This window comes from Notamacropus eugenii, chromosome 4 (genome assembly GCF_028372415.1).
Source record: "Notamacropus eugenii isolate mMacEug1 chromosome 4, mMacEug1.pri_v2, whole genome shotgun sequence".
Classification (NCBI taxonomy): Eukaryota; Metazoa; Chordata; class Mammalia; order Diprotodontia; family Macropodidae; genus Notamacropus; species Notamacropus eugenii.
In genome coordinates, this window is record NC_092875.1 from 287,454,764 (window position 1) to 288,031,479 (window position 576,716).

Consider the following 576,716-nt stretch of genomic DNA (forward strand, 5'->3'; position numbering starts at 1 on the left):
AGCATAAGCCAAGCAGTTTCTTTTTTCTCCCCAGTTTTTCAACACTTTTAAAGTTTTGAGTTCCAAACCCTATTCCTCACCCCCACCTCCCCTCTGCCACTCTGAGATGGCAAACAATCAGATATAAGTTATACATATTCAATTATATAAATTTGGTACAAGAAGACCCAAATGAAAGAAAAAAGAAAGAAAGAAACAAAGTAAAAAATAGCACGTTTCAGTCTGTATTCAAACAATATCAGTTCTTTCTCTGGAGGTGCATAGTATGCTTCATCATTAGTCCTTTGGGATTGTGTTGGATCACTGTATTGCTGAGAATAGCTAAGTCATTCACAGTTCTTCAGCAAATAATATTGCTATTACTGTGTACAACATTCTCCTGGTTCTGTTCACGTCACTATGCATCAGTTCATGTAAGTCTTGCCAGGTTTTTCTGAAATCATCCTGCCTTGCCATTTCTTATATAGCACAATAATATTCCATTACAATAATATACCACAGACTGTTTAGTCATTCCCCAATTGATGGGCATCCCTTTAATGTCCGGTTCTTAGCCACCAGAGAAAGAGCTACTATAAATATTTTTTGTATAAATAGATCCTTTCCCCTTTTTTTGGATATTTTTGGAATATAGACTGAGCAGTAGTATTGCACAGTTTTACAGCTCTTTGGGTAAATTTCTAAGTTGCTCTCCAGAATGGATGAATCAGCTCACAACTCCACCAACCTGTATCCCAGTTTCCCCATATCCTCTCCAACATCAACATTTTCCTTTTTTTTTTTTTTTGGTCATATTAGCCACTCTGATAGGTTTTAGGTGGTACTACAGAGTTGTTTTAGTTGTTTCTATTTTGAGGGATGGGGCTGAGAGTTTTTTTCTTTTTAACTAACATATACTGAATGTTTACTATACTTGAGCTATTTACTGTGGATGCTACCAAGAAGAAAAAGAGATTTTTAACACTGAGATATTTACAATGTGGGAGGCAGTGTAAGAAAAAACCATTTCTTATTAATTGAGTTGGTGATTCCCTATTGATTCTATTGGGTCTAATAGTGCAATTTCTATGACTCATCATTCTCTGTTATCTTAAATGCACTTATTTACTTGTTTACAAATGCTACAAATATGCTAATTTAATTAATTGATTGAATTTTTATTTATATTCAATGTTTATAAAAATAACAAATAATAAAAGATTTATATATCACTACTGTGCCTGGCTTTACAATTATCATATAATTTAATCCTTACAAGAAACTTTGGAGATAGGTGCTATTATTATACTTATTTTACAGATAAGAAAACAGAGGTTAACAATGTTTAAGTGACTTGCCAAGTCGTTGCATAGCTAGTAAGTGTCTAAAGCTAGATTTGAATTCAGGACTTCCTAACTCCAGGTCTGGCACTCTATCCACTGTACCACTTAACTTTCGATGTTTACACAGTTGTATACATGTCCCCTTCTTTTATCATCACCATCATTATTATAATATTATCTTCTCTAATTTAATTGATTAGTTTTTTTCTCAAGTGTAACCAGATGAACTTATTCTTCTACCAAAGCATATAATGAACACCACAAGATAGATTCAGAGGAGGGAGAGATCACTTCTATTCAAGGAAGCTTGTTAAGGACAGGATCTGTTTTATTTTAGTATTTGTATCCCAAGCATCCAGATCTGGTCCTTACATAGCAGGATGGGTATGAGGCTCACATTCACATAATCATACAAGATTTTTCTGGACTTAGAGTTGCCTTGATACTTGAGAGGGTCTGTTTCAGTCCATATCATGCCACACAAAAGCAAAAACATAAATCTAACAGTCTAGAAATAAGCATCTATTAAGCACCTACTTAGGTGCTTAGTCAGGCATTATGCTAAACAATTCAAAGAAAGCAAAAGAAAACAAGAAAAGGAACTCCCCAAATGGTGGTGGATAGGAGTGTGAGGAGAGTATTGACAAGGCATTAATCAATCACCTTCTTATTGACTTATAGTCCATAAGGATCTGAGATAAACTCCCAAGATGAACTCCTGTGATGTAATTTTTAGGGCTCTCTCTTGACTCATGCCTTATTAGAGCAAATACATTAGTTCCAAAGCTGTATGAGCATCCAAGATATAATCCATGGTCTGGAACCTTAGTTCTTGGGATCACTTCAGGTGATGATCACATCTGGTCCAGATGGCGAGATGGAGGAAGTAGACCCAAATAATTTTTTCTTTGGCTCATTTTGCTCCCTCTTGGACTTGGTTCTTATAAAACTGAGCATACAGCTCAAATGTTTCTCATATCTAGATCTCCACAGATGTGGGTATCAGTTCTCAGCTTCTGAAGAGGCATTCAAGGTAACAACGTATATTGAATATAGGAAAACTTACAAGGGAAATCAAAGGGCAGGGCAAGCATTTATTAAGGACCTCCTACTATGTGCCAGACACTGTGCCAAGTACTTTACAAATATTATTCCATTTTATCCTCACAACAACCCTTAGAAGGAGGTACTATTATCATTTCTATTTTGCAGATGAGGATACTGTGATCAATACCGGTTCAACTTGCCCAGGGTCACATAGTAAGATTCTGAGACCAGATTTGAATTAAGATTTTTCTGATTGTAAGTCCAGTGCTCTATCCACTGTGCCACCTAGCTACCTCATATCCCTTAGATTAGTGATCAAACTCAAATAGAAACAGAGGCCAGGAAGTCATACATGAGTATCCCTGCTAACCAAATATTGGCACAGAAAACCACATATTAACATTATCTGTGCACTATTGTGTTTTTATTTATTTTGTTAAATATTTCCCAATTACATTTTAGTCTGTTTCGGGCCCATTCTGGACAGGCTATGTATTTGACATCTTTGCCACAGACAATTCAGAGAACAAAGTTCTTCAAGGTGATCAGGGAACTTTTCCCAGTCAAATATCTATGAACTGATGCAGCATCCCTTTGTGATACTCTCATTGGGAGTACTCTCAAGTTGGGTCCTCAGAGGATCGCAGCTACCTCAGGTTCCAGGGATAATCCTATTGCTTTCACTTCTAACTCTAGGAGGTACATGAGCGTCCAGCAGTGTACTTTCCATTAACAATCACACGATGGTTACAACTAGCTCCTAGCAAAGGCATTCATTAAGATGGCATAATAAAAAGAGTAGCTTCAAAATTTCTGCCTCCCCACCCTAACTTAGCTTAATGTGACCTTTGGGTCACATAGTGTTAAGGGAATAATAGTAGGCATAGAGTTCAGTGGGAATGAGGCACATGTGTGCTCCAACTCAGGAACTATAGGGCCTGGAAGTCCTTTCTTTTCTCATTCAACTTTCTCTATAGCCAAACTCTTGATTGCCAAATCTAGTTTTCTTTTGAATATGTAATTGACTCTTTTATTGACTCTCCTAGTGGTTGAGTAGCTTCATTTAAAAGTGACCTGATTTGGACAGTTGAGGTTAGCAGAAAAGCTTCTTTCTTTCGTGCCAAAAGAGAATCCATCTAAAAGGAGTTCTACTTCTGTATCTCAGCTTGGATGTACTCAAGCAACCAAATTTGCCCAGGACTTAGTTATTTAAAGATATGCAAAGGCAGGTCTGATTTTTGCTCATCTAACCAGGTTGCTCCCTTAATTCCCTTAATTTAAGGCAAGGTGAATACTCTTGTGAAGGGATTACCAGGTGTGGCTACATTTTTCAGTTAATTTAACACCATGTTAACACCTTATTATTGCATAATGAGCTTTCTGAGCTAGAGTCCTCATCAAAGACCAACTTCTCTACCTAAAAATATGATATCTAAAGTTGGGGAAGCAATAATTCTATTGTATCCCACCCTGGTCAAAATACATTTGGAGTATTATTTTCATTTTTGGGTGTCACATTTAAGAAGGGACATTAACCAGTTAGGTTTTGACCAGAAGAGAGAGTCGTTAGGTCTCTGCTCCCAGTCAGAGTAGTGTTTGACTTGTGTCAGTGACTAAGGACAATTAATATGCCCTAAGGAAGCAAACAAACCTGGTTAGGGAATAAGGGAAGGAGACTGGCAAGGGGATGGTGCAAACCAAAATCCAAAAGAATAATCAGAATGTCTTTTAGGATCAAATAAAAACTTCACCAACATAAACAAATCCAAAGGTCTAGGCAGATGTAATGCAATGAAGGTCAGAGAAGTATTTCAAATTTGGGAGGAATTTTAGCACCAGATAAGTAAGCTAATACTTTGGAGGGAGCAGTGGAGGGAGGTGTCAATCAATGATTGTTTTGACCCAAGTCTGAAGCCATAGAATCATTATGTTTTATTAATTGAGGTCCTTTCTCATTCATCTGCACCTTTGCTGCTAGAACTAAAGAGGGTAATGGGTAGGGGAAGGGTTTGAAAACTCAAAATCAAACTTAATAAACATTTAGTAAATACTTACTAAGTATAAGGTGGTTTACTTGGTACCGGGAAGCAAAAATTTAAAAATGACACAATTTCTCACTTTAAACAATTTATATTCCCCCACGGGAGGAAGAAGAACTGGGAAATGGGTGGAATACAATGTGGATGTAAATAAGTTAGATGAGAATTGGTTGAAAGAAATGAATATGTCAAGCCTGAAAAAGATAACATTTAGAAGCAATATTACAATTCTCTTCAAATATCTGAAGACTTGTCATGTGGAAATGGGATTTTTATTTTGTATTTCCTCCCTAAGGAGAGAGTGATGGATGGAAGCTATAGAGAAATAAACCAGAGGTGTCAAACTCAAATAGAAATGGAGGCCCCTAAACCTTGCCAGTGGTATACCAACTTAGAAAACTACAAATTAACATTATCTGTGTTTTACTATATATTTACTTATTTTATTGAACATTTACTAATTACATTTTAATCTGATTCCTGCTGCACTGGGGAGTTTTGTGGTTACACTGCCCATGATGGTGAGTGTGATATCTCTGATCATAGACCACTGCTCAATGTAAGGAAGAATTTTCTCAATAACCAGAGTCATTTAACAATGGATTGTGATGCTGTGGAGGATGCCCACACTGGAGACCTTCTAGCTGAGCACAAACACAGCGTGGTACCATGGAAAAAGTGCTGAGTCTGGTGTCAATGGACCTGTTCAAATTCCAGCTTACTAGCCATATGACTTTGGACAAGTCATTTAGCCTCAATGGGCCTGAGTTTCCTCATGTGTACAGGAAGAAGACCTGGCACATAGCAAACACTAACACTAACCAAGCATTATAGCTTGTCGACTTGAGTTTATTAGATGGATTCTGAAGTCCCTTCCATCTCTACACCTATGATTCTAGTTGTGAGATCTCGGGCATTTATAGACCTGTGGTCTTAGCTGTGATGTCTTCTCCAAACTCATTTTTTTTAATCTGTAAAATCAAGAAGTTGGATTAGATAACCTTTAAATTCTCTTCCAACTCTAACCCTACTATCCTATGATTTTTGGAGTAGAAGATTGGATTAGATCCAAGATATTTATGTAGGCTCATGGACCAGGGCCATGGATAGAATTTTTTTGGAGGAGTCTTTGCGGGGGGTGGGGGTAGGTATGAATTTGAAAGGGAAAATTACATTTTTACATCCACTAAGTTTAGCATTCTCTTCAAATATGGAATATTTGACTTTACCAGATTGTCAGAGTGGTCCATGACATTCAAAAAAGATTAAGACTTTTTAGACTAAATCGTAGCCAAAATGAATTTTTTTCAGGAACAAATCATGTGGTTATTTTAGGTCAACAATTACTTGTTGTTCCCCCCCCACAACAGTATTTTGTTTTTCCCCAATTACATGTAAAGATAATTTTCAACATTCATTTTTATAAGATTTTGAGTTCCAAATTTTTTTCTCCTTCCCGTTTCCCAAGATGGCATGAAATCTGATATAGGCTATATATGTACAATCATATTAAATATATTTCCATATTATATTTCACAATACCATGTTGGGAAAGAAGAATCATAACAAAAGGGAAAAACCATGAGAAAGAAAAAAACAACAAAAAAAGAGAAAATAGTATACTTTGATCTGTGTTCAGATCCATAGTTCTTTCTCTTGATGTGGTTAGCATTTTCCATCATGAGTCTTGCCAAAATGAATTTTAAGATTCCATGATAGCAGAATGCAAGGGCTTTTACTGGGCTAGAAACTTTTTGTTTTGTTAACCTAAAAGCACTATGTAGATCTGAACTGTTATTAATGTGGAATGTCTGTTCTTCTTTGACTTTTTACCTTTAGTTTTTCCCATATGTCTAAGACAGATTGATTTTTCTATTTTTTTTTCCTGAATCAAACTCCTTCAGTCTCTAAGGAGCCTTTCACAATGTGCTTTGTGTTCTCCTCTTTTTGCTCATCTAGTCTTTTCTATTCTATCATTCAAACCTTGGGATTCAGTTCATGAAATATATTCCAAATAATTAATTCTATTTGCCTATCGGCTGATTTACCTGTTGATTCTGTTTGATCTCATCATGCAACTTCAGTGACTTCATTCTTGTCTCCTTAGATGCACTTCTTTACTTACTTGCACGTGTCTATTTAAATAAGGTATTAAATTTCTATTGCTACTCAATGTTTGCACAGCTGTGTGTATTTCCCCTTCTTCTAGGCATCCATTTATGCTACTGTTAACCTCTTTTAGAATGTAAGGTATTTGAGGGCAAGAGCTTCACAGTTTTTTCCTTCTTCATGTGAAACCCCTTCTTCCTTTAATTTAATTGATTGGCTTTTTCTTGAGTGCAATTGGGGTGGGTGGAGGAGGGCTTGCTGTTCTCAAAAATACCTCAACCCAATTGGATCAGATCTAATGCAGTGGAAAAAGTCAGGCCCTGGTTCCTAGCTTGAAGCAGAATGGGAAATTTCTTGTGGCCTGCAGTGAGGCATGATGTTATAGTGTAAAGAATGCTGGATTTGAAGTAAGAGGACTTGGGTAAGTCAGTTAATTTCTCTGAGCCTCAGATTCCTCATCTATAAATTGAGGTGTTGGAAATAGATAATCTCTACATTCCTTTCCTGCTCTAAATCTATGAAGTATCAAAGTAAAAAAATGACTTTTAAATCAATACTCATCATTCTCAGACATCATGGAAACTCGTAGTTAGAAAAGACTGTGAAGGTCCCAGGCTCAAACCAGGAGCTTGACCTAAGTCTAGTTCATAACATCATAGATTTAGGACTGCAAGTACCTAACAGATCATGTAATACAATCCCTTCATTTTACAGATGAGAAAACTGATTACCTGAGTGCGTGACTTAACATAGTCTTATAAGTGACCTCTATAACAAAAATGTGATTTGAGTCTAGGTCATTTGAGTCCAAATCCACTGCTCTTTCTTAAATATGATGCAGCTATCAACATGAGGGTCACAGCTGGCTCCAACTTACCTTTCCACGCTTCTTCTTCTATGTGATTTCCCTTCCTGAGCACCACAATCCAGTCAAATTGGTCTCTTTTTCCTGTTCTTCATACATGGCATTCCATCTCCTGTCTCCATGGCTTTGCTGGCCTCCATACTTGGAGTACAGCTCCTCCTCACCTCTCTGCCTCCTAGAATCCAGAGATTTTTTCAAATTTCAGCTTAAATATGACCTCCTTTCCTGATTCCCCTAAGTGTTCGTGTCTCCCCCACCAAATTACCATCTATTTATTTTTCATATGTTTACATTTATACAGGTCTCACTCAATAGAATGTAAACTCCTTGAAGACAAGAGCTATTTTGTTTTTGTCTTTATATCCCTAACATCACACCTACTGTGTATCTCATAGATGGTAATTAACGAATACTTGGTAGTTGACTAAGTGATCTTACAAAGATGAGAAAATAGGCATATGAGTCAGTAGTTTTAAATATTCTTCCTGCATTTATTTTTTCTTGGGGGGGGGTCAGTGAGGATAATAATATCATCCATGATTTTCTCTCTGTCATTCACATGTTTTTCAACATCCTTTTATATGTTGTTTTTCCCCATTAGAATGTAACCTTCTTGAGGCCAGGGACTATCTGACTTTTTGCTTCTATTTGTACCTTCCTCCCTTAACACGGTGCCTAAGCACAGTAAATGCTTAACAACGCTTGTTGGTTTGACTTTCAGTACCTTTCAAGTATCCTGAAAATTGGTGCTTCAATGCTTTCAAAAATTTGCTGCCAGCAGCATGAAATTTTGTGTCCAGATACTCTTTCGGTCTTCCTGTTATCTGGAGCCATTTTTACTTCCTAATATTAATGTAGTGCTGTGTGCAAGTGCTAGACTTGGAATCAGAAGACTTAGATTTGTATTTTACCTCAGGTATTTATAAGCTGTATTACTATTGATAAGTCACAATCTATCAGGGTTTCATTTCACTATCAGTAAAAGGGGTTAATGTTATCTACTTTGTAGGGTTGCTATGAGAAACCACTTTGTAAACCTTAGATTGATATAAATATGAGTTATTATTTCGTCAAGGACTGAAGTGTTCATCTAAAACAACTTCTTAAACTGTGGGTTGTGACCCCATATGAGGTCGCAACAGTAAAAGGTTTCTGAACACAGGACCAAAAATTAATTAAAATCAAATGTGTCATGAATCCAAGGTGTTTCTGGCTGAACGTGCTAGTGTTGGGTGTTTCATGGAGTAACTTCACTGCAGCCTTGGTTCTGAAAACAAAGCATGGGCACTTGGCACTGCACATGCCCTCTGGCCACACAACACCAACGTTGTCAAAACAGCAAAAGGGGTACAGGGAGGAAAAAGTTGAAGAAGCCCTGATCTAAACATGTGGTTTTATCCTTAATAATAAAAAATTTGTTTCATTTTTTCACCTATTTGCCTCTAGGCTGCAGATACTGTTAAGGGATGCTCAGCTATCCTGGCAGTTGGACTTGGAATGGTTTGGTCCCAGCCTCATACTCTTAGGGGCCCAAAGAAGCTAGGCTGATGCCATTTTGGAAACCTATGTTAGGACTGGAAGCCCATGAAACACATGATAGAGAAGGAGACTGATATTCCTGGTGGGCAAAATGTGAGTTTTATTCTTTCCATTTGACCTAATGGGTCTAAATCTTTTTGGATGCTTGTGCTTTGCTGTCTGTACTGCTGATGAGCCCTCAGGACTCTTACACCCTGCCATTCCCCTACTCTTGAATCCTCCTCTGTGTGTAGGATATGAGCTCTTTGAGAGGAGGGCCTATCTAGCATTTCCATTTGTATTCTTACTATTCAACTCAATGCTTGGCATAGAAAACACTTCGCATATGCTGTCTTTAGTGATTATTTTATTCACTCATCATAGATTGGCTCAATTTTCACGGTAAAGTAGTAGATGATGTCATTTGATAAGAAAGAGGGCATGGTAATGGTACATAGAGGAACTGAAGATCAGATGGTTTTGATCAGTCAATGAGCGGAGCATGATAGAAAGTCAATTAGGGAAGAATGAAAGAATTGCTATGCTGCAATCAAGGCCTGCCTGAGTTGAGATGATGTGAATTTGTGGTCCATCATGGTTGCTTGACTTTCTACCTAGCATGTAGTATGGATGGAGAAGGCAGGTGGAGAGAGTCATCAAAGGTTGAGGATTGTGAGGGTATGAAAGGCTGTAGGATAAGAGCTTGGGAAATTCAAGGGTAGAGAAAACGTATAAAGGACTCAACTATAAAGTTCTGATTCTGAAGGGAGCAAAGTGAGGCCAAATGGACTGGGAAACAGGGAAGACTAGAGAGAAACTTGGAGAAAGAGATTTTATTTCAACTCAATAAACATTTATTGAGCTTTTTACTTATTACAATAACTACTTATTGAGTGCTATATATATATACAAAAAAGTTGAATTTTGGACATGTTGACTTTGATATACCCATAGGACATCCAGGTATATATGTTCAGTAGGCCTGTTGGAACATGGGACTGGAGCTTAGGAGACAAAGTCTGGATACATAATTTTGGGCATCATTAGGAAAGTAATAGTACACGGAAAATGATGAGATTGCTGGGAGAGAAAGTATAGAGAAAGAAGAAAAGGGATCTAGGACAGAACCCTGGAGTATACTTCCACACAGAAGGCAGAACATATGTGAAGACCCAGCAATGATTAGCTGTCAGACAGGTAGGAAGGGAGCCAGGAAAGAGTAGTGTCATAGAAATCAAGGGAAATTTAGGGATGAATCAAAGTTTGGATGGAAGGAGAGGGGATTAGGAGTAGAGAAGAGAAGTTCAGAGTTCATGAAAGGGGAATGATTATGGATGATGATGAGATATAACATTTCTCCATCTTTCTTTCTTGAATTCCTGAAGTAGAGTGATATTTCAACTCACGTAAGATGATAGGACCATAGATTTAGAGTTGAAAGGAATCTTGGAGGTCACCTACTCCAACTCTTTTATTTTTCATTTAAAGAAACTGGGATTCAGAGAGAAAATGACTTGTCCAAGGCCACCAGTCTATAATTCCTGAGAGTTGATGAAATGAAAGCCCAGAATATTCAAGGGAGGGAAAATAAATATTTTTATTATATCCTTCAGTATAAAAACTGGGGTTAAGATGGAGATGAAGGCTGTGAAGCAAGTACTGGATTAGAATTCTGAATTCTCTGAGACCTCAAATCCTTCTCACCCTGGAAAATTCCCTCCACTTTGATCCCTTTCTCTCACTGACGAGTTCCTTCCTGGGTCTACATTTTGGGGAGAGGTCCAGTCCAGTCATTCTTCATTCCCCTTCCACTGTGCTTTTGATTCTCTAGACTTCATCTGCCTTGCTCCTCTCTTCGCTCTTAGGTCATTTTTATGTGTTGTCTTTCCCCATTAGAATACAAGGTTATTGAGGGCACAGGCTGGCTTTTTTTTTTTTGTATTTGTTTCTCCAAAAATTAGCACACTGCCTGGCATATATTAAGTGCTTAAGAAATGCTTGTCACCTACCCACATGATGTCTAGGGAAAGTTTTATATTCTGAGGATTTAAAGAAATTTGGACAAATAGTGAATGAATCTCATATCACCCTTATTCACAGAAAGGCTCTGACTAATGGTTAAACATTTTCACCATCTATATTTTAAGTGTCTTTAATCACTTGAGATGAGAGAAATACATGGAAATTTGTAAGATCAATGTCTGGAAAATGTTGATTATGATTCAATGTGTCTTCTATATGAAGACATCGTAGTAAAGGTAATAAATAAAAAAAAAGGAAAAGCTCCAAGTAATTGCTAAGGTAAGATAAATGTTTAGAAAGTTTGTATTTGTAAGTATAAAAAGAACATTAATCTGATTTCACCTCCTTAGCAGAGAATTAATTTTTTAACATAAGTTTTCTTATATTCTACTCAAAGCTTCAATGATTATCAAAGATAATTAGGAAACTTTTTAAAACATCTAAGATCAATGCTACTTTAGTTTGCCATTTTCTCTTCAACATGTTTCTCTCTGTCTCTCTTTCTCCTTTCTCTCTCTCTGAATATGAATGTGTGTGCTTGTGAGACAAGTATAGCAATGTTTGCTCCAAATATCCACTCTTTTATGAGATTCTTCTTGACCCTGATAAAGCCCATTAAACTGCCCTTTTATGCTTGATGCTCTATCAAATGAAGACACTATGCAAGATTTCAGAGAACTATCGCTTGATCCATACATCAGAAACTGCCTGAATCATAATTTCCGTAGTTCTCAACTTTGAGCCTACCATAAATATCAGATATTTCTTTTAGAAAATCTTGAGCACATCTTCAGACCTATGAATAAAAATCTTTCTAGGTTAGAGGAGTCCAACATTTTTGTGTCAAAATATCAGCCTAAGTTGAAATTTAGTGGGTTCTTCAAAACATACATGTCTATCATTTAGGGTAAATGGATAAATGGGGATAGGAAACTCATCCAGCTTTAGAGTGGTTTAGTATCCCTTTTGATTTCTAGTTCTTCCTCACAGAGGGAGAGTTTACATAAATTGTTGAGGAATAGAAAGGCTCTTTTACTAGAGAGACTGTTCTAGTTTCATGGTAGGCAGCAAGGATTTCTAAGCTGGCCCACAAAAGCCCAGAAAGTATCAAGACTGAGAGGTGAAGCTATGACTTAGGCAGGGGAGAGATGACCATGTGGCAAAGGAGACTGGGAAATAAGCATCATCCACTCTTGGGTGGAGAACTGAGAGGGAGTTATATCATAAAAACCAAGTGAGGAGAGAGTATTTGGAGAGGTGACCAAGAACATGGCTTTCATAGGTGTTCCTGTGATGGGGGAAGGGCAGGTGCTAGTAGAAACAGGAAGGGAAACTACAGTCACCATTGAAGCAAGCCTTGATTACAATGTTGGAGGCACAGACAGCTGGAGAAATGGTGGGGGTCTACATGAATTGAGACTCTGGCATTGAGGTTCAGCTACTCCTGTAGCTGAAGCAGGTGTTTCAACAGTGGTGGATGGCAGCAGGTGGTTTAGGTAGGTGCCTGTAAGTATGGAGCCACAGACAGAAAATCTAGGAGACAGTATGATTTTATTCTTTCCTTTTAGTCTTACACAGCTGTATCCATGGCTCTTACTGTAATGGGTTTTGTGCAGTGCATCTGGTAAGGTTTCTGATATAGGGTTCTGATTGTCTTTATAAAAATATTCTGTCAGATGCAATTGCTAGTGTAATTATTGGGCCTAATCTATGGCATGCTCTAATTATCATAATGCAGAATCCTAATTTAATCAATTAGGCTTGATTTATTATAGTTCAACCACAAATCCCAAGATGTAACATACAAAAATAAAATACGCCCAAGACAAATGTAGCTGTAGCAAAAATGCATACCTTTTTAGTATGATTTGAATTATAATGTTTTATTTTAGAAGATAAACTATGAAGACAAGAATAGACAATTCTATTTCCTACCAAAAAATTACTCATATACACTAGAGACTGTTAATTCTCATAAAAGGATATTAGCACATCAAAATAATGTTGAAAAAAATTAACACTCCAATAGTGATTCTCCCTAACATCAACACAGGAGTAACTCATCACTTTTTGCATGTGCTAGCTCATTTCAGAGAAGCTGACCTTGATATGTATTTGTTCAATAAAGCATTAGGCGGGGAACAGAAAATCCATGCAGCCAGAATCTACTAATATGCTGTCTGTTGTCAGACAAAAATTACTTCACTAGAGTGTATGTAGTGTATAGAGGCCAATTTATGAGTTTGTTTTAATGGAAATTTCCTTCCATGACTAACTTAGATCACAATTTTTGACTTAGAGATTTTCCTCAGGCTCAAAGAAGTTGACTTGCCCGTGTTCACATAGCCAATGTTAGAGATGGTGTATAAACTCAAGCCTTTCTTCAATTCAGCTCTTCACTGGACCATATTGGCTCTTTTATTGTACACATGATACATAAAAGTGAGGCCAACATTAGTCAGAATCAGAATTCTCAACAATGCATTATGCATAGTATGTAACAAACATTTTTCCACTATAAGAAATGGAAAACTTTTCTTTATTTTTTACAGTGACCAGGGAAAGTTTTTGATAGTGTAGCACAAGTTCTGACAGGTTCTATCACCCTGAAAAGGTGAATGAAGTATATTTCTCCACGTACTTTACAAGATGCTAGGCACCTGGTGATGAATTTTTTTGACTCTGGCAATATATTAAAAAAAAGAAAAATAAAAACCAACCTGAGGTCTGGGTACTCCTTTTTTCCTGAGGGGATAGTGGTACAGTAGTAGGAAAGGGGACAGAGGGTGCTATAAATTCCATGTTTTTAGATGATTAATAAAGTTTAATTTGATTATTAGTAATCTATATGTGAGATCATTGACCAATGAACAGCAAAAGGTCATATTGCTAAGGGAGCTAAATAATTTTAATCTTGACTCTTCTGCTATAAAGGAAATCAGAAAAAAGAGGCCAGTCCCAGTAGTTATAAGGAAGGAGGGCTCATGGTTACTTTTTGAAGAGGCAAAGAAAGGAGTTGGTGGAGTTTTATCATACATCTAAAAATAATTGGAAACACTATTTCAAAGGATATTTGGTTGCCATTTATTGCCAAACTAATGATAAATAATTACAAAATGACAACCATGAAAATAATTGTAATCTGTGCACCAGTATCACTTAAAAAGCACAAAATGTCATAGAAGGCATTTTAGAGATATTCTAAATCAGCATATACTTTGATACTTAGTGACTTTAATGTAAAGATGGGAAAAAGTTAGAGTAAGGAGAAAGAGATGTGAAAGCATGGTTCAGATAGAAGGAATGAGAGATTACAGATGACACAGAAGTCTCATGCACCTATATGATGAACACTTTAATTTAGAAAAGAACTGGCAGGCATTGGGTGTGGTGAACACTAAATAACACCATCAATAATGAGATTGTATTTTAACGGACAGAAAAAGACTTGTTATTGATGTGGGAGTCATCTCTGAACCAACTGCCTGTTTCTTTTCTGGCTCTGCATCTCATGTCCTGGACTTTGCAAACATTCTTAAATCTGCCATCTCACTATGGATGTTGAGCCTTCCTCAACACCTGAGGCTTCCTTATCCTGGAACATCTATTAGTCTGTGCAACCTTCTCCCAAGGAACACCTACTTATCGGTTAGTTCCTAAGTAGTGCCTCATTTTCTAGAGAAGCCCAGGCCAGCCAACCTTTATTCCTCTCCTGGCTCTGTTGGCACCATGACCCCTTGCGGATATTCCCTTCCTCTTTTTCCCCTTTTGTTTTCTCTCATTTGAGTGTAAACTTTTTTTTGGATAGTGTCCTTACTACTGTTGTTGTTTTCTATGATAGATTACAGAGACAACTGGGGCAGCTAGGTGGTGCAGTGGATAGAGCACCAGTACAGAAGTCAGGAGGACCTGAGTTCAAATATCACCTCAGATACTTGACACTCACTAGCTGTGTGACCTTGGGCAAGTCACTTAACCCCAATTGTCTCATGCTGGGTCGTCTCTGGTCATCCTGATGAATATCTGGTCACTGAATTCAGATGGCTCTGGAGGAGAAGTGAGACTGGTGACCTGCACAGCCCTTTCTCACTCAAAAAAAAAAAAAAGTGAAGTGCAAGTCATGTCATCATTTTTCCGATGGCATGGTCTTCTTTGGCAATGAAGGACGAACACACATGCACACACAGAGACAATATAGTTCACATGAGTTATTTTTTAGCTCTGAAGGAGTCAAGAACATTTTTTAAAGCAAGATCTATAAAATATCCAATCTCTTTGCTTGGGGCTCTTCAGCCTCACAGTTTTTCATTTCTCTGAAGCCTTGAGTTCATGTGATCCATATGGTAAAGTTCATGGGGAATAATAATAATGACTTACCTTTCCAGCGTATGTTAATAATAACAATAACAACATAAATTTCCATGGCATGTTAGGGTTTCAAAGTGCTTTACCTATGTTATCTCATTCAATACACAATGTATATGTATATGTGTATGTAAGTGGAAATAAGAGTAGTAGCAAAATTTTGAAAAGACCAGGGTAAGTCAGTTCATTTCTCTGGGAGTTGCCTTCCTTATATGCAAAATAAAGGTAATAGACAAGATGATTACTAAGGTCTTCTAGATATTTAATGTTTTAGAATTCTTAGTACCTTAACAGAATAGGGAAAGATACATTATTTCCAGTTTGGAAGTTCTTTCTCTTCCTTTCTTCCCATCAGAAATCTGGCAAGCTTTGGAAAAGGGCATAGCCATCCTTCCAGTCATTCAATTTTGTGATCTTGGAATCAGCCTTAGCTTCTCTGAGTGTAAACTTCTTGAGGACAAGAACTTTCTTTATTTGTATTTATATCTCTAGCACCTGGCATTAGCAAGTACTTAAGTGTTTATTTTCTGCTGGCCTGTGTATAGTCAGACTGTCAGAACTAGGATCATAAAAAAAAATGAAGAAAAAGAAGAAATAGTTATGATAAAAAAATATGGCATACAATTGAAACAACTTCATCTTGAACTATTTAAGCAAGTAATTAATAATTAAAAGTAAGAAATGGACAACAGAAACCACATTGACACTGTGACAAATATTTTCATCCAGAAGATTAACCAATGCCACTAATTGCCACAAGAAGAACAAAAAATAACCCCATAAGATGCTTTAATCAGGAAACATCTGTCTTAGTTGCCAAATGCAGAGTGATAGTTGCCAAACTTGCTTGTATGATTTCTTGAAGAATGATGGACGATTGTGAGAAGTGCTTTCTCATAAGCATAGAGGAGCTTAGGGTAAGGCAAAAACAATTTTTAACAAATATTGGCAAAATATCTAACTAAGCAAAGTCATCTCAAGGGCATTTAAGGATGAAAATGGAATAATGATCATAAACAGAATAAAAATGGAAAATATTGTAAGAAATCATTATAACAGACTGTTTTCTCCATTAAAAACAGTGGAACCATCACATTTCTAGCCTAACATCATAGCCTTGGATGTGGTTATAGAGAGGAGGGAGAAATCATATTAGTGAGAACAAAGATAGGAAAAGACTGTCTATGGGAGTACATATGTATATTGTATAGATGGATATGTAATGAGTCAAGCCAAGTGCGGTTTCTGATGGAAATTGTGGGAAGTAGAATTGCCTGGAAGGCTGTGAATGCTTTATAAAGGAAAGCTTTACAAATGAAGGAGTTTAATGCTTTGCCCTCCAGACCTCCATTCAGAGGGGGGAGGTAGGCAACTAAAGGTGAGTTGAGAAGGTGCTGAGTATCAAAACCTGAGTCAACTAGCATGGTGATAAGATTTCAGAAGATCAGCTTATCCTGGGGTGGGGCATGGTGTTTCTCCGGGTGAAGCCAAGCACATCTGCTGACGGGAAATGAAGTAGTGGGTAGAGTGCTGGATTTGGAGTGAGAAAGACCTTAAGTTCACATTCTCTCTTTGGCACAAGTTGTATGACAATGGACAAATCTCTAAAACCTCTTTTAACCTTGGGCAGCTCGCTAATGTTGTAAGTTATGGACAAATTATGATCTGTGTCAATGGAAGGAGTTCCTGAACTGATGAAACCACAGATCTTTTTTTTCTAATACAGTTCTTTAGAAAGTTGTCACAAAATTCCTGCAGTGTTCAAAGCCAAAGGCTAGTTGTATTCACCGAAAGATAAGTTCTATTTTGCTCAGAAGGAAAGAATTCCAGTAATGAAGCACTGCACGGATTTGACATAATGGAACACCACTGCAATATCCAGTGCATAGAAATTCTGTGCAACATATATTTGCTGTTTTTGTTAGTCATTTTTCAGTTATGTCCAACTCCTTATGACCCCATTTGAGATTTTCTTGGCAAAGATGCTGGAGTAGCTTGCCATTTCCTTCCCCAGCTCATTTTACAGATGAGGAAACTGAGGTAAACTGGATTAAGTGACTTACCCAGGGTCATACAGCTAGTAAGTGTCTGAGGCTAGATTTGAACCCAGAAAATCAAGCTTCTTGACTCTAGGTTCTGTCCTCCATCCACTGTGGTAATGTATAGGCAATGTCTTCTTTGGATTATGACTAACTAAGTCAATTCTCTAGTCATAGTTATAGTCCTCACCAGCCTACTCACTATTTATGTCTTCTTGTATTTTGGATTATTTTCTGTGTCTCCACAGACACATGACATGAAAGATACACAAGGCTTGATGTCACATTCAAAAAACTGGAGCAACATAAAATCTTGTAGTGATTGAAGGAATAAACAGCATTTTATTAAGCCCTCCCTATGTTCCAGACACTGTGCTAAGTACTGTGGATACAAATACAAAAGCAAGACAGAATCCTCCCTCAAGGAACCTACATTCTAACAAAGGGAGGCAATGCTGTGTTGTGGATTTGACCAGGAATGGATGTTTTGAAAGTTACAGTGGTGGTGAGTTGAACTATAGGGCAGTTAGTTGACAATAGTGGAGTGGCTAAATAAATTATGGTACATTCACGTAAAGAAATACTCTAATGAAAACCAACAATGATGAGAGATACAGAGAAACCTGAAAAGAGCTTTATGAAGTAACAAAGTGAAAAGAATAGTGCCAAAAGAATGGTGCATGTTCTTGAGCTATATGAGACAAAAAATGAATGAGAATGAATAAAAAAGGAATTTTCATGAAATGAATTAACAGAAGTATAAGTAATTACTAAGCAAGTTTAGTTGCATGAACATTCAATGTTAAGTGTTTAGTAAAAATTTTAATTTAAAAATAAAAAAAGAAATATAGTTGGTCCTTTCCAGGTCAGGTGTTTGCATTCTTCTGCAACCTGGCTTTTGCTCAAGCCTGAACTACAACCTAAAAAGACCCAGCAGTAAACGATTAAAGGCACACAGGTAATATTGGTTTCAAATGGAAGCACAAGATTTATTAAAGATTAATCATTGCTAAATATGTTACAAGCTGCCTTGAAACTAAGAGTAGAGGAAATGAGCTTTCTTTCTTTTTTTCTCTCTTGCAAAATCTGGCCTCAGAGATTATGTTTTCTTTCAAAGGAAGCTGGGTGACAAACTGACTTCTAATAACCTGAGCCTGTGATGTTAGGGCCTCATCCTTACCTTACTTCCCATTTCAGTGGAGCTGAGATGGATAAGAAACTCCTTTTAAAGTCAATCGACTAGCTTACTTTCACAGAAATTCACCATAAGCAGGGTTTGTGTCTCTTTAAGAACAAGCAAGCAAACAAACCAAAAAACAAACCATCAGCCAATCCCAAATGATTCTGAAAAGCCAAGGCAAGGCCCTGACTCAGAATCCTTTCTGACAAGGGTGATGTGTCTGCTCTTGCTGAGATTTGGCCTTCAGCGATATCTCTCAGTGACACTTCTTTAGCAGATGCATTGTGATATTCTTTACTGCCAGCATTGTCTCTGTACATGTTGGCTTGATTAGAGACTCTGGAAGCAAAAATCCAAAATGCCCTGTGTCACGCAGTTCAAATGCAAATGCATAGGGTACTCCATTTTTGTAAGCCCAATCCATTGAGCTGCCAGAGCTCACATCTGAAAGAAAAAATGATTAGCATGGTTTATGCTTTTCTTATGGGAGAGCGGAAAGATTTTCAAAATGATGTATGTCCTTGTTTACTAAGCTAGTAATGAATCTTGACAATCTAATTTTCATGAGAAAAAAACAAGCAATAGTTCCTTGTTCTCAAGAGTAGTCATCTAATTTTTGACTGAAATCTAAGTGCTCTTACTTGAAGTTGCACTTCTATTCATATTTTTAAAAATAAACATTTTATGTGAAAATGTGTTTAATTAGAATGCATGTGTAGAACCCATATAAGATTGCATGCCGTCTCAGGGAGGGAGGGTGGAGGGTGGAGGAGAAAATTTAAGACTTATGGAAGTGATTGTTGAAAAATGAAAACAAATAAATTAATTTTAAAAAATAAACATTTTATTGATGCTTTTAAAAAATCGCTGTTACTTCCCAGCAAGGCATAGTCAATGGAATGCTCATTTAGACATAAGAAAGCTGAGGTTGAAAGTCCACTTCAGATGCATACTGGTTGTATGACCCTGGGCAAGTCACTTCAATTTTCTTGGTTTAGTTCCTCACCTGTAAAATGAAGAAGTTGGGCAAGATAGCCTCTATCATCCTTTCCAACTCTAATTCTATAATCTATGATCTCAGTCCCAACCAAGCCCTGACTCCCAATCTTTCCCTAGAACAACACTGAAACAAAAACCAAACCAAAACAAAACTCCAAGCATTGTCTAGGTCTGCCATTGTATGCCTCATTTTGGACAGACAGATTACCATCTGTCTGCCAAATAGCACTACCCATGTTTTTCTACACCATAGTTACTCACAGAATCATCTTCTTAGGGTTTTTTAACCAGTTTCAAGATAGGGGTGCCACCATTTTGTGAGGGTGATGATTAAATGACATGATCTTTAGCACCTGCTTTAGCTAAGAATGAGGCTCCGTTGCAATGCTTAGGGTCTCTGTAGGTCAGAGCTTCACTGTGGCTACAGGGAGTAGCCAGAGGCCTGAAGATATGTCACTGTGCTGCTGTAAGAGATTTATGTCTGTGCCAATAACTTTTCTTTTTCAACCCAAGAGACAGTGAGATACAGTGGGAAGGGCAGGGGGTTAGAGGACCAAGCGCTGTATCCTTTTGCTTCCTGTGATATCATGCAAGGCACTTCACCTCTCTGGTCCTGAGTTTCTTGCATATAAAATGAGAGGTTTGGATTTGATAACCTTAGAGTTCCTTGTCAGCTCTAAATCTGTGATGTTATGAACCCCATAAGTGCTATATGTTATTAAATATTGATTGGGAAGATACTTTCTTTCTTTCTTTTTTTTTTGAGGCAATAGGAGTTAAGTGATTTGCCCAGGGTCACACAGCTAGTAAGGATCTGAAGTTGGATTTGAACTCAGGTCCCCCTGATGCCAGAGTCAGTTCTTTATCCACAGCACCAACTACCTGCCTCAGAAAGGTAATCTTAATATAAAATTTTCCTTTTTAAGAGTTTAAACAAAAAAGATTTTAAAGGGTTGCTGTGATGGAAGGCTAGGATTGCGGTGGGGGAATATAGCTTTAGGATGACCACCATTCAAATATTTATCCCGGCCTGAGAAAAACTGTTCTCTAAATAACTGGCTGGTAATATAAACTCACAAATCTTTAGGGTCATGTGCTCCTCAGAGTGAAGAAAATGAGTAGTGAGACTCAGAGCAAGAAGGGTATGATGAGGAGATCTAATCACGCGTTGTTAGTACTCATTCCCTTTCCTTCAGATGACCACACATAGATTTATCTTCGTAAATGTTTTGTCTCCTTGTGATAGAAGCTTCTTGAAGTTGGAGACCCCTCTGTTTTTTTTTGTTTTACTGTGTTTTGTTTTTATCTTTGCATTCTTATATCCTTGAATGTTTCATGTGCTTAATAAATGCTTATCTGATGGGACTGAAATCAAGGGAAGCCAGTTAGGTTTTTTGTTGTTCAGTCATTTTCAGTCACATCCAACTCTTTGTGACCCCATTTGGGATGTTCTTGGCATAGATACTACAGTGGTTTGCCATTTCCTTCTTCAGATCACTTTACAGATGAGGAAACTGAGGGTTAAGTGACTTGCCCAGGGTCACACAGCTAATGAGTGTCTAAGACTAGATTTTAACTTAGACTTTTCTAACTCTAGGTCCAATATTCTGTCCATTGTACCACCTAGCTGCCCTCAATCATATTATCTAGAGACTTTATAAATAAATCACTACAGACCCATCTCTCTCTCTCTCTCTCTCTCTCTGTCTTTCTCTGTCACACATACACACATACACATATGTATATTTTTTGTATGTATTTACACACATATGCTGCATTTTATAGTCATAAAAGACAAGTATTTTGGAAATATTTGGAAAAGATTTTAAGGATCACCTAGTCCAAGAAAAGTCAGCTAAGCCTTAAAGGGATTAAGTGACTTGCTCAATGTTACAGAGCATTGGAGTAAGACTACAAATCTAGCATTATTACCATCACATTATACCTTATTCAACCTTTTCTTATTTAAGAAATATTCTCCTCACCACACTGAAGAAAATGTCTCTTTCTGCAGCTGCTGTAGGGATATAAAATTTCATAAGAATGAAGGGAAAAGGGTGAAAATAAAAGGAATATTTTCATAAATGCTAGGATATTTACTCAGTAATCTCATAGCATATTTTAGGGCAGTTCAGAAGAGCTCCACAAGCTCAATTGAATGCTTTCAGCAGTTATAAGATCTTTGTTCACTTTCCATTCATTACTGCATAGAATATGATCTGCTTTGAAGCTGTTTAAATTGGTAAGGGGGATCTTTGTCAGAATAATACAAAATTCATTGCATATGAATCTTTTTCTGTCTCCTTAGCTAATTTGGTATCCTCAAAACTCACTTGAAGTGGCATGTAATTCTCCTTTTTCTAAGAACAAGTCAGGTAAAGAACCAATCCCAGGATATCCCCGCATGATACTTACACAAGGTGCTTGATGCAGGCCCATGTCTATAGCGGACCCCGTATGCTGAATGCAGAGCAGTAACAGCATTATAAGCTGCGGATTCCTGTGTGGGGGAGAGCATTAGGATTTCACATTACTAATCTCATTAAGGCTGGAAACTTTAGATGTGCTGACACACTTATGATTCATGCTCCAACAGTTACCACTACAGGCTATGGTAGGACGATGTGAAATTTGAAATACTAGAAAAACAGCAAGCTTTGCCACCAAAAATGTTTTAAAGTTCCTTCTTATTGGAATTGTCACAGCTATGCATGTACAAAGTCCTTGTTGCACAGTTAAATTCCTAGATCACAGTTAAAAAAGTGTTTTTGAGTGACCTAGTAAATCTGGGTCATATTGGTACATGAATATAGAACTGATTTTTCTTTATTAAGGGAGAAAAAGGAAGACTTCCTCTAAAGAATCATGGTAAACCAGCAAGAGAATCAAGCTAGGAAAAATATCTCTAATAAATTACAAATGAATTGACAGGATCCTCCAGGAATAAGGGACAGATCGTTCTCTTTGATTTTTTTTTTGGTCTAGACCTATGAAAATGAAATTATTGATATGGGAAACTCTTGGTGTTGGAGCTCCCTTCACAGAGGAGCAACTCTTCTGTAGATTTCAGTCTAAGGAAGAACTGTCTGAGGAACAGAGAAGTTAAGTGTTTTCTCTGTGGTCATACAACCACTATGAGTCAGAGGTTGGACTTGAACTCTGAAAAAAAGACTGCCCAACTCTATCTTACCACCTCCCAGGGAGACCACAGTCCATCTGGACTCTGAAACATGTAGGAGAGCTATGCTTTCAAACATATCTAAGCAAGGATGAAACATTTGAATGACAGAGAAGACTTTCTTACAGAGTAGACAAGTAATGATCTGTGCCACAGGTGGTGAAATCAAAACTGTGTGTTTGTGTGTGTGTGTATGTGCTCAGAATTGCCCCCCTCCCATGTGCTTGGGGGTAATCTTCCACTTCCCAGTCAATGGTCTTGCTGAGAAGTCCAAGTTGTGTGTTTCTCTGCAAATTCACTACCAGTGCTAATTCATACACATAATAAAAGCTTGAAAAAAAACTAGCCAAGTTACCAAAAGGTCCTAATTGAGTGTAATTCATCATTTAACGTATTGTAAAACACATGGTTTCAACACAGAGTTTAATGGAGGTGTTAGGTATCAAGTTAGAGGAAAAGAGGTATGTTGATACCAGTGCACAGCCCTCTAGTTTCAAATCACCAATGAATAATTTAACGCTTAAACTGAGCAGTCATTGGCAACATGGTATTTGCTGAACTGGACTAAAGTGTTTCTGTCTTCAGTTCAAATAGACAGGTTTAATAATTGCCTACTAGGAACAATGCATTGCTATGGGTATTAGAAGATGAAACAAGACTAGTATACTTGTCATTAAAGAATTTACAATGTAGTAGGGGAAATGAAATAAATACATCAGTAACTATAATGTGCCTCTAATAGGACAAATGCAAAGTTCAAATGAACAGAATGAGAGATCTGAGATAAGAGAGATCATTCATAGCAGAGGAATCAGGCAAGGTTTTATGAAAGATGGGACATATGACCCATGTTTTGAAGGAAGGGAAGGATTTTAATGTGGAGAAGTGGGAGGATAATGCTGGAAAACAATGTGCACAGAGGAGGAAAAAAGAATGAAAAGATTGGGGAACCACTAATGAGTCAGTCAACAAGCATTTATTACACAGTTATTCTGTGCCAGGCATTGTGTTAAGTGTTAGGGATACAAAGAAATGCAGAGACAGTATTTGTCTTCAAGGAGTTTACATTTTAGTGGTGGAGGCATAATGTAAATAATTAGGTACATACAAGATATATACAGAGTACCTGGAAGATAATTTCAGAGAGGATGGCAATTGCACCTGGGGAGACTGGGAAAGGGCTCCTGCTGAAGATGAGATTTGAACTGTCTGGAAAGAAGGCAAGGTAGCTAAGAGTTGGAGGTGGGGAGAGAGAGCATTCCAAGCATGGCGGACATCCAATGGAAATACATGGAGTTGGGAGATGGAGTATTTTGTGTTCAAGGAATGGCAAGTAGCTCAGTGGAGATGGATTTTAGAAGCATGAAAGGAACAGTCTGGTTTGCCTAGAACCGGAATAGGGATAGTATGTTATAGCATATAGTATATATACTATATATACAGGGTTAGTATGTTATAAAGGAAAGGGAAAGGAACAAGCATTTATTAAATGACTATTATGTGCCAGGTACTGTGCTTAGTGTTTTACAGATATTTTCTCATTTGATTAGGTAGGTTAGAGTAAATTAAATTGGAGTGGGGTTGTCTGGAAAGAGAAATTTGTATTTTTTTAGGTAAGCGATGAGGAAGCACCAGAGATTTCTGAGTAGAAAGATTGTATGGTCAGACCTATGCACATTGAGAAGGTTACCCTGGCTATAGTATGAAGGACGGAGAGAGTGGAATGAGCATTGGATTTAGTGGATTGAACCCGGGTTCAAATTCTGGCTCTGTTATTTACCATTTCAGATAATCTGTCTCTCTGGGTCTCAGTTTTCTTATTTATTAAATTTATGATCTCTAAGGTCCCTTAAAGTTCTAAACTTTGTGAGTCTGTGGAGGCAGAGGGAATAGTTAAAGGGACATTCATTAGCTCAAGAATAGTTAATGAGGACCTGAATTTGGGTTGTGAGGGTGGGAATAGAAAGAAAGGAAGAGAAAAAAGAAAAATGGGGAGCTAAGGCTGATGTGCCTTGATAACTAATTGGATGTGGGGGTGAGATGTTCCTGTTTTTTCTCCAATCCATACTCTATTAACTTGCCAAATTGATATTCCTAAAACAGATTTGACAGTGTCACTTCTTTACACAATCATCTCCAGAGAATTATTATTTCCTCTAGGAAAAAATACAAAGTTCTCTATTTGGCATTTAAATCTCACCACAATATGACTTCTTTCTTTCCTTTTCCCCCATTTTAAAAATGAATTTAACAATCACCAACAACTAGAGAAATTTCCATAGACAAAGCAGAATAAACAACATGATTGTATATGAAACCAGGAACCTCTGTTAGGTATAACTTGTTTTAAAAGTGTACATTAAATTCCACAAGCTCGTAAACCACTTCTGTGTCTCTTTCTGATCTTTTTTGTTTCTTCTGCATATTTACAAAATGTTTTGTTGATACTCTTTTTTTCTTTTACCATTTCTATTACTTTTCACTAGCTTCTTCCTTCCCTACTCCAAGCTTTCATCTACCTATCCAATCATTTTGTATTATACCCCTCAGATACACTCTATTCTCAGTATATGATATTCCAGCTCTTTCCTTTAATAGCAGGACTCCATGCCTAGAGTACATCTCCTTCTTACCTCTGCCTTATACAACCTGTCACTTACTTCGGAGGACATCTTGGCTGCTACTTCCTACTTGACGCCTTTCCTGAACTCCTTACTCATCTATACTGTCTCCTTCTTGAAACAATTTTGCATTATTTTTACTTACCTAGGATTTACCTATCTATGCACATACTGTATCCTCCTTGGAGAACTCACGTTCCTTTAAGGCAGGTTTCTTTAATTTCTGTCTTTGTATCCTTGTTGCCAAGCACAGTGCTTGGCATATAATGAGTATGTTTCAAATTAAATTGAAAGGGAAGGCTCAAGGATGGCTCTAGGGACTTGAACCTTAATCAGTGGGAGGATGGTGGTGACATTAAAAGAGAGAAGGAAATTGGAAAAGAGAAAGATTTTTTTTGGGGAAAGATGATGAATTTAGTTCTGAGTTGAGTTTGAGTATGATTAATGAGTATAGGTATGTAAATCCCTGGGCTACCTTTCAGTAGTTAGCCAGTATGTTACAATTACTACAAACATTATGGATTATTACATTCTTCTTCAGGATCTCCCTATACCCCTTGAACCACCATCACCAACAAAAGGAGTGGAGACCCATATATAACTTTAGTGGCTAAGTCCTGAAACACATAGATTAAGTGATTTGTGCAGGGCCACACAGGTATTGGGTAAGATATGAGGTTTGAACCCAGCCATGCTGCCTTTATAGTTTGGAATTAAGGATTTAAATAACTACATATCTCAAGATAGCTATGAACAAATTAAATCCCATAACAATTAAAAATCATTAACCTGAACCTACCTTGTCTTGATTGAACACCAGAGAGTACTATCTCCAAGGTGAATGGGTAGTGGAAAATTGTTTAATAAGACACTGAAGGATGAATGAAGGAAACAAAGGGATGTCTTAGATATGTGAACAATATTAAAAGTTGGACAAAATGAGATCGTAGAATTATAACTCTAGCTAGAATTGAAAGGGACCTCAATTATCATTTAGTCTAGGGATTTTTAGCCTTTTTTGAGTCTTGGATCCTTTAGGCAGTCTGGTAAAGCCAATGGATCCTTTTTCAGAATAATGTTATTAAATGCAGAAAATAAAATAAACAGGATTAGAAAAGGAAACTAAAGATTTTTGAAAATCAAGATATAATTCCCTCTCTGCCCTGAAATCTATCCGTGAACATCCTGGGGAAGGGACAGTCTTCAATATCACATTCAGTATCCTTAACCTAGTCTAACCTACTCATTTTACATATATGGCTCAAGAGAAATTTGAGATTAAGCAAAGGACATTAAGTGACTTGCCCAAGGTCATATAAGTATACTTTTAAGAGATGTGATTTGAACAAAGGTCTGCGAACTCCAGAGCCCCAGGTTCTCTTCGTTACAGCAAGATGAAAATCAACACAATAGTGTAGACTCTTGGAGATAAGAAGAAGGAGATTTGAAGGACATGTATAGAGAGTTTACTTTCCCTAGGGTCAAAGGATGATAACCAAAACCAAAAAAAGAAACAAAACCATTGCAATGAGGAGCTCTGAATATTGACCAAGGTTCAATATAATAGAACAAAATGTCTAAGGGATTAATATTTCATAAAGATAAAAGTCCACTTGGGTATTTACCAATAGTTAATAGGCAAATGCTAATAGTTAAAATGTAGAGGCTATTTTTATTTGGGCTTTCTAATTAAGACAGTTCAGTGAAGTCTTACTAGAACAGCATCCTTGGAATTCACAGCTTAGAGGTAAGATTGCGTGATAGGAAATTCCTTTTGATACGTAAGTGGCTAAGTTCCTTTCAATGGGACACAAAACATACAAGACACAAGGACTTTCAGAGAGAAGACCATGGGGAAGATTGCAAGGGAGCCTGCCTCCTTAATATTAAAAATGTGCATTTCAAAACAGATCTCTTTTACACTGAATTTGCCTCCATTGCTAGCAACAGTAGAGGACCCTATACCATAAATATATTTTCTTAAAGATCTAATTTTAAAAACTCAAAGTACTTCTATGTATAGGAGTTTCATTTTTATATGGTCAGGTTTTTAGATAGATATATCCAGGGATTTGGTAGCATTTACCAAGTAATTAAATCTTATTAATTATAATTTACTTTTAATTAATTACAATTGCATTATGATACAGTTACAATTATTTACCCAATAAAATTAATTACAGTCCTGGATATGTGACAGAGGTCATAAAACTAATCAAATCCAGGATGACCTTTCTCTCAAACTTGTGATAAGAATGCAAATAGGTTGGCAAAGCATATGATTATAGCTAAAATCTATATTAAAATCAGAAAAAGAGCTACAAAGTCCACCCTCCCCCCTACAGAATGCACACACACAAAGCCAGACACACACACACATAGACACATGAAATCAGGTACTTACAACACAGCTGAAATTGGGAATTTTTGCATATTTATAAGAGTAGGGGTAGAGCAACATCTGTGCGTAAGCATGGAAGGAGAGGTAGGCTCTGATGTGCTTCCTGCGCTTTCGGAGAAAGTGAGCTACGGCCTTCACCTCTGGCTCAGATTCAGGAAAAGGCCCACAGTATGTATCATCACAAGGGTGAAAGGAAGCCCCTTCATCTACAAATTGGGGAAAAAACACACACAACAAAGGGGGCAGGGCACAGAGAAATAAAACGTATCATTGTGAAGGCAGTATTTTCTCTTTTATTTTCAGAAACAGTTATCACAAAGCAATTCATCCAAATTTTTATCTCTCAGAAGATTAACAAAGGACAAAATTTAATTCTTTGTGTGTAATGCAGTGGCCATGCTAATGGTGATAGCTACTGATTTCCTTTTTGATACAGTATGACAGCCATTCTGTCAGCTGGTTGGTCTTTTATTAGGATATGGATTCTTTTAGGGGTGACAATGGAGAAAATAAATTCATCTGACAGGGTGTCTTCTAAGTTCCAAAACAAACCTAGAGTACTTGGCTTGAGCTAATTCTACAAAACAATCATGGTGATAGATTATATCCTGTTACAGAATTTTAGAGACTAGGCATCATAGGATAATAGATTTGGAGCTGAAGGAAATTCAGAGAATCTCCAGTGATGGCAAAATCACCTCTCAAAGCAGTTTGTTCCATTTTTGTACTACTCATTGTTTGAAAGATCGAGTCAAAATATGAATCCCTATAACTTCTACTAATTGGTCCTAGTTCTGACCCACCATGGAGATGAAGATTTGACATTTTTGGAATAGGAACATAGAAAGTGGATGGTAAGGGCAACTCAAAGTTAGAGATTAAAAGGGAAACAAGAGAACAAGGAATTCAAGGGTAGAAGACAGCACATTGTCGAACCGATGGATTATAATGAAGAAAACGGTAGGGAAATCAAGATGAGGGCAAGAAGCAGGTTCAAGAGGAGAGAGGTGGTACAAGAGTAGCAGATTGTGCCCAGAGCACAAAATATTTGGGGGTTATGGTGGGGTCCAGCATGTCCTCCTCTCTGGACTGAAAGTGGGTATAAAAGTTAAGCAAATGGAAGAGACATCAAGTGGACAAATTGCTGATTATCAGGTGTGACTGTATGTAGGTAGGGATAATACCATTATAGAACTGTTACTTCAGAGTTATCTAGTTTGAGCAGTTTCAAGTTTGTCTGTGATGGAGCCACTTCCTTTAGTATTATGTAAATAAAATTCTTTGAGAGACTTTGAAATAATCCTATAACTCTTAAAGATAATATTTTGTTTTGGCAGTATTTCAATTTTTCTACAGTCTGTAACAATCACATTGCTACTTCTTTCATAAAACCAAATCCTCATTTTGCATAACAAAAGAAATTATGAATATAAAACTGGGGCTTAATTGGAGAATGAATGAGGATAGACCTTCAGGGGCCATCCTATGAAGAGTGTGATAAATTCCCCAGGCAACTTCTGGGGAGCACATGTGACTTCACCAAGAAGGGCTTGGGTGCTTTGGGACAGCAAACTCATCCCTGATTTTGTCCCTTTGTTTTGAGATGGCATCAAGTGGTATTTGCATCAAGAGGATTGCCCATTGAGACAGAAGAGTTCCCCCCCTCAGTAGAATTGAACAAGGAAGACAGTTTCTATTTTCGTTCTCTTCTTTCTTGTTTTTGTAATGTGTCTGGCATATAGTTCCTTCTCCCTGAATTTCTCATGAGGGGTTGGAGAGGGACATCTCTCACTAAAACTAAACCATAGAAATGGCCAATTACTGGCATATGGCAGTCTGCCTACTGCCTTTCAACAGTAAATGCTAGAGAAAGAGAACATATGGGGATTGGATGGAGAGTCTAGTGGAGGTTAAAGTCAATCTAGTGGAAGCTAACATTTGGTGGGAAGGCACAAAAAAAGGACCAGTATAAGCATATTTTTCAAGAGGGCATGATTTTTGAGAGGCAATGGTAAAGGATTGTGAGCACAATTCTCATCAGTGCAGAACTCCACATCCATTCCCAGTAGTTTCTCTCTGCTTTTCTGATTGTGATATGCTCAGCCCTTTCTGGAACTGGGTGTCTAAGGTGGGATAGTGGTGTGGGGGCCACAGGTTGAGCAGAAAGAATAAGAGTCACAGATGGTACAGCAGACGAGGAATAAATAGTGATGTAAGGGTTTGCTATCTTATAATGATGGAAAAAAAATCTTATGATGGCATAAATAACTTAGAGGAAATAGATGAATCATAAAAAATAGAAAATACTCAGATTAATTGAACAAGAAACAGGTTATCTAAACAATCTGTTATCAGGAAAACATGGCAGTGACCTTCAGGGAAGGTGTTCCCCATTGACTTTGGAGCCTTTGTTTATACCAGAACATGACTCTGCCTCTCTAAGCAACTCCAAGGACATAAATGAGTCCTAAAAATAAATGACTATAACAAACCGCTTATAAAATGTCCATTTGTTTTCAAATAACAGCTATTATCCATGAGAGTAAGTTTGTAGTCAAATGTTCTTTGCATACTATAATTCTGATATTTTGCCCAAACTTAGAGTAGTAACTTGAAGATACCTTACCAAATGGGAAAAGACTTAAAAAGATACACAGTATTTAAATTTGGACTTGAATTAGGGTGATGGCGATATGAGTTCTGAAGAGGAAATAGTTCACAATGTACTTTAGAGATAGAATCCATTGAACTCAGCACTTGATTAGATTGAGAGGGGAGTGGGTCAAAGATAATTTTGAGGATTCAAGTCTGGGTCACTGGGATGATGGTGGTGAGAATGTCAACAGAAATAAAGATGTTGGGAGGATATACAATAGGTTATACCTTCGGATATTCAGGTAAGTAAAAGCAATTGCTTACCTGAAGGAAAATTGTACATTTGATAGAGAGCATAGGGGACAAAATCTCTCTGACAAGCCTTTAAAAAGACATAAAAAGGGGAGGAACGGTGGGATTCTTTTCTGGTTGTTACGTAAAACCAAAGTGTTTCTGGGTAGATACTCGCAAAGATCCATTCTCATCTTCTCCTTTTGCTTTTGCCCTGAGAACTTGGGGCTACTATTTGTTACAGGGAGGAGAAAATGCTTTAAGAAGGGATTTCTGCAAAATGATGGAGCAGGGACCCAGGGGAGAGAGAGAAACTTGCTATGAACAGGTCCATTGAGCAGGATCTGGCTGTTGAGAGAGTCAGACTGGGAAGAAAGGCACAGAGAGGGGAACAATAGCTTCAGGAGGCCCAGAGGGTTATTTAATTCTTTGGAAATGGACTTTGAATAGGTAAGGTATTTTATTTCTCCACCACAAGTTACATAAACTGTGCTCCACTGAGGGAAAAAATATCAGCCTTGGGCTCATTTAATGATGTTGTCTGATAAGCACGTTAGGCACTGGGACACTGCTACAGGATATTATGTCCTGGTTTTAATCTGGCAGTGCTGTTTGTCATCCACAAAGCGTCAGTACAGTGGTAGAACTAGTGATGATCCCAAAGCATCTGGTTTTTTTCACTCAAAGTCCAGGTATTAGTCTCATAATGAGATAACAGCCTAACTCTGAAGGATCAGATATGCAGAACGCAGAAAGGGCATTAGTGTTAATTTAAATAATGATAATAATAATAGCTAGCATTTCTGTAGCATTTCCTGGTTTGCAATGCTCTTTACATATATCATCTCATTTGATCCTCAAAACTGTCCTATGAGGTAGATGCTACTATCACCCCCATTTTACAGATGAGAAAACTGAGGTGGAGAGAGGTTAAGTGACTTGTCCAGAGCTACTTAGCTCTTGTTGCTGTCCTTTGTTTTCAAACCGGACTAATGACATCATAGGGTGATGTCTTGACTTGATCATGAATTGGATTTAAGTGAGGCAGAGTTGAACAAACTCATCAGCCTCTCTCTTTTTGAGTCACTGAAACTCACTGGCAGGACAAAGCTCAAGATGACTGGGAATAACCTGGCATGCAGTGGATGACCTTTGATGTCTGACCAAGCTCTAAGGTTTTAGCCACCTTTGTGGCTATTGGGACAAATTGTTCTCATTCACTCATTTTGCAGGAGGAAGTCTTTACATGCTTGGAGTAGACATCCCCTAACTAATTCACTAATGGATTTGAACATCAACCATCAACTGAGATGATTTTACTGGGGTATGGCCACTGTGCATGATACATAGCTAGTAAATGTCTAAGAGAGGAATTGAATTCAGATCTTCTGGATCCACTGCATTGCCCAACTGTAGCCTTAAAATCCTTCAATCTAGGTTTAAGTCATATTCTTGATTGACGAGTACTTCTAATATACAAAGAAAGGACTTCTAAATTCTATAGAAAATACATTGCTTCTGCTTTATAGGTGCCAAATAAGAAATCTTTGGAGACTGGTCTAAATCTGGCTTCAGGCATATTCAGCTCAAGTACATTTGCTTCATTTCAGAAGAGCAGGTAATCAGAATTCTGGGGTTTCATAGAGTGGCATATGCTTGAAACATGCAAAAATGAAACACTCAATATCTGGAAACAAAATAAGATAAGAAAGCATTCATTGTCTAGGAGAAAGACCTGGATGTCTCTGCTTTAACTCTCTGTTATAGTAGCATGAAAGTCCAAGCTGTTAGTTTTCCTCAGTTTAAAGAAACAAATGCGCAATAGCTGAGGCTGAGGGCCAAATTCTCTTCTCTGTCCCCACATGCAGAACAAGTACAGAATATGTAATCGAGATCTGCAGTGCAGATCAGAAAGGAGAATTTGCCTGTTAATTTTGGTCTTGTGAAATCAAAAGGCTTCTAGTTCTGTTTTGAAGACTGTGGCTCTCTAATCTGTGTTGTCCTGGTAAAAACAATTCCTTAGTCCTTTTCCTTCCTAACTTCCTGTGGGTCCTTTTCTAAGAAAATTACATATTAAAACAAAACAAAACAAAGACCATGTCTATCAGAGTAACTGTGGCATTAGATATTTTATTTTCAAATGGGCAGTTCCCCAAAGTATAAATTGTGAGCTGATTGAAATTTGAAGCAAGTATTTCCCATGGAAAGGTGATTAGCATTTCCAGAGCAGGTCACAAAAGCCCATTTAAATCATAAAGCATCTGAAATATATGTATGAATGTCAACTCCTCAAAGTACTCCAATATAGCTTGTGGGCCTCAGAAGAAATTTATCCTGGAAGCAAGTATTGAGAGATTAATTTTCAAGATATTTCAAAGAGACGAATATACCAAACAAATGTAAAAATTCATAGATAGTATTATTGACCACCCCACAGAGATTGATTATCAAATGCCTATTTTCTTATTTCTTCAAAGGCTTTTGTAGAATGATCTGCATACATATTGAGGCTATCTTCATAAAAATATGAGACAAATCAAGCAGATTTTCATAGATGCTTTTCTGCATCAGGCTATATCTTCAGTCACACAAATAACTGAAAGGCATAGAGAATTCAAGATCCCACAAATCTGTTGTTTGTTGATTATAAAAAAGCAGGTGAATTGGGAGAATAAAATGAAACAGAATCTCCACTCACAAGGTGTCTTGCCATGCCTATGTTATGATCATGGAAGGTTCCTTGCTAGATACAACCTGAGAAATAGATTAAAAAAATTTAAATCATTGAAGAATAGGTTTCAGTTTTAAAAAATATAAATATAAAACAAATATTTAAATATAAATAAATGAATATAAAATTTAAATGTAAAATACAAATTTTAATAATTTGAAAATAAATTTAAAAATAAACAGAAAAAATAAATAGGACATAAAATATGGAGTAATGATCCACAAAGATGTTCACTACGGTCAAAAATGATAATCCTATTACAGAACCCAATGTAAGAGGGAAAGCCTAAATATGGTGAAGTCCTCCTCTTTGGGGATGGTACTGTGCTGATTATATCGAGTTCCAGATTTCTTCAAGGTTTATGGGATTATAGATTTAAAGCTGAAAGGAATTTTAAAGATCATCTAATCCAATCCACTCATTTTATAGATGAGCAAAGTGAAACCCAGAGAGGCTAAGTTACTTTAGTAAATCAATCTACAAGTATTTATTAAGTCCTTACTATGTTCTGGGTATTATATTAGAAACAGGGGTACAAAGACAATAAAGAAATGGTTCCTTCCCTCAAGGAGCTTAAGTTCAATTATATATGTTCATATAAGATACAAATGCAATAGAAATATGGCAGCTCTCATAATTTTGCTTGGCTGATGCCAACATTTCTCCGCTGAGGACACCGAGGAGATGGCTTCTGGGAAAATTGTGATAATGTGTAAGGGAAGTGCCTTGGAGAGATCATGGAGAATGTGTGAACTTTCTGTACCTGGTTCTGATTGGCTTTCTGGTTAGGAAGAACCTTTTCCAGTGAGTTGTTTAGCCAGAACCGTTAACATCTTAAAAAAAAGGTCCGAGTCACTTTTGACTTTCTCTTTGCTTCATTTGCATCTGAGGGAGCTCAGTGACTCTCTCTTGGCATCTAGTGAGAGACTCCCCCCACCCCAGGCTATATGGTCCCAGAGAAATGGTACCTCCTTTGTCTTTCCTTTCATTCTTTTCCATTCTAGGTAAAGGGAATTTCAAAGATTGGGAGAGCTATCCACAGGAATCTAGGAGTCAAAGAATCTAGGCCAGATTTTGTAGCCAACAATGACTAGAGAAGCATTGAGTAATTTTTGCAGTGACCTTCTAGACTTATTGGAACAAAAGCTGAAATGAGGATTCATCCAGCAGCGATGCTGCCTTTGGATGTGAACTTAGTGGAACCGAAGCTTTGTAAGAATTGAGCCTACTTCCCCAAAGATTGAAGAAGTACAGGGGAGAGTGTACCCCAGAAGAACTGGGGGAAATTTTTATAGCTTGTTCCTGGAGGGGTCTAGTATCTGGAGAAGAAAGCAGAAAAGAATGTGTGTAGAAGGTGGTGCTTGAACTGAATTTTGAAGGAAACAAGGGATTCTAGCAGGTAGATGTAAGGAGGGATTTCATTCCAGGGGTGCTTTCAGTGTAAGACATGGAAATGGGAGACAAAATGTTGTGTGTGAGGACAGTGCAAAGTCCAGCCTGGCTAGATCATAGAGTCACTGAAAAGATAGGTTGAGGCCAGGTTGTGAAGAAAAGTTTATATTTGATCCTATAGATAATAAGGAACCACTGGAGTTCTTGAGTAGGGGACTACAGAGGCATGTTACAAACCTACTTTTTAGCTGAACTGAAAATATTAAAAAATAAATATGTCTACCACCTAAAACCATAAGTGAGTTGGAGGCAGCTAGGACTAGCTTGTAGGAGCTGATTTTTAAATTTTCAGTGTGAACATTTATACCCCAGATGGCAAACGCCACAGATAAAGTCTTGGTTTATTGTTTTGTTGAATTATTCCTGGAAGACTTGTGCCTAAAATTCATAATACATTATTATCCTTTTTTGACAAGAGGGATATGATCAGACTTGTTCTGTAGAAAAATCGCTTTGGCAGCCGTGTGGAAAATGGATTGGAGAGAGAGAATGGGCTTGAGTTGGGAAGACTAATTCGAAGGCAATTGCCATTGTCCTGGAGAGAAGCAATGAGGTTCTGAATTAGGATGGTGGCCATGTGAGTAGAGAGAAGGAGACATATGTGAGAAGGTATTGTGTAGTTGGAATCAACAATTGTTAACTGATCAGGTATGTGAAAGAGAGTGAGGAGTTGAAGACAATGCCAAGTCTTTGAAATTTGGTGACTGGAAGTATATTGGGTGTGTCTGTTTGTAAATTAGGAAAAAGGGGGGTTTGGGGAAGAAGTAATGAGTTCTTTTTTGGATATGTCAAGTTTGGAATGTCTGTTGGACATACAGTTTGAAATAACTAATAGGCAGCTGGTTTCAGGTTTTCAGGAAGGGAATTTCAGGAAACTGATGGGCTTGGGTCATATGGATAGTAAGTGATAGAGGAAGGATCTGAACTCATATCTACTGACTGCAAATTTATTATCTTTTTCATTGTATCTTACTACTTCAGTGAGATTCATGACTAATCTAAGGAGATTGACCTAAAACTTTAAATGTGAAAAAATGAAGTTGAAGAATGCTTATGGCCCAGACCAATATATAGTTGTATGGGTAGTCCATAGGATTAGTATATCATTATGGGGGAGTGGAAATACTCCTTGCTGCCCTACCATCATCACTCAGTAACCCTTCTTCCTTTGATCTCCACATCATCCACCCAATCAAAATCCTTCTAGCTGTTGCCAAAAGACCTTCAGGACATTCCCCTTACTTCATTAATGAGTTCAGGATCTGGCTCACATTAAGCTCAGCTTAATGAGTTGTATTTTGGACCCTCCTTGAATATAGTGAATCTCAATGGAATCTCAACCGTTTCTCTTGGGAACCTTGAGGGTCTTCCCCTCCCAGTTTGTTTTTTTTCTTTTTTTCTAATTTAAGGGGCAATCCCTTGACTCACTTCTTAAAGAGGCCTATTCACTGAATGGGTATTACTTCACTCTGAGTACCTGGAAAGGCTTTAGCCTAAAAGGACCAGGGTCTCCCATTGCATCCTGGGCCATCTCCAGTCATTCTGATGAATATCTGGTTGCTGAACCCAGATGGTTGTGGAGAAGAAAATGAAGCTGGTAACCTTGCACAGCCCTCCCTCACTCAAATCAAAATTAACTGCAAGGCATGTCATCATTTCTCTGATGTCATGGTGATCTCTTTGAAAACAAAGGACAAGCAAAACAAAAAAAAAATGCTCACTTGTCCCCACCATCTTCTCCAGCTATGGCCGCATACCTTTCCTACTTTTTACAGTCAAATTCCCGGGCCTGGGGTGGGGAGAGAGAATCATCTGCACTTGTTATCATTTCTCCTCTTATGACCTCTTGCAGTATAGCTTTCAATATCATGGAGGAAGTGAAACTACTCTTTCTAAAGCTCTACCAATGATTTTTTTTTGGCAAATCCAATGGCCTTTTTTCAAGCTTTATCCTTCTGGATCTCTATGCAAGAGTCAAGTATTTGACTCAACCACCATATCCTACTAGATATTTACTCCTTTCTGTCTTCTGTTTATTTTCTCCTCAGTTTCATTTGCTAGATCATTATCCCAATCCAGTTTCTCGTACTGTGGATATACCTCAATGTCCCTGTCCTTGTCCCTTTCATATTCTTCCTCTACCCTTTCTCTTGCTGACTTTATGATTTAAATTATGATCTCTATGCAGATGATTCCCCATATCTATATATCTCGTCATCGTTCCACTTCGAAGATCCTATCCCATACAGCTGTAAGATTGGGGCTGCACTGATTATCCTATCCTCTTAGAATAATTATCTTTGTTAGATAAGAAGACTTTCTGAGACTTTTTTCAGCTATAAAGAGTTAATATAAAAAGGAAGGAACTACTTCGGAACTAGAGAGACTGATGGTCTGGAAGAAGTGCGATTGGTATAAGTGTAGAGTTCTATCATACCTCTTAGGAGGTAAGGACTGAGCTGTAATAGGGAAAGGAGATATTGAGGAGGGTCATTGACCTATATTTTAGAGATGATCTCAGCCAAGTCCAGCTGAGGAAAAGGCTCAGAAACGAGAGTAGTCTTTGCTACTTGCAAGATGCTGAGACCTGCTAAGTCCTAGCTCATAGAAAATCAAGAAAACTGATTGCTGAGAAAAGAGCTTAGACCATGCAATTGCTCCCCTGTGGAGTTGACTAGGACAAGCTAATTTTGCATCTATTGCTAGGAGCTGAAATGATTGGAGGAAAGTGTTGCTTCCTGGAAGCTAAATAGAGAAAAAACATTATTGCTGGGAGCTGACTGGGGGAAAAGATTACTCTGATATGTAACAAGAAAGGCCTATCTACTTTGCCCTTTAGTGCTACTTATGGCTTGAGAGGGGAAGATCCCTCAGATCACAGCCAAGAAGGAAGACTTGAATGGCTCTGAAGATCTCAGTCTTAGAGAGCTGCTTTCTCTAAAAGAGTATGGTTCTGCCTTAGAACATGGCCAATGAACAGTTTGAATAGAATATCCAACAGAGAAGTGCCTTCATACTTCTATTGATTAGTCAGAAAGATTGTTCTCTAGGAAGAGCATTGGGACCACAGTTTAGAATTATGAGTTCCCCCAGGCACATTGGTTTCCCTACTCATGCATCATTCTATTAGGTTTCTGTAAGTTTAGTCTTGCTTTTCTCCATTGATGTCATATACATTTATGGGAAAGATATGATCCAGGTTTACTGGTGGAGCGTTATGTTGTATTATCACATGATTTGTAGCAAATGTTTCATGATTAAGATTAATGGTGCCATCATGGCTGATTTGTTTAAATGGGAAGCACAGTAGTCAGGGCACAATAGCTACAGTCTTGAGTAGTGGATATATTGCCTCTAGGACCCAGAGAGTGAATTGTGGTGGCATTGTTACTGTTCAGTCCTTTCAGTTGTGTCTGACTCTCCATGACCCCATTTGGGGTTTTCTTGCAAAGTTACTGGAGTGGTTTACCTTTTCCTTCTCCAGTTTATTTTACAGATGAGGAACTGAGGCAAATGGAGTTGTGACTTTCCTAGGGTCATGTAATCATTGCCACTTGGGAACTCAATCTGACAGCATGAATCCAGATTGAGGAAGTGAGCCAGCCCAATCATCCGATTGTATTTGATAGTGGACCATAACTAGTGGCTTTGCCATACCATTGTTTGATGTGAGGAAACATTTATTGATAATTAGAATTGTCCAGAAGTGGATTAGGTTTTCCCACAAAGTAATCAGTTCTCCAACATGAGAAGTTTTTCTGCTGAGGCTCAATGTCTACTTGTTGGCGATGTTGTAGATTGGCTTTCTGTCCAGCATAAGTTGGACCATGTGACTTCTGAAGGACTCTTTCAATTCTGAGTTTCTGTGATCCATTATTACACTGATGCAGGATAATATGAAATACAGGATCCTTAGAAATGTGAAATTATCATATAGTAAAATTAAGAGCAACTACTTAATGAAAATATAGAGAAATTTTTAAAAAGTACATTGCTAATATTATTAAGGGAAAAGTGGTAGCTCATGGGAATCAGAGCATATTTAAGACTAATTTCCAGCATTTAATAAATAGGACAAAAATTCATTCATTTCTAGAACGCAGTACAATCACCTGTTGACTGCTCAGATATATTTTGTTTTTATTCAGAATATTAAGAGTTTCCCACCCAAATAATTATAAAACTGGTTGACAAAAAATGCCATTTCTCTTAGGTGACTAAATAACAATAAGAGAACCTTGTAATAGCCAAAAAATTCCTCGAAATGGGCTGAGATAAAAGTAGTCCCTTAGACAGAAAAATAAATTGAAAGACTAAAACTAATGAAAAGATTTAACAAAGCTAGTGGTCCAGAAGAGGCAACCTAACTTCAAAATGGTTTTTATGTCACAGACAACATGATGCAAGGATGAAAATTCCAAAAAAGATATATAGAAGCTAGAGATGCATGAAATTAATGAAAACACAATTCAGCTTCAAAAATGCAAATGAATGCAGCTGGAGGAAAACAATTAGAAAAACACATTGTTGGTGTTTGGAGAAATCAGAAATTCAGTGTTGCTGAAGAGGATCTAGTCTAGTGATAAGAAAACTGTTAGATTAGATAAAGAAAAGCAGGGATGCTTGCGGCTGAGTTAAAAGCCAGAAAGGGCTCTGAGCAGGTTGAGGATGGCACCTGCATCAATGGTTGACAAGGAACAACATTTCCATTTTTGTAGAAACACAGTTTGTAGAAACTATTATCCATTGCTTTGATCTCTATATCCAGACATTATGTAAAGCACCTTCAAAGCCAGCATCAATAGTCCACAAATTTTCCCCCAGGCTAAGTTTTTTAGTTCCCTAGGCAGAGACTGTTTTATCTGTATGGTTTATTCTTTTTTTTTTTTTTAATTCATATACCATGGATATGGAAAGCAAAATAGAATAGGAATGGAAAAATTCCTTTTTTTTCCCTCATATAATTCAGGATCAGAAAAGAAGTGTTTATTAGTTCAGGGCTATCTTTTGGGATATGGAAGACAATTCTCCCTTTAAATTGGCAATAGGTAAAATAGCTGAAATGGAGACTAAACCATTATCTTTTTATCTCCGAAAGAGCATTAGCAGATTGGAGGATTCTAGGATTAGCCTTGGGGTTTCCTGTAGTGGAATGAAGAAAGTTCATAGAAAAATTATTATAATGCCAAAGAAATTAGAAAAACTTATTAATTCGTTTGACAAACATTTGTTCCTATATGCCAGCTACTGTGCTGGGCACTAAAGGTACACCTATCTGCCCAATAACATCACCGGTACTCATGTATTAAAGTAAATAAAGGAACAATAAATGCATCACAATTAACAAATAAACCTGGATCTTTCTGTCCCTATGACCTTCCAACCTAGCAATACATCTCTGCCCCTGTGATTCCCTCTCTAGTGGTGTGTTCTTCCCAGGACTTAGTCATCCTTTACTCCTTTGCTAACTCTGCTTCTGATTCTTTGCAGTTTGCTACCATGTTCCCACATGGGTACTTTCCTCTTTCCTCTCCCCTCCTCCACTGCTTTTTGGCTCCTTTTTATGTGTTGTTTGAGGCTGTCTCTCTTTTCACTTGTATTTGTATCATCACTTAAAACTGTGCCTGACACATAAGAAGCACTTAGTAAATTTTTGTTGACTTATTGACTTGAACAAAGTACTCAGTATCCATCAGGGAGAGTAGAAGCAAGTATGTACGACAGAAACCTGGTAGAAAAACACATCAATGAGGTAAATCCATGTTCTCAGAGTATATCATGAAGCAGGACTAAAGGTCTTGATGGTATATGTCCATTTAGGAACATCTGTGCCACATAAAACAGTTTCTTATAATAACCCTTAGAAAGGCATTGAAAAGTGTTACACTCTTAATTTAAATAGCATTTCCTGTTAACCAAGAACATTGCAAAACTCATTGGAGTCACTCCCTCTGGGTTATGTAGACAAGCCCAGACATCTATTCATTCTTGGAAGCTGTGTCAACCAATCAGCCAATAGCAGAACTCTCTGGTTTTCCCTATTAAGCCAGAGAGCTCAGTAGAGAGCAAAAAGTAGTCTGGAGAGGTTTCACCTCTTTCAAATTCTAGTGACAATGGAGGACAATAGCTAACTCTGAAGCTCCCATCCAATAAATTCCAGTTTTCCTCAACTCTAGCTGCTGTCTCTTTCGGTTCTTTCTGCCTTTTTATCCCTTGAAATTTCTTCAGTCCTAATCCTCACTTGCCAGGTTCTTCACCCTTCACTGCTTTCAGTGGCTTAAATGAGATCCTGGTGATACTGAATGACAAGTAACAAGACAAGTCTTTGTCTTCAAGGAGTTTACAATTTCATGAAGGAAGACAACACAGAAGGAAGCTGAAAAGAGGGGGCCACTTGGGGACTCCTGGCACAAGGGCATGATATTCCATGGAGTCTAAACCAAGCAAAGTTGCTGATGGAAAATGGAAAGTTAGTTGAAATGTTAAAATCCTAGCCCTCTATAAGAGAAAGCTTTGGGAGGAGTTTAAGTGTTCCACCTTCTAACCCTTCAATTATGGAAGAGAGGAAGCTGAGGGAATTGAATTTTTTTCTGTTTTCTAACTCTGACCCTCCTACAGACATCCTAGTCACTTAGCTCCTCAGTCTACTAATTTTCCATGACCTCTCCCCTACACAGAAAGATGATCATTCCTTTGCTTTTGTCATCCCTCACAAATACGCCAGCTCCATGTTGAAGTACTCTTAAGTCTCCTTATCTGACCATAATCTAATGACTGCAACTCTCACTCTGCCTTCCTTTAACAAACCCTACTCTTTGTCCAGACCATGACTGCTAATGGCTTGAGTCCTCAGTTCTCTCCCATGCTGTCACCTTATCACCTATGCCCTAGCTACTCTCTCCTCCTTTCACCATCTTGATCTTTTAGTAATCCAGTTCAACTATATACTGTCTTCTTCTGTTGACTCCTTGGTCCTTTTATCATAATGTTGATTGTATTCTTGGATCACTCCCACTATCCATCCATATATCCATATATGATCCTTCATACATGCTGCTAAATGAAGGTGGAGAAAATCATGCAATCATGCTGATAGGGTCCCTCAACAAATTTACATTACACAACCTCAACTGGACCTTCACTGCTGCTAGGCAATCCTTTTAGACCTTCCTTATCCACTTGCAGCAGTTCTTCCAAACCTTTTCATTCCTCTTCAAACTTTGACTAACTCCCTCCTCTACCCACATAGCTGAGAACCTTGCCTCATTTTGGACACAATAAAATTGAGGCCATTCTTGGTGAGCTTCCTCTTTTCTTCTCTTCCTAATCTCATAATACTCAGATGTCTTCCACTGCTATCTCTTCCTTCTCCTTGGTGTCATTGGAAGATGTGGCCCTACTCGTCACCAAATCTCTTGCCAAAACAAACTGTTCTATCTACACATTACTTCCTGTCTTCTCCAACAGATTGCCTCCTCTATCATTCCCACTCTGCCCTAATACTTGAACTGGATCTTGAGAGATGGGCAGCAGTTTAATATTCCAATGAGTTGATTGGTGCTCATAGTTTCTTTCTTCTGGATGAAAATTATAGTCTTGCTCTAACCTTTGCTGTATACAGCTGATTACTTAAGTGCATAAAGACAGCTTTTGAAATGACTTCCATATTGGTAATCAGTTGTCTCATATTTACTTAAGATATAATCAATTTAATTTTATTTGGTGATAGAATAATCAGTATATTCCAGCTCTTTTCTTGAAGAAAGTATTCACAATGTATAAGGGCAGGTCTTCTGAGTAGTCTGTAAGCCCTTAATTGCTTTTATTTCTTGATCCTGAACCACATTTTTTAAAATTATGCTGATATATACATATATATGTATACACACATATATATATATATATATATAGATAGATACATATAGCCATTTTTTATTATAGTCAGCCTTCCTATATTGAGTTTTGCACTGAAGTCATTGATTACAAAAGTAAATGTTGATATACTTTGGAAAATACTCTTGTTACCTATTTGTTATTGTTGTCATTTTTAGTTACATATGAGTCTTTGTAACCTTATTTGGGGTTTTCTTGGCAAAGATGCTGAATTGGTTGGCCATTTCCTTCTCCAGCTCGTTCTACAGATGAGGAAACTAAGTCAAACAGGGCTAACCAACTTGCCTAAGGTCACACAGCTAGTAAGTGGCTGAAGCCAGATTTGAACTCAGGAAGATGAGTCTTCCTGACCACAGGCCCAGTCACTCTATCTAATGTGCCACCTAGTTGCCTTTAAGTAATCTATAGAGTTTCTTAATCTCCTATAACAGATTTTTGACATACAATCAATAAACAAGCAGCTACTAAGGCCCCACTAAGTGCCAGGCACTATTCCAAGTACTGGAGATACAAAAGGCAAAGAATTTATGTTCTATGCGGAGAAAACAACGCATAACGTAGAAGTATATACAAAAAGTAAAATAAATGCAAGGTAATTTTGGTGAGAAGGTAGATGGTTCTTGAACCGAGCTTTGAAGGCACTAGGGATTCTAAAAGGCAGAGGTGAGGAAAGAACGCATCCTAGAAATGTGGACCAGTCAGTGCAAAGGCATAGAGATGGGAGATAGGAGTATCACCTATGAGTCATTAAAGAAGAATTTTAATTTGTGAGCATGGGGGAATTCTTCAGGCCTCACTCACTCAGGAGCCCTCCTAGAATGTGAGCTCCTTGAGGGAAGGAAATTTCCCATTTGTATCATATCCCTAACACCTGACTCAGTGCCTGGCATAAAGTAGATGCTTGATAATTGTTTGTTAAATGATTGACTTTAGACAAAGTACTTTATTTTTCTAGTTCGCAGCCAATTAGAAAGAACAGATTAGGAGCAAAGAAAGAAAGGGCTACTAAAGGTAGCAGATCAAGAAGCAGAAGTAAGGGAGGAGAAAGAAAAGTTAAGAAAAACAGCGCAGGAATTATAAAAGCACAGCCATCTGGGGCCATTTATCAGGGTGATAAACAGGTTCTACGGACCTCACTAATATCAGAAGTGGTGTGGCATTTTATATTACAGTGTAGTGTAATTATTGAAATTTATAATGTGAATCCTGAGTTATCAAGAAAAAGTTAAATTCAAAATTGTCTTTCAGAAATCCTGATGTGTAATACCAAAAGTCTAGGTAAGATTAGGATCCCCTATAGAGGAAAATATTTGGTGCCAATAATAGAGTCCCACGATTCTGCTATAGAATACCATACAATATTACTGAGAGCACTTCATTGAAGTGGCCTAGTAAGGAAAAGCATTTAGCTTCATTAGGGAGTTGTCACTCTACTCTCTTTTTCCTTAGAACTTGTTTAAACCATATATCCATGCATATTTTTAAATAAGAAATGTATTTTTCTTTTCTTTTTTTAAAAAGGAGTGGAAAGAAGAGGAAATGGATTACTGTTAATAAAAAGAGATGTGGGGAAGTGTTGCAGATGTGGAATGCTACATAGATTTTCAGATGAGGTCACTATATTATTAATTTTACTTAATTGTTTTACTTTGTTAAAAGCATAGATGCAGGGGTGGGGAACTGGGCCTTAAGGCTGCATGTGGCCTTCTAAATGCTTAAGTGTGGCTTTTTGACGGAATCCAAATTTTCCAGAACAAATCCTTTTAATAAAAGGATTAGTACTTAGTAAGGGCAATCTCTAAGTGTTTGTAGTGAAAAAACAAAGCACATAATACAGCTTTAAAAAAACCAAATATATCTAACAGTAATTATGAAAATAATGGTGTTGCTTTTCCATATGATGGTTTTTTTAGGTGCTATTCCTTGACTATGGCTCCTTGGGATTCTGAAATCCCAGCCCTGTTTCCAAGAGTCATGTTTCCAGGAAGTCAGCATTGTCTAGACTTCTTTCTTTTCTAGAAGACTTGGTCTCAGAATTCCTTTGCTTGTCCAGGTTCTGCTTTGTTACCCCAGTACTGTTGCATTCTCTGTGCCACAGACTTCTGCTTCTCTGGGGCTCCCATAGTTTCTTCTCTCTTGGGCCCACAGACATCCTTGGAATGATCATGAATAGGGAGGAGTTTGAGGGTAGAGCAGGCTTTCCTCCAGGAACTGCAACCTTTATGAATTTGATCAGCTCCTCCTTAAACATCTTAGCATTGGTCTTCTCTGCTCTGCCTTTTTTTTTTTTTTTTTAAATAATGGCTAAGAGTTTGACTTAGGTAAAGGACTAGCCAAGACTCAATCAATCATTCTTGATATGGGCCAATCAGGGCAAGGGTACTCATTCATACTTTATCAAGAAAACATTTTAAACTTCAGAACAGAATCTCAAATGAGGTGTTAATAAGGGTGCTTATATTTTCTATAGAAGACATGTTCAATCAAATCTCATCCTGTAACTTTGTTAATGTGGACCAGGCTCCTCCTGGTCACACAGTCCAAGTTTAGGGATAGAGAAAGCTATGCTGATGCCTCACTTTCTCTCTCTAAAAGAAAATGAACTAGATTTACTCCAGAGTCATAAAGTGTCACGTCAAACAGCGTGACAGCAGCTGCTAGGGGAAGCAAACATTTTTTGGCTAAAGAAAAAAGGGATGATTTATTTCTGTGGCTTGAATCAAAGGGCCAGAGGGAACCAGATATCCCTCCACTCTTACCTCTTCTTCCCGGGGAATTCCTAGGAACCATACTTACTAATACCTAATGTTAATACCAACTTAGTATCAAGATCTGGGGGAATAACGTAGGCCTGGCTTAAATAAGGGACCCTGGGAAATCCCTATTCCTGAAAAGGTGAGGGGAAGGAATGAAAACTTCCACCAAAGCACATCTCTGCTGAAACTACTTTCTGCTCTCATTGAATTCACCATCCATTAGGGAAGAAAACATGTAAACAACTATGTAAACAAGATACATAGAGGATAAATTATTAATAATCAAAGAGGGAAGGCACTGAGATTAAGGAGGAATGGGAAAATTTTCTTCCAGTAGGTAGGATTTTAGCTGAGACTTGACGGAAACCAGGAAGTAAAGATAAGGCAGTAGAGAGTTCTAGGTATGGGGGATAGCAAGTGAGAATGTTAAGTTGGAATATGGAATATTCTGTGTGAGGAAGAGGAAGGAGGTCAGTGTTAGTGGAGAGTGGAATACCTGGAAGTGAGCAAAGTATAAGAACACTAGAGAGGTCAGGTTATGAGAGCCTTAAAATCTGAACAGGATTATACATTTGATCCTGGAGTTAATAGGGAATCACTGGAGTTTATTGACTAGGGGTATGACATGGTCAGAACTGCATTTAGGGGAGATCAGTTTGACAACTGAGTGGAAGATGGAGGGAAGGAAACCAACCAGAAGGTTATTGCAATAGTCTAGGCAGGAGGTGATGCATCAGGGTGTTGGCAATGTCAGAGGAGAGAAGGTGGCATATTAGAGAAATGTTACAGTGGTGCAAATGACAGCACCTGGCAATCAATTGGATATGAAAGGTGGAGTGTGAGGAGTCAAGGATGATACCTAACTTGCATGCCTGTTACCTGGGAAAATAATGGTAACCTTGGTAGTAAGAGGGAAATTAAAAAGTGAGGAGGTTTTGGGAAAGAGATAATGAGTTCAGTTTTAGATGGTGTTCTCTTTGTTTACCTACAAAAGGGAGAAAAAAATATAGGATGAAAGTCAGTGGGGATGGTTGGATAAAGTGATTTTTTTTAAACGAGAGAGATATGAGTGTGTTTGTAGGCATTAGAGAAGTAGGCAGTTGCTAAGAAAAGACTGAAGATCAGTGGGAGTGGGGATGATAAATGGGCCAATGCACTGGAGAAGATGGGATGGAATGACATTACCTGTGCATATGGAGGAGTTTGCCCTGACAGAGTAGGACCACCTCTTCAAGTGAGATGAATGAAGTAGGTGTGAAGACATCTGAATGATATGAGATGAAGAGGAAGGGAGGAGAGAAAACTCTTGGCAAATAGCCCCATTTTTCCAGTGAAGTATGAAACAAGGCTCTCAGCTGAGAAGGTAGGGTGGTAGATCCTTAAGAAGTCTAAAGGTGAGAGACTGGAGTTAGTGATATTTCGTGGTGGTGAGTGGGATAATGAATTGATTAGGAAAAATTGTCTTGCCATATTGAGGACCTAATTCTGATTATGTAACATAAATTTGTGGAGGACCAAGATATTGTAGTTCCGAGTTTTTTCCAGCTCTCTTCAGCAGCACAATAGTCAGAATGAAGACTTTTGTGGGGGTCATTCAAGGTTGGGAGTTGGAGAGCCATCATCAGCAAATAAGGGACAAGGGATTAGAATGTAAAGAATATTGTTGAATTGAACAGGTTCACAAAAGAAATGAATTTTGAAATAATTTCAAAAATATCAAAATCTGGAAAATCAGAGGCAGTGAGAGAGACCATGATGTCAGGCTACAGCCAGAGATAGTTGGCTCGACTGAACAAAACAACACCAACAGTAACAGTAATCCATCACCAAAAACTAGTGATAAAAGGAGGGAGTCATCATCAAGTTTTGTAAGCAATATTGCTCCAACATAGCGTGCTTCTATGGATAACCAGTAAAGAGATAATGAACTTAATATTTCAAACAAATGTTTTTAATTATATTTTACAAGATTTTGTTTATTTCTTTGATATTATAAAAATAAGATGGTTGCCTCATAAAAATACAGAGGCAGCTTGATGTGGTGGAGAGAAGGCCAATCATCCATCAGGAAGAGCAGTTCCTCGATGGAGTTCTGCCTCGATGAAGACTAAATGTATGACAATGAATGAATCAGTTAACCTTTTGGTGCCTGAGATATCTCTTTTAGACCCTATGGAGAAACTGGCATTCCACACAGCTGGGCAGAGTTTCTATACTGGGGAGTTTTTACTGTGATAAAGACACAAGTCTAACTCTTTCTCTTCTTCTAAAGCAAAACAAACTTAAATATACAGAGCAGACCTTCAAAATGTGGAAAGACAATAATATAAAACAGAATGTGAAGTCTGTATTTCAAGAGGAAGACTTGCAATACTTGCAATTTAGCTAAAAGGCATCTGGATTTTACTTATAAATAATTTCATTCCAAAATAAATTCATGTTCAAATTATGATTTGGTTGCTGGAAACTGAATCCAACAAAGCCCATCTATAATTAAATATCAAGCAAAAGTACAACTTGAAATAGCTGCCATTCTGTGCATACCTTAAATTAAGCTCAAATGTGGCATTCTGATGGATGCATGATTTAATTAGTGTGGATGTTTCTTCTAACAATCCATATGAACACCCTTCCTTCTTCCCACATACCATCTATACAGTGGGATGCTACAGTTAAAGACTGTACAGTGCTACATACTGACTATTTTTCAATTTATCAGCTAGTGAGTGTTTACTAAAACACTGCATACTGTCATCATACATGTTACTTCAAGGCATTGATTTCGATAGTTTATTATGGAAGCTCCAATCAGATGCTATTTATAGACTTTAATTCAGTTAAATTCAATGAACATTTGTTAATGCTTTCTATAAATTGTGTCATGCATTGGGGATGCAAAGACCAAAAATGAAAAGTTGCTCTTTTTTGGGAGTTTCCATTTTGCTGGGGGTAATAATAGCATGTATATAGCAGGATTAGGGAATCTAAGAACTGAGATAAAAAGCATAGTGCAGATGATTTGAGAGACTTTTGGAGAGAGAAAAATTAAACAATTTTGCCCTAGGAATATACTATAGACCACACAGACAGAAAGGAAACAATTGAGGATTTTCAGAAACAGATCAGATGCCTGGCATTTTGGCAAGATAGAAGATGATGATGGTGGATGCCTCCGTGTGACACTAGCTATGTAACCATGGCAAAGCCATTTAATCTCTCTGAGCTCGAGTCCTTATCTGTAAAATGGGGATAAGAATATAATATAAGAATATAATATAATATATATAAGAATATAATATAACATAATAATAAGAATATAATGACTCTCAGGGTCACTCAGAGGTTCCAGTGAGATAATGCATGTAAAGCATTTTGCCAACTTTGAAGTGTTATGTAAATGTTCATTATTATTATATGACATCATCTTAATTTTTCAGAAAGTAGGATGGCAGCACATTAATTTCTGTTCTGAAGTGGTTGCTAGTATTACTAACTCCCATTTTTATAGTGCTTCAAGGCATTGAATGCATAGATCATAGATGAAAGACCTTGTCCAAGGACAGAGCTTTAATTGCTTTGAGATGCGAGCTCTGAATCAAGCTTTTTCAGTACCCCAAGTCAAGGGTCCATTTATGTTACAGGGAAAGTACTTATTAACTCAGGGGGTGGACTAAGTGAACTCTAAAGTCCCTTCCAGTTATGAAATTTTATAATTCTTGTTCATCCTGGTATTCCTGGCACCCATTATTACCCAAAATAAAAAATGTATGAGTGGGTTGCAACATATTATGGCCAAGTAATTATATAGGACGTACAGTGTCAAGGAGCAGCTAGATAGCACAGTGCTAGGCCTGGAATCAGCATTACTTATCTTCCTGAGTTCAAATCCAGCCTCAGACAGCTACTAGTCATGTGATCCTGGGCAAGTCACTTAACTCTGTTTGCCTCAGTTTCCTCATCTGTAAAAGGAGCTGGAGAAGGAAATGGCAAACCCTTTCAATATCTTTGCCAAGAAAATCCTAAAATGAGTTCACAAAGAGTTGGATATAACTGAAACCACTGAACCACAACAACAAAAGAACAGTATTGAGATTGTTATCAGAAATTATTAATGGAAGCAAGATAGGCCAGTCAGATAGAGTGGACAGTTTACTTGTAAGGTCAAGAGAAGAAAAGGAAGATATTCAAATACACTTTATCATGAGTATTCAAAGCATGACCTCCAGGGGCAGATAGGTTAGCCAATGGATAGAGTGTTGGGCCTGGAATCAGGAGGACCTGAGCTCAAATCTGACCTCAGACACTTATTAGCCATGTGACCCTAGGCAAGTCACTTAACCCCTGATTGCCTCAAAAAAGAAAAAAAAAAGTATGGGGTAAAATGTTTTCTACAAATAATGTATTTAACCAGTTTCTTCTAGGTGCTGATTTCCTCCCCACAAATACTAAATTTGGGGTTAAGATTTTCTGTGACTTATCTTCAATGTGACATTCCTCTAGTGTGACTTTTCTGATATACTTGATGTATATTTATATATACTTGGTGTATTCACTGTAAAGCCTTTGCCATAATCATGACAGTCATGAGATTTCTCCCTCGTGTACTTTCTGATGTCTATAAAAATGCACATAAAAGCTGGTTCTGCCATACTCACCACACATACTTGTTTGGTTGGCTCTCTGTGGTGTATTTATATGAGGGCATAGACAAGAGTTACAAAGGATGGGCAGGTATGGATGTGTTGAAAGTGGCATTGTTAGAGCAAACATCTGCAGCGATGAGATCCTAAACCCATTAGAGTACATCAGAATTGTCATAAATACCTAAATTTTAATACACACGTAGTAGAGGTTTATTGAACATGCTTGTTAAATTCCATGATTTTCTACCCTAAAGTTCTATGCTTTTCACATACAGTTGTGAAAAAAAAGACTATTAAAAATACAGAGGTTACTGAGAGCTATATTTGCTCCTTTTGAAAAATTCACTTTTAGCTTGAAAGAATATTGCTTTTTAAAGTCATATTGTAGTCTTGAAATATAAAATATTATGCTTGTTGCCCATTATCATTGATTGCTATATTAAAGTAAATTAATAGTGACTCTCCGTATTTCTTTTATTCCCTTTCTTCAGATTCTTCTCACTTTACAATCTCTCCCACCTAAATGGTTCTCTCATTTCAAACTGAGTTTCAGTTGACAGGCATGTATCATAGACATGGTTATGATTTAGCTATAATGTTCAATACTCTGCAGGATTTTCTTTTAAAGTCCAATACTATCCAAACTGATCCATTGTTAAGGGTTTGCTAAGTACTAGACACCGTGTTAGGTGGTTGGGGCATGAAGACAAATCTAAATCAATCTTCGTCCTCAAGGTGTTCCTATTCTACCGGACAAACAGAAAATAAATACGCATAACCTTTTGTGATATTTTGAGGCAGGAGAGTACAATGCTAACTAGGACAATCAGGAAAGTCTCACCATAAACACTTCCTTTGTTAAATATGAGGTTTAGCTATAACTTCTTGTAATGCCTTCTTCTATTTGGTTCTCATGACTGGCCTAATTTAAGCAACTAGGAGATTGACATGGGTACCTTAAGCTATAATAGCCAAACTTAACATAGTCTAGAAGCTTCCCTTTCAAACATAGCCAGAATACAGTGGAATGAAACAGAAAGAACAGAGGCAGAACACCGATGAACGGCGCCACAGGAAGAGGAGGGCATGGCAGGTGGCATTTTATTTCCTTTTCTAAGACAACTAAGAAATGCAGCCAATTAGGCACCCCTTCTTGGGCAGGCATTTTTCAAAATGATTTTCTTTGCCCTGTGTCCTCAGGTATTTGTAGAAGTTTAAAACATTGTAAATTATGAGATTAACATAAGTTGTGTGGTGAGAATATGTAGTAGAACCTTTGGGCAGCTAGGTAGGATAGAGTGGGTAGAGTGCTGAGCCCAGAGATGGGAGAATCTGACTTCCAATCTAGCCTCAGATACTTACCTGCTTTGTGATCCTGGTCAAGTCACTAAACATTGTTTACCTCAGTTTCCTTTAGAAAAATGAGCCGAAGAAGGAAATGGCAAATCACTTCCGTATCCTTGCCAAGAAAACCCCAAATGGGGTCACAGAATCAGACATGATGGAAATGACTGAACAGTAGAGACCTTTAAACAGATTGGTGTTTGGTGAGCATTAAAATCTACTCCACATGTACTGGATTTTTTTTAATGCATAAAAAGTAGAATAATGATTGTCAATTAAGAAAGGCATGCAGCATCCAGAATGAAGAAGCAGGTGTTCACATTCTGGTGTTGGGGAGAAAAAAATAGAGTGGCATGAAACAATAAAAAAATCCCTGTAAAAATTGAAAGCATGAAAATGAGAGAAAATAGGTGGCTAAATTGCAAAAGATTCCAAGCCAACTATCCCCAAACACTGTGCAAACAATAGACCTGACTCTATTTCTAAAAACAGAATGGAATGCCAATCAACCAAATTAACAAGAATTTATTAAGGATCTATTAAGTGTCTGTCCATGTACTAAGCCCTGGGAATCTACAGACATAAATAAAATGGTCAAACTTGCCCTCAAGGGCTTTACATTCTATTGGGGGAAACAAAATATGTGTATGTGTGTGCAAATAAGTACACACAAAATATCTATAAAGGATGTGCTGTCTTGGAATAGTTTGCCATTTCCTTTTCCAATGGATTAGGGAAAACCAAAGTTAAGTGACTTACCCAGGGTCACACAGCTAGTAAATGCCTGAGGCTGGATTTGTACTAAGGTCTTCTTGACTCCATGCCTGGCACTCCATCCACTGAGTCACCTAGCTGCCTATATGCAGTTTTACTATTGTCTACTTTCTCATACCTTAGCAACTCCCTATTAACCTTATTCATTCTTATCTTTTCCGTCTGAAGAACACTTCCTCAGCATCTAAAACAGTAGCAAAATACAAATTGAGGACCACTTCCTTCTCTATGTCATTAATTATCTTCATGTCATTTGTAATCAGTAGCTCTATTTTTCTTTGATCCTCCTTCCTCTAGTATAGCTACAACCCCACTCCTCCCCTCATTTTTTATCTTCAGCCTCCATTCCCACCCTTCTCATATGGGCTTTAGCACTCTTAATTATCTTCTTATAGAACTGTGCCATACTTTTCATAATCCTTTTACATGCCCTTGCTTTTATTTTCTGTACATGTTATTGTGAAATTTGAGATTGTTGGTAAGTTCCTTGGACATCCATATCAATAAAACATAGGTTGATTTTTGTATTGTATGGCAGACATTTCCCCTACATTTTCAGTTATTTTCTTAGTTATGTCCTTGATGCTAAGTGCAAGGAGGATGGACAAGGAAGCCCTCCTCTTTGCCAAGGCAGACTTCTCCATTTACACCCTAGATTCAAAGCCTCCAGTCTCCTCTGATATCTTATTCTCTTAATCATTCTTTTTCTATAGCTGTGGGAAGCAGAGACACTTTCTTGCCCGCTGTGCTATGAATCCACACCTGGTCCACCAAAATACAAAGGATTTCCTGGCATGTCAGTCATGCTCACAGTAGAAGAGGTAGGGAAAACAGAGAAGCCAGGTGTGACTCTGATCATCTCTCCCAGAGGGAATAATAACGTTAATTACATTCATATACATAATAGTTCGTATTTATACATTCAAGGTTGTGAAGTGTTTCTCCCTGCAATTCTGTAGTCTATTATCTTCATTTTACAGATGAGGAAACTGAGTCTCTGAAGAGATTATATGACTTGTACATGATCACACTGCCTGAAGTGGGGTTGGTACCCAAGTTTCCTGACTCCAAGTAAAATGATCACACCTGGCTCCAATCTACTTTTATAGTCTTGTTACAAATTATTACAAATCCCCTTCATGCACTTAAACTCTCTAGATCAGGGGTTCTTAACCTTTTCTGTATCATGGATCCCTTTGTTAATTTGATGAAACCTGGATCTCTTCACAGAATGATGTTTTAAATACATAAAATAAAATACATAGGATTAAGAAGCAAAGCAACTATACTGACATAGTTATCAGAATATTAAACTAGCAAGTTCCAGAACTCACACTAAGAACCCCTGGTTTAACCATAGCCAAACCGGACATTTTGCTTTTCTTCACACATGATATCCCACCTCTTGCTTCCTGTGCTTGTTATGATTGGAAAAAACTCCTCTCTCAACTCTGTCTTTTAGAATCTCTAGTTTCATCTCAAGTATTTCTTCTGCTTTTCTTAATTTCTCCAGCTGCTAGTCTCCCCCTGAAATTACTTCATATTTACTTTACACATATTTTTATATATGGATACAGACATACATGCGTATATACATACACAAACATTGTTTATGAGGGGAGAGACTGTTTCAATTTTGCTATTTTGCTTGCTACTCCCAGTATTTAGCACAGTATACCTGATACGTGGGAATACTTTAAAAAGTACTTGTTGAATGACTACCCGATACACTACACCAGCTTCACTTGTTTCTAGTGAATGCTGAGTTATTGGGAACAAATGATACCCAAGATCTGAAGTGAATAAATAATTTTAATTCAGTCTTGAAACATTTTTTTATTCTGGATTGGAAGGAAGAGAATTGCTGGCAGCAAGGAACATTTGATACTTTCAGGGTGAGGAACTGGATTCTTTTGGTATAGTTTTACAATACTACATAGAGCAGCAAGGTGGTACAGTGGATAGAGTACCAGACCTTTCTCATTTTTCTGAGTTCAAATCTGGCCTCGCACCATTACTAGCTGTGTGACTCTGAGCAAACTACTTAACCCTGTTTGCCTCAGTTTCCTGAGCAGGAGAAGGAAATGACAAGCCACTCCAGTATCTTTGCAAAGAAAACCCCAAATGGGATCATGAAGAGTCAGACAGGACTGACAAATGGCTGAACAATACCAATAACATAACACCATTGATTTTCTCTTTTTATAGATGCCATCAAGGAAAACAACTGTTCAGAAAACCTTATAGACATGGATTATGGAAAACTGTGACCAATTTGGCTTTGTAAAACAATGGAAAGCAAAGGAAGGGAAAATGAATCCGTGGAGAACTTGATATGAGATCTACCCAAGATAATTCCAAAAACATTTATAAGTGATACTAGAAAAAGGCAACAGATTAAAAAATGGAACATATCTGTGTATAGTTCTATATATAAAAGCTATTTTCATCCACATTAGAATTCTAACACTTCAGGCCTTCTCAATGTAATTTATGAGTAAGTAGAAAAAGCAATAAAGATGCAGATGGGAAGAGTCATTAAACTAGACAAAGTTTCCAAAGAAGAAATTTAGAGGCAGGTTTCATCATATTGTCAATGACTTGCACAGCATGTGGTATAAAACAGGTTCTCTTCAACTTGAATAGAAAGTGATCCCCGTGGACCCGTATTGACTTAGAAAACCACAAATTAATATTATCTATGTCATACTGCATTTTTATTTATTATGTTAAACATTTCCCAATTATATTTTGATGTATTTTCACTCCTATGTGGCCTGTGAGTTGGACACCTCTTGTGTAAAATATATCACCCAGGAAATCAATCAATTTATTAAGTGCCCAAAATGTACCAGGCACCATGCTAAGAGCTAGGGATACAAAAGTGGCAAAAGATAACTCCTGTCCTCAATCTTACAAGAGATACAACATGCAAACAAATATATACGAAGCAAGCTGCATACAGGAAATGATCAACAGAGGGAAGGCACCACGATGGAGATGACCCAGGTTGAGGCAATTGGGGTTAAGTGACTTGCCCAAGGTCACATGGCTAGTAAGTGTCTGAGGTCAGATTTAAACTCAGGTCCTTTCTATGATACTATGCTGCAAAGTTCTTCAGTGACACATGATATCATCAATGTGAGCACACCCTTTCATCAGTGAAGATTACAACTAATCTATATCTTTTTATTCATATCCTTCCATAAATTCTTCATAGTTACCTCCCCCTAAGTGAGTACATAAAATGGTCTTAGCCTAAATAGGCCAAGGTATCCCATTGTGTCCTGGGCCATTTCCAGTCATTCTGATGAATATCTGGTCACTAGGTCCAGATGGCTTAGGAGGAGAAGTGAGGCTGGTGACCTACACAGCCCTCCCTCACTCAAAACAAAGTCAAGTGCAAGTCGTCATTTCTCTGATGTCATGATCTTCTTCAAAAACAAAGGACAAGCACAAAATAAGCTAGAAATCAATGGGCCATCCATCTATTATTCCTTACTCTTTGTGACTGTCATCCCTTTTCCATTCACTCAACTTCAATCCATCCTCCATTCATCCACTAAAGTGATTTTCATAAAGTACTGGTCCAATCAGGTCATGTCCTTGCTCAATAAAATCTCCATCAGCTTCCTATTGCCTCAAGGAGCAAATATAAAATATTTTGTTTGGCATTTGAAACTCTTCATGACCTAGCTCCCTCCTAACCTTCCAGTGTTCTTATACCTTACTGCATGCTATGTATTCTTCAATCCAACAACACTGACATCCTGTCTGTTTCACAAACAAGACATTCCATTTTTTGACTTTGGGTCTTTTCTCTGGCTGTCTCCCATCCTTGAAACACTCTCCCTACCCTGCTCTGCCTGCTGGGTATGACTTCGTTTAAGTCTCAACTAAAATCTCACATTCTAAAGGAAGCCTCCTCTACCTCCTCTTAATCGTGGTGCCTTCCCTCTGTTGATCATTTCCTGTACGCAGCTTGCTTTGTATATGAAAATCACTTTAGTGGATGAACGGAGGATGGACTAATGGAACTAATCAATTTCAACAATTGGTTATTAATACTTGCTGTCCCTCACATTAATTTTGGAAATGTTTTATCACTTTTCTGGATTTAGAGCAAAAATTGTTTCTCTTTGTTGTTTGGTTTGGTTTGGGCTCTACAATAGTGTTTTCCATTGTCTATGCACATGTTTTGGAAATAGTTTTTGCCAGAACATTCGGGATCAATTGGTATGCAAAATAAATAACATATCCTTATATCTTTCATTGTAACAACTGCTATGAGTAGGTGTATTATTTGCTAATTATTTGAAATTTGAAGTAATTCATTCTAAGTCTTGAATGTTGACTCTGCTGAGAAAATCTAAATGAATCAAAAATTGAAAGAAGAAACTGAGGGAATTATCAGCTGAGACTATAGCTGAAGCAAAAGCCCAAAGTGGAAAAATATATCAACAGACAGATAAGTTCAATAGAGAAGGAAAACCAAATGGAAGCTAGAGACTTCAATGCAACATGATAGGGAGAGTTTACAAAGGAGTCTAACCTTACACATACATCATTAGCTGAACTGCTAGAGTTACGTAGCTAATACTGTCTGTTAACTAGTGAAATGAGGACGGGGATGCAAAGGATTGATAATGCAATCTTTAAGCTCTTGGTTCCCACCTGCTGGAGACAGAGAACAATGTTGATCTGACAGATTTGGGGCAGACAGGGTAATGGAAAGAACACTGGACTTAGGTCAAGGCATCTGGGTTTGAGTTCTGGCTCTACCGCTTACTAGCCAGGTTGTCTTGGTCAAGTCACTTACACTCTATAAGCTTCAGTTTCCCCATCTGTAAAACTGAGATAATGATGTGTGCTCCTGTCAGATACTCTGTTTTAGCTGAAATTGCCCAGCTTGTACTCCAAGATTCATTGCACTTGAGAGGAAGGATGGTGATGGCTGATGCAGAAAAGTATGGGGACTCAAAAAAAGGACTAAATTGAACATGATGGGGAGAAGAGAGGAAATGATGCCTTGTTAGCAAAGCCAGAAAGTTGTCTTCTCCAACATCCTGGGCCATATCTCAATATCAAGGCAGTTTATTCCCTTGATGAGGGAAACATCCTGCCCCAACTTGCCCCCATGAAAAGGAAAAAGAAACAATTGAGGGAGCAGGACTTGAGAAACCAGTTATAGTCAGCTGGGAGCAAAACCCAGTACTAGACTGTCTGCTTGAGTCTAGTCCATTTTATTCTCCAGGATAGACTTGTTGGGTCTGAGTCACCCCACACTAACCTACCAAGGAGATTTTGCCCTCAGTAGAAAAACCTTGGGTAATTTCCCATTCTGTGCTTATAATGTCATTCTCCTCATAATATCTCTTTAAGGTAGGGATGGAGCTCACTTTACGTTTTAGAAGGGAAGATGGAAGCACAAGGAGTGAAAAGAGGTTGACTTTATCCTGGTAATATTGCTTTCTGTATATGTAAGTTTAAGCACTCTGGCAAAGGAACGTATCTATCCTGTATGTATCTTACGGAAAAACGGAGGACAAAGCCTTCTGAAAACTTCTTCAAACTTGACTAAGAAAGTTGGTATTTTCAAATTAGTGTGTGGAACATTATGGTCTGAATGTTATGGAGCCAAATTTGTTTTCCATAAAAGGATTCAGGTTCAGACTGAATTTTAATTGGGTAACACCATCCTCTTGAGGCAACTAGATGGTACAGTAGATAGAATGACTAGGCCTGGAATTAAGAAAACTCATCTTCGTGAGTTCAAATCTGATCTCAGATACGAGCAAGTTACTTAACCCCATTTGTCTCAGTTTCCTCATCTGTAAAATGAGCTAGAGAAGTAAATGACAAATCACTTCAGTATCTGCCAAGAAAACCCCAAGCTCACAAAGAGACATTCAGAACTGAAAAATGACTGAACAACCGTATTCTCAGGTCACCAGGTCATGTATAATTTTGGAGTTCTAATGTTCATAAGATTCTTTACCATTCTCTAGGTTTTATTAGAATCAAGAAGTTAAAATGTCTGAAAAAAAACCCCTGAGTATAGCCAATAGCACAAGAGAATAATATTGTGAATGGCAGAGTGGTGTCAGCAGAAGAACACTGGACTTGGCAGTAAGTCTCTGCCCTGACAACGACCAGATAAGGGCTTATGGGCAATTCTCTCCAGAAAATGTGTCCTTCTAGAGGGCTGGGATTTTATTTTTATCTTCATTTTTCCAGCACCTACCACAGTGCCTTGCACAGTGTAGGCACCTAATAAATGCTGAGTCAATAGAATTGAACTGATGATCATCAGTGTTTTCATTTGGAAACTGGAGGTGATAAAACTTGTATTACCTTCCTCAAAGGGTTGTGAGAAAAGCTCTTTGTAAAATGCAAACTTAAGCAAATAGGAGTTACTATAGTAACAATAATAAAACATTGAATGAAAACATTGTTCCTAAATGTACTATCAAAAGTAAGACATTAAGATAGCCACAATTTCTGCTTTAGTTCTCTAGGACATGGATTGTTAGTTGTAATAACTCATATTTATTTTATAGAGCCATATAAATCAGTGACATTTAAGACCAGAGGAGGTGGTAGGTCAGTCATATAATCAGAGTAAAGGGTAACATATGGATAGTTCAAGGGCTACATTTGTATCCATAAAATATTAAAAAATAAACCCAAACAATAACCTCTCCCCCCAAAAGGATAGTCTTTAGAACATTCGGTAGAGTTTTATTAGAGGCTTTATGGAAAGATATGGCAAGAAACTGCCAAAGAGTGGGAAGGTATGGAGAAGTTGTGATCTGTACTGCTGGAAGAAGTCAGAAGGCTATTTCCTTATTTTAAAAAAATCCTAGATTGTCTCTTTCACCTTTTAACTAATTTATTCTTTCTCCTCACCTAAAATGTGGGTTGATTTTTGGAATAAGTGGCTCATATAGGGTGGGAGGGGTCTCCATATGGTTGAGACTATGGGCCCATCAAAGAATAATGAGATGCCAGACAGCTGCTTCCTTATTAATAGGGGTAAGGGTTGCATTAGAAATGGAGAGAAAAAAAAATACAATTGTCTGTATAAAATTGTTAACAAATATGCCTTGACTGACTGGTTGACTATAACTAGAAAGAAAGGTTGGCAGCTTTCATCAGCATGGCAGTATAATGGGGTGAGGATGATAAAATTACTCACTCAATCAGATTTAAATCACAAATTAGTTCCTGCTCTAGTTATTTCTATGACACATATACATCATTCCTCCCACTTTTTATATCTATGTTTAAATGATCAATTTTCAGAATTTGGCTGACAGGCTTAAATTCTTGGTCCTAAAATATATAACACACATATACATCTATCCTTATTTCCTTTGAGACTCATGACAGAGACCCCATGTCTGTGCTTTTCTATGTCAGTCTTGCATAGACTAGAAAAGCAGCAGAGGCTCCTGCTGGATTGCTAATGGGCTTGTCACTCTGAAGTGTGAAACCTATGGGCACCTTGTGATCCAATTTCCAATTATTTCCCAACTTACCACACCAGTTCACCTTCCAATTACGATTAGCATCCACTCCACGGCAACGGAACCTTGAGTTTCTTGACCTTGTTTTCCTCCAAAATCGATCCTAACCTCAATTAAGAAAACAGATGAAGAAAAAGAAAGTCTACAGTTTAGTCACATGTACAGTAGTAGATCAGCTACTCAATTAATTTCAGTACTTCTGCATAATTTTCTTTTTGAGCATCTAAGAAAGGAGTCAATGAGACAGTTAATAGAGAGAATATTGGATCGATAATAAAGGGATCGAGGTTCTGGTCCTGGCTCCCCTACTAATTATCTGTGTGACTCTGGACAAGTTACTTTGACTATCTCAACCTTCCCTTTCAGGGAGTTGGGACTAAATTCCTAAAGGTCCTTTCAGCTCTATGTCCTATTATTTATTCAATGTCTAGTGGAAAGACAAAATGGCTTACATTGGTCCAGCTAAAATGGTATCCATCAACATTAAAAACAGGCATGATGTAGAAATAGAGGTGGTTTAACATTTTCCTCATGGCAGGATCACTCCGATATGTCTGAAGAGCCTAAAAGACAAAGAATGTGTTTCTTTTACAGTTCAGCACAAAAGAAATGTCTGGATGACAACTAAACAAAGATATTACAAGAAGTTAAATGGGGGAAAAGTCTAATACATTTAAAAGAAATACAACCTTAACACTAGTGGGTGCAGGTGTCACTGAGGAGGGTGGAGGTGACTACATCAGATATATTTATCAATATATCTAACACGTTGTCTCTGAAGATGTAATCAACCATACCCTGTTATAATAATTAGCTGCTTTGACTCCTAAAGGCAATATAATGTATCTTCAGGCCCACATGTTTCTCTCATCTGCTGCTTTAGGGGAATTAGGTTAAATGAAAAATTATAAATATAATCCTAATTGCTCTTAGCTCTCAATTAGGAGACTCCTAAATTTAGGCAGAGGTTTGGTTCTTTCCTTTAATTAACATTTCTATTTATTGCTAACCGTATACCGGTCTCTTTGTGGTTAAAGCAGAATTCAGGTTACTGGAAACATGCAGGTGAAGAAGTAGCAGGTATATTATGGTGTCTACTAATAGACAAGCATTGGGAGGGGAAGTTGGGGAAAGATCAGAACTTTTCTTGGAACTTTCCTCAGTCACTGAGGGTGGGTACAGCTGGTGTCTTCAGTCTGAGTTTTCTGTGATGAGTTGCCTTGATAACCCTTCTCAGTCTCTCCCTTCTCAGCTGCAGCTCAATTCTTTTATTTTTTCCCTCTTTCCTTTTGCTTGTTGCCCCATGCTAACAAATCTTTTCAGTTTAGCTCTTGAGGTTCTGACTTTTTCTCTCTTTACTTTCTCTCTCTCTTAACTCTCTTCTCTGTTTCCCTCTCAGAATCTTTGGGTGGAATAGTTCTCTGTCCTCACCACTGTCAGATGTTCAGATTCCTGGGTTCTGAACTGACATGCTATTTTATACAGAACTGACAGGGCTGGGTGAATTTTTTCTACCAATCTGTATAGAATTCCTGTGTGGCCTCATTTCATTTCAAGTCATGGTGTTAAAGAACTCCTAAATTGATCAAAGATGTTTAATATACTTATTTAAAATGCATTTGTTTATTTCAAAAGAGATAACTAGGCTTTATTCATACAGTTTATGCCTCTGATTTATTGATGCACTGGGGAATTCTGGGCTCTCTATAATTATTGAGGTAGAGATATGGAATAGCCCTTTTGAAGTATCTGATTATAAAAACATAAGGCAACAAAAGATTTATTCACTTCACTCATTCTGACTTGAGACTTTTGTCTGATGCACAAACTATTCCGCTTTGCATCTGCTGCTCTGACTGGTTTCAGCTCAATGGAACAAGATACCCCTACATGGGGTACCATCTGGTATCTTTCCTCCAGTCTCCACTTTCCTGTCTCCTTTTACATGTTGTCTCCCTTCATTAGACTGTAAGCTCCTTGAGGGCAGAGACTGTCTTTCTTTTAAATTAATTGTATCCTTAGCACTTATCACAGTGACTGGCACATAGTAGGCACTTAATAAATGTTTATTGGATTTAACTAACCACAATTATGTAAAACTCGTTAAAATAGGAGAACTAATTAAATGATGTTATAACTTTTGAAAATGTGTGCGGAGGTAAAGTAGGACTACTTTGTTAGAAAATATGCACTTATTTGGTGGTCTTCAAACCTGAGATAGGAAGCTTGATGTAGAGAATTTTGGTGAGGATTTAAGAGTTGAAGAAGAAATAAAGGTAATTTTTCTGTGAAACTACAACATAGATCACATAAACAGAGGGAGAATATGGTTGATGCTTTTCTAATGCAGATGACCAAAATGAAATAGAAGAAAGGTATAATAGTCATAGGGTACTTAAATTACCTTGCAGAAATTTTCATCTCTGATGAAAGAAGCAACACACAAAACTACTGTTCTAAGATTCATTTTACCAAGGAAACATTTATTAGTGAGGAGATAAAGTGACTATATAAATTTATAATAGGCAAAGAAATCTAATAATCAGGTAAAAATGCTAAATGTCAAAGAAATAGATTTTTTTAAAATTCAGAAAGACAATGGTATAACCTTATGACTAGAGATTCTAAAAGAGAAGGTGGTTTACTGTTAATTATTTGTCCTATGCCTTCCATCTTACTCCTTCTTGAATTCTCTAGATCTTTATGCTGGCAATTATCATCACTAGTGAATCTTCAATCTCTCTCTCTCTATGGGTCTCTCTTCTTAATTTTGAACCTTGAACTCATTTCCATCTGGAATGCCCGTTCCAGATACCTGTATTGATTTGTTAATTTCATTAATGGGCCTTCTTCTGCGTATCATACCCTGGACAATTGGCCTTTAGTTTTTCCAGCTAGTTTTCCTATATGAATTGGTAGGTTAATCCTTTTTGATTAGTGATTATTGATGAGGCCTTGGAATGTTCTTGGTATGGGTTGATGCAGCCAGAATGATATTATCCACAAATCAGAGTACCTGGAAGATATCATGATTTATAAACTAGATATCACTCATCCTTGTACATTGGGACCTCATGTAAGACCTTTTCCATTACAATGGTCACCAATGTTGGAAATTATTTCTTATTTTCAATTGATGTTAATACACTGAGGGTCACTGAGCCAAGTTATCTCTGTAGTCGCATTTATCCAGGAGTCTTCTATGATTTTGTAGGGGACTTTAGCCAGGACATATAGTAAATCCTTCTTACTTACATATAATCAGAATAAGCAAGTATCCCAGAGGACAGCAGCACAGTGGAATTTATGGAAAATTAAGTTTATGAAATGAGGGAGTGGGAGAGGCCAGAGGTACAATCACATAGAGCATGTTGAGATCAAGTATTTAACAAAAGGGATCGATCACAAGGAGGGGCAGCTGGGTGGTGCAGTGGAAAAAGCATTAGCCCTGGGATCTGGAAGACTCCTCTTCCTGAGTTCAAATTTGACCTCAGATGCTTACTAGCTGTGTGACCCTGGGTAAGTCACTTAACCCTCAGTTTCCTCATCTGTCAAATGAGCTGGAGAAGGAAATGACAAGCCCAGTGTCTTTGCCAAGAAAACTCCAAATGGGATCACAAAGTCAGACATGACTGAAATGGCTAAATAACAACAATATTCCCAAGAAGGATTATTGCCCTTCTGATCTGGAAGAAATTATCAGGCTGCTAACTGATGCTATCAGGACCTAGGGCAGGCTTCTGTGAGGGACTATGAGAAGCACCTTTGATTGCTGTTATGTTCAGTTGTCACTATGTATCCTTAATCTCTAATGTATCTCTACATTTTTTGTTATCTTAGTAAAGCATATTTAGTACTCTTGTAGTTGGAATGTTTATTTGAACTGAACATGGAATTTGAGGCTCTGTGGGACAAATTACAATTGCAATACAAAGGTCTTCCTAGCAAAGTTATATGGCTACGAATCTCAAAATACCATGACGCCTGGACTCAACATTTTAAACTGACCCAAAGGACAATGGGAAGGGCGGCAGGATTTTGTTTTATTTTATACAACCGAAGTATGAACACATCATCTACAAAGCTACAAAATACTACTTTTAAAGCAGAATTTTTGCAAAATTAAATTGTCAGCTTCTTAAAGGGCACTAACTTCAATAGAATGACCCCTTGATGAGGAATAATCCAGGATATGACAAGCAACTGACTTCTGAGAACAAAATTGCGTGTTTGTATGGGGGAAGGGGAGGTTGAGGAGAGGGTAGGTAGGAGGGAGGAAGAGGGAGAGGGAGACAAGGAGAGGAAGCCATTTATATAAATGAATAAGAGACAAAATGAAAAATACATACTTCTTCCTAGCATTCTGACCCCCCACACTCCAAGAAAGAAAAAAATTCAGACAAGCAGAGTTCTGCGCCCCAGTGCTGGATGGAGCGACTGTGGATATGGAGTGAAATGCATCACTCAGGGCCTCTCTCCTTAAGTAGTCAGACAATCCAATAAGCGAACTTTTGACAGTTAGAACCCCAGATGTATCAAACATCTGGGGGAGAAAAGAAAATGCTGTAGGTCTGGCATACTTTGTTTATGTTTCTTGAAGGAAATAGTAATAAGAGAGTTTTTTTTAGGGTCACCAAAAATGAAGGCTACTTTAAGCTGCGATCCTGAACCCATAACATTCCTGAATGCTGAGTAGCGTCTCACTTTGTACCTAGGAGCCATTAAGGGCTAGGAAATAATATATTAAACTTGTGCTGGACAGTGCTGTTCCTGTTTTTCCGCTCCCACCCTTGGCACAAATATAATCAATTACCTATTCAAGGATAAGAAAGTGCCCAGAAAACATCAGAGATGTGAGTTACAATAGGCACCAGGTCTGGAATGACTGTGGTTGTCTGATGAAGTTTGCTGGCATATAGGAAATTCCTTAATCCATGAGTATACACTTTTTTCTTTAAATTTTTAGCTACTGCAATATAATAAGCAATAATACAGTAGCTAGCAATATTTTGGTATATAGGGAACTTTTATGGTTGTTATATTTGTTCTTGACTTTTTGGGGGGAATATCCCCAGCAGTGAGATCTTTCATTTTATTGTCATTTTATTAATTGTCATTTTATTAATTGAATTTCAAATTATTTCCAACAGTGGTTGGATCAATTTATAACTCCATCAAAAACATATTTGCGTGCACATGTTTTCCTGCAGCCTCTCCAACACTGACTATTTCCATTTTTGTCTTAGAAAATTTGCTGAGTTTTAGGCAAAACCTATTAGCAATTTGGAGCAATCTTTCATATGGTAGTTAATAGTTACAATTCTTTATTTGAAACCTGTTCATATCCTTTGATCACTTATCCACTGAGGAATGACTCTTTGTGCAATGTTTTTGTGCTAATTCACTAAATACTTTGGATATTAGACCCATATCAGACATACTTGATGCAAAGGCTTTTTTCCCCCCAATTGACATTTTCTCCAATTGACAATTTCCTTTTTATCCTAGATATATTTATCTTGTTTGTACAAAAGCTTTTCCATGTCATGTACTCATCTTTATCTTTTGGGATCACTTCCAACCCCTGTTCAGTGAAGAATTCTCTCCTTAGCCATGGTTGTAAGAATCAACTGCTTTCATTTTCCTTTGATTGAAAAAAAAAGGTTTGACCTTTTGTATTTAGGTCATGTATTTTTTAGGTACTTATTATGGTATATGGTATAAGATGCAGGTCTAAACACATACACACACACGTGTATTCATGTGTATATACCCACATACTGCCAAATCACTTGTCAAGTTTTTCAGCTTTGTTTTTGTTCAATCATTTTCAGTTCTATCTGACTCTTTGTGATTCCATTTGGGATTTTCTTGGCAAAGCTATTGGAGTGGTTGGCCATTTCCTTCTCTAACTCATTTTATAGATAAGGAAACTGAAGCCAACAGGGTTAAGTGACTTGCCCAGGGTCACATAGCTAGTAAGTGTCTGAGGCCAGATTTGAACTCAGGAAGAGTCTAATCTTGATTCTAGGCCTTGATTCCGCTGTACCACCTAACTGCCCCAGCTTTTTTAAATAGATAGTCCTCCTATAAGCAGTTTACATTCTTAGGTTTATCAAATACTAGGCTATCGAGCTGTATTTCTATTTCTTGTTTATCTAGTACGTTCCATGCATCTACTCTTCTATTTTTTAGCCAGCACTAAACAGTTTTTGTAACTAACAATTTATAATATAATTTGATTTCTCGAAGTACTATTCCTCCTACTTTATTTTAGGATTTCTGTTAAGTTTCTAGACCTTTTGTGCTTCCAGATGAATTCCTTGTCAGAGAAATTGTCAAGGGAGATTTCTGTTTGGGTATAGGCTGGATGAGAAATCCCTTCTGAAATCCCTTCCAGTTCTGTGACTCTGTGACAAAGATCTCAGAAGAATCTTAATTGCCACTGATATGCTGAGCAATTGAAAGATGCATGGTGGATAGAGGTAGGCTGCCGCATAGTAGCTTGTGCCCAAGAAATGAATGAAAAGATATCATTAAGGATTACTGGAAAAATAGGTGAGGAGGTTATCCAATGAAGGCTAGAGATAAGAAGTGAATAGCACAAGTGCTGGACTTTCATTTATGAATTATTAATGATCCAAAGGAAAGCCTATAGTATGTTGAATAGTATTCTTTAGAGAATTTGCTAATGAAAATGGATAAGAAATGAATAGGTTGAGAAGGTACAGAGACATTATGATTTTCACTGGTGGAGGATCAATTTATAACTCCATCAAAAACATATTAGTGTGCACATGTTTTCTTGCAGCCCCTCCAACACTGACTATTTCCCACACTGATGAGTCACAGATCCTTTGAAGATTCTTAGAATATAACTCATAAGAACAACATTAATATATGTGTGAAATGTCATTTGATGCCACAGATATATTTTATAGCAACTTCATTTGTATTTATTTGTGCATTTGTTATGCTTGATTTAATCTATGCAAATTAATATAGCAAAGATCCAAATAATAATGGTTTAAAGATAAGTAATAAGAATAGTATATAAAAATGTGTTATATATTGCATTATTTATGGGAACATATCTAATCAATGCTTCTTGTACGGGTTAGAATATTCCCTTGTAAGGATGGTGAGTCATTGCTTGAAATACTAAATTCATCTTGGCATTAATAAGATGACTGAACACACAGATACATTCATTAAATTGGACTAAGAGCTGCATCTATGTACTTGACTATATAATATATGTCTCTGAAGCTATTGACTGACAACCCCAAATTCTACAGGTTTTTATACACAATCCTTCAGGTCAGTCTGGATTCTTCTGGTCTCCTACCTGATTTTCATACTAGCCTGTAATTTCAAATAATACAGCAATGGGCTATAATGGTACAAACCTTGGCATTTGATTTTTTAAAAATAATTTTTAAAATTTTACTTTAGACTCAAATGGCAGAACATAAATACAGAATAGAGAAAAGAACAAAAAACATAACATAAACTTAAATATTGGAAATTAAATACAAAGTTAAAAAAGAAAAAAGCATGTCAGATGCATAGTACAACATGAGAGGATTCAAATTATGTAGCAATAAATTTTCATTTCAAGAAAGGCTGTACGATAAATAACATTTGTTGTGTTGAAAATCATCCATCTTTGTTTCCTTGTGTGTTCTTTAGCTCTCTGCTGTGCACCTTTTTACTTTGTTCTTTTCCCCTCTTTCCCCTTCTCCCCAGGAGGCTACAATAAAGTACTCTCTCTCTCTCTCTCTCTCTCTCTCTCTATATATATATATATATAGATATAGATATATAGATATATGTATAGATATCTATACATATATCTATATATATAGATATATATAGATATATGTATAGATATCTATACATATATCTATATATATATATGTATAGATATATATATACATATATATTAATATGTATATATGTTCCCTTAACTATCTTAATATTGAATAAGGTTAGATGAGTTACAAATAACATCTTTCCATGTAGGAATGCAAACAGTTCAACTTTAATAAGTTCTTTAAGGCTTCTTTTTCCTGTTTACCTTTTCATGTTTCTCTTGATTCTTGTATTTGAAAGTCAAATTTTCTATTCAGCTCTGGTCTTTCCAACAAGAATGCTTGGAAGTCCTCTATTTCACTGAAATTTCATTTTTTTGCTGAAGTATTATACTTAGTTTTGCTGGGTAGGTGATTCTTAGTTTTAATCCTATCTCCTTTGCCTTCTGGAGTATCATATTCTAAGCCCTTGGATCCCTTACTGTAGAAGCTGCTAAATCCCGTGTTATCCTGATTGTGTTTCCACAATACTTGAATGGTTTCTTTTGGGCTGATTGTAATATTTTCTCCTTGACCTGGGAATTCTGGAATTTTGCTACAATGTTCCTAGGAGTTTTCCTTTTGGGATCTCTTTCAGGAGGTGATTGGTGAATTATTTTCATTTCTATTTCCTCTGGTTCTAGAATATCAGGGCAGTTTTCCTTAATAATTTCTTTGAAGATGATGTCTAGGCTGTTTTTCTGATCATGGTTTTTAGGTAGAACAATAATTTTAAAATTATCTGTCTTTGATCTGTTTTCCAGGTCACTTGTTTTTCCAATGAGATATTTCACCTTGTCAGCTATTTTTTCATTATTTTGGTTTTTTTGTAATTTCTTGATTTCTCATAAAGTCATTAAGTTCCATCTGCTCAATTCTAATTTTTAAAGAAATATTTTCTTCAGTGAGCTTCTGAACCTCCTTTTCCGTTTGACCAATTCTGCTTTTTTAAAGCATTCTTTTCCTTGGCTTTTTGGACCTCTTTTGCTATGTGGGTTAGTCTATTTTTAAAGGTGTTATTTTCATCAGCATTTTTTGAGTCTCCTTTAGCAAGTTGCTGATTCACTTTTCATATTTTCTTGCATCTCTCTCATTTCTCTTCCCAATTTTTCCTCTACCTCTCTCATTTGGTTTTCAAAATCCTTTTTGAGCTCTTCCAAGGCCTGAGACGATGGCATATTTTTTTTGGAGGCTTTGGATGTAGAAGCTTTGACCTTGCTGTCTTCCTCTGATTATATACTTTACTCTTCCTCATCTGAAAGGATGGAAGAAAATACCTGTTCACCAAGAATATCACCTTCTATAGTCTTATTTTTTCCCCCTTTTTGGACATTTTCCCAGCCAGTTACTTGACTTTTGAGTCTTTTGTCAAACAGAGGGCATACTACCCTATGTTTCAGAGGTTTTATGCGGCTATTCTCTGAGACATCTCTAAGGATCTGTAAGTTCTCAGTTCCTCCAAGGTGGCACAATCAAGGGAGAGGAGTTTACTCCTCTCCTGGCCTATGCTGTGGTCTGTGACTCTTTTCTGTCCTGGAACTGCGAGTCTTTAGGCCAGGGCTGCAAAAGTGGCTGCTGCTGCCCTGGGGCTGGGACTGGAGCCAGACCAAGTTCCCCTCTCACCCAGGTGAAAGAGATTTCTTATTGATCTTTGAAGCTCTCTTTGGCATTTGTGGGCTGTGAAATCTGGGACCTGCAGCAGCTACTTGTGATTCAGCACCCTGAAGCCTGTTCCAGTCCTGTCCATGCTGGGAGGGCCATGCTGGGCTCCACCCTGAACCCGATGTGATAGAACTTTCCTGTTGGCCTTCCAGTCTGTCTTGGCCAAGAAATCTGTTTCACTCTGATATTTTGTGGCTTCTGCTGCTCTAGAATTTGTTTAGAGTAATTTTTTACAGGTATTTTAAGAACTCTCTTGGTTCTACCCCTAGACATACCTTTTACATTTCACATATATATATATATATATATATATATATATATATATATATATATATATATATATATATATATATATATATATATATATACTATGTATGGATATATATTATACTTTTAATATTTTATCCTTGACAGGACAATTTTCTTTAACTGTTTCTTGTATTACTATATCAAGACTATTTTTTTTGATCATATCTTTCAGTTAGTCTAATTATTTTTATATTTTCTCTTCTTGATCTATTCTTCAGATCTATTGTTTTTCTTATAAGACGTTTTACTTTCTCTTCTATTTTTTCATAATTCATATTTGGCTTAATTATTTCTTGATCTCTTATAATTTTGCTGGCTTTACTTTGCCCAATTCTAATTTTCAAGGTGTCATTTTCTTCCTTAAGATTCTGGATTTCCTTTCCTAATTAGTTGACTTGCCTTTCATTACCTTCTTATTTTTCTTGGATTACTCTTTTTTTTTTTCCATCTCTGTCATTTGATTTTTAAAGTCTTTTTAAAGATCTAAGAATTCTTTTTGGGCAGGTGACCATTTGACATTAGTCTTTGGGTGTTTCCTTATTTCAATATTCTCTTCTGAAGATGAATCCTGGTCATCTGTATTCCTACAGTAGATTTCTATGGTTGTATTTTTTCTCCTTTGCCTGTGCGTTTTTTTTGTGGTGATAGCTGAATTTTTGTAATCATCTCTAGCCCTGGGGTATGAGAGATGGTGCCTCTTGCCCCAGATCTTCAGTTCTCCTCTCCTGTCTGGAACCATAGCTAAACCTCCTACCTCCTGTAAGTGCCCACAGCCAGGGACTTTCTGCCTCACTGCTTCTGTATTCACTGGATGTGTGCTGGATCCTTCTCACCCCCTTTGCTCTTCACAGCACAGCTGGGTCCGGCATTCTTCATCAGCAGAGGTTCCTTTAATCTTCCTGGGCTCAAATGCCCAGCTCTTGTCACTATGGATGTGTGTGTGTGAAAGTTCCTTTGAATGGGGCTGAAGTAGCCTCTCAAACCAACTAACCCCAGGGCTTAGGGCTTCTAGTTAAAATGGAACCTAGCCTGGAGGTGTTTACTCTTCAGGTTTTTTTCTTCAGATCTTCTCAAATTGTCCCAGGGAGACTGGATTGTGCCCCTATTGTTATTTATCTGCACCCACACTTTGTTCGCCCTGAGTGCCATTTTGACTGTTTTGTGGGGAAAAATCTTGAGAATTTGAATTTTTCTGACGCACTCCACTGTCTTCACAGAATCCTCTCCCAGCATTTGCTTTTTTGCTTGTTAATGATTAAGCATCAGTTCTCTATGGAGTCTAGAAAAGGGAAAATGTTCTAATAGGGATAGATCAGGACAGTGCTGATCTAACTGGCCACGTTCCTCATTTCTTTTCAATCCAACAGTCAGAATGTGGCTTCCTAACTCCTCCATCCCCAAGCAATGAGAAGAAGGAATGAGAGAAGGAAGCAATGAGAGAAGAAAGTAGTGTAGGTTCCCACCTCTTTCAAGGATGCTTCCTGTCCAGCATTCACAAGCTCTACCAGCCCCTAAGTCGAGCATAGGGTCATACAGAAATTTCCTCCTTAGAGTGGTTCACTGTATATAACATTGAGCTTGGAGTCAGGAAGAACTAAGTTCAAATCCTTTCTGTAAAACTGGGATTATAGTAGCACCTACTTTCTAGGGTTGTTGTGAGGAACAAATGAGATGATATTTGTAAAAAAGGGCTTAGCACAGGACCTGGCACATAGTAGGTCCTATAGAAATGCTTATTCCTTTACTCTTAATATCTATATTTGACCTGATGTTGGGCCTCACCCATTATGATAAAAAAGATTAACTTTGCAATAAATAAACTTTGTTTTTAGAGGATTAGTTAATGAGGGTATGCATCATTTCACTGTATCAGATCTTCCGTTCTTACCAGGACTGGGATGTATCTACCCTATGTCCAATGTATGGTGTAAATATAATTTATATTACATACTACACTTATTTTTATCAGTTTATAAGTATTCTAGCTGTTCTTCTTTTCTATGAAAACAGAATAGGAAAAATGAACTTAAAAATTAGAGCATAAAGGATAATCTCAAAGGTTTCTTCCAGCTCTAAAATTCTATGACCTTGTGATATTTTGGTTAGAGAAAGGAAGAAAATACTAATTAAGGTGAGTGGTGGTGACACTGGAATGCACAGCTAAGGGCACTGGTGTGAATGCCTTGTCTGCATATCTTTAATCAAAAAATATGTTTCATCTTTCAGAGGTGATATTTATGTGTGGATACTGACTAGATAAAAATGAAGGACTATAAGTTTTTGTTTGCTTTGCTTCTTTTGTATAATAAAGAACCTTAGAAGCATTTCCCTTCTGATGTAGAAGATACTTTTTAGTACTCAACACACATGCTGTACATGTACATGTGGAAGATGAGATGACTGGGAGTCAAAGTATATCTGTTTGTAAGTTTCAATCATGGGTGGTTTCTTACATGGAAATTTTAAGTTCTAATGGCTTAAAGGTCACTATAAAACAATGCATTACATGCCTCAGTGTGGCAGTCACAAGGAACTGCACTCATCTTTATCAATTTGTTTCAAATTTTCATTTCAGAGATGGAGCCAAAATGATAGAATAAAGGCAGGGGTGTATTTGAGCTCTCCCAGATTTCCCTCCAAACAGCTATAAAAGAACAACTCAAAGCAAATTCCGGATTGATAAAAGAGTAGGTGAAACAATTTTCTAGCTGAAGACAAGATAGAAGGTCAATAAGAAAGGTCTCACTGGGGTGAGAGTGGAGTGCACAGTCAAGATAATCAGGATTTATTTAGCAGCTTTTACATTAAAGGGTAGGAGCATTGGGAATATGATATTCTGGAGGGCAAGAGAGCTAGGATTACAATAAAGAATCATCTACCCAGTAAAACTGAATATAATCCTTCAGGAAAAAATGGATATTTAGTGAAATAGAGGACTTTCAATAATTCCTGATGAAAGGACCAGAACTGAACAGAAAATTTGATTCTTAAGTATAAGACTTAAGAGAATGTAAACAGGAAAGAGAAATCATAAGGCATTTAACAGGGTTAAACTGTTTATATTCCTAGATAGGAAGAAACTCTTACTTGAAACTCTTAAGAACTTTGTCATTATTAGGGCAGTTAGAAATAGAGATAGAGAGAGAACACAGGTGTGAGTTGACTGTGATGGAATGATATAAACAAATTAAGGAGTGAGAAAGAGGAATGCCCTGGGAGAAGGGAGAAAGAAGAGGAAGAATGGGGTGGTGATCGCAGGCAATAACATACACACTCATTTGGGTTTCTTACCCTTCAGAGAAGTAGGAAGGGAGGGGGATAAGAGAAGAAGGTGGGGCTTATAGAAGAGAGGGAGGATTGGGGAAAGCAGTGATCAGAAGCAAAATACTTTTAAGGAGGGCCAGCGTAAAAGGAGAGAGAGAGAGAGAGAGAGAGAGAGAGAGAGAGAGAGAGAGAGAGAGAGAGAGAGAGAGAGAGAGAGAGAGAGAGAGAGGATAAACAGCAGAAAAATAAGATAAAAGGAAATACATAACTGTGAATGTGAATGGGATGAACTAACCCATAAAATGGAAGTGGGGAGCAGAGTGGATTAAAAACCAGAATTCAATATTGTGCTGGAAATGTTAGCTTTAGAAATAGAGAAGAAAAAGAAATTGAAGAACTTAGAATAGTCAATGAGGACACAAAACTATCACTCTTTGCAGATGATGGTATACTTAGAGAACTGATAAAAAAACTAGTTGAAATAATCAGCAACTTTAGTAAAGTTGTAGGATAGAAAACAAAACCACATAAATCACCAGCATTTCTATATATTGCCAACAAAGTCCAACAACAAGAAGCAAAAAGGGAAATTCCATTTAAAATAACTGTAGACAATATAAACTACTTGGGAGTCTGCCTGCCAAGACAAACCCAGAAACTCTATGAACACGATTACACAACACTCTCCACACAAATTCAGACCTGAACAATTAGAAAAATATTAATTGCTCATGGGTAGGCTGAACCAATATAAGAAAAATGATAATTCTACCAGAACATTGTACATAGTAACAACAATATTGTAATGATGATCAACTGTGAATGAACTGCTATTCTCTGAAATACAAAGCCCCAAGACAATCTCAAAGGACTTATGATGAAAAATGCTATCCACCTCCAGAGAAAGAACTGATGGATTCTGAATGCAGATCAAATTATACTACAGTTTTTAAAAAAATTTTTGTTCATTTTCTTTAAAATGACTAATTCAGAAATAAGTTTTGCATGCAAAAAATTGATTGCTCATGAGTAGGCTGAGCCAATATGATAAAAATGACAATTCTAATATCAAATTGCCTCAATGAGAAGGGTGGAGAAGGAGGGGGTAAATTTGGAACTCAAAATTTTTAAAAATGAATGTTAAAAATTGCTTTTACATGTAATTGGAAAAAATACAATATTTAATAAAAATAGAGTTTTATTTCACCTAAAAATGTTGCTATTTTAAGCAAAGGGTTATTATAGAAGATGTCGTCAGGGAAGGAGATGGATTTAATTGTGATGTTAATTAACATATAGAAAGAAAAAAGCAATAAATGTCATGTTCTAAGTCTATCTTGGTTTTCCAATAACATAGTGGAAAACATTTATGAATATGCAAAAGATCTGTGATTTTGTCAGCATGAGAAAACTACTGGTACAAGAACGTTCTGCACCAAAACAGGTAACTACTAAGTCACAGGCTGGTTGTTATATTTTAGAGTGCTGCCTGAGGAACAAAGATGTTAAGCACCTTGCCCCAGATCAGTAAGGGGGAGGGGTAAGATCTGGACTTGAGTCTTCTGACTCCAAGCCCAGACTTCTGTTTAACCTAAAACATGCTAAGGAGAAAGGATACCATTCTCTAAGCAATCCTTTGTTAAAATGGAAGAACAATAAAGAATCCAGGCTGTGAACCTTGATCTGTAGAAGTCTATGGAGTTAAATAAAGATGAAATCTCTTCCCTTTTCTCATCATTTATGTTACTTTCTTTTGGAGAAAAGAGGGAAAATTCTACCTTAGAGTCAAAGTGAGACTTCGGAATATTGGGGCATTAATGTTGATATGCAAACAAGATAAATGTCGTCTAAAAGCACTGTTGAGAACAGAGATGCAGTTCTTTGAAAGGGCAGCTTTGGAAAGGTTTCCCTTCCCCCAGTCCTATGCTCCCCCTCTCCACCAACAAACAAACGCACTTGAATATGATCTAAGAGACTAAGAAGATAGTGCTGTGGTGTTCACTGAAGGGCACGCTAGAGGAAGAAAACACGTTCTAGTGATAACCATAAGAAGAGACGTAAATACCAAGGATAGCAGTAGTCTGAATTTGTGAAATTATCTAGGACAATAATGGCACACTCTTGAGAGTACTCCAGCTCATCCATACCAAGGAGAGGATTGAAAATTCAACACAAGGAAAATTACTTTGAAACAAGAGGGAGAAGAGTTTCCAAGGGAATAGAGGGATGGATCTCCATCTGTAAGGATGTTTACCACCCTGTGAAAAGCTCAGTGAATACTAAACGATAGCAAAACCATCACTTGACAATACCATGAAAAGAGCCATGGGGAACCTTCTTTGAAAGGGAGAACAGAAGAACTAGAAATTGTCTGTTTCTCTACTTTCAGTATATCACACACATGACAGGGAAACCAAGAACCGGGGGAAAAGAAGCAGTAACTCCAAATATCCTGTAAGTAACACAGATCACAAGAGTGAAGATAAAGGGACTCTTTGTTTTCTATTCTGAATGGTGTATGTGTGTTCATCCTTCATTGCCGAAGAAGACCATGCCATCAGAGAAATAATGACATGACTCGCACTTCACTTTGTTTTTTTTGAGTGAGGGAGGGCTGTGCAGGTCACCAGCCTCACTTCTCCTCCAGAGCCATCTGAATCCAGTGACCAGATATTCATCAGGATGACTGGAGATGACTCAGGATGAGACAATTGGAGTTAAGTGACTTGGCCAAGGTCACACAGCTAGTGAGTGTCAAGTGTCTGAGGTGAGATTTGAACTCAAGTCCTCCTGATTCCTGCTCTGGTGCTCTATCCACTGCATCACCTAGCTGCCCCATTCTGAATGGAATAGAGGAAAAACAGAGCTGGTGGAATAATAATGAATAAAGGAGAAATTATTAAGTACTTCCTGCGATATTATCAGACACTGTATTAGGTGCTAGGTATATTAGGACAAAAATAAGATACTTCCTGCCCTTAGTGAGCTTATGTTCTAATAAGAGAAGTGGTATTTAGGGAAGGGAGTTTTTCTAGGGAGTCATAGCACAGATAAGTGAAACCATAGGGCGGTCAACTGTCGTGATCTTTGCAGAAGCAACAGTGGCATTGCTTTGGTTTTGATTACTCTCCCCTGGTTATTGTCTTTCCCTCTTAGAAAGTAAGTTTCTAGAAGGCAGGGACTGTCTTACTTTCATCTTTGTATGATGAAGCACTGACTCATAGTAGGTACTTAAATGTTCTTCAGGGGGGAGGGGGAGGGGGGCCCCATCTAGGGTGATAGGCTGAAATAGGAGGGATCCTGTGAATAAGAGAGTACATATAGCTAAAGAGTGGGTGGCAAGATGTTCTAAGATCTGGGGTAGACAGATATCAAACATGGTTTGGGACCAGGTAGGTATAGTCAGATAAGCAGCTTTGTACTCCCTAATTGGCCCATAAAAGACCAGGGGAGGCTTCTAAATGGAGGGAAGAAGTCATATTTCTGGTCTGAAAGGTGCTTTTTTCAGATGGGCAAGGAGGGCAATAGCAGGGTGGATGGTATTAAGATATCTAGGGTGTATGGAAACTAAATCTTATTCTGATAAACTAACATTTCTCTCAGGTATTTAACAGTGACAAGGGGCTAGCAGAAATCCAATCTCTTCATTTCACAGATAAGGAAACTGAGGCATAGAAAGGTTAATTGACTTGTCTGAAACCACACAGCTAATAAATGTCTAAGCGAAATTCAAGTTCAGGTCTTCCTGTCTCATTGTCAAATTTTCTATCTGCTGGTCTACCTAGCTACCTGGAACTCAGATGGTAAATAAACTTTGTTAGGAAATATAAAATAAGATCAAAAGACAAATGAAAAAGAAGTAAGACTTGTTCATTTTTAATGTTTAGAAAATATTTCCTTTCTCCTTAGGAAGCATAATGATGATAGTCCCAGACTCAGCCTGTGTTCCATATTCTCATAGGAAAAAAGCCAGAAGCATGTATTTTCCAGATCTATTACAATTAGTTTTCTACCCACTATTTTCCTTAGGTGATGGTTTTGTAAATATTAGTTCCATTTTTACAAATGAGGAAACTGAGGTTAAATGACATTTGCAAGGTCATATGATTTGTAGGAGGCTGAGTCAAAGCTTGAAGTTCATTTTTTGACTCCATGTTCTTTTCTCCCTACACTAAAATTGGATCTTGAGCATGAGCTAAGAAAAGGCTCTCACAGAAGGTGCTTAGCCTTTTACTTGGTCCCTTAGAAAGCCTATCTTTTGCAAAAGGTTCATTTTAAATAGCTTATTTTTGAGGACCAGAATCTCATGAAAATGGTTACTGGCCACTCATATAGATTCCCTAAGCCATATTCTTGTATGCAGCTAAGTGATACAGTGGATAGAGTAATGTCAGGAATTCTCATCTTCCTGAGTTCAAATCTGGTCTCAGACTCTTACTAGCTGTGTGACTCTGAGAAAGTCACTTAACTCTGTTTGCCCCTGTTTCTTCATCTGTAAAATGAGCTGGTGAAGAAAATGACAAACCACTCCAGTACCTTTGCCAAGAAAACGCCAAATGGGATCGCGAAGAATCAGACATGACTGAAATGACTAAGCAATAGCAGTAGTGACATACTCCTGTTTGAATGTAGATCATCAGAAATCAGGATACCTGGACTGTAGTATCTCAGCTGATACACACAAGTGTCTTTGTCAAGTTAAAATTTAGCATTAGGCTGCCAAGGTCTGATGTAATATAAAAAGTCCATTTAAATGGCATTTACGTTTCTTTTGCAAAGCCAGTATATTTTACGTAAGTACTCATGTAATAAATTCCTACTGAATTCAATACTTGAGTACTTCAATGGTACTGTGATCTTATCGATGTGAATGTACTCTTCCGTGATGGTTACTGCAACCTATTCATACTTACTTATCCTGTTTGACTTCTTCATGGTCTCCTGGAAATACACCATGAGGGCGGGTAGGTGGTGCAGTAGATAGAGTGCTGATCCTAAAGTCAGGAAAACTATTTGTGAGGTTCAAATCTGGCCTTACTTATTAACTGTGTGACATTGGGCAAATCACTTAACCCATTATGCCTCAGTCTCCTCATCTGTGAAATTAGCTGGAGAAGGAAATGGCAAAACACTCTAGTCTCTGCCAAGAAAATTCCAAATGGGGTCACCAAGAGCTGGACACAGCTGAAAAGCTACTGAACAGCAACCACAAATCTACCATAGGTGATCCAATATAGTATGGAGGAAAGAACTGCTGGAATGAATGGACCTTAGTTTGAATTCTAGCTCTGTCAATTACTACATGTCATCTTGGCCAAGTCACTTAACTTCTCCTATCTAAGCTTCCTGAACTATAAAAAAGGGAGTTGGGCTAGATGACTGTGGTATTCCTTTCTGACTCAAGATATGACCCTGTGATCCTGCCAGGTGACTTTTCCTGTGTTGTCTTGACACTGTATGGATACTGTGTGAGGGTTGTCTGTTGATTATCTTTTGCCTTTGTTACAGGATTGATTCATGTTTCTTTCTAGCCTGTCTAATAAATTCATGTTGATTGATTTATTGATTCTCTGACAGCTTTTATTCCACTTCTGTGTTATTTCTCATCAATATGTTGCAGCCTGCTAACACTGCCCATATGCTTCTCTATTGCCTTGAATGTAGTTCTAGGAAATAGTTTCTTTGTAAACAAACTTATATACTGGCTTTTATTAACAATGAAAATTGCATAATCCAACAAGTTTTTCTTTTTGCCTTGGCTCCGAGGAAATGTACAGTTAAATTTCAATACACAATGGTATTAAATTTATGCCTCTGTACTTAGGTCTACAGTAACATGGAATCCTCAGCTCCTCTGAACTGATTTTTTGTTTTTGTTTTCCTTTTAATTGTCCTGATTCATATTTGGTTTTGTTTTTGTCTTGCCTCACATTGTATTTAATTTTGTAAGCCCTCTCAAATTCTTTCTGGAAGTAGATTATATATAAAACTTAAATAAAATATGTAACTAAAAATCTGCAGTTTCTGACAAAAGATAGAGATTGCCTTCTTGCTCAAAAATGAGATGTCCAGAAAACAGCATTCCTTGGTCTTACATATTAAATTCACATCATATCCGATAATCACTTATCATCTTTAAATCAGGTACATATCAAAACCACAACAAACAAATGAAAATAAAAAATACTTTCAAGTTTCAAGAAAAGACAATATATATCTTAGTTCTCTGCTTAAACGGTATTACAAATAAAGATATTCTAAGTAAGAGATCAAAGATTTTAAAAGGGTAAAAAAATTATCTCAAAGCATAATTTCTTTCACTAGTTTCATCTTTTAAGCATATTAACCATATGCTTAATAAAAAGACCACAGGTACTTTTAAAGGCTATATTATCCTCCCACTCCCAAACACCCAGTCAGTTGCCAAGTATTACTGATTCTGCCTCTCCCATTCATCCTTTCCTCTCCATTCACATTGCCACCCCAAAAGATCAGAGTTTCATTTCCTTTCATCTAGCCCATAATAATGGCCTACTAGTTGGTCTCTCTGCCTTCAATTCTTCAGTTTTTCCCCTCTCCAATCCACCCTTTGCATAGCTAGGAAAAAAAAAGAAAAAAAGAAGTCTTCCTACTGCATAAATCTGTCCATAGCATGCCTCTGATTAAAAATCCTCAGAGGCTCCCCACTGCTGACCGAATAAAATTCAAATAACCTGCTACTTATAGCCCTCCACAATATGGCTCCATCCTATCTTTTCTGCTTTATTTCCTACTCTCCTTCCTACATGGTACATTTTAGCCAAAATTTATCATTAGCTATTTCCTGACCATGTTCTTTTCCTGTGTATCTGTACAAGCTGACTTCTGTTACATATAAAAAGTTCAAGAGACATATTTTCTAGGTAATTAATAACTTATTAATCATGCTAACATATAATAAATATTATATTATTATATAATATATAATAATTTCCCCATTAGAAGGGGCAACAAGGTGGTTCAGTGGATAGAGCACTGGGCTTAGAATCAGGAAGACTCATCTTCAAGAGTCTGAATCTGACACTTACTAGCTGTGTGACCCTGGGCAGTCACACTGCCTCAGTTTCCTTACTTGTAAAATGGGTTGGAGAAAGAAATGGCAAACCACTTCAGTAACTGCCAAGAAAATTTCAAAAATGGGGTCATGGAAAGTCGGATATGACTGAAATAAATGAACAACAACAATATTTCCCATTAGAATGGTTGTCCTTTATGCTTGAAGTGAACCAAAATGACATCACTGTGTTAGGGTCCAGATACAATGTGTCTAACTATGACTGATCAGACCAATATGAAATCAGGCATAAATAGTTCACATGAACTTTTGGAATGGAAATGTCTCTAAATTTTGCATATCTCTTTGAGCTACTGCAATTCTGCTTTGTTCATGGAACATGGTCCCTTTTTTGTTGCAGGTACATCATGCTGGGGGGAGGGATGGTGGTGGAGGGCTCCTATGCCAGTGTTTCCCATGTCTCACAATTGATTCTAAAGTTCTTCAGAGAGATTTCAGAATGTGTTTGTAGCACTTCTTCTGACCTCTGTGTGAGTGCTTGCTTTGTGTGAGTTGTCCATAAAATTATCTTTCAGATAAAAGTAAGTTTGGCATTTGAATGCAACCTGGTCAGTCTATTGAAGTTACGCTCTTTGCAGCAGAGTTTGAATGCTAGACAGTCCAGCTCAAGAAAAGATCTCAGTGTCTGGTACATTATCTTGCCAGGTGATCTTCAGAACCTTCCTATGACAATTCAAATAGAAGTGATTCAGTTTCCTGGCATGGTGCTGATAGACTGTCTAGGTTTCACAGGCATATAACAATGAGGTCAGCACAATGGCTCTGTAGATCTTCATTTTGGTAGGCAGTCTAATATGTCTTCTCTTCCACACTTTCCTCCAGAGTCTCCCAAACACTGAGCTAGCTCTGGCAATGCATGTGTCAATCTCATCATCTGTGTGTACATCCCTGGAAAGTATATAGCCAAAGTAAGTGAACTTATTTAGAAGTTGCTAAATGAAAAATGAGAACTCTACAAGGTCAACCAGAAGGATAGTTCATCCATCTCTAAGAAGGCAGAGTTTAACTCTATCAAAAGTAAAGTGCAATCTTAGAGATGCAATATTCTTGGTTCAGAAAGAAGGCAGCTGAAATTCAGATTTACATTGACAGTAAGAATCCAACATTTGTTTATGATGCCCTGAAGGCTGTTTATGGGCCAAAGACCTATGTTGCATCTCAACTACTCAGTGTGAATGGAGCCACATTGATTAGTGATAAGGATATAATCCTGAAGAGATGGAGTGAACATTTTCATAGTGTTCTCAACAGATTGTCATCAACCAATGCTGAACCATTGACCATGTATCTCATTTTGAAGTCAATTCTTTTTTAGTCAAATTTTCCACTGAAGAAGAGGTTTTTTAAAGCCATTAGGCTCCTCTTGTGTGACAAAGAGCCTGGTGATGATTTGATTTTGGCAGAGATTTATAAGGTATGGAGTTCACTGCTCATACCAAAGCTGACTAAAATCTTCTGGATTATATGATAAGATGAGGTTATCCCCTAGGAATTCAAGGATGCCTCTATTACCTACCCCTATGAAAGGAAAAGGAAATAGATTGTCCTGTGACAACATGAGGTGGGGTGGGAGTCTCTTTCTTAGTAATTTTTAGCAAGATTCTTGCCAGAGTCCTTCTTAATAGGCTAATCCTTCACCTGGAAGATAATCATCTACCCAAGAGCCAATGTGGTTTCATAAAGGGTCAAAGGACAGTCAATATGGTGTTTGCTAGTTGACAATTCCAGGAGAAATGCCAGGAGCAGAATAAAGGACTATATACAACATTCATCAGTCTGACCAAGGCCTTTGATACTGTTAGTTGTGAGGACTTGGGGAAGATCATGGCAAAATTTGTTTGCCTAGAGAAGTTCATCAATATTGTTTACCAGTTCCATGATGACACACTTGCACAGGTCCTTCCCAGTCACCCAATGAGTGAAGCAAGGCTGTGTGCTTGCTCCCATGCTTTTTAGCATGGTATTTTTACCAAGGTTTTCAGATGCCTTCAATGAGGACAAAACTTGCAAGAAGGTCAGCTACTCCACTGACAATAAATTATTTAATTTGAAAAAGCTACAAGCCAAGACAAAAGTGGAGGGAGAGTTGGTGTATGACTGTTTGTTTTCAGATGATTGTGCACTCAATGCAGCCTGTGAAGCCAAGATGCAACAGACTATGGATATATTCTCTGCTGTTTGTGCTAATTTTGGCCTGAAAACACCAAGCAAACAGAGGTTGTCCATCAGCTAGCACTACACCATCCATATGTGGAACCACTGGTTACGCAAATGAAGAAATTCTGAATGCTGTGGATGAGTTCACTTACCTCCTTAGAATATGAGTTCCCCGGAGGCAGGGAGTATTTCAGAATTTCTTTGTATCCTCAGTGCTTAGCACAGTGACTAGCACTTAATAAATGTTTGATTTGACTTTTGGAACTTTAGATTGCTGTGTTACTTATTACTGTTGTGACTGGGGCCACGAGGGTCTACTCCTGTGTACTCATGTGACCTTGACAAAGTCAGTTAATACCCTTGGGTCTCAGTTTCCTTATCTGTAAGATTAGGCAGTTGGATGAAATAATCTTTAAGGTCTTATCTTACTCTAAGCCAAGTCTTATGACCCTATGATGTCTCTTCCAGTTGTCCATGTAGCCTAGAAATAATAATTATAGCTAATATTTATATAGTGCTTTGGGTTACAGAGTGCTTTGCCAATATTATCTCATTTGAGATTCATTACATCTATGGGAGGTAGGTACTATTATATCTATTTTACAAATGAAAAAACAGGAGAAGGTTAAGGTTAGGACCATTAAGTCTGTCAATAAATGTTTCTTGAGTGTCCACTCTGCGCTAGGCACTATGCCAAACATTAGGGGTACAAAGAAAGGAAAAGACAATCCTTGTTTTCAAGGAGCTCATAATTTAATGGGAGAGACAGCATGCAAACAAATTACATACAGAATAAACTGGAAAGATCAACAGAGGGAAGGCATTAAGATGGATCAGGAAAAACTTCCTTTTGGAAGCTGAAATTTAGCTGGGACTTGAAAGAAATCAGGGAAGTCAGAAGGAAGGAGAAATTTCCAGGTTTTGGGGACAGTCTATGAAAATACCTGGAGTTGGCACATGGGAGTGTCTTATTTAAGAAACCCCAGGAGGACAGTGTCACTGGATCACGGAGTATGTGGTGGTAGAGTATAAGGTATAAGAGGACAGGGCAGGTTACAAAAGGCTTTGAGGCAGCATTCAAACTTTGGTCCTCCTACTCTAGGTCCAGTTTTCTATTCATTGTATCACCTAGAATATAACATTGGACACAGAAACCTATGGGGACAGGCTTTTGTCACATTGACTCCATTTTCTGATTTAGCCAGTACCCTCTTGTCCATTTCCCCACTTCATGGATACCTGTCTAGCTAATTCTCAGAACTGTCCTTGGACTTTGGTATGCTCAGAATCATTTTCTTATTCTTGGAATTATTTCCTCCTAAGATTACTTGTCACAATTGTTTAGATAAGGATACCTACTCTAAGACAGATAGTACTTGGTTTTTCTTTTTCTTTCCCTTTATGAATCCATGATTTAGCTCATGTATGCCTCTTACTTGAGCTTGAATGGAAAATACCTGATTACCTGTTGTGCTTGGCTCAGCATTAGTTGTTTACCCATGACTGAATATGCTGTAATAATTTCCTTGGGGATCTTTCAGAGTTCATTGAACTGTTGGGTGTGAGTCTTGTGATTTTGCTTGAAAAGATCTATGCCTGTAGTTATCTATTAGCACCATGTCAGTCTGGATAGTGGAGAACAGTCACAGGCAGACACATTGTTCCCATGCTTGTATGGCTGAATGAGTTCAAATACTGACAATTTATTTTCTACAACCCTACTCCTATTGCTTTACCTCTGTCTGCCAGGTATATGTTCTGAGGATGTCTGTTCCCACCGTTCCTTCTAGGAGCTGGTTGCTATAGCACAATGCACTGGTGTGTGTGTGTGTGTGTGTGTGTGTGTGTGTGTGTGTGTGTGTGAGACAGAGACAGAGAAAAAGAGAAAGTGTGTATAAATATATCTATATCTATATCACATTGATTGGGAAGTCAGGACAGTGGTAATGGCAAGATGAAGGGTACATGTTTCTTATATAATAATAATAGTAATAAAAGTTAACATTTATTTAGTACTTACTATGTGCCAGACACTGTGTCAAAAGTGCTTTACAATTATTTCCTCTGAGTTTCACAACTATCTTGCAAGGTAGGTGTTATTATAATTCCCATTTTATAGATGAGGAAAATGAGGCAAACAATGGTTAAGAGACTTGTCCAAGGTCACATAGCTAGTTCAAGTGTCTGAGACTGGATCTGAAGTCAGGTCTTCCTGACTCCAAGTCTGGTACTCTATCTATTGCTCTGCCTAGCTGCCTCCAGATGCATCATGAGAATCTTTTGCTAGTAAACAACCATATCCAATGATTAGTGAGACTTCGTAGGCTCAAATTTTGATATCTGAATAAATTTTTTTTTGGAATGGCATAGTTGGCAAAATTGCACTTTCCTACCTAATTCACAGCAATACATTTTATCCTAATCTAATTTCTCCTATTTTTATTTGTGTATGTATCTCTTCTATTAGATTATAAGCTTCTTGAGGGCAGGGATTATAGTTTTCATTTTTGTATGTCTGTTGTTCTTTAAGTGCTTAGTAAAATCGTTTTTTAGTATGCATTGAAAGCTTACTTTTAAGCTCTAACTTTGCCACTTGTGTGACCTTTGACAACAATTAATTTCTCTGAATGTCAGCTTAGTCTCTTGAAAATTTGTTTTGCGGTCATTTTAAACTTAGCAACCATTAGTAAAGTATCCAAATACACAGGAGTGCGTATGAAACCACAACTATTATTGCTTAGAACTTGTTTAAACATAAACAAACACATCCCTTCACAGCTTACAGCAGTGGTGGTACTATGACAATGTTGACTTAAAGAGGAAAACTAGCTACTCATTCACTTTCTCTGACTCCCACCCTCAAGTGGACAGAGGATTCTTTCCCAACTCTGTTACTGTCCTGGTGGATATCACCATTCTGTCTACTCTACCTCTAAGGGGTGGAGAAAGATGGGGCTCTTTAAGCCAGTCCAGGAGGGCAGGAGAGGCATTGCAGGGGATCTGCCAAAGGTCACTGGTATAGAAAAAGAGATAATTATGAAAAAATGTTAACAGAAGAAGGAGAGGGGGAAGGGAGGAAGGGAGAGAGAGAGAGAAAATGAACGGGGAAATACAGGTAGCAGGAGATGAATCAAAGTATTGTATTTCTCTTACAGATAAAAAAGATATGTAATTTAAAATGCAGATAATTTTCCTTATGATGAGCTAATTTCTGTTAGGTAATTAAATATGAAATTTTATTTGCCTAATCAAGTGCTTGGCAGATTTTATATCTAATTATCAGTGTTGCAAAGGGATTAGCTATCTTCTCAATTTTCCATGTATTCCCTTTTACTTAGCACATTTTGCACATGTGCTTTAGTTACTCTTCTTGGAAAGCACTATTTTATTTTTAGTCTACATGTGGCAATGCCACAGTTTTCAACCAAAACCTCTGGTTTTTATCCCTAGGTTTGAGGACTTATTTTCCTAAACTTAATGTTCACAAAAACTAAAGCAGTATGAAAAGAGACCATACTTTCATTTATTTATGTATAATCTGAGACAGGCAACTTGTACCTCAACCTCAGGATATGGATCTTATATACTGACACTTTTACTTGATGTGGATTCTTCTCTCATCCTGGAGAAGCCTTCTAAACTCTGAGATATCTAACTTCTTCCATCCTATGACTTAGAAAACATAAATTCTTCTTGATTCCAACAATTCAAAAGACACAAAAGTCTTGTTTACCAGTCTATTTGCTATGAATGATTTCTTAGTTTAGAGTAAGTTTTGAGTCCTGTATCATAGCCCATCATTTGGGACCAAGACTGGTTCTTGACATAGAGGAACATAGAGGAAAAACAACATATTTACATATAGGAAATTCATTTTTCATTGGCCAAAATATAGTCAACAGGCTTTGTCACTGACAGATAAATATAAAAAAGACAGAAATATGAGCTAGATTGATAAACCTTGATTTCTTTTCTTATTTTTTGTTATAGCATACTAGGAATCAATTTATAGAGATCTTTGATGTCTCATTCAACATAAGAATTGAAAAAGAAACACCTAATTTTAGCCTAGGAGTGCTCTTTCTGGCATTTGTCAGCTGCATTTGGTGGCTATTACTAAAAGGCTATAATTCCACCCTTAGCTGGGAGAGGTTCTACCCACTACACCCAAGTAGTCTGAATCTGATGAGGATTTGGCTTGACTAGCCAAGCCTGAGTCTATGAGTCTATGGTGCTTCCATAGCACCACTCAGCTGAGACCAATGAGGACCATCAGAACCCAGAGGTGCAATACTCCTAGGGAAGATGCTACCTCTACTGAGTAGGACCAGTGAGAGCGGTATGATGACATCACCAGAAGGCATTGGTGGCTCTGTAGAGTCAGAGATATGAGTACTCCTCCCTTTACATGTGTGCCTTAGACAAATGTGTTCTTCGTGCTGCTGCCCATTACATGTGATCCCTAAGTTTCTCACTCTCCCCATTCATGATCCCCATCTATGGTTCATCTTCCAATCAGAATATAATATATATTGGTGGGACAGTGTGCCCTAGGTTTTTGGGGAATGTGCTATTTCAAGTGTTCTTTTTATGCAATTTCATCAAATCCTTTTTCTTTGAATTAGTGGTGTCCTCTGACTAACTAGAGAGAAAGGAAAGACATTAGTGTCGGCTCATGAACTGTGATTTTGAATGAAGCTTGTCCATGGAGAAACAAGCAGTATTCAAGTTCTACTTGTAAATGAGGTAGGAATTATCTTCTATCAATTTCATGTTTCATTTCAGGGTAGATGTGACTGCAAAGATCAGAGATGGTGGGAATTGCCTGATGTTGGAAAGTTTCACACCAGGAGAGAATTTAAAGTTTTTCTCCCATTCTTCGTGTCTTTGCTCTAACCATAAATCCCATAGCTTCCATTATAGGTGATAGAGTCTAAGGTCATCTCTATATTTCTTACACGTTGGGCACATTTTCCTTCCCTAAGACAGCAAACTTTAACTGATAGGCTTTTCTTTCTGAAAGTGCACTGCCTCTCTCTATGGAATTTTAACAGGCTACTGTTTCTAAAAGCTTTTGACAGGCACTATTGAGTTAGCTCAGTTCCATTGTCTTGAGTCTTCAATTTGTGCCTTTTGGCTCACTTTCAAAAATGATCTATGATACAAAGGCGATAGTGAACTTTTTCTTGGCAATGCAGAATTATTTGAGCCAAGAATTAATGCTACAAATAACTCATGGGCCAACATAGTACCGGCCCATTTGAAATACTCAATCTGAGAGGTTGGCAATAGCAAACTGCTGAAAGTGAATCAGGCAGAAATTGTTTTACACATTTAGAGGTGATTCTGACAGAGGAGACAAACACAATTCTATCAGCATCAGAAAAAATGAAGTCTAAGTATCAAATAAAAAATACTGAGGTAACTAGAGGTCACATCCAAAAGGTATATTTTGCTAAACAAAACTGCAATATTCATTCTACCCACCCTCAAGCTCTAACATTTTCTCAGAATTTTAACTGTTACATTCCTAAATCTTCCTCTTTTCTGCTTAGCCTCTTATTGAATCATGTACTTAGCATCAGAAATGTGTGAAGATGTGGGAGAAGGGGTAGGGTCATTGCTGGGCACCTGAGGAGCTTCAAGAGGAATCTGATTGGTCTCAGGGTAGGCGGATACAACATAGAATCAAACAGGCTCTGGGGATTTGAGAAGCAAGAGAGAAAAGATGGTTTGAGAGAATTGGTCTATTTTTAGCACATTGGTTTTGGCTATTTACTGAATTTTCTCCGTATGTTCATTAAATGCTCTCTTATTCCCTTTTGATTTATTATTTCACCTACCTAGCACTCTAACTGCAGATAAGTAATGCTAAGCAAAATGGTTCTGAAAAACATGTGAGAAGTTTTCTTGTTTCTATCAATTGCCTCACTACTTATTCAGTCACACGGGCTCTCACCTTTGGACTCAGTGACTCTTTTATCTATTTCATTCCACATTCTCGAAGAGGCCATCTCCTTAGTTGTTGGTGTATTTTCTCTCTGATAATTGCCTTGTATGTACCTTCACCTCCCAGATATGAGTTCCTTGAGGACAGAGATTGATATTTGTTTTGCCTTGGTAACCCCAGTACCTGGCATTCATACCTTGCAATCAATCAATCAGTCAATGAGCAAGACTTTACCAAGTGCCTATCATGCACCAGGTACTGTGCTAAGCACTAGGGATATAGTTACAAAGAATGGAACTCTCTCTTCCATTTAAACAGGGGAGATGACAAATATGTATATAAACACATTTGTTGTTGTTGTTCAGTAGGTTGGTTGTATCTGACTGTATGTGACTCCATGGACAAAGTCTATGGGGTTTTATTGGCAAAGATACTGGAGTGGTTTGTCATTTCCTTCTCTGGTTTGTCTTCATTTTACAGATGAAGAACTGAAGGAAGTAGGGGTTAAGTGACTTGCCCAGGGTTATACAGCTGTTGTATGAGGTCAGATTTGAACTCAGATCTTCCTGATTCCAGGCCTGGTGCTCTATCCATTGTACCACCTAGCTTCCCCTCTATCTATCTACCTATCTATCTGTCTGTCTATCTATCTATCTGTCTACATCTACAAATATATATGTATCTATCTATATATGCACATACAGCATAGATATGAACATTAATACACATATACAAAGTATTTAAATATAAGGTAGTCTGAGAGGGAGAGGGAGGGAAGTTGAAATTGAAGAGATTAGAAAAGGTTAGAAGACGGTGCCTAAGCTACCTCTTAAAGAACCAAAGAGAAGTGTGAGGCAGAGGAAAGGAGAGAGTGCATTTTAGGCATGAGGGACAGTCAGTGCAAAGACACAGAGAAGACAGAGAAAAGGTATCGTGAATGAGGAACAGAGAAGGCAAGTTTGGCTGAATCATAGAGTACAGAAGGGGGGGTAATATCCATCGAGTCTAGACAGGTGGGATATCTCATGTAGAGTGTTAAAAGTTAAAAAGAGAAGTTCATATTTTATCCTAGATCATTAGGAAGCCAATGGAGTTGGTTGAGTAGGGGAGATACCTGATCAGATCTGCAGTTGAGGAAAAGTACTTTGGTAGCAATGAGTAGGAAGGAATGGGGTGGTGAGACAGTTAAGTCAGGGAAAACAATTGGAAGTGTTGAAATAATCTAGGTGAAAGGGGAACTAAGGCTTGAACTAAGATGGTAGCTCCATGAATAGAGAGAAGGGATCATATAAGAAAGATGCTGTGAATATAGAACGGGCAAATTTGGCAACCGAATGGATATATGGTGTGAAGGAAATAGAAGAATCCAGGAAATGCCACCATCATGAATCTGGGACACTGGAAGAATGGAAGTAGGCTTAAACAGAAATAGGAAAGTTTGGGAGAGGGAAGATTTAGAAGAAAAATGAGCTCATTTTTAGAAACGATGGATTTAAGATATCTCTGGGAAACACAACTTGAAATGTGTAATAGTCAATTCATGATATAGGACTGAAACTTGGGGGAGAGACTAGGCTGGATATATAGAAAGCTGGATATATAGATTTGGGAGTCATCCCTAAGGAGATGATGAATAAATTCATGGACCCATGGATGCTGAAGAATTTATAGAGAGAAAGAGAGGGAGGGAGGGAGAGAGAAAGAGAGACAAACAGAAGAGAGGCAAGACAAAACTTGGGGTACCTAAAAAAGCTTGTTAGATTAGATTGGCCTTTAGAGTGGTTTTTCTTCCCCAATCAGACTGTAAACTTCTCAATAACAGACAATGCTTTGTCCTCGGTTTCCTTTTCACTGATTAGCATGGTGCCTCCTTATATAGAAGTAGGGGTTCAGTCAGTATTTGGTGACTGATTTTTTTCTTTGAGATAGTGATCATCTCCATTTTTTCTATTTCTAGTGCTCTTTTAAAAAACTAACTTCTATGTCTTTATGTTGTTATCATTATGAGAGCTTCCTAGCTGGATGTTGTAATTCCAGGCTCTATTCAGTCCTGCATACGACTACCCTGCTTATCTTCCTAATGTAATGGGGTTTAGCCAATGGTCCTAGTCTTTATGTGTATTCACAGAATGCCACTGATGTAGTTCCAGAGAAGGGAGAGCCTGATTTTGAGAAAGTCTTCATGACATGTAATGGAAATAACTTGGGGAGGCCATGTCTTATCTATAGAAATTCTGTAACCTTACTCAGTCTGCTAATCATGTGTTGAATATCAATCAGCCTTTTTCATTGGATACAGTTCCACCACTCTCTCTGGGAAGAATGGACTTAGATGATACAATTTCAGTATGGCAGCCCATTAACATCTACTAAATGGATTCTTATCTCAGGTATTGATGGATTGACTATAGAACCCATTATTGACTCAATTCCCAGACTACCAGAGTCCTAAAGTTCTGGACCCCTAGATTTCTAGACTCCTGGATTCCAAGATGGCTTGCAACTCTAACTTTTTGAAACTCCCAAGGTAGTAACCTCCAACATCTTTGTCCTGAAATGAAAGAACAAATGCCCAGAGAGGAAAAGAACCGATACTTGGATTCACTGGAAGAAGGTCCAAGTCTTCTCTCTGCATGGCATTGTCTTTCACCAGATTCCAACTTTCAGGAGGAAGTCAGCCAAAAAAGGAGGTCAAAACAAGACTGAAGAATCCCAATCCCAATCCCAACTTGCCTGCTAAGTAACACCTCCTTGAAGGGTCCAGTTCTGATTCTACAGTCAGGCAAAGGGGCCACTCTTTAACATGTGGTTCCACATTGGAATCAGTTACAGAAAGTCTATGAATGTCTCAAAGTCTGTCTAAGGCATTTGCATTATGTGTCATCAAGACAATTCTGAAGAAACAGGGTCTCTAGTATCTGCTACCAGGGGAATTGTATCCGTGGTACTTTACACATGCTCAGAAGGACTGGGCTTATTGAATAGTACTCTGTTACACTAAAACATAGCTTTCATCACGTCGTTTGCTTGCTTAATGGCTTCCAATTTTCTTTTACATAATAAACCAATACTTCTGTATTGTTTAGTTCCTAAGAGTAAAACATGGCTGATCCCACCTTCTATTTGAATATACAGCTATTACCCCTATATTCTAAAATGGTTCATCATTTCACTTTCTCAGACAAGGGGTTCAGTCTTAGCTCTATGTCATTACTCTTTACTCTGTGCATTTAAATCCTATCTTTCCTCTAAGGTCCATGTTAAGTTCCGTGTCTTCCAGAAAACTTCCTGTTCTCTGACCCTCATTGATTCCTCTGCCTATAATTTTTATAGCACTTCTACACTATGCTGCGCAATTTCACACTTCATTTGATGTTTTCTCCTGTTTTTACACCTTGATTGTAGGTTCTTTGGGGGAACAGACAACACTTTATATTTTGTCTTCATCCCTCATAAAGTCTCATGCTGATTGCATACTAGAAACAACCATACAAAACATTTGTTGGATAATGATATAAAAATCTTCCAGGGATGAGAAAATCAGCTTTTTTAATTCAATTTCATAATTTTATTTAGTTTTTATGGCTGTTAATTTTCACTATCTCAAATCTACTTTTTTCTGCCTTCCTTGAAGTTCTTTCTTTTTTTTAACCTCTAAAAACTCCTTTGGGTTGATAGCCTATAACTCCTTCAACTTTTTTCAGGGCTTCATTCTACTTCCTTTGGGCAATGTCTTTGGATTTTTGCCACTTCTTTTGATCTTATTTGTTCACATTCTCCAGTTGTCTTTCTCCTCCACTGAAGTGAAGAAAAACTAGTAACATCTATCTTGCCTGTTATTTTTGTAAACCTTATTGCCTATGGGCAGCATTTCTCCAAACTACTTTCTACTTCTAGAGGGGAGAGGAGCATCTGGTGATTTCAATACTGACTCTGCTAAAGCCAAAGAAAATATCATAGTACCATGGATAACGGTACAATGTTAGCAATGCTTCTGCAGCTTTTGTAATAAGCAATCATTTACAAGAGAAAGATTTTCCAATCATGATCCATCAAATTAATTTTAATTTTCTTTTGCTTGTGGGAGCTCCTAACCATGACCAAAATAGAATTTGATGGACTCCAAGTGTTAGGAAATAGGGAGGAAGAAGGCAAGTATAGAAATCAGAAAAAAAGCATGAAAAATGAAGTGAGTGTTTTCTGACACAATTAGATGGCTTCCAGTTTGAGAGATGAAGCAACAAAAAAATACATGGTATAATTTACATTTCTGATGGCCTGTTTTCCATTTAGCAGCTGTTGATTCTTTGTTTGAAATATGAGTTTCCATTTAAGTGAATAAAAATAAATAAGAAAACAAGTTTTCCATTCAGGAATACTAACTGCTGATTTTGTGGTTCTCTATTCATTGGGGAACCCAGACACTTAGGATTCTAGATTTAAAGCTAGCAGGTACATCATGGTTATTTAAATTCAACCTCTGCATTTTTTGTTGTTCAGTTGTTTAAGTTGTGTCTGACTGTTCATGACTACATTTGGAGTTTTCTTGGCAAAGGCACTAATGTGGTTTGCCATTTCCTTCTCCAGCTCATTGTACAGATGAGGAAACTGAGGTAAACAGGGTTAAGTGACTTGCCCAGGGTCACACAATTAGTAAGTGTCTAACTCACAAAAATAATTCTACTTAACTCCAGGTCTGGCACTCTATCCATAGCACCACTTATCTGCTTTTCATTTTACTGACAAGGAAACATGGGCCTGGAGAGGTTAAATGTTTTGACCAAGGTCATGGGAGACACAGAAATGCAAGTGGAGGTTCAGAGAACTGCAGAATGTTAGAGCTAGGAGAGAACACTGAGATGACTGAGTCTAATCTTTTTGTTCTGCAGATGAATAAACTGAGGCCTAGAGAGGAAAATGACTGATTCAAGATTATACAGCTAGTTAGTAGTGAAGTCAGGACTAGAACCCAGGACTCTTGATCTTGGTCCAGGGCTTTGCCTAATCCAAGCATGCCATGGGGATGCAGGAATACTGATAGGAGGAGGGAGGAGAGGCATGGAGGCAGGGCCCCTGTTCCTCTGAGGATGATGTTCCTCCTGGCATGCAAAGTTAGTATGGGGTGGCAAAGGAGTACTCTGAAGGGGAGATAGAGGGAAGGAGAAATGATGGTTCTGAGTAAATAGGCCAAGTCTGGCATCTAGTTCTAGTGTTAGAATCACATATAGCAAGGGTAGTTGTTCCAGGGGGACACAGATGGCTTGATTTTAGCACTGTTAAAGATCCTGTATTGCTTATGCAGACATTCTCTCTCTCTCTCTCTCTCTCTCTCTCTCTCTCTCTCTCTCTCTCTCTCTCTCTCTCTCTCTCTCTCTCCTCTTTTTCCTTTCTCTCTCTGTTTCTCTCTCTCTCTCTCTGTGAGTCTGTGAAATTAAAGTCAGGGAAAGCCTGAGAATGATTATTTCAAGCACAGGTGTGAAAGAGAGTTATCATTAACAGGATTATAGTGTCTTTGAGTGGCAAGGAGCTGAGAGATCCCATAATCTATGATAATAGCTGACCATCAGAAGTTCTACAAGGTCAGAGACTGCTTTCTTTGCTCTTTAATTTCCCAGTGCCAGCACATAAGAAGTGTTGCAGAAATGTTTGCCATGTATAGGCCCTCATCGCTTCATGATGTTGCAATACCCTGCAGGTTGGCCTCCCTGTCACATGTCTCTCTCCACTCCAGCCCATCTTCCATTCAGCTGCCAAAGTCATCTCACGATGAAGGTCTGACCATGTAATCCTCCACCCTCAATAAACTAAAGTACTTCCCTTTTCCCTCCAGGATCACATATAAAATTGTCGGGCATTCAAAGCTCTTCACAACCTGCAAACCCCACTCCCTTTTCCAATCTTTTACACTTTATACCCCACCATGTACTTTGTGATCCAGCCATGTTGGCCTTGCTGTTTTGCACATAAAACATTCCATCTTCAAACTCTGGGCATTTTCACTGACTCATGTTTGGGATTCTCTCCATCTTCATCTTTACCTCCTGGTTTCCTTCAAGTTCCCCTAAATCCCATCTTCTATGGAAAATCTTTCCTGATCTTCCCCCTTAACTCTAATGCTTTCATTCAGTTGATTATCTCCAATTTATCCTTGTTTGTGCATAGTTGTTTACATTAGACCAGGAGGGTTTGAAAGGAGGCATTGTCTTGTAGCATGTTTCTTGGAAATATAGTAGGTACTTATAAATACAAGTATACACTCAGAGATATTGTGGGTTTGGCTCCAGGCTGCCACAATAAAGTGAATTTTGCAATAAAGTGAGTCACATGAATTTTTTGGTTTTCTAGTGCATATAAAAGTTTGGTTAACCTAGCACTTAGTCATTGAATGGGCATTGCCTCAGACAAACTGAGACCTGGGAAAGATCTTCATTTAGAAAGGCCAAGATCACCCACTACATCCTGGGCCATTGCCAGTCATCTTGACTTGTATCTTGCTGCTGGACTCCAATGAGTCTGGAGGAGAGGGTGAGGCTCACAACTTTGCACAGTTCTGTCTCACTTAAACCCATTTCATGTACAAGTCAATACCTCACCCTTGTGACTTCATTGGTCCTCTTCAAGAATGAAGGATGAACAACACTCTACTGTAGTACATTAAGAGTGCAATAGTATTACATTAAAAAACTCCAAGATACCTTAATTGAAAATATATTTCTTTTTGTTGAAAAATGACAACCATCAGTGGAGCCCTTAACGAGTGAAGGAGTGGGTCTTGCCTCGATGTTGGTGCCTGCTGACCGATTAGTGGTGGTTGCTGAAGACTGTGGTGGCTATGTTAATTTCTTAAAATACGACAACAGTAGCCATGTTGATTCTTCCTTTCACTCGAACACTTAGAGATCATTATAGGGCCTTTATTGGTCTAATTTCAATATTGTTGTTTCTCAGGGAATAGGGAGGCCCAAAGAGAGGGCTGGTGGGTGGGTGGAGCAGTCAGAACACATAAAACATTTATTAAGTTCTCTGTCTTATGTTGGTATGGTTCACAGTGCCCCAAAACAATTACAATAGTAACTTCACAAGATTACCATAACAGACATAAAAGTAATGAAAAAGTTTGAAATATTGTGAAAATTACCAAAATGTGACTCAGAGACATGATGTATACACATGCTGTTGGAAAAATGGTGCTGATAGACTTGCTTGACACAAACCTTCAATTCGTGAAAAACGTGATATACGTACAACTCAGTAACGTAAAGTACAATAAGACAAGGCATGCCTGTACTTATCGACTGACTGTATTGAATTGTTATGTGGTTATAAAGCACCTAATACTACAACACCCTTGATCTTTGCAATAATCCCATGAGGTACATCATTCTAGTATTACTTCTCTTTATTTCATAGATGAGAAAAACTGAAATTCCTAGAGTTTAATTGGCTAATTGGTGGCAGCAGGGACTCAAACTCAGGTCTCTTGTCTCCAAAGCCAATAATACAGTTTTAACTGGTTTTATCTGGTTGGTTTTCTTCATGTGCCTACATCAGTTATGGATGTTATTTAGTTGTTTTTCAGTTGTGTCTGATTCTTTGTAACCCCTTTTGGGATGTTCTTTGCAAAAATATTAGAGTGGTTTGCCATTTCCTTCTTCAACTCATTTTACAGATGAGGAAACTGAGGAAAACAGAGTTAAGAGACTTGCTCAGAGTCACACAGATAGTGAAGCCAGGTTTGAAATGAGGAAGAGGAGTCTTTCTGACTCCAGGTCCTGCACTCTATCCACCATGCCACCTTGTTATTTCACTTATGAATGTAGAGATGGGCAATATGATGGTAGCCAGAGAGGAAGTCCTGATTATGACAGCACTGCTGCCTCAGACTCTGTTGGGGGTGATGGTGGGAAATAGAGTGCCTTATGCCTCCTTTTGCTTTAAAGTTTTCCTGCATGGTTGCCATACACTCATATATCCATTCACCTAAAAGCTACCTGTCATTAATCTAGTTTGGCACTACTCAGCTGATGAGGGCAACATTGGATGGTTAGGCAAGAGGCAGAGTACCATGGCAGAAGTCAGGTAGTTTAAGTGAGGGGAGGTGTTGCTGTGTGTGTGTGTTTGTGTGTGTGTGTTGGGGAGTGTTTCATGAACAGGGATGTTGTCCTATTCTGAAGTAGACTGTTTCCCTGTGGAGATGCCCTGATCTATCTCTGACACATCAACAAACTCAATGAATAGTGCAGGATGATGGTACATCAATGTGCTCAGTGAATACCACTGAATGATATAAGAAGTAAATGACAAGCAGAGTTGTTTTGATCAAGATAATTCTTCTCTTTATTTCCTCCTTATTCCATGGTAGAAAAAAGAATGGAATTACCCCATTCTTTGAGGGAACTAACCCTGTGTTACCTTTCCAGGAATAAAATTCAACTACATTCATTGCTAAACCATTGTATATATCACTCCCCTGACTAGAAACCTCTCTCCTTGTCACACTGTCAAACTGAATTTCTTTCTGTCTGTGAAACTCACTTCAAGATTCATCTCCAAGAAACTATTACATACTCATAGAACAATAACTCATATTTATATAGTGCTGTAAGAGTTACAAAGTACTTTCTTCAAAATAGTTCTTTGCATAAATGCCATTTTTTCTTCTTGTTCAGCAATGTCTGACTCTTCAGGACCCCATTTGAAATTTTCTTGGCAAAGATACTGGAGTGGTTTGCCATTTCCTTCTCCAGCTCATTTCACAGATGAGGAACCTGAGGCAAATAGGGTTAAGTTACTTGCCCAGGGTCACACAGCTAGTAAGTGTTTGGGGTTGGATCTAAACTCAGGAATGTAAGTCTTCCTGATTCCAAGCTGAGTGCTCTATCAACTTCACCACCTAACTGCCTTCCCTGACCACTCAATCAATTAATCACTCAATCAAAAAGCACTTATTAAGCATCCACTTAATCACATACACTGCTCTAGTACTCCAGGGGCCAATTCCCTCCAACTTGAAAATTATTTTGTATTTATGTGATATAGGATTTGAGTTTACTTGTCTATGTTACCTTGCATGCATTTTGTAGTACTTATCTGTTTAAGCTCTTTGAATATAGGGACTATTTCATTTTGTGTCTGCATTCCAAACCCTAAAATACAGTGCCCGGAAAATAACAGTTACTTAATAAATGCTTGTTGAATGAATGAGTAAATGATACATAGTTAGTGCATGTATTGTTTTATGGATGAATCAATTTAAGCTCAAAGAAGTAAAATGACTTGCTTTTGGTCACAAAATAAAAGAAATATTGACTCTAGAATTCAAACCCAGGTCTCCTGATGCCAGGTCCAGCTCTACGGACATCCACATCACCACTACAAAACTCTATTATTTTTAGCAGGCTTCCTTTTTCCTGGTCCTTTCCTCAATGTGCCTCTTGTTCTGTTTGTACTTACTCTGTTTTCACATCCTTATTTCCCATCAGGTGGTGTCCTTTAATTTAATTTTATTATTTTGCCTGACGGCACAGCAACTAGTACAGTGTTCTGTATTGAATAGACGAATCTTATGCATGATTTCTCTCTCCATATGATGCTTAATGTATGCTGACTAAAAAAGATTAGGGAGTGGCAATTCATAGATTTAGTGGATAAGTAACTGCTTTACCCCACTGAGTGGGACTGGGTGAAAATGTCAAATGTGTAAATAAAAGAGTGACACTATAAAGCACAAAAGTCCTTCCATTACATCATTAATAAATATAGCTGAGGCAAAGCCATTTTGAGGAGAAGATGAAAGGAACCATGAACTCCAAGCTGCCATACATGGGACAATTTCCTGCCATTCAGTTAGTATTAAGTATTTCAGCTACTTTAGTTTCATAACATTCAGTTGACTGCCAGTGGCTTTAAAACTCGCTTTTCTTGCTCCTGGAGAGAATAAACACCCACAGGAGCACTGCTAGGCCATGAATCCTGAAACAGAAGGACTGCAAAAAAGGGTTTCAACTTACTTCTTTTACGAACCATTGACAAAAGGCAGGACCAATCCATTCTCTTGCGTGAATACCGCAGTCTATCCAGACAGCTCTTTTGTAAGCCCGGGATCTTCTGCCCAGCTGAAAACAAAACGTATTCATAATAACCATCTCAGGCTTTTTTGATTCAGTGACCAACAGGAAGATTTCAGAATCATCCTTCAGTGTTCCTTTATTTTGTTGAATAAGCAACCAAAAAAGGGAATGGATTTACTATCTGTCCAGGAAGTCTAGGCCTGTCTTATGCAGAACGGGAAAATATCCTGCCCCATTTACAAATCAGAGAACCAAAAATATTCTTCAAATCTGTTGTCTCTTCCTTTGAGTATTGTCTCATGGGCCATACACTAATACAAGTTTTATGATTGTGCAGTAACATTTTTCCTACAAAATTTCTCAAAGAGGCATCTCTATGCTTTAGAAAGAGCCTTTTTCTGGGGTGTGGTAGGGAAGACATAACATGAAGCAGAAACCAGTAGGACTTTGCTGAGCTCAATGGAATGAAGGAAGCACCTGGTGACAGTTTTTTCCTTATATACCCTTGTTTTTTATGCTATTTCTAACATGAGCTAGATGATTTCCAATTCAGCATTCAATTTATAGCCCCTGATGTAATATTCAGAAGAGGTCTTAGCTATATCTAGCTCTTCAAAAGTTTGTCTTAAGCATTGAAAAAACATATAATTTCCTAGACAATTAATTTTCCAAATGCATCAGCTGAAGAAGATTTTCCAGCATTTTCAGTTAGGAAAAATAAGTTATAATCCAACAGCCTAATGGTAAATTTTTTTTTCCCACATTAGCAGTTGAGGTTGACTTTTAGGAATACATGAGAATTGTAAAGTTCTCTCTACTACCCCCACCTCAACCAACCCCATGACAAAGTGGAAAAATATAAATGTTTTGAGAAGTACTTCATCTGAAAAAAAGTAGGCACTATGCATTCCATCGAACATAGCAATTTCTTATTTTATTTTTACCTTTAATATAAAAAGAGATCTTCCCTCATATGATTTTCCTATAGAAAACATGTGAACGAGACCTGGGTGGGTTTTATTCAAATGATGCATCCAATTTTGAATCTAAAATCAGAAAAGTAAAAAGAAAATTCTGTCAGTCAATTACAATTATGGCAGAAAAGAGAGAACCTGAAAAGGACAAAGAGAATGCCAGTATGAACTATCACATGGAACATGACCTACACAGAAAATCCCACTTTGTGTGCCCTATACTTGAGGCAACCTATTTGATCCCATTTCATTTTCTGCCTTTTTATTTTTAATAGTATGATGCCTCTTTAGGTCTAGTTTTTAAAGCATTCCTTCTGTCTGACATACTAATACTGTAGATCATTGATGCATTAATGACAGTTTTGCTGTAGAGACAGCTATGCAGGAAAAATTAGTCAAGTTGCACTGGATATCTTTTGATGGTTAGACCTTTTTGAGTTTTCTGCTCTCTGCCTAGTGGGTAGGGGGTAAGAATTAGAAATCAACTTCAGGAAAATATGGATCTCAAAGATCTGAATTCATCTGTATCATCATTTTTTCTTTAGAGGAAGGGTAGGTAAGATCTCATGGGATTAAAATTTCATAGGGAAGTCAGCCCAGGAGGGATAGGAGTCTCCTACAAATGAAATTCTGGAAACATGAAGAGATGAAATTCTGATGAAAAGGAAAAACAGGAATTGACTTAAGAGACTAACATGAAAACCCAAAGAACTAATCAACCTAGATGTGTAGGAAATGGAAGCAAGGGCAGGTAACAGAAGATGAATCATTAATGAACAATGAACTTCAACTTGGAGTACTCTTATGAGAGAAATTTTAGAAGTGTTCAAGCTCAGAATGTTGCACAGCAGATTTTTGTTCATGGGTGAACTGGACTAGGTGGACTTTAAGCTCCTTTCTGTGATTCTCTTGCGTTTAGGGTTACTGTTACAATCTTTTTTTTTTTTTTTACTAAGCAGTCTTAAAATTCATGAAATAAGAATTGCACTTACTCTAAACTTATATTTATCCATATATTTATATAGATATCTCTATCTATCTGTCTGTCTATCTACCTATCTATCTGTCTATCTATCTATCTATCTATCTATCTATCTATCTATCTATCTATCTATCTAGTCATTTTTCAGTTGTGTCCAAGTCTTCCTGACCCGATTTGGGGTTTTCTTGCAATGATATTGGACTGGTTTGCCATTTCATTTTCCAGCTCATTTTAGAGGTGAGGAAACTGAAGCAAAAAGGGTGAAGTGACTTGTCCAGGGTCACATAGCTGGTAAGTATCTGACATCAGATTTGAACTCAAGAAGATGATCTTCCTGATTCCTGGCCCTGTGCTCTATCCACTGTGCCACCTAGCTGCCCCCACATTTACCAATGGCTATCATAAATTTCATGATATATGATGTCTGTCTTGGAGTTGAAGTTGTGGTGAATATGTGTGTATATATATGCAATGATTTGCAATGCATATATAAAACAAAAACCCTGTTTCATTTACTTACTTCTTCTAAAGAATGATAAACTTCATAACTGTATCCTGGAAGAGATCTACGATTCCGCTGGGCCCTCAAGCTGTTTCCTTTTTCCAGTGCTTTCTGGAGATCTGCTATTAGGATCCTGGATTAGAAAAAAAAGTTGTTGATAAAGAAAAAATTAAAATAGGGACAATTTCAATATGCAAAGGAAATTATAGATCTACAAAGAGATGTAGAGCAGAGATAATGTGCCCTGAATATGTATTTTTATTAAAATATTTGAAATAATTTCTAGTTCAGTGAAATAGAAACTGCCAAATAAGTAGTACAATTATTTGAAAGCACATACACACGTCCCATTTTATTTGGTATGTATTTTAGGTGATTTATTTAATTGTATCTCATTTTCTGCCTTTCTTTTTCAGTAGTACAGTGACTCTTTAGGTTTAGTCTCAAGGACTTTATGACTCCAAGGAAGGGTAGAATTTACGAGAAAGGAACAACTGCATTGATTGTTTAGGGGCCACCGTGAATCCTTTATGTTTTCTTTGCATTTTTCAAGTGGAGGTATATAGACTATTTGGTACGTAATATATGTGTTACTACCTTGAGTGATTGTGTGGGAATTAGGTATTCTTTTTCCGACACCTGTGGAAGTCTAAACACAAGCTATATTTCAGCTACATTCTGATATGTCCCAAAGGCATCACTGAGTGGGGGCAGAACAAGACAAAGAGAGGAGTGATTTTGGAGGCAGCCTGAAGATTGAATCTTATTAATGTAAATCCAGAGCTTGGGGTATTGGGGCATGTATTACATGAAATATAGTGATTTCTTTGTCTGAGTTAATGATCTTGTCAGTTCTAGAATGGGGCAAATGAAGAAAGATTGCTTAAAGAAGAGGCTTTTTTACTTATTTATTTACTTATTCATTCATTCAAAACAAATCTATTGAGTTCTTACTATGTACAAAACATGGTGCCAGACAATGGGAGAGATACAAAGGAAACCAGTACATGGTCCTTGAACTCTGGGAGTTTACCTATCATGGGGTAGTTGAGCTATAGCTAGGGTGTTTTAGATGTAGAAAGATAATGTCATAGGGTAGTTGAGATATAGATAGAGAAAAAGCTTTTTAATGAGAATAACTAGTATACAAAATAGAATATGACAAGATTATATGGATGACATAGTTCTAGCCTCGATTTGAAACTGGGAAGCTGAGTTCTAATTCTAATAGAGACATTTACTGACTGCAATTCTGAGAATGTCACAGAACCTCTAGGATCTTCAGTTTCATCATCTGTAAGATGGGCATAATAATACCATCTACCTCAAAGTATTGTTGTGGGATCAAATGAGATAGCATATGTAAAATACTTTGAAAAAGCTCAAAGAACTATATAAGGGCTAACTTTTATTATAAGGACTAATTCTTAAATTATCTCTCCTTTATCTATTTTTTCAGGTCATTTGTTTTTCTATAATGAGATAGTTCCTATTTTCTTCTACTTTTTTCATTTTTTGATTTTATTTTATTGTTTTGGTGTTTCATAGCATCGTTAGCTCCCACTTGCCCGATTTTAATTTCAGAAATTATTTTTTTCTTTTGGCCCATTCTTTTTAAGGGGTTCTCTTCAGTGAATTTTTGTATATCTTTTTCCATGTGGCCAATTCTGTTTTTTTAAGGTGTTATCTTCTTTAGTATTTTTTTGTGTCTCCTTTACCAAGCTGTTGATTTTTTCATGATTTTCTTTCCCCACTGTAATTTCTTTCCCTAATTTTTCCTCTATCTCTCTTATTTGACTTTAAAGTTATTTTTTGAGCTTTTCTAGGGCTCTTTTTGGGTCTGGGATCTGTTTACATTTTTCTTTGAGGCTTTAGATGTAGCAATTTTGATTTTATTTTACTCTTATGAGTTTGTGCTTTGATCTTCCCTGTTCCACAGTAACTTTCTGTGCTCAGGTGGTGGTTTATCTTCTTCTTCCTCATTTTCCTAGACTGTTTCTTGACTTTTAACTTTATGTTAAATTTGGGCTCTGCTCCAGAGGTGGAGGGGGCACTGTCCCAAGCTTCAGATTTTTTTGGGGGGGCAGCTGTTTTCAGAGATAGTTCTAGGGGTCTGTAACCTTTTAGTTCTTCCAAGGTTGTGTTATCTAAAAAGAGGAGTATTTACTATTCTCCTGACCTGTGCTCTAGTCTGTGAGTGACCACAAGCACTTTTTTCCCACTGTGGTACTATGATCAGGATCCCTGCTCCCCCGTGGCCACAAGATCTTCTGTGCTAGTGTTCTTTTTCACCCTGGGACTGTGACCCAGATGTGAGTATGGGTAATGCAACAGAGACCTACACCTATCACCAGAAAAGGTCTCCTTGCAATCTCCTTTTGACCAGTTGTCCAGTTCCCATACTGTCTGTGGGATGAGGGCTCCAGAAACTGCCACTGCTGATTTAGTCCTGGGTTGCTGTGGCATGAACCTATGCTGGAGCAGCCTATACTGGAGCTGGACTGTGCTCCACTCTTATCCCATTGTGAGAGACTTTTCCTAATGGCCTTTTAAGTTATCTTGGGCTAGAACATTGTTTCACCCCCCCCCCCCCCCTTTTGTGGGTTCTTTCACTCTGAAATTCATTTTGAGGCATTATTTAAAGTTGTTTGGAGGGGAATTTGGGAGAGCTCATGCAAGTCCCTGCCTTTTCTCCATCATCTTGCTTCGACCCCTAAAGAGAAATAATTCAACAATTATTGGACCACATGAAGGTCATGATAAAAAAAGAGCCTTGACATCACATTTAAAGAAATCGTAAAGAAAAATTTCCTTGATATCTTAGATTGAGTAAAATAAAACTTGAAAGTAAAACAGAAATCAAAAGAATTTACTTATCATCTCCTGAAAGAAAACTCAAAATAAAAACTCCCAAGAATATTATAGCCAAATTTCAGAGTTCCCAAGTAAAGGAGAAAATGTTGCAAGCAATCAGAAAGAAATCTTTCAAATATCATAGTGCCACAGTTGGGATTATATAAGATTTAGCAGCTTCCATGTTAAAGAAGCAGAAGCCTTAGAATATGATATTCTGGAAGGCAATTTAGGCTTATAACCAAGAATAACATATCCAGCAAAACAGAGTATAATCCTTTGGGGAGGGGGGTGGACATTGAATGAAATAGAGGACTTTCAGGTATTTAAACCAGAGCTGTGTAGAAAATTTAAAATTCAAACACAAGATTGAAGAGAAATGTTAAAAAGGTAAACATGAAAGAGAAATCTTAAGGGGCTCAACAAATTTATATTCCCATATGTGAGGATGATATATGTAAGTCCTAAGAACTTTATCATGATTAGGGCCATTAGAAGGACTCTACATAGACAGAGGGCACAGAGTGAGTCAATTATGTTGGAATGATCTAAAAAATGGATGGGCAAGAAAGAGGAATGCACTTGGAGGAGGAAGGGAAAGGAGAATTGGGGAAAATTATCTCACGTAAAAGAGGTGCACAAGGAAGAGCTTTTACAGTGGAGGAGAAAATGGGAGAGGCACACAATGTTTCAACCTTACTCTCATCTGAATACGTTCAAAGAGGGAAGAATATATATATATATATATATACATATATATATATATATATACACTACACATATACACACATACTCATTTGAGTATAGGAATCTATCTTACTTAACAAGGAAATAGGAAGCAAAGGGGATAAGTGATAGGGAAGAGTGATAAAAGGGAGAGTAGAGTAAGGGAGGCCATGGTCAGAAGTAAAACAGACTTTTGAGGGGGAATGGGGAAGGAGCAACTGAGAGAGAGAGGGAGAGAGAGAGAGAGAGAGAGAGAGAGAGAGAGAGAGAGAGAGAGAGACAGAGAGAGAGACACAGAGAGATAGAAACAGAAAAAGACACAGAGAGATAGAGACAGAAAGACAAACATACACAGAGAGACACATAGAGAGACATGGACAGAGAAGCAGAGACAGAAACAGAGACACAGAGAGACACATACAGACAAAAAGACACAGAAAAGAAAGAACACCAATGAACTCTGACTGCTAACTGAATTATAATTTTTCTCTTTATTTTTTTTGCTTTTTCATTATGTGGTTAACACAGAATATTTTTCACAAGATTTCTGCATATTTTACATGTGTAATTTATTTCATATTGCTTGCCTTCTCAATAGGGGAGAGGTTGGAGGGAGGAAAAGAATTTAGAATTCAAAATATTAAAAAATGATAAAAATAAAGATAAATTTTAAAAAATTTTGAGAAGGAATCCATAGGTCTTTCCAGACCACAATGGGGGTCCATGACAAAAAAGATTAAGCACCCTCTCTCTGTAAATTGTTTGGCTCCCATGGGTTTAACTATTATCTCCATGCACATTATTTTGAGATCTATATAAGTATCCCAGTTTGTCTCAAATTTTAGTTTCTGTTCACCAATTACCTATTGGATATTTCAGGAGAGGAGGAGTTGAGTTACCCAGCTAGCTGGGTCCCCATTCAGCCAGCTGCATCTACTCACAGGATTGTGTTTGCCCCTTGTTGCCGAAGAAGACCATGCCATCAGAGAAATGATGACATGACTTGCACTTGACTTTATTTTGAGTGAGGGAGGGCTGTGCAGGTCACCAGCCTCACTTCTCCTCCAGAGCCATCTGAATCCAGTGACCTGATATTCCTCAGGATGAGTGGAGATGACCCAGGATGCACTGGGAGACCTTGGGCTTTTCCCTTCCCTTCCCTTCCCTTCCCTTCCCTTCCCTTCCCTTCCCTTCCCTTCCCTTCTCTTCCCTGTCCTAAAACCTTAAACCTACTGCACTCTGAAACTGAGACTCCAATGGGCCCCTGCCTAAGGGCTCCTCTGGACCCTCCTACCTTTACAGTGATTATCAATACTAACTGTTGCTATTTCCCACTCAGCCTGATATCTTTTCTTTCCTTGACCTCATTTCAATGAATGGGCATTGCCTCACCCTAACTGAGTACCTGCAAATACCTTGGCCTAAAGGGCCTAAGGTCTCCCAGTGCATCCTGGGTCATCTCCAGTCATCCTGATAAATATCTGGTCACTGGATTCATATGGCTCTGGAGGAGAAGTGAGGCTGGTGACCTGCACAGCCTTCCCTCGCTAAAAACAAAGTCAAGTGCAAGTCATGTCATCATTTCTCTGATGGCGTGGTCTTCTTCAGCAACGAAGCACGAATACAATTGGATATTTCAAACTGGATGTCCCAAAGACATCTTAAATTCAGCATATCTAAACATGAACTCATAATCTTTCTCCCTAAACCCTCCCCTCTTCCAAACTTCTCCATTGCTTTCTAAGCCACCACAATTATTCCAGTGTTCCACATTTATAATCGTGGCATTACCTGGGGTTCTTACTCTCCCTCACCCTACATATACATCACCTTCTCTCCAGTCTCTCCAGTCATATAGCTACCACCTTAATTCAGGCTCTCATGTCCTCTCAGTTATATTATTGCAACGGCCTTTTAAATTTTTCCCCTGACTGAAGTCTCACCATTATACTCCATCTGACAAACTTCTGCCAAAGTAATTTTCCTGAACTGCAGAACTGATCACATGTTTTGCCATTCAATCAAATTCACTGACTTCCTATTGCTTCTAGGAAAAATATGAACTCAACTCTTTATCCTTTAAATCCCTAAACAGCATGGTCCCAAACTACCTTGTCAGACCCATTGGACAGTATCCTCCTGACCGAAAATCGCCTTCCTTTTGTTCTTTACACATGACACTCTCTTTTCCATCTCTGTGACTTAGAATTGGCTGCACTCCTGGGAACGTACTCCTTCCTTACATTTGCCTCATAGGGTATCATTCTTTCTTTATCAGTCAGCTCTGATATCATCTTAAGTATGATCCTTTCCTTATCTACCCCTCAAAGAGATATTTATCTACTTCCCACACTATCTTGTCTTTGACTGCTTAGTGGCTATATATGTATACATCTTCACACACACACACGCGCACACACACACACACATACATACACACACACACACACACACACACACACACCCTTCCATGTATAATTTTTATACTTATCCTGCATATATTTTTATTTGTACTTGTTGGTTACCCCATTAGAATGTGTTCATTATGTTTAGGACATTTAAAAATTATTTGTGTCTGCATCCCAGTGTCTAGAACAGTGTCTGGCAAATTGTAGGAGCTCAATAAGTACTTATGGATTAATTAATCAACAGATAGGAAGATCTAGATAGAGAAAAGACAGAGAAAAAGGAAATAGGACTAACTAAGCAAATAGTGGAAAGATACTCATTCTTAGTTACCTGTCCTTATTTTTCTTTCCAGCAAGTCTTTCAAAAATAATTTTGTGGATTAATTCTCTCTATATGCTTCTTTTAAGGTAACTCTTCCTTCTCCCTTAGTGAAATTATTTCCATTTGTCACTTCAGAATTTTATTCTTGGGAGTTTCTGAAATTTGCTATGTTAACTTCCTTTGTAGAAATTTTAAGACACAATCATACATATCAGAACTCTGTGCTGCTTTTCCTGAGTAAATATAGGGTGCACATCAGGCTATATCTGCTTTCCTCTTTGTCTATCAATTATAAGATGGAGCAGTCACATCTCTCAAGGTTGCCATAATTTTACTGAAGCAACTAGCTTCTCCTTGTCAGTAAGAATATGCATTTTCCTTGCCATTCCTTTCGCCTTTTGAATAATGAAATTAAATTCCTGACTTAATGATATTAGCTGTTCTGCTTTTGATGTGAGAACTATGGAAGATATCTACATAACTAGATCACCTAACCATTACATCATGTCTCTGCACCAGCATTATGATGTTTTCCTTCTGTCCAAGTAGTCTGAAATATAGTTCTATGACAATATCACTCCATTTTCCTCTCTACTGCCTTACACCCAAATGTTCCACCATGCTTTTGCATTTTTATTTCTGGATTTTCTCACTTGAACTTATCTTTATAATATATATTGTTTTGTCCTTATCTATTTGGTTTCTTTTTTCCTCAATAACAAAATAGTACATTTTATTTAGCTCTTCAACCATTTTCCATTGATTGATACATGCCCAATTCCTCTTTCTTGCATTATGATAGAATTGTAGAATACTAGAACTAAAAAAGATATAAAAAATCACTTAGTATACTCCCCTTATTTTAATGGTAGAAAAGCTGAAACTATTCAGTTTTTATTCGGTGTATCTCCTTCCTCTCCTTTTTTTTTTTTAATACTTATGCTTTCAGTTTTTTAGGTTATACACGTTCAGTCATGCAAAACATATTACCCTATTAGTCATGTTGTAAAAGAAGACACAGACTCAGAGGAAAAAAACCATGAAAAAATACAGAAAGTGAAAAATAGTGTGCTTTGATCTGCATTCAAATGATCATCAGTTCTTTCTCTGGAGCTGGATAACATTTTTCATCATGAGTGCTTTGGAATTGTCTTAGATTATTGTACTGCTCAGAATAGCTAAGTCTTGGTTTCTTTTGAATAAGGCATACCCTTCCTGATCAATATTCAAACCAGAGCTCCTATCTCATATCTCAATGATACCAGTGACCATCATCTGCTTCTTTGTAAGAGGATCTCAAGTCACCTTCCTTGTGAACCATATTTCATAATTCAAACACAGACATCTGAGGCAATGGAGTTTATCACTGGTTCTTATCTTGGATTTGTTGTCTGTGAATTACTGGAATTATGTTATTCTTATCCTTACTGTATAGGTACTTCCTATGGTATAGTCTGGGTAGGTAGTTTACCTCTCTGCTTCTCTTCCCTGGCATTTGATTAGCTTTGCTATATTCTATTCAAATATATTTTAACACCCTTTTAGCTAATGTTGCATCATCTGTATGTATCTCTAGTTAGGCATAATAGATTATGAAATTTTTTGGTTCTGAATCCACAGTCACAATTTTTGGCACATAGTAGGTTGCTTAATAAATTCTTGTTGAGTTGACTTGTTGACTTGGTCCATAGTTTTTCACTCTATCAATGGAAAGAGACAATTTTTAAGCTATCATTCAGAAACCCATACCCCCCTCTTAAGATGTCTTTTTTTAAAAAAAAAACCTAGCTTTTTATTCCTCAGATATTTCTCATTTTTCTGAATTCAACCTTTGCCTTTAAGTGATAGTCATGATAAAAGTACCATGTGTGTTCATAGGATCTTCAATTTCTTGCTCAGAACTTTATAATCATAGGAATACATTTTATGTTCATTTTGGTAGTTTAATTCACCCCTACATGGATCACTAGATAAGTGCAAACTAGATATGTCTGACAAATATTTAGGGGGTTTCCATCATATTCTGGATACGCAATTAAAGGAAATAGCTAGGGTTTAGGGAGAGTAGGGATGCATACAAATAAGTATAATGCCAAGTAGGTTGTGACATAGGCAAAAAAAAGTTAGATAAAACGTTTACTTTAAAAATGTTTTTAATTAGGTTATTATATTATTATTATTATTGGCAAATTCCACATGAGGGAAGGTTGCCAGATCTCAGGGAATATACCATAGTCATCTGAAACATCTATACCTGAAGTTGGAAGCCATCTTCCTTTCTTCTATGACATTCTTTGGTGTTGGCAGGTGGCTCAGGAACTCTTTAGAAGAATGAATATATGCTCAGGTTCCTTATTATGAACTCTCCCTTCTTATCACCATCCTTTTTTTTTCTATTCTCTTCTTCTTCTCCAAAAATCTCACCGATCATCTTTGTGTTTTGAGATTAGTAATAGATCCCCCAGTGCGGTGTAGGGTTGGCATGTTGAGGCTAAGGGTAATTCTATGGCCCATAGTTCTCCTAGTGCATAGACCAGGCCTGGATGTTTTCCTCATAGGATTTTATTTCTCTGGCAACAAATTCTTTCAGAGTTGTACTCTGGTTTCTCATTCACTTTGGGTCTCCTCGAACTACCTGAAATGCCAAGAGAGCTGTAGAACAGATAACACAATTCTAATGTGATCTTGTTATTCTAGAGGCTCTAGAATCAATCTGTGACTATAAGATTCAGTACCAGAGACAGCTCACAGCTGTTTGCTCCTAACTAAAGGAGCTGCATTGTATAAGACTATGCAACCTTGACTTGGATCACTGCCTTCTGTATACATGCATTTTGCGGTTTATTAAACATACAATTGCTCCCTGGAGAGAGGGAGAGAAGAAAAAGTTAAGCTAATTCATTTAATGCTAAGATGTTTCATGCAATTGGATCACTGGAGGAATAAACTACAGGTCTTACAACATTCTAAACTAAAAGTAAAAAGAAAATCCCATTTCTAGTCACTCACATTTATTCACCATCCACTCAGCTGCCAAATTGCATTACCAAAGCACATATCTGACCATGTCACTATTCTGCTTAAAATGCTTCAGTGGCTCCCTATTGTCTCAGTTGTTAGAGTTTTCTCCACCCCCATCAAGAGTACTGACTTGGGTTTATATGGTGCTTTTGGCTACTTGGCATATATTTTGTATTTACTTATCTGACACATATTAATTCTCTTTAGTACAATATAAGTCATATGTTTCTGGAAGGCAGGGACTATTTCATTTTTGTCTTTGGATCCTGTAATGGTAACTTAAAGAATGTAATGGTAATTTAAATGGGAAGATCTTTCCCATTCATTAATAGGCCCATGTGACCTGCTTGGGTCACATGAAAGTCTGAGTCACATGGAGGCTGTGGTAGTTTGCTGAACTAGTGGAACAGGAAGGGGTGGAGCACAGCTGAGAAGAAATTGGCCACAGCAGTTAGAACTGAGGGAGAGAGAGAAAGCAGGCAGCTGGTTAACATCAGTGGGACAGCTTGTTTTTGATTTTGTTTATGGGAGCTGGTTTGTGGGAAAGCCCTAGCAGAGGAAAGGCTTGTGGATGGTAGTGCCCCCTGCATTGTTATTGTGTATAGATTCTTTGTTGCTGTGATGGATTTGACTTTCTGGGGTTTGAATTCAGCTTTCTGGTGTCTGAATAAATGTTTTGGTTCTGTCTTTCATGTGGAGGGTCTGTTGTATTTCTCCATTTAGAATTGTGCTGGCATATTCATGGTTGCTGTAGGTGCTGTAAACATTGTGTTGGCACTACAGATCCCCAGCACCTAGCGTGGTGCTTGGCATGTAATAGGTAGTTAATAAATACTTAGTTAATTGAAATTGAAAAACAATAAAAAAAGGAAATTGTACTAGATCTGGAAAATGTATGCTCCTGCTTTTATCCTGTGAGGATATAGGATCAGATGAGTTCAAGGGCTCTCATTACTGTGCTTTAGCTTCAGAAGGAAAGAAAAGACATTCTGACCACCCAAAATAAGCAGTTCATGTTTCTTTTCAGTTTGCTTTTAGGGCTTATTTTATATTTTCCCAACAAAAATTTGTACTATCCCAGTACCAAGTAGCAAGGTGGAGCAATGGATAGAATAAAGAACTCAGTCAAGAAGCCCTGAGTTTGAATTCAGCCTTGCACACTTACTAATTGTGTGATTCTAGACAAGTCAATTGATTTTTGTATGCTTCAGTTTCTTCATCCGAAAAATGAGGGAATTGAACTCAACAGTCTTCAAGGTCCCTTCCAACTAAAAAATCTAAGTTCCAATATACTAGTAAGATGATAGGCATGCTTCCTTCAGAAGTCTGAGATTCAAGGTTTATTTATGAAAGAGTTATGACAAGTATATTTTTATAAATAAACTAATAAAGGATTCTCAGAGAAGACAAAAATAGGGAGGTAGGAAAGGAGAGTTCATAATAAGAAACCTGAACAGGTACTTAGTCTTTTGAAGGGTTACTGAGCTGTGTGCCAACACCAAGAATTTTCTTGAAGAAAGAAAGATGACACCCAACTTCAGGTACACATGTTTTCCTTAGAAATTATAGAAATACACATTTTAATTTTAAGGCACTTTTAATGCATCAATTCAGTTAGGAAAAATAAGTAAAAGTAATACAAGGAAATATATGAAGTTATGAAGAAACAAAGCCATGTTCTTCAGCTGGGCACTGTACATTGATTCAGTCTTTTAGAGAAAAGAATCATAAGATTCTAAAAAATAAGATAATAGTGCACACCTGGCATTATTATAGTGGCTAGTAGAGAGGTGGCCCCAGATTCAGAGTGGCCTGGGTCTAGTTTTGCCTGTGACCCATGTTAGTTGTCTCAATGCTGGGTAAGTCACTTAACCGCTCAGCACCCTCAGGCAACTCTCTCAAACTATTAGTTGCAGAATGATTGCTCATCTGCAATAGTGGAGGAGGTTTCCTCAGCAGAATTCTGCCTACTCTCCTGAAATCATAGGTCAGTATCCTAAATCACCAAGCACATATTTATAAAGTGTTCTCTGTTTATAAAGCACTTTTCTCACAGCAACCTCACAAGGTAGGGAATTGCCTCATTTATTTACAGATGAGTAAATCAGTGCTCAGAAAGGTTAAATGTCTTGTCTGAGGTTGCACAGCCCTCAACACAGGCTTTAGAATCCTAAATCTGGTGTTCTTTCAATGACAATATACTTCCTCACAAAATATTAAAATATTAGAGCTGAAAGGTACTCTAGAGATTATATGGTTGAAACTTCGTATTTCATAAGATGAAGTAACTGAGGCTTGTCCTCACTCCCCATCAAGACTGTGTTCCACTCAAGTCAGCCATATGGAAAAAGAATTATGAGAAAAATCCTATTCCTTTGACTTGGTAAATCTACTTTGAAAAAAATCCCTAAAAACCCCCAAAAGAAAAAAATTGCAAAAATACATAAAATGATGTTCATAGTAGTGTCAATTATCATGGTGAAAAAATGGAAAAAATCCAAATGTCCCTGTGCCCAACACAGGAATAGTTAAGAAAACTCTGGCATATGAACACAAAGGAATAATATATAGTAAAAAATATCAAATTTGTGTATTGTATCACTACTTGACAAGGCACGATAAAATATGCAAAAATAAAAATACAAAATATATAACCACTAATCATAAGTAAATAAAATTTATTTTGTACAATTGAATTAGGAAGAGTTTCAAGAGAGATAATGTCCAGAATATCTAGTTTTCTTTTGTATATATTTTTGTTTACAAGAATAGAGATTATATATTTAAAAAGTTCAAATCTTGAAATTTTGAAAATAGTGCTAATATTAGATTATGTTGCAATGATATTGATCTAACCTCCTTAAAATTGAGCAATAAAAATTCTAGTGTTACACTGGAAGCCACTTTGCAGCATGTAGCTGCTGTACCCCTCCCCGCTTCTCCCTTAACCAAGGCATCCATGAAATAAAGGGGCAACTCAATCATCTGGAACATTTAAAAAAGCTAAGAGGTACCTCAGTGATATTTTCTGGGTTTGGCAGGTGGCTAAAAAGCTTTGCTTTTGTAAGTCATTTTCAAGAAACAACTGTCATGTTAGTAGGTTTTGTACCATAAAATAACACTTTACAATACCCATAAGTCACTTTCAAATGACTGTAATTGCTCAGAGTAATAAACATAGTTAGTGTGATACAGGCAACTCAATCATCCATGCAATGAGGATTGGGATGTGCCAAGAGTACATAATCCAAAAATCTTTTGTGCTATATTTGCCTTTGCAATGCATTGTGGCTTTTTAATATTTATATCTCTCATTATGTTTCTCCTAGTCTAACACTGAAAGGAAATGTATGGAAGACAAAACTAAGGAAAGCTAATGGAGGAAGAACACAAAGGACTGATTTGGTTTAATCAATCAATCAATCAATCAATCAATCAGCATTTATGATGTGTCTCCTATATGTGTGTCCTGAGGATACAAAGGTAAAAAGAAAACCTCTATCCCTGAGGAACTTCCATTACATTGAAGGAAACAACATAAACACATATAAGTCAACATGAAAATATATGTTATTTTTTAAATGGGAGGAGAGAGGTACTGGCAACAGGGATCAGGGAAGGCTTAGTATAGAGGGTAGCACTTAAACTGATTTCTAATGGAAGGTAGGGTGGAGGTAAGGAGGGAAATTTTTCTAGGTAGAGGGGATAATTAATACAGTTTTGTAAGAATTATGGTCAAGAGTACTGAAGTTCAAAATGATCTAAGGCTGGTGACAAGTGCTGAGATCAATTAAAAATGGATTTTGAGATCTTATCTCAATGTGCAACAGCGAATCCATCGATGGAGGTATTCCATCCTTCAGGTTGGCAAGGAAGAGGGGAAAGCATTCCAGGAATGCGGGGGCAGTGTGTTTGAAGGTAGGGAGTTGGGCAATGGAATGTAGGTTAGTTTGACTGGAATAGAAAATGTGTAAAGGAGAGCAATGTGAAAAATATTGGAATATTGGAAATTCCAAAATTTGGGAATGCTTAGTAGGAGTCATATTATGGAAGGTTTTAAATGCTAGGTTAAAGGTTTTTAATTTTATTTTAGAGGCAGTCATGAAGCACTGAAGATTTCTAAGTAGCAGGGAAAAAGGGACAGGTCTATACTTTATAAATATCTATCTGGCAGCTGTATGAAAGCTGGATTAATATAGACAGCTAATGGAATAAAGGAAACCAATAAGAAGAATTGCCTAGGGTCACAAAGCTACTAAATGGTGAAGCTGTGATTTTAATTCACATTTCCTGTCTCCAATTCCTTAATTTTTCCACTACAACATACTGTCTCCACGGTCAAAGAAGTAAACTCTCTGATTTTAGTTTAAAAGAGATTTCTCTAGAGTCATTCTTAATCTAACTAAAATTTCAGTTCTTTGCTTCTTAGTCTGCAGTTGTTGCAAATAAAGAAAAGGTAGGGTGGTAAAACATAGGGACACTGATTCTGCAGGTGCCTGTTTCAAAGCACAGATAGTAAATTGTGAATGTGACATCTAAGGTTGGTATTTTGAATCCAGTTTAGAAAAGTGGTTTTTGAAAACTTCCAGAGAATTTACTGAAGTTTTGATAATATCCTTGGTATCATATTGAAGGATAATTCACTTGTGCCTGTACCAATTTGTTTTGGGAGACTATAAGCCAATTGGTTGATGTTTCTGGTGTAATGCAATAGGTTAGGAAAAATATAGGCTTCCTAGCCCAAGGCTGTTTGTAAATGGGTCATATGCTTACGGACAGTTCCAATGGAGTTCCCATAGCCGCAATCAGAGAAGCTCCTCTAATTTACCATATTTTATCCCCCTCTTCCATTCTCCTGAACGCTTAAATAAAAATTCTCCATCAGTTTACCAGACTGTAAACCATTCCCAGAGTGTCCCATTAATTTCCCCCCAAAAAAGAAAAATTATGCCTAGGCTCTCAAATACCCAGTTTTCAAAAGTTTGACATTTTTTTTGTCTTTACAAAATTGAGTTATGACTTAATATTAACATTTTATGCTGGGTATCATAGCCATAAGACTGAACTCCAGTGCACCAGCTGCTCTGTTCTAAATGTTTGTGCTTCAGGCCTTTGTTTGGTTTTCAGCTCTCAGTATGAGGGCTGTCTCTTTGATTTGCCAATGCTTGGCCCTGGTGCAGTTTGTCTGCCTCCCTGTGCTGTAGTTGTTAGCCAAGCAAATCTTTTACTCTTCAGAAGCAGGCCTTTATACCAAAAATCACACTAAGAAATCCAAGTTTTGTCATTAACATTTTTTTTACAATTAACTGGTAATTTTGCATTTAACACAATCATGTCAATAATATCACAGAATCATAGAATTATAATAGATGGAATGGCAATCTGATCCAATCCATATCTGTAACATAGTGAATTATCTAGTTCTACTTGAAGTAGTTATCTATCTCTGCTTGAAGACCTCCAAAGAGGGAGAACCTACTGCCTCTTGAGGCAGCACATTTCATTTTTGGATAACTCTAATTATTAAGGGTAGCAATGTGTTGCAGTGAATAGAGCACTGTGCCCCAAATTAGGAAGACTCATTTTCTTGAGTTTAGATCTGGCCTCAGACACTTTCTAGCTGTGTGACTCTAGACAAGTCACTTAACCCTGTTTGCCTTAGATCCTCATCTATAAAATGAACTGGAGAAGGAAGTGGCAAACTACTTTAGTATCTTTGCTAAGAAAAACCCAAATGTGGTGTAACAAAGATTCAGACACAACTGAAAAACAACTGAAAAAAACAAAAGAAGGTATTAGGAAATTTTTTCTGATCTCAAGCCAAAAGCTGCCTCTTTATAACTCCTAATCATCGCTGCTATTGCCACCTCTTGAGACCAACAAGTCTAGTTTCTCTTTCATGGAAGTACTTAGAAGACATTTACCATGATATATCCCAGCCCAGTCACCAAGTCTTCTTGTTTCCAGGACTAACATCCCTGGTGCCTTTATTTGATCTAATATGATATAGACTTAAGTCATTTTATCATCTTGGATGAACTCGTTTGGGGTCTCCCCACTTACAAATGTCTGTTTTAAATTGAGATGACCAGAACTGAACATACAACTTTAGACAGTTACTAAAATAGAAATGGATAAATTAGCATTATCTATGCTGTATCAGGTAAGATAAAGAAGGGATGAGAGTGTAGTCAGAGCAGAAGTAATAGATTGTGAAAGAACTGAGGGGTGGAGAGAACAGAGATCACAATGAGGACAAGGAACAAGGTGAGGGATCAGAAGACATAGGATAAAATGAAAGAATTTCAGAACTTATGAATATAGAAGTGAACCACTTATGGGTGATGACAAGATGAAGGACATGACTATCTTGATGTGTATCTAAGGTATGGTGAAGGAGAAGTCATGAGAGTTGAGTAGATTGAGAAACTAGGAAGTTGAGGTGTTAGAGGAGCATCAGTATATATGTTCAAGCCCCTTAATATTAGGGGAGAAGTTGGAGTAGACAGACTATGAGCCAGGGACTGAACTCACTGAGAAAGGAGGGAGAATGTCCTAGGAGTTTGAAAGATAATGGCCTCATTGCATACAGAAACAGCAATATTGTCAAGATAATCAACTGTGGAAGACTTAGCTATTCTGATCAATGATCCAAGATAATTCCAAAGAACTCATGATGAAAAGTGCTGTCCACCTCCAGAGAGGACTGATGATCTCTGAGTGCAAATTGAAATATATTTTTCTCACTTTATTTTCTTTTTGTGATATGGTTAATATGGAAATGTTTTGCATGATTTCACATGTATAATTGATCCACTTCTCAATGGGTGGGGAAATGGCTGGTAGGAAGGAGAGAATTTAGAACTCAAAATTTAAAAAAAGAATGTTCAAAATAAATTAATAATAAATATATAAAGGTAAATGTTTCTCTATGTCATAAAGAAAGAAAGATAATGGCCATCAGCATCTGGAATGGGTGATAAATTTGGATAATATGAACCTCAAAGGAGATGAGTAAAGGGAGAATCTGAAGGTGGCTTTAGGGAATTGAATAAGATTACTTAGATGGAGAGAGTATAAGAGGATAGGAATATGATGACTATTAAAGAAATGAGTCCAGGCAGAATATCAGTTATTGAAGAGAGATCTGTTGATGGTGGCAAGGGGTTAAACTATGCCAGGTTGTCCTTTTAGGTCCAACTTTATGGCAGGTGGTGATGTGTCCTTTGAGGCTCCTGGAGGAACACTTTGCAACAAGCAGGAGCATGTGAAGATATGACCAGGAACTCAGGAAGTGTGAGGTGGCAGTGTGAGGTAAGGTCAGTGTTGGAGAAGGCCCAGAAGTTGGGAGGTAGGTGGTAGGGGTCTTATCCCAGCTTTGGATGGATCTGGCCTAGAGAAGGCAGGGCCTTGCACTGTTTCTCTTAACATATTATTTAGATTACAGTCAGTTTACACTATTTATCATTCCCTGATCTCACTCTGCCTTTGCCTATCTACTCCTTTGTTCATAATACTTCTACTTCTAATCTTTGCAGGTTGAAATCTTTATTTTATTCCAGGACTCAGCTCCAGGGCTACCTTCTCCAGGAAACATTCAGTAATTCAGTTCTCTATCTAGCTGAAAGTGGTCCTTTCCTTTATAATGTTCATATAGTACCTCTCCTTTCAATTTACCAGGGTGTCAGATGGTAGTTTAATGGATAACACACGTGATTGCAGATCATAAAATCCTAGGTTTTCCTTGTAAACTGCTCAAGGTCAAGATCTATTTTAATTTTTGTCTTTGTGTTCCTAATAGCTAGCACAATGAAGGTACTTAACAAATACTTGTTAGATTGAATTGGATGATCCTATTTGAATATTTATTATAATTATTTATTTCTATGTCTTATCTTTCATCATAAACTTTTTGATGGCAGAGAATATCTTATTTCATCTTTATATTTTTAATACCTAGCAGTCTAGCAAATATTAATATATTTAGGGTTCTTGTTGAATCAAGATGGGTTATATCTCAAACAGCAGACCTACAATAAGCATTGCATGTCATATCCTCTCCTCATCTTTCTTCTGGCAATTCTATGAGACTGATTGTACAAATAGTTCCATTTTAAAAGTGAAGAAACAGTCTCTGAGATGATAAGTGATTTGATCAGTCGTACAATTAGTGAGTAATGGAACTGAGACTTGAACTCACGTATTTTAAGTCCAGTTCTTTCTATTAGGTCACACTATTTCTCCATTTTATCTTCTAATCAAACTCTTTAGTAACTCTGAAGGAGTCTTGGTTACCTGGGTAACCAAGAAGATGTTATAAAAGAGTATATACTACAGGTGGATCCTCAGTCCCTTCTGTTTTGGTTTACTTGTCAATTAATGCCTCTGCTCTTATATCATTGGGAGCTCCTCCTGCTGAATTCAACTACTCTTTCAATGACATATTTAAGCAAAAATAGTTTTTACTAGAAAAAGGAAAATGTATAGGAATTAAAAAAAATGAGAAGTTACAAACTCTGTAAGCATACTTCCATATCAACCATGAGCTTCCACCCTCTAACAAAAGCTTTCTCCTGAAATGCGGTTTTCAAATCCTTCCTTATTGTGGCCTTAGTGCCCAGTGTTATGAGTCTGGGAAACATAGGACTTAAGACTTGCCACTCACAAAGTCCTTGGGATTTCATCCTAAAGCTCAGTATTTGAGGCTGCTCCCCTTACAGATGGCAGAAATCAATATCAGGAATGTCAGTTACTGCAGTAGCCTCTGAAGATAATAGGAATCAATGACTACAGCTGCAGATGGGCACCTCTCTCCTGAGAATGAGAGAAGACTGAATCAATACCCAAATAATTCCAATTGATCTTGGGTTTCATAGGAGATGAGGGATCATGAAAATCATCCTAATTGTAGCTCCCTACAGATTTGGCTTCTTCTTCTTCTTCTTTTTCTTTCGTACCTGTATACCACACTCTTTATTCTTCAGGATGACCACTGCTCAATGTAACTTGAGTCCTTGGGGGGTTGGGTCATCAGTTGTATTGCCTTGCCAGTGCCTTACTCCAGAGGAGTACCCCTTCTTTGGACATGATTGTAGACATGACCTCTCAAAGCAAGGAGTTACAACATTAGTTTCTGCAAAGTATGCTTGCAATTTATCCCTCTAATTGGGTATCTACTCTTTATGGTTTACAGTTATTAGACTTTCTGGCCTTCCTTTGGAGATAACTTTGCCAAGGCTCCGAGCTGGAGCTACCCTTTAGGTGTTTTGTATCAGTTCACTCTGTTGGACAATTCTCCTAATCTATGAAATTAGAAGCATTTCCTTCACTTTTAGATTCCTTCTTAGAATAAAATTGAATTTTAGGACTTGGCTCACCTGTAACTTCCTCTTCTCTTACATGTCTAATTCAACCAGGAAACTTTTGTGACAAGTATGGAATGTCTGTGTTACTCAAACAGGTTTGGGCAGATTTTGAGTAAGTTTTTGGCATTCTGAAGAACTGTTTGATTACTGTAGACTGGGTAACTCACAAATCTCAGCTATCCTGGAAACTGGCTGGTAGGCAAAGAGGCTGAGTGTTTTCTTAGATTACACACGTGGTCAAAACTATCATATTAAAAAATACAACCTAAAAGGATAGTAATATTAAGGATTGTCTACAAGAACAAACAATTCTATCTTAGCAAGGACACTTTAAACTGCTGACGAAGATAACAGGAACTTGTTAAAGCCTGGGCAAATGTCTTATTCATATTTTTGCATAGGCAAGCTCTAAGTAATAATAGATTCATATTTTTTTAAAGAACTCTAATATTTACAAAACACTTTCCTTGCAATCCTGTGAGGTAGGTAATATAAATATAATTATACCCACACACATTTATGGTTTACCGATCAGGAAACTGAGGTGAAATGACAACTGAAGGTCACCAGATTAGGAACTATAAGATCTAGAACTTGAATCCAGATCTTCTAAGTCCCACATTTAACACTACAGCACGTTATCATTCTGAGAGGTGACATGTCTGTTTTCAAAATGAGAACTTGGTAAACAAATATATTTATAGATTCAATTGCCATCTATTTTTCAAGGACCCTAAGAGACCACCTTTTGATAGCTGTGACCTACTTCCCATTGATATAGTCAAGGAATTAGTGGAAGAATGAATAGTAGATTGTAGTGCAGGGGTTGTTAACCTGGATTCTATGAACTTAAAAAATCTTTTAAAAATTAATTTGGGGGTGTGGCAGAGCCAAGGTGGTGGAGTACTAGCAGAGACTTGCTAGAGTTCTCTCTCCAATCCTAGCCAAATACCTGTTAAAAATGACTCTAAACAAATTTTGGAGTTGCAGAACCCACAGAAGGATGGAGTGAAGCACATCTTCAGTCCAAGACAGCCTGGAAGGTTGATGGGAAACATCTATTGTGCTGGGCTGGGAACAGAGTGCAGTTCAGAGTGGGTCACAGTTGCATAAACAAGACTTGTGAAGGCCTCAGGGGGACTGAATCTCTGATACCTGTGACAGTTTCCAGACTTCACAACCACAGAACGCGGAGGACAAATTGGAAGGTCAGTGGAAAAAAACTGTTGGACCTGTGTGAAAGAGCAGAGGGGTTCAGTCCCAGCCCCAGGGTGGTGGAGGGGGGGGGGGGGTAGAGGAGTCCACAGAAGCTGCAGCAGGGGCAGAAACAGTGGCTGTTTCTGGATCTCTAGGCCCATAGATTATGGGAGGATCAAAGGACTGACAATACACCCCCCCATCCCAACTGGAAGAAGAGAACTACCTTGACAAAGAGCTCAAAAGTCAAGTAAATGGCTAGGGAAATGAGCAAAAATTAGAGAAAGAATAAGACTACAGAATCTTACTTAGGTGACAAGGAAGACCAAAATATGCAAACAGAAGAAGACGTTAAAGTCAAAGTTCCTATATCCAAAGCCTCCAAGAAAAATATGAATTGGTCTCAGGCCATGGAAGAGCTCAGAAAGGATTTTGAAAGTCAAGTAAGAGAAGTAGAGCAAAAATTGGGAAGAGAAATGAGAGTGATGCAAGAAAATCATGAAAAATGAGTCAACTGCTTGCTAAAAGTGACACAAAAGAAAATGAAGAAAATAACACCTTAAAATAGACTAAGACAAATGGCAAAAGAGATTCAAAAAGCCACTGGGGAAAAGAATGTCTTAAAAAGCAGAATTGACCAGATGGAAAAGGAAATCCAAAAGCTTACTGAAGAAAAGAATTCCTTAAAGATTAGAATGGAGCAGATGGAAACTAATCACTATGAAAAATCAAGAAATTATAAAATAAAGTCAAAGGAATGAAAAAATAGCAGACAATGTGAAATATCTCATTGGAAAAACAACTGACGTAGAAAATAGATCTGAGGGAGACAATTTAAAAATTATTGGACTACTTGAAAGCCATGATGAAAAAAGAGACTAGACATCATCTTTCAAGAAATTATCAAGGAAAACTGCCCTGATATTCTAGAATTAGAGAGCAAAATAGATATTGAAAGAATCCACAGATTACCTCCTGAAAGAGATCCCAAAAGGAAAACTCCTAGGAATATTGTAGCCAAATTCCAGAATTCCCAGGTCAAGGAGAAAATATTGCAAGCAGCCTGAAAGAAACATTTCAAGTATTGTGGAAACACAATCAGGGTAACACAAGATCTAGCAACTTCTACATTAAGGGATCAAAGAGATTGGAATATGATATTCCAGAGGTCAAAGGAGCTAGGATTAAAACTAAGAATCATCTACCCAGAAAAACTTAGTATGATACTTCAGGGGAAAAATGGACATTCAATGAAATAAGGGACTTTCAAGCATTCTTGATTAAAAGACCAGAATGGAATAGAAAATTTGACTTTCAAATATAAGTATCAAGAGAAGCATGAAAAGGTAAACAGGAAAGAAAAATCATAAGGGAATTATGAAAGTTGAAATGTTTATATTCCTACATGGAAAGAGAATATTTGTAACTCTTGAGACTTTTCTCAGTTATTAGGGTAGTTGGAGGGATTATATACCTATTGACAGAGAACACAGGGTGAGTTGAATATGAAGGGATGATATCAAAAAAAATAAAATTAAGGGGTGAGAAAGGAATATACTGGGAGGAGGAAGGGAGAAATAGAATGGGGTAAATTATCTCTCACATAAAAGAGACCAGAAAAAGCTTTTACAATGGGAGGGGAAGAAGGGGGAGGTAAGGGGGAAAAGTGAACCTTACTCTCATCAGATATGACTCAAGAAGGGAATATCATGTACACAAAATTGGGTATAAAAATCTATCTCACATGACAGGAAAGTAGGTGGGAAAGCGGAATGATAGAAGGGAGGCAAAATGGGTGGAGGGAGTAATTAGAAGTAAGTCCTTTTTGAGGTGGGACAGGATCAAAAGAGAAAAAGGAATAAACAGGAGGCAGGATAGCATGGAGGGTAATATAGTTAGTCTTTCACAATATGACTGTTATGGAAATATTTTGCATGACTACATATGTATAACCTATATCAATTTTCATGCCTTCTCAGTACGGATGGGTGGAGAGGAAGGGAGAGAAGTTGGAACTCAAAGTTTTAAAAATGAATGTTAAAAATTGTTTTTGCATGCAAATGGGAAACAAGATTGCAGTCAATGGGGTATAGAAATCTATCTTGCCCTACAAGAAAATACAGAGGAGGAGAATGAGAGAAGGGTGAGGTGTGATAGAAAGGAGGGCAGATTGAGGGAAAGGGTAACTGGAATGCATGATGTCTTTGGGTGAGGGGAGGGGAGAGGTGGGTAGAAAATTTGGAACTCAAAATCTTGTGGAAGTGAGTGTTGAAAACTAAAAATAAATAAATAAATTAATTTAAAAAATTATTTTTCCCCAATAGCCTGTAAAAACAATTTTTAACATTTATTTTAAAAAATTTTTGAGTTCTAAATTCTCACCTTTCCACCTACTTTCCCCCATTGAGAAAGCAACCAATTTGTTACAGCTTATACATATGCAGTTATATGATACATATTTCCATATTAGACTTATTGTGAAAGAAAAAACAGACCAAAAAAAAAAAACCAAACAAAACCCAAACCAAAAAATAAAGAAAGTGAAAAATAGTATGGTTTGATCTACATTTAAACTCCATTAGTTTTTTCTCTTGAAGTGGGTAGTATATTTTTATTCTGAGTCCTTTGGAATTGTCTTGGATCATTGTATCACTGAGAATAGCTGTTATTCACAACTGATCACTGTACAATATTGCTATCCTATGTAAAATGATCTCATTCTGTTCACTTCACTATGCATCAGCTCATGTAAATCTTTCCAAGTTTTCTGAAATCATCCTGCTCATCATTTCTTATAGCACAATAGTACAGTACAATCATATACCACAACTTGTTCAGTCATTCCCCAATTGATGGGTATTACCTCAATATCCAATTCTCTGCCACCACTTAAAAAGCTGCTATAAATGTTTTTGTACAAATAGCTTCTTTCCCCTGCCTCCCACCCTTATTTTATCTATTTGGGTTGCAGACCTAGTAGTGGTTTTACTGGGACAAAGGGTATGCACAGTTTTATAACCCTTTGGGCACAGATCAGAATTGCTCTCCAGAATGGATGAATCAGTTCACCACTTCACCAACAGTGTCCCAATTTTCTCACATCCCCTCCAACACTTGCAATTTTCCTTTTCTGTCATATTATCTAATATGATACATGTGAGGTGGTACCTCAGGGTTGTTTTAATTTACATTTCTCTAATCAATAGTGATTTAGAGCATTTTTTATATGACTATAGATAGCTTTGATTTCTTCATATGAAAAATGCCTACTTGTCTTTTTACCATTTATCAATTGGGAAGTGATCTGTATTCTTATAAATACAACTCAGTTCTCTATATGCTTTAGAAAGAGGTCTTTATCAGAGATGCCGGCTATAAAAATAGCTTTCTGATTTCTTTCCAATCTTAGTCACATTGCCTTTATTTGTGTAAAACCTTTTAAATTTAATGTAATCAACACTATTCTTTTATACCTTGTAATGCTCCCTATCTCTTGTTTAGTCATAAACACTTCCCTTATCCGTAGATCTGACATGCAAACTTTTCCATGCTTCTCTAATTCACCTGTGGTATCATCCTTTATGTCTAAATCATATACCCATTTTGACCTTCTCTTGGTATACAGTGTGAGATGTTGGTATATACCTAGTTTCTGCCAAATTTTTCCAGTTTTCCCAGTGGTTTTTGTCGAATAATGTGTTCTTGTCCCAAAAGTTGGGATTTTTACATTTATCAAACACTAGATTGCTATGGTCATTTACTAGTGTGTATTCTATACCTAATTTATCCCACTGATCCACCACTCCATTTCTTAGCCAGTGTCAGATTGTTTTGATGATAACTGCTTTATAATGCAGTTTGAAATCTGATATGGCTAGGCCACCTTCCTTCATGTTTTTTTTTCATTAATTCCCTTGATATTCTTGTTGTTTTTTTCTTCCAGATGAAGTTTGCTATTATTTTTCTAGATCTATAAATTTGATTGGTATAACACTGAATAAGTAAATTAAGCTAGGTAGAATTGTCATTTTTTTATTATATAAGCTTGGCCTACCATATTGCCAAGGCAATATTCACAGCACCGAGGACAACTATGAATATGCTGGTGTAGTTCTGAATCACGAAGTATAACAAACTCTCCATATAGGAGGCAAAAGAAAAATATTTATTCAGGTACCAGAAAGCCAAATCCTTCATAGTAACCAAGAAGTCAATACACATTAGCACTGCAGGGGACAAAGCCATTCCCAAGCACTTCCCCCGTCCCACCTTCCCACAAATACTCATCAGTCTAGTTGTTCTCCCTGCCTGTGTCCTCTCCTCCCTTCACCCTAACTGCTTGTAATGGCAAGTAAAATAGTATGTTTTGCTGTTTTTGTTTTTAGTATAATTAAGAAATATAATGCCTCTATTTGAATGTGACTGAGGAGGATCTTTCCCATCCATTGTTGGGCCTGGGAAGATTTGTAAGAAGGTCCATGCCTTTTATTAATGAGGCACTGGTTCTCAAGGGATGTGATGCCCTCTGATTCTAAAAAGTATATAAAGACTCTGAGGTGCAGGTTTTATTTTGGGAATTACTGACTGGAAGTGTTTGTCCAGATGAGGACTCTGAGAAGCTGAATGGGAAAGATCTTCCCACTTAAATTACCATTATATTTGGCCCCAATATCTTTCATATTCATTACACAGGTCAGTGGGGCAATTGGTATATGAGTACAATGCACATGCAAATGGCATAACAGCAAATATTGCACAATAGCAAAGATTGCTATTCAACTTATTGTCCCTACTATGACACCAACTGAAGATCTGGTACTAGCAAAATGGCTGGCCATTTAGGAGTCCAGGCTACACACCAGTTGCCTAAGATATTGCTTATTTTCTGTTATCCCTGTTACAGTTCTGTTGATACTGGTTGCCTCACTGACCTACGTAATGAATATGAAAGATCTTGGGGCAGATTGTAATGGCAATTTAAATGGGAAGATCTTTCCTGTTCATTAATGACCTGCTTAGATCACACGGAAACCTAAGTCACATGTGGTGAGAGGAGTTTGTGGAATAGGTGGAACAGGAAAGATGGAGCAGAGCTGAAAGGAAGTTAGAGAGAAATCAGAGCTCAGAAAGGCAGTTGGCTAGCATGAGTGAGAGAGTTTATTTGTGATTTGTTAAAGGGATCTAGTTTGTGGGAAGCTTAACAGAGGGAAGGCTTGAGTATAATATTGCCCTCTGCATTGTTATTGTGTATATATTCTTTGTTACTATGATGGATTTTGATTTCTAGTGTTGGGATTTGACTTTTTTGTGTTTGAATAAATGTTTTGGTTCTGTCTTCCAAGTAGAGAGTCTGTTGTATCTTGGGATTCATAATTGTGCTGGCATATTCATGGCTGCTGTAGGTGCTGTGAATATCACATTGGTGCTACATCTACCCATGAGCAATTAATATTTTTCCAATTGTTTAGATCTAACTTTGTGTGAAAAATGTTTTGTAATTGTGTTTCTATAGTTTCTGGGTTTATCTTGGCAGGTAGACTCTCAAGTATTTTATATTGACTACAATTATTTAAATGGAATTTCTCTTTCTGTCTCTTGCTGCTGGACTTTGTTGGTAATATATAGAAATGTGATGATTTATTTGAGTTTATTTTATATACTGCAACTTTGCTAAAGTTTTTAATTATTTCAACTAGTTTTTTAAATTGATTTCTAGAATTCTTTTTGTGCTCCATCATTTCATTTGCACAAAGTGGCAGTTTTGTTTTCTTGTTGCCTTTCTAATTCCTTCAATTTTTTTCTTCTCTTATTGCTATAGCTAACATTTCTAGCACTCTATTAGAATAATAACAGTGATAATGGGCATCCTTGCTTTAGCCTGATTTCATTGTCCATTATAGACAATATTTGCTGATGATTTTGGATAGATACTTTAATTTTTATAGTTATATTTCAATATAGTTGGTTTACTTTGTACTTGTATCCATATTTTTTTTATGTTTTGAAAACAAAATTCTGAGGTGTTTATTGACTTTGCCAGATTGGTCTAGTGGAAAAGAAATTAGAATTAGAGACATTCAGATATTGCAGGATGTTAGGCAAGTCACAGCTTCTTAAGACCTCATTTTCTTCATCTATAGAGTAGATGGATTAATTGATCTCGAAGTTCTCTTCTACCTGTTATAGCATATGAGTCTGATGATGGAGTAGTGAAATGAAGATTATGTTGGTTGAGTTAGAACAGTACAGAATTTGTAGTGAGAAGACCTGAATTTACCCCTAGCTCTTGTCACTTGCTACCTATGTGATCACTTTATGTCTCTGGGACCCTCATCTGTAAAATGTAAGGGAGTGGGGCAAGATGATCTCCAAGGTCCTTTCTAGCACAAAATCCTATAATCAGTCATGGATTTCCTTCTGCACTTTGGTGTCTACCAACCCACAACCTCCCTATCTGATGACTACATCAGTGACTCTCCTTTAAGTATTCCTCAGTACTCGCTGGCTTTCCCTATGACCCTAAGCCCTGATGGGAAAGTGAAGAAAGGAAGAAGGCCTATTAATTTAAGGCTATATAAAATGCTAATTTAATCATAAAAATCAATAAAAAAGAACCTTTTAAAGCAGTAAATGAAATATCTCTCATCTCATATAGAGGCAGTACCTGCTGTTTGAGGTGTAGCCATATGAGGTTACGTTATTTTGAGTACAAGAAAATGAATATTGCTATTCATGAAATACATTTCTACAGAGCACAGGATAATCTTGCTTTTGAAAGTACCCAAGACAGAAATAACAGAAGTCTATTGAAATCATCTCCTGCTACTAAACCTGTAAGACTTAATTGACTTTTATGTGTTATTATCTTGGGACTTGCAAAATGAATAATTCTAAGTGATTTTAACTCCATAAGGAGAAAACTGTGATTTAAAAACACTTCTTGGTGTTTATTACATTTTTTTTCCCAAACTCTGTTCTCTGGGATATAAAGTGAGATATTTTATGCTCCATCTGTTCCACCTGACCTATATTTACTTACAGGAAACCATCTCTTGTTACACAAACAGGTCTATTCTTTTATATTATACTATAATTAATGAAGCATGCAAAACCTCTCAATTACATGTTCCAGTAAGAGTAACAACCTTTCCCCTTCCTGCCAGGTAGACATACAATAACCACAGACCACCAGACCTGCAGCAGTAACCACAATATTTCTAATAAGGACTATAACTTTATGTGCTTTAGAGACTCTAGTTAGGCCTAGGAACTCAATTAATATGTCTTCTTGGAGATTGCACATACTGGTTGCCTGTCATTCCCATTTTTTACTTATTTTCCATCTCTCCTTCTCTAGTGGCTCATTTCCTACTGTCTAAAACATCTTCCGTGTCCTGAAACCAACCTTGATTTGACCCTTCCATTCCCACTATTGTCGTATATCTCTTCTGCCTTTTTTTAAAGCTGAGCTATAGTTAAAAGGTGGTCTGCAATAGGTATCTCCACTTTCCTCTCACTCCTTAAAATCTGGCTTCCAACCTTATCATTCCTATTTTCTCTCTCTCTCTCATATATATATATATATATATATATATATATATATATATATATATATATAGATAGATAGATAGATAGATAGATAGATAGATAGATAGATAGATATAGATATAGATATAGATATAGATAGATAGATAGACATAGATATAGATATATATGTAAACTACTCTCTCTTCAAATTTACAAATGATGTCTAAATTGCTAAATCCAGTGCTCTTTTTTCAATTAATCCTCATTTACCTTAACCTCTCTGTAACCTTTGACCTTGTTGACTACTCCTTCTTCCTGGATACTCTCTTTTGTCTAGGTTTTAAGGACACCACTCTCTCCTGGTTTTCTTTCTACTTATCCTTCTTTCCCTTTCACTAGATCCTCCTTCACATTATGGCCTCTACCCTGTAGGTGAACCTCAGAGTTCTGTTCTGAGTCCTCTTTTCTTCTACTTGGTGATTTCATCATCTCTCATGCATTTAATTACAGTCTCTAAACTGATGATTCTCAAATTGATTTTTTCCACCCCAATCTCTCTGCTGAACTCTAAACTAGACTCTTCAACTGTCTTTCAGACATCTCAAGCTGGATTTTCAGTAGATATCTTAAATTCAATTTATCCAAAAGAGAACTCATTATCTTTATCCCTAAACCCTATCTGCTTCCTACTTTCCTTATTAGTGTAGAGGATAACACCATCCTTCCAGTCATTCAGACTCATAACCTAGGAGTCATCCTAGATTCCTCACTATTCAAGCTATTGCCAAGACCTGAAGATTTGACTTTTGCTACATCTCTTGAATACCTCCCCCCTTCTTTTTTCTGCCACTGCCACCACTCTAGTGCAAGCCCTCATCAACTCATGCCTGGATTTTTGCAAAAGCATGCTTATGTGTCTGTCTGCCTCAAGTCTCTCCCCACTGCAATCCATCCTCCTTTCAGCTACTAAAGAGTTTTTTCTAAAATGTAGGTTTGATCATGTCACACCCACTACCTCCTCCTTCTCCCTTTGCCCCTCAGTAAACTTCAGTGGATTCTAGGAGCAAATTCAAATACTCTGTTTGGCACTCATAGCTCTTTACAATCTAGCCCCTTCCTACCTTTTTGCTCTTCTTATACCTTATTCCCTTCCACATACTTTTTGATCCAGTGATACTGACCTCCTGGCTGTTCCATGAACAAGACTCTCTCTTTATCGTCTTTGGGCATTTTCTCTGTCTGTCCCTCATGCCTGTAATGCTTTCCTCCCTTGCTCTACCTACTGACATCACTAAACTCCTTTAAGTCTCTACTAACAACCCACCAGAATCTATAGGAAGCTTTCACCAACCCTTCTAATTCCAGTGCCTTCTCTCTATTAAATATTTCTTATTTATCCTTGTTTTGCACATATTTGTTTGTATGTTGTCTCCCTTTTAAGATTATAAGCTCCTTGAGAGCAGGGCCTGTGTATTGCTTTTTGTATCCCTGATGCTTAGCAGGTACCTGGCACACACTAGAAACTTAATGAATGTTTATTGATTGATTGATCATATACTTACAAAATATGTCTGAGTCTATATATAATACAGTTACCATCATCATCATTATAGTAGATCTTATCTTTAAGGTTTGTAAAGCACTTTATGTAGATTATTTTCTTTGATCTTTACAACAGCTCTATGAGGTAGGTTCTATTATTACTCCCATTTTACCAATGAAATAATTGAGATTCAAGGAGATCATGTGACTTTCCCAAATGTCATACAGGTAGTAAGTGTCTGGGACAGGATTTGAACTTATATCCTCTGACTACAGAGATGATGACAATTGTATGTTACAGCCTCCCTTCTTAAGTGATTAATCCAGGACCAAAGAGCTAGTAAATATTTGAGGTGTAAGGAAAGAAGAAACCAAATAGATATTTACTAAGTACTTACTATGTGCCAAGCACTATGCTAATCACTTTACAATCCCTATAAAAACACTGAGAGGTAGGTGTTATTATTATCCCTATTTTGTAATTCAGAAAAGTGAGACAGATAGAGATTAAATAACATGATCAGGGTCCAACCACTAAAAGTATCTGAGGCTGGATTTGAACTTCCTGATTTTAGCTCTCTCCACTCTACCACCTAGTTACATAGGTGAAATTCAAACCCAGATTTTCCTGACTTGAAGTCAAATGTTCTATCCATAGCCCTACACTGATTCAAACAGATTCAGATCAGTGTTAGATGGTAGATCCCACCAAAAGTTTTCATAGAAAGGAAAGAGGAAGCTTACGTGTACTGGATGTTGGCTTGTTGTAAGAAGGCTAACAGGATTTGGGAGCCATTTTGGGGGATATGGACATCTGTAACCGTTCCTTCCGAGACATAGGAGATGCTGCTGGGCTGCCAGAGGTCCACCTGTAGTGCAGGAACCAACCTGTAATTCATATTCAATGTAGGTAGGGAAAAATCCATGTCATAATGTCAAACGTATCTTGTTTATATATCATAACAAACAAAACATTGAATTCAGACATTATCCTTGGATCAGAGGCTTTTTTTTAGTCTGAAGAAATTTCAGCCAGTTAACATATTTCAATCACCAAGCCTTTCTCTGATTGTTTAATAGGCTCCAAATTATGTCATGTTATATTACGGCAGTTAGGTGGTACAGTGGATAGAGTTAGAGAACTAACTTCTTTAATTCAGAAATGGCCTCAGATAGCTGTGTGACCCTGGGCAAGTCCCTTAACCCATTTTGCCTCAGTTTTCTCATCTGTAAAATGAGCTGGAGAAGGAAATGGCAAATCACTCTAGTATCTTTGCCAAGAAAACCTCAAATGGGGCCACAAAGAGTTGGACATGATTGAACAACAAGAAATTATGTCATCTCCATAAAACAGTTAATCATACATAGCATGGTAATAACTTTAAGACTGGGATTCTGAGGCTACATGAAAATGTCAGAGAAAAATAGTTTTTTTGAAAAACAGGTGATGACTTGAAAATGTTTCTTTAATTTAAAATGATGGGAAATAATAACGCTTTTTATTTTGCAAAGAGTTCATTCCTTTGGTCATGCTCAGTATATGCAAAATTGTGAAGCAGACAAATCTTTCTTTCCTTTTCCCTTTTCAACTGTCTGGCCAGATTCCAAGCGGAGCTTGATCTCTGCTAAAATATAAGTTAATAGGACTTTAGATGTTATACCTCTCCTAGGGATATTTCTATTTTTAGGATACTCTTGAAAAACTCTTTAATATCCAAGGAAATTAATCTTTACTAATGACATTTCAGTTTGATGAGGGAAATATTATGGGCAGAAATACCCTCCCTATAATTCAAATTGCACAATATTTAACTGCTTATGTGAAGCCAAGGAATTCATTCAAATTGTTAATCCAATAATCATAGAAAATCAAAGAATTGTAGGCCTGGAAGAAATTTTTGCAAGGTTATTTGGTCCACCTGATGGTTTTGGACAGAAATGCATCTAAGACGGAGTCTATGTTAGTTTGTTATTTCTATAATTATTATGGTTATTGTTGCATATTATGATCTCATTTTTGAACATATACACACTATTTCAAATATTTTATGATCATATCATGATTACATGTTTTTTCTTGCTCTTTTCATCACTCCAAATAAATTGATTTCTGCCATATGATAATTGAATACTGATATTAAATTCTACCTCAGATTTTTTATTTCTGAGTGAAGTAATCTCAAATCATTTCATCTTTTCTTTCATACTCATTTCTCTAGCACTTTAATCATCTTAGTGAATCTTCTCTAAACTCATTCCTATGAGTTGGATTTTTTAGGAAGTAATAGTTATGATCATACCTACATTCAAATGGAAAGAAGAAAAATGGTGCTTTAGTTGGTGAAATGCTCTTAGTCCTTGGTAAGATGAAACTACAAATAGAGGACCAAGTCTGTTGATTCACTTAATAAATATGTATTAAGAACTTGACCCACGCATGACAAGAACCAAGGGAGATGCGAAACGAAGTGAGACACTGTTCCTAACTCAAGGAGTTTTTGATCTGGTATATCATCAAGTTCTTTCTAATCCCTATGATAGCTTATTAAATGTATAAAACATGCATAATGTGATCCTAGAGAAGGTTGCCTGCTGGTTGCAGGGGTTGGGAAACTTTAGCCTCAAGGCCATATGTGGCTTTCTAAGTCCTTGGATGCTGCCTTTTGACTGAGTCTAAGTTTTACAGAACAAATCTTTTTATTAAGGGGATTTGTTCTGCGAAGTTTGAATTTAGTCAAAGGGCTGCACTTGAGGACCTAGAGGGCCACATATGGTTTTGAGGTCACAGGTGCTTCCATCCCTGAGCTAAAGGCTTTCTGTGTTTCCCTCCCTTAATTGCCCCAAAGAGATCTTTGGCTAGACTTTAAGATATGAGGGCATAATTCTGAATGACAAGATAACTCCTTCCAAGTTAAAGGACAATGGGGAGGGGTAAAGGAGAAGCCACTTGGACTGGAGAAGGGATGTCAGGGTGAAGCTGGAGACAAGAGCATGCAAGAGCCAGAGAGATGGGGAATGGTAGAGAATGATATGTGCTATTAGGAGGGGGCACTGGGACTTGTCATGTCAGACAGAGGCATGTCAGACAGATCTTTTGTTGCTGAAAATTCCATTTGGTCTTCAGGTAGAGTCTGGAAATTCCTGCCCCTCCCCTCAACTTTTCTCTTGCTTTTCTGAGTTCACGTCTCTTTGAGTCTAATTACTCTCCCTCTACCCCACTTTTCCCTCTAGGGAGCCTGTTCCTTAAAAAAGTTGTTTCTCTTGCTGTTAAAAGTATATTCTATCTCTTAAACTGGCAATAACATTATTAACCAGTTGCATCGCTAAACTATGTATATATTTTGAGAATGGAAGAGGAAATTTAGAGGTGCTTCCTTGGGAAAAGGATAGAGACTTAAAACTACAATATTTTACCAGAATTTGATCTCTGGTTGGAGGCTCAATGCTACAGAACAGAGTTGTTGATTTATTTTTTATTTATGTTTATTTATGTTTATTTATTTTTACAACTTTTCTAGGAAAAATACACTGGACATCCATAGGCAATGAGTCATCAGTGTTGTAACTGTGACTAATCGGGCTGCTAATGTGGTGGGGTCACTGAAATATTGTTTTCCATTTACCCCCCCTAAAGTCCATTTTGAAAGGAAACATTCTAGAAGGGGAGGTGCTCAGAAAGTAACTGGAGGTGGATGGAAGAAGGAAATCGTGCTTCAACCTACAAAACAGAGCAGATGAATTAAGGGTGACTAACAGCCTTAACTGACTGCTTTTCCTCAGCAGAGCCTCACTTCACTAACTCCATGCTGCTCATGGATGGGATTGATTGTTTGTAGGAAAATAGCCCAGAAAAAATCCATCCTAAAGTATGATTTGGAAATAGCTTGTGATCTTGGCACCTTTCTAATAAAACTTCAGGTGGTAAATTCTCAGGAAGAAGCCATGCTACAATGGGATCAATGAAAAATAATCTCAAGAATTGTAACATCATGCAAAATCATGCTGAAATGTAAAGAGAGGAGGAATGACAAGCACAAGAGAAAGGGAGGCAGTTGTAGGCAACATAAGTAAAAGAGGATTGGTGCATAAACATTTGTCAGTATTTTTACAACACTGTTTTGAAGAGATTGTGCTCTGACAGAGAGACCTGAGTATCCTGGTCTGTTGGGCAGATATGTGCAGATACGTACACATAGGGAGAAAGGTAACTTACTAGGTTATCACAGAGTGATGAAAATATCCTTTTAGGATACATAGCTCCTTTCTTTTTGCCCTCTAAAATCCCATGCTTACTGAGCAGCATTCTGGTTACTGATTAGACTTGGCAGGTGCTTTGATAAGGGATATCCTGGTCGGTGACCAAGGGTATCTATTCTAGGCTTTTGTAGCAGATAGTTTTCAGGGTAAATTAATGTACTGACAAAATTACAGGATCTCAAAGTTGGAAATGAACTCAGCTTAATGGTGTAATTCAGTCTTTGCTTGAGACATAGGGACAGGAAAAACATTGCCTCTGGAGAAAACTGGCCACATTTTGGGGTAGCTGTAATTGTTAGAACTATTTGCATTGCATCTAAAGCTGCCTCATTCAACTTTCACCCACTGTTCTTGCTTCCATCTCATGGACCTGAAAGGACCAAGTACAACTCCTTATCTACATGCAGTCCTTCTAACACTTTCATGTAACTACTAGGGTTCCCTTGAGTCACTTCAGGATATATACCCAAAATTCCTTCCATTGAACCTCATATGGTAAGGTCCCTACTCCCCTCAACATTCCAGTTGCCTTGCCCCAGATGTGTTCAATTTTATCAAAGTTCTTTCTAAAATGGAGTGTTCAGAACTCACCACAATGGACATGATCTGTATCAAAGTTCTTTCTAAAATGGAGTGTTCAGAACTCACCACAATGGACATGATCTGTATCAAAGTTGTTTCTAAAATGGAGTATTCAGAACTCACCATAATGGACATGATCTGACCAAGGCAGCACAGAGTAGAACCATTACCTCCTTCATTATGAATACCGTCTCTCTTGATGACATCTGTGTTTGCAGGAGATTATTTTGGCTATCTTATTACACCATTGATTTGATGTGATTTCTTAGCATAAACAAAATTTGTTTTATAAATCAATCTCTTGAGAATTTGACTACCATAAGTCAGTTGTCCAGGACTAGATCACCTTGGGGTGAGTTGATAAAATTGAGTTTCTGAACCCACATATGTCATTACCCTATGAGCATCTGCCTAAAACAGCTTGTTGACTACATAGTCATCTAACAATATTCCACTGGAAAAAGACTCTCTTTTCAAATGCATTAGAGGTTTGTTTGTTTTAACATCCTGTTTCACCAGTATAATCATCATGTACTTATATTCAAATATGTTTTTCAGTAGGGAAATAAAGGATAAGAAAAACAAAGAAAAAATACTTCAGATTCTATTTTTTTCTGGCTTTAAGAAGAGAATGCTTAATTCTTTCTTCATATTGTGAGATTAAGATAAAATAAATCAGGTTTAGGGAATAAGATTATGAGCAATAAATATTTTTAAAAGAATAAGGAGATTGAGGAATAAATTGGCACAGAAGCCAGATTCCTTGTTTACAGTTAGATTGATAATCATTTCTTAGAAATAAGTGAAAATTTCTCATTAGGATTCATTTAGACTTGAGTTTCCGGTTATCTGTACTTCTCTACAACGTATACACTTTTGTCTGATGTCTTATGAGCACTCAGAACCACTTTTAGTAAGCAAAGAAATAATAATACTTCTGATGCAGATAGCGCAGGAGGGGCATAATAAATAAAATAGAACAACTGTCCTGGAGGGTCTATGTTTTAGATGTGGTAGGGAACTTTGGGGCCTCGTACAATTTCGTAACAGATGGTCTGCCTTTCAGCTGCCTGAGACAACACTGAAATTTAGACTAGGATTGTCCTATTTTCTATTTATTTTTATGTTAACTTGTAAAAACTGTTCTTAGGTAGGCCACCAAGGTATAGCGAATAGGGAATTCCTTTTTCTAGAAGAAAATTATGAGACCTCGCCTTAATCCTACCTTTCCATAGATGCATAAATATAAAATGTAGAGACATTAAAATGTACCCTGCCTAATCAGTCTCTAAAAAGTAGGTTTTGGGCTGCTCTCACTCTCAGTGGGCCTACTTCCTAGATTTCATGGCTGTGGATTTGACTTTCTGGTTTCTTCCATTTATTCAGGCAGAATATTTCAAAGTGGCAATTCAAATATTCTCATATCCTGGGATCCCTGGGTGTGTGAATGTTCCCAAAAGAACAGGTGAGAGTTCAAATTGTGATCCTGATTGACCTCTGGGGACCACTGACTTGGGAGTGGTGATCTTGTGTCAAGTTTCTTAATTCATTATCTCAGCAGGTAGCTTGAAATCTGAAGCTTCATATACATGGTTGTTTATTTTATTGCCTCAAGAATGGCAGCATTTCATTAGTTTTCACACTTCACTGAAGTAAGAACTCTGTACTGTCAACCAGATGCTGTGATCTCATCAGAGATTTTGGCAAGGAAGCTGAAAGGCCTCTTGTTACTCTACAAAAGGCAAAAAAATGCATTGACTAGCAAGCAACAGGGGAGTAAATTAATCATTAACATTAGCATAAATCCAAAGATGAAATGATATTAACTCAGTCCAGAAGAAAAATTCCTTGGCAACATAAGTTCCAATAAAATGGAATTATTATCATTAGCAACGGTTTTATCCTACTGTAGACTACTTATTCTTGCTGTCAGAAATATCACTAGTATGTTGGGTTTTGAAGGTTCTGATAAATTTTATTTATTCAACAAGCATTAATTCAATACATTCCATATATGAAGCACTCTACTAGGTTTTGAGGACAGACAGAAAAAAGCACAACAGTTCTTACCCTCAAGAGGTTTATTATCTCCTGGGGGAAATAATATTAAACACTTCAGGCTTCAGTTTACTGATCTAAAAAATGATGGTGTTGAAGTGGATGACCTCTGAGATTCCTTCTGGCTCTAAATTTATTATTTCTGAGCTCTGAGCACAGGAGTTAACAGATCCTCTTATGTGGCTACCAAGTTTTTATTTATTCTTTTTTTTTTAACTATTAAATTTATTTATTTAACTTTTAACATTCATTTTCACAAAATTTTGGGTTCCAAATTTTCTCCCCATTTGTTCCCTCCCCCCACCCCAAAACACTGAGCATTCTAATTGCCCCATCACCAATCTGCCTTCTCTTCTATCATCCCTCCCTTCCCTTGTCTCCATCTTTTCTTTTGTCCTGTAGGACCAGATAACTTTCTATACTCCATTACCTGTATTTCTTATTTCCTAGTAGCAAGAACAGAACTCGACAGTTGTTCCTAAAACTTTGAGTTCCAACTTCTCTTCATCCCTCCCTCCCCATCCATTCCCTGTGGGAAGGCAAGCAATTCAATATAGGCCATATCTGTGTAGTTTTGCAAATGACTTCCATAATAGTCATGTTGTGTAAGACTAACTATATTTCCCTCCATCCTATCCTGCCCCCCATTGCTTCTATTCTCTCTTTTGAACCTGTCCCTCCCCAAGAGTGTTGACTTCAAATTGCTCCCTCCTCCCATTGCCCTCCCTTTGATCATCACCCCCACCCTGTTTATCCCCTTCTCCCCCACTTTCCTGTATTGTAAGATAGGTTTTCATACCAAAATGAGTGTGCATTTTATTCCTTCCTTTGGTCGCCATTTACAGTTGACTACTTCACAATTTTGCCTGGGGTTGTCTCTGGCACCCTCCAATGTATGCATTTCTCCCCAACTCTAACCTTTATAACACCAACAATCATTTCAAGTACTACTATATGTGGCATACGTTATCAACTCTTGGGCTCAAATGCTATTTGCCACAATATAGTGGCACTTTCACTTATGAATTTTCACTACTGAATCTGTAGAGCTAAAACGTAGAAGAAATGTTAACAAAGTATTTTTTAAAGAATTATTCTATGTTCTTTTTTAAAAATGGGAAATATTATTAAGTATGGCAAGCAGTCATATGTTTCACACTATTTACTTATCCTGTGTACACAGGAAAGTAAATATAAAATATCCATGAAGTATATGCAGTGTTATTTTGTGGAGTTTGTAGCACTAAAATATGGGATGATCAATGACCTGAAGTACATATCACTTGAGCAGCGATCCTTGATTCTAAAAGCTGAAGATGCAGAGGGAGTGAATTACAGTCAAGCGGTCCAGCCTGTGCAAAGACATGGAGTTGGAAGATGGAATATCTGACATGAAGGAACACAGGAACTAGAATAGTTTGACTGTAACATAGAGCACACAGAGAGGAGTAATAAGAGATAAGTCTGGAAAGACAGATTAAAGCAGACAAAGCACTTTGCAATTCCACCTAGAACAAAGATTTTAATGTTCATTGTATTATGTATGCCTTTGGCAGTCTGATGAAATTTGATTTTGTGATTCAGTTTACCTTAATTTTAATCATGATAAACCCATGGGACTATTCTCAGGTTAATGTTTTTAAATCTGTGAGATAAAATATGTAAAACTACAAAGGAAGCTAGTTATATTAAAATACAATTATCAGCATATTCAAAAAAAGTTCACACACTTCTAGTTTAAGAATTCCCATTCTAGAGGCTTGCCACTGAAATTTTTTGAGTAGATGGATGACATTAGAATTGTTCTTCTGGGTATCATTTTGGCAGCTGTTTGGAGGCTATGGGAGAAACCAGAGAAAAGGAAAGCCATTAGGAGGCCATTACAACATTTCAAGAGGACATATAATGAAAGCCTTAATAGGGAGAATGATTCTGTATATGAATAGAATGAGATGGCTACTGATGCAACAGAAGTTATGAAAGTAGATTTGACAGAACTTGCCAATTGGTTGGGTTATGGGAGGGAGTAAGTGAGGAATCAAGGGTGTCTTTAAGGTTATGAACTTGGATATCTTGACAGATGATAGAGTCCTTGATAGGAACTGGGAAACTAGGAAGAGGGATGGGTTTTTGAGGAAAGATAAAGAATCAGCTTTGATCATGTTTTGGCTCCTAATTTAGGATTACATTTTTCTTTAAGGTATGCTTGTCATAATTAATGGTCAATCTTGTTTTTTCAAAACAAACCAAACAAACCACAAAGTATACTTTGTAAAAAAAAAAAGACCTAACATTTCCCCTACTTGTTAGTTCAGTGGATTTAGTGATCCACAAGCAAAAGAAATATTGTATTGTGGTAAATAGCATGGTGGCCCAGAGGTTGGCAAACTGCACCATATGTAGTGGCACTCAGAATGATTATTAATAACAATGAGGTACGGTTGTGGGAAGAGACATGTATGAGTGCCAGGGAATGCTTTAAGCAAAATTGTGAAGTAGTCAATTCTACCTTTGGCATTCAAATGCCATCTATTCTCCAAAAGAAGACCTATGGTCTCCCTAACTCCCATTTCCAGGAAGAGAATTGATAAAAACCTAGTAGCCACATAGAAAGTTGTTGATACTCTTGTCCTAGATGTCAGAAAACATATAGCAATGGAATTACTCTATGCTTAGACACTTTACATTTTTCTCGAGTAGAGTGAGTAAAAAGAATTGTGAAATTTTAGAAGTTCTGAGCAAGAAAAAGAAAATGGCCAATGGATAGGATGTGGGAAGACATTACAGATGTGGTAAGGAACAAGTAGCATACTAAATAGATTGGGTAATAGAGTGACTTGATTTAAACACTGAAATGTGAAACTAAAGTGATAATGAAATTATTTAATGGAATAGTTGCCATTTATTCAATTCCCTCATCTTGTAAAATGAGTGACCTGGCCTAAATGGCATATCAGATTACTGACTCTAAAATTCTGTGATTTTATTTGAGGAAAAGAGCTATAAATGTCATGCTAAATGAGTTTTCCTTCTGCTGGATATTAGGTTCTAAAATTTTATTGAGTTTACTTATTTTAAAAATCTTTTAACAATAAGGATCAGCCATTTCCTTGCCTCTTTGTTTAATGAAATAAGTCTAATAAATATTGAAAGGAAGAAGGTGCACAGATTTATACTTTTTGTAACTGTCCTTAAAAAACCTACAACTATTTTTTTCATGCTTTAACACATGATAATGAGACTCTTTAGATAAGCTTTCATTAAGAGGCATCTGTGATAATGATGTCAAAACTGTACTGCCTTGGCTTTAGGAACTCGGAGATGTCTGTGTCTATAGGCTTTAGAGCTGAAAGGGACCTTAGAGATGTATTCAGATTCCCTTATCAGTAACATCTGGGGTTTGAAACAATTTTTTTTACCCTAAAATACAATGTTCTTTCTACTACAATTTAATCTCTTCCTCCCTTCTTTTTCCATTCTCCCCCCTCTTTCTTCCTCCATGACACAAATATTTGAGCACTATCTCTACAATATGAAAGGCACTAGGTAGTGGAGAATATCATTAGTCTATTCTGTTTAAGACCTAATTTGCTTTAAACTTCTCAAAAGTATGTCTTAATTTTCTCTTTCCATTTCAAATAGACCAGTGATGAAGTCACTTATCACCCACTTTGCCAAATATCACAAGGGAAAAATATTTCTTTATTATTTCCGTAGGTGAAAATGAATCCTACCAATTCCCAAGGAGCGGTGATACCATAATTCAAATCTCAGATTTGTTAGTGAACTTGTTAGTAAGTTATTTTGTTTGTGTAGTTTTAAGCCTCACAAAATACAAATGTCCATTAGATTTCTAAAAAATATTTAATCTCATGCTTTCATAAAAAAACATAAATTTCCAATAAGTTTAAGATTCAATGGGATTTGTGGTATGAGTGACTACTTCATGGGATCTGTGATCTTATCGGTTATTACTGTCATGAGGGTAGATCACAAACCCTACATGTCTATTATAAAGGGTCTTTCAACAGAGTATCCATCATGATGGATACACATTCCTCTGATTCTCCTTTTATTTTGTGTGTAGTTGTGAACAGTCTGGCGCATTTGTTGCATAAAATCATAGGGTTTCAGAAGTAGAAGGGATCTTAGAGGTCATCTAGTCCAACCTATTTTATTTCACAGATGAGAAAACTGAAGAACAGAGTGGGAAATGACTTGTGGATGGTAGTGGAAAGGGAGGGAGGAAAGGATGGGAATAAGCATTTATACGGTGCCCACCATATGCCAGGCACTTTGCTAATGACTTTACAAATATATTATCTCATTTGATTCCCACAACAACCCTGGGAGGTAGGTGCTGCTATTATCCCCATTTTACAGTTGAAGAAACTGAGGCAAAGAATGTGACTTGTCCAGGGTCATGGAGCTGTTTTCTGGGACCAGAACTGAACTAAGGTCTTTCTGACTCCAGGCTCAGTACTCTATCCACTGTGCCACCTAGCTGCCTCATAATTTGTATGTATTATAAAGGGCCTATCAACTACACAGATATTAAGTGGAAGATGATTAATCCTCCTTCTTTTCCTGTTAGACATATTCTTGATGATGTTACATGTCACTTTTTACCAAAATAATCTTAAGGCATACGTCTGACCATGATGATCCATCATTGGACAACCTCCAATGGCTCCCTCCAGTATAAAATAAGAACTCCCTGTTGTTTTAAGCCCTTCATGATATGCCTCTGTCCTATCATTCCAGATATTTTATTTTGCTCCTTTTTATACATCATCTGTTCCAATCAACTGAACTAGCTGTCCCCTGAACTCCAAATTCAATCTTCCATCTCTGTGGTATGGTACACACTGCCTTACTCTCCAACACACTCCCCTGTCCCCTTTCCCTAATTCTGATACTTCTTATGTTCATTTAAGACTCAATTCATGTGCTATCATCTCTTTCAAGCCTTTGCCTTATACAATCAGTTTTTGATGACCTCCCCCTTCTCAAATTACCTTGGATTTACTTATCTTGAATATTCAACTTAATTCAATCAACACATTAATGATATAGTTCTCCAAATGCTGCTATTTGCAAATAAATGCATGCATTTGTAGATTGCATGGATTGCATGGAATCTTGGCATATTACAGGTCCTTTTCAGAGAGATCCACACAAGACCACCCAGAGAGATTGGCTTAACAATCAAACCTTCTCATCTGACTTTCTATGTCACTGCTTTGCTCTATTTAAATTGTTCTCTGGAAGGTCACTTATAATCTACTAAGTGCTAAATATGATAGCATCTTCTCGGTACTCATCCTTCTTGACCTTTATGCAATATTAGGGTTGACCTACTGTTTTCTCTTGCTCCTTATACCTGTATGAATCTTCCTTATTTAGTCTTCTTCCTGGGACATGTTTCTTCTCATTTCTGTGTGTGTGTGTATGTGCATGCATCTGTGTGTGTACATGTACGTGTGTGTGTGTTTGTTCTTAGCTCTGTCCTTTCTTTTCAGCCTTTTGGGGAGGCAGTGTGGTCAAGTGAAAAGAGTATGAGCTCTGGAATAAAGAGATGAAGGTTCACATTCCAAATCTGGTAGTAATTTACCTACGTGAACTTAGGCAAGTCAATCAATCTCTTTGGGCCTCAGCCTCCTAATACGTAAAATGAAGGGGCTGGATTCCGTGGCCTCTGAGGCCCCTTCTATCTCTTGGATCTTACAGCCTTTTTCTACTTTCTACTCAGGTGATCTCATGTATTCCTACACGGTCAATTATCACCTCTATGTAGATGACTCCAAAGTCTGGACATTTATAGACTCTAAGGATATCTTTTCCCCAAGTCTCAGTCTTGCATTTTCTACTTTTAATCCTTTATAATAATAATAATAGATAGCATTTATATGTCATTTTAAGGTTTGCAAAGCACTTTTACGTATATCATCTCATTTGATTGTGAAAATAACCCTGAGGTAGTTGATATTATTATCTCCATCTTTTCTTAGATCAAGAAACTGAGATGAGCAGAGGTTAGGTGACTTATCCAAGGTGTCTGGGGCAGACTGTGAATTCAGGTCTTCCTGGCTCTAAGGACAGTACTCTAGACCACCCAGCTGCCTAGATTTTCCACAATGGGATCTAGAATTCAGCTACTCAAACTCAATCTTTCTAAAACTAAACTGTCAATCCTTTTCTCTCTTCTTTTTACCAATTCCTTACTTTTATAGGTGGTACTGCTACCCCCTTGGTCACCCTGGCTGGAAACTTTGGGCTCGCTTTTGACTCTTGCATGTCCTTCAGCTTATATATCCAATCATTGGCTACATCCTATAAATTCTAACCTTCTAACATCTTTTGGGATCCCCCTCTGTATCAGAATTGCCCTGTTCTAGTTAAGTATATGGATAGTCACCTGGCCAGTCTCCTTGCCCCCATCTCTATAATTCTTCCTTCATACAGTGTATGTGTGTACAGCAAACATTTTTGTAGTAAGCACTCAATAAGTATTTATTTAATTGAATTCACAAAGGTTTAATCCAAGTGGATTAAGAATGCATGGCTCCCTGACATAAAACACATGCTGTTTGAGGGACAGTCTATTGAATAAATGCTCTAGATATCAATGTACTAGTCTCAGACTACAGTATAAAGAGGATAATGGACTGGGTTGAACTTGGGAAATTACTCAGTGATTTCATTGTGATCAAGAGCCCCAAAAGGATCTTGCTACAAAATAAAAGTAAAACAAAATAATACCATCTTTCTAGATAGAAAAATAAAGCATTTGTCAAGTGTTTACTAGGTATCAGGCACTGTACTAAGTGCTGGGAATATAAATGCAGGTAAGGAAACAAGTACCTCCCCCAAAGGAGCTTATATTCAAGTGGGGGAAGACAATACCTCAAGTGAGATGGAAAATTGGCTCTGGGCAAACTAAGGTGAAAGTTCATTTATCAGAGCCTAGGGCAGGTCTCAAGTGGGAATCCAAGTTTCAAGTGGGTAGGAGATGGGGATGAAGACTGAAGTGAAAGCTGCATGGTTTGGAGCTGGTGACGCTAGAATTTTCTTATTAATGCTCTATTTATCTCTACTTCAGTACAGTGGAAACAATTCTGGGCAGAGAGTCAGACGACCTGTGTTATAGTACTAAATTGGTCACTATATTTGTGCCATGGGGGAATTGGCTTCACCCCACTCCCCATTTTTTAGTTTTCTCATCTGTGAAATAAAGGGGTTGGATGAATTGTTTTCTAAGGTGACTTTCAGCTCTAACATTAAAGGAAGATGGCGCCATCTTACTTTGCTTCCTGATGTTTTCTATGTAAATATCAGTCCTCCCCCCAGGAATTCTTTTAAGCTCACCTATGCTTTTTCTTTAAATTTGTGATCCTGGTTAAATTTGAGAGGGAGAAAAAGTTTTCTTTATTTGACTGAAAAAAAATCAACAACCTGACTACACTGATGAACTCTTAGCAGTTAAAATGAAATTTGGCACCATGTTGACAGTGGTAATTCACACACATTCCTAAGCCTGAAATTTATTATTCACTTCAAATTATTTCACTGCAAACCTTTTATCCAACCTGATAACAAGTGTGGAATATATTGATTTCAATTTCATCTCTTTTCTACTTCATACCTTATTATAAGAGGTCCTTAAGAGTAGCCTAACAACCCTAAATGGGGGCAGTCAGAGTGAGAAGAGAATTGAAAAACCAATTGGATACTCAACCATCCTTTGCATGATCAATGGAGGATTATCTTGCCCCTTGGTTAGCTATGAGTACTTGCCTCAAAAATCATTCAGAAGCCATAAAATTCATAAGTAATGATCTTCAGTGGCTTCCTGTAATTTTTACCCCCTCCTCCAATTCTACCAACTCAAATATTTTGTAAAGGTTGTTGCTTTATCCATATCATGCTTCCTCTCTTCCTTTAGAAACTTCCAGTTTCAGAGTGCTCATATCTTAAGAAATGGGTTCTTCCCTACTGAAACTATTTCCAAGGTCATATAGGATACTGTTGGCAATTTTATTAGGTTTCCTTTCTTTTAGTGGCTCTCACTATCCATTAATCCATGGATATTTTCCCTCCATTCCCTCCTCTCTGTTATTAAGCTTTAAAAGCTTTGGTTCCTGTGTTCCCACTTTAATAAACCATGTCCAATTTTGAATTTCCCTTTTCCTCATTGATATGAGCTGTTTTAGGCTGGGTAGTGATTTGGCTTCAGCTGTTAGCATTTTAGTGAATTGGCAGTGTGACTGGTATTTTTGCCGTTTGCCGATCCCACACTGTTGGACTCAATGCATTCAGTGTCTCAGTGGAGTTCAATTCAGTTCCACAAACATGCACGACATGGCTCCAATGTGCAAAACACTATACCAAGCCAGGGGATGCAAAGATAGGTATGGCAGTTTTTGCCTTCAAGGAATTTATAATCTAGTAGGGAGATTAAGGTTGGTTCATACACTAATATAAAATAGAAGACCATAAGAGCATGAGGATGGAGAGTACAAAGTGCTGTGAAATACTTAAGAGAGATATCACTTATCTAGGTAAGGAATGGAGGGATGCCTCAGAAACAAAGTGATATTAGAACTGAACAATATTTCAATATGCAGAAATGAGCGTACATGAAAGGAAGAAGGAGGGCTTCAGTTCAGGCACAGAGACAATAGGATAAACAAATTCATAGGGGTGGGAGTGGGTTAAGTTAGGAAGATACTTGGTTCTTGGGAGGGGTAACATTAGTGACACAATCACAGCTTTGAAGACTACTGTACTTTTCATATGTTGAAAAGCCCTCAGAAACCTCAATATCTAACTACTCAGTATGCAGCTAGGGAGCACATAGTCCATGAAGTTCTGAAGCTGGGAGTCAGAAGAACCTGAACTCTAATAATTACCTCAGATACTTACTTACTTACTTAGCTATGTGACCCTGGGCAAGATCCTCTTCTGCAAAATGAGGATAAAAATTGCATCTACCTTATAAGGTTGCTGTGAAGGCTAAAGATAATGTATATAAAATGGTTTGTATGTGTATCAGTGTTATATCAAGATCTCCGACATTTTTTTACGTCATGCACCTCTTTGGCAGTCTAGTGAAGCTTATAACCCCTTCTCAGGATAATTTCTGTTACTTACATCCCCAATGTAAAGAAACGCTAAATTTCAGTTAGAAGTTAGTGAAAATAAAGATGTAGTTTTTTTCCCATCCAAGTTTACAGAACCCTGAAATCTATCCATGGATTTCAAAGGGTCTGTAGATCCCAGTTTGAGAACTTTTATGTTATACTACTACTACTACTACTACTACTACTACTACTACTACTACTACTACTACTACTACTACTACCACCACCACTCCTACTACTACTACTACTACTACTACTACTACCACCACTCCTACTACTACTACTACTACTACTACTACTACTACTACTACTACTACTACTTCCATTTCTCCAGGGAAGATTTGGGAAAGAACAAATGTAGCAATGGTTTCAGAAAGAAAGCATTCTATCCCCAATATGTGTTCAGAGGTGCTGAGCAAGGGGACAATATGGAAGAACTCAAGAGTTTTCTAAAATCTCTTGATTCATTTCTTTCTAGTGGGACCTTATCATTTTGATTAGAGTTAACCCTTAGAAAATTTGATACAACTCTATTACAATGTAAGTGCAAACATATTTGAAAATGAAAACTAAGTCATTTTAAAATCAAGCCGTGTTCTGGATTATCTATACCTTTGCTCTACCCCAGAGGTAGCAATAAGTAAGAATTCATTATACTTGGCTTTATTTGGATTTTGAATCACTGAGAATTTCTTCCCAAGATCAAAGAATTTTTGTTTATAAATAATATACTTCTTGGCCACAACGGATACACAATTCATCTTTTAACCAGACCTCATGTCATTCTGTTATTTCTTTCAGGCATGGATAGAATATGATACTCAATATATGCTGGGAAAACACAAGGCTAAGGCCTGAGGGGCCAAAGGCTAGAAACTTCACAATAGCAAAGATGTTTAAACAAACTCAGAATGACACAGTGGAAAACGGGAAAAATATACAGTAGGTAGGGAAAAAGAGAGAAGGAGAAAATTTTTTAGGGGGGACTTTAACACATATGTATTCATTTCTGGCTCAGATTCATCTTTGATTTACACAGAAACATAGTGAATTTATACGAGATTCATTTTAATTTAACAAACATTGATTAAATACATACTATGAGCAAGGTGCTAGGGATATAAAGAAGAAAAACAACATACTTCTTACTCACACTCTGAAGAGGGTGGGTATTAAGAAAGATACCCAGTGATACAAGGTAGACTTTGGTAAGAAAAAAAAATTATTTATGTGGGGATATAAAAAGTAATATTTGAGAAGAAATATTTGAGAAAGAAAATTTAATGAGGGAGAGAGAGCTGTCCACTGGATGAAATCCAAGAAGGATCTATGGTGGAGGTGGTACCTCATCTGGGTCCTTAAGGAAAAAAGATTCTGACAGGTACAAATGAGAAGGTGCTATATTCCTGGAATGAGGAACTGTTTTTTGCAAATGCATGGAGACAGGATGGGACAAGAAGAGGTCAAGGAATAACTAGCAGTCTAGTTTGGCCAGAAAGTGGAGTGTGAAATGCAGTAGAGGTAAATAAAATGGAAAAGTAACTTGGAATTAGATTGTGGAGAGTTTGAAATGCTGGGTCAGGGAGTTTACATGTTATCCCATAGCCAATGAGGAACTATGGAAGGATTTTGAACAGGGAGACATATGGTTAGTCTATACTTTAGGAAGATTATTTTGGTAACAGCATGATGTGTTGATTGGATAGAAGAGAGATTAGAGGCAGGGAGACTAGCCAAAATATAATGAAAACCTGGATTAGATATAGCAAATAGAGAGAAAGGAAGGGTAGATGGTTACAAGGGATACTTGTAATTTAGAATTGACAGGACTTGACAACTGATTGGATACGAGGATTCTCAAATCTACCTGTCCTGCTCCAAACTCTCTGCTGCCCTCCAATGTCACATCTCCAACTGCTTTTAAGACACTTAAAACTAAGTGTCGAGTAGACGTCTTAAATTCACTATGTCCAAAAAGGGAACTATTATCTGTTCTCTTAAACCCTACTCCCTTCCCTTTCCCTCACCTCCCCCACCCCTCCACCTTCCCTATTACCCCAGAGGGCAACACCATCCTTTCAGTCCCTCAAGCTTGCAACCTAGGAATCATCCTGAATTTCTCACTAAGTCCCAATGCTGTCCCCCTGCCACCCCACCCCAATATTCAATCTGTTGCCAATGCCTATCAATTTTACCTTTGCAGCATCTCTCCAATACTGCCCCTCCTGTCCTTTGACGCTGCCACCACTGCAGTGCAGGCCATCATCACCTCACCCTTGGATTATTGCAGTCATTTGCTGGTGGCTCTGCCTGCCTGAAGTCTTTTCCCACTCCAATACATCCTCTGTTCAGCCACTAAAGTGATGTTCCTAAAGTGCAGGTCTGATCATACCATACCCCTACTCACCAGTGGTTCCTTAATTGCCTCCAGAACAAATACAAAATGTTCTGTTTGTCATTCAAACCCTTTCATGACCTGGTTGCCTCCTGTCTTTCCAGTCTTTTTACACTTTACTGACATGTATTCTTTGATCTAGTGACACTGCCCTCCTGGCTGTTCCACAAACAAGACACCTCATCTCTTGGCTTTGGACATTTTTTCTGGCTTGCCCCCATGCCTGGAATACTCTCCCTGCTCTGCTCCACCCACTGATCTCCTTGGTTTCCTTAAGTCTGAACTAAAACCCTACTTTCTACAGGAAGCCTTCTTCGACTCCTCTTAATTTAATGCCTTCCTTCTATTAATTATCTCCTATGTATCCTGCCTGTAGCTTTTCTTTGTATATATTTGTTTGCATGTTGTCTTCTCCATTAGACTGTAAGGTCTTTGGAGACATGGACTATCTTTCCACTCTTTATGCATCCCTTAGCACAGAGCTTGGCACATATTAGGAGCTGAGTCAATATTTATTGATTAGTTGGTTGATTGATTGAGGAGATGGGATGGAAGGGGAACTAGATGATAACTCAATCTTTAGGAAATATACGATAACCTAAAGTTTCAAGTGTGAGAGACTACAAGGATGGGGGTACTATCAAAAGAAGGTAGAAAAAGAGGTACGTTTGGGGGCAAGATTAAGAGTTCAGTTTTAGAATTGTTGAATTTGAGGTTTTTGATGGGAAGCAGAGCTTGGAGGTATGAGGGTAGAGTTCAGGCTGAGATCACAATTTATCATATAGACTGGGGAAGCAAAAGTGTATTGATGAGAGTTGAAGTTATGGTATTAGATAGGACGATTAAAGGAATTTAGAGAAAAAAGAGAAGTGAGGTCAGGGTTTACTAGATACTTAGGCTTAGGAGGCAGGAGGAAGACAGTGAAGTAGGTAGGAGGAAAACCAATAGAGAACAATGTCAAAGGTGAAGAGATCGATAAAGAGGTGACCCAAAGCCTCAAATACTATTGAGAAGCCAAGGAAACTGAGGACTGAGAAAAAGTTACAAAGGGATTTTTATACTGTTCCTTTTCCCTTTTGGATCTGTTTGTGAGGACACAAAAACCCTAAGTAGGTAACAACCCTATGAAAATCCAAAAAAGATTTAGAGTTAGCCTGACTCTGATTTCCACAACTGTTAAAAATTCAAAGAACTAAAGGAATTAACTTTTGCACTTAAAAATATCCAGAACAATTGAGGACTCCTTTCCAAACATAAGGGACAGCGTTATTATTAGGGCAGTCTATCAGAAACACAGCTTTATAAACCTTTAATTTTCTGAGGAGTGCTCCTTTGCTCATATCCAGGCTGTTGTGAGGATTTTTCACTGGAATACAGACATGTCCTCTAGCTCTTTTATGTCATATTATCGTAAAAGTGCCGTCACCTAGTGAGTAGAGTAGATAAAGGGTCCTGGTCTCTGACTTAGTCATCTTGAAATAAAATTTGAGTTATGAGACAAACTCATGTAGTTAACAAAACCAGATGTAGTCTTTGATCCTCTGGGAGATGATTCCTTCTGGATAATCTCACAGGAATCCCTCAGGGATATCTAGATGATCTTTTCTTTTAGACTTCATAATGTCTTGTGCTTTGTTAAGTGCCTAAATCAGGCAATTTCATCATCCAATTAAATCTATTTAGTGCATTTTATGTGAATTATCAAATGAGTCCCACTGGTTTCTCATGAAGATCCCTTCTACATAAGGCTTAATTTGCCAGTTCTGTCTCATACCATCCCCATCTAAGGGACACTTTGAGTTTCCCACAGTCTTAATGCAGTTTGGGATGCCATTTAAATTTTGCTACTTATGAATACTCTTTAAGCAACTCTTTTGCCAGGAAAATGGTGCCAAATATTTTAAATATAGTTTAATCCTTAATACTTCCCCAGAAACATTCACCTTTGCCTTTGTGCTTAAATGAAGTTACCATTTATTGAAGAAAAATAGTAAGACTTATAGGAAGGTATAGGACTTAATGAATAAACACACACAAGACCATTGGAAACAGGGATTTGATTATAAGAGCAATTCATTAATATGGTGTCTGTTTACAAAACCTTTTCCTCACACCATCCCTATGAGGTAGGTAGTGGAAATATTATTATTCTCTTTTTTACAGTTGAGAAAAGCAAGGCCCTGAGAAGCCACATGACAAATACCCTCACATAACTTGTAAATGTCAATTGTCAAATGTAGGTTTTGACCCCAGTTTGTTTTTGTACAAGGCCAGTACCCATCATGCTGTATCTCTAAAAAATAGATACTAATGTAACTATGTTTAAGAATTTAGAACCTCTAACCATAGAATGGCATTTTAAACTAGAATTGTTTATTCTTTTTAGGACAAATGTGAGAATTATATTTCCAAGATGCAAAGACAAGAGTATGAGATATTGTACCATGTCAGTTATAGAAGCTCCAGCTCCACCCATTTTAATCAACTGCTAAAGTCAAGATATCAGAAATGGATAATAGAAAAGACATTGACTCATCATTTCTTTTATAAATCTATCCATTGTTAATCAGTCTGAGGAGTCTTAAGGAGAACAGCCCAGAAACCATAACATCCAATAAATACTTGATATCCTTGTCAAAGAAGAAACAAAGCGACCAAAGGTAAGGCTAGTTTAGAGTATAAACTCATTTGAAAACCTGGTGAAAAAAAGTGGTGATAAGAGATGATAAGCAGCATCATAGCCAAAAACAAGGATAAGTGATGGAGGGGGATATGAGCCAGCAATAGTTTGGATAGATTCAAGTAAGCAAAAGACCATCCCAAAAGCAGTTACAGAAGAAACTAAAAGGAGAGCTAAAAATGTAACATTTTTTTCAGCATTTCTGTAGTAAATTATGTTCATATTTGATAACAGTGGAACCACCATCTTTGAATTCTATTACCTTAGTCTCTGATGCATTTTATGAGAAAATTGTAGTACACTCCCCTTTGGGATGTGTGATGAAGGGACCCTTTACTTCAGAATAGGCATAGATATTCCCTACTGCTTCTAGTGTTCCATGAGAATACTTTTGATTGACCACTTAGGCTCAGTATAAGGCAGGAGGGGAAGGAAGTCCTTCCTACCAGTCCTATCCTCCAAGTACATGGCAAGACTGTGTCTGAAATGAAGTCACCACCTGTTTGCATCTTCTTTCCTTTCATACAAGACATTGTAAGATCTCCAAAGGCAGATGGCATCTTTCCCCCTTTCTGGACACTTAAGTAGTAGAATGTTGACTGCTGGAACAGTTGCCATCAGCCACACTGAAAGACTGGCAGAAGGAAAGAATCATCCAAGAGTGGGAGAATTTACCAGAAAGAAAAGTCTACTTGCCTATATTCATTGGGCTACATTCATTGAATATGAAATGTAAAATAGTTCACCATCAGCCCTGTCGTAATTGTTCCAATAAGTCTTGTATACTGTCCTTTCAATGGATTATAATAATTCTATGATTCTTTATTGCTTAACATTTCATTTCAGAACCCTATAGCTCTAGCTGAAGATTAAGTGACTTTTATTCTATTAATCTAAAACTTTTGGGACTAACCCCAAAACCACAATATTTTAATATATTCTGATTTTTCTTCTTCAATATTCCTATAAATGTTACCAAAAATTGCCTTGGTGTAAAAAGATATCTGAAGACATGAGGGGTGGGGAGAGGAAAGGAGAAATCATGCCAGTTTGGACACTCTCTGAGTTAGAAATGTTTAGATATTAATGTTAAATTAAATAAAATTATTTCTGGCAAACTTGTGCCTAAAAAAATATTCCCTTTCAGTGTAGGAGTAAAACTGCTTGTTCCATACAATTTGATTTATGCCTATGGACCTTTTTTTACTTTCTCCCCCTACCTTTCATGCTGGGGAGGATCCCTTAGACTAGAGCTAAAAATAGAATTAATCCTCAGGAATGTGAGGTGGGAGTAGAACTTCACTACTAGGAGCCTTGTTCTCCTACTGAGAAGACAGGGAATCTCAGAACAACGAAGCCAGGATAAACTGTGAAGGGAAGGGAAGAGCAGGGATTGGCAAAGGTTATTAGTTCCTGTGGTCTTGCAGTGGTGCCTAGTCAGCCACTGTGCTGGAAAGTCACAATAGAATGAATAAGTGCAGTCAGGAAGAGCACACACAAGAAATTTACACTGGAGGTGGCATAATTTTGAAATCGATTGGTCAATCAACCAACAAAAATTTATTGAATGTTCACTGGGTGCCAGGCATTGATGGGAATATAAAATGTAAAGGAAAGCAACCTCTGACCTCAATGAACTTATATTCTAATGGAGTATATAAATATGTGTGTGTGTGTGTGTGTGTGTGTGTGTGTATACATATAATGATTGAACTAGGTACTAGATCTCTGATTTAATTGGGGGAGGAAAATCCAGGTAAGTAAATTCCTTCCACCAATTCAGGTCAGCAACTTCTCTTCTGACCACTAAGAAGTGAGATAACGTACCCAGGTCACATAGTCAGTATGGGTTAGAGGTACAACTAAAGAAATGGAGGCAAAATAGACACAAGAAAAATTTTGAGGAGAGATTAACTAATGTCTGGGAGAAACTTCTGTTGCTCAGTTGTTTATTTGTGTCTGACTCTTCATGACCCTGTAGAACAACTGGCCATGGGGTTTTCTTGGGAGAGACTAGGAAAGCCTTAGTATATAAGGTGGCACTGGAGTAAAACCTTGAAGAAAAATATGAAATCAAAGAGGACAGGTAAAAAGGGAGCATATATTACAGATATGAAGGACAAGTTGTGGAAAGGCATGGAGATGGGCAATGAAGTGTACTGTGTAAGAAATTCCAGGAAGCTCTGTATGACTTGAAAGTTAAAAAACTGAAGGATAAAATTTCAAATATATGGAAAAGTAGAAAGTAATAAGCGATGATAGATCCTTTCTTGACAATCTCATCCATTCACATGAACTCAGCTATCATATGGTAACATTAATGGAATAGGAAGATCTTCCCTATACATCAATAGGCCTATGTGATCTTTTTGGAGCTCTGGCCCAGCTTACAGCTGTGATACAGCCTGAGTCATATGGAGCCCACTGTGGGAGGAGTTTACTCAATGGAATTTGAACTGAAATATGTTGGGGAGAAAGGAGAGCACATGAGCAGGCAGAGGGAAGAATTTTGCCTAGGGGAACTTGTTTGTGGGGAGGCCTAACAGAAGGAATGCTTAAGATGTTGACATTCTCTGGATTAGTGATGATAAATCTTGATTAATCTTACCTCCTGATATTACATTCAGGTAGTGATGTTCTAAATAAATATTTTAGTTTTGCCCTTGAGGAAAAGAGTTTATTATATTTTTGTGAATCCACCCTGGAAATACATATGAATATTCTTAGCAATTGCTATGGGTATCACTTTAGCATTACATATATCTATGTAGATAACTCAGATATACATACCTAGTTTCTCACTTGAGCTCTGACTATTGAACATTTTCAACTGGATATTCTTTAGTCATCCTAAATTCAACATGCCTAAAACGGAACTCATTATCATTCTTCCTAAATCCATTTCTCTTATTAACTTCCCTGTATCTGTAGAGAACACCACCATCTTGATTCACTTGGGTTCACAACTTCGGAGTGATCCTTGACTCTTGATTCTTTCTTGTACCACAGATCCAATTAATTTTTGAGTTTTGTTGATTCTACCATTACAACATCTCACATATTCACCCCCACCTCACTTATTTCCTTTACATGACAATTACCTATGATCAAACCCTTATCATTTCTCACCTGGACTACTGCAATAGCTTCCTAATTGGTTTACCAGTCTCAGGATTCTACAATGCTGTCTCCAACCTACAAGGCTGCCATACAAATATTGCTAAGTCATTCCTCTGCTCAAAAAGCAAACAAGTAAAACCAAGTCCAGTATTTCCCATTTGCTTCTAGGATAAAATAAAGATTCTGTTTTGGTATTTAAAGTTTTTCACAGCCTGGCTCTAGTCTCCCTTTCCAGTCTTATTGCACATTGCTCCCTATCACAAACTTTGCATTCCAACCAAGTTGGCTAATTATTGTTCCTTGTACATGACAGGTAGTCTCTAATCTGCATGCATTTGTATAAGTTCCATACCTGTAATGCACAGCATTCTTGCCTCTATATATTAGAATCACAAACTTTGTTCATCTTTTGTCATTTCCTATGAGACCTTTCCCATTCTCAGCCAAGGGTTATTGCTTTCTTCTTCAAATTATCTTTGAAAAGACTTGGTATATATTTTGTACCTACTGTTATATATCCTATTTCCTAATGTTTGTCACATTGCAGATGCTAAATAAAGGCTTACAGATTGTTGAGAAAAAATAATAAATCATATAATTATCCCTAAAAGATGAGCACATCAGTAATTATTGATCAATATGCCTATTTTCTTGTCCTTATAAAGTATTTATGAGAACAATTTATCAACACACAACTTATTGGCAGGTGTACAGAATACAAGATCCTAATGGGTTTACTATTTAAATACAAAAATGTATTTAATTCAGGAGAGCAAAGTATACCTTTCAAGGCCCCCTAACAAGTGGTCTGTAATACCTGTGTTAGGATTGCATATGGCTTCTTGACATCACAGCAATGACTTTACTCAACAAGAATCTTATTATCTCTACCAAATGTAGCAAAAATTAGGAGGGTATCTGTTTTCCAGTGTTCATCATTCTCAAGGAGGATGCCCAGTGTGGAATTCAAGTCTGAGTGGGACCTCTTTTACAAGGTGAGGTTTGAGGATGACATAGTATTGATTATATCAGCACTAAAGTATTTTCTGTAACATCTACTAACATGGTGCTGATGGAAGACTACTGGATTTAGAGCCAGAGGACCTGGATGACCTTACTACCTATCTGATCTTGAACAAGTCAGTTAGTTTTCTGGACCTCTGTATCTGTATTTATGAAATCAAGACTATTAAGATACCTTCCAACTCCAGTGCTATCCTTCTAAGTTTGATTCACTACCACTAAAAAAATCAGTCTAACCACACAGGAAAAAATATAATTATCAAAATTTTTCCTCATTCATCATGAACTATCCCTCCCTCCCAATTTATCTATAGCTCCAAGTTTAGAGTCCCTGATCTAATAAATTTTGCCTGCATTGTTCATTTTAAGAGCAGCAGAATGTTCAGGCCTGGGGATTTTATAATTCTGTTGTACTCTGGCTGAATCAGGCCACATGTGAAGTAATGCATTCAGTTCTTGGTCCAACACTTTAGGAAGGACCACTATTTGGAAAAGGTGGGACAATGATAATGAACAACGGAGAGAAGATACAGCCACTCAATTCTTATTTTGCCTTTTTGCTCTGCTAATGAGAATTTTCTTTGGATTGTAAAGGACAGAACAAAATTAATTAACAGGGAATTTATATGCAAGATAAGTAGAGAGACAGTAAGAAGCAAGTAGATGCCCTTGATTAGTTAAGGTGACTTGGTGCAGATGAACTATATCCTAGGAAGCTGAGATCCAGCAGTTGATTTCAGTGTCACTGTTGGTGATATTTGAAAGATAACATAGAAGTGTTATCAGTGCAGAGAAGAACAGATGTGCTGATAGTAATAAGTTTTCTTAAACTGTTTTACAAAGTCACTCATGCTATTTTAGATAACAAGAGGGAGAGATCTGAGCTGGATGATATTCTGGTTTGTTGGATTCAGAACTGTTTGAATTGCTGAATTCAAAGAGTAGTCATCAATGGTTAAATGTCATTTTAGAAGGTAGTGTCTAGTAGAATGATCCAAACATCAGAGCAATGACCTTACTCAACAAGGGTTGAGTGCTTTATCCTGTGATACTCTAAATTTTTACAATGACATATCAAATGTGGAAATTATAAAAACAAAATAAAACAAAACCACAAACTGGAAGAGCTACAAAGAGATCCCCAAAGATCTCAACAGGCTAAAACATTAGAATAAATGTAATAAGATGTACTAAGGAGAGATGTAAAAGTTTACAATTGAATGTGAGCTTTTTGAGGGTAGTGGGCTTTTTTCATTTTTGTCTTTCTCTCACTAGCACCTAACACAGTGCCTGGTCTATAGCTGGCGCTTAAATGCTCATTGAAGACTTGACAAAGATTCTTCTGAAAAAGATTTGGTAGCTTTAGTAGACCCTCTTAGCTCAACAGGGGACAATAGTGTGATAGGGCAACCCAAAGAGCAAATGGTGAAGGGCCTCCAGATTATTCTAAATCAGTTGAAGAAAATGGGGATGTTTAGTTTGGAGACAGAAGACAGCATGGACATGGAAAATGTCTTCAAGTATTTGAAGGATTTTCCTGGGGAAGAAAGATTAGACTTGTTTTGCTCTACCCAGATGGCAAAACAAGGAGAAATGGGTGGAGGCTGTATAGAGATTTAGGCTTAGGAGTAGGAGATAGGGAAGGAAGGGGATTTCTTACCACTGAGCACTGAGGGAAAGTGCATAGGATTATCTTAAGTATTGGCAGGTCTCCCTGTACCTGGGGTCTTCACACAAAGTCTAGATGATCATTTGCTGGGACTAATAAAAAGGAGATACTTATTCTGGTATGGGTCAGTCTAGATGGTCTCTGAGATTCTTTCTAAACCTGAGGTTCTGTAATTCTTAGAATTAGAGAAAAGAGAGCTCATTGGACATAGGAATGGTGTGGAGGTGGCGGCACAGCTTGCTTTATCTTACTAACCAAACAGTAATTTCTTTATTATGATCAAAGAAACTGCGATTTCATGATTCAAATCTGACTTCTCTCTTAAAAAATCTCCAAATGGAATCTCTAGCATCAGATCAGGCACCCGCTGTAGAAGGCCAAAGAAATATTAGTTTTCTAGTTCTCAGAGTAAACTTTTTGAGACACTAACAAGAACGAGGGCAATTTGTTCCCGGCTCTCTTGCGTATTACCTGACTGAAATTCAAATAGCGCGAAGGATAAAAGGAATAACACAGAACTTCACTCTTGTTTTCTTGTGACTAGCCCAGGAGCTCAGTGCTCTCTGTCTCTGTCTCCATCTCTCTCTGTCTTTGTCTGACTTTATCTCTGTCTCCACCTCTCTCGGTCTCAGTGTCTCTGTCTGTGTCTCTCTGTCCGTCTATCTCTCTTTTTCTCTCCCAGATCAGGTTGTATCTTGTTTTCTTGAGGCTATATTTTATTGTTTTTCCCCCAGTTAGGCCATTCCCCCAGAGTAGGTGTCTGTCTGTGTGTCTCCATCTGTTTCTGCCCTTCTCTCCCTCCCCTGCTATTAATAAAGCCATTTTACAAGCTCTTTCCACTTTTCTCTTCCTTTCCTTTTGTCTTGGTGTTTACAGCTGCTAGGTCACATGTATGATCCACTGGACACTAGGAGAGGCACTGATTTATAATCTAATATCCTCTTTGCTAGAGCATTCATACACCAAGATCTTTAGGGTTATTGGTTAAAAAAAACACAAAGAAAAACAAACAAAATCCTATACCAAATATTCTTAATTTATTAAAGTAATCTTTGAGTTTTATTTTTTGAGGGAAAGGGATAGGTCAGAGCTGTGATTTTATTAGTGTAGAGAACTCCTGGTGAGAAAACTCCCTTAGCTATGCAGGTTGGCAATGTTTCTGTAATTCATAGACTTAGAGCCAGAGGCCCTAGGAGATTAAGCCAATATGTGCCAGAGGCAGGACTTTAAAAATACAGATTCTTTCTGATTCTAAAGGCCAGCTTTATGTTCACTATACTGTGCTATCTTGTGGATAGATAGTTATATTTACTTATACTTAGATATTTATATACATTTATATCCCTCAGTTTTTTTGAGCTAGAAATTTCCTTACTAGTCTTTGTGTATCCTACTTTGACGCTTATTTTGGTGGTGATGTCAGCGATGTGGATACATTGATTCAGTGACAGCCCATCCATACCCTTGTATCCTCTGCAAGTCTTGTCCACATTCTCCCAAGAATCCTTCACTGGGTGTTCAAAGATGTTTGCCATTGTCCTGGAGGGTATATAATGATAAGGTCCTTCAGATGCTTCCATTAACAAATAATGTGCTGATTACATCAAGGTCTAGATCATTGAAAAACCATATTAATGAGATCCATAGTTACTCAAAAGAGTTGGCCTAACTATCTACACAGAGAAGATCAAATGGATAAGGAATATAGTATGCAATCAGATGTAATCCACAGAGTTGGTTTATGAGTAACTCACATATCTTGACACTACAAATAGACAATGAGCTGGCGTTCAACGTTGAGGAAAAGGAAAGAGGTCCATTTCCTTTTTTCCTGAAACAAAAGGCCATTTTAAAACCATGGTATGCAGCTGTGAGACATAGAGCACTACAGTCTCTGGAGAATCAAATTTGTCAGCCAGTCATAGGGCATAGGGAGACATATGGTGGACATGAGGAGGCTGCAATATATTACCAGTGAGAATACCAGAAGAATTCCAGAAGAAACCAGGTGAAGAATGCCATCAGAAAGATATACTGTGTTTTAGAAAAGAAGATGGACCAGTTAGGTAGCAAGAGGAGAGATAAACAATGGATAGGTCATATTTCCATTAGTGCAAGTGAAATGTCAAGAGATCTAAATGATAGTCCCTATTGTGTTGAGTATACACTCATGGAGAGTAAATACCTCTGTCTCTCTTGAGGAAAGTCATATATGCTTTATTTAGTGAGATGCAGGTCATCAAAACTTCTATTAGCCAAGGACTCAAATGCAAATTCATTTGTTTGACATCTAAAATGCTTTACCACTTACCTCAAACCTAACTATAAAACATTATTATACATTAGTCACTTTCATTCACACTATGGTCCAGTGAAACTTATCTTCTCACTGCTCCTTGTACCCAACACTCCATCTTCCATTTCTGTCTTTGCACTGGGCATTACTCATGCCCATAACACATGCTTTCCTCAGCTCTGCCTAGTTTCCTTCAAGATTCAACTCAAGTATCACCTTCTACTGAAGCCTTTCCTGATCCTCCTCCTTGATGGTGCCCTCCTCACTATCCCCTCTCCAAATCATCTTGTATCTATTTTCTAAATACCTATCTATGTAAATGTTGTCCATGTCCCCTCACCTCAAGATTATATAAATTCCTGGAGGGCAGGGACTATCTTACTTTTGTCTGCCTAGCACCTAGCACAGAGCTTGGCATATAGACTTGATGCTTAATGAATGTTTGTTAATTGATTGATAATGATAGTTGTTTTAGGAGAGGTGTTTATAACACTTAACAAAAATATTCTCCATTAAACTAACTATAATTTTTAAAACTGTTTTGCGCCCATGTTAGTTATACATTTGTTTCCATCTAAGAAAAGTAAATAATCTTAACTTCCTCTCTCAATCTCTTAAAAAACCTGAAGAAAGCTGAGTAACTTTGAACAGACTTTAAAGATATTACACATTTGGTTTCACATATGTCTAGGGAATGAAATACACTGTCAGGGGTATACTAACACTTCTGTCTTGTCCACATCTGTTGAAATGACCCACTGTAGACCTTGGTTTAGCACTTGTGATCTTCTGATATTAAGAATGTTTCCCCAAAATATAAATATCATTCTTTCTGTCAAATTTAGGTTTTCTTTTCCCTTTTATACAAACATTTTATTTATAGAGAGTACAAACACATTTGAAAAAATCCTACTAATTTGCATTCTGCAAAACCTTTCAAGGCAAAAAGAATTTGTAAAAATTGTTTTAATGTGGCTTTTGACACCATAGACCACTCCTACCTCTTAACTACTCTCTCCTCCCTTGACTTCTGTTGACACTGCTTCTCTTTTTACCTATCTTATTTCTCCTTCGCTATTTTCCTTCAGTGTTCCATTATCCTCCTAGCCTCTAAATATGGATATCATCCAAGCTTCTGCCCTTGGTGCTGTTCACTTCATCCACTTTAACTTTGCTCCATGAAATCTATTGTTGCTTCTGTGAGGATGATATTTAATGATATATCTCCAATATATCCCCTGAGGACCAGTTTTACATCTCATAGCTTAGATATTCTAATATTATCTCAAACTGAACATATTCAAAATGAACTCACCATCTTCCTCCAAAATCTACCTTTCCTCCCTACTTCTCTATTTTCTGTTGATGTCACATATTTCCATTCATCCCATGTCCAAAATCTCAGTTATTTCCGATTCTTCTCTTTTCCTAACCACTCCATATTCACAGTTCCCCAGTTTCATAAATTTTACATCAGTCCCTTCTTCTCCACTCAAACTGCCTGAAAAGGTGTTCATCATTTTTTACTTGGACTATTGCAATAAATAGCCTCTTAAATGGTTTTGATGCATCTGTATGTTTGTCCTTCGTTGCCAAAGAAGACCATGCTATCAGAGAAATAATGACATGACTTGCACTTGACTTTGTTTTGAGTGAGGGAGGGCTGTGCACGTCACCAATCTCACTTCTCCTCCAGAGCCATCTGAATCCAGTGACCAGATATTCATCAGGATGACTGGAGATGACCCAGGATGAGGCAATTGGGGTTAAGTGACTTGTCCAAGGTCACACAGCTAGTGAGTGTCAAGTGTCTGAAGTGAGATTTGAACTCAGGTCCTCCTGACTCCTGCACTGGTGCTGTATCCACTGCACCACCTAGCTGCACCTTTTGATGTGTCCAGTGTCTTCTCTAACCTTCAGTTTCTCACTATTTATTGGCTCCTTCCTTGTTGCCTACAAATATGCCCAAGTTTCACTTATCTTAAAAAATATCGACTAGACTCTCCCACCTCAACGTATTCTATGTCTTTTCTCCCCTTCTCAGTCAAACTCACAGGGGAAAAAATTTTATTCTATTGGCTGCACTTAAATGGTTCTCGATCACTTCTCAAAATGATGCATTTTGTTTTCTAATCTCATCACTCAACTGAAACCTCATTTTCCCAAGTTACTAGAAAATTTCTTTTAAAAAAATATATAATTTATTAATTTTTCAATTCTCAACATTCACCTTCGCAAGAATTTGAATTCAAAATTTTCTCCCCATCTCTCCCCAACCCCACACTAAGATAGCATGCACCTCATCCACCCCTTCCTCCAGTCTGTCCTCCCTTCTATCATCCTCCCTTCTTCTATCCCCCTCTCCTCTATTTTCCTGTAGGTCAAAATAGATTTCTATACCCCATTGCCTGTACATCTTATTTTCCAGTTGCATGCTAAAACAATTTTTAACATTCATTATTGTTTGAGTTCCATATTCTCTTCCTTCTTCCCTCTTTACCCACCCTCATTGAAAAGACAAGCAATTCAATATAGGTCATACATGTGTAACCATGTAAAACACTTCCATAATAGTTACATTGTAAAAGAATAACCACATTTCTCTCTGTCCTGTCTTGCCCTCTATTTATTCCATTCTCTCCCTTGATCTGTCCTCCCAAAATAATGTTTGCTTCTGATTATTCCTTTTCCCAATTTGCTGTCCCTTCTATTATCTTCCCTCTCCTGTCCCCTTCCCCCTTGCCTTTCAGCAGAGTAAAATAGATTTCCATATTGAATGGAGTACATTATTCTTCCTTAAGCCAAATCCCATGAGAATAAGTCTCACTTATTTCCTTTCATCTCCCACTCCTTCCCTTCCATTCCACTTTCTTTTATGTGAGATGATTTGCTACATTCTACGTCTCTTTCTCTTACTCCTAGTACATTCCATTCAATAGTAAATTTTATTGTTTTTAGGTATTCTCCCTTCATATTCAACTAGCTCAGTGTCCTCTGTCTGTCTATCTATCCATCTATCTATCTATCCACATATGCATATATATACATATACATACACACATACATGCACATATATACACATAGACATATACGCATACACTGACATACACACACACCTACACATATATAATATACACATACATACATACCCCCACCTGCATAATATATATATGTAAGCATACATGCATGTACACACATATGTATATATAATCCCTCTAACTACTCTAATACTGAGAAAGGTCTCATGAGTTACAAATAAGATTTTTCCATGTAGGAATGTAAACAGTTCAACTCGAGTTTCTTAAGGCTACTCTTTCCTGTTTAAGTTTTCATGTTTCTCTTGACTCCTGTTTTTAAAAGTCAAATTTTCTATTCAACTCTAGTCTTTTCAACAAGAATGCTTGAAAGTCCTCTATTTCATTGAAATTCCACTTTTTCCCCTGAAGTATTATACTCAGTTTTGCTGAGTAGGTGATTCTTGTTTTAATCCTATCTCCTTTGACCTCTGGAATATCATATTGCAAGCCCTTCAGTCCCTCAGTGTAGAAGCTGCTAAATCCTGTGTTATCCTGATTGTGTTTCCACAATACTTGAATTGTTTCTTTCTGGCTGCTTGTAATATTTTCTCCCTGACCTGGGAGCTCTGGAATTTGGCTACAATATTCCTAGGAGTTTTCCTTTGGGGATCTCTTTCAGGAGGTGATTGGTGAATTCTTTCCATTTCTATTTTGCTTTCTGGTTCTAGAATATCAGGACAGTTTTCCTTGATAATTTCTTGGAAGCTGATGTCTAGTCTCTTTTTTTTGATCATGGTTTTCAGGTAGAACAATAATTTTTAAATTATCTGTCGTGTCTATTTTCACGGTCAGTTGTTTTTCCAATGAGGTATTTAACATTGTCTTCTATTTTTCTATTGGTTTTGTTTTATAATATTTTGGTTTGTCATAAAGTCATTAGCATCCATCTGCTCCATTCTAATTTTTAAAGAACTATTTTCTTCAGTGAACTTTTGAACTTCCTTTTCTATTTGGCTAATTCTGCTTTTTAAGACATTCTTCTCATTGACTCTTTGGACCTCTTTTGCTATTTGGGTTAGTCTATTTTTAAAGGTATTATTTTCTTCAGCATTTCTTGGGTCTCCTTTAGCAAGCTGTTGACTCACTTTTCATGATTTTCTTGCATCACTCTCATTTCTCTTCCCATTTTTTCCCCCACCTCTTTTACATGATTTTCAAAATTCTTTTTGAGCTCTTCTATGGTCTAAGACAGTTGAATATTTTTTTTTCTGAAAACTTTTGATGTAGAAGCCTTGAATTTGATGTCTTCCTCTGGTGGTATGCTTTGTTGTTCCTCATCCAAAAGCCAGAAAGTAACCTTCTATAGTCTTATTTTTTCCCCCTTTTTGGACATTTTCCCAGCCAGTTACTTGACTTTTGAGTCCTTTGTTAAGTGGAGGGTATACTACCCTTGGCTTCAAAGGTTTTATGCAGCTGTTCTCTGAGATATCTGCAGGGACCTGTAAGTTCTCAGTTCCTTCAAGGGAGCACAATCAAAGGAAAGGAGTTTACTCATCTCCTGGCCTATACTCTGGTCTTTGAGCAAACAAAACCACTCTTTTCTGCCCTGGAACTGTGAGTAGGATTCCCTCTCCACAGTTGCCACCAGCTCCTCCAAGCCAGCACTCCTCACCCCAGGACTGCCACTCAGGATTGAGACCTAGATCAACTACTTGATTCCCTCAGGGTCTTTAGGCAGAGGGCTCCACAAGTGAATGCTGCTGCCCTGAGGCCAGGGTTCAGGCCAGACTGAGCTCCTCTCTCACCCAAGTGAAAAGAGCTTTCTTACTGACCTTTGAAGCTGTCTTTGGCGTTTGTGGGTTGAGAAATCTGGAAACCCACACCAGGGACCTGTGATTCAGCACCCTGAAACCTGATCCATTCCTGTCCATGCCATGTGGCCCACGCTGGTCTGTGTTCTGCCCCAAGCCTGGTGTGATAGACCTTTCCTGTTGGCTTTCCAGGCTGTTTTGGGCTAGAAATCTGTTTCACTCTCTCATTTTGTGGCTTCTGCTGCTCTAGAATTTGTTTAGAGTCATTTTTACAGGTATTTTAAGGGCTAAGGGGGGAGAGCTAAAGCAGGTTCATCCTTCTATTCCACCATCTTGGCTCCACCCTCTAGACAATTTCTTGATTTCTACATCTCATGGCCTTTTCTCAATGTTCATCCTTATTGAACCCTGCAGAATCTGACACCACCAATCACCCTCCCCATGGATATTCTCTCCCCTGTGGGTTTTTGTGACCCTCTTCTCTCTTGGTTGTTCCTCTGTCTCTTTGAATACTTTGTCTCCCCTGCCCCTAGATCATCATTCATATCACATCCTTTAGCTGAGTCTACCTCAATTTTCTGTCTAGGGCCCTCTCTCTATTTCCCCTCTGGGTGGCCTCATCAGCACCAGATTATACAGTATATGTGCATGTGTATGTGTATACACATGAGACACACCCTACACATATGCACCCACATATAATGTGTGCATACATACATGTTTATATGTATGCATATATATGTGTATGTGTGTGTGTGTGTGTGTGTGTATCCTGAGTTCCAGTCCTATATCATGAACTGCCCATAAGACATTTTGAACTACGTAATTTGCAAACTTAAGCTCAACATATCCAAAACAAACATTATTTATTATCCAAAATCTGGCCCTCTTCCCAATTCTTCTAGTAGTATTGAGGGTACCACTATCCTTCTAGGTACTCAGATCTACAACCTTAGTATCACCCTTGATTCCATTTTATATTTCTATAAAATCTTTCACATACTTTCCTTTTGATCTCCTCACACAACTACTACCCTACGTCAGGCTTTCATAATTTCTTACTTGGACTATTACAATAACTTCTCTACTAGTTTTCCTGCCTCAAGTCTTTTTCTTTTCTATTCTACCCTCTCGTGCACTGACAAAGTGATAATGCTAAAGTTCAGTTATGATCATGTTATTCTCCTACTCAATGAACTCTAGTGGCTTCCTATTACTTCAAGGATCAAATGCAAACTTTGTTGTCATTAAAAACCTTTCATGACCTTGACTCTACATACACTTCCAACCTCGTTGCACACTATTTTCCTTCATACACACCTAGATCCAGCCAAACTGTTCTTATTAATATTAGAGCACTCCAGTTACTATCACTATGCCTTTATACTGGATGTGCCTTATTCCTGGAATGTAATTCCTCCTCGCTGAGGCCTCTGAGTGTTGCTAACTCCTTCTAGACTTAGCTCACGCCCCATCATCTTAATGAGGTGCTAGTGCTTGTCCTTCTCTCCATCATCTTGTACCTATTTTGTGTCTATAATAATAGAGGGATGGCCAATGGGAGCCCGGTTTTGGGAGTACCTGGATATTTGGTGAGCCACTTTTGGGGCTCACCATAATGGAAGACCCTGCTCGCCATTTTGGACCACTGATTGGTATTCTATGACTGTTTCTGCACTATCTACTGTATGCTCTTTTAATTGACTGCCAAACCAATGCTCAGCAATGAATGTGTATTCAAAAGGTCACTAAACAGAAACCCTCTTCTTCACCACCCTTGTGAATTTGAGTGAGGTGGCAATAATTGTTGTAAGCCTCTGGGTGGGGAAAGAGGTAGTACCAGTGCCAAGTAGCCTATTGTCCCCACCTAGGATCATATGAAGCTATGAGCATATAGTCACAATGTTGCTCCCATTCTTTCTCTTAGGTGAATTAAATACTGGAGATAGTTATGACCTTGTAAACTTTGAAAGGTTGGGATAGTGAGTTGCCAGAGATCTAAGGATTGGATTTCATGCCAGTTTGCTAGAAGCCTAGCTCATGAAGAGTGACCTTCAGTATCTAGCACTAGCAATCCATTAGATTGGGCAACTGAGATGTCATCTTTTGGAACAACTGGATTCATCGCCATGTGAAGTTGGTAGCAGATGCTCTGTAGCATTTTTTTTTTAAATTTGAGTCCATCTTTCCTAGGAACTGAGTCAGTATAAGGGTGAATGTGCCTCCAGTTCAGAGAGACATGTTCTGTTCCTGCTATATCTTTTCAGTAAATATCCCTTTTGTAAAATCTAATTGGTGATTATTAAAATGATGTTGTGGTGCTAACTAATGACATTGAAGCAATATTAACTGGCACTATAGATTGATATTGGGGAGAACATGCTGGAATGGGAGATTGAACCAACAGCATTATAAGAAATACAACCCAACCCTCTCAGGGATAGCCCTGTGTAAGGCCAAGCAAAGTAGGATCTTTTGCTGTTTTTGTTTTAGTATAATCAAGAAACATAATGCCTCTATTTGGATGTGATTAAAGAAGATCTTCCCCATGGGTCCCAAGTACCTTTTGTTTTTTCTATTGAGGCACTGGGTCAGAGATCATGCCCTCTGGCTCTGAAAAGTGTATAAATACTCTGAGGATGAGTTTTTACTTTGGGACTTAGTTTTTGGAAGAAGGTTGGTGTGTCAGACAAGACTCCGGGAAGCCGCTAAGCAGCGCCTCCCTCCTTGGCTTTGAAAACCCAGATGCTGGTTCTTCCCTCTCTGGTAAAGGTGTATGTGTATTAATGGTCAGGTAGTTTGAAAGTGCTGTCTGTTTATTTTTGATTTCTCTGCAATTTTGCTTTTGATTTTCTCTGATACCTGTGTTTGATTAAAATGATTGTTAACCCCTCAAAAGTTGCCTTTCCTTTTAGAGAAACAGATCAAAGAACCTGTGATAGCAGGACCCCTGTGTATGTCGAGGTGCTTATGGTTATACCCTGAAACCCTGAAGGGGAGATGTAGTCAACTACCCTCTATGGACCTGACTTGTTAGTGCGAGATGGAGCAGAGATAAAGATCCCCAGAGTCTATATAGGCTGTACAATTTTTATATACCTTTATATATACTATACATTGCCTCCCTTGTCTATATTGTAAATTTCTTGAGGATAGGGAATATTTTGCTTTTGACTTTGCATCCCTAGAGTCTAGCATAGTGTTTGGAACACAGTAGGTACTTAATAAACACTTGATTATCGATTCCTTCTCTAATCTATTCCTTTCTTTTTCTTCCCCTCCCACTCCAGTTCCTTTAGTTGCTAAAATTGTATTTGTAATGGCAGCAAATCATGTTATCTCCCTGTTTAATAATCTTCAGTGACTCCCTATATTATCTATCAGCATTGAAGGCTGATACAGTTTAGTTCCAATGTATTTTTCCAGCCTTACTTCACACACTTTGCTTCAAGCACTATTTGCTTCAGCCAAACTGGACTATCATCTATTCACAGTCTACTTCTATTATCTTTTACCTCTGTCCATTGGCATACACTAGTTCTCCATTCTTCATCTCCTCCTGCTTAAATTTCTCTTTCTTCAAGACTCAACACAGGTACCACCTCTTCCCGAGAGATTTCTATGATCCCAGCCAAGCTGAAAATGTTTTCCCTTCTCAAATTTTCTGAAGATCAGTTTGCCTCAGTTCTTTCCTTTGCTTGTATCATGCATGCGTTTATTAATGTGAATTATACCTATTTTTACACATATTCACTACCCCATTAGAATGTAAGCACCTTGAGGGTGGGGATTGTTTTGGCTTTTCCTTTCTATCCCTAGCACTTAACATGGTGCCAGGAACATAGAAAATGCTCAATAAATGCTTGTTGATTGCATGATTGTTGCCTTATATGTCATACTGGTCTAATGTATTCTAAGATCCTTGAGGGCCAGGAGTATGTTATTTGTTTATTTATTTTGCCTTTTCATAGCGGATAGAGTGCTGACCCTGAAATCAAGAGGACCTGAGTTCAAATACGATCTCACCCTGAGTAAATTACTTAATCCTGTTTCCTCAGTTTCCTCATTTTTAACATGGGCTGGAGAAAAAATGACAAACCACTCCAGTATATTTGTCAACAAAATCCTCATTTATGTCTAATGGTAGCCATGTCTAGGGTAGGGTTTACCTTATAACTTTATTATATATTTAAAAAGAATGGCAAGTTGTACATAATAAATTTGCAGTTTCAGGTGCAATCATCTTTTAAAAATTATACTATGTTATGGAAATGCTTGTTTTATTCCATAAATTAAAAAATAAAATAAATAATATTTTAAAAAACCCAATGTGGTTATAAAAAGTTGGACATAATTGAAAAATGACTGAAATCTCTAGGATTCAGCATAGTTCTTACTAAGAGAAAGGAGTTACAAATTTATTGAATTGAATTGTTGAATTCCCAAACTCCATTTCTCTGTTACTTATTATGGCCAAATTTCTAAGTACTGAATTTAGAAAAACCTAGGAAGGAATATATAGAAATCATTTTATCGAAACTATTTTAAATTTCATAAATGGAACATAACATAGTGTTTCTTCAAGTGGGTACGAATGCTCCCCTCTACTAGATGCTACAGACCTTTCTCTTTGGCTGAGGACCATTGGATCATAGCTATAGTGTAAAAAAGGACTTCAGAAGTCACTGAGGCCAGCCATCTCATTTATATACCAGGAAGATTACTTGCTCAAGGTCCTGTGGGTATAGTAGAGCCAGAATTTGAATGTCAGTCCTATGAATATAAGTCTAACAATTACTGTGCTCAAGATTTTTACTATATATCCTGTGACTTGGATGATAGAATGGATTTCAAATTTCTAAGTGACAAAGTATAAACCTAGTTAATTTAATATTAACATGAATATAGCCTGAAAATAGACAATTTGATGCCAATGTAGAACACAGTATAGTGCTTTTTGTTTTTGTTTTTGTTTTTTGCTTCTCTGGAGCTTACAGTGTCAAACCCTTATAGACATATTTAAAAGAGCAGGATGGTTTCAGAAAATCCTGAAAAGATTTACATGAACTGCTATGAAGTGCAATGAGCAGAACCAGGAGAACATTTGTAAGAGTAAGCAAAGTGGGATTTTTGTTGATTTCTTTTTGGAGTTCAACTTTCCAGGGTCATTGAAAATATCTGAAGGTTCCATCGCCTTTGAATTCTGATGGTTCACAGCTGTGCTGAGTCAATAGGTTTCCTGCCTACTAACTGAGCTAATCAGGAGTTGAGTCTTTTTTAAATATATTGGGAGATTGGTATTTTCCTTTGGGGGTTCGCTTACAAGAAGGCCTTTTGATTTCCTGGAAGGGACTCTGAGTAGGCATTTGTTAAGAGCCCTCCAACTACTCAGAGGTTTGTGTTCTCCCATCCAGTGATGTCTGTAGGTGGTTGTATTACTTTGTTCAGACTGTAAGAGCTCTGTCTGTTGAAGCTTTGTACTAATTTCTGTGCTTGTATTTTCTCCATGTTCAAGGTGCTAACCTTTCTCCTGAACTATTAAATTTCTTATATATGTTTAATTAAAGAAGAATTTTTAACCCCTTTGAAGCTGTCTTTCCTTTATAAAGCAGATCAAAGAACCTGTGCTAGCAGGCCATCCTAGGTGTGCTAGGGTGCTTGCTACTGCAATATTGTACACAGTAACAGCAATACTTGTGATGAAAAATGTTATCCCCCTCCATAGAAAGAACTGATGGAGTCTGAATGCAGATCAGAGCATACTATTTTTTCACATTTTTTTTCATATTTTTGCTCTCTGTTTTCTTTCACAACATGACAAATATGGAAATGTTTTTTCATGATTGCTCATATATCATCTATATCAAATTGCTTATCATCTCAGAGAGGGAGAAGGAGAAGGAGGAAGAATTTGGAACTCAAAATTGAAAAGAAATAAAGGTTAAATTGTTTTTATGTGCAATTTGGAAAAATAAAATATTATTCATAGAAAAAAGAAAAGAAAAAAATGGAACAGAAAAAAAGGTACTCAAATTTTGAATTACAAAAGAACACTGCTGATCAGGAAATTGGAGTATAAAACACCAAAATCATTCATTCGGTATCCTAAATTTCAAAAAGGACCTTAAATAACAACAAAGTTGACCATATAGTTATCTCAGATTCCCAAATAAGGTTTTTTTTTTTAACCATCTTTCAGCATAGAAACATTTAGAGTTCCATTCTCAAAGCACATCTATGGGGAAACAATGAAAAGTAATTAAAACAAGGAAGGGGGCTGAAAATAGCTGTTGTAATATAGAGCTGCACACACAATCTGTGCTCCCCAAATGTTGCTAGGTGAATGACACCAACTGTGTGATAGTACTTCCATTGGCAGAAACAGGAATGCTCTACTTTTTATTGTTTTATATCACAGACTTTATTTATAGATAAGTTACGTGCCACTAATCTCAGTTACTTTTGTGCTTTTTATAGAGAAGGAAAGGGAGTTTATAGAGGGCTAAGTGACACGTTTGAGGTCATATACCAGTAAGTGATAGATACTATACCGGATCCCAGATTCAGTTCTCTTATTATCAAATGAGATCATATTTATAAAGCACTTAGCACAGTGCCTGGCACAGAAGGGTGAATGTGGAAAGGCATCTGAGAGATATGAGTTGGGGGCAAAGGGAGAAGAGGAAGTTCTTGGCAAATGGTCTCATTTTTTTCAGTGAAATACGAGCATGATTCTTGGGTGAGAGGGTAATGGGAAGAGGAGCCAAGAGAGGTTTGGGGAGAGATGAAAACATTTGGAAAAGCTGAGTGCTTAATAAATGCTTCTTCCCTTCCTTCTTTTCATTGCACTATGGTGGTGAGACATCATAGTAGGAATCATAATACAGTTGTTTTGTTTTAATCATAATTAGTTGTTTTTCATAGTTCCTTACTTGTTATTTTGTAGTCCATATCATAATACAGTCCAAATTGGTGTCCCATGGACCTGAGTTCATAGCTCTATTCTATTTTCCATCCATGTGACCATAGGCAATTCACTTAACCTCTCTAGGCCCCAGTTTCCCCACCTGTAAAATGAGAAATTTGTACCACATGGTCTTTCCAGCCCTCTGTATGTGATTTTACATTGGGTCAATTCCATAGGCCAACCACAGGTTGAGCCAGACTTAGACACTGGCAGAATATGTAGCAGCCTACAATAATAATACCAACAACAACTCATTTATATCACACTTTGAGGTTTGAAAAGTGATTTTTTTTCAATAGTGCCATGAGATGACCAATTTAAATATTATTATTATCCTTGTCTTATAGATGAGTAGACTGAGACTCCGGGAAATTAAGTGACTTGATCATGGAGACACAGCAAAAAAGTGTCAGATGGAATTTGAACCCAGGTCTTCTGCCCCCAACACTAATTTTCCTTTTACCATGCTTTGTTGCTTCAACAACATAGCTTTGGTGGGCTCCCTGCAATACATAGGAACAATTTCAAATCTAATGGCTATTTTAGTCCTTTTAAAATTTTGTCCTCATTTTACCTTTCTGAATACTCCATAGTAGAATATGTTTCTGAAAGGCAGAGACTATTTTGTCTTCGTTTTTGTGTCCCTACCACCTAGCAAAGTGCCTTTCCTAAGTAGGAATTTTAAAAATAATTGTTAAATGGAACTGAATTCCTCCATGCTCCCTCAAGAACCTGACTTTTCCCTGTCATGCTCATTCTCAACTTCGTGCTAACACCTACCTGGAAAACAAATCCTTTAGCTCTCCAAATAGTCAAAACATAATTATACAAAATATAAGCCTAGAGATGTTAAAAGAGCTTTGTGATTTCCCAAGAATTTGAGGCATTTAAACACTTCAATGGATCTCAGATCTCACTGAAATATATGTTCCCTTCAACAATGAATATCTCAAGAACATCCATGCCTGCCCATCTTGAGATACTTTTGTCCCCATTCACCCATTACTTGCCCCATAGGATCATGGGATCAACATGCAGGGGACCTTTTCTTTCTTTCTTTTGCCATAATGATAATTATTAGGGGAGCATACAAGCTGTCCTTTGCTTATTCCTGGCTCTTAATAGCTCATTTCCCTTTTTTTTCAATCATGCATTTTCTTTGCTGACATTTTTTCATCTAGTTCCTTATTTGTTTTGCGTTGTCTTCTGCGTACACCTATAAGATGTCTCTCTATTGCCCTCCAAGTGATATTCCAAATCCTCCTCCTTGCAGATATCACGGTGAAGCTTTCAGAACTTGAAGCCACCTGGATGAGATCTTAGACATTCAAAAGAGTTTTATCTAACTATCCACACAGGAAAACAAAGTGGATGAAGAATTCCTATTGTTCATATTATAACATTTAGTTAGGTGGGCAAACTATGGAGCTCATCCATCCCAACATATGTCCTTGAAAAGCAGTATACAAAGAAGCAAAGATTTGATCTCTGAATGTAAAAGGGGGAGGAGAGTAGGCTGCAATTTTTTTTTTTGATATGGTAAAGCCCCTCTAATGTCCCTGGACTTCTCCTCGAAACAAAGACCTATGTTATAATAACAATATCCTATGGGTTCTGAATTATGGAACACTACAGTCTCTGAAAAATAAAAAAATATGATTACTATTGCTAGTATCCATCCTGTTAAGATATTCTGAACTACTTTAGCCCATGATGGATTCTTCCTTCTCTTATTTCTATAGAATTCATTATGGATTTCCAGAATATGTGGTTTAGATAATTATATATTTATTCTTGCACTGTCTTCTTACTTTTACCTCCACAAAAATTTTACTTCTTGCTGGCTAACATATCCAGAAGGAGCTAGGTTGGTTGTCAGAAGACAGGCACGGAATTCATTGCTAATCACTTCTCAGAACCTTAGGGTTCATGGCAATATCCTCCAAAGCCCAAGGTCAACATCCCCCTTCCTCCACTCTACCCCACCTTCCGTAAAACCCTGAGTAGAGACTTTGGTGGAGGAATTTTTAGGTTTAAAAGGATAAAATCATTTTCAACCAGACACAACACAGAGAACTCAGTTCTCTGCTTTGGTTTCTTCTAGATGCACCAAAAGTAGTAAATGAATGATTACCTTGACTTTGGAGAACCAACAACATGATTCAGAAAGACATCTAGTCTGAAGGGTTCAGCAACAAGAGGGTTAAGCAGAATTCTGATGGGATTTCAATTGCCAGATATTCAAACTGTTCACCGATATGTTTAATCCTGGCCAACGAGCATCACAAATCTTACAGGCTTTCGGCTGCTCATCCCATCTGGTCATACTTTATTATGTGCATAAAAGGTGCCCATAAATAAGTATTGAACATGGAGTCCAAAGGAAGAAGGAACAATCTTGTTAAGTAAGCAAAAAGCCCAAGTTGGGTCAATGACTGGAGGAGGCAAAGTTGATGAAATTTTAATTTGACCAGTCATATTAATCTTACTCAACAGCTAAATGATCACTAGTGCTTCTTGACCTTAGTAATGTCATGCTTCTGAGGTCTGGAGGTGCTAAAAAGTCAAGGAATCCTCATTCAGGTACTTACTAGTATTTCACTTTGGGCCTCAGTTTCTTCATGTATAACATAAAATCCTTCTTCACCATTTAACTGCACAGTACCTTCCAGATGTACACATTACTCTCCTTTATTCACTCTATGCTCCAGCCAAATTGGCCCTCCTGATACACCCCATTTCCTGTCTCTATCTTTAATTTCATCCTCTCTTGTCACCTATGGTTCCTAGCTTCCTTTCAAGCTTAGCTCAAACTATGAGATTTTTCTTTATTCTCTCATTTGTTAGTATCTTCCTCCCCATTCTCAGAAATTGCCTTGTAATTCAGTCTGTGTATACTTGCATGGACAATTTCTTTTTATTATTTAATTTTTACATTCTCCTCCTTACATATACTTGCTTAAAATAAATATAAGCAAGGGGCTATTTGGGAGCAAGGGACTATTTAATTTTTGTCTTTGTATTCCCAGAGCCTAGCACAGTGCCTAACACACAGTTGGTTGGTTGTTGTCCTTCATTCTCCAAGAGGACCAAAATGACATCACCATGATAAAGTGAAGTTTCATTGCATCCAATTGTGGCTGATCAGATCAATACAAGCTCAGAATGCTCTACTACAGATTGGGCACAGATAGTCTGTGTGAATATTTGGAGTGTTTACTCCAAATTTGAACATCCTATGTTTCCTTTGTGTTGTCTCAATTCTACTTTGCTCATAGAGCAGAGTATCTTTTCTGATGTGGGCATGCCATGCTGAGCGATCCTGTGCCAGTGTCTCCCATGTTGCACAGTCAAATCCAAAGTTCTTGAGCGAGACCTTGAGAGTGTCCTTGTATCACTTCTTCTGATCACCATGTGATTGCGTACCTCATGTGAGTTCTCCATAAAATAGTCTTTTTAGCAAGCGTACGTATTGCTTTCAAACAACATGGCCAGCCCATCAGAGTTGCATTCTCTGAAGCATAGTTTGAATGCTTGGCAGTTCAGTTCGAGCAAGGACTTCAGTGTCTGGTACCTTATCCTGCCAGGAGATCCTCAGAATCTTCCCAAGGCAGTTCAAATGGAAGCAATTCAGTTTCCTGGCATGGCGCTGGTAGACTGTTCATGTTTCACAGGCAAAAAACAATGAAGTCAGCACAATGGCTCTTTAGACCTTCAGTTTGGTAGTAAGTCTAATACCTCCACTCTCCCAAACTTTTCTTCAAAGCCTCCCAAACACTGAGTTAGTTCTGGTAATGCATGCATCAACCTCATTGTCAATGTGTACATCCCTGGAAAGTATACTACTAAGGTAAGTGAACTAATCTACAGCATTCATAACTTTTTCATTTGTTGTAATCAATGGTTCCACGTATGGATGGTGTGGTGGTGGCTGATGGAGCACCTGTGTTTTCTTGGTGTTAGTTTTTAGGCCAGAATTAGCACAGGCAGCAGAGAATTGATCCATACTTTGTTGCATCTCAGCTTCAAAGGCTGCATTGAGCGCACAATCATGTACAAACAGAAAATCATGCACCAACACTCCCTCCACTTTGGTCTTGGCTTGTAGACTTTTCAAATTGAAGAGTTGGTATGTTGACCTTGATGCCTTGTTCATCCTCATTGAAAGCATTTGACAACCTGACTGAAAACATCATGCTAAAAAGCGTAGGAGTAAGCACACAGCCTTGTTTCACTCCATTGGTGACTGGGAAGGCATGAGAGCACTGTCCATTATCCAGAACCCGGGCAAACATGTCATCATGAAATTGATGTACAGTGCTGATGAACTTCTCCAGGCAACCAAATTTTGACATAATTTTCCATAAGCCTTCACGACTAATAGTGTTAAAGACCTTGGTCAGATCTACAGATATTGTGTACAGACCTCTGTTCTGCTCCTGGCATTTCTCCTGCAGTTGTCAGGCAGCAAACACCATATCGACTTTCTGAAGCCACACTGGTTCTCAGATAGAAGACCATCTTTCAGGTGAAAGATCAGTCTATTAAGGAGGACTCTAGCAAGAATCTGGCCAGCAATGACTAAGAGAGAGGATCCCCCCTACCCCACACCGCTGTGATTGTCACAGGACAATCTATTCCCTTTACCTTTATAGTGATGGACAATGGAGGCATCCTTGAACTCCTGGGGGATAACCTCCTCTTGCCATATAACTGGGAAAATTTCAGTCAGTTTTTGTATGAGCAACGGTCCCCTTACCTTGTAAATTTCAGCTGGAATAGAATCAGCACCAGGTGCTTTGCCACATGAAAGGAGTCTTATGGCCCTCAAAACCTCTTCTTTAGTTGGAAGTTCAGCTAAGGAGGGATTTTAAGGAACTTCAACCTGAGGTAAACGGTCAATGGCCTCAGCATTGATTGATGATGGTCTGTTGAGAACACTATGGAAGTGTTCAGCTTGTTAACTGATTAGCTAAAATATAAGCTGATATGATCAAACCTAGATTGTTCAGAAGTTGATTTTCTAAATGGTGGCTTGCTCAGGTCCACTACCTTACCAGCTGAAAGGGTTCCTTTTTTGGAAAGGGAAGGAAAAGAATAAAAAACTCTTGTAAAACTAACTAGGTTTCTGATTGTTAGAAAGTATAGAGGAAGGAGTCTTAGAACTTAAAGCTATGAAGGGATCATCTAGATTAACTTTCTCATTTTACAGATGATGAAACAATCCAGGAGAAGTAAAAAGATTCATCTGGGTGAACACCCAGATAGTCATTGATAGAATACAGACTCTAAGCCAAATCTCCTCATTTTTAGTTCTGTTTTCTTTTCTTATGACTCAGTGACCTTCGGTTGTCTACTGGTCATCTCTACTGGATAGCCAGATGTTCCTTCTAATTTATCATATCACAAACATAGATTTATACAATGTTAGAGTTGGAAGGCATATCAGAGATAGTCTAGTAATCTTCCTCATTTTTCATATGAAGGAACTGAAAATTCAGAGAAGCCATACAATCTGCCCAACATCACATACTTGGGAGGCAGAGCTGGGGTGCGAACCAGTATTTTCTGATTTCAAGATTTTTGCTCTTTCCATGATATCATATATCTTCCTTGACAAATCAGCTATTATTTCAAAGCAGGCTTCTTCAGAAAGGCTTATCTTTATACTAATCCTCATCTACATTTATTTTCAATTATACTTCCATTTCTCCATGTTCAAAACATTACTTCTATTTATTGTAGGCTACTCATTCTTTGTATTCTTTCACATTCTGTCACTACATACTGCTGACTTTTCTTTCTGTGTTTCTAGAATACATCCCTTCTTCTCCTGTCATCATGCTATTGTAAGTCTTCATCACTTTGTCTCTAAATTAAAGCAAGATCTCTCTCACAGTTTCCAGTGAGACTCATTCTTTTTCTCCTTCAATATATCTCACACATAAATGCCAGATTAATAATTCTGGCAGCACAGCATAGTGGGTAGAGGGCTGATGTTAGAGCCAGTAATATCAGGCTTCAGGTCCTTTCTCTGACTCATACTGACTGACTCTGGGCAAGTTGCTTAAACTCTGGGTGCCCAAGGCAACCATCTAAGACTATCAGTTACAAAAAAAGTTACTGACCTACATTAGTAGATAGAATTTACTTAATCAGGAATTCTGTCTACCAATGATATCATAAGTCCTGTCCCTATCCTTAATAGTTTTACAATTTTAACATAGTATAGGATCTAGATCCCAGGACTGGGCTTTAGGAATCCTGAATTTTAGTCCAATCTCGGCCACGATTGGAATTTGTGACCTAGACCAATGGTTCCCACCATTTTTTTTTTGTTCTGTGGACCCTCCAACAGCAACAACAGAATATGTTGTGAGTCACCACAATGATTTAATATGCTACTCACAGTATTTTTTTACATTTCTTCATTAAGTGTTTATAATAATTACAATGATGAATTTTGCTAAGAAAGCTCCAAATTAAAATTAAATTATGTAATCATAGTTATAAAATTAAATTTTATTCAACTTGCAATTATGAATACTCTAAATATAAATTATAATGCTCTGATTATAAAACAATTATGAGCATTATAAGTAGGACATTCTGTAAGAACTAAAAGTAATCCATGAAAACCTCATATGCTTACTATTATCTGTAAGACTTTATGTTAAATTTCTTTATTTTATACATTTTTGAGTTATAAATAACATTTTAAGGAAGTCAGTTATAAGTTGGAAGATATTTGACATTTACCTATAAATGTAATTTTGATGCTGGACTTTTTGTTTGAAAAAAAGTTTGCAGTATTTGACTCAACATAAGACAAACAGCCTTGAGGCTGGTTCTGCATTGAGCTTATTTCTGTATATTGATTTACATCAGGAATAAAGTGAAAATGCTCGCTCACACAAATGTGTGCTGGAAAATGGGAACAGAACTTTACAAGCTGTTTTGTTAAGAGATGGAAATTAATTTTGTATTTTTAGCCCTCTAACTCAGTTAGTGAAAATTGTTTATCATATGTATTGCTTTGCTTTTTAAAGGAGTTTATATGCAAATGAACCTTTATAAGGATAGAATCTCTTCAGGAGTGACTTTCTTCTCTTCCACCACTGGCACAGGAGCTATACTTTCGCAGAAATTCTACTGATAGATTGACCAGTGTTGTCAACCAGTTCATTTGTAAATCCACCAGATAGAATAGTAAACGAAGTCAATGTTTAAATCACAAAAGAGACTTACTACTGCAATGAGAGGCAATAGGAGTTTTATTTCTGTGGAATATTTGTGATAATCCTTGGAGGTTTCAGGATGGCTTGTAATGTACATGCTCAATGATCGTGGTTTTCAAAGAGACTGACATTTGCATGGAAAGAATGCAAACATTTATAACATCTTAATCATGTGATTACACAGCTGATGGAGTATGATTACAGGGTAACAGAGGGGAATAAGGGAGCTACTCTGATGCAGTGTTCAAAATGAAAATGCTGTGTTCAGACACGAGTCTGACCAGTGGTTGATATTAGATTACGTGTCCATGCCAAACCCTTGTGGTCGTTCAGAAACAATTTGATGATAGGTTGAGAAATTACCAGAACATACTGAGTTTAGTCAGAAGTGGTTAGAATTTAATGTAATCCTTGCACAAACACTAAAATCTTTGTGTACATGATCATGATGGTTTTGAATCTCTGCAGAAACAAGCCATTTACAATGCTTCAAACATGCACATGCTTGTTGTCACAAAGGGAAAATGTATTTGTAACACAATTTGGCAATTCTTTCTTGCTCAAGGCACCATTAAATACTTTTTAGCACAAAGCCTTTGAATGATTGTGACTATTGTTATGAACCTCCGAGGGATTAACAAATCATTACATGGGAACTGTTTACCTAGGATAGGCCTCACGTTGTGCTGGCCTGACCTAGAATAACACACTTTACCTTTCTGAGCCTTTTTTTCTCCTCTGTAATGAAAAGGATAAAGTAGATAATTTTGAAGGTCCCTTCTAGATCTCATATTGTATCATTCAATGTCTCTATTGTGCTTAAAAATCTGTAATTAAGTCCAAACTCCCAAATCAGATAGCAGATATCAATTAGCTTCATTTTCTTCATAGACGTTTATATAGACTCCTCTAAATGTTCCAGATACCAGGAGGAATAAGAAATATAATATTCGTTTTTATTCCCCTCTACACCATACCTTTATTTCTCTTTTCCTTTACTGATGATTTCCCTCCCTGAAATAGACTGCTTTCTCGTCTCTAGCAATCTGGATTGTGCTCTTCCTCTCCAGATGCCAGACCATCACCTCAAAGAAACAGCCCAGAGCCAGAGTTAGATACCAGATCTCTTGCTTCCAGAACTTGGTTAACAAGAGGCTCAATTTTCCTTCTTTCCTAATACTTGAAAGAGAACTGATACAAACCTTTGCCATTAACAGGACTTTGGGAGTGGGATCCCCAGTCAAAAGGTTTTATTGCTCTGTCTGTACAGTTAGCAAATTCTTACTTCTTCCTTTCCAGTTACAGTGATGTGATTGTCCAAGTGAAAAACACTCCCGTCACTGCCACAACTTATTGTACTCTCAGTACCATCCACCTCAGTTCTATTCCTCCTATATGCCAATATAGCTCTGCCTACTTGTTCCATTTTGTCCTCTGAAATCAGGAAGAGGAATCAACATACTCTTTGTTCCCCATTGCCACTTCCAGATTGATTCTCTACTGCCATCACTGAGCAACATCTTTCTTTTGAGATTCATTCTATCCATATATATGATAACTGTTTCTCTTTTACCCAGGAAACCTGAGGGTCTTCCCCTCTCAGTTTGATTTTTTTTTTTATTAAAAGGGGTCATCCTTGAATAACTACTTAAAGAGGCCTATTCATTGAATGAATGTACATCACTCAAAATGAGAATCTGATAAGACCTCAGCCTAAAATGGCCAGGGTCCCACATTGCATCCTGGACCTTCTCCAGTCATCCTGATGAATATCAGACCAAACGACCTAGATGGCTCAGGAGAAGAAAGTGATGTTGGTGACCTTGTACAGGTCTCTTTCCCTCAAATCAAAGTCAAGTGCAAGTCATGTCATCATCTTGATGTCATGGTCCTCTTTGAGAATGAAGGATGAAGGACAAACACAATACCCCGTCTCGATCCTCATAGCAGTTATTTCCTGATCCCCATATTATTTGTCCTCCTTTCTCAGAGTTTGGTAGTTAATACAGTTTTCTTCTCCATTATATTAAGGGATATTGACATATATATTGGTATTCCTTTGAAGACCACTGCTAAACCTTAAAAGTAAACCTTTAAAGTTCACCTTTCATTTTCAAATTTTGTGACCTACATCTTAATTCTCCCTCAGATATACATGTGGATAATCACACTCTTAATCTCAGTATTGCTTATAACTCTTCTACTTCCATTATGAAGAATTCTTAAAATTCACTATTAGACCTCCTATTCTATCTCTCCTTCTACACCACTCTTCCTAAACCTATTTTCCATCCATAATGATTCTATTTCTTTAGCTAACCCTCTTGTTCCTTCACCCATCAGTGCTTTCCTGATAACACTCCTCCTTGTTTCACTTTCTTAGCCAATCAATCTTGATGCTACAGTTAGCTGGTTCAATGTTATACTGTCTTCTCTTGAATCCTTTGTCCCCTTGTCCTATTGATGCTCAAGCTTTGTCCAACTCCAACCCAAGAGCAGCCTCCACAATCTTTCTCTTCCACTTATATTCACTGGGGTACTAAACAGCTATGCTAACTGGGTCCACTAAGAATATGTTTTTTAATTTTACCTAGATCCCAGTTGTAGCTTGTACATTTCCCACAGCAGGTCTTCCAGATCCTTCTCTCTTCAAGATTCTGATGCTATCACCTGCCCTCTTCCTCTCAGAACATGACCTTGAATCATTTCACTAATGGTGGTCATCTGACATAAGCTTCCTCAGAACTCTTTTGACGTCATACCATATTCTTTTCTTCTTGCTCTAGAAGAAGTAGCCCTTTTCCTTGCCAAAGCCACACCCTCTACTTGCATCTGTCATTCCATCTCCTCTCACCCACCCCCCTATCAGTTTCTCTCTATAATCTTTAATATTTCCGTGTTGATTTTCTCCTTTCCCAATTCCTACAAACAGGAGTAGCCCTCCCCTATCTTTTTAAAAAAATCCCTAGCTTGAACTTACTATCTCTCCAAGCTATTGTACCATATATCCCTTAACTCTTTTTCACAGCCAAACTCATAGAAAAATCTGTCTGTATTCATTGCTACCATTTTGTCTTTTCTCACATACTTCTGAATTCTTTATAGTCTATTTTTCGACCTCATCACTCAAATGAGACTTCTCTCAAATGAGTCGCCAGTTCTCTATTAATTGCCAAATCCAATGACCTTTTCTCTGCTCTCATGCTTGACTATGCTGTAATATTTGGCACTGTTGACCAACCTTTCTTCCTGGGTTTTCTTTACTCCTTGGGTTTTTGCAACAAAGTGCTATCTTTGCCCTATTTCATTTGCTGGACCATGATCTGCACCTTATCTCTCAGATGCAAGTGTACCTTAAGACAATATCTTGGGCCCTCTTCTTTTTTCTTTTTATGTCATCTCACTTGTTGATCTCAATAGCTCCTGTGGGTTCAGTTATCATCTACATTCATAAGACTCTTGAATATATATATATATATATCTATATATACATATATATATATATATATATATATATATATATATATATATATATATATATATATATATATATATATATATATATATATATATATATATATATATATATATATAGATATATATATATATATAGATAGATAGATAGATAGATAGATAGATAGATATCTAGCCCCAGTGTCTCTTCTGAGCTCTAGTCCCGTATCTTGGACTCTCTTTACTATTTTGAACAAATTCAACAAGAAATAAACTCATTTTCTTTCCTTGCAAGAAAATACACTTCCCTTTTCTATCAAGGGCATCACAGTACTTCCAGTCACCCAGATTGTATACCTTGGAAATAACTTTAATTCCACATTGTTCTTTTTTAAAAAAAATTAACTGCACAAGATTTCTTACATCTATCCTAATTCCCTTCTTTCCATTCACCTGGTCACCAACCTACTCCAGGCTCAACCACATCACTCATTCCAATTATTTCTAATTAGTATCCCTGCCTCCCGTCTCTTCCCTTTTCAATCCAATCCATACAGTTGCCAAATGACATTGCTAGAACATTGAGCTTGTCACTTCCATGCCCCCAAATCTCCAGTGGCTCCCTATTGCCTAAAGGATTAAAAACAAATTCCTCTGTTTGACTTTTAAAACTCATTGCTATCTGAATCTAGACTACGTTTCTGGATTCATTACACATTACTCATTTCCATGTACTCTACATTCTAACAAAACACTTCCTATTCTTTTGTCCTTATCTAATTTGTTTTCCATGCCTGGAATGTACCACAACCTTAACACCAACTCTTAGAGGTCCTAGCTTCCTTCAGATCTCTGGTTAATCACTATGTCTCTTATAAGGTTTTATTATGGCCTCCCCGTTTACTAATACCTTCCTCCACCCACTTAATCTTGTATTTGCTTTATATGTATATATCTTGTATTTACTTATATGTGTACATGTTGTCTCCCGCTATGGACATAAACTCCTCCCAGTCAGGGCCTGTTTCATATTTGTATTCCAGAAGCCTATTCCAGGGCATGTGACATATAATAAGGAGCTGTTTAAGAAATGCTAGTTAATTGATTGGCTCTTCTCTTTAAGTCTGCCTTTGACTTTCTTTTTCCTTGGCTTTTATTTGAATAGAAATGCTCAGTGAAAGTGTGATTTTTCCCAGGTTCTGCTTGGGAAAACAGTTCCTCTGTGAAATAAAGCAGGATAGAATGGGTAGAGACACAGAGAAGAAAGATTACCCTTTGGGATGCTGGAACACTACGTCAGAAGCTGACTTTCTGGCTCCAGGATTTGTGTACCTGTCTGTCAACTGTATATGTTGTTCAGTTGAGTTTACTGGACCCTTCTAAGGTGACAGACTTACCGGCCTCTTCCATTGCATAGACAACATTTTCTAAAGCCAGAATCATCTTAAATAATATATGAAATAATATATCAAATACATGATTCTTTTACTACACTCTTTTCTTTAAAAAAAAACCCACATATATATAAAGAAGTAGACAAAGGGAGGCTCTAAGAAAACTCAGGCAACAAGGGCACCGAAGAGGACTGTGGTTCTCTAGAAAAGTTAGCTTGCCTTCATGCATTCTCTGAAACCTACACATCACAAAATCACAAAGTTTATTTTTTCCATTCGACTGAAGCCTAGGCTTCTCTTCTTTGTTATTCTGAGATATGATCTGACCAGCTGCCATAAAAATCACCCCAGTAGGGGTTAGTCTTTGATGTACTGAACATAAAGCGCTGCACCTAAGGTGTGAGCTTATTTCATTCAGACCTCCTACAAGTATCATCAAGGAGGCATCCTCTTACAAAAGTAAATCTTCTTCTTGTGACAGTGAATTTTCCAGTGGTAGACAATATGACAGGAAAGGGAGAGTCAACTAACTGGCCTTGTGATTGTTAAATCTATGGAAAGGTCATGTCCTTTCAATATAGAAAGGTTTGTGAGAAGTGATGTATGACTACAGATCAACTTCTCTTTTTGAATTACATGAATTTATTAATTTTTAAAAAGATATAATTCAGTATTTTTTGCACTGAGCATAATGCCACATTTTAAAATATGTATTGTTATAACAATAGCTCAAATTTATAGAGCACTTTCTCTTTTACAAAGTGTTTTCCTTGAAAATATGATGAGGTAGGTAGTAAAAGTATTATTAACTTTCTTAAAAACATTAGAAGCCTGAGACTCAGAGAAATTAAGTGACTTCCCCATAATTAAGTTAGTTTTTGAGTTGGAGGCTTGAACCTAGGCCTTTTGACACTAAATTCGTTGCTCTTTCTGCTATATAATATTTTAATTCTAAATACTCTTGTTTTTTTATGTCTTTTGTCTTTTATATCAAATCATTTCCAAATATATCCCTCCCCCAGATCCCACTTCATTACAAAGCTGAAAAAAGAAAGAAAAAAAGCATTTCAGCAAAACTAGCACATAAGCCATATTTGACAGTATATACAATATTCCCTACAGAAGGGAGGTGCATTTTCTCAACTCTGTGTTCAAGCCGAGTTTGGTCATTATAATTATACAGCATTCAATTTTTTTTTGTTTATTTCTTTACAATTATTTTTGTACTATTTATCCGGCTCTTCTTATCTCATTCAGCATCAGTTCACAAAAGTTCTCAAAATCATTGCTTTTTGCAGTGCAGAAATATTCCATTCTATTAATGTAGCCACTCCTGATTTGATGGGCATCTACTTTGTTTCCATTTTTTGACCACCACAAAAAATGCTGCTAAAAATATTTTGGTGTATAGGGCACCTAAACTGTATTTTTGAAAGTGAAGATCTGCCACGTGTTCTTAGAGTCACAGAGTAAGAGCTGGTAAGGACCTCAGAGTCCATCTAATCCAACTTCCTGACTTTATGGATGAGGAACAAAGGCTCATAGAGGAATGACATACCAAGAGTCATGAAAGTACTAAGTGGCCCAGCTTCTGTGACTACATATTCAGCATTATTTCCATTGTGCCATGGGGTTTGACTTAAACTAATTTATCCTACCTTGTAGTGGACAACTCTTATCCTTTAAAGCTATAAATAAGTAGTGTTTATCAGGATTTGATCCTGAATATTAGATAGTAGACTCATTAGTGATAGGGTTGACTTTTAAAGTCCTTCACAACCTGATCCCAACCTCACTTTCCAATTTCATTATAGATTATTTCCCTTCCTGCACCATGTTATCTAGCCAAACTCACTTTCTCTCTGTTCTTCATGCATTCCATTACAGCTCTCATCTCTGTGCCTTTGCAGTGACCATCCCCCATACTTGGAATATGCTTCCCTTTTCCTCCCCTCCTCTAGTATCATCTAGCATGTGATCTCTTGGAGGTCAGGTGTCATGATTGAGCTTTTCTTTATATCCCTGTGCTTGGCAGACTGTTAGCAAACAGTAAGGCCTTAATAAATTCTTGTTGAGTGACAGAAACTATTCTTGATCCCCCCATACATACACATACATGTTTGTGTAAATGTATGTGTGTGCACACATATGCATACATATATGTATATAATATACAACACATGCTTAGTAAATGTACATATTTGCACATGTACATATATGTATATGTGTGTAAATATACACACATACAAGTGTATGTATATATATAACACATATGTTTGTGTGAATGTATATAGGTGTCCACATATATACATACAGGTACACACACATATATGTTTGCCTCCCTTATTAGAACAAAAGCTCCTGGAGAGCAGGAATTGTTTCCTTCTTTGTATTTCCAGTGTCTTCTATTTAGCAAGTGCTTAGTAAATACTTGTTGATTGATTAATCTGCTTTTGATTTAGCATTATTACCTATCAAACAATTTAGTATATAAAATTTGGCGATACCAATTGGATGTCCAACTCTGTATAACCCAAAACAAAGATTCCAGGCATGTTTTGGAGAGAATCCTCCTCCCTCGTTTGGTAGAATGCACCTAACCTTCCAAACCCCATACTGAGGTTTTGTATAAACCAAGACTTCATAGCATTTTTGTGTTATGGTCTCCTTTGGCAGTCTGGTGAAATCCACAGATCCCTTTTCAGAAGAATGTTTGTTGCTTACATTTATAATTGAAGGAAATGTTAAATTTCAGTTAGGAGTTAGTGAAAATAAAGAAGCATTTTTTTTCCTATCCAAGTTCATGAAACCCCTGAAATCTATCCTCAGGGCCTTTGAAAGTCCATGGATTTTAGAATAATCCCTTGGTATAAATTCTTCATTAGTGGTAGGCTGGAAAGACGATGGGATTTAGAATTAGAAGGGCAAAATAAAGCTGATGATCTGTCAATAGACGTCATGATAAAAATCTTGTCCTGAATTTGAACATTATGTTTATTTAAAAAATAGACATATAGTTTTGAAGTTTACACTGTTATAAGACTTTAAGAGCTTCCTTTTAATGATGACGCTGTAGATTGAAGGGAACATTCCTGAACTTTGTACCAAGTACAAGAGGTTACAGAAATATAGACAGTGATAGAAATGACTAAAGAATGAAATCTAGCCAAAGACTTTCACAAGAAGTGCTTTTGTTTTGGGATCTTAAAGATGAGTTACTTTTAAAAAAAAGAACCTTGGGAATGCAAGTTCTATGCTGGGTATTTTTCAAGTAACTACCAGCTTTTCCAAGAGAGAATGGAAAACTATTTTTCTCAGCTGATTAGTTGGTATTGATTAAGTTACATGACGCTAATGTAGTCCTTGACTGCTGGGGAGCTATACTCATGTATCTCAGAGGTCACACACTAAGAAAAACTATGACTGATTGGAAATACAGATTTACTTTGCATTTCTTAACTCTGGCCCAAAGGTTTCCTCTCTCTCTTGCCAGGGTTTGTAGAGAGTGCCTGGGTCCTAGTGTGTCACTCTGAAAAAGACCTCCTGTAAATATTCGGATAATAAGGGTCACCCAAAAAATGAACCTTTTGTTTGCTGTAGCCAAGACAAAATTAAATCTTTCACAGAGAAATTCCCTGGTAAACAGTTCCAGCTGATTCATGATGCCTCTTCTTTCCTCAGACACCCAGATTGCATTTGAAGAGCTTTCAAAAGGTGAAACCAAATCCCAAACTGAGGAGAGATGAATAGGATGCCAAGGGAAGATAAAATCTAATTTTCTTTAGTTCTCTGGTTCTCATGTCGGTCACATCAGGTCCTTTACACACATACACACCCACATTTACACACTTTCACACACACACACACACCATTTTGTTAAGTAATAGGTTTCTCTACCATGGATTTAACACAAGGCAGAAAGTTTCAGAACTGAAGTGCTCCAGAGAACAGAATGCCTGGTATAATAATGCTCTTGTGCCCAGTGCATCTCCCATGAGAGCTTGTCTCAGTTTCCTCTATCACCTATGAAGGGAAGGCAGGGTATAGAAAATTCTCTGTATTTGGGAATGATTCAGCCTGTGGAATATAATGGGAAATGAGCAGTTGGACTGTAATAGAGGGAGGAGGGTACTGGGAGAGCTCACCTTTAATTCGGACAGATAGTTATTAAGCTTTCCCATGCAAATTTCAATGCATGCTAGAACTCTAGGCATGTATCTCTCATTTCTCAACTAGGCACTCTAGATCAGGCTTTACAAATGGAAATAATAGGTTTTGATAAGGAAGAGTATTTTAAATTTTAATTTAAAACATTGTGTTGATGCCTTTTGTGTTTACATCATAATCATTTCTTGATACACTGTGTCCCATTCCCAATCCCACAAATCTGTCTTGTAACAAAGGAAAAATAATTAAGCAAAACCAAGCAACACAAACCATATCTGGCAATGAATGAAGTAGCAGTGAATGAAGTATTTATTCCACATCTGTTTTCCCTCCCTCACCTCTCTGAATGGAAAAATTATCTTTCAGAATCTCTTCTTCCTAGTCAAATTTGGTTATTACAGTTAATTAGAATTTGGCTATCTTTTAGTATTTTTTTTCATTACATTACTGTGGTCACAACATATACTGTTCTCCTGGATCTTACTTTGCTCTGCATTAGTTTGCTTATATAAATGAAGAATCTCTCATACTGTGGGTGGACTTCAGAGATATTATAATGTGGCAATGGCTCCATTGGCTGTTAGGCATTTGAGCAGAAGAAGCAACCAGGAGACAGATTTGAAAGTAATTCGAACACCTCTCATGCTCAGGGTTTGTGGTAGGAGAGAGTGAAGTACAAAAGCAGAAAATACAATCTGTGCTCTCATGGAATGAATGTACCAGGGAGATAAGACCCAGGATAGGGTAGTGAAGTGGCAAGAATGTTTATCCGATTAGAACAGAATGCTAATGAGGTCATAGTTAGGGGTTCAGTTTCCACATGGGCTACTTAACATCAAACTGCCTGGTTTAATTATTACCCTAGGTCTAACAAATTTTTGCTCTAGTTCTAAGGGTACTAGAAGGTGAAGGTGAATGTGCAAACTAATTCTCATTACTGGGAAAAACATGCTCCATTAGAAAGTAAGTCAGGATCAACATATACAAAAATCGGTATCTTTAATCAATGTGAAGAAATAGCATTTAAGAGAATTTAATCTATATCATTATCCATATTCTGTTCCCTAACTATGAATGTACTCCAGGGCTCTATCTATTTTTCTCTTTATACTCTCTCCTGATGATTTCATAAGCTTCCATTGGTTCTATCATCCCTAAGCAAAGGACACCCAGATCTTTAGTTCAGGCTTTGTCTTACTCCTGAGCTTCACTTCCACCAAGTCAACTCTCTATTGGATGTTTCCAATTGGATGATGTCCCCTCATGAGATTAAATATGTCCAAAACAGAGCTCATCATCTCTCCCACCTCCAACCATCATTCCATATGGAATATTCTTCCAATATTCCATATTTCTGTTGATGTTAACACTAGTCTTTCAGTCATCCAAGTTCACAAACTGAGTCACCATCAACACTTTCTCCCATTGCCCTCATATCCAACGTAAGACTTGTTGCTTCTACTTTTATGGTATCTCTTTCACATCTTAATCCTTACCTCTGCTTATGCTGCCACCACTGTAGTTAAGGCTGTCATCATCCTGGCTTGAAAAATGTCAATAACCTCCCATTGGGTTTTCCTCTCTCCGTTCTCTCCCCTTTTCAATCCATTCTCCAAACAGCTACCAAAGAGATGACACTATCAATTCCTTGTTCAATAAACTTCCACTGGTTCCCTAGTAGTTCCAGTGCTGTCTCTAGGATAAAATGCAAGCTTCTCTGGTTATCATTTTAGGCCAGCAATGTGCTCTTTCCTCACTTCAGCCTTGCAAAAGTTCTAACTTTATCAAGACTCAGATCCAGTGCCATTTCCTACATAAAACATTTGCTGATCCCCTAAATTAGTAGTTCTGTCTATTATTTTGAATTTATTTTTCTGTGTACATATTGTCTCCCCTTATATAAGCTCCTTATGGGCAGGATTGTTCTATTTTTGTCTTCCTATGCTCTGACCCTAGGCACAAAGCCTGGCATGAAATAATCATGCACAGTAGCTGAGACACACCCAATAAATGCTTGCTAAATGAATGAATGACCAGTAGTGGCATAGTAGATAGAAGACTGGCTGTAGAGTCAGAAAGATCTGAGTTTTGCTCTAACTGAGTAACTGTGAACAAGTCATTTAACTTCTCAGTGTCTGGAGGTAATTCTTTAAATCAGTTACACTTTACTTACTAACCTGCATTGGGAGAGAGAATTTCCCCACTGAAAATTCCCTATAGGGATTAAATCATTGATGTGTAGGTCACCTGCCTCTCCCCTCACTCAATTCAATACAAAAATTCAAAAAAAAGTAGATTAACTTAGCATTTATGTAACTTGAAGAAATCACCTTTTGTGTTCTATTGCATCATTGTCATGGTGCCAACTAAACCACATATTTAAAACATTTAATATTAATCAAAAAAGCACTTCTGTCCTTTGAGATAAGATAAAACTTTAAGTACCGATCAAAGATAGACTGTTAACTCCATGCACCCCTATATTCCAAATGATCCTCCAAGTTGGGACTAAACTATTTAGTCTAGGATAGGACAAAGTTCTAATTTCTTCTTTGTTTTTAGAGATCATATGGGAGAGATGTTGGAAATGTTTTCACTTTCCTTATTTGGGGTCCAGAGTTTTCCTTGCTGTGATACTCTGTAATGACTTAAAAGAACAAGGAAGGTCCGTCCTGTCAGAGAGGTTATAGAATCAGGGTGTAGAATGAGAAATAGAAATTTTGGGCAAGAACAATGAAGGAATCTGCTTTGCTTGACCATGCGTATTTGTTATGAGTTTTTTTCTTTTCACTGGTGCGGGGAGTTAGAGGAGAAAGGTAGTTAGAAAATAGATTTTATGTTAAAAATAGATGCATACGATTCAGAAAAAATATTTTAAAAAGATAGAAAAAGGAGAATTTTTTGCTAGGTGGGAGTAGAGAGACAAGGATAAAGGGGGAAAGGGAGCTCTATTTTTTCCAAAAGAAAAAAAAAGTTTAAAAAGGCTAAAAAAATCCCTCTACCCCACTTCTTCCAAATAATTAAACTAACATGAAAGAATGAGAGGAATTCTATTGTAGCTCTCACCCTGGCAGGGTCTTCGAAAATGTTATTAAAATAGCTCTGTATTTTTAAAAGACAGCTGCTCTCATGAATGGGCAGCTCAGAAATGTTAACTGAAATTAAAAACTATTCTCAAAAAGGAGTGAGAGCAGTTGGTTCATTCAGAGTGTTGGGTGCTTCTTACCTTTTGAACTTGCTATTTGGCTCAGCCTGAAAGTATGCCTTATTTTTTTCATGTCATGAGTTACATGAAGTCAGCTGTAGGCTAGGGACAGCTGTTGGAATGTCATGTTGTTACAGAGAATTCTTGCACAGAGCTGCAGGTATGACAGCGAAAGCTAATAGTGTTGGCTCTGTCATGCTTTTCACATTTTGGTTTAGCATATTGAAAATTTTCATTTTGAAGTTTTAAAAAAAAGTATTAAAACGACATCACAAGGGCAAATTATTCTACACAACATAGCACTTCCCATCATCAAAGAGGTTTAGGAAAATTAGATAATCAGCTTGCTAATAATGAACAAGGCATTACTGAGAAATAGCTTCAAAGCCTCCTGGGAATTTCAAAGTGGAGTATGACCAAATCTTGGAGAGAGACCTTAGGGAGAGGGAAGATAGAGGAAAACTTACTGAAAGGGCTTAGTCACAGCTACTGTTCTCATCTTCTATAGCTTTTGTAGATCTAGGAAAGGATGGGTCACTCCAAGATAAAGGGTAGGATATTTCTGGAGGATGGGCTAGGGAGAGACTGTTACACAAAACAGGAAAATCTAAGTTTCCTTATTATGTAAAGGAATTTTTTGAACATGAAATAATATTTGAGATTAGGTTAATTTATTAGATTAATAATTTGAAGGTTTCATAAATGAACAAAGAAATCATACATTTCCTCCTAAGTCTCAGTTGTGCCATTTACTGACTTGGTGACCTTAGACAAGTGACTTTATTTTTTTGGACTTCAAGTTCCTCATCTGTAAAATGGGGATAATACATGCTCTCCTTTATCTAAAAGGGTTTTTGTGAAGAAGGCACTTTGCAAATTTTAAAGCATCAGAGAAAGATGAGCTATATGTGAACTCTATGACTTTGTTAATTTTATTGGTTAGCCAGTCAGTCATCTAAAAGTACTAGTGAATAGTCTGTTGACTGATACAAGGGGATATTTCCGGATTGTTTTCTTCTGGGGTATTAAAGAGGGAAGGGAATCAGCATTTACCAGCCATCAGCTACGTGCCAGGCACTGTGCTATATACTTTACAAATATCTCATTTGATTCTTACAATGATCCTGGGATATATGTGTTTTTATGATTCCCATTTTCTAGTTGAGGAAACTGAGGCAGACAGAGGTTAACTGATTTGTCCAAGGTCACACAGCTAGTAAATGTCTGAGGCTGTATTTTGAATTCATATCTTCCTGACTCTAGGTCCAGTGCTCTATTTCCTATGTTAATCAGAGCCAGAATGAGACATGCTCATTTATTATTACATATATATTTTTAGTAGTAGAAAAATTAGATGTATTTGGAAACCGAAGGACTAAAATTCCATGGTGAAAAAACCATTTTTTTCAAACATATAGTCTTTTGAAAGACTAAAAGTAGTTTTGAGGCAGCTGCAGTTCATTATTGGTCACTGCCACATATGTTGTTGCTATAATGATCAGTTATTATATTATACATGTAATCCTTGGGGGGCGGCATCCTAACTTGCAGGGTGGGTTTCCTGGTGGATGACTACCCTAAATTTAAAGTACTCTGTGGGACCATATCCCCTTGAAACAGTTCATAAACTCCCACAGATATGCTTACCTTTTGTATTCAGTCAGAGGATACAATTAGTTCAAAGAAAAGACATTTCGTGGAATGGCATAATAAGAAAAGTGAAGATACAACGTTCACTCAAAAATCTGGGGTGTACTTTTCTACAAACATACAGAGCATCAGTGGGAAGAGTGGTCATATATAGAAAACATATAAAGAAGCATACACATGAAGAAACTACACAGCCAGAATGCATGCATAGGCAGGTACTCATATTAGGAATATATACATATAACATATATCTGACATAGTTGTCACACATTTATGTGTATATGTAGAATGTGTGTATATGCGTATGTAAGTATACATATGTATATAGATAAGTAAACAGACACATATATACGTAAACATACAATGTATGTATATATGTGTAAATATGCATATGTATATATGTGTATTACGTACACACACACACACACACACACATGCACACACCCTCACATAGAGCTGAGATGCCTCCAACACTGCCTGGCTGCTAATGTCTTCCAGGACTGCCATTTACTGCTCCCTGGGGTTATTGATTTTATACTTTCTGTTTGTTGCGACATAGTTGTCAAAAATAAGATGCATTTATTAAGCACTTACCATGTGTTAGGCTCTGTGCTAAGTGCTAGGGAAACAAAGAATGACATAAAATAGTCCCTGCTTTCAACAGGATGGGGAGGAGGGGGGCAAGGCAGGGGAGACCCTTGGCATCTCTAGATGCTGTGATCTAGCATCTGCCTCATCTAGAACAAACAAATAAATAAGAATGTGATAAACGAATAATAAAATGATAATAAATAAGTAATAAATAAAATAGAGCTCTCTCTTCCTCAAGGAAATGGCAGTACTGGCACGCTCTCTTAACTTAAAGCCTGTACTTACGTCTTTCTCCCTTTATCTTTTAGAAAAAGGAGTAAATTGTTCCCTCAAACACCACCTCTGTCTTTTTCCTCAAAGTCGCGGCTGTAACCAAGACCCATCATCTTCCTGATGAGGGATTCACAGCCCTGTGTACCATGCATTTGAGAACAAAAAGTCAAATGGTGTCATCCCAGACACCAATGCCCTTAGTTTTCATAGTAGGGTTTTTTTCTTTGTAGCTCTTTTTATGTCTGGAGCTTGTGACCCTCCATCAGAGACATCATCCTTGTTTATTTTCCACACACTTTCCATTTAAATTCTCTGAAGACTAGGTTATATATAAGATAGTGGTTCAGAGGTCACTGGTTTTAGACTTTAAGCTTCTTTTCTTCTCTTATGTAAATGGGTAGGTGCGGAAACATGGAAAAGCAATGCAGAATCCAGGAGACCAAAGTCATTCTCTTATATCTACCTAGCCATTTCCTTGGCCCGCTGGTAAGCAAATCTGGCTAATGTAAGTCTAAAAGGGGCTTTGGCCCAAACTCTTACATATATAATGGGGGTTCTGGTGTGCACAGAGCACCTCAGATGGCATCTCCGTGTTGAGGCTGTTAGGGAGCAGATAGTATCTCTCCACATGGAGGATATTACAGAGCTCTTTCTGGCAGAATTGTGATGATGTATAAGGGAAGTACCTTGGAGAGACCTTGTGGACATTCTGTAACTGCTTATGGTTGGTTAACTATGGGGGTCAGGAGATTCTTTTTTAATTAATTTTGTAGCCAGATCTAAAGATGTCTTCAAAAAGGCCTGGGCCAACTTCAGCTACCTTTTTTTGTGACTTTGATGGCTGGGGGGAATAAGGTGATTCTGCTCATGGAAGAGATTATCCAGGCCTAAGTACCTTCATCCCCTGAGGTCATATGATCCACTGAGAAATGAATCTAGTTTGGACAAATTTTCATTCTTTTTTAAAATTCTATTTATCATTTATTTTTATTCTGGTCTATGACCACAGGCAAATGAATCCCAGAAATCTGGGTGTCAGAATCCAGTCTGTGTAATGAAGCCAACCTTATGCATGGTGCAATATTTAGGAGTGAACACCAGAACTCCAGCCCAGCCAAGGGATTCACCCAGCAAGCAAGCCACATCGAAACATGAACTTGTGGGACCAATGTTATATAGGAACTGACTCATAAAATCTAAAGTCCTTCAGAGACTGATGTGGTATGAGTGTGTGGAGAGTTACACGCCCAAATTGTTGAGGAAAATGGACATTTATTCTTGAATGTTATATCTTTGAAGTACGTATCCCTTTGTAAAAGCTATCCGATGTTAAGTAGTGTGGGAGAACTGAGGATACTTATAACCAGCACCTGTTGTGGAGGGAACACAGCTAGTGGGTTAGGGTTAGAGCCAATAGTTGCTGTTCAGTCATATACTATGTCCAACTCTTTGTGACCCCATTTGGGGTTTCCCTGGCAAAGATACTGAAATGGTTTGCCATTTCCTCCTCCAGCTCATTTTACAGATGAGGAAACTGAAGCAGACTGGGTTAAATGACTTGCACAGGGTCAAATAGCTAATAAGTATCCGAGACCAGATCTGAATTCCTGAATTCTGCACTATCTACTGTGCCACCAAGATGCCCACAAAAATCTCACAGTATATCCTGGAATACTGAGAGGCAGAAATAATAGAGCTGGCCCTAAGAAAGTGGTGCATACATTACACGTGCATACATAGTTGTAACACTATTCTCTACATTACAGAATTCTGTGTAAAGAAGGTTTGTCTTGGACCTCATCTAATAGAGTTTATTTGCTGAAGTACTAACATGTTCTTGTTACAAGATGGTTTATGCCCAGCTATGTCTAAGAGGCTAGGCCCCTTTATTCAGAGAGGTGGAGTTATATCACTTCGATTTAGCAAACATTTATTAAGAGCCTACTACTTGCCAGGTGCTGTGCTAAACTCTGGGGATGAAAGAAAGAGGCAAAAGACAATTCCCACCCTCAAGGAGATTACAATTTTTGGGGGGGAGACAATCTGAAAAGAAATCTATACAAAGGAAGTTATAAACAGGATAAATGGGAAATAACATAGGGAAGGTACTGGAATTAAGAGACGTTGGGGAAAGCTTCTTGTGGAAGGTGGAATTTTAGTTATGACTTAAAATATGCCAGGGAGGTCAGGGGAGAGGAGGGAGAGTGTTCCAGATATGGGGGACAGCCAGAGAGAATTCCCAGAGTAAAGAAATGGAGTGTTTTGATTAATGGAACAGCCGATGTCACTGGATTAAATAAAGAGAACCTGTTAGGGAGCAAAGTGTAAGAAGACTGGAAAAGAAGAAGAGGGGTGGGTTATGAAAGGCTTTGAATGCCAAAAAGAGCATTTTGTATTTGCTCCCAGAGGCAACAGGTGACATGATCAGACTTGTGTTTTAGGAAAATCACTTAAGTGGCTGCCTGGAGACAACTGAAGTGGGGACAGGCTTGAGGCAAGCAGACTCACCAGCAGGTTTATGCAACAATCAAACCATGGAGTAGTGAGGGCCTGCACTAAAGTGGTGTCAGTGTACGGGGGGAGAAGGCGGAATATTGGAGAGATGTTCCAAAGGTAAAATCAACAAGCCTTGGCAACAGCTTGGACGTGGAGAGTGAGAAACAGTGAGGGATCCAGGATGACTTCTAGGTTTCAAGCCTGAAAGCCTGGGAGGAGGATGTTGTCTTCTACAATAATGGGGAAGGTAGCGGGGGAAGGTTTGGGGGGAAAGATAATGAATTCTGTTTTGGACATATTGAGTTTAAGATGTCTGCTGGACATCCAGTTTGAGATGTCTGAAAGCCAGTTGGATTTGCGAGATTGGAGGTCAGCAGAAAGATTGTGTCAGGAAATATAGATTTGAGAATCATTAGTATGAATACGATAATTAAATTTATGGGAGTTCTTGAGATCGCCAAGTGAAATATGACATAAGGAGAAGAGGAGTCCCAGGACAGAACCCTGAGGGATATCTGCCTTTACAGGGAATGATCTGGAGGATCCAGCAAAGAAGACAGAGAAGAAACAGTCAGATGGGTAGGAGGAAAACAAGGAGAGAGTGGCAGAGACAAAACTTCAAGAGAAGAGAGGTTCAAGTTGGAGAGAGTTATCAACAATACTAAAGGCTGTAGAGTCGTCAAGCAGAAGGACTGAGAAAATTGGATCTGGCAATTAAGAGATGATTGGTAACTTTAGAGAGAGTTGTTTGGTGGAATGATGAGTTCAGAAGTCAGATTGTAAGGGGTTAAGAAGAAAGTGAGAGGAGAGAAAGTGGAGGCACTTATAGTATCTTTTCAAGGAGTTTAGCTATAAAAGGCAGAAAAAAAATAGGATGTTAGCAGTACCATAACTATAAATAAAACGATAGTGAATCACTCATGATATAATCTAGAGCTAAGTTATGTCTTCATTTGTAACAGCAGATACACAGGACAAATAAAAAATCTACAAATAATTTGTGGCAGACTAATTTTCCTGGAATGTGCATATATTTCATGAAGCTGAATTTCTTATTTGGCTGAACTTAATCTTAATTTGGCTTTGTTAGTCCATATACAAATGCTAGGTCCCACACATTTTGAACATTACCACCTCTCCCTTACAGATGTACCATTATTGATAAAAGCAGGGAAATATTTTTTCTTCTTATCAGGTATAAATTATTTGTCTTGTTGTGCCTTAGAATGAAAATACAGGTCATATCTTACTGCCACAAACTCCAAGATTTGAAAGTCTTTGTCTAGCCTTGCCTCTCTCTATCCAAAAGCTGTTTCTTTTTTTCCCTCCTCTTACCCCTTATCTTCTTCTTGTTGCTATATCTAGACTGTCATTATTGTTGTTTTTCAACAACAATTATTAGTTGTGTCCAGCTCTTTGTGACTTCATCTGGGGTTTTCTTGGCAAAGATCCTTTTCCTCTCCAGCTCATTTTACAGATGAGAAAACTGAGGCAAACAGGGTTAAGTGACTTGCTCAGGGTCACACAGCTAGTAGGTGTCTGAGACTGGATTTCAACTCAGGAAGGGAAGTCTTCCTATGTCTAGGCATGTCATTCTACAGGCTGAGCTACCTAGTTGCCTTTTCCTTGTTATCCCTTCACTTTATGTGACCTGTTATCTCCAAGTAAGCCATAGCCCCACTTTGGGCCTTCTCATAAACAAGCCAAATAAAAGGGCTTATTACTTTTACCATTGATTGACTCATCTTAATTTTTCTGTGAAAGCCCTTTAGTACTAGCAACAGATTCCTGCTTTGGGACTCTGGTTTATCAAATAATGCTTAAAATAACTGATCTGCTAGCTGGGATATTACTGTCATTTTGGGGGTGCGGATGTTACACAGTATGATGGATTGAACCTTTACTTTTCAATAATCTGAAATTTAAATAATCCAAAAGTCTCTAATGTCTTTGTTTTATCTACACATCAGGTTTCTTCCACTAAAATTTTACTTTACTGCTTAATTGGTCATTATATTTGTATTCTCTGTGAAGTTAAAAGGTTTGAGAGATATAATGTCTGGATAATTAGTCATTTTATTAATAATTCCATCATTTTTAATAAAAGTTAAGTGACACTCTCGAATGCCAAAGACCCCTTATGAAGGTGGGCTCACAATTTATATGCCCTTGGAAGTGTGAGTGTTCCTGAGGGTGGCAACCAACTCTGATTGGTTAACAATGAATGAGGAAATGAATGCTATAATGGAATATATCAAAATGAGAGTCTTGGGGTATGACTTGGATCGCCCAAAACTTGATCAAAGAGACAGAAATTTTCATATCACCTGTCTGATAAAAGAGAGAATCCACATTTTCCCAGACCTGTCTGAGTAAACATAATGGGCAGGAATACTCTTATTAGATCAAACTTAGAATTTCTTTTACTGTATTTGAAAAAGATTTCCTACACTGGTTTATTTCTGGATGAGGAAGTAGAAAAAGGGAAAAAAACTTGGTTCTAATACAAGAGAGGATTCAGAATAATTTCTCTCATCTCATAGGCTATGACAATGGAGAATGAAGTCTGAAAAGGACTATTTGAGTCCAGGTCCAGTGGCAAACTGTTATTTGAGGACCAGACTAGAGAAGTTCAGGGGTTCATCCCCTGAAGATTGGCCACCAGACAGTAAATTGTGTGAGTGTGAGGGTGCGTGTGTGTGTGCTTGTGCGCGTGTGTGTGTGTGTGTGTGTGTGTGTGTGTGTGTGTATGCGCGGGGGTATGTGAATTTCAGCACAGCAATTGATAAAGCCATCTACTAAAGTATAGTGGGATTGGGATTTTCATCTGTGGTCACCTTGATGAAATCATGTGTACTCTGAGGTACTGGTGAAAGTCTTGACTGACATATCATGGTTAAAGAATCTTGGCTAAGTCATTTAACCTTTTATGGGCCAAGTCATCTGAAAATATAATTTGAGGGACTAGAACGAGGTCAGAGGGTACCTCTCTTAGGAGATCCCTATCTTCCATAAGTGACCCACTGTAAACATCTGTGACTCATTTCTTAACTGAAAATCAGGAGAAAACATTACTTACAATTTTCCTACTTGAGGAGGAAGTATGTGTGTTCATTTCTTGGCGGAGGGAGGAGGAGGTGAGCAGTTAGCAATAAATGAGCTGGTTGTTTAGAAGAGCTTTAAGATTTTTGAGAGGAAGGTGTTATATAAATAGAACTTTGTAACTTGGTACCTTCTGTCTTTTCTTCTTTAAAATTCTAGCTCGTTCTCTTTGCTACCATAAGCTACAAGCAAAGTGTGACATGTCAATCAGTTCTTGGGCAATTACCTTGGAAGATATCCTTAAGTGGTTAGTTTTGGTTTCCCCCCTGATTTTGCCTACTGGATTCTTAGACAAAATGTTTTTGCAGCTAGGGAGAGCTCTTTCTGGGAATTATACTCCTATGTAAGAACTGCATTCTTGAAATGCTTCCAAATTAAGTTCTCTTGATAACATTTAGCTTTCAATTATACAGGCATGCTACATACCTCCCATGTGGATCTAGAGGCAGGATTTGGCCCCAAACATTTACATTTCAACAAACAAGTTTCTTTTACAAAATTCCATCTGAAGAAAGGAAAACATTATTGGTAACAGTTTGGGGACTTATTCACCCCATTATTTAACTGTAAACATGCTTGTCCTTGAAAAAGTCATGTGCCTCATTATGCTAGTTCTAGGGTTGTTCTTTTCTGTGGGGAGTAAAGGATGCCATTAATTGATTTACATGATATGCAGCTGAATAATATGCAATTCACAAAGATGGATAGAGTTTAAGGAACCTCCAAGTTCTTGTGTTTTAAAAAATGTAATAAGTAAATATTTTATGTTCTCTGGGAGTATTAGGGAAACCTAGACAAGGTGAGAATAATTCATCTTCGGATACCAAGTTGTCATTTATAATATATAGGAAAGACTGGTTGATGGACAATTTTAGATAGCCCCAAGTTCAAAACTGGATTATGAGGGGAGTGTTGTTCCATTGAAGCGCCTGCTCCTAGTGAATCCCAGAAATAAAAAAAATGAAAATTGTGGCTCACTCATTTCTATCTGGAGTCACTCAAAATTTAAAATACCTTCCAAGATTTAAATACATGACTCAGCAATGGTACTACTTTCCTCACAGGGTTGCTATGAGGAAAATTCGTTGAAAGCCTTCCAATTTTTTGTAAACTTTAAAGTGGTAAATGAATACTCAAATACTTATGCATTGGGGAACCTAATCATGTATCTGTGACCTAACTGATTCAAGAGTTCTCTTCAACAGTGCAGATCACAGATCATAACCCATCCATGCACATAGGTGACTTCCTTCTGTTCTACCACAATAGTAGGTTTACTGAACATGCTGGTGGACTTTCTCCATATCTCTTGACATTGCAGGGGTACTAGTACAACAATCTGACTACATACCTATTATTCCTCATTCTTCCATTGCAAGTGCTTTGAGGGCAGGGACTATTTTTTGCTTCTTTTTGTATCTCCAGAGTTTAGCACAGTGCCTGGTGTGTAGTAGATGCTTAATAAATGTTTACTGATTGATCGCCACCTGATATCTTTTCTTTCTATTTCCTTTCCTTCCATTTTTTGGAGTTCCCTGTTGGTTTTATGTTACAGCATGCTCATCCTCACCATATACCATTCTGTTGCCCTCTGGGTGATACTCATTTTTAATTCTTCTGAGGCAATGGTTTTCTACATCTTGCTGCCATCCTGTGATACCAGTATAATGTCAGTATTGAAAAAGATGGGTCTTAACTTTCATGGGAAGCTTGGGATCAGTAACAGAGCTTTGTAATTTCCTGAAAGCAACCTAGCTCACTCTCCTGCTCAACTCTAGTATATGAATGTGAGTTATTATTAAGACTAAGCTGCAGAGCATTTGCTGATATGTATTGGCAATGAAGTGTTCTGAATTGAGAGTTCTCTATTCCAATGAAATCACAGGTCCAGTCCTGATCTGAATGCCTATTCTTTTTTTCTTCAAAACTTTTTTAAAAGAACAGACTTTTTCAATTTCATTTTTCAGATTCAATTTTTTTCTCTTCTCCTCTCCTTCACCTATTGAGGAGGCAAGAGCTATTATTAAGTTTTAAAACTATGTTTAAAAGCTTTTTATCCCCTATCATAGGCATTACAGTCATTTGGATATATAGCTTGGACAAATGGACTTCCCTTATGAGTCTATGAACTTATTTCAATGCTTTAAGGATCTATAATTTTATCCTCCATGAATGCAGATGACCACTTCTCTATAACTGAATAGATAATTTTGTAGATTTGCTGAAGCTGAAAAAATGTGCATCACCATGCAGCCAACCTGGAGATAATCATTAAAGTTAGGATGCCCCTTGGATAACAGACATACAGTCCGTCACTTGGCCTAGACTTGAAGCCATTGCAGCCAGATGGGACCTACTAGAAGTCATGCTTTCCCAGTCCAGCCTTCAAGAATATGGTGTCACTTGTAGACCACAATGTGGGCATTGAAATTGGATATTAATGAAGTTCTCTGAATTCTGAATAGTAAGCACAGTTGAGCTCTTTATTATATGACTAGAGATATGTTGGGAATATGTTCTATACAGACGATAACAAAAAAACTCATTTCTTCAGCACTTTGGGTTTTGTTAAGTGCAAGTAAGCATTAGGGCTGGCACTTGTTTACATATTTTTCTCCTCCTCCTCCTTAGACTGTAAACTCATTGAGAAAAGGGACTTCAGTCTGTTTTTGCATCCCCAGCACTTAACAAGGTATCTGGTGCATAGTAAGTACTTTAGAAATGCTTATGGATTGACTGACTAATCTTGGTCTCCTCATTCTAAGTCCAGCAATTTTTTGTACTATATGATGCAAACATATCCCAAAGCTTATTGTCCTTAAAAGACCTTCACAGATGGCATAATTTGCATATTTGTGACTGAAAAAAAGTTTTGTTACTATCTTGTTAAATTAAATATATATCTTTTTAAAAAGCTATATATAACAGAAGTTCACTTTTATATACTTCTTTCTTGTTCTTTTTTTGTATATTAAAATGTTTTTTTATGATTATTTAGTTCTCAGTAAAAAAGAAAATTTAAAAAATAGGCCTCAGGCACCAACTCTAAGATTATAAATTTCAGAGGTGGTGTTGATTTGCATTGGTGGAGGAGTTTTTGACTCCTTATACCAATGAAATCACAAGTTTAGTAAAAAATAAATTGTTCAGTATAGAATCAAAACATTTGCTAAAGCCAACATATCTATTTCTTCTTTTTCCTAATCAGTTTTATTTGATCACTGATGAAAGTAATCTAATTTTGAAGCTTTTCACATCAATTCTATTCTCTTCAAGGTCTTGGACAGTAAATGCTATAATGTTTTATAAAGCACATTGTCCAAAATATGACACCATTATATTAATTCAGTGGGTTTAACTGAGTTAACATCTCTGATTACATATATCTTTGATGGACGTTACAGGTGGATAATGAAATGAGACCAAAATTGGATAGGAAGTAAGATGGATTGAGTGTCTCATGTGCCAAGGTCTTAGAACCAACTAACTGGTTGTTGTTTAGTTGTTTTTTCAGTCATGCATGTTGGACTCTTTAAAAAAGGTTTTCTTGGCAAAGATACTGAAACGGTTTGCCATTTCCTTCTCCAGCTCATTTTACAGATGAGGAAACTGAGGCAAACAGAGTTAAATGATTTGCCCAAGGTCACATAACTAGTAAGTGTCTGTTGCTGGATTTGAACTCAGGTCTTCCTACTCCAGGCCCAGTACCCTATCTATTTTGCCACCTAGCTGCCCTCTAACCAACTGGTACTTACTTGTTTTTAAACCTTCTTTGTCCTGGTTGCCAATAGTAAGTTCTCCATCAGAAGTTTTAGCTCATCTTAGGGTTTGAAGCTTCTTATAGCAAAATGCTTAATTTTTAGGAAATTACCAAAGGTTCTAGATGTTAGGTGCCTAATCCAAACCCTTTTTTGATCTCTAATGCAAATTAGTAGAAGAGGGAAAAGACGTAGGAGCAAAATTAAGCCCATGGGGAGAAGGACGTTGATTTTTCCCTGTCATGTTGCATTATTGCCTTCTATATCCAACATGCATATAAGTAAGACATAATCATGTGATACCATATAAGAAAATGAGGACAGGAGAAATAATTGTGGAAAACATTTTGGGGAAGATTAATGTCAACAGAAATAAAAGCAGTAATGTTATTGGATCAGACCAACTGGACAGAAAATGGAAATAGATGAGAAGTTCAGAACATAGATTCCAAGTCTGATATGGAAGCATGACATAGAACTAGTGAAAGACTTCAAAATCTAGGCATTAGTTGATCTCTTTCTCTGCCAAAAGCAGAACAGCTGAGATCCTGAACTTGAAGAATGATAATTTCATCCTTCACAAAGTGAAAGAATCAATAATAAGAATTCGATTTTGTGTCTGATTCTCAGCAAAATGTGTAATTGCTCGCTGGGGTAAAAGAAATGGAGTCATTGAAGGGGAAGTGACTGCTCAACCTTAGAATGTATGATAGAGAAGAGGAAAGACTAGTAGTCTGCTATTTACTTTAGATTTGAGGAGACTAGACTCCAAAGGGTTCAGAGAAAGAACAGGTAGGAACCCACAACCCAAAATTCTGCAAGGGAAGTCAGCCCAGGAGAGATGTCAGGTTCCCAAGAAGGAAATTCTGAAGATATGAAGAGCAAAAAAAATTCTTATAAGGAGGAAAAGAGGGATTTGTTTAGAGAGACTGATATAGACACATAGGGAAATTAATGAATTTTCAAGGATGTATAGGAGATGTAAAGGCAGGTAACAAAAGACGGCAGTTAATAAAAGGTCAGGATACAAAAACATGTTCTGTATAGAATATACCAAGACTGCTAAATCTCCAAACAAACCAAAGAAACATGGAAAACTGAGGACAATGACATTTAAAAAAGTTAAATTAAGTGGAATTATGCTGAAAGGGCTATAAAAATGTGCATACCCTTTGACCCAGCAATATTGCATCTAGGGCTGTATCCCAAAGAGATCATAAAAATGGGAAAAGGTCTCAATTGTACAAAAATAATTGTAGCAACTTTTTTTTGTGGTGGCCAAGAACTGGAAATCGAGGGGATACCCTTCATTTGGGGAATGACTGAACAGTTGTGATATATGAATGTAACGGAATACTATTGTGCTATAAGAAATGACAAACAGGCAGACTTCAGAAAAACCTGGAAAGACTTATATGAACTGATGACGAGTGAAATGAGCAGAACCAGGAGAACATTATACACAGTAACAACCATGATGTGTGAGGACTGTTTCTGATAGACTTAACCCTTCACAGCAAGGAAGGACTTAAAACATTCCCAAAGGACTTTTGATGCAAAATGCCATCCATATCCAGAGAGAAAACTATGAAATGGGAATGTAGAATGAAACAGACTTGTGTTATGTTATGTTTTGATTTGTTTTTTCTCATGGTTTCTCCCATTCATTTTAATTCTTCTGTGCAACAGGACTAATGTGAAAATATGTTTAATACGAATGTATGTGTAGAATCTATATAAGATTGCATGATGTCTCAGGGAGGAAGTGAAGGAGGGGGAGAAAATTTAAAATTCATGGAAGTGATTGTTGAAAATTGAAAACAAATAAATTAGTTAAATTAAAAAAAGAAAATACTGAAAAAAAGTTAAATTAGAATATCTAGGAGGATCAAAAGAGGGATAGAATTGCTGCTCAGAGAAGACAGATGTGTATGTGTGTGTGTGTGTGTGTGTGTGTGTGTGTGTGTGTTTGGGGGACGACAATATCAAAAGATGGAGAGTAGATATAACTGCTCTGCTTTTATTTTGCTTGTTTCTGCTGCAAAGGATAATGATCCTTGGACTGGAAAGGACAGGGATAAAATTGGCTAAGAAGGAATTACAACACTGGAGGATTTTAGAATTGGGAGAGAACCAGGCAACTAGAAGGCATCTTGTCATCAACCCATCAAATGGGACCCATGGCAAATGGTTATCCTTTTTTTGTTTTGTTTGAAAACTTCTAATGAAAGGGTATCTTTTGGGTCCAGACATGAAATTCCCTCTAAATGATTCCCACTGATGAGGGCTTGGTTTGGCTTTGGCAATTGCTCCTTAAGGTATGAAGTTCTGTTAACAAGATGAACCCCTTGACAAGACCTGAACTTCCTTTGTCCCGAGCAAGTCTTAGTTAATAATTCTTGATGATGAAACTCACAGATATTTTTTGTCCTGTGATTAGCCATTTTATTGCCAATGAGGGAACTACAGGAAAGGATTGAGAACTGACAGATTGCTGGGAAGGATGAAAAGCTCGATATCTGTGTATCCTCTCAGGGAATCTTTATACTCTAAATATAGCAACAGTGGTAAAATGGTTGAAAAGTTAGTTCATGGACCCAGCTAAACAATCTTAGATTTGCTGCATTCCTAGATCAAATGAGAACTGGAATGAAGAGCCACTATATAAGAACAAGTCTGAACCTTGCTCTTTGCCAGAACAGTGAATTGTGTATAATGTGATCATACAGAGAAATATTGGTGGGAAGGTCCATTATCACCTTTTATTGCTTTTTGCTTTTGCCCCAGGCCTCAACTGGGAGAGTACTTTAAATATGGAAGATTGCCTAGGTCCCTGGGTGGGTGAGTATGGATAAGGGCTCACTGAAGGAGTGTTTTCTTTGACTTTTCAGAAACCTCAATTTCTTTCCTCTGATGGGTGCTTCCACATGGTAGTACTATAAGGAGGGAGAATTGTGTCAACTCCTAAGAAGGTGGACTCTTTAGTGCCTCTGAACACTTTCCCCTTGTAGGGGTGCCTCAATCCTAGGATAGTGTTGTGAGTCTGAAGGATTGTGAAGGTCTCTGGGTGAGGTGGAGATCAGCTGGTGAGGGGAAATTAATTTAATAGTTTATGGGATAGAGTTTACTTTCTCTCTGCCTTTCCTTTTCTATCAGGTAAAACAAATTCTGTCTTATGTCTGATATACTCTTCTAACGCTTGAATACTTGCATAGGAGGTAAGAATACTCTCCCTAAACCTGAACCAAAACCATATTCCTGGGGCTGGGTCCAAGACACAGAGAATGAACATGAGATAACCTTATCTCTGTAAACACAGGGCCTTTAATTCTGACCCATGAAGGGAAAAAATTCAGTGGAATTTCAAGTGACGAGGTTGATGTTTTTGAATAGGGGGCTGATTTCCTAAGTTATCAAATTTAGAGAGGATCACTACTTTATTAAAAGATGAAATAGAAGAGTATCTTGCTGCTTTCTGGGTATCTGTTCCCTTAACTGAGGGAAGCACAAGGCTTTTTCAGTAGAATTTTAACCAAGAAGCTTGGTCAGACCACCTTATATCGATGTAGGTTCACTATCTGTAATCCTACAAGGAAAGAAATAAACGCTTCCCACTTGGTGACCTTTGTATTATCAGTGCTAGACTCTTTATCAAGTGTATGTTGCTTATCCATAGCCAGTATTAAAATTCACTTTGTAAAAGTTTGACTGAAATGAAAAGGAAGGAAAGGAACAGAATTCCAATCAGCTCTCAAGGTAATCATAATTATTTGGAGTAACTCTAAGGGACACAGTTTTTGAAGACAATTGGGAACTTTAATCAGTCTAAATTTATTCAACTAGAAAAACAAAATGGTAGAAAACAGGAAATTTTTTTAATCAAGAAATGCCTTTGTGGTGCACAGTAATGAATATGTAAGGAAAGCTCTTTAATTAAAAAAAAAGACATGAAGCAATATTAAAGTATTGTGAGTCCTACGTTCCCAACAGTAGTTTTTAGATCATAAAAAATAAACTGATTTAACTCATAATACTTGTCTAAACCCATAGGTCTTTATTTACCCTAATGAAGATGATACTGATGAGTCAAGTTGATCTCTCTTGGATCATACAGGACCATATAGTATATCTGTTCTAGGTACTAAAACTAAAAGCCATTTATTCCAGAGATTCTATGAGAATTGTCAGAAGCTATCCCTAACCCCCTGAAGAGTTCTTACAGTGACTATAAGCTGTAAATTCCATAATTTTATTGACTCATCACTCTAAAGTATGCTTTCATCTCTTTGCTTGTATATAATGTAAATACATATGTATATACTTACATAATATGCATTCATTTCTCTATATTGCCTTCCTACCAAATTATATCTCTCTTACCTATCTTGTATTACAAGCCATTATAACGTAAGAAAAATGGGAGGTAGGGAATTTGTATCTTTATTTGCTTAGTTTTTGCCATTGTAATGAGAGTTAAAGATCTTCCCTACCCATTAATAGGCCTCACATGGCATCCATTAAGGAAAGCCTGATTGGAGGAGACTTGTTTTGTAGGAAGGCCCATACCTTTTGTTAATTTCTAATGAGGCACTGGGTTATGAAGGTCATGATGCCCTCTGGCTCTGAAAAGTGTATATATTCTCTGAGGTGAGGTTTTGCTTTGAGACTTACTCTTTGGAAGAAAGTTCATGTGCCAGATGAGACTCTGGGTAGGAGTTAAGGAGCCCCCTGGCTTTGAAATCCCAGATGTTAGTTCTTTTCTCTCTGGTAATTATGTATGTATGTAATGGTCAGACAGCTGTGATGTATGTATTGTTTATGGTCAGACAGTTAGAAGCCCTGTCTTTTGGGTCTTTATTTCCCTGCTTGTATTTTCTCTGTTGGTATATGTGATTAAAGAAGACTGTTGACCCCTCAAAAGTTGCTGTCCTTTTAGAAAAGCAGATCTAAAAACCTGTGCTAGTAGACCATCCTGGATGTGTCAGGGTGCTTGCTGACATCCTCATACATGGATAAAGGCTTAGCGAAAGATTTCAGATTGGTGACAATATAGCTCTTTAATCAAACAATAGCTATTTACATTCTAGCTGGGTACCACTGTGAAGTTGTGACAGACATCTGATGATGAGCAGTGGTACATTTCTATGTAAATAATGTTACTTGCTGACCACTATGTTATAGATCTCTGGACAATAAGCTAGACCAACTGTGAAATACTGGTATTCTTTTCTCTGGAAAGAAAAGGATATGCCAAATTGGTGCAAATTCTTAACAAATGACCAAATGAAAAACACTTTTCTTTTACTGGGAAGGAGGTATATTTAGTAGAAAATGTGCCTCAAGGACCAAAATGCTACATTACTTTTCTAATCAAGATTGGATTCTTTAGTCAACTGGTAAGGATCTTCTAAAGAATAACCCCTCATTGAACTTCTTATGGATCTAGGTCATAGATAATGGTGGAAAGAAGCCTGGGAATATATGAGAGATAGTCCCATAATATTTAGCACATAGTAGACTAAATTGATGAATTAAATTTATATTAGATGCTCAATCCTGATGTGATTCTAGGTGAAATCAAGTTAAAAAGAACACCAGGAGTAGCCTGAATGGGAACAAATTGTCACAAACATATGAAGCCCAGGTCTGTTTTTAACCTAAACTGGAATCTACCTCTTTCTTCTTTCACCTCTGTCCTGGTGAGATAACATATGGAATGCTGTGTTCAGCTATGAGAACTATATTTTAGGAAGAACATTTATAAGCTGGAGAGCATTTAGAGGAGGACAGGAAAGGGTCTTGAGTCCATGCTATATGAGGATGAATTGAAAGAAATGAGGATGTTCAGTGTATCAGTCAGTCAGAAGAGCATTAAATATTTATTAGATGATCTTACGGTGCCAGGCTTTGTGCTAAGCCCTGAGGATACAAAAAGAGCCCTCAAGGAGCTCACAATCTAATGAGTTAGGCAACAAAGAAACAAATAGGTACAGACAAGCTATACATAGGATGAATAAGAAATGATAAAAAAAAGAAAGGCATTAGAATTAAGAGGGACTAGGAAAGACTTCCTCTAGTAGATGAGATTTTAATTGGCACTTAAAGGAAGCTAGGGAAGGTAGGAGGAAGAGATGAGGAGGGAGAGCAATTCAGGTCTGAGGGACAGCACAAGAAAGTGTCCAGAACTGAGAGATACTACCTTCAAGTAACAACAAGGAGGTCAGTGTCACTGGATCAAAGAGTACATGTTGGACAGTAAGGTCTGAGGTGGAGGGAGGGTAGTCTGGGCTTTGAATATGAAACAGAGGACTGTGTATTTGATTCTGAAGGTGATAGGGAGTCAGTGAAGTCTATTGAGTAAAGCAGAGACATGGCTGCACCTACACTTCAGAAAAAAGAAAGGATACTATGGCTACCTTTAAGCATTTGAAGGGCTATCATATCATATCAGAGGGAATTGATTTGCTCCATTTGGTTCAAGTAGGCACAACCAGGAGCACTGGGTGAAAGTTATGGAGAGACAAATTTAGGTATAAAGTCAGGGAAAAAATTTCTTACTGGTTAGAGTTATCCCCAGGTGGAATGGGTTGCCTCAAGAGGTGGTGAATTCTGTCACTGGAGGTCTTGGGTACATTGTAGTGATGATGAGCTTTTGGGTCTGGGTTAGAGTGGTTAGCCTTTGAAGTCCCTTCCATTTCTAAAATTCTGTGACATTAATATCCTCTTCTCCAGACCATACCCTCGCTCCTACTTCCAATTCATACTGCCAAAGGCTTCCCAAAACCCTCACCCCAAGGATGATTCTTATTGTCCAAGTCCCAGCTCTTGTGGGATTGGGAGTGACCGAATCTCCCCCTTAAAGGACACTACTGAAGAAGAAAACTGTCCTCTCCAGGCAATCATTTCCAACTACTTTTAGTTTTTTGACTTGAACTATTTCTGTGATGATTGTTGACCCTGGCTTACCCTTGACTCTTTGCAACATAAGGATCCCCATGCCAAGACCACTTCTCTCTTTTGGTGTAATAACCTCTGTGAGCTTTTTCCCCCCATTTATTTCAGAGTTGACAGCACCCTCCTGGATGATTACCAATCTTTGGTGTTTCTTGCTCTCCACTTCTGCTATTCCATTATTTTTATGTTTTATTCTCAGCTTTGACCTTGGTGCTTTCTAGGCTGTAGTTTATCTCTTTTCCTAGTTCTGAGAACTGGTTCCCTCTCTAGTCTGAAGAGAGAAAACTTCATCCCGTCCCTTTCATGCCTAGCTGCTAATGTTCCCTAACTTTTTACCATGAAATGGCTGGGTGGTTCCCATTGACTGAGTAAAAGGAAGGTAAACACCTCAGTTTGAAAGTGAGTAGAATAGAGTTTTTCCCCATCTAAACTAGAAAGCCTTACAAAAGGAAGAGATGTCATGAGAACTTTAAGTACTAGTTCCCCAGTGAGAGCATCAGTCAAATCAGCCATAGGAGCACAGAGATGTGTTTCATTATTATAATTAATACTTTACTCTGTGTAGTGTATCATATTTATCAATGTGCTTCCCCAATTGATTTCTGTTTTTCTTGAGTGCACTATTTCTTTCATTATTTTTTTAGCTTATTTATTTTATTCACAACCAATCTTCAGTATTCATGCAGAGAGAGAAAAATGTGTGTCATGCCTGAAAACTAAGTTCTTGAGATTTAATCCATAGTTAAATTTACAGATCTTCCTGCATTGCAAAAATGCACTTACTTTAAGAGTGCAAAGGTGAACCAAGTGGTTTTTTTCATTCAGGGCTTCTCCTTCAGAAAATCTCTCATAAATATAACAATCCAAAAATTTTATTCAAGATTCTGAAACATTGGAAAAGTTTTATCAATGTTCTCCTTTTCCTAACATCTTTGTCTACTGTCAATGTTTCTTACTTGGCAGCCTACTAAGAATCCCACCTACCTGGAAGAGTCACTGGGGATTATCACCAAACATCATCGCCTTTATTAATCAGCAGAAGAACAAACAAGAGATACTCCCCACAACCTCCACTGACTCCCATGGGTTGTTGTGTTTCCAACCTATTTTTATAGTGCAACCATGAAAATCCCCAAATAACACATGGTAAATTTAAATGTTGGACTAGTATGAAATAGTGGAATTAGGGGTGACCTAGTCAGCCCCTTAAAGGACATTCTACTGGAGAAGAGTTGAGTGGGGACAAACTGTTTGTCCCTAGTATTCAGTTGTCCTGAATATCTCTGTCCTATATAGGTCAGAGGTTCTTAACCTTTTTTTTGCACGTGCCATGAGCTTCTTTGGTAGTTTGGTTCTCTTGTCAGAATAACATTTTTAATATATTAAACAAAAATACATAAAAATTACAAAGGAAACTAGTTACGCTGAAACAGATTTATGAAGAAAAAACAGCTCATGGCCCTCAGGTTAAGAGTCTCTAACTATAGCTGGAGGCTTGTGAGTCTATTAAATTTTCAGTGTGACCATTTACACTTCAAAGGTAAATACTACAAATTAGTGCTGCAGTTATTATTTTTTGATTGTCTAGATTTAAGAAAGTGATGGAGAAAATGTTAACAATTCAGATTAAACTTAAAAATGTATCCTGCTCACATTCTCTCCCACCCTTCTAGATTGTTAAATATTCCCCAGCACGCCAATGGCCATAACTGCATGATATAAGTACGTACAAAAGAGCTTGACAAATTTGCTTTGGATGCAGGAGCTGGCTTCCAAATCTAGAAGCCAGATGAATTTATTCAATGTCATATTAAAAAAAGAAACAAAACGAACCAACTTTCAAATGGTCAGAGGTATTTTGAACTATATTTTTGTATGCATGTATAAGAGGAATCGACTAGATTTGTGTTGATCAGAATGTTGCACACAAAGCAGTGATTTGGTTGCTGGACAATATACGCAATAAAGGCAGGAATGTGAAAGAGGGGTAATGCTTACGTCCTTGAATGTCTTCTTTATCCCTTTTGTTCTTGGTTCTTAGTTATTGGCATGCCAATCAAGGAACATTATGGGAGCCAAAGAGAAACTTGCTGCTCTAGACACTACCTAACTCCTATAGTGTTTCATTGGGTAGAGTTCCTGAAATAGATTTTGGGAAAATAGATTGAAAATCATTATTTAATGGGAGTTAAAAGGAATTTCCTAATCCCAGGTCAGATGGTTGACTGAGTTGAGGAACCTTGAGTCTACCTAGCTGGCCTTAGCCTGGGATATTCTGCTTGCCTTTCCTGGCTGCCTGACTTTTTGTGGTGGCTCATAGACAGCATCTATGACTAAAACGGCTCTAAGCCTCCTTTATCAGAGGGAAGTTTATTAGCTACTACTCTATTCCAAAGGATAACAGAGAGCATCTCAGCTATCACGAAATTAGCAAAGATGCCCAGCAGGCACTGTGTAATGGACAGTACAGACATAATACCTAAGACAGATGACGTGATGTTCAGAGAGCAGAGACATGATGTCCAATGAAACTCCTAGTAGACAGCAGCAGAAAACAGTGGTAAGCAGTATGATGACATTTTACGAAAATATCAGTGAGCATATGTATGCCCACGTAAGCTGATAAATACATACATAGATTTGGAACCAGGAGGGGCCTTATAGGCCCTCTACTCCAACTCTCTCCATTTACTAGATTAAAAAACTAAAGCCTAGAGAATGCAAATGACTTGTTTGAGGTCACAAAGTAACAGAGGCTGGACTTGAATCCAAGCCCTCTGACTTCAGAGGCACTACTCTTTTCATTGTACCTCACAGATTCTTGTCCATTTATGTGTCCTTTGTATGTGTTCCCTGGTCATATGTGTTCCCTTAGTGCATATCCCCTGATCACACACATGCCCTCCACATGTGTATGTACTCTGGTCATATATGCTCTCTGCATGTGGACCCTCCCTTATTAATGGCATAATAGTAGGAGAGAATGCCCACTGTGTATATAGGATGCAATCTCTTTTGTCTCTTAATTTACTTTGTTTAAATATAATTTGTTTTAAACTTTTCTTTTTAATCTGTATCATTGGAGAAAAAACTTGCATGGATGAGATAACAGATATATTGGAGTGCTGGAGAATCACATTATTGATACATGATCTTGCAGTCCACTAAAACTTTCAGATATTTTTCAGGTAAACAACTCCTAAATGATTCCTCCTCTATCTTGTATTTGTGAAGTCATTTTTTGAACCCAAACAAGAGTTTTTACATTTATTTTTATTAAAATTTGCATTATTAGTTGTTGGGACTGGAAGCTCAATTCCGTGTGGACGGTCTCGGGCGGGTAAAAGTGGGACTTCTAAATCTTAGAGTCTTACGAGGCCCTCCATGAACAGTGGGGGTTCGAGAAGGTCAGACTGAGCTAGCTCGGCTAGCTCGGGTATTTCCGCCTCTCCCCTGGAGATACGTGATGGGTGGAGTCTCCCTGCCCTCGAGGTCGTCCCGGATTGGAGCACACCTAGTTACCTAACAGCATGGTATTGAGATGCAAACTGTGTGGCTGAAGTTTAAGTAGGATTGAGGAAGCCGGAAAGTGCTCTTAGCACGTGTGGAGCCAAAGAGGACTGTAGGGCTCCGCTTCTTTTCTTTCCTCTTTCCCCTCCCCCTCTCTCCCCGCTTGTACTTCTACTTCCAATCCCTTAAGCTTAGCCTCCTTAGGAAATCTCCCCCTCTTCCTCCTAAGGAAGATCACCCTGCATTTGTAACCCGGACCCTGAAATAAAGCTCAACCCCTGTTTGACTCTGGAACGTCCTTTCTCTCATACGTTTATCCGGTTTGGCCAACCGAAGACCTGGGACAGGTAAGAAAGACTCGGGTAGCCCAATACAGGCCTCTAGGCTTGGCAATTAGTTTCCCCTGAATGTTTTTAATTGTCAAGAACTGTTTGGATCCTGGCAGTCATCCAAAGTGTTAGCTATACTCTTCCAAGCTTTGTTTCATTGGGGAATTTAGTAAATATGACATCTATGCCTTTGGCTAAGTTAACTACCAGCATTTTAAACATCACATAGCCAAGTACAGGTTCGTGAGGATAATCCATTAGTGAGACCTTCCAAGTTGCTTTTGAACCAATGTTGACTGTTTTCTGCATCTAAACATTAAATGAATGCATGTAATTGTACTCTGTTCTCCCCATATTTATCCATCTTATTCACAAAAATTACCTGAGACACTGTCCTTTTATTCCTTTCTAAATGATTTCTTATCTTACTCCTCACAGAAGATATTCCAAATATTCTCTTCTTCTCAAGTCTTCTCATACCTTCAACATTCATGTCATGCCACATAACTGTGAGTGTGCTGGGATCTCTCCTGTTCTTTCTCTACACATGCACTTTCTTGGTGACTTCATCTGTTTCAATGGGTTTTTACAATCATCTCCATGAAGATAAATTATAGCTCTAGCTATCAAACTAGTCTTTCTCCTGACCTTCACTATTAATATGTACTTATTGGACATTCCAAACTTGATGTCTCAGAGACATTTCAAAATCAACACGTCCCAAACAGAACTCATTATCTTTGCCCTCAAATGCAACCCCTCTCTAATCTTCCCTATTGCCGATGAAGATACTACCAGTCTTCTGGTCTCTCAGGTTTGGAACCTCAGGATTTATCCTTGATGTCACGTCCTCTTCAGGTACAAAGAACAAAGCAGCAGCAGCAGTGGTGGCGATGGCAGCAACATTGTCCCTCATCTCATGCATTCAGTTGATGAGTCTTGCCATATATACATCTACAACATCTTTTGCAGCCAACTTCACTTATGTAGTCACAGTCTTAGTTCAGCTCTTTATCAGTACTCGATTTGAGGCTTTCTGATCTCAAGTCTATCCTTACTCAAGAGTATACTAGAGTCAAAGTAATTTTCTTTAAGCACAAACCTCACTATTCCATTCCTTTATGAAGTAAATTTTAGTGGCTCCTTATTGCTTCTAAGGTAAAATGTTTAGGTTTTAAATCCCTTTATAATCTAGCCCCAATGTGTCTCTCCAGCCTCATTACATATTCATTATTTACCCTCCTACACATTATGATTCAGCCTACATGGTCTTCTTTTATACATGATATTCTATCTTCTGTTTCCATGTTTTAACTTTGGCCATCTCCCATCCCTAGAATGTACTTCTTCTCTGTTTCACTGAATCCCTCTCCTCCAAGGCACAGAACAAGCACCACCTTTTAAACAAGCCTTTCCTGACTCTTCCAACTGCTGGTTTCCTCCCTCCCTAGTTATGTTATATGTAACTAATGTATTTATTTATATTCATTATCTTCATACTTATTCTGCATATTCTTATGCATTTACTCACTATGACAATAAAATGTAAGCTCCTTGAGGAGTAGAGATTACTTCATTCTTTTAATTGTATCTCTAGTGTCTAGCATGGCACCTAGTAGGTACTTAATAAAAGCTTATTGATCTATTAGGGCAATTAGGCTATAGAGCAAGTGGAGAGAGTACCAGGCTTAGAGTTAGGAAGACCTGAGTTTAAATCCAGTCTCAGATACTTACTAGCTGTGTTACCCTCAGCAAGTCACTCAACCCTGTTCACCTCAGTTTCTTCATCTGTAAGATGAGCTGGAGAAGGACATGGCATACCACTCTAGTATCTTTGCCAAATGATGACCCTGAATAGGGTCATGATGAGTTGGGTATGACTGAAATAACTGAACAATAACAAAATTGATCAATTGATGGGGGCATCATGACATCCCTAAGTCAAAGGTACACTGGAGCCAGTTCCTAGAAGCTCAGCACCAGAGAGCCAATGGTTAAATATTTACCAGAATATACTTGTGCTAAGTGTTCACAAACCATTCACTTAAAAATAAGTTCTAAAATTTTCCCAAGAACTGAAATAAAACACAATGAATTATGGCTTTTAGATTCCCCTCTAGATTCTTGAAAGTTGGCTCAATTGTCTATCCTTTTCTGCAATATATTTCAGAGGTTTTCACTCTTCACAGTGATATGTCCTTGAATTGAATTAAATTCTTCGAGTCTGAATTATTTTCTTGCCTTGTAAAAAGAAACAGATCTGGCTGGTCTTGTGTACTATGTCTTTGAATGTGTGTTGACCCACAGAGTGTCTAGAAACTGGGATAGCTTTCTAGAGGCTTAAATGTAAAGTGGGCCCTGAGTATTACATATACTTAAGGTAGAGCTGGGATAGGAGTTCTCAAAACTCTCACAAAGCCAACCTAAAGCTAACTTCACAAAAGATAGGTTTTTCTCTCAGTGATAAGTCTATATAAGAGAGACTAGCTAGATTCTGGGACAAGAAAGAGAGGCCAAGCCCTGAGGGGTTTGACCTATCTTCTTTCCTAAGTAAGCACACTGGGAAGGATTACTGAGGAGGGGGAATAGGCCATCCCCTGCCCTGCATCCTTCCCAGCCTCTGAACCAATAAACAAAGTGATATTGATTTGAAAATGGAAATATTGAGAGTGGGGTATAAATATGAGTGCAAGTCACTTTTTCTGTGTGGGTGAGAACAGTGGCAGGAGCTTTTACTGAAAGACAGGAAAGGGGGATAAGGAGGAGGAGTAAGGAAAAGGAAAAAAGGGGAGGGAAAAGGGAAGGGAGAATGGAAGAGAAGAGGAAGAAAGAAGAAAAGGAAGAGGAGGCAGAAAGGAAAAGGGGAGGAGGACATATAGTAGGGGGAGTGAGGAGGAGAAAATAGAATCAAGTAGCATCATCCAGTGCCTCAGCTATCAAATATTCTTACTGATCTGAGGAAAGTACTAGAATGGCAATGGGGAACCTTGAGTCCACCTGTGGCCCTCTAGATCCTCAAGTGTTGCCCTTTGACTGAATGTTGTTCATCCTTCATTTTTGAAGAGGACCTGTGACATCCTGGGGTGATGTCTTGACTTGCACATGAATTGAGCTTAAGTGAGGCACAGTAGCAAAAGTTGTCAGCCTCACTGTCTCTTCCAGAGTCATCAAAGTCCAGTGGTAAGACAAATGTCAGGATGGTGTGTTCAATGGCTGACCAAACTTTAAGTGTTCCATAGCATCTGCTTCAGCCGTTTTCATGACCCTTGGAATAAATTGCTCTCATTCACCCATTCTGTTAGGTGGAATTATCACATACTTGGGTAGACATTTGCTTAACTCATCAACACATTTGAGGTTTGTCAGTTACCCTCAATCTGATTTAGTCTGTATGCTGAGAAGGGTATGTATACATGTATATGTATACATATACATATATGTCTGAACACACATATATACTCACCAAATAAACAAAATGGTCCTGATGTGAAAAAAATATATACATATGTGTATGTGTGTATATATGTGTGCATACATACATATGTATACATACATTATGTACATATGCATGTATGTGTATATATACACATATGTGTATTTCTCCTACTATGTGTCAGGCACTATATCAGGTGTTTCATTTTTTTTTTTTTACCAATATTACTCAATTTTAGCTACCTAATGACAACTTAATGTTTGTTAAGCCTAAACATTAAGCTACATTTTCATAGTTGATACTAATTATTGTCATATACTAGGTGCCATGCTGAATTTCTAGATGTCAAGGCAACTTGGTAGCTGGGATTTGTCCCACCTTGGTGTAAAAAGCAAAGTCCTGGAGGAGAAATGAGATAACTATGGAATGGAAAGTCAGGAACATATGCTTAACAACTTGGTAAATAAATTGCCATTTGGGGGGAAGCAGTCTGATTTTGAAAAAAGACAAACTTTTTGGCATAATTGAGGTCTTTCCTTAAAAGTCCTGGAACAGAGAGGTGGCAGTAGTGAAAGCACCCCTGCTGTCCCTTTCAATAATAATTTTTTGAATTCCTGAAATGAATCATTTGTTCCATATCCTACAAAGCTCCCCCCAATCTTTCAGAGCACCAGCAAAGAATTTATGAAAGAACTAAGACAGGAAGGATGTGGGATCTTGATTCTCCTCCTTACCTGCAAATTATCTCCTTCCCTCACAGTTTAATTTAAATCATGGTCTATTTGCCTTCTGTTTTTAATTGGTAGGTTCTTTCTATCCAGCTTTTGTTTCCCTAAACACTGAGTTTGGCTTTCTGTTTTTAGATCTTGGACACAAGCATAACAATTACTTTCAAAGTAACCAAGCTCAAAGCAGAGTTTCTAAAGCTAATTAACCATTCTCTAGATGTACTACCCTGAGTTTCCACTGAATGCTGAATGAACATTTTTTTTCTTATTTTTCTACTTTGGACTTTAGAGGATTTGAACTTATTATTCATCCTGGACTCTAAATTAATAGCAGTAATAACATTAAGAATATCAATCAATCAATCAGTCAACATTTATTAAGTTCCCAATTGCAGCAGCAGCAACCACCAGCACCGGTTCTTTACAAAGAGCGTTGATAGCTTATTTGATTTTAAGGAAAGCTACCCTGGAGACAACTATTATTAGTCACACTTTTTTTTTTTTTAGAGAAACTGAGACCTAGTGAAGGTGAAGCGACTCCTTTGATTCCTAACATCAGCATTATCTTCTCTGTCCCTAACCTTTCATATCTAAAGAGGTAGCAAATACTGTCAATCCTATTTCCATAAAATTTCTCACATTTGTCACTTTCTTACTCTTCCCACTGCTACTACTACTCCTTATCATCCTGTCTAGATTATTGCAGTCTTCCTTCCTTCCTTCCTTCCTTCCTTCCTTCCTTCCTTCCTTCCTTCCTTCCTTCCTTCCTTCCTTCCTTCCTTCCTTCCTTCTCTCCCTCCCCTCCCTCTTTCCATATCATATCCATATCATACCCTTAACTTGAGGTGTTTTGCCCAAAGGATTGTAAATTTTGATTACTGAAACCTTACAAGATATCTTGGGATTTATGGGATTTATTTCTTAAGGACCATGTCCTAAATCCAAATCATTCTGACTCTCATTGATTGACTAAAAATAGATCCCATTTTAAGCCTCACTTGGTCATAATTTGGGCCCTGACTCAGAGTGAGTGTAAATAGCAATTGTTTCTCTTTTGGCCAGAAATGCTGAGGGTCTTTCCTTCCCAGATTAATTTTTTCCCTGTTTTCTTTGAAGTAGGGAAAAGAGGCCATTCTTTGCCTCATTTCTTTTTTTTTTTTTTTGGAGGACAGAACCAAAACATTCATTCAGACATCAGAAAGCTGAATCCATCATAGTAACAAAAATCTATACACAATAACATGGCAGAGAACAATACCATCCACAAGCCTTCCCCCTGCTAGACTTTCCACAAAGCAGTTCCCTTAAACAAAATGACAGACATACTTTTTCACTCACAGCTAGCTGCTTGCTTGCCTGCATCCTTCCTAGTTCTGACTGCTCTCATGACTAACTTCCTGTTCCACCTTTCGGCAAGCACCTCCCACCACAGGCTCAATGTGACTCAGACTTCCATGTGACCCAGGCAGGTCACATGGGCCTATTAATGATTCAGAAAGATCTTCCCATTTAAATGACCATTATAATACTCAAGTACACACATAATCTAACCATTAAGAAAGGTCTCACCATTGATGTAGCTCATATCATATACAGTTATTGTGACTCATCTTCATTCTGTCAGAAATAGTTTTTTTTTATTTTTAGTTTTTTTAATATATAACTTATTTATTTTCAATTCTTAGCATTCACTTCCACAAAAATTTGAATTCAAAATTTCCCCCCCAGCTCTCCCCATCCCACACCCCAGGACAGCATGCACCCCATCCACCTCTTTCTCCAGTGTGTCCTCCCTTCTACTACCCACCCTTCTTCCATCCCCTTTCCCCTCTATTTTCCTGAAGGGCAAAATAGATTTCTTTAATCCATTGCCTATACAGTGTAATTTCCAGTTGCATGTCAATTTTTAACATTGGTTCTTGAAGCTTTGAGTTTCATATTCTCTCCCTCCCTCCTCACCCACCCTCCCTGAGAAAACAAGCAATTCAATATAGGTCATACATGTGTAACAATGCAAAGCACTTCCATAATAGTTATGCTGAAAAAGACTAACAACATTTCCTTCTGTCCTACCCTGCCCTTCGTTTATTCCATTCCTTCACTTGACCTGTTCTCCCATAATAGTGTTTGCTTCTGATTATCCCTTCCCTCAATTTGCTGTCCCTTCTATTATCTTCTTTCTCCTATTCCCTTCCCCCTTGCCTTCCTGCAGGGTAAAATAGATTTCCATATTCAATTGAGTGTTTGTTATTCCCTCCTTAAGGCAAATCCCATGAGACTAAGGCTTAATTATTTCCTTTCATCTCCCCCCTCTTCCCCTTCATTGTAAAAACTCTTTCTTCCCTCTTTTATGTGAGATGATTTCCTACATTCTACCTCTCCCTGTTTCTTATTCCTAGTATATTCCATTCAACAGTAAATTTTATTTTTTTAGGTATTTTCCCTTCATATTCAGCTTACCCTGTGCCCTCTGTTTGTGTATACACACACACACACACACATATACACATATACCCATGTACATATACATACCTACACATATATAATATTCACATACATACATACCTATACCCAACTACATATATATATATATATATATATATATATATATATATATATATATATATATATATATATATATATATATATATATATATATATGTATTGCCTCTAACTACCCTAATACTGAAAAAGGTCTCATGAGTTACAAATAACATCTTTCCATGAAGGAATGTAAACAGTTCAACTTTAATGAGTTTTTTAAGTCTTCTCTTTCCTGTTTACCTTTTCATGTTTCTCTTTATTCTTGTATTTGAAAGTCAAATTTTCTATTCAACTCTGGTCTTTTCAACAAGAATGCTTGGAAATCCTCTATTTCATTGAAATTCAATTTGTACTCTGAAGTATTATACTCAGTTTTGCTGGGTAGGTGATTTCTTGGTTTTAATCCTGTCTCCTTTAACTTGTGGAATATCATATTCTAAGCCCTTCCATCTCTTAGTATAGAAACTGCTAAATCCTGTGTTATCCTGATTGTATTTCCATAATACTTGAATTGTTTCTTTCTGGCTGCTTGTAATATTTTCTCCTTGACCTGGGAACTCTGGAATTTGGTTACATTCCTAGGAGTTTTTCTTCTAGAATCTCTTTCAGGAGGTGATTGGTGGATTTTTTCCATTTTATTTTACCCTCTGGTTCTAGAATATCAGGTTAGTTTTCCTTGATAATTTCTTGAAAGATGGGTTCTACATAGGCTCTTTTTTTGATCATGGCTTTCAGGTAGTCCAATAATTTCAATATTTAAATTTAAATTATCTCTCCTGAATCCATTTTTTAGACCAGTTATTTTTCCAGTGAGATATTTCGCGTAGTCTTCTATTTTTTCATTCTTTTTTTTTTTTTGTAATTTCTTGGTTTCTCATAAAGTCATTAGCTTCTATTTGCTCCATTCTAATTTTTAAATAATTATTTTCTTCAGTGAGTTTTTGGATTTCTTTTTCCATTTGACCCATTCTGCTTTTTAAGGCATTCTTCTCATTGGCTTTTTGAACCTCTTTTTGCCATTTGTGTTAGTCTATTGTTAAAAGTGTTATTTTCTTCAGCATTTTTTGGGTGTCCTTTAGAAAGCTGTTGACTTGCTTTTCATGATTTTCTTGCATTGCTTTCATTTATCTTCCCAATTTTTCCTCCACCTGTCTTACTTGCTTTTCAAAATCCTTTTTTGAGCTCCTCTATGGCCTGAGATCATTGCATATTTTTTGGAAGTTTTGGATGTAGAAGCCTCGACTTTTATGTCTTCCTCTGATGGCATGCATTGTTCTTCTTCATTCAAAAGGATGGAAGAAAATACTTCACCAAGAAAGTAACCTTCTATAGTCTTATTTTTTCCCCCTCTTTTTGGGCATTTTCCCCAGTCAGTTACTTGACTTTTGAATCCTTTGTCAAATGGAGAGTAAACTCTAGGGAACCGTAAGTTCTCAGTTCCTTCAAGGTGGCACAATCAAGGGAGAGGAATTTACTGCTCTCCTGGCCATTGCTCTGGCCTGTGAGCCATGATAAGCACTCTTTTTTGCTCAGCATCTGCAAGTAGGATTTCCTCTTCAGAGCTTCCACTAGGTCCACCACACCAGTGCTTCTCCTCAACTCAGGACCGTCACTCAGGTCTGAGACTCAGATCAGCTGCTCAATTCCCCCAGGGCCTTTAGGCCAAGGGCTCCAAAAGTGGATGGTACTGCCACAGTGGCTGCTGCCGCCCTGGGGCTGGGACTGAGGCTAGACTGGACTCCCTTCTCACCCAGGTGAAAGAGCTTTCTTATTGACCTTTGAAGCTGTCTTTGGCATTTTTTGGTTGAGAAATCTGGGAACCGCAGCTACTACCTGTGATTCCATGCCCTGAAGTCTGCTCCACTCCTGTCTGTTTCATGCTGCACTTTGCTCTGAGTCCGGAGTGACAGAACTTTCATGTTGGCCTTCCAGGCTGTTTTGGGCTGGAAATCTCTTTTATTCTGTTATTTCATGGCTTCTGTTGCTCTAGAATTTGTTTAGAGTCATTTTTTCCAAATATTTTATGGGCAACAGGGGTAGAGCTAGAGCAGATCCTTCCTTCTACTCTTCCATCTTGGTTCTTGTCCCCTCTTTGCCTCATTTCTTACCAGAGTTTAATTACTGAATGGGCATTTCCCCAGTCAAATAGAAACCTGGGAAAGACCTTAGCTTAAAAAGGCCAAGGTTTCCCACTCCATCTGGGGCAATCTCCAGTCATCCTGATCTATATCTTGCCACTGATCTAGATGGATCTAGAGGAGAGAATGAAGCTGATGACTTTGCACAACCTTCCCTCACTTAAATCTAATTCACTTGCAAGTCATGGCATCACCTCCTTGATGTCATGATCCACTATGAGAACAAAGGACCAACAACAAGATTATTGCAATAAATTTTTATACACATTCTTGCTTATAACAACATTAAAATAATAATAATGACTAATATTTATATGGACAGTTAGGTGGTACAGTAGATAGAGCACCAGGCCTGGAATCAAGAAGACCTGGCTTCAAATGTGGCCTCAGACACACTAACTAGCTGTAAGTCACTTAACCCTGTTTGCCTTAGTTTCCTCATAGGTAAAATGAACTACAGAAGGACATTGGAAACTACTTGAGTATCTTTGTCAAGAAAACCCTAAATGGAATCACAGAGAGTCAGACACGACTGACAATTACTCAACAGCAACACTTATGTAGTACTTTAAGAGTTGCAATCCATGTTTCTTGCTCTAATCCCTCCTTAACCCTGTTTCCAGAGCATTCCTTTTAAAGCATAAATCATTCTATCACACTTGCTCACTCAAAAATCTCTAGTGGATCTTGATTGTCTACTGTATGAACTCTAAATTCCTTTTCCTGTTATTTAAGGTCCTATGCAATCTGACTCCATCTTACTTTTCTAGGATCCTCTCTTATTCCTGACTTCTATGTACTATATGGATGCTCTAGTCAATCTGGACTCTACTTTCTTCCCTGACCCTGGCTTGTACTTTCCCATTTCTGTCCCTTTATTTATGAGATTTTCTAAACCTTAAATGTCTGCTATTCTTGTCAATCAATCAATCCATAATTATTAAGTGCCTACCGTATGCCAGACACTGTATTAAGCCCTGGGGATACAAAAAGACAATCCTTGACCTCAAGGAGCTTACCATCTAATCAGCTGTAGATTTTCACCTTATTTATTCCTACCCTACTCTTTAAAGTCGGACTCATTTGCCCCCTTTTCCACAAAGTATTCCTTGAAGGTCTCCCCTTGGTCTGCCATCCAATTTGATAGCAAAATTTCTTCTCGGAACTTAATTAGCAATTTGTATTATACCTCCCAAGTGTACCTACAATGTATTTTTGTGGGTTGTAGTTATGTTTGATGATATTATCCCTTTGTAAGCACAACGAGGAGAGGGACTCAATCTTATTTGACTGTTTTGCCAGTGTCTAACATAGTGTTTTTCATGCAATAAACACATTCTTTACAGAAATGAGTTTTTGACCTAACCAGACAGCCAAGAGCATTAGAAAGGGCAAGAGTCAAACCCAGGCCTCCACATTCCAAATTCAATAGTACTTTCTCCTATACTACAGTTATCTCTACATAAGATGGTTGATGTTGCACTCAGTGAAATCATGAACAGAATGCAGAATTTGCTGCATTGATAAAGACAGAGTAGAATGATAAAAGGTCCTTGATTTAGAATGGGAAGATCTAGGTTTTTATCTAAGCTCTGAATAACTTTGGGCAAGTCAACACCAAACCATACCTCAAGTTCCTCATTAGTAAAGTAAGTCTAGATGACTGAGGTCTATTGTTGTTCCCAGGGATCTGTGAAGAATGTGATGGAAAACCACCCAAACCTGATGATAAGTACCTCTGTGGGCACAAAAGATGCTTCCAGAGAAATAAAAAAAGCAATGCTAAAGAGAATGAAGTCTTAGGAAAGAAATGTAAGACCTTAAGGTCACAGGGAATGTTTTTCTCTCGGCTGCTGGTCAGAGAGAGTCAAAGACTGCATAAGAGAAGGGTAGATTTAGAAAGTGAAGAGCTATGAAGAAGATGATGTCTGAGATTATGCTTTAGATTTCTAGATACCAGCTTAAGAGAAAGGAATGATAAGTTTTTGGCTAGAGTATACCTAATCAAGGAGGTAAATATGTATTTCTAAAACTCAGGGGTTCTTAACCTTTTTGGTGTTGGGGACTTCTTTGTCTGCCTAGTGAAGATTATGGACCCTTTTTCAAAATAAAATTTTAAATGCATAAAATAAATTACATGAGATTGCAAAGGAAACCAATTATAATGGAATATAGTTATCAAAAATAGAAAATTCACAACCCCCAAGTTAAGAATTCTCGGTGTAGAGTCTTTTGAATATAATTAAGAGGTCTTCAAATTGAAAAATAATGGGGAAGAAAACTTCTCTAGAAGTATGTGTTTTTGGATCTTTGTGTTTATATGTGTACATATGAACACATCAAGATAGATAGAAAACAGGAAGAATAGGAATAGAGTTGCCCAGAAATCCAAATTAGATAAAGTCTTAGAAATAAAGCAGTAAAAAAACCTCCATGACCTCAGGGATCTATACATAAAGAGGGATATTATGGTAGAGTGGAAAGACCACTGACTCTGGAGTCCAAAGACTTGGATTCAAATCCCACCTCTGATACTTACTACCTGTATAACCTTTGAGCAGCTCACTTAATCCACCTGGTCCTTAGTTTCCTCAATGGTAAAATGAGGAGGTTGAACTAGATATACATACAGGTAATAAGCAAGAAGGCCTAGAGAACTGAAGGGAGGGAGGCAAACTGGACCTCTTAGGTATCACTGAGATTGATGGGATAGGGCCTAAGATTGGACCAATAATAGCTAGTGTTTATGTTACCTTTATACATGTTATCTCATTTGCTGCTCACAAAAGCTCTGGGAGGCAAATACTATTAGTATCCACATTTTACGGATTAGGTAACTGAGGCTCAGAGAAGTTAGACTTGCTCAAAGTCATACAGTTAATATGTATCTGAGGAAGGATTTGAATTCAGATCTTCCTTGACCAATGTTATTACCATCTGCATCATTTATGGCTGTAGAGGATATAATTTATTCAAACACAATTGATCAAAGGATAGTTGGCAGGAGTATGTGTGTTTATGATCAGGAAGAATTTATACCCAAATGCAGGGCTTGTACAATATTAGGAAAACTATCAGCATAATTGACCATATCAATAACAAAATTAACAGAAATCATATGACTATCTCCATAGTTATAGAAAAAACTTTTGATAAAATACTTGTTCCTATTAAAAACACTAGAGAGCGTAGGAATAAATGGAGTTTTCCTTAAAAAGATAAGTAGCATCTAAAATCATCAGCAAATATTATATGTAAAGTGACAAGCTAGAAATATTTTTAATAAGATTGGGGGTGAAACAAGGATGTCCATTATCACCACTGTTACTTAATATTGTGCTGGAAATGTTGTCTTTAGCTATAAGAGAAGAAAAAGAAATTGAAGGAATTAGAATAGTCAATGAGGAAACAAAACTATCACTCTTTGCAGATGATATGATAGTATACTTAGAGAATCGTACAGAATCAATTAGAAAACTACTTGAAATAATTAACAACTTTAGCAAATTGCAGGATATAAAATAAACCCATATAAATCATTGACATTTCTACATATTACTAACAAAGTCTAGCGGCAAGAGATAGAAAGAGAAATTCCATTTAAAATAACATAGAAAATATAAAATATTTGGGATTCTACCTGCTAAGACTAAGACAGGAACTGTATGAACACAATTATAAAACACTTTTCACACAAATAAAATCAGATCTAAATAACTAAGAAAATATCAGTTGCTTATGGGTAGGTTGAGCTAATATAATAAAAATGACAACTCTACCTAAATTAATTTACTTATGCAGTGCCATACTAATCAAACTACCAAAAATTATTTTATGGAGCTAGAAAAAAGTAACAAAATTCACCTGCAAGAACCAAAGGTCCAGAATATCAAGGCAATTAATGAAAAAAAAAATATGCAAGGTAAGGGGGCCTCCCTGTACCAGATCTAAAACTGTATTATAAATCAGCAATCATCAAAACTATTTGGTACTGGCCATGAAATAGACTGGTAGATCAGTGGCATAGGTTAAGTATACAAGACACAATCATCGATGACTGTAATAATTTACTGTTTGATAAACCCAAAGACTCTAACTTCTGGGATAGGACCTCACTACTTGACAAAAGCTGCCGAGAAAACTTAGAAAATAGTACGGCAGAAAGTAAGCATATACCAACATCTTATACCATTTACCAAGATAAGGTCAAAATGGGTACATGATTTAAACATAAAGGGTGACACCATAAGTAAATTAAGAGAGCAAGAAATAGTGTACCTAACAGATCTATGGAGAAAGAATTTATGACCAAACAACAGATAGAGGACATTACGAAAAGCAAAATGGATAATTTTGATTATGTTAAATTAAAGAGTTGTTGCACAAAGCCAATGCAACCAAGATTGGAAGAAAATCAGAAAGCTGAGAAACAATTTTTACAGTCAGTATCTCTGACAAAAGCTTCTTTTCTAAAGTTTATAGAGAACTGAGTCAAGTGTATAAGAATACAAGTCATTTCCCAATTGATAAATGGTCAAAGGACATGAACAATCAGTTTTCAGATGATGAAATAAAAGCTATCTATAAGCATATGGAAAAAATGCTTGAAATCACTATTGATTACAGAAATGCAAATTAAACCAACTCTGTGGTACCACATCACACCTATCATATTGGTTAATATGACAAAAAAAGGAAAATGATAAATGTTGGAGAAGATGTGGGAAAAATTAGAACATTAGTGCATTGCTGGTGGAGTTGTAAACTGATCCAACCATTGTGTACAGAATTTGGAAATATGCCCAAAGAGCTATAAAACTGTGCATACCTTTTGATTCAGCAATACCACTACTAGGTCTGTATCCCAAAGAGATCATTAAAAAAGGAAAAGGACCCATATATAAAAAAAATATTTATAGTAGTTCTTTTTGAGATGACAAAGAATTGGAAATTGAGAAGATGCCCATCAATTAGAGAATGACTGAACAAGCTGTGGTATATGAATGTAATGGAATACTATTGTTCCATAAGAAATGATGAGCAGGCAGATTTCAGAAAAACCTAGAAAGACTTACATGAACTGATGCTGAGTGAAGTGAGCAGAATCAGGAGAACACTGTACACAGAAACAACAACATTATGCTATGTAGACTTAGCTCTTTTCATCAATACAATGATCTAAGACAATTCCAAAAGATTCATGATGGAAAATGCTATTCACATCTAGAGAAAGAACTATGGAATCTGAATGCAGATCAAGCATATTATTTTCTCTTTTTTTGTTTTTTCTTTCATCTGGTTTTTTCCTTTTGTTTTGATTCTTCTTTCACAACATGACTAATGTAGAAATATTTAGTATAATTTGCACATGTATAACCTATATCAAATTATTCGCTCTTCTGGTGGGGAGGAGAGGGAGGTAGAAAAAAATTTGAAATTCAAAATCTTGTAAAAGTGAATGTTGAAAACTATCTTTATATGTAATTGGAAAAAATAAAATATTATTAAGTGGAAAAAATAGAAATTATAATCATGAAGAAATCTGATTATCAGAGTGGAGAAATAGTGAAAATCATCAGACTGGTAGAAACAAAAGCAAGATTGTGATCTTACAGACCAAGTGGACAGAAAGTGGAAAGAAAGAGGAGCTGGGAAAATAGAGTATGAAACTTGAATAGAAATGTGATAAGGGAATGATGGGGAATTTAATTATTTGCCTATCTGAAAAATTCATCTCTTAATTGCTCAATCTAATAGTCTTTCCCCAGTCCTTATCTTCTTGGACCTTTCTGCAGCAGATCCTCTGTCTTCCCTAAACTTCTGGGGCATTCCTTCTCCCTTCTCTCCCCTTTTTCCTGCTACTTGTTTAATCCTCTTGGTTCTACTGCCAAGGCATCTCTTTCCTCTGAACCCTTCTCTCCATTCACAATGCCATCACTTCTAACCACCACACCTCTCTAGGCTCTCCAAAGAATTTAATTTTAAAATGATGGTTTAAATGTTGAGACTAAACCCACAACACTATATATTCTCTGACTTGCAGGAACTATTATCTCATTCCTCAGCAGTGATCCCAAATAGCTACTTTGCTTTTTATTTAACAGATTCTGCTTTCTGGTAGATTGATTAGTCTAGTAATATTTTAGAAATACTGATGGAAACATCATTTTTTGACTCAACTAATTTATTTAGTTCAGTATCATTGAAAGTGTAGTACTTTGAAAATAGTGAATGAGTTTAGGAGATACCAAGAGTAAGAATTCTTTAATACAGGATAAAGTTGGTAATGGTTGGAATTGACATATTTAATAATAATAATAGCATTTATAAAGTATTTTAAGGTTTGCAAAGCATATTATATATATTATGTCATTTGATTCTTAAAACAAACCTGGTAGGTAGGTGATATGATTATCCACTTTTTGCAGATGAGGAAATTGAGGCAGATAGAGGTTAAATGATTTGCCCAGGGTTACATAGCTAGTAAATGTCTGAGGCTGGATTTGAACTCAAGTTTTACTGACTCCAGATCAGGAGCTCTAAGCATTGCACCTCTTACCTACTCCTTTACAATTAGAAAGGAGTATATTATGATGTAATAATAATAACTCACATTTGTGTAAGGCTTTAAGATTTGCTAAACATGTTATCTCATTTGATTCTCATGGCAACCTTGTAAGGTAGTTGCGATCATTATCCTCATTTGACAGATGAGAACAAAGTCAGATAGTGGTTAAATTAAGACAGTATCTCATAGCTATTAAGTGTCTGTGGCAGGATTTGAATTTGGGTTTTCCTTACTCCAACTTCAGCATTCTATCCACTATGTTACCTCTAAATCATGGCCTCTTAATCTGGGGAACTTAAATATTTTGATAACTGTATTTCAATATAATTGTTTTCCTTTGTATTTTATTTTATGTATTTAAAGACAATTGACAACAGGTCCATGGTATCTATGACACACACACAAAAATGAATAATCCCTGCTCTAGGTGATGACAAGGCAATGTAAGTAGTATAAGGATTATTACCCCTATTGTATAGAGAAGTTATTTGCACAAAGGCTTATTGGACCCAGCTCTTCTCTCTCATGCAAACTTCCTACTACAGTATTCTGTGATGGGGCATGTTTACCTGTACAATGTAATTTTGCAGGATGAGGAAAAGATGAGAGAATTTTTCAGGATGAGAGAAGGGAGACTACATTGTAACTTTCAAATTAAATTAGCATTTGAAAGGAAAATGCCAAATTTAAAAGTCACATTTAACAAAAAAATACTCCCCTCCAAAGAAAGGCAAGGAACACATTTATTAACATTTAGCTCATGCCCACATCTTTAGGTGTGACTTTTACTTAAGCAACCTGAGGCAAATAATTGTATATTTCACTTCAAAGATCTCTACGTTAAAGGACTATGGTTTTCCCTGAAAATGTGTTTCAGCTATTCCATAAAATTCCCTTAAATTTCTTTTTGCTATATTTTTAACTCACTTCTATTCTCAGGAGACATAAAGGATATATTATCACCATCTTATCTATATCACCTCCAACCTAAAACTAATTCTCAGTCATGTGTAGATAATTTATATGATCAATCATTAATTAATCACTGAGTGTATGTGCTGGGTACTCTGTTAGGGGCTAGTGACACAAATACAAAAGAAACAATCCCCTGTTTAAAGAACTTTTATTCTAAGGGGGCAGGAAGAAAATAAGAACACATAAAATATGTATAATGCACAACTATAAAATATGTATATACATATATACACACACAGTTAAATGCAAAGTTTTGGGGAGCAAGGGCAGTAGCATTTGTGAAGAGAGGATTGGGAACAACTTCATGTGGAATATGGTGCTTGAGTTATCTCTTAAAGGGAAAAAAGGGACTCTATCAGATGGGAATTAGGAGGTATGGTGCTCAAAACAGTCCCAGAGACATTATTTCTGGGTAATTTAATCATTTTATTAACAATGCCAGCTTTTTAATAAAAGAACAGTCATTTGGCATCTCTCTCTTAGACCACAGACAAGCATGGTGATGGGCTCAAGACTTATACATTCATTTAGAAGAGGATTATTCAAAAGGATGGTAATCACCTCTGATTGGTTAACAATTAATGAGAGAATGAATATTACAATGAGGAGTGCATCTGAATTTTGATTAAGACATTTAGTTCTTAAATTATCCCCAGCCTTGGGCAATCTATTCAAAGAATTCATGCCCCACTCAAGCATGAGCAGAACACAATGGCTGCTCTCCTGGGTGGGCTCTAGATAGAGGGGAAGGCTAGCTCAACCTTCAGAGACTGAGGTCTTGAAATGAAGATTAAGCAAAAGGGGAAACTGGAGTCTCCCCAAATCACTCACCAAATAATTTCTCTCAGAGGGAGTATATTCCAGGCATGTAGGATGGCTAGTACAGAGGTATGGGGGTGGGATGCAGTGTGGGAGGAAATGAGAGAAACTCAGTTTGTCCAGTTCTCAGAGTGTAAGGGACTATCTAATGGGATTGGAAAAGTGGAGCTAGAAAGAAATTCAGTCAGTCAAAAAACAGTTATTAAGTTTTTACTATGAGGAGGATTAGGAAAGCCTTCTGAAGAAGATGAGACTTGGACTGAACCTTGAAGAAGCCAGGTGGTAGAGGGGAGGAGGCTGTAAAGTTGTGAAGGTTTTTTTTTTAAATAGAATTTTATTGATTTTTAAAAAATTTTTACACCATCTATATTTTTCCTATATCCTTTTAAGTGGAATTTTATTCATATCTTTTTTTTATACCACTTATATTTCCCCCTATATCTTTCTTTTTCCTTCAAAATCATGCCTGATAATTTAAAGCAAAAAAGGAAGAGGAAAAAAAAAATTCGGCAAAAGCTATCAACATAGAAAAAAAATCCAATATTGTTTGCAGTATTTCATTACTATGGACCTTGATCTCTGCAAAAGAAAGGGGAGGGATTCTCACATCTCTTCGGTGCCATGCTTGTTCATTTCACAATAGTCAGTTTCAATGGTTTTATGGTGGTTGTTTCTTCTTATTTACAGTTACCATTGTGTATTATGTTCTTCTGGCTCTGCTTACTTTTGTGAAGCATTTTATGAGCCAAACAATGGAGTTTATATTTTATCCTAGAGGCAATAGGGAGCCATTGCTGCTGATTGGGTAAGGGACTCACATGGCCAGATCAACCTTGAAGGAAATTACTTTGGCAGTAGAGTATAGGATGTATATCAGTGAGAAGAGATGTGAGGCAAGGAGGCCAATTAGGAGACTTGGCAATAGTCTAGGAAAGGATTGATGAGGGCCTGGATTATGGCAAATGGAGAGAAAAGGTTAGATTTGAGAGATGCTGTGGAGGACGAAAAATTGAAATTCAAGAATACAGTTAAAGCTTTGTTTCTGACAATACTTTCAAGCTCCTTATCAGGCCTACTAATAGTGAAAGGAAATGACTTGAAGATCTGTAATTTTCCTTATCTTAATTCTGATAAATTTTTAATTAGAAAAGAAAAAAGTTAATCATCACCATCAGTAACAACAGTAATAATAGGCAGCAACATGGAGTAGATAAGCTGGTCTTCAAGTCAGTAAGATGCAGGTTCAAGCCTCACCTTTGACACATATTGACTGTGTGATCCCGGGTAAGTCATCGGATCCAGTGTTTATGCAATTCCTTAAGACAATGAGTTGCAGAGAAGGTATTGAACAGCACTGCTAGAGGGAGTTCCCCATATCAGTGAAGTCACAGGTCCAGTCATTATCCTTGATGATAGCAATCTCATATTAATATCACAAGTTACTGTTGAGCAAGTGATTTACTCATTTTTAAATTGAGGGATAAGTTGTGTAAGCATAATTATGACCCTTATAGATCAAAAAATCATAGTATTGCAGATTGAAAGAGACCTTGGAGAACTTCTAATACATATAACCTCTTCATTTTGGAGAGAATGTCACTGAGATTCTGGGGGTGAAGGGAGGGGGAGTGATTTGCCTCAGGGCATATAGGTAGTAGGTGACAGAACTGGATGAGAAACTGAGGCTCAAGGCAAGAATGGAATACAGCATATAATATTAGATTTTTTTTCTATGTTGATAGGTTTTGCTGAATTTGCTTAGGGTAACACAGCTAATAAAGTCTGTAGAATAAATAGTAGGATACTTGGAGTCAGGAAAGACCTGGATTCCGGTCTTACCTTGAACATTTGTTAACTCTGGGATCATCGAGAAGTCGTTTAATGTCTTTAAATGTCAGTTTCCTCATCTGTAAAATGAGGATAATAATACCTGTAGTATCTACTTCATAGGAACGTTGTGAGTCTTAAATCCAGTGTGTATGTGTGTGTGTGTGTGTGTGTGTATGTGTGTGTTGCTTTGAAAATCCAAAAGTGGTATATAAGTAACTTATACATTGCTATTATAACAATCATTTCAAGATTCTGATTCCAAATCCACTTCTGTTTTTCCTATATCATGTTGGAGAAAAAAAAAGCAAAGGAATTGAATGATAGATGGACTTGATTATCTGCTTCTGAATAGTCATGGGTTATTTGGGTTTGAAAAAAATGCTTTTAAGTTCTTTTAGCCTTTTATTCCTTGGCTTGTTGATTCTAATTTTTTAAACAACTACAAGACAAAAAAGCCACAGTAACTTCCAGTATTGAATGCCTACTTAGAAAACTGTAAACATCTGTCTTACCTTAAATTGATGGCATATGTTCTTCAGTACATGTGCCTCTCCCTCTGTTTCTGGGATAAGCCTTATTACCTTATCTCTAGGAAAAAGAAAAAAACAATTTTTCTTTCAAAAATAATTTTTAAAAGAGTAGCATTAACTGATTTTCTTTTCTGAATTTGAAACAACAATGCAGGTCCTATCAACCTGGAAGTGTTTCAAATACTGTGTAAAGATGGCTTGCATGTCTTTTGTTTTAGCACCAGCCTCGGTAAGTTTAGAGAAGTGCACTTCTAAAAGGTTTGGCCAACAGATGATAAATTTCTATTGGAGATGGAAATTCAAGTATGACTAAATCTTTCCATTTCCTAAAGTATGGAGTAGTTGTGATCAAGGAGCTTACTGTCCAATTGGGATTGGGGAGATAAGACATATGCAAATATTTATGGTGCCAAGTATAATGTGACCACAACAAAAGAGAGAACACTCTAATAAATAGTCATTTCTCAAGTGAGAGAAAGTAGGGAAAGATTGATGCAAGAGGCTTTTGAGCTGGGCCCTGAACAAAGAGAAGAATTTCAATAGACACACAGAAGGAGGAAGTGTGTTCCAGACCTGGTAGGTCGCCTTCACCTATGCATGGAGATGAGATTAGGAAACAACTAATAGTCCCATTTGAGTAACACCAACAAAGAAACAAAAAGCCCCACAACATACAAAAAAGGTATAATAAAACTAAGCATAACGAGGTAGTTTTGAGCCAGCTTGGATAGGGCTTTTAATACTATAAAATCCAGGTATGTCAAATGACAAGGAAATATATTTGTCAATAAGTATTTTTTTCTCCTATCTGTACAAATGCACCTTAAATACAATTTATTACAAGCAGATATTATAAATTTTTTCATCCTACTATATCTCTCTCTTCTTTGCTTTATGGATGAAAAATGTATTGCATCAATTGATGCAGCTGGTCCTTTAAGGTATTATTAAATTCCAATGCTATGCATTAGCAATATCATTTTCTAATAAAGCTTTGGCCTTCCAAAGGAATATCTGTCAAAATAACTCTTTTGCCTTTGCCACTGCTTGTCTTTGATTAAAGACATAGAATGGTAAAGAAATCAAGTAAAGGAAAGAGTGGAATGATGTAGGTACTCTAGGCAAAGCCTAACTGAGTTATTGGTGGACTGTGAATTAAAATATAATTTCTCAGAGACTTCCAGATCATGTGAGCAATATGGTAGGGGATTAGACTTTACTCTGATTCTCACAAACTCTTAAAACTTGCCAAAATAAGAATTATGTACAAGAGGTAAAGTTGCAGCTGTGTCCACAGGCCAAGATGTTAAGAAGATTAATGAGGTAGCAGTGTGATGAATTAATGGCAGAGAAGGCTAATAGCCCATTCTCCTATGTGCTCACTCAGCATCCACTAGCTCCCAAGTACCCCAAGTACTTTGCACTCCAGCTAGGATGGCACAATAGGATCCATGAATTTATGCATTGGGATCTGCTCAGTAATTTTCCCTACTCTTTCTGCAGTCTCAATAAATTCATCTTGCTTCTGCCCTCACCATTCTTTGTTGCTTTTTCTTTTTTTGGCAACAAGCAATAGAACTTTGCCCAGCTCTTCATCCCCTACCTCATCCCCTTGGGAGGAAGACATGGAGATATAGGAAAGCAGAAACTTCTCTTTGGGGCAGCAATATGCTATGCTGTAGCAATACTGAGCCAGACAACTCAGGAACAGAAAAGATGGAAAAAGGTGCTAGCATGTGTTGGGGATTCCATGAAATCTGAAGGAAAGAGTAACAGCATCCACCTAGGACCAATCCATCCCTAAGAGAACATTTGAGACAAAAAAGTGCTTTTCCTCAGCATGGGAGAAGGCTGAGACAGTTTTCAGGTTCAGTGTTGGGGTATCCGCCATCAAAGAGAAAAGAGGTAGAAAGGAAACCAGACTGAAATTATCAAAGATCTCAGGAAGAAGAAATATGTTAAAATCTTGAGTGCATGCAGAAAAATCAACAAGGAGGATATTAAAACAGAAAAGAAGATGACCTCCAGGTGATCTAAATGAGTCCAGACATCTTTGAATAAAAATTGCAAGACAAAGGGAATTGTGCCAACACTTGATAAAACAGAGGACCTTATGGATTCTCAATAGTACATGGAACCACAACAGAGTATTACTGAATAGTTCAAGAGAGAAATAAAAATTGTGAAAGCAGAATCTTGCATGGTAAAAATAATTGGAAGAATAGAAAAAGTTGAATCCACAGTGGAAGAACATCACAAGTCAAAAATACTGAATGCCATAATACAAGAAAACTGCCCAGAAGTTTTGACCATAGAAAACAAACTCCCAATTGAAAAAACCAGTTCACCCCCAGAAAAAACCAAAACGCTATACTTCAAACTCTGATATGTAGTTGTTAAATTTAATAATCCCAACAATGAATTATGCAAGCAACCATCAGAAAATTCTTCAAATATCATAAGAATATTCTGCTCCGACCAGAAACTGCAGAACAAAACTGAATTATCTGTTTTGAAGAGCAAAACAGTTCCAGATACAACCCAAAGTGACATAAACTGCAAACCTGCACTTAATCATCAATGAAAAAAGATGGACTTTCAGTGAAAGAGAGACATTGCAAGCATTCCTACAAAAACTAAACCAGATGTGAGCATATTATTTGCTTTGCAAAAACCTTAGATAACAGAAACACAAGACAGGTAAACAAATACAGTAACTGATGAAAACACAAGTAAAGAAATGAATTAACTCAGGAGATAAAAGGGGAAAAAAACTAGAAAAAGACATATATGGGATTAAAAGCAACAACAATGCCAACAACAAAATAAAAACATAGCGATCATTAACCAGTTTCTTTCTAAAAGTAACCAAGGTGACAAGGGGGAAAATAAAACTTAAAGAGAAGAAGTAATAATGGTGGAGGAACAGGTCTAAAACATCAAGACTATACCTCAACATTAGTTACAAGTGAATCAATATCTTTTTGTGGGACTAAATTACATAATGGGTAGACACTTAATAGGGAGGAGGAAATTAGATAGAGGGGAATGTATGATGAATCCTATCAAATCAATGTAAACAATGATGGGAAAATTACTTGCATGTAAGGAAGAAGGGCTATGGGAGAATGCGCAAAGTGGTAAAGGGAGAGAATAAAACAGATAGAAAAGCGAGCAATCTAAGTGCAATGGTGGGAGACGGCTTCCTCTGAAGAAAACTTCCTGCAGGGGAAGAGATACTCTGTAATGGGAGATTGGGATGGGTAGAATCTGCAGGGATTTTGTGTTATTGAGACCACTCACTACCTCTGAGAGTGTTTTGCCTTCATTGACAGCATTCTGCCTCAAGAGAAAGGGAACTGGAGAGCTCCCTGGGGGCAATTGACATCAAGACGGATGGGAAAACAGGGATGGCAAATGGGAAAGAATATGATTGTGATGAATATAAGGGAGCAGTGATGAGCTGTACTGTTAGGGACAAAGAGTGATACCTCTAACAGTGAAGCAAAACAAATAAAAGGGGTGGAGGGCAAGACCTACATAGAAATAACGTAGAAACTGTTTGGAAGAGGGAACTCAAAACAGGAACTTTAATTACATGTGAAACTTGGCGACATAAGAAGGAATAAATTAGTCAAAGAATAGAAGTCTAGAATAGACAAAAAAGGGAAGAATGAATGAAGATGAGGGAAAGAAATCCTTTTTAGAAAAAACATGAAGAATATGAAAAAAACTAACAAGCGAAAGACATTGAAAGGAAGAAGAATAAGGAGAGAATATTACTTAACTGAGAGGGGAAAAAGAGAAGACTTAGATAGATAGATAAAAGGACATGAGAAAAAGGAGTTAATAAGTGAAGGATAACTCCAAAAGTCTGGAAAGGATTGACTAACATGAGGGAGGAAAGCATAAGGGTGAGTGGAAGAGAGCTAATGGGTTACCTCGGGTTATCTTAAGTAGATTAAGCAAAAGTAATGGAAGAGGCAAAGAACAGTCTTTAAAGATAAAGAGTAACAAACATGGTAAGTCAGAAGAAGAAGTATTAGAGAAAAATATAAACCTAACTCTCATAAGTGAATGGATTAAATGTGAATTGATTAAACAATCCAATAAAATGAAACTGATGGACTACCTAAGAAAGTGAAAATCCACAATTTGACAATTTGTTGCTTGTAAGAAATACACTTAAAAATAGAGACATGCACACAGCAAAAATGAGCGGCTGGAACAAAATTTACTATGTAAATTTCCCAAAAGCAGAGGCTACACATATTAACAGACAAAACAGAAACAAAAATTTACAAAATAAATGGAGCTAAATAAAAAAAACCCTACATTATGCTGGAAGGAAACGTAGATGACAAAATAATATCAATATTCAACTAATATGCATCAATATGCCTTAGTATAAAAATCTTAAAGGAAAAATTAACCAAATTATAAGTATACATAGAGAGTAGCACACTAATAGCAGAAGGCTTGAATATCATCCTTTCAGTTTTAGACAACCAAATAAACAAAAGGGAGGAATTAAAATTAAACAAATTGATGCAGGGAGAGAAAAGACTTATGGCAGATTCTACATGAGACTGCTAAAGTGTGTGCGTGTGTGTATATTTTTCAGAATCACATAATAAAAATTATCTAAATAAAACAAAAAGCAAGTAACATGGAGACACACTAGAAGTTTTCCTAGTACATATAGATGTGAAGCAAGGATGCTAACTCTTCCTGCTATAATTTGATGTTAGTTCTAGAAATGTGAGCAATAATAATAAGAATGGAAAGAAATTAAAGGCATGAAAAAGGCAAAGAGAAGATCAAACTCTCCTTAATTCTTGATGGCATGATTTTTTTTTAAGGAAATCCTAAGGCATTATTCAAAATTATAATTGAGGAAATTAATATCTTCTGAAGAGTTGGTGATAAAAGAAACAAAGACAAAAGCATCTCTATGTAATAACAAAATCCAAGAGTCAATAATTGAAAAAGAAATCCCATTCCAAATGAGTACAAATTAAGGAAATAAGTCAATAAAAAGCACACAGAATGCTTGTATTGTTTCAATTACAAAATGCTCCTTAAAAAAATGAAGAAAACATTAAAAATTTTATGTATTTGGAGGAATATTCAGTGTTCACAACTGATCAAAAGCCATTTCCTACTAAATAATTGCTCAAAGGATATGAATAAATATAGATATAACAATCATATGAAATAATGATTCAAATAACTAATAAGAGAAATGCAAATCAAAACAAACCTAATATTTAATTTCACACTTTGCAAATCATCAAAGATAGCAAAATATAAGAACAGACAATTTGGAAGGGGTTTTAGACAGATAAACATGCTAATTGTTTGTTCCCAAGACATACCAGTACATTGTTATTAGAGTGGTGGACTGGTCTAATAATTTTGAATTACTCTAAGAAATTGATATCCATACACTATGACCTGGCAGTGCTTCTTAAACTGTGAGTTTTGACCCTGTATGGAGTCACAAAAAAATTGGCAATAGTAAAAGATTTTTGGATGTACAACAGCCAAAAATTAATTAAAAACCCAAACATGTAATGAATCTGAGGTGTTTCTGGCAGTGCTGGCCCATGTTGCATTGTGTAACTTCACTGCAGCCTTGATTCTGAACATACATCATGTGTACTTTGCACTGCACATGCTGTCATGTCATGAAACGCTAATGAAGACTGCCAAAACATGAAAAGGGGTCATGAGTGGAAAAAACTTTAAGAAGCTGTGACATAAAGCACCCAAGTTATTCAGCATAGATGTCAAGTAAGTCATTGATAAGAAAAACAGTCTCTGTATACATCTAAATATTTATAGCAGTGCCTTCTGTAGTAGCAAAGAACTAGAAACAAATTTGATGCCTGTCAATTTGGTAAATGGCTAAGCAATTGTGATACGTGAATATAATAGAATATTACTGTGGTATAAAGAAATGATAAATGCAATGAATACAGAGGAGTATTAAAGAACTTACATGAAAAAATGAAGAGTGAAGTAAGCAGAACCAGGAAAACAATAAACACAATGACTATAATGATGCAAATGTAAAGGATGACTACCACAAAACAATCAAAAGAGAACAAACATGGCTCCAAAGAAGAGATAAGAAAAGACATCCCCACTCTTGTCCTTTGCAAAGCTAGGAGGTCCATGAATGTTAGTTAATTTTTCTCTTTCTTCTTTTCTTTTTTTCCTTCTTTTTTATTAATTTTTTTTTGTTATATGGGATAGCTTTCTGAAGGGAATAGGGGAAGCAAAAATTTGTCAACATAAAAATAAAAGATATTAATAAAATATTATCCAAATACATAGTTTCTATTTTCCTTAGTTTAACATACATGTGAAACAACTTTCTTCCTAGATTCTGAATAGCCTTGGAGTTTTACATTTGACCTAATAAACTCCTTGACAGAAGAAGCAAAAACCTGGTAATGTGGTTGCTTCTGATAGCCAGATCACTAGGACAGATTGTTGAGAAATATCTCCATCTGGGCTTTGTAAGTTCAGCTCGTCAAAAGCGCAAAGAAAGCTGTTTGTACTACTTTCACATCCATCCTGCAGTGATATTTCTTTGGTAAAATGATGGATAATTCAACCTGGCAATCAATTCCCCTTCTGTGAGTACATGATAGAAAAGAACACCCCCAAGCACTATTTAACCCTGAAATTAGTTTTTCAGAGATCAGTTTTGCTTCACTTTATAATAAAATATCTACTTTATAGAAAAGTTTAGAGAGTTTTTTTGGGGGGGGGGGAGTCTGGAAATATTTTCCCCTATTATTATATGTCAAAACCCAAGTCAAATCACAGGATTAAAGCATTTAATAAATAATGAAATATACTTCTTTGTAGAAGCAACATGGGAGGAAAATTAATTTTATTCCCCAGAATGTGCTGTCTTTAACATACAGTCCTAAGAGTTCTGTGGGATACTTCGAAGTTGCTAATAATAATAATATAGTAATAATAATAAGTAACATTTATATAATATATATGATGTGCCAGGAATTGTACTAAGCCTTTTACAAATGAGGGAACTGGAATGAGACAGATTAAAGGATTTACCCATCAAAAGCCCATCTAGTAACTGTAAGAGTTGGGATTCAAACTCAGTTCTCTCCTGATTTCTGATCCAGGGCTCTTTCTACAATATCATACTGCTTCACAGTTTGCAAATGAAATTTGGAACATGATCAGATTGTAATTTGGGGATTTCTGGCAATTGGAAATCCTTCAGTTTTTCCTTTTAAAGATCAGGCATGCTCACTTAATTTTCCCTTCTAGCTTCCAATGGTTATTTCAACAGTTTATCTTAAATGCCAGTGCTTGCAAAAGTAAATTTGCTTAAAGAAAGTAAAATTTTTGCTTAGATTCTAAATAAAAAGGTGAAAAGGAACAGTGGAAAGAGTGTTGGATTTGGAGTTATAGAGGATCTAGTTTCAAATCCCAGCTCTGCCACTTACTATGTGTTAGTTCCTAGAGATGTCATTCAGTGTCTTTGGGCCTCAATTTCCTCATCTCTGAAATGATGAGGTTGGATTAGATAACCTCTAGGGCCCCATCTATGTCTATGAACTCATGATCATGCAATGAATTTCTCAAAGTCTTTGGAAGTCTATCTGAGGATAGTTGAAAAAATTAGAGGAGGGTTGGTAAAGAGACTCTGTATGTCTGAGAAAGTTGTCTGAGATAGAATTGACAAAATGCAGAGAAATAGAATATCCATGTAGGGTACTTCTCACACATGAAGCTTACAGAATTGTTACCTTAGGTTCAAGATACTCTATGGGACCACATCCATTCAAACCCATAGCTTCCAAGACCCCATCAATTTATTTAATCTTTTGCCAGTCAGCCAAAAAACACAATTAATCCAAATGAAAGGCATGTTAATGAAAAAACGTATTGAGAAAATTCATAAAACATTCTCCCCATAAGCTTAGGGCAACTTCCTACAAATGCATTTAACATTAGCAGAAAGAGTGAGCATGATTCCAGTTCCAGGAGCCAAGATGGCAGAGTCATTGGTAACTGCTATCTCCCTCCCCTCGTTGACCTTGACAAGTCCAGAGATTATCTCTCTGGAAAAAACTCTGGAACTGTGGGAGCAGCAGAAGGGATAAACAGACTCTCAGTCCCAGAGGCTAGAAAGATCACTAAGCTGAGTTCCTCTTGCTGTGGCCAAAGGTGACCAGTACAGGATCAGAGCTGTCCCAGACAGTCTCATCTCAACAAACCTGAAGATCCTGAACCCCACGGAGGTGAAGCCAGCCTCTGCCAACACCAGGACCCCAGGCATGCTTCAGCACCCCAGTGGAATCAGGAAGACACTAGTGTAGAAAGCTGAGATTGCCTATGCTCTAACTCAGCAGAGGAACCTCCAGCATCCAGACCACCCCTCCCCCACAATTAACAAGCTACTTCCAGGCTAACTGCAGGGAAACCCAAAAAGACCTAACCATCCTCTGGTTTCAAACACCAGCCGGTTCAGCACCTGGTAAACTGCAGCATTTAATTTCTAGCTGAAAGAATCAGAGGCCACAACACACAAAGCCTCAAGTTTTGGGCAGAAGAACTGTGGGATAGAGCTCCCTATACCACAGATGCAGAGATCTACCTTAAAAGCCAGGAAAAGGGTTACTATCATGAGTAAAAAGCAAAGCAGAAAAGAAAAGACCATAGAATCGTTCTATGGGGACAAGGACCAAAACACAAATACCAAAGAGGTCAGCAATGAGATTGTACTTCCATCTGAAACTGCAGAAGGGAATATGAATTGATCAGAAGCACAAAGAGCCTTCTTGGAAGAGCTCAGGAAGGATTTTAAAACCCAAATAGAGAAATATAAGAAAAACTGGACAATGATTTTAAAAATATGAAAAAAGAATTCACTAAAGAGAACAGCTCCTTTAAAAGGAAAATTGGACAAATGAAAAAGGAAGTACAAAACGTAACTGGTGAAAATAACTCCTTAAAAGGAACAATTGGACAACTGGAAAAGGCAATGCAAAAGTTAACTGAAGAAAACAATCTGATAAAAAAAATAGAATCAGGCAAGCAGAAGCTAATGAATCTATGAGACATCAAGAATCAGTCAAACAGGATCTAAAGAACAAAAAGATGGAAGAAAATGTAAAATATCTAGTTGGAAAAACAACTGACCTGGAAAATAGATCCAGGAGAAAAATCTAAGGAACATTGATCCACTAGAATGCCACGATAACAAAAAGAGCCTGGACAATATCATCCAAGAAATCCAAGGGAAAATTGCCCAGAAGTGCTAGATCTGGAGGACAAAATAGTCACTGAAAGAATCCACCATTCCCCTCCTGAAAGGGACCCCAAACTAAAAACACGAAGGTATATCGTTGCCAAATTCCAGAACTATCAAGTGAAGGAGAAAATACTGCAGGCAGACAGAAAGAAACCATTCAAACATCGAGGAGCTACAGTCAGGATCACACAGGACCTTGCAGCTTCTGCATTAAAAGATCAAAGGAACTGGAATTTGATATTCCATAAAGCAAAGGAGCTGTGACTACACCAAGGACTAATTACCCAGCAAAGTTGAGCATAATATTTCAGGCAAGGAGATGGACATTCAATGAAATAAGGAATTTCCAGACCTTCCTGATGAAAAGGCCAGAACTCAATAGAAAATTTGATCTTCAAATGCAGGTCTCAAGAGAGGCATAAAAAGGTAAATAGGTGGAAAAAAACTTGTTACACAATGTGGTAAAACTGTTTACATCTCTATAAGGAAAGATGATACTTGTTAATCTTGAGAATTATATATTAATTAGGAAATGTAAAAAGGATATACATAGATAGAGGAAGTAGGTATAAATTAAATGATGTGATGATAACAAATGTGATTTAAGGGTGCAAAGGGATTGTACTGGAAGATGAGAAAAGGAGGAGGCAGAAAAAAGAAAATAAACTCCATCACAGGAAGAAGCACAAACATAAATTACAGGAGAGGGAAAGAGAGGAGGGAGATGAGTATTGTTTGAGAGGTACTCTCATCTGATTGGATTCAAGGAGGGTACAACAAACTCAGTTAAGTATAGAAATACAAATAGCTCTACAGGCAATAGGAGGGGAAGGGGGAAAGAAAAGGGAGGGGAGGCTAAAAGGGAGGGAAGAAGTAGTAAGGGAAAAGGGGATTAAAAGGGAGGGGAGCTGAAAAAAGGGAGGGAAGACTGAGGGAGGCAGTAGTCAAAAATTAAAAATCTTGGGGAAGGTAAGGGAGAAGGGAGAACTAAAAGCATAAACAAGGGGAAAGAGGATGGAGGGAAAGACACAAATAGTAATCATAACTGTGAATGTGAATGGGATGAATTCTCCCATAAAATGGAGACGGATAGCTGAATGGATTAAAAAACATAATCCAACAATATGTTGTTTACAAGAAACACATTTGAAAAGGGGAGATACACATAGGGTAAAGGTAAAACTTTGGAGAAGAATTCATTGTGCTTCAACTTATGTAAAAAAAGCAGGGGTAGCAATCCTAATCTAAGACAAAGCAAAAGCAGAACAGATCTAATCAAAAGAGATAAGGAAGGAAACTATATCCTGCTAAAAGGTACCATAGACAATGAAGCAATTTTATTACTAAACATACTAAACATATATGCTGCAAGTGGTATAGCATCCAAATTCTTGGAGGAGAAGTTAAGGGAGTTACAGGAAGAAATAGAGAGCAAAACTATACTCGTGGGGGACCTCAACCTCCCCCTCTCTGAACTTGATAAACCTAACCTTAAAATAAACAGGAAAGAAGTTAAGGAGGTGAAGAGAACTCTGGATAAGGTAGATATTATAGATCTCTGGAGAAAATTGAATGGGGATAGAAAGGATTTTTCTCAGTGATACATGGCACATATACAAAAATTGACCATATACTAGGCATAAAAACCTCACAATCCAGTGCAGAAAGTCAGAGATAATAAATGAATCCTTCTCAGATCACAATACAATAAAACTTACATGCGATGAAAAGCCATGGAAACATAAACCAAAAACTAATTGGAAACTAAACAATCTACTCCTAAAGAATGAGTGGGTTAAACAACAAATTATAGAAACAACCAACAACTTCATTCAAGAGAAATGACAATAATGAGACAACCTACCAAATTTTATTGGATACTGCAAAAGCAGTTCTTAGGGGAAGTTTTATATCTTTCAGTGCCTAAATAAAACAAAGAAATGAATAAAATAGAGAAAGAGGAGATCAATAAATTGGGCATGCAGCTGAAAAAACTCGAAAAAGAACAAATTGAAAATCCCCAAGTAAATACCAAATTAGAAATACTGAAAACCCAAGGAGAGATGAATAAAATTTAAATTAAGAAAACTATTGATCTAATAAATAAAACTAGGAGTTGGTTTTATGAAAAAACTAATAAAATTGATAAACCTTTGGTCAATTTGATTCAAAAAAAGAAAAACCAAAACCAAATTACCAATATCAAAAATGAAAAGGGTGAACTCACCTCCAATGAGGAGGAAATTAAAACAATAATAAGAAATTACTTTGCCCAACTCTATGCCCATAAACTAGATAATCTAAATGAGATGGATGATTATTTTAAAAGATACAAATTGCCAAGACGAACAGAAGAGGAAGTCGAATGCTTAAATAACCCCATCTCAGAAAAAGAAATTGAACAAGCCATCAATGAACTCCTTAGGAAAAAATCTCCAGGGCCAGATGGATTCACAAGTGAATTCTATCAAACATTTAAAGAACAGTTAATTCCAATACTATATAGACTATTTTTCAAAATTGGGGAAGAAAGAATCCTCCCCAATTCTTTTTATGATACAAATATGGTTTTGATACCTAAACCAGAAAGAGCCAAAACAGAGAAAGAAAATTATAGACCAATTTCTCTAATGAATATAGATGCAAAAATTTTAAATAAGATTTTAACAGAAAGAATACAGCAATTAATCATGAGAATAATACATTATGATCAGGTAGGATTTATACCAGGAATGCAGGGCTGTTCAATATTAGGAAAACTATTAACATTATTGATCATATCAACAACAAAACTAACAGAAATCACACGATTATCTCAATAGATACGGAAAAAGCTTTTGACAAAATACAACACCCATTCCTATTGAACACACTGGAGAACATAGGAATAAATGGAACTTTCCATAAAATAATAAGCAATATTTAGCTAAAACCTTCAGCAAACATTATATGTAATGAGCATAGGCTAGATGCATTTCCAATAAGATCAGGGGTGAAACAAGGATGTCCATTATCACCACTATTATTCAATATGGTACTAGAAATGTTAGTTGTAGCAATAAGAGAAAGAAAAATAAATTAAAGGAATTAGAATAGGCAAAGAAGAAACTAAGTTATCACTCTTTGCAAATGATATGATGATATACTTAGAAAATCCCAGAGATTCAAGTAAAAAACTACTTGAAATAATAAACAACTTTGACAAAGTGCAGGTTACAAAATAAACCCAAACAAATCTTCCGCATTTCTATATATTACTAACAAAGCCCAACAGCAAGAGATAGGAAGAGAAATCTCATTGAAAGCTATGGTAGACATTATAAAATATTTGGGAGTCTACCTGCCAAAACAAACCCAGAGACTATATGAACACAATTACAAAACACTTTTCACACAAATAAAGTCAGATCTAAGTAAGTAGAAAAACATCAGGTGCTTGTGGGTGGGTCAAGACAATATAATAAAAATAACAATCTACTTAAATTAATTTACTTATTCAGTGCATACCAATCAAACTATCAGATAATTATTCTGTAGAGCTAGAAAAAATAATATCAAAATTCATCTGGAAGAACAAAAGTTTCAGAATATCAAGGGAACTAATGAAAAGAAATGCTAGGAAAGGTGGCCTAGCTCTACCAGATCTCAAATTGTATTATAAAACAGCCATTATGAAAACCACTTGGTACTGGCTAAGATACAGAAGGGTAGACCAGTGGAATAGGTTAGGTACTCAAGATACAGTAGTGAATGACTATAGCAATCTACTGTTTGATAATCCCAAGGACCCCAGCTTCTGGGATAAGAACTCACTGCTTGACAAAAATTGCTGGGAAAACTGGATAACAGTGTGGCAGGAAATAGGCATAGATCAATACTTGGCATGTACACAAGAATAAGGTCCAAATGGGTATATGATCTAGGTATAAAGACTGATACTATTAATGATACTATAAACAAATTAGGGGAGCAAGGAATAGTGTATTTATCAGATTTATGGAGAAGGGAACAATTTTTGACTAAACAAGAGATAGAAAACTTTATGAAATGCAAAATGGATAATTTTGATTACATTAAATTGAAAAATTTTGCACAAACAAACCCAAAGCAACCAAGATTAGGAGGGAAGCAGAAAACTGGGAAAGAATTTTTGCAACTAGTATCTATGATAAAGGCCTCATTTCTAAAATATATAAAGAACTGAGTCAAATGTACAAGAATACAAATCATTCCCCAATTGATAAATGGTCAAAGGATATGAGCAGGCAATTTTCAGAGGAAGAAATCAGTTATCTATAGTTATATGAAAAAAATGTTCTAAATCATTATGGATTAGAGAGATGCAAATCAAAACAACTCTGAGATACCACATCACACCTATCAGATTGACTAACATGACAAAACAGACTGATGATAAATATTGGAGAAGATGTGGGAGAATTGTAACACTAATTCATTGTTGGTGAAACTATGAGCTGATCCAGCCATTCTGGAGAGCAATTTGGAAGTATGCCCAAAGGGCTACAAAAAAGTACATACCATTTGACCCAGCAATACCACCTCTAGGACTGTATCCCCAAGAGATCATAAAAATGGGAAAGGTCCCACATGTACAAAAATATTTATAGCAGCTCTCTTTGTCGTGGTCAAAAACTGGAAATCAAGGGGTTGACAATCAACTGGGGAATGGCTGAATAAATTATGGTATATGAATGTAATGGAATACTTTTGTGCTGTAAGAAATGATGAACAGGAAGACTTTGGAGAGGCCTGGAAAGACTTATATGAACTGATGCTGAGCGAAAGGAGCAGAACCAGGAGAACTTTGTACATAGCAAAAACCACAATGTGTGAGGATTTTTTTCTGGTAGATTCAGAACTTCATTGAAATGCAAGGATTTTAAAAATTCCCAATGGTCTCTTAAGGCAAAATGCCTTCCACATCCAGAGAAAGAAATATGAAATTTGAACACAGAATGTAGCAGATCCTTTTCTTTTGTATTATGTGTTTTTGTTTTATGATTTTTTTCTCCCATTCATTTTAATTCTTCTATGCAACATGACTATGGTGAGAATGTATTTACTAGGAATGTATGTGTAGAACTTATATAAAATTGTATGCCATCTCCAAGAGGGAGGGAGAAGGGAGGAGTGAAGGAGGGGGAGGGAGGGGTAAAAAAGTCTAAGTTATATGGAAGTGATTGTAGAACACTGCAAACAAATAACATAATTATAATAATAGTAATAAAAGAAAGAATGAGCATGCATTGGCATCACATGAGTGGAAATTGAGTGGAGAAGTAACTCACATCTCCAACACTGAAGACCAATGATGTCTTCTGGTGATCTTATCATGCCACTCTCACCTGATCTGTTTTCCTTTGAATGTGCTCTCCCTGTTAATTAAATTGTCTTGCTAGTCTTATGGCACCTGCTGAGCAGTTGCCTCAGCTGACTGTTATTCTGGTGTCTGTAGGGTACATGATCTCTCCTGGGTGCTGCTCCCTGTGAGCAGCTAGGTAGCATATTGAGTAGAGAGCCAGTCCTGGAGTCAGGAAGACTCTTCTTCCTGAGTTCAAAATATTCACTAGTTATGTAATTAGTTTCCTCATCTGTAAAATAAGTTGGAGAAAGATACTTTAGTATCTTTGCCAAGAAAATCCCAAATGAGGTCAGGAAGAGTTGGGCATGACTGTACAACAATAACACTTCTACTGCTACTATTACTAGTACTACTAGTGCTAGTACTACTACTACTACCACTACCACCACCACTACCACCACTACTACTCCTACTACTCCTATTATCCAGCATTTGCATATTATTTTAAGTTTGGAAAATGCATAACAAATATTATTTCATCTTATTCTCATGGCAACCCTCTGAGATAGATGCTGTTATTATCCTTATTTTACAGATGAGTAAACCAAGGCAGAGAGAAGTGACTTGACCAATATCACACAGGCAGTAAATGTCTGAGGCCAGATTTGAACTCAGGTCTTCCTGACTCCAAATCCTGTGTAAATCTACTGTACCATCTATCTACTGAGTAGTGTGTGGGCTCATTTCCTCAAATCTACTCATGCTGTATCAGTTTTAATCTGCTATAGAACAGTGGTTAGAAAATATTACTGAAAAACACACAATTTGTTAGTCATCTCTTTTAGAAAAGCTAGGCAGAGGGCCCCAAGGCTGAGATTAATTGTTTTTTTTTTTTTACCTCTATGTTTGGACATAGATGAATGATGTCTATTAGATAACTATCTAATTTAGGATTATATATTCCAAAATTCACTCTGAGTTAGCATACAGATGAATTTGAACCAGAACAAAAAGTAAGCTAAGGAGACTATATCATTTTTCTCAACCTAACTAGCTCATGTTCCTGTCTTTAGAGTGTCTATCTGTCAGCAGCAATGCATAATGCTTTGTTGGTTTATTTTGGCCAGGCAAAAGCATCCCTACAGAGAAAATACATGATGCACAACACCTTTCTTTCCTCCATCTCATTTGCCCCTCCAAAAAAAAAAAGTTAAAATAAAGGAAAGAAAAGGTGTAGTTAGGGGACAAATAGAGGTTATTGGATCAGCCAGTTTCTGGCATTGGTCACAAGGGCAATTACTGGTCCAGGCCCTTTTAATTTCTAAACATAATCTTATAGCATCAACCAGGAGAATGCCACATTCATGGATGATATCTTTCTTCTCATGGAAAGCCCCTAGACCTGACTTTCTGATATACCCTGATATTCTACTGGAGTCTATTTACTATAACCCTCACTTTATAGACTGGGTTTAAAAATACATTACTAGCATTTTTCTCGGTCTTTGAAAGGGTATGTTTGCTAAAAAAAAAAAAGTAGAAGTTACTATGAACTAAAGGGGAATGTAAATTGAGGGAAATAGGGTTTCAATAACAAATTAAAGGGGAAAGAGACAAAATTTATAGAAGTCTTTTTGGTCAATTGCATTCATATTTACTAGAAAACCAACTTGTCTATAATTTCTTCTCCATGTCTGGCTGACTCAGTTATTTCTTCAAGATATTTTGAGCTAATTGGCTGTCTAGGGCAGATTTTATCCCAGTTCTCAATTTACAGACAATTGGATTAGGTTTGGCAAAGCTATAGCTATATCAGCCTTTCTAAAAATCACTTCCCCAACATGGTCTAAGAGTACTGGATAGCAACCTTAATAAGCATTTCCCCTTTCTATATGTATCCCTCCCAATTCCTCCGTTTCTTCCTCCTTCCAAAGATCTCTATTCTTCTAACTAGCTCTGACATGGAGAGGAGCTCTGTCTCTGAGCTTGGCTTCTTAGATGAGAATGACCCTTTCTGTTTTGGCCTCTTAGTCTACCTGCACTTGACTTAGCACCTCAATATTGTTCCTTGTTTTGGAGGTCTTGAGGCTTCAGCCTTCTGAATTATCTGTTCATGTTTGTCCTGGTTGGTCTGAAATGATTTCATTAGCTAATTACTAAGGAATTGACTTTTTCTCCCTATGGCACTTTATTGGCATGTGGACCCTTTCTCATCTGTACTTATGTCTTATTTTCTTTCCTAAACCTTGTGATCTGTTCTTAGTCACCCTGATCTTCTTTCTTGATTTAATTGCATTCATGTTCCCAGCCAGGTTGGTTCCTTTTTCATACTATACTCCTTTTTCCTCTCTAATTCACCACATCTCCCTTTGGACTACCCAAGGTAGTTCTCCTACCAGGTTCCTGTTTTATGGTCTGCTTACAAGTCACTGATACTTGACAATAAGATATTACCTGGGGCTGGCACATTATGGCTACATTTTCATTGCTCTTACTCTTTTTAATGTTCCCATATGAGCTTCAGGCCATTGAATCAGACTTTCTACCCTGAGGATTAGCTCCCTAGACTTAAGCTTTTACAACAACAATTAAAAAATATTCAAGACATAGAGTACTCCATGTCAAGTATTTTGTAACTCTGCCTTGGAATAAGGGCATGAGTGACTTGATATTGCAGGGAGTATAATATGGCATACGCTGATGTTTACAAGGACAACATTCACAATTTGTAGGAATATTTGGAGTAAAGTTGCTTTAAAAATGATTATATGGAAGTTTTTGAAATATGTATAGTTAGTCTTACACAACAAGTTTTTGAAATATAATTCTAGACTTAACAGAGAGCTCAAAAGTCAAGTAATTGACTGGGAAAATGAGCAAATGGGGGAAAATGAAACAGACTATAAATGAAACAGAAGACAATGTGAAGTATTTCATTGGAAAAACAACTGATCTGGAAAATGGATCCAGGAGAGATAATTTAAAAAGTATTGGACTACCTGAAAGCCATGATCAAAAAATGACTTCCATAATAGTCGTGTTGTGTAATTTCTCGGTGAAGAGATATATCTTCATATGTCATTGGGGATGAAGAAGGAGGAGGGAGCAATTTGAAGTCAACACTCTTGGGGAGGGACAGGATCAAAAGAGAGAATAGAAGCAATGGGGGGCAGGATAGGATGGAGGGAAATATAGTTAGTCTTACACAACACAACTATTATGGAAGTCATTTGCATAACTACACAGATATGGCCTATATTGAATTGCTTGCCTTCCCAAAGGGAATGGATGGGGAGGGAGGGATGAAGAGAAGTTGGAACTCAAAGTTTTAGGAACAACTGTTGATTACTGTTCTTGCTACTAGAAAATAATAAATACAGGTAATGGGGTATAGAAAATTATCTGGCCCTATAGGACAAAAGAGAAGATGGGGACAAGGAAAGGGAGGGATGATAGAAGAGAGGGAAGATTGGTGATAGGGGCAATCAGAATGCTCGGTTTTTAGGGGCAGGGGGAGGGGACAAAGGAGGAGAAAATTTGGAACCCAAAATTTTGTGAAAATGAATGTTAAAAGTTAAATAAATAAATTTAAAAAAAAGAAAGAAATTATCAAGGAAAACTATCCTGATATTCTACAAGAAGAGGGTAAAAATAAAAATGGAAAGAATCCACCAATCACCTTCTGAAAGAGATTCCAGAAGGAAAACTCCTAGAAATATTGTAGCCGAATTCCAGAGTTCTTTGATCAAGGATAAAATATTTCAAACAACCAGAAAGAAACAATTCAAGTATTGTGGAAACATAATCAGAATAACACAAGATTTAGCAACTTCTATACTAAGGGATTAGAGAATATGATATTCTAGAAGTCAAAGAAGGTAGGATTGAAACCAAGAATCACCTACTTAGCAAAACTGAGTATAATACTTCAGGGGAAAATATGAAACTTCAGTGAAATAGAGGACTTCCAAGCCTTCTTGTGGAAAAACCAGAGCTGAATAGAAAATTTGACTTTCAAATACAATAATCAAGAGAAGCATGAAAGGTAAACAGGAAAGAGAAATGATAAGGGACTTTAAAGTTGAACTGTTTGCATTCCTACATGGAAAAGTGATATTTGTAACTCATGAGACTTTCTCAGGATAGTTGGAGGAAATATATATATGTGTATAAGTAAGTATATGTATAGCTATGTACTTATGTACATACTAATACATACATACATATGTAGAGAGAGAGACAGAGACAGAGGGCACAGGGTGAGCTGAATATGAAGGGATGATATCTAAAAAAAGAAAAATAAGTGTTGAGAAGAATTACTAGGAGAAAGAGCAAGGAAGAGGTAGAATGTAGTAAATCATCTCACATAAAAGAGGCAAGAAAGAACTTTTACAATGGGGGGAATAAGGGGAAGGTGAGAGGGAATAAGTGAACCTTCCTTTCAGTAGATTTGGTTATTCAGGAGTGAATAACATATACATTCAATTGGGTATGGAAGTTTATCTTACCCTACAGAAAAACAGGGGGGAAGGGGATAAGAGGTGGGATAATAGAAGGGACAGCAGATTGGTGGAAGGGGTAATCAGAAGCAAACACTTTGGTAGACAGGTCAAAGGAGAGAATAGAATAAAATGGAGGGTGGGACAGAATAGAGGGAAATATAGTTACTTTTTCATAACATGACTATTATGAAGTGTTTTGCGTGACTACACATATATAACATATATTAAATTGCTTGCCTTCTCAACGAACATGGGTAGGGAAAGGGGAAAGGAAACAATGTGGAACTCAAAGCTTTAAAAATGAATGTTAAAAATTATTTTTACAAGTAACTAGGAAATAAGATATATAGGCAATGGGGTATAGAAATCTATCTTGCCCTACAGGAAAATAGAAGAGAAGGGGATAAGGGAGTAGTATGTGATAGAAGGGAGGGCAGATTGGAGGAAAGGGTAATCAAAATACACATTGTCCTGGGGTGAGGGTAGGGGGCAGATTAGGAGAAAATTTGAAATTCAAGATTTTGTGGAATTGAATATTGAAAACTGAAAATAAATAAATTTAAAGAATGGCTTTGAGTGAATGGCATTTTGACAATTATAAATGCCCAAATTAATTATAAAGGACATGGAAAGAAAGATGCTATCTGTATCCAAAGAAAGAACTAATAAAGAGAAGTATGTGTAGAATAATTTCACATATGTGTATGTACATATACATATATAGGTAGACATACTTATTTGTATCTAAAAGTAGCCATCTCTAGGGTAGGACAGGGAGGGGGGAGAAAAAAAGAACACACTATTCTATAGAGATATATACAATATAAAAGTACTAGAAAGAGTCTGAGACTAGGAACTGAAGATCTGAATTTGGTGAATATCTGCCATATGTGTGACCTCATTTCTTTTTCTTTTTCTTTTCCTAATAGACAAATTTTGTTTTAAATTTGCCATAAGGCATATAAGCATTCAAATCACTGCTATGTGCAGCAAATATCATTAGAGTATGCAGGGCACCTAGGGAATTTTTTAAAAAGATTATTTAATAATCTAATGCACAGTATTTTCAATTCATCAAATTAAAGAAACTACAAGTTAACTAGACTTAATTTTTAAAAATTAACAAGTGAACTTTAAAATGTACAAAAAAAAATTGCAAAATGAACATTTTTTTTTTTTAGATTTTAGTGTGTATCAGGTCATACACAGCAAACCCTGTCTATGACTCAAATAGCAAACAAGAACCATAAGAATATAGTACAACTAAAACTCAAAATAAGAACGTGGACAATTGTTTTTGAACAAAGCCTTGCTTCTGATTCATTTGTTGATTTTCTAATTCTTTTTGAACTGTATGTTCAGTCCTTTAGTTTCTTAGAAAATTTTGTTAATATAAGTGTTTAGGAATATAAATTTGTCTGTGAAGATTACATTAATTGCATCCCACTACTTTTGCTGTGTTCTCACTCTTAAAATATTTGACTAATCACTTAATCATTCATTATTTTAAAGCCTAAGTATTTTACCTTTTAATGACTCAGTTTAATCAATCAACCAATTTAAAAATCAATCAAACATTTATCCAAGTCTATAAAGTATTGGGAATATGAAGACAAAGAGACAATCCTTACTCATTGATCTGACATAGTATAGGGTGAAACATAAATACATGGTACAGTCACATAAATGCATAAATACATGGTGCAGTCAATCCTCAACTTTCATTGGGATAACATTCCTAGAAAAAAGTAAAAAAATTCAAATGTTGATACATTGAATCTATGGGATATAGGAGGTTAGTCTACCTCAACAACCAAAAACTGTAATCTTTTGCTGAAGACTGCTGAAAATACACTTTTCTGCACATAATTCTTTATAATAAAACATTAATTCTGATAATATTCACTTTTGCTAACACAGTTACCATGAAATAGCCCATAAGATGCAGGGGAGAGGAGATGCATCTCCAAATGAGGAGGGGCAGGGATGGTGATGTCAAAAGAATCCTGAGGTAAAAAAGGGAAAGACAACTTGCCACATCTAACCTTCCCTTTGACTCCATGGTTGAGGTGTTCCCCCTTGAGAAGCACACATCTTGGTGTGGGAATCCAGTCAAGCTTGAAATTCCTGCTGGTTCATATGGGTGGAGTGCTAGTGTCTGGGACACTTGGGAGCCCAGCCCCGTGGAGGTCAGGTGTGACTGCCATCTCATTTACCCACGAACTTAGTTGCTTTTCCATTTTTTTTCAGCTCCCTCATCACACACTTGGGAAGTTACTTTAGCACTTCTGGAGTAGATTCATGAATACTTTCCTCATTTTTTTGTAACTATAAGGAATAGTGAATTTGCTAACACCAAACACTAGGTTGACAGTAACTTCAATCCTTCCAGCACAAAACTTATCTACCTCCTTTATTTTCTCATTAGCTGTATCACTCACTTTGCATGCTTAGGCTTAGAGCCCAAAGGTCTTGCACTGGGCTTTGGGGGCATAATTGCCACACAAAACTTGAGTTTTAAAATCAGACAATGAAAATATGAATGGGGAGTTCTTTACAATGGTAGGGTGAAAGAGATTAGTGAAGCACCTAGCAGTATACCAGCTGCTCCACAAACTTGTAAGCATTGTGTCTCTCTTTTTTTTTCTCCACTGGGCATAGACATTGTGCAGGACTGTCAATGTGAAAGTGAAAATGAGGTTACTAAGAAAATCAGAAGAGTACTTGGAATCCCCAAAATTCAATAAGCAATCGCTGAGGATGGACTATACACTCAAATATGTCTTTGACCTCATTGTCTTGGGAGTTCCCTCCAATGCTGTGTATTTATATTAAAACAAATACAAGACAATGAGAGGGAGTTACTAGCCACTGAGAAAAGAAAGGTATCATTCCTGAATTAACATTTGAGCTGAGTTGTGAAGGAAATCAAGGTTCTAAGAGGTAGAAGTGAGGAAAGAGAGCATGGAGAACAGTCTCTGAAGAAGGAAGATTAGATATGAATGCAAAGAATAGCAGGAAAGTCAGTTTATCTTGAATTAAAATTTCATTGAAGAGGAGTGATATATCACAAAGGAGAGGTAAGTTGGAACAAGCTTGCTCAGGGCTTTAAACACCAAATAAAGGAGTTTTTGTATTTGATTCTAGAGGTAATAGGCAACCACTAGAATTTATTAAGCAGGTGAGTGCCATGATTTTAGAATATCACTGGTGGTTATGTGAAAAGTAAATTAGAGAGAAGAGAGACTTAAATTAAAGAAACCAATAGGAGGCTGTTGCAATAATTCAGAGAGAGGTTATGAGGGTTTGAAATACAATTAGGGTGGTGTTTGTGGGAATGGAGAGAATGGGACAGAAGAGAGAAATGTTTTGAAGATAGTAGAGATGAGGGTAAGTTTTCATGTCAGTCAATATTCCCCGGGCTTGTTTCTTCTTGATTCTACAGAACACTTGGAAGGTCTTATATGATCATAAACAACATCAAAATATTTTCTCATTAATAATGTGCTTAGTTTTGTTGAACAGGTAATATTTTTAGGGGAAAATCTAACTCCTCATGTTTTAGGGTATATGGCATTTCAGTTTTTTTCATTCCTTGTTCTTGATTAGAAAATACGTATGAATTGAATTGATATTGATATATGATTTATTTCTTTTTTATGATGTTTGTTGCTGAAATTGGAGTTTGACAGCTATATTTCTGAGTAAGATGAATTTTGGAGTATTTTTCTGTTAGTATCCTATGGATTCTATCAATCTCTTGTTGATGCTAAAATTTTTTTATGAGATTTGCTGAAAAAATGGCATTAAACGTTTTTTTCTTATTTTTATGGGAGACTAATGTAATTTTCAGACTTCTCAGCTAAACTTGATTCTTTAGCTCTATCATTTTCATTCAAGGCCATTCTTTTTCCAGCTGTGCATTAAAACTGTTTTAGTTATTTATTCTGTTACTATTGCCATTTTGTCTTCCATTTGGACTATTCTATTTATTATGAATTGATTGTTTATGAAAGATTTCCACCACTTGAGTTTCTAAGATATAAAGTTTCCTATTCAACTTTTTATATTTTTTTATTGATCTTAATTGAACCTTTCTAGATAGCACAGCATTCTTTGTTTTTCTTTATTAAGCTTATTAAGCACTCTGAAGATTCTTGTGGTTGGCCTAGTTTTGCTTCAGCAGTTCTTGCTGGCATTGCACTATTGTGTCCTCCTAGCATCTGCCCTCTCTTAGTTTTCTTTTACTTCACCATTTTTACTTTTTTTTTTGCTCTGATTTTCTTTGTGAGCCTTTATTTGTTGCTGTTTTGATGTGATAAAGGGTAGCTGGGCTTAGTCACAGCCATCTATTCTTCCACACTGTCAGTATTCCCCTCTTCATTTTTTTTTAAATATAGAAGTGACAGCTATATGGCACAATGTATAGACTGCTGGACTTGGAGTCAGGAAGACTCATCCTCCTGAGTTCAAATCTGGTCTCAAGACACTTGCATACTGTGTGACCATGATCAAGTCCCTTAATTTAGTTTGCCTCAGTTCCGCATCTGAAAAATGATCTGGAGAAGGAAATTGCAAATCATTCCAGTATCTTTGCAAGAAAATCCCAAATGGGATCATAAAGGTTCAGAAATAACTGAATAGCAATATGAAAGTGACACTGGTATAACAAGGGCTTAGACATTTTGGATGGGATCCAAAGGTGCAATAATCTAAAGGCAGTACAAGTTATATTATAGGTTCCTTAAGTGACTATCCACAACTGTAAACTCTATGCACAGGACAGCCTATAAGTGTACACAGTTCCTTATATTCCTTAAAATGCAATTCATCTATGTGCAGAAGAGTTTACTATTATCTCCTCTCCCATTCAGGAATATCAAAATTAAAACCTGCCATAGGGTGTTGAGTGGTTGAGTTTCACTGTCCTGACTGAACCCTTCCTGACTGGGAAAGCAGGTGAACCAGAAAAGTTGGAATTTTCCAATTCAGGGAGGGAACAAACTCATTGTATAAAAAAAAAAACAAACAACCCAAGATCATTAATTTGTAATTGAAGGAACAAAGTAGAAACTATTTTCTTGACTGAAAGTAAATCTCAAATAGGATTAAACAAAGTCTAAGAAGAATAACATGAAAATACATCAAAGATCAGAGTGAATGTCTCAAAATTGATAGTTTTCATTTTACTACATCCAATTATCTTTGAGGATGTATGTACTTACGTGGAATGGTGAGATAGATTCCTTCAGATTCATTCCAGTTGTATAGTTCCCTTATGTCTCCTCTCATTGTTTTCTGTGATAATATTCATCTTTAAGCAGAAGCAAACTAGACATTCTGGATTTTAATGCTGATCTTAATGCTCAGTGGTTATCCCATGATAACCACTCTTTCTATAGATTTTTTTTCTTCTGAGGAGCAGGAAAGGGAACTCTTTAACAATAGTCCTTCTATTTCTGGCAAATTTGCAATAAATTCCCTGAACTTATGAGCATCACTTTGTCATTTTCCAGTATCCCTGTAGACTTAAATTTCTATGAAGATTCTATGAAATTTCTAAGTGTGTTATTCAGTAGAGAATGAGGACACCCTGAGGTCTCCGACCAATTATCTTTTTTATTTTTTCAGCTGACAGGTGGAAAATTTATTCAGTTATGCTTCACTGAATATTGCCCTGACCTTGTTTTATAATAATCTTGTTAATACAGCATAATAAAATCTTGCCGTTACACTGTAACGAAAATTTCACTGTAATTCCTTTAGCCAATCACCTGAAATGTAAATTGGATGGTTGGTGACAACCTGAGCTAGCTTTTTGCCCCAATGACATTAACTCCCCTGAGTGTCAGGGTGTTTATTTCCATGTATGACATTATTCCTAAGGAATTAACTATCTCCTGTAACATTGTTTTGCCTGGTTCCATGTTTTTATGGAATGGATAAAAGATAACAATGTGAACTTTTCCTTATGTTTATATTGCACATTAAGGCATACAAAGCATCTTGGGGTATTCTTGTATTTGTTTGTAGAGGGAGAGGACACAGTTATAATCCTTCAATACTGCACTTAAACACATGCTTTTTTCCATCCACAAGAAAATAATACAGCTCAGGAGTATTTGCTAAAGTCTTTGAAAATTCCAACAGTAATACAAAGTTCATTTATTATTCCTTCTTTTCATTGAACACAAAGAAAATCATTTGGCATTTTCATATTGAAAAATTACTAGTGTATATAGATCTCCTATTATAAAGCATTTGGCTCTTTGAGGCATATTTGTATGCATGTGTGTGTATGTGTTGAATGATTATGTTTGGATGCATATGAAAAATTTCATTAAAAAGCAATAAATAAGAGAAGACTTGTCAAGTTGCTCCTGAAAATAGTTCTTCCTATGCTGATCATGGTTTATTGTTGCAATATAAAGATCTGTGTGTATAAAGAAATATCCTAAGGCAATTTGCTCAGTATATGAAGATTTTAGAACTTACTTTTGATTAACACCAGGTAGGAATGATGGCTTGATTCTTTTTTCTTTACATGCATTTCCATAGCAAAGAAAGAATGGATCTTCAGAGACCTTTTCAGTTGTACCCTGCTCTACATCACAGATGCATTCTTGAAAAGATGTGTATAAAGGGAACTTTCGTAAATTACTTGCTTCGTTTGTTCAGTGGTTCTGTGATCTCATCTGTGAGGATATTTCTCCTGCTGGTGCAAGTCACATACTTTCCCCATATTCTTATCTTGTATAATTCTCATCCTTATCTTTTTGTAAATCCTTCATGGAGGATCTGCCCAATGTACCGGATTCTTTCAAATTTATGTGGTTGCCAGTAGATCACTTAGGTGTATAATCTCTTCTCCTTCATTTTCACTATGTGATTGGTGCATGTACTTTCCTAGTTATTCATATCCTTAATAAGATCAAATAAGATATTTGTACAGAGCCTGGCACAGAGTAGGCAGTTAATGTGCTTTTTCTTCTCCTTTCTTACCCTTTGTGCAAGTCTGCTATGCTGCTACTGATTTCTATTCACTATGTATTTTTCCATTGTCTTTTGAGTCATTCATAATTTTATTTGTTTTAATATCATTCCATTGATCCCATGATTGGCAGCCATAGAACACTGGTGATTTTTTTAAATGGACTTTTAAGGCAGGGGACAGCTTGTGATCCTGACAGTCCTATGCAGTTTCCAAATTTTGATCCTGACTAATTTTCTGCTACTTGGTTGTGGGCTCCTTGTTCATACACATTGTGTCCCAAAAGTCCAAGTGTAGTTTCAAATTACTAAAGCTTAATGAATGCCCAAAATGAATGCCCACAGTTTCCAATGGGTCACCTGATTAACTGCACATCATAAATGTGGGAAATGTGTATTCTCAGTTTTTTCATTGTAGATGCCCAGGTCATCTCCTGTAAGTGCCTATGGGTCTTATTAAAAGATCCTATAAAGTGTATCATATTTTAAGTGTACGTTAGTTGGTTTCTATAGTTAAGGTTTTGAAACTTTTTTCCCCTTTCAGTGTTAATCAATCACTAAGTATTTATTAAGCACCTACCATGCATCAGGCACTGCGCTAGGTGCTAGAATTAAAAATATAAAAAAGGAAATAATCCCTACTTGCAATAAGTTTTCATTTTAATGGGAAAGACAAGTACAAATATAAATATACCACATAAATATAAAGTTAATAAATATAAATACATAAAAATAGCATTTATATAATAGTGGCATGATGTACTCTAGGTTTACATATGTTTTTTCATTTCATTTTTTTCATTTTTCCAGAACGTAAAGAAGAAAGAATCAAACTATCATTCCTCCTTAGTGTTAATCAAAAATAGGGTCTAAGTCATTACAATGACTCTGTGAAGTATTTTTATTCTTTGAGACTGAGAGACTGAGTGTGAGAGAACTTAAGTAACTTGCCCAGAGTCACACATGCACTTAGTATCTCAGGTGGAATTTGACCTCAAGGAGAAGAAGAGAAGAAAGAGTCTTCCTGAATCCAGGACCAGGACCACTTCACCAAATAGCTTTCCCTGGATTACCAGGTAGATTGGGAGGGAGGAAATTATCAGAAAAGGGGTAGGAAAAGGAAAAAAATAGCAGGGAAGAAAAAAAAGCAGAAAATGGAGAAAAGGGTGACTGAGTTTCATTTTAAAGGAAGGGGGAAATTCTATGAATCCTTTTATGAGGAGGAGGGAGAAGAGAAACAGACATTTCTTAAGTGCCTTCTTAAGAGTGCCAAGGACTGTGCTAAGCATTTTACAGATACAATCTCATTTGATCTTATTTGCATGAGTACATTCCAGGTATGAGGGATGGTCAGTGCAAAGGCACAAAATGGGAGATAGAGTGTAGTATGGGAGGAACGGAGTGAAGACCAGTTTATTTAGATCAGAACTGTCAAATATGGAGCCCACAACACTCCTGAGTGTGGCCTGAATCAGATTAAAATGTAATTAGGAAACATTTAACAAAATAAAAATACAATAAAATATAGACACTATGTTTTAAAACTAAGCCTTTATGTATGGTTTAGTGGTTCACATTTCTATTTGAGCTTGACATCTTTCATATGGATCACAGAGTGGAGAAGGGAGAGAAATGTCCAACAAAGCTAGAAAGGTAAGCTGAGGACAGGCTGTATAGGGCTTTAAAACAGAGGAGGAATATTTTATCATAATGGCAATAGGACTAGAATTCAATGGGGAGAAGAGTCACATGGTCAGATCTGAACTTAAGGAAAATGATTTTGTTAGTAGTGTGCAGAACTGACTGGGGTGGTGAGGCAGGGAGAACAATTTGGAGTCTGTTGCAAAAATTTAAGCAAGGGGTGGTAAGGGCATGATTTAAGGTGGCAACTCTATGAGTATAAAGAAGGAGTAGGATGGAAGAAATTTTGTGAAGATAGAAAGGGAAAGATTTGGCAATTAATTAGATATGTGGGGTGAGGGAGAGTGAGAATTCCAAAGTAATGTTGAGATTAGATACATGATACCCTGGAGGGATGATAGTGCCTTTGACAGAATTAAGGAAGTTTAGAAAATTGAGGGTTTAAGGAGAAAGATAAGTCAAAACATGTCAAGTTTTAAGTATCTTTAGGAGATGCAGTTTGAAATATCCAGAAGGTTGGACTGGGACTGATAAATTGGGACTGATGCTCAGAGGACAGCCTGGGTCCAGATATATAGGTCTGGAAGTCATCTACATAGAGAAAATAATTAAACTAATGGGAGCTGCTGAGATTTCTGAGGGAGAGTACAGAGGAAAAAGAGAAAAGGCTCAAGATAGAACCTTGGAGAAATAATGACACAACTTGCACTTGACTTTGTTTTGAGTGAGGGAGGGCTGTGCAGGTCACCAGCCTCACTTCTCCTCCAGAGCCATCTGAATCCAGTGACCAAATATTCATCAGGATGACTGGAGATGACCCAGGATGAGGCAATTGGGGTTAAATGACTTGCCCAAGGTCACACAGCTAGTGAGTATCAAGTGTCTGAGGTGAGATTTGAACTCAGGTCTTCCTGACTCCTGCACTGTTGCTCTATCCACTGCACCACCTAGCTGTCCCTGTTTATGGATGATGAGCCAGCAGAAGCAAAGGTCAGGCAAAGTCGTAGGAGAGAACAGTCTCATGAAAACCAGGAGAGGATAGAGTATTTAAAAAGGGGGCATGTTGGTCAACAGTGTCAAATATAGATGATAGATTGAGAAAGAATAGAACTGAGAAAAGATCTTGTGATGTGGCAACTTGATAACTTCAGAGAAAAGTTTCAGTTGAGTAATGAGGTTGGAAGCCAGATTGCAGAGGGCTAAGGAGTGAATGAGAGAAAAGGAAGTAGAGGCAGTGAGTATAGACAACTTTTTCCAAGAAGTTTGAATAAAAAAGGGAAATGATAGTGATTCCAAAATATTTTGAACATGTAAGTAGCTCATAAATGAATATATTGGGCAAATGATATAAATGGATAATAAGCTAAGCTCAGAGATGAATAAGAAGAGGAAACTAGGTTACATTGTTTTCTACTTTCTCCTAGTGTTACTGTGAATGCACGGTGGTGTGAATAACATTCACTATGACTATGAATCATGGAACACAATGATTCAGAAGTATTAAATGACAAATAACTTGAAGGTCAATGGAAAAGCACAAAGTGTAGCATGTCATGACTTGAAAAAATGATGACTGACTTGTAAGAAGCAGAGTGAAAGAAATCACTGAGAATTCCTGTGCCCCAAAATAGAGGAGAGCCAGCCATGAATGATGAATGAAAGAGACACAACAGACGGATAGATCAAATGGTACATTGGTACCTCAATGATACAAAAATTACTAGATTAATCCCACAGATATGTTGTTTAGATTCTGACATGAGTGACAAGTTCTGGATAAATTTTTTTGGGCAGAGGAGAAGTAAGTAACAAATACAACATAGTAAATAACATGGAATTCTATGCTAAGATTAAAAAAGCAATTTTACAAATTTAATACAGGGAAGAGATGGCTTAGCATTTATTCATGTGAACAGAATTTTAGAGTTCTTTTTTTGTATTTTTGTTTTTGCTTACTCTGAATCAGCGTTATCATATGAGCCAAAAAACTTATGAATTATGTCTTTGACAGCAATAATAGATTTTTAGCATCCATAACAAAAGATGTAAGAAGATGTAGCAATAAGTACTCTGGTATACACAGGAGATCCTGCTGCACAGGTTCTTAGATCTGCTTTTCTAAAAGGAAAGCAACTTTTGAGGGGTCAACAATCGCTTTAATCAAACACATATACCAAGAGAGAAAATACAAGCAGGACCAGCAGACAGGGCTTCCAACTATCTGACCATAGACAATACATAGATCATTACCACTGTGCCTGTTCGTCCTTCGTTGTCGAAGAAGACCCTGCCGTCAGAGAAATAATGACATGACTTGCACTTGAGCACCAATATCTGGGTTTTCAAAGTGGGGGCTTCTTAAAACGCTGCCCAGAGTCTCATCTGACATAGGAACTTCTTTCAAAAACTAAGCCCCAAAGCAAAACCTCACCTCTCTTTTCAGAGCCAGAGGGCATGACCTCTTGTGACCAAATACCTCATTAGCAACCAGCAAAAGGTGTAGACCTTCATAGGAATCAAGCCTCCCTCAATAGCCCAACTTGAGGCCTGTCAATGGACCAGGATGACTTTTAACTCCCATTATAGAAGACTAATCTACTTTTCTCTTTTAAGGTAATACCAAGAGTATTGAGTTCTTTACATAACATTTTAAGAAGGACCCTGAGAAACTTTAATATAGTTCAATTCAACTTCTATTTTTAGTGTCATGTAAAAGACTAATACGAGCCTTCAGAGTAACAGAAACTGGGATGATGAGGACTTTTGGAGTTGAATGATAAATAGTAACTAGGGATGTTTAGCTTGCGGAAGAGAAGACTTAAGGACGACATAACAGATATCTTCACTTATCTGAAGGGCTATTATCTGACAAAAGGTTTAAACATTTTATATAGAATTGAAAAGCAGAACTCAGGCCAAGGGCTAGTAACTCCAGGGGCATAGATTTAGCTCAGTAAGGAGAACTTACTACAGTTAGAGCTGTCAAAAATGCAATGGCTGTCTTTTTAGATTCTGTGTTTTCTATCACTGGAAGTGTACACAGAGATTGGATGACCATTTTTAGGGGATTTGTGGAAATAACTGATGCATTGGATAAAAAGCCAGCATTTTGTCGTTTAAGTTCCTTTATATTATTCTATGATTCTGTACTTTTAAGAAGGAAATCTAGAAAAGAGTGCTAATATAAAATGTATAAATATTTTATACAAATGAGTGATAAATTCATTCAACAAACATTTACTGAGCATACATAAGTTATCAGAAAGTAGGGAAACTGTTTAGTCAAACTCCCTCATTTTCTAGACAAGAAAATTAGGGCCTAGAGAGATGAAGGGACTTGTCCAAAGTCATACGATTATTTAGTGCCAGAACCAAGGCTTATAATATGGATAAGATAATTCATGAAGTAAAGAATTTCATTAACATTTAATTTCATTAAATCAGCAAGATTGAGCTGATGTAGGAGCAATGTTTAACTCTTATTGGGTCATGGCATATTACTGCCAGTTTCTACAATGTGCTTATTATTTTTAATTGTATGCAAGTAAAAGAAAGCATGGTGGAATGGAAACAGACTAAGGACTTTAAGTTAGGAAACTTTAAGTTAGGTTCAAGTCTTGTCTCAGACATTTACTAGCTAAGTGATCCTGGGAAAACCACCTCATCTCTCTGATTCTCAGTTTCTTTGTTTGTAAATAGGACTTCCATTTCTTCTTTCAGAGGGGTGTTATGAATAGGATGCTGTATAGAACTTAACACTTTTGCTGCTACACCGATCTCCCAAGTATGTTGGATCCATCTAAGTGCCTTGACAGAGTTTGGCCACTAGATGGAGAACCCACCCCTGTAACTGTTTGCCTAGGCTCGCAGAGCTGTCCTGGGACTTTGGAGTAGTCCATTTCCGGCAGGTGAGAGTCTTGGAGAGATTCAGAAATACCTATTTCCATTAAAATGATCAATTCTTTATTATCAACATCTAACTTCATACATAATACATATCGATGTGATTTGAGGGCATATTAAAATTTTTCAAAAGAATCATAAGTACAAAACAAGTTCTATATAATAATATTCACTATATATAACAATATGTAATATTAATAGCTAACATTTATATAGTGCTTATCATATGTCAGGAACTGGGTTAAGTATTTTAAACCTCACAAAACCTTTGGAGAGATGTGCTATTATCTAAAGCTTTATGTATTTTCTCTATGAGCTCTTAGATGTTCCATAGAAACATGCATAGATTCAACTTGCTATTTCAACTCTTTCTATGACCAATATTTCAGAAAATATATGGGAATACACACACACACACGCACACACACACATATGTATATATGATTTTCCTTTGGATATATTCACTTTCCTTGGAGTTCATGACCAGTGTGTCTTCCAGACAGAGTTGTGTTTATCCTTTCTGCAAGGGTAAGAAAACAGGTAATTTTCTCTCCTCTCTCTTTCACTACTTTAGGACCAACAAGTAGAAATTTTAAGTGAATTACTCATCAGTGGAAGTATTTAAACACAGACTCAAAAACCACTTGTTGAAAGTGTCAGTTCTTAGAGGAAGTGGATTGTAATTTTAATCCCTCTATCCCCAACACAATGCCCTACCTATAATAATGCTCAACAGATGTTTGTTTAACTTAGCTGAAGGTTGTAGGGAGGGATTCGTAACCAATGTATTACTAAGTTCTGCCAATTTTCCACCAGCATCACTTCTCACATCCATTCTTCTCTATTCCCACTGCCTCTTTTGGAATCCAAGTTTCATGTAATCAGGAAATATTTAACAGAAAAAAGTACAGTAGAATGAAGACGGTGTTAACATGTGGGTTTTTTTTTTTTGTCACTAGGTAGAAAAGAAGGAAGGTTTGGGGGATAGGTGAATTCCATTTTGAACATGTTAAGTTTAAGAAGTCTACTGGACATCTGGTTTGAAGTGTCTGAAAGCCAGTTAGAGATTTGAGCTTGGAAGGCAGCAGAGAATTTGGGGAAGGGTAGGTAGATTTGAGAATCATCAAACACAGAGATGGTAATTAAATCTATGAGAAATGATGAGATCATCAAGTGAAGTAGTATAGAGCGAGAAGAGAAGAGGTCCAGGACAAAACTCTGTGGGACATTTATAGTCCAAGTACAGAACCAAGAACAGGACTTTGAACCTAGTAAATACTTCATGTTTCTTTCATGAATGAGGAAAGGCAGAGGAATCATTAGTGCAATAGTAAAGGTAATGGATTTGGATTCCATTCCCACCTTACCTACTAGCTATGTAAAGATGGGCAAATCTCAACCTTTCAAGAGCTTCCATTGTTTTTAGGTAAATCTACACTATCCACCTTTCAGGGTTCTGTTGTTTGCTTGTTTGTTTTTAGTAAAGCACTTTGAAACTTTAAAGCGCTAGGTAAAGTGCTACTTATTATTATTATCAACATTAGTTAGAATGTTAAGAACATTTCAGGTGCAGCTTGAACAAGGAGATTTCTAAAGTCATTCATTCCTGGCAGGAGTTGTGTGAACATTAGAAATATTAATAGCAGTAGCAATATTTTCAGTAAGTGTTAGGTGCACTTTAAAGTTGATTCTAATACTCTGATTCTAGTTCTAATTTATATTATTTTTCCACTAACTGAACTATTTGTGAATCATTTAATACTGAAGTTTACATCTTTGTGAACACAGTGATGGAAATAAATAAGAAATAATTATAACGAGAATATTATAGATATGTGATATGTGATCCAAAAAGGGAGAAATCAAGGTGATTTATAATTTAATTCCCACATAGCATATCAGTAGTCCAACAGTAGACTGCCTACTAAGTGACAAATTCTTTGGAAATTAATGAAACAAAGAAAAATTCAAAATATCCCTCAACTTTTAGGTCTACTTCTGAAGTTGAATTTAGTGAAAAAACAGTGACAATAATAATATACAGAATTTATATAGCACTTTAAGTTTTGCAAAGTGCTACACAAATGTTTTATTTGATACTTACAACAACCCTTGGTGGTAGATGTTACTATTATTCTCATTTTATGAATGAGGAAACTGAGGTTGGGAGAGGTTATGTGACTTGCCCAGGATCAATGAAATCTTATTTTAAATAGACAGGTAGAAGAAAGATCGTTCCTTAATATTGTGAATCTCTATTGACACATAAGTACCTACTTTTGGAAGGTCACCCCTCTATCCTTTCAGTCTTTGTGGAGACAATATGCTTTCTGCTCAGCCCTTCTTGGTCCCATAATTTTCTTCCTAATCAGGAGCTGTCCTGAGTGATTAGAGGGGTCCACTAGTTTCTGTCTATTCTCTTGACTCTCTTTCCTATTGAAAGAAAGAATTTCTTCAGAACAGCCCTTTGAGCTGGTGGGACTCAGTTTCTTAAAGCTCTAACTCCTTACGAAGATATCAACTATACATAACCAACTCTGCAGACTGATAATTATTTAGCCAATTTGTAATAGCTATTCCATATGAAATAAAGTTCTCCTTGTATTTCTGTACTATCACAATAAATGGTATTCCAATTAACTAATAGTTTTGAGGAATATCTTAAGGTTATAAGGGTCTATCATATAAAATCAAGAAAGACAAAGTCTGGTCTTCACAATTTTTTGGAAACTGGACTCTAGCACTGGTTTTGTCACTAGCTAATTTTATGACCCTGGGAAAGTAACTCAATCTTTCTGAATTTTAGATTCCTTATTTTTAAAATGGCCATAATAAATGATGCCCAACCTGAGTCACAGGTTTGTGGTGAGGACACAATTAGATAAAATATATGAAAGTTTTTGAAAAAACTTTTATAACTACTATAAGTTATCCTCAAGCATATTTAAGAATGCTTTTGAATATTTCAGTCTGTAGACCTTCTCAATGACCCCTTGAGTTCTCTGTGATTTCTTTGCATTAACAGGAACACCAGGTGCCAGATGACATAATTCTGAACTTTCAAAAGTAAGTAAAACAACAAGATAGCTCCAGTTTTAAAAATCAGGCATCATATAGAAAATGTACTTCTTTGTTTCGACTCTTGTCAATCTCTGTCAATGCAGCAGCAGCCAACTTGATACAGGGTGCCTGATTAACACCAATTCTGGGTGGGAGGGTGAAGATTTCCTTTCCTTTAATGAGCTGAAGAGACAGAGCTTACCATAACATTCTGTAAACCACCAGGAACTGGAATAAAGGCTAATTCTAATGGAAAGAGAGGATGTGATCCTTCAGAGGTCAAGCCAAAACCCCATTCAGGATGGTCGATGAACAACACCAAATAACCCACTTTGAAATGCTGAAACATCACATTCTATTCAGTTAGATTTAAAAACCTGCTTCATCCTCTCTGATTTAGTGGGGAACAATAGCGAAGGATGGGAGGCCCTCTGCCAAATCTATTGCTGTGGAAAAATCTGTTTCTGGTTTCTGAACTTTGTCAGAAGCAGCAGGAAGGGATGAGGCTCATCTGTGTTAGCAATGACATGGAAGTGGGGGAGTCCCAGTATGGATCTCTGTAATGGCCACCACACCAGCAGGGCTCATTACAAAGAAGTATTTAATTTAGACAGTCTCTTTCCTTTACTAGGACATGACTGCTTGAATCAGGGAGTTGAGATGTAATCCTGAGGAAACAGGGTTGGGAAGGGCAGAAAAATGACTAAAAAAAAAAAGACAACACTTTTCCAGGCTAATCTATCCTATGGTCTTTGCTTGCCCTGTTGCTTTGAGGCTCTGATCTATATACTGACATATAAGAATTCTGCTTCCAGCCTCTCTCCATGTCTCTGTAGACAAGCAAGGGGAGTAGATAAACAAAGACATTTACAAAGAGTGTCATAAACATAGAACTGGAAGGCACCTGAGAGATTGTTCAATCCTGTAACTTTACAAATGAGGAAACTGAGGCTGAGAAGCTAAGTACCTTATCTGAGCTTCCATAGTTGTAGATATCATAAAATATTCTAATTTAGAGTTTGAAGCTGGGTCCTCCAATTCCAATTTCAATTTCATTTTCTCTGCGCTATTCTTCTGGATTCTTGCTCCTTTTTTACCTGCCCAGGCTGTCAATGAAATCAGGATTGAGAGTGAGAAGCTTTTGTGCGAGATGAAGTTAATAAGTTTCTTTATTCCTTGCCCACTCTCACTGTTGGACCTAAGATACTTTTGACTGCCTTTTTCAGTCACCAGCTTCCAGAAATCATAATCTGCTACCACAAGACACACTCTCTGAATGGATGTTTAGAGGAGAAACTGTACTGAGTCATCTGTGTTTCAAGAATGTCTTATACCTCACCATGGAAAACACTGAGCTCAGAAGTTTATGAAAAAAAAACACGACCCCACAGTATTCTTGATGACTATATCTAGAGGACCTATTAATGAACCTATTCATTCATCCATCCATGAAACGTTTATGGAAGCATCTACCTTGTTTGACACAGAGTACCGTGCAGGAGGGATGCCCTCAAAGAACTCATAATCTAATGGTGAGGAGAAGACAGTGACACAAATAATTACAGTAAGAATAGGCCTGGGCAGCTAGGTGGTACAGTGGATAAAGAGCTGGGCTTGGAGTCAAGAAGACTTATTGTTCCTGAGTTCAAATATGACCTCAGTGCTGACTGTATAACCTTAGGCAAGTCCCCTTTTGCCTCAGTCTCCTCATCTGTAAAATAAGCTGGAGAAGGAAATGACAAATTACTCCAGTATCTTTGTTAAGATAAACCAAAATGAGATCACAAAGCATCAGATAACTGAAAACGACTGAACAACAACAAAAAACTAGACTGTGATGAGAATATGATAGAAGTCATCCTATGAGAGATCCAAAGATGGAGGGGTTTGTAATTTAATGACCATATTCCAATTTAATTCTATATCAATAGGCTACCAGAAGGTTGACCACTAGGTGATGAATTCTTTCCATGGGAACTCATAAAATAAAGAAAAATTCAAAATATTCCTCAGTCCTATCCCTTCCACTGCTACAGCGACCTTGGAAGAAGAGTGGGAAAGGAGTGCTAAGAGATTTTAAAATCTTTCGAACATCTCTGAACATTAACTTTACTGTTGATACTAAACATGTGAGGTCCCAGTCCAAGGACAAATGAATCAGCACACTGCTGGAAGAATGAAAGAGTTACAAATGATGACATTTTCATTTTAAACAAAAGCAGAAGGTTTAAAAAGTGAAAGGGAGGTGCATAGCTGTTTGTAAGTCCTCCTTGGAAAGACAAGTAGAGAAGCTGCCAAAACTGGTCCTATCATGTTTCTGAAGGCAACAAGAATATCAGTATCAAAGGATTACAGATCTGGAGTTTAAGAAAGTAACCTCTTCAAAGGATCCTAGGGTCACAGATTAAGATGTAGTTTACACTCTGGAGCTAAGCTCCTAATCACCACTTTCACCAGCAGATTGGGTCACTGGAAGGTGGCTATGACATCTTCCCTCAGGAATCTAAGGAGCCATGGGAGGTTGGGGGGAAAGTTACTATAGTTCACCAGTCCATACCATATATTTTCCCCAAAGATTATCAGATGATATAAACTAGTCTGAAAGTTTGCTTTTAAAAAGTGGTTTCATATGAACAGTTGATAAAAAATATCCCTGCAAGAGTTTGTGATATGCTCTCTCAGCAGTATATCTATATTTATATCTATATCAATATCTATGTATCTATGTATCTATGTATCTATGTATCTATGTATCTATGTATCTATGTATCTATCTATCTATCTATCTATCTATCTATCTATCTATCTATCTATCTATCTATCTATCTATCTACCTATCCGGAGTCCAGAGAAAAGTGGGCTCAAGCTCAGAAAGTATATATAGCCAAGGAGCAACTCTCAGTTCTTGGTGGGCGGATATCCTTTTCTCTCTTTCATGGGGCAGTCATTAAGTTCCTGTTGGGCAAGATGTATTTTTTTCTGATGGACCCCTTATAGAGTCCTGACGCTGCATTTCCTCAATGTGTTGAGTTTGTCCTGCCTCCTAATTGGCAGATATGAATTACTGCTATTCTGGGCATGATGCTACAATGTTTATGAGGTTTCCAAGATCTTTCTCTGATCCAATTAGGGAAGCAGAAGACAAGCTTCGCCTCTCTCTGCCTCCCACTTCCCCAAGCAATGCCTCAAGATCTTGACTGAAATGATTTTCTTCTATACAAGCCCTCAAATCTCTGATTTCAAACTCCGTTTCTTGTTTTATACAAATTCCTCAGTGCGTGCCTAAGTCTCCTCCACCAAATAGACTTCCTATCATACCTATTTATGGTCAACTAGGTGACATGGTGAAAAAAGCACCAGTCTTGGTATCAGAAAGATCTCTCAGTTTTCTCATCTGTAAAATGAACTGGAGAGGGAAATGGAAACTATTCCAGTATCTTTGCCAACAAAGCCCCAAAAGGGACCACGCAGAGTCAGACACAACTAAAAATGACTAAACAACAACACAACATCTAGGTAAAATGCTTCTGATTGATTGCACCAAGGGTCATGCAGGTAATAAGTCAGAAGTGAGATCTGAATAGCTAGTTCTTTCAACTCTAGTACAACTCACTCTGCAAGGCTCGTGATGGGCATAAAGAAAAACATTACCATGAAGATAATTACAGTTTATAGGTCAACATCCTTAACAGAAGATGAGCAAGTAGGAAAAAAGTCTTTCAGACTGATAAAATGTTCCAAATTAAACACACATTGCTTTAATATTGGGTGATTTTATTACAAACAAAAACAGAGGATTGCAAAATCATGCTGGAATATACGGTTCAATCGAAAGAAATAAAAGTTTGAAGGATTACAGCCCATGCAGAAGACTCTGGACTAGATATTACAAATATCTTCTTTATCATCTCTATGTCACAATTTTTTCTTTAAGGTAGAAACTAGAAGATATAGAATATAATAAGGATAGAGAAAAAAGCTGTATAAAAAGTAACTGACCATATATTAATGACAGTAAATACTGTGGGAACATTTCTGAAGTAGCTGTGTTATGTATAGACAAGATTAGTTTAGGTAAAGTTGATTTAGATTAGATAAAACATGTGTTACATGTATATTATATACCAGGTACTGTGCTAAGTACTGAGAATACAAATACAAGCAAAGAGAATGATAGTCCCTGACCTCAAGAAGCTTACATTTTAATGACGTAAGAAGACACATAAAAGGGAGCTGAAAAGCAGGAGGAGGGCGAGGTGGGAAAATAGGGAGGTTTTTCAATCATTCATTAATTCATGTGAAATGAATGAACATGTTTGGCATAGGCACTTTCCTAAATGGAGATTCTAAAGAGGAACTCACCAACTGGAGGAAAAGGCTGCAAGAGTGGAAAAAGGTCCAGATGAGGAAGCGGGAAAATAGCATGGAGCAGAGTGGAGTGAGAGGTTAGCATGGCCAGAATAGGGATTTCCTCAAATGGAGGTTCTGAAGAACTCATTATGGCGACCATTCACTTAGTAGGACAAAGATCGAAATAAACTACAAATGTAAAGAAATGATAAAGGTGAGATAAAACATGGAATGTAATTAAAATAGTTCTTATCTGATCTTTATAAAGTATCTATTGATTACAAAAAATTGGAAGTGTGTTAAAGAACAGACATCCGTACAGACTTGCCTTTTCAAGTTCTTTATAACCTGGCCCCAACCTACCTTTCTATTTTGGGTGTATATTATGCCCCTTCTCACACATTATGGATCAGCTAACCTTGACTTCTTGCTTTTCCTCATAAATGATGCTCCATTTTGTCTCCGTGTTTTTGCACTGACTCTGCACCATGCCTAGGCATGCATTGCCATCTCAGTCAGCATGACTTGAGTTCAAATCTTGCCTCAAACACTTACTAGCTGTGTGAACAGGGTCAAGTCACTTAACCTCTCTCAATTTCCTCATCTGTAAAATGGGGATAACGATAGCACCTAATTGACAGGGTTGTTGTGAGGATAAAAACAGGCAAAATTGTAAATTACTCTGTGAGGATAAAATGCGATAATGTTTGTAAATTGTGTTGCAAACTTGAAAACATTATGTAAATGTTAATTTCAGTACTTCTTTCAAGACTAAATTCAAACTCTACCTTTTATACGATGCTTTCTAATCTCCCAGCTATTAGTATAATCACCCCAAAGGACTATAATTATTTATTTTATATTTATTCTAGCCATATTTATTTTATATGTAGGTGCTTTCTCCAATAGAATATAAGTCCCTTGGAGGTACTTCATTTTTGTCTTTGCTATCCTCAGCTTCCAGCATAATATCTGTCACACAGAGTAATAAATGCTTGTGTTGATTTATCGTCAACACTTCCTTTGGAAGTTTAACCCATGAAAGGGCAAACACCAACAAGGAGGTCAAAAGAATCTGGAAAAATAACTCAGTAAAACCACACCAGATTTCTTTGCCAACCATAGAGATACAGCAGCCAAAGACTGTGTTGGTCTAAAATATAAACTCATTTGCAAGAACCTTTGGAGGAGGGTGGTGGAAAATTATGAGAAATATTGTCTCATAAAACATAGAGAAACAGTGAAGAGAAAAATTAGGTTGTAGAAAGTTTAACATAAGACTCAAGTCAAATCATCCTAAGAGTATTTAAAGATAATGCTGGAAAGTGGATAAAAGCAGATGAAAAATGGGGGAAAGAGGAGGGAAAAATCTGTGAACATTTCTGTGACAAAGTGTTTCATCTATCAGTGATAATAGAATTGCCACAATTGGACCCTAACTCCTGATATGCAACATGAGGAAGTAGAAGATGGGAGAAACAGAGGTGAGAGGAACACACACACACACACACACACACACACACACACACACACACACACACACACACACACCTCACTGTGCCATCAACCTCAGGCTGCTTTCCCTATTCTCCTTTACAAATTTACAGTTTAAATATTATATCCCTCCCTTCCTCCTTCCTATAGAGTCTGTTTGGCACAAAACCACAGTTATTTTCATATTCAAACTAATAAGAACATAAGTCAAATTTTGAAGTTTGCTCCAAATTAGATTAGAGTATTATAGATAGGGGTTTGGTGACATGAAGAAGGATAGAGTGGCAGGAATAATTCCTCCATCCTTCTCCAAGAACAAAAAAGGTCACAGGGTATATTTTAGGGTAGAAAGGAAAGTTGATAGAAAAGTCATTAATTTTTTTTTGTGATTCCAAAAGACTTGTGATATGACCATGAGTTGCCAACTTTAATACTACATTTCTCTTCTTTAAATAATCCCATTTCATTGGAGGACAGAGAAAACAAAACTTGACAGTCCTAGAAATAAGATAGAATCTTCAAAATCCATCAATTATGCATATAAACTATTTATATCAACTTTATTGCTTCATGAAGGTAAAAGGAAAAAGCTTATTGGATTTGATAAATCAAATATAAATTTTAATTTTTCAATGAATTCATTTATTCAATAAATATTGAGTGCCTATATCATGTAAAGTATTGTGCTGGATACTTGGTATACAAAATATTTGTATTAACTATTAGTACCTTTCCTAAAGGAACTTATTATATAATAAGAGATTCAATATTGTTACACAAATAGACTTTGAATATTGTGTGCTAAGTACATGACAGAGATAAAAACAAATTGCTTTAAGTTTGGTTTAGAACAGAAATGTCAAATATGTATGTACTGTGTGTGGCTCATAACACTCCTGAACGTAGCCCAAATCAGATTTAAATGCAGTTGGGAAATATTTAATAAAAAAAATTAACAAAACATAGATAGTAATAAGTGATTTTTAAAGTTAATGTGTAGTCTGCTTAGATCCTTAAGTATAGTGTTTCTAATTGAATTTGACACCACTGACTTAGAATATAAGCTCCTTCTAAGTAGAAATTATGTCATTCTTTATACTTGTATTCCTGATGCCTTCTTCAGGACATGGTACATTATAGGCCATTAATCATTACTTGTTGGTTGTTTCCTTTATGAGAATTTAGAAGAGGGAGGGATCACTGGATTAGGAGGGGAATTTAGTTTGAGCAAGGACCTCAGTGTCTGGTACCTTATTCTGCCAGGATTCAAAGCATTCAAACTATGCTTCAGAGAGTGCAACTCCAATGGGCTGGCCATGCTGTTTGAATGCAAAATGTACGCTTGGCAAAAAGACTATTTTATGGCGAACTTGCATGGGGCAGGTGATCACATGGTGGTCGCAAGAAGTGATACAAGGACACTCTCAAGATCTCTCTCAAGAACTTTAGATTTGATTGTGTCACATGGGAGACACTGGCACAGGACCGTTCAGCATGGTGTGCCCATATCACAAAGGGTGCTGTGCTCTATGGGCAAAGCAGGATTAAAACAGCACAAAGGAAATGTAAGATACACAAATTTGGAGTATCCACCCCAAGTGTTCACACAGACTATCTGTGCACAATCTCTGGTAGAGCATTCTGAGCTCGTATTGGTCTGATCAGCCTCAGTTGGACATGTTGAAATTTCACTTGTTCATGGTGATGTCATTTTGGTCCTCTTTGAGAAAGGACAACAGCTAGGAGGGAAATAGGGAAATCTTTGTGGAAAAAGTGATATTTGAGCAAGGATTCAAAGGATGTTTAGAATTTTAACACATGACAGTGAAGGGTAATGGGGCAGGAAGGAGGGAGAAGTTCAATCGGAAGGCTTTTAAACTATTCCGTTAGAAAATAGGAGATAAGACAAGGCAAGAATCACAGTCTTCCATAGAGAAAGGTAGTCAAGAGTTCAGAGATTAGTAGCTATACTTTTTCATTTAAATGTTCCATGGGGATATTCAGTATTATACATGAGAAAGGAAGTGAACGAGCAACCTGTGTACCAAGCATTTGCTAAGTGTTTTGCAAATATTATCACATTGGATCCTCACAACATCCATGTGAGATACATGCTGTTATTATTCTCATTTTATAGTAGAGGAAACTGAGGTAGACAGAGGTTAAATGATTGGCTCAGAGATTATATAGCTAGTATCTGAGGTTGCATTTGAACTACTGCTTCACAATTTTCTCCACTGCCAGACCTAGCTGTCTGCTACTTATATGGACAGCATATACACTTTGCAGTAGAGTCACAGAATCTCAGAGTTGGAAGGAACCTCAGAAGTAGTCACCTAGTTCAATCTACACCTAATCTCTCTAACTCCCCGACAAGTGACCATTTAGCTTGTTCTCAAAGACCTCTGGAGGCAATCCCACACCATTTGTTTGGGGCTTGGGGTGTCTAGATCTATGATTTCACCACTGTGGAAAACATTTGTCCCCCTCCCCAGTCTTCCTCCTCCACTCCCTCTATCCTACTCCAGGAGAAGTTTTTCTACCACTACTTAATCTATGCTAGAATTAATCTCTCATCATTAGAGACAAAGCAGACTGCCTGTTTACCATTTTTATTATGGTTTCTTATTTCTCCTTCCACACCTTTCTTTACTATGTGTCTTCTTTATAAGAGCCCCTGCCAAGGAGGTTGTAGGGGAAGATTTATATTGAAATTATATGGTTCTGATGTCACAAATGGAGGTGAATACAATTTTAGAAAGGACCTTGAGAAACTGGAATAAATTTATGGAAAGCTGACCATGGTGCTATAAAAATATCACCTCCTTTTCCTCTCCCCCATCCCAAAGCAGGTCAGTGATTTGTTGATAACTTAACAGTCTTAGAAAGCTTCCAGCTTGTATATGACTGACCAATGGTCCCACAGTTACTGTGTGATAGAGGTAGGACTAAAACCCAAGTCTTTCTGACTCTGGTGTTGGCCTTCTACTATTGTTCCACATTGTGCTGTCTCCCATTCCACAGTTATAATTATTAGTACTGAGAAAAATTATTAGTAATAACCAATGATTTGAGAAGATGCAGAGTTCTCCCCCTTTTCCTAAAGTTCTGATTTCCAGGTTCGGTCTCTGAAGGACAAGACTGACCTACAGCAGAATGGATTAATATTTTCTTCAATCTAGGTATTGTTATCCACCTTTTGGGGTTCTTTTCACCTTTGATGTCCACCTGCTCCACCTAACTCTCACCTATGACTCCAAGAAGATGCAGCTTGCGCAGAGGCCACACCATAGTAAACCATTTCGGCAGATGGGTCAAACCAGGTTGAGGGTAACCAAGGGGTCTCCAACCCATTAGTGGGTTAGGGAAACATCTACCCCAGGCATGTGAAGACTTCCTCTGGTGGAATAGGCAGATGAGAACAATTTGTTCTAATGGCCATGAAGGCAGATGAAGCACGTGATGGGGATAGCATAGAGCTTGTTAGATACCAAAGATGCCAAGGTTATCCATTGCATCCTGAGTCATTGACAGCCATCTTGACTCTGTCCTGCTACTGGACTATGATGACTCTGGAGGAGTGCAACTCTGTCTCACTTAAATACAATTTATGCACAAATCAAAAGACATCACCCATACCATTTTACTATTATGCCTCAAAGTCCTATGGTGACAGGTAAGTGATGAAGCAGCAGGTGTGGATACACTGGGAGTTGTAGTCACAACCCTGCACACAGGTGGCTCAGGCCATAGGGTTGTTTCTCACTTGAAGCGGCAGTGGAACTTGGCAGTCCCCTGGGTGTCTGAGCAGCCTTTGAAGGATCATACTGCTCACCACCTGGTGTGAGGAAGGGGACTAGAAAAAGTGCCCTAAACATTGTCTGCTTACCCAACCCTGGCCTGATTACCTTAGCAGGTGGGGAAGCCCACTATGTGGTCAAAATGCAAAAAAATGTACAAAATGTACAAAAACATCTGCAATGATGATTCTATCACTCACCATTGGCACCTGGAAAATGTGTACACTAACAGACAACACAAAATCCAGCAGACCTGAAAGAAGAACTGCTCTTGTTGCAAGAGAACTCAACAGGTATCACATCCAAACAGCAGCCCTGAGTGAAACAAGGTTGACAAATGAAGGCCAGCTTATTGAAGCTGGAGCTGGAAACACATTTTTCTGGAGTGGGCACAGTGAAGGAGAATGGCGTGAAGCTGGTGTGGGTCTTGCAACCAAAACTAATCTAATCAGCAAGCTGGTATGCCTGCCAAAAGGAGTGAATGACAGACTCATGACAGTGAGATTCCCACTTGCAGGAAAATGCCATGCCACCATCATCAGTGCTATCCCACTCAATCTGACAAAGAATTTAATCCAAGGTGAAAAGCTCATTGTCTTCTGCTCAGGCATGAGTGGGGGGATGTAGAGCCGTTATCTAGATTTCCACTGAGACTAGAAGTGATTTGGAAGTACAAGACATGATCAAAATTATATGATCAAAATCCCCCTAGTCCCTCATTAGACTAGATCCACCTCCCATTATAATATTCACTCTCCTCATTAATTGTAAACCAGAGTTGACTGCCATTCTCAGGAACACCCACTCTTCCAAGAGCATATCTAGTACAAGACCACTGCCATGATTCGTCTTTGGTATTCAAGAGTATCAGTGTCCCATTTTATTGGTAATTTAATAGCATTATTAACAAAACAATCAATTACTGAGAATCTACATCTATCAAACTTTTTAAATGTCACAAATCATTTTCTCTGCTGTGAGATGAAATCTATCTTTATAATTCCATTTATCGCCCCTAGTTCTGCCCTCCAAGTCCAAGAAAAATAAATTTAATTTTTTTTATGTGATACCTCTTCAAAAATTTTAAGTCAGCTATCATGCCTCTCTAATTATCCTCCTAAACCCCCAACACTTTTCTTTGCTACAGGTTAAGCATGCTCAGTTCCTGGAATTGATTTGTATATAGCATGGTTTTCAGATCTGTTACCATTATGGATACCCTCTTCTGGGTTCATTTCAACTAACACAAGGTTCCTCTTAAAATTATATATTCTTTCTTTCTCAAAATCTGAACCATGTGGTTTAGTACAATATCCCCTCCTTTTTTTCATCCTGACCTACTTAAGCAAGATTTCTAATAAAGAAGTCACACAGTGCAGAAAGATATAGAAGAAGAAATGAAGAACTACCATGAAAATGGTAAATAAGTTGAACAATTGTGAGAGATTAAACCTACTATGGAATTAAGAAGGAGGTAGTCTAACAATCTTCTCTAGGGTAGAGGGATTAGGTAGGTGGGAAGGCTTCTCCTCTAGCTTAGAAGCAGAAGGCAGAAACCTTTGACAGGAGTATTAGAGTAAAAGGATTATAAAATTTGGAGGTAAGAACTATTATTATCCCTGATTGCTAGATGAGGAAACTGAGGCTTAGAAAGGTTAAATGACTTGCCCAGGGTCACACAACAATTAAGTGTCATAATTGGGACTCATACTCAGGTCTTATGACTTCAACTTCAGTATCTAGTCATATCACAAAATTTTTAAAATATTAAAATTTTCATATATTGCCCCTTTACTCTGGCTAGCTGTAAAACACTGGCTAGACTGGGCTTGGAATTAAGGAGAGGAGATGTGAATTCCTTGACAGGATAATAGAAACTAAGAAAGCTCAACTATTTGGGTCATGACAGTTAACTGGCTAATACCATGAAATTCTCATATTCATCTGATTAAGCTGCAGATGATGTTCATTATTTACAAGAGAAATTTAAATCCTCCAAACAATTTGAAATTTGTGAAACAAACTATACCTTTCCTCTACCCCTCACCCTTAATGTGGGAAAGGAATATGTCAAAACATGGAATCTAACCTTTCATCTGACAAATTGTCTGGGGATATTTAGGGTGTGATGCATTCTAGAGAGAGGGGGAAAATCATTAGATTAGCAATGCTGGTCATTCTGTGAAGGAAATTTCTGTCTCCTTGACTGCACACTAATAATTTTTTTAATCACATTTCATCAATATCTTTCAAAGATAGTCTTCCAGCATGATTACTGTTGCAAATGTATTATGTGTAAGAGAAGCTCCAAACCCCACTTTAATAATCTGCAAACCTGATTATGTTTGCAAAACTGCCCTGAAGTCTCATTCTACAGTTCAACAAAATTTTCCACAGCTAAATCCTGGCAGTGGGGCTTTATATTATTGAAACTCTTCTCCTCATGAATTGAATTACTGTAATTTACTTTCATCATAAGTAATAAATAAATTACATATTAGAAATCAAGGGAAATAGCCCATTTCCTGAAGCATGATTTTTTTCCACTCTGTTTTTCAGTATTACTTGTGAATTTCCCTAAACTGAAACAGCATGAGGATTCTCAAAATTCATAGGATTAGAAAATGTAACATTTATTTTTGATATTATTCTGTTCATCAATAGGACTCCTTTGCTATATACATTAGACTAATCTTGTAGTTACAATGTCATTATTAACCTCCTAATTGTTTCTCTGCATCTACTCTCTCCTTTTTTTAATCATCCTCCACACAGCTGCCAAACTGATCTTCCTAAAGCTGAGGTCTAACCACATCACTCCTCTGCTCAGAAAGGTTCAGTGAATTCCCACTGCCTTTAGTAGAAAAAAACCATAATTCCTCTGTTAGATATTTAAAGGCCTTAATAATCTTGTTCTAGCCTACTTTCTAGTCTGATTATATATTATTTCCTTTCGTGCAGGTTAAACTTGAGCCAAACTGTCTGACTTTGCTATTCCTTATATAAAACATTACAGCTTCCGTCACTCACTGCACAAGTTGTCTGTCACCATGCCTCGAATATCTTCCTCCTCACCTGTGCCTCTTGGAAACTCTGCCTTCTAATCCAGTATTACTCCTTTAAGACAATTTTGCTGATCTGTTCCAGTTAATGTCCCACCCAAGTAGCTTTGTATTTGTTTTGTGTATGGTATCCTACTATTTCCTCTTCAGCTGGTTCAGCTTTTGACTTTGGTCATCTCTTGTACATATACTATTTAGGTGCAGCCTGTGTGACTTGGCTGAGTCTGTGCCCTTTTGTTCAATAGCTTTTTCTGCAGAAACCTGCTTTCTAGTTTTGAATCTGTATTCTGGGATAGATTGCCTCCTTTATTTTCCCAGCTCTAGTTGAACCAAGCTGGCAGACATATATCTAGGCCAATTAAGCACATTTTCTTTGTGCTCATCTGGTGATCCAATTAATCACTTTTCTATCTCATGGCCATGAGTCATTGACCTTGTGGGGAATGAGTCAAAAAATCAGCATAGTTTCGTTCCATTATCTATTCCCTCCCCTAAACCACCTCCCTCTGCAAAGATTGGGGCCCATATCATCAGATTAAAAGAACCAACAGCTTTGAAATGATATGTCAGGCTATTCAATGCAAAGTCATTCATTAATTATTAATTCTTATGGTTGGCAGCTAGGTGAGTTCAAATCTGGCCTCAGATACTTATTGACTGTGTGTCCTTTGGCAAGTCACTTAACTCTGTTTGCCTCAGTTTCCTCAACTGTCAAATAAACTGAAGAAGGAATGGCAGACCACTCTAGTACCTCTGCCAAGAAAATCCCAAATTAGATTATAAAAAGTTAGACATAACTGAAAAAAACTGAAAAAACTATTATGATTGGGGTGAAACATAACTCTAAATAATAAAATGTGACAACATTGCTGAAATTTGTTTTAAGTAGATGCTTAGAAAATATTAATTTGATGTTGAAAGCACAGGGATTTTGTATATTATTTTCAAAGTAGGTGAAATGATAATTTCTTATATTGGAGAAGGATTAATGAGATGGTGATTTGCATGTGTAATGGAGTTTTTTTTGAATTTCAAGAAATCTTGTTTTAATTATGAAATATCCCATGAGGTGGACTTTTAGGAAACACACTAAAGAAGAATTTTATTAATACTGTGTAATATCTATTATGGTATGTTATAGTATTTTACTCATAATATTTTAGTATAGTATTTGTGCTTATATTTTAGAAACTTTGGCAAGTACTTAGTTTATTATCAGTAGACCAGCTAAACTGGCAAAAGAGGTCCAAAAAGCCAATGAGGAGAAGAATGCTTTAAAAAGCAGAATTAGCCAAAAGCAAAAGGAGATTCAAAAGCTCACTGAAGAAAATAGTTCCTTAAAAATTAGAATGGAGCAGATGGAAGCTAATGACATTATGAGAAACCAATTTTTAAATTATAAAACAAAACTAAAAGAATGAAAAAATAGGAGGCAATGTGAAATATCTCATTGGAAAAACAACTGAGCTAGAAAATAGATGTAGGAAAGACAATATAAAAATTATGGGACTACCTGAAAGCCATCATCAAAAAAAGAGCTTAGAAATCATCTTTCATGAAATTATCAAGGAAAACTGCCATGATATTCTGGAACCAGGGGGCAAAATAATATTGAACCATTGAATTGAAAAAAGTAATATTGAAAGAATCCACTGATCACCTCCTGAAAGAGATCCAAAATGAGAAACTCCTTGGAATATTGTAGCCAAATTCCAGAGTTCCCAAGTAAAGGAGAAAATATTGCAAGCAGCTAGAAAGAAACAATTTGAGTATTGTGGAAGTGCAATCAGGATAACACAAGATCTAGTAGGTTCTACATTAAGGGATTAGAGGGCTTGGAATGTAATGTTCTGGAAGTCAAAGGAACTAAGATTAAAATCAAGAATCACCTACCCAGCAAAACTGAGTATAAGACTACAGGGGAAAAAATGTTCATTCAATGAAATAGAGGACTTTCAAGTATTCTTGATGAAAAAACCAGAGTTGAATAGAAAATCTGACTTTCAAACATAAGAATCAAGAGAAGCATGAAAAGGTAAACAGGAAAGAGAAATCACAAGGGACTTACTGAAGTTGAATTGTTTGCATTTCTACATGGAAAGATCAATCTGTAACTCTTGAAACTTTTCTCAGTATTTGGGTAGTTGGAGGGATTATATACAAACACACATATCTCTCTCTCTATGTATATATACATATATATGTGTATATATATATACACATATATATGTATATATATGTATATATATGCATATATATATGCACATATATATATATATATATATATATATATATATATATATATATATATATATATATATATATATACAGATACATACACAGAGGGCACAGGGTGAGTTGAATAGGAAGGAAAGATATCTAAAAAAATAAAATTAAGGGGTGAGAGAGGAATATATTGGGAGGAGAAAGGGAGCAATGAAATGGGGCAAATTATCTCTCATAAAAGTGGCAAAAAAAGCTTTTTCAATGAAGAGGGAAAGGGGGGAAGTGAGAGGGAAAAAGTGAAGCTTACTCTCATCAGATTTGGCTTAAGGAGGGAATAACATGCTCATTCAATTTGGGATGGAAATGTATCTTACACTACAGGAAAGTAGGGGAGAAGGGGATAAGTGCAGTGAGGGGATGATAGAAAGGAGGTCAAATGGGAAGAGGGAGTAATTAGAAGTAAATACTTTTGGGGAGGAACAAGGTCAAAAGAGAGAATAGAATAAATGGGAGGTAGGATAGGATGGAGAATAATATAGTTCGTCTTATACAACATGACTATTATGGAAGTCTTTTGCAAAACTACACATATATAGCCTATATTGAATCACTTGCCTTCTCAATGGAGATGGGTGGGGAGGGAGGAAGGGAGAGAAGTTGGAACTCAAAGTTTTAGGAACAAATGTGGAGAATTGTTTTTGCATGCAACTGGGTAATAAGAAATACAGGCAATGGGATATAGAAATCTATCTTGCCCTCCAAGAAAAGAGAGACGATGGGGGTAAGGGAAGGGAGGAGTATGATAGAAGGGAGGGCGGATTGGGGGTAGGAGTAATCAGAATGCACGGAATTTTGGGCTGGGGGGAGGGGAGAGATGGGGATAAAATTTGGAACTCAAAATTTTGTGGAAATGAATGTTGAAAACTAAAAATAAATAAACATAAAAAAAGCAAAAAAAGCAAAAAACAAAAAACCCCCACCAGATTTTGCAGAGAAAGTTGATTAATAATTCTCCCGTCATGAGTTTTGGAAATCCCCTCCTGTAAATCAGACTAAATGTAAACCCACCCAACACCTTTAGCAACTGTATAAAAGATTGCTCTGTGTGTTCTAATGCATCCTAGGCCACCAAGGGGCTTTTGAGATCTCACTTATTGGCAGTAGCCAGTCTTGCTAATAAATGATCATACTCAGACTTTGTGCCTCAGTTCTCTTCATTGCAAATTTTTATCATGATGGCAGGGAAGTCTCTGCAAATGTGAAATCACAGGATTAAATTTAAAAGAAAAGAAAACAAAATTCTGAGTGCATAGTCTTTGATTGTCAAGGAATTCACGTTGTCAGAAATCTTGAGACCCTATATAATTTCCACTTACAATCTTATTTTAAATGGAAGGAACATTTTATTGCAGGAAGTGTTTCTAACCTTCTATGGAAATCAGAACACTCTTGATGTGAAAGAAAGGCCACCTCTAAAATGTTTTCAAGAGAAGCTTCTTAGTTTTTTTTTTTTTAGTTTAATTTTTAATTTTGGCAGCTTTATTTCTGGACTGTTTTAGTGTTTTCTCTCTGATTTCCCCCCACTCCCAAGTTTTTACTTAACTATATTTGGTGGTGATTTATGATTCCCAAAGATAGTAGCTTTGGATCATTTTATTAAAATGGCACCAATTAATTTATGATGTGCATTTTACTTGCATTTCTCTCTAACTTGATTAAGTATATGTTTATAGGGCTCATTAAATTACATTTGAAAGTATTAAAAAATCAAATATTCTATGAATTACACAAAGTTAGTGAGGATAAAAAAAGTTTTTGTGGCCTGAGGATGCCAAAAGAATGTCCTTCTATTAAAATCAAAGGTATGAAATTTAAGATCTATCTAAAAGGAAACTAAGTTAGGCCTATTTCTTCATTATTTGTGCTTGGATTATTATAATAGGCTTCTGTCTCCTCACTGTCCTTACATATCCCCTCCCAACTCTTCTATATATTGCTGCCAAATAATTTCCCCCAGATACCCATTTTATCCTCTAACCTCTCCTGCTTAAACTCCACAATGGCTCCCTACTGCTTAAATAAACAAACTCTTCAGGACTGTCAATTAACTGATAGGACTTCATTTTATATTTTAAAATCCAGCCCATTATTTTTTTCATACTTTCAGTTTCATCAAGTTTTGTTTTTATATTATAAACATTTATAGATCATTCCTGCTTCATGAAAGATCTTTTGTAACAAAATAGAACAGTTCAACTAAAGTACGATGGCCTCATGTGAAAGTTCATGCAACATTTCATATCTCTAAAGACTTCCTCCCACCTTTGTATTTTTAAGAAATGAACAGAAATCCATTTTCTCCCTTTCCCTCTCCAGTCTTATTGGAAAGAAAAAGAAATATATTGTAAAAAATACTCATAGTCAAGCAAAACAAATTCCCACAATGGTTGTAATGATTTATGTCTCATTCTGTACTCTATATCCATCATACCCATCACATCACATGGATATCCTGCTTAATCTTTGGTCCTCTTAAATAATAAATGATCATTGTATTGATTACAGTTCTTGCAGTTTTCAAAGTTGAGGCCCGTAGACGTGAAGTGACTTGTCCAAAGTCACACAGCTCATAAGAAGCTTATTCATAATTTGAACTCAGGTATTTGATGACAGACTTTGTGACTTTGTGCTCTTTTCACCACACCAAGCTTCCTGAGTTTGAAAACTTCAACATTTGTCTTTCTCGAGTCTTGTGGCACAAGTTTTCTTGGACCCGTATTCTGATTTTCCTCACAATAATATCTAATTCGCATGTTGACCAAGAATAAGATCTCCGATACCTTTATTAGTGATGCATGGATTGTGGCTTCATCACTGCAGAGGTTCTTCCTTCACATTACAATCCCTTTGACCCCTTTACGGATAGTATTCTATGAGTAGCTGTAAAGTGAACAATGTTATCGTTTGGCTAGTCAGCCCTTAAGTAATAAACTTTTTCATAGTTAGTTAGGTTGGTCCTTAGATCACAGACATGTAGTAACAGGACCATAAATTAGAGCATCAGAGATCTAGAACTAGAAAGAACTTTAAAGTGTTTTTAAAAAACTTTAAAAAGTCTAATCCCCTCATTTTATAGGGGGAGACACTGAGGTCCACAGAGATTAAGTGGTTTTGTCTAAGGTTACAAAGAAAATAAGTGGTAGTCAGGGTTTGAATTCAGGAACCAATTCTAAATGAAGTTTATTCTTGAATTTGTGCTTTGGAGACTTTTGAGTTGACAAATCAACAAACATTTATTAAGTAATTATGATATGACAGGCATTGTGCTAAGCTCTTGGGTTGCAAAGGAAAGTAAAACAGTCCCTGCTCTCAGCGAGCTCATAGTCTGATAAGGGAGACAATATGCAAACAAATATATATGCATAATATATATATATATATATATACAAGATACATAATACACATACACATGCACATGTATGCATGTATGTGTATGCATATGTGAGATAATATCATATATACACATGCATGTTTGTGCATTTGAATGTATGTATAGATGTATATATGTACATGTGCGTACATATATGTAAATATATGTAATATATATAGTCTGTATACACACACATATATGCATACTATATATATGAGATAAGGAAGGAAGGCACTAGCGTTAAAGAGGAATATTTCTTGCAGAAGATGAGGTTTATGAGACTTGACTTAGGCAACAGCCAATCAAAGTGCCCAGTGAGGAGATGGAATGTGATATTCAAGGAACAGCAAGGAAGCTAGCGTATGGTACTTGTGGAGTACAGTGGAAGGGAGTAAAGTATAAAAAGATGGAAAAGCTAGGAAGGGTTTGATTGGGTCTTAGCGAGCCTGAGCTGTACGTCAAAAATACAGGGTCACTTGCACCGTCTAATGAGGGACTGAAGTAAGACTTGATTGGAAGAAGATTTCAAATACTGTCTACATGGTCAATTAAGGTCAAAGTACAGTTTTAGAAACACTTCATCCTATCTAGCTAGCTATACAAAACAGGGAATGATTCCTGCAGTTAAGAACTCAGTGATTATTTGAATATTTTGATTACAAAGCACTTGCTGATTTTCTGTTTTCCCTTCGTGGAGCCCAGCAAAGGTTTTATTGAAACCCAATGCAATGAACAGCTTGGAAAGCAACTTTAAATTTAGAAGTAACAAAGCAGTTCCCCTTCTTTCTCCTGTAGAAATGATCAGTTTTCCTCGAAGTTCAGAAGCTGCTGACATTTTTTTCTCTTAGAGGAAGCTGGCACAGGGAAAAACCAAGGAAGTCAACAAAAAATTTCACCCTTTATAGAATCTGAGGTCACCATATTCCAGGGGGAATTGCCTTCTATTAGTCCAGAGGTGACTGATATTGGTGGCCACTCATTCCCCAAAACCTTGCACAGAAGTTCTTTCAGGTTGCAACAACTAGTTGCTTCTATGAGAGTCTCCGCTTTGAACTATTCAACCACAGAGAAAGACTCCAGTCCCTAAAGATAAATATGAAAGTCAAAAGAAGTAATGGCTAACAATATCAACGAATGATGCTTTTAAGTTATGCCCCATGGAAGTAATGTATGTGGTTAAGCCCAGGCAGTATATAAGTCTTAAAGTCTGTTATTAGGAGGTTACCAGAGGAGAGACTCGAGCAGGGCACATGCATTGCTTGATGATATCATGGCTACCACTTCTAGGCAATGGAAATTAAAATTCTTAAAAAAAACCACTTTGAGCTATTAACCTATGAATTCATTAAACCCTAATGTATCCATGTGACATATTCACGGTGTGGCGTGCTTAGTGTTATTTATTAGACTATTCAATACTTGAGTACTAATGTACCCAGCATTATTCAGGACACAGCATTTAATATGATCCATGGAGATACAAAAGGAAGGCAGAGCGATAAATAACATTCTCAAGGTGACATAAATAGAATATAGGATTTTATAGTTGGAAAGGATCTTACTGATCATCCAGTTTAACCCCTTTGTTTTACTTATTAGGAAACTGAACTCCAGAGAGCTTTAATGAGTTAGTTAAATTTACTACAAAGGAATTATTTTCTAGAACAGAAAAACACCCCACGAATATTGTGTGTAAGGACTGGTGCTAATTTATGTGAAGGGTATTCTATCAGCATCTTGTCCTTCAATTGGTCTTGTTACCTCAAAAATTCAGTAGTTGAAATTCAGCAGAAAAAAAAAGAGGATGGCAGTAGCAAGGCTATAGATAGATTTGATTCTACTGCAGAAAGAGTCAAACTCAACAGACAAAAGGAAACAAAATATAAAATTCCATGGACCACTGTACATTCCTCAAATGATATAGAAATTCCATATGTACTATCTAGGCCAGGGAAATTTAGCAATTGGTCATGGTTACGTGGTAAATCCTATTCTTGAAAAACAAACCATGTCCAACACCTGAAAATTAAAAACTCTTTCTTTTTACTGAAATTAAAGAACAGCTAAGATTTCCCTTTTAAAGGTCAAAAGAAGAACAGTGCTAAATTTGTAACACAGTATCCAGTTCTATAGTACAGCTACTTATTTTCCCACAAGGGAAAATACACATGCATACAAAAACCGGCAAGTAGGTGTCACAGTGGAGACTGTTAAATCTGGAAACAAGGAAGATCTAAGTTCAAATTCTGCCTTAGATATTGTAATATTAATTAGAGAGTTGAAGATCTTCCCTACCCATTGATGGGCCTGCTTGATTAGGAGAGGCCCACACCTTTTGTTAATTTCTAATGAGGCACTGGTTCTCTAGGGCTGTGATGCCCTCTGGCTCTGAAAAGTGTGTAAATACTCTGAGGTGAGGTTTTACTTTGGGGCTTACTCACTGGACATATTTGTTTGACCAGAGGAGACTCTGTTCAGTCACTAAGGAGCCCCCCAGCTTTGAAAACCCAGATGTTGGTGCTTTGTTCTCTGGTTACTATATATGTATAGTCAGACAGCTGGATCTATCTGTTGATCTGTCATGTACGTATTGCTTATGGTCAGACAGTTGGAAGCCCTGTTTTCTGGTTGATCTTTGTTTCTCCATTTGTATTTTCTCTGAAGTTCAGGGTGCTGTTTTTCCCCTGAATTAAGTGAATGATAAATGCACTTGATTAAAGTGATTGTTGACCCCTTAAAAGTTGCTTTTGTTTTAGAAAAGCAGATCTAAGAACCTGTACATCAGGCCCTCCTGTGTATGTCGAGGTCCTTGCTGTTACAGATATCTTACAGATAACTTTGTGACCTTGTAGATATCAATTTCTCTCAGCCTCAGTTCTTTCATCTGTAAGATGGGAATAATAATAGCACTTAAATTCATAAGGTTGTTCTGAGGATCAAATGAGATAACATGGAAAATGTTTTGCAAATCTTAAAGCTCTAGAAATTCTAGTTATAAAATGTACATTTCTGAAAACTGTTCCACTTCTAAATCAGCTTAGCTTTGTTATACTGCCTTTCTCTCTTGGGATTCTTAACAGAGCTACCTAAATGAAATGAGAATCTTCAGGACTTAGAAAGTTATAGACTCAATCCTCTAGCTGGCACCATAATTTCCTCTTTTCTGACCTCAATCATCACTGTTGAAATTGGATAGTGTGGCATCAACAGAATGAAAAGAAATGGCCCAGGAACAGATCTAAGAAAAGGCCCTTATGAGCATTCTCTATTGCAATACCCCAAAGCAAAAGATGGAAAAATGATGTATACGTAAAACTATTTATAAAAGTTTTTGACATGATTAAAATGTTTCTCTTATCTTTATAAACAAAATGGAAAAGTGGACTGGATCAATAATTTTCCAGTGCTTTAGGGACTTAGGAACTCTTTTTAATATCAATGAATTTCAGAGATTTCCACATGATAGTCCTTGTTGAGAGGGTGAGAAGACCTCCTGCGAGATTCAAGATTCCCTTAACCTTCCTTTCTTCTCTCTCTCCTTTCCTTCCTTCCTTCCTTCCTTCCTTCCTTCCTTCCTTCCTTCCTTCCTTCCTTCCTTCCTTCCTTCCTTCCTTCCTTCCTTCCTTCCTTCCTTCCTTCCTTCCTTCCTCTCTTCCTTCCTTCCTCATGATTTCAATGGAAATTCAGGGAGTCTTCAGTGAAGACTCATTCAACCTATTCAATACCTATTCAACCATTGTCGAATGATGCCTATTCCACCAACTTCTAGTTCTGGAGAATTTCCTGGGGTATTGAGCCATTAAATGACTTGCCCAGGGCTACATATCTGATGTATGGTGGTGCAACTTGAACCCAGGTTTTCCTCACCGTGAGGTCAGTTTTGCCTACGCACTACAATATACTGATTCTCTACTATTGGTTAACATGTTTTGAACTCTTTATTTTAGTGACCCTTAGAGTGATTATACTAAGTTGTGGGTAGGCCCAACTTAGAATGAGATGAGAGAACAGTGTAGGTCTTTGGAGATGTGGAGGCCCATTGGAGAGGGGAAGTACATTGTCCTGACTTTTCCTGGATTTGTGTGTGAGTCCTTGCTCTTTCTATTGGGGTCAACTAGGTTATACACTGGGGCTGGAGTCAGGAAGACCTAAGTTAAAATCCAGCCTCAGACACTAGCTGTATGACCCTGATCAAGTCACTTAACCTTGTTTGCTTCAGTTTCCTTATTCGTAAAATGAGCTGGAGAAGGAAGTGGCAAACCATTCAAGCATCTTTGCCAAGAAAACCCCAAATGGGGTCATGAAGAGTCAGACACGACTGAACAGGAACATCAACAAAATGAAACTTCTACCATTCTAAGTATCATCACCTTGACTATTTACATGGGAGTTGCAATTTGTTTTTCAGACCTACAAATCATCAAATATTATCAAGGGAAACCTTGGTTGAGGAAAAAATGAAATAAATTCTTATGTTCCTTGGAGGGACTCTAGGTAGAGGCATAAGCTACAAAGACTGATTTGTAGAAAATCTCCAAGCTTAAATCTAGTCTGCAAACTAAAGAGACTTCCTTTGGGACCCTAGGTTACATCTTTACTAATAATATCACTGACACACAAACTCTCTAGTATGAATTCAGTAATGCTTTTAAATAAATTTATATTTTATTAATCCCAAGAATATCCACATACATTTGAATAATCCTAATACATAGCTGCATGAGGCATTTATTTAGTCGGCAGATAATATTTTTACTTATTTATTATAATGAGACATGTAGTGAGATGGCTGATGCCCATGTGGATTTGTGGAGCCTTTATCATTAACTTCAGAGCCCCTCAAGAGTCCACAGGATGGGATCCAGTGAGCTAAGTGACTAGTATATACATATATATCATATATATACACACATGTATATGTATTTATCTATATACACACATATGTATATACACACACATATGTATATGCATATATATAGATATATGCATATACATATGTGTGTGTGTATATATGTATAACTAGTATAGGTAGTTGGATTCAGACTGACTCTACCCAAGGAATGGTCATTAATGGTTCATTGTCTACTTGGAGAGATTGCAGAATCATCGATTTAAATTTGACAGTGACTTTATAGATTGAATTCAGTCCTTTCATTTTACATATAAGGAGACTGAGGCCTAGAGAAATGAAGTGACTTGCCCAAGTTAGCACAGCTAGTAGTAATCAGAGGCAGGATTTGAACCACCATTTTCCTAATTTTAAGTCTAGTGCCCTACCCATTATACCTCAAGTCCCTTTGTCCTTCTTCCTGAGTAGGTCATTATTTTTACCAATGCCTTGGATCAAAACACAGAGGGTACATGTCAAACTTGTAAAGACAATAGTAGGAGGCAAAAGAGAGTCAGGATTCAAAAGATAGTATATTGTATGGGAAATGATGATGCACATCTTTAAAATTCAATTGCATAAGCATCTATTAAGCACTCATTGCTTGTTAGATACTGTGCTAGTATAATGAGGGAGATTGGCCAATGAAGGTCATTAGAGCATGTGCTATATATGCTCTGCCTGGAGATCATTCACACAGAAGTTTGGTGAGCCTGCTTCTGGAAGTGTGTGATGGAGGAGCCCTTCCTTCTCTGATTCAGAGCATTTGCAGGTATTTTCTGTCTTCTATCTGTTTATTTCAGAGTGACAAGAACAAAACAAACCAAAAAAGCCTTTTAATTGGCCGCTGAGTCAGTCTTGAGGGCATGTACAAAAGGCTGAAATGGACAGTACCTGTCTTTCTCTCTGGCAGCTTTCAAGTGAGGGGGAAGAAATGTGATGGACCTCTGAGTGGAGAGGTACTTTAATAACTGTGGCACTTGCTTTACCTCCCCTTCCCCCGGGCCTTTACAGAGATGGGAATACATGATGCCAGTGTTGGCTTTCTTCACGTTGTACCTATTCTTTCCTGATTTTAAGTGATTAAGTATTAGGGATAGAACACCCCAGGATCTCACCCTGTGAGCTTGGAAAGGTTGGGAAAGGAGATTCAGCTACTGGAGTCCATAAGAGGGTTTGCTGCTAGCTGTAGCAACTTAGATAAGTAATAAGTTAGCTCTGAGGAGTGACTTGGCTGACCCAGATCAGCACTGAACTGATCCACAGCATCCAAGTTGCGGTGTCCTGAATGCAAGGAAGTGTGACTCATCCACTAGCTCTGCTGAGACCAGGTAAATTGGATGGGAAGAATTCCTGGCAGCAGCCATTCTAAGTTTGTGTCCACTTTCCCCAGGGGCTTTGCTACTTCTTCTCTGTAAAATTGCTTTGTAAAAACTAATCAATATTAATTGGTTAATTGATAATGAGGAGAGATCACTTGGTCAGAATATTGGGGCAGTAATCACTAGTTAGATGACATTGGGAAAATATTCATTGGTAATGCTATTAGGCAAACTACATGAGGTGGCAGCTCATGAGATACACTGTAGCACTAGATCCCCCAAATCCTTATGTTAGCACTAGAAATCTAAAGAGAACAGTCACCTTTTTCTGGGAACCCACTGTGTTCCTTATAGTGTGAGAGAAGGAAGGAGAATGAGCTCTGAGCCTATGTCGTCTCCCAAGGGAGACAAAAATACAAATAAAAACCATTTGTACTAAGAGCCTAAATTCTTTGGGTGAGTAGTAACTGGTATTTATATTAATGGTAAATGGAAAATAATTTCAGCGTGGGGAAGGAGAGTAGTTAATGGTGACTGGATGGGGAGGAAGGCCTTTTCTAAGGAGTAAAACTGAGGCTTGCATGGAGCAAGAGATTCTAATAGGTGGTGCTTTAACACTCATAGCTTGGAATGCTGGGAAATTAACATATACCAAGACACTGAATATCTTGGTGCTCCCAGAAATAGGGTGACCCACTTTGAACAAAAGCCATGGCTATAAATAAAGGGAGACTCTCACACAACATTCACAGTCCTGCTGCTTTGTCCACATAGGAGACACTCAAATACTGAAGGTGAGCTGGTCACGTGTTGGTCTTTGTTGTAACTCTAGGCACATGTTAGCAGCATCTTCTTTAAACACAAAGAATGACTGTGTTTGTAGGCATACGAGGTGACATTATTAATCCTGTTGGAAATGAACTTACTGGATGCTTTATTTTCCAATTACAAGAGTTAAATTTATTCCTGTTACAGTTAGGAAATTGTTTGTATTTCAATATCCTGTTATGATATATTTTGTTGAAGTCACTTCAATAGCTTTCAATGAATGTAAAAGTCATTTTCTTTACGATGACTCAAGTGTCAGAACTAGAGAAATGTATTCACCTCCAATAAAAGACTCAATCCCACAATTCCTCATCTGTTCTCCATTAGAGATACACAGGCAATTCTTTACTGCCATAGTTGTGTGAAGTAATTGTTCCAATTAAAGTGAGTTAAACGTTTTTCCCCTAAACTTGAGAGTTACGATATATTTATGAATGCATAGCTAGCTCTCCACAGTACAGTAACTCTTTGACAGTTGCTTCTTGACAAAGTTTTGCAAAACAAATTGTCTTATTTAAAAATGTGTCTACTATTCCAGCTATACATTTAGCATTCCACAAAAGAGATCCTTCTTTAGCTAGAATAAATACATGCTGGAGAGAAGAGGGAGAGGTTAATTTATTATGGAAATTCACTCATGGTTTAAAATATACTAAAATATCTACAAAAACAGAGGCCCTGATGTCAAAACATTGGCCTTCTTTTATAAAACCTGACACAAGGTTTGCCCCTGCCTTGTCTTTCTCTGCATAGTCACCAAAGCAAGGTACAATACCATGTCTAAACGATTTCCCTTTTCACATCTACTACATTATGAATTGCAGTGGTTTTTTCTTGACCTATCCTATGGTGGTATTGTTAAATCTACTTTCAGGGTATCGTCATTTAAACATGTTCACTCTTTCTCATTCAATTCAACCAACATTTATTAAGTACCTACTACATATCAAGTGCTAGGTCAGATACTGGGAATACAAGGGCAAAAAGAATTCAATCCTTGCCTTCAGGGAGCTTATATTCAACTGAGGAATACGAAATGGGTATAGATAAAAATATATAAATAGAGAAGGGGATGCACTGAATACGTTTATGAGTTGGTCCCTCATTTAGGATATGTAGCATGTAGGACAATTGATACATGTCTCCCATGGGCCTACTCCTTGTGGATTGTAGCATTTCTCTGAGTGCCTTTCCCTACATGAAGAATTCCGCAGAGAATGCTCAAATCCAACTCTGTGCTGCAAAAATGCAAAATAATTTGAAGATTGAGGGAGCATTAACAATGAAGGTAATCAGGAAAGGTTCCATCGATGAGATAGCACCTGAGTTGATTCTTCAAGGAAACTAAGGATAATTAAAAAAAAAAAAAAAAAAAAAAAGGAGGAGGGAGTGAATTCTAGGTGTGGTGGACAAGTGCAAAGACACAGGTCAGAAATGAAATGCCAAGCATGGGAAACAGAACAAAGGCTAGTCTGGTTAGATCATAAATTATAGGTTATAGCCTGGAGTCAGACTCTAAAGGGTTTTTATTTCCACATTTCAGCCTGTCCTCTATTCAGTAGTGAAATTAATCTTCCAAAAATGCAGATCTGACCAGTGAATCCTCCTCTCTCCCCTTCAATCATTTCTGGTAACTCCCTGTCACTCCCCAAAACCAAATGTGAAATTCTCTGTTTAGTGTTCAAAGTGCTTCATAACTTGCCTCCTTCCTATACTCCCAGTCTTCTTATACCCTACTTAGCCTCTACATATTCTGCAACGGAATGAGGAGACTTCTAGCTGTTCCTCACACAAGACACTTATCTCTCAACTCCAGTCATTTTCATGGGCCGTCCCTCCTGCTTAGAATTCTCTCCCTCCTCACCTCTACCTCCTGACTTCTGGGCTCTCCTTCAGCCCCTAGCTAAATTCTTATTCTCTAGAAGAAGCTTTTTTTGACTCTATCTTTAATGATAGTTTTTTTCTTCTTTTTCTCATTAAGTGAACCATTCCCTAACTACTTCTTAAAGAATATGGGCATTACCTCACTCTAAGTGAGTACCTGAAAAGGTCTTAGCCTAAAAAGGCCAAGGTCTCTCACTGCATCCTGGGCCATCTCCAGTCATTCTGATGAATATCTGGTCACTGGATCCAGATGGCTCAGGAGGAGAAATTGAGGCTGGTGACCTTACACAGCCCTCCCTCACTCAAAACAAAGTCAAATGCAAGTCATGTCATCATTTCTCTGATGTCACAGTCTTCTTCAAAAACGAAGGACAAACACAACAGCAACAATGCTAGTGCTTTCCCCTCTGTTGATTATATCTCATTCATCCTTTGTGTGTGTGTGTGTGTGTGTGTGTGTGTGTGTGTGTGTGTGTGTATACATATGTAAATCTTGTTCATACAAAATTATTAGACTGTGAGCTTCTTGAGGGCAGGAACTATTTTCTTTGCATCCCCAGCTTTGCACAGTATGTGGTACATAGGTACTTAATAGTGCTTGTTGACTGACTGACTAAAGGCAAGATGAGTAGTTTGTATTTTGCCCTAAAGGCAACAGGAAGCAATCTGACATTTTCTGAGCAACCAAATGCCGTGGTTTGACCTGTGCTTTGAGAAGATTATTTTTATGACTATATAAAAGATGAATCAAGAAGGGAGAAACTGGAAACAGAGACATCAATTAGAAGAGAGAGTACAGGCAAGAAGTGATAAGAGCCTGAACAATGGTGGTGGCCATTTATGTGCAAAGAAGGGGATGGCTCCATGTGTTCCTGTAGAAATAAAATTAACAATACTTGGCAACTGATTGGATATGGGAGGAAGAGAGGAGTCAAAGGATGAATCTGACATTGGGAAAATGGGTGAGATGATGGATGGTGGTATCCTCAACGGAGATGAGAAAGTTTGGAGGATGGTTGGATTTAGGAAGGAATATAAGGTGTTTCATTTAGGACAAATTTAAGATACCTATTGCAGAGATGGAGATGTCTAGCAGGCAAGTGGGTATATGGGGTTGGAGTTCAGAAGACATTAAGGGTTGAATTTGTAGATTTGAAAGTCATCTGCATAGTGATATTTGAACCTACTAGAACTGATGAGATCACTGAGAGAAAGGGCGAAGAGGAGAGAAAGTGGAGGGAAAAAATAGAATAATAGAGGTTTGCAAGGGAGGAGAAAAAAGTGTATTTGTGTGTGTGTGGGAGAGAGAGAGAGAGAGAGAGAGAGAGAGAGAGAGAGAGAGAGAGAGAGAGAGAGAGAGAGAGAGAGAGAGAGAGAGATATGTTCTAGTACAAAGAGGGAGGGGGACAACCAGTTAACCAGTGAAAGGCTGAGAGACAGATGATGATCCAACAGACTATTGAGAAGTTGTCAGAAAGGTAGGAGAAAATCTTTGAGAGAGCCCAGTTTTTAAATCTTTAAGACTTCAGAAAGTAGAGATAAAGTTAGGAGAAGGAAGGGATGAAAGCTTCTGAGAAGTCAAGAACAATAGGGATTGAGAAAAGTCATTGGATTTAGCTTTTAGGGGAGCATTGGTAACCTTGGAGAGAGCAGTTTCAACTGAGTTGCAGGGATGGAAGTCAGACTGTAAGAAGCGAAGAAATGAGAAGGTGAAATACAGCAGATAAGGGGCTTTAAAATGCCAATCAGTTTTATGGCTCATTAGTTAGATCAGTTCCTCACATACTCCAAGGATCTGTGATTTCATCAATATGGGGACTCTCTCTTTACTCATGCAAATCCCAAGTCCCATAGTAGATAGTATTATGAATTGCTGTGGCCAAAAAGAAAAAAATGGTTTCACCTGGTACCCAACCCCACAATGATGTAGTTCTATGAATTTGATAAGGACTAGTGATGGGCAATGTATATGCTGTTCATTAGGCCCATACTCAAAAGGCTTTTCAGCTTGGGAGAATCTGTTAGAACCTATGCCTGACTGTAATAGACTTTGAGAACTCAAGGTCATCTCCAAGCTTTGATGAAGCATCAGAATAGGAATTGGAATGGAGACTTCATGTGATTTTCTAACTATATGTACACATTTGAGATCAGAGCTGAAAGGTGCCCTGGAACTCATCTAGTCTAACTCTCTTCTGATGCATGAATCTCCTCTGCAGCAACCCAACAAGTGGTCATATATTTAGCATTAACTTCTGAGATAACCTATCTGTCCTATGAGACTGCCCATTTATTTTTGGATAGCACTAATTATTAGGGGATTTTCCCTTGTATTAAGGCAAAATCTGTCTCCCCTTTACTCTTAGCATTTTGCTCCTAATTTTAATTCTTCTTCCACAAGCACACTTTTCAAATAGTCAAAGGGTGGATATATTTCTCCTTTTCCCTTCCCATTCCCAATTTATTCTTAAAGATAACTATACTTAGTTCCTTCTACTTATCTTCTATTGCAGATGTTCTTAACCTGGAGCCTGTGAATTTTTAAAAAATTTTGTTAATTGTATTTTAGTATAATTAGTTTTCTTTGGAAGCCTGTGCCTTCACATTATTCTGAGAGAAGGGCCATAGGCTTTATGAGACTGCCAAGGGAGTCCATGACAAAAAAAGATTAAGAACTTTTGTTCTAATGTATGGTTTTTACATTGTATTTGGTCACTTTTGTAAAGTATTTGGTCACAGACTCTGTGTCATCTACTGGCATTAGCATGTTGGCTGCAATTGCCACAAAACTCCCCCCAAATTCCCATTTAATTTCACTTTAGGGCTACTATCTCTTCCTTTATTTTGAGTACTTTGTCCAGTCATTTTTCAGTTGTGTCCGACTTTTCATGACTCCATTTAGGGTTTTCTTAGCAAAGCTACAGGAGTGGTTTGCATTTTTCTTCTACCGTTCTGAGGCAAGCCTGGCTAACTGACGTGCCTTTGAACTTAGTAGGAAGATGAGTCTACCTGACTCTAGCCCTGGCACTTTATCCACTGAGCCACCTACCTATCCCTTTTAAGTGTTAGTTCTCTGTTTACTGTTTCTCTCTATCATTTTTCATTGTTAAGTTTCATTAAAAGTTAAGATAATTTCTTTGGTACAGGAAACAGAAACAAATAGGAGATGGATAATTCCACTTCTTTCTGTCACTTTTTCCCTAAATTTTCCCCAAATAGTGTTCTTCCCCATTCCTTGTTCCTTTATTTGTTTTTAGTAGTTAAACCCCACCCCTCCAGCTTTCCCACTGCCTTTAGAATTTGGCATAAGCTTTAGCTTTCCTTATATCATGCTTACTCTCTTTCATGTATATTTGTCTCCAATAACCTTACCCCCTTCCTTCAGGGCTGTCAGGTTTGCAGAATGCTTTACTCACAAAAGCTGTATGAGGCCATCAAAGGACTAACTTCAGCAGACCTTTCCTGATCTCCGGAAGCTGCTCCTGTCTCTTCCCCAAGCCACTCGGTATGTATTTTGTATGTAACTGCACATACAGACGCTGACCCTGTGGCTGCCTTGTAAGCTTCTGGGGGAGGGACTATTGTCACTTTTGTCTCTATGTCTTATAGGCACAGAACCTGGAATATAGGAGGTGCTTACTAAGCAGTAATTGATGGATCCAAATAAGTGTTCTTTGACCCCTGAAATTAATTGGTATTTACTTTGTACTTATTTTACATTTCTTCATCTATATACATTCTGTTTTCCATCAAAATCAAATGTGATATTATTTGTAAAACACTTAGTGCAGGGCACAGAGGAGATGCTTCATAAATGTTTGCTCCCTTTCCTCTTCCTTCCTTGACTTCAGGCCTGCTGCCATGTTTGCCTTTAGTGCTTAGCACAACACCTGGCACGTAGGTACTTAATACATGATTATTATATTAAATTGAAGAAAACCGAGTTTCAGAGAGATTAAATGACTCATTCAAAGTCTCAGCGACAAAGCGGATTTGCCAGGACTATAACTCAAGTTTGACCCTAAGGCCTAGGTCCCTTCCATTATACCACACTTCCTTTCTGGATATCCCCTTTTGAAATCTGAGAAGAATGAGCTCTCCTCTCTCTCCCTCTCTCTCCATCTCTGTGTCTGTCTCTCTCTTCTCTGTCTCTCCCTCTGTCTGTTTCCCTCTGTCTCTCTGTCTCCATCTGTTTGTTTGTCTCTTTCTCTCACCATATTGGTCTGCTTAGAAAGAATCCTGTCTCTGACACTCACCTGTGTGAGCTTAGCCAGTCACTTAGCTTCACTAGACTTTAGTCTCCTCCTCTTTAAAGTGATTCAGTTAGATCAGATGGCCTCTGAGGCCCCAGCTTCAGATCTACTATCCTATGACATCTCCCCTTTCTTCTTCTTTATGGTAAGGATTTCATTATTGAGACACTTTCATGCTTAACTGTGACAAATTCCTTTTTAAAGTTTGAGGCTGTGTGATTGTCTATACAGGAATACCTCAACTATCCAGAACTTCGCTCTCCAGCAACCTCACTTGCCAAGAATGAGGAAGTAAGCCAAAGGGCCCCTGAGCTGCCAAAATCAACGTCAGGCAGTCTCTACAATAAAGTTCTGCTTCTTGGCTGATCAGAGAACTCATTATACTCTAACACAGAGTATATTTGCTTCTATGTTATACTTAATTCAAATATCCTTTGTTAATCTGATTTCCCAACACATGTCATAGGTTAGAGGCCAAGACAAGGACTTATGGGGTAAAAACGCTGACAGCAAAAAAAGATGATTGAAAGCAAGGGAGTCTTCCTTCTAGTTTCATCTATTAACCCTTGCTGGATAATGTGACTTAGTTGTGTCTCAACACCAAACTTTCAGCGTACTTGGTTTTACTTTGACTGCTTTTTGCCATTTTGTGAGTGAGCTGCTTATAATCTTTCCCTGTCCTCCTCCATCATCTTCTATGGTTTTATTTATAGTTTATTGTTTTAATCCATTACAAATTAATTTATACCCTGGTGTATCTCTTGGATGCTGTATCTTTCTGGTTGGCAAGGAAATCAACTTTTTGATGGCTAAAGCAGTCTCTGGAAACTTTTGACATCCTGACTGTGGATATGTATCGCATCCGTTGAACTTCTCTAAGGAATGATGATAACATCAATGCCTTTCTGTCTGCACAAAGATAATTGGTCCTAAATTAATGTATGTATTACTAGCCAGTCATTTCCTATCTAATAAAAAATTAATTTCCTTTATTTTGTGATGCGGTGCTCCCCATGTCTAAGTGTCACCCTCTTCCTTTTAAATTTTAAATTTACACACTACCAAGAAAAATAGTCAAATAAACATATAAAGCAAAGAACACAATCTTGCCCCAAATCTTTAGCTTTTAATAAAGTAGAACTAAATGAATTAAGCAACAAATAAGTAAAGACAGTGCTTTTGTTTTATGTCTCTTTGCAGGCCTGCCAGAAGTTCTAATACCTTTGGCTCCCCTTTCCTTCCTTTCTTCCTTTATTTCTTTACAAAAATCAAGCCAGTTCATATACAGTGTTAGTTCTACTGATTTTACAATGTATCACCTCATAGAGGCCTTTCCATATTTTCTTGTATGCTTCATATTTAACTTTTTATTTTTTTCCTTCTTTTTTTTTGCACGATGGAAAAAACATACATCAGCTTTAGTTCAAGGGTTCAAGTCCTTTCTCTGACAAATACTAGTTAGGTGACAGTTACTTAACGTTTCAGTGCCCAAAGCAGCTCTCTAAAACTCGGTTGTAAGAGCAGTTGCTTAACATCATTGGTGGAGAGAGTTAACTCACTTGGTATTTCCTTATAATTCCTCCTTGTTATAATTCATTGTGCTCATATGCCATAATTAATTCAGTCATTTTCAATTATTGTACATAAGTTACTTCTAAATTTTTATTATTTCAAATAAAGTATCTATGAATTTTCTATAGATAAGGATATATTTTGACCTTCTATGACATTTTTGGAATGGAATACTAGCAAGGAGATTGCTGAATCAAAATGCATGGTGAGTTTTATGACTTATCACATGTTACCTTCTTGGTTGACCCTTTTCTTGAAAGTACTCATGCCACATAGGCACAAATCCTTGGTCTTTTCTCTTTCTATATCTTGAACTACATTTTGCAACGTCTTTTGTATCCTTCCCCTGTGCTTGTCTCCACACTGCAGTCATTGACAACGTATCAAGGTGTATGGTGACTTGGTTGGGAAGATTGAGTTATGTTTTTTGTAAAATTTCTCTGGTTCTTCATTCTCAAAAGCAGATGTCCGTGTATAAGCTGCAACTGCCTTCATGACAGTCATTTTTCTTACTTTTTCATGATGAGCACTGTGAGATGAGACCTCCAAAAGACTCATGAAATAATATTTCTTATTGTCTTCAAGCACATAAAAAAGAATTCCACTAGCTCATTTTTTTTTTGTTTCACCAAGGACAACTTGTGAACCATCCTTCTATTTAACTACAACTTCTTTGTGTATTCTTCTATTTATACTAAAAATATAAGTATTTATGTGATTAAATATATAATAAATCATTGATAATTGGGGAAAAGTCTAATAGCTTCAATTTTACTTTTTTCAGATCAGAACTACAGTCTCACTCTTATAGGGAGGATTTGAGGTGAAACTCCTTCCACTGCAGGATGGTGTAGTGGACAGAGAGCTTGTCCTGGAGTTAGGAAGACCTGAGTTCAAGTATGGCCTCTGAAACATACTAGTAATATGACCTTGGAGAACTCATTTAATATTAGTTCCACAGGCAACTTTCTAAGACTAAAAGTTTCCGGAAAGGTGCCAGTGTGCACTGGTAAAGCTTATCAGGAAAGGATTTTTGCAGATCACTAAAATGCACAAGTATCAATACATAGGTATGTACTGACATGCATATGCAGATTATCCACATATATACACATAACAATGGGGGCAGAGTTGTAGGGTGGAGGATAAAGATTTTTTACTGTTATTCTTCTAAGCAAAAAAAAAAGCAATTTTGAAATAATTTTAAGCTACTTTAGGATGAAGATAAGACGCAATGTTATTTTTTTATCTCCCAAGGAGGATGAGAAAAAATGTCTTATTTTCACCTAGAAATGATTAATTTCACAATATTTGGAAGATGCAAAAAAATATAAAAATGTAAAACTTCTACTATATTATGTTCAGTATATACCACTGAAATAAGACACTGCTAATTTGTGCCTGATCACTGTTGAAAGAACTTATTGGTAAGGTCAGGCACATGAAAACCTTTTGTAGAACAGTCAGGGAAAGGAAAATGTCTACTTGAATTTATTGAGTTGTATGTTTTTCTCATCTTATGATCAATATTAACCTCAAGAGGGACACTTAGAATGTACTGGAAGATCTAAGACTTTTGACAAGTTTCTTTTAGCAAGCATCAACTATTTGTCAGGAGGTATATTAATATGTAATAGCTAAAAATAAGCACTGCATATAGATGTATTTACATGTATATATTCATCTAGTATCACTTATATGTATACTTTTTCTTTGATGGATCTGTGGTTTTCCTGCAGTAATAACATATATGCACTTAATAATTTACAAAGCACTTTCCTTCCAATAACTGTAAAGTAGGCACCACAAGATTATTAATCCATTTTATAAATGAAAAACAAGACTCAGAAAGACGAAGTGACTTCTTCATAGTTCATAGCTATTAAGTGTTGAAATGGACACTCAGATTGATTGTATGACTCCCAAAGTCAGCGCACTACTCTTTCTCTGATGACACTATACTGCTTTTCAGGTGTGTTGGCTCATGGATCACAATGTTATGGAAGTCAAGGGTCCAGATTGGACTTCTTTAAGAGTCACTGATTAGATACGTGTGTCCTTAAATCTGCTCGCTCATCTTACTGTTACTGAAGTTATTGAATAGTTATTGAAGTTATTGGGGTTATTTGAAGTCTCAATGTGGACCAGTCAACGGAGTTCAAGACCAGAAATCTACAATCAGCAACAATAACAACTGTTGCTTATGTAGTGTTTTAAGGTTTCCAAAATGCTGTATGTATGTTATTTCACTTGATATTCATGGCAACCATGTGAGGCAGGGATTGAAAGCATTATTCTCGTTTTTCGGATGAGAAAACTGAGACTCAGAGAAAACAAGTGACTTCCTTTCAGTCACTTAGAATATCTAGGTTGAAATATGAATCCAGCACGTCCTGATTCTAAATCCTGTGGTATAGTCATGTGCTCTGCTGCCTTTTTATTCATTAGAAAAACAAATACAAGGCAAATTAGCTTCCATTGAGGATTAGCTACCAGGGTCATCTTTGGATGATACCCGTTCCCAGGAATATAAATCTAGTAAATGGTGGGCCATCTTAGAATGCAATGTGAAAGGAATCAAGGATTTTATAGGTCTTCTAGTGCAACTCCCTCATTTTATAGAGGCCCCAAGATGTGATGTTACTTGTTCAAGGAAGCACAGTTACTGGGAGACTAGAACTTACTTCTAGGGGTCCAGTGTTCTTTCCATTATATCAACCTGTACTTTAACATGTGTGTGCACACACACATGGGCACACACATCCACACATCCACATCCACACAAGCACACACCCCCCAGAGTCTAAAATATCTGATTCCTGACCATTGATTTATTTAGGTTCTCTGGACCATTTCAGGAAAAAGAAGTAACCCAGATTAGTCTTGAAGATGGCTTAGGCTGAAAGTATATGGAGATGACATTCAGTTTCCTGTCTATGTCTTTGTGCAGAATGACCCCTGCCTGTAATGTACTCTGTCTCAGCCTTTTGGATTCCCTAGCTTCCTTCAAGGCTTACCAAAAATGAGTTTTCCTTCCCACCCTGCCAGCTGTTAATATCTCACTCTTGTTTCCCTCTAACTATTCATCTTGTGTTTTTGTTTTATATCTACTTTGTGTGTGTATATATATAGATATACATATACATATATAGATATATGTATATGTATATCTATATATATATATGTTCCCTTCCCCCCTAAGCTTCTCGAAGTAAGGGAAATTTTTTGGTTTTGTGTCCTCAGAGTCTAACAAAGTACTTGGCACACAGTAGGTGTAGGTGATTTCTAAGGGCTTCTTGATTGATAGCTATGGATTTCTATATGCCATGACCATGAGTGTGCTGAATATGTTGTTCCAAAGATCTATACATTTATATATGTTCTGCCTTGATGTCTACAGAAACTTAGACATGATGGTACACATACAGAACATTATCTAAATGTAGTCAAAATGACTAGTATAATAATAATACTTGGCATTTATTGAGTGCTTTAGGTTTTCAAAGGAATTTTCATATATTATTTCATCTTCACAACAACCCTGGGAAGTAGGTGCTATTATTATCCCTATTCTACAGACGAGCAAACTGAGATAGACAGAAGTTAAATGAATCACACAGCTATTAAATATCTGACTCAGGATTTGAACTCGTTTTCCTTACTCTAGGTCCAATGCTTTATTCACTCTACCACCTAGCTGCCTCCAAAATAGCTCTTTCCAACTAGGAACATGTGAAGACTGTTTTTCAGTTTGTGGTTGTAGCTCTTTAGAGCCTCAGGTTACTTTCAGCTCTCCTTCTGAGACTTGTGGTCTCTCTGGAGCCTTTGTTAGACAATAGTCAGCTCAGCCCTGCATGTTGGCAAACCATTATTTACCAGCTGTTTACAGTTAACTGCGATCCTCTGAAGTTCTACCCTAGGGCATCCTTCAAAAATACCCTACATTCACTTCCCAAGGACTCAGACATATTCTCTCACTTGAGCTTGATAATGACTCTATGAGGTAGTTCCGAGATGAATAGCCCAATTTTACAGGTATGGATATAGAAGCTCAGAGGGCATAAGTGATTTGTGCATATTCACACAACTGGTGAACAGCAAAGCTGGGACTGGATCATCCTCATCCCAACTGTTCAGTCCAGAGCTCTTTCTTCTCTATAAAACTGACTCTCCTCATCTCTCACACTCTTCAAATACCTCAGATTCCATGCTACAGCCCCTTAAGAGAAAGAGAGCCAGAGACAAAAAAAGAGAAAGAGGGACCAAGAGAATGAAGTCCTGAAAGGAAGAGAGGGAATGAAAGAAAGAGATAACAATTATAGGGTGAGGGGAAGTTAAAGTTTATTGCCTGCCCAGGCCTACTTCCTCCAAGATCCTCCCTCCAACCCTACCATGTCTCAGTCTCCAGATCCCTCAGAACCCAGTGGTCCTTTTTGCCCCTGATCCACCTTTTCAATCTCTTCTTCCTTCCTATAAGTTAATATCTCTAGAATCTAGTTCACTCAACCCCTGTTCCCAGCAACTCCACCTTTCAGGTTCAAGTCTGACATCTTGAAGTTTCATTATTCTTCATACTCCCTAGTTTACTACAGTCCTGCAAAGATTCAAGGGCTAGCTCAAACTGTAAAATTTTTGGATATATAATAGAATAAGGGGCCACAAGAGATTCTCCCGCAAGCCTGACAAAAGCTTCATTTTCCTACCTCCACCAATAAGAAAGAAGACCAAAAGTTTATAGGATTATGTGGATATTGGCGACATCAAATATCACATATAGGAGAAATTTTGAAACCCTTATATATAGTTACTAGGAAAAAATGTGAATTTGATTGGGGACCTCAGAAAAATAAAGTTTTTGAAGATGCAAAGGTAGCTATATAGTTGACCCTAGATTTATGGCCTACGCAATGGTCCAGGAAATTACAAATGACTGTACAGGATGAATATGCAAACTGGAGTTTAGGGCAAAAACAATAAAGCTGAAATGTACCCTTAGGATTTTGCTCTAGGGAACTCCCTTCTTCTGGAGTTCAATATACCCCTTTGAAAAGCAGTTGTTAGCTGCATACTGGGCTTTGGTAGAGACTGAACAATTAACTCTGGGCTCTGAGGTAATATTAAGGCCTGGAATCCAAATTATGATCTGAGTAATGAGCACCTCAACTTCTCACAGAATTGGAGATGTTCAAGAGGCTAGCATAATTAAATGGAAATGGTATATTCAAAATAGATCTAAAATAGGCAAAAGTGGAGTTTCTGCTTTACATGAATCTAAAGCAAACATAGATACTGAGGGAAATGATACACTCCCTGAACCAAAGCAACAGTTGGTACAGTCCTTGGTAAAATGGAATGAAGGATATGATGCGTTAACTGAAGAACAAGAGACATGCATGGTTTACTGATGGGACAGCAAAATATTTGGGCCACAAAAGATACTGGAAAGCAGTAGCCTATGACCCATGTACTAGGAGGACTTTGGAAAGTACTGAGGGAGGTGGAAGTAGTCAATATGCTGAACTTATGGCAGTACATTAAGCTATCAAAACAAAATTAGGAGGACAGTGTCATATATTCACTGATTCATGGGTGGTAGCTAATAGGTTAGCTACATGGATACCCATGTCTAAAAATTAAAATTGGGAAATTTATGGCAAACAAGTCTGGGGCAGAGAATCATGGGAAGATATATGTGACAAGTCTGGTTGCTAATCTGTCAGTTTTTCTTGTAGATGTTCATGTGGCCCTCATCATACCAGAACGTGAGTACAATGCACATGCTGATCAACTAGCAAAAATTGCTACTCAACTTATTGTCCCTACTCTGACACCAACTGATGATCCTGTACTAGCAAAATGGGTCCATCAAATGGCTGGCCATTTAGGGGTCCAAGTCACACACCACTGGACACAAGACTGAGGTATTAGTATCTCTTATTCATTGTTAAAACAAGTAGCAGAAGAATGTTATATATGTCAGTTGGAAAAGGAATGAACTTCCTTGGGAAGTAACTGGAGAGATAGCATGGGGAAAAGTACCAGCCCCAATATGACAAATATATTTTATTGGACCCCTACCGCAGGATAAAGAATGCAAATTTATATATATTTGTGATGACACCTATTCAGGTGTACTAGTGACTTGTCCCTATAAGAATGCAACCCAGAAAAACACCTGTAAAACTCTAGATATCATAAGTGTATATTATGGAACCTCAATACAGATTCAAAGTGACAATGGGCCACATTTCAAAAGTAATAGAATGAAGAGATATTGTGTATTAAATAATATAGAATGGATATATCATATTCTATGTTATCCACAAACATCTGGGTTAATTGAAAGAATGAATGGATTATTGAAAGAACAGTTAAAGAAGTTAAGTTTTAATAATTCTTGTCAACATTGGAAAGATAATTTGTTCACTGCTTTGTGTAACTTGAATAGACTACTGGAAGAAAGTACACCTCTAGCCAGAATGATGACCCCAAATCTGCAAATTAGAAAGCAACAAACACATAAGATATTATTGAGTATTGGATTATGAGGCCAGATTTCCCAGTACCGTATCCAGGGGGACACTTGGTTCAACAGGATATGATTTACATTGTTTAGAGGACTTTTGGTTGGATAGAAAAGAAATAAGAAAAATCTCTACAGGAATATGTAGAATCCCTAAAAATCATTTTGGATGGATATTACCTAAATCAGGATTAGCAGCTCAAGGAATACATGTATTGACTGGAGTGATAGATTCTAATTATCTTTTTTTTATTATATTAGCATGGCCTACCCATGAACAATTAATGTTTTTCCACTTACTTAAATCTGACTTTATTTGTGCAAAAAGTGTCTTGTAATTGTGTTCATATAATCCCTGGGTTTGTTTTGGCAGGTAGACTCCTAAGTATTTTATACTGTCTACCCTAGCTTTAAATGGGATTTCTCTTTCTATCTCTTGCTGTTGGACTTTGTTGCTAATATATAGGAACACAGAAGATTTGTGTGGGTTTATTTTGTAACCTGCAACTTTGCCAAAGTTGTTTATTAATTCAAGTAATTTTTTACTTGAATCTCTGGGATTCTCTAGGTAAATCATCATATCATCTGCAAAGAGTGATAACTTAGTTTCTTCTTTGGCTATTCTTATTCCTTGAATATCTTTATCTTGTCTAATTGCTACAGCTAACATTTCTAGTACCATATTGAATAATAGTGGTGATAATGGACAACCTTGTTTCACCCCTGATCTTATTGGGAATGCATCTAGCTTATCCCCATTGCATATAATGCTTGCTGAAGGTTTTAGATAGATACTGCTTATTATTTTATGGAAAGTTCCCTTTATTCCTACGTTCTCCAGTGTTTTTAGTAGGAATGGGTGTTGTATTTTGTCAAAAGCTTTTTCTGCATCTATTGAGATAATCATGTGGTTTTTGTTAGCTTTGTTGTTGATGTGATCGATAATGCTAATAGTTTTCCTAATATTGAACCAGCCCTGTAATCCTGGTATGAATCCTACCTGATCATAATGTATTAATCTCGTGATAAGATGCTGTATTCGTTTTGCTAAAATCTTATTTAAAATTTTTGCATCTATATTCATTAGGGAAATTGGTCTATAATTTTCTTTCTCTGTTTTGTCTCTTCCTGGTTTGGGTATCAAAACCATATTTGTATCATAGAAAGAATTTGGGAGGACTCCTTCTTCCCCAATTTTCAAAAATAGTCTATATAGTATTGGAATTAACTGTTCTTTAAATGTTTGATAGAATTCACTTGTGAATCCATCTGGCCCTGGAGATTTTTTCCTAGGGAGTTCATTGATGGCTTGTTCAATTTCTTTTTCTGAGATGGGGTTGTTTAAGTATTCAACTTCCTCTTCTGTTAATCTGGACAATTTGTATTTTTTAAAATATTCATCCATCTCGTTTAGATTATCGAATTTGTGGGCATAAAGTTGGGCAAAGTAGTTTCTAATTATTGTTTTAGTTTCCTCCTCATTGGAGGTGAGTTCACCCCTTTCATTTTTAATATTAGTAATTTGATTTTCTTCTTTCTTTTTTTTAATCAGATTGACCAAAGGTTTATCAATTTTATTAGTTTTTTCATAAAACCAACTATTGGTTTTATTTATTAATTCAATAGTTTTCTTAATTTCAATTTTATTAATCTCTCCTTTGGTTTTCAGTATTTCTAATTTGGTATTTACTTGGGGATTTTCAATTTGTTCTTTTTCTAGCTTTTTCAACTGCAAGCCTAAGTCATTGATCTCCTCTTTCTCTATTTTATTTATGTAAGCATTCAAAGATATAAAACTTCCCCTAATAACTGCTTTTGCAGTATCCCATAAGTTTTGGTATGTTGTCTCACTATTGTCATTCTCTTGAATGAAATTGTTGATTGTTTCTATGATTTCTTCTTTAACCCAACCCTTCTTTAGAATTAGATTATTTAGTTTCCAATTGATTTTTGGTTTCTCTTTCCATGGCCTTTTATTACATGTAATTTTTAATGCATTATGATCTGAGAAGGATGCATTGATTATCTCTACCTTTCTGCACTGGATTGTGAGATTTTTATGTCCTAGTACATGGTCAATTTTTGTAAATGTTCCATGTACTGCTGAGAAAAAGGCATATTCTTTTCTATTCCCATTTAATTTTCTCCAAAGATCTATCATATCTACCTTATCCAGAGTTTTATTTACCTCCTTAACCTCTTTCTTGTTTATTTTGAGGTTGGATTTATCGAGTTCAGAGAGGGGGAGGTTGAGGTCCCCCATTAGTATAGTTTTGCTATCAATTCCTTCCTTCAACTCCCCCAACCTCTCCTCTAAGAATTTGGATGCTATACCACTTGGAGCATACATGTTTAGTAATGATATTGCTTCATTGTCTATGGTGCTTTTTAGCAGGATATAGTTTCCATCCTTATCCCTTTTGATTAGATCTATTTCTGCTTTTGCTTTGTCTGAGATTAGGATTGCTACTCCTGCCTTTCTTACATGAGCTGAAACACAATATATTCTGCTCCATCCTTTGACCTTTATCCTATGTGTATCCCCCCGTTTCAAATGTGTTTCTTGTAAGCAGCATATTGTTGGATTATGGCTTTTAATCCATTCTGCTATCCGTCTCCGTTTTATGGGAGAGTTCATTCCATTCACATTCACAGTTATGATTACAATCTGTGTATTTCCCTCCAACCTCTTTCCCACCATTTGTGCTTTTAGCTCTCCCGTCTCCCTTCCCCTCCTCAATAGTATTCACTTTTCTCCCCCTCCTCCTGCAGCCTTCCCCTCCTTCTTTTAACCCCCCTCCCTTTTACTCCCCTTTACTCTTATTGCTTCTTTCCTCCCTTTTAGCCACCCTCCCCTTTCTTCCCCCTTCCCCTCCTACTACCTATAGAGCTAGTTAGGATTATCTACTTAAGATTATTGTTCCCTCCTTTAAACAAATCAGATGAGAGTACCTCTCAAACAATGCTCATCTCCCTCCCCTCCTTCCCTCTACTATAGTTTTGTACTTCTTCCTGTGATATAATTTGCCATTTTCTGCTTCCCCCTTTTCACAACTCCTATTACAATCCCTTCTCCTACTTAGATCATATTTTTGACATGACATCATTTACTTTATACCCGTTCCCTCTACATATATCCCTTTTATCATAATAGCTGCACAGTTCTCAAGATTAACAGGTATCATCTTCCCTTATAGGGAGGTAAACAGTTTGCCCTAATTGAGTAGCAAGTTTTTGTTTTTGTTTTTTCCCCCCTGTTTACCTTTTTATGATTCTCTGGAGACCTGCATTTGAAGATCAAATTGTCTATTGAGTTCTGGTGTTTTGGTCAGGAAGCTCTGGAAATCCCTTATTTCGTTGAATGACTTTCTCCTTGCCTGAAATGTTATGCTGAACTTTGCTGGGTAGTTGATCCTTGGTTGAAGTCCCAACTCCTTTGCCTTACGGAATATTGGGTTCCAATTCTTTCGATCTTTTAATGTAGAAGCTGCTAGGTCCTGTGTGATCCTGACTGTATGTCCTTGATATTTGAATTGTTTCTTTCTGGCTGCTTGTAGTATTTTCTCCTTCACTTGATAGCTCTGGAATTTGGCAACGATATTTCTTGGGGTTTTGAGTTTGGGATCCCTTTCGGGAGGGGAACGGTGGATTCTTTCGATGACTATTTTGCCCTCTGGGTCTAGTACTTCTGGGCAGTTTTCCTTGATGATTTCCTGGAAGATACTGTCCAGACTCTTTTCTTCATCATGGGTTTCTGGCAGGCCAATAATTCTTAAATTTTCTCTCCTGGATCTATTTTCCAGGTCAGTTGTTTTTCCAATTAAATATTTTACATTTTCTTCTATCTTTTCATTTTTTAGATTTTGTTTGACTGATTCTTGTTGCCTCATTGAGTCATTAGTTTCTACTTGCCCAATTCTAATCTTCATCGTATTGTTTTCTTCAGTTAACTTTTGCATCTCCTTTTCCATCTGACCAATTTTTCCCTTTAAGGAGCTATTTTCTCCATTTAATTTTTGTACTTCTTTTTCCATTCGACCAATTTTCCCAGTTAGGTTTTGTGTTTCCTTTTCCATTTGATCAATTTTCCCAATTAGGTTTTGGGTTTCCTTTTCCGTTTGATTAACTCTTCCCTTTAGGGAATTATTCTCTCCAGTTAATTTTTGAACTTCCTTTTCCATTTGTTCAATTTTCCTTTTCAGAGTGATGTTCTCATCAGTGAATTCTTTTTTTATAATTTTAAAATCATTGGCCAGTTTTTCTTTCATTTCCTTCTTCAGCTATTCCAGGTAATCTAGTTGAGCTTGCGAGAAATTCATTGTCCCTTCTGAGGTTTCAGATGGAAGTACAGTCTCAGCTCTGACCTCTTTGGTGTTTGTGTTTTGGTCCTTATCTCCATAGAAAGATTCTATGGTTTTTTCACTTTTCGTCTGCTTTTTCCGATTCATGATGTTGGCTGAGTGTTGTAGCTTCTGGTTCTTTCAGTCAGAAGGTACAGATCTTTGTGTTGAGCTGATGTGTGTCGAGGCTAAAAGCAGGTTTTTGTTTTTTGTTTCCCAGATCAACTGGGGTTAGCTTGTTAGGTGTGTGGGAGGGGTGGTCTGGTCTCAGGAGATCTCCTCAGCTGACCTGAGGCAAAGGCAAGGTCAGGGGATGGTGATCCCAGCTTCCCTATTGTCTTCCCTTTTCCCCTGAAGGGCTGGGGCACGCCTAGATGCTAATGCATGTTCCCGCCCCTCCTGGGGCTCATCTCCCAGCGCTGAGGCTTGCCTGGGTCTCAGTGCGAATTTTCTCTGCCCTGGGTCGTCTGTCCTTCCAGATCGCCTCCGCCACAGTAGGAAGAATCCCCCTTTGCTATTTTTCTAGCCTCTGGTGTTATGAGACTATTTGCCCCCTTCTGCTGTTCCCGCTGATCCAGGATTTATCTGGGGAAATATTTTATGGTTCTTTCACGGTCATCAGGGGGAAGGAGAGAGCATTTACTGATCACTCCACCATCCTGGCTCCCGGAAGTTCAAGTAGGTGACTTACCGAAGTTTAGTCTTCAGGCTGAAGGTTTCAAGGGCTGCTGCGCTGATATCTGGCGCTCAGTGGCTCTCACCGGCTTGGTTTGGCTGGTCTCCTGCTCTGCTGGTTTCGCCCGCCACTCTCGGGCTTCTCAGGTCCCTTCCACCCTGCTGTGCTGACCGCATTGCGCTGTGCGCTGGGGGCTCACCCCTGTGGAACAGATCCTTCCCATGGACCTTCTAGTCTAACCTGGGCTCCGAATCTGTCAAAATCTGTCACCCACTGGATTCCACACCTCCAAAGTTTGGTCAGATTCTCCTTTCAGAGATATCCAGAGGAGTTTGTCCAGGAGCTTAGGTGAGTCGTTGCTTTCACTCCGCCATCTTGGCTCTGCCCCTCTACATTCGATAGATTCTAATTATCAAGGAGAAATTATTGTGACATTCTAAAATTTAGGTGAAGAACTCATATGGCTTTGTAAAAATGATAGAATAGTTCAAGTGATTATTATTCCTTGTGAAACAATACAGTTTGTGGAAACTGACCCGCTTTCCAAAATAACTAGCAGATAAATTGAAGGGTTGAGTTCTAGTGATAGAATAAAATTGGAGGCTAACACATGGGTAAAACGGAAGCCAGATGATGTTCCAAAGGCTGTGAAAATTGTAGCATACAGTTAAGATAATACTGTAACTGTTGTTTATTAGGGAGGAGATGATAACCAAAGTATACCCTTAATTCATATATTCTACCATGAATGAGGCTATGATAGTAGGTTCATGGACTCCAGAAGCACGACTGATCCTACATATACCCTGCTTCTGGTTGTTGTCTCCTTGTTTCTTTTTGACTTTTTGCCTGTTAAATCTATTTGCTAGATTTGTTTCCTTTAGGCTTACTACCTTCTACCTACCTGATTGCTTAAACCAGATGTCACTCCCTGTCCATGACCCTTGGACCTGGCATCGACCAAGCTCTAGATGCCAGCTAAAGAATTGATCTCTCAAATGGGACCTCTTGGAGCAGGGATAGCTCTTCATCCAATTTCAGCAGGAGGTAGCTATGGAAGAAGAGACCTTTGCCCTTTACCCCAAGATTTTGGGCCTCATTCATTCGAGGGAAAAATGATGGGGGTGGTTGTACTCAAGCCCCACCCTAAGATATTGTTTTATGTGCTTCTTTTATATGATTCCCTGTTATATTGTTGTAAAATTCTGTAGACCCCAGTTGCCCCATTGACCTATATAATGGATAAGAAAGATCTTGGGGCTGAAAGTATTGTTAAAGTATTTTTACTGAATTTAAAGATCTTTTCCACCATTAATAGACCCATGCAAGCTGCTTAAATCACATGTGATGGGAGGAGCTTGCTGAATGGATGGAACAGGAAGGGTGGAGCAGAACTCGGAGGAAGTTGGTAAGAGGAGTTAAGAGCAGAGGAGAGAGAAGACCCTAGTTATCCAACCTGAAACCCTAAGGCCAAATTCACCTTGGAAGGCAAATTCACCCTTCCTGACCGTGGGATAAACTCCTCCCCCTAATAGTTAAAGGTGAAGGAAGAGAATGGGCATTTATTAAACATCTACTCTGTATTAAGTGTTTCACAAATATTATCTCATTTGATACAACAATCCTATGAGGTAGGTGCTATTATTACCCCCATTTCATAGTTGAGTTACCAAAAAGTACTTTGGACTAATTAGCAGCCACACTCAAACATGCTGAATCTTAACCTGACACAAGCCTTGTACAAATGACTGTCATGAGTTAAGTGCTTGAAACTAACAGAACCCACCTGAAATACAGCATCAGGACCTATTCCTGTCCTCGGGGATTCTCTTTCCAATATGTGTACATTTACGTTTGTTGATCCTACAAATCCTGGGATGTTACAGCCAACTGAGTTACCCAAGAATCTTGTTTTAGTACACACGTGCGTGTTTGTCCTTCATTGCCGAAGAAGACTGTGCCATCAGAGAAATAATCACATGACTTGCACTTGACTTTGTTTTGAGTGAGGGAGGGCTGTGCAGGTCACCAGCCTCACTTCTCCAGAGCCATCTGAATTCAGTGACCAGATATTCATTGGGATGACAGGAGATGACCTAGGATGAGGCAATTAGGGTTAAGTGACTTGTCCAAGGTCACACAGCTAGTGAGTGTCAAGTGTCTGAAGTGACATTTGAACTCAGGTCCTCCTGATTCCTGCACTGATGCTCTATCCACTACACTACCTAGCTGCCTTCTTTAGTACACATGAAGTTTAGAGGAGGGTCCAGTCTAGTTCATAGACTTTTTTATGATAACAACTAATGAAATTTTCTAAAGCAGTTCCATATATGCCCTTAGGATCATAGATTTATAGCTAGAAGGAATTTTACAGGTTGTCTATTTCAAACTTCTCATTTTACACATAAGAAAGCTGAGCCCCAGAGAGGCTCAGGAGCGAGGAACCTGATTTTTATTCTGTGAAGTTTGAATTCAGTCAAAGAGCTGTATTTGAGGACCTAGAGGGCCACGTGTAACCTCAAGGCCACAGGTTCCCCAGCCCTGGAGGTGACTTTGTAGGAAGTGGTACAGCTAGTATTAAAACCGAGGCCCTCCAACTACAAATTCCATATTCTGTGCATTGTAACAGTTCATCTTTGATGAACTGAATGACAGTAATAGCTGGCATTTATATAGCACTTTAAATGTATGTTATATAAATATATAAAGTATAAAATACTTGACATGTTATCCCCATTTGATCTTCACAACTAACCTCTGAGGTGGCGCGCATCATTCCCATTTTAGAGATGAGGACGCTGACACTGAAGGAGTTAAGGTGGCTTGCCTATCACCAAGCTGATGGTAGTAAGTTGGCAGTAGTAAGGATCTGAGGTGGGATTTGAACTCAATTCCTCCTAACTTTTGTGCAGCTGTACCATTTTTATATCCAATAGTGATTGTCCTTTGAAAATAACAAATCACAAGCCACCGTCATGTTTGGCTAAAAAGTTCCCCATCATCCACAAATGTTTTAGGTTTATGAGATAGGATGTGATGGTTCATTGAGCTTTGAAACAACAAAGACAAAATCAGAAATACCAAATGCCTTATCCTCCTCCTGGCTTTTGTGCAACAAACTTAGATGGACAGACAACAATGGAAACTTGGGAGCTACAGCAAATTCTATAATAAAGTCAATGTGGCCAGACGTGGTTTGAAAATGAAGGCACTGATAATCAAATGCAGCTCTGGAAGAAAAAGAAAAAGATGTGCTGTCATGAAGAAAAAGAGGAGGGTGCAAAGACTCTTCATAAAAAGAGAGAATCAGGGGCATCTTGAGAAAGGTTGAGATGTTCTTTAAAGGAGGAAAAATCTTAATCCTATTGTTCATGTTTTTCTTATTTCTACCATTTCTGCGATTCTATTTGGAGAAAAATAGAATTCATATGCCAAGGGGGGAAAAAAACCAGAAAGTCAAATCACAATCAAAGCAATCACATATAAAGTAATTTTAAATATGGGTTTAATGGAGGAAAGCTATACAAGACCTAGGTACAAACCTGGGTTTGAGTTCTCACTCTCCTGTCCATTATCTATGTGTAGCCTAAAGACTACAACCAGCAGTGGAGAAGGCCCTCTAGGTCCTCAAGTACTACCCTTTGACTAAATCCAAAGTTCACAGAACAAATTCCTTTAATAAAAGAATTTATAGTACACAAAGGGCAGTGTTGCATAATGGATAGTGTGAAAATTCCTAGAAGACCTGGATTCAAATCCTGTCATTGGTATTTATTAGCTCTCTGAGAATGAAAAATCACTTATCTTCTCTGAGACTCAGTTTGCTCATTTGTAACATGGGAGTAGTAACACTTGTGCTACCTGATAAGGTTGTTGTGAGGAAAGAGCTTTGTAAATCCTACAGATTTATACAAATTTTCAAAACTTTTTGCAGATTTGAAATGTATGTTTGAATTTGTCATCTTCTAATGGATTCCAAGGATTTGTCATCTTCTAATGAATTTCAAGTGTTCAAATTTGTAGCATCATAGAATGTGAAGGTTGGAGGTCCATGGCTCTTCCCTGAAGGAACATCAGAAAAATTGAAGATCAGATATCACAGGCACTTAGCACAGGGTCTGGCACATTGTCAATGCATAATAAATGCTTGTTGACTGACTGACTCAATCCACAAAAAGCCTTCTCTTCCAAGAAGCTAACAAGGAGTCATGGTTTACTTGGTTGGTTGATTGTTGTCCTTTGTTCTCGAAGAGGACCAAAATGATATCACTTTGTTGGATATGACTTTGTTGGATACCACTACGTTGTCCACCTGTGGCTGATTAGACTAATATGAGCTCCAAATGCTCTACCACAGGTTGGGCACAAATAAAAATATCATCAAATTATTCATGCCTCAAAAATTAAACTTGAAAATGTATTCACACTTACTGACAAAATTCTAGTTGACTCCTATTGTTTATATAACACTTTCAAGTAAATTAAGCATTTTACATTCTCTCATTTGATCCCATAAGTACTATTATTATAAGTACTTTTATAATTAATTATAAGTACTATTATAATCATTATAAGTACTATTATAATATTATCTTATTTTGTTGATGAGGAAAAGGAGAGTAAGATGACTTGCCCACAGTCATGCAGCTGATAAGTGCCAAGAGAGGATGTGAACCCAACTCTCTTCTGAATTCTAAGTCCAGATTTTTGTCCATTTTATCAAACTGTCTCAATTAAAAGGCCAGTGAAAGTGAATAGATATTTGAACCACAATGACTTTCTAAAGATTTTCACCATCACTTATATGGGCCAGGACAAGGCTTCTTTCAGTATTCTAGAGGTAATTCCTGGGATCAGAACAAGTTGGACCCCATTTCTTTCTAGATTACCTCTTCCCTTACAACTCTTTCTACTCCTGAGTTTCACTGAAACACCAATAACCCTGGAACAGGGGTTCTTAACTTTTTTGTTATGGATCCCTTCTCAGATTAATGTTCATCGCCTACATTCATAATTGAAGGAAATGCCAAATTTCAGTTAGAGATTATTTTTAAAAATGTATTTTTTTTCTGTTCAAGATCATGAACCCCCAGAATGTATCTGGGTATCTCTGCCCAAGAAGTTACCTGGTGAATAGAATAGCTCAGGAAAAATTGTGAGGAAGGTAAAGAGTGCCTTTCAATAGTATTCTTCTCCCTTAGTCACTCGTTATCCTTTTCAATCTCTCTGTACTCTATTCTCTTCCTGCTTCTTTCCCTTATGCTGCCCCAGATCTTCTAAACCTGGCTATTGTTGTTGCTAAATCATTCAGTCATGTATGACTCTTTGTGATGCCCATGGACTTTATTGTTCATGGGGTTTTCTTGGCAAAGATACTGGAGTGTTTCCACATTTCCTTCTACAGTGGACTAAGGCAAACAGAGGTTGAGCAATATGTCCAGTTTCATACAGTAAGTAAGTATCTGAATCTGGATTTGAACTCAGGTCTTCCTGATCTAGGCCCAACTCTCTATCTGTTGAGTCATCTAGTTGCCCCTCCCAAATCTGGTGCCTGCTACCTAGTGCTGTTTATCCTAGGTGCTTTCTTACCACTCTTGAAACATTTCTCCTTTGTGCCCCCTTCTGAAGAAAGTTAGTTTTAACTACATATGTTAATTCATTCCATGGTGCTAATGGTTGATAGTGTCTCAAATGTGTCTTTTCCCAACCTATTTGAATTTTAAAACAGACCATTGGCATACTCTCAGTGTAGTCATTAATAAATGACTGGTGGCTAATTCTCTCTTTCTCTCTCTCTCTCTCTCTCTCTCTCTCTCACCCTTCTTCTCTCTCTCCCTCTCTTTTACCCTCTGAATCTAAGATATCAGGTCAGATTTCTTTATAATTTCTTGAAATATGATATCTAGGCTGTTTCTATGATCATGGTTTTTAGGTAATCCAATTATTCTTAAATGATCTCATCATCTGTTTTCCAGGTCAATTGTTTTTCTAATGAGATAAGTTCACATTTTCTTCTATTTTTCATTATTTTTATTTTGCTTTATTGTTTCTTGATGTCATATGGAGCCATTAGCTTCCACTTGCCAATTCTAATTTTTTAAAAAAAATTTTCTTCAGTTAGTGTTTGTACCTCTTTTTTTTCCATTTAGCTAATTCTGCTTTTTTAAGGAATTCCTTTCTTTAGTGAATTTTTGTGACTCATTTATAATTAGGCCAATTCTGTTCTTAAGGTATGGTTTTATTTAGTGTTTTTGTACCTCTTTTTTAGCAAGCTGTTAATTCTTTTTTTCATAATTTTCTTCATCACTCTTTTTCCCATTTTTTAGTCTACCATTACTCTGTCTGTCTGTCTGCCTGTCTCTCCTCTGTCTTTTAAATGTATTTATTTTTGGAAGGGGAAGGGTTGGGTGGGTATGACTGGGGTAATGTTTTGCTAGAGTTCTTTGAATCATCCCATGTAGACAGTGCCTACTGTACCCATCTATAAATAAATAAATCAATAGCTTCTCTTATTGACCTCTATAACTGTTTCATAAAATACTTCATATTCTGGAGAACAATATAGAGGCCCAGTACATTTTTGCACGTTTTCAGGTGAGGGAGCTAAGGAAGCTTACTTGCTAGGTCTGAAAGCCCCACTCCCAAATTACAAAAGCTTTCAGACCCAGCATGCTATCTCCTACCTTGCTCTCAGTCTCACCAGGAGATCAATGTTTTTGCCCTCTTTGCTGAGGCTGGGGAAGAGGGAGACAATGGTCGTGATTACGCAGTCTGTGGAGATGTGGTGATTTTGTGCAGTTCATAAATACAGAGAGGCAGCTGTGCCTTCTCTTCATACTCTGCTGTACCCAGCAGGATGTCCCTTTAGAGGTCTTTAACCTTAGATTAAGATAGGAAGTTGAAAATTCAGACATCCTTTTCTAAAATACCAAGCTCAGGCAAGTCTTCATCTTCTTTGCAACCCCCAGTCTTAATTATCTTCTGTGACTGTTTGGACATGTTAGATTTTTTTTCTAAGCTGATGATGGTAACTTTGCATTAACTTTGACTTCAAAAGGCATAGCCTGGGCCTAATCACTTTGCTTTGGAAAGAGAGTCCCTTTTGCTTTCAACTTGGACACTAAACTATACATATAAAATTTTTATGGGCTAATTGCCCAGAGACTGGGTACCAGCTGCCTGGGGTCTCCAGTGCTGGTTTTACCTCATTTATCAGGCTTTCCCATGTTTAATGGACACTCTTTTGGAGCATGGAAAGACTTAGTACTAGACAAAACTAGTAAAAACCAAAAGTATGCATATATTCAAGAGTCTGACCATGTATTGACTCCCTTGAAGCCATATACTTTAGCTTCTATTTGCTATTTAAAAGGTAATTGAACCCAATTTGGTTTAATTGAACAAACATTTACTAAGTGCTTGAGATATTCAAGGCACTCTGCTAAGTGCTGGACTATAAATGCCTCTGAGTGCTAGGACACTTCCTTAAACTACTTTTAAATCAAAAGAGTAAATCAATTAAAACCATTCAGATTTTAGCACCAATCAATTAGTGTAGTTCAGGGAAACGCATATGCGCTCAGTCTCTGATGTACAAACAACCCACACATACAACTAACCACTGCTGGCCACCACCAGAGCCCTTGCTCTCACGGGGGGAAAATATAACTTTGCCTCCTAATTTATATACCCAAGATAGGTAGCTTTTGTAACGCAGCTGTAGAGAGTTGTTATTGCTCTTCTATATCCCTCTTCTAGCCTCTGCCCAAAGACAGCACCACTGCTGTAGGCTCTGGGTAAATCCCCGTTTCTGATGCTTGGGCATCAGGGAGACATATTCAGAGACACAGTTTCAGAGTGAGAATCAATCAATCAATGAACAAGTAGCTATTAAATGCCTACTAGGGGCCAGAGACTTAAATGGTTAGAGTGCTGTATAGAGTAGATTAGAGGTAGCTAGATGGTTTAGTGTATAGAGTTCTGGACCTGGAGTCAGGAAGACCTGTGTTCACGTCTGGCCTCAGAGATTTACTAGCTGTGTGATGCCAGGAGAGTCACTTAACTTCTGTTTGCTTTAATCCATTGTGGAAGGAAATGGCAAACCACTCTAGTATCTTTGCCAAGAAAATCCCATGAACAGTATAGTCCATGGGGTCACAAAGAATTGGACATGACTGAACCATTGAACAACAAATCATGAAAGATGCAAATGAAAAGAATGAAACAATCCTTACTGGTAAAGAGCCTCCTTTCTTTTTTAAAAAAATGCATTTTTATTGATGTATTTTGTTTTTTACATCATTATAGTTTTCCCCAGTATCCTACCCTCTCTCCATTCCAGAGATCCATAGTATTTTCAAAGAGAAGAAAAAAAAAGAAAAGGAAAAACCAAGCACAATTAACATATTTAAAAGTCTGAAAATGTGCACTGTACATCTGTGTACTTCCCACCTCCACATAATGATAGCTTGTGGACAGTCATGTTGTATCTCTTCAAGCAGCTTACATTCTAATGGGGCACTTCAGAAATCATCTAGTATAATCTACACCTGAACAAGAATCCTTAAAGAATCCCCAGGGTTGCTGTCTGTGAGAGCAGAAATATGCTAAAGTCAAAAATTTCTTCCAGGATCAGTCATTAATAGTAATTTCACCATTGAAATCTAGTTTCTATTAAGTAGTATATAACTAGATAATTAGCATCAACTTCATGCTGACATCACCAACACTGGATAATGATTGTCATACTCACTGGGATGACTCACAGCAGAAATTCCCAACTTTTATGATCAAAAGTCACAGGCTTTAGAGCTTGGTATTTAAGAAACATGATTTTTGTGAGATGAATTATTTGAGGCCAATTTATCAGTATTTTTCATGTATGATCAATTATTACTTAGCACTAAGATTTCCCATTAGTAGAACTTATTTTTATGTAATTATCTATTCAAACTAAAATTTTTCCCAAAGTTGTCCTTGTGGCTATAAGTATTAGGGATGTAAGGTCAATCGTTACGTTATCCCCATCTTTGAAAGATATCTAGGTCCCAAGCCTCTGCAAAACTATATCCAAAGTGAAACTGGATACAATTTCACTTAGCTCTTTGAGTGATGTTCCTAGAAGAATTCCTAGTCTTAGTAACATTACCCTCATAAATTGAAAACTGAGATGTTAGAGGTCATTGAACCCAACATATTAATTTTATAGGTGATTAAACTGAGGCACAGAAAGACTGAGTGACTTACCCTAGTGTCTTTGTTAAGGTTTTATTTTGCATCTTCCTGGCTCCAAGTTCAGTTATCTATCTACTATGGCATCTAGCTTTCACTTCTTCTTTGGAAGATTAATTTTAAATGAAATATTCCAAAGATAAACATCTTAACCCATTTGGGGCTGAAGAACTGGTGGAGAACTCAATAAAGCCACATGCTTTCATTCCCCTCAAATGACATCTCCTATTCACCTAAGCAGAAACTTGCTTGCACAGTTACAACTATGAAGTCAATTTAACACTTCAAAGATCTAAAATTTTATTGGTGTGGTTATTCCCCTTCACTGATATAAATTTGCAACTCCTGTATGATCTTGCAGAGTTGCTCTGGCTACATTTATTTATCATCATAGGGACAGCCTGGTGAAGAGCCACTTCAAACTTAGGTTGGTCTTTGCATGACAAATATCACTACACCCCATGGAGTAAAAAAGAAAGCAAAAAACCAAAACACCTGTTTTGTAGAAAGGTCAGAATTTAGGTTTCATTGGTGGAACCTGGTTCATTTTTATGCCATTATCAGGTATTTGAGTGAAATTTTGTTTAACCCTAACAACAAAAATCACCTCTAAGCGGTATGTTTTTAATATGTTATTTGAATTTGTGTTTATTTGCTTTTTGGTGTTGTGCCTAATTTGGTCAATTAAAATTCTAGCCCTGACCTGTATCTCCCAATATTCATTCCTAGCAATGGACTTTTACAAAAAAAAATCACACTATCTTGCTATCTCTTCAAATACAATATATCTAAGTTAGAGTTATCATCTACCCAAAAGTGCATCTCCCTTCTGATTTCCCCACTTCTGCCAATGATACCTCATCTCTGAGTCACTTAGACTTAAAAACTTGGAATTATTTTGATCTTTTCTATATCCTTGTCTTTCATATTCAGTAATATAGAATCTTCTTATTTTTCGCCCTTCATATATCTTTTGACCCTGCTGCCTGTTTTCCTTTCTCACAACTACCACCTTAGTTAAGTACCCAGTCTCATGACTGACAGAGTTGGGACAAAGGGTTAGCAAGAGAGACAGTCACTTAGGAAGCAGCAAGGAGGAATACTTCTTATTATGAACTATTTATAAATGCATATGTTTGTTAGTGCTGGGAAATTCTATTTTCCATGGCAGGTAGGCATTAATTTTGTGATAAGCTACGCTGAAGCATATTACTGGGAAAATCTTAAAGTCTTAATGGATTGCGACACATAAGGAGTAAAAATTTGATATGCAATGGATACAGTTCTCAAATATTGCCTAGCATTCAAAAGTGCCTTAAAAGAAACGTCCAGTGCCTGAACAGTGCAATAACCTTATAATTGGTCTCACAACTTTCAGTTTCTCTCTAGTTCTTTCTAAAGCATGGCTCTTTATCATGTCATCTTTCTGTTCAAAAAACCCTTCAAATATCCTCTCTCCTAATGCTGACAGCACTCCCTAACCTGGCGTTCAACAGTCTAGTTCCAACAACCTCCTTCCTGTAGTACAATATAACGTTTTTTCATCTACTTGAGTCTTACTACTGATACGTTCTTTCAAGAGAGAACTTAAATCAATCTCCTTTTTGAAGCTTTCCTTAATAAACATGATAATGTTGCAGGGAGGGGAGTCTTAGTAAATACTTTACAACCAACTCTTTGAAAAAAAGTATTCATGACACACTTTTAAGTTTAACGTGCATTATTAACATTTTCTCCATCATTTTCTTAAGTGTAGGCAATCAATAAAACGATCAAGTCAAAATCTATAGCATTTGCTTATTTCCATGACGTAAATTTTCAAACTGAAATTTTAATGATCAGTGCTTGCCAACCAGTACAAACTGTCTTCAGCACACCTCTAGTTGTAGTGGAAAGTCTGCCAGATTGCACAAGAAACTACAAATCTTCCAAGAAGAAGAAGGAGGAGGAGAAGAAGAAGGAGGAGAAGAAAAGAATCAGTGAAGGAGCAAATGGGGAACTGATAGTAAAAGCTCATATTTATACAGCAATTAAAAAAAGTAATTGGGAGTAATAGGATTTGGGTTCAAATCCTAATTCTGCATTTTAGTGGCTTAAGTGGACCTTAGAAAAGTCATTTCAACTTTTTGAGCCTCAATTTCCTTATTTATAAGATAATGAGGTTAGTATCATAGTGAGAAAGAACATTTATGAATCAAGGGACCTGGGTTCAAATCTTGCCTCTGATACTTCTCATCTGTGTGGCCTTGGACAAATTACTTACTTTATAATGGCCTCAATTTCCTCATCTATAAAATGAGGAGGTTAGAGTAGATGATTTTTGAGGTACTTTCTAAGTATAGAGCTATTTTGTTTTGATTCTATGATTCTAAGTTCCCTTTCAGCTCTAAATTTATGATCCCATGTCCTCATCTTATTCTGAACTCCTTTATCACGGATTTCCAGCATTACTTACTTGGTCCATATTCTATCTTATATTTTTAGGGTTTCTTTTTTTGTGATTTTTTAAAAAGTCTTGCCATCTAAATCACAAGCATCTTACTTAAGATAAGGACTCTGACTCTGTGTGGTCCCTAAGGCCCCTTGCACACTGGAGATGGCTATATGGTGCAATAAGAAGAGTGCTGGTCCTAGAGTCAAAAAGTCTTGGGTTAAAATTCAGCTTAGGATACTTATTAGATGTGTGACCCTGGGAAAGTCACTTAAACCTTTTTTTCCTTACTTTCTTCATCCGTAAAAATGGAGATAATAATAGCACCTACCTCCAAGGGTGTAGTGAGAATCAAATGAAATAGTTGTAAAGCACGTTGGAAACCTAAAGTCTTATGTGAGTTCTTCTTCTGCTTCTTCTTCTCCTTCTCCTTCCTCTTCTCTTTCTTCTTCTTCTCCTCTCCACCTCCTCTCCTTCTCCTCCTTCATCTTCATCTCCCTCTCCCTTCCCTTCTTCTTCTTCTTCTTCTTCTTCTTCTTCTTCTTCTTCTTCTTCTTCTTCTTCTCCTCCTCCTCCTCCTCCTCCTCCTCCTCCTCCTCCTCCTCCTCCTCCTCCTCCTCCCCCTTCTTTTCCTTCTCCTTCTTTTCCTTCTCCTCCACCTCTCCTTCTCTTCTTCTCCCCTTTTTCTTTTTTCTTCTTATATTGTAGGTGGCCAAAAAGTACTTCTGGAAGAAAGCCAGGAATGTTTGTAGGCATATATAAGGAGCCTAGGGCTTATAACCAATAGCTATGGAAAGTTGATTATTATAATAGTAGAGGGAGTGAACAACGGGGCAACTCCAAAAGAAGATGGAAAGATGTAGGGTAGAACAATACCTCATTATCCTTTCTCTTAAATGTTATGTATGTTATCTCTATCTTCCCTTCCCCTTCTTGGAACTTTCCTCTTCTGTAATCTGCCAGGGCTCCTCCATGTCAGAAACTTCCACTTCTGTGTAGCTTCACTTATTAGTCTTTCCTTGCCTATTACTTCAGAGGAAAATGATTCTGAAATATTATAAGATAGGATCATGATGCCAACGTCCTTATCAGTAGCACACAGGCTGCTTTAATTAAAATAAAAGCAATAAAATGCTGGGTATTGTCATGAAGACCACTGGGGAAATAAACTAGAACACTGTCATATTTTTGTGGAAAATCGTGTTGCATCCTTAGCTGGCACATTTGGTTCAGTTTTGATGTCCATAGTTCAAGAAAAAGTAAAGCAAATTTGGAAAAAATATGGAGAAGGGAAAGTTAAAATGATGAAGAATATAGAGGTGCTGCCAGATGAGAAACAGAATAAAAACATGAGACCTTTTATCTTTTTATGCCTAACCTAAGACAAAAGTTTTTAAGGCATACAAAGAAGTGTCTAAGACGTGTGGGGAACCTGCTGCCTCAAGGCCATATGTGACCCTCCAGGTCCTCAAGTGCAGTTCCTTGACCGAATTCAAACTTAACAGAACAAAGGAAGTTTATATTTAGCCAAAGAGCTGCACTTGAGGATCTAAAGGGCCACATGTGGCCTTGAGGCTGCAGGTTCCTTACCCCTGGTAAGATCACAAACAGTATGGATTGGGTAAAAATAGTCTTTTAGACCAAATCTTCCAAGAATAGGACTAGGAGACATCCCTCAAAACTTGAAACAAATAAGTTTGGGACAAACATTGGCATGTATTACTTTATACAGGATTCATTACTCTAAGCAATTAATGTGTGGGCTGGACTTAGACACAATTAGTCAGAAGACTGGAGTTCAAGTCATAGTTCTCTGAATAACTTCCTTTACGACCTTGGGCAGTTACTTGTATCTCAGCTTCCTTGATTGTAAAATAAAGGGAATAGACTAGATGGTCTCTAAGGTTGCTTTCTAGCTTTAAATTTTTATGCTTCCCCGTTATCGTGAAAGCTAGACATGTGAATATCTTCAAAAAATTAATTAATCAATTAATTAATGGATCATGGACCCATAATCAAATTATTAATGGAAACTAGAGTGTATTAGAGAACATAATTACTCTTTTAAAAATGATAGTTAAAAAAAGAATGTTAAAAATTGTCTTTTCATGTAACTGGAGAAAAATAAAATGTTACTAAAAATTGTTCATTTTTTTAAAATGACAGTAAAATGAATAATTGTGTCTTTTTAAAACAGCCCATCCTTAAGTATCAGTGTCAAGAACCAAAAACTGAACTGTAAAGCTAAGGGGTTTGGTCTTCCAAAGCTTATCTTATGTCTTAAGGTTTTAAAGTGGTATGTGTGTGTGTATGCGTGTGTGTGTATGTGGGTGTGTGTGTGGGTGTAGGTACAAATGTGTAATAGAAAGCTTCAATAGAAAATGTGTGAATGCATTGCTTTTTAAAAAAAATTCAGGTGGTATGTCTTGGCATGCATACTAGTGAAGGAGAAAAACATATATGACAGTGAAATTAGTCATACTTGTATGCATTCAGTGCATTGCATATTTTGATCTTAAGGCTACAACCAAAACATGAAGTGATGAGTATTTCACATCTCAATGAATTCAGTCACACATTCTCTTCCCCTTGAACAGAGTACAGAGGGTCTCTCTGGCACTTTCCCTATTGCAAACTCCTTTTAACACTGAGTATACAAAAATAAGTGTCTAGTTCAGATTTAGCAATGGGATGTGTATTAGATCTGAAATGTAGCTTGCTTTTGTGTTTTACCCCACGGTATATAGTTAACCATTATGAACTATAAAATAACAATTTCCCTATGTCTTTACTCTTAAGGTCTTTGAAAGTAATTTTTGTATTTGTCTCCTGGGTTTTAATTTTTTCATGAATATTGGCAAATTTTGTAGAAATTTGTGTTATAGCTGTATATGTATACTTATATACATTTTTCTAGAAGTGCAAACATTAATAAGTATAGCACTGTCTTTTAGAATTTAAAATGAGAGTTTTAAAAATCATTTGCATGAATAATTCTCAACATGTCACATAAAGCTGGGGTGTCAGGAGATTTGGTGCCAGCCTCAGACAGGGAGGTGTGATATTTTCAATCACACATTCAGATCAAGTCATCGGTTTTCTTATTCAAAGGTATGCTTGTTTGAATCCATAAAATCTAAATGAGGCCATTTTAATATTCAGAAAACTGATAGTCCCAAACTAAAGATTTGGAGGAAATCTTCACAAGCACAGGGAATGAGAGTTTTATCTATATAGCTGCTACATGACAGAACTAAGTCTACTTAAAGGCACAAGTCAGAAACTTCTTTTAATTTAATCATCATAATGAACACCACCTGTATTTTGAAGTTCAATCAATTTATTTGTTTTTGACACAGATCAATGGCATTTGCCATTCAGAAACTCAGACGGGGCCAAGCTTCAAGGCACAACTATGTACCCTTGAACACTAACATCAGGAAGTTACTGTATCACTGCTTTATTTAATTGGTATAGTTGCTCAAGTAATAACACACACACACACACACACACACACACTGTACTAATCATATTGCTACTTTGTTAAACAGCATTATATACATACCTAGTGGTTAATATTGGATTAAATGGTATTCCCAGGAGCATAAACACCTGGTAAGTCTATTGGAAATTGAGTTCTAGCAATTGCTAGCATCTGTCACTTTTCCCCTTCCCATTTGCCATTTGCAAGTTCCTTGTGGTGTATTCATCAAAAGATAGCAAAGAAACCAGTAGGCATGATTCAAAGGATCCAAATGCTTTTGTCTTTTCCTTGAGGATACAACTCAATTCAATAAGCACACCCTAAAATGTGTTGAGTGCTAGAGAGACAAAAATGAAATAGTCCCAGAGGTAAGGACAAGAAAAGATACAACATGTATCCTAATAAATTAATAAGAAAACTATTTTTATTGGCCAGTTATTCCAGTCGTGTCCAACCCCATTTGGGGTTTTCTTGGCAAAGATACTGTAACAGTTTGCCATTTCCTTTTCCCGCTCATTTTACAGATGAGGAAACTGAGGCAAACAGGGTTAAGTGACTTGCCTGGGACCACACAGCTAGGAAGTGTCTGAGTCCTCATTTAAACTCAGGTCTTCCTGACTCTAGACCTGGTGCTCTATTTACTGTGCCACCTAGCTGTCCCTTTAGAAAGTATATATGAAGTTATTCAATTCAACATATTTATTAACCTCCTAATAGGCGGAGATAACAAAGGCATAAAAATCCTTTGTTTCCCATTTTCTCAAGCATATTACCCCCTTTCCCAGCATGTCTCCCTACCTCTTGTCTTCAGTATGCCCCTCTCTGCTGATTCCTCCCTTGCTACCTACTTGTGTCCCCCATCTTTTTTAAAAAAAATCACTTGATCCTATCATTCTATCTAGCTATCATCCTATATCTCACCTTTCATTTTCTGTTCAACTCTTTGGCAGAACTGTCTATACTTGGTGTATAGTTTCTTCTCATTTTCTTCTAAACCCTCAACAATTTAGCTTCTGGATCAACTGGTCACCATTCACCTGAGACTGCTCTCTCCAAAGTTACAAGATCTCTTACTTGCCCAATCTAATGGCCATTTCTCAGTCTCATATTTCTTGACCTCTCTGTAGCACTTCACTGTTGATCACCTCTAGGTGTTGAGACATTTCACTCTTAGTTCTCCTCCTACTTATCTGATCCCTTCTTTTCTGGATAATCATTCATGCCCCAACCCCCAACTGTGGGTGTTCCAAAAGGCCCTGCCCTGGACCCTTCTGTCTTTGTTCCTTATTCTCCTTCACTTGGTGACTTCAGCAGCTTCTGTAAATTCAATTATCTTCTCTATGTAGATGACCATTTATAAGTATATTACTATTTATTAGAATTTAAAATGAGAAGATTTTTAGAAAATTTATTAGCATTAATCAATCTATCTAGTCCTTCTCTCAGTCTTAAGTTCTTGTCATTGAATTACTAACAGCCTATTGAACATTTTGAACTGGCTGTCCCATAGACTTCTCAACCTCAAGATGTCCCAAAGAGAACACATTGCCTTTTCCTCTAAACCCACCCATCTTTCAAACTTCCATATTTCCATTCAAGACATCACCATCCTACTGTTTGGCCAGATTTGCATCTTCAGTATCATCCTTAACTCTTCACTTTTGCTCACCCCACATATCCAGTCAGGTATAGAATCTTGTCATTTATGCCTCCCCAATATCTCTTGCATCAATTCCCTTCTTTTCACTCATACAGTCACCACCTATAGAACATTTCAATAGCATTCTAATTAATCTTCCTGACTCAAGTTTCGCACCTCTCCAATCCATCCTCCAAATGGCTGCCAAAAAGATTTTTTTCTAAAACACAAAGCTTACCATGTCACTTCCCTCAAGCAATCAATTCTAATGGTTTCCTATTACGGGCTTTCTTACTGTTTCTCTCCTGTGATTTGCTATCTCCTATCTTCTTGCCTCTCCACTGACTATCTGTCATACTCCTTTTCTGCTTCCATCTCTAGGAACCCCATGGACTTCTTCGAAGCTTAGCAAAATATCACTTTTCAAATGTGGCCTTTCCTGTTTTTCCAGTTTCTAGTATCTTCCCATCTCCTCCCCAAAGTAACAAAAGTTACTTTGAATCTGTTTTGTATATAATCATATATGTATATGTTGTCTCCTTAAATAGATTGTAAGCTTTTGCCTTTTATCCTTAATGCCTACCATATTGCCTAGAGCACTGCAGGTGCTTACTAAGTACTTGCTGATTGATTAAGCATTATAGGTGTAAAGATAGGAGGAAGCCACTGGGTCAGATCTTGCAACCCTATCATTTTACAGATGAAGAAATAGAGGTCTAGAAAGGGTAAGTAACTCACTCAAGGTCACACAGGTAGAAAATGGCAGGTCCAGGATTCAAATCTAGCTCCTCAGATTCCAAATCCAGGGTTCATTCCACTGCTTCATCTGAGCATGCACTCTCCCCCCACACTCTTGTGCTTTGGATTATGATAAATCCTTAGGACTGAAATGAATGAATGATAAAAGAATTTATTAAGTACTTCTTATGAGCCAGGCACTTACATTTCCTAGCTGTGTGACCCTGGACAATTAGCTTAATCTTTTCCTGACTTCCTCATCTGTAAAATAGGGATAATAAAAACAACTATCTCCCAGGATTGCTGTGAAGAGGAACTGAGAGAACATTTGCCACCTTTAAAGCACTGTATAAATGCCAGCTATTATTATTGTCAGCATTACTATTAAGTGATAAAGATAGAAATACAAAAGTGAAACAGTTTTTGCCTCCCTTCAAGGAGCTTGCATTTTTAAAAAAGGACCAGATGAAATAGGTTCCTAGCTGCCAAGAAAGGGAGTGACTGGAGATGCTGAATTGATCCTTGAGGGGGTCAGTTAACACATATTTTGGGGAAGACTAGTACTGATTTAATTATTGAATCTAGATTTTAAAAAACCTAGAAAGACAATATGCATTGGGCAAATAGCAAGATGGCCAGGATGGAGATGAAGCAAGGCCTGATGCGGTGGTTACTTAGATCCATTGGGTGAGTTGAGTATGGACTTTCTCACTCTAACCAAGGAGGCTTGATGGCAATTGCCAGATTTAATGGATTAACTCCCCTAGGGGACTGTGGCACTTACTTCTTTCCTTTGGAGGAATGGTTCCTACGTGCTATTTTAGCTAGAGAGAAGTGCAGGCAGGGGCAAGGTAGATAGCAAGATGGCTAGTTGGTATATGAAGCACAGTCACATACGTTAATATATACATGATGTGTGTGAGTGAGTGTGTACACGCATACTGTAACTTAATAAATAGGATCCAAATCTACAAGTAGTTCTCTTTCTTAAAGGCACTGCAAATAGTGTTTGAAAGTGCTGAGAGAATCAATGGAAGGTAATCAAGTGTTACTATCAGTTGTATTGTTAAATAGATAAACTGTCTCTAGGGTTCAGAGGCTGTCCAAAACTAAGATGAAATTTTAAAAAGGCTTCCCCTCTCCTGAAAGACCCCCCCCTTCAACTCATTTTATATTTATCAAAGTATGCTCCCTGATGAACTCCACTATGGTACTTTCAATTAACACATCCTCTGTCTCTCTTGGCAGCTGCCTGTGTAGGGAAGAAAAACAGACTTAGGGAACAGGAGTGTGCTGAAATTTCAGTGTGATGAAAGCATCCTTCTCCTGTAAACGTGTGAACTAGGTACTGGCAGCTGCATGAAAAGCTCTGTTTTATTTTCATGAGTCTGCCACCATCAGTTTCACCACTGTACTATTTTCCTTTGAAACTTCCCTGTAAAACATTTTAATGATGAGAGGGGAGCATGGTTTTCCAATTAAGGTTTTACCAGCGAAGTGTGTATTTCTGGCAGCAATTTAATATGGGCGTATTCCTTCCTTAGGTAGGTATTATTATCATTCCACAAGTATCTGTGTTAGGCTGTCATTACCAGAGAGCCCATCTCATCTGGTAATGCTGTCCCCTTACAACAGAAGCATTAATATGTGATAGCAATGAAGATTGGATGAGTGGGAAGGTCAGCACAACTTTCCATGTGTACACAGCCAGGTTAAGTACAAGAGGTATGCCATTTCCTTCCTCTCAAAGTCAACTTTGCAGAATAGATAATCAGAGGAAGTTAAAACTTAATTTAGCAAATACATAATCTTCAGACGCTGGGTAACTCACAATAGGGGTGGATAGAACTGTGTCAAGGCAGATAAGTTATTCAGGAGAAGTCAGAATAATTAACATAGGGCAAAGTCTCTCAGCCTGGAAAGATCTCAGCCTGGAGGCAAAACATACTCTTGGAGAATGAAAATTAGAATTAAAATGGAAATAACCACTTAAAGTACTAGAACTTCTTTTCTTTGGGGTCCTAATGCTTTGTGCTTTTTGGATCTCTTACTGCTGTGGTACTTATTGGTAAGGCAAAGGGTAGGTAGTAGGCTGGGAGGGTTTGCAGGCTGTGAATCAAAAAGCAACCTACTCTCCAGCTCAGTTACCAGCAAATTTCCTGAGTTGCCAAGTCTCCAAAATTTAGTGTACATTCCATCAAATAACCCAAATCCCTAGCAAGTCTTTTATTAACAGCCTCCCTTATTTCTGATCAAATCCCTCAGAATAGCTATCTCTGCAGCCTATTCACTACATTCTAAAGGCAGGGACCTTGTCTTTATACTGTATATAGTCACACTCTTTGCACTCTGCTGCTTAATTCATTTTAACCGATGATTATGCTTTATCATGGAATCAGTAAATATGCCAACAGGTACAACAGTACAGTGCCTTGTACTGTACCAGACACACCCACAGTACACCCATGCTCTGCTGGGCAGCAGATGTTTCCTTCTTTCAGAGAACCTAGAAAAGTTGGGGAAGAGGGAAGAAGGAGTACAAATGAACAAATACATCAAGAGTAAGTGAAATCATGTATTTAAAGTGTCTGGCAAACTTTAAAGCTTTATACAACTATGAGCTGGCATCCTTGCTCTCAGTGCTATCCATAATTTGCTTTAGGGATGGAAGGAAACAAATTAGCTGAAGTTTGTTTTGTTTTGCCTGTACTTGTTTTTTCATTGGTGTGAGGAATACATGGTATGGAAAATGCATCCATTCATGCAGCTCTGCTTTGAAGTTTCTCCAGAACCTACAGTCATAGAGAGATGTTGAAGACACTAAGAGGTTAAATTACTTGCCCATGGTCACACCCCCAATATGTATCAGAGGCAGCAGTGAACCCACATCTTCAAGACTGGCTTTCTATTCACTCTGACAAGATGCCTGTCTACATACTAACGTCACTACTAGATCTGGTCTCCATTGACAATTTTACCCAGTAGAAAGGTTCAAATGTCTACTGGGGAGAGCTAACAGTAGCCTAACGTCTGCAATCATGCAAATAAATTCTTATCATTTAGCTTTATGCTTTCACCCCAAGGTTACAAGGCACTCATGGTCACACATGATGGGACTGGATGGAAGTGCTATTTCTACTGACTATAATTCCTTTTCCCTCCTTCTCTGCCTTTCCATATGTCATCCATGTTTAAAGAACCACCCTCCCTGGTGACTTCATCCCTCAATTATCCCTCCCCCACTAACTCCTTTCTGTTTATTTATTTTTCTTTTATAATTATCACATATGTGTTATACTACAAAGAAAGAGTCGGGGTAGCGGATAGAGGGCAAGCCTTGACTCAGCAAGGTCTTGGTTGAAGAACCAGACTGTAACACTTACTTGCTGAATGACTTTAAGCAAGTCCTTTAAGTTCTCGGGGCCCCAGACAACTTAGGGTAGGGACTCCTATCCTTTTTTGCCCATTGGGGAAATCTATGGACTTCTCTTCAGAGTAATATTTTAAATTCACTAAAATAAAAATATATAGATTATAAAGGAAGCCAGTTATATTGAAATACAATTAGCAATTTTTTAAAAAAACAAGTTCCTGAGCCCCAGGTTAACCCTGCCCTACAAATTACATAAAAGGCCCAGATTCACAAGGGTAGAAAGAACTATCCCAATGAAATTATAGTTAGCATTAAAAAAAAGTTATCCTGCTTTGTCATGCAGAATACCTCCACATTTAATGAAGAAAACATTTGAGAATCATTTCACATATGTAGTTCTTGCCACCCAGTTGGATGATAAGCCCTTATCTCTTTTGTGCTGCAGAGAGCTTGGTCTAGGTGCATAATTGATAGTCCATATTGTAATTAAGTGCATAAGTGATCGTCTATATTGAAAAGAAAAACAAATTTATAGGGTAAAAAGCCAGCTATGTGTTCAAAGATCCTAATGGGAGTAATTGGGGAAGGAAGAATATAATTCAGCAGTCCTACCTATTTCTGAGACTCTACTTACCAGACTCCCTCCCTTCCCTTTCTTCAATTATGACTTTAAGAAGGTGCCAGGGGAAACTGTAAATCTGAAAGACCAGGAGCGCAGGCCAGTTCACACAGCCCCAGAGTAAGCAATGCAGCCTATATAACAAGGTTGGCAATAAAAAAGAAAAAGGCCCGGGAGACTGGCAAAGAACCAGATGCTGCACTGCTGGAATAGATTTTCCCAAGTGCTCCATCATTATGGCTTTTGGACCCTCTTATTTCTTACCAAAGCTAGCAATAAAAGAAAAGGTCAAATGGGAAATACTATGTTTCTCTCAGTCCTCCTGTCCATTCCCTCACAAAAAAAGAACCCAACTTCAAAACAAATAAAAAAACTTGGCCTTGTATTGACGTCCAAGAGCAAGTGTAAGCCAGAGCTGAATGAAGGCTAAGTTTATTTTTAAATCTGTAGGTAAGGTAAAAACCACAAAAGTTTTGAGTATTTGAGTTTGCTCATACAATGAGACCCATAAAAGGAGGTTTTTCCATTGTGCTTCTGCAAATAGCCTTTGGGATTCCATATTTATAAATGTACTAATGGGCAATTTCTTTTGAAGGGTGCTGTTTACAAACGGAGGTCAGAAAATTTATGTATTTACAAGTCATGGTTCAATTTGTTTAAGCAAGGCCTAAGACTGAATTATACACATTCCTTTAGTCTCATAAACGCTTGTGTAGTTTATAAGTCGGAAAGAAGGTCCACTATTTCTGCCAATTGACCCTAAACTGAATCGGCTAAGTGGACATAAATCACCGTCCTGAGTCAATACTGCCGTCTTCCCAGTAGGTGTAGAGACATTCGCTGTGACAAAGGACAGCTTCTGTAGTTTCTGGGCTTGCAAAAAGACTTGAAAGTTCATTGATAATGTTATGGAGCTTTTCTATTCCCTTGGAGCTAGAAGAAAAAGAAAAAGGAAGGGCTGAGAGGCCTAACGTAATGATGCAAAGATGAGGTCCATCTGTATTAGGTGCTGTGATGGATAAAAAAAACAAGAAAGCCAAAATATTTGCCCCCAAGAAACTTACTTTCTAGCAAGAAAATAATGACAATAGTGATAATAATAAGTGTTTATATAACGTTTTAACACTTGCCAAGCAATTATAAAAATTGTATGTTGGAGAGGTATTTGGTACAAAGGCTCAAAGGTATTTAAAAGTATATATAAGTATTTAAAAATACTGTAATGATGATACTAATAATAATGGCATTTAGATGGTGCTTTAGGGTTTGCAAAGTGCTTTACTTAGTGGTTTTCAACATTCTAAGTTAGTTAGTATTATCCCTTTTTTACAAGCAAGAAAACTGAGATTGCAGAGATTAGTTGACTTGCCTGATATTACACAGCTAATGAGTGTTTGAGGCAGTACTCAAATTCAGGTCTTAATGACTTCATATCCAGCACTCACGTAAAGGAGATGACCTCCATGGAGATGGGATAAGATGCTGACTGGGGAAAGGACTGAAATTAGATACAGAATAATCCTTATGCCTGGCACTGGAAAGATTGATTTAGGAAGATGAAGGAGCCAGATAACATGGGTTCAAATATGGAATCTGCTACTTAATGTTTGTGTGATCCTGGGCATATCATGATATTTCTGAGCATGTTTCTTCATCCACAAAAATAAAAGTCTTTGACTATTGTGGGGAGTCTCCAAATGCCCTTTTATCCTTGATTCTCATGGGTCTTCAAAGACCACTTTTTAAGAGAAAAAGGAGAAAAGGAACAAAAAGAGTCATGGCAGAAATCTGTGGAGCCAAGGTATTTGCATGGACAGTGAAAAGAACACTGGCTATCTAGTGAGAAGACCAGGTTTCAAATGCTACCTCTGACAGCGCTTGCTTGAGTAAGTGAACTTGGGCAAATCACTTAACATCTTTGGTTTTCAGTTATTTTATCTGAAAAATGACATATTTGAATTAGATGACCTCTGGGCTCTCTTCTAAGTCTAGAACCATAACCCTAGATCTTTGAAATGACTTGTTTGTGGTGACATACTCATTAGATCTTCAAGATGTAGAGTTATGTTCTGAAACATTCTTTGAGAAATGCTGATTATGCAATGAAAAGAGTTTGATTTTGCAACCTTCTCTCTAGAGCTGCTATCTGGAACCTTATTTTTCCAAGACCTCAATTTATCCTTGAGGGTAGTGATTTTTTTCTCTGCTTTCTCAAAGAAATAAGAATGATTTCCCCAGTGTCTCTTGTGAAAATAAGCATTTTTTCCCATTGTCTCTACAAAGAATGAAGCAAAAAAATTTTTTTAATGAAATTGTGTATTCCCCAGAGCCCTTAACACAAGACTTTAGTGATGATCAGAGTTCTTCAGAATAAGGAGAGATTTATGAGGTCTTTTCCTCTGACTTCGTCTGAAATATTGTGTTCAACTCTGGACATCACTGTTTAAGAAGGACCTTCCTAAACTGGAGAGTGTCAAGAGGAGGGCAGCGAGCATGGTGAAGGACTTTAATAAGTCCAAAACATATGAGGATCAGTTAAAGGAATATGAGCTATGTAACCTTGAAAAGAGAAAAACTCAGAAGGAACATGATAGCTGTCTGCAAATATTAAAAAAGGTTGTCATGTGAAAGAAGGAATAAATATATTATATTTGTTCCCATAAGGAAAAGCAGCAATGAGTAGAAGCTGAAAAGAAGTCATTTTAGGCTTGATTTAGGGGAAAAAAAGCAAAATACTTCTTAACCTTGACAGTTGACCAAGACTAGAATTGACTCTCTCTGGAGATGCTGGGTTCTCATCCTAGGTCTTCATGTACTGTCTGGATGTTCACTGTGTATGTTAGAGTAGAACTTTCCTCTTAAGTAGAGATTTGATTGGATATGTGTTAAGGCAGGGGTGGGAAACCTGTGGCCTTGAGGTCACATGTGACCCTCTAGGTCCTCAAACATGGCCCTTTGACTGAATCCAAACTTCACATGACAAATCTCTTTAATAAAAGGCTTTGTTCGTAAACTTGGAGTCAGTCAAAAGAATGCATTCAAGGACTAGAAGGCCACAAGTTCCGCACCCCTGTATTAAGATCTCTCCAAACTTTCAAATTCTATGGTTTAATGATACCCCAACCATAGACTCCACATGGGAATTACCTTTACAACGTCCCTGATGGATAGTTATTAAGGCTGTATTTCCAATGACTCTACCTTAAAAGGCATCCCATTCTTTTGTTGGACATCTCTGCTACAAATTTCTTCTTCATGTTTATCTGAAAACTGACTCCTTTTAACTCCTACCCATTAGTTTTAGTTTTTCCCTCTGGAGTTATTCCACCTACATATACTCTCTCATCCACATAATGGCTCTCCAAATTTCTGAGAACAGCTACTATACCTTTGCTCCTGTGTATCTTTTCTTCAGGCCAAATATTAATAGCTCTTCTTACCATTCTTTACCAGACCTAATTATGATTGAACACAGTACATGTATTAATTTTTCTCCATTTAATGAAGCTTCCATAGTTAGGTTTGCATATTCTCATCAAATGAAAGTTGCATCTTTCTGGTGAAATAGTAAAGCATGTTCAAATGTTGATTTATTGAAGCATTTCATTAAATGAACTTGGTTTATTACAAGGTATGTTTATTTTAATGTCTCATCATGAGGATAAACACAGTTAGTGTATGTGTGTAGTTGGAACTATAGGTCTCAGAATTTTGTTTATAATGGCTATGAAAAGCTCTGTTTAAATCACCCAATGCCTTCTTTCCAACATTTTAACCATTTCAGGAAGCTTGTTTATCTTCACTGAGAGCTTAGGAGCTGTCAAAAAGTCTCAGAGAAATCAGAGGAGGAGCTTTGTGATGATACTTTTTAAAGACTGAAAATCTGAAACCAATTGTATAGAGTTTATGTCTGTGGTAATGTGTTCTCTTTTTCAAAATGAAATTTTGCAGTCTCCTATATTAAGTAAGCTAGGTGGTACAGTCAATAGAGTGCCTGGCTCGAAGACTCATCTTCATGAGTTCAAATCCAGCATCAGACACTTACCAGCTATGCAACCCTGGGCAAGTCATTTAATCCTCTTTGCCTGTAAAATGGTTTAGAGAAAGAAATGGTCAACCAACTCTAGAATCTCTGCCAAGACAATTCCAAATGGGGTCATGAAAAATCAGTCACAACTGAACTGACTCAACAATAACAAAACATTAAGCAAAGGAACTCAGCTGGCTTAGGACAAAGCTATTTTAATAACATTCATTGAGACTCTATTCCATCTCTCTTCTTGTCCCACAAGTCAATGTTTTCTAAAATTATGGGACAGATATGCAGAATAAAAGCTTCTCGAAGGCAGGGATTGTTTCATTTTTGTCTTTATATCGTGGAACTCAGAGCAGTTTCTGGCATATTGTAGGCACTTAATTATTGCTTCTTGTTTGATTGAAACCCATTTCCCATCACTTCTTGCCTTCCTTTACTACTAATTCTTCTACATCTGGCTTATCCTGCTAAATACATTTAGGGATCCCTTGCTCCCACCTCCAGAATATTCCATGCAAGAGCAGGAGAACTGGAAGGAAAGAAAGGAATGTTAAGCACATTATAATTAAATGAGTTTACTTTTCCATTCAAATCCCATTCACAGTGTCTATAACAGTTATGTGGGTCTTTTAAAATGCTGAAACACCTTCTAAAGAAGTTGCAAAGGGGTATGGGTTAGGTAATGTTATGAAAAACCAGTTTGAAGTTATAAGCAATCTAAGTATTGTTTGTCAATTAAATCAGTAAACAGTATGTAAGAAAAAGAAAAAAGGGAGAAATCAGTAATTCCATCTCTAGTTGGAAGAAATCTGGTCAAGATAGTTTTGTTGAGTGTTGGGATTCTTTTTTCTAGTTTTCTAGGGGAAAGGGAAATGGACATCTCTCAAAATGGGAAATGAGAGAAGAAATGCTGTTTTCTTTCTTATTCTGGAAGTTTCTTCGGTAGATGAAGAAGGGTAAGGCTGGCAAAATCATTTGCAGCTGAGAGAAAAACTAGAGAGGCTTTGATGGTGGGCAAATTTGAAATTGCAGCTGAAGTTGAATTGGCAGAAGTTTGTGAGATTCGGAGTTAATCAAGTAAATGGAAAGAGTGATTGTTTACCAGAAAGAAAAAGGAGCAAATGTTAGGGGTAGGGACTGGACGTGAGATTTTTCAGATTGAGAAAACACTACCAATTCAGGTTGGTACCTTTTCTGTCATTTATAGTCTTAGAGTTGCCTAGAGCACTGAGAATTTAAGTGACTTGCTCAATTGTTAGGAGAAAATTAATCTGGATTTTAGAATTTGGTTGTTTAAATGTTGCTCCAAAGTAACTTAAAATATCATACGTTTGAATTTCGTTGAATAGAACTCTTCTAATGAAGAGACTTATTTTTGATAAATGAGGGAGAAATTCAGGTATGTCACCGAAGGCCACCATTCTCAAACTTTGGTAGGCATACACCTTACTGTTTGAGCCAGATGGTGTGACTCATTCAGTGTCGCATGATAGTGGCATCTTGAACATCAGGAACAACTCCTTCAGAGGGTATGGAAACCCCTTAGGAGCTAGATCTGCAAAATTAAAAGCACTAAATGATGTTTTGTGATTTGCATTACCTCTTTTCATCTGCCTCTAGGCAGCACTGTGTTCAATGGGCCCAGGCTCAGTGAGCACACAGTTTATTCTTAAAGAACTTCACAGGCTCTTCTAGCAAATTATCTAGATTCTTTAAAAACCCTTAACAGCTGTTCTCTCCACCTGGAATGCTGTCCCTCTTTCTCTTTGCCTATCCAAATGCTACCCTTGCATCCTGCAGGCTTAAATCAAGACTCAGTTCCCCTGTACACGTTTTTTTTTTTTTAATCATTCTCAACCTAGAGCCATCTCTTACTCCTCTGAATTCTTAGATATTATTTCTACCACTGACTTGATTTTCACATTCTGCATTGTACTTTCAACTTTCCAAATTTATTGACTTGTTTTCCAAACCAGAAAGGAAGTATCTTGAGGACAGAGACTATGTTCTTTACTTCATTATAAGCCCCAACATGCATGGCATATAGGAAACACTCAGTAAATACAAAAAAAATTTTTTTTAAAGAAAAAATCTTTTAAGAAAAAATTCATTTTCTTTTAGAACAGTGTTAGATCATCATCCTTCAGATCACTTAGCTTTGTACTATTCCATAGGACTAGCTTTTATTTTATTTTTTCTGAGATAGCTATATGTTCATCAATGAACTCTACATTTATACATTTTTGATCTGCCTCAACCCAGAACTGAATCATATTGAATTTACAAATTCATTATTGTTTCTCTCTTTACACACACACACACACACACACACACACACACACACACACACACACACAGTTTTCCAGCCAAGTATTTCTTATTCTGTCCTTTTATAGTAGATTTTTTGAACACAAGTGCAGGTCCTTACATTTATTCCCTATTAAATTTCATCTTGTTAGTTTTAGCCTGTCATTACTGCTAGCCAAGATAATTTTAGAACATGTCATCTCATGCATTAGCTATTCCTTTAAGCTTTTTCCCAGTCACAGGTTTGATAAGCATGTTATCTATGCCTTCAAACGGGATGTTGATTAAAAAAAAACTAGATAAAACGGGTCAAAGATTGAGCCTTTGGCCATTCTGCTAAAGATTCCCTTGCAAGTTGCTGAAGATGACATTAATGTTTTGGGCCTTGTAAATCTTCTGGTACTATGTTCACTTACCTGGACTTTCTGTCAGAATATTTTGGGGCTTAAAGGAGAAAAAAGAAAAATAGTTATATCCTATTGTAGAAAATTTTCTTTTTGTCTCATCCCATTTCAAGGTCATCTACAAGGAAAAGTACATGCCTGCAATTCAATGGAATTATTTGGGAGAATCAGGAAGTAAGCCCAGGGCTGGTATGTGTTGATTGGTAGTTTAAGAGAATGACTTGAAAGTTGAGGAGAGTCATTGATCGTCAGGAGAGTGTCATAGGAATAAATTCACGTCAGGAGCTAATGCGAGAGTCTGGGCAAGTGTTAAGTATTGAATTTATGCATTTGTTTGATGTTAGGAAATGAGTAGATGTGCAGATACAGAGTGTTTGGGAGTGGACTGAGTGGGTCAGTGAAGGCGAAATTTGGTTTAATGGAGATGGAAAGCCTTAGCACTATAGGACTTGCCATTGAGTGCCCTGTCTTCCAAATGCATTCTAACATGAATATGAGACTTAGTTACTAGTATGCCTCCTCATCCTCTGCTTCCCCATCCCTCCTCTCCCCGGCACCCCCATATAGCATGTGGCAACATACAGTGAGTAGTGATGAATGACTATAAAATGAAGTTTTATTCAAAATAACGTATCTGAATTATAGACATATGACTTTCCATCCCCCCCAACAGACACACAACTTGTTCTCTAAGATATTGATGGTAACAAGTTAATAGCATAACCAAATCTTTGGAATTTGGTTTTCTTTATTCTAATCCAACATCATTTCTGAACGTTTTTTCCTGATCACTTAGTCTATGTTTTCACTAAAAAATGAAAATTCTACTATTTATCTAACTTATCAAACTCATGGAATCATATATGGTTAGCAGTCTGTGGTTTTTTGGAAAAAGTACTTCAGAAGTCAGAGACTTTCACAAATAATGCAAATAATAGCCCACCATTATGCATCATTTTTTTGCTTGCAAAAATTCTTTCTTCATAAAACTCTGAGGTAGGAAAAAGCAGGAATTCACACTGGGAGATTGTGACTTGCTCACATCCATAACAGTAGTTAGTAATGGAAGCAAGATTTAATCTAGGCTTTATGCCAAGTCCAATGTCTTAAAAATAAATGAATAATAATAATTATTATATTAACTAACATGCATATAGCACTTTAACATTTGCAAAATACTTTGCTGATAATCTCCATTTCCCTTTCTAAAGAAAAAGCACTATGGAACTAACTTTAACAAGTCATTCATTGACCTATCATGCACAAGTCCCTGTGCTGGGTTAATATTATTATCCTCCATTAGATAAAAATGTTAATAATTAAAAAATAAATTAAATGCAGGTTAGAGGAAAAGCTATGGTTTTTTTTCATAAGTTATGAACCCAACATATGGAGCTAATGGTGCCAAGTTATTTGTTTTTGCAAACACAAGATCTGTTAAAGCTGAAGACTATGTCTATTAAGTTATGCGGTCCCCTCTGCCTTTGCTGTAGACATCTGGTACTTTATTGCCATTGAGTCTAAAGATAAATACCATACATGCCATTTGGTTTTGTCTCAGACTTTCTTAACTGTTTCCTTTCAACTTGGCCTTTCTTTCTTATTCATAGTAACCACCATTTTATTCAGTAAGAGTTTATTTATTTTCTTCAGACATTGGATTTTTTGTGATTTAAACAACTTGGAACTCTAATTCCAGGGAAGGAATGAAGTGAAAGCCTTGCCTAATTCTGGGCAAATCTGTTTTGTTTTCTAAGATTTTAAAAGTAGCCCATTGACCCCAAATCTGAACTTGTGAACATACACACACACACACACACACACACACACACACATGCACACACACACATCGATGGCTATAGATATAGACACAGATAGTGCTAGGAAACAAAAAATATTTTAGTTAGCAGATTCAGGAATTAGAGTTTAGTTTTTAAGTTCTATGGAGGTAAGGACCAGGTTTTATCCAAAATGTATCTTCTCTAGAGCAGGGCACAATATGTGACAGAGCAGGTCATGGTTGCAAAAGTTAGTAAACGCTGCATTGAATTGTTTTTGTCAAAGTTAATAATCTGTATTAGATAGAATCACAAAATTATCTTTTACCTTGATTGATCTTTAGTAGCAAAGAAGAAAAGCTTGAGTGAAAATGAATTTGAACTTCCTTTCCCTTTTTCTTCCCTTCCCTTACTCTTTCTTTTTCTTCCTTCCTTCCTTCCTTCCTTCCTTCCTTCCTTCCTTCCTTCCTTCCTTCCTTCCTTCCTTCCTTCCTTCCGTCCTTCCTTTCTTTTTCTTTCTTTCTTTCTCTCTCTTTCTCTCTCTCTCTCTCCCTCCTTCCTTCCCTCCTTCCTTCCTTTCTTCCTTCCTTCCTTTCCCTTCTCTCCTTGGAAGAGGAAGGGGGGAAGGGGTTAAGTGAAAGAGATGAGTCTCAGCATGTTGGTAAACAGATTTGGTGCAGCTCTGAACTCCTAAACTCAAGTAATCCATTAGCCTTAGGGTGTGCTGGTCATCATGTTGAGCAAAGTGAATTTTTAGAAGTATGTTTCAAGTTGAATTAAATCCAGCAAACATTTGAAAAGAGACAACAATAATAATTGTTGGGCAGTGAATAGAGCACTGGGCCTGGAGTCAAGATGACCTCAGCTGAAATCCAGCTGCAGACACGTACTAAGTGTGTGACCCTGACCTAACCCTGTTTGCCTCAGTTTCCTCATCTGTGAAATGAGCTTGAGAAGGAATGACAAACCACCCCAGTGTCTTTGCCCAAGAAAATTCCAAATGGGGTCATGAAGAGCTGGACACGACCAAAACAACTGAACAACAGCCATATCTGGTATTTATTTTCTTCAGCATTTTTTGGTCTCCTTTAGCAGGGTGTTTACTTGTTTTTCATGCTTTGCTTGCATGTCACTCATTTCTCTTCCCAGTTTTTCCTTCACCTCTCTAACTTGATTTTCAAAATCCTTTTTGAGCTCTTCCATGGCCTGAGCCCATTGAGTGGGCTGGGATACAGAAGCCTTGACTTCTGTGTCTTTCCCTGATGGTAAGCATTGTTCTTCCTCATCAGAAAGGGAGGGAGGAAATACCTGTTCACCAAGAAAGTAACCTTCTATAGTCTTATTTCTTTTCCCTTTTCTGGGCATTTTCCCAGCCAGTGACTTGACTTCAGAATATTCTCTTCACACCCACTTTGCCTCCAGATCCTCCCAGCCAGTGCTTGGGGTCTGAGATTCAAATGCTGCTTCCCAGCCTCAGGTCTTTGGGTGGGGGCAGGGCTGCTATTCAGTGTGAGATCAAGTTCAGGTGCTCAGGTAGGGGCAGGGCCACCTCACAGCTCACTTCCCACAGGGGGTTTATGCAGAGACCTTCAACAATGGATCCGGGCTCCTGCCTACTTGGGGAGCCCCAGTCTGCTCCCACCTCCGCTGCTGCCTCCCGAGGGGTCCCGAGCCATGGGGACACCCCACTCCCTTGTCGGCCACCCAAAAATACTCTCTCACCGACCCTTGTCACCTGTGGGTGGAGGGACCCATACGGCTGCTGGAGATTCCATCCCTGAAGCCTGCTCAGATCTGCTCCTCTTGGTGCCACGGCCAAGGAAGGACTGGGCTGGGCTCCCGGTCCAGGGTGTGACGGAACTTTCGCGTCAGGTCTGTCTGGAACAGAAATCTCTTATGCTCTGTTGTTCTGTGGCTTCTGCTGCTCCAGAATTTGTTGCTCCAGAATCTTTTTTTACAGATATTTTATGGGCTGTGGGTTCGGAGCTAGCATATCTGCATCTTTCTATTCCGCTTTCTTGGCTCTGCCCATATCTGGTATTTAGACAGAACTTTAAGGTTTATTGTTAATGGAATGGGAACATCTTTCCCATCCATTAATAGGCCTACTTGATCTGTTTGAGTTACATGGAAGCCTGAATCACATGAGTCTAAGTCACACAAATACTGTGGTGGGAGGAGCTTGCTGAATGGGCAGAACAGGAAGGGTGGAGCAGAACTGAAAGGAAGTGAGACAGAGAAGGCAGAGCTGGGAAAGGGAGAGGAAGCAAGCAACTAGCTGTGAGTGAGAGAGGGAGTGATTTTTGCTTAAGGGACTTGGTTTGTTGGAAGGTCTGATCATGTGTAAAGACTTCTTGGTTACTAAGATGGATTACTTTGTTACTATGATGGATTTGGCTTTTTGGCATTTGAATAAATGTCTTGGTTCTGTTTTCATTGAAGAGAGTCTGTTATATCTTGTGATTCAAACCTGGAAATATGCCAGCATATTCATAGCTGCCACAGTAGTTATTGCCTTGGAGATATATGAGATTGGTCAAATGCGTTATCTCATTTGAACCTCACAACATTCCTGTGAAGTGCTATTCTTGTACACATTTTACAAATGAGGAAACTGATTTTCACTGTAAGTACCTTGTCCAGACTTCTACATCAATCAAACAACAACCTTTATTAATTGTCTACTGTGTGTCAGGTACTATGCTAATTTTTGGAGATAAAAAAAGATAAAACACACTCCCTTCCTTCAAGGAACTTACAATCTAATGGGAGATACAACATACAAATAAATATATAGAGAGTGAGCTATGGTCAAGATAAATAGGAAATAATTGATAGGGAGGAGGCGCTGGAATTAAGAGGATTTGGGGAAAGCTTCCTATAGAAGTTGGGACTTAAAGGAAGCCATGGAGGTCAGAAGGTAGAGCAGAAGAGGAAGAATGTTACAAGGATAAGGGACAGCTTGAGAAAATGGCCAGAGTCAAAAGATGGAGTGTCTTGCTTGTAGAATAGCCAGGAGGCCAGTGTCATTGGATTGAAGATACATGGCAGGGTGTAAGGTGTAAGAAAATTGAAAAGTTAGGAGGAGGCCAGGTTTCAAAGGGCTTTGAATGTCAAATAGAGTATTTTGTATGTGTTCCTAGGGGCAACAGGAAGTCAATAGAGCTTAATTGAGTGGGATGTGTATGTGAATGACATGATCAGACCTGCACCGTGAAGAGAGATGCAAAAATAGTTAATTAAATCTTACAGAAAAGGAGACAGGAACAGCTTTAAAGTGACATGTCAAAGACAAGTGACAAAATCAGAGCAGAACTTGTATCTCTCAGTTTTTAGTCTAGACCTTAAGAAGTATTAATCGTCATTTACTAACTGAGTGAATTTGGGAATCAATCATCTCTAGGCCCCACTTTTTTCACCTGTAAAGTTAGAGTTGAATGAGATTGCCTCTAAGATTTCTTTTAAGCAAGGATCTCTGATCTGCTCCTATGGACTTACATGATAGAATACTCTGACACTTTGATAGACTCATAATGTCATTATCTCAATGACAAGTGACAATCTGAATCCCTCCATTGTTTGGTTATCTGTTGCATCCTATTTACACCTATTGTGTGATTTTCCATTAAACTTGATTTTACTTCTAATTATTATAATTCAAGATAATGTTGTTCCATGGTACACAGTCACATAGCCATATATTCAGTTCAGTTCATGAAATATCTATTGAATGCTGACAGTGTTCAAGTCACTGGAAATAGAAAAACAAAAATGTAACATTCCTTGTCCTGTAAGAAAATCAACATTAAAGAGAATGGGAGAAATATGGGATCATAGAAAGCAATATGATTTTTTATTTTATCTTTGGCTTCTGAAACAATAGAATACATATTAAGAGTCTGACTTGTTTAATGACCCTTTTAAATTATGACAATTCTAGGTAAAATGAGGCTCTTTTGTCCACTTTTTTCTAATGTGGATAGTTATGTGTGTCTCTTTTCCACTGGTAATGAGTCTGCTGAGAAGGCAATGTAATATTTCAGGACACCATACCTTAGATAAGTACATTATTACCTGCAAACAGGAATATTTAGAGAATTTCAACATTAATAATGCAAACTTTTTTGGATGTTGTGCAGGATATCATTCTATGACACTAGAGTACATAAAGTAAGCATATGTCTCTTTGGTTTATACCTTACTGTATCAATACTCAAAAGACCATATAATAAAGTTACCTCTACAGTTGCATCTATCATAATGTGGTATATTATTTAACAAATGATAACAGTATAAGAACACAGAAGGGCTGGAAGGGACCTTAAAGGTCATGTAGTCTAATGTCTCCTTTTTACAGATGAGGAAACTGAGGATTCTGAGATGTTCAGTGGTTTGTCCAAGGCCATATCACCTCACTATCTGGTATAAGATATTACATAAGGAAGTGGCAGTGGCATTTTGGAGACAAAGCTGGGAATGGAGAACTAACTCAAACTAAATGCCAACAGAAGATGAGAGTCAGTATAATCTAATGGAATAAGTACTGGTTTTAGAGTCAGAAGAGTTGGGTTCAATGTCTGCCACTTACTACCTATGTAACTTTAAATAAATACCTTTACTTCCCTGAATCTCAGTTTTCTTATCTGTAAAATAATAGGTTTAGATTAGAGGTATTTGACTTAGAATCCATGAAACCAGAAAAATTTTTTTGACAACTAATTTGTTTCCTCTGTAATCCTATGTATTTTATTTTGTGCATTTTAACATCATGGAGAGTCGCATAAGAAGACATGAGCAGTAACGGACCCATATGGTTACTTTCTAACCTTTATAGAATCTTTACGAGTTTTATGTGTACATTGAGGACATTGGAGAGAAACATCAGGAGGGGACCTGAGGCTTCTAAAACTTACTACTTATGTTGTTGTTTAGTCGTTTCAGTTGTATCTGACTCTTTGTGACCACTTTTTAGGATTTCTTGGCAAAGATATCAGCATGGTTTGTCATTTCCTTCTCCAGCTCATTTTACCGATGAAAAACTAAGGCAAACAGGGTTAAGTGACTTGCCCAGGGTCACACAGCTAATAAGTATCTCAGGACAGATTTGATCTCAGGAAGTTGAATCTTCCTGACTTCAGGTCCAGTACTCCATTCACTCTGCCACCAAACTACCCTTTATTGTCTATACCAGACCACATTTTTATTGATAACACACCTGAGAGATCTAGACAATATAAAATGTTATCAATAGTTTTTTAAGTTAAAATATTACTCCAAAATAATAACAACCAACTTTAATGTTTGCAAATATCATCTCATTTGAGCCTAACAATCCTGTGAGGTAGGTAGGACAGGCATTATTATCTCCATTTTTTTTTTTTTTTTGGCATGAGCAAACTGAGTCTCAGAGTGGTTAAGTGACTTGCCCAAAGTCACACAGCTAAAATCAGACGAAGGTTTGGCACCAAGATCTTCCCAACTAAGTCCAGCACTATGCCCAATGCCACACAGTAGAAGAAAATGAAACCAGGAAGAAATGAAAAGGAGGTATCTCATGCAAATAATATTAGAATAATAAAGGCACCTAGATGACAGTATGAGATTTAAAATTTCTTCACTACAATTAGCTTATTTTAAACTAAAAGGGAGTAAAATAATTTTCTCTGTTTTCAAGATTCTCCCTCAATTCATCATTCACACACACACACACACACACACACACACATACACACACACACACAATGTGGTAGGAGCAGCATCTATTTTTACTAGGCTGGACTAGTTTCCCTTGAAGGATGTGGTGAAACTGTTCTTAGATTTACTGTTATTTTGACATCTTTGCTACCCGAGGCATAAGATTTATTGTTATTTTGACATCTTTGCCACTCGAGGCATAAAAAGATAAGTTTATTTGGGATTTATGACAAAAGTTTTAGCAGAATACCCATGGCTCTAAAGGAAAACCTTTCTTATTTAGCATGGCTATTTGCTATGATGAACGTGGAGGCACAAGGGAGTAGCTATTTCATGTGAATTACTATCTATTTAATCTTAGGAAGTGAATACTTTTTATTCTTTGTTTTCAGTAAAGAACATTATTTTTAAAAATTCTTTATTTTTAGTTTTTGCCATTCATTTGCATAAGATTTTGAGTTCAAAATCTTCTCCCCATCCCTCCTCTCCCCTCACCAAAATTATTTTTATTCTATTTTATGGTTCATTTTAATTTCATTGCATGTCCTGCACCTGAATCACTGGCCTGGTCTGCATTAGACCTTCCCAGAACAGAATAACAACAAAACCCTCTGCTTTGCCAGGTCTCAATATCAAATACTGAAGATTCATATTTTTAAAGTAAATTGGATTATTTAAACAAAAGTTGGAATATAAGGGGCTCATGGCACTCATTGTAACCAGGCTCATTTCTGTTCACACATCCTTCCTAATAGTCTGCCTACACTTTCCCCAAGATCCTTAGCTCCCTCTCACCAGAACCTTGGACACTGCTCAGGAGAAGCCAGATTCTGACACACAACCTTTCACCTCATCTTGTCATGAATTAGTCCTCATCTTTACTTTCCAGTAATCTCCATGGCAAGCTGCCACTAGGGTTCCACTTTTCCCCTTTCTAAAGTTTTCCCACTAGAATGTAAGGAGCTTGAGGAGCAGAAACTTTCCTTTTTCATATCTCTATTGCTTAAGCACAGTGCCTGACATATGGTATGTACTTAATATATTCTCTCTCTCTCTCTCTCTCTCTGTCTGTCTCTCTCTCACTGTCTCTGTCTCTGCTTCCGTCTCTCTTTTCTTCCTTCTTTTCTTTCTCTTTCTTTCCCTCCCTCTCTCTTTTGTCATGAGGTCATAGGGATGGATGAACTTCTGTAGCAGACCAGCACAACTTGTAAACTCCTTTGGAGGCAGATGTTTAGACTAAAGACAAACTGACAATGGTTGGTTGTTGTGGGTCACATGACAAACAGGAGTGTGCACAGTGGCAACCTTACATTCTTCCCCAGGTGGCCTGAAATCCTTTGGCAGCAGGTCTTATGTTGTGCACATCTGTTGTATAGTAACTTATATTCCCCCTACCACTTTCTCATGGATGTTTTTATTTTAAAATAGGTAGGAAGGACAACCCTAAGGAGAGAATTATATTCATCTGGAACCTGATCCTCCCTCCTACCTTTGGTAAGCATCTTAATCTTTGAGACTGCTATCTCCATTTACTAAAGAATGACATCTCACCACTAATAAACCACTTTCCAGTTCTATATAACTTCTTACTTAGAGGGTTAGACAGAAACTGCATTAATCAAGGCTTTTAATTGAGAGAGAGGGAGGGAAAGAGATGATTTGAAAGGAACTGAACAGTGTTGTTTATTTAAGATTTATTTTCAAGCTATGGATTTGGCTGAGAGGAGGAACCAGGTATCTTTTATAACCACAGTCCATTGCTAATGCCGTCTCATAAGACTGGAAGAATATTGGGAGCTGATCTCTCACCTGGGCTGAACATGTAAAGCTAGGTGTGAGAGAGCCAAAGAATGACTTTGGATGAGAGACAGTTGGCTAGGAAGGGAAGAGTAAAGACTGAATACATTTCCCTTCATTTTCTCCCCTTTTTTCTGTCCCTCTCATACTGCTAGTTGGTCCTTTAATTAGATTACCCTCTGTTCTGGTAAGCAACAAGTACATGGCCCCTAAAGAATCCTTGGTTGGCAACAATTATTTCAGTTTGTTTTGTAATGGGTACTAGATGGCAGAGTGAACCAGGTATGGAAAACATTTTCCTTTCTTAAAAAGAAAATGCCACACATGCACATGAAGGGAAGGGAGAAGAATATATATAATTGGGATAATATGAACAATACAAATATAGGTAAATAGAATTGCTACATAAAATCATAGCCTAATTCTCCCCCTCCTCACCACTGCCAGTCATTTCAAAAGCTCTTTGCTGACCTAAAGTATTAGCTTATAAAAAGAAATCCAAATACAGACATTGTTTCAGTAGTACAGAAGCCACTAGAGACTTTATATGATAAAATGCATCTATTTAGATGTACGTAGTGGCAAATTTCTAGTTCTTTTTCAGTGCAGTTCCATAGCATGTAATTTTGTACAACATGCCTTCATCAGTACCTTTATGGGGTACTCAGGGGGCAATACTGTTAGGTTTTTTAATGCCTCATTAGGACTCAGCGATAGCATTTTCATTAAGAGTAATCATTTAATTTATGCTCATTTTCCCTTTTAGCCATTGGCTCAGTGCTGAGAGTTGTTTTACTTAATTATTTTATTCTCTACAGCCTACACAGGAAGAGAAGATTGGGGTGGCTTATATTTGGAAAATGTCACTGTGCTTTTAATGATCCTGAATCGATCACTTCTTTAAAGATCATCATATCAACAGTGACATCCCTAGTGATATTCAGGGCTAGGAATCATGGGACAACATGATATCTGAAAAATGGTGATTCAAAGGGCAATGGGAAAATATATGGTGAATTTAAGTAGGCTATAGCATATTATCTGCGATAATTCACACACCAGATTGGAGTAAAAGACTTCAAGAACATGCACAAATAGTAAAGGAAGTAGGTAAGTCACATAAAAAATGAGAGATAACAGCAGATGACCAGCATGAATGTTGCCCTGGTATCTGCAAAAAATTAGGATAACCAGAGAAAACTGTTCAGAACTTTGGATAGATCCTGTATGGAGGATTTATGGAAAGATATGATAGATAAGAGTTACAAAGAATGAGGTGAATGAATTATGATCCTCATTAGTGAAGGAAATACCCATTCCAATTTCGTTATAAATCTATCAAAATTTGTTGTTTGTTGTAACAGTACAAAATTTAGAGCTGGGAAAGGTCTTTGAAAGAACATATTCCAATCCTTTAACTTTTCAGATGAGGATACTGAGACCCAGAGAGAATAAGTTCTTGCAGATTACAATAGATAAAACTGGTATTTGAACTCAGGTCTTCTGGCTCTAAAGATTTAAGGCAGGAGATGGAAAACTATGGCCCACAGGTCAAATTCAGCCTGCTGCCTGCTTTTGTCTACCCCTTGAGCTTAGCACCATATTGACTGTTAATTTCTTTGATGATTACTTGAAAGGCAGGGTAATATAGTGGATGTTTAAGGATTCACTTAATTTGGAGTGAGGAAGGTGAGTTCATATACCATCACTGACACATACCCTGTGACTCATAGGCAAGTCACTTAATCCCTCTAACCTCAGTTTCCTCATCTGTAAACAGAAAAGGCTAAGACTTGAGGACCCTAAAATCCCTTCCACATTTAAATCTATGATCCTATCCTGATGCTGTTGCAATGTAGCAAGAGTTCTTAACTATTTTTTTGTCATGAACCCCTTGGTAGTTTCATGAAATCTATGAATCTGAGTTTCATATTTTTAAATGCATATAACAGAATACATAAAATTGTAAAACAAAACAATTATATTGAAATGCAATTATAAAATGTCATTTAAAAAACCCAATAAGCTTGCAGGTTCTAGGTGAAGAATTCCTGCTCTAGAATCATTTGTGAAGTTCTACTTCAATGCCTTATTGTGATGTGGAGGTAACTCTAAGTTCTCAAAAACAGTATTGATGATGTTTAAGTGATGATAGATCCTACCAAGTTAGCAATGCTTCAGTTATCAACCTAGCAATGTTATGCCTTTTCATTGTTGATGAGCCAGTCTTATTCATCAAATCTCAGAGAGGTTCATCAAGTGAAAGGATGACCATCAAGTCTACTAAGACTTAGGGGGAATTGATTTTTTGTTAGCAGATAAAATATCATAAGACCATAGGTTTTAGAGCTGAAAATAATTTTGAGCTAGAGTCAGAAATACCTGGTTTCAAATTCCCCTGCAGACATTTTGAGCTATGTGACCTGGTCTTGTCACTATAAAATAAAATTATAGATCTTTTTTAAGTATTGGAGAATGATGAGCAATATACGCATTAGATCATAGAATTTGACAACTAGATGTGTGACTTGAGCCACAATCTGATGTCATCCCTTCATTTGACAAATAAGCAATTTGGGCTCAAAGAATTGGTGTGACTTGTTTAGTGCTGCACAGCTAATGAGTGGCAGAGCTGGGACTGTGACCCAGGACTCAAGAACTGGTCTTATCTTCCTTTTACTTGACCCATATGCTTTGAAAGATCTTACTTTAGATTCTTAGCTGACTGGGTAGTATGTAATAGAAAAGTCAGTATGAAAGAGGCAAGTATTTTAACACAAGGAAAAATTCCTTAAAGTCATTTAAAATTTTTTTTTCATAAAGGAGACAAATGTGAATAGATACCTAAAATTTAGGGAAGTCTTTTCTTTGTCAAAGCAAAGATTAACCCCAATGAAGCAATCTATAGTGATGGCACATTTTTAAAAAAGTGTTGCAATCTTAAGAAGTGTCTGTTCCACAGATTATATCTCAAAATCCTTTATAGGAAGGTACTTTTTTCCCCTACCTGAAATCTTGAAATGAAATTCAAAAAAATCAGACATACAGAAAATTTTCAATAGAAGCCAAGACCTACAGAAAGAAATAATTATTTTTCTATATAGTGTTGAATACTTGGGCACTCAAAGGCTCACAATGGGACTATGAATCATCATTAATTAATATTAGTTAGCTTTTGTACATTAGACCCAACTCTGATGCTTCACTGTAGAATGGAGCTGGCCTTAGGTAATCAAAGGCTATGTCAGTAGAACACGGGCTCTGGCAGGTTCTACCAAGCTGGAAGTGCTTACAGGACAGTCTTGGCAACAGATTCCATTCTAGGAGCCAGATGAGTTAAATACCAAAAGGCTCATTACTAGCAGTCTAGTCGCTTGGTGATGACTCCTTCAGCCATAGCAACCCATGAAACAAAGAATAATTCAAAAGGCTTCCAGTCCTGTGTGTCCCACTTTTGCTTCTACAGTAAGACTTGCAAAGTGGCAGAAAAGAAGGCATGAGTATTTAAGAACCACAGTTTTTAGACCCTCTAAACAGATCCCTTCAAAAGTTAACATATATCTTGTATTTTCCAGGTCTTGATTTCAATAAAAGAAATTCTACTTTTCATTACTCATTACAAAATGAATATCCTTTATTGTTCCATATACACTGGTTTCTGGTTAGGAAAGTGTGATCCTTGTGCTTATAGGCTGGCAAGGCAAGGCAAGTACTGCATTAATGGGGTAGAGAAGCATAGAAAAATAGAAACAGAAAAATATAAGGAATTTCTTAAAGAGTGAAGGTAAGTATGAATTTTAATGGACTTCGGAAAGATAAGTCATATGAGCCACCTATTGCTTTGGTGGAAATGGAAAGCAGCATTTGTACATTATGGAATATAGAATCACCCATTGTACATTATGTAATACAGAATCACCCATAGGAAAGATACTGTTTTAACTGGCTCAATTTTCTTATTCATCTTCATTGCTAGATTATAGTTAGACCAGCTGATTAACTGTACTAATATGATATGTAACAGTCATTCTTGAAAGCATTCTATCCCATATGAAACATGTTTAATACTTATGCTACATTAGCTTTTAGTAAAATTTAATGAAAATGCTTACCAGAAATTATGCAAAATATTGCTTAATAATTCACAATGTGCCCCCATAGTTCCCAAGAGGTAACATGCCTGGATTCTTTGGGGAAGGCAGTGGAAGGGTGTAGGAGAAGGGATATCTAAATCAGTTATTTCGCTGTTGTAGGAAATTCTTGGTGTGGAAAATTCATTTACCAATGTAGGTCAACATCTTGAACTTAAGAGTCTTAGTGAGTGGTCTGGGGACACTGAGAGGGTGATATGTTCATAGTGGCATGGCTCTTATTTGGCTAAGGCAGAACTTGAGCTCAAGCATTCCTGATTGTAGGACCAGTCTTTTGTTTACAACGTCATGTTGTCTCTTGATAAATCAAAATAAGCCAGCATATCTAATTCTTGAGAGAGCTCATGGTACTGTGGATAGCAGTTTGTCCTTTGGAGTTATGAGTCAAATCTCATCAAATCTTAATGATATATCCATGAGAACAAATTTACCTCTTTACATGATGATCTCTAACTCACTGCATTTACTATCTATAGTCTACCTTTTTATATGGTTAATTGAATCAGTTAGTTATATTACTGCCCTCATTATGGTCTCTAGTACAATAGTCTTCTATGGATATTATTTTTTCAGTGTTATACTTGTTACTCACTGTGGTATCTGACTTATGTAAGAGAGCAAATGTTCCCCTTCCCCTCAATTTTCATTTTGAAGATGATGATGATGGTAATAATAATATACTAAGATTTACATAGCTTTTTAGGGTTGCAAAGTGATTTTATTATTTTATATCCAAAAAGTTATTGGTGAGATTTTTAAATGTCTAGGAAAAACAGTTTTACTAATCCTTTATAGATACAATCTATCCCTGGTCATGAACCCATTGCTCTTGTATCTTAAGTTGTAGTCGGGAAAAGCAAATTCTGTTCTCAGCCACTAAATTTCTTAACCAGTTGTTGACTCCTCAAATTCTCCTGCCTTGTTTGAGGCCCCTACATTTAACTTGCAACAGTGATAAGAACAGTGATAAGGGTTGCCCAGGATTTCATAGTCCCTAGCAATGCTCTCTAGCTTCTTCCTATAAGTACCATCTGTCCCCATGTGAATCTCTAGAAGTAGGTAGCGGTTGTCAAGTTTGGACAAGTCTTAGGGAATTCTCCATAATATCTTGACTACATACTCTGGAAACATATAGTACAGCCCTACTGTTCTTGTTGGGTTGACATATGTCTCTGTTCAGCCGTGACTCACCAACTACTACTATTTATTTCTTCTTTCCCTGTCCATGATTGAATGGACTATCATCCTGGTTGTACCTGTGGATCTTCATCATCACTTCTTGGGTCATCTTTCTCTTCAGAAGGTCCAGTTCACCCTGCATGGAAATTGCCTCTTCTCCATTTCAGAGTTCCCATATGTTCAGTTGTTCTCCTCTTCCTTTTCTGTTGTTTTTTGCCCTCTCTCCCCGAACCTGCTGACAGAAGCTAGATTTCCTCTGCCTCTTCAGATTTCTCCTTTTTTCCATTTAAAGCATTTTAAAAAAATTTTCTCAGGCTTTTAAAAAACTTCCTTCTACAATAAGATAATTGACCTTCATTTTTATTCTGCTTTGCTTAGTGCTATCTTTTAAAAAATTAAATGTATTTTTTCATTCAATAAGCATTTTTTTCCTCTCCCTCCCACATTGAAAAAAAAAGGAGGAAAACCTTTGCATGGTTAAGCAAAACAAATTCCTGCAATGGTCATGTGTCTCCTTCTCCATATTTAGTCCATGCCTTCTCTGTCAGGAGGTGGACAGCATGTTTCTTCGTCAGTCCTTTGGAATCATGGCAGGTCACTGCAATGATCAGAGTTTTTAAGTCTTCCAAAGCTGCCCATTTTTACAATGCTCTTATAGTCTTAATGGTTCTTCTGGTTCTGTTCACTTTATAAGTTTATAGAAGTGCATTTACATTTTCTCCAGTAAAGAAGTGCCTATCAACTGGGGAATTGTAGAATAAATTATGAATACAGAATGTAATGGAATTCTCTTGGGCCATAAGGAACTAAGAAGGGGAAGGTTTCTACGATACTGGGAAGACTTGTAGGAGGCTGCTTGTAAAGCACATGCACATGCATAGCCTCTACTTTGCCTTGAGAAGAGTGCAAAGCTAACGTATGCAGGATTCCTCTTGTTCTTCTTCCTTGCTTTGCTGGAACCAGTATATTCAGTTTTTCATACCTCTTGCTCCTAGAGGTTGCAGTACGTTCATGGGCCTGATTGCCAGCTCTCATTAAATTGTTCAAAAAGTTCTAGTTGTGTTTAAAAGAAATGTTTTAAGGAGTTGATGATATTAGCATCTAGTTTGACTGACAGTTAAGATTAACCAGCAGATAGAAGGATTGATAAATAGCCCTCGTTTGCTAAAGTACCCTTAATTCATTCAGTTCAATATATTGAGAGGGTCTTTCACTTGGGTAGGTCAGAATTCAGCTTTATCTGTAGCAGACTTCATCTTTTCCTCTTCTCCGACTCATTTGCCCATTGATCCATCTGTAGCTAGAAGATTGAGCAGCTAGGTGGTGCAGTGGATAGAGCACCAGTGCAGGAGTCAGGAGCACCTGAGTTCAAATCTCACCTCAGACACTTGACACTCACTAGCTTGTGTGACCTTGGGCAAGTCATTTAACCTCAATTGCCTCATCCTGGGTTATCTCCAGTCTTCTTGATGAATATCTGGTCACTGGATTCAGATGGCTCTGGAGGAGAAGCAAGGCTGGTGACCTACACAGGCCTCCCTCATTCAAAACAAAGTCAATTGTAAGTCATGTCATTATTTGTCTGATCGCATGGTCTTCATTGGCAACGAAGGACAAACACACAAACTAGCAGATTGCTGCCCAAAGACTTAATAAAAACAGTAACTTCTCTTAATTCTCTGCAAGAAGGTTTTATGGAGAAGTCTCATTTCTAGCTACTTCTTTCTTTGATAGGGTGTAAGCTTATTCAGGGCAGATATTGTTTCATTTTTGCTTTCATTATCCCCAGGCTTAGAACAGTGCCCCTCAGATAGAAGGTACTTAATAAAAACTCGTTAAATGATTTTTATTTTATTACCTCTCCTTTCTCCACTGCTCATCCTACACTTCTGACCTTCTCACTGTCTCAGAATCTTCTTGGCATCACACAATTATGTTTGTTAGTGACACAGATAAGATGAAAGTAACAATCTCTGACAAGACATTGATCACAAAAACCCTGGGATTTGGATATAACTCTTCCTAAACTTGGGAAGAGAGGAAACTAAAGTAAGATTTGCCTTTAGAATCCTTAAATGGGGAGGAGGCAGGAGAGAATAGGTCTTTCAGGTGCACCCTGCATATAGTCGGAGTTTGGAGGATGTAGTGGTAGAGGAGGAGAGAAGCCGGTGTCAGTCACATGTGCAATTCCTTTCTGTAAAGCCATGAGATAAGACTTCTAAATTGGCAGATGGAAAGGCATTGTTAAGGAATGTTAAGGAGTCCCCTGAACTTGTCTTTTTGAGTTGTCATATTATCCAGAAACACTGGACCCCACGTATGCAGGAGGATCTGAATGTATCAAGAATGAATCCCTCCCTTCCCCCTGAGCTGACATTATGTGAGAAACTGGATTCTCTGGCTGGCTTCTGGAGTCAAGGCAGTCTGCACTAGGCTGGAAAACTGCTTTGCAGCTGGGACCCCTGTATATAAGAAGACCTTCCTATATTCATGATCTAGCAGTTCCCAAGGGAAAAGAATGGGGCATTTACCATTGCTCCTCCCTCTCAGAAAGGCTTTTGTCCTTTGTCCTACATTTACTGCACCTTTCCTCTTCCCATGCCATGCCCCTTTAGGTGGAGATTTGTTTTCTATCCTCCTCCCTTTGTTGTACTATCAAAAATATGCAACCTTTTATATGGATTGTGAACTCTGGGTTCCATATGCATCTTCATTTCTCCTGTAATAAACTAAGTTTTCACATAAGTTTTGTGAAGTTGTTTGTCATCGCCTGTTGACAGTATGTATCTGTGGCATTTTTAAATTATTGGCTGCTTGTTCCAGCAGGAGTGCTGAGATGGAAAAAAAAACAAAAAAACACCACCCGGAGGAACAGAACTGTTGGTCTCTAGCCGCCTTTGCCTTACCTTCATTAATTAGGTTTTTTTGAACAGTGCCTAAATCTTTATTTTTCATAATCTAGGCTTTTCAAATGAGACGGTTTTACTTTGTTGGCGCAAAAAGAAACTTATATTACCAGTTGTTTACATGTAAGCCTGATTCCAGTCTTAATAGAAAAAGTAGAGCAAAAACCAAAACCCTCACTTTCATTTAACTGTGAAAAAATTCTGTCAGAGAATACAATTGCCAGATTTAATATGATATCTTATGAACACCTGGGAATACCTCAATGTCACCTGGTATCCCTGTTTGCAGAACAAGGACCCAAAAAGAGAGACACAGGAAAGTAACCTCTCCTTGCACCAACCTGATAGTTCAGTCCCTCTAATCCATTGTAAAAAAGAGTTGTGCTCTCTAGCTGGGGGAGTCAGCTCAAGCTATTTCAGAGCTACACTTTCAAGCCCTGAATTATTGTGAATGGAGCCAAATTATAAATCTGCCCCACAGACAAGAGTCTACAAGTTATTGGATGTTACATAAGTATTTTCTTTATTTACACATGAGAATACTGAGGTTCACACAGATTAATTTCAATGTCCATGGCTATTTCTTCATCCTACAAGTATTTATTAAATACATATTATATACCAACCACTGTGTGGTAACTAGTGATACAAAGGTAAAAATTTAAACAGTCCCTGTACTCAAGAAGTTTACAGTAATTCCTTTTTTTTTCTTTTTGGAAAACATTTACAGGGATAAGTACATATAAAATTTGTGTGAAGTAAATAGGAAATAATATTGTGAACAGGACACTAACCATTGGGAGTTTTAGAAAAAGGCACCATGTTTTTTCCTAACCATTTTCAAATCTAATCTAACTCCCCTTTATAGATTGCCTTCCTTATTAAAATGTTATCTCTTTAAAAGCAAAGACTGTCTTGCTTATTTTTTTAAAATCCCTGGTGCTTAGAAAAGTGCCTAATAATACTTAATAAATGTTTTCATACATTTTTTTCATTTATTCATATAGAAGATTGAACTTTAAGGAAAGCTAAGGGATCAAGGGAAGGAGAAAATATGTTCCAGACAAGGATAATTGACAGTGCGAACACACAGAGATAGAAAATAGCATGCTTTGTCAGGAGGCAATGTGTTGGCACAGACAGAGCAGGGAACTGGAAGTCAGGACGTGGATTCAAATACCTCTTTAGACATTGACTAGTTCTGTGACTCCAGTGCAAGACACAACCTCTCTCAAATGTAAAATGGGGATAATAGAGACCTGACTCAGAAGCTTATGATGATATTAAAATGAGAAAAATATCTGTAAAGTGGTTTACAGACCTTGAAGTACTATAAAAATGTTAGTTATTATTACGTCTTATTTGGAGAACAGCAAGTAGGGCCAGTTGATTCATATTGTAGTCAGAATTTGAACTGAGCTTCTCTGACTCCAAGTCTAGAATTCTTTTTACTGTACTACACTCTCTTTCAATGCAATTTTAAGTGCTTTTCGCCAACACGGTGATTTAGTTCTCTAGCATTATTAATAGAATATATGTTGTACAAGCTTTTGTGGTCTGATTTGGGAATGTAATGACCAGATGTAAAATTGTTTCCATCGTAAATACATCAGGAGACCTAAATAGCTGACTTCCAAGGCAGCATGGTATAGATTTGGACTAAGGAAGACCTGGATGCAAATTCTGCATCATACATTTGCCAGCTGTGTACCCAAGGTAAATCAATTACTTTCCCTGGAGCTCAGTTTCCTAATCTGTAAAAAGGAAGGAGTAGAGTAGAGTTTGTTTCAGACTCAAAGAGAAATGGGCTATCAATTTGTCCATAAGGATCCCTGCAGGCTGCAGATTGACTTACTTTGAAAATGTAGTATTAACTATGTTTTATTAAATTTTAAAATATATTTGGTTTACAATTTCCCAGTTACATTTTAATCAGTTTCTGGAGCACCTCTCAACTAGATGACCTCAAAAGTCCTTTCCTGATCTAAATCTATGATCCTCATTTCCATAGGTAACTTGAATAATACCCATCTGGTTATTTGGAGGTAGTGGGAATATGTGCACCAAGCAAATACTTATCTTCTCTTTTCTAAATATATGAAGAGCTACAAAAGAAGATCCAGTGACTAGAAAAGGGCTGACAGAAGAGATAGAACCAATGTGAATTCTGAGAGATAAAGAAAAAATTTGTAGCTTTAATGACTTTTGAAAACTTTTTGAAAATTTGGATCGACTACTTAATTGACAATGAATTGACAAGATCAGATCAACCTCTCTATTTTGAAACATTCAGTACAGATGGCTGTTTTAAATAACCCCATTCAATTTCTGGACTTTTTTCCCCTCACAAGATAAACATCAAACAGAGATGATAGTTTCTCTAAATTTGGGGAGGCTAATGAAACTTCCTGGCCAGCCGAAACCAGATCTCCTGGCACTCTGCAGCAGATGCTCTTTCTAAACAGGATGCTTGTCAAATGTACTTGAGACACTTCACAAATAATACAGCTGAGGATGAATTTGAATGATATTTATGCAATTGATACCCATTGAGCAGGAAGGAGTTGACATGTGGGTGGGGAAAGTCTCCCTTAAGCACATACAGGTGGCAGCTGGAGGAATTTTCACATTCCTTTTCTTTAGCCATAAGGGAAAGACAAATGATTTCCATTCTCCTCTACCTTGTCATTCATGAAATTGAATTTGGCAAAAAAACCCCCCTCAAAAACCCAACAATGCCCCAAAGAGATAGCAGTCTGATTTTAGTCATTCATTCCTCTACATATCCAACTCCTACTGTCTTCAAGGCACTGGGAGGATGGCTCTCAGAGACCATCTGTGAACTTCCTCATCTCCCTCCTCCACACTTCAAATCCCCTCACTGTTTTCATTCATCATCTCCCTCCTTTCCTTCTGTCTTAGAGGAAGAGGTGTTCTCTTTTCTTGCCAAGACTACCCTCCCTACACAAACTCAATATCCCATTCCATTTCGTCTCCTCTGGGATCTTAGACCATCAATCATTTCCACTCTCTGATGTATTCTGTCTCTCTTTTTTTTCCCATCTTATTTCCTTAAATCTACAAATATGGTAACAAACAAGGATGTGCTGGTAAATATTTAACAACCAGCTTTTTTTGGGGGGGGGGGTCAGTAATGCATATGGCACACTTTTAAATTTAATCTGCATTGTTAAGATTTTTCTATCACTTAAATGGTCAAAGGATATGGATAGGCAGTTTTCAGAGGAAGAAGTTAAAGATTATCTATAGTCGTGAAAAAATGCTCGAAATCACTATTGATTAGAGAGATACAAATCAAAACAGCTGTGAAGTACTACATCACACTTATCAGATTGGCAAACATGACAGAACAGGAAGATGATAAATGTTGGAGAGGATGTGGGAGAGTTGGAACAATAATTCATTGTTGGTGGAGGTATTTTTTTAGCTGATCCAACCATTCTGAAGGACAATTTGAAACTATTCCCAAAGGGCTACAAAAATATGCATACCCTTTGACCCAGCAATATCACTTCTAGGACTGTATTCCCAAGGGATCATAAAAATGGGGAAGGGTCTTACATGTACAAAAATATTTGTAGCAGCACTCTTTGTGGTGGCCAAAAACTGGAAATCAAAGGGATGCCCATCAATTGGGGAATGGCTGAATAAATTATGGTATATGAATGTAATGGAATACTATTGTGCTATAAGAAATGATGAACAGGAAGACTTCAGAGAGGCCTGGAAAGATGCATATGATCTGATGCTGAGTGAAAGGAACAGAACCAGGAGAACTTTGTGCACAGCAACGACCACAGTGTGCAAGAGTTTTTTCTGGTAGACTTGGAACTTCATTGCAATGCAAGGACTTAAAAAAATTCCCAATGATCTTTTAAGGCAAAAGCCTTCCACATCCAGAGAAAGAACTATGGAATTTATTTGCAGAGTGTAGCAGATCATTTTTTGTATGTGTGTGTGCATATGTGTGTGTGTGTGTGTGTATTATGTTTTGGCTTGTTATATGATTTCTTCCATTCATTTTAGTTCTCCTACGCAGCATGACTATAGTGAAAATGTATTAAATAGGAATGTATGTGTAGAACCTATATAAAATTGTGTGCCGTCTCAGGAACAAAAGGGGGAGGTAGGAGGAAAAAAGATCTAAGTTATATGGTAATGATTATAGAACACTGAAAATCAATAAAATTAATAAAAAAAATTTTCCCATCACTTCTTTAAGTCTAATAACAATTGACAAAGCAATAAAACAATTCCCAATTTGTAGCATTCCAAAGTACAAGTTCTCATACTGAAAATTTAACAATCAACTCTCCAGAGTCAGTATGAACTGCCTCCAGCACACCCTTGGATATCTCCTAGATTAAAAATCTTAATTGGCTCATATCCAGACACTGTCTCATGTCCTGCTCCCCTCCCCAAATAATCCATGCTCACTGTTTCTTCACCCGACACCCCAATGACCACTCCCACTTTAGTCCAATTTCCCCACAGCTGAGCTTTGCTGCTGCCTTATTGCTCAAACCTAGATTATCTTTGCTTAAAAAAAAGAAGAATTAGAGAATTTTCTTGCCTTTTTTTTTTTTTAGCAAAGAAACTCATTTACCCAAATTAGTAGCAAAACAGGAAATCAGGAGAATATACACCAGACAGGATAGAGTGGAGATGCTCTCCCAGTGGAAGCAAGGTAACTCAGCTCAACAAAGAAAATCTCAGATCTCATTAAAGTGAGAACCAGATCTCTCCCTGAAGTCGCTAGAGTAGCAACTTGGATTTAGGGACATTATGGAGACTGCCAGCTCCTCTTGTCTCTTCCTAGAGTCTTTTCCTTTAGCAGCTCTAAGTGAGCTTGACATCTTCTATCTTCTCTCTCAGAGCTGGGAGCCAGAAGAAGCTGAATTTCCTAATTTTTAAACCCAGCTAATAAACGTGTCTATTCAGTGTCAGAGGATACAGGTGCTAGCTGTCTGTCTGTTTCTCTTTCTCTTTCCTCCTTACTTTCCATACGCCTCTTTCCCTTCTTTCCCCCTTTGTCCCTCCTTCCCTCTCTCTCTCTGTTCCCTCCTCTTTCTCCCTCCCCCTCTCCTTTTTCCTCTCTCTCTCTCTCCTTTTTTCCCTTCCCCCTCTTCTTCCTGCATTTTCTCTCCCCTTTCCTCTTTCCCTTTCTCTTCCTTCTTTCCTCCCTTCTCTCCCTTCTTTTCTCTCTCTCCCTCCTTTCCTCTCTCCTTTTCTGTCTGTCTCTCTCTTTGATTCTCTCATTCTATCTGTCTTGTACATATAGTTGAATTCACATATGGTAAACAGCCATATGATGTAACTGCACTATATTCAGAAAGAGGGAGGTGTACTTTGTTCTCTGCCTTGGACAGACAACATCTGGAATACTATTTTCCATTCTAAGCACTACATTTTAGAAGAGAGACAAATTGGAAGATCTCTAGAGACACCAAACAATGTAATGAGAGGACTAGAGACCATGCTGTTATCAAAATATTGATTGAAAGAACCAAAGATAACTGACATTGAACTTGGAGAGATGTGTTCTGAGGTAATTTCCAACTCAGATTTTGTAACACAGTGGATCATCTTTTGATATTCTTGTCATATTCTTGGTGCAATTAGGTGGTACGATACAGAGAATGATGGACTTCTACAGAATCACAAAGACCTGAGTTCATATATGGCCTCAGACATTTACTAGCATTTGATGGCTGGGCAAGTCACTTAACCTCTGTTTGCCTCAGTTTCCTCATCTATAAAAAATATATGGATAACAACAGCACCTACTTCCCAGGGTTGTTATGAGGCTCAAAGAAGCTAATAATTGTAAAGAACTTCGCATTGTGCCAGGTACATAATAAGGTCTATATAAATGATATTATTATTATGAAAGCATCATCATCATTTTCATCAACTGTTATTTATCCATATCATGACCATCTTATGTTTATGTATAATTTTATATTTATCTCCTTTGAATTTTCTTATTAGGTTCAATCCAAAGTTCTAGTGTTTCAAGATGTTTTTGGATTCTGACTCTTATCCACTGTGTTATCCATTCCTATCCACCGTTTCCAGCTTAATGTCACTTGGAAATTTGATGAATATGCTATTTCGTTATCCAAGAAATACAGCACAAGGTTAAACTTAAATATCTGGGATGCTTCATTGGAGACCTCCTGACAAACTAACCACAAACAATTAGCTGCTGCTCTTTGAGTCCAGCCAGCCATCCTTCTTGTGGTACTTTTCTGATTTTCCAAGATCTTCCAAGTATCAACAGCAATCATTTCTCTTAAGATCCAGGGATTTAGTTTATCTGGTCCAGGTAACTTTTTAATGTATCAAGGACAGCTAGGTGTTCTCTTAATATATAATTATTTGTTTTGGGTACCAGATCCATGTTAATTCTTTTTCCTCTGCTATTCCTGATGTGAAGAAAAGTAGAAATAAACCCAAATTGGTCAGGTCTGTCTTCTCTCTGTTGTCAGTTATCACCATCTCATCCTCCCTAAGCAAAGCTCACTTGCGTTCTTTGATACTCTTTTGTTTCCCCTCCCAAAATAGCTACAAACACCCTCTTTGTTTTTGTTTTTTTTTAAGTTTCTCTTGCCAGCTTTAGCTCATTCTGAGTCTCAGCTTTCCTAACCCTATTTTTACTGGTCTACAAAATGCTCATATTCACTTTCAGTTACATGGTCTTGTTTCCGTGCTTTTTAAAATTCAAATTCGTTAGTGAGTTCCTTGTGCATCCACACTGGTCTCTTTAGACAAATCCCATTTTCCCCCTCATTGGATTGTTTTCCTTATGGTCTTCAGAATTTCATTTTTGATATTCCTCTTGAGAATATTTCTTCTGAGGCATTTTAGTCCCTTCAGTCTTACCTGTCTTTCCTCTAAACCCTTTGAAATCTACTTTCCCCAGATTTAGGCTTCATGTGAGACTACGTCCAGATTTCCTTTCCTTTCCTGTCACAAATTCTAAGATGGAATGATCAGGCCCCTGACTCCCCTCATTATTTTTGCCCCAGCAACTGGGTTCTCATTGTCAGTGAGAGTCAGATCAGAATAGACTTTCCCTTTGTTGTTTCCTCAGTTTTTTTAGAGGAGGAAATTATCACTAAGACAAGTGAAAAACAAATTAGCTGCTCTGATTTTGGGAGAGAAGGAGGAAGGAAAAAAGGAGAGACACACAGAGATGGGGAGAAATGGAGGGGGGAACGAAGAGAGAAAAAGACAGAGGAAGAAAGAGAGAGAGAGGGGAGAGATAGTTGGGCTAGGCATTTGTGTATATATATTTGAGGCCATGAATTTTATTCCTGGCTCTTTCCTTGGATTTTTTTTTCTCCTGTGAATTTCAGTGTATCTCAGCTGCTATCTATTTTCTTCTTTAACTTTGAGGACACACAAAGGTAATTTTTTCTCTCTTCTATTGTTATTAGCTTAATACCTCTTTGATTATATTTCCTAGATCTCTAACAAAGAAATTCTTACCTGATTTTTTGATCATGTTGTATATCTGCCAAGGAATCTATATATACTGTCATAAACTCCCCATTGAATTCTTTTCTTTTGCACTTCTTATCTTCAAAGAACAATAGTAAACCCCACTCCTCACAAACTGTGCTCTCAGTGTCTTCAGTTTGTTGCCCAAAGCTTCATAAATATTTGAAACATTTTTAGGTCCCTTTTGAAAGTGTCATTTGTGCCCAGATGAATCACTACAAACGGATAATTGTCATCTCTTCTGATCAGTCTTGGGAGATTTTCTTTAACATCTTAGATATATAATCTGAGAAGACAATGGATATCTCCATTGTTAACAGATCAGTAGAATAATTGTATAGTTATTCCTATCTTTACACCTTCCTCTGCTGCTTCTTCTTTTTTTTGCTGGATGACCTCTCACCTGGTAGTAACTGTTAATTTTCCCTAACAACTTGGAATGTATAGATATTCTTAAAGTCCTTTTCCCTTCTCCTCCAGGAGGGAGCTCAGTCTACATTTGGAACATAGATCAAACAACCATTTGACTGTGGCAGTGACATAAACACTGTACACAGCAGGCAAAATATCCTATAACTTTGCTAATTCCTCATAATGGTTGTGTTTTTCTGACTTGTTTCTTTAAATAGCTTATGAGTATTTAATAAGTCTTTAACGTTGAACACATGGTTGCAATTTTTTTATAGCTGATTATCACTCCTTAATAATTTGACAGTCCTCCTCAGATTTCTTCCCTTGTCTCAACAGCAACACCACAGCCACAGCTACATCTACCTATCCTTCAATGCTGCACCGTTCTCTTGTCTGGGGCAGTTAGGTGGTGCAGTGGATAGAGCACCAGTGCAAGAGTCAGGAGGACCTGAGTTCAAATCTCACCTTAGACACTTGACACTCACTAACTGTGTGACCTTGGGCAAGTCACTTAACCCCAATTGCCTCATCCTGAGTCATCTCCAGTCATCCTGATGAATATCTGGTCACTAGATTCAGATGGCTCTGGAGGAGAAGTGAGGCTGGTGACCTGCGCAGACCTTCCTCACTCAAAACAAAGTCAAGTGCAAGTCATGTCCTCATTTCTCTGATGGCATGGTCTTCTTCAGCAACAAAGGATGAATATGCACAATTCTCCTGTCTATTTAACTGATTTCTACTTTTCTCCAATTCATTCTATCAACTGGAATAACTTTCTAGTTGTTCCACTTATATTTCTGACTTATCATATCTTGTCTTGCCAATGACCTACTCCTTATTCTTCTTGAGTTGACCTCTTTAGGTTCTACTTCTAATCCTTTAAAATTTTCCTTGCTCCTTCTCAATCTTTCTATGTCCTCCTTAATTGTTCTTGATCCTGATACCCTTTCAATGCAGAGGTTGAATTTGTGCCAGTAGCTGGGTCTGAATATTGTCCTTCAAATAATCCTCAATTTATCCCAAAATTTACTAAATTTCTTCTTCTCAAATCCAACTTCTGAACTAATTCACTCGTACAATAATGAATGATATCATTTATAAAGTACTCTGAGGTTGGCAAAGATCTTTACAAATATTGCCTCATTTTACCCACATAACACCCCAAAAGGTGTATGTTATCATTATCCCCATTTTATGTATTAGTAAGTAAGGCAGACAGAGACTGTGACTAAATTAACTAAGGCCAGAATTGAACCCAAGTCCTCCTGACCTTGGGTGTAGCCTCTAGTCACTGTACCACTAAACTGCCTCCAAGTACAACCCATGAATGACTATGCCAAGGTTGGACATAATCCGGCTCCAACCTATCTTTCTAGCCTTATTTCATAGTAACCTTTTTCATTTCAAACTTTACTACTTAGGTTCCTCGATTCTGTCCTATCCTGTCCTGTTTCTATGTAGGTATACAGACTATATTCCATGCCTAAAATGAATTGTCTGGCTCCTTTTATCTTTGTTTTATGGCATTGTTCACTGGTTATCTCTGTCATAAAGCCTTGCCTGACCCTCCCAGCTAGTAGTAATATCCTTCTTAATCTCCCTTAGTCACTCAGTTTAATCTCTCTCTGAATGAATAAGTAGTGAGAAAGCACAAAGAAGCCCTTCTAATGACTCTTCTAACAATGATGGTGAAAGAGGAAGAGATTATGTAAGAGCCTGAAGTGTCTGTAGAGTCCAGGCAAGATTTTGGGAAGGATTTACAGGACCTGAGTGTATCTGAAGGCTCAAGGAAAAGTCAGTAAAGATGGAAAGATTGACAGTGCAAGAGGAAAAGAATTACATGTGGAGCAAGTCATGGGGAAGAGAGGAGAGAATAAGACTAAGGGGTTGTAGGCACAGTTAGAAGTGGGGTAGACCTTGAAAAGCAGAAAAATATTTCTTTGTCTCAGGTTGGTGGGAAATGAAGATGGGGGCAATATACAGAAATTTTTGAGGTTCAAAAATATTAAAAAGGGGCAATAGGTTACAATTTATAGCATATTATAGAGAGAGCAGACATAATGTTATCATCTTGTAGCTCTAAGCTACAAGCCTTTTAAAAATTATAATTCACAACCAAAAATAGATTATAAATGCTTACTAAGACAGTAAATGTTCAAAATGCCTGTAAATAAATAAACTATTGGTGAAGATGGCTCTTCACTGTCAAGAAGGTAACAGTAATTCTTAAAATGCCCCATGTAGAAGAAATTCATTAAATGCCTGACAAAATGAAGGCCCCCAGTAGCCAGGACGAAGGGTAAGTTTTTGTAGTAGTCATAAAGTTCTCTTGATATGCTTGTAAGCTCTAGGTAGTCTGGAAAGGAGTTCTGGGAAATGGGGTTGACGAGAAAATTTCTGAGGGATCAGAAGGGAATAGGGAAAGCAGAGTCATTCAGTGCATAGATATGGACCAGAGGAAGAAGACACTTTGGCTATGAGTTACTCTATAGACATGATATTCCCATGTCTTAGATTTTCTAAGGTATTAGTATGTCTCCCAATATCTTTTGTGAGACCATATTTGGAAAGAAAAATATGTTCACCATAAAGAAGGAGGTGCTATATGTTCACAGGAGGTTCCATGAATGAATAAATAAATGTAGAGACTCCAGTTGATCAAGTATAATTATTTCTGAGGAGTGATAGAATAACTCATTTTTAAGTGGGGGGAATGTAGCTTCAGAGAGTATATATAGAACTGGGCAGTTACCCGAGCTTAAAAAGCACTGTTTCCTTACCTCTGACTATGAGAGTCTCTGTTTTTTTTTCAAGGCTCAGTTCACTTGCCACCTCTTTAAAGAAATGTTCCTTGAACTCCCCAGGAGCTAGTGATTTTGCCTAGTTCAAATTATCTCATGTTATTATTTGTGTACATTTTGCAACCTCCTAGTTTCATGCAAAATCTCTGAAGGGGAGTGCTATTCTTTTAAAAATAATTCAGAAAAGGGGAAAGTAAATCTTTAATGAAATAGGGAACTTTCAAGAATTCCTGAAGAGAAGACCAGTTTTCCCTTTTAGGATTATATTCAGTTTTACTGGGTAAATGATTCTTAATTGTAAATATATATATATATGTATGTATGTATATACTTATAACATGTATGTATGGATGTACTTTGCCTTCTGAAACATCATATCCCAAGTTTTCTACTTCTCTATAGTGGTGACTGCTAAATCATAATTCTTTCATTTTTTCCCTCACTTTCCCCTCTAGGGCTCTAATTCCATTTCTTAAAAAAATTTAAGATTCCTTTAAAAACTCTTGCTTTATCTCTTCCAAGAATTCTAGTTAAACTTGTGAACAAACTGTTGGAATGATTCTCTTTTTCTGGACTTGTGTCTTCAGTGCCCTTATCACTATAAAAGCTCTTTACCCGGGCATTTGTTGATTCCTCCAGCCTACTTCCTGGCTTAGAACTTTATATCATTGTTGAGTTCTGTGCCCTTCCAGGATATTGAGTGTTGTGCTATTTCAAGGATGTTAGAGCTAACTCCATCTCAGATACTGAAAGCTTTCAATGATGTCAAACTGGTCTGATCCAAGGGGAAGAAATTATCATTGTCTTGGTCTGAGCTTTGCAATCTGACCTGGATTTTGATCTGAGCAACACAGTTTAGGCTTGCCCCAGTTGGAGTTCTTGTAACCTGCTGCTGGAACAGCTACTGTTGGTCAACTGGAAAGCTCTGAGTGTTCAGAGTGATGGAATTGTAGACTTTCCTTTTGTCCAGGATTCCCACTCTTGGTATTGCACTTATAGACTTCATACTGGGCTGGGAACTAGAATTATGAGCACTTTCTACTCTTTGGGTCTCAGTGACACAGCTATTGCTTGTTTCTGAGCCTGCTTCTTGCTCAGTACACAACCTTGGGCTTATTCTTTGCTTGGAATTCCACCATTAGGTACAAGTACCCTCCTCAGTCTATTCTGGATCTGTGACCCAGAACTGGTTAGTGAGTAACAGAACTGCCAGTTGATACCTGTTTCTTCATCTTATATTGAGCACACCTCTCTGTGCTGGATCTGGGACTCTTCTTGCCCCTGTTGGATACCCTCTCCTTTTTCTGGAATGCTATTTCCAGTGTCTATACTTCTCTCTGTTTGTGTACCTAGATTAATCTGACCTGGGATAATGACTCCTGGTGATTTCCCTCCTTAGATTTCCTGATCAGGACACACTGTCTAGTGTGCTTTTTTTTTTCATCTCTGTGAAGGAGTTGTGTGTGGGGAGAGGAATCTGGATAATGTTTCTACTACTGTACCATCATGGCTTTGCCTAATTATTCTTTTTTTTGTATCACTTTTGTAGATAATATGTTGGAATGTGTTTCTGTCAAACACACCTAAGTGGTTCTATTTCAAAAGAAGTTCAAAACACAGCATGGTGTAGTGAAGAGGGCACTGAACTTGTGTTTGGGAATCTGTGAGTTCAAATTCTGTCTCAGAAATTTACTAGTTGTGTGACCCTGGGATAAGAATTTAACTTTTTTTTTTGTGTATGCCATCATTTCCTCATCTTTGAAATGAAGGGGTTGGGCTTAATGACTTCTAAAGCCCCTCCCACTTCTAAATCTATGATTCTTGTAGCTTCTTCTTATTATTTCTTCTATCTGCCCTCACACAGAAGTCTGGAAAGTTTAGGGCAGAACATGGTTGCTCATATATGGAAGCTATTTTTTCAACTCTGAAGCAGAGACTTAGAATTTCCTCCAGTGACAAGCTTCTAGTTACAAAATTTCTGGTTCCATAGTCCTGTCCCTAATGCTCCCAATGCTCAGTGTGGATGGTAGTGTTTTAGATTCTAGTAATAGTGTGATAATCACACAACTCAGAAAATTTGATTGACATAAGAACAGACAGGTCTCAAGAAAATCTGGACTATGAACAGTGCTACTACACATGCATGTATGTATATATAATGTACACATATACATATATGTAGTATATGTGTATATATATATGTATGTGTGTGTGAGAAGCCTTCTATGGAATTGTCATGTCCCTTCCAAGTGGGAGCAGTTACTAAGATAGTAGGGTTTGTGCACCATGAGATTCTGTCAGTGACACGGGTCAATTCTCCACTTTGTAAATGTTTCCAGCATTAGCATAAGTCACTTGAAAGTAAATTAAGCTATCAGCTCTATCAACTTACTAAAACAGATCTTCTTGACATTACATAAGTGTACTAACAACCACTTATATCCACATAGCACTCATTGGCTTCCATTTCTTATAAAGACCAATGACCCTTATCGTAAGAAGTTTGCTTACTTCTTTTTCTTGTCACAATAAGACCAGAAATCCAAGAAGAAAAGAATTAGTTTTGAGTAGTTCTGTGTATTTTTCTAATCAACAAGTATATATTTTTCTCTTCCATTCTGTTTTCTTCTCACCCTAGTTGAAGTATTCTGTGAATTTTTGGGGGAAATGTCTACTAAATGGAACGCAGACCAGTCAATACCTGAACAGGACTCCCGTCAACAAGTGATTGTCCAGCCTCTGCCTAGGGGACTTAAGACCCAGGATGACACACGTATTTTTGTCCCTCAGCTCTCTGGTAGGAAGTGGGTGATATGCTTCATCTTTGGTTCTCTAGAATCAGGGTTTGTGATTATTCTGATGAGAGTTCTAGAACCTTCAAAAGTTTCTTTTCTTTGTGATATTATTGTGTAAATTGTTCTTCTCTATTTGTTCATTGGTATTGTAAATTTTTCATTCTGTATTAGTTCATAGAGGTTTTCTCAATTTTTTCTGAAATGTTTCTTTTCATGATTTCTTATGAAGCAATAATATTTCATTATACATACATGGCATAATTTATTTAACCACTCTCCAATTGGTGCGCACCTACTGAGTTTCCAGGTTGTTTTGCTATTATGAGAAGAATCTCTATACATATTTTTCCTCTTTTCCTCTTTTCGTAGTCTCTTTGGAGTATATGCCTAATAGTGGTATTACTGAACCACTTTTAAGTCATTATTCCAAACTGCTTTCTAGAATGTCAGTGCCATGTAACAGTTCCACTAGTAGTGTATAAGTGTTTTTCTGTAACCCTTCCAACATTTGTCATTTTCCTCTTTTGCCATCTTTGCCAATTTAATATGCAGGAGATGGAACCTCAGATCTGCTTTATTTTCAGGAAACATTAAGTGCTTAATATGTGCAAGGTATTGTGCTAGGCACTGACTATGAGGCTATACAACTCTGTAATAAGGCAGAGAGGGTGATTAGAATTTCCCATTAATGAGTGGAATGCCACAAATGGATAACATCACGAACCCTTGAAGTACCAAATTCAAAGTATGATCTAATGAATAAATACCATTCACTGGGGCCAGTTTGGCCTAGCTTGTTCACATCATTTAAAAGAGCATCAGAGCAAAATATTTTCCATATAGAATCCCACTCCCCTTCCCTCCTTTGTGTTTTTCTTCTTTGAAATAGCATCAATTACTGATGAAGTTTTTTAAAGTAGGATTTGATTTTTCTCTATTAGGATAGACCAAATGTTAGAAGCCAGAAACCCATTCAATTCTTGGTTCTCTATTCTCAGGATGTTATGGAATGGAAGGGAAATGGAGGAGAAGAGAATCTATGAAAGGTAATCCTGCAGAGGGTGGGCAGGGATTTTATAGAGCTGTTTGCAAAGGGAATGGGTTGCTTCATAAAATGAGTTCTCAGTCATAAGAACTGCCGTAGACGCTTCATTTTCAGATATGGTAATAGAGATTCACTTTTCAGACTGAGGGTTGAAGCTCCCTTCAATTTGTATTGTATTGTATTGTTTGTATTTTCATGTTCTTTTGGCACGATTGTGTCATAAAACATTAAGGGCCTATGTGAAGACTGATGAGAGCAGTTACAAGATTTTAATTATGTTTGGTTTCAGGAAAGTTGCAAAGGATGAGGGGAGATGCCCTTAATTTTATTTGAGATGAGGAAAGGACATAAAATTTTCACTTATTACCATCTTCTAATAGGAAGACAACTGGTCATTGACAGTCAATTCTATACAACATTAGCCTTCCCACACAGCATTAGATACATAAAAGATGATTCTCTACAATGCTAGTATTATGCATATAGAAGATGACATCCTAGGGCAGTAGGCCTTCCTTCCCAGACCTGCTTTTTGTGGATTTACATATTTCTAGAACTGATCCTAGGGGCAGCTAGGTGGTGTAGTGGATGGTGATGGAGAGCACCAGTGCAGGAGTCAGGAGGACCCGAGTTCAAATCTCCCCTCAGACACTTGACACTCACTAGCTGTGTGACCTTGGGCAAGTCTTTTAACCCCAACTGCTTCATCCTGGGTCATCTCCAGTCATCCTGATGAATATCTGGTCACTGATTTAGATGGCTCTGGAGGAGAAGAGAGGCTGGTGACCTGTACAGCCCTCCCTCTCTCAAAACAAAGTCAAGTGCAAGTCATGTCATTATTTCTCTGATGGCATGGTCTTCTTTGACAATGAAGGACAAACATACACTGGACCTAGAGTCAGGAGGACCTGAATTCAAATATGACCTCAGGCACTTAGCAGCAATGTGACCTGGGGCAAGTTACTTAACCTTGTTTGCCTCAGTTGCCTCATCTGTAAAATGAGCTGGAGATGGAAATAGCAAACCACTCCTCTACCTTTGCCAAGAAAACCCCAAATAGGGTTAGGAAGAGTTCGACATGACGAGAACAACTGAATGATAACAACAAAAGATCTGATCCCAGGAGCCCTTACATTTTGCATTATATTTGCATTTCTGACCTTTTCTCAGCTTCCTTAGTCTCAGAAGTTCAGTGCAAGATATTAAATATTTTTATTTTTTTGGTTGCCTGGGCTTAGATACCCTGATCACTGATTATTTTTTTCTGCCATTGTCATCATACCTTAGAACCTGGTTCTAAGTCCCACTTCTTGAGGACAAGGCAGTAGTAATCAGAAGAGATAAGCTGTAAGACTGATGACTCTGCAGAGGGGTACCCAGAAAGCTAGATGCAGACCTGAAATGGATTGGAGAGAGGTCTGCTGGAACTGAATACCTTAGGAGTATTTCAAACACTTTTAACCTACTAAGGGATGGGGTTTCAGAACAGAAAAGTGTCTTGGGAGAGTAACAGCAGGTTAATATGGCATGAGGTGTGGGTTTCTGAGTCATAGTTTAAGACACAGGTAGGACAGAATTTTGGCTAAGGATAGAGAGCTTCTAGTAAGAGCTGGTAAAAAATATTTGCATCAACACTTCTGGATGTGATCAATAGGGTTTTAAGCTAAAAATGGAAGGGAGAAAAGTCACCAAATACTTCTGCCAGGGCAGACACAACAAAAAACAGCAGGCATAGCTTAAGAAGGGTAATATTAGTAGAGAGAATTAGTATCTCCTTAAAGACATTATCCTGAAGAGGAAATGAGAGCAAGCATATGGTCTCAAACATTTATAAAGAAGTTCTCAGGCTATGGGTGATAAAAAGTGAACTAGAGGTTTTAATGTAAGAAGAAGCATGAGGGAAGTCTTTTGGAAAAGGTCCATGGACAGAAAAACAGAAGCAACATCATGTGGGGAACATATGTGTATATATATGTATATACGTATATTATATATATACACATATACATATATATTACAGATCAACTGGCTAGAAGGAGGAAATGGATAGGAATGGGAAACATTACATTAAGCTTGATGTAATAGTGATAGGAAGTGTCCACTATAAGAAAATTTGCTGGCTCTCTCTCTCCCTTGCCCCCCTTCCCCTGCCCTTTCTCTGTCTCTCTGTCTTCCCCCTCTCCCCCTCTGCCTCTTTCTGTCTCTGTTTCTGTCTGTCTCTGTCTGTCCATCTATCTGTCTTTCTCTTCTACTCTCTCCTAAAAGCAGAGTAACTGATAAATTTGAAAGGGTAGAACTAAAGTGCTTAACAGGGAACTGAAACCCAAGCTAAATAAGATGGTAAGATACTTATCCTCAGAGAGTTCAAGTCAAGTCTCCAGGACTGGATGACCTATATTCCAGAGTACTGAAAGAACTGGCTGATGTGATCGCTGAACTATACTGTTGGTACCTCTCTGAATGGCTGTGCAGAATGGGAGGTCTGCAGAATTGAGGAAAGGCAAATGTGGTCAAATCTTTCTTTGAAACAACAACAAAAGAAGCTTTTCACACTATATAGAACAATGAGCTTAGTTTCTGGGAAAATATATGAAAACACATTACTAAAAAAGTGGTTCGTGAGCACTTAGGGAAGCTGTGATAGTGCTTTCTAAATGTTTATTCAACTAAATTGCATGTTTTCATCAGGAACAGGTCAAGCTGGATGAATGTTGCTCCCTTTTTGAGATGGTTTCTAGAGCGGTAAAAGAAGAGAATGGTAGACATTTAACGTACCTGAATTTAAGCAAGGTATTTATTATAATAATTACAATTAATGTAATTAAAATTTAATCATTTAGCAAAATATCTCAGAACTGTAGCTGATAGTTTTAATAGTGTTTCAAGGTTTACAAAGAATCTTAAATATATTATCTAAGTAGCTAGGTGGCACAGTGGATAGGGCACTGAGCCTGGAGTCGGGAAGACCTCAGTTGAAATCCATCCTCACACAATTATGAGTTGTATGACCAGGGACAAGTCACTTAATCTCTGTGTGTCTGAGTTTCCTTACCTGTAAAATGGAGATAATAATTTCACTTCCTTCCCAGGGATGTTGTGAGGATAAAATGTGATAGTATTTGTAAAGTGCTTTACAATCCTTAAAGAACTGCATACATACTAGCTATTATTATAGTTATCTCCCATAATATTCACAACAACTTTGTGAAGCAGGTAAAGGCTGCTTGGGATATGCCTCCTAACTAGAGGCCTGTGGGCAAAGACCTCTTAAAAATCTTGTTGAAGATGTCACAGATGAGATAGTTGCTCAGGTGAAAGTTGGACCAAGTGACCTCTAATGTCTCTTCTAGTTTTGAGGTTCTCTGATCCTGATATAATTATCCCAATATTTTAGAAGAGAAACAGTCTCAAGAAGCCAAGTGATTGTCTTTGGCCATGTAGCTTATACATGCCAAAGGCAGGATTAAAAATATCGGCCTTTATTTCTGATTCTGAATCTGGCACCTCACCCCCCTTTATATCAGGCTACCTTTTATGATATAAGAAAAATATAGAAGGATGTGGATTATATGATAGTACAAGTGGGTGGAATTCAAACCCATTGACCAGATGCAAATTCATAAGTTAATGGATTGATGTCAACCTGAAGAGAGCCCTCTAGTGAAATGCTCCAGGAATCTATCCTTACTCAATTATGTTAAATATTTTTTAACAAGAACCCAGTTGAAGGCAAAGATGACATTTTTATCAAATTTGCAGATGATACAAAACTTTGAGGTATAGTTATCACACTGAATAACGTTCAGGATGCAAAATATATCTTGACAGACTAAAATGGATTGAAGTTAAGAAGACGAAATTTAATAGGAAGTAATTTAGAACAGTTCACTTAGATTCCCAAACTCAATTTCACAATTAGTGCAATAAAACAAAAAGCATTTATTTTATTAAATGCCTATTATATACCAGACACTGTATATAAGATATGGATATGCCTAGGTAGAGTTCAAGTAAAGACAAGCTGAGTAGGTGCCAACACTGTGAAAGCAATCAAAAGAGCTCCTGTGAATGTAGGCTGTACTTAAAGAAGGATGACGTTAAAAAATGAGGAGAGTGATGTTCTTGATATACTCTGCCCTGGTAAAAATGTGCTTAGAGGAGTGTGATCAGTTCTGGGAACTATGTTTTAGGAGGAATGATGACAAAATACAACATATAATAAGGAAAGAGATCAGGGTACAAAGGAGATTGAAAATGACCATATGAAGAAAGGTTGAAGAAAAGGAGAATGTTTATCATGAAGAAAAGAACATTTTGGAAGGACATAACTGTCTTTAAGTTTCTGGAGGGCTCTTATGTTAAAAAAAAAAAAGGCTTGCTCTCAAAGTGAGAGACTAATAGCGATTTGTCAAAAATACAAAGTGGTAGATTTTGTCTGGTTATAATGATGAATTTACTAACAATTAAGAGTTATTCCAAAGTTTCATCAGTTGCCTTGAGAGGCAGTGACTTTTCCCCATCATGAAAGGTTTTCAAGTACAGCTTGGAAAGCCATTTTTTGTCAGTTCATTGTGGGACAGAGGCAGAATTCCCAATTAGATACACATTGATCATGACTTCACGAGGTTCCTCCTGACTCAGATTCTGTGCATCTTAGACTTAAAGCCCACATTGTGGCTTGATATTCCCATTAAATTGTGTTGATTTACAATCCTAGGAAATCCCCCTCATCCAGCTTCTTTATAACAGTAGCATAGTGTAATGCATAGAATTCTAGACTTGGAATCAGAAAGTCTAAGGTTCAGATTCCATGTCTGACACTTATTAACTTTGTCTGCGATCATCACCAAGTTACCTGAGTTTTCTGAGCCTCAGTTTCCTCACAGACAAAATGGAGATAAGTTACCTAATTCACAGGGTAATTGTGAAGTTCAAGTGAGATATTTTGTTTAAATTTCTTTATAAATTTTAAAAGGCTACATAAGTCTTTTATTATTGTAGTTGCAGATATTCAGTTTCTGAGCATAGCTAAAGATAGTTATGAAATGATTTTTATCCATTTTATCTTCATATATATCTACTTTATCTTATATATCTTTACATATGTAATATATCTTTATATAAGATATATTCAAAACATATATATTATCCATTTTATCTTTATATAATAACTTCTGCTGGACTTCCATGCTACTCATTAATCTTTATATTGTGCAATTTTTTTTATCATCCCTTTATCTCTTTCTCTTTAGTGACTATTACAAACTTTTCTCTTTTCAAGCCCCTAATTTTGCCAGTAGTCCTGATACAATAGGTGGTGACTTTCTACTTCACCAAGAAGACTGATGTAAGTAGCATTAATTATTGGGTACCTCTAGATAAGAAGTAACATTACAATGAAATCCTAAATTTCCTCTTGTACTATGAACAAGTAATGCCTTTTAAAAAAAAGAAATAGGATAAAAGTAAATGTACGGGGTGAATCTGCAGGAGTAAGGAGGACCTGTGTAAATGAGGTATAGACATGAGATAAGTGTCTGTATAGGTGCTAGGAGAACTTTTAGCTTGTGCCAAGTCATAGAAAACTATAACCAAACTTCTTCAGGCTAAAACAGAATTTTTCCAACTAGAGACTTGCAGAAATTACAATTAAACTCATAACTTTTATATTTAAAATACATTTTAAAGTCACGGAACCTAGAGTCATATGGATTTAGGGGGATTATATTGCTTCTAGGCTTAAAAATCTTCTTGAGTTCAAATCCCACCTCAGACACTTCTTAGCTGTGTGACCCTAGACAAGTTACTTAACCCTGTTTGCCTCAGTTTTCTCATCTCTAAAATGAGCTGGAGAAAGAGATGGCAAACTGCTCCAGTATCTTTGTCAAGAAAACCCCAAATGGCATCACTAAGAGTTGGATGCAACTAATCAACTGAATAACAACTCTGGTTCCTCCTGATTTAGGACACAGTTTCTCCCTATGCTGGAATGATTCTGTCCCTGCTTCTAGACAGATCCCATCACTAGTATCTGCTGTGTGTGTGTGTGTGTGTGTGTGTGTGTGTTCTCATTTCTTTTTGGAAAAAAAATATTTATTTTTAAATAAAATTTATTGAAGGATTTTTTTCAGTTCCAAATTTTCTCCCTCTCCCACCCATTGAGAAGGCAAACAATGTGATTTCAATTATACATGTGAAATTATGCAAAACATATTTTCATATTAGTCATGGTGAAAAATAAAAGCAAAACAATAAAGAAAGTAGAAAAATAAATTCAATTTTCACTCAGAGTTTATTAGTTCTCTCCTTGGACGTGGATAGCATTTTTCATCACGAGTCCTTTGGAGTTGTCTTGGATCAGTTTACTGATCAGAATACTTAAGCCTTTCATAATGGATCATTGTTACAGTATTGTTGTTACTGTATACAGTATTCTCCTACTTCTGCTCACTTCACTTTGCATCAGTTCATTGAAGTTATCACAGGTTTTTTTTGAAACCATCCCTCTTATTTATTGTAGCCCAATCATATTCCATCACAATCACATACCACAACTAGTTCAACTACTCCCCAGTTGATATTCCTTCAATTTTCAATTTTATACCACCACAAAAAACTGTTATAAATGTTTTTGTACATATAGGTCTTTTTTCTTTGATCTTTTTTGGGATACAGATATAATAATGGTATTGCGGGGTAAAGGGTATGCCCTGTTTTATAGCCCATTGGGAATAGTTCCAAATTGTTCCACACAATAATTGCATTAGTTCTCAACTCCACCAACAGTGCATTAATATTCCTATCTTTTTTTTTACATCCCCTCAAGCATTTGTCATTTTCCTTTTGTGTCATGTTAGCCAATATGATGGGTGTGAAGTACTACCTCAGAGTTGTTTTAATTTTAATTTCTCTAATCAATGCCATCCCTAGTGTCTGTAGACTTTTCTATTGTCTCCCTAAGCTGACTTTGGTTGTAAAATTAACTCACTTTGATTTTTTTTCTGAGATTTTTAGATTAAAATTCATTCTGATGCCTTTTCTAAATCTGTTTGGAATTGTGAAGGTTGATGGGTGGAGGGAAGCGGAACTTGCTGTATTTTTTTATGCCCTCTTGGTTTTGCCTTTCAGCTCTGTCCATTCTTTTAGGTATGAAGTCTTCAATTTTCTTTATAAATTCTTTTGCCAGCTTGTCTTATTTCTAGTTTATTAGAAGATGGCTAGCTTTATTCTCTAAAAGTTGTCCTTTCTTCATCCTGTTTTTTGTTTACTAAGAACTCTATCCCAATTGTACAAAGGATTCTTATTTTCCATCCTGGAATATTATAATATCATTAACATCTCTCTCTTCCTCTTCCCTCCCTTCTTCTCTCTCTGTCTCTGTCTCTCTGTGTGCCTCTGTCTCTGCGTGTCTCTACCTCTATCTCTGTCTCTCTCCATCCACAAACAAAAACCACACATTTGGGAACAAAATATAGTAATACATACATGTCTGTGATTATATTTTTTAAGCCAGACGTATATACATACATGCATTTAGAGGTATGAATAGGATGGATAGATGACTTCCAAGGTCCTTTTCAATTCAGATTCTGGTTTCTAGCTTTCAATCTTTGAGAGCTATCTGGGGCCACTGAGAAGTAAAGCAATTAGCTTTGAGGCACATAGCCAGTATGTGTCAGAGGCTGGACTTCAGTCCAAGTCTTCCTGATTCTGTGGTTAGCTCTCTATCCACTATGATGAGAGATGCCTCTCACTCTAAATATGTCATTACACATATTGATACACACATAACTAACCCTTTTTTAATAAGAAATTTAAGAAAGCTAGTGAGAATGATGGAGAATAAATATTCTCTGCTTGTATTATCTGTACTCATTTTCATTCTTTTGCATATTTAAATAATCTCTTTATCAATTTTGTTTCTTTATTCTTCAAACTATGTTTCATTTAACCCAAACTTCTCATATAATAGAGTAATATCTTACAGTTTCCTTTTCTCTGTAATCTTCCTTTTGACTTTTTTATGCAGATATTATACTTTTACCATATCCATCCCCTAAAGCCATCCATCTTTACTTCCCATCTTTCAACAATAAGCTCTCTGGGCTGCCTTAGATATTATGGTATTATGTTTTAATGCATTCTCCAAGCTCTTTAATCAATGGTCACACTTTGACATAATACAACTATAAAGCAGGAGGAGAACTCCATACTACAATAAGAACATATCATAACTTTTAAAAAAGAACAAAAGTCTGGGGAATGAAGATTGTGTAATCTAATGATGGAATTGCAACTGCAGGCCAAGCCATTTAAAAAAAAATGTAGTTGAAATTATATATTATTTCATCATCTGATCAGAAGCTAGTCACACTCAAATAAGCTAAATCTTAAGAGTTTATTGGAGACAGCAAAATGGTGTTAAATGGTTGAGACAATCCTGTCTTGTTTGGAGAGAACCTACAATTACAGAGGATAACTTAAAAGTCCACATTTTCAATAGTGAAGTTGCACAGACCTATTTGTAGTTTCAAAGAAGCTCCTCTTACAGAGACAGAAAAGTAGGGCCCCCTTTCTTCAGCCTGTCACTAACTGCCTCAGGTTTCATCTTTTAGAACTTTCAGACACCTGGTTATTTATAAGTTTAAGACTGAATCATTAGGTGACAGCCCAAAAGCAAATAGCAATTAACACTTTCATGACAATTCAGCATATAATATACTACAGCCTCATGACTGGGGCTCCAGGAGGTACAACTTCTGTAAATACAAGTGAGAAACAGTGACTGGCATCTTTTCATTCACTAAAGAATCCCTAGAAAACAGACTCACACCTGTTCAGCTGTGGCTGGAATTGTACCTTGTAATCTATGGCTGTTCATAGTGAAATCATCCTTCATAGACCACAATGGAAGAATAAAATGACAACTTTGGTCATACTAATGCCCTGTGTCATTTCTAAACCTGTAACATGTACTTTATTCAGGAGACTCAGGGGAACAGGTGGGTGGCAAGCATGAGATTTCATTAGTGTAGGGTTTGGAAGCTCTTGCTCCTTATGCAGATCATCAGCAACAGCCTCTTAGAAAGTGGCCTACAGTCATGAGAAATCAAGCTGCTTGTCCATCATCACAAAGCTATTATGTGTCGGAGTAGGGCTTCCTTACTCCCAAGAATGGTTCCCTATCTGTTGTGCCATGCATGAGGTATATGTGATATGTTAGTTTATTTTTGGTTTTGACCTGTGATTTTATCTTATTATGGGAACTCTTTCTTTGGCATTGGAGACAGACAAAGAGGAAACAGTTTGGGCCCTAAAGAATCTTGACATTCTGTGAGGTTAACAAGTTGCCTGGGACACAGAGAGGTTTACTAGTTAGAACATGACTGAAGCAGAACTTGAACCCAGGACTTCCTAACTCCAAGGTGGCCCAATGACCCTATGCTACACTGTTTTATTAATTAACATAAAAACATTTATTAAGTATTTTCTATGTTCCAGGTACTATGCTAGGTCCTATGGATATAAATATAATGAATTTGTAAAATCCCATATTTTGATTAAAAAAAAACACCAAAATCCACAAAGTACAATGCTTTCAAGGGCTCATATCACTCAGCTGCCTATAGAACTTTGACAGCTTGAATAATCTGTCTTCCCATAGTGCCCCTCCTCAAATCACAAAGGTTTTGTCTTGTTCAGTCATTTTTCAGTCATTTCTGATTCTTAGTGACTCCATTCAGGATTTTCTTGGCAAAGATACTGAAGTAGTTTGAAGGTACTGAAAAAGGAGGTTGATCCTTAGGCCCATTTGGTCCTCCGGCTTCCTCATTGAGAATGTCAACAGTGATGATAAATTTCATGATGTAGAAACCAGGACTTTAGGAACCAGAGATCAAAAGTTAACTCCTTTCTTTCTCACCCAAAAACCCAGAGGTGAAAGACTGGATCACATTACCAGATTTCTGATTCCCAGAGAGCTGAGGCCATGTTTTTAAACATTTCCCCAGGAAACTCTGTTTTTCAGTGGCCTTCTAAAAGGTTGACCATTGAAGAAAAAAAACAAGAAAAAAAAAAGTGTGTGCCAAGGTCACACTTGTAATACTGTACAGAATAATTTACAAGTGTCACCTTCTAGGAAAAAATAAACCACTATGCTATGAATCTTGGGTCCTCGTTTCCTTTCCCTATTCAATCTAAAATCTACCTCATCTGGAAACTGGTGAATGAAGGATCTTAGAACCCTGACAAAGACTTCAAGGCACTGTTTCCTCATCTTCTCATCTGCAAAATGAGAAGCTTGAACTAGATTCTCCTGAAAGCTTCCCTTTCCAGCTTTAACATTCTATAATTCAAAGATTAAAGGACAGCCCACCCCCTCCTCCCAGTCTAACTTCAAGAAAAGTATACCATCCCAATAAGAATCTTTGCCTATGCTGTGTGTAATCCCAGGAAGACTGGATTAATAGGAGCAGAGAGTGCTCAACACATTTCTTATTACCTATCCCTCATTTCAAGAGTTTCAGTGACATGAATGGACATGAACAAAACCTAAATTTATAACCAGAACGAAAGCAAAGTGATTCCCCCACTTTAGACTTCCATAAAACTTTTCTTCTTCTTCTTCCAGCGACAATAGCCAATTTTTGATCCGGTTCATCTGAGTGGAAACCACTGACATTACAGAGATATGCAAAAGTTTATGACGCCCATCCTCAAGGAGAATACTCATAATAGCTTCTAGGTTTTTTTTTTTTTTTTAATGCATTGCTGCTGAAAATTCTGACCACATACATTTCCAAAACAAAAGAATCTGAATTCAAGTCTTAATCCAGGTTAATACAATGGCACTCCCTTCACACTGACTCTCAAGCCCAGCGAACACATTGTAAAATAAAATATAGCCAATTCCCAGACCAGGGGCTCCATCACAGGGAGTCCAATTGTAAAGAGCATAAAAAGCCGGGCTCTCCCAGGCAGCATTCTTTTCTGCGAGGTAGAGCAAAGAAATGGGGAAAATTATTTATTACATTGCATAGATTTGAGTAACCAAGAGAGTCTTTCTGTAGAAACCCCCAAGTCAGAAAAGAGTGTCCCTACCAAGGGCAGGCACGTATATCGGGCACCCAGTTGGAATAAGTATTGGGAAGCTAAGGAGGAAGGCTACTGAACTTACCCTGCATAGCGATTGTTGTAAAGGTAGCAGTGTTCTGGTTCCGGGATCCGCAAAAAGAGCAGACAAAGCAGCCAGCGAGCAGCTGTCCAGCCAGGGGGCTTCATAGTGTCCGGAGGGAGTGAGCGAGCCGGCGGCAGGCTCAAAGTGGCCAGGAGCCCACTCCCTGCTAACTTCACTTCAGTCCCTGGAGAGCAGGGAGCGGGAGGAGACGGGGAGAGGTAGGAAGGGACACTGCTTGGTTTCCAACAAGGGAACAGCAGGGAGGGGAAAAAGTTAAGGCAACTGAGGAAGGAAAGTTGCTTCTAGTAAGAAGTGAGTCCTGGAGGGAGAAGCTGGAGTGGCAGCTGCTCAGCTAGGCGAGGCGCGGCTCCACACCCCAGCAGCTGAGTCCGAGTCCTAAGCAGGCTCTCCACTTGTAAAAGGGCTGGGACCTCCTCCCTCGATGCTGCTGCTGACTCAGCAGCCGGCGCCCCGCGGCGCCCTTCCTTTGGGTAACCCCTCTCTGTTTGTTTGTTTTCCCACTTCAGGCCCCTAACCCGCCTTTGACAACCATCTACCCTGTCTCCCATCCCGCTGCGCTCCACTTGCCCCCCACCCCCACCCCCCTTTAGTATTCTGCTCACACTGTGAAATGGACATAGTACCCTGTGTAATATGGTTAATTTCTTCCTGGGGGAAATTCGCTAAGATTTTTACTTTTTGTCCCATCAGGATTGATGTCCCTGTCAGAGCCCGGTATCCACTTCTCTATTAGCTTCTAACTGGATCGGAATTACTGTTATAAGAGCCTGGGTTACAGGTTATTACTCAGTCACTTGTGAATGTGTGAAACTTTCTGAAGTCTTTTTCCTTGACTGCTGTGTGCAAAGGAATAGGGGGAGGGAGGTCGGTAGATGTAAAAGTAGGAGAAAACAGTTCCTAGCCCCTTAGAAGCTTACAATTTAGCTAAGCAGTTTAGGTACACACACAGCAAAACGGACCAGACCTGTGATTTCATTGGTTGGTAGAGGGAACTCCCTCTTGTAATGCAGATCAACACCTTTTCTTTAACTTCTTATTTTATAGAGTTGCTTAAAGCATTGGATGTTTAAGTAACTTACTCAGGGTCATACAGCCAGTATTTGGCTGAGACTTGAACCTACAATTTCTTCGCTGTAGAACTTAATTCTCTATCCTTGTTGCTACTGCAGCTTCCAGGTAAGAAGAGGAGCCGTTAAATGGAAGAGACACTGTTGAGGAGAAATGAGGCACTTCAGGTATCCAGTGTGGACTAGAACAGACCTTGCTTCAGTGTAGGGACTTAAAGAAGTATAATGTGTCTTATTTGAAGAACCAGGAGAGTGAAAGAGCATCACTGATGCTTCACTGATAACTTATTTTGAACAGACCAAAAATATCACTATTCCATTGCATCTCTTAATTTTTTTCTTGTACTTTTTCAGTAGTCATGACTAAGACCACTACATAACTTGCAAAAACCAGGAAATCTCAACTACTTCCTCATATAGGAGAGTGGAATGATGACAACAATGGTGGAATAAGATGACACTGGTGTCTCTATTCAGGATGAAGCAACTGCATCTGCCATGGCTAAAGCCTCCAAACAGGGAAGAGATGAAGCTCAATCCATTGATCTACATGTATCACTATGTGCCAGGCACTGTGCTGAGGAATGAAGATACAAAAGAAAGGATACTAGAGAAAGTCAACTGGGAAATAGAGATTTCTGGCGAACAATCAGGTCTCCTCATTTTGCATCCTTACGCACAATATTCCTTCCATCTCTATGGCTTTACCCTCTGGTATCCCTGGTTTCCTTCATTATTCAAGTTCTACTTTCTACAGGAGACCTTTCCTGGTCCCTTCGCAGTATTTTCCCTACTAAAGTTACCTTTTTTTCTACTTTATATGTATCTTATATATGCCTATGTACAAGATGCATGCAGCACACACATGCGCATTATCTCCTCCTTTAGAATATAAGTATGTTGAAGGTAGGGACTGTTTCACCCCTGTCTGTATCCTGAGAGCCTCGTGTTGCACTTGGTACACAGTGGTTGCTTAATAAATATCACTGATTAATTAATTTGACAACCTTGGCTTTCTGTGGTGCAGCTTTTAAAACTTGGGAAGCCAACAGGCAAGCCTCAGAGGCAAAGAAGAGGGCCATCCAATGACCTGGGTACTATTAAAACAAGAAGAACTTGTCATAAATTGGGGGAAATCATGTAAAGAAACAATTTTTTTCTGCCTTGGGACTTCAATGTGTCAAACTAATTTAGTATAAATCTGTCATAATTCATCCACAAAGGTACCCTAGCCAAACCAGGAATGTTGGCTATGACTGGGTGGTAAGCATGCCATCAAAGGAGTCTTTCAGAAGGTTATTTGGGTTGTGGTGATGTGTTACAGCAGCTGTGACAATCTGGACTCAGATTCCAAGGTAATAACTTCTCTAGCCTTGGCAAGCAAAGATCTAAGATGTACTCTGAGGGTACCTAGAAAACTTGAGATCAAAGAGTTTCCCAAACAATGGGAATCACTCTCATTGATAGTTTCTCAGCTTTTCAGGTACCATGTTATCTGATCAAATTCCTCTTGAGAAAGATAAGCTTCCCTAAAATGTCAATAACAGAAAGAGACCATTTTAAAAGTGGAGAAGAGAGCAGATACAGGCCTTTAAAAAAAATAGAACCATTTTTAAAGGCCCTAAAATGTGGTGAATTTTTAAAACCAGTTAGGAGTATGGAAATATGGATGACTGGGTAGTGGTAGAAGAAGAGAAATCTTACTATGGCCTATTAATATTTTAGTGAACAAAACACTAAACACTTATCCATTAAACATGCTAAAAAAAATACAAATAAGCAAAAAAACCTTGATCCTGATTTACTGACTGACCAGTCATCATGAAGAGAAAAGGAAATGCAGCAGACAGAAGAGATTACTGATGTTGGGTCTATGAAAAAGTGAATCTCTGAGTCTTTCAAAGGATTACTGGTGACTTTGAATTATAGCCTGACAAACTCCTGCTGGGAATTATATGATGGAAAACTGACTATAAAGTCAAATGGGAATTTCCCTCATCTGTAAAATGAGGAAGTGGGATCTTATATATAGAACTCTGACTGAACCTCTTTTATGTACTTCAATATATCAAGGAGCAGTGATTTCATGAATGTAAGTCCTCCTACATTAAGAGTAGATAGTAATCCTCCACACCTTACTCTATGGTCTTTGTGAATTTCTGTAGGCTAAACAAATTCTATCACTTGATGATCAACCACCTGGAAATGAGTCACTCCTAAATTAGACTGGTCCTGAGCTGTCAAGGGGCCATTATTTGATGCTTTTTGGAGCATGGTAGGACCTATCAAATCTGAAATGACTTTTAATAATCCAAGTTTGCATCCATATCATGCTGAGATATCAGAGTAAGATACTGCTCTCGTGTAATTATGCTATCCTACTGGGACTTGTTTGAATTCTGCCTGAGATACCTAACTGGGTGACTTAAGGCATGTTAGATAACCTCTCTCAGCCTTGGTTTCCTCATTTGTAAAATGGAAATAATAACATCTACGTCATATTGTGAGGCTTAAATGAGATAATGTGAAACACTCTGGAAACTTTACTGTGCTATGTACATATTAGCTATCATTATTACTGTTAGTGCTGTAATTATTATTTTGTGTTATATTTACGAAACAGGGACATGAAAGTTTGCCCTTTCGGCAGGGTTGTTGGTAGTGGTCATTGGCTTTGACATCCCCTTTCCCCCCACTATTTATAGTTTTGTTTTGGGGTTTTCTTGAGATTTCTAAGTTTCAGGGTAACTTGCCTGATTTTAGCTCCAGCCACTCAGAGTAGAAGATGATGAGAGCTGGAAAGGAGGTACAAGAGTTTTCTTCCCAGCTCCAAAGGGGCTTAGTGGGATCCATTGACCCAATAGAGGACAAAATACCTGTGCCTTGAGGTTTTTATTGAAGAGGACCCTTGGCATCATGTAGGTAATTCTTGACTTACACATGAATCAGATTTAAGTGAGGCAGAGTTGTGCAGAGTTATCAGTCTCACTGTCTCCTTTAGTTGGGGTCATCAAAGTTCAGTGGCAAGACAAGAAGTCAAGATGGTTGGTGATGGTCTAGGATGCAATGGATCAACTTGACCTTTCTAAATTAAGATCTTTCCAGGACTCGCTGGGGATGAAGGGAATGACATTTAGTCACTGTAACTTAGCAAATGTTGGAGACTATTGCTTGAGATGTGTGAATCAAGGGGTGTTTATAACTACCCAACACACCCTTTTCTATTCTGGTTTGTTGGGTCTATAAGTAGAATTAAAACAAAAGAATTGGAAATTTATCTATTAGCCATAATCATGTTGGCCCTAGTTCTCTCATTGTAAAAGCTGTAATACTTTTCTGATGAATGGAAAATAGATGGCAGCAGCCACTGAAGTGGTCAAAACAATGCAATCATGGTGGTGTAGTAGGAGCTCAGCAAGGATGTGGACCCTTAACAGGAGTGGTTGCATAGGTTTCTGGGGGGAAAATAGACCCTACAAGAGGGAAATATTGGCTACCAAGAAATTCAGGTACAAGTCCCTTCCATGTTCTTTGTGGTATTGCCTGAACTACTTTAGAAGTCTGATTCTTACAGCAAGAACCACAGTTTGTGACAAATTTTTCTGGTATACTCAGCCCTTCACAGCAATGCAAGGACCTAAAAAATTCCCAATGGACTCTTGAGGCAAAATGCCTTCCATATTCAGAGAAAGAACTATGGAATTGGATTGCAGAATAAAGCAGACCATTTTCTCTTGTGTTATGTTTTGTTTTGTTTTCATGGTTTCTCCCATTCATTTTAATTCTTCTATGCAACATGACTAAGGTGAAAATATATTTAAAAAGAATGTATGTGTAGGACCTATATAAGATTGCATTCCATCTCAGGGAGGGAAGGGGGGAAGGAAAGAGAAGGAGGGAAAGGGAGGGGGAAAAATCCAAGATATATGGAAGTGACTATAGAAAACAAAACCAATTAATTAATTAATAAAAAAAGAAGTCGGATTCTTCCTGAGGAAACTGAGGGTTTTGGGGGAGAGCTAGAAATGAGTAATTCAGATGTTCCCACTAGCTCTGGGTGGGAGCATGAGCTGAAGAATCAATTTTTGAAATGCCTAAAAGATTGAACCCCACCTATGTGTACTCAATGCTGTGGACATTATCATTAGGTTGTAATCATTTGTATATGTGTCATACTTCCTTCCACTAGACTTTAGACTCCATAAGAAAACATGGAGTCCTAGATGACCACATCACTCTCTGCTTAATAAACTCTAGTGGCTTGCAATTACCCCTAGGATCAAACACAAATTTCTTTTTACAGCATGTCAAGTCCTTTACAACCAAACTGTAACCTACCCTTCCAGATTTATTATGCATTACTCCACTTCATGTAATCTCTACTCTAGCCAACCCTGGCTTTCTTGCAATTCTCCCCACATGGTGCTCCATTTTCTTTGCAATGACTATTTCCCATGCCTAGAATTTACTCCCTTCCGAGTCTCCTCCCATACTGATAATTTTTGCTTATTGATAATGAAATTTTGCTTCTTAATGGGAACATCTTTCCCATCCATTAATAAGCCCATGTGACCTGCTTAAGTCACATGGAAGCCTGAGTCACATGAATCTAAGTCACATGGAGCAGGAAGGGGTGGAACAGGAAGAGGCAGAGCTAGAGCAGAGCTGAGAGGAAGTTGGAGAGCAATCAGAGCTGGGAAAGATAGCTGGATAGCGTGAGTGAGAGAGCTTGTTTGTGATTTAAAGGAGCTGGTTTGTGGGAAGCCTAACAGAGAGAAGGTTTGGGAATGTTGTTGTCCTCTCCATTGCTATTGTGTGTAGATTTTTGTTACTATGATGGATTTGGCTTTCTGATGTTTGAATAAATATTTTGGTTCTGTCTTCTATTTGGAGAGTCTGTTGTATTGTGCGATTTAGAATTGTGCCGGGATATTCATGGCTGCTGTAGGCACTGTGAATATCATGTTGGTGCTACACCTCCCATGAGAACCTATAATCCTTCTCAAAGCTGAACTTAAGGGCTAACTCTTACGTGAGACCTCTCTTGTTCTGTGGGCTAGTGCTTCTCCTTTGAAATTACCTTGTCTTTATTTTGCATAAATTTTTACCTCATAATTTGGTGTAGCACAGTTGTCAAACATGCAGCCCTCACTCTATGTAGCCCACAACATTCCAGAGTACAGCCCCAAACAGATAAAAAAAAAAAAGGGAAACACTTGACAATAAATAAAAATACAATAAAATATAGATAAGCTAAATCAATTTGCAGCCAACAAACATACCTAAATATGGATTAGTGATTTCCATCTCTGAGATGGACACCACTGGTGTACTAGATGTTACTGACATATACTACCTGTACATCCTGGGCAAGTCACTGAATCTGCCGGGGCTCTAGGCAATGGTCTAAGACAATTGTTGTTATTATTTTTAGTCATGTCTTACTCTTCGTGACCCCATTTGGGTATTTTTGTTTGGCAAAGATACTGGGCTAGTTTGCCTTTTCCTTCTCTAGCCCATTTTGCAGATGAGGAAACTGAGGTAAACAGGGTTAAGTGACTTTCCCAGGTTCACACAGCTAGTAAGTGTCTGAGGCTGGATTTGAACTCACTAAGATGTGTCTTCCTGACTTCAGCCCCAGCACTTTATCCACTGCACCAATAAGTTGCCAATAAGGTTCCAACTTGCTTTGTAGAGGGAACTTCTATTTCAGAGTTCCTTATATCACTGAAATCATAGGTCTAGTCCCTAGTTCCATCCTATACTCTGTATATACTTATACATACAAGTTGTTTCCGCACACAATGTAAGTTCCTTCAGGGCAAGGACTGTTTCATTTTTGTCTACATCCCCAACACTTAACACAGTACCTGGTACATAGTGGGTGCTTAATAAATGCTTGAACAATGATTGATTGATTAGGGTAAGGACTACATCACCTAATTTTGGGATTTCCCCCACTGTCTAATGCAAATCAACAATAAACAATTGTTAAAATGAATTGGACTAAATCTGCCAAGGGTCCTTCTACCTCTTAAATTTTTTGATCCTGTGAGAATCAGTTGGGGAGGCAGTTTTATAAGGAAAAGAGTAGAATAATTTAAAATTTATTTTTGAAGAGCTACCTAGGGAGAAAGTGTAAAAACACAGTTGAGCTTTGTAATATACCCAGACTTTCATTTTGATCCACTTGCTCTTTAAAGCTTAAATAGTAACCATACCTTCTTGCTTTAGTAACCTTTGTGCATTACCGTTGTCTGAATCTAGGAAGGGAACACCAATAGTCAGGAGGAAATTTTCTCCTGGTCCTAGCAGTTATGTGAGAAATGCTTTGAACTGTTCTCCCAAAGTCGTTGCTAATGGCCAAATAATTGTTTATGAATTGTACATGAAATATGAAGGTCTCTGACAGCTATCAATAAAACTTAATTTCCCTACTTCATAGACAGTCACTTAATGTGTTTATTTTGGGCACATTTATCTGATATTGAGCAGATGTTCCTAAAGATTTGAATACATTGAGGAAACTGGAGAGTGTGAATTCTTGATTCTTATTGGGGAGTAGCATAGTGAAATAATAGTATTTTTATCGCCATTATCAAATTCAGTGGAATGACTGATTTTGAGTCTATCTCCTTGATATAGGGAAACTTACTGATGAAGAACAAAGGCATCAATTCCAACTTCCTTAGATAATTTAAAATTTTTTTAAAGATAAGGGTTATCCAAATAACTCCCCCAAACCTTTCTAAATTCTTAATTGAATGTTTCATAGTTAAGATACGCATTAGATCAAATATATTAAAGAGTTTTTATGTTTGTGTGTGTGTGTGGATCAATATCTTATGCTATTTACTAAAATAAGGTAAAAATGGATACATGACCTAGATATAAAGAGATATTACAAGAAACTTTGAAGAATGTAATGTAGCACTCATCAGACCTATGGATAGGTGAACAATTTATGAATAAGCAAGAGAGAGAGAGCAGAGTATATTCGCATGAATTTAACTCTTCTATTATTGGACAGCTTTTTAAAAAGGACAAAAGCATCTGCTTTCTTTTTTTAAAATTATGTTTTGTTTAATTTTTCCCATATCATGATTATTTCCTGATATCTTTCCTACACTTAACTCTACACCTTGCCAGTAGAAATGTCTTGCATTCTTCACATATATAGCTAAGTAGCACAGTGGATAGAGTGCCAGACCTGGAGTTAGGAACACCTGAGTTCAAATCTAGCCTCAGATGTTTACTAGCTTTGTTGCCCTGGGCAAGTCATTTAACCTCTGTTTGCCTCTGTTTCCTCATCTGTAAAATGAGGAGAATTATAGTACCTACCACCCAGAGTTATTATTAGGATCAAATGAGATAATAATTATAGCATTTAGCATAGTATCTGGCATATAGTAAGCGTTTTATAAATGTTGATTATTATTATTAGTTAATACACTCCTCCTGACTCTGATAATTGTCACTGGTTGTCCCCCATATCTGGACTATGTTGTCTCTGCCTCCTGGTTTCCCTGACTTCCTTCTAGTCCCACCTAAAATCCCACCTTTTACAGGAAGTCTCTCCCATTCTAGTGCCTTCATTCTGTTAATTATTTCTAATTCTTCCTCTGTCTAGCTTTTTTGTCTACAGATGTGTTTGCCTGTTGTTTCTCCCATTAGACCATCAACAGTCTCTTGCTTTGCCCTGTTGCTTAGCACATTAACTGTCATGTAGTAGGCACTTTTTTTCTGATTAACTGCTAGAAAAATTGCTTTTGTAAGATATTTTTGTTCTTATGAGACTTTTCCCTTTGTTTTTGACCTCCTTGTAGTACCGTTTATTAGTGTTACTTCTAGGTAAAAGGGTACGAACGGATGAAATCTAGTGGTTTTTAAAAAAGTATTATTCCAAATTGCTTTTTAGAATGGTTGGGCCATTTCACAGCTCCAACATCCATACATTAGGATCCCTTCAACAATTATTATTTTTGTCATCTTTGGAAATCTGATGGATAGGAAACAAAATTTCTGAGTTGTTCTAAATTTCATATTACTTTTTAGTGATTTGGTATATTCTTTTATTCATTCATTTGTTAATGGTTGCTTTTATTCTTTTGCAAACTGCCTGATGGTATAGTGTGCCCACTTAACTATTGGGCAATGACTTGCATAGCAATGGCTTGTATATTTGTAACAATTCCTTGCATATTTTAGATATCAGAACTTTATCAGATATACTTACGGCAAAGATTTCTCTTTCAATTTTGGGTGCACTGATCTTGTTAAGGTGAAAGCTTTTCACTTTTATGTAATCAAAAGTGTCTGTTTTATCTTGCTTGAATGTGTCTACCCTTTGTTTCACTGAAAAATTCTTCCCCTAGATTTCATTGTGCAAGATATCTTTTGAGTTTTAATTAATTTTAATGTTTCATTTTATTTTTTGCATGTATTCATTTGGAGCTTATTGTGGCATGCTTGTGGCATAAGATGTTATATAAAGCTACTTTTTGAATAAACCATTTTCCAGTTTTCTGAGCAATTTTTTTTAAGGGAAGGGAATAAACATTTATATAGTACCTACTATGTACCAGGCACTGTACCAAGCACTTTACAAATATTATCTCATTTAATCCTCAAAACAACCTTGAGAGGTAGGTGATATTATTATCTGCATTTACAGTTGAGAAAATGGAGGCAAACAGAGGCCAAGTGACTTGCCCGGAGTTGCACAGCTAGTAAATGTCTGAGGCCAGATTTGAGCTCAGGTCTATCATGACTCCAGGTCCAGTACTCTATCTACTTCATCACCTAACTGCCTTTTTAAGTAAGACATCCTTAATCCAATTCTTGGGTTAATAGAATACTAGGGTAATATACTTTACTGCTGATGGTCCTGTTTGCCTAGTCTGTTTCATTGGTCAACTTTTCTATTTTTAAAATAATATAGGTTTTTTTAAAAAAATTCATTTTAAACTTTAAATATAAAATGAGAAAAGAAAAAAGATTATTTTTATGTATGCTGCAAAATGAGAGGATTTGATATAAAACAATAAATTTCCATTTTAAGAAAAGCTATATAATAAATACTACACACTGTTTTCAAAGCTCCTCAGCTTTGCTTCCTGCTAGATTTTCTTTTGTTTTCTGCTATGCACTTTTTATTTTAATTCCTCTGCCAGCCCCCAGGGTATAATTAAACATGTATACACACATGCACACACATATATGTACATATGTATGCACATACATGTACACACATATACACATAGATATCTATAAACACAACACATATATACTTACACATATGTAACACCATATTATTCATATTTCCACTTGTCTTTATGCTCAGCACATACTGAAAAGTAGTTTTCGAGCATTGGCTATGTGGGTGTCCTCAATTCAATTGGTGTTTTCTTCATGGCTCCTTGAGAAAGTCTGGTAAGGTGAGAAAAGAGGATGTACCTTTAGGCATCACAATAGCACAAGTTGCTATGAATTGTCAGGGGATTCTGAGCGTTCCACTTTCTCAGTGTGTGAACATCACTTAAGCATCCCCTTGGATTCTCAGAGGGGATCTTTCAAATCTTCTCAAGCCCTCAACTCTTCTTCTGATGTCTGCCTGGAAGAGGATATCATCTACTTTATAAAGAAGCATGAGAGCATTATACTTGAGTTCCCTCATCTCCTATCTGTTATAACTCAAAACCTGGTTCCTGCTCCCCTCCCATTTCAAGAAGAGATGGCTTGCTTCCTTCTGCCTCCCTTGACCCTGACTGGACCTTCTCCTTTATTGCATGAATTACCTATCCTCTCTCTCATCTTCAATCACTTTAACATCCCCCTGTGATGTATAAAAATTTTCAGAGACACTGTCTGAGTAATTAATCATTTTATTTATCATGCTAGCAACAATTAATAAAAGGGGTCAGTGACACTGTCTAATGCCAAGGACCCCTAGTGAAACCCACTCAGTGCATACATGCACTTGGAAGAGTGGGTGTTCCCAAGGTGGCAATTGACTCTGCTTTGTTAACAATTCATGAGACAAATGAATATTATAATGAGAGATGGAGTTTTCTAATGAGAGTCTGGGAGACTTAACTCTTGTCTCTTATCAAAACTCCCCCTGCCTAGGGCAAACTAGACAGAAGGGGGTCCAACTCTGCTCAGACCTGGCGCTGGCTGGGTGGAATGTAACGGGCTGGAATTCATCTTAGATTAAATTCTTTGTCAGATTCTCTAGCTGGATGGTATATCCTACTCAGGATCTGAAAGGCATGTGCTCTGGGATCTGGGTAATCTCATTCATCAATTATGCTCTTTAGAGGCTGAACAACCTACAGTCTTCTGAAAAAAAAAACCCAAGTTCTAATTCAATAATTGATTATTAATATATGAGAGAACCTCTAATATGGTCAGATCTCTTCTACCACCTTCCAAATCCTTCTTTTGACCCACATGTCTCACATCTCCTTAATTTCATTGCAAAATTCATTGAAAAAAAAAGCTTGCTTCCACTTCATCACCACCTTCTCACTTCAAATATCCTGAGATCTGCATTCCATGAAGAAAAAAAATGCACTGGATGTGTTTGGGAAACTGAATAGTCCATAAAGCATGAAGAAAGTGAAAGGCTATGTTCAGGACACTTGGCAGGTTGAACACCATTAAATGAATAGACAATTTTGCTTGAGGAGCTACTTAAGGAGGAATAGTAAGCAAAAAGTCTTTTGCAAAAAATTTTTAGTTCACTTATATAAATACATACAAATTCATCAAAATGGTTTCTATATATAAGCTCTAGGCAGCACATAGGAAAGTACAGCCAGTACCTATTCCTTTAAAGCTATCATTAAAAACCATGTGGATATTTGCTATCTGCTTCTATGTTACACTCCCCAGGCTCTAATGTCAAGTTAGAGGAATGTACATCAATTAGTTTCTTAGCTCTGCCCCCACCTTTTGGTTACACCTTTTTCCTTTTTTTCAACATGTTATACTCTACTATTCAATTTTCACATACATAGGACAGAAAACCCCCCACGATTTAATCAAATTTATTAAAGTATCGTAAAATAGAATTGTCAACGAGACAATATTAATTCTCTTTTGCCCATAATTATAAACATTAATCTCCCAAACAAATCCTCTCCACCCCTTTTTTCTGCCCAATCCCCAAGCAGACTATTACTTGGATTCCTGAGGACTCACAGACAATATGACTTCAGTATCTTAACCCATATGCTAGACCTGAGGGCAGAGTAGATATGTTCTCTTTTTTCAATGCACACGTCATTTTGTAGCAAGAAAGTTACTAACCACCAAATGATAATTATGATATTGCAAAGGGCAACTAAGCAGCAAACGCCAAACACCAGCTTGATAGGACTTGGCAATGGTTGTATTCTATTGACATAGAATTGAAGAATTGAAGTGTCTTCTCTATTCACTGATGAAGGACTGGGATTCCAGTGGAGGCAATAGGATCATATTTATGTGTATTTTATTAAATTGTGCTGTAGAGAAGAGCTAAATTAAAACTTTATGTAAAAACAAAAATATTTCTAATATGGTGATAGTGATGAATGCTTTCTACCTGATTACACAAAGCAGTAAATAAGAGATCACTTAGAAAAGAGAGAGAACAGACAGAATAAATACAATCCTTGTTTAGAAAACATTATTGTTACAGGGTAGTAAGGAAGCAATAGAGCAGAATGTCTACATTTTGTTCTGTTTAGAAAATAACAAATGAAGAAGGTGGCATAGGAAAACAAGTATCCTAGCTCAGTGTTGGTGGAAATATTTTTTTTAGTTTGAATTTTTATTGATTTCTTTTTGGTTTTTACATTATCTACATTTCTCAGTAAGTCTCTCTAAGGTAGATATCCCTTATAACAAGATTTTTATTCAAAATTTTTTCTCCCCATCTCTCCCCATCTCCACCCCAGGACAGCATGCATCCCATATACCCCTTACACCAGTCTGTCCTCTCTTCTCTTACCTAACCTTCTTCCATCCCCCTTCCCCTCTATTTTCCTGTAGGGCAAAATAAATTTCTTCACTCCATTGCCTGTATAGCTTAATTTCCATTTGCATGCTAAAACAATTTTTAACATTCATTCTTAAAACTTTGAGTTCCATATTCTCTCCCTCCCTCCTCACCCACCTTAACTGAGAAAACAAGCAATTCAATATAGGTCACACATGTGTAACAATGCAAAACACTTCCATAATAGTTATGTTGTAAAAAACTAACCATATTTCCCTCTGTCCTATCCTGCCCTCAATTTATTCCACTCTCTCCCTTGATTTGTCTTCCCACAACAGTGTTTTCTTCTGATTATCCCTTTCCCCAATTTGCTGTCCCTTCTATTATCTTCCCTCTCCTGTCCCCTTCCCCCTTGCTTTCCTGCAGGGTAAAATAGATTTCCATATCGAATTGAGTGTGTATTATTCCTCCTTAAGCCAAATTTCATGAGAGTAAGGCTCAATTATTTCCTTTCATCTCCCCCTCTTCCCCTCCATTGTAAAAGCTCTTTCTTCCCTCTTTTATGTGAGTTGATTTGCTACAGTCTTCTTCTCCCTTTCTATTACTCCTAGTGCATTCCATTCAACAGTAAATTTTATTTTTTTGAGGTGTTCTTTCTTCATATTCAGCTAACCCTGTGCCCTCTGTCTATGTATATATACATATACAGACATATATATACAAATATACACATATACATACACACATACACCAACATACACATACACACATACCTACACACATGTAATATACACATACACACATGCACATACACACCTGCATATACATATGTATGCATGCGTGCATGTACATATATATATATATATATATATATATATATATATATATATATATATATATATATATATATATATATGTTCCCTCTAACTACCACTAAAAAAGGTCTCATGAGTTACAAATAAGATTTTTCCACATAGGAATGTAAACAGTTCAACTTTAATGAGTTTCTTAAGGCTACTCTTTCCTGTTTACCTTTTTATGTTTCTCTTGATTCTTGTATTTGAAAATCAAATTTTCTATTCAGCTTTGGTCTTTTCAACAAGAATGCTTGGAAGTCCTCGATTTCATTGACATTCCATTTTTCCCCCTGAAGTATTATACTCAGTTTTTCTGGGCAGGTAATTCTTGGTTTTAATCCTAGCTCCTTTGACCTCTGCAATATCATTTTCCAAGCCCTTCAGTCCCTCAATATAGAAGCTGCTAAGTCCTGTGTTATCCTGATTGTGTTTCCACAATACTTGAACTGTTTCTTTCTGAATGTTTGTAATATTTTCCCCTTGACCTGGGAACTCTGGAATTTGGCTACAATATTCCTAGAAGTTTTCCTTTGGGGATCTCTTTCAGGAGGTGATTGGTGAATTTTTTCCATTTTTATTTTACCTTCTGGTTCTAGAATATCAGGGCAGTTTTACTTGATAATTTCTTGGAAGATGATGTCTAGGCTCTTTCTTTGATCATGTTTTTCAGGTAGACCAATAATTTTTAAATTATCTCTCCTGAATCTATTTTCCAGGTCAGTTGTTTTTCCAGTGAGACATTTCACATTGTCTTCTATTTTTTCATTGTTTTGGTTTTGTTTTATAATATCTTGGTTTCTCATAAAGTCATTAACTTCCACCTGCTCCATTCTAATTTTCAAAGAACTATTTTCTTCAGTGAACTTTTGAACCTCTTTTTCCATTTGGTCGATTCTGCTTTTTAAAGCATTCTTCTCCTCTTTGGCTTTTTGAATCTCTTTTGTCATTTGGGTTAGTCTATTTTTATAGGTGTTATATTCTTCCTTATTTCTTTGAGTCTCCTTTAGCAAACTTTTGACTCGCTTTTCATCATTTTCTTGCATTGCTCTCATTTCTCTTCCCAATTTTTCTCCATCTCTCTTACTTTGATTTTCAAAATCCTTTTTGAGCTCTTCCATGGCCTGAGACCATTGCACATTTTTTTGAAGGCTTTTGATGTGGAAGCCTTGAATTTGATATCTTCCTCTGAAGGTATGTTTTGTTCTTTCTCATCCAAAAGGATGGAAGAAAATACCTTTTCACTCAGAAAGTACCCCTCTGTAGTCTTACTTTCTCCCCCTTTTTGGGCATTTTCCCAGCCAGTTACTTGACTTTTGAGTCCTTTGTGAAGCAGAGGGCATACTACCCGAGGTTTCAGAGGTTTTGTGCAGTTGTTCTCTGAGATATCTCTAGGGACCTGTAAGTTCTCAATTCCTCTGTAGTGGCACAATCAAGGGAGAGGAGCTTACTCCTCTCTTGGCCTATACTGGGTCTGTGAGCAACCACAAGCACTCTTCTCTGCCCTGGAACTGTGAGTAGAGTTCCCTCTCCACAGCTATCACTAGCTCCACCACACCAGCACTCTTCCTCCCCCTTCAAACCACCATTCTGAACTGACACTCGCATCAGCTACTTGATTCTCCCATGGTCTTTAGGCTGAAGGCTCCAAAAGTAGACTTTGCTGCTGCAGTGGCTACTGCCTCCTGAGGGCTGGACCTGGGGCCAGACCATGCTCCCTTCTCACCCAGGTGAAAGAGCTTTCTTACTGAACTTTGAAGCTATCTTTGGCATTTGTAGGTTGAGAAATCTGGGAACCACAGCTGCTACCTATGATTCCACACCCTGAATCCTGCTCCAGTCCTGTCTGTTTTACATGGCCCATGCTGAGCTGTGCTCTGCTCTGAGCCTGGTGCAATAGACCCTTCCTGTTGACCTTTCAGGCTGTCTGTTTCAGGAAATCTGTTTCACTCTGTCATTTTGTGGTTTCTGCTGCTCTAGAATATGTTTAGAGTCATTTTTACAGGTATTTTATGAGTTATGTGGGGAGAGCTAGAGCAAGTCAATCCTTCTATTCCACCATCTTGGCTCTGCCCCTTTGGTGAAAATATTTGTTCCAGCCCTTCTGGAAAGTAGTTTGGCACTATGACCCCCCAATTTACTAAAATATGCATATCTTAAGTCTATATCCCCCCAATCAAATAAAGAGGAAAATGACATATATGTTCAAAAGTATATTGACTCTTTTTAGATATATTAGCCAAAAATGGAAAACTAAGGGTATTCCCACTTATTGGAGAATAGCTAAAAACAGTTATGCTATATGAATATAATATAATATTGTCTTGATACAAGACCTGATAAAATAGATAGTTTCAGAGGACTCTAAGAAGAACTTTACTAACTTATGCAGAATGAAATAAGCAGAAGTAGTGGAACAATTTCTATAATGACATTATAGAGAAAAACAACCTCAAAAGACTTTGGAACTCTGATCACGTAATGATAAGCCACAGATCCAAAAGAGTGAAGATGAAACACTGCAATAACCTTCTGAAAGAGAGGTGATGGCATTAAAATGCAAAAGGGACAATTTGGGACATAGCCAATGTAGGGATTTGTTTTGCTAAACTATACAACTATGTATTGAGTACTTTATTTTTAATTTTTTAAAAAGTTGCTTAATTTGAGAAGGATAGTGGGAGGGACAGATTAAGAAAAAAGAAAAAAAGAGTATTTATACTATATGCTACATTAAGTCAAATTTATTACTATGCAGTGAGTGATATTGCTCTGAATTAATAGGCACTGAAACCTAGAGCCATAAGCAATGATGAAAACACATTGCATCATCTTGCTACTGAAAAAAAATATTTCAGTGTATTGCCTTGATGCAGTGGGACTGCTAGTGATATTACTGTTATTGACAATCAATGAGAAGTTATGTTTTGAAAAAAATAATGTGTTAAATGGGCAAGATTTAAAGTATACACATTTGCATTTTAGACCACTGTATTGTTAGACACATACTGAGAAATATAAACAAAATTACAAGTTTAAGATTTAAAAAATAGAAGCTAAAGGGGTGCCCAACCATTGGGGAATGGCTAAACCAAGAATGGTATATGAACACAATGGGATTTTATTGTATCATTGAAAATATGAACTAGTTGTGGTGGTGTGTGACTGTAAAACCTTTTTCCAGGGGATACTGAAGCTGGAACTCAGCCATTCTGGGCTAAGCTGATTGAGTGAACATATTAAATCTGGTACCAAATTGGGGAAACTCCAGGAGCAGGGTGCTGCCAGAATGCCTAAGGAGGGGCTAACAGAACTAAAAGAAAGCAGGTCAATAATGGATTTGAGTCCATAAATATCTGCTGAACTTCCAGCCTGGGCAACTATATAGAGACTTGGTCTCAAAAAAAAGAAAAAAAAGAAATAGTTTCAGAGGAAATTGGGAAGCCTTCTGTGCACTGATAAAGGGAAGTTACCAGAACCAGGAGATCAATTTACACAAGGACAATAAGATTATAAAGAAAATGATGTGGAAGGACTATCGATCTCTGATTCATGCTATGGCAAATCATAATTCATTAGGATTTAAGATGAAACATGCTACATATCTCCTGGCAGAGAGGTGATGGATTCAAAATGAAGAATGAGACACATTTTTGAACATGGTAAATGAGAAAATTGGGATTCACTTTAAGAAGGAATTAACAGATAGAGGAACTGAGCATTTTAAAAAGATAATGATAGCTGGGAAGAAGAAAGTGAGATTTGTAGAGTTCCTAAGATAAAAGAAAGTCATTGCAGCAGGAGGACTCACATGAGAATTTGCTAAAGAAGTCACTGCCTGGGGCAAGTTTGAGAAGGTATCTGGATACTGGTTTTGAAAAAGGAGAATTGACAGTTTGTGACAAAAGGCAGTATTATACAGTGCAAGGACAGCTGGCTTTGGCATTAGACAATTTGAGTTTGAATCTTGGTGTTAATTGTATCTTATATCTTGCCTTGTAATTTACTGCCTGTGTGATATTGGACAAGTCACTAAATTTCTCTGGATCTTAGCTTTCTTGTCTGTAAAATGAAGGAATTTGAGGACATGACCCCAGAAGTTGCTTCTAGCACTTTTTCTGTGATCCTATGACCATATGCTTATTTTGATTTTAGGAAAAAGGGGGGAGGCATCACTAGTTTTTGATTCTATCAAATGCCAACAACAGATTCTGCAGAAATTTTATTGCAAAAGTGAGCAACTGGTTGAATTTCTAAGGTGGCCCACACGTGTAGAATTATAAAGTGTCAAACAGAAGGGTAGACAAGTGGTACAGAGAAGGTACTCAAGACACAGTAGGCAATGAACATAGCAATCTCCTGTTTGATACACCCAAGGACCCCAGCTTCTGGGATAAGAACTTACTGATAGAAAAAAATTACTGGGAAAATTGGATAACAGTGTGGAGGAAACTAGGCATAGACCCTACACAAGAATAAAGTCCAAATGGGTACACGATCTAGGTATAAAAGTGATACCATGGACAAACTAGAGGAGCAAGGAATAGTGTGTTTATCAGATTTATGGAGAAGGGAAGAATTTTTGACTAAAGAAGAGACGGAAAGCATTATGAAGTACAAGATGGATAATTTTGATTACATTAAACTGAAGAGGTTTTGTACAATCAAACCTAATGCAACCAAAATTCAGAGGGATGTAGTATATTGGGAAAGAATTTTTACAGCTAATCTCAGAGATAAAGGCTTCATTTCTAGAATATATAGAGAACTGAGTCAAATGTACAACAATACAAGTCATTCCCCAATTGATAAACGGTCAAAGGATATGAATAGGCAATTTTCAGAGGAAAAAATTAAAAATATCTATAATCATATGAAAAAATGCTCTAAATCACTTTTGATTAGAGAGATGCAAATCAAAACAACTCTGAGGTACCACATCACACCTATTAGACTGGCAAACATGACAGAACAGGAAACTGATAAATGTTGGAGAGGATGTGGGAGAGTTGGAACACTAATTCATTGTTGGTGAATCTGTGAGCTCATCCAACCATTCTGGAGGGTGGTTTGGAACTATGCCCAAAGGGCTACAAAAATGTGCATACCCGTTGACCCAACAATATTGCTTCTAGGACTGTATCCCCAAGAGATCATAAAAATGGGAAAGGGTCCCACATGTACAAAAATATTTATAGCAGCACTCTTTGTAGTGGCCAAAAACTGGAAATCAAGGGGATGCCCATAAATTGGGGAATGGCTGAATAAATTATGGTATATGATTGTAATGGAATACTATTGCACTATAAGAAATGATGAACAAGAAGACTTCAGAGTTACCTGGAAAGATTTATATGAACTGATGCTGAGTGAAAGGAGAAGAACCAGGAGAACTTTGTGCATAGCAAAGACCACAGTGTGTGAGAGGTTTTTCTGCTAGATTTGGAACTTCATTGCAATTCAAGGATTTAAAAAGAAAAAGAATTCCAAATGGTTTTCTAAGGCAAAATGCCTTCCACATTCAGAAAAAGAACTATGGAATTCAATCACAGACTGTAGCAGGTTATTTTTTTTTGGATGTGTGTGTGTATTATGTTTTGGTTTGTTATATGATTTCTCCCATTTATTTTAGTTCTTCTACACAGCATGACTATAATGAAAATGTATTCAATAAGAATGTATGTGTAGATCCTATATAGAATTTTATGCTGTCTTGGGGAGGGAGGGGGATGATGGAGGGTAGGTAAGGGGAAAAAAACTTAAGTTTTATGGTAGTGATTGTGGAGCATTAAAAATAAATAAAATGAATATATTTAAAAAAAAAGAATTATTAAGTGTCCCCATAAAAGAAATACTGGACAACACTGGAAGGGGAAAACAATTAAATTGACTGAAGACATTTGCTAGAGCAATGGAATCGTTTCAAAACAACACAAAACCTCTGGGTTATCATGAAGGTCTATGAGACTGATGATATATAGAATAGATTGGAGATACTGGGCTACTGGAAAGTAGGTATATAAAGGAAGACATTATTGCAGTAGTCTTGGCAATGAGAGCATGAAGTAAAGTATTGATAGTGGGAATGAAAAAGAAAGGCCAGATATGAGAGATATTTTAGAGATAAAATCTACAGAAGATGATTCCAATATTTTAAATGTAGGTAAATGGAAAAACTTCATTTGTAGACACAACTAATGAATTTGTAGGTAAGAATGGTATATAGCTATGGGAATATAAATATTGTGTTTCTGTAATATTGTGTTGTCCAAGCTGATTTTAGTGCTTGAAATTTTGAATCTACTATACTTCTGGCAACTACTACGTGACATCCAACTAGTTTTACTCAGAAAGGCAGCTTGGGATTGAAATGAAATGGAACTGATAGACCATAAAATTCAATAAATATGACTTTATTCGTAACACGGACTTAGATATAACTTAAAAGAGATAATCCTACCCTCTGCCTCCACATTTTCTTTAGCAGCAATTTTGGGTCAGAAAGACATTTTATAAAACTCTGTCAAACCTTGGTCACACCAGCTCCCTACAGTCTACTTTTTTGTACCCATAGTCCCTGATATCAGCCAAACCCTGAGGCCAAAATCTTTGTCTCCTTAAAGAGAAAGTATTAGTTTAAGTAAAATAAATGTTGTTTCTACCACACACTCACCCTCCTTCCCCCTATGTGGAAAGGTTCTAAAATCTTTCAGGGGAATTTCCACTTCTTGAATGAATTACCTTTAAAAATCTGATCTTGGCAAGAAATGTATTGGTCAAATGGATTGGTCACTTGGTGACAGAGAGGGATAAACAGATTGACTAGGTATATGATCTGTTGATATCTTCATGGTATCAAGAGAAGTTGAAAAAGTCCCTAGCACATTGGATAGTTCCCTATAACTAACTTGTGGGAAAACATGGACAAAGATTACATGGGATAGACAGTTATAAGATGAGTTTCAATAAATACCATTGGGAAGGCAAGGAGATGGGAATAAGCGTTTATATAGCGCCTACTGTGTATCAGACTTCATACTAAGTGCTTTTTAAAAAAAAGTCTTATTTCATTTCATCCTTAAAAAAACATTGCAAGGTAAGTGCTATTATTTTCATCCCTACTTTACAGTTGAGGAAACTGAGGCAAGCAGATGTTAAGTGACTTGTCCAGGGCCATACAACTAGAATGTATCTGAGGCTGAATTTGAATTTAAAACTTCCTGACTTATGGTCCAACACTATCTGCTATACCACCAACTGCCTTATTGGATGGAACACCCCAAATTAATGAGATCCTCACAGATTCTCAGTACTGAAGTAGGAAAAAATATGACTGATATGGTCAGAAACAATTACAACTGATCTATTTTCTTCATAGAAATAAAAAATTGGTACTGACTAATATAGAATATTTTAAGAAATTGATGGAAAAGTGAATTGGGGAAAGAGTTTTGGATTCTCTCATTTTAAAACTGGAATGGGTTGGTGTGAAAGGTTTAAGAGAGTATATAATAGTAGCTTTGGTTTCTGGCATATTGTGGCAGAACAAGAGGAATGATCTTCATCAATCCCTCTCTGTAATCCTCCTATGTTGTCTTAGAATTATGATATTTTAATTTTCAAATCCATGCATTACCTTCTCTTCTTCTCTTCCTTATTTAAAATGCTAGTGAATGCTAAAACAAGCAACAGAACAAATGTTTCATCTAAGAAAATGCAAAAAAAAAGCAAACCAAGTAGAAAAAAGTGAGAAAACAAATCAACTTTTCCTTCTATCAGTTATCCTGAAGTATATTTAAAATATCCTATAACATTTTCTATTAGATCTTTCTATACTTAGTGCTATGATGGTACAGTGGGGGGAAAAAGTCAGAGTACCTGAGTTTAAATCCTAGCTTTGCTATTTATTACTTGTGTGACCATAGGTAAGTCTCAACTTCTCTGAGTCTTAATGTAAAATAAAACTTTTTGGACTAGATTCTGTGAACTGTATTATATGTTTTTTACATTCATTCATAATGCATACATACACGTATATTTCCTCATATATGTATATGTATGTATGTATGTATATCTGAGATCTGGAAAGCCTCCCTATCTCCCCACCAAAACCTTCATAAGTCCTCTGACTGGAAAACATCTTGGAGCTTTCAACTCTACTAAGGGGAATCAAGAACCATCGATAACACAGACAACAGCCAGTTTCCCTTTGTGGACAATGATCTCTGGCTTTTTGGCCAATAACTAGGGTTAGTAGGTGCTCTATGTATAGTATATAATGTTGGCACATTGTCCTATTTTTAATTGTGTGAAAGCTCAACCAAAAGAATCTCTCTCATCCTCTCTTCAGAATGATTCTTCCATTGGAATTCAATCTTTCAATTTCTGACGTCTGTTTTTCATACCTGCAATCTTTCCTGGAATCCTCTGATCACTTTATTTGTCCCTCCAACCTAATGTGTAGTTGCCTGCCCTCTTTTCTCCGTATGCTGCATTTCCTTTAACTTAGTCCTCTAGGATCCCCATTTTATTCAGGAAGAACTTTCCTTGGTCTAGGATTGTTTTCAACATATCCATTTCACATGTATAAGAAGCCTACCTCTCTGCTTTTTGTTGAATCTTTTTTCAGATGTATAACAAAAATAAGTCTTTGAAATTATAGATCAATATATGAATAAACAATTATTTGAAGACTATTTTAAGTATTCTAAGTGTTTTTCTGAATGAAATGAAGACTTTCAAGTCCAGCTGAAATTTCAACTACTCAACAGCTGTAATATAAAGACACTCACAAGCTTCTTGTTATGAGGTAGACCATCATTATCTAAGTAAACTGTATTTGAAACAGGCAACTTGGTATTAAGCTCACAGCTGCAAGTGCTTTTCTGTGGACTCTCATCATTGTTGATTGAACGTTCCCAGGAGAGAGATAAAACCTTTTTTTCCCAGCATTATATTAGCAACAGAAGAATTTAATCCCTGAGATTTTAATTCATCTGTCAGAAGAGATAGCAGGAAAAAAGTTTTCATGATTGCTTGATTAACATCAGTTACATCTTACCACGTGGGCTGAGAACAACACTTCAATTGCCTGTTTCCAAGTCTGGCTAGCTCTTGAGTTTGCAAAAGTCTTAGTCATTGCCCATTATTTCTAGCAATATGTAAAATACCTTTGTTCTCTCACAAATATTTCTGTGTAATTCTAAAAAAATAACAACCCCCCAAAAACTTTTTAGATTTGAGATGATAGCAAAATATTTGCTACAAAAGATCATAGGAAATAGAAGTGGACACAAATTAGAAATATTATGTAGATATTCCTTGAGTTAATGCTCCATATTTGAGGATGTCTGATTATATGTATCCTTTACTCCAGCTCACCCAAGATAGCAACCAAGGTGTTCTAGACTGATGACTGGTGTCCACTTGCAGGTAACTCTCTGAACTAGTAAGTTTCCCCACTACTTTATTTCTACATCCTCACAGGGGTTCCACCAACATTGTGCATCCCATTTCTCTCTTACCTGTGGCTAGGGCAATCTTTCATACATAATGACATATCCTTTGAAAATTCAGTTGTGATTCCCCACCTTTTAACTCCTTGACTCCTTAGTTCAGGAAATTCTCTTTTTATTTTTCCTCTTTCCTTTATTTGTTTCACTTGAATCACACTAAGACATACCAAGGAACAGGACGAGCCTAGTTAGTAGAAGAATTAAGGCCAGGGAACCAGTGAAGTAAGAAATATCTGACAGATACTATAGGTGAAGTAGGCAAGAGGTCAAGTTACTTTCCTTAATTAAATTTTGCCCTTTTCAAGTAACAAGCACTTATTTTTTTCTTCCTCTAATTGCCCCTACAGCTGGAAAAAAATCTAACAGATATTCATAGTCAACCAAATTCACACATTATTCATGTCCAAAATGTGCATCTCTTTTCTGTATACTTAGCTCATTACCTCCTTTTTTCAGAATTGTATAGCATGCTTTGTCACTGGGCTTCCAGAACAGTTCTTTTTAATAAATTTTTGGGGAGTACAGTACAAAGAACAGGACTTTATAGATGAGGAACAAGTTACGATTGGTTACAAGAGCTCTATGTCATGAATAGTATAATCAATATGATTGACTGGAAATTGAGAATGAAAGGTCAGCAACAACTCCTTCTTTTTCACCCGTGACTAAGAAATATTCATTGTTTGAGTCCACCTGGAAGTTTAGAGATAGTGGGCCAGACCTTTTTAAGACAGTAAACCAAGTATCATTGAAGGGCAGCTTGGTGGTATAAAGATACTAGACCAGAATTCCTGGTGCCCACCTCCATCTCTCAAGGATAATAAGTTTCCTTGTGGCAAGAATAGGACAGTGATTAGTAAGAGAACTGGATTTCTAAACTTAACTCATAGACCAGATGCACTTCTGCACTAAGTTCTGAGACAAAAACCATGACTTAGGCAGTTATAAGATAAAATTATCTGTAAATAGGATCAATAAAAAAAGATAAAGAATCAATTAAATAATCTCAGAATGCATGTCTTGCTCATAGTCAAACAGCCTCTGAGTTAGATGAGACTGAAATCAGTTCTTGCTGGCTCCAGTTTCAGTGGTATAGCCATTGCACCACCTAGATCATTAGAGCCATGCCAAAATGGAATGGTTTGCCTTGGGATGTAGTGTTTTTTCCCTTCATTGGAGATTTTGAAACAAAGACTGGATGCCACTTGTTGGATGTGTTGTAGTGCTGATTCTTTTTTTTTTTTTTTGGATACTGGTTGAACCAGATGGCTACTGAGGTACCTTCCAACTCCAAAAATCTGTCTTTGCAAATGAGGGGTTTGGACTAGTAACTTCTATGGCAAAGGATCAAGAAGTCACAAAAAGACCATTTTTAATCAGTTTTGTTATTTTTATGATCTATTTTTATGAATTATAACAGTGTTGCTTTCTATTGTTTTGTATTGCATATATACAGTATTAGACTGGTAGCATGCCTTAATAAAGTGCTAGATTTGGAGTTAGGAAGACATGGATTCACATCCTGCTTCTGAAACCTACAAGCTATGTAACTGCCCATGGGCAAGTCCTTTAACCTCTCTGAGTCTCTGTTTCCTCATATGAAATGATACCTAAAATACTTTATTTGACTTTATTTTGAGACCCAAATGAGATAATGCATGTACAGTGCTTTGCATATTTGAGAGTATTGTATAAGTATTGTTTGTATTGTTATTTCAATTATATAGAAAGGTAGGAGATTTTATGGGCTTGCCTGTGACTGAAGACATTTTTCCTCATGAGAAAATGTATTCCAAGTTCCAAACAACCAATTTACAAATGAAATAATGGAACACAGCCTGTTTCTAACTTAGCAGCTGCTCATATTTATTTGTAGAGAAGAAAGAAAAAATAAAACCCCTTAGATATATAGCTTATATATTAGTCAAGCAAATATTTTTTGGTTTCCCTATTTGTAAAATGGATATAGTAGTAGCATTTACCTCCAGGATTGTTGTGAGGATAAAAATCAGATAATATTTATAAAGGACTTTGCAAACTTAAAAGTGCTATATAAATGCTGGTTACTATTTGCTAATTATTATTATTTTTCCTTTCTCTCTATCACCACTCCACCTTCAAGTTGTCACTTCTAGTCAGACACACCACTTCCCACACCTAATGATTGTCTGTCTCAGGAAACCAATCCTTGTTAAAGGTAATTAGCCTGGCAGCATGATATATAATGGTCCACTGTATCGAGATGACCAAAAAAGAAAAGAAATCAAAGCAATCAGAACAGAAATTAAGACCGTTTAGAAAAGCTATTGATATTATGTTAAGCAGGCAGTATTTGGTTGTTATCTTTCATTCTCAAAAAGGACCAAAATAGTATCACTAAGTTGGAGTCAAGGTACAGTGTGTCCAGCTGTGGCTGATCAGACCAATATGAGCTTGATCACAGGTCAGGCATAAATAGTTCATAGGAACATTTGGAATGGAGATATCTCTAAATTTGTGTATCTCAAGTTTCTTTTGAGATATTGCAGTTCTACTTCACTCGTAGAGCACAGAGCCTTGTTTGATGAAGGCATGCCATGCTGGGCAGTCCTTTGCCAGTGTCTCCCATGTCATGCAATTGATTCAAAAGTTCTTCAGAGAGACCTTGAGAGTGTCCGTGTATTGCTTCTTCTGACAACCATGTGAATGCCTGTGTTGTGTGAGTTCTCTGTAAAATAGTCTTTTAGGCGAACACACATTTGGCATTCGAACAATGTGGCTAGCCCATCAGAGTTATACTCTCTGAAATAGAGTCTGAATGCTTGACAGTTTAGCTGGAGAAAGGGTCTCATGCTAGGTGATCTTCAGAATTTTCCTAAGGCAATTGAAATGGAAGTGATTCAGTTTCCTAGCATGGTGCTGATATATTGTCCACGTTTCACAGGCTTACAACAATAAGGTCAATACAATGGCTCTGCAGACCTTCAGTTTGGTAGGCAGCCTGATACCCCTTCTCTTCCACATTTTTCTTCAGAGCTTCCCAAATACTGAACTAGCTCTGACAACTTGTATGTCAACCTCATCATCTATATATACATTCCTGAAAAGTATATTGTCAAGGTAAGTGAACTTATCCACAGTTTTCAAAACTTTTCTATTTGCTCTAACTAATGGTTCTAATGGTATGGTGCTGGCTGGTGGAGAACCTGTGTTTTCTTGGAGTTAATTGTTAGGCCAAAATTATCAAAAGCAGCAGAGAATCAGTCCATACTTTGTTGCATCTCAGTTTCAGAGGTTTCATTTAATTTTGATTTATAGCCTTTTCAAGTTAAATAGTTTACCATCAGGGTAATAACTGACCTTGGTGCCATTTTGTCTTCATTGAAGGCTTCTGACAACATTCCTGAAAATATCACTCTAGAAAACATGAAAGCAAATACACAGCCTTGCTTCACAGCTCTTCTTGCACAAAAACTCAGCAGGTATCACATCCAAATAGCAGTCCTATGTGAAACAAGACTGGCAAATGAAGGCCGGCTTACCAAAGCTGGAGCTGGATACATGTTTTTCTTAAGTGACCATAATGAAAGGAAGCTCTGTGAAACTGGTGTGGGTTTTGTAAATAAAACTAATCTACTCAATAAGCTTGTATTTCTACCAAAAATGTGATTGCCACTTGCAGGAAAGTGCCATATCACCATCATCAGTGTGTATGCTCCTACCATGACAAACCCTGATGAGCTCAAAGAAAAAAATTATGAATGGAAATCCTTATCATCAATGTGCCAAAAGAGGAAAAGTTCATAAATCTGGGTGACTTTAAGGCAAGAGTAGGCACAGACTGCCAGACCGCTGGGAGTCCTTGTGAGGAACGGAGTCAGAAAGAACAACAGAGGTCCTTACTACTCAAGACTTGTGCATCTTGTAACCTTCTCATCACCAACACTGTCTTCCATTTACCTAAATGCAATAAAACTTCATGGATGTACCTTCACAGCAAACATTAGCAAACAATAAACAATGTCATTGTAAGAAGAGACAGACAGGATGTGAGAGTGATGAAGGAAATGTGTGGTACAGAATGCTGGACCGACCATAAACATCCTCTCCAAGCTAAATAGTCATTTTCAACAAAAGTGGTGGTCCCAAGGCAAGATGACTACCAGAAGACAATGTCAACAGATTTGAATGCTTCTCTGAGCCGAACAATTTCTTGTTAATCTGGAGGGAAAGCTGAGCCAATACATGATTGGAAACAGTGGAACAGAAAAGGAGTGGGCAACTTTTAGAGACTTGGTATACGTCACTGAATTGACTCATCTGGGTCAGAACATTCACAAATGTCAAGATTGGTTTGACCAAAATGATGAGGAAATTCAGAAGTTACCAAACAAAAAATGAGAACTCCACAGGGTTTAACAACAAGATAGTTCCCATCTGTCTTCAAGAAGGCAGTGTTTGATTCCATCAAAAGTAAATTGCAAGTCAAGCATACAGAGATGCAGAATTCTTGGGTGGGGCAATGTTTGCTTGTGATGCAAAAGACATGGATGATATTTTGTAGGTATTTTCTAGCCTTCATTCAGAAACCTAAGGAAATCTATGTGCTGGACAGCCCTGAAACCCGCCCCCCCACCTTCAAATATGTTGCTTATAGCTTATCAATCAGAAGGTCCTCTTATGAAGTTAAAAAAGAATCAATAAACATTTTACATTCCACAGCCATGCCCCACAACATGCCGTATTGCTTGTCCCTCCTCCTTTGTCGCTGGCAGTCTGCATACATACTATTGATTTCCATGAATCCACTTAGTGGTCTACTCTGCGGTCTCTATGTTACCTGGTTTCCATTGATGTTGATGCTGTATTGTTTTACAATGCCCCAAGTTGGCAAGATCTCTGCATTGTCTCTCTTGTGGTTTTTCTTTGAACTTTCTAGGTATTGATGTTGGAGGGGTGAGGTTCCACTGACTTCTTTTTCTAATTTGATAGACATTGACTCTTACCATTCTGCTCTCATTTGAAAAGCTCCTCACTAACAATCAGAGGCCAGACCTGGGGCACCCCTTGTCAAAACTCATCTCCTCCACCCAGAGATTCGTTTAAGACTCACGAGAGATTTTCTTCTGCTTTACCAGTTGAATGAGAATCCCTAGCACAAACATTATTTATAAAATTCACTTTTATCCTAGTATTCTTTCTTCTTAACATTAGACCTGGGAGTCCTTCGTCGTAGGAACTATTCCCTACTGGTATACATAAGTAGCATTTTGGTGAATGCTACTAGTTGAAGAAAAATACTTCAGAAGAGAAAGGAGCATGAACAGCTAATTAAGAACATGACATCTGAGAATTGGATTTAAATTTCTGGACCAGAATTATAAGAAGGATGAGTTCTTGGTGTGAGATAGATTATACCTTATATAGCTTGGTAAAATATATGTGAGAGTTTTGTAAATCTATTTGCAAAAGCTTTGGCTTGAAAAAAGAAGGGCAATAAGTGCCCTTGTATAGATTATTAAGCTAGATACCGTAGAACAAGAGTTCTTAACCTTTTTTTTTTTTTTTTGCAGACTGGCAAAGCCTATAGAAACCTTCTCAAGAAATATTTTTAAACCCATGAAATAGGATTACAAAAGAAGCCAATTATATTATAATAGTGATTTTTAAAAGAATTAAGTTCATGGATTGTACGGTAAGAACCTCTACCATAAAAGTAGATATCATGTAGGAAGAAAAATTCATAGGAGACAAACCTGGAAAGGAACTTGCAATGAAATAGTCACAGATTGTACAAACAGATGTGAAAATACATGGGTGTCAAGGAAAGTATCTGTACATTGAACTCATAGACATCATAGACCTAGAGAGATAGAACCCATGACTGGACTGGAGTTCTAAAAAGGTGTCTTAATGCAAGGGAACAAAAGCAAGAGAAGACAGTGGGCTGAAAAGCTATTCCTCAATTCACTCTCCCTTGTCACCAGGTAGAATTATTCAAATCATGTTGAGTGAATTGAACTGTTTGCCATGGTTCACAAAGCAGGAATGTTCTCAGGGTCTGCCTGTAACTCTGCAGATAATGAAAGAGGGAAATAATAAAACAGAATATTCCTCTTCCCATTCTCTCACAGCACCCCAAGCTTCAGCAAGGCTATAATTATTTCACTAGACTGAAGGAGAAGAGGGGCTGTTTCCTGGTATGTTTTCATGACAGTTTGGTAGACATCGGATGAGGGGTACACTGCTGTGCTAATTCTTGTTGCCACAAGCTGTATATTTAAATGCCTCCATTCTATAACCTTTGAAGCTTAGTTTCAGTTACTCAGGGTCATCACCATAGTCCAGGAAGAGTCTGGACTAGACTGTCATTCAAGTTTGTTGGTCTGTTACCACTGGTCTGAAATATGGAAACAGAGTTTTCTCAGTATTTGGTGGAAGTGGAAAGTAATCAGGGAAGGGTAACATAGAGCTAAGGTTCTGGTTTTGTTTCCCAGGCTAGCCTAAATCAATATGGAAAGATGAATTGTTTCAGAAAATTCCTTTAGCAGGAAGCTAACATGTGACTGTGATTGTTAGGCAATTATAAGGGGTGGGAGTGGGCAGTGACAAGGTAGAATCATTCTTTCTTGGATTTTGAGTCAAAAGGCTTGAAATTCTGCCCCAATTGGAATATGACAATTAATCTTGGGGCCAAAATGGACAATAGTTTATAATACAATTAAGTGATCAAAAAGAAAGAAAAAACCAAAGCAAAAGGAGCACCCTAGTATGTTTCAACATTATTCTTCTGGAATCATGATTAGTCATTATCCCAATGAGAGTTCTTCAGTTTTTCAAAAGTGTCTTCACCATATTGCTATCACTGTATAGATTGTTCTGGTTCTGGTCACTTCATTCTGCATCAGTTCATACAAGTCAAGTCTCTCCAAGTTTGTCTAAAATCATCCCCTTCATCATTTCTTCCAGCACATTTATGTATCATAAATTGTTCATCCATTAATGAATTTATGAATACTTACTCAAATTTCCATTCTTTGCTGCCTTAAAAAAAGCTATAAATATTTTTGTACATCTTTAGTTGTTTGGGTTTTTTTTAGGACTAAACTCTTCCCTAATCTACCATTCCTTTAAATCTCTTCCCCTTTCCTTTCTCTCCTTTTCCCCTGTTAAAGGAAATGTATTTCTGGACCCAACTATGTATGTGTGTGTGTTCTTCCCTTATTTCCCCAGTTCAAATGAGAGTCAGGGACACATATCAGTTGTTTCCCTCTGCCCCTTCATCTTTGTTTGCATAGACATCTATTGGTTTGGGGAGATAATTTATTATTGGAGATAATTTCCCCTAACCTTCTATTCCACTCCCTTCCCTAGTGTATTCCTCTTCCCCTCTCTTTCCATCCTTGTCTTAAGATCATTAAAACATAACAGAACTGCTCCTAAGTCTTTGCTAATTAGTCTCTCTCTTTGACTCCTGATGATGACAGGTTTCAGAGGGGGCCTGTATCATTTCTCCATGTTTTAATGTAGACAGTTTATTCTTGTTTATTCCCTTTGATTATTCATTTATGTTTGGCTTTTTATGTTTCTCTTAACTACTATGTTTGAGCTTCAATTTCTACCCAGCTTTGGTCTTTTCATTAAGAATGTTTGGAAGTCCTCTAATCAAAGATTGATTATTCCCCACCCTTACCCCCACCCCATAGCTCTGTACTGAGTTTTGTTAACTAAGTTATTTATGACTGTAAAACTATATGCTTTGATTTCTGTAATATCATATTGCAATCTCTCCACTCGTTTATAGAGAGGGCTGCTAAATCACATGTTATCCTGACTGGTTTCTCAACACTTGAATTCTTTTTGTCTGTTTGCAGTCTTCTTTCTTTGACCTGGAAACTCTGGATTTGGGCTATAAGGTTCTTGAGAATTTTCATTTTGGGGATTCTTTCAGGAGATGACTGGTACATTTTATTTCCACTTTTGCTGTTCGTTCTCAGAGTTCTGGGTAATTTTCCTCTAATTTTTTAAAAAATATAATGTCTTGTCTCTTATTGGTTATAGTATTCAGGCAGTCCAATAATTCTTATTTTTTTCTTTTAGATTTGTTTTCCAAGTCAGTCTTTTAAAAAAAATAAGATAACATATTTTACTCAAAATTATTCAGTCTTTTGACTTTGTTTTAATTTTTGCTGTCATGTGGAGTCATTAACTTCTATTTGGCCAATTTTCTGGGATTATGTTGCTTTGGCAAGGTTTGTGCCCCTTGTACCAAGCTACTAATTCCTTTTCCAGTTCTTTCTTCTACAAATTTAATTTTTCCTCCATTTTTTCCTTTAATTACAAAATTTAAAATTCCTTTTTAATCTTTTGCTTTATTTCTTCTAGGAATTCTAGCTGAATTTGTGCCCAAACTGTGTTTTTCTTTGAGGTTTTACTTGTAGATATTTTGGAGTAATTCTCTTCTGGATTTGTGTCGTAAGTATCCCATAAAATGTCATTATAATAGCTTTTCATGATGGGAATCTTTTTTCATTTGCTCATTTTTCCAATCAACTTCCCAACTTTGGATTTGATGGATGTTTGGATGTTAGTGGTGGGTTCTATATCTCTCTGCAATCCTCTGCAAAAGAGGTCTAACCTGGTCCTGTTGCTGCTTTCTTGGGATATTGTGTTGTACTATTTCAGGATTTCAGGGACAGTTCAGATAGGGAACCTGCAAGCTTTCAGCACTTCCAAAGTAGTATGAAACCTTCCTGAGTCTAAACTAAGGCAGACTGCTACAGCTATTAATCAGCTGAGAAGTTCTGCTGATTCAGAGTTATAGAACCTCAGGCTTCTCTTCAGCATTGGATTACTGCTCTAGTTATCCCTGGCTTTAGACTGGTCTAGAAGCCAAAATTCAGACCTCAACTCTGGTCTGAGCTACACCACTGCTGCTTGGTTCTGAAGTTTCTCTTCTCTCAGTAAATTATGTAGAGCCAGTGATTGCTTCTTACCAAGCGATGCCATCTCTGGGTACATATCTTTTTTCTCTGTCTGCCCTGGATCTGTAACTCAGAACTGGGTCGCAGGCAACAAATCTTCCTTTGGCATCTGTTCTAGTTGCAGTGCCTGGTAGGGGTCTGGGACCTCCATTTACCTAGTGTACAACCTTTCCCTGGGTACTAGAATATTCTACTAGGTACGTTCCTGGACAGTCCCAATGCCCAGCAACCAGCTAACTTCTCTGCTTTTTTCCTGTGTCAAATTGGGTTAGAAAAATGACTTGCTGTGACTTTTTCTTGGATTTTGCAGTCTGGATTTGATCTGATGTATTTACTAGATCTGTTTGGAGGGTTTTTTTTGGTGGGGAGAGGAGCTTGCTGAACTTCTTCCTGGTATTCTGCCATCTTGGCTCTGTTTCACCTGCTGTGGGAAACCCACTGATCCACTCTGTGGTCTCTATAATGGCTATAGTAACTCATTGTTACTTAATCTCTATTGGTGTTGATACTGTTCCAAGTTCAAAATTCTTCCACTTTAACTCTTTTCTAGTCTACTGCTCTTTCTGGGTATTCCCAGAAGGAGGAGGGGTAGAGCTATGTGAACATGGGTTTGAGGGAAGAGATTCTGGATCCAGAGCAGTATTCAAGCTAGTATAATCCAAAGGCTTGGTCAGATTGGGAGCTTGGATTTCTTGGGACAACCAAAGTCCCAGAATCTGATACAGAGGAGATAGCCAGTGATGGAAACAGAGCATCCAAGCTGGAGAAGTTAGTACAGGATCAGGAGGCATTCCACAGGATTTTTTTAAACACAAGATGTTTATAGCAATTTGTCTCCTGACAGCACTGGATTTGGAGTCAAAGGATATAGGTTTGAATCTTGGCTTTGCCACTTGCTAGCTAGACATGAGCAGGAAGAGGGCCATTCCTTAAGAAGCCATAGGAAAGTAAAACCAGTAATGACTAACTCTAGTTAAACAGAAGATGAACTGAATCAGAGTATTTGTTCTGAAGTTACCATGGCAACTGCAGAATTCAATCCTTGAATCTTGTCCCTGGCACGTGAATGTTTCTGTCAATATATGGTAGTAATGTGATGAAGATAAACAGTAGCATAAAGAAAATTATATTTAGGTTGATGTTTCAATGACATTGGGTGAGGGTGAGTGAGGTGATGACAAGAGAAAAGTAATATCTTTAAGCATCATGGAGTTGAAAGGGTAAATTACATATTTCTGAATAGGAAGTTATAATTTAAGCTATGCTGCACAGTAAGGTTATTTGCTATAGTAGCTAGCCAGACTTCCATAAACATAATAAAGTTGTATTGATGTGCGATGTCTTTAAATGTTGGGAACTTCAGGTGAGGAAACTCCTACCAATGAATAGCCTTGCAATTGTTCATTAGCTTATAGTTAGAGAGTTGCCTGGTGGCATTGAAAGGTTAAGAGGATTTCCAGGATCATACAGCCAGTATGTATCAGAAGCAGAACTTGAATCCAGGTCTTTTTGATTTTGATCACCTTTCTATCTATTATACTATGTTGTCTCTTAAATATAATGAGATACTTCAGTAAATTCAGATTTTCTCTATATCATTGGTCATCTCAGGAAGCCATAGTGGAGGACCAGAGGAAAATAGATAGCACTGACCTTTACTCTTACTCAGCAACCCTCCTTTGAGAGACAATGGCTTTCTCTCAGTCGAGAATGAGAGCTTAGCATTTAGCATCTCTTTTTTCTGCCTCTCTCGGAGCACCAGATATAGTAGGGTTAGAACTGTGGCACATCTCTTAGGACAGGTTGTTTAGAATTGCTCTAGAATGTACTAGAATGCTATACTGTTATTTTTCAGAGAACTTAATAGTGAATTATTAATAAATCAATTTGTGGTATATACATGTATATACACACATACATATACCTATATGTGTGCATAAATGTGTGTGTATATATACACATATGCATCAATACATATATGCATATATATGTATATACAGAATATATATATGTATATATACATATATGTGTATATATATGTGCATGTGTGTATATATACATATGTGTATGTGTGTATATATATATATAAATATATACAGTTATCCCTTCTACATTGTGGGGGTTAGGGATGTGGTGCTCCTGTGATATGAAAAAATCTGCTTAAAACTTTTGGACTTCCCTTCATGTCACAGAAGAAGTCTGGATTTTTCCTTTTTCTTTTATGAGGTATTTACAGTACCACAAATTTGAGTTAAGTAGTTGTTCATAGCTCTGTATCATCTGCTGGCCTTTGTGTGTTGTTTGTGGCTTCTACAAAACTTTCAAAAAATTCCCTTTTAATTTCTTACATTTACCTGTGATATATCAAAACCACGATGGGAAGAATCACAATATGGAAGGAAAAACTGTAAATCTAGATACATACTCACATAATGCCTATTTCTGTAGTACCTAGTTAAGTCCATGAAATTTCTACATGGAAATTTCAACCATTAGGGATTAATTCATGCATTGTATTTGTTTGTAAGGACATAATATTTGTTGATTGATTATGCAGGATAGTTGTGGGACACAAAGGATACATATATATGTGTGTATTTAAATTGTTATATTATTGTTATTTATTGTTCAATTGTTTCAGTCATATCTGACTTGACTCTTCATGACCCCATTTGGGTTTGTTTGTTTGTTTTTTGGTAGAGATATTGGAGTGGTTTTCCATTTCCTTCTCCATCTTGTTTCCTAGACGAAGAAACTGAGGCAAATGGGGTTAAATGACTTGCCCATGATCACATATCTAGTAAATGTCTGAGGCCAGATCTGAACTCAGGTCTTTCTGAGTGCTCTACTCACATAGCTGTCCCCAGGATGTCCAACAGACATTTTAAACTTAACATGTCTAAAACTGAACTAATTATTTTTACCCCGAAAGATTCCCCTCTTTTTAACTTCCATATTATGGTTGAGGGCACCACCATTCTCCTGGTCATCCAAACTTGTAACCAAGGTATCATCCTTGACTCTCCACACTTTTGTCCTCTACATCTAATCTATTGCTAAGACTTGTTGATTTTACCTTCATAGTATCTCTCACATATGCCACCTTCTCTCAATAATACCATCCTAGGCCCTCATTATCTTACACCTGGACAATGGTAGAAGCCTGCTGATTTGTCTTCCTGCCACAAGTCTCTCCCCACTCTAGTCCATGCTCCACTCAGCTGTCAAAGCAATTTTCCCAAGGAGAAGGTTTGACCATGTCATCTTCCCCTTTCCCTTTACCTCCTACTCAATAAACTCCAGTAGCTCCCTATTACCTTGAGGATCAAATATAAAATCTCCTGTTTGGGATTCAAAGTCCCTCAAAATCTGTCTCACCCTTATCTTTCCAGACCTCTTAACACCTTATATCTACAATATGTGCTTAACACCCGTACAATATATGCTCTGTGATTCATATGAGGCAGTTAAAAAAATTATCTCCTGGCCCTAGGCATTTTCACTGATTCTTCTCAATGTCTGGAACTTTCTCCCTCCTCATCTCTACTTCCTGACTTCCTTGTCGTCCTTCAAGTTCCAGCTAAAATACTATCTTTTATAGGAAGCCTTTCCTAATCCCCTCAAATTCTAGTGTTTCCCCTCTGTTGATTACTTCCAATTTATCCTGTATAGATCTTATCTATCCATAGTTGTTTGCATACTGTAAACTTCTAGATGACAGGTACTGTCTTTTGCTATCCTTATATTCTCAGCATAGTTCTTGGCACATGGTAGATATTAATAAATATTTATTAATGGACTCTGTGAGTAATGACTAAGGAGAAGATGTGAAAGATATTAAGGATATAACTGAAGCAAGATTTTGTGATTTTATTTGTGATTTATTTGTGATTTTCCCATGATTTTATGAAAATGTGGGTAAGAATTCCTATGATTTTATGAAAATGTGGGTAAGGACGTGTGAGAAATAGACAGCAACAAGGTTCCAAATTTGGCAAATGAGACTGGCTTGCCCCTTGAACTTGCTTCCTTCTTTTGGCTGCTCTGCCTGTGCTTTCTGGGCTTCTACTCTCCTAACTCCACTCAGCTTTCTGTCAGCATCTTCTTTTTCAGCTTTTTACATCTATGTGCCTCAGTGGGAGTTGGGTTTTGCTTGAACTTCCTTGACTCTTAAATTGTCTTTTAAAAGGCACTCAGAATTGCAAACAATGAGTTTTTTTTCCCTCCAGTGGTTTTTCTCATTTTCCTATGAATTCAGAGGACTTTATTTTTAGGTTATTCATGTACAATCATGTTAAACATATTTCCACATTTGTCACATTGTGAAAAAAGAATCAGAACAAAATAGAAAAACCACAAGAAAGAGAAAACAAAATAAAAAAACAAAAAAAACCAAAGTGAAAATAGTAAGCTTTGAGCTGCATTTGAACTCCATAGTTCTTTCTCTGAATGTGGTTACATTTCATAAAGAGACCACTTCATCTGGCTATATTTTTATAATTAATTTAATACCTCGTTGCTAAAGCCACTTATCTCTGTTTAGCACCTGAGATTTCAAAAACCAGCTCCCTTAACCAATTCCCTGCTTCCGTGATTATATTTACTGCTTAATAATATCCAGATTATATCTTTTCCCAGTTTTGAAAACAGAACCTTTACTTTTTTTGCCATCTTCACAATCTTGAAGACTTCTGAGATTACTTGGTAGTTAAGCAATCTCATCTGCAAAATTTTTCAGTATCTTGGAATGTAGTTTATCCCGGACTGGGGCTTTGAACTTGCTTAAAGTGACTAAAGCCTCTTTGAATATCATGTCTAACATCTTAAGCTTCAATTCCCTCTTGATGTTTGTCCTGCTCTTTCCAGTTTGAAAATTGTCCTCATTTGGAAGAGAAGGCAGAAGTAAAGTCAGAGTAGAGTAGTTCTGCCTTCTCTCTGTCATCTGTTCATATGGCACCACTTACTTTTGTACACAAAGCTTTGTGCTAGCAGCACTTAACAAAATCAGTATCTCCAGGGACCTGGGAGTCTCATGTTCCAACAGCCTCACTAGAGCCACTTTTTGAGCAACAGATTTTTGTTCATTTTTCCCTGTGGATTAAACTTATTCATTAGAAGGTACCATTTGTTCTTGTAGCACTTTCCTTACCTGCCTTGGGCAACTCTTAAGGAAAAGAAAAGGTTTAAAATTTCAGTTTCACCTAACTTTCAATTATCCCCTGTGCCAAAAGAGAGGTAGTAACAGATTTTTAACTGTTCTATTGTATTAGACTAGCATCAAATTTCATTCAAATATTTTAAAATAAAAAATATCTTAGCAGATAGGAAAGAATGTATGTACCTAGAAAAATTTCCAGGAAAGATTGCCTTCAGGAAAGGGTATTGATACATCACTATTTGAATCCTCAGAAATAGCTGCTATCACTCCCTACAGCTATTCTGGGGTTATTTGACCCTAAGTGTGAAATACCAGACCTTTTTTTGGAGATTAGCTGACTGGTGCTAGTCAACAACCCATTATTAAACGTACTATTTTGCTTTTCCTCTAACAACTAGAAGGTAGGAGAAAGAAGAGAGAAAGAAGAGCAATTCCCATTTGTACCCCTCTCCTAAGCTTTATGCTTTGTTTTTTAAGGTTGTTTCATTGTGTTGTATCATTTGATACTTTTCTACTAGTAAATGTAAAATAGAAGTGACCTTTGTTAATGGTTCTGCATATTATGTTCCTAAATCCTAACAAATACTTGTTTCTTAGAGAGATACATCATTAAAATAATTGTAGCATGCACATCAATATTAGTTACTGAAGACCTAAGTGTAAAGGAATTTTATGAAGAACTTGATAAGACCCTCCATATAAAATCAATGAAACCTCCTACCTCTGTATAATGAACATTTATTTTTAAAAATTGGTCAGTAGTACTCATGATAAACATCAAATAATGTCACAAAGAATGTAAGGGCAAAAAGAAAAATGTGAGTTTTCTGTGAATATGATATTTGTACCTTCAGACCATTCAGAGCAAAGTACTGTAGTTTATAATAAACAAGAAGAAATAATAGTAATGAGAAAAAATGACATACAATTAACAACATCTAAGCTGGAATAGGAACATCAAGGGAATTGTAGGACATAAAGAGAAGAAAAACTGGTCATGTGGCAAGATCAAGAGATGATAAGTAGACATTACATTCTTATGGGGCAATTTGTTGAGATATTTCCCAGTAAATGGACACTCACTTTGGTTCTGGTTCTTTACTACCCCAAAGAGTGATGCTATAAAAGTTTTTGTTCAAACACTTCCTTCCTCTGTGTCTTTGATCCCCTTTGGCATGAATGCCAAATTGTGCTGTAGCAGGGTCAACAAGTCTGCACAGTTTAGTGACTTTCTGTATAAATCTAAATTACCTTCCAGAATGATTGTACTATTTCACATTTCTACCAAACTATATTAATGTGCGTGTCCTCCCAGATCCTGTCTATTAATTGCTATTTTCCTTTTTTTTGGCTCATCTTTGACCATTTAATAGGTGTGATAAAATCTCAGAGTTGTTTGTTTTTAATTCACATTTCTCTTATTATTTGAAGCAGATTTTCATATGATTGTTGATAGCTTGCATTTCTTCTTTTGAGAACTGCTCACGCCCTTTGATAATTCGACTATTGGGAATGATTCTTAATCTTAAGTAGTTATATCAAAACCTTATATATATTGGATATCAAGCATTTGTTGGAGAAATTTGTTGCAGAGATTTTACTCCTAGTCAAGATTTTTCATTATAACTTTAATTCATGCAAAATTTTTAATTTTCTGTAATCAAAATTGTCCATTTTATCATATACGATCCTTTCTATTCCTTGTCTTGCTTGTAAACATTTCTTCTATTCATAAGTGGGACAAGTACTCTCTTTCTTGCTCCTCTAATTTGTTTAAGATATGCCCATTTTTATTTAGGTCATGTGTTTATTTGAAATGCATGTGGTTTCTGGTATGAGATCTTGATCTACACTTGTATTTTTTTTTTTAACCTGAAGTCTCTGGCATTTCTTAAAAACATTGATAATTTCATTTCAATATGTTTGATTTGTGTTGTAATCATTTCATTTTAGTCATTTAAACATATTATTATGAGAAGAAGTTGATGATGATGATAATGCTAGGTAGCATTTACTATGAACCAGCCATTATGCTAAGTACCTTACAATTATCATCTCATTTTATCCTCACAACAATCCAGGAAAATAGATGCTATTATTATTCCATAAGCTTTAACAGACCATCAAAGGGTTCCATGACACAAAAAAACGCGAAGAATCTCTGGTCTAAACCTAATTTCTTCCATACTACTTTCCAATTTTCTCTTCAGCTTTTGTCACATATTGAATCCTTAGCCTAGTTCCTGGGATATCTGGGTTTGTGAAATACTCTTGCATGTTCTTTTGCTTCTGTATGTTGTATGCCTAATCTGTTCCACTGAACAACTTTTCTATTTTTTAAGCAGTAGCAAATAATTTTTGATGAATCAGGCTTTGTATTATAGTTTAAAATCTGGCTCTTTTGGTTTCCTTCTTTCTCATTTGGGAGAGCGTTGTGTTAAGTGGGAAACCAATGAAAATGCCCAGAGATGAGACATGGAGTATCATTTTTTTAATTTTGAAACTAACTGCCTCCCAAAAGCATTTCTATATATAAATCAGCATACAACAATAGGAGTGAATAAACCATGAATCCATACGGTTTGCTTAAAAAAACGGAATAAATTCAACCTATCACTTTCAATGCTGACCTTACTTCTTTATTCCTCTGTGCAAATTTTAAAAAAGTTTCAATGTCTTTCTATTTTTTTCTTTGTTGGCATTATTATCTCCTCTCATTTACTTTAGTCTCTGAAGAGTTGACTTTTCTATATCCCACAATCATCCCATCTCTCACCCTCCCTCATTTTTAATCTCTCCCTGTCTACTGCTTCCTTTTCTTCTGCCTACACAAAAAAAAGTCAACTCTATCTTGGAAAAACCCTCAACAGAATTTATCATACCCTCAAGTTATTGTTCCCCATCTCTCCTTCCTTTCTCAGTAAAATTCTTAAAAAGAAAGCCATGAAAATGTGTTGCTTTTCCTTCCCCTTGTACTCCCTTTTCAGACCTTTGTATGGTAAAGTCTTCTGACTTCATCAGTTGGTTAAAACTGCTCTTTGTAAACTTGTTGGTTACCTCTTTATTGCCAAATTGGATGACCTTTTCTCAAATATTTTCCTCAGTCTTTGCAGCCTTCCACGCTATTGACTAGTCTCTTCTCTTAGGATGCTGTCCCCCTCATGCTGTTTTTTTGATACTGATCTCTTTTGGTTTTCCTCTTATCTGACTTGTTTTCAGCTTTTTTTGTTGCTTCATCAACTGTATTTCATTCCTTACATGTTGTCATTGTGTTTGTCTTTCATTCTCCAAGAGGACCATAACAGCAAGATGATGACATGACTTGTAATTGACTTTGATTTGAGTGAAGCAGGGCTGTGCAAGGTCACCAGCCTCACTTTCTTCTCCTGAGCCATTTCATTCCCTACATGTAGACACCCACCCTCGTGGGTGCCTTTTTAAAATCTTCTTTCTCTATATACTCTCCCATGTGGTATCTTCATCTTGGCTTTAATGATGGTTTCCTAACTTCAGGCCTGGCACTTTATCCACTGTACCACCTAGCTGCCCCGAGATACTAGGTGGCAGAGCTAATATTCAAATTTAGGCTTACTGATGCCAAATCCAGTTCCCTTTTCACTCCTCCATGCTGGCTCTTATTAGATCATAGATTTGTAGCCAGATGGGATCTTATAGGGCAACTAGTCTATCCCTCTCATTCTGAAGATGAGAAAACTGCGACAGGGAAATTGAAGGACTCACCTAGGGTTAGATAGTTAATACGTGCCTGAGGTAGGATTTGAATGCAGATTTTTCTGATTCCAGATGAAGTACTCTATCCATTATAACACTTAGGAAAATAATATTACTTCAATTTAATCTAACAAACCTTTATATTATAGTGCTTACTTTGTGCAAAGCAGTAGTATGCTATAAAGTTGAAGCCATCATCCCTGTTATTAAGGGACAGATACTCTAATTATCTTGATTGTAGTATAACCATGGTTTTCTGCTTGATGGCATTTGCATTTCCAAGAGATTTACTTTTCTATCATAGGGTTGCAATATTTTTTGATATTTTCCTAATTCAAGGATCCTAGAAATTCCCATGACTCGGGAACCCCTCACTGTAAACCAACATGATTTCCCTCCTCTGCATGTATGAGTGTTTGTAGTATCTAATGGAGGTGAGCTGCAATGTCACTTTGATCATAAAATAAACTGCCCACAAACCATATTTCCTGAAGGATCAGTGTCCTATCAATGAAAAGAGATTCCTGCTGATAGTAATGATATCCACATGTGGCTTTGTTGCTTCTTTCCTATCAGAGCTCTTCTTCCACAACTGGAAGGTGCATGGATCAGATGCTGCCCAAACCTCGGATGAAGGTATTGTCATCAACCTCTAGTCCATTATGCACAGATATTGAATTTGCTTTCAAGTAGTAGGGTGTGATAATTATAGCTCACATGCTGATTTATCCTACCATATGTACTGATGCCAAAACTCAAGTTGTCATTTTTGAATATCATTTAGCTATGGCCAAATTGAAATGATCCCAAGTACGTGATGTAGGTGTTAATGGCTGCTATAAAGCATCTAACTCAGATGAAGGTTTGCATTTGCCTCAGTAATCACCAGTTTTTGATCTGACAGCAAAACTGCTATTTTGTGGTGGGATTGGGAGAAGAAAGAGAGAATGGGGGAGATTTCTTAGTTGTGAAGTTCCTAGATGATGGTTTTCTTGCAGAACTGCCAGTAATAACAATAGTAATACCATTTTGGCCTATATTTCATGACTTGTGATCATTAGGTAGGACACATGTAATCCTTTCATTAGAGTATGGAGGCAAAAACACAAGGTTTACACTTTGGGATCAAATTCATTGTTGTTTAAAGCTCCTGCTTAAGACTTGGACACATCTTTTCTTCCTCCCCTCTCTCCCATGGATTACTTTGTATTTACCTTGTATATTTTGCATTTACCTATCTGTGTACATGTTGTATCCTCTCAATAGAAAGTAAGCCCCTCAAGGACAGGGACTTTTTCATTTTTGTCTTTATATCAACAGCAACCAACATAGTGCTTAGCACATAGCGGGAAAGAAGGAATATTGGAAAGAAAGAAGGAAGGGATCTTGGAAGGAAAGAAGGAAGTAGGGAAGGAAGGGAGGGAGGAAAGGAAGAAAAAAGGGAGGAAAGGAGAAATATAACAATGGGAAGAAGGAAGAAAGGGAGGAAATAAAAGAAGAGGAATAGAGAGGACGGTAAGGGAGTAAAGGCAGGATGGAGGAATTGCATTACCAGATAGCATAATAAGTTTTCCCTTGTGGCCCAATTGTCCAAACTATCTAAAGGGAGTTTTGTCTTTACAAATAACACAGTATCAACACATTAAGAATAGTTCCTGATTTATAGTTCATAGGCAAAGGTTTAGGTTCTAATTTTTTGACTCCCATCCAGGCCACAGATATGATAGAATATGAACTGGTCCTGAGCATGTATTGAAATCTCCCTAGCTAGTAGAGAAAAGAATGGCTGGGAAGTCTCCACCTGTTTAGGGGGCAGCAATGTCATGCAATAATCCAGAGCTATTCACTGAGATATGGGTTTCAGAGTCAAAGGGTTGGTAGTAAAAAAGCAGTGTCCATAGTAGAAGCAAAATCAGAAAAAGAATGAAGATGTGATTTCAAGGGGAAGTAAAAAGAGCCTGAGACATAGGATTGGCTTGCAGGCATTTTGTAAATTTACTTATTCACAAAAAATGTTGATTGTGAAGATTTGTGATTCTGGGAGCCAGGATGGTGGAGTGATTGGTAATTCCTGTCTCCCTCCCCTTGTTGACCTGGATGAATCCAGAGAATATCTCCCCAGGAAAAACCCTGGAACAGTGGGAGCAGCAGAAGGGGTAAACAGACTCTCAGCCCAGGAGGCTAGAAAGGTCACTAAAGAGGGTTCCTCTTTCTGTGGCCAAAGTGACTAGTGTAGGATCAGAGCTATCCCAGATAGCCCCACCTCAACAAACTAGGAGAAGATCCTGAACCCCAGGCAGGGGTGAAGCCAACAACTGTCAACACCAGGATCCAAGTGTGCCTCAGCACCCCAGTGGAATCAGGAAGATGTTAGTGCAGAAAGCTGAGCTTGCCTGTGCTCTAGCTCAGCAGAGGAGCCTCTAGCATCCAGGCCACCTCTCTCCCACTCATAACAAGCTAGCTCCAGGGTACCTATGGGAGGCCTCAACTAGCCTCTGCTTTCAATCACCAGCCAGACCAGCACCAGGTAAGCTGCAGAATTTTAACTTCTAGCTGAAAGAATCAGAGGCCACAGTACACAAAGCCTCAAGTTTTAGGCACAAGAACTGTGTGACAGAGCTCCCTGTGCCACAGACACAGAGATCTACTTTAAAAACCAGGAAAAGGGTTATTATCATGAGTAAGAAGCAAATCAGAAAAGAAAAAACCATAAAATCTTTCTATGGTTACAAGGACCAAAACACAAATACCAAAGAGGTCAGCATTGAGACTACTCCCATCTGAAACTTCAGAAGGGAATATGAACTGGTCAGAAGCACAAAGAACCTACTTGGAAGAACTCTGGAAGAATTTTAAAACCCAAATTAGAGAAATAGAAGAAAAACTGGCCAATGATTTTAAAAATATGAAAAAAGAATTCACTGAAGAGAATAGCTCCTTTAAAAGGAAAATTGGAACAACTGGACAAATGGAAAAGGAGATGCAAAAGTTAACTGAAGAAAACAATCTGATGAAAAATAGAATTGGACAAGTAGAAGCTAATGAATCTATAAGACATCAAGAATCAGTCAAACAGAATCTAAAGAATGAAACGACAGAAGAAAATGTAAAATATCTAATTGGAAAAACAACTGACCTGGAAAATAGATCTAGGAGAGAAAATCTAAGGATTATTGGTCTAACAGAATGCCACAATGACAAAAAGAGCCTGCACACTATCATCCAAGAAATCATTAAGGAAAATTGCCCAGAAGTGCTAGATCCAGAGGGCAAAATAGTCATCAAGAGAATCCACCACTCACCTCCTGAAAGGGACCCCAAACTAAAAACACCAAGGAATATCGTTGTGAAATTCCAGAACTATCAAGTGAAGGAAAAAATACTGCAGGCAGGCAGAAAGAAACAATTGAAATATTGAGGAACTACAGTCAGGATCACATAGGACCTTGCAGCTTCTGTGTTAAAAGTCTGAAGGAATTGGATTACAATACTCCATAAGGCAAAGGAGCTGTGACTACAACCAAGGATTAACTACTCAGCAAAGCTGAGCATAATATTTCATGCAAGGAGATGGACATTCAATGAAATAAGTGATTTCCAGACCTTCCTGATGAAAAGGCCAGAGCTCAATGGAAAATTTAATCTTTAAATGCAGTTCTCAAGAGAGGCATACAGAGGTAAACAGGGGGAGAAAAACTTATTACACAATATGGGCAAACTGTTTACATCCCTATAAGGGAAGATGATACTTGTTAATCTTGAGAATTATATATTTATTATGACATATAGGGATATACGTAGATAGAGGGAGTGGGTATAAATTAAATGATGTGAGGATAACAAATGTGATTTAAGGGTCCAAAGGGATTGTAATGGAACATGTGAAAAGGAGGAGGCAGAAAAACATAAATTCCATCACAGGAGGTAAAAAAATATATTACAGTAGAGGGAAAGAGGGGAGGGAGATGAGCATCATTTGAGAGGTACTCTCATCTTATTGGATTCAAGGAGGGTAAACAAACTCAGTTAAGTATAGAAATACAATTAGCAAGGGGGAAAGAAAAGGGAGGGAAGGCTAAAAGGGAGGGAAGAAGTAGTAAGGCAAAAGGGGATTAAAAGGGAGGGGGGCTGACAGAAGAGAGGGAAGACTGAGTTAGATGGTAGTCAAAAATTAAAACTCTATTGTGTAGGGGAAGGGAGAAGGGAGAACTGAAAGTATAAACAAGGGGAAAGGGGATGGAGGAAAAGACAAAGATAGTAATCATAATTGTGAATGTGAATGGGATGAACTCTCCCATAAACCAGAGACAGATAGCAGAATGGATTAAAAACCATAATCCAACAATGTGTTGTTTATAAGAAATACATTTTAAACAGAGGCATGCACACAAGGTAAAGGTAAAAGGTTGGAGCAGAATTACTCTGTGCTTCAACTGAAGTAAAAAGCAGGAGTAGCAATCCTAATCTCAGACAAAGCAAAAGCAGAAATAGATCTAATCAAAAGAGAGAAGGAAGGAAACTATACCCTGCTGAAAGTTACCACAGACAACAAAGCAATTTTGTTACTAAACATATATGCTCCAAGTGGTATAGCATCCACATTCTTAGAGAAGTTAGGAGAGTTACAGGAAGAAATAGACAGCAAAACTATCCTAGTGGGGGCCCTCAAACTCCCCCTCTCTGAACTTGAATAAATCTAATCTCAAAATAAACAAGAAAGAAGTTAAGCAGGAAAACAGAAGTCTGGATAAGGTAGATGTGATAGATCTCTGGGGAAAACTGAATGGTAATAGAAAGGATATACCTTTTCTCAGCAGTACATGGTACATATACAAAAACTGACCATGTACTGGGCCATAAAAACCTCAGAATCCAGTGCAGAAAGGAAGAGATAGTCAACGCATTCTTCTCAGATCATAATGCAATAGAACTTATATGTAATCAAAGGCCATGGAAATATAAACCAAAAACTAATTGGAAACTAAACAATCTGATCCTAAAGAATGGGTGGGTTAAGCAACAAATTATAGAAACAATAAACAATTTCATTCAAGAGAAATGACAATAATGAGACAGCCTACCAAATTTTATGGGATGCTGCAAAAGCAGTCCTTAGGGGAAGTTTTGTATCTTTGAAAGCCTATATGAATAAAATAGTGAAAGAGGATATCAATGAATTGGACATGCAGCTGAAAAAGCTAGAAAAAGAACAAATTGAAAATCCCCAAGTAAATACCAAATTAGAAATACCGAAAACCCACGGAGAGATTAATAAAATTGAAATTAAGAACACTATTGAGCTAATAAATAGAACTAGGAGCTGTTTTTTTGAGAAAAACCAATAAAATTGATAAACCTTTGGTCAATTTGATTAAAAAAAAGAAAGAAGAAAACCAAATTACTAATATCAAAAATTAAAAGGGTGAACTCACCTACAAAGAGGAGGAAATTAAAACAATAATAAGAGAAAACAATAATAAGAACAATAATAAACCATCTCTGGTTTATGGGAGAGTTCATCCCATTCACATTCACAGTTATGATTACTATCTTTGTCTTTTCCTCCATCCCCTTCCCCCTTGTTTATATTTTTAGTTCTCCCTTCTCCCTACTTTGCCCAGCTGTATGCCCATAAACTCGACAATCTAAATGCGATGGATGATTATTTTAAAAGATACAAATTACTCAGACTAACAGAAGAGGAAGTTGAATACTTAAATAACCCTATCTCAAAAAGAAATTAAACAAGCCACCAATGAACTCCCTAGGAAAAAAATCTCCAGGTCCAGATGGATTCACAAGTGAATTCTATCAAACATTTAAAGAACAGTTAATTCCAATAGTATATAGACTATTTGGGAAAATTGGGAAAGGAGTCCTCACAAATTCTTTTCATGATACAAATATGATTTTGATACCTAAACCAGGAAGGGCCAAAACAGAGAAAGAAAATTATAGACCAATTTCTCCAATGAATATAGATGCAAAAATTTTAAATAAGATTTTAACAAAAAGAATACAGCAACTTATCATGAGAATAATACATTATGGTCAGGTAGGATTTATACTAGGAATGCAGGGCTGGTTCAATATTAGGAAAACTATTAACATTATTGATCATATCAACAACAAAACTAACAAAAACCAGATGACTATCTCAATAGATGCAGAGAAAGCTTTTGACAAAATACAATACCCACTCCTATTGAAAACACTGGAGAACATAGGAATAAATGCAACTTTCCATAAAATAATAAGCAGTATCTACCTAAAACCTTCAGCAAGCATTATATGCAATGGAGGTAAGCTGGATGCATTTCCAATAAGATCAGAAGTGAAACAAGGATGTTCATTATCACCACTATTATTCAATATGGTACTAGAAATGTTAGCTATGGCAACAAGAGAAGAAAAACAAATTGAAGGCATTATAATAGGGAAAGAAGAAGCTAAGTTATCACTCTTTGCAGATGATATGATGATATACTTAGAGAATCCCAGAGAATCAAGTAAAAAGCTACTTGAAATAATAAACAACTTTGGCAAAGTTGCAAGTTACAAAATAAACCCTGTATTTCTGTATTTCTGTATACTACTAACGAAGACCAAGAGCAAGAGATAGAAAGAGAAATCCCATTTAATGCTACAGTAGACACTATAAAATATTTGGGAGTCTACCTGGCAAAACAAACCCAGGGACTATATGAACACAATTACAAGACACTTTTCGCACAAATAAGTAACTGGAAAAACATCAGTTGCTCGTGGGTAGGCCGAGTAAATGTAATAAAAATGACAATTCTACCTAAATTAATTTACTTATTCAGTGCCATACCAATCAAACTATCAGATAATTATTTTGTAGAGTTAGAAAAATTAATATAAAAATTCATCTGGAAGAACAAAATGTCCAGAAGAATATCAAGAGAACTAACGAAAAGAAATGCTACGGAAGGTGGCCTAGCTTGACCAGATCTTAAATTTTATTATAAAGCAGCAAGTATCAAAACCACTTTGTATTAGCTAAGAAACAGAAGGGCAGACCAGTGGAATAGGTTAGGCACCCAAGACACAGTAGTCAATGAATATAGCAATCTACTGTTTGATAAACCCAAGGACTCCAGCTTCTGGGATAAGAACTCACTGTTTGAGAAAAATTGTTGGGAAAACTGGATAACAGTGTGGCAGAAACTAGACATCGACCAATGCCTGACACTGTACACAAGAATAAAATCCAAATGGGTACATGATCTAGGTATAAAGATTGATACTATAAACAAATTAGTGGAGCAAGGAATAGCATGTTTATCAGACTTATGGAGAAGGGAAGAATTTTTGACTAAACAAGAGATAGAAAACTTTATGAAGTGCAAAACGGATAATTTTGAATACATTAAATTGAAAAGTTTTTGCACAAAGAAACCCAATGCAACCACAATTAGGAGGGAAGCAGAAAACTGGGAAAGAATTTTTGCAACTAGTATCGATGATAAAGGCCTCATTTCCAAAATATATAGAGAACTAAGTCATATCTACAAGAATACAAGTCATTTCCCAATTGATAAATGGCCAAAGCATGTGAACAGGCAATTTTCAGAGGAAGAAACTAAAGATATCTATGGTCATACGAAAAAATGTTCTAAATCACTATTTATTAGATATCATATCACACCTATCAAATTGGCTAACATGACAAAACACGATGATGATAAATGTTGGAGAAGATGTGGGAGAGTTGGAACTGTGAGCTGTGAACTGATCCAACCATTCTAGAGAGCAATTTTGAACTATGCCCAAAAAGCCATAAAAATGTGTATACCCTTTGACCCACCAATACCACTTCTAGGACTGTATCCCCAAGAGATCATAAAAATGGGAAAGGATCCCACATGTACAAAAATATTTATAGCAGCACTCTTTGTGGTGGCCAAAAACTGGAAATCAAGAAGATGCCCATCAATTGGGGAATGGCTGAATAGATTGTGGTATATGAATGTAATGGAATACTGTTGTGCTATAAGAAATGATGAACAGGAAGACTTCAGAGAGGCCTAGAAAGACTTATATGATCTGATGCTGAGCAAAGGAGCAGAACCAGGAGAACTTTGTACACAGCAACAACCACAATGTGTGAGGATTTTTTCTGGTAGACTCAGAACTTCATTGAAATGCAAAGATTTTAAAAATTCCCAACGGTCTCTTAAGGCAAAATGCCTTTCACATCCAGAGAAAGAGTTATGGAATTCAATCACAGAATGTAGCAGATCATTTTCTCTTGTATTACGTTATGGTTTGTTTTATGATTTCTCCCATTCATTTTAATTCTTCTATGAAACATGACTAAGGTAAAAATGTATTTAATAGGAATGTATGTGTAGAACCTATATAAAATTGTATGCCCTCTCAGGGATGGGGGAAGGAGGGGGAGGGAGGGGGGGAAAATCTAAGTTATATGGAAGTGATTATAGACCACAGGAAAAAAAATAAAATAATGTTGATTGTTCTCAACAAAACAGATGTTTACAGATGTTCTTTACCAGGAATACCTGGGATTTGTTTAGTTTTATTTTGGTTTGTAACACTATAAAAGCAAGCTTTTATAAAAGTATATATCACTATAAAAGTATCACTCTGACACATCCAGGATGGCCTTCTATCACAGGTTCTTTGATCTTCTTTTCTAAAAGGAAAGGCAACTTTTGAGGGGTCAACAATCACTTTAATCAAGCACATATTATCATTCACTTAGTTCAGGGGAAAAAGTCAGCACCCTGAACTTCAGTGAAAATGCAAACAGAGAAACAAAGATCAACCAACAGACAGGTCTTCCAATTGTCTGACCATTATGTACATACATAGTTACCAGGAAGAGAAGTACCAACATCTGGGTTTTCAAAGCAAGGGTGGGGGGTGGAGTGTGGGGGGTTGGGGGAGGTCCTTAGCATCTGCCCAGAGTCTCATCTGCCCAAACAAAGACTTCCAATGAGTAAGCCCCACAGTAAAACCTCACCTCAGAGTATTTATACACTTTTCAGAGCCAAAAGGCATCACCAGAGAGGCATCACTGATTCCTAGAGAACCAGTGCATTAGAAATTAACAAAAGGTGTGGTTCTCCCCTAATCAAGCAGGCCTATCAATGGGTAGGGAGGATCTTCAACTCTCATAGTTAGACTGTTAGAATCATTGATTCCTATCAAACATGTAGCTTGTCACATTGCAAGCGCTTATTAAACTGAATTCAATCATTTGCACTTATATAGTTCCCTAAGGTTTGCAAATTGTTTTACATATATATTATCCTCACAACTCTACTCATTTTGAAATAAAGTGGCTGAGACTTGGCAACATGACATCAGGTCAAAGCTCACAAAGACAGTAAGTCTCTCTGAAGAAGGATTTGAACCTATCTCTTCCAAACCCTGTGCCCTATGCTCCTCCTCGGCATTCTCCTTTCTAATACTGAGCTAAGCAACAGGGGTATCAGTTTGACAGGGATTACTCAATTTAATACAGTCACTATGTTGGAGGCACATGCATGTTTATGCCTTCCAGCTCCTTCCAAATTTTCTATAGCTGAGTAGCTCAAGTCAATTTTAATGGCATTGTTCTTCCACAATAAAGGCTGGATCTCTGGAGTAGAGAGTAATTCAATTCATGGATTATTTTCTTCTTTTTAAATATTTTCAGGAAATCATTTGAACCCTTTGCTATTCTCTATTACTTTCTAGTGAAATCTACTGTGCCATCCTTAATTGACAAGGCTTCACAACCACACCTTCATTGATGCCTTGCTGCTTGACTTCGGGTGTTTTTATAGTATCTACAGCTTTTCCTAAATAATCTTATTCCTCATCCTTGTGGTCCAAAGGAATTCCTCTCTTTAACTATTTAGTGGTTGTAGATCAGACCCTCTTCAAGTAGAGTAGACTGCCTACCATCACTTGTACATAGCTGGTATCTTCCCTCCTCTAGATTATACCTGTCCTTTAAAGCCCAATCTGTATGTCATTTCTCCAATTAATTTTCATCTTTTCCTCATATTTTCCAAGCACTTGATGCCTCTCATACAATAATCATGTATGATTTTGTATTTTATTTTACTGTATGTATATATATATATATAAAATATATATATATATATATATATATATATATATATATATATATATATATATATATATATAATACCCTTTACTTGATTATAAGCTTCATGAGGGCAGGGATAATGACTTATCTAATTTTTTTTGTCTCTTCCAGAGTCCAGAAGTATCCTCTGCACACAATACATTTTACATAAACTCTGAATTGAAAGTATACTTATTCATTCTATATATATGTTTAACATCTATTCTAGGACATCTACTCTCAGTTAGGTAGTATTTCTCTTAAGTCCAACCCACTTGCTCAAATTTCAGTATCTCTAGATGAATCTGAGATACCTAGAATACAAATAACAACCCAGATGGCTATTTAAAGGGTAACAGTCTCTTCCTTCTCATTCTAATACTTCAGACTGAATAGGTTCCTACCTTGCCTCTTTCCACAGATGGGTTGACCTTATGCCTCAACTTTGGCTTGGGCTACCTAGTTTCTTTAGGTAACCTGTAGCAAAGCAGTCCAGAACTACGTTGAATAATGTACAAAAATCCTACAGATCCATTTTTCTTCTTTGCCTTTGTTGAAATTCAGGAAGTTCTCAAAGACATGAAAATACTGCTAAATTTTATACTCAAAAAAGATTCCTAATTGGTCAGAGTTGAAGGTCAGTTATTATGCTATCTAAACTGTAGCACTGGGGATGTGTATAAAGAGAGAGTGTTAGAGGGGAACAGGAAATGGGAGAATATAATTATGGGACTATAAGTCTTATCGGTATGCACATCATTTGATTGTATATAAATGACTTCATGGAATAAATATTTTTTAATTGTATCTCTACATATTTGGCATTTTTCTCATGCACATAAAAGCAAAGCTTTTTATAATACATGATAGCTCATTATAATGTATTTCCAGAAGACCTCTGGAACATTAAAAAAATTCTTATTCCTTACTTTGGCCCAAATTAATTCATATATCATTCAGTACAGGAAAATCAATTATATTCAATAAAGCCAAAAGTAGAGATATTTATTTGCATGATTTTGCTTTCAAGATTATTTTTGTTTAGAGTAACATGATATTTAATTACCCAAAAAAGGATTTTCTGCATATATTTTAACACTCCAATGAATCTAGGATAAATAAATCTGAGTTTTCCCTCCAGCGAAGCTAACTGCAATCCATCCATGCTGCCCATCCTGTGTAGCTTTTCTTCTAGCAGGTGCTTAATACACATGATCAGACCTGGGTTTTTTAACTTGCCTCCTCTCTATCTCAAATTTTCTTTGTATCTTCTCCAATTCTTTCCTTTTTTCTTTATGTCTCAGTATCACATCTGAGGGCAGTGGATGGAGTCAGGAAGACCTGAGTTCAAATCTGGCCTATGTGACTTTGGTAAGTCACTCAACTCAGTTTGCTTCAGTTTCCTCATCTATTAAATGAACTGGAGAAAACACTCTAGTGTCTTTGCTGAGAAAATCCTAAATGGAGTCAAGAATTGGAAACAATCAGAGAATGACTGAACAATAACAACCCTCATATCTGATGCTCCTAATCTCATTCCCCTGTAAGACCAAGAGGTCAGTCTTTCAGACAGGTGCAGCTTTAGACAATTTCATGAAGGTCTAATTCTGTAAGATTGACTCTTGCCAGGCCTAGAGGCCTGTGTGGGCTACCCGAGTCTTCTTACCTCACCTCCGAGGTCTTCGGTTGGCCAAAACCGGATGCTCATATGAGAGAAAGGACGTTCCAGAGTTGAACAAAGGTTGAGCTTTATTTCAGGGTCTAGTTACAAGTGCAGGGAGATCTTCCTTAGGAGGAAGAGGGGGAGATTTCCTAAGGAGGCTAAGATCTTAAGGGATTGGAAGTAGAAGTACAAGCGGGGAGAGAGGGGGAGGGGAGAGAGGAAAGAAGAGAAGCGGAGCCTACTGTCCTCTTGGCTCCTCACGTGCTAAGAGAGCTTTCAGGCTTCCTCAATCCTACTTAACCTTCAGCTGCACAGTTTGCATCTCAATACCGTGCTGTTAGATAACAATAGTGTGCCCAGATCCGGGACGACCTCGAGGGCAGGGAGACTCCACCCATCACGTATCTCCCGGGGAGAGGCGGAAATACCCGAGCTAGCCGAGCTAGCTCAGTCTGACCTTCTCGAATCCCCGCTGTTCATGGAGGGCCTCGTAAGACTCTAAGATTTAGAAGTCCCACTTTTACCCGCCCGAGACTGTCCACACGGATTTGAACTTCCAATCCCAACAGACTCTTGTCTCAGGTAGTCTTTCAATCAGAATCTTATTTGACTGCCATGATCCACGGTTTGGAGTGTAATTAATGTGTGAATGTAGAAATAAATAGAATAGAAACAAATACAATAATATTTCTAATACTGGAGAAATAAAGCCAAGTAAAGCACCATGTCTCTGCATGGGATAAGATCTATTTACTATATCATATACTAAAAATACAAGTACAACTCTCATTTTGTTGTTCAGCAGTTTTTCAGTTAGGTTTGTCTTCATGACTCCATTTGGGATTTTCTTGACAAAAATATGGATCAGTTTGCCATTTCCTGCTCCAGCTCATTTTACAGATGAGGAAACTGTCTTGCCCAGGGTCACACATCTAATAAGTGTCTGAAGCCATTTTAGGATGTTTCTTTCTAAGTAGAAGAAACATTTTTATTATGTGGTTGATTGAATGTTGGGTTAATAAGTTTGTTGAAGTATATCTTCTAACAGCTTTATAGTTCTAAAATTCCAATGGCTTCCCCCTCTTCTAAATAAAGAAAACTGATTGGGCTTTACCCTTCCATCATTCAAAATAATAATAACTTGGGCATCCTGCTTATATTGACAATAGTAATGTCTGAGGTTACTGAATATGTGTTTTCATTAGGCTAATTATGAGAAACTACCCATTATTGATGGCATTTCCACCTTCCCACACCACTGGTGTTATATCATCCACCTGTTTCTTCAGCTAATGATATTCTTGAATGTGTACCAAAGTCAAAATGCCTAAAATACAAATCATGAACTCAGAAAGGATTGTCTGCTAGCTCAATTAAGCTCACTCCTACACATTAAAAAAAAGACTACATTGATCAGTGCTGTAAAAGATGGAACTTCTCTATATATATGCAAGAAAAAATTAACTTAAAGCTGTATTGCTGCCAAAGTTTGTCCTGCAACTCCCACACTAATGCTGGTGGTTATGGAGGCATGCATGCTGCTGGCATAGGGCCAGGAATTCTACAGGCTTAAGGGAGCATTTGGGGAAGCACCTGAAAGGGGACCTGGAAGTGAAATTTTCAATAGCTGGAATATTTCTGAATTGTGTCTTGGGGTTTTCTTTCACTTTTTAGTGGCAAGATGGTGATATTTATAGCATATTTATCTAGCTTAAGAGCATGTACTAATTAGTATTGGGGAATGGGTTACTCCTCCAACTCTTAGAATTAGTGTCTTAAACCTAGGGCAACCATCAAGACCATGGTGAGAATACTAAGTGTAGTTGCAGTAGACAACCTATGAGGATGATTCAGTGCCTGTGGGGATGTGAAGCAAAAACCTATAAGGCTCCCTAGTTACCTTCCCAACAATGGGTTGTTGACATGGGAGAGACACAGAATCACAATCAATATCAGGAAAGTTTCCTGGAGATCCCAATAATATAGTTACAAACTTCTCAAACCCCTCAAATCTTCTCAGTCTTTGTCATTCTATAGAGATAACAGAAACTACTCCAAGGTTCCACATTAGGGAACAGCCTATGATTACCAGTGGTCCATTCTTCTTTCTCCAACTGACCCCTATATTTTAAGTCTGTATAACTATCATGGTGATACAATTCAAGGCAGCTATCAGCAGTTTAGGATTGTCACTATATTGCTGGCTTAGCTCACAGTTCTCAAATTTTCCACTGCTTCTGACTTGGTCTTGTCCTAGGTTATTGAATTTATACCGTCAGAACCTTGTTCCATTTTTAATCTCCTCCATCTTTTGCTTTTTCATATCCCTTCTTTTCTTGGGGCTCTTATTCTAAATTCTGTTTCTTGGGTCCTGGCATCTGACAGCCTTTGCTCTTTAAGAAGTGGAAGACATGGGAGCGATCCAACCATAAAGAACTCTCAGCACAGTAAACTGATTTCGTTGTCATCACAAAGATGGAATAATGCCACATTCTTGACCCAGCTTAGCTCCCCTCAGTAGTTATTCTTATTCCTATTTAATGTTTCACTCTGTAGGAGTCCTATGAATTCAAACCAGCCTGCACCTCCTACTTCTAATTCTGGTTATTTTCATGGTGTGGCAACTCCATTCTTTGACACTCTGGTTCAATCTTTGGAATGTTCTATTAGGGGACCTTGGCAGCTAACCCCTAATTGGCAACACTGGATGATTGAATGTGACACTTGGCAATCTCATCTACATCCATGATATTCCTCATTTTTATGTAGCTGACTCCTCATTATCTTTAGACCTTAAATTTCTCCTAAGTTCCAGAAACAGCATTTTAATTTACCTACCAGACATCTTTACTTGAATGTCCCACTGACACATTAATTCAATCTAATTCAACATTTATTAAGCATCTGTAATGGGAGTTAAAAATCTTCTTTCTCCCACCCCCACTGATAAGCCTCAGGTGGGGGTATTGAGGGAGGCTTGATTAGGGGAGGCTTGTTTCCTATGAAGGCCCACACATTTTGTTGATTGCTAATGAGGCACTGGGTCACAAGGGGTTGTGCCCTCTGGTTCTGAAAAGAGTATACATATTCCTAGGTGAGGTTTTGCTTTGGGTCTTAGTTTTTGGAAAAAGGTTTGTGGGCCAGATGATGCTCTAAACAACCATTTTAAGAAGCCCCCGGGCTTTGAAAACTCAGATGTTGGTGTTTGTCTCTCTGGCAATGGTGTATGTATTGCCTATGGTCAGACAGAAGCCCTGTCTTGGTCCTGCTTGTATTTTTTCTATTGGTATATACATTTGAGTAAAGTGATTGTTGACTCCTCAAAAGTTGCTTTCCTTTTAGAAAAGCAGATCTAAGAACCTGTGCAGCAGGTTCCTGGGTGCCAGATGGCTTGCTGATATAGCATTATATCCAATTAGGATGCTGCTGCAATTTTGGTTAAGATTAGGGCCTGAGTTAGTAGAGACCATGAAAGTGGAGGGAAGATGAATGCAAGAAGATATGGTGTGGAAGTAGAATTAAGGAGATTTAGTAACTGCTATCAGGAGGTGGTAGTAAGGGAGATTAAAAAGTCAAAAATGCCTCCAAGGTTGACTTGGTGACTAGAAATATTACGGTGCTCTTAACAGAAAATAAGTAAATTTGAAATAAGTATAGAATTGGTGGGAAAGATGACTCCTTTTTATATACATTAGTTTGAGATGCCAGCAAAGGAGGCTGAGGAGGAATTGGCTGACAGGTAGAAGGAAAAATAGACAGTAGTGTTAAGTAAAATCAGAGAAAAGAGACTGTTCAGGAGTCATAGGATCAAGAAGTAGGCCTTAGAAAGGCCAACAGATTTTACAATTTGGAGATCATTATTAACCTTTGAGAGAGCAATTTCAGTTGAGGGGTGAGGATGGCAGCTGATTTCAAGAGGTTGAAAAATGATAGAAAGGGATGAATTAGAGGAAATTGTAAGAAAGCATAAGAGGCTTTTTCTAGAAGTTTAGCTGTCAAAGGAAAGAGATGACTGGAAAGATAACTTTAGGGGATGGTAGTTAATGGAGGGGAATTTTAGCTTATTTGGATATGGCCAGGAAAGAAGAGACATATAGGGAGAGAGCAAATATTAGGAAATGTAGAGGATGGCTGAAGAGTTGTGAAGGGATGTCATCAAGGGCACAGATAGAGGGGTTGGCCTTGGAAAGGAGATGGGATAACTTCTTTGTCAGAGATTGTAGAAATGAGGAACAAATGGAGGATGACATTGAAGGGTTTTCAGGTATAAAATTTAGCAGACAAATTTAAAATGAATCAAATGAAAAATTATAATTATATATATACATACATATATATGTATGTGTACATATACTGCATTCCCTCTATTATACTATAAGCTCTAGGAAAACAGGAGTCATATCATTCATCTGTATTCTCAAGTACCTATAGATCTCTTGATATCCTGTAACATGGAGTACGCAGATAGATAAGTCATCATTCTTAGCACATGACTACTCAACTCCTTCTCTTGTAATATAACACTAATTCACTTATTCCCACAGATTTATTGCCCTTAAAGTTACACACAGTCAATTCTTTGGAGACTACCAGACTTGGTATATGCTCAACATCCCTGAAAGAATATTGATATCGAAGATATGGGCCTTTGTTTTAGAAAGAAGCTTAAGGCCATTTCCCCAAGGCAATCCAACCCATTCTTCTATCACTGACAATGTAGGGGTTGAATTACACCCCTTACCATTTTTGGTCTTTGATTCTATGAAACCGTAATTCAAGGAACATGGCTTGAGAACGCTGACCTAATTAAAGTAAAGGAAGTCCCTCCAGAATCTGGCCTCTAGCTACTATCCTGCTTATCTTCCTCTACTGGTATTCATACCCCCATGGTCTAGTCAGATTGTTATCTGAAAGTGTTCCTTGCTGTCTTCGCTTTGATCCTTGGCTCATGTTATTCCCTCTCTCCTCCTCCTAACTAAAATGTAATAATCCTACTATGCTTTCCAAATGAGACAATATTTATAAAGCATTTAGCACAGTAACTGGCACAGAATGGGCCCTTTATATGCCCTTATTCCTTTCCCTTCTTCCTCCTTCCTTTTCTCCTTTTAGCCTTCTCTGATTATTTCCCACTAAGGGACAAGGGTAATCTGTCTTTCTTCGGAACTCCCGTAACCCTTAGTTTCTATTATAGATTTCACTGATCACATACCCCTTGCGTTATGATTATGGATGTACATGTCTTATCTACTTTTTAAGGCTAGGCCATGCCTCATTCATCCTTGTATTCCTTCACAATATCATGCCTGTATTAAATACTCAATAAATATTTGTTGAATGGATAATTGAATGCATAAATTCAAGTTAATAATGTAAGTAAGACCAAGGGATAAGCTTGCAAATATTTAGAACAAACAGTTTTCTATCAGGCTCCATCCAACACTTTAGAAATTCCCATTTGCATGTAAATAATGTATGTGCTTATCACAAGCAACCATAGAGTACATTTGTTTGACTAAATGACCTCTAAGTTCTGTTCCTACTCTAAGATTCTATGATTCTTATCAATTAAAGCAGTGACCTAAAAACTTTATTTAAAAAGAGCTTGTTCATTTTAACAATTTAATTAATCATTAAAGGACTACTTTTCATATGCTTTGTTACTTGAAAATAATAATTTTTTTAAAAAATCCATATCAAACTGAATTTTACCCAAATGAATCTAATTTAATAAGGTAGTACTGCATAGAAATTAAAGGGTGTTTTGAGCTAAGCAAAATTACTTTTGATGAAATGGGCAATGAAAAAGATGATTAAGGAAATAAAAGACATGTCCATAATTTAATGTGCCTGAGCAGCATGCCACCAATAGAAAAGGGCTTACATTTTATGATGCCTTGATTCAAGATGTGGATCTTGATTGGAATATATCAAAGATTTGCTTTATCATGAGACTACAGGACCAAGTGCTGGTTGGGGGAGAGTTGGACTCACTGATAGCAAGAAGGAGAAAAGCCATGTGTGGTTGGTGGTGAGTTTTTGGTTAAGGAGTCAAAATGTTGGTGACTTTTGCAGCAATTTCAGTAGGCAGAACTGGAGGACACAGACCTGGGGCGTAGAAGATAGAGTACAGGAACTGAGACTGAAGAGTAAATTGGCCAAGAAATAGGATGGAGAGAGCATCTTCATCTATGTTTTCTAACTCTACCAATACTATTGATATTTCCCCCTTCTGGTATCATGAATTTGTTAATGTGGAAGGGATAACCATTCTGGAAAGGGAGAAGGAAGCTAGATGTTATTTTGCCACTTAACACATAGGTGAGTTTTATTTGTACATTTATATACTTGTGTTTATGATATCAAGATAGAGATCTGACCTTGGAATCACAGAAACCTGAGTTTAAGTGCTACTTCCTCATTGCCAAAGAGAAGTAACTCGTGGTGGGTGCTTGGCCCTTTCTGAAGCCACACTGGCTCTCAGCTAGATGACCATCCTCCAGGTGAAGGATCAGTCTATTAAGGAGGACTCTGGCAAGAATCTTGCCAGCAATGACTAAGAGAGAGACACCCTCCTTCTCCCCCCCGCCCCCCCATGATTGTCATAGGACAATCTATTTCCTTTACCTTTATAGAGTTGAACTCAGAAAGGGCCAAGGATATGGTGTATGCTGCCTGACAATTCCAGGAGAAATGCCAGGAACAGAAGAGAGGTCTGTACACAATATTTGTAGGTCTGACCAAGGCCTTTGATACTGTTAGTTGTGAGGGCTTATGGGAAATTATGTCAAAATTTGGTTGCCCAGAGAAGTTCATCAGTGTTGCATGTCAATTTCAGGATGTCATGTTTGCCTGAGTTTTGGATAGTGAACAATGTTCTTGTGCCTTTCCAGTCACCAGTGGAGTAAAACAGGGCTGTGTGCTTGTTTCCATGCTTTTGAGCATGATGTTTTCAGCCATCTTGTCAAATGCTTTCAATAAGGATGAATACGGCATCAAGGTCAGCTACCACACTGATGGTAAATTCTTCAATCTGAAAAGACTACAAATCAAGACCAGAGTGGAGGGAGTATTGGTGCATGGTTTTCTGTTTGCAGATGTGCATTCAATGCAACCTCTGAAGTTGCAACAAAGTGTGAGTCAATTCTCTGCTGCTTCTGCTAATTTTTTGCCTAACAATTAACACCAAGAAAGCTAAGGTTCTCCATCAACCACCACCAGTAACAACAAATGGAGAAGTTTTGAATACTATGGATAAGTACACTTCCCTTGGTAGTGTACTTTCCAAGGATGTACATATTGGTAATGAGGTTGACACACGCATTGCCAGAGCTAGTTCAGTGTTTGGGAGGCTCCTAAGGAAAGTAGAAGAAGTGTTAGACTGAAACTGTTTGGTCTGTAGACCAAACTGAAGGTCTACAGAGCCATTGTATTGACCTCGTTGTACACCTGTGAAACCTGGACAGTCTACCAGTGCCCCGCCAGGAAACTGAATCGCTTCTATTTGAATTGTCTTAGGAAGATTCTGAAGATCGTCTGGCAGGATGAGGTACCAGATACTGAGGTCCTTACTCAAAATAGACTGCCAAGCATTCAAACTCTGCTTCAGAGAGCGCAACTCCAATGGGCTGGCCATGTTGTTTGAATGCAAAAGTATGCTTGTCAAAAAGACTTTTATGGAGAACTCATGTAGGGCAAGCGATCACATGGTGGTCAGAAGAAGTGAAACAAGGACACTCTCAAGGTCTCTCTCAAGAACTTTGGAGTTGATTGTGTGACATGGGAGACGCTGGCACAGGACCACTCAGCATGGCATGCCTACATCAGAAAGGGCACTGTGCTCTAAGCAAAGCAGAATTGAAATAGCTCAAAGGAAAAGCAGGATGAGCAAATTTAGAGTAACCACCCCAAATATTCACATGGACTATTTGTGCCCAACCTTTGGTAGAGCATTTAGAGCTCATATTGGTTTGGTCAGTCATAGCGAAACACACTGACACTTGACTTTAGCATAGTGATGTCATTTTGGTCCTTCTCAAGAATGAAGGACAACAACTAATTAATGGTGGGTACCATATATGTCATCTATAATCAGTGACTCAGAGGGGTAAAAAGTACTTCAGGAAAACCATCCATCTGTCCATGTGATATACAACCAGATAGTTTAGCTGAAGGATTGCTGGACTTGGAGTCAGGAAGACTTGAGTTCTAATCTTGCCTCAAACCTAGCTATTCAGCCCTAGGCAGGTCACAACTTTTCTATAAAATGAGTATAATAAATGACACCTACCTCTTAGAGTTGTAAGAATGAAATGAGATAAGAATGAAATGAGATAAGCAAAGAACATTTTCAAATGTTTTACAGTTTAACATAGTTTTCTCATCTGAAAAATGAAGAGGTAACTTCTAAGGTTCCTTTCAGCTCTAAACTCTGTACATTCATTAACTAGTAAGGATGAATATTAATAGTTTAAAAAAAATCAATAAAGAGAGTGATGCCACTTCTTTATCAACAAGTCCTGGTTCTAGGTTAATTCAGTTTTGATAATGAAAATTAATAATTTCACAGAAATTTGATTCCCAATCAACTGTGTCATGTGACAAAAGAATTTCTTATTGCACAAACTTTCTGTGCAGCATTCTACTAGGAACTACATATAGTGATTAATCCATATTGCCAAATTGTTAATGTCTAAGCATTAAAAATGAAATATTTTGGGACACCCTCACATAGTGGCTGCAGTGGCAGTGACGATGGCTTTGGGACTGTGACAGAGAGCATGAACCCGGTGACCCTTCTTTCCCCTACATCCCTATGCTGTGTGACCCCTGACACTGCTCTGACCTCAGCCAGGTCCATGGTGAAGTATTTCCACATGCTCCGGTTGTATCCTAAGATTCATGACTCCCATATCATTCTTTGAGTGTCTCCAACATAAGATTAGAGAAGATGAAGCCAAAGTATCACAAAATGATTGCAGTGCTTTGCACACAGTAAGTACTTAATAATGCTTTTTCATTCACTTACTCATTCACTTACCAACTTTCTGAGAATCATCTCCACAGTGTTTGCCAATCTCAGTGTTCTCTACTTTAAAGCTAGATCATTTATAGGAAACCACTTATAAAAGGACAAGAGGAGTGGATCTACATGCCACATTTTTGATCAAAACTGGGAGAGTATTTAGTATAATTGACTTCTACTCTTTTTTTAAGCAGCCCAAGACTTTGGTTAAAATTCTTTGAAGCATCCTTTCTAATATTTGTTTCTTAATGCAAACATTGTTCTTAATGAGGACATCCCACAGAGAGCATCGAAATAGACCAGCTTTGTTCTGTAATGCCATCTTAAGAGTACGTTTCTCAGCATTGCTTCTCAGTAATTGGCTTTCCTCTTCAAATTGCAATTATTTGAGCTCTAAGAACTCTTGGTAATTTATCATAATGGGAGAAAGGGAGGGTATCATCCAAAGATTCTACTCCAAAGGAGAATGGAATAATCCCCACCATGTTTTAACTAATGCTAACAAGTGTAAAAATGGACTGATCTGACTTTAATGTTTTGTTATCAGTGACTCTTCTTTCACTGCCACTCCTTTCAACATCCATACAAGTAGTTACCAAGTCCTGTATATTGTCATTCTAAAATAACCTTCATTTCCATTTCAGTTGCCACCACTTGAGTTCATGCCTGAATTGCTAAAATACTTGCCTAAACAGAATCTGTACCTTCAGTCTCTCCCCATTTCAATCCATTTTATAAATAACTGACAAATTAATCATCCTGCTTTGAAGGTCTGGTCACTTCACTTCCCTGCTCAAAAACCTTCATTGGCTCCCTTTTGCCAGTCAAATAAAATCTGAACTTCTTAAATTAGCTCAATATTTATGGCCTCCTATAATGTGTGTCCAACCCAGTTTTCTGGCTTTATTTTATAGTACTCTTATCAGCGTCGAATTCAAACAGAAATGGGGTCCACTAACCATATATAATGGTTTCTGGTGTGTGTTACATATTGACTTAGAAAACCACATATTAACAATATCTACATTTCATTGCATTTTTATCTTGTTAATTATTTCCCAATTATATTTTAAACTGGTTTTGGCAACAATTGGGAGTGTTGTGAGTTTCATACTCATTGGCCCATGTTTAGCACCTTAAGCTAAACACTACAATCAGCTATTCAGTCAACAATTATTTATTGAGATCCCCTATAAACTTCTTGAAGGAAAGGCCTATGCAATTTTTTCATCTTTATATTTCCCAGAGTTTAGTGTAGAGCCTTGCACAATGGGTATTAATTTGGTTTTAGAACTAATATCCTTTTATTTAGCCTGCCCTCTGGTGGAGAATCAGGTGAACAGTGAAGTCTATAAAACAATGTAGCAAGAACAAAGAAAAGACAAACCAACAACTGAATTTCATATGGCTTGTTCTTGATTGGCACAGAATAATAAAATATTTGTTATGTTTCATGCTCTTCAGACCCTCCAAAAACATATGGAAAATGTAATGGAGCATTTTTAAAAAGAATGAATGTGGATTTATTGTTGATCCAAAGGACCAGCCTACATAGATATCATTTAGTTTTTGGTTCCCCTTTGTAACTTGTCCTCTCAATTATCTCACCTGTGTCTCAAGTTTTCAACCACTTCTTATCCTTTCAGTACTATTATAAAATTAACCTTGATTTTCCTTTGCTCTTACTCTATACAAACACACTCAGTTTCCCTTCATTCTTAAAAAATACCTTCATTTGACCTTACTAACTCCTAAAGCTATTTATTCTAGTTCACTTCTCCCCTTCATAGCCAAATTCCTAGTAAAAAAAATGAAGCTATACTTTTTCCTTCCATTTATTTCTTATACTCTTTGCTTCAGACCTTGTCATTCAACTGAAATTGATCTTCCCAATGTTACCAATGATCCCTTAAATTGACAGATCAAATGTATTTCCTCAATTCTTAATCTTCTAGACTTCACTACAGTGTTTGACACTGTTTAACACTCCCTTAATTTGGATACTCTTGCTTCCCTGAGACTTTGTTTTGTGACACTCTGTTCTAGTTCTCCTATGTCTCTGGCCATCTCTCAATTTCCCACTATGTGTTTGCTTCTGTGTATACCCCATCCTACTCCCTCTCTGCTTCTTTCTTCATACTCTGTTGGTGATCTCATCAGCTCCTATAGATTTAATTATCATATGTATGGATTTCAGAGCTATCTTCAGCCCTACTTACTCTCTCGAGTTCCAATTCTACATTACCATCTACCTGCCGGACATTTCTTATTCAGTGTCCCAAAGACATTTGCAGCTCAGTATATCCAAAGGAGAACTCAGTGTTTATATACTTTAAATTTATGTTTATAAATCTCAAATTTTTATAACATCTTAACAATAAGTCCAAGGAACGTTAGTGCTTCTAATGCATGAAGTCATCTTTGACCTTTTATTTATCACTGAAACTTGACAAACTAGAAATCAACTCCGGATGGATATATTTTATTAGAAGGAAACAATTTGAAAGAATTATAGCATCTCCAGATCTCAAACTACAAAGTAGTTATCATCAAAATTATTTGATACTGGTAAAAATATAGACAGAAAAATAAATCAGTTAAACAGATTCAGAACTAGTCAAGTAGATAGAATTAAAGACTAATTGTTAATGATTTCATGTCAACTTGGCATGAGATTTCCAGTAATGTGCCCTAGGGATCTTTGGTTGACCTTGTGCGGATTTATTTTTTTAAAAACAATAACTCAGAGAAAAACAATAGATGGCATGTTGATCAATTTCACAGATGAAACAAACTTTAAGTAGCCACTCTTTGACCAAGTCAGTATTCAAAAAGATCTTGACAAAATAGAAGACTGGTTTGAATCTCATAATTTGAAATTCTATGGGGATAGATATAAAGTCTTATGCTTGAGTTCAAATAATCAAATTCATAAGTGTAGAATGGGAGAACATGGACTGACAGCAGTTAGGCTATGGAGGGTGAGGGAATTACAAGCTCAGTAATTATTTTTCCTTTGTATATTTGGTATTTATTTATCTGTGTGCATGTTGTTTTCTCTCAATAGAAGGCAAATTTTTTGAAGGCTGGGCCTCTTAAGAGCACAGTGTCTGGCACAGAACAGGAGATTACTTAATGCTTCCTCAATGAATCAATAAATTTGTGGATAGCAGCTCTTCAAAGAGGAAACCAACTGCCAAATTCTCTTCTTTTTTCTCCTTCGTATACTACTGTTTTCCTATGATCCCTTCACATTTCATCACAAACCTGAGATCTAAAAGTGATTAAACTCTGGGTCTAAAAATATTATTATAATGCAAACATTTGGAGAATTTGAAAACATGGTCCAGAGGCTCCTGATATGCATTTGATGCATTAACTGAAGGACCCCAATGTGCAGATACATTAAACTATGGGAACATTTTATACCAAGTTGTTAGACTTTACAATGTATTTTTGCTAAATGACATGATGGTCACTTAGTTGAAAGCTCAATCCAATAAACATTTACCAAGCATCTACCATTCATAAGGCATTTTTCTAACTGCGGTAGATATAGAAACTAAAGTGCCAGTCGTTGTATTAAGGACCCTGCATTCTAGGGGAAGTCTCTCTGCGATAAAAGTATGGACTAAAAAATAGGAATACATTTCTATGTCAGGTGCAGCTGATGTTTTAATTATATCATGATTTCAACTACCTTCTTACATACAATACCTTCATTTGGGAGAGCACAAAGCCTTTGGAAACTGAATGAGATTTTTATATCTATTATTAATTCATCAACACCATCAATGTAAATCTTTTAAAGCATTCAATTGTATTTGTAGTTAAACCAGTTTTTTTTGTGATTTTTCCTAATCTTAGATAAGCATCACAGATTGCATTTTCCGAAAGTGCTAATGCAATTTTTGAAATTACATAAAATGTGAATGAATTTGATGATGACAAGCATTTACTTCATTGTTTTATTATTAGTATCGCTGAATGATATTTTCACAGTTGTTTTCACTTTGACAAGAGTATCATTTTAATGTAAAATATATTAAAAAGGAGAGAAGAAAGATAATATGGATGATAAAGATGTTTTCTTTCTTATGGCTGCACTGAGCATCCTGGTTAAAATCAAACTTATTATGGCACATATCCAAATAAATCATTCTCATCAGGAGAATATGGTTATAGAGTGAATTGGCTTTATGCCCGTGTGTTCCTCAGTTATCTCCTTGGTTTGGTATCCTGGACTTTGTTATTAGATTTTTGTGTGTGTGTTTGACCAGCCTTTGACATCTTTGTTTTAATAAGTGAAACCCTTTAGGGATTTGCCTTTTGATAGCCTACTCATGCCTTCATGTCAAAGACTCAGATACATTCTGTTCAACGTTCTTCATTTCCATTGCTGAAATCCTATGGCTACTCTATGGGGGGAGTATTCCAGACTGATCCCTGGACCATAACACATATGTTGCAACATGAATACTTCCAACACTGGGTCATAGCATAGGAAGCCTGGGTCATAGAAACTCCTTCCATAGTCAATTAACAATCCACAACCATTTGTTAAGTACCTTCTATGCGTCAAACTCTGTACTAAGTATTAGATTCCAAGGTAATACTGTCTATGACTTAGTAGCTAGATCCTGTAGAGTTGTCTGAGGCATATAAGGTTAAATGAGTTGCCTAGTGTCACATGTCAAAGACAGAATTTTAACCATTTCACTTCCTAGATACTAAGTCCAGCACTACTTCTGCTAAGGGAATCACTGCCCCTAACAACCATGACAGACATAAAAATTATAATTGAAAGAAGCTGCAACTAAATGGAGCTTGGATCACAAGTTTTCATCACTTAAATAAAGATAGCAAGAACGTTGTGTTTCAAGAGCAGAGTCAATAAACATTTATTGAACACCTAATATGAACCAGGCACTGTGTTGAACAATGGGAATACAAAGAAAGGCAAAAAACAATCTCTGCTCTCAAGAAACTTACCATCTAAGAAGAGAGGAAGACTACACATAACAAGGAGAAGAAAAGGTAGAGATGGGATGATATCAGGTGCAAGGACTTGCTGAGGTCCTGCAGCCAGGGTGAGAAGTAATTTGTGGAGGTATGGAGCATAGAGTTTAATTTCTCTTATGAAATGATGAGTTTCTGGAGAATATGAAGTTCAAAAGATCAACTGGGTGAGAATTGAGATGAACTTTCCAGGTGCCCTCCTTCAATGATGGAAGCTCAAGGAGGAGCTCTCCAGTTTCCAACCTTCATCATTTCCAGTTACAGGGAGGGAGGGATCATCTCTCCTTGCAGACTCCATAATGAGCATTAGCAAATAGAGCATCATATAGAAAGTTGCAACTTATAGACTAGCATTCATTGCATAGGATGAAAGAATAAAAAAATTATATGATAAAATCAACATACATGTTGATACTTGACAAATTAAATGTAAATATGGGCACAAACTGTATCAGAAAATATGGTTTAGAATGAGGAAAAAAAGAAAGCAGACTTAAATACTTAGAATCATTGTGGGTATATATCATTAATATTTTCTTGAACAAAACACAAAAGCCTTAGATATAATGCCTAGTGATACCAGATAGGTTATGTGTTGAAAGAAATACCATATTATTGATTTCATAGGAAATTTGGGATCATCTGTCTGTATTCAGTCAGGTCAGACTAATCTGATCCTAGTAAATACTGAACTTGAAAAAACCAAAATGACAAAAGTGAGAAAATGCTGTGCATGATTATAGTAGTTACAATCTGAATGACTTAAGTAAGATGCTGGTTCAGAAAATGGGCATGGATAAAAAGTAAGGACACTGACACTTATTGTCTTCATTTATTAGACAAATTGAATGAGTGCAAAACCAGGAGGTAGAGGGAACTAGAAGGTAATTTGGAAAATCACAGAATTAGATATTTGAAAGACGGGAGGCCATTTAGTTCAAACTATGCATGAAAGGAGTCCCTGCTATAACATATTTGACAAGACATTGTCTAACCTCTGCTGGAAGGCCTCTGAGGAGGTGGTACTATCAATTTCTAAAGTAGCTTGTTCTACTTTTGTATTGTTTTAATTATAAGCAGCTTTGTTTTTTAAGATGGTAGAGTAAGGCAGGAACTCATCTGAACTCTCACAAATTTCCCTGCAAACAACTTTAGAATCACACCTCACAATGAACTCTTTAGTGACAGAACCAACAAAAGCACAGGATGAAACAATTTTCCAGTTCAAGAAAACTTAAAAGGTTGATAGGAAAAGTCTGTTTCACTGAGGTGAGAGTGGAGTATAGTCTAGCTCAGGCATTTGGGCAAGCCAGCAGCAGGCTGTGCCCTAGCAAGCATGTAGTGAGACCCTGGGCCCCTCAAACCCCAACACAAGCCAGCAGCAGACCCTATATCAGCTAGCCAGTGCGGACCTTGGGGAAAACTGAGTCAATGGCAGCAATTCCTGGATCTCTCAGCCCACAGATTGTAAGGGTGCTAGACACCTGGACAGAAGGAGAGTACAAGGGACACTTTGCTGGTACTAGATGCAAGATTCTGTTGCATTGACAAAATGGAGATCTGGGTCACAGACTGGGGTCACAATCCCAGAATGAAGATGAGCACTAGCACATTAGAGCATGTGGCTTCAGGGGAGCAGGGATCCTGGACAGAGGTCTAGGGAACAGTGGGATGTTTGTGATCACTCACAGACCAAAACACAGGCTAGGAGAGCAATGACCCTACCTCTTCTTAGATCATATTACTTTAAAAGAACTGAAAACTTACAGATACCCAGAACTAGCAGCACAAAAACCTAAAGCTCAGGATCATTCCTCTTCTACCCTTAGGTGAGCAGAACACACTTTTGCATAAAGTTCAAAGTCAAGAAAGGCTGGCAAAATGAGCAAACAACAACAACAATGACAAATAACCTGGACAGAGAAAATTACTGCAGTGACAGGAAAGATCAAAATGAACTCAGACAAAGACAACAATGTCAAAACTACTGTTTGTGAAGCCCCTAAAGAAAAATGTAAATTGGTCACAGGCTCAAAAAGAACTCCTGAAACATCTCCAAAAGTATTTTAAAAATTAAATTAGAGAGTTAGTAGAAAAACTGGGGAAAGAAATGAGAGTGATGCAAGAGAATCACGAGAAAGGAGTCAACAGCTTGGTTAAGGAAGCATAAAAATATGGAAAAAGATGTACAAAAATTCACTGAAGAAAACCACTGCTTAAAAGTAGACTTGGCCAAGTGGAAAAGGAGGTACAAATTCACTGAATAAAATCAATCCTTAAAAATTAAAATTGTGCAAATTGAAGGTAATGACTCTACGAGACATCAAGAAAATATAAAACAAAATAAGAATGAAGAAACCTAATAGAATATGAAATATTTCATTAGGAAAACAACTGACTTGAAAAATAGATCAAGGAGAGATAATTTGAGAATTATTTGACTACCTGAAAACCATGTTCAAAAACAGAGCCTAGATATCTTTCAAAAATCATTGAATAAAACTGCCCTGACATCCTAGAACCAGAGGGCAAAATAGAAATTGAAAGAATTTCCCAATCTGCCTGAAAGAGATCACAAAATGAAAACTCTGAGGAATATTATAGCCAAATTTCAGAGCTACCAGGTCAAGAAGAAAATATTGTGAACAATCTGAAAAAAAGTCAAATATCATGAAACCTCAGTCATCATTACACAGGATTGAGCAGCTTCAACATTAAAGGATATGACAGCCTGGAATACGATATTCTAAAAGAATTAGGGTTACAACCAAGAATCACCTACCCAGAAAAACTGAGTATAATCTTTCAGGGGGAAAAATGGATATTTAATGGAATAGAGAACTTTCAAGCATTCAGAGCTACACAGAAAATTTGATTTTCAAATATGAGACTCAAGAGCAGCATAAAACATAAACAGAAAAGAGAGAATATGTGGGATTCAATTATATTCCACCATGGGAAGACAAATGGTGGGAAATACACTGCAAGCACAACTGTAAATGTGAATGAGATAAACTCACCCATAAAATGGAAGTGGATAGCAGAGTAGATTAAATACCAGTATCCTACAATGCGTTGATTACAAGAATCACATTTCAAGCAGAGAGACACATAAACATAAGGGATTGGAGTGAATCTATTATGCTTCAACTGAAGTTTAAAAAAGCATGGGTAGTAATCATGATCTCAGGCAAAGCAATTTTTTTCTGAAACCAAGCCTAAATTGACCGCATTGAAACTTCCACTCATTGATCATATTTCTGCTCTTTGGAGTCAAATAGAATAAATTCAATCTCTCCTCCTCAAATTCATGATGGTAGTTATCATGTTTATCCCTTTCCTCAATCCCCACTCTTTTCTACACCAGGTTAAACATCCTCAATTGCTTTAGATGCTCACCAAAAGACATGGTCTCAATGGCCTTAACCATCTTGGAAGACTTCATCTGGGCTGCTTATTAATTTCCTTCTTAAACTGTGATTCCTAGAATGCAGCACAATATTCCAGATGAAGTCTGTGGTACATTGAGGACAACGAGCCTATTACCTTCCTATCTGTGGTAGCTAATCATGTCTTATTGCAGGTCAAGATTGAATTGCCAAGAAGGAATCTAAAGATAATCTCAATTTAGTGTACAAGTTCAACTACAAAAAAAAAAAAAAAGGGAAGATAGTCCTTGCCCTCAAGGAACTTATATTCTGATAAAGGTAACCAACACATATAGGAGAGTTACAGCAAGATCAGCTCTCTCCTCCCCCACCTTTTCTAGTTCTGGAATCAAGTCAACACTTTGATTATTGACCAATTCAGTAACTTTCCAAATCAAAATATCCATCCTTTGTCATCACTCCCCTATTTGTGATAGCTCCTCCTACTAAATGTAAATTCCTTGAAGATAAGGGATTACTTCACATTTGTTTTTTTCTCCATCACTTAGCACAATGCTTATTCCATAGTACGTGCTTAATAAATAATTTTTATTCATTCATTCATTCAAAGAATCAAGTTTAATAGTTCATAATGTAATGGAAAGAACTCTGGGATAGGAGGTATGAGACCAAGTTTCTGGTTTGGTCACTAAGCAGCTATGCACAATTATTGCAATTGTCTGGGCCTGTTGAATAGGTGGATTCTTTAGGTGTCTTCCAGATCAAACAGTGAAATGATATTATAGTTTTGACATGGATGCTGAGAAAGTAGGGCATTGATTTTATGTGATCTGTTCTTCTTTTGATTTAGATGCATTTCAGCATTTCATTTTCCAGTTTGTTCTGGGTAAAGTGATACATAGAGAGTAGCAAGCTATAATGAATGGAAAGACTCTGGAGTCAGAGAGCATTAGTTCAAATTTCATCTCTAATGTGACTTTGGACAAGGTATTTATCTGCCTTTGACCTCAGTTTCTTCACTGGGTAAGTGAAGGGGTCAGACTGGATGTCTACTGAGCTTTCTTCTAGCTCTAAATCCAAGTTACCATAATCCCTCCTTTGAGGTAGGATAAGAGAGAAGTTCAGGAATTGAAAGATTAGACACAGTGGGAAAAGATTAAGTAAAGTGAGGAAAATTCTTGTTATACAGGCTCCTATAACTATGTTTTCACTGTTGACTTGCTTCACCAATTCATTTTTCAAAGATACCATTAAGATAAATTTCAAGGAAACCAGCATCTGAATTCTAAAATAGTGGGGGTAAATTATATTAGCAACCATGTAAAGAAAGCATTTTATAGCCTAGTGGGTAAACATAATAAGAAGAATGGAAGGAATTTATTCCCCACAATTGTAACTGTTCAACATCAGACTTATTTTGTATTTATTAATTTCAAAGAGGTTTATCATCCAATAAAAGAAGCATATTTTAGGACACGAATACAGTCTGAAGCAAAAGCATCCCTGTGTATAATGCATTGCATTTGTTATTACCTGATGTATTATTCATGAGGGCTATGTTAATAACTCCATTGCTTTATTTACAGCAAATCACTGTCAATTATTTCCATCTTTTAGGGAATCATGAATTTTATCTTTTTCTCATTAAGGATTTTTGGAAGTAATTTATTTTAATTTCCTGCCCTCTAGTGACAAAAACAATGCATATCTTCCTTTGTATTTAATAAGTTCTGCATACTTTGGACTCAGTAAATAAAATTATGTAGGGGAATTTAGAGAAAGAAACAAAATACCAGAAAGTCTGTTTTTTATTAATGCCCAATACCTTAGCACAACAAATAACATTTTTGTGTTTAACAAATGTTTTTCTGCCTTCAAAGTTATCACTTCTGATATATTTAGCTGAAAGGTTTTTTATTGAAGTAAATTTCAACATATTGTTTTCATCTGACATTCAGCATGAGCCTAGAACTTTATAGTAATAGGAATATCAGTACAGGAAATTCTGATCACTATGAAATCAGTTGCATTCTAAAGCCTCTAAACTAAATATCTAAATGGAATGATAGTGGTGAATGATAGTGGCTAAAAATTGTAACAATAAAATAGGTTTCTTATAGGTTATTCCATTTTGAGCTATTTAGTTTCTACCAATAGTTAAATGAATAGTAAAATCTTAGAGCTTGCGTCAGAGATAAGTATTGTCATTCATCTTTGGTTGCCTTGCTCACATATCTGAAAGGGGCTGGAGTTGGTTAAATAAGCTACAACATTTTGAATATCCTCAATGACCCTTGAATCACTGATGATTCCTTGTTTTCATTCAGTATTTCAACATTTGAATCAGCTGATATAATAGAATCTGCAAAGCCCAACTTATTAAACCTTACTAGGACTTCAAAGGCATGAAATTCTGTACAGGTCTTACCAGCCATTTTGCTTATCCAGAAGACCCACAGCTGCCATGAACATGAACAGGAGCCCCTTTGCAGAATATCTAGATGAAAGGGAATTCAGAAGCCAATTAGTCCAACTCCTTAATTTAAAACCAAAACCCCAAATCTTAGAAATAAGAAAACTTAGGCTCAATAATTGACCATATCAATAACAAAACCATCAGAAATCATATGATTACCTCAATAGGTTCAGAAAAAGTTTTTGACAAAATACAATACTCTTTCCTATTAAAAACGCTAGAGAACATAGCAATAAATGGTACTTTCCTTAAAATGATAAGTAGTATCTATCTACAACCATCAGAAAGCATTATCTGTAATGGGCCAGAAGCCAAAGGCCTTCTCAATAGCATCAGAGGTGAAATAAAGATGCTCATTATCACCACCATTATTCAATATTGTACTAGAAATGTTAGCTATAGTAAGGAGAGAAGAAAAAGAAATCAAAGGAATTAGAATAGACAATGAAGAAATAAATCTATCACTCTTTGCAGATGATATGATGATGTACTTAAATACTCCTAGAAAACCAACTGAAAAACTAGTTGAAATCATTAACAACTTTAGCAAAGTTGATGGATATAAAATATATCCATAGGAATTATCACCTTTTCTATATATTACCAACAAAGTCTAGCAACAAGGGATAGAAAAATTCAATTTAAAATAACTGTAAAGAATATAAAATACTTAGATCTACCTGCCACCATATGAACCACATGAACACAATTACAAAACACTTTTCACAAAAATAAAGTCAGGTCTAAACAATTGGATAAGTATTAATCACTCATTGGTAAGCTGAGGTAATATAATAAAAATGACAATTCTATCTAAATTATTTTACTTATTCAGTGCCATACCAAGTTACCAAAAATATTTTATAGAGTTAGAAAAAATTGTACCAAAATTTATCTCAAAGAACAAAAAGTTAAGAATATGAAGGGAATTAACAACAAAATAATGTGAAGGAAAGTTGCTTAGCTATACCAAATTTATAACTGTATCATAAAATGATAATCATTAAAACAATCAGGTACTGACTAAGAAATAGGGTGGTGGATCAGTGGCATAGAGAAGTTGCTCAATATACAGTAGTAAATGACCATAATAATCTAATATTTGATATTGGATCAAAACCCAGACTTTCGGGGCAAGAACTCACTATTTGACCAAAACTGCTGGGAAAAGTAGAAAACAGTATGTTAGAAACTAAGGATAGACTAACATCTTATACTGTATAACAAGAAGGTCAAAATAGGTACATGATTTAGATAAAAAGGGTGATTCTATAAGCAGATTAGAGGAATATGGAATAGTTTACCTGTAAGATTTGTGGAGAAGAGAAGAACATGGATCAAACAAGGGATAGAGAACATCATGGGCTGTAAAAGGAATAATTATGATTATATTACATCAAAAATATTTTGCACAAACAAAATCAATGCAACCAGGATAAAAAGGAAAGCAGAAAACCAGGAAAAAAAACTTATACAAGTGTCTCCTAAAAAGATCTCATTTCTCAAATAAAAAATGAAGTCAAATTTATAAGAATACAAGTCATTGCCCAATTGAAAAATGGTCAAAGGATATGAATAGATAGTTTTCAGATGAGAAAATCAAAGCTATAGATAGACATATAAAAATGCTCTAGCTCATTATTGGTTAGAGAAATGAAAATTAAAATAACTCTGAGATACCACCTCCACCTATCAGATTGGCTAATATTACAGAAAAGAAAAATGACTGAAAAGGTTGGAACACTAAAGTATTGTTGGCAGAGCTGTGAACTGATCTAACCATTCTAGGGAGCAATGCCCAAAGGGCAATCAAATTGTTCATACTCTTTGATCTTGAAATACCACTACTATGTCTGTATCCCAAAGAGATGATAAAAAAGGGGAAAAGACCTACACGTACAAACATTTGTATAGCAGCTCTTTTTGTAGTGGCTAAGAATTAGAAATTAGGAGGATGTCCATCATTTGCGGAATGACTGAACAAATTGTGGTATATGATTGTAATGGAATACAACTATTTCATAAGAAATGATAGGCAGGCAGACTTCAGAAAAACCTGAGAAAACTAACATGAACTGATGCAAAGTGATAGTAACAGAACCAGGAGAGGATTGAACAGCAATATTGTATAAAAATGATCAACTGTGAACGACTTAACTCTTTTAAAAAACACAATGATCTAAGACAATTCCAAAGGACTCACAATAAAAAATGTTGTTCACCTCTAGAAAAAAGAACTGATGGAGTCTGAATGCAGATTGAAGCATACTATTTTTCACTTTCTTGATTTTTTTGTACAGTTTAAATAGCTGGAAGACTAGTTAGTGTTCATGGCTGTACCACACTATTCTAATGAAGATATTGGCAAAGGCCATTCATAGTTTTGTAGTATATTTATGAAACTATTGGAGGGATACTTAACAGAACTCAATAAAATAATTAAAAAAAAACTTAGAGAAACAAAAGGCCTAGAATAGAATTGGAAATTTTGGGAAAAGATAGAGATGAAGCAGGAATAACACTTCTAGGCCTAAAACTGTATTATAAAGGAGCAGTTGTCAATGCTAGTTAGTAATGGTTATAAATAGAAAAAATGATTAATCAAACAGACCAATGGCCTTGAGTAGGTAGCATCAGAAACAATGAAATTCAATAACCTAGCATTTTATAAGCAGGAAAGAAAAATTACCTAGAAAAGAATTCCCTTTTTGAAAAACACTGCTGTGAAAACTGTAAAGCAGCCCAATAGAAATTAGCTTAGATCATCATTTAATGACATATTCCATGATAAATTCAAAATAGATACGTTAACCTAATAGTGAAGATTATACTATAAAAATAGAAGAAAAGCTGATCATATCCTTTCATAGTTATGGGTAGGACATTTATTCTTAACAAACAAGGAATAGATACAATTACAAAAAATACTGTTAATTTTGATAAAAAAAACTGAAGAACTTTTATAAAAGCAGTATAACGCATTTAGCATAAGAAAGTAAGTGGTCAAATAAGCAAAAATTTTTGTAGCATATTTTTCAGATAGTAGTTTTTACGTACAAGATGTATACACATTAAATTTCTCTCTATCTCCTTTCCTCTCTCTCTCTGTCTCTCTCTGTCTCTCTCTGTCTCTCTCTGTCTCTCTCTCTCACTAAAAGGCCTTCCTCTTCTTCTTTTTCACTGTTTTTTTTTGATGTTATTTGTTACATAGAATGACTCTCTGGGAGAGGATGGGAGATGAATACTGCAAGAAAAATCTGCTTATATAAAAAACAAAAGATATAAAAAATTTTGTTTGAAATTTTTTTAATGTTGCAGGAGTTCTGAGAATTGAAAGAGAATTATGGCTGGCAGTAAAAGAAAAGGATTCTTGGAAGAGGTGGCACCAGATTTAGGCCTTTTAAAAGAAGGTTTTGGAGATCACATCAGTAGTATACTAGTAAATGTTTAATAACAATCTCTCTGAAAAAGAAAATATGTTCAATATACTTTTACTTCTAATCTACATTATTCTCTACATTATATCTACATTCTCTACATTCTCTACATTATATCTACATTCTCTACATTATATCTACATTTTCTCACTTTCTTAAGTTTAGACAATCAGCAAAACACTAAATCAGTCCTAATTTGTAGAATTTGCTGATTTCTAACCTGTAAATGTTCACACTGAGAATTTAACAATCAGCTCTGTGATCCAGCATGAATTGATTCCTGCATACTCCTGGATAAGGGATGAAGTTACATTTTTACCCAATAGAAGTAAAGAGGGAGAGTAACACTGTCTGTTAAGGTGTACACCTGAACATCAATCAATGAATCCAAGTTTAAGGCTTTGAAGACATGGTAGAGAGCATCTGAAGTGAGGATAAAAGAACAGTCAGAAATGATATTCCACAGAATGGTCATGTGGAAGAGCTGGGTGATGATGCTTTCCCTATTACAGAACTGTCAGAACAGATAGATCAGTGAAGTGGGACTTCAAAAATCTGGAAATCTGCTAGGAATTCATTGTGTTGTAAAGCAGATAATTTGCTAAGTCCCTGGCTTTACTTGCCGTTAATTTCTTTCTCAGAAGGGAGAAGCCTAAGTAGAGCAGCTACTCTATACTTCATTCTGACTAATGAGGGGGGAAAAGACCCAACAACCCTGGTTTGTAACCTGGAAGGAAAGCTTTGAATAAAAACTGAATGTGTTATCTTCCACTTTTTAACAGATGAAGAGGGAATCCTAGTTCAAGGATGCATATAGCTTACTTTTCAAGAGAGCAAAAACCCAACACAAACAACCAAAAAAAACAAAATCAAAGAAAAGGTAGATATTATCTTATGGGCTGAGGTTTCAGGAGAGAATATGAAACAAAAGATATTGAAAGAATGTAAAAGGTAAAATTCTGACTACAATAAGTGCAAGTGATATTGGTGAAGAAGGAAAGAAATAGCTCATTTCTAACCAGGAAAATGTAACTTCTTTGGAGGGCAAGGACAGCTTTATTTTTGTCTTTGTATTCCTAGCATCTACAATGGTGCCTGAATTATAGTAGGTACTTAATTGTTATCCTAGGGATAAAGCACTGGAGTGGGAATCAGGAAGGCCTGAGTTTGAATCGTGCCACAGAAAGTAGTAACTTTCTGTTACTAACTGTATCACCATGGACAAGTCCATTAACTCTGCATGCCTCAGTTTCGTCATCCGTAAAATGATAATAGCAACACCTATTATCATCACAGGGTTTTTGAGAAGATATAATGATAGAATATATGAAAAGCACTTTGCAAACCATAATGCCCTGTGTGAATACTAGCTATTGCTATTTTTATTACTGTCATTAACTGCTCACTAAAATGAACTGGATTGTTTAATTCACAGCTCCATAGTGAACTCAACTTTTAAAGGATCACGTACAAAACATGGAACTTGTACAAAATGAAAAATTATTTTTAAGAATAATTTCAGAAATACTTAAGACCAGAATGAATTTTTAAATTATAAATAATACGAAGGACTATCAAAAAGCTTTGGAAACTGTGTTTGACCAAGAAGAAAACTAAGAAAAGTATAGGTTTCCTTCACAGGGAATTGGTACAATGTTAATAGAAGATGGGGGAAAAATGTAGAACTGTTCATTTCCTATCTTGTTTCTGTCTTCTTCAAACTAGAAAAGGTAGAGTTAAAGTCATTAGAAGGAAATAGAAGACCGAAATTGGTGAGGAGATTAGTAGGAGGAAATGTTCACTTTAGATTAGTTCAAGCCTCTAGGTCTAAGTAAATTGTATTCTTGAATACTGAGTCTGCTGATGTAATTTTTAAAAACTGGTTTTGATCATTTTTAAGGAATTTCAGAGAAGAAGAAGGACTTTAGATCTAAATGTGGGCAGATTTCCTCATTTACAAAGATGAACTAAAGATGTATTCTACAACCTCTAGACCAATTAGTTTGATGTCTATCTTCAGCAATATTGTGTAACTAATAATTAAGTAATTCTATGACCACATAAAAAGGAAAAAAAAACAATTACTAGGAGCCATGACATGTTCACTGAGGGATAACATCACAGATATGGTGTAATTTGGTTTTATAGATGTTTGACAAAGTCTCTAATATTTAGAATTGTTTTTGGAAAAAGTTGGAGGGCCAATAATTTGAGGAGAATTCAGTTAGATGAAGTCATGGAATCACAGAATTTTAGAATTGAAAGGGACCTTACAGTCCATCTAGTCCAACCTGTGCCTGAGTAAGAGTCCCATCTACCCAATATAGAATCATCCAGTCTTTCTCTCAACTGAGTGGGAGGGAGCCCACAACTTCCTGAAGCAGTCCATTCCAGTTTTGTATATCTCTAATTTTCTTTCCTTATGCCAACCCTAAAATTTCTTCTCTGTATCTGCTTTCTGTTTTTTCTTTTCCTGCCCTCTGAGACCAAGCAGAAGAAATAAAATCTCTCCCCATATAACAGCCCTTCAAATACCTGAAGGTACTTCGCATGCTATTTTCTATGCTAAACCTAGATCCTTATTGGTCGGTTGGTTGTTGTCCTTTGTTCTCCAAGAGGATCAAAATGATCGCACCATGTTAGAGTCAAGTTACAGTATGTCTGACTATGGCTGATCAGACCAATACTAGCTCGGAATGTTCTACCACAGGTTGGGCACAAGCAGTCTATGTGAATGTTTGGAGTGAATTCTCTAAATTTGCACATCTTGTGCTCTTTTGATCTACTTCAATTCTGCTTTGCTCATAGGACACAGAACCTTTTCTCATGAGGGCACACCGTGCTGGGCATTCCTGTGCCAGTGTCTCCCAGGTCACACAATAAATTCCAAAGTTCTTAAAATAAACTTTGAGAGTCCTTGTATACCATTATCATTTGAAAGCTCCTTACCAACTGGGTTGCCCTACTCTAAATTCTCTCTAGTTTGTCATTATGCCTCCTACGTTGTGGCATGCAGAAATGAACATGAAACATTAGATGTGGTCTGACCATGAAAAAAATAGAAGGACGTTGCTATGTCCCTAGTGCTGGACACTCTGCTTTTCTAAAGGCAGTCTAGGTTTGCATTAGCATTTTGGGCTAGTGTAATGGTGTTCATATTGAGTTTAAAACCCATCACACCCCACTAATCTTCTTTTGAAGTTGATTTTTCAAAACCAAGTATGAGATTTTATTTACATTTGGGCCTACTAAGTTTCATTTTATCCAATCTGACACAATGCTTTGGCCTGTCAAGATCTTTTTGAATCTTAATTATTATTCAGTAGGTTTGCTCTCTTTTCCTAAATTGATGTCATCTGAAAACTTGAAAAGACTATTATTCACCTCTATAAGGAGAAGCTATGGTCCATAAGTGCATTAAGCTGCAACTTATGCATATTTTTGTTTGTCTCCTCAACAGCAAGACCGTCAAATTTGCTAGCATTCTCAGTGCTGCAAATGAGTTTTATCACACTTTGCTAGAATGGTCTTCAGGGACAGATCCAATCTATCTCAGAGGCCAAACTCAAATCCTTTCCTGCCCTACAGAGCTGCCCAGAGTTTGCACTCTATGAACAGAGCCTGTAAGAATCTAATGTTACCTCCATGCCATAATGAGAGAAGGGAATCAAACTTTGCTTGAGGAGATGGAGGTGCACACAGAAAAAATAATCATATACTTTTACTACATGAAATATATTTAGTGTGAAAGGCATTTTTAAAAAACAACTTAAATTCAAGTAACTGTTCTTTCTTCATTTTAGCACTGATTTTTTTGTATTTCATTCTTATGGTAATTTTTCTCCATGTAAAGTGTTAAGAATATGGTCATAATACTTAAGGTTTTTGTTTTCTAACACACCATATTTGGAGAAAAATTGTGACCTCTATTTGGGCCAGTGTGGTTAATGTTGATTCCTTGTTGCTTGAACTTTTTTCATTTCATCTTATTATGCAGTATAAAATCCTCCAAATTCAAGATTAATTTTGGTTATCAAGCATGGCTTCTAAAAATTAAAATTATCTAGCATGGAAAATAAGTCACACATTATTGTGAATTAGTTAGATAACATTGCTTTCACCAGAAGGGGGAGCAGCAAAAACTACAGTTATTGAATGGGAATTTTTGTTGGGGAGGAGCACTAAGGGGAACTGACTAACTGAGGGTCAAGGAACACTTTTGGGGGAGTAAAGTGGTAGAATAGGCCTGGGCAGAGTTTCATATCTACCTCATGCCAAGGGTAGCATATATATACTTCATCTTGTTCAAGTACTATCTTTCTACGTGAAGTCTTTTCTGATCCTCCCTATCTATTTATGCCCACCCATAACTATATTTTGTATATAATTATCTCTCTTGATAGAGTGTAGACTCCTTGAAAAAAAGAACTATTTTCTATTAGTCTTTGTGATTCTAGTACCAAGCATGAAGCCTACCACAAAGTCAGTGCTTAATAAATACTTGATCATTTGATACTGCCTCTGGAGTCAGAAGATCTGGGTTCAAATTCCACTTCTGATGCTTACTAATTGTGTTACTTTGTGTAAATTGCAACTTCCTGGGGCCTCAATTTTTTCATCTGTAAAATGAAGGGATTGAACTACATGGCCCATCAGCTCCCCTCCACGTTTAGTTACTTAGGATTGATGGTTCAAAATTTTGCTAAGAGTGTATAGTTCTGCAATTGAGGCAAGAGAGAGAAGATACTATTTCTCCTCTCTCCTTCCTGCTGGTATCATTAGTACTTTAACCTGGCTCTATAAGCATTTTTTAAAAAATTGCTGCGATGCAACCTGGGCACTGAACCATCATTTATAACATTTCTGTAGTAAGGCTATGGCATTATTCATATAACAATAAACCATTGTTTAACCTCATATAATTTTCTTTGGGAAAATGTTTCTGTGTTCCAAATAATCAACTTAAAAACAAACTTTTGAAAACCATTGGGGATTACCTGTACATACATCAAAGCCTCTCTGTGTAGAAATGAAAATTGTTAAATTCAACATAAGCATTAAACAAATATTCAGTATATTTTAATTCGTTGGGCTAAAATTACTTTTTTATAAAAAATTTGGGCTAAAGAATATGAATTAAGGATTAGTGCCTTTATGCAGTATAACAGCTGAGAAGGCAGCTAGGTAGTTAGAACATTGGGCCTGGAGTCTGAAAGACCTGAGAACAAATTCAGCCTCAGACACTTAATAGCTATGTGACCTTGGGCAAGTCACTTAATGTCTCTTTGCCTTAATCCACTGGAGAAGGAAATGGCAAACCACTCCAGTATCTGCCAAGAAAACTCCACGGACAGTACGGTCCACAGGGTCATGAAGAACCAGACAGGATGAAAAGATAACAATAACTGAGAAGGTTGGTTCTCCTCTACTATCTTTTTCCTATCATACTAATTGTATCATAAATATATATCATAGTAATTGTATCATTATTGTATCATAATCATTATTATTTTGACATAGTGAATATCATGTATATTTTAGTAAAAAGTTTCCTTATATTTATATGACTAAATTAAATTTTAGACTTTGAAAAATACTTCAGTTTTTTTTCTTTTAAGTTAGCATAAGAACTTCTCTGTATCTAGATCTTTCTGGGGTTTTTTTTTCTTTTTTTTGGCTCAATGTCCTGTATTTTTGCTTTGTATTACCTGATAGTACATAGCTGTGGTTGTGAAAATCACATGTAGGGGTTTTTAAAGAAATCCATAAAGAGATTACAAAATACAATGCTAAATGCTATGTTTTATTGTGTTTATTTTCTTGTTTCCCAAAAGGAAAAAAAAAGACCATCCCTAATTCTTCTATATTATAGGGCTTCAAAACAATTCTTTTGTTATACCCATTTATCACCCCCCCTTCATCTGATATCTGTAGATGATCTTGGTTTGTTAATATAACTTTACATTTGGACTTTCTTTTGATATGGGCTATTATTGCATCTTACCATTCCCTTTAAAAGAAAATGACCTTGCATTTCAAACAACAGTATTTGGATAGGTTAGGTTTATATATTGTTCTTTTGAAAATACATTTGGCTTTTCTTCTAAATCAAGGGCTCTTGATCTTGGGTCTGTGAACTTGTTCCTTAAAATATATGTGTTTAATTTTACAATACTTAATTTTAATATTTTGTCTACTATTTCAATATAGTTGTTTCCCTTTGTAACCCTATTAATTTTATTTAATACATTTAAAAGCATTCTGAGAAAGGGTCTATAGGCTTTGCCAGATTGGATTTGCCAGATTGCCAGATTGGATCATCAGACAAAAAGATTAAATATCCCTATTCTAAATCTTCAACACATAAGGGAGAGTATGTATCTACTTGTTACAGGGCTGAAAGATGGATTTACATGGTATCCTGAAGATGTGTTTCCCAAAGGTTATGTCAGAATATCTTAGTGTCAAAGTGTTTGCTGATGGAGTATGAATTGAAGGCCAATAAAAAGCCTGCTTGTCCCAAAATATCTTCTTTACCATGGCAGCTGGAATTCTCGATAGTCAGTCCTTTGCATTAAGGCATTGTGATTCTAGAAATCCACTCTTAAAATGTAGTATTTATCTGGGAAGGGTAACACACTGATCCATTAGTCTTCATGATTATGTTGCTTTATCAGATTACCTGGAAGAGAACAGGATCCTGAAAACAGCTTTTATTAGGGGAGGAGGTTTGAAGGAAATTTGGTCTAGAAGGGACATTGCTTTAGAAAAGCAGCTGAATCTTGAGCAGTCTGGAAAACAGTATGGATTAGATGATTACAAGAGTTTCTTCCAGTTCTCATTCTATGATAGCATTGGATATATTGCATATTGGAGGCTTAAGAAGTTTTTGCTAGGCAGGCAGAATGACATGGTGAAAAGGGTGCTGGATTCATGGTCATTCCATTTCAATCCCTAGCTCTACTACTTGTTGCCTATTCATCCTTGGACAGGATGAATAGGCAATAAGTAGTAGACAGGTCACCTAACATCTTCTAATCTAAAGAATCATGCAGTTGACCATCATGATTTCTGAGGTCCCTTCCATCTCTGAATCTATGACCCAATGATCTCACATGAGGGATAGAGGAGTACATGAAGAAGGAGGTAAAGAAAAGGGTGAAGCACTTCACTTAGCTCAGTTTTGCCTAGCATTGGTCATCTTTGCTACACATAGATTTTTTTTCCATGTCTCTAGTAGTTTTTGACCAGGAAATGTGAACATTATTGCAACCATGGCAGGCCCTGGGGTCTGGGGAGGGGCGGTGTTACTCTTTGAGTGTCTGGCCCTGAACCTGTATTCCTGAGGAGACAGCAGACTGCACTCACTGATATCATCAATGACAGAATTTGATGGATGTCTAGAAGGATGAGCCCACCCCTGGTGAGTTGGTTGACTACTGTACTGGAGCACATGCTTGTAGGGTTTGATGCTGTCCTGAGATATGTTTCAAGAATAGATGATCCCCCCCCAGACAGTTCTTGAGGAACCAAGGGAAATCCAAAGATCAGAAAGAGCTCCCTGAACCCCAGCAGGAGAATGCCTCCCCAGCCCCTGGCACCACTGCAGAGGAGGCCATGTCCCAGGAACTATTTCCTGCTCTTGAGGGTACCTCTCAGGAGGAACAGGTTGGAGCTACACCCTAGATGGAGCCTGTTGTTACTCCAGAGTGGGTTCCAACTATCCTGCAGGATATCCAGAGCCAGAGAAAGGTGAAAACACTCCCCTGAGTGTTGCCTACCTCAGTGGTATGCCCACCAAGAGACCCAAGTGAGGGCCCCCAGCTGCTTCTTTCAGAGGCTATGAGCTAGACAGCCAAGGCAGCTGGAGCCTGATCTCTGACTAGCTCTGAGATCCATGACCTGGATCCATGGGAGGTTCAGGAGAGCTACAGGCAGCAGTTCGGTTCTGACATCCAAAAATGACTTTAGGATGAGCCCAACTACACCACCCAGCACTTCCCCAAAGCCTACAGGGCCTTTGCTGATGACCCTTAGGTTCTTGCTTAATGGTCATCCCCCACCATCTTCTCCCAGGGACCTTTCTCTTCCCTTTCCTATTCACAGTATTTAAGAAATAAAGTTGGATTTCCCTGGCCCCTCCCCCCCAAAAGTCTGTCTTCGTACATGTATGTATTTAAATAACTTAGTTGGGAGTGGGAAGTATATGGACAAATAGACTTCAGGATAAGTACATGAAGTTGAACTGGATTGCCAGTCACCAACCAGCTATCTTCCCTGCCCCCTAGATAACCCTCCCACTGGCTTGTTTGTCCTAGCAAAGGTACACCATGCTACAGAGAAAAGTTAGAAAACACCATCTTAATGCATACATTTATTATAGGTCATATTCTGGAATAGAATTGTCTTGTAAAAATGTGACCTCCAAAGCTTGCTGCTTTTAGGTATAAGCAGCAGATCGGGGCAGCTACGTAATACAGGATAGAGCACAGGGCCTGGAATCAGGAAAGACCTGAATGCAAATTTGACCTCAGACATTTACTAGATGTGTTACCCTGGGCAAGTCACTTAATCCTGTTTGCCTCAGTTTCCTCATATGTAAAATGACTGGAGAAGGAAATTCAAACCACTCCATTATCTTTTCCAAGAAAACCCCAAAAGAGATCATGAAGAGTCAGACATGACTAAATAACAAAAGGAGAAAAGGCATTATTTCAAGATAGTGTCACAATTTCATCGGATTTAGAGATAGAAGGGACCCTAAGAATTTTTCACTTCTAGTCACTTCATTTGATAGACCTAGGGAGGTTCAGTTTAATTACATTAGACAAACATTAAGTACATACAATATGCCAGGCACAGTGCTCTACCCTTGAGATTCAAAGGAAAAAAAGAAAGAGAGAGTAGTCCTCAACTTATTGGGTTGAGATTTGAACCTGTGTGCTCTGGCTCCAGATACGGGGATTATTCTACTCTTTCCACACTTTCTCTCCCTGTTTTAGTCATTGATTTAAAGAACTTAATGTCAGATAGATGTTTTAAGACAGTTATTATTGTTTGGTGTGTGGCAATGTAAGATTAGTGGTGATGGAGGTTATATGACAGGGCACATCAAAAACTACCTTTAAGATACATGTAGGTGGACATCTAACAGAGAGAGAAAGAGACAGAGAGACACAGACAGAGACAGAGACAGACAGACAGACAAAGACAGAGACAGAAATGGAGAGACAGAGAGATGCTTAGAAACATAGAAAGATGACTCAGTTAACAGGCAGCATAGATAAATATCTGCTCTAGGATATAATCTACTTCTCAATGAAGCTTCAATTTCTGCCTTTAAAAAAGGAAGAAGTACACTGTGATTGGCATTCGCTCCTTCCTTTGCCCAGACGCTTACTAGTTGTGTGACCTTGGCAGGTTACTTGACCCTTTGCCTCAATTTCTTCATCTGAAAATTGGGGATAATAATAGCACCTACTTCAGGCTGTGAGCATCAAATGAGATAATGTTTGTAAAATGCTTATTTGCATGATAACTGACACTTAGGAAATATAAAGTGTTATTGTTATTATTATTGTACCCCATATACAAACCTTAGCTTTGGTTTACATTTTGTACCATTTTTTACATAATTAGAAAATTATAAAAACTTTTAAATGATTTTTTTAAACATGGAGTTTTAAGGGGTTTATAGCATTTTTGAATTTCTCTTCTACAAGTGGAGGCCATTTTTCCCCTCCAGTGAAACTTGATGGGAAAATAGATTCAAAATAAATATAAAATGTTTTGAAAAATCAGTTTGCCTGACATTTTTTAGGGACAGAGTTGTTTTGCAAAATGAAGCAGTCTCAATCAGAAAATAAGGGATTAAAGAGTTGTTAACTGCCCTATTGAAATGATGTTGCTCATAAGGTTTGTCTCCCGAAGTCTAAGATTAATCTGATACAATCCTTGCTCTTATTTTCCTTTGTAGTTTAATTCTGAGATTTTCATCTGTTCCAATGAAAATCCAGCAACTGTAGCATACATGTATGTATACACACATATGTATATATACATACACGTGTGTACATGTATAACCAGTGAAGTTATGAGCTGCAGCAGTAGAAAAATCAGCTCTTGGCTTGAAAATGGCAATTTAATTACTGCTCCTTTACCACAAACCTTTATAATAGAACGTTTTCAATCCAATATATTAGTGAATTTGCTCCCAAGTGCTCTATTTTCAACTTTCACCTGTATGATAGAGGCCAGATTTAGACATTCAGTATTGTGTTTTTGACACACAGTGTTATATTTTGTGTTTGTGGTATTTCAATTTTGGTCAGCAAGTGCCCTTGGTCTTTCATTTGTTCATCCAACATTTATTAAGACTCTACTTTGTGCAGAAATGAAAGGTTCTATGGCATAATAAGTAGGCAGAGGTCAAGACTTGGTGTCAAGGAGACCTAGGTCCATATATTGCCTTTGATGAATATTTTGTGACCATGGACAAGCAACTTAATCTGTCATTGTCCTAAGCAACTCTCTGTAGCATGAGAGGAAGTTTACAAGGTAGGAGTTCCCTTCACTGCTGAAACCCTACCTCAGTCAGTTCCTACCAACACGTAAAAATGTGTGAAGCATTGTATGTGTTGCAGGGTAAACTACTGAGGGTAGATTGTCTTATTTGCTTCTGTTTGCATGCCTAGTTCTAGCCACAGAATCTAGAACATAGTCAACACCTAAGAAATACTTTCTCATTCATTTATTCTTTCATTCATTTTCAATATTTTTATTTAACACTAATAGAAAAACCAGTATCTACACACTTAGATGTAACATACCTATGCTGCCATTACTTTGACAAAGTAAATGGCACCTCATCCTACTTGAATTTCCCTGTATTGCCAGGGAAGACATAATCTACCAGGTATAGAATATTCAAAGATGGCTAAGGAAAAGTAGAAATGCAATCTTTGCTTCAAAAGCTCAGTCGGAAAATTGAAAAGGGAGAGAGAGAGAAACAGAGAAAATTAAATAGAAAAAGATACACAGAGAGAGAAAAAGTGAGGGAGAGAAAGAAGGAAGAAAGGGAGAAAGGGGGAAGAGAGACAGAGACAGAAAGAGAGAGAGAGAAATATAGCAGTTTAAAATTTCCTTTACCATGGCGAGTAAGCAATTCACTACTTCAAAAGAGAGGAAAGAAAAAGAGCCTGAGCAGCTGCTTCTTGCCCCAGATCTAGAGTAAAAAGGCTCTCTCTGGGTGATGATCTCTGTCTTGACTCATGGGGCTAATAGACCAGTAAGGCAGTTTCTGTTGGAAGACTTGTAGTAAGGGTAAAATTAAGAAAAGAAATGTTGATTACAGGAACAGGAGAGAAGGAGAACTTCTCCTAAGCCTTGGAATTTGACTTAATATCAATCCCTCTGATCAATAACATGACAACGTGGTCATGGGACCAGAAGGAAAAGACAAAAGAGTTACATTAAAGATGATGAACATGGAATGTGTAGAAATGGAAGGGAATATGAGAGATCACCTAGTCCAAATTTCTTATTTTACAATTGAATCCTAGGGAAGTTAAATGAGTTGTCCAGCATTCTAAAGCTAGTTACAGATTGAGCTGGGAATTGAAAAGAATAGTAAAACAAAGTAAAAAGTGGCTGTGCTTCAGAGGACAGAATTTTAGTATTGAAGAAGACAGGGAAAGAATGAGAAAGGTTAAGGAAAAGCTAATCCAATTAAATAAGTTTTATTAAATGCCTGCTATATCTCCTTCAAGAAAGGACAAACAATAGGCGTAAGTACTATGGTATGTCCTGAGGACATAAAGACAAACATTTAAAAACAAATCCCTTGCCCACAGGGAGCTTCATTCTTCTTGGGGTAAACTGCATATACACGAATAATTCTATCCTTGATAATATGAGGAGGCAGAAAGAACAAACAAAGGGATCAGGAAAAACTTTCCAAAGGAGAAATTATGCCAATTTTGAAAAAGGAATAAGTGAAGGGCAGGGATTGCTCAGAACATTACTTAACTATTTTACTGAGTAAGAGGATGGAGAGGAAACAAAAAGGAGGATAAAATCTTTTAGGTGCATTGTTTGATTCCTGAGAAGTTCCCTTTGTTCTGTTTTACATACTTTTAGTGTAGTGACACATGCTAATTTTGTGTCTGTGTGTGTGTGAGTGAAAGAGAGAGAGAGAGAGAGAGAGAGAGAGAGAGAGAGAGAGAGAGAGGGAGGGAGGGAGGGAGAAACACACAGACAGACAGAGACAGAGGATAGAATAAAAGTTAGAGAGGATAGTCAAAGAAAGAGAAAGCTGGAAAGGGAGACAGAAATAGAGAGAAAGGAGAGAAAAAAGGAGAAAGAAAAAGAGGAGAGGAGGAGAGACAGAAATAAAGGAAGAAAGGGAGAGTGAAAAAGAGAGAGGGAGGGAGAGATAGAAAAGGAGAAACGATGACAGAAAAAGAGAGGAGGGACAGAATGAGAGACAAAAAATAATAGAAAAGGAGGAGAGAAAAGGAGGAGAGAACCAGAGAGGGAGAAACAGAGACACAGAGAGATGGGGAGTCCTTTAAGATGCTTCTCAGACACAGGTTTCTGCTTTTGATTCCCTCAACTGCTAGTGACTTCCATCTAATCTAGTTTGTGTTTAATTACTTTGCATATGTTTGTATATATTAATTACGCATTTATACTGTGTCTGTTTCTATGTTTTTAATCTCTTCCCCCATGAAAAAGTAAACACTTCACAAGAAGCACTTGTTTCATTTGTATCCCTGGTATCTTGCACAGTGTCTGGCACATAGGAAGGACATGCATCCTGATAATAAAAGGGGTCAGTGACACTCTTAAATGCCAAAGATCCTCATAGAAGTCACTCAATGCTCATATGCCCTTGGAATATTCCCAAGGGTGGTAATTGTCCTTAATGAGAGGATTTTGTCTTTGGACATAATCTCTTTTCAAATTTTGTCTTCTCTGACCTGCCAGATTTTATGTTTTGATAATGGTTTCCATTTAAGTCCTTCAAAAAGAGGCTTATATCATATTTTATTTTAGCTTTCCCTTTGAGCAGGACAATGCACAAATGACATTCATTTATGGTAGGGATTATGTCATGCTCTACCTGGGATTATGAAATTGTGTTTTTTACATGTGTTCTCTATTTTGGTATAGTTTCCTTAGTGGTTTAATGTATTTTATTCTATACATTTAAAAATCATTATTCTGAGAAGGGATCGTTAGGATTCTCCAAACTGCCAAAGACATCTATTAACAAAAAAAGTTAAGAATGTATGTGCCATTATGTTGCTAGACTGGAATAACTTTTAGATTTGAAAAGTCAAACAGCAACCATAATAAAAATAAATTTTCAAAGCTGGAATTCCTCCCCCCCCCCCTTTTAGATTTGGGGAATCTAAATGTCACTTAAAGATCTTATCTGAGAAAACTTGTAATGAATAAACTAAAAAACCACCTCTCTCACATCCCCTGTGGGTCTATCAGAGCATTATAATACAAATTAAAGAAGACCAAGAGATTCTTTCCACAAGGAACCAATTATGACTGCCTCTCAACATAGAACATATGGAGTCTGGCTCCTGCATCTGTTTCCCATTGGAGTCTTGGATGGTATTTCTGAAATCTGAAATGCACACCAAAATGTCTTTATGCTCAGCACATACTGGAAAGTAGTTTTTCAACACTGGCTATGTTGGTGTTCTTGATTCAGTTGGTGTTTTCTTCTCCCAAGAGTAGATTTCATGACTCTCTTAGAAAATCTGCTAAGGTGAGAAAAGAAAAGGTACCTTTAGGCATCACAATAGCAAAAAATGCTATGAATTGTAGAGGGATTCTGAGTGTTCCACTTAATAAGGTTGTGAACATCAGTTAAACATCCTTTTGGATTCTCAGAGGGGATCTTTCAAATCTTCTCAAGTCTTCAACTCTTGTTCTCATGTCTGTCTTGGGAAAGGATATCATCTACTTTATAAAAAAGAATGAGAGACTTACATTTAAATTCTCTCATCTCTTATCCTCCACAGCTCAAAACCTGTCTTCTGCTCCATTTCAGGAAGAGATGATTTGCTTCCTTCTGCCTCACTTAACCCTGACTAGCCTGTTCTCCCCTTATCCCATACATTATCTATCCTCTCTCTCATGTTCAGTCACTCTACCAGCCCCTTACGATGTATAAAAAGTTTGAGAGACATAGTTTCTGGGTAATTAATCATTTTATCAATCATGTTAGCAATAACTGATAAAAGGATCAGTGGCACTCCCAAGTGCAAAATCCCTCGTAGAACCCATTCAATGCTCATATGACCTTAGAAGAGTGGGTGTTCCTAAGGGTGGTAATTGAACTCTGCTTGGTTAACAAATTATGAGAAAAATGAGTATTATAATGAGAGCTGGATCTATTCCAATGAGGCATATTCCAATGAGGGGCACCTGACTCTGATCACTCAGTCTTGGACAAAAATACTTATTCTTATCAAAACTACCCCTACCTAAGGCAATCTAGACAAAAATGGGTCCACTTTGGCTGAGTGGAACACAATGGTCTGGAATTACCTTAGACTAAACTCTTTGTAAGATTTCCTAGTTAGGTGAGGTCTCCCACCCAGGATCTGAAAGTCACATACACTTGGGGATTTGGGTAATCTCATCCATTAGCAATGCCCTTCAGAGACTGTACAACCTACAGACTTCTGAAAAAAAAATCCTAGTTCTAATTCAATAATTATTAATATATGAGAGAATATGAGAGAAATAAGTATTCCTCTCACTCCTCCCACATGCTCAGACTTCTTCTATTCCCCCCAATCCTTCACCCAATCCTTGATGTCCTTAAAATAGAGTTTCCTATCTTCTCACCTTCATTGCAAAATTCATTGAAAAATGTAGCCCATCTCAACTTAATTACTACCTTCTCATTCCAAAATGACCTGAGATCTTTCTTCCATCTTATTTCTCTAAAAATTTTCTTTCTCCAAAGTCATCAATGATCTCCTACTTATCAAAGCAAATGGCTTTCTCATTTACACCTTTACACATTACTAGACACCTTCTTTTTAATGATATCATCTCTTTTGGCTTCTGTCCCCTCAGTTTCCTATTTCTCCTATATTTTTAACTACTTGTTATGGATCCCTTTTGTTCCCATTCTTTCCTAACCACCATAACTTGATACAAGCCATTTCTTATACTAGCAATGAACCTGGACGCTCTGCCCCACTAGGAAGGATCAGTTTATGTGCTACTTCCTTTGAATCTTTCCCTGATTCCCTCAACTAGATGTGATTTACCATTCTTCAAATATTTTATTGCACTCTGTATGACTTTTTTTCTAATTTCTATTATATGTGTATATAATGTCTCTTAAAATTAAATGTCTCTCAAAATTAAAATACCAGTGAAATATTGGGGGGAGGGTGAAGGAGAGAAAGCACTGAAAAGAGAGTCTTAAGATTTGGGTTCAAATCCTGTCCCTGATATTTGTGACTTATGTGACCTTGAGGAAGTCACTTTTTTGGTCTCAATTTCCTCTTTTATAAGTGATAGACTTAATTAGATTACTTCTAAGGTTCCTTTAGCTTTACATCTTTGATCCTTGTATCTCCTTTCTCTAGTTAAATGTATGCTTCTTGAGGATTGGTGTTGCACATTGTAGATTTTTGATAAATGCTTGTTACATTATTCTAGGTTGTGACTGAAAAGAGTTAGAGAGGAAGCACTTCCCTAGCTTCCTTAGGGATATATAGTTAATTTCATCTTTCGTAACAGATGGCGTTACATAAATACCAATCAAAATGAAACACTTGTGGCTGTTTCAAATATAGGCCAATTATGTATATAAAACATATGGAAATATAACTCCAAAAATTTATAAAAAGAGGAATATATAAGCTATGGAGCAAAAAGTGTGTTCCAAAAAGTTTCAAGGGTATAAAGAATATAGATCTTTATTAATTTATTCATCATTTAACAAGCCTCCTGAAAGCACCATAACATATACCACCATCACTGATTACTACAGTCTTTGAATCATATTGGTACTCATGATTTAGCCATGTACTGCAAATATACCAAATAAGTTTAAATATAGGACACTAAAATATTTGATATCTACATAGAAAATGGTCTCTTTTTAAAATATATCACTAACCACATCATTTGAGAAACAAGGCAGAGTGTTACACATTTTCTGCAAATTCTCAATACTTCTAAAAATCACCCCAAATAAAAATTATGGCCATAAGGTAAAGTAACTGCCACGATCTCTGTTGGCAAAGCACCAAGAAATCTCAGAACATAAAAACCTAATTGATGGCAGAGAAGTTTCATTCTATTTTTACATAGTAATTTTTTCCAATTGCATATAATTATATACATATATATGTGTGTGTGTGACTGCATATAAAGGCAATTTTAAACATGCATCTTTAAAAAATTTGAGTTCCAAATTTTCTCCTTCCCTCTCTTCCCTCTTCCCTCTCTAAGATGGCAAAAAATTTGAGATACGTTACATGTAAGCAATCATGTAAGACCCACTTCCATATTATTCATATTGTAAAAGAAAAAATAGGCCAAAAGAAAAAAAAATGAAAAAAGTGAAGATAGTATACTTTGATTTGCATTCCCCTCCATCAGTTCTTTCTCCGGATGTAGACAGCATTTTCTCTCACGAGTCTTTTGGAATTGTCTTGGATTGCTGTATTGCTGAGAAGAGTTGAGTCATTCATACTTGCTCATCACACAACGTTCCGATACTGTGTACATTTTCCTGTTTCTTCTCACTTCACTTTGCATCAGTTCGTGTAATGTCTTTCCAGGTTTTGTAAGCTAATTTGTGGCAGTAATTTGACTTTATTGTTTAAGGAGAAAGCTCTTTTGGGACCCTGAATGTTCTTCTTGGAGTTTCATTTTTAGGTTTGTTGTGTCCTTAAATGGGTGCTTTAAGAAAAACATTAGCCACTCAATGGGAGCAACATCATTAACTAAGGCTAGTTAATATCAATCCATGAGACTCAGGTAGGGAGGTTAACCTTAGGAAAACAGGTTGGACTCTTCTTAATTCATTTTGTCATGTAAGAAATCCGTTCACCTGGTTCCATACGCTAGACTACTTATAGCATCGTAGGCCTTGAGATTGTTATAACTATGTCCCTGCTTCTAACTCTCATAGCAAATTTCTATTAGCAGGGTAGACAAACAGTGGAAGTTTGTTATTGCAATGCTGAATGTATTAGTTATTATATTAATATTAAGACACCTGAATTTCCATAATAATCTGAAAGTGTGGAAGATCTTGCTCTTTTGATCTGAAGGTATAGTCCTTCCATGTCCAAAGCAAGAGTTAAATTAATGCTTGAACTTGACACATGTGTAAGATTCAATTCCTGAAGCATTTTATATTAATGTATTTTTATTATATATAATATATTATTTATTACATATTTATATATAATTATATATAATCAATTATATAATTAAAGAAAGCTAAAGAAGCTTGTGAAACAAAGATATAAATCTATTAAATTGCAAGATTAAAGTCAGGAACCTCTTCTGTTTACATTTTGGGGAATAGGATTTTAGTATAGTCAGTTATGTTAATGAAGAATACTAATTTAGGAGCTATCTTGTGTCACCCTAACAGGAAATCTGATTTTGCTTATGTTGGTTATTTAATCTGGGATTGGAACATGTGTAGAAATGAATGCAAAGTACTTAAGAGTCATTTAAAAGATGTTCCCATTGTTTAAAGAGATTCTGAGAGCAGTAGTTTAAGTTGATGTCCATTTGAACCTAGTTTATAACTGAATGTGTTTTACTATAGACAATGTTTCATATAAACTGTTGTCTGTATACAATTTTGGATCATTATATTTATACATCCCATCCCAAGTCTTTTGTTGTTTGCTATTAAACATCTTGAAGCAAAATCGTTTGTGTAATGTTGAACTTACGGATGAAAAAGCATTTGCTTACCATGAATACTGGTTATATCAAGGTAAGTTGCAATTTTTTCCTGTGACAAATCCCTTACTGTTACCAATGTGAGATTATAGTCAATACTTGTTATCTAAAATAAGTGATCTTTGAGAGCTGAATCCACCTAAAGCTCTGATTATTGGAACTTGCTATTTAAGACCTTATGGAACTGTAACTGATATTATTCTAACTCCAGGTATGGTCATGATGGAATGCTCTTAAGCCGTGATCAGTGATTCCAGCGACCCTATGGGGTTTTATATCCATGAACTTCAGATGGAATTCTCATGTGAAAGGCTGGGAAAATGACTCTTGCCATTGACTGAGGTAGCATTTTCCTAACTCAGTTTCTTCAGTATGAATTTCCTCTTGAATGGAAAATATCCTACCTATCTGACTTTAAGCCTGGCTCAATGGATTTGGTTATCTATATAAGTTTTGCTTGGAATTGATTGAAATTAGGGAAACATTATTATTGCCTATGTTCATGAGTCTTTTATGGCAAATTTCTATAATCATGTTAAGTGATCAATATTACAGTGAGATTCAGGTATAAGATTTGAGTCATTTGGCATAGAATTTTAATCCTTTCTATAATCCAAACAATTAATTAATTAAGTAGCCTTGTATTAGCCTTGTATATGCTCCTGTTTAAGTTAAGGTCCTTTAATGTCTCACATGGTATGGAGATAATTAGGCAAACGATGCAAAGACTTATGAAACCAGAATATAATTCTGTTATTTAGTGAGGTTAATAACATAACTGTCTTAGTTTTGTTTTAATGAAAAGAATGTCAGCACAACTAGTTATCTCAACATGAAGAATGTCTTGTAGCCTATCTTGTAGATGCCTTAAAAAGACATTCACTTTTGTTAAGGGTTATTCATTTGAACAGGGGTAGAAATTGAAAGTGTTTTATTATAAATCACTTACCTAACATACAGTTTTGAAATTGATTATTCAATATACTTATTATCCCATCCCAGAAACTTTTACTACAATTGAAGTTAATCTGGTGACTTTTAAATGAATTCATTTTTATATTGGAGTTCATATTCTTATAAAAAGTGTTCTGTTATTATATCCTTAGTGGAATCTCATCTTCCTAGTGGGGGAATGGATAATAATGCCAAGTATAAAAATAGGTTCTAATTTTCTCTTTGTATTTTGTGCATGAGTGTGCATGCATGTGCATATGCGTACTTACATATGTATACACACACACATATATCTCAGCATGACAATTGATCAACCTAAAAATGTAAATTCCCTGGTCTAAAAGGTTCCAAATTTGATTTTCTAAGAAAGACATAAGATTTGAGTTTTCATTATTTGATCTAGTTATCGGCAAAGTAAATTTAAAATTGTGTTAAGATTAATTTTGTTAGCAAAGAGGAACTCAATAAGCTACCTGAACCACAGAAGAACTGCTCTGAAACTATAGCTAAACCAGAGAGTTACATCAGAAGTTTCCAAAGAACCAGAGAGAAGAGACTTATTTTACTTTTTACTTTTCCCCTTTGAACTTTTATCTGTAAGTTCTACTTATCAAAAAACATTGCCCTCTTGGATTCTGTCAAAGTGCCTGTCCATCTTTCCCTTTTCTCCTCACATTGTTTCCTCTCATAACCCCCATAGTTAGAAATGATTGATGAAGTGTTTGTCATATTAGTTAGTGATTCATTGAGGAGGTTTCACCCTAAAATAGAATCAAATGGGAAAAGAGAGAAATGATGGTTTAACAACCAATGATTTGGGAAGATACAGAGTTCCCCCCTTTTTTCTAAAGTCCTGATTTCAAATAATGATAATGACACTGGACTAACTTTCTTAACAATCTTTCTTAGACCCCACCCACGTGGGGAAGTCAACATGCTCAGGTTTAGGTGGGGATAAATTCTTTGAATAGATTGCCCAAGGGATGGGATGCCTCTCTCAATCCCTCATGTTGTAATATTCAGTCTTTCATTAATTGTTAACCAGAGTTGATTGCCATCTTCAGGAATGCCCTTCTTCCAGTGGGCATATAAGCCATGAGCCTGCACAATGATTGCCTTTTGTCTAAGAGAGAGATGGCCAAATAGCCATCCTTTTATTAAAATGCTAGCATTATTAATAAAAGGATTAAATTATCCAAAAATTAAGTCTCTCAAACATTTTAAATGCCACAACCCAGACATAGCAATGATCCATAAAAATTTAAGAACATTTTAAATCACTGTTATATCAAATGCTAATACTTTCCAAACTCCATAGAATGAAATGATTTCAAAATAAAGAGACTCAAGAAAAGAAATTAAAACAATGTGGGAATAGTATAAAATACATACCATTCCTGTTGTCCTATCTACTGATGCAGTGGTTTTAAAGATGTTTTCCATAAATCTACTGATGAGCCTACATCCCAATATTCATATTGAATTTTTAAAAATCAGTAATTTGATTCACTTGTGTACTAGTCCCTCAAACATAACTATATGAGAATAACAGCAGGATAGCCACTTGTCCAAGAATGATTTCTGTTGTTTGGTTGATTTTTAATTATGTCTGACCATGACACCATTTGGGATTTTCTTGGCAAATATACTGGAATGATTTGCAATTTTCTTCTCCAGCTCATTTTACAGATGAAGAAACTGTTAAGTGTTAAGTGACTTGCCCAGGGTCACTCAGCTAATAAAGGTCTAAGGCCACATTTGAACTCATGAAGATAAGTCTTCCTGACCCCAGGTCTGGTGTTCTATCCATTGTGCCACGCAGTTGCCCTAGAACCATTTCTATTGGGTTTCTATCTGAAATGACAGATGGGAAAAATAATGTTTGATAAAAAAAAAAAAATAAAAAGACAGTATGTGATAGATAGGTACAAAATAACCTTATAGAAATATTTTTTCTACCTATTTTATATCACTTCATTGAGCAATAGTTCAAATCACTAATTGGTTGAATTTAACTGAAGGCGGTTTGCCTCCAGATGGGCCTATCAAATGGGAACCATGAAAAGAATCAAAAGGTCCAAAGGGACTTAGGCACTGAGACACCCTGAGTCACTAAAGAACCTAAGCGATTAAAGGGCTAGACACATAGGGACCTAGAAACATGGGGACCTATGCATTACTACAGTTATGGAACTAGACACTGAGGTTCCTAGTCACAGGCAGTTAGGCACTGAGGCAATTAGGCATTTGGGGACCTAAGCACTTAAGCACTTAGGGACACAGACACTTAGGTACCTGGGCAATTAGAGACCTAGGTACTAAGGCACTGAGGCCTAGAGTCACTTAGGGACCTGAGCCCCTTGGGAAATTAGGCACTGAGTTACTTAGGAAACAAAGCACTGGAGGGAGTTAGGCACCTAGCGAAATAAGCACTTAGGAACTTAGTTAGAAAAAATGATAGCAAAATTCAGTTGGAAGAACAAAAAGTCAAGAATTTCAAAGAAAATAACAAAAAAAAGATATAAAGGAAGGAGGTTCAGCAGCACCGGATCTTAAACTACATTGTAAAGCAAATGAACAGAGTAGGCATACAATACACAGTAGTAAAGGCGTGTAGTAATCTTGGGTTTGACAAATATAACGATTTAAGTTTTTCAGATAACAAATCACTATTTAGTCTAAAAAAATGTTGGGAAAGCTGGAAAGCAATTTGGCAGAAATTGGGCATAGGGCAATATTTTAAACCATTTATCAAGATGAGGTCAAAATGGATACATGATCTAGCTACAAAGGGACACAAGACAATTAGAAGACCATGGAGCATATCGTCTATCAGACTTATGGATAGGAAAAATTATGAATAAACAAGAGATAGAAAGCATTGTGACATGTAAAATGCATAATTTTGATTACATTGAATTAGAAAGGTTTTATACAAATAAAAACAATGTACCACAGTTAGAAGGAAAGCAGAAAATTGGGGAAATTTTTATTTATAGACAGTCTCAGATAAAGGTCTCATTTTTCAAATATATAGAGAACTCTGCCAAATTTATGTAAATACAGGTCATTCCTTCAATTGGTAAATGATCAAATGATATTACCAGGCAGTTTTTTTGATGACAAAGTCAAAACCACATTTAGTCAAATTTTTAATCATTATTGATTAGAGAAATGCAAATTAAATCAACTTTGAGAAATCATCTTACACCTCTCAGACTGGATAAAATTATAGATGCCCTTCAATTGGGGAATCACTAAACAAATTGTGGTATATGATTGTGATGGAATAGTACTGTGATATAAGAAATTATGAATTGGTTGATTTTAGAAAAACACAGAAAGACTTTCATGAAATAATGAAAAGTGAAATGAACAGTACCAAAGTTGAACAACTTTGAATGAATAATTCATCTTGAGTATTTTAAATATAAAGGACCTATGAAGGAAGATGCTATCTACCTTCAGAGAAAGAATTGATGAATAGAAATATGTAATTGCATATGTATATATATATATACATATATGTGTGTGTATATATGTGTGTGTGTATATCACACACATAACACACACACACTAACATACACACACATTTATTTGTTTATTTGTTGCTCTCTCTAGGGCCTGGTGGGGAGGGAAGGAGAAAATAAAAGTGCACAGCAGAGAACAAAAGAAAATTCAGAAGAAAGCACAGAAAAGCAGGCTAGCTTTGAAAACAATACGCAATTTTTATTACATAGTTTTCTCTTCAAAGTAAAATCTGAAATTGAAATTTATGGTTTTATATTGAATCCTCTAAGTCACATTGTGTACATAACAATGTTCTTTTTATCTTTTGGTATTTAAGTTCAAAATGAACAAAAATAAAATAAAAGACTTTTGGAACACCCTCTAATCTGAGTTTTTAGAGAATGGCTAACAATGTGGTCTATCAAGATTTCAAAATACTTTACATTTTTTTTTATTTGATCTCAGTTGAATGATAATACAGTAGAAAGTTATTGATTTGGCATCAGAGATCCACAGAATCAGACCTGTAAAAATGCAGGGAAATTCAAAGGCCATTTAGTCAAATACTCTCATTTGACAGAAGGAAACTGAGACCCAGGGAGATTAAGTGCCCTTGCCCAAGGTCAAACAGGTAATATGTGCCAGAGATGGAATTCCTATCCATAAGTCTGATAGAGTCAATCTCCAAATCTCAGCATTCTCTCCACCGTTCAAATACCAACCCTGCTGCTTACCACACATATGACCCTTATGATTTGAATTTCTGAGTTTCACTTTCCTCATTTGTAAAGTGAAAGGGATGAACTAGATAGTCTTGAAAGTCACTTCTAACTTTAAATGTTTGATCCCATGAACTATTAAAACCTGGAGAGTGTATCTGAATGACCTACTAACTAAAGAGGTAGGCAGAGTAGGATCGTTCAAAATAAAATTGTGAAATAAGGGAAGTGTGTCTTTAGTCTTTTACCACATCCTCTTTGAGTCTCTTTACCCTGCTTGTCTCCTGCTACATCTGTTGAGTCATGCTATATTTCAATGAGGAGTGACCTTATGCTCACTATCTTTCCCCACTATGAAAACTTAGTGTCAACTAGCTCCCAAGTTGCCGTGGATTTATTACTGATGACAGTTTACTCCCTCATAGGGAACCTCTGCATTCCAATAGCTAGAAACCCCTAAATCAAGAGGAGTGGAGTACTAGCCTCCCAAATTAGGTATCAAAGAAAGGCAATGAGGGCTATATTTTGGAGTCTGGAGTTTCTTCCTAGTGCCTCTTCAATCACATCACATAAACAACTATCTACTCCATTTATAAGGCAACTAGATCAAACAGTGGTAGAATTCCAGGTCTGGAGTCAGGAAGACTGATCTTCCTGAGTTTAAGTCCAGTCTCAAACACTTACTAGTTGTATGGCCCTGGATAAATCACTTAATCCAGTTTGCTTCAGTTCCTCATTTGTAAAATGAAATGGAGGAGGAAATAGCAAACTACTTCAGTATTTTGGCTAAGAAAACTCCAGATGGGATTATGAAGAATTGAATGCAACTGAACTGAACTCAACTTATACACAAAACTAGGCATAATTAGATTTGTTACGTTTTCATTCAACTTTTTTCGACAAGGAAAACATATTTTAGTGAGAAAGAAAAAGAGAATAGAAAGGGAATAGGTGTTCCAAAAGTCTTTAATTTAATTTTAGTTTTATTCATTTTGAACTTAAACATCAAAAGAGAAAAAGAACATTTCTATGTATACAGCACAAGTTAGAGGATTCAATATAAAACCATAAATTTCAATTTCAAATTTTACTTTAAAGAAAAAAACTATGCAATAAAAATTATGTATTGTTTTCAAAGCTACTCTTCTTTTCTGTGCTTACTTCTAAGATTTCTTTTGTTCTGTGCTGTGCACTTTTTTTTCCCCTTTCCCTCCCCACTGAGCCCTAGAAAGGACAACAAATAAACAAATGAATATGTGTGTGTATGCATACACATATTTATATGTTTGTGTGTGCATGCCATGTGTGTATACACATATATGTATACACACATATATATATACTTATACACACGTATAGATACATTAGACCTGAAAGGAACATGAAAGTTCCTTTAGTCTGTACCTGTCTGTCTTGCAGATGAGGAAACAAAGACCACAAAAGATAATGTTAATTACCCAAGTCCACCCAGGACAGAACCAAAAATACATAAATCTGGTGCATTTCTTGGAAACATTAAAACAGTCAAGAATTATACAAAATTAAGTTTGCTATGAATTTTGGCATTTGCTCCTTTTATTTTTAGGAAGGAAAGTATGTGTACAACTTTTGAGTACTTCCTCCTGCTATATAAAGTCTATTGTAATGACTACCTAGAGACCCATTATAACCCATTTTTTAAAAAAGGAAAAGACTTGCCTTTGGCTTACCCCATGGCTCAGCCCACAAAAGTTGCTTAAATTTGAAGCTCAGAAATGTCTATTTTCCTTCCAACATTTGCAACAGCCTCTGAACGGTAAATAACTGATACCAAATAACATTTCCTTGGGACTTAGATTTCCTCAATTTTATTCATGTTCTCTCAATATTTTAATTAAAAAAATAACAACAATGAGACTGATGGTTGACTATCAGTTTTTGAACCTTATTAAAAGCATTGTTCAAACTTAATAATTATAAAAACTCTATGCATTTTATCAAGAATTCAATTCTAGCAGCTCAACTATTCCCACAGGGTAAGTAGCAATAAAGAAAAAATGCCGTAGTAAGAAAACAGTTAAGGTGTTTCAGAGCTGTTATAAGCATGAAAAAGTGGAACTTGAAGAAAAAATAACTGTAAAAAAAGTCACTCACAATTTCTTTTCTTAAGGTGATTCTAATTTGAATACTAGCTACAGGTGCTTACATTAATAACTGCTAATTTATCATTAGGATAAACCTGTGTGTGCATGTGTGAGGAAGGGAATAAGAGAGGTATTGAGAAGGAAGTTGGCTAGTGTAAGAACCAGTAATTCAAAAGGACCACTCAAGAACCTAGAAACTTGCGGAAATAGCTTTGTGCCTCATATATAGAGTATGCCCTTAATAAATGCCTGTTGGTTGAGTAAAAATAGTACCAAAGGCTGCACAGTTCAGTAAACCCTTACTCCCTGAAAAGGAGAAAGGAAGAGGGAAGAAGTGGTTGAAAGCTAAATTTTTTTAAAAAAAAACTCTTGTGGACCACTGTTGTGAGCAGCTAGCTTGGATTATGGTAACTGGAAGACTGTGTGAAGTACAAATAAAAACATTTAATCTAAGTAAAGTTTAGGAACAGATGGATAAAAAGCATAGGAATAAATGGAGCCTTTCTTAAAATGACAAGTAGAACCTGTCTAAAACTAAGAGCAACTATCATCTGTAATGGATATAAACTAGAAGCCATCCAAATAAAATTAGGGGTGAAATAAGGATGTCAATTCTAATCACTATTATTCACTATTGTACTAGAAATGCTACCTATAGCAATAAGATAAAAACCTGAAGGAATAAGAATAGATAATGAGAGAACACAACTATTCTTTGAAGGTGATGCAACAATATGTTTGGAGAAGCCTTGAAAATCAACTAAAAAATTATTAGAAATAATTAGCAAAATAAACCTACATAAATTATCAGCATTTTTATATGCTACTAACAAAACTCATTAGGATGAAATTGAAAGTCCATTTAAAATCATGGCAGACAATTTAAAATTCTTGCAAGTCTTCCTGCCAAGACAAACCAAAGAGCTATATGAGCACAATTACAAAATGTTTCTCATGCAAATAAAGGCAGATTCAAACAATTGAAGAAATATATATTACTCATGGGTAGATGTCATAGCAAGGATCCCAGCGTACACAGCAGGTACTGCTGCACAGTTTCTTAGAACTGCTTTTTTAAAAGGAAAGCAACTTTAAGAGGGGTAAACAATCTTACTTTAATTATATATATCAGCAGAGAAAATACAAACAGGACCAACAGAGAGCACTTCCAACTGTCTGACCATAAGCAATACATACATTATGACCAGAGCGAGAAGCTCCAACATCTGAGGTTTTTTTTTTTGTATACACACACACACACACACACACACACACACACACACACACACACACACACACACACACACACACTGTTCAGAACTGGAGGGCACAACCCTTGGGACCCAATGCCTCATTAGAAAGTAACAAAAGATATCTTAGGCCTATAAATGGGCAGGGAAGATCTTTAACTCTTCCCCCCCACCTACTATTAAGCTTACATTAACATTATAGTAGATTGAATCAATAAAATAAAAATTACAATTCTATCTAAATTAATTTATTCAGTACCATGCCAATCAAACCACCAAAGAATTATTTTATAGAGCTAGAAAAAATAGTAAAAAATTTCATCTGAAAGAGGAAAAGGTCAAGAATATCAAGGAAATTAATGAGAAAAAATGTGAAGGAAGGTGGCCTAGCAATATCAGATTTCAAATTGTATTACAAAGTGTAATCATCCAAACAATCTGGCACTGGCTAAGAAATAGAATAGTGGATCAGTAAAACAATTTAGGTAACAATATACAATATTAAGTGACCAAGTAATCTAGTGTTTGATAAACTCAAAGATCCAAGCTTCTCGGAAAAGAATTCACTACTTCACCAAAAAAAAAAAAAATGCGGAGAAAACTAGAAAGCAATTAGGCAGAAATTACATGTAGACAACATCTTATACCATGTACCAAAGTAGGGTCAAAATGAGTACATGATTTAGAAATAAAGGGTAGTATCATAAACAAATTAAAAGAGCATGGAATATCTTACCTATCAAAATTATAGATAAAGGAAGAATTTGTGACTAAGTGGAAGATGTAGAGCATTGTGAGATATAAAATTGATAATTTTTATTACATTAATTAAAAAGGTTGTTCACAAACAAAACTAATGCAGTCAAAATTAGAAAGAAAGCAGGAAACTGGGGGAAATATTTACCACAAGTTTCTCTGATATATGTAGAAATAAATAAAATTTATAAGAATTTAAGTCATACCCCAATTAAGAAATGAGTAATTAATATGAATAGGCATTTTCCAGGAGAAATTAAATCTTTCTATAGCTATATGAAAAAATACTCTAAATTGCTACTGATTAGAGAAATGCAAATTAAAATAATTTTGAAGTACCACATCATACCTGTTAGAGTAACAAATATTATAAGGAATGTGGAAAATTGGGACACTAATGCATTCTTAGTGGAGTTGCAAACTTATTCAACCATTTTGAAGAACAAAGGGCTGTAACACTGTGCATAGCCTTTGTCTCAGCAATACTACTAGTTAGTCCACATTCCAAAAAAGATAAAAAGAGAAAGTAAAAGCACTGATATCTACAAAAATATTTATAGGAGCTATTTTATGTGGTGGCCAATAACTGGAAATTGAAAGGAAGTCCATCAATTGCAGAATGGCTGAACAAGCATAGTTTCAGAAAAACCTGGGAAGACCTATATGAACTGATGCAAAATGAAGTGAGAAAATCTAAGAGATCATTATATATGGTGAGAACAATATTGTATGATCAACATCTATGAATGACTTAGTTATTCTCTGCAATACAGTGATCCAAGACAATGCCAAAGGACTTACGATGAAAAATACTATCCACTTCTAGAGAATGGACTGATGGAGTCTCAATGAAGAAAATCAAATCATACTTTCGAAATTTTCTTTTTTTGTCTGTGTTCTCTCTTGTAACATAGTTAATATGGAAATGTTTTGCATGAGTGCACATGTATAATTGCTTACAATAAGTGACTTGCCTTTTCAAGGAACAGAGAGAGGAGGAAGTGAAGGAATTTGGAACTCAAAATTATTCTACAATATTCAAATTGTTTTTCCATGCAATTGAGAAAAAATACAAACTTTTTTAAAAAAAGAAATAATGAGGGAGTGCTTAAAACAACCCAGTAAGATTTATATGGACTGATGCAAAGTGCAGTCAGTGGAGACAGCAGAACATTATACTGAAAAGCACTATTGTAATCATGATCAACTGTGAGACACTTAACTACTCTGATCCATGCAATGATCTAAGAGAATTTCAAAGGATTTATCATGAAAAATGCTATCTATTGAGAGAACTGAAGGAGCTTGAGTGCAAAGTGAAGTATATTTTTTCCACTTTCTTTATTGTTCTTTCTTTCTTTTTGAAAAATGGCTAATAAGGAAATATGTTTTACATGATTTGACACATATCATTCATAGTATATTGCTTACCTTCTGGGGTGGAGGAGGGTCTGTAAGGAGGGAGAGAATTCAAAATGCAAAATTATTTTTAAATAATAATATTATGTAATTTATTAATTACATTATATTAAATTAAAGTTACAATAATATGTAATGATATAATATAAAATGTAATAATAATTTAAATGTTATGATCAATATAGAAATGTGCACATGTATCACCTATATCAAATTGCTTGCCTTCTCAGTGAGAGGGAAAAGACAAAATATTTTGAACCCCCAAAATTTTTCAATGAATGTTAAAATTTGTTTTTATATGTAATTGGAAAAAATAAAATACTAATAGTTAAAATGAATGTTCAAAATAAATACTTTTTTTAAAAAAGGAACAAATGGGAAAAGTCCTAGGAGGAGAAGAAAAAAATCTGGTGGTAAGAGCCTATAAGGAAAGAATCCATTGAAGTCAACATGGGGGGCAAACATGCAGATGTAGAAAATTGGTAGCAAGATTGAGAGAACTGAGGATTTTCTTTTTAGCAAATGTTGAGGGTAAAGCATATATTGCAGATATTGGATTATATTTATATTCTTACCAATTTCAAAAAATAAGTACTTGTAAACAAAATGCAAGTAGACCTCCCAACTAGAGAAGGTAAAAAGCATGGAGAAATATTTCTCGACTCTCCAGATTTTTAGGGAGAAAGGAGTGTTCCTTGGCATAATGGAAGCAGTGCTTCTCACAGAAATCAAAGAAAAAAGATCCTGAGGAGGTCAAAGGGGAGAAGAAAGAGGGATGCATCTTTTGAATTACATAATTGATTCTGGGAGCTTTCCTTGAGAAGAGGTTATAAGGAGAAAATGCTTCCCACATAAGGAACTAATGATATGTGTTCACAGTTTCCCTGAGGTACAGTACCTTCTATTAATGGACAGAGGGAGAAGAGATGAGTTGCTATGATTGATTCTCATTGGAGGGGCTTGGGGAACATATACCAATCTATCATCAAGGGTAAAAAGCTATGCTGTCTTCCTAGGGCATTTCACTGGGGAAGAGTTCAACCAGGAAGCTGAAAGGGAGATTAGAAATGGCAAGTTCTCCTTTCCCTTTTCTACTTTGAGGTCCCTCTGAGGTCCATACCCCTACCCTTGCCTTTGCTTCTCCCCATCTGGCCCAGTGTTGCCTCTCCTCTATTTTGTACTGCATGGCTTATTGCATGGTTGTTGTACTAGGAAAATGGCATATTATCAGAATTATTGTTTCTCAATAAAGAATTGTATGCAGAAAAGTGTATTTTTACCAATCTGTAGCTAAAGATTACAGTTTTGGGTGGTCAGGAGAGCCTATCCCCCTATTTCTCATAGGCTCAATGTATCAGCATTCATGTTTTTCACCTTAGTGCCATTTTCTAGCAACACTATCCTTGAAAAAGTTGAGGATTGACTGTACTTTCCCTTTACTAAATTGTTTATCATCTCCTCAGCTTCCCAGTGGATCAGATGGAAAAAAAATATCATAAGTTTATCCCGAGTTCTCCACTAGACCTGTTCAAAATGTAAGGATAATTTGGTTTCATGGAAAGAACCCTGAGTTTTGAGTAAAGGAATTTTGAGTCAAATATCAGTTGTTATTTACTACCTATGTTACCTTGGGGAAGTCATTGTACCTGGCATATAATAAGCACTTAATAGATTATTGGCAAGTCTCTTCACCTCTTTAGGCCTCAGTTTCCTTATCTCTAAAATTAGAATACTAGATTAAATGATTACCAAAGAACCTTCCAGCTTGATCTCTATGCTTTTATGACCAGGAGATCTTAAGGCATATGTTTAGTCCATGAACACCTGAGAACATCTTGCCTCTTACTCACTCAAGTAGAACCCTTGCTGGTAAGTGTTGTTTTGTTTTTGTCTTTATATCTCTAATGCCTAGTATGGTATGTAACACTTATTAGGTACATAAAAAATGTTTGAATGATTGAATCTTTTATTTATGACCATCTTAATAATTAAAAGTAGAGAAATATAGCACATTACTATATGACTATACACTAAAATTGAGATGCAAATAGGCTTCTAAAATTCCTCACCAAAATAGCTTCTGGATTCCCTGGATTCATGTTGAATCTTTTTCTAAAAAATATATAATTTATTTATTTTTAGTTTTCAACATTCATTTCCAAAAGATTTTGAATTCTAAATTTTTTCTTCGTCTCTTTTCTCTCCCCACCTCAGGACAGCTTGCACCCCAACCATCCATTTCCTCAATCTGCCCTCTCTTCTATCAGCTCCCCATTCTCCCATTCCCCTCCTCTCTGTTTTCCTGTAGGAAAATGTAAATTTCTATACCCCATTGACTGTACAACTTATTTCCCAGTTACTTGCAAAATCAATATTTAGCATTCATTTTTAAGCTTTGAGTTCTACATTCTTTCCGTTCTTCTCTCCCCACTTACCCTCATTGAGAAAGCAAACAATTCAATATAGGTCATACATATATAGCCATGCAAAACACTTCCATAACAGTCATTTTGTTGCTAACCACATTTCCTTCTATCCTGTCCTGCCCTCCATTTATTCCATTCTCTTCTTTGACCTGTCCCCCCACAATAGTGTTTGTTTCTGATTACCCCTTCCCCTAATCTTCCATCCCTTCTATTATCCTCCCTATCCTCCTCCGCCTGCTTTTCTGCAGGGTAAGATAGATTTCCATACCCAAATGAATGTGTGTTAGTCACTCCTTAACCCAAATCCAATGAGAGTAAGGCTCACTTATCCCTCTCATCTCCCCGCTCTTCATCTCCTTTGCAAAAGCTCTTGCCTCTTTTATGTGAGGTGATTTACTGCATTCTACCTCTCCTTTTCTCTTTTCTCTTTCTTCCAGTAAATTCATCTCAAAATTTAAATTTCATGTGTGTGTGGGTGCATACATACATACATACATATATATATATATATATAATATATATGTATATAAAATGTGTGTATATGTATACCTAAACATATTCCTACCCATATATAATATACACATACACACCCACCTATATATATGTATTCCGTCTAACTACCATAACACTGAGAAAGGACTCACGATGTACAAATATCAGCTTTCTATGTAGGAATATTAAACAGTTCAACTTTAGTAAGTCCCTTATGATTTCTCTTTCCTGTTTACCTTTTCGTGCTTCTCTTGATTCTTGTATTTGAAAGTCAAATTTTCTATTCAGCTCTGGCCTTTTCAATAAGAATGCTTAGAAGTCCTCCCTTTCATTGAAATTCCATTTTTTTCCCCTGAAGTATTATACTCAGTTTTGCTTGGTGGGTGATTCTTGGTTTTAATCCTAGCTCTGACCTCTGGAATATCATATTCCAATCTCTCCAATCCCTTTGTGTAGAAGCTGCTAAATCCTATGTAATTTTGATTGTGTTTCTACAATCCTTGAATTGTTTCTTTCTGGCTGCTGGTAATATTTTCTCCTTGACCTGGGAACTCTGGAATTTGGCTACAATATTCCTAGGAGTTTTCATTTTGGGATCTTTTCCAGGAGGTGATTGGTGGATTCTTTTCATTTCTATTTTGCCTTCTGGTTCTAGAATATCAGGGCAGTTGTCCTTGGTAAGTTCTTGAAAGATTATGTTTAGGCTCTTTTTTTGATCATGATTTTCAGTTAGAACAATAATTTTTCAATTATCTCTCCTGGATCTATTTTCCATGTCAGTTGTTTTTCCATTGCCTTCTATCTTTTCATTTTTTTGGTTTTGTTTTATAATTTCTTGATTTTTCATAAAGTCAGTAGCTTCCATTTGCTCCATTCTAATTTTTAAGGAATTATTTGATTCAGTGAGTTTTAATCTTGGAACCTCCTTTTCCATTTGGCCAATTCTGTTTTTTAAGGCATTCTTCTCCCCATTGGCTTTTTGGACTTCTTTTGCCATTTAGGTTAGTCTATATTTTTAAGGTGTTATTTTCTTCAACATTTTTTTAAGTCTCCTTTAGCAAGCAGTTGACTTGCTTTTCATGATTTTCTTACATCCCTCTCATTTCTCTTACCAATTTTCCTTCTACTTCACTTACTTGATTTTCAAAATCCTTTTAGAGCTCTTCCATGGCCCAAGACCATTTCAAATTTTTCTTAGATTTGATGTAGGATCCTTGACCTTGCTGTCTTCCTCCTGTTGTATGCTTTGATCTTCTTTGTTGTAGGAAAATATTTTTCACTAAGAAAGTAACCTTCTACAGCCTTATTTTTCCCCCTTTTTGGTCATTTTCCTAGCCAATTACTTGACTTTAGAGCTCTTTGTTAAGTGGAGGGTGTACTGCACCAAGTTTCAGGGGTTTTATCCAGCTGTTTTCAGAGATATCTCTAGGGACCTATAAATTCTAAGTTCTTCCAAAGTGGTATGATCAATGAGGAGTGTTAACTCCTCTCTTGGCCTACCTCCAAGTGTGTGAGCAACACAAAGCACTCCTTTCCGCCCTGGAACTGCAAGTAGGAATCTCTCTCCACAGCTACCACCAGTTCTGCCATGCCAAAGCTCCTCCTCGCCCTAAGACCTCGACTCAGGAGTGTGACCCAAAATTCAATTCACCTGCTGTCTATAGGCCAAGAGCTCCAGAAGCAGCTGCTGCAGCAGTGACTGCTGCTACCCTGGGGCTGGGACTAGGCTTGGCTCTAGGATTGGGCCTAGGACTGGGCCTGGACCATGTTCCTCTCTCACTCAGGTGAGAGAGATTTCCCACTAATCTTTGAAACTGTCTTTGGCATTTGTGGGTTGAGAAGTCTGAAAACTGCTATAGCTGCCAGTGATTCAGCACCCTGAGACCTGCTCCAATCCTGTCTATGCCAGCACAGCCCATGCTGGGCTGTGTTTTGCTCCACACCAAGTGTGATAGACCCTTGGTATCAGCCTTCCAGATTGTCTTGGACTAGAAATCTATTTTACTCTGTCATTTTGTGACTTCTGCTGCTCTAGAATTTGTTTAGAATTTTTACAGGTATTTTGAGGGGTTCAGGGGAAGAGTTTAGACATGTCCCTGTTTCTACTGTGCCATCTTGGCTCTTCCCCCAGATCTTTTTTGTAAGGACCCAGCTCTATAGATCCTCTCTGATGCTAATTTGCATTATATCTATGATTTGGAACCAATGTCTTAAAATATTTTTATTCTTTCTATGTTGTGGCCTATAAAGGTTTGTTCTTTCTTACATCAATGCTCATTGTTTCTTTTCCTTCATTGACAATGTGCTCAGCTATGGTAAAGAGTTTGATTTCCTATTCCTACGCAAAACCTTTTATTGTTTTTTGTTTGTTTTGTCTTCTAGAACAAGGATGGTCTGTGACAGATTCTGAAAACAATAAGCATTCAAGTTACTTCTGTCTAGTCAAAGAAAAATATAGTCATTCTTTCCAAGGCTTTAGTCATTTTGAAGCAGATAATGTTACCTTGAGTGTTTTAGATTGTCTTTTTGTGGTACCCTTTTCCCTTTTTTATTATTTTTCCTTTTTTTTAAATCCTCAATCAAATTGTTCCCTACATATGTGTACTGACCAACAAGTAATTCCATAAAATTTATAAAACAATCTGGAAAGGGATGGAAATCACTTAGGAGGATCTGATTAGGGTTCAACTTGTATGTGACAAGATAGAAATGTGACCTAAAAGTGGTTGTCAGGTTGTTTGTCCTTCATTTCTGAAGAGGACCAAGGATATCATGGGTGATGTCTTGACTTGTGGGTGAATTGGATTTAAGTGAGACAGAGTTACACAAAGTTGTCAGCCTCATTCTCTTTTCCAGAGTCATAGAAGTCCATGACAGGACAAGTCAAGATGACTGGCAATGGCCCAGGGTGCAGTGGGTAACCTTGACATCTTCAATGTCTGACTAACTTCTAAGTACCCCAAAGCATCTGCTTCATCTGCCTTCATGTCCATTGGAACAAATTGTTCTCATCTACCAATTCTAATGGGGAAAACTTCAAGTGTTTGGGATAGACATCCCCATAACTCACCCATGGCTTTGACCCCTGTTAGTTACCCGCAAACTGGTTTAACCTATCTGCCAAGATGGTTTACCATGGCATGGCCATTGCATGGCTACAGTTTCTTGGTGCCCCAAAAGAGAATTATGTGAAAGGTGGATGAGTAGCCCTGAAAAGGGCTCAGTAACAGCTCACACTAGAGATACTAGTCTTGCTGGAATACTCTACATATTCTGACTCAAAAGTACAAGCATAAAGGAAGGGTAATCCTCTTAATGAGACCAAAAAAGCCCTTGCAATGCCAAGAGAATACAAACATTAATAGATTTCAGCAGTGGTTTATCATTAGACTCAATTGCATCACAACTCAGTATTTTGTACAGCTATCCATCCTCACGGAATTTGTAAATTTGGGGTATGATTCTGTCTAAATTACCTGAAGACTCACTTTTTAGGATTTATTTACCAAGGAAATGATTGACATAAATTATGTGACAACTTGAGTTAGATTCCTGTGTTGCTTCAGTGATTCAGTAAGTTCAATCTTCTTCTCCTCCTGTTTTATTTACTGTCATTTACTCTTCAATTTGGAAGTTTCCATCAAGCTTAATATTGCTGTAAGTCTTTTGTTCCTCCCTTTGGCTGAGGTCAATGTTTCTTTTGTAATCTCATTTTTATTGATTTTTATTGTTTCACCACATATGCAGAAAGATATGCCTAGTAACCAAGAATAAAAAAGAAAAAGAAAAACCTACTGCAAGAAAGCCAACAATTACATCATCTGTGTGGTAGTAACTGAACTTGTTTTGCATGTCTTGGGCTAGTTTTTCCTTTAAGGGAGTGGGGCAGCCATCCTTGGAGTTACCATTGGTTTGACTCCCTTGTTGCCCAGGGCATAAAAATCCCTGTGGTGAATTGGGATCTTATAGCCTCTGCTGCCCTTTGGGGAACACTTTCCTAACTTAGATTGTCTAGTTGTCATGACGGTGAATATGGTGGCAGAAGAGAGTAGTTGTCTTCTCCAGGTTACTATTTTGTAACCTTAGGACTTTTATAATTTTAAAAAATCCTTTGTCAGTAGTAAAACTGTCTTTACTATATTTTTTGGTCCAATGAATTACTTTTTGCATTCTAACCTCTGAGTCTAAATTAGTGGTCTGATTTGAGTAGTCTACCTCAGAGTAATGTGCAATATTTAATTAATCAATCAATTACCAAACATTTGTTAATTACATACTATGTTCTCTGTGCTAGAGATTCAACAAGAAAAGTGAAACAGTCCTAGTTTTCAAGATCACCTCCCATGGACTGGATTACCATCTCAGGTAGATAGGATGAGAACCTAGAGAGAGACCAGTGGTGTAACAAAAGTATAGTAAAATAAAATAAATTTGTACCCTCATGGTCATGTCAAGAAACACATAACTCATTCTGTACATGAAGTCCAACACCTCTGTGTGAAGAAATGGGAGGAATGCTTCATCAAGAGTTTTATAGTTTTAAAATGTTTTAAAGTCATTTTCCATTACAACATTGTTGACATTACAAAAATAATTTTCCCGACTCTGCTCCCTTCACTTTGCATCAGCTCTCACAAGTCTTCCCAGAGTTTCTAGAATCAAACCTTTACATAGATTCTTACTCTACAATTGTTCATTTATTCCCCAGTTGATGAGTATCAACTTCATTTCCAGTTCTTTGTTACCACAAAATATGCCCTATTAAAACTTCTGTACTTATGGCACCTTCTCACCATCTTTAGTTTGTTTGGAGCGTATACCCCAGTATTAGTGGTTCAGAGGCATTGCATAATTTAGTGCAATTCAATTTCTGTAGTGAAATTTGGTGAAGAAAAGTGACAGAAATATGAAAAGGCATCATTAGTCTATGAAGACCAGAAGAGAAAAGGTACATGAATGTATAGTAACCATACAGGGCTATGTAAATGGAGTAATTCTTTCCTCAGGGTTACTTAGTTCTTCACTGCTCAGGTGACCATATTTTTTTCACTTATCTTAGAACTGTTGTGAGGAAAGTGCTTTGCGAACTCTTGAGTGCCATATAAATATGAGCTAGTACTATTATTATAATTTATACCTTTAAGAACAGAGGCATTCACTTTAACCCTAAATGCCTCCAAACCCAACTCTAACCCTCTAACTCTAACCCTAACCCTAAATGTGTCCAATCCTAATCCTCAATCTGCCTCCAACTCCACCTCCAACTCTATCCCAGTAGATCACTTTTGCAGAAAAAAAAAAATATTGTCATGTGAGGCAAATAAGAAGGGGAGTAGGACAGTACTTGGAGTGAATATTAGGTTTCTTTAAGGTCTTGGGCTCCCTTTCCTCCTTCGTAAACACAGAAAAACCCTCTTAAACCTAAAATAGCCACTACTGAGGCGACCTCCATGCATTTTTGAGAATTACAAACCTTAAATATTTGGTTTCAGAGAGAATGCAAGATCAATTAATTCAATAAACATTAATTATAAAATAACCTGCATTTACATATTCCTTTAAGATTTTCTGAGCTATTATTTCATTTAATCTTTACAATTTAGCATCTAGTATTTTCCTCATTTTAGAGGTGAAGGAACTGTGCTTCAGAAGGAGTAAATGATTTGCCAGTTGAGAATTTTGAACCCAGGTCTTCCTGTCTCCAAGTTCAGGTTTCTGTGGACAATGGATTAAACACCTATCAGGTTTGGTGAATTATGCTAAACGTATAGAAGGTCTCAGTTCTCCAGCACTTTACAATCCAATAGAGTGACAATGCATGGATATAAACTATAGGACAAAGGAGTTTATAAGTACAATATGAATGGGGCAAATAAAGTATCTGTAGGGGTTTGGAGAAGAAAGGCATCATTTTCAGTTAATATGATGGAGAGGAATTGTGGAAGAAATTATATTGAGCTTAATGGATAGAATGAATTTTTATAGGAAGAAATGAGAGAAGGGCTTTCTAGGCAGAAGAGTTAAACTGAATACACACCCACATATGTACACATTCACATATGTATATTTATGTATGCTCATATATATATATATGCATATGTGTGCATATACAGAGAGAGACAGAAAGACACAGAGATAAAGAGAGAAAGTGAACCTGTAGATATATCTGATTATTTCCTGCAGTCATAGAATATTTTCTTTTTTTATCCAACAATCAATGCACTTTATTCCAGTCAAATTGATTAAGGACTTATTCATACCTAGTTTTCACTTTCAATTATTGATTGATTTACTCCAGCTCCCTGGACCTTCAGTGATTAAGTTAATTGAGAGGTAGGAGCAGAAATCCCCATCACACACATATAAAACAAGTTATAACTAGACTAAGTGGGCTACCTTCAACAGGCCCCTTTTCTAAATCACTTAGTTGCTGGTTTCTTATAAATTTTTTGGGTACAGAAAGGGATTATCAAATCAAGACCTTGCTCAAGCTCAGGCATAATACCTTTAAAAAGAATTAAATTGTCATTATCTAAAAGGATTGTTAGGATCCCCATGACAAGATCATCTCTCTCTTTTTCCTCCTTTTACTATTAGGAGATACCTGTTTTCCATAGCTAAGGCCCAGTGAACTAGTTGCTCCCTGAACTTAGCATAACAACTCTTTTTCCTCACCCTTTGGATGAACTCTGCTACAGCTAAATCCCAGAATTGGCTCAAGCCAGCCCCTAGTGTTCCCTGAGCTTGAACAAGGACCTGCAGGAACTATGTTCTGGTCATGAAACCATGAATAGACTTTTTTCTACTAGGCAAACTTAACCTCATTGCTGCTGTTACCCCTTCATTGTTATGACTCTATCTCACTTCTCAGTTCTTTGTATAGCCACAACTATATGTATCAAGACATAGTAGTCTTTCTGCCTTGGGTTTCCTCCTGGAAGATACACTGACGTGTGTCATTTCCCTCCTCCAAAAGAACAAAGAAGTTTAATTTTTGCGGTTTTTTTTTTGTGCTTATAATCTCTGTAAGCTCTTTGGTTTTATGTTGGTCTATTTTATTTTATTTTTCAGAGTTGACAGTTGGTACGTAACCTCTATAACTCTTTGGTCATTTATTTTCAGAGTATAACAGGACAATTTTTATGCATTCATTTCTATAAATGCTGAAGAAAAATACTGATGGTAAAATAATTCATAGAAACAGAAATGTAGTCAAATCAGACTCAAATAGCTTGCTCTCAAAGGTTAATACTGTTTCAGAATTTTATTCAAAGCTCTAGTATTTTTTCTCTAATAACCCAGTGGTGAGTTATGAATGGAATAATATTTTAAAATTCTTCTTTTTTGTTTTTGTTTTTCTTTCTTTTTTTTCTCCAATTTCTTTCTTTATTTGTTTTCAGCAATCACTTCCGCAAGATTCTGAGTTCCCAATTTTCTGCACATCTCTCCCCTCCACCTACCCAATGATGACATGCATTGTGATCACTCCTTCCTCAATTTCCCCACCCTTCTATCCCCCATTTCTTTTATCCCCTTTCCCTTCTATTTTCCTACAGGGTAAACTAGATTTCTATACCCCATTGCCTGTGTTTCTTATTTCCCAGTTGCATGGAAAAATGATTTTTAACATTCATTTTTTAAAACATTGAGTTCCAAATTCTCTACCTTCTTCCCTCCCCACCCACTCTCATTGAGAGGGCAAGCAATTCAATATAGGTTACACATGTGCATTCATGAAAAACACATTGATAATAGATATGTGAAAGACTAACTATATTTCCCTCCATCCTATCCCCGCCATTTATTCTATTCTTTCCTTTGACCCTGTCCATCCTCAAAAGTATCTACTTCTGATTACCCCTCCTCCATCTGTCCTCCCTTTTAGTAATAGGTAACCTCCCCCCTATTTTCCTGTAGGGTAAGATCAATTTCCACACCCAATTTAGTGTGAATTTTATTCCCTCCTTAAGTCAAATCTAATGAGATTAATGTTTACTCATTCTCTCTTACCTCCCTCTTTTCCCCTCCACTGTAAAAGCTTTTTCTTGCCTCTTTTACATGAGATAATTTACCCCATTCTACCTCTCACTTTCACCTTCTTCTAGGACATTCCTCTCTCACCCCTTAATTTTATTTTTTTCAATATCATCCCTTCATATTCAATTCACCTTATGTCCTCTCTCTCTCTCTCTCCCCCTCCCTATCTATCTATCTATAAGCCCTCCAACTACTCTAATAGTGACAAAGGTCTCATGCATTACAAATATCATCTTTTCATGTAAACTGTTCAATTTAATAAGTCCTTTATGATTTCTCTTTCCTGTTTATCTTTTCATGCTTCTCTTGAATCTTGTATTTGAAAGTCAATTTTTCTATTTGGCTTGGGCTTCTCAAGAATGCATTAAATTCCCCTACATGATTAAATATCAATTTTTTCTCATCATTATTACACTCAGTTTTGCTGGCAAGGTGATTTTTGGTTTTAATCTTAGCTCCTTTGACCTCTAGAATATCATATTCCAGACCCTCTGGTTCCTTAACATAGAAGCTGCTAAATCTTTTGTAATCCTGATTGTGTTTCCATAATATTTGAATTATTTCTTTATGGCTGCTTGAAATATTTTCTCCTTGAACTGGGAACTCTGGAATTTGGCTATAACATTCCTGGGAGTTTCCCTTTGAGGATCTCTTCCTGAAAGTGATCAGTGGATTCTTTCAATTTCTATTTTACATTCTGGTTCTAGGATATCAGGGCAGTTTTCTTTGATAATTTCCTGAAGGATGATGTCAATTCTCTTTTTTCTTTTTGATCATGGCTTTCAGATAGTCCAATAATTTTTCTTTTCTTTTTTTTAGTCAATCAATAAATATTTATTAATTGCCTGCTATGTGCCAAGCACAGTGCCATACAGGATATATTCTCACTAAAAGCATTCATCATAATGATGAATGGGGTCCAAAACAAAATTCAAGTTGAAGAGAGATTCCCAGGGGATTTGATCTTAATGTTCTTGGATGCAGATGACTTCATATTGGTTACTTCAAGCCCTGGAACATTGCAAGGCCTCCTGGGAAAAGAAATTACCCAATCACTATTTTAGGAAAGCCTGAATGCTTCACTTTATTTACTCCTTTCCAGTCAGGTCCCCCACAACTTCCTTGCCAACCACCTCTCCACCTACACAAATCATGTCTTTTCCTATCTCACCTTCAGCCTCATTCCCCTCACCCCCACACACCAGTTCATCATTTCTTGGAACCATGAGCCATAATCTAGTCAATTCCCCTGTGTTCCTGGAAGGAATGTGTCAATCTGCTATAACTTATAACTAGCTTCCTTTGTTCTTAGATGGAATGTTTCAGTATAATTTTTCTCACCAGTGTGCCCCTCCCTGGCCACCACTCTCCTATGTGTATTGTCTCCCTATTAGAATATATGTGCCTTGAGGACATGACTTCCTTGGCTTTTATATTTTTGTCCTCAGCAATTATTTATTTTTTCAAAAGTTTATTTATTTTTAGTTTTCAACATTCATTTCCACAAAATTTTGAGTTCCAAATTTTCTCCCCACCTCTCCCCTCCCCCTACCCCAAAACACCATACATTCTGATTACCCCTTCCCCAATCTGCATTCCCTTCTATCACACCCCTCCCTTCCCTTATCCCCATCTTCTCTCTTGTCTTGTAAGGCAAGATAAAATTTCTATACACCATTACCTGTATTTCTTATTTTCCAGTTGCATACAAATTCTCAACATTTGTATCTAAAGCTTTGAGTTCCAACTTCTCTCCCTACCTCCCTCCCCACCCATCCCCACTGAGAAGGCAAAGCAATTCAATATAGGCTACATATGTGTAGTTTTGCAAATGACTTCCATAAGAGTCATGTTGTGTAAGACTAACTATATTTCCCTCCATCCTATCCTGCCCCCCATTTATTCTATTCTGTCCTTTGACCTTGTCCCTCTCCAAAACTGTTTACTTCTAATTGCTCTCCTCCCATTTGCCCACCTTTCCATCAAGCCCCCCACCCCACTTATCCCCTTCTCCCCTACTTATCTGTAGTGTAAGATAGATTGTCATGCCAAATTGAGTGTGCATGTTATTCCTTCCTTAAGTCAAATGTGATGAGAGTAAGCTTCACTTTTTCCCTCTTATCTCCCCGCTTTCCCCCTCCATTGAAAAAGTTTTTCTTGGGGCGGAGCCAAGATGGCAGAGTGGAAAGAAGCACATACACATAGCTCCGAACCCACAACCCACAGAACGGCTAGAGGGGACCAACTCACGGTGAATTCTGCACCCAGAGGCCACAGAATATTGAAGCGAGGGAGATTTCTGTTCTGGAGAGACCTGCAAACCTCTCGCGGGGGGTCCTTCACGCTGCGGACTGGGCGGCGGGACTGGGAGCTGAGGGCAGCCCTGAAGCGGCCGCGACACCTTGAGGAAAAGATCCAAGCGGGCTACGGGGACGGGATCTCCAGCGGCCATGCAGGTCCCTCCACCCACAGAGGGACCTGCAAACCTCTCGCAAAAGGTCCGTCGCGCTGCAGACGCGGAGCTCAGCCCAGACCTGCGGCGGCCGCAGCTCCGAGAGGTACAGATCCGAGCAGGCTTCAGGGATGGGATCTCTAGCAGCGGCACAAGCGCCTCCACCCACAGGTGACGGGGGAAGGTGAGAGAGTCTCTTTGGCGCGTCGAGAGGGGAGTGGGGTGCCCCCGTGGCTCGGCCCCCCCGGGAGATAGAAGCTGAGAGGCAGTTGCAGACAGGGGCTCCCCAAGCGGGCGGGAGCCTGGATTCATTGTGGAAGGTCTGTACATAAACCCCCTGAGGGAACTGAGCCTGAGAGGCGGCCCTGCCCTGACCTGACCATCTGAACTTAATTCTCACACTGAATAGCAGCCCTGCCCCCGCCAAAAGCCCTAAGGCTGGAAGCAGCATTTGAATCCCAGTCCCCAAACACTGGCTCGGAGGACCAGGAGGCAAGGTGGGTGTGAGGAGAATATTCAGAGGTCAAGCCACTGGCTGGGGAGAATGCCCAGAAAAGGGAAAAGAAATAAAATGATTGAAGGCTACTTTCTTGGAGAACAGACATTTCCTCCCTTCCTTTCTGATGAGGAAGAACAATGCTTACCATCAGACAAAGACACAGAAATCAAGGATTCTGTGTCCCAGCCCACCCAATGGGCTCAGGCCATGGAAGAGCTCAAAAAGAATTTTGAAAATCAAGTTAGAGAGATGGAGGAAAAACTGGGAAGAGAAATGAGAGGGATGAAAGAGAAGCATGAAAAGCAGATCAGCTCCCTGCTAAAGGAGAACCAAAAAAATGTTGAAGAAATTAACACCTTGAAAACTAGCCTAACTCAACTGGCAAAAGAGGTTCAAAAGGCCAATGAGGAGAAGAATGCTTTCAAAAGCAGAATTAGCCAAATGGAAAAGGAGATTCAAAAGCTCACTGAAGAAAATAGTTCTTTCAAAACTAGAATGGCACAGATGGATGCTAAGGACTTTATGAGAAAGACAGATATCACAGAACATAGCGAGAAGATTCGAAAAATGGAAGATAATGTGAAATATCTTATTGGAAAAGCAACTGACCTGGAAAATAGAATCAGGAGAGACAATGTAAAAATTCTGGGACTACCTGAAAACCATGATCAAGAGAAGAGCCTAGACATCATCTTCCATGAAATTATCAAGGAAAACTGCCCTGAGATTCTAGAAGCAGAGGGCAAAATAAATATTCAAGGAATCCACAGAACACCGCATGAAAGAGATCCAAAAAGAGAAACTCCTAGGAACATTGTGGCCAAATTCCAGAACTCCCAGGTGAAAGAGAAAATATTGCAAGCAGCTAGAAAGAAACAATTCAAGTATTGTGGAAATACAATCAGGATAACACAAGATCTATCACCCTCTACATTAAGGGATCGAAGGGAATGGAATAGGATATTCCAGAAGTCAAAGGAACTAGGACTAAAACCAAGAATCACCTACCCAGCAAAACTGAGTATAATACTTCAGGAGAAAAAATGGTCTTTCAATGAAATGGAGGATTTTCAGGTTTTCTTGATGAAAAGACCAGAGCTGAACAGAAAATTTGACTTTCAAACACAAGAATGAAGAGAACCATGAAAAGGTGAACAGCAAAGAGAAGTCATAAGGGACTTACTAAAGTTGAACTGTTTACATTCCTACATGGAAAGACAATATTTGTAACTCTTGAAACATTTCAGTATCTGGGTACTGGGTGGGAGTACACACACACACATGCACACACGCACACATACATAGAGACAGAGTGCACAGAGTGAATTGAAGAGGATGGGATCATATCTCAAAAAAAAAATGAAATCAAGCAGTGAGTGAGAAATATTGGGAGGAGAAAGGGAGAAATTGAATGGGGCAAATTATCTCTCATAAAAGAGGCAAGCGAAAGACTTATTAGTGGAGGGATAAAGAGGGGAGGCGAGAGAAAATCATGAGGTCTACTCTCATCACATTCCACTAAAGGAAAGAACAAAATGCACACTCATTTTGATAGAAAAACCTATCTCACAATACAGGAGAGTGGGGGACAAGGGCACAAGCAGGGTTGGGTGGAGGATAGAGGAGAGGGCATGGGGAGGAGAATGCAATCCGAGGTCGACACTCATGGGGAGGGAAAGGATCATAAGAGAATAGAAGTAATGGGGGACAGGATAGGATGGAGGGAAATATAGTTAGTCCTATACAACACAACTAGTATGGAAATCATTTGCAAAACTACACAGATTTGGCCTATATTGAATTGCTTGTCCTCCAAAGGGAAGGGGTGGAGAGGGTGGGAGCTAAAGAAGTTGGAACTCAAAGTGTTAGGATCAACTGTAATGTTCTTACCACTAGGAAATAAGAAATACAGGTTAAGGGGTAAAGAAAGCTATCTGGCCCTACAGAACAAAAAAGAAGATGAAGACAAGGGCAGAGAGGGAGGATAGAAGAGAGAGCAGATTGGTCACAGGGGTAATTAGAATGCTTGGGTTTGGGGGGGAGGGGATAAAAGGGGAGAAAATTTGTAACCCAAAACTTTGTGAAAATAAATGTTAAAAGTTAAATAAAAAAAAAAAAGAAAGAAATTACGACGAATGCAGTATAGCCCTGAAGGAAAGCTATGAGAACGTACTTCCTCATCCTCTTTGCTGCAGAGGTTGGTAGGTGTAGAAAACTGCCCCTAATGTCAGACTATTTCAATATATTGGTTAGTTTAGAATTTTTCTTTTTTGCTCTTTCTTATAAGGGACAGCTTTGGAGTAGGGGTGGGGAGAATACACTTGGAAATATGGGTGACATAAAAATAAAATGCACCAAAATAAAAAAAAAAAAAAGAAAAAGTTTTTCTTGCCTCTTTTATGAGAGATAATTTGCCCCATTTCTCCCTTTCTCCTCCCATTATATTCCTCTCTCACCCCTTAATTTTATTTTTTAGATATCATCCCTTCCTATTCAGCTCACCCTGTGCTGTCTACGTGTGTGTGTGTGTGTGTGTGTGTGTGTGTGTGTATAATCCCTGCAACTACCCAAATACTGAGAAAAGTTTCAAGAGTTACAAATATTATCTTTCCATGTAGGAATGTAAACAGTTCAACTTTAGCAAGTCCCTTATGATTTCTCTTTCCTGTTTACCTTTTCATGCTTCTCTTGATTCTTGTGTTTGAAAGTCAAATTTTCTGTTCAGCTCTGGTCTTTTCATCAAGAATGCTTGAAAATCCTCTATTTCATTGAATGACCACTTTTTGCCCCTGAAGCATTATACTCAGTTTGGCTGGGTAGGTGATTCTTGGTTTTAATCCTAGTTCCTTTGACTTCTAGAATATCACATTCTAAGCCCTTCAATCCTTTAATGTAGAAGCTGCTAAATCTTGTGTTATCCTGATCGTATTTCCACAATACTCAAATTGTTTTCTTTTTAGCTGCTTGCAATATTTTCTCCTTGACCTGGGAACTCTGGAATTTGGCTACAATCTTCCTAGGAGTATGTATTTTTGGATCTCTTTCAGAAGGTGATTGGTGGATTCTTTCGATATTTATTTTGCTCTCCAGTTCTAGAATATCAGGGCAGTTTTCCTTGATAATTTTTTGAAAGATGATGTCTAGGCTCTTTTTTTTGATCATGGCTTTCAGGTAACCCCATCATTTTTAAATTGTCTCTCCTGGATCTATTCTCCAGTTGTTTTTCTGATGAGATATTTCACATTATCTTCCATTTTTTCATTGTTTTGGTTTTGTTTTGTGATTTCTTGGTTTCTCATAAAGTCATTAGCTTCTATTTGCTCCACTCTAATTTTGAAGAAATTCTTTTCTTCAGTAAGCTTTTGGACATTCTTTTCCATTTAGCCAGTTCTGCTTTTTAAGACATTCTTCTCCACATTGGGTCTTTGGACAACTTTCACCATTTGGGCTAGTCTAATTCTGAAGGTGTTATTTTCTTCAGTATCTTTTGCAAGATCTCCTTTAGCAAGCTGTTAATTCATTTTTCATGATTTTCTTATATCACTCTCATTTCTCTTCCCAATCTTTCCTCTACTTCTCTTATTTGATTTTCAAAACCCTTTTTGAACTCTTCCATGGCCTGAGACCAATTCATATTTTTCTTGGAGGTTTTGGATGTAGGAGCTTTGACTTTGTTGTCTTCTTCTGATTGTATATTTTGATCTTCTTTGTCACCAAAATAAGATTCTATAGTCTGATTTTTCTCCACTGTTTACTCATTTTCCCAGTCAATTACTTGACTTTTTGACTCATTGTTAAGGTAGAGTTTTGCTTCCAATGTGGAGGGCATACTGTCCCAAGCTTCAGGAGTTTTGTGCAGCTGTTTTTAGAGATACTTCTAGGGACCTGTAAGTTTTCAGTTTTTCCAAGGTGGTATAATCTAAGGTTAGATATTTACTCCTCTCCTGGCCTGTGCTCTGGTCTATGAGTAACCACAAGCACTCTTTTCTGCCATGGAATTGTGAGGAGGGTTCTGTATCTACTGCTGCCACAAACTCTGCTATACCAGTGCTCCTCCTCACCCCAGGATTACCACCCAGGATTGTAACCTAGATCCAAGAATGGATAAAACAACAGAATCCTGCCTTAGTACCAACAAAGAGATCGCTGTAATCTCTTTCTGATAGGTTCTTCAATCCCCCTACTATCTGTGGGCTGAGTGCTCTGGAAGCAGGTGCTTCCACTGCTGCCACTGTCACAGGGCTGCACTAGTCTTTCTCCCAAGTCTGACAGATCTTTTGCACTGACCTTCTAAATTGTCTTTGGTATTTGTGGATTGAGAAGCTTGGAAATTGCCATAGCTGCCAGTGATTCAGGCCTCTGAGGCCTGTTCCAGGTTTGCTAAGGCCTGGTCTTTGCTGTTGTGGCCAGCACTGGTCTGCACTCCTCTACCAGCCCTGTGCATTATATTTCTTGTCAACTTTCTAGGTTGTCTTAGGCTGGAAATTTTTTTCACTATTGTTCTTCATGGATTCCTCTGCTCTAGAATTTGTTTAGAATCATTTTTTACAGGTATTTGGAGGGATTTGGGGGAGAACACAAGCTATTCCCTGCTTTTACTCCACCATCTTGACTACACCCCTTAAATCCTTTTAATGTTGCCATTTACTATCTGGAAAGAAAGATTGGTTGCTATCAGATGATTTAATATTTGCATGTTTATTTGAGATGACTGAGTTGGCCAGCTGTCTTTGAGTCTCATGTAAAAAGAAGAAATCCATAACCGTGTTTTAGAAAATTTACTCTTGGTCATTTATTTTTCTTTTTAAGTAGTTACCTGAGAAACCTTGTTATTTGGTTAATATCAGATTCAATTCCTATCTTGAACAAATCTCTCATACATCAATCCTGACTTAAAGTCTGAGATTCCCAATGCTCCATGACATTTGCTACTGTGTGATATGTTAGAGAGCATCAGAGAAAAGAATGCATGACATGATGACAACTATTCTAAGATCAGCAAGGACATCTTAAAACATTGTTCCAAGATTACAGAATATATTACAATGTATGGAAAGAGAAATTTCAAAAAAAATCAAAGAAATGCTGAAAAGCATGAAAAATTGTATTGACATATCAGACTCATAGTCCACTAGCATCTCAGACCAATGAGATTTAGAAATTTAAGGGACTGTAAATTAGACTTTCAAAGATTTATTCCAAAAAATCTACCTACCAATGACTTGTAGTACTACAGAATTTGAGAATTAAAAGAGGCCATAAAAATCACCTAATCCAGTGGTGTCAAATTCAAATAGAAATAGGGCCACCATACACAAGGATACTGAAGGTGCATTTGACTTAGAAAAGAACATGTTAACATTATTTGTGTTTTGTGGTATTTTTATTTATTTTGTTAAATATTTCCTAATTACATGTCAGTCTGATTCTGGAAGCACTTGGAATGATGAAGGCACTTGTTTGATATCTCTGATCCAGACAAACTTCCTGTCCTATGGATATATACTCTCTGCAAAATCTTAGTGCTTCAATTTATAAAATTAAAACGAGAGCTGCCACTTTCTGCCTATTAGATGTCATGAAAATGTTTATATAATCCCTGTGAGATCCTCTTATTAAGCATGCATTGCAAAAACAAAATTTGTCCCCTTTTTACAAATGAGTATATGAAAAGTATTTATTCAACATCACATACAAGATCCATTGATATTGTTCATTCTTTGTTTTCAAAGATGACCAATAATATCACGATATTGGGGTAAAACAGTGGATGATGAGTGGTCTTGACTTGTGCATGAGTTGGAATTAAGTGAGGCAGAGTTATACAAAGCTACCACCCTTACTGTCTCTTCCAGAGGCAGTGAAATCCAGTGATAGAATAAAAGTAGAGATGATTAGTGATGTCCCAGGATGCAGATGATCTTGACATCTTCAATGTCTGACTAAGCTCTAAGTGCTCCACCGCACATGCTTCAGCTACTTTCATGGCAGTTGGAACAAATTATTCTCATCTGCCCACTTCAGTGGGGGAAGTCGTCACATGCTCAGGCTAGATGTCCCCCTAACTAAGAAGTATCAAAAACATAGGTGCTGGAAGAGACTTTTGATGACCTCTAAGCCACCCTCTGCATTTTAAACATGAAAAAACAAGAATTCCATAAAATTTGTGTTTTTCCCAGGATTTACATTTAAGGTTCCTATTTTTAAACCTGGGGCTTTTCCTCTATCACTTTGCCTCCCACAAATGAGCCAAAACTGTCTAAAGAAGAATTCTTAATCTTTTTATGTGTGTCATGGAACCCCTTGGCAATCCGGTGAAACCTATGAACTCTTTCTTTGAATAATGTTTTTTAAATAATTGAAGGAAGTAACAAATTTCAGTTAGAGGGTAATGAAAATAAATGTGATTTTTCCCCAGTGCAAATTTATAACCCATCTAAACCTGAAAGCTGTTCATGAATCATGGACCTCAGATTAAGAATCCTTGGTCTAAAGTAATAAGGATGAGTAACTGTGGGCAAAATTAATCATTCAACTTTACCTGGCTACATTAATTGATTTAACAACAATAATTTTTTTTCCAAATGTCATTAATGATACTGCATTTTGGGTATCTGCAACACATTTTGAATAATAGACTAAATAGATACATACAAAGTTTTCTCAGCTAATTTCAGATTTTATTTCAGACAGGAATCCACTGGAGGGCAGTATATAGCAAAAACTCTAGCTGACCAGAAAATAGCTATTATTTATGAATGAAACAGAAATTTTCATCTGAATATAAAAAATATGTATGTAATAGCTTACTATCTGTTTCAGAACTTTAGAAAGACTACAACACTTAGTAACAGGTTAAACTAACATATTTTGGTTTAGTGAAAACAGTATTATGGGAGCTACACACTGAAAATATCTCTATTTTGACCAGTATTTCTATTGTTCAAAAACATTTTAACTCAAATTTCTTTAAGTTGAATCTGATTTGAATCTGATTAGACTTTCATTTAAACACTTCTCAAAAGCTTAGCTTACTCACTGTGTAGCCATTAGGTGTAAATTAGATAGCTGTAACTCATCATATCTTGATTGCAAGACCTTATATGGTTGCTGTGAGGAAAATACTTCATAAATCTTGAAGTGCTATGAAAATGCGAGCTGTTCCTATTATTATTTACATCATCTTTATCATAGAGATGACAAAATAATAGAGTAATTTATGGTATTGTGTTATAATTTATTGTAAATTATTATATTCAGCTGAAAATGCCATCTCTAATGAGAATAATTTTTCTTTTAGAATGCAGCTATGTAACACAGTGGACAGAGCACCAGACCTGGAGTTGGGAAGACCTGACTTCAAATGTGACCTCAGACACTTACTATCTGTGTGACCTTTGAGCAGTCACTTAGCCCTGTTTGCCTCAGTTTCCTCATCTGTAAAATGAGCTGGAGAAGGAAATGGCATTGATAGTGTGTAAAGCAAAAGATGTGTGAGTTCCTCTGTATGATGCCCTGGCAAGAGCACTTGTTACCTTATCCACGTGTTCCATTTTACTTGTGAGTGCCACATTAAAAATAATTAATTAATTTTTAGTTTTCAACATTCACTTAATTTTAAGTTCCAAATTTTCTCCCCATCTCTCCCCTCCACCAACCCTGACAGAATGCATTCTGATTACCTCTTCCCAATCTATCCTCCCTTCTATCACACCCTTCCCTTCTCTTATCCACTTCCCCTTTATTTTCTTGTAGGGGAAGATAGCTATCTGTATCCCATTGCCTGTATGTCTTATTTCCCAGTTGCATGTAAAAACAATTTTTAACATTCATTTTTAAAACTTTGAGTTCCAACTTCTCTCCTTTCTCCCCTCCTCACCTACTCCCATTGAGAAAGCAAGTAATTTGATATAGATTATAACATTTCCATAACAGTCATGTTGTGAAAGACTAACTATATTTTTACTCCATTCTATCCTGACCCCCATTCATTCTATTCTCTCCTTTGAGTCCCTCCTCAAAAGTATTTACTTCTAATTACCCCCTCTCCTTCCATTTGCCCTCCGTTCTGTTTCCCACAATGCCTACTTATCCCTTTCCTCCCTACTTTTCTGTAGTGTAAGACAGATTTTCATACCAAATTGAGAGCACATGGCATTCCCTCCTTAAGCCAAATCTGATAAGAGTAAAGTTCACTCTTTCCCTCTCACCTTCCCTCTCGTCCCTTCCATTGAAAAAGCTTTTTCTTGCCTCTTTTATATGAGAGATAATTTGCCCCATTCTATTTCTCTATTTCTCCTCCCAAAATATTCCTCTCTCACCCCTTAATTTTTTTTTAGATATTGCCCCTTCATATTTAATTCACCCTGTGTCCTCTCTCTCTCTCTCTCTCTCTCTCTCTCTCTCTCTCTCTCTCTCTCTCTCTCTCTCTCTCTCTCTCTATATATATATATATATATATATATATATATATATATATATACATATGTCATCCCTCCAACTACCCTAATATTGAGTAAAGTCTCAAGAGGTACAAATAATTTCTTTCCATGTAGGAATATTAAACAGTTCAAATTTAGTAAATCCCTTATGATTTCTCTTTCCTGTTTACCTTTTCATGCTTCTCTTGATTCTCATATTTGAAAGTGAAATTTTCTATTCAGTTTTGGTCTTTTCACCAAGAATGCTTGGAAGTCTTCTATTTCATTGAATGATCATGAACTATTATACTCAGTTTTGCTGGGTAGGTAATTTTTGACTTTAATCCTAGCTCCTTTGACCTCTGGAATATCATATTCCAAGTCCTCCAATACCTTATGTAGAAGCTGTTAGATCTTGTGTTATCCTGATTATATTTCCACAATACTCAAATTGTTTCTTTCTGTTTGCTTGCAATACTTTCTCCTTGACCTGAGAGCCCTGGAATTTGGCTACAATATTCCTAGGAGTTTTTCTTTTAGCATCTTTTTCCAGAAGTGATCAGTCAATTCTTTCAATTTCTATTTTACCCTCTGGTTATAGAATATCAGGGCAGTTTTCCTTGATAATTTCTTTAAAGATGATGTCTAGCTTCTTTTTTGATGATGGCATTCATACAGAGTAACATAATAATTTTAAAACTTTCTCTTCTGGATCTATTTTCCAGGTCAATCATTTTTCCAATGAGATATTTCACATTGTCTGCTATTTTTTCATTCTTTTGGTCTTGTTTTATAATTTCTTGGTTTTTTCATAAAGTCATTAGCTTTCATCTGCTCAATTCTAATTTTGAAGAAATTGTTTTCTTCAGTGAGCTTTTGAACCTCCTTTTCCATTTAGTCAGTTCTGCTTTTTAAGTTATTTTTCTCCTCATTGGCTTTTTGGACTTCTTTTGCCATTTGGTTTAGTCTATTTTTTAAGGTGTTATTTTCTTCAGTATTTTTTGTCTTCCTTTAACAAGATATTGACTCATTTTTCATGATTTTCTTGCATCACTCTCATTTATTTTCCCAATTGTTTCTCTATTTCTCTTCCTTGATTTTCAAAATCCTTTTTGAACTCTTCCATGACCTGAAACCAATTCATATTTTTCTTGGAGGCTTTGGATTTAGGAGTTTTGACTTTATTGTTGCCTTCTGGTTGTATGTTTTGATATTCCTTCTCACCAAAGTAAGATTCTATGGTATGATTTTTTTACTTTTATTGCTCATTTCCCCAGACAATTACTTGATTTTTGAGCTTGTTGTCAAGGTAGTTTTCTGCTTCCAGTGGGGGTGGGGGATGTACTCTCAGCCTCTTGATTCCCCCACAATCTGTGGGCCTAGAGCTCCAGAAACAGCCACTGCTATTTCTTCCCCTGTTGCTGCTGCTGTGGCTGTCATGGGCTCTTCCTCCTCCCCCATAGCCCTGGAGCCAACCACTCTAATCTCACACAGGTCCCACAGGTTTTTTCTGCTGACCTTCAAATTTGTCCTCTGTATTTTAGGGTCATGAGGTCTGGAAACCACCACAAGTGCCAGTGATTCAGTCTCCCTGAGGTCTACTCAGGTCCCATCCATGCAGGCATGGCCCATGCTGGACTGCACTCTGCTTGAAAGCTGTCATTGTAGACACTTCCTGTCAACCTTCTAGGCTGTCTTGGGCTGAAGATTTTCTTCACTGCATCATTCTGTGGGTTCTGCAGCTTCAGAATTTGTTTAAAGTCATTTTTATGGATATTTGGCTGGATTTGGCAGGGAGAGCTATACCAAGTCCCTGCTTTTACTCCATTATCTTGGCTCCACCATCCTGAATGCCATATTTTTTAGAAAAAAAATGAAATATTTATAAAATGGATTGCGAGGAGAGTAGGGCAATCAGAATGGTAAGAAGCCTTAAGATCTTGCCATATGAGGATCAGCGGTAGGAACCTCATGAAATTAAAGTTTCCCTGCTTACTAGAACTATTCAAAAACTAGAGGAACCAACTTTGGAGATAGTGGAATGTCCCCTGAAAGAAGCCTTAAGGTAGAGACTTTAGGTAGATGCTGTCTCTAGAAGGAATTTTCAGTTATGTTGCCCTAATAGCCCTTTCAAATTTGTGATTCTGATTCTAAGAATTATCTGTATGTCTTCCATCCTTGTGGGACAGTTTTAGTTCATGGGTTATAACATAACTAGTTGTCCAAAGGCATACCTAGGTTTATGAGGCCATGGATCCATTGAAGTGTTGATTTTTAAAAGCTAAGTAACCTTGACTTGATTTACCAATCATATTATCAGCAGGATGGTGTATTAGTTACTTTCTTCCCCCCCTCCCCCACTTAATAGTATTTTATTTTTTTCTAATTACATATAAAGATAGTTTTCAACGTTCATTTTTGTTGGAGTGTGAGTGCCAAATTTTTCTCCCTCCCTTCTCTCCTCCATCTGCAAGAGAGCAAGAAATCTAATTTATACATGTACAATCATATTAAACATATTTCCACATTAGTCATATTGTGAAAGAAGAATCAGAACAAAAGGGAAAAAACCCTGAGGAAAAAAAAACAAAGTGAAAATAGTATGCTTCAATTTACATTCAGACTACCTAGTTCTTTCTCTGGATGTAGGTAACATTTTCCATCAAGAGTCTTTTTGGAATTGTCTTGGATCATTGTATCACTGAGAAGAACTAAATCCATCATAGCTGATTATCCCACAGTGTTGCCATTGCTGTGTACAATGTTCTCCTCCAATGGTTCTGCTCACTTAGTAACAGTTCATGTTAGTTAATTTCTTGTTGAGTTAGTTAATTTCTTCAAATCACTTCAACCATTTGACCCTCACAAAACAGAGATTATGATCCAAATGTAGAATAATTAAATTCACAGAAAAAGATAACAAAATCTATGACAAGGCACACTTCCTTATGAATTGCCACTAGGAAACTTTAATAATTTGAACTCTCAGGGCTCCCAACCCACTAAACTCTACCCAAAGGAGCACAAGCAAATTCACAGGTTTCCACAGAGCCCAATATTAGGACAAGTATCCTCTCCTCTCATTAGTTTTATCTAGAAAGCCATCATTAAAAAACATAAACATGTAAATATACAAATATGCAAAATTTTAATGTGGCAGAGAAATTATAACAGACTGTGCTACTTATCATATGCAGCAATAAAACAAAAGGAGATAGAGTGCAGCAAATTCACTGTAGCTTCATGGTTTTATTCTGTTGGAATAATTCAGTCATTCCTAGCTGGATTCCATTAATAAGCCAAAAGGTAAGCCAGGGAAGGGCAAGTCTCCAGCTATTACAAGGATTAGAGCAATTCTCTTGGAAGAGGTTCTCCAGCTGTGGCTGGTGCAGTTTCTGTTACTTGCTGCTGTTTCCATAATTCTCTTTCCACATCTCTCTCCAGAGATGTTTAAAGAAGTCCCACTGAAGTAGAAAAACTCCACCCTTCCCCTTGATCCTGTGATAGCTTTATCCCTTCCTGAACTGGCAAGAGCTATAACTCCTAGGATATTTAACAAGATAGCCCCTTGACTTGTTCCCCTTCAAGCAACCAAGCCAAGCCTTGTTAAAATCATTGTTACATTTCCTCACCAGTTTGGGGGGTTTGGAATTGTGAAGTCCCTTAAAAAATGAGTTGCAAAAAACGTAGCCTTTGCAGGCATTGTTTTGTCTTAAAAGAGGAAAGGTGGGGGTGTTTTTGGTTTTTTATTTTTTTTAAAGCAATACTAAAGAAAAAAACCACTAAGGAAAACACAAGCCTAACCTTTATAACATTATATGTGAATGGACACACATTCTAATAAAATTTAAGAAAGTAACATATTGAATAAAAAGTTTGTTAAATATTAGAAACATATCTAAAAATCAATGTTTGCTAAAGCAGAGTGAGACCCTATTAGAAAGTGGATCCATGCATCAGGTGAATCCAAAAAAGTCAAAGTTATAATTATGCTTTCAGATGAATAAAACATAAAAATTAATAATGTTAATCAAAAACAAGGAACCAATATTTTGCTTAAGTCAAGGGTTTTTATCTTGGGGCCCATTTTAAAAGATTCATTAACTCAAATGAGAAAAAAAATTATATCTTTATCTTCATTAATCACAAACTGAAATTAGAATTTTTTTCAGTTATTTTAAAAAATATTCTATAAAGGGGGTTTATAAGTTTCACCAGACTACCAAAGTGGCCCATAACACACAAAAAAGGCTAAGAGCTGTATTTCATAAAGGAACAGTAGACAATGAACCAATGCACCAAATGGCCTACATCTAAATTCATAAAATAAAGGATAAGTTAGCTGAATAGCAAGACAGACAGACAGACAGATAGATAGATAGACAGACAGACAGACAGACAGACAGACAGACAGACAGACAGACAGATAGATAGATAGATAGATAGATAGATAGATAGATAGATAGATAGATAGATAGATAGATAGATAGACAGACAGATAGATAGATAGGTAGGTAGGTAGGTAGGTAGGTAGGTAGGTAGGTAGGTAGGTAGGTAGGTAGGTAGATAGGTAGACAGACAGACAGACAGATGATGCCATCAGGAGATTTTAATGTTCCTCTTTTAGAGTTTGACAAAATTAACAGAAATACAAACAAAATAGAAAAATAGAACTGAACAAACTGTTCAAGAATTTATAGCTGAAAGACTCATGGTATCTTTTGAATGGAAATGTTTTAATACATATACATAAGTTATATATTATGTTAATATATAACAGTTACATCGAAATATATTTGTGTACACACAAATATAAATTGCACACATACATATGCATATAACACCTTGAGAAAAATAAATCATGTTCTAGGGTACAGAGAAATCAAAAGGAAATATAATCAAGAAATATTAAACATATCCTTCACGGATTATAACGCAGTAAAAGGAGCACAAGGAGGACAAACAAATGGATGTAGATCTAAATGCAGGTTTATGTTAACAACCTATATTTGTCAAAAGCTCTTCCTAACCCAAATGCTGCTCAATTGTGAGAATTCAGAGGTGACCCATTGCCTCTCAGTGTTGGTCAATATCTGGTAAATGAGACTGAACTCCATGAAACCCAGGCACTCTTGGGCCGCTGAGTGCAACAAGTTCAGCAAGTTATTTGTGTAGACATAAATCCTTTACTTGAGCTGCCTGAATACCAGTATTCTAGATCTTCATTTTGATCCTGGCCAGTTGATTCCTTCTCTATTTTCTAATCTTGCTGATTTATCTTTTCCAATCAAATGCACAGATAGTTTCCCCTATTCTTTAAGATTCCTCCCTAGATTCTACTATACTTCTTGATATAATTTTATATCTTTCCTTTTTCTCAACCAATTTCCCTGAAAGATCTTTCTATGCTCACTGCATCTTTTTTCTTTCATCTCATTCTGCAACATGCCTGATGTCATCATTCAACTGGAGTCTCTCATTCCACAGATGCCAGTGATCTTTTTATTGCCAGGTCTAATGGGTGTTTTAGTCCTTCTTTTCAACCTCTGTGTAACATTTAGCATTGTTGACTTCCTGCTCCTTCTGGATATTTTCTCCTCTCTGGGTTTTTGTTCTGGTCTTTGAAACTTGTATTGCAGTTTCTTGGTTCTCCTATCCATCTGACAGATCCTTTTGAGCCACAGTGGACTCATCCCTCTTATCATGCTCCCTAACATTGGAAGTGCCAAGGGCTCTGTCCTGGGTCCTCTTCTTTTCTCTCTCTGCATATTCTATCAGTGAACAGATGCTATTTGAATTAGTATCTTTTAGTTCCAATGTGATATTCACAGTGCCTAAGGAGGCCATGATTATTCCAGCACAATTCTGGATCGTGAAATACAACAGACTCTCCATATGGAAGACAAAACTAAAACATTTATTCAGAGACCAGGAAGCCAAACCCATCATAATAACAAAAATCTATACACAATAACAATGCAGAGGACAACACCATCCCTAAGCCTTCCCCATGCTAGGGCCTGCTTTGACCAAATTTCCTTTCAGCTCTACTCAAGCTCCACTTTGTCCTGCTCCACCCCTTCCTGTTCCACCCATTCAACAAGTTCCTCTCACATGTGACTCAGGCTCCATGTGACTCAGACTTTCATGCGACCCAAGCAGGTCACATGAGGCTATTAATGAATGGGAAAGATTTCCCTAGATAGATAGATAAATAGATAGATGATAGATAGAGAGACAGAGAGAAAGAGAGAGAGAGAGACAGTAAAGAGAGATATGCATGTATGTATCTGTATCTATATCTATAAAGCAACCCTTCTCTCTCTCTCCTTAGCTCCCAAGCTACATACAATCACTTATTTATTAGAACTTTCAAACTACCTGTCCTCTATGCATCTTAAACTCAACATGTCCAAAACAGAACTCATTATCTTTCCTAAGACCTATGCTTCTGAGCATCCTTATTCCTTCTGAGATCATCTCTATTTTTCTAGTCACTCAGGTTCACAACCCCACTTATCCTCAAATTTTCACTCTCATTCACCCTACATTTCAATCAGTTGTCAAAACTTTTCAAATATAGCTCTGTAACACTTCTCAAATATATCCCCTTATCTTTATCATAGCTACTGCTCTAGTTAAGGCCTTCATCAACTCTTGTCCATACTAATGTAATGCATTTCTAATTGATCTCCTTGTCTACAGTCTCTCCCCACTCTATTCTGTTTTTTTCTTTTAAAAAATATTTTTATTTATTTCATTAAATATTTCCCAATTATGTAAAACATTTTTAACTTTTTCTTAATTTTAAATTCCAAATTCTCTTCCCTCCTCCTACCACTGTGCCACTACTTGAGAAGGCAAACAATGTATCAATTAAATATGTGAAGTCTATTCTATTTTCTACACAGCCACTGAAGTTATTTTTCCTAAAGTGTAGGTCTGAACATGTTACTTCCATTGTCCATAAACTCCAGTGGTTTACTATTAACTTAAGGATCAAATATGTTACATTTAAATCATTTCTCAACCTGGTTATATCCCACCTTTCCAGACTTGATACACATTACTCTCCCCAATTTACTCCACAGTCCTGCCAAACTAGCTCATAACTTCCTGATAACTCTTTTCTGGCAGCAATACTCTCCATGATTTTTCTAATTTTTCAATATGTTTCTGTCTTTCCAAGAGCTTGTAAATTGATTTTTCAGTGTTTTCAAAATTGTGTTGCCTCTTTAATATTTCTTCTATGTGTATTTGATCTGGTTCAGCTAATTTTTCTAATTTCCATTTGCTAGATACTATTTCTTCTTCCTTACAGAGAAAATCAGAGACTGGAGTTGTTAAAGTCCAGAAACAGTCCACTCTCATTAGTGAAAAAAAAAATGGCTTGATATGGAAATTCTGGTAGAGCCATTCAATTTATTGCCTGTGTGTTCTGATTCTTTCTCGTTTCATCTACAAATTCTTCTGGGATCATCTGTTTTAGTTATATCATGCAAAATTTTCTGCAGATTCATTTTCCTTTCCACTACACCCAATTATTTTTGAGATAATACTGTCTATAGCATCCTGCTGTTCTTCCTTGTAGCTCTTTACAATTGAGTTTATTTTCTGAAACAATATTACTCTTCACTGTCATATCTCTATGCGGCACCAAGATATCTAGTGTTTGATGCTAGGCAAATTTCTGAGTTCCCTTGACCTCCTAATTATAGCAATTATTCAAAATATTTAAACTTCTGTAGGGAATGGTGATAATATTAATGTGTTTTCATTTCCCATTTTTCAGCTTTAGTTTGCTTGTTTGAATAGTCAATTAAATTGAACAGGTAATTATTAGATGCCTGCCCTGTGCTAGGCACTTGGGATATTAATACAAAAATGAAATAGTTCCAACCCTCAAGATACATTCTACTTGAAGAAAGTGTGTACACAGATAAATAAGTATAAAAGTACTACTTACCGTATGTTGTAACACCAAAATCTAAAAACAATTTTAGAAAGAATTTTTGCCAAATGTGGTAGAGAAGAGCAAGCCAGAAAAAAAAGTATGACTCCCTCTCCCCAGGTTCTGGAAGTTGTATACCACATAGAGGTCAGAAAAGGGCATAATGACATTTGCTCGATTGGTCTTACATAGGTACAAGGTAGTGTCCAAAAGAAGCGAAGTTTGAAGTGTATAACAACAGGTGAGTCAGTTTATTTTGGGGAACCCCCAAAACAATCTTTCAGTGGACCCAGGATGTGGGCACCAAAAAACAAAAACGTTTTGGGTGGATCCAGGACTTGGAGAAACCCAATATACCTTGTAGCCATCTTCAGCATTCCTAGAGAGCTAGTGAAGTCAGGACAACATTCTGGGTACAAACAATGTCTAATGACATAAAGTTAGGTTCAAACAACATAGTTAATGATCAATAATAAACCACAGTGAATATTCTTTTCATAAATCATTTGAACTAAGTGACTGCTAAGGTCCTTTGCAATTTTCAAATTATGTGAGTCTATGAATATATATAATTTTCAAAGGTGCTAGGAAGAGACATTAAAAACTAAGGATGACATCTAATCTGAGCTTTTAAAGAAACTAGGGGTTCCAAGAGATGAAGGTATATAGAGAGTATTAAGGCATATTTGTGAGCCTATGAAAGGCACCAGAGACAGGAGATGGACTATTGTTAATAGGGAAAAGCAAGCAGGTGAGTTTGGTTGGAAGGGAGAGTACATGAGGAAGAGTAATGTAAACTCAGTCAGAAAGGTAAGTTGGAGTCAGAATGTAAAGGACACCAGGTAGATAGTTTGTATTTTATTGTAGAGGAAATACGAGGCACTGAAAAATTAGTAAGCGAAAGAGTAGAATGTTCAAATCTGTACTTTAGGAATATCCTGGCAATATTGGCATCCCTGAAAAGGCTGATGAAGGGGAGAGGCTCAAAGTAAAATTTTAAAAAAATTAATAGGAGGCTATTACCATAGTCTATATGAGAAGTAATAAAGACCTGAATTGGTGGTTGTGGCGTTCATAGGAAAAAAGGAGAGAAGAAATGTTGGAGAGGTAGAATTAATACGATTAAGTAACTAATTGGATGTGGTAGAGCGAAGTACTTAAAATGATATCTAGGAAGTAAATGTAAGTCAGAAGAATGGTGATTCCTTCGAAAGAAATAGAGAAGTCAGAAGGAGAAGTAGGTTAAAGGAAAAATATAATGTGTTATCTTTGGTTATGTCAAGTTTAAGATATCTGCAGAATATGCAGGTGAAGATGTGGGGCAAGAATTCAGGAAAGATAAGACCTGGATAAGTGTCTTATTTATAGATGAAAGCTTTTAATCACAATAGTTGATGAGAATATATGTGTGTGTGTGTGTGTGTGTGTGTGTGTGTGTGTGTGTGTTTCTTCTAATTTGGTTTGTCTGTGTTTCACCTAGTTGATAGTCTGACTACACTCATACTAGGTGTGGTAGCTCACCCCTGTAATCCCTACTGCTGGGGAGACTGAGGCTGGGGGATTCCTTGACTTTAAGCTCTGAGCTGCAGTATAGTGGATTGTATATCTGCACTAAGTCTGGCACCATTAGGGTAAGCCCCCAAGAACAGGGGTCCTCCAGGCTACCAAAGGATGATCAAACAATGGTGGACATTGAGTACGTCAAAGCTTCTGTTTCAAGGTAAGGTCAGGCCCATGAATAACCATTGTACTTCTAGCCTGTGCATAATATAAGGACCCAGTCTTCAAAAAAAAGAAAAATGATACCCTTAAAAGTAACTTCTTGTTTGCTATCTTGGTCTTATGTTCCAAGCATGTTGCTTGTTGCTCACCATGCTCTATGTCTTCTGACTATCTTTTTGAAAAAAATACTAAATATACACAAAGGTGAGGCTTCTGAGAAATCTACAGAACTTCCAGCTCTTAATTTCTTAATATTCTGCCATATTTTCCAACGTATTTTTCTCTATCCTTCCATCTTCATATTTAAGACACTGACTATCAATATACGTGCAGATTTAGTTAAGGAGATCTTGTCAAATTCCTTGTAGAATGTTTCCACTTCTTTCTATCCAAGCTATTTGGGTACATGAGCAACAGTTTTCTCCATTATATTCACTTCTGTTTAGTATTACGTCAACTTGTTGGTCTCAGTGGGCTTTTGTTAGAATTAAAGAAAATAGTGTATCTTAAAGCATTTTGGAAGTCGTGAAGCACTCTAAGACAGTTAATATGCCTAATAAAATTCAGTAAAATGAGGAGGCTAGAATTGAAGATTCTAAACTGAAGAGAATTTTTGATATCCTGGACTAAAAGTGTCAGTCTATTGGGAGCCTTGCTATAGTATCAGAATGATTTTTCTTCAAAAAGAAAATCAACATATTCATGTCATTTTATTTTAGCTTATAGACTAGTGACAAAGCTTTGTAGATCAAAGCTTCTAAATGGATATTCCATGGGGACTTAAAAAATTCTTTGAGTTCAACAGATCGTCAGTCATTTGCTTTCAAGACCTCAACAGAATTTGGTAAGCTATCTTTAATTTCATTGAAATAGCTTTATATCTGTTCTTGTGGCCTTACTGATGCACTAACTTTTGAAGCTCATGAAATGATAGGTAAATGTGTGTAAGAGAAAAGACAAGAGATAACTAATAAAAATAAAGGCATATTATATAAGAAGCCCACACTTCCCCCTTCCCCCCACCCATGGAAACTCCAAGTAAGAGTTTTAAAGTCTGATTGTGACTTTGGCTTGTCTCTTTTCACTCTGTTAATGATATTCCAAGCTATTGTATGAAGATTGTTACATTGAAGATAAAAAGAGAAATTGGATGAGAAGGGGTTGGATGAATGAAAAGGCTACAGAACTATAAGATCTAACTCATCATAGGATAAGACAGCTAGGTGGCACAGTGGATAGAATGATAGTCTTGGAATCAGGAAGACTCATCTTCCTAATTTCAAATCTGGCCTCAGACACTTATTAGCTGTGTGGCCCTAGGCAAGTCATTTAACCTTGTTGCCTTAGTTTCCTTAACTGTAAAATAAGCTAAAGAAAGAAATGACAAATCACTTTAGTATCTTTGCCAAGAAAACACCAAATGGAGTCACAAAGAGTCAGACAGGATGACTGAATGACATCATACAATATGTTGTAGGTGTGACGATTTGGCATCCTGCGAAGTGGCACCTGTTGGAAAAAAAAATATAAGAAAAGGTAGGACTTTTCAGTTTGCCCAGCCTAAGAAAAAATAAAGACATACCTTCTCTCAGGTCTGTAAATCAAGATATAATCAGATGTAAACTGGAAATAGAGAAAGAAATCACCCCCTGATTGTCATCATGGGAAATCAAACAGTAAATTAGAATAACTAAAGTTGGAAATGTCCAACTTTAAATGAGTAGCACTGAAGATTAGTCATGATTAAAGATATTATTTACCTTCCAGCAATGAAAAATATTTTAGTAGAACCTAGAGGGCATGGACTGGTTCTCTCTCATTTTTATCCCTTTTCCTCTCTTTTCTTTTTTCTTTTCTCTCTTTTTAGAGGGAGTGCATCACACAACGCCATGTTCAATTGGGCAGTTAAAGGAATGTGTGTTTTTTTTAAGTGATGATGGCAATGATACCATGGTAAGACTTTTCTCTTTGTGCATCAGAAGAAAAATGTCTCTGTTTTCTAGGACCTTTCATTGTTGTACATAATATTGAAAAACGATCTTATATATAAGAAAGAGTTATGGACTTGAGTGCACACATTGTAAGCTCCAGACAAAAAGTAGAACATCCTTACTATGTGTGATCCTTGAGAAGTATTCTTTTTTTTCCGTAACCTAATAGTAGTGTTGTAACGTGACTCACCATTGCTTCTTTTTCTTTAAAGGTCTTTTGTAAATGGTGGCATTGAAACCTTAGGTCCATAACCCCAAAGAGAGAGAATAAGGCTCATGGTAATTTTTACTGTCTTCCTCTTTCTCTCTCCCTCTCTCCCTATCCCACTATATTCCTTGTCATGTCAGTCAAGTCTGTTGACTGTTGAAGTCTTCCTTCAAGGTATCTTCCTAATGTAACTCTTTCTTTCTCTTCCACGGTCATCACCCTGGTTCTATCTCTTATCAACCCATGACTGCACTTGCAAGTCTCCTAGTGGACCTGGCTACTTTTGCAATCTGTTTCTCTCTCTCTCCCCTCCCCCCCATCTTATACATTGAGGCAGATATGTCCTTCCAAAATACTGCTTTCATTATGTCACTATCCTACTCAAATCTTCATTGCCTACAGTATAATGCCTAAACTTCTGAATCTGGCATTCCAAGCTCTCCATAATCTGGCCTCTGTTTACCTTTCCAACCTTATCTTCTGCCACTCCTCAGCAAAGAGCCTCTCTCCAAGTTAGACAGGCCTACCTACTGAGCACTGCACCCTGAATATGCTTGGCTTATTCTCACATTTGTTCACAATTTGTGAACCTCTGCTTCTTTTCATCTATCTAAAGTGTGCTCCTTATTCATGGCACAACCCAATTTCCATCACCAGGAATCTCCCTGTTGTTGTTGTGGTTCAGTTGTGTCCAACTCTTTATGATTGCCATGGATGACATTGTCCATCAGATTTTCTTGGCAAAGATACTGGAGTGGTTTGCCATTTCCTTTTCCAATGGATTGAGATGAAGAGGTTAAATGACTTGACCAGGGTCACACAACTGGTAAAATTTGAACTCAGGTCTTCAGCTAGGTGACACAGTGGATAGAATGCTAGACTTGGAGTTAGGAAGACTCCTTTTACTGAGTTCAAATCTGACCTCAGACACTTACTCACTGTGTGACCCTAGGCAAGTCATTTAACCCTGTTTGCCTCAGATTATTCATTTGTAAAATGAGTTGGAGAAGGAAATGACAAACCATTCCAGTATTTTTGCCAAGAAAAACCCCAGATGGGGGTCACAAAGAATCAGACAGGATTGACAAATGACAACCACCTCCTGACTCTAGGCCTGGCATTAGATAGAACGGGCAGAGTTATCCACTGAGCCACCAAGCTGCCTTCCCTAACTACTTGTTTAAATTTCTCTCCTTTCACTAAATGCCTATGACATTATAATCTATACCCTATGTTATGCACTTAATAATAATTAGCATTTATATTGTGCTTGAAGGATTTCAATGTGTTATGTGTTTGTATGTGTGTGTATATGTATATAGATATAGATATATATCCACATATATTAATATTAGGACCAATGTTCAAATCCGGGTTCTGCTTCTTAGATTTCTGGTATGCTCCATTAGCAGTTCCACTTATCAACTCCATAGAACAGTGTTCCTGCCCTACCCTCAAGGACTCACTGAGCACCTGGAATCCCCTCACCACGAAGAATGCCTCTGGTTATCCTCAGCTATATCTCCTCTCTGACTGGAGGGCTAGAGGACAGAGCACTCAATTCTTCCCAAAGTTTTCCTTCATATACGGCTTACAACCTTCCTGGTAACTCCACTCTCTATCTGCAGCTCCCCTTAGCTTTTACTCCAGCGATGACCCCACTTTGGGGCCTTCAAGCCCCACCCCCCAACCACTACCACCTTTTTTAGTTTTTTTGTGTATATTGTCTTTCCTCATTGGATTGTAAACTTTGAGGGCAGGGACTGTCTCTTTTTCTTATTTGTATCCTTAGCACTTAGTACAATACCTGGCATCTACTAGGCTTTAATATTTATCAAATTGAATGGAATCTAATTGACTTGGGCTTAACTGTGTCCCCCAGGGTAAGTAATTTCATCAATCATGTTTATTTTCTTCTTAAGGAAAATGAGGGAGTTGGTTTTCCTCAGTGCTCAATCTATGAACCATGAATACGTTATTTTTTTTTTATTCTAGGATTTAGGGCTAGGAGGAAAGTTAAAGGCCATTGGACCTATTCTCCTGTTTTTACAGATGAGGAACCAAGGCACCAAGAGGTAAAATCATTCATCCAGAGAATCACTGCTGTGTTTAAGCAGGATATGAACCCTGGTATTCCTGACTGAAAGCCTTATCTACCACTTTCAAGATGCCTCTATTTTTTTTTTATTTAACTTTTAACATTTATTTTCACAAAATTTTGGGTTACAAATTTTCTCCCCTTTTCTCCCCTTCCCCCGCCCAAACCCAAGCATTCTAGTTGCCCCTGTGACCAATCTGCTCTCTCCTCTATCCTCCCTCCCTGCCCTTGTCTCCATCTTCTCTTTTGTCCTGTAGGGCCAGATAGCTTTCTTAACCTCTTAACCTGTATTTCTTATTTCCCAGTGGTAAGAACATTACATTTGATCCTAACACTTTGAGTTCCAACTTCTTTAGCTCCCTCCCTCTCCACCCCTTCCCCTTGGAAGACAAGCAATTCAATATAGGCCAAATCTGTGTAGTTTTGCAAATGATTTCCATACTAGTTGTGTTGTATAGGACTAACTATATTTCCCTCCATCCTATCCTGTCCCCCATTACTTCTATTCTCTTATGATCCTTTCCCTCCCCATGAGTGTCGACCTCGGATTGCATTCTCCTCCCCATGCCCTCCCCTCCATCCTCCCCCCCACCCTGCTTGTGCCCCTGTCCCCCACTCTCCTGTATTATGAGATAGGTTTTCCTATCAAAATGAGTGTGCATTTTATTCTTTCCTTTGGTGGAATGTGATGAGAGTACACCTCATGTTTTTCTCTTGCCTCCCCTCTTTATCCCTCCACTAATAAGTCTTTTGCTTGCCTCTTTTATGAGAGATAATTTGCCCCATTCAACTTCTCCCTTTCTCCTCCCAATATTTCTCTCTCACTGCTTGATTTCATTTTTTTTTTAAGATATGATCCCATCCTCTTCAATTCACTCTGTGCACTCTGTCTCTATGTGTGTGTGCGTGTGTGCATGTGTGTGTGTACTCCCACCCAGTACCCAGATACTGAAATGTTTCAAGAATTACAAATATTGTCTTTCCATGTAGGAATGTAAACAGTTCAACTTTAGTAAGGCCCTTATGACTTCTCTTTGCTGTTCACCTTTTCATGGTTCTCTTCATTCTTGTGTTAGAAAGTCAAATTTTCTTTCCAGCTCTGGTCTTTTCATCAAGAAAATTTGAAAATCCTCTATTTCATTGAAAGACCATTTTTTCTCCTGAAGTATTATACTCAGTTTTGCTGGGTAGGTGATTCTTGGTTTTAGTCCTAGTTCCTTTGACTTCTGGAATATCCTATTCCATTCCCTTCGATCCCTTAATGTAGAGGGTGCTAGATCTTGTGTTATCCTGATTGTATTTCCACAATACTTGAATTGTTTCTTTCTAGCTGCTTGCAATATTTTCTCTTTCACCTGGGAATTCTGGAATTTGGCCACAATGTTCCTGGGAGTTTCTCTTTTTGGATCTCTTTCATGAGGTGTTCTGCGAATTCCTTGAATATTTATTTTGCCCTCTGGTTCTAGAATCTCAGGGCAGTTTTCCTTGATAATTTCATGGAAGATGATGTCTAGGCTCTTCTTTTGATCATGGTTTTCAGGTAGTCCCAGAATTTTTACGTTGTCTCTCCTGATTCTATTTTCCAGGTCAGTTGTTTTTCCAATAAGATATTTCACATTATCTTCCATTTTTTGAATCTTCTCGCTATGTTCTGTGATATCTGTCTTTCTCATAAAGTCCTTAGCGTCCATCTGTGCCATTCCAGTTTTGAAAGATCTATTTTCTTCAGTGAGCTTTTGAATCTCCTTTTCCATTTGGCCAATTCTGCTTTTGAAAGCATTCTTCTCCTCATTGGCCTTTTGAACCTCTTTTGCCAATTGAGTTAGGCTAGTTTTTAAGGTGTTAATTTCTTCAACATTTTTTTGGTTCTCCTTTAGCAGGGAGCTGATCGGCTTTTCATGCTTCTCTTTCATCCCTCTCATTTCTCTTCCCAGTTTTTCCTCCACCTCTCTAACTTGATTTTCAAAATTCTTTTTGAGCTCTTCCATGGCCTGAGCCCATTGGGTGGGCTGGGACACAGAATCCTTGATTTCTGTGTCTTTGCCTGATGGTAAGCATTGTTCTTCCTCATCAGAAAGGAAGGGAGGAAATGTCTGTTCTCCAAGAAAGTAGCCTTCAATCATTTTATTTCTTTTCTCTTTTCTGGGCATTCTCCCCAGCCAGTGGCTTGACCTCTGAATATTCTCCTCACACCCACCTCACCTCCTGATCCTCCCAGCCAGCGTTTGGGGACTGAGATTCAAATGCTGCTTCCAGCCTTAGGCCTTTTGGCGGGGGCAGGGCTGCTATTCAGTGTGAGAATTAAGTTCAGATGGTCAGATTGGGGCAGGGCTGCCTCTCAGGCACAGTTCCCTCAGGGGGTTTATGCACACACCTTCCACAATGGATCCAGGCTCCCGCCCTCTTGGGGAGCCCCTGTCTGCAGCTGCCTCTCAGCTTCTATCTCCCGGGGGGGCCCGAGCCATGGGGGCACCCCACTCCCCTCTCGACCCGCCAAAGAGACTCTTTCACCGACCCTCGTCACCTGTGGGTGGGGGGGCTTGTGCCACCACTGGAGATCCCATCCCTGAAGCCTGCTTGGATCTGTACCTCTCGGAGCCCCGCTGCCGCAGGTCTGGACTGGGCTCCGCGTCTGCAGCGAGACAGACCTTTTGCGAGAGGTTTGCAGGTCCCTCTGTGGGTGGAGGGACCCGCGTGGCCGCAGGATATCCCATCTCCATAGCCTGCTCAGATCTTTTCCTCACGGTGTAGCAGCTGCTGCAAGGCTGCACTCAGCTCCCAGTCCCGGCACCCAGTCCACAGCGCGAAGGATCCACCGCGAGAGGTTTGCAGGTCTCTCCGGAACAGAAATCTCCCTCGCTCCAATGTTCCATGTCCTGTGGGTGCAGAATTCACCGTGAGTTGGTCGCCTCTAGCCGTTCTGTGGGTTGTGGGTTCGGAGCTATGTGTATGTGCGTCTTTCTACTCCGCCACCTTGGCTCCGCCCCAAGATGCCTCTATTTTTAAAAATTATCACTTAACTTTAAGGATGTAATTTTATCTACATTGCAGTTGATAAGTTTCTTGAGGGCAGAGTCTATGTCTTTGACTTTTTTTTATTCCCCAGAGCATGCTTTATACTGTAGCTCACTAAATACTTGTATTTATCCTTCATTGCCGAAGAAGACCATGCCATCAGAGAAATAATGACATGACTTGCACTTGACTTTGCTTTGAATGAGGGAAGGCTGTGCAGGTCACCAACCTCACTCCTCCTCCAGAGCCATCTGAATCCAGTGACCAGATATTCATCAGGATGACTGGAGATGACCCAGGGTGAGGCAACTGGGGTTAAGTGACTTGCCCAAGGTCACACAGCTAATGAGTGTCAAGTGTCTTAGGTGAGATTTGAACTCAGATCCTCCTGACTCCTGCATTGGTGCTCTATCCACTGCATCACCTAGCTGTCCCACTAAATACTTACTTGATTGATGGAGAAGGCTTCTGAGCTGAGAGTTTATTTTAAGACTCAAACTTAGCAATAACTTTGAAGAACACTTAGAGCTGTGGTGGATGAAACTTAGGAACAACCTGTAAAAATAACTGAAAGAAGTTCAAGATTTGAGGTTGGAACTCTTCTTCTTTTTAATCTAACAGATGAGATATTACAGACTAAAATGATCTACAGGACCTTGTAAGTTGATTAGTCTTTCATTTATTTTCAAAACCTTGATTTTCAATGGCATTCATTATTTATGCTCTATCAATTGGTTTTGCATTAAAATAACACTCTATCTGGAAAAAATGAATTCATATAAGTTTCTGGTTAAGTCAAAAAGGTATATAAGCTCTACACAGAAGCACTGGCTGCTCTTCAAATTTAGGAGGTAAGCACTTTAATCATCAAATGCTTCAGTCTCTTTATAAAGGTAATAACATGAAATATCTCAGAACTAATTGAGAATATTGCATTAATACTTCATTGGGCCTATGACAGCATCAATGTGAATAATCAATAAATCCAATAATTTATATTAGCATTGATTTACTTTTTTCCCATTCTGTGTGATTTTTTTCGTGTCCTCCTACAAATCCTTCACAGGAGGTTCTACCCAAATGACATCAAAACCAATGTGGCAAGCAAATCCCTTGTGCTTCACCATGTGACTGTTTTACCTCACTTTCTGGATATATGCCTCTTTTCTGTATAATCTTATTCCAACCTACCTTTCTAGGCTGGCTGCACATTCCATTCTCTTACGTACTTTCTGTTCCTATTAAAGCAGCCTAGTTGCCATTCTGTATACATGACAGTCTATTTCCCACCTTCATGCCATTACCTAGAATGTTTTCCCTCCTTAACCTTCAACTCTTGAAAAGCCATAATCCCTTGGCTCAAGTTAATTGCTATTTCCTTCCAAAGATCTTTCTTTTTCTAGCTGATATCTTTTTAAAATATACAAAGAGTTCTAAAAGTCTCAGTATAGTTTTAAAACTGCTTAAAATTGCATTAAAACCTTATGATGACCTGTATACTTGCATTTATTTATCCAGTGTGTCTCTCCTGTAACCCTCACCCAGAGTGGAATATAAGCTTTTTGATGGCAGAGACTCCTTAATATTTGTATTTTAATCCCCAGCTTCTAGCATACAGGTACTGAGAGAAATGGTGATTAATAACCAATAATTTGGGGAGATTAAGAGGTCTCCCCTTCTACCAAAGTCCTGATTTTAAAAGTTCGGTCTCTTGAAGGACTTTACTGATAATGAGGTCTCATTAGCTCTCCACAATCTTGGTCAAATCCCATTCAACCTTAAAAGGAATTTACTTTAAGGTGGAGAAACCCATTGGGTTCTATTCAAACTTGGGTGGAGATAGATCCTTTTGTCTAAATAGCCCAAGGAAGGGAGTAGTCTGAGTAGAGAGATTGTTTCTCTGTCTAAAGGTGACACAATGTCATTCTCAATCTCTTGATGAACATCTACTTTTTGAAGGGTATATGAACTGTTAGCCCACAACCATGACTGTCTTTGGTCTAAGAAAGACTGCCAAATGACCGTCATTTTATTAATAATTTGTTGGTCTTATTAATAAAATGATTAAATTGCCCAGAAAGTATGTCTTTTGAACCTTCTTAATCATAACAGTACTTTAAAAATGCTTGATGATTGGTTAATAGATTTTTTAAAAAATGGGTTTGTTTTTCAGGGACCATCTTTGGTGTCAATGAAAGTACAATTTCCAAATGCAACACATCCAACTTTATTTCTCTGATATAATCCTAGCACCAGAAATTTGCTAACATGAACCATTGCATAAATAACCATACCTAGGATTCTCAATGAAAAATTGTTTTGAATGACTCTCTCATAACACCGTTGTCAAAATTCCCCAACCTCTGACATGCAGATGACTGAAAGGAGAAGGAAGAACTCAGAAGGTTTTGTCATGGACTCAGTTTCTATGGACTAAAATTTATGGCTCTGACACATCCTATTGGTACCACCTTGGGCAAGTCACTTGCTATTGTGTTTGTCCTTTGTTCTTGAAGAGAACCATGACATCAACATGATGACATGATTTGCAGTTGACTTTGATTTGAGGGAGGGAAGGCTGTGCAAGGTCACCAGCCTCACCTTCTTCTCCTGAGCCATCTCATCTGGGCAAATCACTTAATCTCTCTCTCAGTGTTTACCGTAATATTCATTGTTCTCCATGGAAAATCAATGTTTTGACACTAGATTGCCTGCTGAGTGTTATGTGTTCCCTTCATTTGGTGAATGACTTTTTTTATGGGGGTTGGGGAGTGATCCAGGGAACAGACTTCAAATGCTGGTAAGATGGGGGTATGTGGCAGGGGACAGGACAGGTGGGCAAAGAACATATCCTCCCAACCTACCTACCAGGGCTTGCTCCTCCGAGAGACTCCAGAAGGGGCAGATCACAGTAAGGACCAGAGGGACACAGTAGAGACACTATAATGGGATTGCTCCCCTGGCTGGGGCAGCCAGGTCCCCCAGGAAAGCCAATAAACTGCTTCAGGCCTAGTCACTCATTTTTACTTTAGAAGTCTGAAGTAGGCCACAGTAACCCCAAAGAGACCAATGGCTCTGCCAAAGATCTCTATACAATGAAGATTTTGACAAGGAAGCTGATATTCTGGGCATCAGCCAAAGAAGGTCCACTGCCCACTCACATTCACATGCACACCCCAGAAGAGGTTGGATAGGCCCACCATGAGACCAGCATCAACATAGGTCATGGTAGTCAAGGCCTCCAATGGCTTTGGGGGTGCTGCCACTGAAGGGCACTGCCATGTTGTTGATGACAGTGGATATGATGATACACAGATGGCCACAGCCTCTCTGAAGATGATCCTTGGTCTTGATGGTTCTTGGTCTTGATCCCAGGGACCTTGACCCCTCTATCAGTGATGGATGAGCCTGCGATGTAGATGCCCCAGGCCATTCCAACCACAGAGAAGTGGATGGCCAGCCCTATCCCTTGGTTCAGTGCTGCTCTGTGAGAAACTATGCCATATCAAAGTGGAAACCAGAGTCAAATATTATATAGCAAATTTCTACGGCAATCATGCAGCTGCAGAAGGCCAGGGACAGGCCAGAATAAAGCAATGCAAGTCCCCTCATGGTGGCAGTGATGATGAGGTCCAAAGCTGAAGATGGAGCTAGAGGTCAAGGACCCAAGTCCTGGTTGTTGGTGGGGCCAGAATGCACTGACCTCTGCTTCTTGCACCCGCCCATCCCCCAACCCTGTTTTTGCCCAATATTTTCTTTTTATTGACTCATAGAATTTTCCTTCCTTTTCATAAAACTTATCTCATTAAAATATTCATCTTGGTACTTATCCCAAAAATGTAGCAGAAAATTCCATTTACATCTGGGGACCAAATACAAATGCAGAGCAGGCCAACATCTGACTCCCTTCCCTCCCACCCTGAAACAAAAAACAAATCCCCTAAGAAACTACTCACCACACACACCAAAGATCACAAAGGATTAGTTTGGTGGTCTTCCCGTAATGTAGCACAGAACATTTGAAACTGCACAAGTGAAGGTTCAGAAAGACCAAGACGCTTGACATTGTTTTTTGACACACACACATCTCTCCCTCCCAACCTCCCTCACCCTTTGTCACCCAGGCTTCTATTCCCTGACTGAAACACTCAGAAAAGGCAGAATGACCCAGTGATGAACAAGGCTAACTGGAAGCCTGTTAGAATGGGACATTTTGTTTTAGCTTCTTACCCAGGGTTTACTTTCTTGTTAGATAAAAATAGCTGAGCTATTTAGACACTTAGGTAAGACCTCAGTTAACTTATTTTAGTTCAAATCATAAAAGGTTATAATTCCTTTCAATGTAACCAACCCCTTAACTCCTTTCCACTATTCACAGATAGACAGACAATAGTACATCCTTCTCTAGTCTTCAGGGGTCTCTATTCTCCTAGGAATGAAAGGACATGACATGACTATCCTGTCCAGTTACCCAAGGTTCTGACCCTGGGAAGATATGCAAGTCCAAGGTCCTGCATTAGTATCCTAGCTGTGGGATCACATAGAACTCTCATTCTGTAATAACCATTTCTAGAGGAAAAAAAGTAACATTAAAAAGGAGGTAGTAGAAATGAGTCACTCAAATGACTAGTGTTAGACCCTTACCTAATACTGGTAGAAACTGACTTAGCCAAGCTGTTTATGGTTCGGGGCTAGTGTGGGGGCTAATAATAATCAGTATAAATCACACTTTCCATATATGAGCTAGTGTTCCTGTTTCCCTGGTGTATTTCAGCTGTGATTGGCTATGAGTCCTAGAATCAAAGGACTTGAGTTCAAATTTCAGCTCTGCAATTTTGTTACCTGTGTGACTTTGGGCAATCACTTTTTGGGCTTCATTTCACTTGTCTATAAGATAGGAGGGTTGAACAAGGTACTCAGGTACTTACTGGCTCTATTAGCTTCAAACAGGTGGACCGCTTTCCCCATGAAGATGTGTTGAGCTTAATTTGGGGGATTTTGTGGAGTAATTCCAAAGGGGTTTGTGCAATGATTGAAAAGAAAGAGATCTTGACTTTCTGGGGTCAAGTACCTAGGATTAAACTGAATCCCCTTGAGCCCAGAATCTCCTACAAGTTACTAAACTCTTACATTTGGTTTTTAAAGCATTCCCAATGTGGCTCCAGCTTATTGTTACAAGCATACTGTTCATTATTGTCCTTCATGTGTTTTATATTCCAACCAAACTAGCCTCTTTCTTATTAACAGAGTATGATATTCCATCTCCTGCCTCCATGCCTTTGCATAGGCTGCCTCCCAAACCCTAAATTCTGTCCTCTATTTCTCTCCTCCTCATTTTTTGCTTTTTGAAAGTGACAGCTCCCTTCAAAATTCAACTCAAGCCTCAACTTCCAGCAACTCTCAATTTTCTGATCTTCTCAATGACATCACATACAAAAAAGGTTCTGTTTGCTCTGTATGTATGTATGTATATATATATATGTACATATATATACATATATATATAATTTATTTAGTTTTCTTCTCTTTACCCCCCTCCCTCCTTTCTGTTTCCCCCCAAAATGTATCCTTCTTTAGGACAGAAACTATTTTTTCTTCTTTCTTTTTTTCTGTGCATACCTACCTCCTAGCACTGTGCTTTGCCATAGTAAGTGATTAATAAATACTTGTAAGATTAAGTTAAATTGAACATGGAGGGAGCCAGTGGATTAAAAGAAATTGAATGTGAGTGTGAAAAAATAAATGATCAAAAGGACAAAATCCCAGAGCAGATGGGAAGATGACACCACAGGCAAATACAGAAGGGTTGGCTTTGGGAAGTAGGAAGAGTTACTTGGGAAGTAACTCTTTTTCAGAGACTAGAACCATGGAAAAAGAATAGGGAATGAGATAGAGAGATTTTGAACTTCAGGGTAGAGGAATTTTGTCACGAATGTCCTTGATTTTGTCAGGAAAGTAGGACTTGAGGTTCTTGTTGAAAGGGAGGAACAATGGTATTAGAGCTTGAGAAAAAAAGGTGATGATTATTCATTCCATGGAGTATGCGAGTCAGTCAGAGACAAATAACAGACCATACAACAAGGAGAGTTTGGTTTAGATTACATATCAGAAATTTCAAGTAGACCCAGTCAATGCCATTTTGTGACTTCTTCCCTCAGTGATCAGCAGCATGGGGAGTAGGAGCTGAGAAGATGAATTAGGATAAGTGACAGGGAGTAGTGTGGCCTTGGGAATAACCCAGAGTTAAAGTTTAACAAGGTAGGAGGAGTAGGGGTAAGAGACAGGGTGGAGAAAGGTTTCATTGGAAGAAGACAACCTATCGTTGAAACAGCAAACTATAGGATTCAGACTATGAAGGGAAAAAAATGAAGCCAAAATACAGGTGATGGTCTGACAATAAAATAGAACTGAAGGTTACATTTCAGACAAAAAAATAGTACAGGAGGACTATGTTGTTCCCCTATTTAACAACATCCAGTGACTCCCTATTACCTTTAGGATAAATTGTAAAATCCTCTGCCTGGTTTTTGAAACCTTTCACAAGCTAACCCCTTCCTACTTTTCCAGTCCTCCAATACTTTTCTCAACATACTCTGCAATCCAGAGGCACTAGCTGCCTTCCTGTTTCTTGTATCTAACACTACATCTCCTGACTTAGCCGTTTCACTGGCTGTCCACTATGCCTAGAAATCTCAACCTCTTTATATCAGCCTCTTAGCTTCCCTGACTTCTTTTAAGTTTTAGTTAAAGTCCTATATTCTGCAGGAAGTCTTTCTTAGTCCTCTTTAATCTTAGCCTTCTTTCTGAAATAGTATTCAATTTATTTTTTTCATATCTCACTTCTACAGAGTTGTCGCATATTTTCTCCCCCATGAGAATATGATCTTCTTAAGAACAAGGACTATTTTTTTTCTTGTTTGTATCGTCAGTACTTAGTACAATGCCTGGCACAGAGCAGATGCTTAATAAATTCTTGACAACTGACGGATTGGAGGTAGTAAGGCAAAGGTCCAAACTTATTTGACCTACTGCTCACTTTAAAAAATTACTTAGCACCCCCTGGAAATCTATTTTCTATAACCCTTTAATGTGTTTTTTTTTATTTGTGTCATTTGAAAATATATAGAAGATATATGTGTGCATGCATATATATATATATGTGTGTGTGTGTGTGTGTGTATGTATACATATATATATACATACATTTTAAATGGTACATCTTAAATTTAATAGCATTGTAAATTTGTGGGTTCCCCCCGTGTTGAAATTTTAATGACACAATATTACATCATGTAGCCATGTAGTATGGTATTATAAACAAGTCATTACCTGCACATATTCCTGCTGAAGCATGCTGGACTTCCTGACAAACATGCAACAAACTTGCCTGCTAAGATCTGTCAGCAGACCTGACCACTGATCTGTTGTAACTTGCATTTTGTGTTTATTTGGAAAATAATGTAATCACTATGACTTTAACTCTGTTACACAACAGATGAAATATATATGAACAATTTTTCAAAAATTTCTTCTTTTCTTGTACTTCCACTGCCCCCTTATTTTTATTCAATGCCCCACAATTGCCTTGCGGCTACTACCACCCCCTGGATAGTTCCAGTGCCCTCCAGGGGGTGGTATTACCTACTCTGGGAACCTATGATGGAAAGTGGCTATCATATAGTATTTGTTGTTGTTCATTCATTTCATCCATGTCCAACTCTCCGTGTGTTTTGGAGTGGTCTGCCATTTCTTTCTCCAGCTCATTTCACAGATGAAGATGTGAGGCCAACAGGGTCACACAACTAGTAAGTGTCTAAAACCACATCTGAACTTGTGAAGATGAGTCTTCTTGAATCCAGTACAGTGCTCTCTCCACTGCACCATCTACCTACCTTGTATCACCTAGGTGCCTATATAGTAGGTTTTTAATAAATGGTAGTTGATTGACTGACTGGAGGAGTGAGGCAAAGGGCTAGAAGGAAAGACAAGAGGTTATGATCAAAAAGGATAACTGCAAAATCATGGAGGTAGTATAGTTATTATTTAGATTAAAATCTATGATTTGATTCTTCCCAGGCATGATTAAGGTAAAGGAAAAAAAATAGTTGACGGCACTTGAAGAGGTTGATGAACTAGTTAATAGTAAGGGCAGGAATTAGGTTGGAAAAGAAGGAGGTGAGTCTGGTCTTGAACAACTTAACAAAGAAGGGAGAGTAGTCCAGTGGCCATTAGGTAGTAATATTACGGTTCTGGACAGGGTTATATAAATGGACAAAGTTTACCTTAAAAGCAACCTAAAGGTTGCTGAGTGATGGCATTGGAGGGAAGTACTGGAAATAGCATTAATGACTCAGCTCCAACATGACCTTTCACATGAAACCTTTCCTAAGGAAAAGAGGGCTGCAAACCTAGGTCCTGAGAGCTGAGAACTTCATGCTTAACAGTCAAGAAATTGAGACTGTATTCTGATTCTCCATATCTAGGTAAGGCAAGTGACCATAGTCTTCTACCATTTTATATTCCTTATATGCTGGATAAACCTTTAAAACAAACATTTGGAATAATAAAAACAGTATTGAATTTGGAGTCAGAAGACCCATGTTCAAAATACAGACATTTTGATTGTGTATACTTGGCTATATCATTTTCTTTTCTGGGCCTTAGTTTTTTTATCTCTTAAATAGGGAATTTGGACTAGAATTCAGAAGTATGGAACTTGAGGCCCATGGATGAGTGTGACCAGAACCAGATTAAAATGTAATTGGGAAATGTTCAATAAAAATACAATACCACATAGATAATGTTAAGTTGTGGTTTTCTAAGTCAATATGCTTGCTGTGAGGATCCATTTCTAGCTGAATTTGATACCAAGGGAACATATTATCCATAAGATTCTTTCCAGGTTCTATAATCTTATGATCATCATCATTGGTTCTTCAATGTAAAATAATATAATTTTTAAAAAAGATTACTAAATGAAGATTTACTTTGTGCTAAGATGGTGGCTGTTGAATTGACCTGTAAGGACTAGGTGAGAGAGCAAGTACCTTGAACTCCTCCGAGAATATTTCAGAGACTTCAAGGATGTATTGACTCAAAGCCTGGTCCTTTTTACAGGTATGATACAAAAAAAATCCTGAATGGTTCTTTGATCTTCTCCCTTACCCATGATAGTAGCAGTTAGGCAGGGCTCTCTTCCAATTAAAAGGACAAACAGTTTCCAACTGGTTGTCTCTTACTTAGACCCTCCAGGTAGGATTCTGTAACTCTGAGAGAAGGGTTGAAGAGAGTTTGTTATTTCCTACTCAGGCATCATGGCAATCTTACCCATATGGCATTTAATGCAGTTGGGCTCCACCAATCCAACTTGCATCAGGGTTCCTTGCTGCCTTCTCTGCTTTTGTGTTTGTTCTTTCTTGATACTAGGTGAACATTAACATTAGATAATACTAAGTGACTGAGTATCTACACCTGATATGGAAGTATGCAGGCTTAAATTTAACTTTTTGAAATCAAGAGATCTGAAGGTCCTGAGTCCTCTTAGTCAGAACTGAATGGCAATAAGGGAAGGAGTCTGTGACAATTATTCCATTTTTCTTTTGGGAAAGAGAACCACCAGCAAGAGGCTTGGCTTATCTCAAGCCTGTCCAATTTTTCCAGAAGACAGGGACTGGGAATTATTTGGACAAAGGAATGCTGATGTCCAGTGTAAAATGTCTAATTGACAGTCCTGCAAACTGCCGCCTATTCTGGTGAGATTTAAATAACAGCCTCCTGAAAGAGTGAAATAATTTTAAGTTAAGATTCTGAATTCTGTTTTATTTTTGTTCATTTGCACTGTGATTCATTAGTGTCACATCAGCATTTCTTTTGTGTGTAGGAAGGAAATAGCTGTCCCATGCCTGATTTATATCATAAACTGAGTATCTTTTTATTCTCCCCTTCAGGAAAGGCCTAAATATGAGTCCAACCCAAGCTTTAAATAATTTGTCCTTAGTCCATTAGGTGGTACAGGTTTGAAAAAAGAGATCGTGAGTAAAAGAAACATTATTCACCTTTATTAGAGGAGATGATAACTTAGTACTCAATCTGCTAGAGACTTGAATCTAGAAGAGGAAGAGGCAGAGAAGATCTTAGAGGAGAGATGAGTGAATACAGTACCACAAACACTATTGAGAGACTTAGCAACAACTCCAAATTAGACCAGGTATGCACATTAATAGATACACATCAGTGTAATAATAATAGGCAGTATTTACATGCTACTTTAAGTCTATAGAGTTTTTACAAATATTATCTCATTTTATCCTTACTATAACTGTGAGATAGGTGCTATAATTTTACCTATTTTACAGTTGGGGAAACTGAGTCAGACAGCAGTTAGGTGACTTACCCTGAGTGACACAACTTATATGCGTCTGAGACTAGATTTTAAGTTATTTTCATGACTCTAGGTACAGGACTCTAGCCACTGAGTCACATTAACTGTTATACATAAGTAAAACAATAAAATGAAAACAAATCTACCAGCAGACACCTCTCTTTCATGCTGGCTTCTAGTTTTTCAATCTACAAGTGAAAACAAGTGCTATCCTAGCTAAACTTATACTCCCTTTTGACACTTGCCAATCTTGTAGGAAAGATATTTTCTATCAAACTCTGGTATTACTATTTTTTTTCTTGTTAGGGCAGTCCACCAAAGTTTATCTTAATTGAGAGTACTTCCTTTATCTCTTTCACTAATTACTGTTTTCCAGTAAAAACCAAGCCCGGAGCTATTCACTTGGGAGATCTAATTTCCTGATCTCAGATTTTTTTTTCCTTTTAACATTTTTTTCTAACATTTAAATGGAACAAGATGGCTTAGGCTCTGCCTTTTTTTGTCACAGGTAGTTTTGTGCCAAATTTGTTAGGATGTGACAAAAATTTGAAATCCTATAGGAGGTAGGTCTAGAAGGAATATTAGAGACTTAAAAAAAAAATATCAACCAATCAGGGGACAGAGCCAAAATGTGGGAGTAGGACAACCTGTAGGAGCTCTCTCCCCACAACCCATAAAATACCTGTAAAAAATTACTGTAAACAAATTCTAGAGTAGCAGAAGCTACAAAAAGACAGAGTGAAAGAGATTTCCAGCCCAAGGCAGCCTGGAAGGCTGACAGGAAAGATCTATTTCACTGGGCTCAAAGCAGAGTGTAGTCCAGCTTTGGCCCCACAGCACGATAGGGACAGGACTGGAGCAGGCTTCAGGAGCTGTCAATATGGCAGGAGCTGTTGTTCCCAGATCCCTCAACCTACAAATGCCAAAGACAACATCAAAGGTCAGTGAGGAAGTTCTTTCACCTGGGTGAGAAGTGAACAGAGTCCTCTCCTAGCTTTGGTCTCAGGTGGCGGCAGCAGCAGCATTCATTTTTGGAGCCTTCAGCCTAAAGACCCTGGGAGAATTGAGCTGCTGATCTGGGTCTCATCCCTGAGAGGAAGTCCTGCAGTGAGGAGGAGCACTGGTTGGTGGAGATGGTAGAGGCTCTGGAAAGAGAATTCTACTCACAGATTCTGGGCAGAAAAGCTTGTGGTAGCTCCCAGACCAGAGTGCAAGCCAGGAGAGGAGTAAACTCCTCTCCCTTGGTTGTGCCACCTTGGAGGAACTGAGAACTCTGAATCCCCAGAGTATACCCTCCTCTTGACAAAGGACTCAAAACTCAATTAACTGGTTGGGAAAATACTTACAAAAGGGGAAAAAATAAGACTATAGAAGACTACTTTCTTGGTGAAAAAGGATTTCCTTCCATCCTTTCTGATGAGCAAGAAATATGCTTACCATCAGAGGAAGAAATAAAAGTCAAGAATTCTGCATTCAAAAATAAATACACAATGGTCTCAAGCCATGGAAGAGCTCAAAAAGGATTTTGAAAATCATGTAACACAGGTGGAGGAAAAATTGGGAAGAGAAATGAGAATGATACAAGAAAATCATGAAAAGCAAGTCAACAGCTTGCTAAAGGAGACCCAAAAAAATGCTGAAGAAAATAACACCTTTAAAAATAGACTAACTCAAATGGCAAATCAGGCCCAAAGAGCCAATGAGGAGAAGAATGCTTTTAAAAGCAGAATTAGCCAAATGGAAAGGGAGTCTCAAAAGCTCACTGCAGAAAATAGTTCTTTAAAAGTTAGAATGGAGCAGATGGAAGCTAATGACTTTATGAGAAACCAAAAAATTACAAAACAAAACCAAAAGAATGAAAAAATAGAAGACAATGTGAAATATCTCATTAGAAAAACAATTGACCTGGAAAATAGATCCAGGAGAGACAATTTAAACATTATGGGACTACCTGAAAGCCACGATCAAAAAAAGAGCCTAGATATCATCTTTCAAGAAATTATCGAGGAAAACTGCCCTGATATTCTAGAACCAGAGGGCAAAATAAATATTCAAAGAATCCACCAATCACCTCCTATAAGAGATCTGAAAAGAAAAACTCCTAGGAATATTGTAGCCAAATTCCAGAGTTCCCTAGTCAAGGAGAAAATATTGCAAGCAGTCAGAAAGAAACAATTCAAGTACTGTGGAAATTCAAACAAGATAATACAACACAGGATCTAGCAGTTTCTACATGAAGGAGTCATGATATTCCAGAAGTCAAAAGAACTAGGATTAAAACCAAGAATCACCTACCTAGCAAAATTCAGTATAATACTTCAGCAGAAAATATGGTCATTCAATGAAATAGAGGACTTTCAAGCATTCTTGATGAAAAGACCAGAGCTGAATAGAAAATTTCACTTTCAATCACAAGAATCAAAATAAGCATGAAAAGGTAAACAGGAAAGAGAAATCTTAACAGACTTACTAGAGTCGAACTGTTTACATTCCTACATGGAAAGATAATATTTGTAACTCTTGAAACTTCTCAGTATTTGGGTAGTTGGAGGTATTAGATACACACATATACACACACACACACATACACACACACGCACATAGACAGAGAACACAGGGTGAGTTGAATAGGAAAAGATGATATCTAAAAAATAAAATTAAAGTGTGAGAAAGGAATATATTGGGAGAAGAAGAAAGGGAGAAATAGATTGGGACAAATCATCTCTCATAAAAGAAGCGAGAAAAGGCTTTTTCAATGTAGGGGAAAAGAAGGGAGGTGTGAGGGCAAAAGTGAAACTTACTCTCATCATATTTGGCTTAAGGAGGGAATAACATGCACACCGAATTTGGTATGAAAATCTGTCTTATACTACAGGAAAGTAGGGGAGAAGGGGATAAGTGGAGTGGGGGGATTGATAGAAAAGAGGGAAAATGGGAGGAGTGAGTAATTAGAAGTAAACACTTTTGGGGAGGAACAAGGTCAAAAGAGAATAGAATAAATAGGGGGCATAATAAGATGAAGGGAAATATAGTTAGTCTTTCACAACATGACTATTATGGAAGTCTTTAGCAAAACTACACATATATAGACTATATTGAATTGCTTGCCTTCTCAGTGGGGATGGGTAAGGAGGGAAGAAGGGAGAGAAGCTGGTACTCAAAGTTTAAGGAATGAAAGTTGAGAATTGTTTTTCCATGCAATTGGGAAGTAAAAAACACAGGTAATGGGGTATAGAAATCTATATTTCCCTACAAGGAAAGAGAGAAGATGGGGATAAGGGAAGGGAGGGGTTTGATAGAAAGGAGTGCAGATTGGGGGAAGGGGTAATCAGAATGCACGATGTTAAATTCCCACTATGTGTCAGACTCTGCACTCAGTAATGCTGTTACAAAAGTGGCTTCAAAAACTTACATTCTCCTGGGGTCAGGGAAATAAAAAGTGTTCACGGATTATGTTTTTTATGTATATATACACGATATATGTATACAGTGATGGGGGCAAAGGGAATAACTACTTATGAACTTTCCTGGGAAGCCACTGAGAAAGCTTCAATTTTGGCAAAGGTTCAACTTAGGTAGAATTGTCACTTTAGTTACATTGGCTCAGCCTAACCATGAACAACTATTTCTCTACTTGGTTAGATCTATTTTCATCTGTGTGAAAAGTTTTATAATTTACTTCAAAGGGTCCTTGGGCTTCTCTTCACAGGTAGACTCCCAAGTATCTTATACTGTCTGTCATGATTTTAAATGGAATTTCTCTTCCTATCTCTTACTGCTGAATTTGGTTATTAGTATATAGAAGAGCTAATGACTTAAGTGGGTTTAGTTGTTTCCATTTTTGAGTTGATTGTCTAGAGTTCTCTAAGTATGTCACTATATTGTCTGCATAGTGTGATGATTTTGTTTCCTTTTTGCCTATTTTTATTTCTTCTATTTTTTTGTCTTATTGCTATAACTAAACTTTCTATTACAGTATTGAAGAGTAGTGGTCATAGCAGACATTCTTGTTTGACTTTTCTTCTTGTTGGGAAGGCTTCAAGTTTATCTCCATTATAGATAATGTTTACTCTAGGTTTTGGATAGATACTACTTATCATTTTAAGAAAGGCTCCACTGACTCCTTTGCTTTCTAGTGTTTTTAATAGTGTTGAAGAGAGAGATGGGGGAGCTGGTTCAAAATATGAATGAATTCACTTAGACCTTCTCTGTAGCTACTGGAAACTTTATTGACACAAAAGCAGTGGGTCTGAGATTTAGCAAGGAGCTAAAACTAAGGCAGCGATATAGGAAAAGGACCAGACTTATATACGATGATTTTAGGATTCCTTTATGGGGGTTGAATATCTAGGGTAAGTCTTGTAAGATAAAGACACAGGGTGAGGACTATGAATGCCACAAGATAAGGGAGATAAGGAAATCCCATTCCCTAGTATGAGGGGTGGGGACAAGGAATTTTATGGTCTCCCCTGGATGAGGGGTGAGGACAAAGAAATATATGGTCCAGGATAAGGGGAAGTTTTGTGGTAAGGGGAAACTTTAGGGCACCTTCAGGTTAGAAAATAAACCAAGGGCTTCACAAAGTCAATCCTTAATATTATTTTTAACTCTTAGGGCACTGTTTCTACCCAAATCAATAGGAAGGGGTGTTTTATTTTGTACAAAGCTTTTTCTGCAGGTATTGACATAATCATAAGATTTTTATTATTATCATTATTAATATGGGGAATTATGTTGACAGTTTCCCTAATATTGAGCCAGCCCTGCCTTCTTGGTATAATCCTACCTGGTCATAGTATCAGATCTTGGTAACACGTTGTAATCTCCTAACAAGGAGTATAAGTATTTTACTTATTTTTTTCGTATCAATACTCATTAAGGATATTTGCTTGTAATTTTTTTTCTCTGTTTTTGCTTTCCTTGATTTAGGTATCAAACTTTATCTGTGTCACATAAGGATTTTGGCAGGACTCCTTTACCTACTTTTTCAAATAGTTTAAATGGTATTGGGATTAAGTGTCCCCTAAATGTTTGGTAGAATTCACTTGTAAATCCATCTGCTCCTGGGTATTTTTTCTTAGGGAGCTCATTGATGGCTTGCTCAATTCCTTTTTCCAAGATCAGATTATTTAAGTCTTCTATTTCTTCTGCTGTTAATCAGGGCAGTTTATATTTTTTGTAAGTGTTCATCAGTTTCACTTACATTGTCAGTTTTACTGGAAAATAATTGGACAAAATAATTCCTAATAATTTCTTTAATTTCATCTTCATTGATGGTAATTCATTTTTCCAAGAAGTTTTTTTGATACTGCTAATTTGATTTCCTTCTTTTTCAAAAAAAAGTTGAATTAACCAATGGCTTATTTATTTTATTGCCTTTTTGGGTCAAATCAGTTCCTAGTTTTGTCTAATGATTTTTTCAGTTTTAATTTTATTAATCTCCTTTGATTTTCAGGATTTCCATTTTTGTGTTTAATTGAAGATTTTAACATGTTCTTTTTCTAGGTTTTTTTTTTCTTAGTTGCATAGCCAGTTTATTAGTTGACTCTTTTTCTCTAGTTGATGAATATGCTTAGAGAAATAAAATTTCCCCTAAGTACATTCTGGCTATGTCTCACAAATTTTGGTATTTTGTATCATTGTTGTCATTCCCTTTAATGAAATTAATGATTATTTCTATGATTTGTTCTTTGACTCACTCATCCTTTAAGATTAGATTGCTATGCTAAATTGCCAATTAAGTTTTAATCTGTATTCCCATGGCCCTTTATTGAATATCATTTTGATTGTATTTTAGTCTCAAAAGGATTTATTCAATATTTCTACTTTTCTGTATTTAATTGTGAGGCTTTTATGCCCTAATCCTTGCTTAATTTTTGTGAAGCTGCTAAAGATAGCTCAGAAAAAGGCATACTCCATTCAATTTCTATTTTCCCTATGGTCCTAGGATATTGGGCAGTTTTCCTTGATACTTTCTTGACATGTGATGTCTAGGCTCTTTCTTTGATCATGGTTTTCAAGTAATGCTTGAAAAACCTTTGTCATGTATTGGAGCCAACATTTTTTAGCTTATTTCCTTTCCTTCATTATGTATCCATGGTATAGTATTCAGGGACCTGATTCATCTTCCACCTTTTATCTGTTCAGCTCCATTAATTTTCTATTGCTTAGATGCAACCAATAAACTCTCACAGCAGTATTTTTAATCCCCTTACACATTTCTCCTATTTTACTTTGTATTATAGTTATTTTTATACTTGTCTATTCTCTCTTGCTAAACAGTAATCATTTAGGTACTGTGACTCTTGTCTTTGTATTTCCCTCAAGACTTATCCCAGTATCCTGTATGTATACAGATATAGAAAGATCAAATCTTTAATCAATGTCTAATGAGTTGAGTCAGATACAGTCATGGTCAATTATCAAGCAGTTGGTAGTTAAAAGCTATCTACTGATTTATTCTTTGCAGACAGATTTCAAATCTGATTTATGTAATATTTCAAAAATACTGCTATTTACTTAATACCAGGACTAGAAACTTATAACTTGTAATAATTATGACAATTTTTATACCAAATATCTCCTTAAATATATAACAAAACACAACTAACTAGCAATATCCTTCTACTTCAAGTAAAGATTTAGGGTCAATCAGAAAATATCTAGCCACTCATTGTGCTAGTGCTGGTTAGATGTTTATGATACTAAATTGTTAGAGAAACAAAAGCTTCCTTTAGATCTAGTAATTCTGATGAAACAAAAACATACATCTATTAGTGAAAGATAAAAGCAACATGAAATTACATAATCAAAAGTAATTAAAGAATTGGGTATTTAATAACTTTGAAAAATGTGCTAAATGATGAGTCATGTATTTGGGAACCATGTAGTTTTGCAAGGGGAGAAAATGCGTATCATTTGAGAGTATATCAACTGACCAAAATGGCTCCAGGGGAAAACATGTGTATTGAGTCTGATTACAGCAACTGGCCAAAATGGTCCTATGGCAAAAATGTATATTGGACCTAATTACAATTAACAGCCAAAAGTAATCCAATTCTGGGTTTGTCAAAGAGGTGGAAGACTACAAATTCTGAAGCAGATGTTTAACTTTCTGATACTATTTAATTAAAGATTAGACAACTTAGAATTCAAATGAAGAATATCCATTAATAATATATGCACATTTCTATACTTTAAAAATCAGTTTTATATTGTTATCATATGAATATGTTTCTTTCAGTTGAATCCTGTAAGATGATTCCATCATAAAGTGAAGAAACATTCCTTGTGTTCTTTAGACAAGACACAATTATAAGAAATGGAGAATTTGACTTTTGAGTTTCAGAAATGTTTTTATGGCAATGGCTTCTCTCTAGTAGAATAAAATCTGAAAAATGAAATCATTATATTATCTAAACTTCCTCATATCTTTTAGGCTATTATCTTTTTTAGACACTTTTGAAATACTGATGACATTCTATTATGAGGCATTTTCTTAAGAACAAGCTTATGTAAATAATTCAAAGTATTTTAATAGCTTTCTCACGATAGTGTTCCTTCTTATCTCCCTTCAACAGCACTTTTACTGGTAGTGGAGTATTTTGAGGTGTTAAACATCTGCCCTGATTACTATCATTCCAAACCAAGTTCTGAGTATTCCATTCATCATGATCTCTCCTTTTTTTATTCCTCCTAGATGAAAACTACTGCATAACAGGAGCAACTAGCTATATCACCAGATTCCCTAGCTACGCAATTTAAAAGGCTGGGTCACTTTTTGAACCTATCCCACTCAAACTATCCCTTTTGCAGTTTGTCCATTTACCTCTTTGGGCTTGGTTTATATCTCTGACTATGTCCCCAGTCTCAACTTTCTGACTGTCTATATTTTTTAATTTGGCCATTATTTATAGTTCTAAGCATACCTCAGCATATGGGGGTACCTCTTATATTTGACTTGTTGAATTATGAACCACACTCATTCCATTTTGTTCAGTTCAAACTGACTAAAGTCTTAGAGAATATCAATCAACATTTATTAAGGACCTACTGTGTGTCAAGAACTGTGCAAACTCTAGGGATACAGAAAGAGAAAAAAGATAGTCTCTGACATCAAGTAATTTACAACTGAGAAACAACATGCAAACAAATATATAGAAAGCAAGCTATATAAAAGACAAACTAAAAATAATTAACAGAGAGAAGGCACTAGAATTAAAAATATCTGACTCTATCTTCCTCTCCAGCTTTCTCTAGCTCTGACATTAACACAGGCCAAACCGGGCAACACAATTTTTTGTTAAAAATTGTTCTGATATATCCAAAATGCATTCAAAAGTTTAGTATAAAAAATGTAGTTTTCTGATCATTGTAAAGCACTTAGCATCGTATCTGTCACATAATATTATATAAATATTAGCAATTACTATTATTCCAAAATAAATTGTGTAAAAAAATAATTTTCTTCCAAAGATACGGACTAGTTAAAAAGTGCTCAAATGTAGAAACTAGTAAAAACAATCACAACCTAACTGCATAATTAAGGATATATATACATATATCTATATCTTTACATGTATAGGTACTAACCCTAAGGTTAGTTAGTACCACACACCTATTAGATTGGCTAATATGAAAGAAAAGGAAAATGATAAATGTTGAAGAAGATGTTGTAAAATTGGGACACTAATGCATTGTTGGTGGAGTTGTGAACTGATCTAACCATTCTCCAGAGCAATTTGAAACTATGCCCAAAGGGCATTCAAACTATGCATATCCTTTGATCCAGCAGTACCATTGCTAAATGGGGCAGCTACGAAGTGCTGTGGATAGAGCAACAGTGCAGGAATCAGGAGGACCTGAGTTCAAATATCACCTCAGACACTTGACATTCACTAGCTGTGTGATCTTGGGCAAGTCACTTAACCCCAACTGCCTCATCCTGGGTTATCTCCAGTCATCCTAATGAATATCTGGTCGCTGGATTCAGATGGCTCTGGAGGAGAATGAGGCTGGTGACCAGCACAGCTCTCCCTCACTCAAAACAAAGTCAAGTGCAAGTCATGTCATTATTTCTGTGATGGCATGGTCTTCTTTGGCAACAAAGGATGAACACACACTGAACATTAACTAGGTCTGTATCCCAAAGACATCATAAAAACCGGAAAAAGACCACCATCCCCAAAAATATTTATAGTATCTTTTTTTTTTTTTGTAGTGGCAAAGAATTAGAAATTGAAGGAGTGCCCATCAATTAGGGGATGACTGAAAAAGTTGTAGTATATGATTGTAACAGAATGTTATTGTGCTATAAGAAATGATAAGCAGGTAGATTTCAGAAAAACCTGGAAAGACTTACATGAATTGATGTTGAATAAAGTGAACAGAATCAGGAGAACATTGTACAAAGTAACAGCAACATTGTGTGATGATCAGCTATGACAGATTTAGCTCTTCTCAGCAATACAATGATCCAAGGCAGTTCCTAAAATATGAAAAATGCTGTGCATATCCAGACAAAGTCTGAGTGGAATCTGAATGCATATCAAAGCATTCTATTTTTGCCTTTTTTTTATGTTTTTTTTTTGTTTGTTCTGTTTCTTCTTTCACAACACAACCAATGTGGAAATACATTGAACGTGATTGCACATGTATAACTTATATCAGATTGCTTGCTGTTTTGGCAAGGGGGGAGGAGAGGGAGGTAGGATTTGGAGGGAAGGAGAAAAACTTGGAACTCAGAATCTTATAAAAATGAATGTTGAAAACCATGTTTACATGTAATTGGAAAAAAATGAAATATTATATACAAAAAAAGAAAAAGAAGTATGGGTATAAAGAATTTCTGTGATCATAATAGCATGGTTGCTAAAGCAATAAAAATATACTTTTAAATTAAGTTAAATTTAAAAGTAATGAGGCATGATTCTAAATACGGAATTCCATATTTTGTTTGAATTATTTTCAGTATAAACAACACCTTAAAAGTAAGTACAAATAGATCCACTAGAACAAGATGGGGTACTGGAATAAATAAAATCCTAGCTCAGTTTGATTTAAATAATCAAACTAATTAAAGCCTTAATATGCCTGAAACTGGGGTAGAAGAAGGGTTTAGTAAGTTCAAAGGATTTCAATTTAAAAAAAAAAATCAAAGTTATAACTGGGAAAATAATGTTTCAAGTAAAGCCTTGATAAGAATTGAGAGTATTTCTTTAAATTTTGCTCCTTCCTACCTTTTTGTCCCAGCCATTTTCATATAATTAATTTATACTTTAAAAAAGTGGAATTTTAATTAGAAAGACAATTATGACTATTATGATGCAAACTTTTCTCTGCCCCCCCCCCCAAAATAAATTTACTTGCTCTCTAGTAGGAAAAAACATGGGGAAAATGGAGGGGAAAAAATCATCACACTTTTGAAAGTTTTTGAAATAATTTTTTATCATCTGAAGAAAGAGATAAGAAAATGTTATTTTATAATCCACAGTGGTTAATTATGCAATACATGGTAAAACACAAAAATTTAAACTTCAATATTCAATTCAAAAGTTATTGTTGAACTCAATCTGATTACTAATTTATGTCTATTTAAGGTGAATGGATTGTGTGTGTGTGTGTGTGTGTGTGTGTGTGTGTGTGTGTTTAGGCATCCCTTTGCAATAAGGTCAAAATAAGGAGATTGTCTGAACTTGTTGAGGCATCCATATTCCTATCTTCCCATCCCTTGTCAGTTAAAATATTGTTGTCAACATAAACAGTGCATTGGCAGATATGGAATTTTAAAGAGAATTTTTAAAATTTTGCTTGAATTTTTCTGTTGTTTTATAGTATATGTATCAGCTAAAAAATATTTAATCATATTCAGTTATCCACACCTGAGGCTAGGTTACATAAACAAAATCACTCCTGTTCATTTTATGATAATTATGGGAATTGCATGTACGAAGGATAAATTACTACTTTCTAAAAGTGTTGTCTTATACATGTGTAAAAAGCCAAACCGGACTAATTGGAAAGCTGACAAGAATAAAATGAGGCACTGTAGAATTGTTGCCACTGCAGAACATCTGGTGGCTAACAAAAGGAGGTTTAGAACTCTCCTCTAGATAGCAGGGTGAACAGACATAAAACCCAATCTTCTCCTAATTACTCCAACAAGGATGAAAAAAAAAAGAGCACCAGACCTAGGAATGATCAAGAAACCCAAGAAAAAGCTACAGTAAGTGCATTTTGCCAGTCTAGGACAGCACAAAGAGACACAAACTTGTAGGCAACAGGGAAGGGGTCAAGGGGGACAAATTGTAACCTAAGAGTATAGCTTATGTAAGTTGGAGATAAGAAAAAGAAAGGGAGCAAGTATGAAACCTCAAGAGAGAATGGCCCCACAAAAAAGGAAAAGGAAAGAGCAAGTAAATGAACAAGCAGAAAGGAGAAAATAATGAATATTATGATTAAAATAACTCACACAGAAGTTAGAAGAAAAACAATAAAAACATCAAGTTCATTAAATAACCCCAGAAATGAAAATTAATCTAGCACAAGCCATAACAAATTGAACTGAAAAAAACAAACACCCTAACAGAAGGAAAGAACATCTGGCACCAAAACATCTGATATCTATAAGATCTAGCTTTAGTAACACCCAGTCAAGATAAATTAATAACAAAAACCACAATAAGGGGCAAGTAGTGGAAAAACTGAATAAAACCATAGAATTTCATACTGAATGGCAAATCTATGAGTAGCAAAACTTAAGTGAAATATGATACACTTGGAAAAAAAAACTTGAAAACTTAAGAAGCAATGATGATGGAATTTAAGTACAGATGAGAGAAATAATTTGTGTTATCAGAAGAGCACCTCCTTCCTTCAAATACGAAGAACCTGAAAGTCTAAGAACCATTTTGTATAAATGTCCTGAGAAAATTTTCCAGAAATATTAAGATCAAAGACACGTTACTGATTTACAGAATTTACTGTATGTCGTCAGAGATAAACACCAGATTCAATTCATCCAGACTCAGTCATTAAACTCTAGAGGTTCATGAAAACAAAAATATAAGAATGTGTTAAGCAATTAGAATGAAAAACTTTACTTACCAAGATACTGATTCGAATTACACGTTTAGTGGATTAATCTCTTGACTTGAGGAAAGGCAGAACAATGTGGAATATGATTTGCCTTCTATTTAACTAAACTAAGAATAATACTTGAAAATAAACATTTATTTTTGATTCTTCACACTTCCACATATTTGTTTAGGAAAAAGAGATGCTTAATGAAGCTTTCCACATGCAAATGAACCAAGGAACAGATCTCTAGGTAATTCCTAGAAAAGTCACATCATGCGTGTGAATTATCATCTTTTTTAAAAGTGGATTCTACATAAAGGGTATGTAGCATTATAGAGCAAGAAGAGGAGTATTAATGACTACAAGCCTGAAAGGTTAAAATAACTATTTAGCTAACACATTATATTCATAATGTATTATTTCATGTATAATAATATAATTAGTACTCTAGATTTCATCTTATATATTTTGCCTAATACATAGTTTATATTATATATTTAATTAATATTATATTGTATATAAGAATTTCCCCATAACTAGCACAATCTTTGTGCCAGATTTCTGTTCTGCTCTCTGAACCCACCATCCATTTCCTCCATTTTTAGCCAGTCTATAATATACTATGGCCACAATACATCCTCTGTTTTTCCTATCATTGATTCCTCATTCAAATGCTCTTTACTACATATTATATTGGCTTCAGTGAGTGTGTTAGTAAAATATAATGCTATTCCATTACGCCTTTTATCTAATCCCTTTCTTCTGAAAATAGTGTATCCTTACATAACCACAAATATTCTACCAAACCTCAGTGATACTCTGATATTAAATTTATCTCTGATACTTTGTATATTTGTGAGGACTTCTTGGAATTAATACTGTTATTCACTGATATTTTTCTTTCTTTGATACGTTTATCTCTAAGGCTTCTTGCTTGTCAGATCCTGGGTATACCTGCATGTCCTGAAGCTTTTGTAAGCATTCAACTAATGACATCCCAATAAACCTTATCTGCTAGTTGGGCAGAGTTTAGAAAGAGTGACAGATCTTCAACTGGTGAATGAATGAATTGCTTTTATTTGAGTAGAAGGCAACATGTCTCCTCTATATTTATTAAAGAACGTTACCTCAGGATGATTTTGGTGTTACAAATCATTAGTAACAATGCCCCCTTGTATCGTTCTGTTGTTTGGTTAATTGTAATGTCTTGTTATGGATTAGCCTACACAGTTGTCAGCTTTCCCAGCTAGTCATCTATTGCTGTCATGATGTGAAAGCATTTATTTATTAAAAACTTACTATGTGCTAAACACTACAGTTATATATACAAAATACAAAATCGGGATAGTCCCTGGCCATAAGGAGCTTGTAATCTCCAGGGGGAGACATCATATATAGGGAAGCAGGGATCAGGAAAAGGTGTCTTGAATTAGGAAGTTACAGGAATGGTGAATAGATCCCTTGGGGAAGCAATTGACATGTCTTTTTTGAAAACAGTGGTAGTAATGACTTCATTACTATTGTCAGCTTATGAGGTAGAAGGCTAGTGTTCATGAAAACAAACCCCCAAACCTGAAATTGTTTTAGAAAGAAATTTGTTAGGTTATTTTGTTAGTGTAGTGGGTTGAATCTGAAAAGACTGAGGAAACAAAGATTTGACCTTCCAAGGATATCTATTTAGTAAGCAATGAATGCCAATTGCATCACAAAATTCAGACCAGGACTTCCTTAGCTTAGCAATGGACCCCAAATGTAGGGGGAGATAGAATTTAATGCATGAAAAGAAAACAATTAGCAGGATATAAACCAGGGTACAAGATTAGGTATTCAAGTTTCTAATTGGAGGAAAGATTAGTGGCTCTGAGTTGGGAGGGAGAAGAGTGAGAAGATGTAATTCTCTAAAATCAGGAAAAAAAGAGTCCCATTCCTCCCTGGTGTCTATATTGGATCAAAGAAAAAAAATGAAAAAGTAACTAAATAACCCCATTTTTCAGATAAGATACACAGGTGACTTTAGGTGTACAATTGTGAGAAAGTGCCTTGCATCAATCTTTGGTTCTGGATGAGTTTCTGGTCAGCATGACCTAGATTCTTAGTTCTCTAAGGTCTCTTAGGCCTCTAAGCAACAGATTGAGATGGTCCTTCCTCTCAGCCACAGAGGAATAGTTTCAAACAATGAATTAATATTTTCTTACAGTTCCCATAACTGAATAAAGTTTTCTTACAAGACAGAAATTGGAGTAGACTCATAACTGGATAGAAAGGGAACTGAGCCAGATCCAGAATTGAGATGCAAGATGGAATTAGGGTGGTTCACTCAATTCCCACAATTCCCTCAAGGGGGAAAAAGAGAGAGAGAGAGAGAGAGAGAGAGAGATGGAAAGAAGGTGTGGTTCTCTCTCTAGGTTCTAGAAGGCTTACATTATATAGAATTTTGACAAAGGCATCTGCATATGAGTCACACACATCACATGTACTTCAGTTAAACAATTTTGCTGAGAAGGAACTTGAAAGCAAGGTAGATTGACGTGAAGATGAGTAGATATTAAAATAAAATTTACATGAAGCCAGAACACAAAGGCAACTCAAACACAAGCTTGGGTAGACCTGAAATAAGTTCCGGGTATGGGGACCCAAAATAAGAATGCTTTGAGTGAGTCCAGGACCTAAAGAAACCCCAAATTCTTTATAGCCATCTCTGATTTTCCTAGAGAGTGACTGAGGTTAGGTGATATTCTGGGTACACATAAAGTTAGATTTAAGCAGCATAAAATTTTCCAAACAATGTAATAAAGCATTCTTTCCATACTAAGGTGGGATAAGTGGTCAGTGAGGATGAAAATAAGTAAGCTACAAGGAGATAGTGAGGGAAAACAGTCATATGGGACATAAAGTATGGTATAGGTCCTGCTAGATATAGTGGGCTTTGTGGGTTCATGCTGGTTTATACACCAATTAAAAGTGATCTGATTGAATTCAATGAGCTGGCATGGTGGCATTGGGGCTGAATACAGGAAAAGAAATGAGAATGGGAACTCAAATAAAAATTTGAGTGAAAGAGAATGTTAAAGGTAGATATGTGAGTGGAACTCCAACATGAACAGAAGTCTAATGCACTGGGAGGTGATTAGAGTTGCAATAATGAGGTAGTCCATTGGTTTTCTTTTCCTTGCCATTAGATTTGGTATGACATACAACAGAGAGATGAATTGTAATCTGGAAAGAGGTGAACATGGCAGACCCAAACCATGGTCCCAATGGTTCCCAATCTGATAGACTGAGCGACCTGATTTCATGTAGCCTGTAAAAATGATTATGCTATGAGCTATACAGGAGATAAAATAGCTTATGTGTGTGGATGCATTAATCCCCCAGGTATTTATCCCCCTTGGGATATATCAGTTGTGCGATATTATCAAGGCCTTTCATAATCAGTATGGGTTACTAAATTTTGCAAGAGACCATAGGTATGTTCTTCATGGGAGTCTTCAATATGATTGAAGACCTTAAAGGAATATACATAAGCACAAAGATTGCTGGAAGCCAGGGCTAGCCGAGCAGGTTGGGAGTTTTCAAATAGTCTCTTAAATGTCTTTCCACTGAACTAGGAGTGAAAGGGTGGGAGTGAAAGCAGAGACATGTAATCAGAGGTTCACTAATACTTACCCACCTTGAACTTGGAGAGTTATGAAACTATGGCTAAAGGCTCAGTTCTCCAGGGAAGGAATTCTCTAGGAGATGAGGGCCTGAACCTTCAGTTGCAGTCTCATGGCTCTCAAAGATTCAAGTGTATAACACTATTAAAAACAAGATGGAATAACCCATTCAATACTGTCCCCAGCTCCCTGTGTTGGTGGTTTGTCCTGCTTGGATGGTTGACAGCTTGGCCTGAGCTTATGCTTCCTGTGCCTGTTTTTCTTGGATCAGTTCTATGAGGACTAATGAGGATTGAATAGCTGTGAAATTCTCAGGCCATGATCTTGCCTGTATTGGGTATGGGGGAGGACAACGAGTCTTCCAGCTTCCCAAATAAAATCTCCATTTGCTGTTTGTGGCAATAGGGGACAATACACAAAAGAAAAGTTGAACCAGCTTTTCTTTGTTAAAAAAGAATGCTTTCTTTATTTACTCCTGGCTTCATTTTTTCAAGTGAAAGATACTCTGGGTTCTTAGGGCCATAGTTGACTACTAGGGAATGACGGATCCCTCCAGGTAATGGTACCAAGCCTCACATTCTACCCTTACTGTCAGCAGCTTTCCTCAAGATTATGTAAATTCTTTTAGCTGTGAATGACTCCCACAAAAAATATCCATCAGAGACAAAATCCTCAAGAGACAATACCAATATGGACTAGTCTTTCCCATATTTAAGAGGTCTGTCTTCACTATGAATGTATTCCAGATGTCTGGGTATGGTAGTCCAGAGGCTTTGAGGATCTGCTACAGTTCATCAAAAAAGTCTTTGGGGACTTGGATTGATCTATGAGGCATGAGTGGGATTAACTTTCTCTCATTTTTTCTTCTTCCAGTCTTTACTATTCCTAGAGGCACTCCTTGCATTGCTGTCTCCACTTTACCTGCTTCTGTCTCACTTTCTCATGACTTATCATTTGTCACAGGAATTCTAGTTCCCCTTGTTCAATGTGACATCCACCCCACCTTATGGACAGATGGTCAGGGCACAGGTGTTAGAAAAATATTTTTTTAAACCAAGGTGACATGCTGCCTCTTGTCTCAAAAGTAGATGAAAATGTCTTTGAGATAAACTACATAATACCTGTTCCCCCCTCCCCCTATCCCTTCCCCAACTACTAATCCAGAAGGCTCTGGAAGACAGTTCATCATGAAATGCTGAAAAATTATAGGGCCATCAAATAGCAAGAAAGAAGTGATTCCCCCTACATGAACTGTCTTTGCCTAGCTGGAAATGGGATTTTCTGCTTATGGCCATCCTGAAGTCAGCTAACGGTATAGCCCTTCTGTGCCACAGACACTTTGGAGAAATTAACAGCTTGATCCAGCTGGTCCAGTAAGTCAGAGATTAAGGACAATCTGTCCTGGTCCTGCTGCACCCAAGGGCCTGATAAATACAACAGATACTTAGCTCCTCATTCTTTTCCTTCAGAAATAATATAGAGTGAATGGAGCAACAGGGGAAATGAAAGGACACAGGAAGCCCCTCCCCTAATTTCTCTTCAAGAATTCTTAGTGTTTCTCTCTTGGATTTGTCCTATGCAAAGGATGGAGTCAATGGAAATAAAAATTATTTGATAGCTCCAATGTTTATGTGATGGCATCAATTCCATCTCAGTCACATACACTGAAACCGCTAAGATTAATGTGGCAATGTGATACCTACTTCTGGAGTGAGAACATGACATATAGTTAGATCCCCACTAATCACCCTTGTCATTCTGCCAGCAGTATGGGGAGCTGAACAGCATTGGTTCTTCCTTCTAAGAAACATCCAGTTTAAATAGAAATAGTTGCCTAACCTCTTAGAAGCTTGTCACCAGCTTCAATAACAGGTTTAAACTTTATGGAGTACTTTGATTCCAAAAACTCTTAAAATGCATTATTTCACTTGTATTTACTCTCTCTTATATATGACACATCTCTCCTGGCACCTACTCATTTAGGATATAAACTTTCTGAGGACAATGAGTATTTTACAGTTTTTGCCTCACAGCCCCAGCAACTAGTACAGTGCCTAGCAGATACTAGATATTTAACAAATGTGTTTGACTTATATTGAATTGACTTTCGGCAAAGGAATCAGGCATTCAGCAACTGAGTAAGTAGCCTGAAAAGGTTTTTAAAATGGACTACTGTTCTTCATTACATGCTTAAAGCTATTTTTTTAAACCTCCCTCAAAAATTCCACTCTGAGTGTAACAAATTATTTTTCCCAGTCTTCCAACCTAGGGGATAAGATAGATTCCTAGTAAGATCATTCCTGCCTAGTAAGTGAATATCCTCTGCTAACAGATGCAAAGTTTCCTTCAGGAAAGAGGATTTCAATGACTTTCATTGGCCTTAATCTGTCAATCAGTACATCCATCAGCTCCAGAAGGGGAGGAGCTTTTGTCATAATCTTCTAGCACGCTTGGTCCCTGACCTTTGATAGAACCCACCTTTATCAGATAATATTGTCATTTTTATTATATTGGCTCAGCAATTAATATTTCACCAATTGTTTAGAGCTGATTTTATTTGTTGGAAAAGTGTTTTGTTCAATGAGTCCATGAGTTTTTCTTGGTAACTCCCAAGTATTTATACTGTCTTCATGATTTTAAATTAAATCCTCTTTCTATCACTTCCTGATGGACTTTGTTGGTAGTATATAGAAATGTTAATGATTTATGTGGATTTACATTACATCCTGCAACTTTGCTGAAGTTGTTATTTCAACTAGGTTTTTAGTTGATTCCCTAGAACTCTCTAAGTATATCATCATATTTTCTGCAAAGAGTGATAGTTTTATTTTCTCATTTCCCACTTTAATTCCTTCAATTTCTTTTTCTTCTCTTATTGCTATTGCTAGCATTTCCAGTACAACACTGAATAATAATAGTGATAATAGACATTCTTGCATCATGGCCAATTATATTGGAAAGGCTTCTCAGTCATCTCCATCAATGCTAGATTATGATTTTAGATCTTAACATTTTAAGAAAAGCTTCATTTATTTCTATGCTTTCTAGTGTTTTTCATAGGAATGAGTGGTGTATTTTGTCAAAAGCTTTTTTCTGTATCTATTAAGATAATTATATGATTTTTTGTTTTTGTTACTGTTATGTTTTGATACTGATTATGCTAATAATTTTCCTGACATTGAACCAATCCTGTATTCCTGATATAAACTCCCCCTGGTCATAGTGTAAGATCTTTGTGATATATTCCTATAATATCCTTTTTTCCCACTGATATTCATTAAGGAAAATTGTCTATCGTTTTCTTTTTCTGTTTTTGCTCTTCCTGGTTTACTGATTTCTTAAAAGCGAAATCTAATGGATTTTTCTCAGTTCTCATCCTTCTTGACCTTTCTTTACCTTTTGATACTGTTATTCATCCCCTTCTTGATATTTTCTTGTCTCTAGCTTTTCATACACTGTTCTCTGTGTATAAATACATCTAACTTCACTTTCTCAGTCTCTTTTGTTGAATCTTCATCCAGGTCACACTTGCTAATAGTGGGTATTCTCTGAGACCTTCTCTTGGATTATAGGACCTAGCAAAGTCAGTGAATTTTTTTCTTAGTGAGCCTAGCAAATCCAGTGAATTCAATTATCATCTCTATGTAGATAATTCTCAGGTCTATTTGTTCAGCCCTAACATATCCGCTCACCTTCTGTCTTGAATTTCAGCTATTACACATCTTGAACTGAATATCTCATAGATATTTTTAACTCAGCATGTCCAATACTGAGCTTATTATCTTTTCCCCAAGGTCTCCTTCTTCTTAACTTCCCTATTACTGTTGAAGGTATCATAATCCCTCCACTAACCCATGCTCACAAGTTAGCTGTCACCTTTTACTCCTTACTCTTTACTCCTTACTCCCCGACCCTGACTCAATCATTGCAAAGCCGTATCAACTCTATCTTCATAACTACCATTGTATATTTTCCCTTTTCTCTGCTGATGCTGGTTCTCATTACCCTATGCCTGGATTATTGAAACAGCCTGATGGTTGTCTCCCTGACTCAATATTCTCCTCATTTTAATCCATCCTCAACTTTGTTGTCAAATTCGTCTTTCATAAACAGAGGTCTAACCATACAATCTCCCAATTTGATAAACTCCACTTGCTCCCTATTATTTCCAGGATCAAATATAAAATCCTCCCTCTGGCTTTTAAAGACTTGCATACTGGCCCCTCCCTAAATTTCCAGTCTTCTTACCTCTTACTCCCCCACTATGACCTAGTGACATTGACTTCCATGCTGTTCCTCACACAAAATACTCTATCTCTTGGCTCCAGATGTTTTGGTTGTCCCCCATGTCTGGCATACTTTCCACCCTCATCTCTGCCTCTTGACTTCCCTTGCTTCTTTAAAGTCTCAATTGAAGTTCCACATTCAGCAAGAATCCTTTCATGATTCCCCCATAATGTTTGTGCCTTCCCTTTGAGACTACTCCCTAATATATTCTGTATATATCTTATTTGTGCATAGTTGTTTGCATGTGATCTCCCCCATTAAATTGTGAATTCCTTTACAACAGGGATTGTTTTTTTGTTTTCTTTGTATCTCTACCACAGCATACTGTCTGGCACACAGAAGGTGCTTAATAAACATAGGCAGTAGAACCTGAGTTTTCTTTCTATAAGTTGTAGGTGAGAAAGGTTCTCAGTCCAGACATAAAGGGCCCATACAAAAACGTGGAGGAAGGAGATTGAATTTTGCATAAGACATTCTCCATGCAAGTGATTATCCTACCATGAAGCATTATATTTTTGATCATTTCTTGGTCTAGCTTCTGCTGATGTTTTACGTTCTTTATATGCTGGACTGACAGCCAATGCTGCAGGGAGGCAAATGCAGCTTCCAATCTCTCTAGTAGGTAGACTTGTATGGGAGTGCAGCAAGGCCTCACCTAGGGGTGACCAATGCATCAGGACCTTACATTAACTACATGTCTGGGAGAATTCCAAGGATGGAATTTTCCTGTTCTTCCTGGTTTGGAAAATGGGGGAATTCCAGAGACAGGAAGTTCCTACGTAGGTAAGGTCCAAGAGCATCTTGCCAAAAAAAGCTAAGGTCAACAATTTGTATATGAGCCATGGAATTTAAGGGGCTGAGTTAGAAATGTGTCTCTGGAACATAAGCAGAGTCAAAACTAGAATCACCAAAGTTGATGGGGATGGTAGGTAGAGAGGTTGAGGGTCATGCTGTGGGAATTTACTGAATAACAGGGCTTCAAATTTGGTAAAATATTCAACAATTTTCTTACATTCACTGTTCTCTAGGCACATGTATTTTATGTGGGGTTTGGCTCCACCTTCCTTCAACTTGACCTCAGATTGATAACTCCCACAGCTTCTATTCCCTTCATTTGCTCTGTCTGATAATGATCATCTCTAAATACTGATGAATACAGCCTCCTTTTCATATCTTTCTTTATTTCCGATCTTAGATCTCTCTGAACTGGCCAGAAACCCAGTTATAAAGGTGTGCTGTACAATGTGAGCCATTACCAACTGCAATTTTGCGGTCCTTCTACGGAAGCAGTCAATCCTTTCATAAATCCCTGCTTACATTAATGTGGTAGTATTCCATACTACTAAACACTTAAAACAGTGCCTGGCATTTTTCCATGATATGTATACGATTATTCCCTTCCCAGTCCTTCCCCTCACCCCCACATGTTGATGATGCCTTCACATCGACTATAAAGGTTGATCATTCCTTCCCTTGAGTCCTGCACAGATCTACCTAATCTGTTGGAGTCATTCCACAATGGCTTGCCCAGGACTCAAGTTGGGGACTCTATGAGCACTTGTTCTCCCTACAAAACCACTCTACTTCCTTCTTTTGATCACACATTTCCTGCATGGCATCTTATCTTCTGCATTACTTCTTGAGCAAGAGCTATCTTCACCAAATTGCCTAAGCCTACTTACATCTGCCACAAAAATAAAAACTGTCAACGATACTGTGCTTTGAAGTTTGCTGAGTGCTTTACGGACATCATCTCATTGAAGCCTCATGATAAACCCATGAGATAGATACTTCAGACATTATTATTCCCATTTTACAAATGAGGAAACTAAGGCTCAGACAAGTAAAGGAATTTGTTTGAGGTAAAGAGTTCAGCTATTATTATTCCCATTTTACAAATGGGAAAACTAAGGCAAATCTCAGTATTCTAGACAACTCTCTAAAACTATAAATTACAACAAATGTGTGAACCTGTATTGGTAGAAGGGGCTTCCTTTTTGGAATACACCAATAAAATCACAGCCTAGTTAGATGGTATCATAGATGAGTGCTAGATGTGGAATCAGGAAAACAACTTCAAATCTCACCTCATACATGTAGGTGTTTGTATGGCTCTGGACAAGTCAATTAGCCTCTGTCTGACTCAGCTTCCCCTTTTGTAAAAAAGAGCTAATAATTGCACTGACCTCCCAGGGTTGTTGTGAGAATCAAATGAAATAATCATCTTTAAAGCTCTTTGTTAACCTTAAAGCATCATATACATGCTTGCTAAAAGCTCCATAACCTACTTTATTTTTGTAAATATATTATTTTGTAAAATATTTCACAATTACGTGAAAAATTTTAACGTTCATTTTTAAAAACATTTTTGAGCTCCAAATTGTCATCTTCTCTCTGCCCCTTATACACCCTTTATGAAGGCAAGCAATAAAATATTGATTATACATGTGAAACCATACAAAATATATTACTATATTTGCCAGTTGCATAAGAAAACACACATGTGTGTACACATGCACACATACAAACATATACAAGAAAAATAAAGTAAAAAGCAAAGTACGTTTCATTCTGCCCTGTGTTCATCAATTTTTTCTTTGGAGGTGGATGGCAATTTTCATTCTGGGTCCTTTGGAATGATCTTGAATCATTGTCTTGATCAAAGTAACTGTCTTCCACAGATGCTTATTGTTACAGTATTGATGTTACTTTGTAGAATATTCTCCTAGTTCTGCTCACTTCACTTTACACAAGTTCACATAAATCTTCCCATGTTTTTCTGAAACCATCCTGCTTATGTCATTTTCATGGCACAATAATATTCCATCACAACCATATACCACAACTTGTTAAGTCATTCCCCAATTACTTTTTTCAATTTCCAATTTTTTTCCACCTCTGAAAGAACAGCCAAAAATATTTTTGAAATAGGACTTTTTTCCTTTTTTTTGATCTCTTTGGGATATAGACCTAGCAATGGCATTGATGGGTCAATGCATCAACAATGCATTAGTGTACTTATTTTTCTACAGCCCCCCAGTATGTATTTTTTTCCTTTTCTGTCATGTTAGCCAATCTGGTAGGTGGGAGGTAGTATCTAAGAGCTATTTTAATCTGCATTTCTCTAATCAACAGTGATTGAGAGCATTTTCATATTACTATTAATACCTTTGATTTCTTCTTCTCATAACCTTTGACCACTTATCATCTGGGGAATGGCTCATATTTTTATAATTGTGGCTCAGTTCCCTGTAGATTTGAGAAATGAGGCTTTTATTAGAGCAACTTGCTATAAAGATTTCCCCCTACTTCTGTTTTTCTTCTATGTTTGATGCATTAGTTTGTTTGCTCAAAACCTTCTTACTTAATGTAATAAAAATGATCCATGTAGATTCTGTGATTCCCTCTATTGTCTATTCATAAATTCTCCCCCTATCCATAAATCTAGCAGATATATTTTCCCATACTCCCCTAATTTACTTATATCACTCTTTATGTCTAAATCATTTATCCATCTTGACCTTATCTTAGTACACAGAATGAGATGTTAGTCTATGTCTTGTTTTTTCCACATTGCTTTCCAGTTTTCCTGGCAATTTTTGCCAAATGGAGAGATTGTGTCTCAAAGTGTGGCTCTTCAGGTTCATCAAACACTATGGTTATTTTCTACTGTGTATTGTGTACCTAATTGATTCTGCTGGTCTACTATTTTCTTTCTTAACTAGTATCAGATTATTTTGAGGATTTTTGAAATAGTTTGAAATCTGGTAATGATAAGCCACCTTCCTTTACATTTTTTTTCATTAATTCCCTTGATATTCTCTACCCATAGTTTTTCCAGGGGAATTTTATGACTTTTTCTAGCTCTATGAAATAATGCTTGGTAGTGTGATCAACATGGCACTGAATAAGTAAATTAACTTAGTTAGAACTGACAGTTTTTTCCATATTTGTTCAGCCTATCCAGGAGCAACCAATATTTCTCTTACTGCTTAGATCTAACTTTACTTATGTGAAAAGAGTTCTATAACTGTGTTCAAAGAGTCCCTGCTTTTTCTTGACAGGTAGATTCCCAAGTATTTTAGATTGTCTTCAATGATTTTAAATGGAGTTTCTCTTTTTCTCTCTTGATACTGCATTTTCTTGGTAGTATATAGAAATGCTGATGATTTATGTGAGTGTATTTTATGCACTGCAACTTAACTAAAATTGTTATTGTTTCAATGATTGGTTTAGCTGATTGTCTAGGGTTCTCTGAGAGTACCATCATGTCATTTTAAAAGAATAAGACTATTATTTCCTCATTAACTATTTTTATTTCTTCCATTTCTTTTTCTTGTCTTATCACTATAGCCAAATTCTCTCTAACAATATTGAATAACAGTGGTAATAATGGGCATCCTTGTTTCACCTCTGATGTTATTGGGAAGCCTTCAGGTTTATACCTGTTACAGATAATGCTTACTTTTGGTTTTAGATAGAGACTACTTATCATTTTAAGAAAAGCTCCACTGACTCCTATGCTTTGTAGTGATTTTTTAAAATAGAAATGTGTGTTATATTTTATCAAAAACTTCTTGTGCATCTATTGATATAATCATAAAATTTTATTGTCATTGTTATTGATATGGTCAGTTATGCTGAAAGTTTTCCTACTTTTGAACCAGCCTTGAATTCCTGATATAAATCTCACCTAGTCATAGCTTATGATCTTTGTGTTTTATTGCTGTAATCTCCATGCTAGTGTTTGATTTAAGATTTTTTTGCATTAATACCTGCCAGGCCTAGAGGCCTGAGGGCTACCCGAGTCTTCTTACCTCACCTCCCGAGGTCTTCGGTTGGCCAAACTGGATGCTCGTATGAGAGAAAGGACGTTCCAGAGTCGAACAAGGGTTGAGCTTTATTTCAGGGTTCTGGTTACAAGTGCAGGGGAATTCTTCCTTAGGAGGGAGCGAAGAATCTCCCAAGGAGGCAAAGATCTTACAATAAGAGATTGGAAGTAGAAGTGTAAGTGGGGAGAGAGGGGGAGGGGAGAGAAGAGAGAGGAAAAGCGGAGCCTTGTTGTCCTGTCCGCTCCGCTCCGCCCAAGCGAGCTTTCAGGCTTTCCTGATCCTACTTAAGCTCTGCAGTGGCATAGTTTGCATCTGAATACCGTGCCTGTTAGGTAACTAGGTGTGCTCCAATCCGGGACAATCTCGAGGGCGGGGAGAGCTCTCTCCCATCACGTTTCTCACGGGAAGAGGCGGAAATACACGAGATAGCTTGGTTCACCTCGATTCCCAGTCGTTTCCTGGGAGGTCTCGTGAGAACTCTAAGATTTAGAAGTTCCCACCTTTACCCGCCCGAGACTGTCCACATGGAATTGAGCTTCCAACCCTAGCAAATACCCATTAAAGAAATTGGTCTGTAGTTTTCCTTCTTTATTTTTGCTCTCCCTAGTTTAGGTATTGAAACCATATCTATGTCATAAAAGGAATTTAGTAGGACTCCTTCCTTAAGTATTTTTTCAAATGGTTTATATAACATCAGAAGTAATTGTATGGTGTGAATCCATCTGATTCTGTGGATTTTTCTTAGAGAGCTCACTTATGGCTTGTTCAATTTCTTTCTCTAAGATATGGTTATTCAAGCATTCTATTTCTTATGTTAATCTGAACCATTTATATTTTTGTAAATATTCATCCATTTCATTTTTATTGTCAGTTTTACTTGTGTATAACTGGGCAAATAACCCCTAATTATTGCTTAATTTCATCTTCACAGGTCACTCTTTTCATTTTTGCTGCTGTTAATCTGTTTTTTTCTTTTTAAAATTAAATTAATCAATAATTTACCCCTTCCCCCCATAAAATTGGTTCCTAGATTTATTTATTACTTCAATAGCCTTTTAACTTTCAATTTTATTAATCTCTTACTTAATTTTTAGGATTGTGATTTTTAACTGAAGATTTTTAATTTTTATTTTTCTAGTTTTTTAGTTGCATACTTAATTCATATCTCTTTAATTGATGCATACATTTAGAGAGATAATTTTCCCTTTAGTGGTGTTTTGGCTATGTTCCACAAATTTTGGTATTTTGTCTTATTGTTGTCATTCTCTTTAATGAAATTGTTAATTGTTTCTATGATTTGTTCTTTGACCCACTCATTCTTTAGGATTAAATCAATCAATTTCCAGTGAATTCTTAAGATATGCCTCCATGGCCTTTTATTTACTGTAAGTTTTATTGCATTATGGTCTAAAAAGGTTGCATTTAATATTTCTGCTTAATTCATTTGATTATGAGGTTTTTATGCCCAAATAAATGGTCACATTTTGTGAAGGTGTCAAGTACAGATAAGGAAAATGTAGACTCCCTTCTATTCCCATTCATTTTTCTCCTAGATGTGTATCACAGCTAACTGTTCTAAGATTCTGTTCATCTCTTTAACTTCTTTCTTAAATGTTTTATGGTTTGACTTTTCTAGCTCTGAGAGGAGAAAGATAATTTCCTCTACTAGTATATTTTTACTGTCTTATTCCCACTTAACATTTCCTTCAAGAGTCTGGATGCCATGTCATTTGATGCAGTTTGTTTAGTAGTGATATCATTTCATTTTCTGTGTTATCTTTTAGTAAAATATTGTTTCCCTGCTTATCCCTTTTAATTATGTCTATTTTTTTTTTACCACAGTCTTTTTAATTTCAGCTGAAATACAACGGATTCTTCTCTAGCCCTTTGTTTTAACTCTGTATTTCTCTTTCAAATGTGTTTCTTGAAAACAACATATTGCTGGATTCTGATTTCTAACTCATTCTGCTATCCACTTCTGTTTTATGGGCGAGTTCATCCCATTCACTTTCACACTTTTAATTGTTAACTGTATTTCCCTCCATCCTATCTTCTTCAGTTTATCCTTCTTTCTCTCTTTTGATCACTACTTTCATTTACTCACTTTCCCTTTAATCACTGCCCACCATACACACTTCCCTCTTACTTCTCTATTGCATAAGAAAAATTTCTCTATCCAAATGAATGTGTGTGTGTGTGTGTGTGTGTGTGTGTGTGTGTGTGTATATTCCCTCTCTGAACCAATTTAGATGAGAGTGAGGTTAAAGCATTGCCATCCTCCTCCCTAGCATTTTTCCTTCCACTGTAAAAGCTCTTTCTTGTGCACCTCTTTTATGTGAGATTATTTCCCCATTCTTCCTCTGCTTTCTCCCTTCTCCCAGGGCATCCCTCTTTCTCACCTATTCATTTTTTTTTCAATCATCCCAACACTGATGACTTAATCTCATGCTCCCTGTCTACGTAGAATACTTCTAAGTGTCTTAATAATGATGAAATTTTTACAAGCTACATGTATCATCATCCCCTATAGAAATGTAAATAAAGTTTAACTTTATTGAGTCCCTCATAACTTCTCCTTCATGTTCAACCTTTTGTACTTAAGTCTTATATTTGAAAAATCAAAATTTTTAATCAGCTTATATATTTTCATCAGAAATGCTTGAATGTTCTCTATTTCATTAAATTTCCATTTTTTCCTTTGAAGGATTAGGCTGAGTTTTTCTAGGGAGGATATTTTTTGGTTGTAATCCTCACTCTTTTGCCTTCCAGAATATCATATTTTAAGCTGTCCGCTTCTTTAATGTAGTATCTGCTGAATTTTGTGTGATCCTGAATGTGACTCCACAATGTTTCAATGGGTTCTTCTTGACTGCTTGAAGTATTTTGTCTTTAATCTGGGAGCTCTTGAATTTTTTACAATATTCCTGGGAGTTTTGATTTTGGGATCTCTTTCAAATGGAGATCGGTGGCTTCTTTCAATTTCTATTTTGCCCTGTAGATCTAGGGTAATGGAGCAGTTTTCTTTGATAATATTATGTCTAAGTTCTTTCTTTGATCATGGTTTTCAGATAGTTCAATAATTTTTAAATTATCTCCCCTCTATTTTCTAGGTCATTTGTTCTTCCAGTAAGGTATTTCACATTTACTTTTATATTTTTATTCTTTTGACTTTGTTCTATTGTATTTTTGTATCTTATGGAGTCATTACCTTCCCCTTGCCCAATTCTAATTATCAAGGAATTATTTTTTCAATGAGCCTTTGTAACTCTTTTTCTATCTGACCTATTCTGCTTTTGCTGTTGAATTGTTTAGTCATGTCTCAGCTCTTCATGACCCCGTTTGCGGTTGTCTTGGCAAAGATGATTTGCAATTTCCTTCTCCAGCTCATTTTACAGAACAGTGACTGAGGTAAATAGTTTTAAATGATTTGCCCAGAGTCACATAACTTGTAAGTGTCCGAGGCTGAATTTGAACTCGCTACAATAAGTCTTCTTGACTTATCTACTGCTCCACCTTCCTTCCTTTCCGCTACCCATTCTGCTTTTTAAGGAGCTGTTTTCATCTGGCCAGTCCTTTTTCTTTAAAGCGTTATTTTCTTCAGTATTTTTGGCGTGTGTGCCTCAACTGTCTTTTCATAATTTTCTCCCTTTGCTCTCATTTCTTTATTCAGTTTTCCCTCTACCACTCTCCTGTAATCTTTTTCTGACTATCTGCCAGATTCTCTTACTATCTCTAGTTTGAGAGTTCCCAAAGTTGCTGCTACTTCTGTTGCCACCATCTTGTCCCATCACAGGTGTTGCATCTAAATGGGCTCCAGACCAGCCTTCGCCCCTGCATCAAGATCCCTCCTTCCAACCTCTTAAATGGTCTTGGTCAGGATGAATGTCCCACACTGACCTTTTGCTGGCTCTACCACTCCAGAATTCCTTTGGGGACTTTAAGGTTTTTTTGAAGGGGAATGTTGGGAGAACTCAGCTGAATACTTTCTCTACTCTGCTATCTTGTCTCTGCCCCTGGAAGTCTTATCCTATCTTCTTAAATGAATGTTTGATACTCTTTGTCTACTGATATGTCTACTGATATGTAACCACAGCCCTAATCCCAATGCATTCCCAAGTATCTTCCAAGAAACTTAATAATAATGACCTAAGATAGCCAAGTTGTAATATATTTTACTTAGCATAAAGGACATTTTTCTTCTCCTCTCCAAAGCTTCACTGACTCATGAGGAAGAGGGGAAGCAATCAAGAGTCACATCTATAACAAACAAATTTTTTTTAAGGAAGGTAAACTATTACATTCATATATTTTAAATTAAGAATATAGAACAAAAAATTATTTAAATAAATATCACACTAATAAAGGAATACATTAATGTAATTCTATATTATTGCTATGTAAGGTTCAAAAGACATGAAAAAGGGGGGAAAGAAGAGGAATATGAAGACACAAATGCTGACAGTCACCTCTGAAAAGCAGTCACAACTAGCAATTTTGGGGTCTGGGACAAAATACACAAACCATCATATCAACTTTTAAAGCTACAGGGGAGACCTAAGCAGCACTATTGGAGGAAAAATCACAGTATGTTGGGTACTTTCAGCAGAGACCCCAAGAGATCATGAGGTCACTGTGATGGAGGGAGATGACGGGACCTGGGTGAGGAGTAGTTCAAAAGGTGCAGCTGTGAGGAAGAAATACACCATCTATTAGCTTCCTATTTTAACTCTTTATTCTTGCTAACTAGGTTCTAAGTTCATTGTTTCTATACCATTGGAGGATTGAAAGTACTGTAAGCTAAATTTCTGTGCCTTGCAACAAAAGTTTGATGGTCAGTCATGCTTGTTACGGCTCTTTTGAGAGATAAGGTTTTAACTTCTTAATTCATTTTAGAAATGTGTTTTATCCATGTAAGGAGTCCTAAGTGAGGATTTTCTACCAACGTTGACTGAAACTTTCACTACTACTTATAGCCATAGGAACTTCTGCAGGACCACAGAGACATCTAACTCCTCACCTTGGGCTATAAGCAGAGAGACCCAAATTCCAGAGGGAGGCCTGATTTAGATTAAAATGTAACTGGGAACTGTGTAACAAAATAAATATAAGTACAGTAAATATACAGTTAAATAATGTTAATTTGTGGTTTTCTAAGTCTCCAAGCAACCGGCAGTGATCTATTTCTATTTGAGTTTGACATCACTGGATTCATTACTTAGCCTGAGTCACACAGTCAGTAGGAGTCAGAGGCCAGACCTGAAACCAGCTTTCTTTGTTTCTGAAGCCGGCTCTCTATCCAGCAGGCCATGCTCCCTAAAAGCTCATTTATTAGCCCTCATTAGAAAGGAAATATTGAAAGACTATTATAAAAAGGGTTTTAATTCCTATCCAAAATTTAGTAGTACCAGAAGTATTTAAAAGTCATTGCTTAACTTCATTTCTCATAGAGAAAACTTTAATTTTCTGTTCTGAGAAGTAGTGAGTGTTAGAGAGAAAAAAGATAGCTTATTCGAATGGAGTACTATTCTTGTTCAGGAACATTATAGAACATCCTGACCAAGACAATGCTGTTTTAAAAAAAGACACCTTTGTTCAGAGCTTGCTTGGGTAGCTATCCTTGGTAATACTATAAATATTAGCTGGTGTTGTTACTTCCTTCATAATAACTTGCATTTCCACAACTCAGAGCAATAGGTCAAAGTGGACCCAATTGGCTAGAGGAGGGTGAGGAGGTGGTGATGGTGATAATCTAATCCCATACCATTTGCAAGAATGCTATATCTTTAAGGTTATTGTTAAAAGTTGAATCTTCAATGAAATTCCAAAAATATATTTTTTAGGTTTGTGCTGAGCTAGAAATTTCCCTGAAAGGGTTATTCCTTATCAAACATTTCTTTCTTTCTCAAACAAAATTCAGGCAGATGTATGACATTCTATATTACCTAAGGATTCCAAGTTTCTGATAAAGGAATGGTAGAGGAATTGGAGGCAGAGTTGTAGAATAGATCATAGATCTAGATTTGGAAGGGACCCTTAGAGTCACTTAATAGATGAGGAAATTGTGACCCATGGAAAGTAAGAGAAATGACCAAGGTCACATTAATGATAAGGAACAGAGTTAGAAAGTGAACCTAGGTCCTTTCAATCCATAACCAGTTCTATTTTCAATTTATTTTCACCACTGGCAACTAGGGCTGTAATAACAGCCCTATTTTATTAATAATAATAGTATATTGATAATAGTAATAAAAAAAAGACCCAAGTTCAAATCTAATATGACAATCATTAGTTTTGTGCCCCTGGGCAAGTCACTTAACCTCTCTCAGTCTCAGTTTCTTCAACTGTAAAATGGAGAAAATAATAGTATCTAACCCTAGGGTAGTTCTGAGGTTTGAGATAATTGTAAAGTGTTTAGCATGGTGCCTGACATGGGTGTTAAGGACATAATAGGATCTTAATAAATGCTTGTTTCTTTTCTTCCTTCTCTTCATTCCTCCCATGCTTCCTCCTTTCTTTCCTTCTCTCTTGATTTTTTTCCTTCCATCACACTTGTCTCCTCGAGTCCTTTGCAGGGCAGTGGCCTTAATGATAAGTAAACATATGATCAGTTCTTCATACTTTCCCCATAAACCAATTGAAATCAAGTTAAGAAATGGAAACTGATAACATCTATTCCATATACAGGATCATCCCCATTTACAAGCAATGGCTGTGGGTGAAAAATTAACACCTCCACCCCTCATTGAAAGGCTAAACATCGATAAGTTTTTCACTAAAAGATCAGGGAATCTTCCCTTTTCCCCATGCCATTAAAGTCATTCCTTAAATCCCTTTTGGAGAACTGCCTTTTAAGTGGCTTGAAGTATCTAGTGTGATACAGGGACATTACAGAGGCAATCATTTTAAGTAGACTAAGAAGATTGGTTGGAATTAGAGATGTTGTTTTGCTGGATTTGTGAGAATCTATGTGGTGTATTGAAAAATGAGCTGGATTTCAAATCACCAAATCCTGACTCTTATACTTATTGGTTGGGTGACCATAGGTAAATCATTTCACCTCTTTAGGTCTCAATACTAGATATAAAAAATTATATAATTATACTTTTAGTGCTGAATCCTAGGATGGTTGTAATGATCAAAGCATCTTACTCTGAAAATCATAAATGGCTGTATCAATGTCAGTAATTATCAGGGGCTGTAAATGTTATCTGGTATTTTCTTTTTTTAAAACTAAATTTGTCTATTGTGAAAATGACTTTTTTGAACCTTCATATTGCTCCTCAATAATTGATTGAAGTATACTTGGCTAGAATGGAGTGGTGGGTAAATGCTTCAAAGCAGGGTCTGGCCTTGGTTTCCATGGGTAATTTAGTATGTAGGTATTTACCCAAGCCTCTGCTTTGGTAATTAAGGTTGGAAATCCCATGAATGAAGACCTTTTTGCAAGATGTCCAGACTTGAGTTTGGCTTTGATTGTAAATAACTGAAAATAGGGCTTTGTCAGGGTATTTCAAAGTTTCTGTCATGGGATCAAGCGTAATGGCGGAGAAGCAGGAATGTTATTGCTTTATTTCTTTTAAAGCATGCCCACAGAAGTAATTTGGGTTTGGAATAAGGTTTAGGCACAAATTCAGGATATTTGGGGTTTGAGTCTTATTTTGAATTGGCTTTTTATTCTCGTATTTTAATTGGGGATTAGGGCTTCTTTGAATTTCAATGTGTATGTATCTGTGTGTGGGTGTGGATTTCCCCTCACATTTCAAATGAGGAAAACCATATTCAATCCCCAAGCCGGCAGGGGGAGGTAAATTGGTCTGAACTCTTCCTTTCCCTCTGAATAGGGGTATCTGTGTACTCTTTTCTAAGAGTTACAAATAGAAATGGTACAGATGGAAATCTTGCACAATGCAATGAAATCTCAAAATGTGCCTTTATAAACATTCATGATAATTGATGAGAAGGACGAAAAGTGTTACTTCTGGAATCTTTACTTTAAAGACTCATTTAGAAAAAATTAGTGGATTTTTAAATGAATGGAATCATGCTATTTGACAAAGAATTTCTAACAATGTTGTTATTCTAAATATATAGGTTAGGAAGAATTTGCCATCCACACTTCCTTCCTACTCCTCTAAAAAAAAAGATGGCAGGAAGAGTTAAAATTCGTGTTTTAAATTTTCAGTTTTCTATCTTGTTATACACTCAGTTTCTAGTAGGAGGTGTGTGTGCAGAAGATGTTTCTTTCCAGCAAATATTTACCGTTTTCCTCATTGACATGGTGAGGTACGTAGAATGCTAGACGAGTAGGAAGACCACCTACGTGCAAATGCTAGCACCTCTAACATTGACTAGTTTCATATGACTGGACAAGCTAATTAACCTGTTTGTCTCAAGCCATTTTTAGTCCCTGATTCCTATGATTTACCTTTCAAGTCATAGGCTGAAATCTGATGACCATAAGGGGTTTCCATGACATTGATGAAATCATAGATCTGTGGGCTATTCCTCATCCATAAAATATTGGAAAAACAGGTTGGATTCGCTTTAAGGCCTCACTTTCTTTATTGGCAAAAAGCAGGATTTGGATCAGATAATCTCTAAAGTCTTTTTAAAGCTTTACATTCATGGTTTTTTAAGGGTCTTAAAAATTTCGTATGCCTCAAAAAGACAGTATAGCCCTGTTTGGGACGGTTATAAACTGGCAGCCTCTCCTTAGATTTTCTACTTTCTCAGCAAAATCCTCATTCCCAGTAGACTATCTTGCTCACTATCCAGGGAATCCCTGGCATACTCTATCTGGCCCTGACTCCAGGGCTCCATGGTGCCATCATTTGTTTATGATTTGTTTTCCCCAGCCTCTAATCCCCCATGAGTATTATCTGTCTTGTGTCTAATCCAAAAATATTAGTGTTGGAACTCAATTATGTTCAATAAACATGTGCTACGTGGCCTTGGGTTCAAGGTAAAGTACTGGGAATAAAAAGAAAAAAAAAGACCATGCTCCCAAGGCTTTATATTTCATTGTGGAATTCACTCCCCACACAGAGAAGCACAATACAAGGAAGGTTAGTTTGTCCTTTGTTGCTCAAGAAGACCATGCCATCAGAAAAATAATGACATGACTTGCACTTGACTTTGTTTGAGTGAGGGAGGGCTGTGCAGTCACCAGCCTCACTTCTCCTCCAGAGCCATCTGAATCCAGTGACCAGATGTTCATCAGGATGACTAGAAATGACCTAGGATGAGGCAACTGGGGTTAAATGACTTGCCCAAGGTCACACAGCTAGTGAGTGTCAAGTGTCTTAGGTGAGATTTGAACTCAGGTCCTCCTGACTCCTACACTGGTACTCTATCCACTGCACCACCTAGCTGGGATGAAGAAGGCAATGAAGAGATCAGATCAAATTCTCTGGAAAGATCTGAGGATGGAAAAACCACTAGAAACTGTGATGTGATTGGATGGGAGTTTTTAAGGAAGATTTTTGTAGGCAATAGCACCTTTAACTGAACCTTGAAGGCAGACAGGGATTATGAGAAGTCAAAAATAAAGGGAATTTTTGCAAATGCTCAGGGCCCAGACCTACAATGTTGAGTCCACAGAAGAGCTAGTAGTAGTAGCTAGACCAGGTGAAAGAGAATAGTCTTAAATTGTTTTAAAGATAAACTGAAGCCAGACTATGAAAGACCTTCAATTCTAAAGGAGTTTGTACTCTATCACAAAGACTATACCACTGAATTTTTTTTGAAATGGAGCAATTGGTCAGTCCCAGGCCCTAGCAACATTATTTTTGCAACTGTGTCAAGTATAAATTGAAGAGGAAGGAAGTAGGAGTATGGGATTTCAATTAGGAGACTATTATAAGAATAGAGATAAAAGATGAGAAGGGCTTGGACTTGGGTGATGGTCCTGAGTTGGGATAAGAGAACAGATTCAAGGGATGTGGTAGAAGCAAAAAGGATAGGACTTGGCAACTTTTGAATATAGGGAGTGAGAAGGAAGAATCAAAGATGACTTCAGGGCTGTGAACCTGATTGGGAAGAAGGTGAAATCCTCTACAAGAGGTATGGTTTGGGAGCGATGATGAAGTGTTCCATTTTGAACATGCTGCGTTTGAGATGCTTATGTACCATCCAAGTGAATATATCCTGAAGGCAGTTAGCAATATGGAACTGGGGTTCAGGAGAGAAATTAGCAGCTGGATATAAAGATTAGAAGCTGTTGACTCATTCTTTGGCATTTTTGCCAGTTTGTTTGGTGTGAGATAAAGCATCAGAATTATTTTAATTTTCATTCCACTTATCAGTGATTTGAAATGTTTTTGCATGTGGTTTTTTATAGTTTGTAATTCTCTTGAAAACCTAAATCAGATCAGCAGAGCCAAGATGGCGGAGTAGAAAGACGCACATACACATAGCTCCGAACCCACAACCCACAGAACAGGAGAGGGGACCAACCCACGGTGAATTCTGCACCCAGACGCCACGGAATATTGGAGCGAGGGAGATTTCTGTTCTGGAGAGACCTGCAAACCTCTCACGGGGGTCCTTCGCACTGTGGACTGGACGCAGGGACTGGGAGCTGAGTGCAGCCCTGCGGCGGCCACGGCTCCGAGAGGTACAGATCCGAGCAGGCTTCAGAGACGGGATCTCCAGCGGCCGCACAAGCCCCCCCACCCACAGGTGACGAGGGTCGGTGAGAGAGTCTCTTTGGCGGGTCGAGAGGGGAGTGGGGTGCCCCCAGGGCTTGGGCCCCCCCAGGAGGTGGGGGCTGAGAGGCGGCTGCAGACAGGGGCTCCCCAAGCGGGCGGGAGCCTGGATCCATTGTGGAAGGTCTGTGCATAAACCCCCTGAGGGAACTGGGCCTGAGAGGCGGCCCTGCCCTGACCTGACCATCTGAACTTAATTCTCACACTGAATAGCAGCCCTGCCCCCGCCAAAAGCCCTAAGGCGGGAAGCAGCATTTGAATCTCAGTCCCCAAACGCTGGCTGGGAGGACCAGGAGGTGAGGTGGGTGTGAGGAGAATATTCAGAGGTCAAGCCACTGGCTGGGGAGAATGCCCAGAAAAGGGAAAAGAAATAAAACTATTGAAGGGTACTTTATCGGAGAAAAGACACCTCCTCCCTTCCTTTCTGATGAGGAAGAACAATGCTTACCATCAGGCAAAGACACAGAAATCAAGGATTCTGTGTCCCAGCCCACCCAATGGGCTCAGGCCATGGAAGAACTCAAAAAGAATTTTGAAAGTCAAGTTGGAGAGGTGGAGGAAAAACTGGGAAGAGAAATGAGAGGGATGAAAGAGAAGCATGAAAGGCAGATCAGCTCCCTGCTAAAGGAGAACCAAAAAAAATGTTGAAGAAATTAACACCTTGAAAACTAGCCTAACTCAATTGGCAAAAGAGGTTCAAAAGGCCAATGAGGAGAAGAATGCTTTCAAAAGCAGAATTAGCCAAATGGAAAAGGAGATTCACAAGCTCACTGAAGAAAATAGATCTTTCAAAACTGGAATGGTACAGATGGATGCTAAGGACTTTATGAGAAAGACAGATATCACAGAACATAGCGTGAAGATTCGAAAAATGGAAGATAATGTGAAATATCTTATTGGAAAAGCAACTGACCTGGAAAATAGAATCAGGAGAGACAATGTAAAAATTCTGGGACTACCTGAAAACCATGATCAAGAGGAGAGCCTAGACATCATCTTCCATGAAATTATCAAGAAAAACTGCCCTGAGATTCTAGAACCAGAGGGTAAAATAAATATTCAAGGAATCCACAGAACACAGCATGAAAGAGATCCAAAAAGAGAAACTCCTAGGAACATTGTGACCAAATTCCAGAACTCCCAGGTGAAAGAGAAAATATTGCAAGCAGCTAGAAAGAAACAATTCAAGTATTGTGGAAATACAATCAGGATAACACAAGATCTAGCACCCTCTACATTAAGGGATCAAAGGGAATGGAATAGGATATTCCAGAAGTCAAAGGAACTAGGACTAAAACCAAGAATCACTTACCAAGCAAAACTGAGTATAATACTTCAGGAGAAAAAAATGGTCTTTCAATGAAATAGAGGATTTTCAAATTTTCTTGATGAAAAGACCAGAGCTGAAAAGAAAATTTGACTTTCTAACACAAGAATGAAGAGAACCATGAAAAGGTGAACAGCAAAAAGAAATCATAAGGGACTTACTAAAGTTGAACTGTTTACATTCCTACATGGAAAGACAATATTTGTAACTCTTGAAACATTTCAGTATCTGGGTACTGGGTGGGAGTACACACACACACACATGCACACATGCACACATACATAGAGACAGAGTGCACAGAGTGAATTGAAGAGGATGGGATCACATCTTAAAAAAAAAATGAAATCAAGCAGTGAGAGAGAAATATTGGGAGGAGAAAGGGAGAAGTTGAATGGGGCAAATTATCTCTCATAAAAGAGGCAAGCAAAAGACTTATTAGTGGTGGGATAAAGAGGGGAGGCAAGAGAAAAACATGAGGTCTACTCTCATCACATTCCACTAAAGGAAAGAATAAAATGCGCACTCATTTTGATATGAAAACCTATCTCATAATACAGGAGAGTGGGGGACAGGGGCACAAGCAGGGTGGGGGGCAGGATGGAGGGGAGGGCATGGGGAGGAGAATGCAATCCGAGGTCGACACTCATGGGGAGGGAAAGGATCATAAGAGAATAGAAGTAATGGGGGTCAGGATAGGATGGAGGGAAATATAATTAGTCCTATACAACACAACTAGTATGGAAATCTTTTGCAAAACTACACAGATTTGGCCTATATTGAATTGCTTGCCTTCCAAAGGGAAGGGGTGGGGAGGGAGGGAGCTAAAGAAGTTGGAACTCAAAGTGTTAGGATCAAATGTAATGTTCTTACCACTGGGAAATAAGAAATACAGGTTAAGGGGTCAAGAAAGCTATCTGGCCCTACAGGACAAAAGAGAAGACGGAGACAAGGGCAGAGAGGGAGGATAGAAGAGAGAGCAGATTGGTCACAGGGGCAATTAGAATGCTTGGGTTTGGGGGGGAGGGGAAAAAAGGGGAGAAAATTTGTAACCCAAAATTGTGTGAAAATAAATGTTAAAAGTTAAATAAAAAACAAAAAAAACAAAAAAAACCTAAATCACAGAATTTACATTTGAAAGGGATCTCAGTGACTAAGTGGTCCAATGAATCCTTGAAGGGAATACTTCCTGTATTATATGTATCATATGCTTCCTATATTATATGGACTATCACCAAGGAGGGGGAGCCTACCTACTACCAAGCAGCATATTTTACTTTTGGATAGCTGTAATTGTTATAAAGTTATTCTTGATATGAAGCCTAAATTTTCCCTTTTTCACCTTCCACCTGATGTTCTCAGTTCTGTTTTCTGAAAGCAAATCTACTCCTTTTTCGCATTACAAATATAGAAATACATCTTCAAATACACCTTCAAATTTACCCTTAAATACCTGAACGTCACAGCTGGCATTCCTGCTCCTTCTGAATCTTATCTTCTCCTAAATAAATATTCCCCCCCAATCCCTTTATTCAGTATTCCTATGATGGGGACTCCACACCCCTCACTATTCTGATTGCCTTCTACTCCAGCCTATTAGCACACTTCTTAAACTGTGGTGCTAGGAGCTGAATATAATAATCTAAATATATTCTAACTAAGATAGAGTACTTAGGATCAACTCCTTTGTCTTTTGAAGTCATTCCTCTCCATGCTGCTAAAAATTACATTAGCTTTTCTGGCTGCCACATTACCCTGCTGATGAAGATGGAGCTTGTGGGCCACTAAATCCCTCAGATCTTCTCTTCAAATTCTCTAACCACGCTTCCTCCTTCCTCTTCTTGTAAAGCTGTCTTTTTTTCTAAACCCTTAACATTTACACATACTTAATTCCAT

The 576,716-nt window shown here is 37.2% G+C and overlaps 1 protein-coding gene and 1 pseudogene across 3 annotated transcripts; both read right to left on the minus strand.

Moving 5' to 3' along the window:
* Nucleotides 1–18,288: 18,288 nt before the first annotated feature.
* On the minus strand, nucleotides 18,289–383,648 carry CPA6 (carboxypeptidase A6). 3 transcript variants are annotated; one of them, XM_072604783.1, is made up of 11 exons: nucleotides 383,108–383,647; nucleotides 232,197–232,272; nucleotides 130,256–130,380; nucleotides 100,569–100,683; nucleotides 99,037–99,138; nucleotides 98,033–98,137; nucleotides 60,166–60,276; nucleotides 59,726–59,816; nucleotides 27,709–27,911; nucleotides 21,921–22,005; nucleotides 18,289–18,950 (listed from the first exon to the last, which is right to left on the minus strand). In XM_072604783.1, the coding sequence occupies exons 1-11, from the start codon at nucleotides 383,209–383,211 to the stop codon at nucleotides 18,763–18,765; spliced, it is 1,305 nt and encodes a 434-aa protein (XP_072460884.1). In that variant the 5' UTR covers nucleotides 383,212–383,647; the 3' UTR covers nucleotides 18,289–18,762. The 3 variants fall into 3 exon arrangements, with proteins under 3 accessions (XP_072460884.1, XP_072460885.1, XP_072460886.1); XM_072604785.1 differs by lacking the exon at nucleotides 18,289–18,950 and adding an exon at nucleotides 19,329–19,512 and having other exon boundaries at nucleotides 383,108–383,645; XM_072604784.1 differs by lacking the exon at nucleotides 232,197–232,272 and having other exon boundaries at nucleotides 130,256–130,399; nucleotides 383,108–383,648.
* A 146,917-nt stretch (nucleotides 383,649–530,565) lies between these two features.
* LOC140498422 (V-type proton ATPase 21 kDa proteolipid subunit c'' pseudogene) lies at nucleotides 530,566–531,168 on the minus strand (annotated as a pseudogene).
* Nucleotides 531,169–576,716: the final 45,548 nt, after the last annotated feature.

What these genes read in the sequence shown, in the direction of transcription:
- CPA6 (XM_072604783.1), bottom strand. Translation starts at nt 383,211, where the DNA reads ATGAAGCCCCCTGGCTGGACAGCTGCTCGCTGGCTGCTTTGTCTGCTC. An exon ending in CAAGCCAACATCCAGTACAC is followed by an intron (nt 100,684 to 130,255) that starts GTAAGCTTCCTC and finishes TTTCTAATCCAG; the next exon opens with GATCCTAATAGCAGATCTCC. An exon ending in GTCAATGGTTCGTAAAAGAA is followed by an intron (nt 60,277 to 98,032) that starts GTAAGTTGAAAC and finishes TTTGTCTTTTAG; the next exon opens with GCTCTTCAGACATATCGGAG.